Here is a 569,030-nt window from a genome sequence, read left to right as displayed (position 1 = left end):
GGAAAGTGGCTTTTATTGCCAGGCCAGGGTATAATTTGCCCTGCCAGGTGGGAGTAGCTGCTGAGGAATGCAGGGGGAGAGTAGCTGGGGCAGCCTGCATTCCTGGCAATTAGAGAGCTAGTGGGTGGGAGTGCGTGTGTGTGTGTGTGTGTGTGTGTGTGTGTGTGTGTGTGTGCGCGTGCACGCTGGGGGCTGTGGCGTGGGGGGTGAGGCTGGGAGAACTGAGGTCGCAGCAGAGAGGAGCTCTCTCTGAGGATGCTCCAGACAAGAGTGCAACAAACCAGGTTTCCAGGGTCTCTCAGACCTTCCTCTACCCTCTGGTTCCTCACAGTGTCCCCTGTCCTCCATTAACACTGATACTGTGCTCAGATCTGTCCTTCACTTGGCAGAAATCTTTGTGAATAAGGTACATGAACATTGGCAAGTCACAGAACTCATCTGTTTCTCTGGCCCCCAGTAGAAGACATTTGAATTGAATTGAATTGAATTGAATTGAATTGAATTGAATTGAAGAAGACCCTAAGGGAAGAGTACGCTTGCTACAGGCACACACACACACACACACACACACACACACACACACTCCAGGCTGTACTGCTCCCCCTCCCTTCCCAGGCTCCCCCTCCCTTCCCAGGGCCCAAGTTTTAACTTCAGAGAGGCCCTGGGTGTGAATCTCCACTCCAGCACCTCAGGCTGTGTGAGCTTAGGAAAAACGTACTGATTCTGATCCTCTGCAGCCTTTCCGTAAAGTAGAGAAGAGAGGCCCTTTCCGAGAGGGTGGTGGTGCCAGTGCAGTACGTAGATAAGCCCCAGGCCCCACTGAAGAGGCTTCCACAAAGGGGTTTCTCTTCCTTCCCATCCTCTTTCCTCAGCCTTGGCTTAGAAGGAAGGAAGACTTTCCTGTATACATCCTTAGTCCTCCCGAGGCAGGCTGGCACTTTCAAAAGAAGTCTTATTGGGGCGCCTGGACATCCAACTTCGGCTCAGGTCATGATCTCGTGGTCCGTGAGTTGGAGCCCCGTGTCAGGCTCTGTACTGACAGCTCAGAACCTGGAGCCTGCTTGGGATTCTGTCTCCTTCTCCTTCTGCCCCTCCCCTGCTCACGCTCTGTCTCTGTCTCTCTTTCTGTCTCTGTCTCTCTCTCTCTAAAAAGTAAATAAAGGTTAAAAAAATTTTTTTCAAAAGCAGTCTTATTAAAATTAAAAAGAGGAGGGTGTTAAAAGAAAACAATCCATAAAAATACAAATAATAACAACAGCTTGTAAGACCCACTGAGGGCCGTGTGCCAGGCAACATGCTTTGCTACCATTCAAGGCTCACGAAAAGCCAGCCATTTATTATCATCATCCCTGTCTTGCTGGCAAGGACGTGAGGCTCAGACAGGACGGAATGGACTGTGTTCATTACCTGGTTAGAAGGATATTTGAATCCAGCGCTGTCCAAGGCCACCACACATCCCCACCCTTCCAGAATCAGGCTCAGACAGTCTAGGTTTCTGATTCAGCTGAGAGACGGTGATACATGTTGTGCATCGTTACCTGAGGCCTGGGGTTCTGTTTCTATTCCACCACTAGGCTGGGGACCTTTCCGCTCAAACCTTTCTCTGCTTTCCTTGGTTTCCTCTCTTCCAAAGACCATAGTAGTTTCCAAAGTACACGCACGGGCATCAGCTCACCTGCTGCTCACAGCAGCTCTGAGGTTTACTTGGATGAGGAAGCAGGCCGGGAGAGTTGGGGACTTCACTGAGTCACCGGCTGAGAAGCAGCAGAGTGACAGAACAGGGGCCTGAGCCCCAGGCTCTGGGCCCATGGTTCTCATGCCCCAAGAGAAGGGCTGGGGCCAGGGTGGATGCCTGTGATCTCCCCTGCCCACCACCCACCGTCCCTTCTGGAAGGAACAGCCTCCCTGCTTTCCAGTGGAGAATCCCCTCTCTGCTCTTCTGAGCCACAGGACCCCTGGCCCTGGCTGGCCCATCCGAACCAGAGTCAGGACTTGAGCTGGAAATTCAAGGACCAGGTCGGCTCTTCTCCCCATGACTCCTGAGTTGGCAGAGCTTTGGCCTTGGGCTGTTGGTGGCCTATGGATTACAAGGCAGTGGGCCAACGGAGGGGAGTGGCCAGAGAGGACTTCTCTGAGGCAATGATATTTCCAGCGGAGCTCCAAGGGACAAGTAGGAGCCAGGCTCGCCCGAATCTAGAGAGAAGACACTGTGGGAAGAGGGAATGGTTGGTCAGAAGGTCCCCAGGTGGGTGTGAGCGTTGGTGCGTCCGAGGAACAGGAAGGAGGCTGGTGCGGCCAGAGGGGGTGAGGGAAGCAGGAGGTACGGTCTGACGCTGGAGGCCGGGAGTCGGGGCCCGGAAGGCCACTCGTGAGAGGCCAAGGCCTGGTCATTGTGGACGAGGCCAAGGCCAGGGCCACGGGCCTGAGCCTGACCCTCACTTCTTATCTAGCCTTTCCCGGAGGCCCCTCCCTGCCGGCTGACGAACACGTGCAGGGCTGGCTGCCAGGCAGCCGTGAATGAAGGAGGCTGGGCCGAGGCTTGAAGTAGTGTTATGATTATTCTCGACAACGAGGAGAGGGCACAGCTGTTCATTCAGGAAATGAGCAGCCCGTGGCACCACCCACCCACCCACCAGCAGCTGAGCAACAAAGAGATTGTCTGCTGGAAACCAGGGGCTCTGCCGGGGAGGCTATTTTTGTGAAAAGCTGAGAATTCAAAAGCTCATCTCCTCGAAAGCCTTCCTCACCTCAGAGAAGCTGAAACAAGTGGGTAGGAGCAGAGTAGCCCCGAGTCCTACTGACTCCATCCAACTCATAATTCCCACCCTGTTACCTGCAATCAGCTCACCAACGGGGGCCAGTCCTGGGCCTGCCTGGCCTTGAATCCACATACCGCTTTAAGATACGCTAAGATGTTGGTGCCACTAGATGGATGTGGAAACTCAGGCACAGAGAGGTTAAGGAACTTGCCTAGCATCACACAGCTGGTAATGGGGCTGGGATTAAAACTCAGGAGTTCTCAGGGCGCCTGGGTGGCTCAGTCGGTTGAGCGTCCGACTTCAGCTCAGGTCATGATCTTGTGAGTTCGAGCCCTGCGTCGGGCTCTGTGCTGACAGCTCAGAGCCTGGAGCCTATTTCAGATTCTGTGTCTCCCTCTCTCTCTGTCCCAACCCACTCGCATTCTGTCTCTGTCTTTCTCAAAAATAAATAAACATTAAAAAAAAATTTAAAAAAAACACCTCAGGAGTTCTGGCTTCATTATACTTTTTTTTTTTTTTTTAAGTATATTTATTTATTTTGAGAGAGAGGTAGGGACAGAAAGAATGGAAGAGAGAGAATCCCATGCAGGCTCCACACTGTCGGTGCAGAGCCCGACGTGGGGCTCGAACCCACGAAACCATGAGAACATGACCTGAGCCGAAATCAAGAGTTGGATGCTTAGCCCACTGAGCCACTCAGGCACCGCATCGCACTCTCATTCTTTCTGCGACACCGCACTGCCTTTGAAATATCTTTTCGGTTCCCTAGATGCCCATCTCCTCGGCCACGGGACTCCTCTCCAGTCTGTTCTGGCGATTTTGCCCCGGGGGGTTCAGAGTGGTTCTCCGTCCTCTCTTCCTGTCCCCCAGCCATCTTCTCCAATCTGACTATTGCTCTTTTGCCAGAGACCTTTCTCTGCAGCTCCGACCACGTCATTTTTCATTTATTCAAACATTTGACGAATATTTGTTGACTACTCACTCTGTGCCAGATGGTCTAGGCTGGAATACAGCAGTGAATGAAACAGATACACCTTGAGTTTGTAAGTCCCATGTCTTATCTAGGAAGAGACATAGTACTGGGTATGCAAACAAATAAATGTATAGTCACAGATTATAAAGACAACAAACGAGCAGGGTGGGGAGAAGGAGACTGGCAGGACTGAGTCCACCTGCTGAGATAGAGACTGAGAAAGGCCACTTTGAGAAGGGGCCCTTGTTAGCTGATCCCAAAGGGTGTGAAGGAGTCAGCCTTGTAAAACACAGGGGAAGAGTGTTTCCTAATGAGGGAACAGCATAGGTGAACTCCCAGAGGCAGGGAAGAACTCTACATGTTCAAGGACCTTAAGGTCACTGATGTGGCTGGATCAGGAAGTCAGAGGAGGGCAGGGGCCACATTGCATAGGGTTTGGGGGGCCTGGCAAGAGGCCTGCTCCTCATCTGAAATGAGATGGGAAGCCACGACATGCTCCTGCCTCCAAACAGTGTCCCTGGCAGCCTCATAGCCTCTTCCAGGGTCTGGAATGATCGATGCAGGCAAGAGACTGAGGAAAATGGAGGGGTCATCCGGCCCTGGGCTCCAGGGCTGGAGATTACCCTATGGGCTGCGGGTGAGGGTCTCCTTGTGATGTAGCTGCTTAGATCCCCTCAAGTCATTGGGAAGAGCTGTCTGTGATGGGGAGCAGGGGTCCCTGCCAAGAGCCGGCCTCCTCTGCACCTTGCTCTGAGCCCCTGGGGTTGGAGCAGCCAGGCTGACCCCCAGCTAACCCAGGGCTGAGATGAGCTGTGAGCCAGGCCTCCTTTGCCCATCTGTACACACACACACACACACACCCTTGAACACCCTGAGCCACGGGCCTCCAGCCTTCTTAACCTTTAGGCTCACCTCCATCCACACCTTCTGAGTGAGGCAGGCCCTGACTGCCCTGGGAGACCAGCATGCAAGTCACTGGCTGTCACATTATTCATGTGACACCTTTCTCCATAGCAATGCCTGGAATGATCCTCCACGTCTGTTTCCTGTTTCCCACTGGGGCCCCTCTCTGGAGCACAAGCTCCAGGGCCTCATGGACAGTGGCCCCAACAAATACCAATTGACTTTGTGCACTTCGCTTTTGGCTCAAGCCAGAACAGAGAGCAATATCCAGGGAGGCTTTGTTCTGTTCCCGCTGGTGCTTCGGTTGTGCTTTTGGCCTCCACGGAAGGACATTTTAGAAGTGCCCAATGGGGGGCGCCTGTGTGGTTGGTTAAGCGTCTGACTGTTGGTTTTGGCTCAGGTCATGATCTCATGGTTCACTTCATGGGATTGAGCTCCACGTCCTTGGGCTCTGTGTTGACTCTGCTTAGGATTCTCTCCCTCTGTCTCTGCCCCTCCCCTGTGTGTGTGCTCTCTCTCTCTCAAAAATAAATAACTATTAAAAAAACAAACAAACAGGGGTGCCTGGGTGGCTCAGTTGGTTGGACGTCTGACTTTGGCTCAGGTCATGATCTCAGCCTGTGAGTTCGAGCCCCATGCCGGACTCTGTGCTGACAGCTCGGAGCCTGGAGCCTGCTTGGGATTCTGTCTCTCCTCTCTCTGCCCCTTCCCTGCTCATGCTCTGTCTCTCTCTGTCTCTCAAAAATAAATAAACATTAAATTAAAAAAAAAAGTGCACAAATGATGGGGTGCCTGGCTGGCTTAGTTGGTAGAGCATCTGATCCTTTTTTTTTTTTCTACTTTTTTTTTTTTTTTGAAATATTTATTTTTGAGAGAGAGACAGAGTGTGAGTGGGGGAGGGGCAGTGAGCTAGGGAGACACAGAATCCAAAGCAGCTCCAGGCTCTGAGCTGTCTGCATAGAACCCGATGCGGGGCTAGAACACAAACCGTGAGATCATGACCTGAGCGCAAGCCAGTCACTTAACTGACTGAGCCACCCAGGCTTCCCGAGCATCTGATTCTTGATCTCTGGGTCATGAGTTTAAGCCCCACATTGGGTGCAGAGTTTACATAAAAAAAAAAAAAAAAAAAAAAAAAAAAAATTAAAAAAAAAAAAGTTCTCAAATGAGAATCGTTCCTGGGCCTGTTCAGACAGACTGTCACGGGCCTTGTCCTGTTCCTCAGAGCTTACATTCCTAAGAACCTGGAGAGAGCCCTGTGGGGCTCAGAATCAAGACAATCTGGGCCTCGTTGGCACCTGGTCAGTTTCCACATTGTAATTGAAAATGTTTTTCTCTTGGCTGTGGCTGCTAGAAAGCTGGGAGTCAAATCCCATCAGCAACCTTCCAGACCACAGTGGTCCCAGGGCTGATCTTTTCTTTCCTTCTTTCTCTCATTCAATTACCTGACAAATATTTGTCCTGAACTTCTTGTGTGCCTTTCTAGGTAGTGGGGAGTCAACAGTGAACAAAACAGACAAAATGCCTGCTTTCGTGGGCTTTACAGTCAAGAAGAGGGAGAGGGGTCACCAAACAACCTAACAAACCGGGTCCTGTGCTGGGGAAAACTAGCAAGTGGGAATGTGGGGCGGGGGTTGGGTGGTTTGCAATTTAAAATGAGGGGCTTGGTTGGGGGAGGGGAAGTCAGGAAAAGCCTCACTGAGGCTTTAAAACAAGGGTGTCATTAAAGCGAGGGTCTGGAGGAGATGAGGAATGAAGGCGGGAGGAGGAGAATGTTCTGGGGAGACAGAAGGGCACCAGCAGGGGCCCTGAGTGGGGAGTGTGCCTGGGGTTTCAGAAACAGCCACAGGGCACAGCAGTGGGGCAGGCGGTCACAGGGGTGAGGGGCAGAGGACCCTAAGGGCTGTGAAGGACGTCCTGAGGCCTGGCTTTTCTGCTGGATGAGAGCGAGCGCTTGCAGGGTCTGGAGGGGAGGGTTGAGATTTCTGACAGGCATTTTACCAGCGTCTCTCTGGCTTCTGTGTTGAGCAGGGACCGTGGGGGATGAGGCCAGGAGGAGGCAACCAGAATGGAGGCTGCAGCAAAGGCCCAGGTAAGGGGTGAGGAGTGAGGGTGGCTGGGACCCAAGAGTTGCAGGAGAGGTGAAGGGGAGGGCAGGGTTCTGGATACACTGGAGGGAGAAACAACAGGATTTGTTCAAAGACGTGGAGGGGAGGGCGTGAGAGACCACGAAGAGGCAGTTCCTGGGCTTTGGCCTGAGCAACTGAAGAACGGAGAAGTCATTTTCCAAGATGGGAAGACAGTGGCGGGAGCAGGTTGGCCGCAGAGGCACGACCAGGAGTTCTACTCTGGCCCACACTAAGCTTGAGTTGCTGAACAGAGATGTGGAGCGGGCAGGGGGATGCTTGGGGACAGGGCCACGAGGAAGCCTCAGTGGAGAGGTGCTGGTCACAGCCCTGAGGCCACGAGATCCCCTGGCGCTCTAGATGGTAAAAGTGAGCCCAGGGGCCACCAACATGTAGAGGTGGGGGAGGTCCCGGGTGAGTGTGGACCCCTAGAAGCCACGTGGAAGGCATGTGCAAAGATCAAAGCAGGGTCAGCTCGGGACAAACGCCGTCTCTGAGGACTGACAATCACCGCTGCCGTGGAGGCCATTGGTGACCCCGAGAACACAGTATGAGCTGTGTGGTGGGGCCCAAAACCTGACTGGAACAGGTTGAGGGGAGGACAAGAAGAGGGGATTTGGAGACCACGGCACCTTCGAGCAGTTTTGCCAGTAAAAGGAGCAGAAAACAGGGCACTAGCTGGAGGGCCAAGAGAGGGTTTCTTTTTAAGACATAAAAGACCTTAGGGTACCTGAGCTAAGCATCTGACTTCCGCTCAGGTCACGACCTCGCAGTTCATGAGTTCAAGCCCCGCATCGGGCTCTGTGCTGACAGCTCAGAGCCTGGAGCCTGCTTTGGATTCTGTGTCTCCCTCTCTCTCTGCCCTTCCCCCACTCACGTTCTCTCTCTCTCTCTCTCTCTCTCTCTCTCTCTCTCAAAATAATAAATAAACATTTAAATTTTTTTCTTTAATGTTAATTTTTTTGAGAGAGAGAGAGAGAGACAGAGTGTGAGCAGGGAAGGGGCAGAGAGAGAGACACACACAGAATCCGAAGCAGGCCCCAGGGTCTGAGCTGTCAGCGCAGAGCCTGATGCAGGACTCAAACTCACGAACTGTGAGATCATGACCCGAGCTGAAGTTGGACGCTTAACCGACTGAGCCACCCAGGCGCCCCTGTGAGATTTTAAGTAATCCCTATACCCAGCGTGGGGCTCAAATTTACAACCCTGAGACTAAGAGTCCCACGCTCCACCGACTGAGCCAGCCAGGAGCTACCCTCATCCTTCTTTTAATGGCTTCATATTCTTCCATTCTATGATACACCGTATATATTTTTTATCCAGTCCTCCACTGACAGACAACCACCCGAGATCGGGTCTATTATTATCCCCACTTTCCAGAGAGGCAGCTGAGCCCTGAGAGGTCCATGGGCTCCACCGTGGGTGCTCAGCTAGCGTGCTGTGGCGTGAGAACTCCATGCCCTTAACCACTCACTAGACTCTCCTCCTCCTCCTGGATTAGCTTCCAACCCTATTTCTCCCTCACTCCGACACCTTTAGCAATTATTTCGCTATCCTTTTGTTCATCCAAATAACACATACTTACAAGCCCTGACCACGTGCCAGACACAGGGCTGGGCCCAGAGGATGTGGAGGGACATGACAGAGAAGTCCTCTGCCGGCAAGGAGCTTACTAAGTCTTTGTGCGCTTTTGTAAGCCGCCTCAAATCTTCCACGGAACAACGCAGAGAATTAATAAAGGAGCCTGGTCCCTGTTTTTCCTAATGAGGAAACCAAACGTGCCAACAAATCACTGTTGCAGTCCTGTGAGCTGAATACCGTAACAGCCTGGGAACCCAAAACACTGAACTCTGCAATGCTGGCCCCATCCCCTCAGCCTGGCTCTCCTCCAGTTTCCCATCTCAGTGAAAGGCCCACCACCCAGCTAGTGCGAAAACCCTCCTGCTTTGGCCCTTCCCACTTCCGTCCCTAGGTCACCCACTCTATCGCCGCCGCGACCACCGCCTGAAGACATCTGGACTCTGCCCAACTGTTCTCTCCATGGCTACCAGCCTTACTCGGTTCTTCTCTTAGAGGAGCTACCCAGTAACTTCCTCCCCGGTCTTCTTGTTTCCACCGCAGCCCCTTCCCATCCACTGTCCTTCCAGCCAATGTATCACTGTGTCATTTCCCTGTTCTAACCATCTAAGTCTTCCCTTTGCTGTCCTTGGGCTAATAATGTCCTGTTGGCACAGGCCAGTAGTTTAGATCATGGGCTCTGGAGCCTGAATCCCAGCTCTGCCACTTAATACCTGTGTGACCTTGAACGACCTACTTAACCTCTCTCTGCCTTAGAGGAGGCAAAATAATACGATAAATGAGAATGATAAATGATAATGAGATAAATCAGATAATAATAACCCCTACTTTATATAGCTGTTGTAAGGATTAAAAGTTAATGAATATTATAATGATAAGGCACTTGTGATCTGGACCCTGCTGAGCTCTCCAATCTCACTGGTTCTTATCTCCCTATAAACCAGTTAAAATACTTCTGATTCCCAGAGAGCATCAAATTCTCTCTCTCTCTTCCCTGCAATCCCTCTGAGCTGAAGCTGGACTTGGGGCCCAATTCTTCCCCACTGGATCTCCAAAGCTGGGCACACAGTATGTTAAGTGAATGAATGAATGAAATAGGCATTGCGTTTGGGTTCTGATGGATGAGTAGGAGTTTTCCAGGTAAAGAAGTGTTTGAGGCAGGACTGTAAAAGAACTTGCTCCATCCCAGTGCTTGGAGAACAGAAGGGAGGTGAGACTGGAAAGAAAGGCTGGGTTCAGTCCAGACCTTTCTGCGTGGGCAGAGAAGGGAAGGCTTTCGTGACAGTGTGGAGGTCACTTGCAGGAAAGACTGAGGCCGGGAACTGGGGTATGTGGCTAAGCTCCAGGGGAGTAAAGGAAGGGCCTGAACCAGAGCAGTAGCAGTGGGAATGGAATGAAGAGGGAGGTTTGAGAGATTGAGAAAAAGACTTAATATCATCTCCTGAATGCTTTTCCTGAATGCCTCTTAGAAATGATATTAGGGGATTGTGGGAATAAAGAGCTGAAGTAGCATTTCCCCGCTGTCTTCAAGTAGCTCAAATCTTAGGAGAGGCAGACAGACCTAAAAATAAAAATATGGATGCAGAGAAGGCCAAATTAAGTATCACAGCCTCATATCTCTACACGTGTAAAATCAGCAAATTGAAGCACCATACATTTCTGAGTGCCTGTCATTTACCCCGAGGCTTTTTTTAAGTTCTCAAATTTTTATTTGGTTTAAACACACTACAGTACATTTCCACAGTCCACCAACTTTGAGAGGCAGTGTGGAGGTTTAGATGGGCCCTCTTCAACCACTTAACAGCCCATGATCTTGGCCAAGCTGCTGAACTGTCTCAGCCCAAGTTACCTATCACATGAAGGTGAGGGAGGATAGCACCCTTGGCAGCCAAGAGAACAAAAGGGGGCTGGAGGTGTGGGTGGTGGTTAAGATTCTGCAGAGTCTTGTGAGGTACTATAAAGCTTTTGGACTTTTTTTTTTTTTTTTTAATTTTATTAAGTAATCTCTATACCCAAGGTGGGGCTTGAACTCACGATCTAGAGTTCAAGAGCCCAATGCTCCACCCACTGAGCCAGCCAGACGCCTCAAGGTTTTGGACTTTATTAATTAGTTCAGTCGGAAGCTACTGAGGTTGTTTTTTGGCCCCAATCTATTATCACTTTTCAGTTGAGATGTAATCTGCCTACAATTACATGCAAAGATCTTAACTGTTGAGTTCAATGAGTTTTGACAATTGTATACACCTGTGTAACCCACCCCTTAGAAGATACGGAACATTTCTATCACCCCAGAAAGGTCCTGCCTGCCCCTTTCCAGTTAATTCTCCTGCCTCCAGGGTACTGAAGGGTCTAAGCATATCGTGCTGCCTCTTGAGAGGACCCCTCTGGCTGCAGCGGCGGCTCAGAGCTAGGCCTGAGACCAGCAAGGAGAGTACTACACAGGCCAGGTGAGAGAAGGCTGAAGCGCAACGAGGTTGCCTAGCAACCAGCAAACGCGGTCGGAGCCTTGACTGCTCCTCCCTGGCAGAAGGGGAGGCCCCGCCCCACCTCACGTCACGTCGGGGGGCGGGCGAAAGCTTCTTATTGGTCTGTTCTCCGGAAGCGACGGGATTCGGAATCTGGCCCAAAGTCGGCAGCGCGTGGAAGAGCGGTGCGTGGCGTTGGCGCGTGGCTCGCGCGGGGGGTAGGGCTTGGTAGGGTCGTGTGGCGGGCGCTCGCACCCCTCCTACTGGAGCGAGGGTCCCTCCCGCTGAGCCTCAGTTTCCTCTCTTTGCAGAGGCTGAGCGCGCCCCACACCGGTTATTTGGGGCCCTGCCGCGCCGCCCCACTGCCGGCCTAGGTTGACGGGAGCGGGGAGTCTCAGCAACTGGGACGGGACCGAGGGGGTTCGGGAGTGCCCACCGCCCCACACCCGGTGCTTGACTGACGCTCCCATTCCCAGGACCCCCGCGCGGGCCGGGATGTTCGTCCTGGTGGAGATGGTGGACACCGTGCGGATCCCCCCGTGGCAGTTTGAGAGGAAGCTCAACGACTCCATTGCCGAAGAGCTGAACAAAAAGTTGGCCAACAAGGTACAAGGCCACGACGGGGTCGTGGACGGGCCTTGGCACGGGAGGGCCCAGCACTGCCCACCTGCCCGCTGCAGGCCTCGACTTGGTCATGACAAACCTTGGCCTTAGACAGGTAGCTTAACGTGTCGGAACTCGGTTTCTACACCTGTACATGGGAAGGGGGGTAATCCACCTGCACATGGGATGTTAGAGGGGATCAAAAAGGGAACTGGGATTGAAAAGGGTCATTGTAACTGGGAGGTGCTGGACTCTACACTGCCAAATTACTTTGCAGTCTTGGGCAGGTCACTTACCTGCTCCGGGCCTCAGTTTCCGTTTGTAAAATGGAAATCATAGTGGCTGTGTAACCACGCGTTGTTTTTGTGAAGATGGACAGTGGTTTAGAGTTCACTGTCAGGAGGTTTATCCGTTCATTTCTGCGAAAAAGTATTTGTGCACCTTTTATGTGCCAGGCTTGCATGCCTTAGTGCTAGCGAGGACCTTCCCACTGCCTTCTCTGTAGTAACCCTCCCTCAGTTACTCTGTGTCATTATCACTCTTTCCTTCTTAGCACTTATCAGCACTATTTTCTTATTTGTTTACTTGGTTACCGTTTTTCTTTCCCTCTGCATGAGGGCAGGGACTTTTGTCTTTTTCCTCAGTGTCCCACATATTTTGCCGGAGCCTGGCACACAGTAGATGTTCTGTAATTGTCTGTTGATTGTATGAATGAAGCAGACAAGGTTCTGCTGTGTCGTGTGGTGGGAAAAGCAGATATGAATGAGAGGGTCCCACAGCTGAGTATGTGATGACAAGTTGAGGTAGACGCTGTGAAGGACAGGCACTCGCGAGCCTGTGGAATGAAGGAGAACTCTGCCTACGATGAGGGACAAAAGAGGCTTTGTTAGGGATGTGGTACTTGAGTTTGAGCTGAGATCTGATGCTGAGAAGAGGAACTAACTAGGTGATTTATTTTTGAGGGTGGGAGAGGGCTGGGCAGAGAGAAGAGCTGGGCAGGCAAAGGAAACAATATGTGCAAAGACCCTGTGGCAGGAGGGACTATTTCACCCATGATGACATGGAGGAGCCTGGTGTGGCCTAGGCAGAGGGGGAGAGAGAGGAGAGGGCAGACTGGGAAGGTGGCAGGAGCCAAGGCACACGGAGCCTGAGGGACATCATGGTAGTACTGGTCTTCATCCCTAGAACAGCAGGAGGTGATAGGCTGAGAAGGAGTCAGCAAGAGGAAGGTTGGCTGACTTTAGACAGGAGGCCAGTCCCTTCGATAGAGGCCGAGGTCATAGAAGGGAGGTGGACAGATCTGGGGAGCTGGTGGTGGAGAGAACTCATGATGTTCTTAGTGGATGGCTTGTGGTTACTTTGCGAGGTAGAAGGCAAGGGGGTCTGTGGAGGGACCAAGTATGAGCATCATGGAGAGAAGAGGGGCGAAAAGCCCAAGAAGGGAATGTAGTCCCTTTGGGATACAAGACCTTCAGTAACCTGTTGAGACAAGTCTTCTGTATTTGAGTCATTTGTTAAATTTTTTTTTTTTAAACGTTTTATTTATTTTTGAGACAGGGAGAGACAGAGCATGAACAGGGGAGGGTCAGAGAGAGGGAGACACAGAATCTGAAACAGGCTCCAGGCTCTGAGCTGTCAGCACAGAGCCCGACGCGGGGCTCGAACTCACAGACCGCGAGATCATGACCTGAGCCGAAGTCGGCCGCTTAACCGACTGCGCCACCCAGGCGCCCCTGTATTTGAGTCATTTGAGCGGAGGCTGCACAAAGAGGTCCATGGTCCAGCCAAGGGCACAGATCTTGTGCTGCCAAAGCCAGCCGGACTCTATGCCTCATTGTGGTGAGGTCTGGCCAGGACTCTGAGCCCTCTGAGCTTCTTGGTAATCCTTGAACAGTCTTTCAGGGTCTCTAACTGGGAGGTGATGACGCTGGTGGCAGATAAGCTGACACCAAAGGGGTTCAGTGGTTTGAAGGACCATGGGGTGGGGATGGGGGCGTGGGATGCTCTCTGCCCAGTCTCAGGGCCTTGGCCGTGCCTCAGTCCCTGTGGCCACTGGTGTATGTCTGATACTTTGTGAGCAGAATGGGGATTAACCAGGACTCTGACACTCACTCTGAGCTCTAGTATAGACCTGGAGACTTTGGGAAGTATAGGTTTGACCAGGGTCCCCTCCCAGTGTTCCTCACTGGCAATAATAGTGATCTGTGGGTTGACTGTTGTTATTTCCAGCATGTGAGCCAGGCACTGGCATAGGGGCTTCACATCCATATGTCTCTTTATTTAACGAGCCTGCAGCCTGGTAGGTTCATTTTTGCAGATGGGGGAAACTGAGGCTCGGAGAAGTGACCTTGGAGGTCACACAGTGGATGGTGGAACTGTCACTGTAACCTTGATCTGCCTTGTCACCAAAGGCCCTGCTCTTTCCAGAGCTCCACATTCTTCTGAGGCTCCTTACCCATGGTTACCTCACACCGTGCCTCGACTCCTTGCTAGCTATAAAATGGGGATAATCCTACCTGCCTTGGGTGGGGAGGGTCTCAGGAGAGAATGCTGGGGAGCTGGGCCTCTGGGTCACTGTGTGTGTGTGTGTGTGTGTGTGTGTGTGTGTATGCGGATGCACACAGGTCGTGTACAACGTGGGGCTCTGCATCTGCCTGTTTGACATCACTAAGCTGGAGGATGCCTACGTGTTCCCAGGAGACGGCGCGTCACACACCAAAGGTGGGTGCCCTTTCCTCCTCGGTGTTGGGTTTCTTGGGGTTTGGGGTTTGGCTGTGGGAGTCCTGGTCTAGGGATTGGAAGACCTGAGGCCTAGTCCTGACTCTGCCAGGAATTGACTGGGTGACAGTGGGCAGAATCCTCCCCTGTCTGGGCCTTGGTTTCCTCATCTATAAGAAACGGTGCACAGGGCAATTCTTGAGGCCTCTCTGGCTCTGAGATTGTGGCTGTGTGTCTGTGCCCCCTTTGGTCTTGTTTATTACTGAGCTCTGCTCTGCCTGGCCCTCTAGCTGCTCAGTCTGGTGGAGGGTGGCCAGACAGAGATGAGGACACTTGGAGTAGTCATCGCTGGGTTAAAAGTGTGGAGAGCAGAGGTGCCTGACTGGCTCAGTCAGTAGACTGTGCAACTCTTGATCTCGGGGTTGTGAGTTTGAGATCCATGTTGGGCTTAAAGATGACTTAAAAATAAACTCTTCAGAGGCACCTGGGTGGCTTAATCAGTTAAACATCCGACCTCGACTCAGGTCATGATCTCACAGTCTGTGAGTTCAAGTCCCACATCGGGTGAGCTAGAGCCCCGCTCAGGGCTCCACACTCTCTCTCCTTCTCTCTCTCTCCCTCTCTCTCCCTCTGTCTCTGCACTTGGTGGGATTCCCTCCCTTTCCCTCTCTCCCTGCCCCTTGCTCGCTCTCACTCTCTCTCAAAAGTAAATAAATAGGGCCGCCTGTGTGGCTCAGTTGGTTAAGCGTCTGACTTTGGTTGAGGTCATGGTCTCACAGTTTGTGAGTTTGAGCCCCTCGTCAGGCTCTGTGCTGACAGCTCGGAGCCTGGAGCCTGCTTCGGATTCTGTGTCTCCCTCTCTCTCTGCCCCTCCCCTGCTCATGCTCTGTCTCTCTGTCTCAAAAATAAATAAAAACATTTAAAAAAAAATTAAAAAACGTGTGGAGAGCAGAGGGGAGTGCATCTGTTTCCTGGGGAGGAGGCTGGTTGAGGGTGGGGACTTTTGACGGGTACTATGGACATAATGGTTAAGCGTGGCCTCTGCATTTGAATTCCGTCTCTGCCACTTATTTGCTATGTATCCTGTGCAAATATATCACCTCTGTGCCTCTGCTTCCTTGCCAATAGAATGCAGTTAACAGATTTTATATTACAGTACTGATGTGATGATTCTACTGACTTAATATGTGCAAAGATCGTAGGACAGGACCTTGGTTCTTCTGGACTGGCTTGGCCAGTAGGGTGTAGGGCGGCCTCATCTGACTGGCGGCTGGCAGGCTAGTTGGTGGGGAGGGATGGCTCATCTCTGCTGCCTGTGGTCTCATTTTTGCTTAGGGGACCCTGGGCACCATAGGGCAGCTGGAGCCCCCATGCACCAGCCACTTTTCAGTGTCTGCTTCTATCCCATTGGCCAGAGCAGGTCACATGGCCGAGGCTGGCGTCAGGGGATGGAAAAATAGCCGCCACCTCTTGCTGGGAGGAGCCAGAGTCACATGGCAAAGGGGCACGCACCCTGGGAAGGGAGGGTTGGTTACCACACCTGGAGGTGTACAGGGGGGGTCACCTTGGCTCCAGCTCTCGGAGAGGGAGTGGGGCATTCTTCACTCTCCTCCCTGGACCCCACCAAATCAGAAGCAGAGGGCAAGGGGGCCACTGAGGTGGTTCGGGGCTAATCAGTGTCTGCGTGCGGCTCAGACCTGCTGAATCACAGTCTCTGGGGGAGAGCCTGCAGGCTGTTTTAGCAAGTAGCCAGGTGATTCTCCCACCAGGCCCCGTGTGAGGAGCCCTGCCCTAGCCCATCCTGGTCAGCCTCTGGGCACAGAGGTGTCGAGCATTCTAGAACGTGCCATGAGGCTGCCTGATGCTGTCTGGGATCCAGAGACTTCATTAGTTCACAGAGATGTTAACTGCTCTGTGGGCAGCCCTAAGAAACGGGCTGCGTTTGTACCGACTAGAAGCATTTAGCAGAAAAATAAGACGGTGATATAAAACAAAACCCGGGGCCTCTGTTTACAAAGAAGGATGCCCTTAAGCTGAGCCCGGTTTCTGCCTTTAGCTGGTGGTCCAGGTGGTAAGAGCCACCAGAACTTGAAGGAAAACTGGGAGAAAAAAAGTTAAAATTGAGGAAATTCTGTTCTTTCATTTTGTTGTTTCTGCCACTTAGTGTAAGATTTCCACTTTGGGTTTTCATTATCCCCCACCCCCAGTTCACCTTGGACCCCCTGGTTCTTTGGGAATGAGGTGTGAGGATTAGGGCACTGGGCTAGGCGTGTCACATGGACCTGGATTTGAATTCTGGCTCTCTCTCCCCTGCATACCTCGGACACTATCTCTCCACCTCTCTTGGCCTGGGCTTCCTCATATGTAAATGGGTTAACACTCGCAGCTATAAAGCTGCTTGCGGTCCGCCAGGCATCATGCAGGGTGGCATTTTATGGTGAGGATTGGTTGCCATGCTTTAAGGCTGATTCTTGACTTGCCCCATTTCTGCTGCCCCCCCCGCCCTCCCCCCCCCCCCCCCCGGCCACTACCTCCCCCTGGGCTGTGGCCAGGTGTGCCGAAGGAGGCCTCAGCCTTCGCTTTGAGGACTCTTTTTTTTTTTTTTTTTTTTCTTAATCCTGAGAGAGAAAGAGGGAGAGGATCCCAGGTGGGCTCCTCGCTGTCCGTGCAGAGCCAGACTCAGGGATGGAACCCACAGACCATGAGATCATGACCTGAGCTGAAATCAAGAGCTGGACGCGTAACCGGCTGAGCCACCCTGGAGCCTCTGGAGGACTCTTCTTTTGCTCACTGCCTTCTGCTTCTTCCTCCCCCCTCCTCTTCCCCCTCCTCCTCCTCATCTCCCTCCTCATCTCCCTCCTCCTCCTCCCCAGGCCAGATTGCTTTCCCTCTCGACAGTAAGTGTGTACAAGATGTCAGCCTTTGGGATTTGTGACACTGGCCCCAGTTGTCTAGCCTCATCTCTTGTCACTTAGGGTACGTTTACCTGGCCCCAGTCCCATGTTCTCTATGTCCCGCAAGCCGACTGGACCCGGCCTCCCTGGGGAAGCCTCTCTCGACCTGCCCCACCACCCTGCCCCGCTGGGAGCTCCAGAGCAGCCTGACTTCATGCCACCATTTGCTTTGCTCTGTTTCTTTTTTTTTCTTTTTTTTTAAAGTCGTGATAAAATACATATAACATAAAGTTGACCATTTGAACTATTTTTAGTGCGCGGTTCAGTGGCACTGAATACATTCACGTTGCTGTGCGACCATCACCAAACTTCTTCATCTTCCCAGACTGAAACTCTGTCCCTATTAAGGATTCACTCCCCATTCCCCGCTCCTCCAGGCCCCGGAAACCACCGCTGTACTTTGTCTCTATGAATTTGAGTATTCCAGGTACCCATATAAGTGGAGTCACACAGTGTCTGCCCTTGGCAGAAACTCACGTGCACCCCAAGGGAGCCCCGCTTCTCCTGGGACAGACTGTGCCCAAATCTGCACCTGACAACAGGTCTTCCTCTCAGTGATCCCGCAGACCCACTCTTTCTGACTTTCCAGGCCTCCCGCCTGCCCACTGAACACCCCTGGAACTTTAGGTGGGGCTCTTGGGAGGCGGCTCGAAAGAGCACTGTCCCTCCGGCTGGTCTGTGGCCTCCTTTTTAATTGAGATCTAATTCACATATCGTAAAATTCACCCTTTGAAAGCTTAGGATATTCACAGACCGTGCAACCATCACCACTATTCCAATTCCAGAACATTTTCATCCCCTCAAAAAGAAACCTGTACCCATCAGCAGTCACTCCTCATTCTCCCCCTTCCCCCAGCCCCTGGCAGCCGGCTGATGTACTGTCTCTGGATTTGCCTATTCTGGACATTTCACATAAATGGAATTACACAGTATGTGGTCTTTTGTGACTGGCGCATTTCATGTAGCGTAATGTCCTCAGGGTTCGTCCATGTTATGGCAGGTATCAATACTCCATTGCTTTTTAATACTGAGAAGTATTCCATTATATGGATAGGCTACATTTTGTGTATCCATTCATCTGCTGATGGACACTTGGGTTGGCCACCATATGCTTTTGGGTGTAGTTGTTCCAGACTGGAGCGCCCTGGGCACAAGACCACATGCAATTCTGCCCCCATAAGCCCAGTGCCCAAACAGGCCCTGGCACAGACTTGGTAGAGGCTCTGTGGGGATTTGTTAAACTGAACTGAATGTTGGGTCAGATGGGGGACAGGGTTTTTCCATCCTGTGGCTAGGTGACCCTTGGCTGCCCTCAGCTGCTCTCCGCAAGGTCAGCAGGAGGCTCTCATCACAAGGAGGGGAGGGGACACCAGCTGCCCCCTCTTCTTTTCCCATGCTTCCTGCCTGGTGGGGCCACGGAGAAGCAGCCTGGCAGCGAGCTGGGGGCCCAGTAGGCCCTGCTGTCCTCGGTGCAGTGTTGGAGACCAGGCAGCTGAGGGTGCTAGTGGCAGAAGCGTGTCTGGGGATGAAATCTGTCCGAGGAAGGCCGATTCCACCCTGTGGCCCTGTCTGGTGGTCCAGGAGGACTTGGAGTCTTCTGTGGCACAACAGGGCAGAACGGCTGTGTGGCTATGAGTATGTTACCCTGCCCCTCTGAGCTGCTTCTCCATCCTGACAGTGGGGAAGCATGATGCTGATATGGATGCGTTGTGCCGGGCATGACCAGCAGGAAGTAGCCTCATGGTTATTCTCTAGCTCCGGCGGTGTGTTTAGGCCAGTGGTGGTCACCCCCTTTGGGGCTTTGAGGGGCAGGAGTGATGAGGTAATAGTGGGCACAGACCCTACCTGATGTTTTCCTGGGGGTCTGGTGAGTGGGGAGCACTAGGGCAGGGCCTGAGAACCCACAGAGGGCATTTCTGTTGGGTTATTGCCTCTGCCTCCCCCCACTCCCCCTCAGTTTCAGGGCATTTTTAACATCATGTTCCAGGTCAGAGCTATGCCTGGGGCAAACTTTCCAATCAGAGGGAGATGGGGAACTTGTTTCCAAACCTGGCTTCCTTTGCCAGTTACTTCCGCCCTTTTTGGAATTTAAGGGAGAGAGTCTAGAGGAAGGGTGGGATTGATTCTGGAGTTACCCGTGGCCCAGAATCCGGGTTTGTCTAATGGGTTTGGGGGCCAGCCCTCACTTCCAGGGCTGCCGCTGTTGGCCTGTTATGGGGGCCACACTGTGGCCTTGCAGGGGGCTGGGTCTGGGTCCAGGGGCACTGGGTGTGGACTGCCCAGCAGACTCCTGGGTGGCCAGAGGGCCTCCAGGTCAGCAGGCTGGCCAATGGGGTCAACACTGGAAAGCCTGGGCCGCCCCAGAGCGGCCATCCCTCACATGCTTGCTCGTCACCGACATCCTTATCCTTTTTTCATTTCCAGTCCATTTTCGCTATGTGGTGTTCCATCCATTCCTGGATGAGATTCTGATCGGCAAGATCAAAGGCTGCAGCCCCGAGGGAGTTCACGGTAATGGTGGCCCCGACTCGTCACACGAGGCCTGAGAGCGCATTGGGGCAAGTGGCCAGGCCAGCAGGCCTCCCTTCAGCTTCTGTCTGAGCCACACAGTCAGGGGAGGGGTGAGGAAAGCTCATGGGTGAGGGGAACACACAGCCCCGTCGTGCTCGTGTAACCATGAAGACCTTGGCCAGCTGTGGGCCTTCCCTGTGAGGCCCTAACTCAGCACCTCGGGTTGGGCACTGGAGCTGGTGGAGGGGACTTGGGGTCCCAGGCGCCTCCTGGTCCCCGTTGTGTGTGGTGTGCGCCATGGGTTTTGGTGGCCGCTCAGGTCGTGTAAGTGGCATCAGCAGAGGTGTGGGGCTTTGAGGTGGGGAGGCACTCAGATTTCCATGCCAACAACTGCCTCTGTCCCATGCTGTCACTTTCTTCATTTCTTCCAGTCTCTCTAGGGTTCTTCGATGACATTCTCATCCCCCCAGAGTCGCTGCAGCAGCCAGCCAAGTTGTATCCTCCCAAGGTTAAAGCGGGTCACAGGGGGCTCAGGTGTTTCCGGAGGACAGTCCCGCTCCTCGGGGTGGCCCTGGCTCCTGTGATCTGATACTGCTGACCTCCCTGCCCCCCCCCCCCCCCCACCAGCCTGCACATGTGCTCTGGAAGCGCTGGCCTGCCTGTGCTTCCCGTGCTCATGGTGTCCACACGCCTGTGCTTCCGTCTGGGCCGTCGGGCCTGGTTGGATAGGTTGTGCTCTGTAGGTGGCACGCTATTCACTTCCGGTTCACTTTGCTTCGGGTGTCGTCTCCGGGATCATATCAAAGCTTCCCTCCCTGGAAAGGTTTGCCCTGCTTGGCTCACCTCCCCTGGTATGCAGACAATACCACTGGCTGACATTTGAGGGCTCGACTGCCTGGGCCTGCGACGGGTTGTTTCCCTCTGCTGGGTTCCCCCAGCGCCCTGCCCCAGCCCTTCCCCTGCCGCGCTGAGTGGTGTTTCTGCGGGTTCTCGTCGAGACTGCTCACCGGAAGGGACCCCGTCTTGTCAGGACTCTGTCCACAGTGCCTAGCGGGGGGACCTGACACAGAGGGGTTAAGGCAGGACCCTTTGCAGCATCGCCACTAGAGGGCGCTGTGGCCCCTCGGTGTGCACTGACGGAGGGGTTGGGCTTTGTAGGGAGTTCAGGGGTGCTGCCCTCAGCGGATGGTTCATCAGATCCACTCTGCCTGGGCCTTTGCGGGCCAGGGGCAGGGTCCGTGTGTGACTCCAGAGCTTGTCAGAAAACCTGGCCCTGCCCGGCTGGGCCTCTTGCCGGCCACGGGCCCTCAGGCACGTGACCTTCCATCTGCCACGTCTGTCCTCCTGAAAACTGGGAAAGTCCTTGTGCTGTGTGTGGGTCATGGTCGTGGGGCATGGTTGGGAAGGGGTGTGGAGTCGCACTGCACAGAGGGCATAGGACAGCTTCAGCCAGCACTCCAGGACCAAGTGTGCAGGTCCTGGGGAAAGCACTTTATTACCTCCACCACGGCCCTGTGAGGGCAGGCCTTGCTACAATTCCTGTTTTACAGATGGGGACCTGAGGCACAGAGCTTGGGCCTGGCCCCGGTCACAGCTGGCGGAGCCGAGGTCTGAACCTGGCAGTTGGACCGAGAGGACACCCAGGCAGGGAGAGGACCCCAGGCAGCAAGAGGCCCTCGTCCTTCCTGCCTCAACAGACAGGGGACCCGCTCTGCCCTTGAGCCTCCTTCCTGCCCTGAGGATGTATATTCCCAGCCAGGGCCCTGGTACCCCAGCGTTCCTGCTCTTCACTGTGGGGCCCAGGGCGGGCCCAACCTTGCCTTCTGCACATGGTGTGGGCTTGCTTTTCCTGGACCTCCCAGCCACGGTGATCTCCTTCTGGGATTGGATCTTCCTGGGGGCGGGTATTGTGGGAGGAACCCCCACCCCCACCCTCAGGCTCCCCCATGCCTGGTTGTTGCCTTGACCCTGCACCCCGCCCAGCGACGAGGCAGAGCAGGTGTGGGTGTGGGAGTACGAGACGGAGGAAGGAGCGCACGACTTGTACATGGACACCGGCGAGGAGATCCGCTTCCGGGTGGTGGACGAGAGCTTTGTGGACACGTCCCCCACGGGGCCCAGCTCGGCAGAGGCCACCTCTTCCAGTGAGGAGCTGCCAAAGAAGGAGGCTCCGTACACGCTTGTGGTGAGATGTCCTGACGCCGCTGCCAGAACCGCGGGGATGGTGTGGGGACGACCCAGGCGGTGGGGTGGCGGGGGAGCCGCTTCTGAGGGCGTTCGCCCCGGGTTCACCGCCTCGAACCCCTCTCCCCGCAGATCAGGGTGCGGGTCCCTGTTTGGTTCTTAGGCGGTCGCTTCTCCCTGGGGAGCCTGTTTCGCAGGTCACAGACCAGGGCGTAACACCCGTGAGGTGACGAAGCTGCTGTGGCTGTCGGGGAAGGTGGGGGGGTGGTCAGGCTCCTGACCGCAGGAGGGACAGGGCCCAAGTTGGGTGACAAGGCTGCCCGGCAAGATGAGGCCAAGGGAGAGAGACCAGGGAAGGGGTTTGGCAGCGAACCAAAGGTGGGGCGTCAGGGACGGGTGACCCTCAGTCAGGGCTGTGCCTGTACCAGACCCTGTACGGACGTGAGGTGGCAGGGGAGCTGCGACCAGCCAGATCTGACTTGGGTTGTCGTCTTCCCTCATGGGGTGAGACTGTGATGCAGGACAAAGCGGGACACGTTTTGGGGGCCTGCTAGGGGGCTTTTCTGGTCTAACGTATGCTGCAGGTTGTTCGCTCGGGGGTAGCCGTTCTCTGTCAAGGCCATCCCCTCTGCGTGTATTTGGAGGCTGGACTTTCTGGCGGGACTCAGCGCATGTCCGGGACTGGCCTGCTGGTGCCCGTGTTTGGGCAGGCCTGGGGTGAGGAAGGGTACCTGACAGGGCCGAGGCCCTGGGGCAGGAAGGGTGCGCATGGGCTGTGTTCCTGTACGGCAGCTGGGGGCGCTGGTGTGGCTTCTGGGTTTCCCCATCCCCCGGCCGGTGTGTGCATGTGTCACCACCGTTCCCTCTGCCGGTGCCAGGCGCCCAGAAGGAAGGGCCCCTTTGCCTCCTGTGTTGGTTCAAGCCCTTGAGGTGGATATGTGCCTGTTCTCTGTCTACCCCTGGCAGGGATCCATTAGCGAGCCAGGCCTGGGCCTCCTCTCCTGGTGGACCAGCAGCTAGCCCTGGGGCTGGACGACAGACCCCCACCCCCACCCCGCCGTCCGGGGAAGGAGGTGCCGCTGGCCATGGAGACAACAGCAGCTTCTGCAGGTGCCAAGGAGCAGAGTGTGTGCCCCACCGGACTGTCCCCTCCCTCGCCATCCTGGCCCTGTTTCTGGAGCTACCCTGAAGTCACTGTTCCTGTGGACTTCTGCCTCTTGGTGACAGCAAAGACATTTAATAAATAAGGGCAGCATCAGTCAGGGATGAGCCGCCCTTGTCTCCGTGATCTAAGGTCACCGCGTTGCCACAGCTAGGACAGCATGTCCTTCCTCTCCCCGGATGGCTGCTGGAGAAGAACTCCCCCTGATGGCAGGACGTGGTGGTGAGAGATCATTGGCCTCATGGGCTCTGGGCCGGCCTAGCCCGGTGGCTCCTAAGGTCACCAAGAGAGGCTGGCCTGGGGCAGCTGCCAGCTGTTGGTCAGAGTCTTGACCTTTCAGGGACGACCATCTTCTTTCCCACCAGCATTTGGAAGGTGGGGGCCTGGGCTTAGCTGGCCCAAGGTCAGGGATGGTGACCATCCATGTCGTCCCTCCCACCAGAGGTACAGCTGTCACTTCCAGACCCTGGCCGCGCCAGGAACACCTTGTGTGTCAGCTGGTGATGCCAGATCCTGGACGAGGGCGGACACCACACCGTTTACTCAGCCAAATGGCTTTGGCAGGTCCCCCCTGCCCTGTCACTCCCTCGTGCACAAACCGCACGCTTGTTCTGTCGGGCAAGTCTTGTGCTGAGTAAGGGACCTCCGCGGGGCCTGCCTCCCGCTCTGGTCTTTCCGCTCACACAGGCACCGAGCGTGGAGGCGGAGGTACTGCCGGTGGACGTCACCCCAGGGACAGCAGCAGCCGCGGAACGGTGCCCGCCGCCACCTGGGGCTGAGGGGCAGGGAGGGGACAGAGCACGTAGTGGACCAGCTGTGTGACCTCGGACGAGGTGGCCTCTGAGAAGGGGGGCTGTGCCCCGCCTCGGGGTGTTTGCAGGGCTGGCTCTACGCCCAGGGGAAGCGGAGGCTCCTGGCACACAGGGAGGTGGGGGAGGCCGCGCTGTGGGCGGAAGTCGGTTAGGGCAGGGAGGCGGGGCTGAGATGCAGCGCGAGTTCCCGCCCCGTGTGTCCTCCACCGCAGTGGCAGGTGTGCCATGGCGTGGCTAGCGGGAGCCTCTGCCGACTGGCCACGAAGACCCAGCCCGAGCCCTGGAGTTGGGGACGATCCGGACACCACCACTCACACACCGGAACAGTCACTGAGTCCGTATTCTTATTTTCCTCATGAGAGTGAAAGTTTCTTTAAAATCTTTCAGCCACCAGTGAAATGATGAGGCGGGAGAAATAAATTTAGATGGGAGTCTTGTCATCAAAAATAAATACAGTTGCATGGAGTTGTTCAAGATCTGAATCAGACTAAAAATGGGAAGGCAGGGGGCTGGAACATTCTTTTAAGAGCCCTCCCCCCCGCTCACCCACCCACCTGTGTGTCCCTCGGCCGGCTGAGGGAAGGGAGGGCAGGAGGCCTGACCACACCATCTTGGAGCAGGAAGCCAAGGCCGGAAGGGGGCAGCAGATCCAGTTCTGATGACGCACTGACTGCACTGGGGACCCCGGAGCGGGGTCCAAAGAGTAGGCAGACAGGTGGCATGGCCGGACCTTACTGCTGCTGCAGCTCCTTCATCCTGTTCAGGGCGCTGCCGGCGCGGAACCACTCGATCTGGGTCTCGTTGAAGGTGTGGTTCAGGAGGATGGTCTCCTGAGTCCCGTTGGGGTGCTTGATGATGCATTTCAGGGGCTGTAAGAGGAGGGGGAGTGGCTCTTAGGAACATGACCCTCGATTCTGCCAGAGGGTCAGAAAGGTAGGGTGCCCCCAGAGTGGACCGGCAGGCAAACCGAGGTCTAGGCCAGGTCTGAGCTGGGGTGGCCGTGGTCAGACCCGATGGTAGAACTCGCGGGGCCTAGCGAGCCCCGCCAAGCACAGGCTGTTGGCCTCTGGCTGCCAAGCCTGAGCTAATGAGTGAGGCCTGAGCTGGCTCCACCCTCGTCTCCGAGGAGACACTTCCTTTCTGGGGGGGTAGGGGGTGCTTGGAGAATTTAAGGGCCCTACCAGCTGGAACAAAGGCTCATGGGAGGAAGAAGGGGGGTCAGAAGTGGGCATAGAAGGAGGGAAAGCAAAGTGGCTGTCCCCGGCCCACCCTCCTTCCCTGGCTCCCTGACCTTGCCAGGAGCGAAGTCTTTCAGGCCCTGGATGGTCAGCTTGTCCACAGGGTGAATCTTATTGTAGTCAGCCGGGTCAGCAAAGGTGAGGGGCAGCAGGCCCTGCTTCTTCAGGTTGGTTTCTAGAAGGCAGAGGGCACACTCAATCCACAGATGGCAGAGCCAGTCTCCGTTCCTCTGCACAGGGAACCTCACCAGCCAAGAGAGCTTCCTTTTCTAAGCCCAGTGACAGCTCTGGGAGAGGCCCCTAGTCTTGCCATCTGGGGTCCTTCGAGAACCTTCTGCGGGTGTGCTGGTTTGTGTCTTGGCCTTCCTGACATTCACAATCAGAAAAATCCTCTGACCATGTGCCCTGGATTTCAATTGCTTAGGTCTGCAAGTCTGGAAGCAAGACTGGGGCTTCCCGTGACGGGAAGCTGTGGGCATCACTCTCAACACAGCTCAGAAGGGGTAGAGACTATGGTGGAAAACAGGAGCCGGGGACACGGCTCAGTAACCTGGCATGTGGCTCCAGGCCTGACTCAGCCACCAGCAGGTTGGGTGACCTTGGGCTGCCAGTAGGGGAAGCGGGCGTGGCTAGACCCCAGGCTCCAGCTTACCATGGATCCTGGCGAAGCTCTTGGTGATGATGGCCCGGCCCCCGAGGTGGCGAGGCTCCAGTGCTGCGTGCTCCCGGCTCGAGCCCTCCCCGTAGTTCTCGTCTCCGATCACCACCCACCGGATACCATGTTTCTGTCAGTGAGGAGGGTATGAGAGAGAGGAAGACAGTGGTCCCTTGCTGCTGCCCCTGGGCTTCCTGAAGCTCAGAGGCCAAGAGGCTAGAGAGGCCCCTCCTTACCTGTTCCCCAAGGAAGGGCTGGTGAAATCAGAGGTGAATTAGGCCCAGACCAGGCCCTGAGGGGACAGAGGTGACCAGACACAGGCCCTGGCTATCTGCAAGGGGCCTGGGGAGGTGGCGCGACCTACCCATCAGTGCCCAGCATAGAGGCGGGCTTTTGGGGGAAGGCCACGGTATGGAATTGGGAGCCCAGAGCAGGCGTATATGGTGAGAATGACACAGGACCACCCCATGGCACCAGGGCGTCCTTCAACTGCAGAGCTATTGGTGTGGAGTCCTGGAGAGCACCCCCTTTCCCTGCACCCCCACCCCTGCCCCTACGGACTGGGACCCACCTTGTAGTAGCGGGCAGTGTCAGGGACAGGGCCAAACTCCTGGGTGACAGCATTGCGCACGGAGTTGGCCTTGCCATTTTCAACGTTGATGGCACCAATGAGCAGATTATTGGAGATGTTGTCCAGGTGCCCACGGAACTTGAGCCAGGGGCCGGCAGCGGAGATGTGGTCAGTGGTACACTTCCCTTTGACCTTGGGTGGGGGACAAGAGAGGACTAAGGTCAGGGCATGGTGCATGCGTGAGAGGTGGATGAAGGGAGAAGCCCTCCTAGAGGCCGGTGGCTGGACCCAGGAAGGGGGACAAGAACAGCGGGTCTGCAGCCCTGGTGCTGCCACACTTTGTCCATGGGGCTCAGGCAAGACTGTCACCCACCCCTCGAAGGCCCTGTGCTGCTCAGGGGCTTGTCCAGGACAGCGCACTCACAGGGACAGAGGCTGGACAGGCAGGACAGGAATGTCTCTGCTCACTCACCCTTCAGATGCCCAGGCTGGAAAAAACTACTGACCTCATGCTGGACACAGAGGAGCCCGAGGATGTGGCCTGCTCCTGGCTGGTGACCAGTTTTATCTATCATGTGGGCTTAATACTGGCTGTGTCACTGCCTGGCGACTCTTAGTAAACAGGATGAATTCATGTCTGACACGGGCCTAAGGCCTCTAGCCACACCATGAAGCCTTGTGTCTGCCCAGCTCCCAAACACAGGCCATACCAACTGATGCCCAAGTGTGGGAACTGAGGAGTCGATGGCTTTTGGAGCCTACCAGGTCAAGCTAGAGGCGTGGAGACCTGCTGTGCAAGGTCACATGTGCCCTTCTTGCTGCATCCACTGCCCGTGGCTGCCAGAGGTGGCCCTCACCAGCTGCAGCCGATGGCTGTGAGCCCTGGACACAGCTGGCCAGATCCAGCTCGGCCTGGCACGGGGCAGTGGAGAGGAGACACAGAACTGTGGATGCCCCGGCTCCTCTCTCCGCAGCCACACCTCTCTCTCTCTCTCCCTGCCCCCACCCTAGTCCTGACCTTCCTCCCTGGGGCCCAGGGAGAACACGTGGTTTCACAGCCCTTCCTGCTGCCAAGGGGAGGGCCCCTGCCAGGCTGGGGCTGTTCTTCCCCCGATCCCTGCCCCATGTCGCTGACCTTGATGAGGATTTGCAGGTCCTCCAGGTCTTTGCCATCCCACTTGTCAAAAGGCTCCAGGAGCTGCAGGCGCTGGCTGGTGGGGCTCACGTCCACTCGCTGCCCGCTGCTGTCCTTGGGAGGGTGCTGGTAGGTGTCCTGCCCAGGGTCAAACTCCTGCAGGAGGAGGCAGGGACGTGCTGGGTGCCTAACTCTCCATCCTCAAGCAGACAGGCTCTTGTAGGCCCCACACCTTCCCCTCCAGTGCACAGAGCTGCCTCATTCTTGCTAACTGTGCCATCCTGCCTGCCCAGGATGCTGGCATGCTGGGAAGGAGTGTCTTGGCCACAGAGCAACCGGCAGGGGCCCCAGGCGGGCCTACGGCGGCTAACAGCACCAGGTGGCAGTGCCTGCTCACCGCTCGGGGAAGCTCGTCTGCGTCTGGGGCCTCCAGCTTGAATTTCTTGCCATCCTTGCCTGTCAGGAAGTCGGTCTCTGGGTTGAACTTGAGGGTGCCCGCAATGGCCAGGGCTGTGACAATCTGTAATAGAGGTGGCCCACTGCTGCTTAGTACCAAACACCACTCCCATCCCCCACCCTAGCGGAAGCCCAGACATAAACTGAGAATGGAGCCCACGTATATCTAAGATCTCCACAGTCAAATCCTCCCGAAAGAGGCCAAAACTGCAACATCATCTCTGAGAATGTGGGCTACTGGGCCTGGACCTCAGCGTCCTCCTCAGGGATAGTCTCTCCCCTCGGGGGCATGAGCCCTGGCACAGGAACGATGCTGTGACAAAAATGTTCCTAAATGGGCAGCTGAAGGGGCACCTGGGTGGCTCAGTTAAGTGTCTGGTTTCAGCTCCGGTCATGATCTCACGGTTTGTGAGTTCGAGCCCCACGTCAGGTTCTGTGCTGACAGCTCAGAGCCTGGAGCCTGCTTCGGATTCTGTGTCTCCCTCTCTCTCTGCCTTTCCCCCTCTTACACTCGGTCTCTTTTTCTCAAAAATAATTTAACATTAAAAAAGGGTGGGGGGGAGCTGAAACAATGGAAGGCACCACCTTTGCACTCATTTTTAGCAAGCAAAAGTATTTCTGGAACACTCTATAAAGAGACAAGAAAGACTGGCTGTGCTCAGACAATGGCTGAGGCCGGGAGCACTCGGCTCAGTTGATGTTCGTCATAACAAGAGGCCACCTTCCCAGCTTGAAGACAGTGCAAGTGCTTTCTAGACTTGCTCATGGAATGGTGACAGGACCCCGGGGCACAGAGAAGGAAAGTGACTCGGACAAACCCATTTGGCCAGGAAGAGGCAGGGCAGGCGTTGGTCCTGGGCAGTCATTCCAAGCTCCTGCTTATGACCATAACTAGGCCAAGCAAGCACTTGGGGCTTCTGAGACCTGAGGGGGCCAAGCAGGGAGCACTGAGGGAGCAGGATGCTTGGGGCCTGTGGCTCTTGGTTTGCGCCCAGACAACCTCTTGCTCTGTGATGCCAACCCTCCCTCAGCAGCCCCACAGGGTCAGACGCCTTGTTGCAGGCTCCATTTTCCCCACTAACCAGCCAGGGATAGGTCCCCAGAGGCAGTCCCAGGCTATGGCTGGGCTGCACAGTCTCACCTCTGGGGACGTGACAAAGGCATGGGTCTCAGGGTTTGCATCATTGCGGCCTGTGAAGTTCCTGTTGTAGGAGGTGACGATTGTGTTCTTCTCCCCCTTCTTGATGTCCTTTCTGCCAGGTCAGAAGAGACAGGGTTAAGCGTGTCTGCCTGCCTTATGACACAGGAGGGGAAATGAAAAGACCCTGGAATAGTCACCTTCTCCCTGGGACTCACGCATACAGAGCAGGAGGGAACCTGGGAGATCGTGGCGGTTTGCCTGAGACCACACCTAAGACAGGGAGAGCCCAGACCAAGGCCTGAGTTTCCTGACCTGGGGCCATTGCCTTTCAAATGCTTCCATCCGGGCTCCTGGCTGCATCTGGCTTCAGCCAGGTGGCCAGTCAGTCTCGTGGCAGGGCTCTTCCTCTTGCTTCCAGACCAGCCTTCTAGTCCTGCCTAGAAAAGTCTCCTAGTGTCCAATAGCCCCTGAAGCTAGAGGCCTGAGTCTCTTCTCTCCACCCAGTAATGTTTCCCTTCAGCATCTGGGACTCGGACCCCAGGACACAAGCGGTTGTCTTAACAAAGGTGCGCCTCTCACCTGTCCCACTGGCCAATGCAGGGGCCACAAGCATTGGCCAGGACGATGCCGCCTACTTCCCTTAGGATTTGTGCCTGCAGAGGAGAGAGCAGGATGGGGAACTGTCAGGGGCAGGCTAATGGCTGACGGGAAAGGCTGGGTGGGCAGCCTGAGTGCTGAAGAGCTGTATCTGAACCCCGGCGGTAGCTGCGGCAGCTACCGCCCCAGCCCGAAGCCACGCTGCTCAGCAGTGGGGAGAGGGAGCCAGGGGCAGGGGGTGTGGGCACTCACATAGCCATCCCGCTCAATGGTGGCACGGATCTGCTCAGAGCCCGGTGTGATGGTGAATTGGGACTTGCACTTAAGTCCATGGGCCAGTGCCTGCTTGGCCACGGCTGCCGAGCGCCCCATGTCCTCATAGCTGGAGTTGGTGCAGCTGCCGATGAGACCTGGTGCATTGTGGATAGTGAGGCCAGGGGTCAAGATCAGAGGTCTCCACCTGACCTCAAGTATCCAGACTTGGTCAAGAGTTCACCAACTGTGCTGGGCTGGGGCTATCCTAAACGGAGACAACCTGGAAGCAATCCAACTGTCTAATAATAAAGGGCAGGCTGCACCGTGGCCCAGCCACTCAAGGGAAGGCGAGGTGCCAGGGAAGTGACATGAACACTGAGTCAGAGGGCTCACTCCAGAGTATTAACAGTGACCACGGCTGGATGAGGGCTTACAAGGATGCTAATTTTCTCCTACTTTCAAGTATTCTCTGTTTTTTAAATGCTTTATAATCAGGAAGAAAAAGAATTATTTTTTAAAAGTCTATGATGTTTATTCAAAAAGTCAGTAAAGACTGGATGACATCACATATTGTTTACAGATATCAAAACAATCTCTCTTACCAGTTCAGCAATTTATTTCCAATTAAATCACCAAAGTTTTAAAAAATGTACTTAATCTGCTAAGGGTGAACAAATTACACGGCACTTGTTTTGTGCCAGACACTGAAGAAAGTTCTTTGCACACATTAACTCCTCACCTCTCTCAACAACATTAATGGGGAAATACAGTATCACCCTCATTTTCCAGACAAGGGACCAAGGCACAGGTAGGTCAAGAAACTTGCTCAGAGTCACCCAACAATGTAGCACCGGAAGCTCATTCAAAGCAAGGCCACCTGGCTTCGGGGTCCATGCTCCGGTCACACTGTACTGTGACAAGAGCAGGTGCCCGTCATCCCAACATGCTAGTGTATCTTCCATGTAAAGCACGTAAAGTGAAATCAGGCAACAAGGTTGGGATGATGAAATGTTTGTAAAGCAAAAACAGACACACATCAGTATGTACACACACATGGAAACGGTATACCTCAAGGAGCTGGTTTCTGGTTGGGGGTTAAGATTAGGAGTCTTTAAAATTCGTTTTGTCTGTCAATATGCTCTACAATGAGCATGTGTTTCTTTTATACCAAGAAAAGGTAATTTTTTTTAAAACCCATAAAGAAGAAACCAACTATTTCAAAAAGTGCCTGGTACCTTCAGGAAGCGCTCTGTGGTAAGCACAATGGTAACCCACCGGCCCAGAGGCCTGTTAAACCCACAGGGTGGAAGGGACTCACCCACTCGGATGTCCAGAGGCCATCCTTCCTTCTCTGCCACAGTGCCGACCTCTGCCACAGGGTGAGCCAGGTCGGGGGTGAAGGGCCCATTGATATGCGGCTTCAGCTGAAGAAACAGAGAAAAGGGAGAGAACAAATCTTGCAGTGTGGGCAGTCTCTGTTCTTCAGAGGCTGCCTGACTCCCACTCAACCAAGTCGAGGACCCAGAAGGCCGACTTACGGCTCAAAAATTCAACCCAGGAAACACCCGAGCAGCGGGTTCTATACATGCACCAGCTCCAGGATCCCTCCAACCCCGTGAAGCTGGTATTATCTCCATTCTGCCAATGAAGGCGATGGCATGCCTTGCTCAAGGTCACAGAGCTAGGAGATGGCAAAGGCATGGAATAAATCAAGGAGGTCAACTTCGTAAGTCCATTATCCCCTACAGTGTGATGCTTGTGTAACCTTATGACAAAAATAGACTTCAAGCCAGGTGCTTTGTGATAATACTTACCAAAAAATGCAAACGCTTAGCAAAGTGCCTGGCACACACAGCTCTCAATAAACGTTCCCAATTATGACTATGTGAATTGGCGCATTCAATTTCATGGCCACCTGAGATTTTACACATGATAAAGTAGGGCCCACAGAGGTTGAGGAACTTGTTCAGGGTCACAGGATTAAGTGGCAGAGTCAGGAATTAGGACTTAAATTCATGGAGACGGGCTTCAGGGCTAAACCCTCAACCACTCTACTTGGCTGCTTCCGTTCCTCCAGTCTGCCTTTCCCCTGGCCTTCCAGATGCTCACTCTGGCCTGCAGGTCTCAGGGTGCCAAACCCTGCACGGGCCTGGGAATCTTGGGCCTTGACCTCTAGCACTCTGACAAAACTCCAGGGCAAAATCATGGCTTCAGCTAATGGTGAGGTGGAGGCAAACTGAGCCAGTTTCTGAATCACCAGCCACAGCCACATCTCCTGCCAACCACAGCCTGATTTGGGCGGCAGTGTGCAGGGGCACTGGGGAACCAAAGGCCCCCACACCCTCCTGGGTGTGCAGACAGGGCCCACTAGGGGTCCCAGATGAGGCTTGAACACCCCAGCCTCAGAAATTCCTTGGTCTCCCCTCCCTTCCTCACCTCATTGAGGTTAATTTCAATTAGTTGGTCATAATGGCAGCCAGGGTCAGGTACCAAGTGATCCTTATATTCATCAGCTAGTTTGGCAATGTCTGAAATCAATAAGGGAAGAAGATTAAACCATGTGGAACAGGAAATGGTCATGAGACAGACCAACTGACTGACTACCCACCCACCCATCCAAGCCAGTTACCTGGCACCTGTTAAACTGGGCCCTGGACACTGACTAAGCAAACAAAGGAACAATGAAAACAGCACAGGACACACAGTTCCTGCTCTCAAGGAGCATGCAATCTAATGAAGGAACTATCAATGAACTGGTATGATATGATACAACAGAGACACACAGGGACACAGAAGCACCAACCAAGGTTCAAAGTCAAGGAAGGCTTCCTAGAGATGAGAAGTGTTGAGTTTTGAAGAAGTTACTTGATAATGAAAGAGAGGGACGGGACTTCCAGGTAGGACTTCATGTGCTCAGCACTTGGACACAATTGGACAAGCTCTCCCCATGACCCCTGGCCTCTGCTTCCACCAATCACCCTTGCTCATCTCCCTTCAGAGGCTCCAACAATCCCTCCCACAGGCCCTATTTCTTCCTCTGAGCTTCAAAGAAGTCAAGCTAGAACCTCAGGCAAACGGGGGGGGGGGGGGGGGGAGGGGGGGAGGCTGGGAATGGTTCTGGTTCCAGATGTTTTTTTCCTTCTCCAGGACAGGAATCATGAACAGATCCCTGTCATTTCTGGAGCTTCCTGTAGGGGGCACCAGGGACCAGACCAAAAGACCCCAGACTTGGCCCTCCTTTCAGGTGAAACTAAACTCCAATCTCAAGGCAGGGGGATCTCAAACTTAGATGCCAGGCCCTTTGACAAGCTGTTGGAGTTGCAGACACGCTACTCAGAAACAGTAACACATATAACTTCATACTCCTCTGGGGGCTTCTCAGGGTCTCTAAAGCCAATCTAGAAATATGAGATTAAAGACCCCTGCCCTAAAGGGAAAGGTGTAGTTCAAGGGTCTCCATGCAATATGACTGGTCTGCGGACCGCCCTGCCCCCGCCAGCTCACCCTCCCGGCCTGTCTTGCTCAGGTACTTCTTCATCCTGTGGTTGTAAGGGAACACTGACGTGGTGGCCCCGATCTCTGCGCCCATGTTGCAGATTGTCGCCATGCCTGGAGAGAAACAGAGCTGGTGAAGCTGGCCTAGCAGCTGGACACGGGCCCCATACACCTATCGGGTGTGCGCACACATCTTCCCGCCAGGGAGCTGGGGTCACTTCTTCCCTCGCTCACGCAGCCATCTAGTGGCAGCAGGCAGACTCGTCCCCCATGACCCACAGTTAAAACCAGGGCCAAAGAAAACACAAAATTCAGCCCCTACCAGCTGGGTTCTAGTTCTGGGCCTGGCTATCCTGGCCAGACTGCCTCGCCATTACTGTGCCCATCTTGCAGGTGAGGGAACTGGCTCAAAGAGGTCCAAAGTCATGCCATAAAGCAAATGCAGGTGCTGGCATTCAGGTCTAGGCCCACCTGCCTAGCGCCCGGACCTGCTCTCTTTCAGTCACCACCACAGTGCTGTGTGGAAGTGTTTCTGGGTCTCAGGTTTTCCAGCAATAAGACTGGAATGAAGTGCACTGTCCCGACCACAGAGCCTCACGCAGAACGGGTGAGACTTACAGATATCCTGTTTCATGGGGTTGCTGGGACATGGGACCAGGCTTGTTATCAACTTCGGAACTGAGCTGTCCAATGGTAATAAGCACTACCTGTAAGAGTGAGCCCCGGTCTCTGGAGGGGTGCAAGGGCAGCTGAACAGGAGCCCCGTGGGGCTGCTGTGGAGCTGAGGCAGGCACCGGGGGAAGTCTGGGCTGGACCATCCATAACGCTTGTTCCAAGTCTCCCTGCATTCCTGAGGGCCTAGGCATTGAGGCCAGGTCACCCGGAGTGATGAGTAGAAGGGGCCCGCTCCTACTTGGTCTTAGAGACTCATAGGTGATAAATCTAATCCAAGTAAAGTGAGTGAGGCTCCAAGGAAGATGTGGGGACGGGGCTGCTCTGTGAATGAAGCCCTGGCTCTGGCTCCTCATTCCACCACCACCTCCATTCTCTCTGGGATTCACCCCTTTCTGGATCACCCAAGGCAGCGCAGTGCCAGGGCAGGCAGGGTTGGCTTGGTCCCTAACTCTGCGTGGCCACAGGGAGGTACCCGCCCACCCCCCCGGAAGAGGCCACCATCTCTTAGACTAGAGGAACCTAGACTAATCCCCCCCCACCCCTCTAGGTGTCCATCATGTCCCCAAACTGGATGGATACTCAGGGGAAGGCCATTCACTGCTTCCATGGATCAACTACTGGCCCCATCAGGCCCAACACAGGCCGCGGGGCGCGTCACATGGCCTCCCTCCTCACCGGTGCAGGAGATGGAGTCCACACCCGGCCCGTGGTACTCCACGATGGCTCCCGTGCCACCTTTCACTGTGAGGATACCCGCCACCTTTAGGATCACGTCTTTGGGGGAGGTCCAGCCAGAGAGGGAGCCCGTCAGCTTCACACCAATCACCTGAACAGGAGGGGCGAGACAGCAATTACAGGCACCGTGTACCATGCTCTAACCACGAAGCCAAAGCATCTGCCTGCTGGGATTCCCATTTCTGCTTATTTACCCCTGGCTCTCCCCCAAAGAGACTGGAGTCTGAAATATTCCCTCATCCCTTTTGGGTTTCACAGACTCCCATTTGTCCCCACCAAAAACACCCCCGAAAGAGCGTTTCCCCACTCCTCACCTTGGGGCACTTCAGCTCCCAGGGGATCCCAGCCATGACATCCACTGCATCAGCACCCCCGACTCCGATGCAGATGCCCCCCAGGCCACCGCCATTGGGGGTGTGGGAATCAGTGCCAATCAGGAGAACCCCAGGATATGCGTAGTTTTCCAGAATGATCTGAAAAAGAACCCAAGATCTTCAGCTTACCAGCCCTCATCAGAGAATGGAGGTGGGGACCAAGAGGGGTCTGCAAAACTGGCCCCCTGGGTCATTTCTAGGCACCCCTCCAGGAGAGGGCCTCTCAGGTGTGGCTGGAAGGGCCAGGGGCTTGGGAGACAGGTGGCTTGGGCTCCCGAACAGCTCCGACAGTCCTGGACTGTCTGACTTGGGCTCGCGAGTGCCTTCTTGCACCTCAGTGTCCGTGTTTGCGACACGGTAACAAGAACACATGCACCACACTGAGCCGAGAACCGTGGTGGGAAGCAGATGAACTGGGATACGGGAATGTGTCCTGGGACAAGTGTGACTGCCTACTGGGCTTCAGAGGGTGGACAATTCCTTCAGGACCCGGCTCCAGTCTCCGCAAGGAAGCACTGGGAAGCCAGCAGGAGCACAGGCCACGAGCTCTTCTGCTGCTGATCTGAAAGGAAGTACAGACGATGCCTCCCCAACCCCAGAGGCCTGGAGGGGCTCAGAGAACTGAAGTGACTTGCACGTGAAGATAGCACCCCGCCTCCTCACCTTTCCTGTTTTACTGTGGCTCCTTCATCGAGGGACTCCTAGCCGGGAAGGCACCGACCATGAGCATTTCTCCAAAACATGTGATTGCAGAGGCATGGCTATCGTAGCGCGGCCCTGACCCTACCCAGGCACCTGAGGCTGCAGCACCCCAAGGGAAAGCCCTGGCCAAGGGGCCCCAGTCTGAGCTCCGGCCCCACTGCCTACGAGTAGTTGTGGGACGTCGGGCAAGTTACTTCACCTCCCAGGCCTGTTTCCTCGTGGGTAAAAGTAGCCAGTTCTGCTCACCTCATCGAATCACAGTGATAACGCCATGAGAACATGTATATTAAGCTGTAAGAGTACCTGGGAGAGGCCTTCTTTTTACTTATTCTGTAGCACACACTGGGATGTTAGGAAGAGCAAAGGAGGTCAGAGACAAGAAAGGCTCCATGAACGGTCAGGCCTGACTAAATGGTGAGCAGGCTCCGTGCACTATTATGGAAACCCCATGGCCCCTGCCCTGGGACAGGGCACACTCCCAGCACACTCAGCAAGGTGTGAGTGATCTTGCCTGTCGGAATGCAGTTAGAAGACCTGGTCTCTTCCCAGGAGGGTGGCAGCTGGCTGGGAGAAAAGGCCAACACAGAGGAAATCCTGAACAAACAACTGTTGGACAGGACACTCGCTGCTCAACTGTTTAATTTTTCTGGCCTCCGTGCCCCAGCCACAAAGATTTAAAACTAGTTAATCTCGAGGCGCCTGGGTGTCTCAGTCGGTTGGGCATCCGACTCTGGCTCGGGTCATGACCTCATGGTTTGTGGGTTTGAGCCCCACATGGGGCTCTGTGCTAACAGCTCAGAGCCTGCAGCCTGCTTCGGATTCTGTGTCTCCCTATCTGCCCCTCCCCCGCTCACACTCTGTCTCTGTCTCTCTTCTCAATAAAATAAATAAACGTTTAAAAATAACAAAATAAAATAAAATAAAACTAGTTAATCTCTAAGGCTCTTCAAGGTTCTAAAAGTTTGATCCATGAAGACCAGACACAGAATTCAGTGTGGTCTACACAGTATAGACCATGAATATGGCCCGTGTTCAAAAGGGAGAGGGACCTTGGGTCTGAACTAAGGCAAGAGTCACAGTGAAGCTGGCTGTACAGTGACCTCCGCAGTCAGCTGGATATGGCTGCGTGGATGGGGGTGAGGGTGGGGGATCAGTGTACTTTAGTCTGGACTAACACCTAGAACATAAATCTGGAAATGCAGCCACCCCTGGGGTGCTCCTGGCTGGCTCAGTCGGTATAGCATGCGACTCTCGATCTCAGGGTTGTTAAGTTTGAGCCCCATGTTGGGTGCAGAGACTATTAAAAGAATAAAATCTTACAAAAAAAAAAAAAAAAAATCAGCCTCCATCTGCACAACACGTGTACACCGAGGCCTCATTCTGCACCTACCTGGCCCCAGGCCCAGCGCCAAAGAGGAATAAATAAACCACAGTCTCTGTCCCCAGAGCGTGTGGTGCGGTGGGGGAAGCACCTGGCACATCCTGGGGTCATTATGTGAAGGGTCCCACAGAGGATCACACAAGGGGGCTCCAATGCCCAGCACCAGGGAGGACTGGGGGCGGGGGCTTCACAGAGGTGACCAAAAGGCAGAGATATGGAGGAGGAAGGATGTGCCGGGCCGGGCACAGGACGTTCAGGGTGGAGGGAAAGGGGTTAGGTTTGGTTTGGTAGATTAAAGCTGCCGATGGCCTGACATCAAGGGGGAGAGAAAAGCAAAGCTGTACAGAGATCACATGCTTCCTGGGAATTTTCTTTTTAAAGGAACAAATCTACCAGGCTATACACTTAGCTGGTGGCCAGAGGCAGGTGTGAGCTGCCATCACTCATAGCCCTGAACTTTGGCCATGAGCCGCCAAAGACGCCCGGGGGTTGGAATGAGGTGGAAAGGGAGACACTTGGGACTGGGGAGCCGTTCTTGACGAAAGTCCAAAGCTGGATCTACCCGACTCCCTAGCCCTGCTGTGGGGAGAAGCTTCCTAGCCCCTGCAGACTGACGTGACCTGCCATTTGCAGGCAGTCCCTTCTTGGCAAGGGCAATATTTTTAAAGGGCAGAGCAGTGACCCATGGGCTCTGGTTTCAGAGTGGGGCAGTGCCGGGAGCCCACGCAGGGTCGGATTACAGCCTGACTCAGCTCACCCTGAAGGAGGGCTGGGATGGAGGTGGGGAGAAGGGTCACCTTGGGAAGGCACGAAGAGGCACATACAGGATGGATGGCAAATAGCCAGTACAAGCTAGCGCTCCCCACAAACCAGTCACCCTGGATGAAAGCTGAGCACCTATCTCCCAGAAACACGCGTGCACACAAAATCGCCCATCAAAAGAAAATCCATCCTTCGGGAGACCCCAGAAGAACTGGCTGACACCGCCACGTGACCCATGGTACCTCCATCCCACACAATACCACGAAGGGGCGAAGAAGACCCCAAGGAGCGCTATGTGCGCCGAGGAGGGGAGAAGGCTTGGTGTGACAGGAGGCACACCAGCAGCACACGGGGTGGAGCACTGGCTGTGGGGCCAGACTCTTGGATCAGCCAGCTGTCCCTGGGCAAGTGGATTAACTCCTTCGCGCCTCAGTTACTTCACCTACACAGCGTAGATCATGAAACCACCTACCTCACAGAGTTGTGATGAACAATGAGTAAGTTAGTATCTGTCGAGTGCGAAGTCTAGTGCCTGGCACACAGAATGTGCCCATCAAATGTTAGGTATCCACACAAAAAGGAATAACGTTTGTGGAAAAAAGCAAGACAAAAAAATAATACAATACCCCTCTGCCCTCCCGAGCCTCTGGCCTTCTGTCCCGCAGGCCAAGAGATGCTCTCTGGTTCCCTAAGGTCCCCTCCCCCAGAAAGGCAGGCCAAGCCCTGCTTTACCTGGTGAATGATTCCAGAGCCAGGCCTCCAGAAGCCCACGCCATACTTGGCACCTGCAGTTGCCAGGAAATTATACACTTCCTGGTTTATGTCCTATTGAGACAAATCAATAACCAGAGCATGAGTAACACGGTTTGTGTCTGGGACGACTCCTGTTCACCTCCCCCCCCACCCCGCCCCACGACTCTGAAATGCTGGCACTGTGAAGTCAGGCGCTCTCCTGGAGGTCTTCTACAAATAATTCCAAAAGGGCTTGGATGTTGGCCCAGTCTCAGCTGGCCAGTCTGGGGAGAAAAGCAAGGAAGCAGGGATGGAGCCTCAGTTCCGTGACACCTGGCCAGGGAGCGGTTCTGGAGCAAGTCCCTTCCCTACCCTGTTCTCAGTTTCCTTATTTGCAGAAGGAACTCAATTACATCATCTCCAAGGGTCCCTCTGGCACTCAGGTCTTCAGTCAAGGCCAGCAGTGGGGGGCACATCCAACAGGACCATCTAACTGGGATATGGTGTTGGGGGAAGGGAGCCGTCAAAGGGAAACAGTGGCATCGAGTGGACATTCCAGTGCCAATGTAGCTCAGGCAAGGTGTTGTTAACCTCAGAGGCCTCATTCGAGGCAAGGTCAGAATCCTAGCTGCCATTTACTGAATGCCCACTGCACTGAACACCCTCACAATCCATCCCAAGAAACAGGGAAGGCACTGTCACCAAGGCCATTTTACACATGCAAAAACCGAGGCTCAAAGGTGAAATAACTTGCTGGAGATCCCCAAAGTAAATCCCAGGGTTTGAAACCAGGCCGGTGCAACCACATAGCCTGAGAGCGACATTCTAATATAAAATAAAGCTACCTCCCCTTATAGCAAAGAGGGCATCTCAGAACACCAGCGTCCGGCATGCTGTAGGCGTTCCATACTTGCTGGTTTGATGGGCCCCAAATGAACGACTGTCAAATGGACCATGTTCTGAAATGCAGATTTCAACAAAACAAGGCTGGGCCAGGCCCACTCTGCCTAGAATTTGAAGGTGACCTCCTGAGGGGGCATGGAAGGCTTCCCAGGACAGCTAATGTGAGGCCAGGGTTTATCAGGAAGACATGGCACGCTCCTGGGCAGGGGAGACTCAGTGATGGAAGGGATGGGACCAGGCGGACTGCAAAGACTACCCCCTGCAAGGAGGAACGAGGCAGTGAGATCTGCTGGCCTCGGCACAGGAGACTCATGCCCCAAGGCAGAGGGACTCACTGTCAGCTCCCTGGACCCTCAATAAAACACCCTCAAGACCATGCAACCTCCTTCACCTAAACTCCAGACCAACCACACACACCCTTCTGAGGCCCATTTCGTACCCCCAGGCAAAAGAATAGCACACAAAAAACTTGGGCCCCCAGAGCCGTCTCTCTCTGGTTAATAATGAAATGAACATGCCAGCTTTTTCCTTCAAATCCGTCACTTATCACAAGGGTACCAAGGGCAGGAGGCAGTGGCTGTGTTCCGGGTGCGTGTCCTCGTGTCTGTGTAAGTGGTGGTAAAGAGACAGGGGTGGCAGGGGACAGAGCTGGGCAGCAGAGTCTCGGTCTGAACTCAGCCGAGAGTCTTCTCTGGCTATGCGACCCTGGATAGGTCACTCAGCCTCTCCGGTCCCTGGCCAGAGGGACTCTTTATTCACAAATATACGTCAATCTGGCCACACCCCTCCTTGCTTAAGCCCTTCAGGGACCCCTAGGAGGGTGCCCATGGCCCTCAAGGCCCTTTCTGAGCCTGCCCCCACCCACTCATACCACCCTCTCTTCCACATACAGCTCCAGCCCCATGGCCCTCTTTCAGCTCTACAAATGCATCCAGTTGCTTCCTGCCTTGGGATCTTTATATACACTGTTCTGTCTACAAAGTTCTTCCTCAAGTCAGTATCAGCTTATCTGCACAGGTTTCAGCTTACGTATCACGTCCTCAAGAGGCCGTCCCGTTCCCCCAGAGTCTAAACTGAATGGCTTTCTTACACTCTCACAGTCCTATGTCTTCCCTTCATAACATATATACAAACCGGCAATTACCTATTTGTGTGATGGTTTAACGTGGGTCTCCCTCCTTGTTCATGAAGGCAGGGCTCCTGTCTCGTTCACACAGAAACCCCAACATCTAGCACAGTGCCTGGCATACAATTAGTGTTCAATAAACACTGGTCAAATAAATGAGTGAGCCCTGAAATCCTTGATTCTGTGAATCTCATCTCCAGAAGGCAGATTCTGAATCTATAAAGCAAAGCAAGGGCCAGACCCCGAAGGCGGTGGTGGCCCTGCTGTGGGCAGTCATCCCAGGGCGGTTCCCGGCCAAACCCAGCTCCTGGCACCACAGGAGCCCCTGTACCGCTACCACCCCCACTGCTGCTAACATGGAAACCTCTGGCCAGCAGGCTGGGCTTTCAGCCGAGTAGAAAAACAACCACCGGCAACCAGGACAAAAACTGGCAGGGCAGTGTGGGAAGAAAGGGCTCCAGTGGGAAAGCTGAGTGCTTCCCATGGGCCTGAGAGGCGCTCGAAGCTCCACTGACCCTGAAGCTGGAGCACTTTCAGTGGCAGCCCTGCCAGCATTCAGCTCCTGCCAGAGGCCCCCCAGGAGGGCGCCCCTTCCACTGCGGGGGGCTGGGGGAGGGTGTGGAAAGGGTGGAGGGCCAGAGCTGGCAGAGGCACACGCAGAGGGGCCACAAGGAGAGCCTGGGGGGAGGAGCAGGAACGGGATTTCATGAGGAAGGGTGCGAGGAATTCAAGGAAAAAACTACTCCTTGTGGCACACGGCCCCTGCTATGTCCTTAAGCAAACTCCCAGAAGAAAGCCCCCAAAGGAGGCCAGTCAGTAAGAGGGCGCTCGGGACACGGCACTGGTCCTAACCACGTGCCCATGCACCCGAGGTACCTCACCGCACAGGGCCCTGGCCGCCTCGTATGGACAACGAGCAGCACCGCCTGCCCGCCTCCCTGGCGGGGTCCTCGGGGCTCAGCCGAGCGCCTGGGTGAGCGCACGTGTGACGCCGGCGGAGAGGAAGGAGCAAATTACCCTCTGCAGAGCGACCGGTGATCTGTGTCATAACCTGCTGTTTCTAATGTGCCAGAACAATGACCACACAAGAACAATGAGGTAAGATTAAGGATGATTTGAGGGGCGCCTGGGTGGCGCAGTCGGTTAAGCGTCCGACTTCAGCCAGGTCACGATCTCGCGGTCCGTGAGTTCGAGCCCCGTGTCGGGCTCTGGGCTGATGGCTCAGAGCCTGGAGCCTGTTTCCGATTCTGTGTCTCCCTCTCTCTGCCCCTCCCCCGTTCATGCTCTGTCTCTCTCTGTCCCAAAAATAAATAAAATAAAAAAAACGTTGAAAAAAAAAAAAAAAAAAGATTAAGGATGATTTGGGTTTTGTTTGTTTTCAGGCATTCCCTAACATCTTCACAATAAGCAAACGGTATCTTCAGAGTTAGTAAAGAGCAAAGATGTTTTAAAAAAGACTAAACCAAAGAACCTGTTAGAATTGCAAAGCGATGCCTTAGCTCAAGGGCTTTGCCTCTTGTCCCATGTCACACCCACCGTCCCCCGATGCCACCTTCAGCTCACCTTGGCCCGACGCAGGTCTTTCTCACCCCCGAGCTGGGCCTCAATCAGGTGATCGCAGTGGATGGTGGACGGCACAGCCACCTTGGGCAGCCCGCTGCTGATGAACTGCAACATGGCCATCTGGGCCGTGGCATCCTGCATGGCCACACGGTCGGGCCGCAGCCGCAGGTACGTCTTGCCCCGCTCGATCTCCTGCTTGGCTGGGTCATCCAGGTGTCCATATACAATCTTCTCTGAGAGGGTCAGAGGCCGGTTCAATCTGCGGGGAGAGGGAGGGGTGCCGGCTGCACAATGCCCTGCCTGCCCACAGCCGTGGCAACCATGAGGGGTGGGCACGAATCAGTCCCTTTGACACTCAGCACTCACTGGGTGCTCCAAAATTACTTGAGTAAGTGACTGACAGCATCATGAGAGGTGGGCAGGTTGCTTTTTCACAGAGGATATCTGCTCTTCCGGCATATTGATCACTATTATCTGATGAACCCCTTATTACATGTGTGTCTCACTATTCACTCCTCATTGTATCCCTGTCATCTGATAAGACGGGCAAGAGGGAAGGGAGGCTCGGCAGAGTGGCGGTGATCGCTCCAGCTCAGTCAGGGTCTTGCTTGCGAGCCTCTAATTCTCTCTGTCCCCGGCCACTTCTCCTGTGCTCTCAGCCCCACTAAGACACAGAGGATCCCACCAGCATCCCACACAACCCATAACCCCCTGCTGTTTACACTGCTGGGCTGAAGCCCTTCCCATTAGCCCCCCTTGCTCTCAACCCATTCACCCAGCACGGCTATCAGCTCTCAACAACGCACACCCAGTCGCTGTCCCCAGCCCCTCACTAGACCCTCTTCCTAGACCCCCTCTCCCTGGAGGTCCCACCCCGCCCTCCCCCGTTGGGGCCAAAGTGGCAGTCCGACCCTGGCTCCCGGGCAGCCCCTGCCAGGCCTCAGGCAGCCTCCTCCTCACCAGCCTCCCCCGAGGCCGACTGAGCTTGGTGCAGGTCAGCCCTCACCCGCCCACCCTGAGGCTCCCTGCTGACACCCACACAACCTGGCTGCCCGGTGCCGCAGAGCAGCCTCCCCTCTGCCCGCCACAGCTGCCCTGGCTAGACCTCACACTCTGCCTCCCAGACCAGAGGCCTCCAGGGAAGGCGGTTAGCGTTCCCTTTCAGGGAAGGGGTGCAGTTCCACTCACACCCCACGAGCCAGGGAAGAAAAAAAGTATCCGACTAAGGAGTCAGAGGCCCTGGGTTTAGTCCTGACCCCAGTACTAAACCCACTGTGTAACCAGAAAAGCCACCGCTCTTCTCAAAGGGCTCGCCACCCCACCTCCGAAGTCCAGGGCCCGGCCTGGACCGAGGTAACAGCGCTCATTCGGCACTTGTTTTTAAACAGCCTCACTGAGGTGTAACCAGCCTGACATAAGCCGCGCACATTTAAAGGACACAATTTGGTAAGTCTTGGCACAGTACATAGCTACACATCTGTGAAACTGTCACCATAGTCAAGACAATGAACACGTCTCCCAAGCAGCCAGTGACCTGCTTTCTGTCACCACAGACTCATTTTCTCACAGAACTTCCTCTTCCCTCAGCTCGGCTCTAAGCACCTCAATGGATGCAACACGTCGCAGCCTCGTAACACGGACGAGGGCACCGAAGCCCAGCGAGGTGAAGCAACCTGCCTCGGGTCGCGTGCTGGCGAGCGGCAGAGCCAGACCGCGAGGAGCCAAGCCGTGTGGCTCTGACGTCTGTGCTCTTTATTTACATAGATTTTTTTTTTTTAACCTAATCTCTACACCCAACATGGGGCTTGAACTCACAACCTCAAGTTCAAGGGTCACTCGCTCCACTGACTGAGCCAGCCAGGCGCCGCGTCCACACTCCTTACATTGCCCTATACCGTCCCTCTGTAACTAACGCCCGGAAACTCAGAACAGGGCCCAGCCTACAGGAAGTGTTCGAGTTCTATCATTACTGCCACTAGGACTCTGCTGGGAAAGCAGAGCAACTTCCTTCCGATGGCCTGGGTTCTAGCCCCCCATGTATCTAACCCTCAAGAGCAAGAGCTCCCTAAGGGGCTGGCTCTGTGGGCAACGGCAGAGCAAGTGGCAATTCTGAAAACCTCTACGGTTCTGCTGTCATGAGAACCTTGAATAAAAATAGCACTGGCCTGAGGTACAGCCTGCCCCGTTTTGTGGCAGCATCTCCGAGGCTGGTGTACGGGCAGTGACTCGCTGCGCAGAGCACAGCCCCTCTTTCTGGGCCCCAGGGGAGATGAAAAATAGCACATGGGCTTTAAAACCAAAGACCTTGACAGCAAATGCCCAAAGTTGTACAAAAAAGCCTGACAGCGACAAAAACCTAAGGACATGTTCCGCACCACATTTCCTTAAGGATTAACTGAGGATGGCAAAGTGGGTCCTCTACGTCCATCTGTCCCTCTGCCATACTGGATGACAAAGACCTAGTTTCTTGAGAACAGAACTGAGCTCCTTCTGTCACGAACACAGGGTGGAGAAAGAGTTCCTCTGCAAGCCCCCGGCCTTCTAAATTTTTTTTTATATGTTTATTTATTTTTGAGACATAGAGAGAGAGAGAAACAAAGACAGAGACAGACAGACACAGAATCCGAAGGAGGCTCTAGGCTCCAAGCTGTCAGCACAGAGTCTGATGTGGGACTCGAACTCACGAACCCCAAGATCATGACCTGATCTGAAGTTGGAAGCTTAACCGACTGAGCCACCCAAGCGCCCAAGTCCCCTGGCCTTCTAAAACATTCTTACATTTTCATCCACTGATCTCTGTTTTGAATAGCCTCATTTCTAATAAGCTCCCAGGTGATGCTGATGCTGCTGACTCACAGACCACATTTTGAGGAACAGGGCCCACACCATCGGAGGGAATCAGGGCCCAGGTGTTGGTAGTTTTAAAAGCTTCCGAAGCGGGGAGCCCGGCTGGCTCAGTCGGTGGAGTGTGACTCTTGATCTCGGGACTGTGGGCTCAAGCCCCACGTTTGGCGTAGAGGTTACTTAAAAATAAAATCTTTAGGGGCGCCTGGGTGGCGCAGTCGGTTAAGCGTCCGACTTCAGCCAGGTCACGATCTCGCGGTCCGTGAGTTCGAGCCCCGCGTCAGGCTCTGGGCTGATGGCTCAGAGCCTGGAGCCTGTTTCCGATTCTGTGTCTCCCTCTCTCTCTGCCCCTCCCCCATTCATGCTCTGTCTCTCTCTGTCCCAAAAATAAATAAACGTTGAAAAAAAAAAAAATTTAAAAAATAAAAAAAATATTTCTAAAAAATAAATAAATAAATAAATAAATAAATAAATAAATAAATAAAAATAAAATCTTTAAAAAATAAATAAAGAAAAGCTTCCAAGATGATTCTAATGCGCAGCCTAGACAAAACCCACAAGAATGCTAGAACACTGGGAGGCAACAGTGCCAGACAGACCTGGCTTGAGTTTGGGTCCAACCACTCAATAGATGTATGACCTCAGACCGGGTATTTCCCTGACACTCGATTTTCTTAGCTGCAAAATGGGGAGATGGATATAATAACAACCTGTAGGGGTTGTTGAGAAGAAAAGAAACGTATATGAAGTGCCTAGAACAAACTGCACACTCAGGCAGCCACTATTATTATAGTCATCCTTGATGACCATTAATCAGTTCTTACTATAATTAGGTGATACCATGCGGGAGGCTGCTGGAGATAAAGATTACGACAGTCCCTACCCTTAAAACCAAAGTGAGGACACCAGTAAAGAGGAAGCAAAGTGGCAGCAGAGAGGGAGTGTGGGAGTACAGTTAGAGCATGGGCTGAGGGCAGGGAGACTCACTGTGTGACCCTGGGCAAGCTGCTTCTCCACCTGAGCCTGTTCCTCAGCTATAAATGGGTATATTCATATCTGTTCTCTCTTACTCCCAGGGTCACGGTCACCAGGTGGGCGAGCGCCCAGCCCTATCTACAGCCGTTCAAGCTCCAGGGGCAGTGCTGGTTGCTATGTACTACCAGCCCCACTCCCCACCTCTCGTGGCATCATCCTTCCAGCACCAGCATCTGGCCCAGGACCTGGCACACAGGACAGCAGTGTGAAAATGGCTGCCATTTTACCAAACAAGGACAGAGAGGCCCAGAAAAAAAGATACGCTTAAGACCCTCCCTGAGCTTTCTTCTGGGTCTCAAGCCTGAGCTCTCCTCTAGGACTACACACTGAAGAGGAAATACAGATATTTATCCAGCCTCTGGGCCTGGTGGATCCCAGAGGGCCAGCTCAGGGTCAGCAGTCCATCTTGGAAAAGGTGGCTGGGAGGTTCAGGCCACAATACCACAGAGTGTCTGAGACCTTCCCTGTGGCCCAAATCACCAGGCTTCTGGTAAGAGATCTTTCCTTGGCAGAGAAGGCCAAGGCCCACCACCAATCTGCAATGCCTTTCCCCAGCAGGGAACTTTGTACCCTATAGGCCTTGATCCTACCACCATCACCGACCGTCCATTGCCAAGCATCTCCTGTGCTGCCTGAAAGGGGCAAGAAGCAGAAACAGCCCTGTGGCGGTCTCTACAGCTCCCCCATCCCTCCGCCCAACAGCCTTACCTTTTGCGAACAATGTCAATGTTCTTCTCTAGCAGGTCATAGCGGATGTACTCATTGGGCTCAAAGTGGCTCATGGCCACCTTGGCCCGTTGGCACAAGACTGAGGCCACATGGTACTGCCGCACACCCAGGGCTTTCTGCAAGAAGAAAGACAAGAGCAACTGTCAATGGAGTATTTAGGGTGGCCCGCCCCAGAGGACAGCTCAGTGTGGTGAAGAGAGCAAGGAAGTATCAAGAGCTCACCAGTGACTGTGGCCTCCATGTCCTCCTCTGAGACAGAGGATGATACAGCAGCCACGGGAACACAGCCCATGGCAGGAGAGAGTGCAAGGGATTTGCAGTCAGAATTGCTGGGATCAAAGTCAAGTTCTATCAACTTAAGAAAATCCCCCATCATCTGAGCCCCAGAGGAGACGGGCACTGGGGCTGTAACTGGCCACAGTGATCACACAGGGCTACCGGGATGGTTAGATATGAACGTATGTGAAAGTCCTAACGAGGCTGTAAAGCACTGTCCAAATCATAGCTATTACTCTACCTGAACAATACGTTCCTTGAGGGTTGGGGTCAAGCCTTATTTGTCTTATTTATTTCTGTGTCTGGACTATACTTGACACATAACAGAGATTCGATGAGTAATTATCGAATGGATGGAAAAATGAGGAAAACCCTGTGCATGAGCTTCGGATGTTTCCTTATCCCTTCAAAAGGTGGTCCCCTTGAATGTGCAGAGGACTGACTTCCTTCTAATGGCCAGAATGGGGCATAAGAGAGGCTATGTGGCCTCCAAGACTGGTCATAAAAGGACAGCTTCTGCCTAGCCCTCTCTCTGGTTGCTTTAGGAAAAGACAGTTACCATGTCGTTAAGACACTGAAACAGTGCTGGGAGAGGCCCACTTAGAGAGGATTTGAGGCTTCTTACCAATAACCAACACCATCTCCCACGAGAGTGCTGTAGCCCAAGGCCACGCCTTCAGGTAACTGCGGCCCTGACCAAAGTCTGGATTGCAATTTCTTGAGTGACCCCAAGCTAGAACCACCCTGACAAGCCACTCCCAAATTCCTGGTCCACAGAAATTGTGAGAGAGACTGTTTATTGTTGTTCTAAACCTTTAAGTGTAGGGGCAATCTGTTCTGCAGTAACAAGATAAATGACTGTTATGCTGGGGTCTGTTAATTTTAAACTGTGACAACCTTCACAGGGTACACTGTGATCAGAGGAGAATAAAGGAACCCAAAAAAATGACACAGGGAAAGGAATGGCTGCTTCCTTTCCAGGTGATGCTCCCTGTCTAGAGCAGAGGATCATACCAAGGCAAAGCTCAAGCCACTACCCGAGGCCCCCTTTCTTTGTGTCACCAAAATCTTGAAATGCAAACTCTACCAACGCCGGCACCTGAACCAGTACAAGGGCACAGCTCAAGCCACTCATTAGTGACAGCCAACAGCACCCCAACCACCACCCACCTGCCCACCCTTGCCCTCCAGCAGGGGATCCTCACTATCTGCCCCACGCGGTAACCGATGACACATCAAAGGACTTTCAACAGCCAGGGCCTGGGATGAATGGCATACCGCAGCCACTGCTCTGACCACAGCTACGACAGCGGGGGCCCCAGTGCAAGGCGGGAGGATGGGGAAACCAGAGCCTCAGTCAGGTGGCCACTTACTATCGAGTCACCTCGGTCAATTTACCCTAAGCACTTGCTTCCTCACAGAGCTATTGTGGGGATTAGGAGAGGTTACATAAAGTACTTGGCACAGTTTCTATTACCCCTCGTAAGAGAAACCGTACAAGCTGCTCTGCAACTTGCTTTTCCTATTTACCAATACACCTTATACGTCTTTCCAATGTCCGTATACAGATCTTTCTTTTTGTAAACTATCTTAAGTTTCCCTAGAAATAAAAATAAATGTAATAAGATGGGCGCCTGGATGGCTCAGTCAGTTAAAGAGTCTAACTCTTGATTTTGGCTCAGGTCATGATCCCACGGTTTGCGCAACTGAGCCCCAAGTCAGGCTCTGCATTGACAGCATAGTATGCTTGGGATTCCATCTCTCCCTTTGTGCCCCTCCCCTGCTTGTGCGTGTGCACATTCTCTCTCTCAAAATAAATAAACTTTAAAAAATAAATTAAAAAATAAATGTAACAACAGCCAGCGTCTGGCTCAGTAGGCAAAACAATTAGCTGTAATCATAGTGTAGAGAAAAGGTAAAGTCCTAAATTCTCTATAGCAAGGGAACACTTAAGCAATCCACGGACGTACATCAATATCTGAAAAAGAGGCTTGGGGCGCCTGCATGGCTCAGTTGGTTGAGCATCCAACTTCAGCTCAGGTCACCATCTCGCAGTTTGTGGGTTCACTTTGGATCCTCTGTCCTCTCCCCTCCCCCATTCAGTCTCTCAAAAATATAAAACAATTAAAAAATAAAAATAAATAAAAAACAGGTTTAAGAAAAATGCTGACCGGGGGGAGAAAGGACAACATAGTATGCCCTCATACAGAATACAACTTATGGGTAAGAGAAAAACATTTATTGACGCCCAATGATGCCAGCACTGTGCTGCACTTTGCGTGTGTTACATCACCTCAGCCTCACAGCCACCCGGTGAAGAGGCTCCTGTGATTAGTCCATTTTCCAAGTGAGGAAATTGAGGCTTGCAAGAAGCGACCAAGGCCACAGCATAGCAAGTAGGACTCGAATCCAGTCTGACTGACCCACTTACCTGCCGTGGCCCCAGGCAAGTTATATAACTCCCTAAGCCTTCCCTCCAAAATGCGGATAAACTCTGTTGTTCATAACAGATGAAATCATTGCGTGCTCAATCCTTGATCACGAAGTGCTGTGCTTTCCAAACATCTGTGCACAAGAGCCAGCACCGGCCAACAGGACTTCGTGCCACGACAGACATGTTTTAGGATCCACACGACCAAATACAGTGGCCACTAGCCATGTGGCTGCGGAGCACGTGAAGTGTGGTGAGGAGTGGAGTTTTTTTTTAATTTTTTTTTTTTTCAACGTTTATTTATTTTTGGGACAGAGAGAGACAGAGCATGAACGGGGGAGGGGCAGAGAGAGAGGGAGACACAGAACCAGAAACAGGCTCCAGGCTCTGAGCCATCAGCCCAGAGCCCGACGCGGGGCTCGAACTCAGGGACCGCGAGATCGTGACCTGGCTGAAGTCGGACGCTTAACCGACTGCGCCACCCAGGCGCCCCATGGGAGTGGAGTTTTTAATGTTATTCCATTTTAACTTAAAATGAAGTTGCTACATGGTATGGCTCAGGTTTATACACTAATAAGAAGGGAAAACATTTTTAGGAAGCCCCCAACAACTTACGTGTTCGTTAAGCTCCCCTGCTTTAAAGAATTTTACTTATTTATTTGAAATGTTTATTTATTATTTTGAGAAAAAAGTGGGGCAGAGAGAGAAGGAGACAGAATCCCAAGCCGGCTCCATGCTGTCAGCGCAGAGCCTGATGCATGGCTCAACCCCACAAACTGTGAGATCATGACCTGAGCCAAAATCAAGAGTCGGATGCTCAACTGACTGAGCCATCCAGGTGCCACTTTTTCTTTTTTCATTATTTATTTTTTAAATTAAATTTAATTTATTGGGGAGGGAAGGGGCAGAGGGGGAGAGAGAGAATCTCAAGCAGGCTCCATGATCAGCGCAGAGCCTGATGCAGGGCTTGATCCCACAACCCTGAATCATGACCTGAGAGCTGAAACCAAGAGTTGGACGCTCAACCAACTGAGCCACCAAGGCACCCCTTATTATTTATTTTATTTTAGAAAGAGAGAGGGAAAGCACAGTGGGGGAGAAAAGCAGAGGGAGAAGAGAGAGAGAATCTTAAGCTCAGCACGGAGCCCAATGCAGGGCTCAATCCCACGACCCTGGGATCATGACCTGAGCCGAAATCAAGAGTCGGACACTCGACCAACAGCCACTCAGGCGCTCCAAGACCCTTTTTCTATAAAGGCACTCTTACGCTTTTAAGTTCGGAGCATCACCCCCATACACCTCCCCACACCAGTGCATCATCCTGTACAACCACCCAACCCATTTCTGAATAATCTCAGAATATTCTCCTGCACACTCAGCCTCCCTGCACAGTCTGCTTTTCGGCTGGGGTCCACCCTTGGGGACCCAACCTCTCTTCCTCAGGACAGCTCCCAGGCCTCAGACGCATCAGAACCTCCTGAGTCTGTTAAAAATACACAATCCTAAACCCTTCCCACATCAATGACTCAGTCTCCAGGGGTGGGGTCCCTCACCTACTTGAAGTCGGCCATGCCCTGTCATCTTCTCTAAAATCTCACCTTGGCCAAGGGCAGCCCAGAGTTTTTTTCAACTGATCCTTTCCATGGCAAGTTTCCAAATTCTGCAACAGCCCAACCATATCCTGTGCTGAGAGCAAAGGGCTCATCACCTCCTTTGCTGAAGGCTGTTATCAGCCCAGGACAGCCCACCTCACTGCTGACACACATATCGCTTCCAGACACCCTAACACCTCAACAGCCGTCTTCCTCATTGACTGCTCTTCAGCCATGCTGCACTTGTAGACTTGGTTTTTTCTTTTTCATGTTTATTTATTTTTGAGAGAGAGTGTAGGTGAGGGAGGGGCAAAGAGAGAGGGGACAGAGGATCCTAAGTGGGCTCTGGGCTGACAGCAGACAGCTGAAATCAGATGTTTAACTGAGCCACCCAGGTGCCCCTACAGACTTGGTTTTCTGTGCAAAGCTCTACCCCAATCCTGATTTAATTTCATCATCAGTTTCTGTCCGCCTCTAGCCCCTGCAGTCTACAGGAGTCCTGGTCAGTCACCCCGTGTCCTGACAGGCTGGCCCTCCCAGAGTGTGTCAGCCACAAACACAGCACAATTCCCAGGTTGCTCATCCAAGCCTCAACACCAGTGTGACCCATTCCAGGCCAGGCTCCCCAGGACACATGTTTGGTCAGGTCAACAGTGGTCTATTTAACAACACTCCTGAGGTGCAGGTCCTTCCTCAACTGCAACAGTCACCCAACTATATATATATGTTTTTTTAAGTAGATTCCACGCCCCATGTGGGGCTTGAACTCATGACTGGAGATTAAGTCACATGTCCACCAACTGAGCCAGTCAGGCACCCCAATACCCAAGTAGGTGAACTGTCACTAAGGCCTTGCTTGTTTTGTAGTTAGAGACAGCCTGGCTGACCTGCTGAATTCCCTGCAGAAATCAGTACTCACTCTCACCAATCTATCTGCTAATCCCAACAAAAAGTGAAAGATGTTCGATTTGCTGTGAGACCTTACGCAATTCACTTCATCCCTCCAGGCCTTAGGTATTCACAACGAACCTGAAATCTCAGCCTTGCTCCCTGCTTCACAGCAGGGCTGGGAGAGGCTGACGTGCATGAAATGTCACGTGTAAACTCTGGAGAGCCCAGCCACCTTAATACGCTGATCCCAGAGGCTGACTTCAAAGGCAAGGACATCATGTATAACTCATTCATGAGCCCCACAAATCTCATATGTAAAATGAAGATTAGGCCAAGGGTGACCACCCCCCCTCCAATGAGAACAAAAACAGCTGTTACTTATTAAGCACCTGCTCTGTGCCAAGCACTTTTTGTGCCTAATTTTGAATTCCTGTAACAACAGTGCCAGGTAATTGTTATTCCGGTCTCACAGATGTGGGAACCAAAGACCACGGAAGTCACACACTGCTTGCTAAGTGGTAAGCAGTGAATCCGGGACGCAACTTCAGGTCTCTCTTTTCGAGATGGGTCAGTTCCCCTGGATTCTGCTACTCTCTCGCCTCTCATAGCCCACCCGTTCTCACTGAAGGTGGCGTGGTGTGATGGTTTGTTCGGATTGAAGTTCTGTACTCAGATTGCTCAACCCTGCACCACCACTACGTGGCTACAGCCCTGGACAAGTTCTTTAGCCTTCTCAAGCCTTAGTTTCTCCATAGAGAAAATAAAACTTCACAGTGTTATTATGAAATAAAATAATCTACATCAAGTTCTTGGCACAGAGCCTGTTCACATAATGCACATAATCACATAATACATGATTCATGTATTATTTTCCTTCGTAGAGGAGATAGAAGAAATTAGATGCCACGTTGTGTTCCTTCTCTGGACACTGGCAGAAGCAACGGGTCTCTTCTTTCGCTTACTACAAACACAGCTTGAAAGACTCTTTTCGTTGATGAACATTTTTCAGAAGACTTAGCTCATCTGGGCCTTTAGCATTCCAGACCCTCTTCTGATGTATCCCAGTGGTGGTAGAATTTCTCCTTGGTTATTTGCCCTCAAACTATGACCAACTTACTCTAAAAATCTAAGCTGATGTCTTTAGGTGCAGATCTTCCTTCTCTCCTTCAGGGGACTTGCAATTTGTTAGAATTTATCTAGGAAAGCATTTCATTCCTCTGAAATCCTTCCTGCTTATGGGGTCCTGGCAGTGGGATATCATCTATTTGGTCTCTCAATAATTCAAAATTTGCCTTCCTCAAAGGTACCAAACATGTTGAACTTCGCTGGGCAGTAAAACTTCTAAAGGTATCAGCCACAGGGCCTTTGCACATGCTGTTTATTCTGCTCAGAAGGTTCTCTGCCTACCCTCATTCCCAATCTGCTCTTTGTCTAGGTCACTCCCATTGATCCTTCAAAGTTCCAAATAAACAGGGAATTCTTCCTGAACTCCCAGCCCAGCCAAAGCCTCCTATTATTTATGCCCACTTACTACTTCTTGACATTCATTTGTGAGATGGTATCTGTCTCCACTAGTTTGGCAGGTCCACTAAGGAGGGATTGTGTCTATTCATAATAAATTTCCCATTCCTGAACACTAGGTCTGATACATAGGAGGTGCTACATAAATATCAATTAAACCAACGAATGTTGCCTCTGCTTGACTAACTAGCCCTTCTGTATTGAGGAGGGGTAAATACAGAGCAGGTTGGGTTAACTTTGTGAGAGCAAACAGTTAACAAGACAAATCAATAATTTACCAGTCTCAGATGCTTTTGGTTACAGTATAAACAGGTTCAACATTTTTGAAAGACAATTAGGCAATACCTATTAAAATGTAAAATGTCTGTACACTCTAACCAGCTTTCCTGCTTCCAGGAAGCTGGCTCACAAAAATGCTCACATAAACAAGCACTGACACAGGCAAGGACGTTCTCTGCAGCACTGTTTTTAAGAGAACAACCCTATTGTCCAAAAATAGGGCAGTGACTGAATAAATTCTGGCTCATCCACCAAGGAATGCCATCTTACAGCTGTTTAAAAAGGTTTGCTCAGGGGGCACCTGGGTGGCTTAGTTGAGCACCTGACTTTGGCTCAGGTCATGGTCTCGCGGTTCATGAGTTCAAGCCCTGTGTTGGGCTCTGTGCTGACAGCTTGGAGTCTGGAGCCTGCTTTGGATTCTGTGTTGCCTTCTCTCTCTGCCCCTCCCCCGCTCGCACTCTGTCTCTAAATTAAACATTTAAAAAGTAAATAAACATTAAAAAAAAAAAAAAAAAAAAAGACTGGCTCAGGGGTGCCTGGGTGGCTCAGTGGGTTCAGCATCTGACTTTGGCTCAGGTTATAATCTCACGGTTGGTGGGTTCAAGCCCCTGTGTTGGGCTCTGTGCTGACAGCTCAGAGCCTGGAGCCTGCTTCAGATTCTGTGTCTCCCTCTCTCTGCCCCTTCCATGCTTGTGCTCTGTCTCTCAAAAACAAACATTAAAAAATATATAAAAATTTTTTAAAAGGCAGGCTTAGATGAAAGAACATTTGACTCTTGATCTCAGATGATTGAATTCAAGCCCCATGGTAGGTGTAGAGATTACTTAAATAAATGAAAACTTAAAAAAAAAAAAAATTAGATAGAGGTGGTGGTCCCACAACACTGTTAATGCAATTAATGCCACTGAATTGAACACTGAAAAATGGTTAAAATGTCAACATGTTACATATATTTTACCATAATTAAAAAAAAAAAAGAGGGTAGATCTAACATTACTGGCAGAGAAAAACTTCCGTGGCACATTCAGTGAAAACAGTAAGTAGTAAGATAGCATTATGAGCTTATTTCTATATAATAATTAATAGTTCACACATGTAAATGTATAAATATATTTAAAAATGAAATGACAGGGATTAACTGTGCATAGCAGTTATCTCTAGGGATTAGAATTTTGGACACGTTTACTTTCTACGCCAAGTATTTCTGTAACATTTAAATGTTACAGGATATATAAGAGTTCCTTTTGTAACCAGGAAAAAAGAACGAACAAGATATGTGCAGAAAGCATGGTGGCTGTGGAGTGGTAGAGCACAATCATTTACTGGCAATTTGACGATCAACAGTGCTCTGGGTTTGTTTGGTTTTTCCTCCCCAATGGTGCAAACTCTTCATTTCAGCAAGTTAATTTACAGGAATTTATCATTAATAAGGAAAATGGAAAAAATTAATAAGGAAAATGGAAATGGAATTTATCATTAATAAGGGAAAATGGTCCCTCTTTCTACTAGAGGGACCTGGTTACCACCGTTATCTTTTTCTTTTTTTTAAATGTTTTTATTTATTTTGGTGAGAGAGACAGAGTACGAGCAGTGGAGGGGTCTAAAGAGAGAAGGAGACACAGAATCTGAAGCGGGCTCCAGGCTCTGAGCTGTCAGCACAGAGCCCAACCCGGGGCTTGAACTCACGAACCGTGAGATCATGACGTGAGCCGAAGTTTGATGGTTAATCAACTGAGCCACCCAGGTACCCCTGGTTACCACCATTATCTTAGGCCACAGATCAAACTTAGCATCACCAACAGCAAGACTCCCTGACACTCATGCCCCTGATGGGAAAGCATCACCTATGAAGAATTCTTGTCGGAGTGCCTGGCTGGCTCAGTCAATGGAGCATGTGATGCTTAATTACGGGGTCATGAGTTCGAGCCCCAGGTTAGGGGTAGGGCTTACTTAAAAAAAAAAGGTTGGGGGGCGCCTGGGTGGCGCAGTCGGTTAAGCATCCGACTTCAGCCAGGTCACGATATCGTAGTTGGTGGGTTCCAGCCCCCGCATCAGGCTCTGTACTGACATCTCAGAGCCTGGAGCCTGCTTTGGATTCTGTGTCTCCCTCTCTCTCTGGCCCTCCCCCACTCGCGCTCTATCTCTGTCTCTCAAAAAAAGAATAAACGTTAAAAAAAGTTAAATGCTCAAAACCAAAGATAAACATTCTTGCAGACTCCTTGCTGTGGAGTAAAAGGAAATTGATCTTTTGGTAAAGCAGCTTGTCAATACGAAACCCACAGGAACATCCATATCCTCTGACCCAGCAATTCCATATCTGAAATTTTATCCTTGAGAAAGAATTCTAAATATGAAAATGATACTATATGCATCAAATAGTTCAGTGCATTACTACTTATAGCTGCTAAAACTGAAAGCAACTTAACATGTATAATTTCCACTCAGTAGGAATGATGGTTTTAAGCACCAAATAGCAATAGGAAATTGTCTGTAGTAATATGTGAAAAAGCAGGTTATAAGTTACATACACACTGACTAGAATGCCATAAAACGAATGTTCACAGACCAAAAGGAAATACACTAACATCATAGAAAATGTTTGGGTTAAGGGGTGCCTGGGTGGCTCTGTCAGTTAAGCATCTGACTCTTGAGTTCAGCTCAGGTCACAATCTCGAGGTTCGTGGGATCAAGCCCCATGTAGGGCTCCACGCTGTCAGCACGGAGCCTGCTTAGGATCCTCTCTCTCCTTCTCTCTCTCTGGCCCTCCACCACAGGCAGATGCTCACTCTCTCTCAAAAAAATTAGATGAACTTTAAGAAAACGGGTTAAGATGGAAAATCATTTTCTCCTATAATTCCCCTAATTTGTATTAAGGTGATGTGTGGTTGAAAAGAGTTGACAGCAAGCTGTTTTCAGCTGGTGTAGAGAGAGCTGGAGTCCCCTAGTTTCACTGTATTTTTGTCCTTGAACATCAATTTTGCAATCCAACATTCTGGTGAAGACAGCACACTCAGACACCCAAAGAGCCAGGGTATGTGTACCCCATGGGCCACTTCCCCATGTGCAGATTCAACAGTGAAAGCCCCCATGTGACAAGAGGGAACATTTAGGGCATGGCAGTCCACAGATCTGGCCTCCCAGCTCAGTCACTAGGTACCCTTATAGTAAAGTAATCCAGCCTTTCTGTGCGCCCCTTCCCATTTCTACGACATGGGAGAAGTGGATCATTCCAGCTGCATCAAAACCACCTGAGAGGTTTCATAAACACTCAGCTTCTTGGCCCTACCACGCCCAGACCTCTCAATCAGAACCACCTGGAATGGAGCCTAAGCATCGGTAAAGACTGCCAGGTCACTCTTGATACTTCTATGTCTGGGAACCACTGGACTAGATGTCCTCCAGTTCTTTCCAGCTCAGAGAGTCTATAAATATTCCTCCCCAGCAAACAGGCTCTCAGATAAACTTGTGTATTCCCCAAAGGACCGGAGGAAAATGTAGCAATGTCAGAACAGATTTATCTGCACCAAGGAAGAAAACTCCCTGAGTTTAGGCTTTTCTGAATTAGCCATGGCCTTTGCCTTCGTTTACACACAGGCGAGGACACAGTGCTATGCATACATGCACACGTAAAATGCACCCCCGTGCGGTGCCACAGAGGGCGCACTAGATTCAGAACACTACCTGCTTCTTATTAGCCCCCTGACTGGCCAAACTGCTTACTCTTCCTATTTTAAAATACTCAGAAAATAGAATAATCCCTGTCTAGACTACTTCATTTAACAAACAACGGAGCGGGGGGGGGGGGGGGGTCAGGTCATGATGCCTGCACATCTGTGTCCCATTTGCCACAACGCACCTGACGAAAGCTTAGCTAAACTCTAGCCCACCACCATGCTGTCCCTACAGTAAGGATCACAATCTGGAGGGATAAGACAGACACGAAAACAAAAAGTGTACTAAAGTTGCTATTGTAGACATTAGGTCCAAGGTGCAGCTAAAGCATGGATATAGGAATGGTCAAGAGAAAAGGAGGCCAAGACCTTCTCCAAGATCATGTTTAAGTTCAAGTTAAAAAACAAAAAACAGGGGCGCCTGGGTGGCTCAGTCGGTTAAGCGTCCGACTTCGGCTCAGGTCATGATCTCGTGGTCTGTGGGTTCGAGCCCCGCGTCGGGCTCTGTGCTGACAGCTCAGAGCCTGGAGCCTGTTTCAGATTCTGTGTCTCCCTCTTTCTCTGACCCTCCCCTGTTCATGCTCTCTCTCTGTCTCAAAAATAAATAAATGTTAAAAAAAATTTTTTTTAAACAAAAAACAAAACAAAACAACTGGCTACAAATGTAAAAGCCAGAGAGAATGGCTCACTCAAAATCACATGGCATTTGTGGAGAGCCATCATGGAAGGAGGAAGTTATTCAAAGTCCATCATATCCTTGTATAGCCCTCTCAGGACAGTCTTAGCAACTTCCAAATATTGGCCATAGGATGTTCTGAGCTAAAAGGAGCCTTAGAGAGGGGGCTTTCACATTTTGAGAACACACACCCACACAATACATTTTATGTTGTGATCCAGCCCACAGATACTGCCAGGGTGGTGTAACTAAAACAAGTTTCACTAAACAATACTTGCCATGTGCGATACATGCATATGTTTATTTTTTTAATTTAAGTAGACTCCACGCCCAATGTGGGGCTCAAACTCACGACCTGTGATCAAGAGTCACATGCTCTACTAACTCAGCCAGGTGCCCCTAATGCTTTTTATTCTACTATTATTTATACTGTGGTAAAATACACATAAAATTTTCCACCCTATTAAAGTGGCCAATTCAGCACATGTGAACTGGCACAGCCAATTCGGACCAGCACTATCTAGTCCGAAACTTTCTCATCACCCCAAAGCAAACCCCATACCCACTCAGCAGTTGCTCCTTATTCCCTTTACTCGTCTTGCCCCAGGCTCTGGCAACCACTAATATGCTATTTCTATAGATTTGTCTATTCTAGATAGTTCATATCTAGAATATGTTCATATCATGTTCATATCTAGAATAGTTCATATCATGCCTATTCTAGATAGTTCATAGATTTGTCTATTCTAGATAGTTCATATAATCATTCAATAGGCAACTCTTTGTATCTGGCTTTTTTTCCTTTAGCACACTAGATGGTCTTTTTTTTTCTCTTAAGTTTATGTACTTATTTTGAGAGGGAGAGAGAGAGAGCGAGAAACCCAAGCAGGCTCTGCACCGTTAGTGAAGAGCCCAATGTGGGGCCAGAACTCACAGAACCATGAGATTGTGACCTGAACCAAAACCAAGAGACGCTTAACCAACTGAGCCACCCAGATGGCCCTAGATTGTCTTTTCTCTAAGGCAAGTTGCACCCCATTAATTTCATGATTGGGTAACATGTCAGAATAGGCAATTAAAAAAAATTTTTTTTTAACGTTTATTTATTTTTGAGACAGAGAGAGACAGAATGAATGGGGGAGGGTCAGAGAGAGGGAGACACAGAATTTGAAACAGGCTCCAGGCTCTGAGCTGTCAGCGCAGAGCCCGACGCGGGGCTTGAACTCACAGACCGTGAGATCATGACCTGAGCTGAAGTCGGCCGCTCAACCGACTGAGCCACCCAGGAGCCCCCAGAATAGGCAATTTAGACAATACCTTAGAGAACTTCCAATTTCTTTTTTAATTTTATTTTCTGAATTCACATCCAAATTAGTTAGCGTATAGTGCAACGATTTCAGTAGATTCCTTAATGCCCCTTACCCATTTAGCCCATCCCCCCTCCCACAACCCCTCTAGTAACCCTCTGTTTGTTCTCCATATTTAAGAGTCTCTTATGTTTTGTCCCCCTCCCTGTTTTTGTATTATTTTTGTTTCCCTTCCCTTATGTTCATCAGTTCTGTGTCTTGAAGTCCTCATGAGTGAAGTCATATGATACTTGTCTTTCTCTAATTTCACTTAGCACAATACGCTCTAGTTCCATCCACGTAGTTGCAAATGGCAAGACTGCATTCTTTTTGATTGCTGAGTAATACTCCATTGTATATATATACACCACATCTTCTTTATCCATTCATCCATCGACGGACATTTGGGCTCTTTCCATACTTTGGCAATTGTTGATAGTGCTACTATAAACATTGGGGTGCATGTGTCCCTTCAAAACAGCACACCTGTATCCCTTGGATAAATACCTAGTAGTGCAATTGCTGGGTCGTAGGGTAGGTCTATTTTTAGATTTTTGAGGAACCTCCATCCTGTTTTCCAGAGTGGCTGCACCAGCTTGCATTCCCACAAACAGTGCAAAAGAGATCCTCTTTCTCCGCATCCTCGCCAACAGCTGTTGTTGTCCGAGTTGTGAATGTTAGCCATTCTGACAGGTGTGAGGTGGTATCTCATGGTGGTTTTGATTTGTATTTCCCTGATGATGAATGATGTTGAGCATACTTTCATGCGCCGGCTGGCCATCTGGATGTCTTCTTTGGAGAAGTGTCTATTCATGTCTTTTGCCCATTTCTTCACTGGATTATTTGTTTCCTGGGTGTTGAATTTGATAAGTTCTCTATAGATTTTGGATACTAACCCTTTATCTGATATGTCATTTGCAAATCTTCTTCCATTCCGTCGGTTGCCTTTTAGTTTTGATGATTGTTTCCTTCGCTGTGCAGAAGCTTTTTATTTTGATGAGGTCCCAGTAGTTCATTTTTGCTTTCGTTTCCCTTGCCTCTGGAGACATGTTGAGTAAGAAGTTGCTGCGGCCAAGACCAAAGAGGTTTTTGCCTGCTTTTTCCTTGAGGATTTTGATGGCTTCCCGTCTTACATTTAGGTCTTTCATCCATTTTGAGTTTCTTTTTGTGTATGGTGTAAGAAAGTGGTCCAGGTTCATTCTTCTGCATGTCGCTGTCCAGTTTTCCCAGCACCACTTGCTGAAGAGACTGTCTTTATTCCATTGGATGTTCTGTCCTGCTGTGTCAAAGATTAGTTGGCCATATGTGTGTGGGTCCATTTCTGGGTTCTCCATTCTCTTCCATTGATCTGAGTGTCTGTTTTTGTGCCATAGAGAACTTCCAATTTTAAAAAATGAGTTACAAATGTCAGAGCCAAAGAGCCATAAGGAAGGAATTGCTCACAATTGCCCTAGGCCTTTGTAGAGCATTATCAGGCTCTCTGCAGCATTCACTCTGAGGTGCCAGAGGCACCCAAACCTCAGCCTGACCACTTGGTGCCTCTCTCCACACAGCTATCCTCCAGGAAAATGGGAAAAATGAAGACAACAAAGCAAGTTGGTGTTTTTTTTTTTTTTTTTTAAGTCAAACCTACTAATTTTTTTGATGTTTTTATTTATTTCTGAGACAGAAAGCATGAGCTGGGGAGGGGCAGAGAGAGGGAGACAGGAACCAAAGCAGACTCTGCACTGACAGCAGAGAGCCCGATGCAGGGCTCGAACTCACAAGCCATGAGATCATGACCTGAGCCAAAGTCAGACAGTTAGCTGACTGAGCCACCCAGGCACCCCCCAAATTTATTAAATTTAAAACACATCTTCTGTTCTGAACCATGCCTTCCTATACTTAACATTAGTGTTAAAAAGGCCCTTTCTTTTTAAGAAATGACACTGATGAAGGAAGGAAGGAAGGAAGGAAGGAAGGAAGGAAGGAAGGAAGGAAGGAAGGAAGGAAGGAAGGAAGAAGGAAGGAAGGAAGGAAGGAAGGAAGGAAGGAAGGAAGGAAGGAAGGAAGGAAGCTGACAGTGGACAATGATTTGTGTGGCATGCAGGCAAGGGAGGTGTTTTTTCAGTATCCTTACTTGGAGAAATTCAACACCTGCAACCCCATGTTGATCCCCTCAATTCTGTGTGCACATTCTGGTGCTAGCATACAACTTTTCCAGAACACAATTGTCAGTGGGGGGCAGGTACAGTCACTAAAGAAGATACAAAGAAGTAATAGCCGGGATTTTAATTTTACCCTTAGAATCTCAGTAGCAGCCAAATTTGAGAAGTGATGAGCACTGCTGACCGGGGAAAAACATCTGTCTTCACTGCCATTCTCTCTGTCCTCGCTCCCTCCTACCACCAAACCTTATTCATCTATTCATGCATCTGTCTATCCGTCAAATAGTTACTGAATGACTCTGGGTGCCAGGCACTATTCTAGGCATTGGGATACAGCAATGAACAAAATGATCCTCTTGGGACTTAGAGGAAGACAGAGTGAGAGAAAGAGAAAAAAAAAAAAAAAGTGAAACCTCAATCAGACGTTGATAAGTATCATCAAAGATAATGAAGCAGGAGCAAGGAGAAAAGAGCCAAGGTGGTGGGGGAAGGTGCAGTTTAAAATAGGATAGTTGGGGGGCGCCTGGGTGGCTCAGTCAGTTGAGCATCCAACTTCGACTCAGGTCATGATCTCGCGGTCCATGAGTTTGGGCCCCACATCGGCCTCTGTGTTAACAGCTCAGAGCCTGGAGCCTGCTTCAAATTCTTTGTCTCCTTCTCTCTTTCTCTCTCACCTCTCCTCTCTCTCTCAAAAGTAAACATTAGGGGCGCCTGGGTGGTGCAGTCGGTTAAGCGTCCGACTTCAGCCAGGTCACGATCTCGCGGTCCGTGAGTTCGAGCCCCGCGTCGGGCTCTGGGCTGATGGCTCAGAGCCTGGAGCCCGTTTCCGATTCTGTGTCTCCCTCTCTCTCTGTCCCTCCCCCGTTCATGCTCTGTCTCTCTCTGTCCCAAAAATAAATAAACGTTGAAAAAAAAAAATTTATAAAAAAAAAAAAAGTAAACATTAAAAAAAATTTTTTTTCACAAATAAATAAATAAAATAGGATAGTTGGTGGGTGCCTGGATGACTCAATCGGTTAAGCACCGGACTTTGGACTTCGGCTCAGGTCATGATCTCATGATTTGTGGGCTCAAGCCCTGCATCAGGCTCTCTGCTTCCAGCACAGAGCCAGCTTTGGATCCACTGTCTCCCTCTCACGGCCCCTACCCAGCCCTCCCTCTCTCAAAAATAATAAACATTAAAAAAAATTTTTTATAGGATAGCTGAGAAAGGCTTCCATTGAGAAAATGACACTGAACAATGACCTGACAAAAGGTACCAGCCAACCTACAGACTGAAAGAGCATTCCAGACAGAAAATCTGAGGATCCTCTAAAGTGAGGTGGCAACTGTCGTGTTCAAAGAACAGCAAGGAGAGGTATTTGTACACCTATACTGAGAACAGCATTGTTCACAACAGCCAAAATACAGAAGAAACGCAAGTGTCCACCAATGGATGAACAGATAAAGAAACTGTGATGCACACATACAATGGAATATCCCTTGAAAAGAACTCTGGGGCGCCTGGCTGGCTCAGTTGGTGGAGCATGTGACTCTTGGTCTCAGGTTTGGGAGTTTGAGCCCCACGTTAAGCATGCGCGCACTCCATCTCGCTCTCTCTCAAAATAAACAAACACTAAAAAAATAATAATAATAAAAAAGATGGTGGTGATTTGGACCAGAGTAAGAGTGGCAGAGGCAGTGAGAAGGGGCTGGAGTCTGGATATATTCTGTAGGTAGTAACAATAAGATATGCCGACAAACCGGCCAAGGGGTGTGAGAGAAGAGTCAAGAATATCACTGAGGTTCTGGGCCCGAGCCACTTAAAGAATGGCGCTGCTGCAGGTCACGATCTCGCGGTCCATGAGTTCGAGCCCCGCGTCGGGCTCTGGGCTGATGGCTCAGAGCCTGGAGCCTGTTTCCGATTCTGTGTCTCCCTCTCTCTCTGCCCCTCCCCCGTTCATGCTCTGTCTCTCTCTGTCCCAAAGGTGAATAAACGTTGAAAAAAAAAAAAATTTAAAAAAAAAAAAAAAAAAAAAAAAAAAAAAGAATGGCGCTGCTGTACACCGAACAGGGAAGGCGACAGGGAGAGCGGGCTTGAGGGTGAGGACACTTGGGTGGAGATGTCAAGTAGGCAGTTGGATTCTTATCCTAGCCCCTCTCCCCCCCAACCCCGGAACTCGGCTAATTAAACAGTTCATCTAGAATCACAGATTATCAGGTGAACCCCAGGTGAGCCCAGATCACCAAGTATTTTTTCTTCATTTGGCAGATGAAGAAATGAAAGCCCAAGGTCACATGCCTAGTTAACAGCAGTTAGGAGAATTCAAGCCACTTAAGCCTCAAGTCAAGCTTTTTCCATCATACTACTTCCCTAATTTAAACGAAGGTGTTACTGCTTCATGAAACAAATATTTATCAAGCCCCAGAATTTGTGCAGTGCTGTCTGAATTAATGAGATAGGCAAGATTGGCATAGTCCCTGCCCATGTTGAGTTTACAGTTTGGTGGAGAAGACAGATACCAAGTAATCACTCAAGGGACAATACAAGCAGCTATGTCAGAGAGGTGCTATGAAATTAAAGTTAATCAGCTGGAACAGTAGAAAGGTGGAGAACCTAAGCTAGACTGGGAGAATGGCTTCTCCCAAGAAAGTGATATTTTAATCTGAGAAATGAAACATTACAGGAGTTCGCCAGGCAAATCAAATGGGGTTTAGGAGAGGGAGTCCTAGCAAACTCGCAGGCCCAGAACAGCATGTGCAAAGGCCCCACGGCAGGAAAACACCTGTAACTGAAAGACAGAGAAAGACAGCTTGGCAGGAGCAAAGTGCAGCGGAAATGGCATAAAATAAGGGTAAGAAGTAAAAGGGAATCCGGAATCATGAGGGAACTTGTAGGGGTAGGAGAAAAGCACCCTAGCAACCTTGAACCACAGCTCATCTGAGTCTTGCTACAACACCTTGTGATCCCCCTGGAACACTAGATGGGAGGCCTCTAAAGGAGCTGCTGTGAAGACTGTTTAGGAAAGAGGTCCGTATGCATTTTTTTTTTTTTTTTTTTTTTTGAGATCTGGATGCATTTTAACACTTGAGCACTTATTCTGTGCCAAGCAACAGGACACAGACACCAAGAAGAGTAAGACAGTCCCTAAGCGAATATATATTAGTCTGACCAAGTTCAGCACATAAATGCAACCAACTGTCATCTATGCTAAAAAGGAAGCATAAACCAGAGGCAGGAGTGCTGCAGAGGGAGCAATTAACTCTGGGATGCCAGGGCAAAGTTTCACTGAGCGGGGCTGAGGAGGATAAAGAAGAGTTTGCAAGGCATTCAGAGGACAGACTGTATGGAAAAGACACGGAATCACAAGTGAAGTGTGTAAAAGCTACTAAGTACTCCAAACGGTAAGATGCAAAAGACAAAGCAGCAAATGGTGGAAGGTCAGGCTGGGTGAGGTTCCCTATGCTAAAATTTGAATCGCAACCTTTGGTTTACAAGAGGCAACGCCACACAATGGAAAACCTAGATCTAGCTCCAAAGCCCAGCTCTACCATTTACTGGCTGCGTGACCTCAGACAGGCTTCACCTTTGAGCCCAATTTCTTTGTGTGGAAAAAGGGGGTAATAGGTGCAGTATTATGTGAGGTTGGAGAGGACATGGATGGGCTCCCCCCAAATGCCAACTATTAGGTAAAATGCTACAAGCAGATTTTGGTTTTGGGTTTTTGGTTTTCAAACAGCATTTACTAGAGTTTTTCCAGCCAGTTCAAAGAGCAGGACATACTTCATGGAGAAAATTCAGAAAAAACGAAATACACAATTTTAGACTTCCAGGGATACCTACCACCACTCCTCCCACCAGACTCCCTGGTCTGACACCAGGTACTCAGTGGTATTTAATACTCAGTGAGTCTGAGAGAGGCAGCAAACACCTGTTCCATGCCAAATCTAACCACCACCCCCCAAGTCACTGGCACCATAGCACCCACTATACCCACACCAAACAGGTATCATGGCTGAGGTTTCTATGCAAAGACCATTTTTAAAATTTAAAAAAAAAAAAAAATGTTTATTTTGAGAGAGACAGAGACAGAGACAGAGGGAGGGAGGGAGGGAGACAATCCCAAGCAGGCTCCACACTCAGCACGGAGCCCGCCACAGGGTTCAATCCCACAGGATCATGACCTAAGCCAAAATCAAAAGTTGTATGCTCAACCAACTGAACCACCCAGGCACCCCTGATATTCTCCATACCTCTGTATTTTCCAACTTTCCTAAAATGAGTAATTACCTCCATAAACAAGAAAAAAAGTTAAGAAATTAATTTCACCTTAAAAGCAGATATTACCAAGTACTGCAACTTGCTGACTACTGAGGTTGGGGAAAAAGTAGTCTGGATCAGTATTATTTGAAGAACGATTATGATTTGTGGCATATAAAAAAAACATAATAGGGGCACCTGGCCGGCTCAATCAGTTAAGCATCTGACTTCAGCTCAGGTCATGATCCCATGGCTTGTGAGTTCGAGCCCGCATCGGGCTCTGTGCTGACAGCTCAGAGCCTGGAGCCTGTTTCAGATTCTGTGTCTCCCTCTCTCTCTGCCCCTCCCCTCCTCCCACTCTGTCTCTCGTTCTCTCAAAAATAAACACTAAAAAAATTTATTAAAAAAAAACATAATAACCTACTAGAATTTTGCTTTTATTTCCTAAGCCCAAAAGTAAAACATACTCAATGCTCAGTTCAACCTGGCCCTAGGACCCACAGACATTCCCGAGATCACCCATAAGGTCAGCCAACTCAAGTATCACAACAACCAGGAAATAGGAAAATTGTTTCCCACACCTGGAACCCAAGTCCCAGGCCTTGTGAAATTCTCATGGGTAAACACCAAGCCCTTATCTAGAAGAGATACTTTCACTAAGCCCTTACTAACCTCTGCTTCCTCTGGAACAAAGGAGCCTAGAACAGGACTGAGCAGAAACGTCTCTTCAGCAACTTCCCCAGGCCACTAATTCAACAGGATGGGGCCAAGAAGCTCATTTTCTTCCAGAAAGCCTATTCCACTACTGGATACTTCTAATACTTCCCAACCACAACAGACACCTTTTTTTTTTAATATTTTTTTTTAAATTTACTTATTTTGAGAGAGACAGAGAGAGCATGGGGAGGGGAGGGAGGGAGAGGGAGGGAGGATGGGAGGGAGGGAGGGAGGGAGGGAGGGAGGGAGAGATAGAGAGAGAGAGAGAGAGAGAGAGAGAGAGAGAATATATATCCCAAGCAGGCTCTGCACTGTCAGCACAGAGACTAACGTGGGGCTTATACCCACGAAACCGGGAGATCATGACATGAGCCGAAATCAAGAGCTGGATGCTTAAACTGTCTGAGCCACCCAGGCACCCCCCTCAACAAACGCTTCTTATACTGACCTGAAACATGCCTCCATCACATCAGAATACAGATTCCAGCACTGGAGACCTGGGCTCAAATCCCGACTCCACCCCCAACAAGCTATGTAACCTCGTGTGGCTGTATTTAGCATCTACACATCCCATCTCTAAGTGGGGATAACCTTCCCAGGGCGCAGTGAGGATTAAGGAGAGCACCTGTGGGAAAGTACCCAGTCCAGTGTCTGACACTCAGCAGGCCTCACTTCCTAGCCCTGCCCTTTGGAACCAGATCAAATGAGCCTGGTCACTCTTCCACACCTCAGCCTTTCCAATCTTTGAAAACCCTAGTCGTGTCTTCAACACTGTAGGAATCCACACCGCATTTTCTCTGCTATCAAACAACTCCCTAATTTTACAGTCGGGTGGAAGTTTCCCATAGTAGCCAGATGCCCACAGAACTGTTCTGCAGTATTAAATAGCTGTTAGCTGTCACTCTGCTCCATTCCAGCTACTCTGCTAAACCTTGCTGTACAAAGTTCAGCCTCTCTAACTGCCCCGAAGGCCCAGAGGCCCAGAGACAGAAGTGGCCTGCCCAAGGTCACATGGCTGGGAAGCTACAGAGCCCATGCTCTTCTCGCTGTGCTACAGAAGGTGTCTCAACCTCTGTTCTGGCCCAACAGCCCGCTGCGCTCAGCCCTCGATGGGGGCTCTTAGTCCCAACTGCTGAACCGGACGGAGTGCCTTCGGTGGAGTCTGGCTCCTTGGGTCTTGGCAGTGCCCATTCCCTTACTGGATGGGATACAAATCTCTTGGGCTCCAAGGGAGTAAGGGAGCTTCTGCTGATCTTACCTCTACTGACACAGAATTCTTTTTTTTTTTTTTTTTTTTGATGTTTTATTTTATATATGAGGGAGAGAGAGCGAGCGCACGAGCAGGGGAGGGGCAGAGAGATAGAGACAGAATCTGAAGCAGGTTCCAGGTTCTGAGCTGTCAACACAGAGCCTGATGCGGGGCTTCAACTCACGAGCAATGAGATCATGACCTGAGCCGAATTCGGACGCTTAACCGACTGAGCCACCCGGGCGCCCCCAGAACAAATTCTGAAGGGGAAACATACCCACAGTAGACCCCACTGGGGAGCCTGGCAAGAAATGAAATGAAAAAAACTGTGCCAGGCAAGGTCACAAAGGTTATCTTATGTCACCTTCCCAACAATTATGCCAAATGGGATTGTGACAAGTCAGGTTGTCCCTTGTACAGATAAAAAAATGGAGACTCTGACAAATGAAAAAGTAAACTCCACCAAAATGTAAGCTCCCTGCAGGCAGAAAACTTGTCTAGTCAGTGAGGCATTTTATTTGTATGACTGTATTACACCCCTGGAAAAAGAATCCCAGGATTTTCCCTCCTGTGTGTTTTCATCTTGCTTTCATGGTCCATGATGCCAGCTGAGGTTGTCAAGTACAATGAAACCAAACTGGCGGGACGGGAGCAGATTATTCTGCCGTTTTTCTAGATCTTTGAGTTGTACATCAAACCTGGGGCTGATCACTCCACACTTGTTTAACCTGCCTGTGAGATTCACAACAATTTTCCCAGCTCTGTGATCATCGATGATTTCAAATTTGCCAATGTAACCATGCTTCACCGTCACAGTCAGAAATCGGGCGATGACTTTGGAGCATAGCCTAATAAGAACCTGGCATTTGCCTCTTTTCAGCATTGTTAATGCTCTTGAGAGCATCTGCCAGGACATTCATGCGCACCATTATGGTGGCACGGAAAGATGGCGGAAAGAGGACAGGAGGGGCAGGCAAGCGCACGGAGTTATGGAAAAGTTGTCTAGTCAGGTTACCATGTATACTCAGAGCCTAGAACAATGTCTGACACACAGGAGTTCAAGAAATATTTGGCCATGAAAGAGACGAAGGCAGAGCCATAATTTGAACACAAGCCTCTTCATCGTGCTTTCAAGTTCACATTTTGAGTGCCTCTAGCAGAGGTGCTGAGCCAGCAGCACCCGTTCATGGGAGACAAGCAGAGGAGAAGGGACGCACCTTGTGGCACGTCATGCGCACACCCACACAGAACTCTCGCTTTCCCATCTGGCCAAAGTCAGACATGCTACTCTCTCTTCCCAAAAGACAGAAGTCTTCCCTTGAAACCACTTCTATTCAGAGAACAGTCCAAACCAAAAGGACTGACATTCTCGGACAGGAGGCCAGCCTGGTTGGGCCAGTCTGACCTTTTGTCCATCCTGTGAAGCATGGCACATACCAGCATTGTCTCAGGGAACCACGGATTGGTGAGCCCCAGAATGTGGGGCAAGCCAAGGAGAAGTGGCTGAGCTGTGCAAACAGGCTGGGCTCCTGGAGGAGGCCTGGTCTCTTGAGGCAGCTGCTTCAGGGAGAGAAAAAGAAGTCACCAGCCCCATTCTGACCTGCAGAGTGCCACTGTGGAAACACTCCAACCTATGCCAAGTAAAAGAAAGGGCATGCACTCTGGAACTGGATGGATCTGGCTTAGAATCGCAGCTCCCCTGGCTATGGGACCTCGGACAAGATTGTTTACCTCTTTGAGCATGTTTCCTGTTCTGTAAAATGGGGGTAAAAGAGCGGGATTTTGCGATAATTACAGAGAATGTACCGCTTTGCAAATGCAGAGAAAAAAGTCTGGAATGATAAACGCGAAATTCCAATCAGTGTTTGCCCTTGGGGACTGGAATGGGGAGGAGAGTTATGAATACACCGCATTCTTTGAGGAAAAGATATATGAAAAGCACAGAGCTCAGTTGCTGGGTTCCTGACAGGCATTCAATAAAGGTAAGTTGCTATTACTCAGTTCTCCTTGGAGGTATGCTGCTACTAACACACTGTGTATTACAAAAAGGACTATGGGGTGCCGTTTTCCACCATGTCTCTAGCTCGCAAACGAAGTCCAGGAGCCCGAGAGCAGGCCCCAAGCACAAGAGCAGCACATAGCAGAACTGAAATGGGATTCAAAAGGTCTCATCTATCCACTCATGCTGCCCTTGAACGTCTAACATGACCTATCCAACCTATGCAAGCCCTGTCCAGCAGGGAAACACACTACCTTGTGTGGCAGCACATCTCACCAGGAGGACTTCAAGGTCTCGGTAGGGTAAGACCCGTGGTTCCTCTGACCATGACCCTCAGCAGCCTTCCGGCTCATAGCTGTTAGCTTGTAGCTGCCCGGCTCTTCCTGGCAGGGAAGCCTCAGGCAGGCTCTGTCTAGTGGGCTACACAGGAATGCCTGTCAGTCAGCACCCTCCTAAGAAAGCAGCAGCTTCCCACACCTCTGCTGCTTCTAACAAATTTCTCCCACCCCTGGGAGGTGATGCCCGGCACCTCTTCCAAGAATCCAGAGCTAAACAGTTTTCTCCCGCCAGGAGGCAATCAGCTAGCTTGGTTGCTATGCAACTGGCAGGCACAAAAGGAGATGCAGTCCCGTTCAGAGGCTTGGGAAGGGGGCAGGGAGCTGTGTCTCTCCAAGTCACAGTCTCTAAACGGGCTCCAACGCGTTCCTTTAAGGAACTGATAGATGCACTCATCTGCTTACTTGTCCTTTGCTGCTGGTGTCAGTGGCAGGGACTCCAGGCACACTGTGAACTGCATACAAATCCTGAGCCCTACTCTGGCCCCCGGGGCAACAGCTCTGCACTAACACACTTAGGAAGGGCATCTTCTGCAAGCTCAATAGGCAGCCTGTGAGGCCGACCCACAGCTCAGTCAAGGAATAAAGCTGCCTCTGTGGGACTCTCACCTCTAGCCTCTCCCTCTCAAGTTTGGCTGGTATTTGGGGCAGGAGGCAATGAAGGCCCCCAAATAGGGCGGGACCCAAATGAACTGTGTCCCCTATATCCAGCCTACTCCACAGAGATCTACTTTCTACTCCCTATCCCCGGGAAGTGCTCTGGGCAAAGTTTGGTCGAGTGGTAAAAACCCTGGGTCCTGCAATCAAACAAATGTGCATTCAGAATCTGGCTCTGCTGCGTGCCAGACAAACTACTGAACCTCTGTGGTTCTCAGTTTCATCGTGAAAACAGGCTAACGATACCTGCTTCTTATGGGTGTTGTGAAGGCAAATGAGGCAGTCGTTGTAAAATGAGAGTTAGCTCAGTGACCGGGATCCATGACACCGGCGATAGTGTGGAGCACACTAAACACGCCCCCATGACGCCCAAGTTCCACAAGGGCCCACACCCCTTCCCTCCTTGCTTCAGCGTGTTGAGGTTAAGTGACTTCTTCCTCACCAGCATATAAGCTCGTCCAGAGGCAGGGCCTTTGTCTTAAACCAGCTCTATAGCTCTCTCAGTGAACAGTACGAACATGGGGCGCCTTGGTGGCTCAGTCGGTTGAGTGTCCACCTTCGGTTCAGGTCATGATCTGGCAGTTTGTAGGTTCAAGCCCTGCATCCAGCTCCATGCTAACAGCTCAGACAGAGCCTGGAGCATGGTTTGGATTCTGTGTCTCCCTCTCTCTCTGCACCCCCCCCCCCCACTCACTCTGTGCATCTCTCTCTCTCTCTCTCTCTCAAAAATAAACATTAAAAAAAATTTTTTTTTAAAGAACAACACCACAAATGTCCAGAAGGTGAAGGAACCCAACTACACAGCACTGAAGTGTAGGGGTTAAGGGGGCTCTTTGGTTCCTTGCACAACTGGCCCCAGAATTGAAGCTCCCAAAGCTGTCTCAGACCCTACAGGGCAGAAGCAGGAATACTCCCCACTAGGCCAAACTTCCCCCAGGACCTGGACTTCAATGATAAAAATACAACAAATGTAATTCTAAAGCTCATTTTCCCAATGTTGCCCTTCAACTTAGAGAACAAAATCAGGAAGCCAACAGATTCATTTCTGCCTCTTCTCCCAACTCTTTTTTTTTAAATTTTTTTTTTAACGTTTATTTATTATTGAGAGACAGAGTGACACAGAGTATGAGCAGGAGAGGCGTAGAGAGAGGGAGAGACACAGAATCTGAGGTAGGCTCCAGGCTCTGGGCTGTCAGCACAGAGCCCGACGGGGGGCTCGAACTGACAAACTATGAGATCATGACCTGAGCCGAAGCTGGACGCTTACCCGACTGAGCCACCCAGGTGCCCCCTCTTCTCTCAACTCTTACAGAAGCACCAAAAGGTTTTCCTGAACTACTACATACCCGAACTCCATGGAGATTAGGGGAGGAACAAGCAGTTTCCTTACAGCCAGTCTGTTTTTAAATGTAAGAGCTCAGGAAAAATGCCAAGGCAATGGAGGCTATAAGCCATCTCAAGAGCTGGAGACTGAGACCAACTTTCACCAAGCACCCGTACCCTGCACCAGATTTGCCCTACTTACTTTTTTTTTTTTCAAGTTTACTTATTTATTAAGAGGGAGAAACAACGAACCAGCAGGGGAGGGGCAGAGAGAGGGGGGACAGAGATAAGAAATGGGCTCTGTGCTGACAGCAGCGACCCCGATGTAGGGCTCAAATCCATGAACTGTGAGATCATGACCTGAGCCACCCAGACGCCCCCTGCACTAGGGGACTTCAAGCTGTATTACAAAGCTGTAATCAATCAAGACAGTATGGCACTGGCACAAAAAGACACTCAGATCAATGGAACAGAATGGAGAACCCAGAAATGGACCCACACACATATGGCCAACTAATCTTTGACACAGCAGGACAGAACATCCAATGGAATAAAGACAGTCTCTTCAGCAAGTGGTGCTGGGAAAACTGGACAGCGACATGCAGAAGAATGAACCTGGACCACTCTCTTACACCATACACAAAAACAAACTCAAAATGGATGAAAGACCTAAATGTAAGACGGGAAGCCATCAGAATCCTCAAGGAAAAAGCAGGCAAAAACCTCTTTGGTCTTGGCCGCAGCAACTTCTTACTCAACATGTCTCCAGAGGCAAGGGAAACAAAAGCAAAAATGAACTACTGGGACCTCATCAAAATAAAAAGCTTCTGCACAGCGAAGGAAACAATCATCAAAACTAAAAGGCAACCGACGGAATGGAAGAAGATTTGCAAATGACATATCAGATAAAGGGTTAGTATCCAAAATCTATAAAGAACTTATCAAATTCAACACCCAGGAAACAAATAATCCAGTGAAGAAATGGGCAAAAGACATGAATAGACACTTCTCCAAAGAAGACATCCAGATGGCCAGCCGGCACATGAAAGTATGCTCAACATCATTCGTCATCAGGGAAATACAAATCAAAATCACCATGAGATACCACCTTACACCTGTCAGAATGGCTAACATTCACAACTCGGACAACAACAGCTGTTGGCGAGGATGCGGAGAAAGAGGATCTCTTTTGCACTGTTTGTGGGAATGCAAGCTGGTGCAGCCACTCTGGAAAACAGGATGGAGGTTCCTCAAAAATCTAAAAATAGACCTACCCTACGACCCAGCAATTGCACTACTAGGTATTTATCCAAGGGATACAGGGGTGCTGTTTCGAAGGGACACACGCACCCCAATGTTTATAGCAGCACTATCAACAATAGCCAGAGTATGGAAAGAGCCCAAATGTCCATCAATGGATGAATGGATAAAGAAGATGTAAGGGGCGCCTGGGTGGCTCAGTCGGTTAAGCATCCGACTGCAGCTCAGGTCATGATCTCACGGTTTGTGAGTTCGAGCCCCGCATCGGGCTCTGTGCTGACAGCCTGGAGCCTGTTTCCGATTTTATGTCTCCCTCTCTCTCTGCCCCTCCCCGGCTCACGCTCTGTCTCTGTCTCTCAAAAATAAATAAATAAATAAATTTTGGGGCACCTGGGTGGATCAGTTGGTTAAACACCCGACTTTGGCTCAAGTCATGATCTCTTAGTTCATCAGTTCGAGCCCCACATCAGGCTCTGACCTGACAGCTTGGAGCCTGAAGCCTGCTTCAGATTCTGCGTCTCCTTCTGACACTGGCCTGCTCCTTCTCTGTCTCTCAAAAATAAACATTAAAAAAAAAAAAAAAAGATGATATGGTATGTGTGTGTGTGTGTGTGTGTGTGTGTGTACACACACACACACGATGGAGTATTACTCGGCAATCAAAAAGAACGAAATCTTGCCATTTGCAACTACGTGGATGGAACTGCAGGGTATTATGCTAAGTGAAATTAGAGAAAGACAAATATATGACTTCACTCATATGAGGACTTTAAGAGAAAAAGCAGATGAACATAAGGGAAGGGAAACAATAATAACAAAAACAGGGAGGAGGACAAAGCATAAGAGACTCATAAATATGGAGAATAGAGGGTTACTTGAGGGGTGTGGGAGGGGGATGGACTAAATGTGTAAAGGGCATTAAGGAATCTACTCCTGAAATCATTGTTGCACTACATGCTAACTAATTTGGATGTAAATTTAAAAAAATAAGTAAACATACACACAGTCCTACTTAATATTCACAATTATCCTGAGAGGCAGAAGGTACTATGCCCATTTTACAGATGAGGAAACTGAGGCTCTAGTATGTTAATTATCTTGTCCATGGTCTCACAGCAAAGGTGGAATTTCAGACCAGGCTCCAAAATTGGTGCCCTTTCTTTTGACCCAAATTTTGCAGAATGAACCCAAGAAAACCATTATCCATGCTTTTTAGGGCCCCAAAATAAAGAAAAGAGTCTACAGGTTCATTCAGAAACAACGTGAGGAAAAATTCTGCCCCTATCCTCAATGTTAGAAAGGGCCTATTCCTTAAAAAATAAAGACAAAAATTAGTAAAAAAAAAAAAATTTAAGGGCCTATTCCTACAACAACAACAGAAACTATTCACAAATTTTTACAGTGTATCAGAGTTGGCCTTCTGGACCCTTCTTAATGGGAGGGTAGCTATTAAGAGTCCCATTTTTTTAAATGTTTATTCATTTTTGAGAGAGAGTGTGAGCAGGGGAGGGGCGGAAAGAGAGGGGGGACAGAGGATCTGTAGTGGGCTCTACGCTGACAGTAGGAAGCCTGAGCACGATGCAGGGATCGAACTCACGAACCATGAGATAACGACTTGAGCCAAAGTTGGACGCTTAACTAACTCAGCCATCCAGGGGTCCCAATAGCCCCATTTTGCAGATGTGTAACCTGAGGGCCACAGAGGGCTGAAACCCTGCCTGAAGATATTATAGATAAGGATAGATAAGTCTGTCGCAGAGGAAGCCTCTCTCAGGTTCCTGATATTCCTTGCAAAGCTTTTTAAAAAGTGCAAGTAGCCTCCATGTGGTCCCTCCCCTCTTTCATACACAAAGGCCCAAAGCCTACCACTACCTTTCTGAACAGGTGCAGGGAAAAACAAGTCAAAGAAAGCTAGAGCCAACAAAGAGGCGGTTCAAGCATCAACACTCACTTGGAAGTATGAACCAGATAGCCCTCTGGGAGACACGAGGCACCAGAAAAAGGCCAGAAATAGAACAGGGCTCACTTCAGAAATGATGCTCATACTCAAGTGAGGGACCCTAGACAAGACACTTGACCCCATCCAGCTTCCTCACCTGTGAAATTCAGGTACTGTTGAGAGCTGATGGAAGGATCGAAAATTTGTAAACAAGCTTTAGCCATGTTACAAGGACTATGCAAACACGTGACCAACAAATTCAACTACCCTCAGGTGCTTAGACCACAAACCTAGGAGTCATCCTTACTTATTCCTATCCCTCACATGCCACATCCAATCCATCTGCCTCCAAAATATCTCCACTACCAGAACCCTAGTCCCAGACACCATCACCACTCCCTGGATGATTCCAACAGCCTGCAACTGGTCTCCCTGCCTCCTCTTTGTCCCTCTGTGGTCCACCATCCATTCAACAATCCAAATGACTTTCTTCAACCATAAATCAGATCCTGTCACTCCCTGGCTTCAAACCTTTGTGTGTGTGGGGTGGGGAGCATGGGGGAACAAAACCTTTCAGCGGATTTTCATTCCACTTGGGAGTAAAACCAAAGCCTACATGACCTTGCCCCCATCTCTTGCTCAGGCCTTCCTCTCCTCTCAACACCTCAGCCACACTGGCCTTATTTTTTCTTTAAGATTTTTAGGGGTGCATGGGTGGCTCAGTCAGTTAAGCGTCCGACTTCAGCTCAGGTCATGATCTCACCATATGTGAGTTTGAGCCCCGCATCGGGTTCTATGCTGACAGCTCAGAGCCTGGAGCCTGCTTCGGATTCTGTGTGTGTCTCTCTCTCCATCCCTCCCCCACGCACATGCACTCTCTCTCTCGCGCGCGCGCGCTCTCTCTCTCTCAAAAGTAAACAAACATTAAAAAATATATATATTTTATTTTTAAGTAATCTCTACACCCAACGAGAGGCTCAAGCCCACAAGCCCGAGATCAAAAGTCACACCCTCCACCAACAGGCCAGCAAGGGACCCCAACACTCGCCTTATTTCTTATCAACACACCAAGTTCATATATACATCAGGTGCTTTGCACATGCTGCTCAGACTTGAAATCTCTCCTCCCAAAATACTGAAGGGCTGCCTTCTTATCATCTAAGTATCAGCTCAAATGTCACCTCTTCTGAGGGCCTTCCCCAACTACCCCAGTTAAAGCCATGTCACATCCCCACCCTTACCCTCTCTACCACACAATCCTACTTGCCTTCCTGGGAGCACTTAGTAGCTACATTTTTTTGCCTACTTGGTTTTCTTCTGTCTCCCCAAAAGTACAATATATGCTCCACTCTTCTTGTTCACTATTACACTCCCAGTGTCTAGGCATACGTTCAATAAACATTTTGGACACAGCTGGCTCAAAAGTCCACAGTGTGCTTTCCCAGTTCTCAAGATGATTACTCTATTCCTTCTGCCCAAACTGGAGATTGGAAATTTGTTTACTCATCCATTCAATCATTCATCCATTTACTCAACTCAAATCAACAGGTGACTGCAGGACAGGGCACCCAAGACGATACTACAGTGACATATAACTTAGAATGACCTGTTTCATAATTCCCAAGGTTTTTTTTTCTTAACACGGCACTTTATTGAGAACTTAACTTCTGCTAAATATGGCAAACTCTTCTATAGTTAACTGCCATCTCAGATTTACATGCAAGAGGTTACAGGACTTCCTCAAGGTCACATGATGAGAACTCAGCACCCTAGTACCTCAAGGCAAAACCAAAGACCTAGAAAATGTATTTGCAAGTGCCCAACCCCTTTTATTTACCATCCATAGTCATGGGCACAAGAATAAAAAATAAACACCAGAGAGTTAATGTGGCTTTTCAAAATCTTCACCTCTGGGGGCGCCTGGGTGGCGCAGTCGGTTAAGCGTCCGACTTCAGCCAGGTCACGATCTCGCGGTCCGTGAGTTCGAGCCCCGCGTCGGGCTCTGGGCTGATAGCTCAGAGCCTGGAGCCTGTTTCCGATTCTGTGTCTCCCTCTCTCTCTGCCCCTCCCCCGTTCATGCTCTCTCTCTGTCCCAAAAATAAATAAACGTTCAAAAAAAAAAAAAAATTTTTTTTAAAAAATTCAAAATCTTCACCTCTGTTTTCCTCACTGCTTCTAACCCTACTACCTGGTGGCAGGCACTGTTAAATAGTAGAACACTCTCAACTTAAGGAGATCTGTTCTCGGGTTACAAAGCATTAATGTTACCCTGGTTGACAAGCTGAGTCTTGATGTCAAAGGGAAGCAGTATAGTGCAGGTGCTAGGACTTCAGCTCGGGAATCAGAAAAGTACAAATTCAAATCACACCTGCTGTGGACTGGCGATAAGGCAAGTTTATTTCATCTTACTTAATAATTAATTACACAGCACTTACTAGATATAGGCAAGGGTCTAAATACTTTGCAACTATGGTATGATAACTAGACAAGCCAGATGTACTATCATTATCTGTATCTTACAGGTGAGGAAACACGCACACAAAGTGAAGTAACCTGCCCAAAGCATTAAAGTCAGCATTCAAGACCAGATAGTGTGATGCCAGAAACTATGTTCTTAACCATTATACTGTGTTTCTTCTCTAGTCCTGTTTCAACAGGTCTGTCTTATCTCACAGGATCATGTGAGATGACTGGCACACAGTAGGGTAAACGTTTATCTACTCTTAGTAGTGGTAGTAATTGCCATTATTCTATTATTTACTTTCACCTTTGGTCCAGCCAAGGACAGAAGAAAAATATTTTGGCTGAGAAAGACCTCCAAGGCCATCTGCAGTAAAATACATTAGAATACAGAAGTTCCATGAAAAGGGGAACTGTCTGCTTCGCCTATCATTGTATCCGAAGCAAGTAGTAGGTATCAATAAATATGCAGTGAATGAGGTAGGAATAAACTGAATGCATGGACAGGGTCCTGCAGACACAACAACTAAGGTAGTACCACCACCTCTCAAATGTAGCTAAACATAAAAGAGGTAAATTTACAAGGCTCTCAGAGGACAGTGTTAACTAGCCATTACTTAAGACAGCCTGGCTATTGAGAGGCAGTGCGGTATATAATGTTGTTCACTCATCTTAGGTGAATGAACAAACAAGGACACCTGGATTTTAATCCTCACTCTGCTACTGTAAGTCACCTAGGCTCTCAAGGTCTTGGATTATCCATCTGTAAAAAAGGAAGTAGAACTATATGATGATCACAAACAAAAATATCACATTTTCTTATTTCTTATTCACAATCTGAATGGAAGCTTATTACCAAGTATTCAATAAACATTTGTCAATGAAGATCATCCCAAACTGACAGATGAGGAAACCAGAATTCAGAAGTAATTTGCTCAAGGTCACAGGGTTAGGACAGAATATGAACTATGGCCCAGATCTCCTTCTATACCAGCCTAACACTCATGCTTTCCAAGATCTTTTTTCAGTTCAGAAATCCCATGATATTGATCCTCTCTTCCAAGACCACTAAATCCGTAATGATTTAACCATCAAATAATATTGCCTGACATCATTACATTATGAGAGAGCAGGATCAGGAAAAAACAACCACCTGTATTTCTATAACGTTAACCTCGGGAATCAAAAAATCTTAAAAAAACAATTAGAGCAAACCCCTTGTCCTTGCCCAGAATTGAGAGATCAGAAGTATTTAAGATAAATGATGATTTCATTTTAAACCATATGGTCTAAATTTCAGCAACGTGACTTAAAAAAAAAAACAATAACAACCCTAGTAACACAACGCTTCCCGAGAGAGTACAGCACATAACTTCTTTAATTTTATCATCAAAGTTGTGCCACTTGATTCAAAGTAGATTCACAAAGTTAAAATGTAAAGGTTGTCAGAGAATGTCTACTTTACTGTTTGATTGTTATTAACAAAACACATGCTTGATATTGAAACCTTGCATATAACTCCTTCCTGGTGCTGTCAAGTTACGAGGGGGAAAAAAAATCTGGCATCACAGTCAATTTCCTAGATGGTTCATAACAGAAGAGTCAAGGTCAAACCGTTGAGTCTCTTTATCCTCCCACCTTGTAATTGAGAAGCAACTAACTGTGAGCTCAAAATACTCTATGCAGGTACTCTCACAAATACAAGTATTAGCTGAAGGATCATACTCTGGCCCAGAGAAGTTCTGTGAAGGCAGGCTGACAAGAACAAGAACCAAAGGGTAAGTTGGGCAGATGCTCAGGCCACAACACTTCGGTGACACTCAAAAGAGCTGAAACTTTCACCTACTTTCTAGCAGTTTCGCCACCTATCGAATGAGAATCATCTCACCAGATGATTGTATGAATCAAATAATATGAGGAATGAAAACAGTCTTGGCAATCTTGCAAAGAAGAAAGTCTCTTGTTATTACTATTTACTAAGTCTGGGCCCGGAAAGTCCCCTTGCCTTCTCGGCTATATGTTCCGCAAAACACTCTTAAAACGAACAGAATACTAATCTCTTCTCCAGACTCCAGGCCGGACAATCGTAGATGCAGCCGGCTAACAAGTCTCTGCTGCCGGAAGATGAGAAGTGAGGCCTTTCAGACCCCGGGCCTAGTGGACTCAACAACGACCGCGCCCCCCAGTCACCTTGTCCTCACCTTGAGGAAAGAAAAGAAACCCTACAAGAGAGAGGAGTGAAGTCCTCAGAAAGGGGTGCCTCCACTCTTCACCTGGCCGCCGTTTCTGAGACCTACGCTTCCCACCGGGCGCTTCCCAGGACTGGGAGTGCTGAGCCGGGGACGCCTTGACCTCGGGCGCGGGAGGAGCGGGCACCGGCGCTGGGCCCGCGGCCGGGACGGGTACAGGAAAAGTCGGCGGGAGGTCGGGCCCGCCTCGCCTTGCCTCGCCCACAGCCGCAGGCACAGTAGGAGGTACCCCGCCCTCGTGAACCCAGAGGTCCCTGAGTTGGCTCACCTGCAGCCGGGTCACCAGTAGACTGTAAGACGCCATTTTGTTCACTGACAAAGATGAGGTCGCATGAAAATGACGTACAATACTGCGTATTTAAAGCTTTCGGGAAGGGGCGTGGCTTGAAGAGAAACTCGCAACGGTGAAGGTGGGGCCTCTGTGGAGGTGCCAGAGCCCAGGGAGCGCAGTGGGCGGAGCTCCCGTTAGAGACGAAGGCCTGAAAGGAAAACAGCTGCAGAAAAACACTGGCGGCAGTAAATACTGGCCACAAAGATGTATTATGGAAGGACAAACTTCACTTGTCTCTTCCATCCATATCTGGGAAAGGCATTTTTTTTTCAAAACACTTTTACGTCCCTGCCAGGACCTGGCTCGCCAACTACGACGGAGACTCCTGTTTAACTGAAGGGTTTTGATCGCGCGAGAGCGGGCGGAACTTGGTGAAGCCTGGAGGACCAATCACAGCAACCGGGAGGCTGGAAAATGGAGGTTAAAGGGCGGACGGAAGTTCCTTAAACTTCCGGTGGCCGGCTGGTGTCGGAGTTATGGCCAAACATCATCCGGATTTGATCTTTTGCCGCAAGCAGGCTGGTGTTGGTGAGGCGGCTTCTGGCCCCCGGGTGTCTGGGTGGGGATAGTATTAAGAGCCCAGGGGTCGGAGGTTCCCATCTCATCCTTAGGGTTTTGCCTCGGAGGCGCCACGTTTCCCGCCTCACGGTCGGTAGCGTGAGAGCGCGCCGATTTGCCGCCTCTTCAAAAGAGGGCGGGCGCGCGCGTGCTGGGAGCCAGAGGCGGACGGCCGAGGTGAGGTCAGGAGAAACTCAGATTGCCTAGGTCCTGGGAGCGGCCTCAGGAGGATGTGGGTTTGCTTCGGATGGAAGCTTATGAGAGTAAGATGGTTAAGATCCCTCGGGGCTCACTGCAGCCCTTGCTCGAAGATGTCTTTCCCCTCTTCGTCCAAGCCAATTCTAACTGTACCATCTTTGCCTTTGCAGCTATCGGAAGACTGTGTGAGAAATGTGAGTGGAACACGCCCTCCTAAACACCCCACTCCTCCCCCCTCACAGTTTGTGTAGAGCCAGCCAGTGGGCATTTCCAGCAGTGCCACAAAGAGGACTTTGAGTAGATGTGCCTGGAAGTATGTGAACACTGAAAGCTAGGCTGCAACCGAGGGCCCTCTCCACCTCACCACTCTAATTCGCACGTTTTAAACAGGGTTAGGTCTTGAGAAAAATCTTTTGATTTTGGACAGGAGATAGCCCGACCCCGTCCCAACACACACATGGTTCTTTACCAGGAGTCATATAGACTTATCGTCTACTAAGTGATGTTCTAAGTTCGTTATATATTGGTTGGTGAATTTCTGTGTTGAGGGGATTGAGGTGGACACTGAGTTGTGAGTTGGCCAAAATAGAGGGTCCTAAAGTCACTCTCAGGTGGATACTAGTGTATATCCCCACAGCAGGAGGAGGGCAGTAGACCTGAGGAGGTGAGCATAATTCCATTCTCTCTTCTCACAGGTGATGGCAAGTGTGTGATCTGTGACTCCTACGTGCGTCCCTGCACTCTGGTGCGCATATGTGATGAGTGTAATTATGGCTCTTACCAAGGGCGCTGTGTGATCTGTGGAGGCCCTGGAGTTTCTGATGCCTATTACTGTAAGGAGTGCACCATCCAAGAGAAGGATGTGAGTGTATACCAAGATTTTCATCTGATCTTTGCTGCTTTTATTTAGTAACTCTTTGACAACGATGGCAAACACCTGTGGTCTGTTGAGATTACTATGTTGAGCTGGTCACGTAGGTTATAATTTCATTAAGTTCTGGGAGCTGAGCTAGGTGTAGTCCAATAAAAGGCAGTTATTTTGCATCAAGGGCTAAAATGCAAAAGAAGCAAGTCTTTGTCAACGTCAGCAATTTGGAGAGCCCTCTCTCTATTCCTTTGATGTCTCTCTCTGATTATTCTTATTCAGAAACAACATCCTGCGCTTTGTGAGTCCTGGCACAGTACATAGTGTGTAATATACTCAGTAATTCTCTTTACTGTCATTAAAAATTGTTAGAGTGGATGTGGTGACAGTTGAATTTGGGACAACTCGTGTTGATTTCCACTTTAACTGGCTAAAGAATGCCTTTGGTTTGATATTACAGAATTGTCATTCAGTCTTGTGACATGTTTGCCCCTTGACATTGTGTGGTGGCAGTGGACATTCAATTTCTTTAGCCAAATGCTAGGATAGAGGGCTTGTAGATCTATACTAAAGGCAAGTTTTACTCTTTTTGTTTAGGTTGGAGGCAGAAGGCTTCTTAGGGGGATGGGAGACTGTGCATTAGCTTGTTTTCTTCTTCTTACGGCACAGTGAAAAAGTGTGATAATAGTACCATTAAGCTAATAGAAGGTAGCTGGATACCTAATTTAGGGTAAAGCAAAAGATAACATGATTCTTAATGTTCACACGTGCAAAGAATAGGTAGTTATAGATGTCATTCATTTTTTTTTTTGAGAGACAGAGACAGAGCAGGGGAGGGGCAGAGGGAGGGAGAGAAAATCTTAAGCAGGCTTCACACCTAGCTCAGAGCCAAACAGAACTCCATCTCAAGACCATGAGATCATGACCTGAGCTGAAATCGAAAGTCGAACACTTAACTGATAGAGCCACCCAAGCTCCCCTGTCATTCTTTATTCTTCACAACAACTTTGTTAAGTAGGGATTGTTATTATCCCCATTTTACAGTCTCTAACTCGGACAATAAGTGACAAACACAGCCTATCTGACTAAACCCAGTGATGTCCCCATTATACCTTGTCGTCCTTTTGTAAGTCCTTCTGGTAGGATGTGCCTATTTTGAGTAGAAACCTCCAGCCTCCCCGGCAGTCTACATATTTGGATCCTGTCTACTCCCAGGAAGTGGAACATACCTGGCCAGATAAGACTGTTCCTTATATCATCATGTCTTCTGATTTTTTAGGGAGATGAGAAAGGTCATAGATAAAATACCAAAAATATAATTTCAGTTGGTGTCCTGTCCTAAACTGATTTGCATTTACCTTTGACTCTCAAAGCATATCCTTATCGATCTGATGCACCAGCTAGGTTGCACTGCTTTAAAGAAAGGACCTTGGTTTAGGTATTTATCGATCTTTTACCTGAGTTCTTGGTACAGTGCTTGATATATATTATAAGCATCGTCCATGTTTTTGGTGCTTCCCCTGTAAGTCATTCATAGGAGTGCTCCGTGTCTGTATATAGTAGGTGTTTGGTAATTATTTGTAATTTATAAACAGTAAAACCATGGAAAGGCAACAGCAGTGAAGAGACAGTATGAACAGCTCTTAAACTAGCTACAGAGTCCTTAAGGACAACATTTTCCTGAACTTTTGCATTGTTGTAGCTAGAGTTCTTGTCTGGAATAAGCTTGTGACCAGAGTGCCTAATAAATGTTAATTACTGTCTGACTTACCTGCAATGTGGTATGTTAACTGATCGATACCTTTGGATCTTCATGCTTCATTCTGTTCCTGAGAATTATTGTAGACATCACTTCGCCTACTTCATACTGTACAGGAATGTTCTGAGGATGCTTGAGATAGCGCTTAGCTTACGTATACTCGGCAGTAGTTTCCTAGGAACACAAAGCAGTCCAGTGACATGATCCAGCCTCTCAGCCTTTCAGATCATTGTGTAGATAAGTGCCTAAGACTTTTTCCTATGCAGAAATCCTTCTGTAACCAAAGCAACCCCAGTTATTGTACTCCTCTTCCTGCTGTTTTCATAATTTATAAGCGAATTAGACCAGTAAACTAGACAGGTTCTTCTCACTTAGTTTTTCAGCTTCAAGAATAGGCAGGAGTTAGGGAGAATATCTGTGGGTACTGCTGCCAGGGGACTAATTTGTAGCTTCTTATAATACAGCATCATGCTGATCTGATCCCTGCTTAACCCTCAATTTCTTTGCTCCTTTTGCTTAACCATTTTCTTCAGCTTTCCCAACCAGAAGATAAGAATAGCTGCTAACATTCGTAGAGCTCCTCCTTTGTGCCCCAAACTATGCTAAACATTCTTTTCCAAAAGTTCTTCGTGATAAAAACAAGAAAAAGTAAGGCTTCCAGATGTTAAGCAACTTGGCCCAAGGTCACATGGCTAATCAATGGCAGACGTAGGACTAGACCCAGGTTATCTGACTCCATGTTTCTCATGTTTTTTGTTTCATTATTGCTCCCCTAAAGAGAAAAGTTAAAATTCAAATTATAATTTTTTTCCTAAGAAGAGAAGTAAGATTTTGTTGGCTGAGGATGAACTTTAAATCACAAACCCTGGTAAATATCGAAGATGCTTTCATCCCCTTTGAGAATGGATAGTCAAACTCAAAGCATTCACTCAAACCACCTCACTGCATTACTCTTCTCAGTGTGGTTAAGGATGCCTCTCCCTCTCACTATTTCTACTATGCTCTGCTTACTGAACAGCAGAGCCCATTAGACTGATTAAAAATACTTGATGTTTTTCAAAGTTAATTCATAAATTTACTTCCTTACAACTTCTTAAACATGGGAAAGTTTTGGGTTTTTTGCCTCTGGGAAACCCTAGTAGTGAAAACACCATACTAAGAGACAGAAAGCCCATATTCAAGTCTTTGCTACAAATGTGGATGACTTTGTGGAATTCTCCAAAAAGGAAGTAATAATCCTTATTACCTCATGGATACATTTATTGAGAGATTGAAGGTCTTTCCGAAGGAAAACATGACGCTGTCGTTAAGGTCCCAAACCAATGTACAGTCTGCTTTTTACATGGTATTGACTAAACAATTGTCAAAAGAATGAACAGCATTTGGGGTGCCTGGCCAGCTCAGTTGGTAAAGCATGCAGACTCTTGATCTTGGAGTCCTGAGTTTGGGCTCCACGTTGGGCAGTAGAGTTTACTTAAACAAAAACAAAAAAACAGGCACCTGCCTGGCTCAGTCAATAGAACATGCGACTCTTGATCTTAGGGTTGTAAGTATGAGCCCCACATTGGGTGTAGAGATTACTTAAAAATAAAATCTAAAAATGGGGCACTTGGGTGGCTTGGTTGAGCATCCAGCTCTTGGTTTCAGTTCAGGTCATGATCCTGGGGTCTGTGCTGAGCATGGAGCCTGCTTGGGATTCTCTCTCTCTCCCTCTTTGACCCTCGCCCCATTAAGTTTTTATTTTTATTTTTTTTTTATGTTTTTATTTTTATTTTTTTAATTTATTTTTGAGACAGAGCATGAGCAGGGGAGGGGCATAGAGAGAGAGAGGGAGACACAGAATCTAAAGGCTCCAGGCTCTAAACTGTCAGCACAGAGCCTGACACGGGGCCTGAACTCACAGACGGTGAGATTATGACCTGAGCTGAAGTCGGACACCCAACCGACTGAGCCACCCAGGCGCCCCAAGATTTTTAATGAAATTTTAGAAATTAAATGGCCATAAGATGTATTTACAATTCAAGCTACAGCTGCCTAAAATTAAAAGTTCCCTATGCTAGGAATGGGGAAATCTGCCAATCCTCTGGAAGGGCTGAAAAAGGGTGAAATTTTTAGTATTTAGACATGCGGTTGCTAAAAGAGCTACTGGCAGACTTTTGCAGGTATTTTTAAAATACCTTCTAGCTCAGCTCACAAATACTTGTAGGAGCACCTGGGTGGCTCAGTCAGGTAAGCATCCAACTTTGGCTCAGGTCATGATCTCACTGTTCATGAGTTCAAGCCCCACATCAAACCTGCTACTGTCAGCCTGTCAGCACAGAGCCCACTTCAGATCCTCTGTCCCCCTCTCTCTGCTCCTCCCCTGCTTGCGCTCTTCCAAAAATAAATAAATATTTTATATACACACACACACACATACACAAAACAAATGCTGTTTCAACCTCTAAGGTTTCTTACCAGTCCTTCCATCTTCCTCTTCATGCTGTTCATTCACAGCATACTCAGCAAAAGCCAGCCAGTTACAGAGAACACATCCTCATCTCGCACAACATTTAGACCCTTGGGAGATGTATAGAAAATAAAAGGCAGGAGTGCTTAGGCAACAAAACAGGAAACCTGTGGATCTGTGAAGAGAAGTCCATAAAAATCAAAGATCTCTTAATCTAGTACATTGGTTTTCCAACTTTTATTATTAAAATTTTTTTTAAGGTTTTGTTTTGAGAGAGAGACAGCGTGAACAAGGGAGGGGCAGAGAGTGAGGAAGAGAGAGAGAATCCTAAGCAGGCTCGGCACTGTCAGCACAGAGCCCAATGCGGGGCTCGAACCTACATATCCTAAGATTATGACCTGAGCTGAAGTAGGACGCTCAACCAGCTGAGCCACCCACGCGCCCCTCCAACTGTTTTTTAATACATAGAGTCCTATCTTCTAAAAGTATCTTACACAGGGGTGCCTAGCTGGCTCAGTCGGTAGAGCATACAACTCTTGATAGCAGGGTTGTAAGTTTGAGCCCCACATTGGATATAAAGATTACTTAAAAATAAAAAAAAATCTTTTTAAGTATCCTACACAGAAACCTAGAGAGAGAGAGAGAGAGAGTGTGTGTGTGTGTGTGTGTGTGTGTGTGTGTGTGTGTGTGTGGTTGAACCATAGTGAAATTGTTGATAGTTGTTTTTGGCAGTTTCTTAGGATTTATCAAGGGCTGATTATATACTTAGTAACTTACCAAAACTCAGGTAGCCTGGCTCCAGAGCCTACTATCTTGACCTAAACTATGAGTGAGAATGGAGCTACCCAGTTTGGAGGATGGATTCTTATATCACCTCTCAGGACTCTCTGGGGCTCTCTGTAGTTTGTAAACATTGACCTGCTCTGGCCCACTTATTTTACAGTTGGGGAATACAACTCCAAAGAGAAGTGACTTGCCCACAGTCATGCAAATCATTTAGGCACAGTAAGCCTAACCAGGCTGTCGTCATAGCATCTCTAAAGATAGCTTAGAGCACTGTCCTATGTAATACCAGACCTTCAGCCGTGAGGGGCAGCTGTTCCTTCATTTGTACCAGGACTTTGAATACGGATTACATAGCTTAAGTTCACCTAGGGAACTGTTGGTGGGGCTGAGCCCCCTCCCAGGCTCCCTTAGCACACAAGCTACTCAGATGATAGTTTTGTTGTTGTTGTTTAATTTTTTGTTAATGTTTATTTTGAGAGAGAGACAGAGCATGAGCAGGGAAGGGGCAGAGAGAGAGAGAGAGGGAAACTTCAACCTGAGCCGAAGTCAGAGGCTTAACCGACTGAGCCACCCAGGCACCCCCCAGATGGTAGTTCCTATGTAGTTTTTAGAAAGTAATCAGATGTTAGTGTTGCCTTTGCATGTTTAGAGTTTGTTTTTTTTTTTAATGTTTATTTATTTTGAGAGGACAGAGGGGCAGAAAGAGAATCCCAAGCAGGCTCTTAGCCGTCAGCACGGAACCCAGTGCAGAGCTCAGTCCCATGAACCACAAGATCATGACCTGAGCTGAGATCAAGAGTCAGATGCTTTAACTGAGCTACCCAGGCGCCCGTAGAGGTTTTTGTACAATATTATATCGATCCCCCAAAAGAGAAGTCAACTAAATTAGAAATGAGATGTCTAAGGACTTGATTAATTCATTCATTCTAAAGCCCCTCGTCACAGGGAGCAACCTCCTTTAACGTAGGGGTTTAATAAAATCAGACCTGTGAAGGTTTTCTCTAATAACGCCTCCCCCAGTTTTCTTACCCATCATCCCAGATCAACTGATGGAGTCCTCATTTCTGCAGAACACAGCTTCCCAGAGGCTTCACTGAAACCACTCAAGCTCACAAAATGGCCAGGGGAACATGTCATTACAAATCAGATTATAGACCTTCAACAGCCATCTCTAGCACAGGAACACTCTTCCCCCAAGACCATGTGTCAAATTCAGTGAATTCATAAGGACACATCAAGCCCAGTTTTCTCCTACTGTATTTAACATGTAAAGTACTATTTCCTAAAGCCTTCAGGTTTTTTTTTTCCTTGGTGGTATTCTTCCCTTTCTTGAGCTAGGGGAGGAGAGCTAGAGAGCTTGATCTGTAGATGATTAATACTGTGTCTTCTCACTTGAAGAAAACCCTTTGGATATCTTAAGAGTTAAATTCTACCTCAGCTGTATCAGATTAGCAACAGAAGTGGGCTGAGAATCCAACATTCTTTTTTTTAATGTTTATTTTTGAGAGAGGGAGATACAGAATCCAAAGCAGGCTCCACGCTCCCTGAGAGTCCAATATTGTAAGTGCAGGCCACCCTAGGTAGAGAGTGGACAGGCCCTGGGCACATTCTAGATGCTTAATAAATTCTTGATGATAGATTGAATAGGATAACTGAACAGGTAGGTAAATGGCTAAACCTATGGATCAAAAGTTCAGTTCAGACTCAAAGACTTTTAACAACTTCTCTATTCTGTTTTCCAGAGAGATGGCTGCCCAAAGATTGTCAATTTGGGGAGCTCTAAGACAGATCTCTTCTATGAACGCAAAAAATACGGCTTCAAGAAGAGGTGATCGGTGGGTGGCCTTTTCCTCCCACCAAGCTGCTGCAGCTGCCAGAAAAGACACCTACTACCACCAGCAGAGAGTGAGCGGAGCACAGAGCACCACCCGAGTGCCTGTTAGTACACTGGTACCTCTCCACCTCTCCTCTTACCCAGACACGTGGGAACAGGAAAGAAATCTTCACAGAGCACTCTGGCAGACGATAGCAGAGAAAAATTGATAGATTGGTCCGTGATTTTTCTTGAACTCGAGAAACAAGCCTCTGGTTTCCAAATTGATATCTTGTCTCTACACCAAGAGCTTCTGAAACAGGAATCGCATCATTTCAGTCTTTTGTTTGAGGAATTGCCCACGAAGCTAGCGCAGTGAGGAGCCTGTTCTGGGCAGCAGCTCTCATGGCAGCTGCCGTTGATGAGGCATCTGCAGTGTGGTGGGGAGCTCTCACCACAATCAGTGTGGGCATTTAATCTTGTAACGCTTAGCAGGTGGTGCCTGTTCATGTTATTCTTCTAAGAACTTGGAAACCCTTTCTGTTGCTGTTGTATTAATAAAACAGGTGTTTCTTTTCTGGTATTCAGTCACAGTCCCAATTTGACTCTAGGAATTTATTTTAGTCACCTAGGAATTTGTAGTTCAGGGTAGATGCATGGGGATTCATCAAGCACCTTGTTCTCTTATTACTACCAGAAGGAATTCTAAACCATTGACTCCTTTCATTATAGGCAAATCAAAGTTGTTTTTAGAAACTTACTTTTCTTCCTGTTTAACTTGAACTGAAGAAATGGCTTCCAGCAAAATGTGTTCAAGTTGATAAGTTCAGAGAACTGAACAGGGTTGATTTATTTCATAAAGTGCACATATACTCACATCAAGGATATGTTTCCTTTTTTTTTTTTTTTTTTTTTTAAGTAAATAAACAGAATAAGGGGGAATTCAGACGCATCCTTCACCCTAACAAGACTAGAGGTGTTTCTGCCTGCTAGAGGTGATCAGCAGGTTATCCTAAAGAGGCGCAGTCACTGGGGCACCTGGATGGCTCAGTCAGTTAAGCATTTGACTTCAGCTCTCATCTTGATTTCATTGGTTTGTGAGTTCAAGCCCTGTGTCTGGCTCTCTGCTGTCAGCACAGAGCCTACTTCCAATCCTCTGCCTCTCCCGTCTCCTCACACTCAAAAACTTTAAAAAAAAATGAAGGTACAATCATAACTTGAGACTTCCAGTCAAGTGGTCTTTGATGCCATGGATTTGAATTTTTAATGTTTTCTTCATTTCTGAGAGAGCATGAGCAGGGGAGGGGCAGAGAAAGAGGGAAATACACAATCTGAGGCAGGCTCCAGGCTCAGCTGTCAGTACAGAGCCCAACATGGGCCTCAAACTCACTAGCCATGAGATAACGACCTGAACCAAAGTCAGATGCTTAACCAACTGAGCCACCCAGGCACCCCTGACACCATGGATTTGAAACTGGTTTTGAATCCTTTTAGGAATGCAGGGTCTTCGCCCAAGGTTACACTGAAATTTAGTGGCAAAGACAAGGAAAGATATGATCGTCTTCTGATTACTTGTCAGAGCTTTGATTTAGATCAACAAAACTTGATTAATTGTGATCTATCAAGGGTCAAAAATTGAATTAAAATATAATCTCTACCTTCAGAGAATTTAATAAGGGAAGCTGCCAGAAGCAGTTTAGAATAACCCAGAGAGGGTGCACAAAGGAAGGGTCCTTGGCCTAGGTTGGGGGCACCTCAGGGGTAATAATCTTGAAGGGTTTCCCCATCTCCTCCTGCCACTCTGTTCACACTCCAGCCCCTGGGCCTCCTTTCAGTTCCTCTGCTGGTTTCCTTCCTGCCTCTGCTTTTTACCTATTAAGCTTCCTAATGCTCAGTCCCCCTTTTGCTCAGCTGTTACACATCCTTCAGACCTTAGATAATATTTCTTCAAAAGATGCCTCCCGACCCCCAATCTAAATCAGTTCCTCTTGTCAATATGCCCACATAGCACCCTATTATTATGATTACAGTGTCTAGTAATTATTGACAGTCCTCCTTTAGGCTGGTTCCCTGATGGCAGTAACCAAGTCTGTCTGGCTCAGCAGGTAGCAGGTACTCAGTATTAAATGAATAATTAAAGTTAAACCAGATGATAAACTGGGCTTTGAAGGATATGTTGGAACTTAACAGGCAAAGGGGGTGGGGTCCGTGGATATGTACCTCTGTATTGGCGAAACAATCTGAATGGGCAGTGTGTTTGGGGAGCTCTCTGAGCAGTTCTAAAGCATAGTTGGGGGGGATTACGGTGTGTCAACATTGTAGAGACTAGATCATTTTCAGATTATAATTAGAATGGGTATTGATTCTATAGTCCCTTTAGTTTTAATGTGTAATAGAAGTTAAAAATATTTTGGATAAAAACAAACCAACCTTTTAAACTTGCTTATTAACCACTCTGGTCCACGTAACATCTTGCATCTACAAATGTATCAAAAGCTACTTAATTTGAGCAAAACACCACTTGAACTGTGCTCCTTCAGCCTCAGCAAGTGTGCCTCTGAGAGGCATGGCAAGCAAGTTTACAATTAACACCCAAAGGATTTCAAGGGCATACCCCCTCCATGCTCCACTGCTGAATGGAGCAAGTTCAACCTTAGCCCAGTGAATTCTGCTGAACTCTGTTCCTCTGTCACCTAGTTCCATAATCCCATGCTTGGTTTGTTTCCTTTCAGAGGCCAAGAGAACAATACAATTAATGAGTTAAGAACACCAGAGATGAAGTAAATGGCCCTGGAGCTGGAATCCTTAAATTACTGTCTATTTTGGACTTAATTAAGTCCTTTTCAATTAAAAAAAGTTCTTAGTTTATTTATTTATTTTGCAAAAGAGAGAGTCAGAGGCAGAGAATCCCAAACAGGCTCCGTGCTGTCGGCATGGAGCCCCATGCAGGGCTCGATCCTATGAACCGCAAAATCATGACCTGAGCCGAAATCCAGTTGTCAGACGCTTAACTGAACCACCGAGGCGCCCCTAAATCCTTTTCAGTTTTAAAAATTAGGATAATAGCTAGCACCAAATTCTCTGTTGGGAAAACATCACTTACAAACTGAATTTTAACCTCTAACGACATAGAGTTCTGGGGCGAGAACTAGAAAATGATGTCAGCCAACTGTGTATGTCCACAAAGAATCAAAATGGTCTTAAAAATTAAGTGTTTCTCTCCATCGTTAAATAAGTACTAACTAAAAAATAGATCAATAAATAAGCATTGCCTACATAGGTCTGGTTGAAATAATAGAACTCATCATGGTCAGCCTGAGAAAGTGGTGCCCTTTCCTGGATTTATGAGCATTACTATTATCTATTCAGTATTTGATATTCATTCCAGGCTCTAGAAAGGATGGGTGTCTTCCAGTTTCTCAAGTACACTGTACACACATGGTAATTTAATCACCTTTAAACATTGCACTTATTACATGTGCTCTTACTTAAAAAAAAAAAAAAGTGTAATTAGAAATAGGTGGGCTTTATAATTAGACCTGTATTTGAATTGTGCTCTGCTCTTGACTTCTGGTGAGTCATTTAACCTCTATTTGCTTCTTTTTTCTTATCTGTTAAATAAGGACAATAATGCCTGCCTCTTCAGGTTGTAAGGATGAAATTTGACCTTGTAAGTTCCTTACACTTACCGGGAAGTCTTTATATAAATGGTAGGTCTTTTACAGTGGGATCCTACTTTTTCATCGATAAACATTTAAGTCTTGGCATGGAAGGGCCTCAAAATGGTTCCCTCTTCCCTACCCCCAAGATTTTCCTCTATTTGCTTCTCTCTGTGCACTTCATCAGGCAGTTAAAGGAACATTCCTTGCACATATCCTGTCTTCTTGACTCTATTTCCTTGTTCAAAATACCTTTCCACGTTCACATTAGCCATCCAACTGGGTACCTCTTCCTTCTAAGTTCCTGGCATCTCATGAATGCTTCTAGATACACCATACCCCACAACAATCTCTCCCACTTGGACTATTCATGCCTACTATATACATAGAAAAGTTTCACGAAGCGTTTACTGTGTAAACACGCTCCAATATTTTCATTTTATTCTATTCTATTCTAAAACTTCTGCCTGAAACCCACTAAACCAAGTGATTGCATGACCGTACTAATGGATTGTGAATCCCAATCCAGAAGTTCACAACAATGAACTAGGTAAAATCCTTGAACTCCTTTTGCCTCTCCCTCCACTGCAGGGCAATCACTCAATTATTTATTACATTAAACTGAAAAATGGGTCACAAATTCAAGAGTCTGAGTAAGCAATATAATTGATTGAAAAAAGAGGGGTGTGAGAAGAATAGCCCAAACAGGGTGATAAATGATTTATGACCCTTGGCCTCAGTGTGGGGAATCTGGGGGGAGACCAGAGAACATAGGACATGTCTAAAGGAGATATCTGCTGTTCAACTCCGGACAATTTCCACCTGGAATGCCCAGATCCTTTTGAATTTAGGACAAATGGCAAATTAAAAAATCTTTGTGCCATCTCCCAATTTTTAAATGTCAACTCATTTTATAATTTTTTTAATGTTTATTTTTGAGAGAGAGAAAGAGGGAAAGAAAGAGCAAACGGGGGAGGGGCAGAGAGGGAGGGAGACACAGAATCTGAAACAGGATCCAAGCTCTGTACCTACGAACCTGGAGATCATGACCTGAGCTGAAGTTAGACCCTTAACTGACTGAGCCACCCAGGCACCCATTAAATGTCAACTCATTTTAAAAAATGTTAATGTGTCAGTATACACCAAGACAATATATCCACCAGATGTGGACCTTGGCCTGCCAATTAGCAGCTTCTAAATTAAGAAGATTAACTTCAGTATGTTAACTATACTGGAAATAAAAAAGAAAGAAAAAGTTTCCAGGGAATCAAACTGAACTGTCTACATTTCAGAAAAACTGTGTCACTCTATTCTGACCTGCAGGTTTTTAGTTGTAGTTTGAAGCTAGGTATAAAGGTGAAAGATTATTTGCCTTGATAGAAATTTTCTTGCCTTAAGAAAAGGATTCCAATTCCCATCTTTTCCCAGCTATTTGGTTGCTCATCAACTCCATCCGGAGTGGCCTGTTACCACCAAGACTAAAATGTTACTTTCTTTGAACTCTGAATTTTTAGTGTCTTAGCAAAGGCCAGGTTTGTTCACTCACGTATTGGTGGTGAATAAATAGCAAATCATTTTGTCCTGCATCCAATCACTTCTCCAAAGTCAGTTTTGTTGTGGTTGTCTTTGTTCCTGCCCAGCTGGAGCAGTGGATCTGAAAATTCAAATTGAGGAAATATTTTCTTAGGTAACATAAAAGTAACTACAAAATTTCTCACCCTAGCATGTGTGTACGAGAGAGTGACTCACCCCTGAGAGTTAATTGGGGTTAATTATTAACCAGCCTGACTTGCCAAGGCAACAAAACATCTGGTATAACTTGCTTACTCTCAGACAGGGGGGTTGCATCTGAAGCTCACCATTTTGAAACCGTGGTGTGTACCTTGCAACGTATGATTATTCAAAATGGGAGGGGACTGCGGAATGCTTGAGTAGGAATTAAGCTCACAATTAAGCCCTGGCAAGATGAAATCACACGTTGAGGAGAGAAAAAGTCCTACTCTCCTCCAACTCACACGACAAATGGAGCCATCAGCAGTAAAGAATGGTGATTACCTTTTGCTCCTCTATTTTATTTCTTCCTATTTATATGCCAACCCTTTTTACCCAGGGCTCTCAATTGCCAAGGAGGCTGGATTTCTCAGTTTTGTTCAGTTAAATTGCTCAGGCCTGGTGTGTTTCCAGCACTGCAGGGGAGATTAGAATAAAAGCTGGAACACGCAGAAATGTAACGCCTTCTGTCCAGGGATTCACTGTGCCCTTCCTCAGCCTGCACTGAAATGTTAGGAGACGTCTACCTTTAATCTGCTAATATGGACTCCATCTCTCCTTTCTGAGATTCCCTAGAACAGTTCATTTCAGCTCACCCTAACCTTTTTTTCTCTTCATTCTGTATAGTAGGGTTTCTTGTTGGGGAATGCACATCTGTGAACAGGATATGTCGGATGCAATTTGGCCTGAACAGTTACCTTTAATGTTTATTTATTTTTGAGAGAGAGAGAGAGAGAGAGACAGAGCGTGAGCAGGAGAGGGACAGAAAGAAGAGACACAGAATCCGAAGCAGGCTGCAGGCTCTGAACTGTCAGCACAGAGACCAACGCAGGGAGGGCTCCAACTCACAAATGTGAGATCATGACCTGAGCCAAAGTCAGAGGCTTAACTCACTGAGCCACCTAGGTCCCCCCTGAACAGTTACCTCTAAATTAAGTATACCAACTATTTGAGCCAAGCTTTATACACTGTATCATATTTAATCTCCACACGATCCCCATTTTAAGAACAAGAAAGCAGGTTTGATGATGTAAAGAGACTTGCTGCCATTAAATCAAGTTTAACATGGTTGCTGGACAGACAGAACTGGGATTCAAACCCACCTATTTCCAAGGTTGCCTCTAATGAATAACTTCAAATACCAGCATCCTTTGCAATGCCTCACTGCGCAAACGCACACTGTCCCCTTGGGCCGAGCGCCTCGGTTCTTGGCCCGCATTCTTAATCCTAGCTGTTGGAAAGGAAACCCAATCAGATACCGCCTCTCCCTGCCCCCCGACCAATCGGAAGGCTGTTGCTAACACACCCGTTATATTTTTAGCTCTTCAGTGCTCTGGCACCCTGTGGGTCCGCCGGGTCTCTCTGCTCGCGTGGAACACGCTAGGGGAGAGCGAGGGAGGAGTGGGAAGAGATGGGGAGGGAGGGAGGTGGAGAGGGAGGAAAAAGAAGGGGAGGAGTGGAGTAGGGCAAAACGGAGGGGGGGCGTATATGTGACGCTCTGCCAGTCGCTGACGCACGAGGCAAGTAGTCCCTGGAGGTGCCCCAGGGGCTGAAGCGCTTGGGGGGGGGGGGGGGATGGGCGATTTCGGGCTCAGGCTCCCTCCCGCCTCCCTGTCCCCTTGGAGTTTGCCCTCCAGTCCGGCGTTTTCCTGCTGCAGTCAAGGAAAGCGCTTTTAACCCCCCCACGCTACCTTGGTCTCTGCCCTTGCCAAAAAAAGTGATCAAGGAACAAACAAATGCAAACTGTTCGTAGCTGGAAACTTTTGGATTCCGCCACCCCACGTGGGTTCGGTGACTGCCGTTGGGCTGGAACCGTCTCGAATGAGAATAAAGGTTGGGGGAGGGGAGAAAATTGGGGAATGGGCGATTGGGGAGACGACAACGCGCAAGCTTCCAGAGGCCCCAGATCTCGCCACCTGGCAGTCCAGTCCGCCTGTGACCTCACCTGGGCACAGCCTCCCTACCCCCAACTCCACGCCCCGCAGTCACAAAGTAGCCGAGTGCGGGGGCCCGAGCGCGCGGGCCTGGCGCACCCGATCCAGGGCCAGGAAGCCCAGCTACGTCTTGCAGCCTAAGGGACCGTCGAGTTGGGGACCCCAGCGCCCCTAACATGGGCAGGCTCCAAGCCCCGCCGGCGGGAGCTCTTAATAGAAGAAATGTGGCTCTCTCTAGTGCCCCGTACAAGGGTCACCGGCCGGGAGAAAGCAAACGGGAGGATCCCCACAAGGACCGAGCCCCGCCCGGGGCGGGCCGGGGACGTGCTCGCGCGCCTGCGCGGAGCCGGTGTTGGCCTTCTCCGGTCGCGAGGTAATTGGGGGCCAGAGGCGGCAAGTGGAAGGTTAACGTGGCGCTAGGCTCCATCGCCTCCCCTGCCTCCTGCTCAGTGTGGCTTGGCCCCGGTTTCCCCTTCGCCCTCCCTTCGACATTAGCATCCCCCGACGAGGCCCGAGGCGCTGGGAAGACTCGAGCCAGCCCGAATGTAGGAGCGAAACGTTTCTAAAGCTCGCGCCGTCCCGTCAAAGGACAGTAACTGGGACAGTGCGAGAGCCGTGGGGGGTGGTCGGACGGTTAGACGCCCACAACCGGAGGGACTCGCCAAGGTGCCCTGGAGTAACGGGTCGGGCGACCGTCAGCGCCTGGGCAGGTGTAGGGCCCAAGCCACGGAAGTTGGGGGGAGAGAGTTACCCCTCCCCGCGACATCCATTCATCCAACACGTCTGAAGTGAACAACTTGGTTCCAGTTCAGGCCCCTGCCCTCCCGGAGCTCGCTGTCTACCTGGGGAGAAACACTGTACCCAATACGCACACTTTCAAAGTGATCTGGGGCATGAAGAAAATAACTGTGGCACGGCGCTGTGATGGGGAGGGGAAGCGGACAGCGTTACAGGCCGGCCAAAGGCAGCTTTGCTGGCGTCTGGGCTGGGATCTGAGTGAGAAGAGGCCAGCCATGGGACCGCGGGCGAAAGGAGGTCGCGGAGCACCCCCGGGTGGCACACGGCGCTTCGGGCCGCGCTGCGCGAGGGGTTAGGCCTCCCGGCGTGCTGAGAAGTAGTCCCGGCTCGGCGCCCGGCCCCGCCCCTGCAGGGCGGAGGGACGCATCACGCAGGGGTGGGGAAGCCGGATCCATGCGCAGGGTTGCTAAGGGTGAAACTTTTCATTGACTTTGCTCACTTCGGGCCGGGGCGCGGGAAGGTGCGGGTCGTTGCCGGAGAGAAGCGAGTGGCTCGGGCGACGTGGGGCCAGAAGGGCAGGACCGCCCGCTGGCCAGAGCCCGGACCGTCCTCCGCCCTGCGACACGAGCCGCCCTTCGGTCCGACATCCCCGCGCCGTCGCCGCCGGCCGGCCCGCCCGCCTTCCGTCCCCCCTTGGCCGAGCCTGACCTCCAAAAAGCTGAAAGAATTATTATTGAGAATCATAGCCCCAAACTCCCTTACTTGCTCCCAACCTTCAACGAAGAAAAAGACCCATCAGCTTCCGGCCCGGCGGCGCCCGGGAAGGAAGAAAGAACGACCACCGTACCGCACCCCGGACTACCCTGGAAGGGAGAAGCCACCCTGAACCGCCCCGCCGCCGCGGAGACCCGAGTGAGTGCGTGGGGGGCGTGCGGGCGGGGGAACCCTCGAGACGCCTTCCTTCACCTCGGTCCCACTCCGCTCTTCGCTTTGCTGGACGCTGCACGTTGCTGTCGCGCCCCCATCCTGACGACTGGCCAACATTTTCCTTTCTCCTTCCACCTCCCCTGTAGAACCACCCCCCCCCCCCGTTTCCCCCGGTGCTCCTCTCTTCTCTAGGTTCGGAGTGTGGCCCCCTCCTGGGTGGGGTGCATTTCCTCCCCTCTCCGCCTCCCTCAGTTCTTCATATCGTAGAGACGCGGTAGATTTTTCCTTGATCTCCCCCCCCCCAAAACATAACTTCCGCCACCATTAAATGAATCAGGAAAGAAGGGGACCCAGGCCTTGTTTTTCTGCTTCTTGTCCCGTGTGTGGGGAAGGGGGTGGTCATAATTAATAGGGTTTATTTCTGGGCCTGTGGAGCCGAGAGGTGGAAGGTGGACATCCCCTTTTGGACCGGTCAGTGGTGACTGTCTCCTGGCCGCTGAACCAGAATTCACCATTTTGGCCTGAGCTCTTTATCCTCTTTAGTGTTTTAAGGGAAAACTGTGCAGGGAGGGGGTAAGTACCTTTACAGCAATACCAAGTGAGTGGATTCTGATTGATCCTGGTGAGGTACCTGGGAGGAAGAGCCCTACTTTTAAGCTCCTTCCCCTCGTGTCCAGAGGATGGACTGTGCCCTTGAACAGAGAGGTGGGGGGAGGAGGGGCAGCTGGCAGGCTTTTCCCACCCCGCAGAAGAATCAGAACCCTACAAAGTAGGCTTCAGGTTGGACCAGCGAAGGGGTTCTTGGGTGCCTGCTCAGTATCTTAACCTTTCTTTTTCTCCTTCCTGTCCACCCTACCCTGGGAGTGAGTCCCTCATCTTTGATTTTGCAGCAGAAAAGCACTGCTATTGCTTTCTTGGGAGCCTGCCCCATCCCCCTCTTAAGCAGTGGGAGAAAGAAGCTTGTGTGGGAGGGAGGGAGGATTAGGGAGGTTTAACACTGTTGGGGAGCTTTGCCGAGGATCTGGTAAGTCTGGTCATAGAGCAGGCCTTGCAATGGGAGGGGACTCACAAACAATTTCAAGTATTAGAATATGTTGTTCAAGTGTCAGATGTACGGTTTTTCCTTTCCTGCCCAGGAACCTTTTCCCATTTCCCTAGCTGGGTCTAGTTACTCTGAGTGGGATTAAAAGAGGGGTGAGGCTTGGGCCCTGCTGGCTTGGGGCCTTTTGATTGTCGGCCTGGCTCCTCCCCGCAGCTTAACTGGGAATTTCTTTGGCTGAGAGGACGGGAGAACTGGGTTTAGTTCCTGCCTTCCCTGGCTCTGGGGGTCCTGGAGCTGAGCCCGCTGGGCATTAAGTGAAAAGGCTTTTTTTTTTTTTTTTTTTTTTTCTTTTTGAATTCACTGTCCCTACAGCAACTCCAGAAGGAGACCACCCAGCCCAAGGAATACAGATTAAGTGGCAGTGTTGGGTGAGGCGCCGGGGGGCAGGGGGGGGGGGGAGGGGTGATGGGAGGGGTGACCTTTATCTGTCCCACCCACCGCCTTCACCCAGAAAAAAACTGACTAGGAGATCTTTAATTCAACAGTCATGAGAGGCAGTGAAGAAAAAGAGGAAGGGGTGGGGAGAATTCAGCCTTACTTGAGGCCAAGACGCGAATACAGTGGGGTGGTACAGTACGAGGAGTAGGCCTTATGGGTAGAATTTATATAAAATGTATTAGGCGGTGGGCGGGGTGGGGGGGCGTCCGCCACAGCGCGCATGTGCATCGGAAACTTTTCCTCGGTTCTCGGGACCTCGGCCAGCTCCCCTTACCGGGCATGCGTGATTAGCTGGCTGAACCTTCGCAAAGCACGCAGGGGAGTGTAGTGTACACAGAAAGTAGGTCACTTGCTCCAACGTGAGTATGAGGTTTCTGAGGACTACAATTCCCAGGGTACAGAGCGCGCCCTCGCTGCCGGCCTACGTTGGAGTTACAGTGAAATCTTCCTGGCTTCGGAGTAATGGAGTGCCCCAGAAAGGGCCTTCTTAGTCTGAAGAGTTGGGCTTGCACAGTCCTTGTTTGAGGGACATGGTGGAGACTCTGGCTGGGGTGTTGCGGTCAGTCAGCCCAAGTCCTGGAAGCCCTTCAACCATACCCGCCGGTCCTGTCATTGCGGGGTGGGGCCGGGCAGTCCCACTGAGCCGGCTCTCCTGGGCATCCGGTTTGTGGCACCTGCTGGCCTTGTCAAAACTGAGGGCCCCTCCTCCCTGACTCCTCTCTCCAGACTCTTTTCAGACTCTTTTGAATCTGATAGCGCTTCAGTTGTAGGACTATTCCGATGTTAGGGCTTGAGGTGCCTGGAATTTTTTTTTTTTTTTAATTTTTTTTTTCGACGTTTATTTATTTTTGGGACAGAGAGAGACAGAGCATGAACGGGGGAGGGGCAGAGAGAGAGGGAGACACAGAATCAGAAACAGGCTCCAGGCTCTGAGCCATCAGCCCAGAGCCCGACCCGGGGCTCGAACTCACGGACCGCGAGATCGTGACCTGGCTGAAGTCGGACGCTTAACCGACTGCGCCACCCAGGCGCCCCTTTTTTTTTTTTTTTTTTTTTTTTTTTTAATGTTTATTGATTTTTGAGAGACCGAGAGAGACAGAGTGCAAGCCGGGGAGGGGCAGAGAGAGAGAGAGAGGGAGACTCAGAATCTGAAGCAGGCTCCGGGCTCTGAGCTGTCAGAGCAGAGCCCAACTCGAGGCTCTAACCCAAGAAGCCTGAGATCATGACCTGAGCCCAAGTTGGACACTTAACAGACTGAGCCACCCAGGTGCCCAAGGTGCCTGGATATTTTTATAGGTTCTCGTGGTTTAGGGACCTGAGGATTTCTGTCACCATTATCCCTCCTTTTCCTCTTTAAACGTAGCTGCTTTTCTCCATAAAAATCCTCCATAGCATATTTGTCGTAAGTTCTTTCTGGAATCACCATTACCACATCACTGACTGCAGCAGCCGCCTTTCTTACCTCATTTTTGTCCTTAAGCACTCTTTAAAACACAAGTCAGCACAAGGGATCTGAACCAGAGATTAATTTTGCTGTTGGAAATAAAAAGTGAAGGAGAATAAGATTCTAACTGAATTTGGACAGAATTTACTCTCACGTTTTCAACTTTCTAATATATTAACAAAAGATAGATTTTGCTATTGTTAAATACTTAGCATTGGATTTGGGGGGGGGTGTTTGCTTGGGTTTGTTTTTACTTTTACTTTTTGCCACTTTTCTGTCCTTTTGCACGTGAGTGCGGGTTGGAGGAGATCTTCGAGTCCTTCCTTGCCTCCTAAATCTACTCGTTTCTTGCGTCGAAGAGTAGTTATTGCCAAGCTTTCTAATCTTACCACATTTTTATGAATATTTTATATATAAGCTCTAGAATTTGCCCATAGCCTTAAAAAAAAAAAAAATGAACAAACTCATCTGATTGGTCATTCTTATCTTTAGTTAAAGACAAGACAGCATCAGTGCTTTAATCCTCTGTTCCATAAGCTTCTTGAAGTCAAAATTAGAGCCTGAGCTGATAGAGCAGAAAATCTCATTCTGGTTGTCCAGCATTTTTGAAAGGTTCCACCCCACAGCCATCTGGCCTGGCCTGTTCTCCAATTAAAGAGGCAAAGACGGCATTATGTACTTCCTTATTTGTGTAGCAGCATCACTGAGGTATAAATTGGTGTGCAGCTTTAGTTGCTTATGCTGCAGAAAATGGTTAGCTAGGCAGGGCTGATGACAGTGGTTCTATTGTATTTTGGGGTGGGAGGCTTATTTCCCAATGACTTTGGCCTGCATTTAAAATGCTCCCATTTTGGGGCACCTGGGTGGCTCAGTCGGTTAAGCGTCTGACTTCGGCTCAGGTCATGATTTCGCGGTTCCTGAGTTTGAGCCCCACGTCAGGAGCTGTCAGCACATGCTCATGCTGTCTCTCTCTCCCCCCAAAATAAATAAACAATAAAATTGGTTTTTTTAATGTTTACTTATTTTTGAGAGACAGAGCATGAGAGGCGGAGGGGCAGAGCTAGAAGGAGTCACAGAATCCAAAGCAGGCTGCAGGCTCTGAGCTGTCAGCACAGAGCCCAACGCGGGGCTCAAACTCACAGGCTGTGAGATCATGACCTGAGCTAAAGTTGGGACGCTTAACTGACTGAACCACCCAGGCGCACACCCACTTTTTTTTTTTTTTTTTTTTCAGTTTATTTTTGAGAGAGAGAGAGAGAGAGAGAGACAGAGCACTAGCAGGGGAAGGGCAGAGAGAAAGAAGGAGAGAGAGACACACAATCTGAAGCCGGCTCCAGGCTCCGAGCTGTCAGCACAGAATCCGACATGGGGCTTGAACCCACAAGTGGTGAGATCATGACCTTAGCCGAAATTGGACAGTTAACTGACTGAGCCACCCAAGCACCCCCCAAAAATTTTTTTAATGCTCTCATTTGGGGCGCCTGGGTGGCTCAGTCAGTTAAGTGTCGACTCTTGGTTTTGGCTTAGGTCATGATCTCATGGTTCATGAGTTGAAGCCCCACGTCAGGCTCTGCGCTGTCAGCAAAGGGATTCTCTCTCTGTCCCCTCTTTCTGCCCCTCTCCTGCTCGTGCTCTCTCTCTCTCTCTCTTTCTCTCTCAAAATAAATAAACTTAATACATAAATAAAAATGTTTTTAAAAGTAAAACAAAATGGTCCCCTTGTGAAGATGAACTTTTAAGGGGAAGTTAACTTGGAAGTTACGTATGCAGTAAAGTTTGAGGAGGCCTAGAGAGGTGTAGGAGGCCCCTTGGTCTGCTATTCCAAGAGGCCATGTGGTGCTTTGGGAGAAGAGTCACGTCATATTTAAGTCTGTTTTATTTTTTTTTTATTTTTTTTTTTTTTTCAACGTTTATTTATTTTTGGGACAGAGAGAGACAGAGCATGAACGGGGGAGGGGCAGAGAGAGAGGGAGACACAGAATCGGAAACAGGCTCCAGGCTCTGAGCCATCAGCCCAGAGCCTGACGCGGGGCTCGAACTCACGGACCGCGAGATCGTGACCTGGCTGAAGTCGGACGCTTAACCGACTGCGCCACCCAGGCGCCCCAAGTCTGTTTTATTTTTAAAAACACTTTGAAAGCATTGTCTTTAACTCCAGGCCTATTCTTGGGAACCAGTGCCAACTTTCTTCACACCTTTGTAATCTCCTCCATGTAGGACACCTCTGGTGGCTGCTATGGCCCTTATAAACTTCCATTCCTGGAGGCTAGCCTTGCATCTGGTGATGAACGCAATCCTTATCAACAGAAAACCCTCTACCGTTACCATTTTTTTTCCCTCTTTTAACCTAGAAGGACTCTGTTGACTTGGCATGTGACCCTCTGCTCAGACCTGAAATGAGGGTGGGATAGACTCGTAGCCAGTGTTATGTGATGCTCCAGATTGATCCAGTGCTGCTTCTCTGATACTCACCCCAGAGAGCTTTTGCCTGAGGATCCAGTCCTAACAATACCCCTAGGAGCCATGGCCCCAGTCCTGAGAATTACAAGGAAGTAAGCCGGGGCAGGTGTTCAGAAAACTTAGGATCCTCAAATGAAGAATTAGCAACTGATTATTCTCTGCTGGACCCAGAAGGGATTTATATTTATTTATTTACTTAAAAAAAAATTTTAAGAGCGACTCTTTTAATTTTTTTAAATGTTTATTATTGAGAGAGAGCATGAGTGGGGGAGGGGCAGAGAGAGAAGGGGACAGAGGATCTGAAGCAGGCTCGCACTGACAGCAGTGAACCTGACGCGGGGCTCAAACTCACGAACCGTGAGATCATGAACTGAGCCGAAGTTGGACACTCTACTGAGCCATGCAGGCGCCCCTATTTACTTACTATTTTAAGTAGGCTCCAAGCTGCCCATGGAGCCCAAAGTGGGGCTCAAACTCATGACCCTGATATCAAGACCTGAGCTGAGATCAAGAGTGAGACACTTAATCAGCTGAGCCACCAGTCACCACCAGAAGGGATTTTTAATCAAAATCTAGCCCCCCATCTATCACAGGGCAAAAATGCCCTTGATGGATCATGGATTAGTCTTGTCTCTGTGCTGAGCTCAGCAGCACATTCTCACCCAGAGGCTTGGCTAGAAACATGTTCTGGCCCTGCTGAACCTCGAAGGTGGTCCTTTTCAGCCTTCTCACGGCATGAGCGTGGAGCTGCCATTGTGGAGAAAGCGGGACTAGGATCACTGGCTCTCGGGACTTTACAGATCATCTTCCTGAGACACGAGGCTGGCCCAGACCTCAGAAATAAACCTTTTTGACCTCTGTGGGAGCTGGCTGTGAGAGAATCCCAAAATAACAATCTGAGTGTTTATCTTGGGCTGTCTCCTCTCCGGGGATCTCCAAACACTTGATAAATCCAATCCGATGCCAAGGACAGGTGGTCAGACAGTCCCCGGGAGACTGAGTGATGATGGGTCCCCAGCTGGAGACTGCAGGGTGATGGAAAATTTCTTCTCTTTGCTGCCCTCATCACCTGCACTCCAGCCAGAAGTGTAGAGATTCCCTCAGGCCACACCAGTGCTGTTCTTAAGGATTTTTTGGCCTACAGGGCTCTGCTTCCCTCTCATTTCCTCTGCTTCCCTGGGACGGCCCCCTCGTCAGCGTTCCCTTGTTGGTCCACACCTCTGGTTAATGCAGGTCTTGACTTCTTCCTCGGGATCATGTTCTCGTCTCCATTCTTGGAGACGGCCTACACGGAAATGCACCCTTTGGTTACACTGTGGCGTTCTTACATCAGTTCTGCAAACCCAGAGTGAGCCAGAAAGCGTACATACTCAGGGAGCCCAGGATGACAAATTGGATGTGACTGGAGTCCAAGCCCCCACTGAAAAGTTGGCAGTGCTGCTTCCTGTTCAGTGATCTGTATCCCTTTCCATTTAAGGAGAAAAACTAAGGATTTTACACTTATATCTTGGCCTGTGACAGTTTGGGAGCACGACTTCACCAAGATGTTACAGAGATACATTAGCAAGAGCCTTCTCTTCTCCAGCTGAATTAGGGGCTCCTTTTTTTTTTTTTTTTTTAATAGCAGTTGTATAGTGTGACCCGGCTTCTCAAAATAGTGGAAGCCACAGCACTCCTTTAAAATTACTTGAATTCCTTTAGAATTTCTTTAGAATTACTTGCAAAACAGTAGCTCATTTTATCAAGTCTTTACTAGATACCAGGTTCGGCATAAGGCAGTTGACATCTTTGAGCTAACTTCATCTCCATGATGACCTTATGTTACTGATGAAACTAAGGCTGAGAAAAAAAGTGGCTCGCTCTCAGTCACACAATTAAGCTGGTCACTGGTGGAGCAGAAAATGGGACCCTGAGTATATGTGGCCCGAAGCTGGTGCTTTTGTGCCTTTTGCCATTGAACCCCCTACCCTCTGGGCTTTCTGCATAATCTACTCATGATGCCCTTTGTTCTCATTTCTCAGAGCTCTCTGGAGCCCAAGGCTGCCTATCTTACGTCACCTGCCACTGCCCTTGGTTTGCACTCTTGCCGTGAGCTGACTCGCCACCTAGGAAAGCAAGGACCATGCAGCTGGAGATCAAAGTGGCCCTGAACTTTATCATCTCCTACTTGTATAATAAGCTGCCCCGGCGCCGGGCAGACCTGTTTGGGGAGGAGCTTGAGCGGCTCTTGAAAAAGAAATATGAAGGCCACTGGTACCCTGACAAGCCACTGAAGGGCTCTGGCTTCCGCTGTGTTCACATCGGGGAGATCGTGGACCCCGTGGTGGAGCTGGCCGCCAAGCGGAGCGGCCTGGCAGTGGAGGATGTGCGGGCCAATGTGCCTGAAGAGCTGAGCGTCTGGATCGACCCTTTTGAGGTGTCCTACCAGATCGGTGAGAAGGGAGCCGTGAAAGTGCTGTACCTGGATGACAGCGAGGGCTGTGTTGCACCAGAGCTGGACAAGGAGTTCAAGAGCAGTTTCAACCCTGATGCCCAGGTCTTTGTGCCCATCGGCAGCCAGGACAGCTCCCTTTCCAACTCCCCGTCACCATCCTTCGGCCAGTCACCCAGCCCCACTTTCATCCCCCGCTCCGCCCAGCCCATCACCTTCACCACTGCCTCCTTCGCTGCCACCAAGTTTGGCTCCACCAAGATGAAGAAGGGGGGTGCGGCAGCAAATGGCGGGGGCATGGCCGGCGGCGGGGCAAGTGGCCAGCAGCCTCCCCAGCAGCAGCCCCGCATGGCCCGCTCTCCCACCAACAACCTGCTGAAGCACAAGAGCCTCTCTTTGTCTCTGCACTCGCTGAACTTCATTGCGGCCAACCCGGCCCCTCAGTCCCAGCTCTCCCCCAATGCCAAGGAGTTCGTGTACAACGGGGGCTCTCCCAGCCTCTTCTTTGACGGGGCCGATGGCGGGGGCAGTGGGGCCGGCACGTGCAACAGCAGCGGCTTCGACGTGGCCCAGGTATTTGGAGGCGGCGCCAACAGCCTCTTCCTGGAGAAGACCCCCTTCGTGGAAGGCCTCAGCTACAACCTGAGCACCATGCAGTACCCCAGCCAGCCCTTCCAGCCGGTTGTGCTGGCCAACTGACCGCCCACCCGCCACGGGGCCAGGAGCGCCCAAGACCACAGAAAAGAGAAAGGAAAAGAAAGGCCAAAAAAAGAGGAAAAGAAAAATACACAAAAAGATTTCCAGTCTTCGCACTCTGGCTTCTAGAAAAAAGATCCGGTCCAGGCATGGAGTGGGAGGGGGCTCCTGAAGCATCGAATCTGTTGAACTCAACCCCCTGCTGCTTTCCTGCCTGCCTCTGATTTATTTGATTGGTTTGGGTTTTATATTTTTTCTTTTTTTTTTCTTTTTTCTTTTTTTTTTTTTTTTTACATGTAGTTTTCTATATAACATCTTTAATTAGTGGCTTCCTGTGCTAAGAATGGTCCAGATGTGAATTGCTGCTCCCTGTTCCCTCCCTCCCTCCCTCCCTCACACTGTTGAGGATCGAGTGTCCTCTCTCACAGGGAAGGAAGAGCCGGAAGAGGCGCAGCTGGGGCCTGACCCTGCCCAGAGCAGGGAGAGGCTGCCTTGTGTCACTGCCTCTATCACCCAGCTATCCTTTTACTCAAAGCCATCCAACCTCAGAGGGCCTTCTTGGGCCCTGCCACCCAAATAGGTCTGACCCCAGCACCCACCCCCCCTGCCTCTCAGGCCTGAGACACGGGGAGCTGCTGACTGGCGACTTGACACCCTCCCACTAGAGCTGACGTCTGTGACTCCAGGTAGCACTCTGTCTGGTGGAACTGCTTTCATCTCTGTCCTGTGTTCCCACGCCACCATCCCCATCTGGCTCGGACTATCATCGTGGCCCTGGAGACCCATCCGCTGACACATGTGGCTCTTCATGCAGCCCCTTGTTCCCGGGGCCTGAGGTTTTGGGTAATGGGGGGGGGGGCAGGTGCGGGTGTGTGTGCGCGCGCGTCCACGTGCGTGGTTTGCTGTCCTGTTTTAAAGGATTCCAAGCCATGTGAAACTCCCCCCGCGCCCCCCCCCCCCCCCCGACATGATTCCAGGTTGCAGCAAGTGCTTATTTATGTAGGAGGTTGGGGAATGGGCCGGGCGGGTGGTCAGTCCTTTTGTAGGGTGGGTCACGTGGTGGGGTGAGACTGCGGCTGAGCCTAAGACACTCCCAGGGGAAAATACTGCAGAAGGAACTGGTTTCCAGACTGCGGAGGGATCTGCACTTTTGTTTTTGACCAAAAAAAAAAAAAAAAGAAAAAAAAAAGAAAAGAAAGAAAAAAAAGGGTTAGCTGTGAGGGGCTGAGGGAATACCAGCCCCTGATGCCTAAGAGAAGTCCCTGGACTCAGATCCTCCTATTTGGTGACCTTAACCCAGGGTGGGAGCCGCTCACCTGAGCACCCTGGAGGGGGGGTGGGAGTTTGGGTCAGTGCCTACAGTGGGCAGTCCTGAGCCTTCAATTGAGACTAGTCTTTTGGTTGTAGATGTTATTTTAGTATGTTTCTGCCCCTGCCTGCATGAGAACTTCTTGGTACCTCTTGGCATCCCCTCTTACTGGCTGACCCGGTCCCACTTGGCCTTGATGCCGTGAGGAGTGGTTTCCCGGGCAGGCCAGGTTGGACAGGCATTTGACTATGGCAGGCGGTGTGTGTGGATTATAAGAGAGCACCAGCTCCTGCCTCTGCCGGAAGAGGAGATGTTTCTCCCACCCAACCCTAGTGAACCAGCTTTCACGCGGTGATGCTTTGGCTGGTGGGCCACATGGCGGCAGGGCCCCCGTCACCAAAAAGTACCAAAGCCCTTGGCACCCCACCCCACCCCCACCTCCTCAGTGACCCCCCAAGTGGGCAACCGCTGTGGCAGTGGGTCCGGCCCAGACAGACACTGCCAGCCTCCCCTCCCTGCAGTGGGCACCAGCTCTACCTCCCCCAGCGGGGCAATGCCCTGGCTCCTCAGCCCGGTATCCTCTGTCCCCTATGCTTCTCAGGGGCCAGCCCCATCCGGGCCACCCTCTCCCTAGCCCTCAGCTCCCACGCAAGTGACAGGCCCAGGCAGATTGCTGCTCTCTGGGAAAGGTTGGACGCTGCCTTATTTATGCCCTCTTCCAGCCCCCCTTTCCCTCACTCACGTGCACAGGTACCTACCACCCCCCAGTCAGCTTGTTTCTCACCACATCTAGGGAGAGGGGGAGACCGACCCCTTAGTGTCTTTTGAAATACGAAGAAAAATAAAAATGTTTGTTCAGGAGCATGGCTCCAGTGCTGGACTCTTGGGCCCGGTTCAGTCTGTCTCGTCTCAGATCTAGGCATTTTTGCTTCAATTTTATTTTTTTTAAGGAAACAAAAACAAAACTCTGCACTAATTTACCTGGTTTCGTAGGAAAACTTTTTTTTTATTTTTTACATTTTTTGGTGTCCGTTTGTATTGAATAATTTGCTACATTTGTAAAATGTAAGAGGTATATATAATATATGTATATTTCTAACGTAAAAAACGTAATTTTTTTCTTTTCAAGATTTTTTCTTAAGAGGAGAGAAACGATATTTTTTCAGGAAAAACAAACTTTAAAATAAAAAAAGAGGAGAATTAAACCTATTTCTCCCCTTTCCCCATCCTCTCTCTGTCTGTCCCTCTTTCCCAGGAATAAATCAAAAGGTGGATCGTCTTGTAAAGAATGTAAACTCTTAGTCCAGAATGATGTATTTTTCTCGATGCAGTGAGCTATAGATTCTCTAGTTTGACCCCTAGGGATGGGAAGGAGGGCATTGAGGCAACGTGGAGAGGAGCTTGGGGGAGCAGGGTAATGAACTTGTTTTCTTTAGTGAAGGAGGAATACAATCAAGCGTTTTGTATTCAGAATGTTGTGCAATATTTTGGAATGGGACATTGGTGTGTTTAGAGATTTAGTTTAAAAACAAAACAAAAAGATTGATCAAATCTGTACAGTTTATATTGTTCCAGATTTTTTTAAGTTTGTATTAAAAGCATGATATATAATAGCCTTCTGCTTGCTCCTGGCTTGTTTTATTTGGGGGCCCCTCTTAGGATGGAGAATGTGGGAGCAACCCAGCCTCCGTTGGCTTCAAGAGACCGTTGGTCCTCCTGACCTGACCCCTTAGGAGGGCCCACGTGCCACAGGCCCCTTTTGGGGCCATCAACCCATCAACCCAGGATGTGGAGTCCCCACTTCCAAGGGTTCTTTTCCACTGGAAGTAGGCTCCCCGAGGTTGGGAACTGCCCAGGCTCCCTCTGCTGATAGGTTGCGGAGCCAGTACTGGCAACAGAGCCCTGAGAACAGGATAACTTCGTGGCTTTTTTAGGAATGGCCTATTCCTCGGAGGCCGAAGGAGGGATCGGCCTCCAGCCTGCTCTAGATCTAGTATTTGCCGACCTCAGACCGCTAGACCCTTAGAGGTGAGTAAGGATGAGAAGAGCCACCTAAGTCTGGTTCTGTCCAAAAACCTGGTTCTTGGATTCTGGCCCTTCTCTTGGCTGGGCAGTTCCAGAGCCTGGGGCTGGGGAAGAACTCAGCCACCTCCCTCCTGCAGGGCCGGCCTGTATAATGCCGTGCATCACCGGGGAAACCACTTCCTTTGGGTACCTCCCTGGCCGGCCGTGGCCCCCAAGTTGAAGAGGGCATCCAGGTATTCAATGAATCTTTGACCCTCATAGTAACCTGGGGATAGAGGTGTTACCTCCACAGTACAACTGAAAACAGGGCTCCGAGGTGGATTACCTGCTCAAGTCACGAGACTAGTACAATGGGAAGCTGGAATAGTGTGTAACATTTTCACGTAGAGTCGTGAGAACTGCTATAGAAGTGTAACACTGGTAGAGGGGACAGGAGGGTGGACCTTGCCACTTCAAGGCTGGGACAGGGGGCAGGCAGTTCTGGGACATCAGTGGGATGGGGGTCTCCTCCGGTGCCCTGCTTCCCAAACTGGCCAGCGCTGATCCCTCCCTACCTGAGTGTGTGAACTAGGCCTAGAAGCTCTCGGGCCAGACCCCGAATCTCTACACGGGGTCCCAGGAGTTCTTGCTGTCTGGCCCCTCCATGGCCACTTTTCCACGGAGCCTGTCAGGCAGAGGGAGGCCCCTGCTCAGGATGCCCAGGCCTTTGCCAGCCGGAAGTCCGCTCCCAGGGGTCCCACTTTCCTGCTGGGAGAAGCCCAGCCTCTCCCTCTGACCCTGTGTACAGGCTACTCATCTACCTGGGGGCCCCGGGGCCCCTTGCACACTCATTTCTATTTATGCTGATATAAAGCATCTAGCACAGGTCTTGCCATAGCAGGTACCCGTGGTCCCCATTTCCATTCCCTGCGCATGTGCCAGAGCTGACCTGCCTGAGGGAGCCCCGGCTCAGTGCCGAGACCGCCTTCTGGGTCGAGAGAATGGTAATTTCAGATTCATACAACCCCCCAAATTCTCCACGGCACGGGCAAAGAAAGGATTTCTTCATACATTCATGCCTTCATTTATTCACTAAATGCTCACTGGCTCTTGAGGGGTGGAGTGCGGGGAAAGGGCTGCCTGGGGTCCCTGACCTACCACAGAGAAAGAAAAAGCATTCATTCTGGTACACTCAGCTCCTCGGAAAGAAGGCACATTTATTCACGTGACAAACCTTCCGTGAACACCCATTGTCCACCCCGGGAGCACAGGTGAGACAGTTACAGGACAGGTGAGCCCAGGATGGGTGAGAGCTGAGGGATCAGGAGGCGAAGAAAGCACAAGTTAGCCAGGAAGGAGAAAAGCAAGGCCAGGCCCCTCCCCAGGGGACCATCTGGGCAGAGTCACCTCTACTCCCTTTTAGAAGACGCAAGTTCTACGCCTGCCCGCGCTGCTCGCTCGCTGGTGGACCTCCAGCCAAACCATTTCACCCCCTCTGGCTCCTCAGTTCCCTCACTTCTAAAATGGGGATAATAATCGTACTACCCGTGAAAATTAAATGAAATAATGAATGGAAAATGCTAAGCACAGTGGCTGGCCCAGACTAAATGGCAAGTGTCACTTTCTCCATCGGGGCCATTACTGTCCATCCTCGAACACCGCCAGCCAGCCCAGTCCCGGAGGCTTCCTTGCATCAGCAAACAGGCCAAAACCCAACCCCGCCAGCAACAGGACCCGGCAGCTCGGGCACAAAAGGAAACGCCATCCTTGGAGCAGAGGCTAGGCCGGCCCCTGCTCTGCCCTCCGCCAAGGTGGGAAGCTGCTTGTCTCCTGGCGATGTCCCTCTCCCCCATACTACAAAGTATACTGACTGCCCCTCATCCTCTCCAGGGACCCAGCCTTCAGCCTTGGGCTGCGACGGGCCTTTGACCTGTGTCCCGAAACCTCCTGGGAGTTTCTCTCTGGAGAACAGATGGGCGGGTGGGTGTGAGTCATGGCAGCAGGAGAACTCTGCTCTGTTGGTCACTGCCTGCCTGAGTCAGTGCCCGTCCATAGGCCAAGGGGATGCCACTGTCTGGTCCTCGCGACTGCCACCTCCCCGAGTGAGTCAGGGGCAGAGGGGCACACTCCGCCCCCCCTGCTCCCACCCCCCGCCCCGGGCCTGGCCAGTTTGGCCAAGTCCTGCCTGGGCAGGGCCTAAGACAGGCTGGGACCAGCCAGGAAGTCTCCAAGCCTCTGGGCAACAGCAACCTAATGATCCACTGGTTTTTAATTTGGGGAATTTCACTGCCAGCAAGAGAAGTGGGCTCTCAGACCTCACAGCTGCTCACTTTCCTTTTAACCTTGAACACCTCTCTTTCCTCTTGACGGCTGTCCCACTTGTACAACAAGGGATAGCAAGGGGCGCCTGGGTGGCTCAGTCAGTTAAGCAACTGACTTCGGCTCAGGTCATGATCTCACGGTTCGTGGGTTCAAGCCCCACGTCAGGCTCTGTGCTGACAGCTCGGAGCCTGGAGCCTGCTTCGGATTCTGTGTCTCCCTCTCTCTCTGCCCCTCCCCCACTTGTGCTCTGTCTCTGTCTCTTTCTCTCAAAAAAAAATGCAAAAAAAAATTAAAACAACAACAACAAAGGATAGCAAAGTGAGGCCCCTGGCCACTTAGGCCACTCAGACTGGTCTCTGGGTCAACACCTCTTCTTCCTGCCTCGGTGGCTCCCAAGACCCGAGGGAGGGCCCATGCCATAGCACGTTTCCCAGGGAGGGAGGGAAGACGAATAGACTGAGTCCTGGGCAGGACCGCATGGCTCCTGGCTGAGACACACACCGCTCGCAGGCACAAGGACATAAGAACGCCGCTGGGTGGTGGCAGGGCTGAGTAAAGAGAAGGGCTGTGGAGCAGAGACCTGGCCCAGGCACCCAAACAGCTGCGTCCTCTGGCTAGCTCGACCCTGACTCGCTCTATTCAACATGTAATATTCACCGTACACCATGGAGCCTCCCTAAGTCCTGGACGCTGTTCCAGGCATGAGGAAAATAAGGGCAAACAGCAGAAAAAAATCCCTGCTCTTCCAAAGGTGATGTTCTAGGGGCACCTGAGTAGCTCAGTTGATTAGGTGTCCGACTTCGGCTCAGGTCATGATCTTGCAGTCTGTGAGTTCGGGCGAAGCATCGGGCTCTGTGCTGACTGCTCGGAGCCCAGACCCTGTTTCGGATCCCGTGTCTCCCTCTCCCTGTCTGCCCCTCCCCCACGCGTGTTCCGTCTCTCTCTCTCTCTCTCTCTCTCTCTCTCTCAAAAATAAATAAACATTAAAAAAAAATAAAGATGATGTTCTATTAACCACAAACAATTGAGAAAATGTCAGACATCGAGGATGAGCCGTTAAGACAATCGCAACCAGTGATGGTAGCTAGTGACCAAGTGGCTCCTTTAGCTTGGTCAGGGGAAGAAGGGGCTTTCCCAAGGAGGGGGACTCTCAACTTACGATCTGAACTACGAGAGAATTAGCAGAGGGAGCAGCAGAGGGGTCAACCACTTCCAAGGGCAAGGTGGGAACAAGTGTGGTATGCTCAGGCCAAAGAAGTCCTCAGGGCCACATCATGGGCCCTGTGGCCCAGAGGAGGAATTGGGATTTTATCTTAAATGTTAGATTGAAGTCTCTCACCCCCAGGTTGCCCCATCTGTAGCTAGCGACAGACAGAGTAAGACCCTGCTCTCTCACACAGTCGATGAACCTTCCCAGAGCCCCTCCCTTGTGCCAGGCCCTGACCTGGACACAAAGGCCTGGCATGTGGGCCTCCTAGAGGAAGTGTGGATAAGTCTGGTGGTGGAAGACAGACCCAGGTCATTATGACTTCAACACCTTGGTCAGGTCCACGACAGAAGGAAGCAGAGGGAGCCACAAGTGCCCAGAGAAGGCCACCACCCAGAGCAGGAAGGCTCTTCAGAGGGCTGACAGAAGCTAGTGAGTGAGGAGCTACGGCACAGAACACAGGCCAAGGGCTCCAGCAGGGGCTGGTAAGATGACACCCAGACTAAGTACCGGGGGCTCCAGGCAGTCGGTGGCAAGGCGAGGAGAGGACAGGTCTCAGGAGTAGATGGGTGATAGGTGAAGCCACGGGCACAGCAAATGAAGATGGCCCATTCGAGGAGCCACAGAGAAGGGCGCCTGGGTGGCCCAATCGGTTAAGCGTCTGACTTCAGCTCAGGTCGTGATCTCTCGGTTTGATGGTTCAAGTCCCGCGTCGGGCTCTGTGCTGACAGCTCGGAGCCTGGAGCCTGCTTTGGAGTCTGTGTTTCCCTCTCTCTGCCCCTCCCCTGCTCGCACTCTCTCTCTCTCAAAAAAAAAAGGCCACAGAGATATCCCAAAGGCAGAAATATAAAACTAAAACTAAAGACCTCTAAAAGAAAACAGAAAATTTTCATGATCTCGAGTTAGACCAAAGTTCTTAGATATGACCCCCCCCCAAAAAAAAAAAAAAAAAAAAAGATCCATAAAAGAAAAAAGTGATAAATTGACTTTATTTAAAAAAAAAAAAAAAAAAAAAAAAAACACTTTCCATAGACACTAGTAAGAGAATAAAAAGACAAGCCTCAGACTGGGAGAAAATATTTGCAAATTATATGTATATGCCAAAAATGTTTTATACAGAATCCATAAAAAACTTTCAAAACTCAATTATATCATTTTGCAATATATACCAATATCTAATCATGTCATACACCTGAAACTAATATAATGTTATAAGTCAATTATATCTCAAAAAAAAGAAAAAAAAAAACCCATTATAAGAAAACAAACAAGGGGTTCCTGGCTGGCTCAGTCAGAAGAGCATGTGACTCTTGATCTCAGGGTCATGAGTTTGAGACCATGTTTGGTGTAGAGATCACTTTATTATTTTTTTTCAAATGTTTATTTTTATTTTTATTTATTTATTTATTTTAAATGTTTATTTATTTTTGAGACAGAGACAGAGCATGAACGGGGGAGGAGCAGAGAGAGAGAGGGAGACACAGAATCCGAAGCAGGCTCCAGGCTCCGAGCTGTCAGCACAGAGCCCGATGTGGGGCTCGAACTCACAGACCATGAGATCGTGACCTGAGCCAAAGTCGGATGCTTAACTGACTGAGCCACCCAGATGCCCCTCAAATGTTTAAGAGAGAAAGAGAGTTGGGGAGGGGCAGAGAGCAAGGGAGACCAAAGTTTCAAAGCAGACTCCTTACTGACAGCAGAGAGCTCAATGTGGGGCTTGAACCCACAAAACATGAGATCATGACCTAGGCCAAAGTCTGACACTTAACAGACTGAGCCACCCAGGGACCCCAAGTGTAGAGATTACTTTTTAAAAAATTGTATTAAATTAAAAATTTTTAATTTAAAAATTAAAAAAAAAAACCTAGTAAAAATTGGGCAAAAGATCTGAATAGGCACTTTACAAAGAAGATACATGAATGATGAATAAACACATGAAAAGCTGTTCAGCATCATTGGTCATTACAAAAATGCAAACTACAGCCATAATAAACACACCTGCTAAAGCAGCTAACACTTAAAAGACGATAGCAAGTGTTAGTGAAGATGTGGAGGAATCAGTAACTTTCATACACTGCTGGTGGGCATGTAAAATGGTACAACCCCTTTGAAGAATAATTCGGAAGCTTCTTTAGAAGTTAAACACACTCCTACGATGGGATCCAGCCATTCCATTCCTAAGTATTTACCCATAAGAAAAGGGGATGAATGTCAGGACAAAGACTTGTACACAAATGTTCACAGCCACTTGATGTGTTAGCCCCAGATTGGACAAAACCCAGATGTCCTTCAAGGGGTAAATGGTGAACAAACTCCAGCACATCACACTACGTAATACTCCACAACAATAAAAAGAAACGAACTTTTTTTGGTGTTAAGTTTTTAGTTATTTTTGAGAGACACAGAGATAGCATGAGTGGGGAAGGGGCAGGCAGAGAGGTAGAGAGAATCCCAAGCAGGCTCCGCATGCCAGCAGAGACAAATGCGGGGTTCAAACTCACAAAACCACGAGATCATGACCTGAGCCAAAACCAAGGGTCGGACGCTTAACCGACTGAGCCGTCCAGGCGCCCCAAGAAATGAACTTCTGATGCATGCAACAACATGAATGAACCTCAAACTATTAAAATGGGTGAAAGATCCAAAAAAAGAAACCCACATATTGTTTGAATCCATTTGTAGAAAATTCTCCAAAATGCAAACCTAATCATGTAGTGACAGAAAGCAGATTAGTGGTTGCCTGAGACAGGAGAGGAAGAGGGAAAGAGACAGGAGAAAGGGATTAAAAACGGCAACAAGAAAACTCTTGGGGGTGATGGATATGTTCATTATCTTGCTTCTGGTGACTAAAAGGCACAGCCAATATTCAATTGCTTGCTCCACAAACATATATTGACCTACTGTGTGCAAAACCCTGTGTTCTTGGCACTGGAGATGCAGCAGGGACAACACAGTCCCTGCCCTCACCAAGGCTCACGTTCTGGTGGGCAAGACCCACAATAAACCTGATAAACAAACAGAAGCCATGTGGAGAAATATCCTCAGGGAAACAGAACGGGCAGCAAGGCAGGAACACTAGGTGGGGGGAAGTGAGAGAAGGGGGCTCTGAGTAGTCGGCAGTTAAACTAAGACTGGAGGGGTCCCTCTTGTCTCTTGTGCGCCCCTGCCCCTCGGAGACTGCCCCTCCCAGTCGCTGCCCTCCAGCCCCTTCCTGCTCCGCATGGCGCAGCCTCAGCTGGGTTGTGCGGCTTTGCCAGAATCCAGGCCTCTCTCTGCAGCTCAGCTCTCTTAGCCATAAAGTGTGGAAACAGGGTTGAGTCCCCTCACAGTCAGTGCCCTGCCCAAGGGGGCCTCTCACGTTGGCTCAGCCGGATTTGGAGACAGGCAGAGCAGAAATGCCAACGGTAGGAAAACAGGTTTCTCAGGAGCCCAGCTGGCTTCTCCTGATAGACACCCTGGAGGGCCCACCCCTCTGGATTTAGGGTTGCTTTTTGGAGAGAGGGCGTGGGTTGCAACAGGGGGCACCCCGCTCAAGGAGGGCTCGCGGGGTGGCGGGAGGAGGTGAGGCACTGTCCTGGCCTTTGGGAGGACAGCTCTGGCCTCTTGCTTCTGCCAGGGCGGAGGACAGGCCAGGTTGGCCTGAGGCCCAGAGGGGCAGGGCGGGAGGTCATCAGCCACCGGTAGGGGGGCCTGCTTGGCCCTCTCTCTGGACACAATGTCCTGGACTGCTCCACAACTTGGCTGGCCGACAGGGAACAGTAGCTGGCAGAGGGTACGGGCAGCCGGCCGACTGGGGGTGGGGAACAGCCTGGCCTGAGCAAAGGGCTTCTTCATACAACCTGACCTGCCACCTTGGGCAAGGAGAGGACCAGCTTGTCTGTGAGAGAGACACTGGGGCCCAGTGCCCTGTTGAGGACCTCAGCCATCCTTACCCACCGCGTGCCTTAGTTTCCCCACACCATTCCCAGCTGCCATCACTTGAGCTAAGTCCTACCTAAGTACAGAACCCTGCGGAATGCTGGCCCTGCCCCTTCCTGCCGTGACCTCAGGCAGTTACCACCTCTCTGAGACTCAGATTTTCACCCGAAAAAATGGCACTTACTTCTTTGGGCTGGAACGCAGGGAGAGCATTTAGGATGGTGACCCTCATGCCTCACAGAGAAGCACTTGACGGAATAGTTGGCTATAATTACATTAATAAGCTACAATAACAACCTTTATGTATTGAGGGCTTCCTGTGTGCCAGGAACTTTACCTACATTTCCCCCGAACCCTGCAGCAACCCTGAAGGCAGGTTTTATCACCCTCATTTTAGTTTTTTTTATTTTTTAATGCTTATCCATTTTTGAGAGAGAAAGAGCGCGAGCCCGGGAGGAGAAGAGAGAGAGAGACACACACACACAGAATCCGAAGCAGGCTCCAGGCTCTGAGCTGTCAACGCAGAGCCCAACACGGGGCTCGAACTCACGAACTTCTAGATCATGACCTAAGCTGAAGTTGGGAGCTTAACTGACTGAACACAAGCTGATATTAGGAGCAAGTAGCTCCCCACCCCTGTGGGAAAAAGGGTAAGAGTCCAATGAGTAAACCCATGGGAAATCCCTCAGGCCAAGCTGAAGCAGGGAGGGCCTGAGGGGGTTCTAGGAACTCAGCAGCTGAACCCAGAGACCATGCTCACTTTGGCAGAGTCCAAACTACATCCAGATATATGAGCCAAGGTGCCCAGCAAAGGACAGTTGTGGGGAGGGATGTATTCATTCATTTAGCAAATATTGATAGAGGGAAATACAGTCTGGACCGACTGCCAGACTTTGGACTCAGATAACATAACCTGTGAGGTGTGTGTCCTAGAGGTATGGTGACTCCCAGTTTTCCCAATGAAAGTGCTGTGTCCCAGGAAACCCCTCCGTTCAGGGCAAACCAGGACAGTTGGGTCACCCTACCTGGAAGAGTTTACTCCACCTCCTGGTTTCCTCAACTGTAAAAGGACACCAATTCTCACCTGCTGGAAGGTAAAATGAGCATAATGACGTGGACCCACAGTCCCGGCGGGAGGCGAAGGAGGGAAGTGTGATCATCTCCATTTTGCAGATGAAGGGACTGAGGCTCCCACTGAATCTGAGCAGCACACAGGAGGCCTGGGCAGATACTTCTCTTGTCCCAAAGTCTGACCTTAGAAGGTACCAGAAAAGGCCCCCTGAGCTGCACCGCCCTCCAGGACCAGTCCTGCCTGCAGCTGTGGGCCAGGCCAGAGGGCAGGCATGGACCATGTGTTCCCCGGACAAATGCCAAGGTCCACAGGGAGCTGACTGGCCCAGTGGGGCACTGCCTAGAAGCCCAAGGCTAGGTTCAGGTCCTGCACTGAACCAGGTCTTGGGGATTAGGGGAGGACTGGGACAGTTTACAGTTACCTTGCTAAGTACTCAGCAGGTGCTGACATGCCTCCATCCTCCCCTACAACACTAGAAGGAGGGCCCATGAGCAGCCCCAGTTTACAGGTGGGATTACTGAGGCTCTAAGATGTGAAGTCTACCCAAGGTCACCCAGAGGGTAGGGGGAGGAACCAGTCACCATTAGGTACCATTGCCTGACTTTAGAATTCAAGATACATTGTGGCCCAGGCACAGTGGAGTGGGGAGAGCAGCTGTGGAAGACTCCAAGGGCAGGGCACCTCCAGGGCCCCTAAAGCCCTGGCCAGGGAGAGAACCTTACAGAGGAGGAGGTCACCGCCTCCCACACAGTCTGGACTCCCCCGTAAGCCCAAGGATCCTAGCCAGCTCGGTCACCCCCATCCCCGCAGGCACCCACTCCGCTGGGCCCCGCCAGACAGCGGCCTCAGTTTACCCTTGGACCTTGAGCAGAAGGGAAGGTTGCGGGGCCACGCAGGACCGCACCCAGGGAGGGACCGGGGCCTCTGGTTTCTTGGCCCCCAACCCCAGCGGAGGCGGGAGGGGGAGGGGAGAGGGTTACGTAACGGGCGGCGCGGGGGGCGGGGCGGGGAAGGGCAGCCAATGGGGGCGGCCCCTCCTAGGAATAGCCTGGCTGTTCCGTCCTCAGTCACCAGAACAGCCCCCTCCGCGCCCGTCCAGCCCGCGCGTGCTGCGCGTGGGGGCGGGGGACGAGCGGACACCTGGGGAGAGCGTGGCTGGGAGCCGGCGGCGCGTGCGCAGGGGCCGAGGCTGCTCCCCGGCGGGCGAGCCTCCCAGCCCAGAGGCCCCCGCTGGCTCCCCGGGACCGGCGTTCGGCGCCCCGAGCCTTCTTCCCAGGTCCCGGCTCCCGCAGCCCCTCTGCGCTCCCGCCGGTCAGATGACGTCACACCTCGCGGCCCGGAGCCCCCGCCCTCCTCCTCCAAGGTCACCCGGGACCCACGGGAGCTCCGGGCCCGCGCCGCCCCTTCCCCGCCGAGCGCGTCTGCCTCCCCCGCTCCCCGGCGGCGGTTCCCGCCTCCCTCCGCTCGCACTTACTTCATCCGGCCTGGCCTCGCTGTTATTTATATCCGCGTCTGGCTCCCCAGCAGACGGCTGTGACGGGAGGCGACAGCGGGGCCGGCCTGGAGGCCCGCACGCCTGCCGCGTGCAGCAAATGCCGGCGGGCCGGGGGTCCGCCTTTAGCCAGCAGACGGAGGGAGCCCCTTGCCAAAGCCCCTAGCCTAGCCTGCTCGCCTCCGCCTGGGAAAAGGAGGAAAGGCTGCGGGCAGCTGTGGGCAGCTACGGCCCCTCCGGGATGGCACTGGCTGTCCCTCCCTGCCCCAGGTCAGGGCGTCATCTCGGACTTCCATGCTGCATCCAGGAGGCTCCTAAAACAGGATCGTGGTCACTGGGCGGCTGCTTAACAATGCTGCTTCTGGGATTCCACACCAGTCCCCTCTGAGTGGGCCTTCTGGTGACCAGGCCTGGGAATCAGCATTTAAAACGGGCTCGCTAGGAGAGTCTTGGGCTTCTTAAGGCTTGCTTTTCAGGGAGGGAGCGAGCAAACAGCAGGAGGGTGGCAAGTTGGGACTGCCCTGCTTTGATTTGATGAGCAGGATGCAAAGATAGGGCAGAGCAAGTGAGGGGCCTACTCTGGGGGGAGGTTAGACTAGGGTCTGTGGCCAGATACTGTCTGAATTGTGGCCCCCACACACCGGTAAAGCTCTTTAATGCCTACTAAGGGGTACAGTAGTTTCCACCATTCTCCAGCAACCTTGCAAAGTGGGCCTCGTCCCCACTTGACAAGGCTCAGAGAGGGGATGTGACTTGGACAAGGTCCATGGCGAGAAATGAGCAGGGTCAGGACCAGTTGAATTCCTTCATCCAAGCACTAGCTAGGCACTGGCACAGAAAGGGGAATACGATACAGCTCCTGCCCTATAAGAGCTGTCCCTCCAGAAGAGAGGTGGGCAGCAACACAGCAATCAATCAAGATCACAGTCGTGGTCTGATGAGCACTGACAGCTCAGAGCTGAACTGTGAAGGATGAATAGGAGTTTCCCAGGAAGACACACGAGGGGGCATTCCAGGCAGCAAGAACAGCTTGTTCAACGGCTAGAGGCCCGAAATAGCAATCGCTGTAGGAATCTATGAGCGGTTTGAGGCCGAGGCTTAGAGCACATCAGGTACGAGGCTGATGAGGCTGGATGTGCGGGAAAAGCCTTGACCAGGCAAGGAGGCCTGACTGTCCTGAGTGCAGGGGGCCAGGAAGTCCATAGAGGAGGGATGGGAGGGAGGCCCACCGAATGGTGGGAACAGAGGTGGCGAGGTCTCCTTTCCAGACCTTCCCTGTATCCTCGCGGCAGCCCTTCTGTCCCCCAGCCCTCACACTCTGGCTTCACCTTAGCTCTCTGTCAGCAGCTCAAGCTGGGGACTGCCAGGGGATACTGGACCCTATCCTACCTGGGCATGATAACGCTGGCTGTGAGGACTAGAGGAGGTGATTCTGTCTCCCTGGATCTCAGTTTCCTCATCTATAAAATGGGGCCAGCATGAATCCCTGCCAGTCTCTCCTCAGGGTCAGAGTGAGATGCAGAGGCACAGGATGGTCAGGAAGAGGGTGTTTATTTTGAGCAGTGTCAAGCACAATGCTAGGCATTTGCTCATTTGGCGCCTCCGCCTGCCCCCCATCCAGGTGAGACTTCTCCCCAAATGCTCCCTCATCTCTTGCCCACCGGACTTCAAGAACCACTACCTGAGAGCTAGCACTGCTGGCCTCAAGTTCTGGAGCTGCCAAATCTCTTAAAGTTGGAGCCTCAGTTTTCTTAGGTGCACAATGGAATGCTCCCAAATGTTGGGCGAGGAGGGACCCCTGGCAGCCCCTCTTGCCCAAGACAACCCAGGCTGGCTCTCCCCAAACACAAAGAGCAGAAAGGGCAATTTGGGACCCCCTCTGCCCTCCTCTCTGCCACCCCAGGCCCTGCCAAGGACATCCTGTGCCCTGGTGATGTCACCAGGCCCTGGGAGCCTGGGCTGGCTGGAGCTAACAGCACTCAGGATTTATTTTTAAACTCTCAGCAAGGTCAGCTCCCTGTCCCCTCCCCATCGCACCCCACCTCACCCCACCTAGCTGTCTCCCATATCCCAGCTGAGCCCCCAGGCCACTCCTTGAAGGGTTTCTCCACACACTCTGTTTCTGCACCCACTGGGCTTCTGAGGGGCTGTGGGGAGCCAGGTCATCGGCCAAGTGTCTCTGATCGCCAAATTCAGACCTGCTGAGGTAAACAGATGGGCCACTGAAGGTGGACCCCAGCCTCCTTCACCTCCTGAAGCCCAAAGGGGGCAAGGGACTTGCCCGGGGTGCCACGGCTGGAGCTGGGAGTCATCAGATGGGCTCCGTAGACACCTGGAACCCCTGGCTGGATCATACGGCTGCCACCAGAGCTTGATTTAAATTCATTGTTTAGGGGCGCCCGGGTGGCTCAGTTGAGTGGCCAACTTTGGCTCAGGTCATGATCTCACGGTTCACGAGTTCGAGCTCCGCGTCAGGTTCTGTGCTGGTGGCTCGGAGCTATCGTTTTTTAAAAACGATGCCATGTAGCTCAGACAAGCTGCAGGAATAGACTGAGTGCTGGGGTAGCTCCTGGCACCATGGCACTCACCAACACCCCAAGCAGGATGTGTGTCCATCACAATTGTCACGGATTTACCCTCTCAAGTGACTTTAATGTGTTTTTTTATGTTTATTTATTTGAGAGAGAGAGACAGAGCACAAGTGGGGGAGGGGCAGAGAGAGAGGGAGACACAAAATCCAAAGCAGGCTCCGGGCTCCGAGTGGTCAGCACAGAGTCTTATGCGGGGCTCAAACTCACAAATGGCGAGATCATGACCTGAGCTGAAGTCGGACACTTAACTGACTGAGCCACCAAGGCACCCCTCGAGTGACTTTAGACTAAGGATCTGTCAGGGCCCTGAGCTTAGAAATTTATGCTGATGAAACATCCTTTTTATCAGTTCCATATGTCGGCCTTCTGGGTAAGATTGTGGTTGAAAATGAGATTCTACTGGAAAAATCCATTTGACAATGGCAGCTTTGACGACTCTATCCTCAGAGCTACCCTGGGAGGCTGGGCAAGGCCAGAGGCCTCCTTTAGCAAAGGGGAAAACCAAGCTGGAAGGGGAAAAGTGACTTGTGCAGTGGCTGGAATCCAGGGAGCTTCTGTCCTCTAGCGCACGTGAGGTGAGGCGAACCTACTTTGCCCAACACAGCCCAGCCTAGAGTCAGTGGTCTAAGACACCCCTGCAGCCCACAGTGACTAGCCAGGACAGGCCCATAGAATATCCATTTCTTGGCTGTTCACTTCAGTGCCACACAGACTCTGGACCCAAGGAGTCTCAGTTTGAAACCTGCCTATGGTATTTCTTAGCTGTGTGATCTTGGGCAAGTCACTTCACCTCTCTGTGCCTTATTTCCTCCCCTGAAAAATGTGGATAATAATATGATGCAATTCTAGTTGTGCGAAATATTGCTTTGAGAGACTGCCTGAAAAGCACTGGGCACAAGGCTGGATGCTTAGTGAGTACTCAACTGACAGCAGATATTATTATTATTATTATTATTATTATCATCATTATTATTATTCCTAAGCAAACGGTCACTGAATCTTCACCTTGAAGCTGGGCCTGAAAGGTTGGCCTCTTCAGACAGCGTCTGGGCAGGGCCACCAGGAGCTGGGGGACAGCTAGCTCAGCTGGTCTGGGAGGAAGAATTGTAGAGAAAACCTTCTGGCTGGACCGGGGTGGGTGTGTGGAGGGAGGCCAGAATCAGCTCAGGAACCCCCAAAACCTCAGCAGCCCCTTTGTCTTCTGTCATCACTACCACCACCACCACCACCCTCATCTCCCCAGGGGGTCACTTGAGTGAAAAGAGTAAGAGCCAGGTGGCCAGGCAGATGGCTTGTCACCAGTCCTCAGCCAAGAAAGAGAGCCTGTGCCCCCCTTCCCATACGCACACCCCAGTGTGCCGGCAGAAAGTCTGCCAGGGCTGGGCTCCAATGCCTTTTACCGTGGGATCTTAGCCAAGTCACTTCATTTCTCTGAACCTCAATTTTCTCCTCTGTGAAATGGGCATAAAGATATCCTCCAGGGCTGCTGTGAAGATGTAATGGATAGATGAATAAAGTATCTGGTGGCCTACTTTGGCACAGTACGTGCTTAATCGTTGTATCTCTTGGGAAGGGAAAGAGCCAGGCTGACTCTCTGGGTCTGGGCAGGCTAGGGGCAGTCCTCTCCAACTTCACCCCGGGCTCCTCACCCACGGGAAGTCTACAGCCTCCTTGACTGCGCTGACAGGATTGAGAGTGGGGACCGGGGGTGGGGGGGTCTGAATGCAAATGCATGCAAATCAGGCAGCATAGGTGCTCTTGGGGAGCAATGAAGAGAGAAGGTTCAGCTACCAGGTGCTTGGGGGCTGGAACAGAAGCGGGTACCCTGGTACTGACTGAGCAGGTGCTCCAGGCCCTGAGGGCCCCTCTTGGCAGGGAGATGATAGCCCCTGGTTCCCTGGAATCCCTGATTCTCCTCTGCCAAGGTGAGAGGCAGCCCGTCATCACCCAGGGGGTCCTAGGTGGGGACACATACAGACATACACTCACTCACTTAAACACACGCATAGACAAACACATACATCTGGGGACTCTGACACTCGCACTCTCTCTCTCTCTCATACACATACATACACACCCACTCTTCAGGTCACAGGGCTCATGGCAGGGGAGGCCCTAGAGACTTTCCCTGTTTGATGCAGCAGGAGGGTGAGGCCCCAGGGGCGGCTGGTTTCCTGTCCACCTGCCTTTTCCCCAGATGCACACACCACCCACTCACGCATCATTGGGGAGGCCCCCTCAGAAAGCCCCTCAGCCTCATTGTGTTAGAGCAGCCCACCTCGGCTCCCTGCCACAGGGTTTCAGTCCTAGGTCCCATCTTGTCCCTGCTGACAGATGAGGAAGCTGGGGGCAGCCAGCCCTCCCTCTTTTCCTCCCAGCCTTCTGTGGACACCCCTGGACCACATCCGACAGTAGCCAGCCACTGGAGGACGGGCAGGGCGGGGGCCGAGTCAGCTGGTGCCCGACAGCACCGCCTGGCACGCCTGGCACGCCTGGCACAGGAGGCCCAGAGGCTTTGCTGAGAGAATAAATCTGGAGGCTGGACCCCAGGTCACAGCCCGGAGATGTGTCTGCAGCGCCACCTGGTGGTGACACCACACTCCAGCCGACACCCGGCCCTGCTGGGCCAGCCCTGTTCCTGTCCCCTATCCCCTGTAGGTTTGGCAGACGTTCAGTGAGCAGCTGCCGTGTGCCAAGGACTGGGCAGGCCGGGCACAAGAATGAGACCAGGCCCAGAAGATCTGGGGGACGGCACTCCAACACACAGGACAGCAAGTGCACTATCTCTGAGATGGGAAGGAGCTGGGCATGACCCAGGAGGAGCCCAAGGGCAAAGTGGCTGGAGCCTGGTGCCGGAGCTGGAGGGGGAGGAAAGAAAGAGTCACAGGCAGGTGTCACAGAGATCTTCAGGCTGTGGTGAGGAGTTGGGATTTGTTTCTGAGTGTGATGGGAGCCGTGGGATATGGTTGAAAGGTGCCATGAGAGGGACAAACTGGGCAGCGAAAAAAGAGGAAGTTGGGGGGAGGGAGTGCTGCCACCATCCAGGTAGGACACAGAAGCAGCTCAGACACCAGGGGTGGCAGTGGGGATAGTACGGAGCCACTGGATTCTAGAGCTGATAGGACTTGTGGATGGATTGGATGGGGCTGTGAGATAAAGCAGGGAATTAGGTTTTGGTCTAAGCACCTGGGGAACAGTGGGCCCTTTACTTTGAAGGGAAGACATAGGAGGAGCAGGTTTGGGGGAGACCAGGAGCCTCTGGGCAGGCTAAGGGGAAATGTCTGTGAGACGACCACATGGAGGTGCCAGATTAGTGTGTGGAGCTTAGGGGAGAGGATGTGGGTGGAGGTACACAGGGCAGGTTGCTGGGGTATAGGTGATCTGTATGGCTGCTTGCTCTGTGTTACTCTATTCTAAGGATTTCATGTCTAGTTTTTTAAGTTTATTTATTTTGAGAGAGGGAAGGAGTGAATGTGTGCACATTAGCAGGGAAGGGGCAGAGAGGGAGGGAGGGAGGGAGGGAGAGAGAGAGAGAGAGAGAGAGAGAGAGAGAATCCCAAGCAATCTCTGTGCTGTCAGAGCCCGACTTGGGGCTTGAACTCACAAATCTGTGAGATCATGACCTGAGCTGAAATCAAGAGTCAGACACTTAAGCTACGGAAGTAACCAGGCTCTTCAGATTTCATGTGTTTTAATTAATTGGAGCCTCACCTCAAGTCTGAGGGCAGGACTGGGTCTGACTGGAGGCCTGCCGAAGAAGGTGTGGAATCATGCAGGAGGGGCAACTTGTCCCCAGGGGTGTTGGTGAAGACTTCCTGGTGGAGGTGACTGCTGACTGGGACCTGGAGGGATGAGTAGGAATTTGTGAGGCAGAGAAAAGGCAGAAGGGAAGGCTGGGCTTGCCCAAGTATGGACAAAGGCCTGGTGATGCTATATTGCAGAATCTGAACATCAGTGCTGAGACCCACAGTTCCAGTATCCTTGGGCACATGGAGAAACTGACACCCAGAGCAAGGAGGGCCTCAGTGAGTAACTGGTAGGCTGGGCACTGGCTCCTGGCCCAGGACTCCAGTCCCAGCTTTGGGTGCTTCCACTTGCTCTGGTCACACTCCTGAGGCTTGCACTTGGGGCCTCAGCAAAGTTCTAGGATAGGATTTCAAGGTGATTTGAGTTCAGTCCAGCAGCTTCTCAGAGTAACAGGCTTGGGGGTATAGCCCAGCCTGCCGCAGATGTGGTTAAAGCAGTTGTGGACTCAGGCTCAGGAGGACAGCCATGCTCTTTAGCCCTGAGTGGCCTGGCCCTGCTGATTTCCAGCCTTATCTCCTGCCTCTACCTACCTGTCTCTGCCCTCCAGACAGCTTTTCTAATGGTGGACTAGCCCGCGTTGGCAAGTCTATGGGGAAGTGATTTGTGTGTGAGGTGGGGGTAAGGGTGGAATGAGGCATCTGTCATATTCTGGGTCCCAAATGTGTTGGGATGGGACACTGTCCTATGTCCCATCCCTTGCAATTTACAAGGGGCTTCTATCCAGCACCTCATAGGATCCTCGTGGCAACCCCGATAGGTGGGCAGGACAGGGGATTCTGATCCCATGGCACTGATGAAGAAGGGGCTCAGAGAGGGATGTGGCTTGCAGGAGGGCACACAGCAAGCTGGAGATGGACCTGGGATGAGGCTGGTTCCATGTGAGCCCAGGTTTTTGTGAGCACCTTGTGGTTGGGTACGAGCAGGGACAGCCAGTGCCCTCCTGAGGGAAGGGTCGCCCAGCTTCGATGTGATCTCAGGGAGATAGGAAACATGGAGATACAAGATCCCTTAGCCCAAATCTCATTTTGTTCTGTGGCCTTGGGTAGCTCCTCTCTCTCTCTGGGTCCCTCGCCCATCCATTCAAGGAGGGCCTGGACAGGATAACTTCTTAAGGTCCTTGTGGTCCAGAGCCTCTGGCCCTGGCACCGAGGAGGAGAGGACATGCTGTAAGGGAAGGAGAAGGAAATACATTGGTCTGGGGTGGGGGCGGGGGGTGAGGACCAAGGAAGAGGTTGGGAGGAGGGTGGGGAGGAGAAGCAGAATCGCCTCAGGGAAGTCACTTCCCCTCTCCAAACCTGTTTCCACATTTGTCCAATGGGGGACACTGTGAAGGTCCTGGCCCAGCGTGTGGGACAAACATTAGTCTTTCCTCCCCCTCGCCAGCAGCTGGGCCTGGCCTCCCTACTGCTGGCCAGGATGGCTTGGACAGTCCATGGGAAGATGTCAGACCAGGCCTTGGTCTGGCTGCTTTGGCTGGCTGACTTCCGCCGGCCCGAGGGAGGTGGCGGGTGGGGGTGTGCTTTGCACGCGGACAGGCCGAGGCAGCACAGCACCTTGGCCAGGAGATGGCTGGGACGGAGGAAGAGCTTGGGCTCAGGAACCACCTGGTCTGGGTTAGAATCTCGCTCTGATACTTAGTAGCTATGAGATCTTGCGCAAGTCACATAGGACTTGGCTGAGCCTCAGTGCGTCCTCCTCTGTAAAACGATGCACATCCTGGGTGGTGTGAGGCTGAGATGACAGGAGAGCATGAGGGATGGTGTCCCTGGCTTAGGCTCAGAGAACTGGCTGAGATTCCTCCTTCCTCTGCTTTCTCTGCAGCCCACATGGCACCAGCTAGAGTCAGCCTGGAACCCAGGCCGAAAAGGATGCCCCCTACCCAGCTTGGAGACACTTGCAGCCTCAGAGCCGGTGGCTCACGATAAGAGGCCCTTGCTCCACCATGTCCAGGCATCAGCCTGTGAGGCTGGGAGGGTTTGCTGAAGTAAGAAGCTGATGAGAGCACAGGAAGGGCTGGCTGGGGGCCAGGGGCTGGGGGCACCCACCTTCTAACCTGTTTCTGACTTCCTTTACTGTTCACCCCTACCTCTGGCTGGCAGCTTTCCCGGATTAGCAGCTGACGTCAGGAGCTGCCAGCGGGGCTGGCCTGGCATAGCCTTGGGAGATGTACCAGGGCTGTCTGGTAGTTGGGTACAGTTAAGGAAGGGGGTGTGTGTCCAGCTTTGGAAGTTTGTCCTCCGGTGAGGTGGGAGGGAGAAATGCATGGTGTTAGGCACTCACACATTCTCTGTGTAGCACATTCACCTTGTGCAGACAGAGAAATCACCTGGAGAGGTGGAATAACTCACCCCAGGCCACACAGCTGGTCTGAGCCTGGCTGCATCCTACACTGACCAGCTGCTAGGCCTGGTCCGTGTCGCACCTTCTATACCATTGCTACAGTGGCGTCAGCACTTCCCAGGTGCCTGTGAAGCTGGTGTCCCACTCTACAGATAAAAAAAAAAACCAGAAGCCCAGTGCTTGTCAGGCTGTCAGCATGCAGAGCCCACTTTGGATCCTCTGCCCCCCTCTCTCTGCCTCTCCCCCACTTGTGCTCTCTCAAAAAGAAAAAAGAAAAAAAGAAAAAGAAAGAAGGCAAACAAAACAAAACAACAGAAGCCCAGACAGGGGCAGTGACTTGCCCAAGATCACACCCTGAATTGGTGATGGAGGCAAGGTTTGAGCCCAGGACTAACTCCAAAGCCTGTGTTCTTACCTGCCACGTGCTCGGCAGAGATCTTGTAGCTTTGCCATATTTTGAGCCCGAATCCCCTATGCTCCCAAGGCTGCACAAACCTCTGCTTTGGGTGGGAGCATCCGTATGAGAGCACAGAGTAGTGGGTTAGGGCAGGTCACCTTCAGGGAGAAACAGATTTCAGGGAAGGACCCTATAGGCCCGGTTTAGTCACATGTTTACTCGTTGACCAATGAACTGTGTCCAGGGCTGGGTCAGTAACCATGTAGCAGCCCCCTGAAGACCCCAAGGTGGCTCAGGCGGTGGGGAAAGGCCAACACAATGCCTTTGCCTGAGGATTCTGCCGCTGGGCCCGAGCTTCGGTTTAAGTTACATCTGCTTTCCCAGGCTTCTTGGTGTCCCATTCCCAACCTCAGTGACAATTGGGTGGGAGCGTCAAGGTTCCACTCACCTTGGGTCTTCTCCTAACTGGTCTCTTTGTGCCTCACCCCTCTAGACAGCAGGACGGCCGTGTCTGCCCAGGAAACAGGTATACAGACAGAGGTCAGAAGCCACCCACAGGACTCAGCTGTGCCCAACTTGTGAGTCTTAAGGGCAAGTCACATCCATTCACCCTTCTGGTCTCAGCTTAAATGCTGCCTGCAGACAGGTCTTCCCTGACCCCTTCCAGTAGGACTGGTCTCTCTCATAGTTCCCCAGTCTTTACAGCCACATCACTTTACAGCCACAATCCATCATTCCCTATTTTCGTCTGTGGAATGTTTATCTTTCCTAGCAGACTGTGAGGGCAGGAGGCGGAGCTGACACAGCATAGACACTTAATAGATATTTGTTGGATGAAGTTTCTCTAAATTTTGGTTTCCCCTTCTGTACAATGGGGTGAACATTCCTCCCACCCCCAGTGAAGTTCAGACAAGATAGTATCTCAAAACACCAAGCCCTGGCTGAGGCTATAGAAGTGGGGCACCTGGGTGGCTCAGTTGGTTGAGTGTCCAACTTCAGCTCAGGTCATGATCTCACAGTTCATGAGTTCGAGCCCCACGTTGAGCTCTGTGCTGATAGCTCAGAGCCTGGAGCCTGCTTTGGATTCTGTGTCTCCCTCTCTCTCTGCCCCTCCCCTGGCTCACACTCTGTCTCTCTCAAAAATAAACATTTAAGGGGCGCCTGGGTGGCGCAGTCGGTTAAGTGTCCGACTTCAGCCAGGTCACGATCTTGCGGTCCGTGAGTTCGAGCCCCGCGTCGGGCTCTGGGCTGATGGCTCAGAGCCTGGAGCCTGTTTCTGATTCTGTGTCTCCCTCTCTCTCTGCCCCTCCCCCGTTCATGCTCTCTCTCTCTCTGTCCCAAAAATGAATAAACGTTGAAAAAAATAAAAATAAAAAAATAAAGAATGCTACAACTTAAAAAAAATAATAAAATAAAAAAATAAAATAAAAAAATAAACATTTTAAAAAATGTTTAAAAGAAGATACTAGAAGATACTCAAGATATTGGGAGCTGGCATGAGCAGGAGGCTGGGCTGTAAGGCCTTTGTAAGCTGTGCGGAGGCAGGAAGACCCATGGGTGCAGTTGGTTAAAAGACAGGATATATGGTACTGCCCTGACCCCAGGGCCAACAACAGTCTGCCTCCCTTTACTGTTCAGGGAATTTGAACTTGAAAATTTGAAACCCACTCTGGGTTTGAATTTCAGCTCCACTGCTATTATTTGGGGCATATCACTTTGCTTTTCTATTTGTAAAATGGCCATTTTTAAAAGTCCACCTTGCCGTCTCCAAACTCTAAATGCAGACTTTTCCCCCTCAGAAACAAATTAGGGCTGGTTCCTGGTCCCTCAAGACACAGCGACCCTCAGCACTTCTACCATGCAGCACGGGGAGGCAGAGGGCAGAACAGTCTTGGTTTTATTTTTATTTATTTATTTATTTATTTTCAATATTTATTTATTTTGGGGACAGAGAGAGACAGAGCATGAACGGGGGAGGGGCAGAGAGAGGGAGACACAGAATCGGAAACAGGCTCCAGGCTCTGAGCCATCAGCCCAGAGCCCGACGCGGGGCTCGAACTCACGGACCGCGAGACCGTGACCTGGCTGAAGTCGGACGCTTAACCGACTGCGCCACCCAGGCGCCCCAACGGTCTTGGTTTTAAACAGGCAGCTGCAGGCCTCCTGGGGGAAGCAGGCGCCACCAGCTCTGCGCACATAGGGGGCCGAGGGAGAAGGGCGAGGACAGGGCGGAGATGCAGGAGGAGGATGGGAAGTTGCAGCAGGCTCTGAGTCGGATGGTGCACCCTATTCTGCCCCCGCCCCCGATGAAGGCCCCCAGGGACCCCAGGCCAGCCCTGAGCAGGGGATGTGGACCTGGGGACACCAATGCTGAGCAAATCAGTAGTGACAAGGGTCCCAAGTGGCTGCACCCTTGTGTTCACTTTTTCTTTCTTTTCTAAGTATACTTCACACCCAGCATGGAGCACAGTGCTCAGTGACCCTGACCCTAAGATCATGACCTGAGTTGAGATCACAAGTTGGACACTTAACCAACTGAGCCACCCAGATGCCCCTATAAACTTACCTTTTAATTGTGATGATCTGATGGCCACAGACAGAATATTCAGCAAGAGGAGAAAAGGAAAGGGGCGCCTGGGTGGAGTTCGAGCCCCGCGTCAGGCTCTGGGCTGATGGCTCAGAGCCTGGAGCCTGTTTCTGATTCTGTGTCTCCCTCTCTCTCTGCCCCTCCCCCGTTCATGCTCTGTCTCTCTCTGTCCCAAAAATAAACGTTGAAAAAAAAAATAAAATAAAATAAAAAAAGGGGAGAAAAGGAAACCCCCCCCAGAGTCCCACCATCAGGACCCAACTCTCAGTCTTTATGCTTTTTTCCTTTTTACTGAGCTGCTGCCCACTGCTCCCTGAGCAGTCTTCCTGAGCAGTTCCCTGTCTTTCTAGTATGTGTACGGCACTTTTACTTGTTCAAACTGCTTCTTATCTGGTATTTGTTGTTCCTCAATGAACTGTGAGGCAAGCAGGCAGAATTAGTCCCATCTGACAGATGAGGAAACTGAGGCACAGCGTGGTTGGGTGACCTGGCCGAGAGTACCCAGCTGGTGACATACGGGTGCCTGGACGTCCCTCAGGTTCCTAGGCTGAAATGCACCCAGAGGAAACATGGGAAGGGAGGAGGACAGAAGAGACAGCCCCACAATTCTCATCTCAAAATATTTAATTTTGTTTGGAAAAGGATACATTCCCGGCTTCCCTCCCTGCCACATCACTCCGGCCCACCAGCACTGACACATTCGCACGCACACACGCACATAAGGCCAATGGGCTACAGTCTGCTTCTGCCCTCTCCAACTGGGAAGAAGGGGTTTTCTCCTTGCCTCCTTCCCCCACCAAAGGTAAAGGGGCGAGGGGCCCGCTGGAATGCCAGCTCCCAGGGGAGGGTGCAGAGCCCCACACACTCTGTCACATGCACTTAGAAAAATAAAACCAAGTGGTGTTCTGGCATCCCCAACACCATATGATAGCAATATCCACCTGGAAGTCATCTTTGCCATTTTCTAGAAAAATTTATTGCACTTAATTAACAGATGTCAAAGGAGCTCTGGGGTGGGGCTCTGCCATGAAAACCAGGGGTTCTTGGCCCTTTGTGTCACCTGGAGCAGAGCCCCCAGGGGCCTGGATGGAGAGCTGCCCAGTACGAAGGGGCTCTCCCCTGCTGGTTCCCAGGCCTGCTACCCCGCCTCAGGCTAGAGGACTGTATGAGCTGCCTGCCTGGGGCCACAGCAGCCCCCTTCACAGGGCAATGCTTACCCAGAGTCCAGGGTCACTGCCAAGTGCCCTCCCCAACCTCAGGACCCGGACAGGCAAACCTCTTCCTTTGGCCAAGGGTACGAGTTACCCAGGTCCTCCACAAGGTGCTAGCCATCATGAAAGCTCTCTCTCTAAATATATATATATATATCTATATATATATATATTTCTATATCTAGATATACATTTATTATATGTATATTCTTTCAACATTCTAGCTCATTCTTGGTTTGTCTGTTCTGAGGTTGCAATGAGGCTGCCATGAAGCTGAAGACAGGGAGCTTAGGAAGGCATGCACTCCCCAAGCTATCATAAACCCATGGAAAGCCGTTTAGCTGGCTTCCCTAGCCTCCGGTGCTTCTTAAAAGACGTCAAAGGTCTGAGCACAGGAGCCTCACTCTTTGGCTGTCAGCCCCAAGACGGAAAGGGTCCAGGAGAGAGTCAAGGAGACTCTCAATTCCTGACGGGATACTGAGCAGGCAGCAGGCCTCTCCTGCTCCAAGCACCCGATTTTTAGGCCTGGGAAGGATACATGCTTTACCTGAGCACTCCTCTTCCTCAAAATGTCAACCTCTGTGGACCCCTCCTTCTTGTCCCTGCCAGGCTCCCAACTCAAAGGAGCTCTTCTAAAAGAGGTCAGCAGCCACACTCTTTCCAAGTAAGCACTTTGGGAAGGAACCAGACACCCACTGCCTGGCGGGGAAGAAAGGGAGGGCAATGAACAGGCAGAAGGTGAGACAAAGAGGAGAGACACCAGGCCATCATTCCACCCGCTGGGGTCGGAACATGGACACCATCCGGAGATTAAATGTCCATCCTTAAAAATACAAAACAAAACAAAACAAACACGAGCCATATACTTTCTGGCCAAAGAAAATGAAGAGCTTTTAAGCTGGAGGCTCTTCTACCAATTACAAAGTGAGAACTGCCCTCTTGGTGGGTAGCCAGACCAGAGAGAGAGTGCCCGGGCGGGCGAGCTGCCCGGGGCAGGACATGGACATGCCGGATGCAACGGCCCTGTTGTGGTTACAATACAGTGAAAGTGAACACGGTTTTTATAGAACCACAAAGTAAAAATCAAGAGGGAGGGGGCGGCCTCCCTTGGCCTCGGGGACCCTTGTCAAGTACCCTGGAAGGGCAGGTGTGCAGGTCCCCAGAGGGCCGTGGCATTCTCCTGGGGTGTGGCCCATGGCCAGTGCATGGTTTCCCCCGGTCTTAACATCTGTTATGAAAAGTCTTTTAGGGTCAGGGCCTGGACTCGGAGCCACCACTTTAAATAAAGCCAGTGGTTAAGCACGACAAAGTGCGCCTCTCACCTCTGACCCCTCTTTACCACAGGCTGCCCGCCCTGAGCAAATAAATACACCCATCTCCAGGTACCCCTGCTGACCACAGTGAGCAGAGGGTTCCACGGCTTTCCTCAATCTTCCAGGTACAGAAAAAGGACGACTTGAGTCCGCCGACACAAGAGAAAGGAGCAGCTGTGAGGTAGCAGAGCCACAGCTGCGAAGACCCCTCCCCTCCACACCACAGCCAGGCCTGTGTGGGTGGCCCGTGTCTCCTGGGATGCAGACAGAAGGGACCCTAGCCCAATTGCACGGCCCAAGAGGCTGCTATTCCGTGTAAGAGCTGAGCTGTGCTCCTGGTGATCCCTCACCAGGTCCTGCCAGCTGACACTCCGGGCAGCTAGCACGGGGGAGGGGTCCTGAAGCAAGAACTGGGAAGCCCTCTTCTGTTTTTAGGGAAAGTGGACTCTGGCCTGCCCATACTGGAGAGCAGAGCAAGAAAAAACAGGAACTTCTTGAGAAACATGCCCCAGCTCTCCGCCCACAGTGTAAGGGGCTATGGAGGCCGGTTTTCTAAACACCATGCGGAAGGTGCATCCTGGCTCCAGGAAGTTAAGCTTCCTAGGCGAGGGGGGTTTTCCTTTTAAATCCAAGATCTGAGCGTGGTCACTGGGTGAAAAGAAACAGCAGGCCCAGAGGCCCAGTGTAGTGGGACAAAGAAGTTTCAGGTGGCCTCCATGAGTGACCGACCTGGAGAAGAGGAAATGAGAAGGCCTCCCTCTGCACTGTGGTCAAGACTCGAAGACCAGCCGCCCAGGGAGTCCCTCCTCCAAAGCAAATGGAAAGTGGAGAGAGACCATCACCAGGGCCTCCTCCCTGGCTTCCAGGCCTCAGAGCCACAGGAGAAAAGGGGTGTGGGAGCTAAGAATAGCTGGGTGCACTTGTGCTGCAGGCCCCAGACCCACACCCCATCCCAGGTTGTGCAGAGACCCTGCTCCTGTGGCCTGGCACCCATGTGGACACTATGGAGGAGCTGCTGTGTCTTTCTACCTCTGAGGGGGATGGGAACGGATGCTTCTCTCAACGACTTTCTGGGGAGGGTGAGGTGGATGACAGACACACCCCACCTGGAAATGCGCCCCGCTACCTGAGAAGACATCGGGTGACAAGGGTCACGACTCACTCTGTGGAGAAAGGCTCGATGGCCTAGGCCGGAGACTGAGGGAGAGTCAGGGAAGCCTGAGCGCCCTGTGAAAGATCTGTACCCCAGAGGTCCCCTTCCGATTCAACTGGGACATCCAAGAATAGAAACTAAGGCTGATTCACCCGTCTACGTAGATTCTCTCGCATCCCCACTGGTGAGGAGGCTGGCCCCCCAGAGAAGTCGCCACGTGCGCTGGCCGTGTGATAATGAAGCTTGAACGTGAACGCTCCTGGAGCAGGTGTGCCACCATTCGACCGTGACGAGTCATAAGTCTCCACGCGTGTGTGGGGTTTCAGGGAGCCCCCAGGCAGAGGTCTGAGGTGCAGGCAGTGCTGCCCAAGCAGGGGCACGGGTTACAAGGGCCCGTACTTGGTCTCATACTTGGACACGATGGTCTTGCACTTGCCCACTTCCTTGCGCAGCTCAGCCACCTCCGTCCGCAGCGCTGTGTTCTCCTTCTCCAGGAAGGCTGCCCGGATGGTGATCTGGTTCTCCTTCAGGCGCCGGGCATCCCGGGACCGTTTGGCTGCTACATTGTTCTTCTTGCGTCTCGTCCAGTACTTTTCATCCTGTGGGAAAGTGTTCTCTGTGGGTCTCTCCCCTTTCCCCAGGAGGGAACCCAACCTTTCCCCTCCTGCCGCACCCCACACTCCATGCTCCTCATAAAACACATCTGGTGCAGCCAGACGAAAGCTGGGACCCCAGGGAAGGAGTTGCACGTGTCAAGGACATGGAGGGGCCCTAACCTTTCCCCAGGAAGGTGGAATAACAAACAGAAGTCCTTGGGTAGGATATGTGGTGGAGGGAAGGGGGTTCACTTGGTAGCCTGCTCTGTGCTACTTCAACATAAGGCACTGGCTGTATGCGCACTTGCCTTGCACATTTTGGTTATGGCTAAGGGCCTGCATCCCTGCATCTGGTCCCCTGAATTTAAATCTTGGCTCTTCCTCTTATCAGTGGTGGAACTGTTTGAGTTCCTTAACCTCTCAATGTCTCCTGTCCTTCATCTTTACAATGGGGGATAAGAACAGTAACTACCTCACTGAGTTGTTTGAGGATTAAATGAGTTAACATGTACAAGGTGCTTACAACAGTCCCTGGCTTATAGTAAGGTTTACATAACATAGAAGGTAAATATATACAAATGTTTACCATTTTCATTGTCATTATTATTAAAGCCTCAGAAACCTGAGAGGCAGGTATGGTTATTCCCATTTTACAGATGGAACTCTGAGACTCAGTTAGGCTTAGGTGGCAAAGTAGAGTTTGAACCTAGATCTGCCTGATTCCAAACCTTGGATGAAATACGCTCCTTTGAGTTTTTCATAAAAAAGGATGGAAAGACTACAAAATCCTCCTCTCTCTCCCCCTCTCTGAGTTCCTACAAAAGCATCAGCTTGAAAGCTGCTTGCTCCTCCCTGGGGATGGCAACATACAACTATCTTTTGTCCTTCAAAGCAAGGGCTCGTTCAACCCCAGTTCCTGTGGCCTGGTGAGCTCTTGCCCGAAGGCTGGGCTAACGCCAGGGAAGTGGGAACATCAACACAGTGGTGGCCGGTAAGAAAAGACAGAAGGTACAGGGAGTCGCACTGGGCCAAATGCTACCCGACTCCCTTTCTTTCTACCAACTGCTGCAGGATATGACTCTATGCTCTGAACTCATGCCTTTCTAAATAGTATCTGCGAGGAGAGAGGGTCCTCCACATAAAATCAAATGGGAAGAAACACAGCCCCTAGGCTCCTGAACCAACACTGTACCTTCATTTATAACAGATATCAGGTTACCTTCTGCTCATCGGGGACAAAGACCTTCTTGGCCTTTTTGATCATGGGCTGGGGCTTCAGGTCCTCCTCTGCAAACTTGTGCTTCCGAGGGTTGAAGAGCTCCCCACCGGGGACACTGGAGAGGACCAGGTCAGCTGGGTCAGGATTGAAGTTCACATCCACCTCCACACAGTTGGGGTCAATGGGACTGGGTGTCTCCCTCTCCTTTTCCAGGGAGGATTCTGAAAGACACAGAGGCAGGGGTTCCCAAAGCAGCCCGCTGGACAGAAAGACTCACTCATGTCACACACCCAGACACCTGCTTGAATCTCAAGGTTGCACCAGCCACTGCCACTTGGAGTGAAGAAAAACCACAGCAGCATCAACTCCAAAGCCAGACTGGCATAAGTGATTCAATTCAACAACACAAATATGGAAAGAATTCTTTCCTTTAGGAACAAAATGCTCAAAAGGAAACAGAGGTTCTCAAAAAAGACAGGATTTTCCGATTGTGTTTTCCCCCCCAGAAATGTTAAGCAAAACATTAAATCATTATACCCCCTTTACTTCCTGTGGTTTCAAGTTCTCAAATAATGAGAAACAGCTGAATTTCTCTGTGAAATACATGAGCTAAGGACACAGACTGAACAATGAAATGGCTTCCATTTTTGAGTCCCTTGAGACATATCAGTCACTGTGCTCATTTAGTCTTTGGACAACTCTGAAAGGGAGACAGGTGTTAACCTTATCCTACAGATGAAGAAACTGAGGTTCAGAGAAACAACCTGGTTTTCCCAGGGTCACACAGAGGGTAGGTGACCCAACTACAATTTGGGTCCAGGTCTAGCTGACTCTGAATCCTGTTCTCTGCCCTTTCTGGCTACCATTTTAGAGTGGACATTGGATTAAAGGCACTTTCAGAATTCAAAAGTTGTGTATTATTAGAAATAAGTTATATACAAAAAAACCGTATCTTTGGCTTGCTCATTCAATGCTACTGATAGGAATACACAAAATATTCAGTCAGTAGATATTTGTTAAATATCTACCATATGCCAGGTACCGTCCTTGCAGAGACAAACCAGTGAACAAAACAAGTAAAAATCCTTGCCTTCGTGGAATGTTATTCTAGCGGGGGAAGGCTGACATTACACAAGATAAATTAAAAATATCTATAAAAGTGTTGGATGCCATGTGGCTATTTGGGAGGAGAACATTTCAGAAAGAATGAACATCAAGTGTACCAGGATGTGCGCAGGCAAGCACTGGTATGTTCAAGAAACAGAAGGGAAGCCAATGTGGCTGAAGCGAAAGGGTGAGAGGACAGACTGACACGACTGGTCCAAAACATAAAATATAGGGCTTTTAATCCCAATAAAGCAGTGGTTTTCAACAGGGATGATTCTGTCCACATAAAAGAAGGGGGGGGGGGGTGTTCTACTGGCATCCAGTGGGTAGAAGCCAAGGATGCTGCTAAACATCTATAATGCACAGGACAGTCCCTCCCCCTCCCCCTCCCCCAACAACAACAAAAAATTATCTGGTCCAAATGTCAATAGTGCCAGTGATTCTGACTTTTGTCCTGAGATGGGAGAAGCCACTGGAGGGTTCTGAGCGGAGGTGTGACATGATAGGTTTTCACCAGATCATGTACGTAAACTCACTGGATCCTATTAGAGGAAGTTAATTACAAAGAATTGTAATCAGGAGAGTGAAATGACCAGGGACCAATGTGGTAACTATGGGAATAGTGCAGCCCTCAAATTCTACACCTGTAAAACAAAGAGCCAAGGTGCCAAAGACTAACAACTAGAACTCCCACTCCCTGCTGGGAGGAGCAGACATGGCTACAACCACTTTGTACACTATTTGGAGGGATCTACAAAAGCTGAAAGTATACATGTCTGATGACCCAGCCATACCACTCCTAGGTAAATGCCCCACAGAGATGCACAGATGTATTTACCAAAAGACACACACATAAATGTTCACGGCAGTGCCACACATAACCTAAAACTAGGAACACCTCCAATGTCCATCAGCCTCAAAATGGATAAGCTGTGGTGTGATCATACAATGGAATATCATCCAAGCAATGAAAATGAACAAACTGCCATAGGCACGATTCTCACCAATCTGAGAAAAGAAGCGAGACAGAGCACACATACCACTGATGTCTTTTAACAGAAGGAACTGAAAAATTAGAAGAGGAAATGCTACTTTTCATTTCTACCACGTGTACAATTCTTCAATATCAACCTTACTTTACCTGTATTGTGGTTTTCTTCTGCCACAGAGCTATTCCATAAGCATGTTTTGTAAATATATTTTGTTAGTGTAAAGAGATTCTGGGGGCACCTGGGTGACTTAGTTGGTCAAGTGTCAGACTCTTGATTTTGGCTCAGGTCATGATCTCATGGTTTGTGAGTTTGATTCCCATGCTGGATGCCATGCTGACAGCATGGAGCGTATTTGGGATCCTCTCTCTCGAAAAATAATAGATAAAATTAAAAAAAAAACCTCTGAGGTGTCTGGGTGGCTCAGTCGGTAAAGCATCCGACTCCTGACTTCGAATCAGGTCACGATCTCACGGTTGGTGAGTTTGAGCCCTGCCTTGGGCTATGTGCTGACAGCGCGGAGCCTACTTGGAATTCTCTTTCTCCCTCTCTCTTCCCCTCCCCTGCTCATGCTTTCTCTCTCTCTCTCAAAATAAATAAAACTTAAAAAAAAAAAAAAAGATTTTGATGCCCACATAATTTGTATGTGTATTATCAAGCTAGCTATAAGCACCTATAAATGCCAAATATAAACATAATTGACTTATAATAGGTAAAAACAAACATAACATATAATATACACATATATTCAATTAATGTACAATTCCATGTATGATATACACAATTCCATGTATCTTTGGTGATGGAAATAAGGACAGTGATTATCTCTGGGTAGTAATGACTGAATGGGGCCACAAGACATTTCCTGGATACCAACAGTGCTCTATAACCTGATCTGTGTGGTAATTACGTGGGTGGGTTGACTTTGTGAAGACGCACCGAGCTGTGATATGGGCATTTCTGTATGCCGTATTTCGTAAAGAAGGATAACTTAAAAACAAAACAAAGGCAAATGCTTCGCTACCTAGATTGCCTACGGTATAAAATGTGGGCTCATTTACAGATCTGCCCCCTCCCCACCCACGGACCCAGCCTTCCAGGATAACCTGAGGAGCACAAAATGAGCTGCCTTCAAGCAAGAATTCAGCTGCAATCAGCTGAAGCCTCTAGATCTAATTTTACAGGAGAAAAACAAGGGGCAGAGGAACATGTTAAATGGCACTACGGGGATACAGTCAGAGAAATCTAGCACGTGTAAAACTCTACAGGACCAATGATTGACTTTCTTCAACAAATAAATTGCAAAGAAAAAAAGGAGAGGGGACCCTGTAGATTACAGAAGATTAGAGATATAACTAAATGAAACGTGTAGGTCTTGTTTGGATCCTGATTCAGACAAACTGCAAAACAGTAACATTTATGAGACAACTTTTTGGAAATTTGAATGCTGATGGATTTATGGTCAATTTTATATGGAAAACGGGTATTTTTGTTATGTTTTTTGAAAGAACCCTTACATTTTACATACATATTGAAATATTTACAGGTGAAATGATATAGTATCTAGGATCTGACTTTAAATCATCAGGTGAGAGAATAGAAGAGGCTATAGAAAACAAGACTGATTATGAGTTAAGAATTATGAAACCCAAATGATGGTTACATGAAGGTTCATTATAGTAGTCTCTTTTGTATTTGAAAATTTTTCCATAATAAAAAGTAAAAAAATAAAGTAAATAAATATAGAGCATGAGACTTCCTTGGGTGTGGGTCCCCTGGGTTCCATACTGGCTCCTGGGATCCTTCCCGGGATCCACTGGTCTGTATGCCTTTGTAGGGCTCCCTGGGGCAGGGACCATGTCTCTTGTGAAGGGTTCATGTCCAAGCATCATGAAAACAAACCAACCAAGCAACCCACCAACCCACCCATCCCCAGAGGTAAAACAGAAAAAGGACAAGAGGATAAAGGAGGAGTCCTGAAGGTGATGTCTGTCCTGGCAGCAGGAATGCCTTCCTTGTGCCAGTGCCTAAGCAGTACGTGGCTATGGAGTCAGGCATCCTGGCTTTAAGTATTTGCCTCCACTACCTACCAACTGTGTGACCTTGGGCAAGTTAGTTAACTTCTTGGTTTCCTCACCTAAAAACACAGGTTTTAGAGTATCAATCTCTTAAAGTTCTTGTGAGGATTATGTGTTAATGCCTGGTACAGAGTAAGTGGCAAATAAATGTTAGTTGATGTTGTTGTTGTTGTTGATCTTGTTGTTATTACCAGTGTTACAACTACTACTATTATTACTCCTGCCTGAGCTTCCCAATAAGCTGTGGCCAAGTGCACGCAGAGGTAAAGAGCAGTGCTGAGGAGATGCAGGATGGGGTCTCTGTCTTGTAAGGCTCAGACTTGAAGGGCTCACTCCACTGTCCTAACCATCTGCAGCACACCAACCAACAGAAAGGCAGCAACTGCGCTGAGGAACTTCTATTTTTATCCCCAGCCTTAGCGGACTGCGCTGAAGGGTGGGGAGCAGAGGATTTCTCCACACGGCAAGCCCCCTAGGACCTGCTCTGAGAGAAAGGCCTCCCTGGGTGTGTGGACTTGAGCAGCCCTCAGTGGGAACTGGGCTTCTTGGGCTGGGACAGGTGGCCAGGCACTAACCTGTGCTGGACGCGGTTTCAGAAGGCTGAAAGACGGCAGTGGAGGAGGATGGTGGGGATGCTGTGGAAGAGCTGGCTGACTCCTTCCCTTCTAGCTCGGCCACGGGCAGCAGCAGGTTCTGGGCCAGGTGGGTGGGGCTGGCGGGGATGCCGTTCTCCAGCAGGAACTCATCCAGGTCCATGTACTCCAGGTGGAAAGACTCGCCATCGTACGGAATGGTCTTGTCCCAGATGGGCGGCATGAGGGAGGCTGAGACGGCCATGGTGCTGGCTGCTGCAGCCTCATCTTCCTCCAGCTTTTCCTTCCCTTTTTCTTTATCTGCAGACACAGAATCTGTGATGAGACACCACACAAGAGGGTAACTCAAACCCAGGAGGCAAGCAGTGGGCCTCCCTGGGCTGACTCATCTCTCTCAGAGCCCTGATCCATCCCATCAATTTCAAGAGCCCCCTCTGCCTTCTAGTTGTAACCTGTTGTTTGACCCAGGCTCACTGGCCTCCTTCAGAGATGGCTGCATGACCTCATCCATGCTTGGGCTTGCCAGAATGTTCACAAGTTCCAGGGCCTGATGTGGTCCCAGGTTTAATTCAGAATAGGCTGTGGGACTGGCATCTGCAGGGGACAGGTTTCAGGGAAAAAAATGGAGTTTCTGGTATCTTAGTGATATTTTAGGAAAGGATATTTTAGGATTCTTCAGGCCAAGAACTTTTGTGTTCTCCTGTCCTGTCCCCTCCAGCTATTCTTCTCCACAGCAACCCAGAATAGGGCTTGAATCCCAGCTCTGCCACCCACTTGCTATGATGTGTGATTTTAGCCATGTTACTGAACCTCTCCTGGCCTCAGTGGACTCCACTGTAAGGATAAAGCAGACTCTTTGGTGAAGACTAGCGGTAACTTTTTTTTTTTTTTAAGGTTTTGGTTTTTAAGTAGTCTCTCCACCCAATGTAGGGCTTGAACTTACAACCCCAAGATCAAGAGTTGCGTGCTCCATCGACTAAGACAGCCAGGTGCCCCTAGAGATATGTGTCCTGTAGGGCTCCCGGCACACAGCAGGCATCTGCTATTACTGTGAGCTCATTGAGGGCAGGAACTATGTCTGACTCGTTTCTAGATCTCAAGGGCCACTACAGGAGCAAGCGGAGGGAAAATGAGCATACTGAATGAAAAATGCTGGGTTTGCGAACTGCCTGCCTCCCTTTAGGTTTATTGGATAGAGAGAGCCTGGAGCTGTCTTTTCAGGACCTTTTTCAGAGCAACCGTTTCAAGGGACCTCTATCCCTGAATAAGCAGAGAAGACTGAAGGCAGGTTTTCTGGGAAGAAGGAGAGGCTGGAGCTGAAGAAGAAAATCTTGTTTCCATTCGAAACAAAGCTAATCAATTAGTGGAGACCGGATCCCACCTAATTGTCTCAGCCCGAAAGTTATGCACGTAGATATCCAAGAAAGGGCAAATTAAGAAAAAAAGATGAAAGAAATGTGACAAGGTTAGAAGGAAATCAAAGTGACAGGGAGGCTAATCAGGGAAGTAGGAGATAAAATCATGACAAGTTCATAATGGGCTTTCAAATTGAGGGAGACAACTTTGAACTCTAGATTCTGAAGTGAAAAAGAGAAATCAAATATGATTATGTTGGAAATAAAGCAGTCATGCATGGACTCCTAGGCCACAGTCAGTCAAAAAGCAGCCTGTTGGTCCAATAAAAATGGACACACCCAGTGTGTTAAAAAGGTGGAGGTTTTAACAAACAGAATTTGGTCATGGCTTCTAACTTGAATTGTTGCAACTGCCTTCTGTATCAAGCTTTGGTTTAAAACCAAATGGGAAGTAAGAAAGCCAAGCTTTGGTGGGCTGGGTGGGCCAGATGGCCTCCCTGTTCTCCTCCTCTGAAATCCTGACTCTACATTCTGTTCAGAAATAACTGTGACCAGTGCTGGGTGGGATCATGGGGATCAAAGGAGGTAGGAAAAGGAAAGAGGTAGAAAAACAGCTATACTGAAGGACAAGTAACAATAAATTCGAGGTTTTACCTGGCCTAAGCAATTAAGAATAGATACCTTTTTCAGTTTTTACTTTTTAAGTTTATTTATTTTTAAATTTATTGTTAAGTAAGCTGTGCCCAACGTGAGGCTTGAACTCAGGACGCCACTATCAAGAGTTGCATGCTCCACTGACTGAGCCAGCCAGGAGCCCCAAGAATACTTTTAATCAGTGTTTTTATAAGATGGACTTTTAATTATAAGAGATGATAAAGAACTAGGCCCATCACTCAGGTCACAGGGATTGACATCACTGATTGCCAGTGATACAGTAAAAAGCACCAGGCCAGACTGCGAGTTGTAAGGCCTAGCTAGGTGACCTTGAGGAAGCATCCTCACTTCTGAGCCTCAGCTTTCCTCATCTGGGAAGTGGGGATAATACCTTATAGGACTAGTATGGAAGACTAAATAAGATTATGTCAAAGTGCTTTGTAAGCACTATACAAATGTAAGGCAGAATTATTGTTATGGATGATTGTTACTCGGTAATCTTGAATAAGAACCTGAGAGATGTGTACACCTGTTCCAGCAGCCTGTCTCATCCTCACATCCGGGATAATGCAGTGCCTTCAAAACAAAGAAAAGGGTCTGTGCATATGAGGTTCCAAAGCAGGAGGGGGGAGCCTGGCCTTACCTGATGTGCTGAATCTATTTATAACCCAACAATGACAGCCATAGAGATGGGAGCCTCAGAACACACCCAGAAAAACAAGAGAAATGGCATTTTTAAGAAGAAAATAAACTCAAGACACGTCATTCACAGAGGGCTTATTTTCCTTCCCAAATCCTTGAACTACACTGATGGTTCTTAGAAATGCAAAGATCTCCGATAGAAAGCAGACCTCAGTGCCCCTAAAACCTCACAATTGGTGGCACTCCTGTGCCTTGAACCTCTTGTTCTCAGGCCAAAAAACAGGGCCAAACCTGCTTTCCACACAGGCCCCAGGGACCTTTGTGGCCTAGGAAACCAGAAGAAGCCCAGCCCTGCTATAGTGGCCCCGAAGTCTAGACTCGGCCCCAAACAACCCGGTGAAGGGCCACAGTGGCCTCATTCTGACCCTCGTCCCTCTACCTGCCTCCTGCCTGGCCCCATTCTCCCCCTGGGAGAGCGCCTCGCATCCCCTCTCCTGACACCCCTCCCCCACCTCAGCAGCAGCAAAGCTCCCGTGTGTACCTAGTAGCCGGGGATAGGCACACGCAGGGACGAAGTAAGGTCCTGCTCCCAGGATCGGGGAAGTCCATACACAAAGACAATTGGCGCTTCTCAAACTTTAGTGGACTTTGGAATCACAGAGGTGGGGTGCTCCTTCAAATGCAGATTCCTGTCCCAACAGCCACAGATTGGGTGGGCGATGGGTGGGGCCCCGGAACCAGCATTTTAAACTAGCATCCCAACTGATTCTGGTGCAGGCATCCTCAGGGAAGGCGCCCTGGAGCGTCCTTTAAGTGGCTGCTACGACCCCCATCAGCCTTCTCAGTAACCCTTCCACGTCGCGCGCCGTGAGGCTGCCCGAATGAACCTCCTCACCGTGACCCCCACCCCACCCTCTCCCTCCTGCCCCTTCCCCGCCAACCCCCATCTGCCCTAGCCTCTCTCGACTCACCCCGACCTTCTCTTCCCAACCCCCTTGCCTCGCCCTCCAGGCCCCTCCGCAGGACAGCTAGGTCCTGACCTCCGACCTCCCGGTCCCGCCCTCACAGGGCCCCGCCCCTGCGGAAACCCCGCCCCCAGGCGCGCGCGGACCCCCTCCCCTCACCGAGGCGCGCCTCTCGCGGGGGGTTCTCCATCAGCTTCTTCAGGACCAGTGGGAAAGAGCCCGGCAGGCCCCTTTCTCCAGTGGTGCGCCCCGGTCCCGGGCCCGGCCCCGCCTGCGGCTCCACAGGCGGCTTCTTTCCACCGCCCGCGTCCGACATCGTGCCCCGCGCTCTGCTCGCGCGCCTCGCCTCCCCCGCCCGCCCCCCGAGATGGGCCGGAGCCGTGCGACCCGCCGCAGCTGCCGACACGGGCAGCTACTGCGCAGGCGCCCAGCGGCACCCCCACCTCCCTCCATCCCTACCCCGCCTGCAGACTGGCTCTAGCACATTAATTATTCATGAGGCCAGGCCAGCATCCCCGGATCGCAGCTTTGGATTGGTCCACCCTGTGAGGAGGGCAGGCGCAGCCTTCTGGGCCGTGATTGGTTAGGCCGCCGGGGTAAGCGAGGCACGTGTGGGGCCAGGTGAGGAGTAACGCCGGAGGCCCCGCCCCGTCCGCCCGTGTCACCTGATTGGCGCCTGCCGGAGTCGGTGTCACGGGCCCTCTTCCGCCGCAGCCCCTTACCCTCTACCAGTGGTTTCACCATCGCCTCCCTCTTCATAACCCCCGCTCTCCTCCCAGACCACCGTAACCGTTTCCCCTTCACTCTCATCGCAATCTCGCCACCTTCCCGACGCGCCACTGAAGACAGGCTGGGCTGGGAGTGGCCAGGCCGGCCGAGGGAGCCTATCAAATCGCCCGCTCGGGCCACACGGCCGTCCCCCCGCGGGTCACGTGGAGCGGCAGCCCTAGTCTAGTGGGGGGAGGGGAAAGAAGAGGAAGGCACCGAGCAGCCAATGGAGGGCGGGGGCGGGGTCCGGGGCGTTGCACGAGGCGCAGCACGTGCGGGGCTGCGGCCCGGAGGGGAGGGGCGGGCGTTTTTGTTCCGGGGACTCTGCCCAGGGTCGTGGGATAAGAACGCAAAACCAGCGCGGTGGCACCCCCTCCTTCCCCCGCGACCCAGAGGTTGGCTGAGGGCAGCGCCGCAGACGGCGACCTGCCCTGCCCGTACGGTTGGCCAGAGCTAGCTTGGCCGCTGCTGGGGGGGTTGGGGCGGGGGAGGTGTCAGGTTCCCCGCTGATCCGGGTTTCTGGTGCGGGTGTGGCGGCCAGATAAACACTAGCGTGGAGGGAGCATTCTTGAGGCCCGCGGGTGGAGAGAAAGGGCCGGCCCCGAGCCGGGGCCCGGGTACACGCTTCCGCCCTCCCACTTACTAGCTTATGACCTTGGGAAAGTCTCGTGGCTTCACTCAGAGCCTGTTTCCTCATCCATACAATTCAGGGGTTGGGCTAATCTGTAAAGTCCTATACAGCTCTGAAATTCTGTTCCTCTGCAGGACCTTTCCTTCCTTTTCCTGGGGAAAAGCGAAGCAAAACAATATTTTACACAGGGTACCGATTACACGCTTTGTGGGAGAACCTCCTTTTTTTCCCCCTTAAAACACAAAAACTCCCCGGGACTTCTTCCGGAAACACGTAAAAATGTAATATGTGAGAGGGTCCACAAAGTGTGGAGACGGTAGAGGAAGCTGCTCCTATACAGCGCCCAGGAACTTTGTATCTCATGAAAGCATAAATGATGCTCTGCTTTGCACCCAAACAGTACTACACTCTCCCTGTCTAAACTCCCAGAGCCGGGTAGGAGTGGGTGGGGAGGGGGTGCTTTGGCCCGTTTATCCCGTTTCTCACCAGTGAGCCTGGGCCTTCCAGTAGTCAGGCTGGGGAATGGCAGCTTGCAGTCCTTGGGGCTAGGTGTAGGTGCAACACTCAGCTAGCTGAAAGCTGTCAAGCTGATGCAATCAGAATTTTGCTGGGAGTTGAGGAGGAAAGAAGTTGGGCCCCTGAGCAGGCCTGGAAAGCAGGAGGTTTGAAGGGCCTCTGGGGGATGGTTGGGACAGGGTGATGGAATGTGACTCCAAATTCAAGTTCTGACTGCCATGCTCATTAGACTTCGGTCACTTTCTGGCTCATACCTCCAGCCAATTGCTTCACCTGGCCAGGCCTCCTTTCCTAATATATCAAATGGAGATAGGACAGGATCTACGTTGTGGGGTTTCCATAAGCCAATGCACTAGCACAACTGTAACCCTGCAACAAATGGTATTTTTCGTAATTTTACTAAAACTCTTGGGTACAACTCTACTGCTTGATGTATGCCCATGTGATTCTCTGTTTAGTAGAAATACCAAAATTGTGCACAGAAAATCTGTTGGGTTGCAGACTTGTTCGTGAGAGTTCTGAGTGTGGCCGAGCAAAGGAATCTTTAGGGGGCACCCAGCTGGCTCAGTTGGTGGCACACGGGACTCTTAATGTCAGGATTGTAAACTCCAGGTTGGGTGTATAGATTACTTACAAATAAAATCCTTAAAAATAAGGATATCTTTAGGAGAAACTGACCTAGAGGTTTTTAGAAACACATTTCAAAGGGTAGCCCAAGGAAATAGACATGATTTTTTTTTTTTTTAATGGCTACTTTGGGGCGCCTGGGTGGCTCAGTCGGTTAAGCAGCCAACTTCGGCCCAGGTCAGGATCTCACGATTTGGGAGTTTGAACCCCGCATTGTGCTCTCTGCTGTCAGCACAGAACCCGCTTCAGATCCTCTGTCTCCCTCTCTCTCTGCCCTTCCCCTGCTTGTGCGCTCTCTCTCTCTCTCTCTCTCAAAAATAAATAAACATTAAAAAAAAATGGCTAGATTGACCATGGAGAGACTTGCTGCATTAGAGTTAAATGTATATTTTCATGGCTAATATGACATCACTGAAGGGGAAAAAAATGTTTGGATTTGTGATCATTTAACAGTGGAAAGTTTTAACATTTGCTTATAACAAGGGTGGGGTGTAGTAAGAAGGAGCAAAGATTTAGGTATCTTTGTAAGCTACAGTTATCCAGAGGGCATAATGCCAACTCCGCTTACCACCCAGCCTGGAGCGACCAACCTAACAGGCCAACGACACTGGTGAGCGAGACAAGCAGGTTAGGGCTTTACAACTCAGTTTTGATTCCATTCTCTTTTCGTGTCCTGGCACTCCCTAGAAAGGGTTTTTTTTTCCTCCTGGATAACCGCAGGCTAAATGGTGTGTCACAAACACTGTGGGAACACTACAAACGTGTTCTCTCTCGTGCTTGCTTGTAAACTAGGAGGTTAGCTACATTGTGGACCGGCAGCTTCAACAGCACCTCCCTGGAGGTGGGGCGGGAGCCATTCCACTGGGGCTTCCCTTCTCCAGCTGGCCGGTAGCCCCCTGTCTACCCCCGTCTCCTATCAGTAAAGTGGGAACAACATCGTGGCCTCACCCCTTCTAGAGGAGGAATAGGTGTTGTGAGGAGTAATTAGCTGATTTCCACAGTGTCTGGGAGCCCTACGAAGAAGAAAATCTCCATAAAAAGAACATGTCATTACATGGCTAAGACTCTAAAGATATGAAGCGGTACCTCAGTGTTCTTTAGTGACAGGGTTTGAATTCAGTGACGTCTCGAGGGAAGCGTGGTCCAGGGGGCGGCAGTGAATTTGTGGGCTTGAAGGCAGGCCTGGTTGGGTCTCCCCTCAGCCCGCTGACTAGCCACCTGGCCTTGGGCAAGTGGCTTCTCCTGCCTAAGTCTCGGTGATTTTTCTCTTGGAAACAGATGGGTTTGCTTACGTCACAGAGCGGTTATGAGGATAATGTGTGACAAGCGCTCTCAGGTGCCCGCCTGAACAGTGTATGGCATGGAGTGGGTGGGCCTCCACCCTTCCCCTTCATTCAGGTGCTGTTGGGTCAGGAGCAGAATTATTTTGGGGAGGCTGGGTTCTAGAGTCAAACTACAGCAGAGACATGGATGTGAAATGACCGTTTTCCATAGCGAGGCTGGCTTTAAATTCTCCCTAGTGTTCCGGAAACCTGCTAACCAACCCCAGTTCAAAACTTAACTGAGCATATACAGAACAAGTACCTTTCGTTAAGCCATTGTGTAGACTTGGAGTATTATTATTTATACTTGAAGTTCAGAGGAGCTAAAACTCCAGCAAGGGAGCCTTTGGCCAGATACCCCATGATGATCTATTTGGCCACATGCTCAGCATCTGGTAGGACAGACCTCATCTTCTGGCCTACTGAGATGTGACGTGAGCATGGTGCGTGTGCGAGCAGGACAATGAGAAGGCTTCCCCAGAGCTCCAACAAAGCCCGGTTATCTGTGTGCTTTGCCAACACCCAACGCAGGGGGGCACAAAACTTGGTTCAAGGTAGTAGATAAATAGCTGTCGGCTGGCTTTGTTGGCAGTGCTGCTGGTAGGAAGGTTAAAATCTTTCAGAGCCAAGTCATATACATTTGGAAGGTTATTAACGTTAAGGAACAGTCGTCATGTTGATTCACAGTGGAACCTGGAATAACAAACAGGAGCCATCCTTGTGGCAAATCCCCCAGCGCAAGCCTGGCCAACGACCCACATACCTGTGGCTGCATAGTTCTGGGCTGTGGTGTGTACCTTGGTCTCAGTGTGTTCTAGGGGAGAAGTGGTGGGTGGAGGCTCTTCACTAACTCTTGCCCATCTCTTCAATGCGAGTTTCCTGTTTGGCTTGCATCTTGTCCACTCCCAGGGTTCGGATTACAGATGGAGAGCTGCCCTGAGAGGGCCATTTCCAGACAAGCCATCACCTCCATCCAGCCTGTGCCACGTCTCAACAGCCACCGCCTGACAGCCACGGTGTCTCCAGTGAAAGCTGTGTTGACGGCACAGTGGTAGGGTGTGGGCTCTAGAACCAGACCATCTGGGTCCGGTTCCTACTTTGACTACTTCTTGTGTGACCTTAGGCAAATTACTTAACCTCTCTGTGCCTGAATGTCAAAAGGAGACAATGCAGGCATGCTGCGGAGAACAGCACTTGGCACAGAGCAAGTGCTCCATTGAAGTTAACTCAGCATAATCACATTTTGGGTTGTTCTGGGAATACCTCATTCGTCCCCACTTGCCACTTCCCCAAGAAAAGTGGGGGTGGGCGGCAACCTTCAGGCAGGGCGATAGAAGCTTCACTCTTCTTTATGATTTTCAGGGCCCTGCAGGCTCTGCCCCCTGCGGGTCTCTCCAACCTAACCTCTTCCTTCTCTCCCCCTTGCTCACCTTCAGCCACCATGGTGGCCTTCTACTCCCCAGACACGTGTCTTTCCTCCCCTAGGAAAGGGCTTTTGCAGGTGCTGTTCTCTCAGCCTGAAAGTTCTTGGGGTTGCTCACTCTTCCTCACTCTCCAGGCCTCAGCTCCAGTGTCACCCCCTTCCCTCGGGGAGGCTGGCTGCGACCCTCCTCCTGGCTGATTGTCTGCCTCTCCCCACTGGAATGCAAACGCAGGCGAGGGGGCAGTGTCTGCCTCATTCGCCCCGGTGCCACAAGCTAGCAAACGCTCGATAAGCAGTCAGGACATCTGATTGGATGATTGAAGAGACCCTGGGGAATCCTGTGGGAGGGGAGGAGCCTGGGAGCAGGCAGAGCTGGGTTGGAACTCCTGACGAGCATGCGGCCTTCCCTTTCCTGAGCGTTCCTCCTTGTGGAATGGACAATCGTACCCCCCTTGCAAAGCCGCTTCACGCATGGGGATGTAAAAGCTCCCACTCGGGAAACAGCGCTTTTAAAATCAGGATTCATTCCCTTGGCAACCTAGCCTTGGGCCAAGCTCATAAAGATGCAGAGCCACCTGGAAGGGGCACTCCTGGACACTAACTGATAGTTTCTGGAACTGGATGAGAATGAGTTTATCACATTCCTCTGCCTGGGGATGGTGGGGAACATACAGAAAAGAAGGCTCTGGGTCCCTGTGGTGGGAGGGAAGAAGAGAGGCTGGCCCACACACCTGGCCAGAGGGTAGCCAATCCCTCTGAGTGCACTTCCTCATTTAAAAGCGGCAGTGAAGATGAAAGGAGGTAACAAGCCCAGTGCAGAGAAGACCAGCTCCCCTCCTTTTCCCTGAAAGCAAACTTCCGATTTCCCAGTTTTTCTCTGGTTCCACCAGGCTGGGAGTGGAGGCAACCACATGGACTTTTACTGAGGCCAAACTCAGGACAGCCCAGGCTGCATTGAGCCTACCTCTTGGGCCGCTTAACTCAGTTCTCCAAGGGGAGGACGCCCAGGCCCTTCCTGTGCACCCCTGCCTTTGCCCTAGCAAGTCCCCCTGGGATCCAGCCTATTGTTCAGCCCTTTCTCTGGCCAGCACAGCTGGCACCGTTAGGTGCAGACAATGGCACCATGCCCTGGGAGCCTCAGCTCGTGTTTCCAAGGAGACAGCCCTGTGTGTGTGCTCCCACAAACTTGCAACATCCAGTTCTTTCAAGGAGAATATCCATGGGAAGGAGGGTGGAAAGAAGGGAATGAGGGTCAGATTACAAATGTGATGGTGGTGGAAGGAGCAGACTACCAGGCTCAGCTGCTCTTTGTCTTTCGCAGAGAAAACTGTGGCACTTCACAGTTTGCAAAGGCTTCACGTAGGACAACTCCTCTAATCCTGGCAACATACCTGGGAAGCAGGTGTTCTCTTTGCCCTTTTACAGACTGGGGGGGAGGGGGGGGCATGTCCAGGCTCCCCTGCTGGGTGGCCCACAAGTAATTCTAGTCAAGGGGTGCCTGGGTGGCTCCGTCAGTTAAGCGTCTGACTTCCCCTCAGGTCATGATCTCACAGTTCATGAGTTCAAGCCCTGAGTCAGGCTCGGTGCTGACCACTCAGAGCCTGGAACCTGCTTCAGATTCTGCGTCTCTCTCTTTCTGCCCCTCCCCTGCTCATGCTCTCTCTCTCTCTCTCTCAAAAATAAATAAGCATTAAAAAACAATTCTAGGGGCGCCTGGGTGGCGCAGTCGGTTAAGCGTCCGACTTCAGCCAGGTCACGATCTCGCGGTCCGTGAGTTTGAGCCCCGCGTCGGGCTCTGGGCTGATGGCTCAGAGCCTGGAGCCTGTTTCCAATTCTGTGTCTCCCTCTCTCTCTGCCCCTCCCCCGTTCATGCTCTGTCTCTCTCTGTCCCAAAATAAATAAACGTTGAAAAAAAAAAAAATTAAAAAAAAAACAATTCTAGTCAAAAGCTCCCTGAGGCAGGTACCCTGTCTGCCCAGCTCAAAGCAAGGGACTTGTTCAACCTTGGGTGTGTTTTCATGCTACTTATCTCCCTGAAAAGGAGGCCCGAGGGACCAAAGGTGGTAGAAATATGGGGGGCCGGCCTCTGCGCGTAGCTGAGGCCCCGTGCGTTGAGGTAAGGACAGGGTGTAAAGATCTAAGTGTGGTTGAGGGAACCGGAGTCTTTCCAGAAGCTGGAGAAGAAAGTGAGAGATAGACTGTGCGGGAACAGAATTACCTCTTGGAAGAGGATCCTCAGGAGAAAGAGCAGGAGTGGAAACAAGAATAATCCTTAGGGATCAGGGACCAGAGACAGAGAAGAAACTGAGTCAGGGCTTAGGGTACAGACCCCCTCTTTGGCTGGATATGAATTTGTCTGCCCTCAGGAAGGTCAGTCACCCTGGCGGCCAGAGTGAGGGTCCACCAGGTGGCCACTACAACCTGAAGCCATGGGAGTCTCCAGCCTGGTTAGCTGTGCTGGAGAAAGTCTGCTCGACCAGGGACAGGAAAGAGGTGAAGGTCGGCGCAGGCTGGGGTGGGAGGCCCAGGGCAGCAAGAGGGAGAGGGGCCCCGAGGTTGGGTGCTAGGGAGCATCTTTATACTAGAACACGGCTGCAGGGAGAGCAGGGTCTCATGAGAGCACACCTGGGTTTTTTCACACCGTGCACCGCTTGCCTCTAAAATTCCCTCACGCTGGACCCAAGATATGCTCTGCATGTGACCTAAATGTGTGCCGAAGCAGTCACTGGGCTGGAGAAAGGGGGGGCGGTTTGTAAACAGGCTGCCGTCCCCCACGGATAAACCACCCCTTTCACACCAAAGCAAAGGGTGAGCAATCCCGAGGACCGGCCGCGCTCTGGGGCGACTAGCCGATCCTTTTGTTCTCCCACTGAGCGCAGATGCCAGTGTCAGGGGACACAGGGGAAGAAAACTTATAAAGTACTCGCCGCATGACTGCTGGAGATTCTCATTCTGTGTGGCATGTGTATTCTTTTCACCAAGGAATATTGGTTTTCAGGTAGGTACATTCATTTTTATCAAAGATGAGGAGAGGGACATGATAGGAGGTGGCATGAGAATCTGGTCCATGACCCTTGGACCAACGCAGCCGTACCAGCCAAACTGATTTTCAGCCAGAACTCGCCAGTTCTTGGAAAAGCTCGGCCTGAGAACTTGGGCAAGCCCGCTCAGTGCCAGACCCCGATTTTGCCCATCCACAGAAAGCAATGGGGACTTTCCAGCGTTAGCTCTAGGGACCAGCTGGAAGCCAGCGGCCAGCAGCTGCTGTCATATTTCTAAAGCCTTGTCATCCCGGTCCTGAGTTGCCCCGAGAACCCTTCCCTGCCCAGCTGACAGCTGTCCCTGCAGGGCTGCTGGTCGCCCAGGTGCTCCCTGTGCGTGCACTGGGCCATCCGGGGACACCCTACCTTCCTTGGGTGCCTGGACCTACATCTAGCTTTTGCAAGGACTTCTAGCTTCATCCACCCACACGGCCCTTCAGAGATGTCAAGAAAAAGTCAGCTGCAGCTTTATCACCCAGGCTGAGTTGAGGGTTTCCAGGGAAGATGGGCTTCTCCTGGTTAACAGCTGGGGGCCTGAACCAACTCCTTCTAATGATACCCACCTCTGGGGGTGGCCCCGACTGCCTCAGCGTTCAAAACCACCGGGGGGTGGTCTGAGGGGCCTGGGCCCAGAGCTCTGTGAGAGAGCCCACAGGGACCGTGCCCTGACCTCTGGGAGCCACCTTCCCCGCCTTGGGCAGTGTCTCCTCACTCCCCAGTGGGGTGAGAAAGAGGGCAGGGGCTGTGGTGTCTGTCCTCAGGCTCCAGAGTTTGGGAATAGCTAAGAGTCCTTTGTAAGGAAGTCCTGTGGGGACAACCAGGGCTCGGGTGGTGAGACAGATCTGGCGCCAGCACAGCAGGATGAGGGAGAGCCTAAGAAAGGTCCCTAGGACACCAGGGGCTCCTAAGTCAGACGCCGGCAGCGGAGGACTGCTGGGCTCCTTTAAAGGCACATGTGGATTTTGAGCACCGAGGACCTGGGTGTGAGCCCCGGACACCTTAGAAGAGATTTGGAGAGAGATGTATCAGGAGGGCGCACTCTGAGCACCCTGGCCCCCAAATCTAGCCGTGGGCTTCAGTGTCTCAGGCAGAACTCAGGAGACACCTGGCGCTGGCTGCTGGCGCTGCCCCTCGGTCCACGCCCTCTCTGCTGGCTCCCTGGCCCCGTGTTTGCCTGTGTATCCTAGGAACCGGGGCTGCGAGCCTGTGGTCCTGTTACATAACGGCTTCCATCCCATCCAGGGGTTCAGCCCTCCAGCGAGCAGGAGCTGAAGCAGGCGAAAGGAGGAAAGCCTCTTCTCCAGACACAGGAGGCTGCCCACATCTACAGTCTCTGCCAGCCCGCTGCCATCCCAACGTGCGGAGGGAAGGAACCAGATAAGCAGTCAGCATTCAGTGCATTCTCTGGGCAGGGCGCTCCGGTCCTGCCCTCGTCCCACGTGAGCACAGCACCTGTCAGCGGCCACACACTGGCCGTGGCTTCCCAAAGCTAGCAGGCCTCGGAGGCAGCCCCCGAGTTGCAGTGGCGCTCCCCCCCACTGTGTCCCTCTCTGCACCCAGCCCTCCGCCTGCCCGGGAAGGGGCCAAGGGCAGACCCCTACCGAGGACCCTCCCTTGCCTGGAGACGCCTGTCCTGCCACTGGTGCCTGTGACTGCCCCCACCCCTCGGGCACATGGGCAGCCAGCCAACGCAGGCCACCTCTGTTCCTACCTGTCCTCTTCTCTGGCCAAGGCAGAGAGTGCTCCAGCAGGGACTTGAGGACCTCAGGCATGTCCATGGCAGGGGCCACTCCAATCCGGTCACAGCTCGACATGGCCCGGCAGGAGGTGCTTGCTCCGGGAGTTCAGAAGCAGCTAGAGAGACAGGAGCTGGCCCGGGAGCCGCAGGCTCTGGAGGCGGGCGGGGCGGGAGCCTGAGGCAGCCAATGGGCAGTAGGGGCCCCGGCCCACCCGTCCGCCCCCAGCTCGGCCACCCGCCAGCTCCGGCTGCAGCCAGGCCTTCCCTTCCCGCTGCCTGGCAGGGCGGGCCTGGCTCTGCGCCAGCCGCAGCACGTGGAGCCGCCGCGCCAATCCTCTGACAGAGAGCCCGGGCTGTTATCTAACTTTGCAAAGGGAAGTTCTCCCCCAGGCTGGGAGCCATAACCGGGGCCTGCCAGGTGAGAACAGGGAGATGGCTCCACGCCCACAAGCAAGTGTGCCCTGCACACTCAGGCACGCTCGGGCCGAGGGGCCCCGGTGGCCAAGTGCAGCAGAGGGCAGGGCCGGCCATGGAGATGAGTTTGGGCTGGAACCTGAGACCCTGGCACCCCAGGCAGCTCAGGACAGAGGACACACTTACTCTGTGTTGGCACACACTAGCACGGGAAGGGGCATCACACGTTCACCTGCAAGCTCGTGAGCCCAGAGAGGTTTGTTGGCATGTTTTGAGGCAGGTATCTGTATGCTCCGCACATGTGTCCTGCAAGGCACACAGGTTTGCGTGTGGTGTGTGCGATTGCGGCTTTGCCATCTGCAGAGCCTGAAGTCTGCGCTCCTAAAAGAAGTGAGCATATCTGCAGCCTGGGATTCCTTTGGTCTTCCGGGGAGGGGAAAGAGGCAGGTGCCCAGCAGACAAGCCCTGGGAGGGCAGGCAGCGCAGGCACCATTGAAAGGGAGCAAGCTCTGCCAACCTGGTGGAGGCTGGTCTCGGGTGACGTCCTGCTGCCCAGCCCATCCTGGGGACTTGCGTGGCAACTGGCTGTTTGTTGTAGCCCCCGCTCTCTGGCCCTCTCACCAGGACATTGGCCTCTGTGGTCCCCAGGCCACTTGAATGTGTGGTCAAAGCCAAGATTTTGTATGTCTCCCTCCATTGAAGACCGACATCAAACTCGGCCGGCGGGGTGGGGGTGGGGGTGGGGGGGATGGTGTCAGGCCGCACACGGACATGGGATCTTGAACAAGTTGCATGGCCCTTCTGGGTCTCGGTTCCAAAACTACTCAGTGTTGTGACCTCTAAAGTTCCTCTCAGCTCTGGTTCTATGTCTCTGACGATCCAAGTAGATGCAATAAGCATTTGGTTCCCTGCGCATAAATGATTTCTATGCAGTTCTTCACTGTTTTCCAAAAATATTTTGTACAGAAGCAAAAATACTCCAGGAACCCCCATGGCCTCTCCAACAACCCTCAGCCTGTCCTCTACTTACCCTCCCTTCCTCCCTAACAGCCTTCCCCAAACTATGCTTTTTTCCCAAATTAATTAAAAGTTAATTTCAAGTTTTGAATACAAAGAACATTATATGGCTCAAAGCTCAACACTTTTGATAAAGGTATACTTTAGAAATATAATGTTGGGGGTGCCTGGGTGGCTCAGTCAGTTGGGCGCCTGGCTTCAGCTCAGGTCATGATCTCACAGTTCATGAGTTCGAGCCCTGCATCGGGCCCTCTACTGTCCGCTCAGAGCCTGCTTCTTTGGGTCCTCTGTCCCTGTCTCTCTCTGCCCCTCCCCCACTCCCAATCTCTCTCAAAAATACATAAACATTATATGCACATATGTAATTTCTATCCCTGTCCTTCCTCCCCATTCCTCTACCTCATAACAAATTTAGTTTCTTATGTATCCTTCTAGCGCCCTGTGCTTCTGAGACCCTGGGCAGTGAGGGTGAGGTGGGCCTCGCATTCAGGTTGCCTCAAGTTGACCTGGGATTTGCAGGCTGGAGCTGACTGAACCGCTCCCTGGCCTAAGAACTCTCTCGTGTGCTAGACTGGCTTACCACAAAGGTGCAGTGGGTAGGTGCCCACAGAGCATGATTCCAGAGGCAACAGGAAACGCCCTGTGTCACAAAAATACCCACCTGACAAGTGACATTCCATCCTCGGACATTTGTCCCTATGAACTCTCTGCAGAACCCTTCCAATGTACAGATGTGCTAAGCATCTAAGACCGTAAGTGAGTACTTGCTGCATACCTGGCACCAGCCAAGACTTTGTGAGAGATTCAAAGTTAAGTAAGAAACCCGGCCGGGCAGGTCCCCGCCCTTAGGGAATTTTCATGCCGCTGCAAGTCAGTCCAGGTGGCACCCCTACTCCGGGGGGCCCAGTTGGCAGTGTCACCTGTGCTCTCACAGAGGCCACATCAGCAGGTTGCTGGGTCAAGAGGCTGGAGAGGGTAGAGATGGGGAAAGGGGAGGCTGCAGAGAAACCCGGAGACATTTGGAAGGGGCCGCATGGCAGGCGTGTTGGAATCGTCTGCATTTCTTGGGTTTCCTGGCTCAGAGGTCTGATGCCTACTAGAGATGGCTCCCCTGGGAGGGGGTATATGTGGATGCAGTGTCTGGCAAAGCCCTCAAGGCTTTCTCTAGAGAGGTGCAGAGCCCCTTCATCATCTGCAGGTCCCTGACAGTCACCCCACCTGCCCAGGGGCTCCCTCAGAAGCAGCTTCCTCAGAGGCAGGGAGAAGCCTGCTGGGGCTCCATGGTGGTGGTGGTGGTGGTGCTCACTGTGACCCTTACTCACAGGAAGGAAGACCAGAAACAGACGTGTGTTCAATAACTGGGGGCTGCTCAAGTCAGCTCCGGTCCCTTGATGAATAAAGTGTCAGTCACTGATCATAATACCTAAGTTACATCAGGGCTTGGAGACACGCGTGAAATACAATTGAGAGAAAAAGAAAGATGCGGGACAGTGAGTGCGCATTGACAACAATGGGACAGCAATCTTTTGAAGCCTCTATCCCAGTTGCACCTCCTCCAGGAAGCCCTCCCTGGATCTGGCACCTGCAATGCCTCCCACCGCGGTGCCTGTCAAACCATCCTGCCCTCTCCCATGTAGGTCTGTATCCCCTGGCAGACTTGGGTTCAAGGGAAGCCACATTTCTTCAGTAACCTTGTCCCCAGGATCTGAGAGTGGGTGCTCAGTGAATGTTTACCAACTTGAGCTGAAGGGGGCCCAGAAGAGAATTTAGGGGAATGTAGAGAATTTAAGAGTTTAGTCCACCAGGCACGTTGAAGTCCTGCTTATCTTACGGTCTTTGATTTTCTGAATTCATGGGAGGTCTGGATGCAGGTTCATGATCTCTCCAGCTTGAGGCTGGGTCTGGAGGTTTCCTTTGGGGGCCTGTACTTTGCCACACCACTTTGGTTTTTCACGGTGCTACCAGGGGTGCTGAGAACCCCAGACCGTCAGCGCTGAAGGGACCTTTGCCAATTCACCCAGTTCCCAGTGTTTCTTGTTTTACTGTCTCCTGAGGGTCCTTGGAACCTTTGCTGAATGTGTCTAAGATGTGGACACCAAATGTGCAGCGGTGTTGTGGGGAACAGACATGCTGCATCCAGTGTCTGGTGCACAGGTGCTCAATCAAGCTGCTGGTTTCTCTTGCTCATCCCGTCATTTATCAAGCACCTGAGCCCCTATGCACCTTTGGCCCCCTGTTCCTGGTGTCACTCCACACTGCAGTTGACAGCTATCTGGTGAGAACTTGCTCTGGAACATATGCGGCCCCTCCCATCAGGGTCCCCCTCCATCCCTTGCAACACACACAACCCAAGAGATTTGAGAAAGTACCTCCCATCCCAGCAGATACGGACTTCCCCGAATTGAGAATTCCCAATCTAATATACTCTCTCCTTTTAAAGATGAGAAATCTGGGTCCCGAGGAGTCCAGGCTGCAGTCAGAATCATATTCCAAAGCAATGGCATGCCTCCTCGCTATTCTGGAAAAGCCACACCCAGAAAGGGCACAGAGCCAACCCTCCGGAATTCAGGACGGTGTCCTTGATAAAGGCAGGGAGGTGTGGGTACCTCAGGACCCCCATGCGGAAGGCTGTGAGCAGGCAGGCTGCAGGAGAGCCAGTGAAGGGTGGCTGCTGGGGCCTCTTGTACACAGCACAGCTTGTCCTTGCCAGCCGAGGCGCTGCCTGAGCTGGGGTCAGCTGGGTGGCCCTGTTTACACAGGGACACAGACCTTCTGCCCCTCACCCCTCGGAATTTCTGCCTTTAGGCATGCCCAGCACCAGTCAGCTCTGCCCCATGTGGACAGAGCAGCTCAGGCCCCTGGGCACAAGCTCCAGGCAGGGAGGAACAGGAGCGACAGAGGTCGGGGACAGAGGTCAAAGTGCACACGTTTATTTTCTAGAACAAAGGCTAAAAGAATCAAGTTTCTTTCATTTTATTTTAAGAAGGACAAAAATTGTTATTAAAACATCTACATTATTATCAAGATACTAGACCTTATGAATATTTAATATTAAAGTGTGGTATTCTTAAATTTTTAATACACAGACATTTTAAAAGGACCATTAAATTGATTACTGCCCGGCTGAGAAATGCAGCGTCCCTCCTTCGCCCTACTCCAAAGGGATACTCACACTGGGGGCGCCTGCCTCCCCCCACAATCACTATGTTTAAAGTATTGTCCCTGCCTGCTGGCAGTAGGCACGGGCCCCTGACTCAACTCTCCAAGCCTCCCAGTCAGTGTCATGACTGAAATAATCACCCTCATCCTTCAAAGTGTACTCCTGTCCCCAGGCCCCCCACCTCTGGCCCTCTTCCCAACCCTGTGGGGGATCCAGCTTTGGCCAGGCCAGGGAGCCCCAGATCCCAGGGGACCCTGGATGGGTGACGTGTTGAAGAAGAAAAATCTGGACACTAATCCTATTCTGGGCAGGAGACAAACACCAATCATTTTCTTTCCTGGAGCACCACTGCTCTCTCCCGGCAAGGCTGGAGTGGTCTGGAAACTGGGCCCAGGCGAGGCCACTCCTGCCCTTGCTGAGAAATCACCTCCAACCCATGGCTCCAAGTCCCCGAATCTGAAAAATCCCTCTTAATTACACACCAGGATGGCTGCATTTTCTGGCCAAATTCTTTATCTTTAGCCCTCATTAGAAGTGATTCCTTGGATACCACACACATATATAATATTATATAGAGCGATATATTTAATACCTGTGTATATATGCATCACGGGGGCGACATATATACACACTAAAAACGAGGCTGGTGACGACAGACTGCAACACCACGGATCAGGGAAAACAAGTGTCATCGACATTCACAGCCACGGCCCCCACCTCGGGTGTGGTCTCTCCTCCCCTCCAGCCACGCCACCAGCACGAATCTGCTGGCCTGCTGGGGGAAGGGGGCAGGGAGAAGAAAGGATGCATGCCACGATTACTGGGAAAGGCTGGGCAGTGACAGCAGGAGGAACAAGGTTCTCTGCGTCTGGGGTGCCCATAATCACATCATTGCTCACTATCGATCCTTGCTTGAGGAGAAATGAGGGGGATTCCATTCTCTTTGTCTCACCCCCCACCCCTGACTCCAGCTGTGGTCCCCGGTTCCTTCCGGGGGGGCCCCACTTCTTGTGCCAACAGTGTGGGGCGTTCTGGAATGTCTCAGGAACCAGGGGAGGCCGGGTCTGCCCACAGTGGGTGGGATGGAGAGGAGGGGGTGCACGCAGACAGGTCAGACGAGAGGCATGGGAAAGGGCTTGGTGGCTGGAGGTAGGGGCTGGGGGTCAGCTGAGGTCCCAGGCAGCTGGCAGGGCCGGGAATCAGGGAGGGCTGGGACAGACAGGCGTGACTGTATGTCTGGGTCTGGGGAGAAAGGGATGAGGGCCATGTTGGGTCCTCAAGAAAGAGGAGCTGTGTCTCATCCTAAAGTGACCCATGGTGCTCAGCGATCCTAGAGTGGCCCATGGCATTCATCTCCCTTCTCTCCACGTTCCCTGACCCCCACCCTTCCCCTTCTTCCCAGTGCATCATGCAGGAGCTGAGCCCATGGGTGCCCTGCCTGTTACCACCGCCCTGAGTTGGCGTGGGAAGCAACTTGCTGCTACACTTGCTACGACCATCTTCAGGAGGGGACCGTCCCTCTACAGGGTGCTGCCATGACCAATCCCCTGAGCCTCCCTTCTTCAGCCAACAAGTTCCACTGCCTGGAGCCCCCGTGGCACACTGATTCAGAGACTGTCATATCCCTGCCAAGAGCCTAGAGGCTCCAGCAGACAACTGGCCCTGAGCCTTTTGACTAGTTTGCCTCTGGCTTTACCTTGTGCCCTGGGCGGGAGACCCTGAGCAGATCACCCCTCCCTTCCAGGCCTTAGTCTTCCTATCTGCAATAGGAGGGGCTTGAGCTGAGTCATCTCTGAGGACTCTTAGGACCTAATCTACATTTGGTGGCTCACAAGGGAGGAGGGCTGGGCTGGTGGCCGGACTGGAGAGGCTCTAGAGATCATCTAGCCCAGCCCCTCCCACTCTTCCAACCAAAGGGGAAACTGAGGCCCCAGAGGGCAAGCGACCAGTATTGTGTTCCCAGCTCCACCCTGGGGCTGCATTTTAAAGCTAATTGGGGCCGCCAGCCCTCTGTTGTGTACTGATCTGCCCCCAGGGAGGTGGGAATGAGGTGAGGGTGGGGCAGGGAAAAGGACCCTCCTGCTGCAGATTCAAGTGGGGACCCCAGGCTCCCCAGCCCTGAGCTTTGGGCCCCCTTTAGGAGCAGACAGAAGTTAAAGCTGTAGGCTGAAGCTGGAGGGGTCAGCCAGGCCCCTCCCTCCCCAACCAGGAGAGCGGGGGCTGGGGGTGTCTGCCCAGAGTGTTCCAGCAGGACGAGGACCCCGGGACCGCTTAGGGCTATAGCACACGCACCTGGGTATGCACACAGGTGGTGGGGGCAGAGAGGACGGAGGACGGACGGGGCCCCAGGGGGCCGGGGGCTGCCTGACGAGGGCGGCCCCCCGCCCCCAGCCCTGGCCTGCCCTGGCCCTCCTATCAGGACCTCTGTCCCCACCCCCGCCCCCTGACCCTAGGACTTCACCCGAGGCCCACAAATGGCCCTATTCCCCAGTGACAGCGGCAGCAGCAGGGGCTTCTGGGGCGGCACCGGTGGTGTTCCCATCCTCTTGCAGCAGGAAGTTGTATTTGCCAAAGTCGTCGTCCCGCGGGCACAGAAGCATATCCTTGCGGGCCTTGGCCAGCTTCTGCTTCAGCACCTCACGCCGGTCCAGCCACTCGGTGAGCTCCTCCTGCCCGTGAGCGCAGCGGCACTTGTCCCCATCTGGGCAGGCCTTGCCCTTCTGGAGCCTGCGGGCAGGCAGCAGGAGGCTCACTGCCCAAGCCCGAGCCCTGTCCACCACGGGCTGTGGACCTCGGGCCAGCGGCTCAACCTCCCCTCGCAAGACAAGCCTTCCCCTGGGCAGCCTCGGTCCTGGTGAAAGCTGGCACGTCCTAGCCTCCTCGAGGATCTGCCTCAGGGCTGCAGGCAGGGGTATGGCAGTTCTGAGCCCACCCCGTCCCTCCCCACCCTGCTCCTGCTCCCCCTGCTCCTCACATCCAGGAGCAGCTGTTTCAGGACAACACCCTCTGCGCGCTGTCTCCAGACCCCAGGCTCATCTCAGGCCCACCCTGCAGCCTGCCAGGCTCCTCCAGGCCCGCCATGCCCGCCCCACGGGTCCCGCCCTCCCTGGAGCACCTGTCGCAGAGCCGGAACTCGCCCATGGGGAAGCGGTAGGCCCAGCCACTGGCGTCGCTGTCGGATGTGAAGACCTTCTCCTTGTGCTTCTCAGACTGGATGTGCTGCTGCCACTGCTTCTTGCTGTTGCTGTTTTTGCCGCAGAGCCAGCAGTGGTAGCCCATCTGGGGGCACAACGGCCGTGGGTGCCCGTTCCCCGCGCCTCCGCCTGGACCGCTCTCCCACCCCACGCCCTCCCAGGTCCGGCTCAGACCCGGGCCCGCGCACGCGTGAGGGGGTTACCATGATGTCGGCGTAGTCTGTGGGCATCTGGATCTGCTTCTCCCCTTCCCGAGAACTGATTGGGGTCCCTTCCCCTGGTTTCCCTGGGTTGTGTTTCTTTAGCCACATGTCATAGGTCTGTTGCATGTCCAGGACTGGTGGGCAATGGAGGCCAGAGTGCTTGGTGAGAGGGGATTCTTCATCCGTTCTGCCCCATGACACCCCCTGGACTTGGGAGCTGGGGGCATCCCAGGCCTTGCGGTTGGGCGGGCACGGTCGGGGGCGGGGGGCAGGAGGAGGGCCTGGGTGGTGGCAAAGGGAGAGATAGCAGGTGCTCTTGGGCCGACTGATGACTCGGGGTGTCTGGCAGTGAAGGGACACTGGGCCAGGCCCCCACCCTGCCCAGTCTTCCCACTCACTCTTGTTCTCCTTCATGAATGTCCACATGTCCCTCTCCTCCGGGCTGTGTGCGAAGGAGCAGTTCCCCACGTACTGGCACTTGCGGCCGTTCTGCGCGTGGATGCAGAGCTGCCGGGTGGGCGCGGGGAGAGCCTGCTGAGCTCCCCTGGATTGTGTTACAGCCCCAGCCGGCAGGCAAGCCCTCGGAAGGCCCCTCAGCCCCCACGTCTGAGTTCCCACCACCACCCTGCACCCCACTCCTGGCGCTCACATCGTATTGCTGTGGGAAGTTGCGAATGGATGGCAGCGGCCTCACCGACACCCATTTCCTCTTGGCCTTTGACATCACCAGAAGGACCCGCCGCTCCTTGGTCCAGCTGTAGGGCAGAGCAGGGTGGGGGGGGAGGGGGGGAGATGGTTGGGAGAGCTCAGGGCAGAGCCTCGGGCTGTGTGAACTCCACAGAGAGCCCCGGCCTCCTAACTCCCGACTCGCGGCGCTTGGGTGGGCTCCCCACCCCCCACCCCAGCCCCCGAGTGTCGCCTGGCTCACCAGTGCCGGGCCTTGGCACTGCAGTACTTGAGGTCTTTGTCAGGCTCCACCACTTGCCCATTCCTCCAGCACTGGCCACACACAAACTTCATCTGCAGGTCGAAGGTGCTGGGCCCATGTGTCCGAGGGGCACCCTGTTGGGGAAAGGGGCTGGTGAATCCACAGGCACCAGGGCTGAGGCCTGGGGTCTGTCATGCAGGTGGCCTCCAACCGTGTTCGAGCCACCTAGAGCCTTAGAACGAGCCAGTCCACTACCAGAGGGAAGTTACCTCCCCACCCCAGGGCTCATGGCCTCTCAGTGTGGGAGCCAGGCCTGGGACGGGGCTCCAGATTCCTGACTGAATATTCTGCCTTATCCAGCTAGTCCCCGTGGGTCTGCTCTTTGCAGCTGCTGGCATTTCCCTGAGCGTGGCATGCTTTTGCACATGCTGTTCCCTCTGCCTGGAATGCCCTTCCTTTTTGCTTCAGGCTTATTCTGGAAACTTTCAAACCTCAGCTCAACCACCACACCTTCCCCGGAGCTCTGCTAAGTGGCAGCTGCCCATCCTAGGGGCTCCCACAGAACCCGAACTACCTCATGTTGATCAACTTATCTAGTTACAAGGGCCGGGCCTGTGGACAGCAGGGTCCAGGTGGGAAGCCACTTGCACAGGAGCCTGCCGTGGAACAGACTTCTGGGCAGCCTTGGATTCCCTCCGGCCCCGCCCTGTTCACTCCCCATCCTCTGCTCCAGCCCTTCCTTTGCAGACAGGAGGGCCTGGTCTTCTGCACGTCTGGGGTGGGGGTAGGGGGAGAGGTGGGGGAAGTGGCCACCCAGCCTTGTCTTCCGCCACTTTGAACCCCCTCACCCAGCTATATTGGCTAACCTATGAGCTCTCCTGTCACCTTGAGCCTCCCTGTCCTCCCTGGAGCCTTAGATGTAGGGTTACCCCTCCGGGCAGCCTTCACTCCTCTAGGCTGGAGGGCACATGTCCCTTCCCATGGGAGTACTCTGTGTCCCTGGCACTACCTAGCTCAGGGCCTGTTTTTGAGCAGGAAGGGGCTCTGTCCGTGTGTGTGAACTGAACCCTGGCCTGGTGCTAGAACACTCGCAGCCTGGCTCGGCCCCAGGACAACCCACACGTCACCTTGGTAACAAGGTAGAGGCATGTTTGTAGCTGGGGCATGGCCGGTGCCAGAGCGGACAGTAGGTTCTCCATGTCACTACTGATTTCTAGGTGTTCCACTGGATTCTTCCAGAAGCCTGAGGGAACTCATTTCACAGGTGGGGTAAGTGGGGACTGCTCTAATGAACAGCCATGCCAGTTCACTGGCCTTCCCTTTCCACAACTGCACAGCCTCACCAGCTCCTTGCTGCAGCCCTGGGGAGTAGGTGGGTTCGTTCCCACTTGACTGGATAGAAGCAGAGGCTCAGAGAGGTTATTAATCCCCCCACGGGTAAGTGGCTTGAGGACAGGGACCTGGCAAGAGGCGGGTGCTCATGCTTCTTTGTGGGATGGCGCCGCTATGGCACCATGGGCACTGGGCCTCAGCAGTTCCCACCCTGGCATCTCATTCTCGGCCTCACGGTGCTACTGGCCCTGCCCTCTGATGGCAGCCAAGCCAAGACCCCTCATGCCCTGGTCACGGCCACGACTGGCACAGAAGCCCTGTTCCTGAGCCAGGCCCAAGGGTGGTATCCGGGGTGGGCCTTGGCAGCAAGAGTGGGTTGAAGTCAGTCATGGCACCTTTGGGCAGCCGGGCCTGCCCCCATCTCTGGGGACCGTTGCAGCAGCCCTGAGTAGGAAGAAGGGGTAGAGGTGGTAAGGACTCCGAGTTCTCTTAGAAGATAACACTGCAGATCCAACCTAAGCCCCTCACTGTTTTCCAGCCGGGATCCTGGCCAGGAGCAAAAAATAAACCACATGGCAGGGAGGGGGAGAGGGAGGGGAAAAGAAGATTGCACAGGAAGGGGCGGAGGAGGGAAACAGCCAAGAAGATGAGAGAGAAAGAAAGAAAAAGGAACAGAAAGAAGGACTAGGGAGAGAGAGGAGGGAAGTCCCAAGGGGGCCGGGCAGCCCCGTCGACCAGCCTGCCCTGCTCCCTGGCTCACTGCCACACCCATGCTGGCCTCAGGAGGGGCTAGGGGCCCGGCCTTCTCCCAAGCTGACCAGTAGGTATGCCTGGCCTGGGGAGGGGGGTCCTCTTGGATGGCACAGGGGCTTCAGCTCACGCTATCTCTTGGGCCTGAGATCACCCCTTCTGTCCCCACTGTCATCTATGGCTATAATGATCCCTACCTCTTAGGGAAGCATATGAGGATCAGGATGGCACAGGGCCTGGTGCAGAGCAGGGACCCAGCAAGCTATAGCTTGGTCAGCTTCTGTACCCTCATACCTACCCTGGGAGATGGGAGGCAGGATTATGACCCCATTTTATGGGTTAGGAATCCTCAGGGGTGGCAGGAATGGTGCACAATTGTGGGAGGGCAGAGTGAGCTCAGGACAAAATGTCAGAGAACCAGGCATTTACTCCACTAAGCGTGCCCCTGGGTGAGTCTCTAGCATGTTCTAAGACTCAGTTTCCCCATCTGCAAATGCCACAGCTCACTTCTTCAGGAGCAGGATGAGGATCAAAAGAGATGGAAATGATATAATCAGTAGGTGAAAAGTTTGAGGAATACCAGGATATTTACCTGGTCTCAAGTTATCTCCCCAGAATGTACTTATTAATTACAAAGGGGGAAAAAATGTAACTTCACAGGAGAGAAACCCATATAGTAGAGGCACCTTCAATCAAGTGATCACCAGTAATGGGACAAATTGAGATCATGTGCTTCCTGATGAGTGAACTGAGAAGAACATCACCTCTGGGGTTTGAGGAACCATCAGATAATCCCAAATGCTTATTTATTTTGAGAGAGAGAGAGAGAGAGAGAGAGAGAAAGAGTGGCAGAGAGAGAATCTCAAGTATACTCCGAGCTGTCTGCATAGAGCCCAACACGGGACTTGATCTCACGAACTGTGAGATCATGACCTGAGCCGAAATCACGAGTCGGACACTTAACCAACCGAACCACCCGGGTGCCTCCGGCTGGACCTTTTATAAGACAGCCGCTCCTCCAAACCATCAATGTCATGCAATACAAGAAAGACTGGGGGACTGCTCTAGATTAAGAGACCAGACAGCACAACAAATAAATGCAGTGTCACTTGGGACTTGGGGACAATTCACAAAATCTGAATAAATAGGACATCATAATCTGAATAATTACACCGATGTTAGTTCTGTGATGCTGATAATTGTACTGCGGTCATTATGTAAGACAGTGTCCTTATTTTTAGGAAATACACACTGAAGTTTTGGGGGATGATGAGGCATCATGGCTACAACTTATTCTCAAGTGATTCAGAAAAAGGTAGGTTATAACTGTAGATAAGTGTCTCTGTGTGGATGTACACACATACCAGGACAAAGTGAGAGTGGAATGTGGTAAAATGGTTCATGTCTGGGGAATTGAGAAATGGGTATACAGGAATTCTTTGTACTATCCTTACAAATTTCTGGTAAGTCTGAAATTATGTTCAATTGAAGGAATGGGGAGTGGCCCTCAGGGGCCTGATGCCACCCCCCGCCCAGCGCCGACCCAGGGCCTTACCAAGCTGCTGCTGGCCTTCCCTGCATGGGCCTCCGTCTGCTGCCAGTATTTCTTGGATTCCTGGACAATGTCTTCGTGGGTCATGCCTGTGGAGGGCGGGACCACGTGCAGGCGTCCGTGAAGGGGCTCAGTGAGGAGAAAGGCGGGGCATCTCCAGGTGCCACGCCCAGGCCCCCACCCCCCAAGTGGGCCCTGCCACAGAAAGACGTGGGGTGCGGGGAGAGCACTCATGCTCTCTGGGCCTGTTTGTTCACGTGCAATTGGGAATGGGGGACCTGCTCGAAGCCCTCCCAGGGAGCTGGGCCAAGAGTGCAGCCAAGAGTGGGAAAATGCAAGAGAGAGGCTGGCCCTGCGGCATGGTGTGGGGGCACTCCTGCCCTCATGCTGCTCCGTCTCTTGGGGCAGCTGCTCAGCACCCTTCCTCGACTTGAGGTAGCACCTCTACCTCGCTCAGTGGGGCCTCAGGCCTCACTCCTGCTTGGCAGCCGCTAGCCCAGTGGCTCTTAGGGCTCCGTGCCTGGCCCAGCCTGGCTCCCTAGCTCATGGAGGGACCCCTGCAGGTCAGCAAAGGGCAGACACCCCCTGGTGGCCCAGACCCTCCCACTCTGACTGTTGACGCCGAGCCCACCCTCTGAGGTACAGCGTGGAGCCTCTTGGTGAAGCATACCCTGCTCCCATCCCCTCCAGTCTCTTTCTCAGACTGATTTCCTTTCAACCTTGTCCTAGGCCTCCTGCTCCATGGTGGCTGCTTGTCACTGGGGCTTACTCTGGATCAGGCACTGTCCCTGACACACACTTGCTGGCTGATGAGTCCCAAATATTCCAGCCCAGACCTCGGTGGTGAACTTCCGGACCTCCACATCCAGCTGCCTGCTCAACATCTCCACTTCCCACACCGAGCCCTGCTGTGACCCCCCAAACCTGCTCCCCCTACAGCCTCCCCTTCTGAGAACGTGGCCACTCCGTTCTTCCAGTTAGTCTGGTCAAAAATCTTGCAGTTGCTTGATGCCATCCTTTGTCTCATGCTTCATATCCGGTCCATCAACAACTCCACTGGCTCCACCGTCAACGTATCCCCAGAATCTGATCACTCCTTCCACCCTGCTGCTGTCACCCTGGCCTGAGCCACACCTTCCCTGGGCCCCCTCTGTCCACCCTCACCCCTCTATTCTCTACCCAGTAGCCAGAGCGAGTTTTTAAAAATACTGATCAGACGCTATCTACCCACTTAAGCCCTCCAGACCCTGCACATCCTATCTAGAACAATCCTAACTCTATGTACGGCCTAGAGACTTGTACACACGTGGGTCCTTACCTACCTCTCAGGCCCTCCTCCCCCCATATGCTCAGCCACTCGGCTGTCACAGACAGCCTTTCTGTACCAAGCTTGCTCCGGCCTCAGGGCCTCCAGCTTTGCCATTCCCTCTGCCAGGCATGCTCCCCTTGCCCTTCCTTGCTCAAATGCCACTCTCTTCAGAGAGGCTTTCCCTGACCTTCTTATCCCAAATGCCCCAGCCTGAGTCCCTCCCCATCCCATTGCTCTGCCTTACTTTCTTCACAGCACTGAGCACATCTGAAATTACATAACCCTATTTCATCAACTCTAAGAAGACATCAATTGTTAGATGCACCATTATTTTATGTTACACCCCCCCAAATGCTAATTAGATTACCACATGCAGTGGGGGATGGGGGGGTATGTGCATCCTCAAACAGATGGAATACGGGATTTATTACCTACTTGTTGCACTGCCTGCCTTGCCCCCGCTTACAGATATCAGATGTTCTCTGAGAGCAAGGACCTCGAGTAGTCTTGCTCGGTCCCTGACACAGAGCAGGTGCACTCGTCATCCTATTAGATGAATGAGTGAGGGAGTGATATCTTTTCATCTCCTCAGCTCTGAGGTGGAGATTAGGATCACCAGTTCACGGATGAGCAAACGGAGGCTCAGTGAGGGGGAAGTGACCTTGCTGATGACCAATCAGGCAGCCCGGCTCTGCCCCCGCTCCCTTTTCCATATGTGTTTCCCCCGGCACGGCTTGGACAGGGATCAACCCAGGACCCTCCAAGCCTGGAAGCTCCCCGAGAGCAAGGCTTTGTGTCCTCTGTGATGTCTGGGGAGCACTGGCTCCTGCAGAGGCACCCCTTCCCCCGCTAACTGCCCCTCCTGAACTAGAGTCCCCCTCTGCCACCTGCCACGGGCCGGCCCATCCACCCTCAGCCAATTGTCGCCGCCCTCTGCCCGCCCCTGCCCAGCCCCCTCACCAGAGTACTGCTGCAGCAGCCAGACTTTGAGCTCGATGAAGCTGTGGGCGAAGTGGCAGCTGTCCTCCCGCAGGCAGCCGTAGCGCACCTCATGGCGGCACACGTCGAACTGGAAGTGCTCCTGGAACTGGCGGATCTTGGAGTACTTGAGGGAGGTGGAGCGGACGATGTGCACCAGGCACCTGGCGGGCACGGGGGCGGAAGGCACAATGCAGTCTGCAGCCCCAACACCCCCTACCCCAACTGCCACTATTCTGGACAGGGCCAGTCTCCCCAGCGCCGGGCAAGCCTGCGAGGAGAGGCTTCTCCCTGGCTGTTCCTGCCCTATTAACCACTTCTAGAGCACAACACCACAATAGGCAAGACACGGGGATCCTACACTCGGCTGTATGCTTCTCCCCTGGCCTCAAGGCAGGGCCAGCTCAAAGGTGGAGCTGCCAGCAGGAGGGCACAGATGCCACCTGCTATGAGGCTGGGAGAAGGGAGGGCCCGTGGATGGGGGAAGGGGCAAGTTCCCCAGCTCAGTGCTCCAGAGCCACTCCTGCGGCCAGGGGAACGATCATTGAGCATCTCCTCTGGGACAGGCATTTTAATTACGCTCACAGCAACCCTAGCAACTTTACAGACAGGGAAACCAAGGGTTGCACGCAGGGCATAAAACAGGCATTGATCAGGCTGGGATCTAACCCAGATTTATCTGACCCCAGGGCCTGGACTTTATCATCCATGCTGGGGCAGAGCCAAGGGAAGTCAGAGGGAGCGAAGGTTGGGTGTCAGACCTGACTCAGCCCCTCCCACTCACTGTCCAAGGCCAATGTCACGACAGTGGAGGGCACCAGATGGGAGTCGGAGATGTGGCCTCCCACGTGCCTGTTGCGTGAGCTACTCCCAAGCCTCATCAGTACAACAGAGACTGTGTCTCCTCCCTCATAAGACAGAGGAGACCATTCAAATACCCAAGAGAATGCCTGGAATATAGATCTCAATAAATTGGGTTTCGCCCTTTCCAGGTGGATGCTGGATTCTGCCCCTTGCCTTGACGCCGTAAGTCAACCCTCTGGCCTCAGCTGCTCCCCAGGCACCTGAACTACCCCAAGCCTCTGTGTGCCCCTGCTCCCAGGCCCGGGCTGTGAGTCCCACTCACTTGTTGTTGTGGAAGCTGTGCTTGGCAGCCAGGTTGGAGCAGACAGACGGGGAATCCTTAGTGCCTTTGCTGATGATCCGGGGCTTACTGTCAAAGCAGATCTGTCCGGGGAGAGGGTGGGCTGGGACCTGGCATGGCCACCCGGGGAGGGACAGACTGGGTCCCTGCAAGCCCTGCCCTGAGTCAGGGGAGAAAGGGAACCCCAGGATCTGTGGCCCCTATCTCTCTGGCTCTAGCTCACAGCCTGGACTGTAGCTTTCGCTGGTCCCCCACCCCAAATGCCTGGGGCGGGGGGTGTAACTCCAATTCTCTGAGCCCGAGTTTCCTCAACTGTAAACGGGTAACCATGCCCGCTGTCCCATGGGTTCACTGTGAAGCTCAGAAAGGACATAACAGAATGGCGAGTGCTTTGAGAGCACATGCAGCTGCCAGCTGGGAGCGGTGATTCCAGGCTGACTGCTCTGAAGGGAGCAGCTGGTCCACCTGCTCTAAGAGCTGGGGGGGAAGGGCCGGGCATGCAAAGGGTCGGGGTTGGGCTGAGCTGCACCAGCAGCCTGGATCCGGAGCTCTCACTCCACGGACGTGGGCCTGACACTGTCACTGCCCTCATCATGCTCTGATTGGGCGGGGGGAAGCAGGGGGCCAGCAGGGTCATCTGGGGCAACTCAGGGGAAGGAACTAACAACAACTTGGTGGCGCTGCTGGGATCAGAGTGGGGCCTCGGAGGGTCTGAGATGCAGAAACACAGGGAGGGTACTCCCAGGACAGGGGGCAGCCTGGACACAGGCAGGGGAGTGGGCAGGAAGCTGTAATGGGCATTGGAGTCAGCACAGTGAGACAAGGAGGTGTGGGGAAGATGAGTACTGAAAGCCCCCGGCGCCGAGCCTGGCCTTTGATGGTCAGAAGGAAAGAGGGGTACGATTACCTCTCTTTCTGGGCTCAGTTTCAGCCTCCCCCAAATGAGGGGGCTGGATAGGACCTGGGCTTTAGCATGCTAGGGTCCAATGGGCCTTTCTGACAGTCCAAGGACCTACTGATTCTAAAGTCAGGCCTCCCAAACCCACGGTCCCAAGACGGACATTTTATAATGGAGTGCACTGGGGAGCCCCTCCCCCAGCCTCCTGTGCGCCATTGACCGTGGAAGTGGCAGGCGAGTGGGCAGATACCTCACAGAGGAAAGTGAAGATGCCCTGGTGCTCCTTAAGGAGCTTGGCGATGGTGAGGCTGCCACGCTTGACGCCCCCCAGCGGGTCAAAGAGCAGGTCACGGTTGAGGGTGCCCTTCCGCTCCTCTGTCCACACGTCGATCTCCTCCTGATGGTAGGCGAAGGTGCAGTTATCCCCGTACTTACAGTCCTGCTTGTTAATCATGTCTGCAAAGAGGCAACAGGACACACGTTCTGCCAGGCGGGACGGCAGCCCGCAGAGCTCCTGGGACCGCCACTGCGGCAGGCCGGGCCCAGGTTCATCTCCGCCACGGCGGGGGTGGGGGAGGTGGCCTGCTCATCACAGGACTGGGGAGGGGTCTGGCAGCAGAGCTGGGGGAAGCCCTTCTCAGGCCAGGTCCCTTCTTTGCTCTGCACCTGTGTTGGGGGGAGGACCTGTTTTTCCATCTACAAAGCATGCAGTTACTCCACCCCACCACCTCACAAAGCCGCCTTATGTGGGTTGGGCAGGATGAAAGGAAGGATAAAGGGCTTTGGAGAGGAATACAAGCCTCTACATAAACAGGAGGGGTGTTTCTCTTACTATTCACCAGGAAAATACCATTGGTTAAGGGCCTAGGCAGATTGCGCTGGGATTCCCCGGGATTCCTCAGCTGTTGGTCCCATAAACAGAGAACTGGGCTGTTGTGAGGGTTAAGTGAAATAATAAATAAAACCCCTGAGGACCAGGAGGGCCTGGCGGGCTCAGGCAGTAGAGCGTGCGACTCTTGATCTTGGGGTTGTGAGCCCAAGCCCCACGTTGGGTGTGGAGCCTACTTTAAAACAAAAAATCAAAAAGCCGAAAAACTCCTGGGGACCAGGGAGCTGGGAGGGCAGCAGGCTCACAACCCAGAGCCCTGCCACTTCCTGGGGGCAGGAACTGCTTTTCTTCCTTCCTCTCCCCTGCTCACGCTCTTTCTAAGTCTGCGCTGCCCCATCCTGCTGCCAGGCTGCAGACACACGAGGACAAGTGAGCCAGTGCACAGACGATCACCATTGGCTGCTCTGTGCTGGAACCAGTCCTGCACCCCTTGGGGAGCCCTGCAGGGAGTGGCTTCCTAAGATCTGGGTGCCGCTTGACCAAGTTCAAAGGAGTGTGCAAAGGAGTCAGGATTCAGTGTATTTGGGGCGTGGTTAGGGCAGAGGGGGGGACTTGTAAGGCTCACAGAATTTGGACTTCACCCACACTGGCCAGGGGACAGCTGAGGCCTTTGAGCCCAGGAGTGACATGTCCTCAAGATCCTGCCGGGCGGACAGCGAACTGGTCCAGAAAGCCTGGGGCTACTGCCATGAGCTGGGTGGGGGGACAAAGGCAGAGCCTCCCAAAGTCTCAGTTTCCTCACGTGGAGTTGTGAGGAGCGTGATGGTGCGTACAGAAGGGTGGCACGATGAAGCGCTTTACAAGGTGGTGACTGTTCATGCAGTGCCACGTAGATTGCGCCAAGACGCTTGGTCGGGAAACAGAAGACCCCAAATAAGGTATGTGACAAACGTCCGTCAAATACTGGCCAGATCCACATGAGCCAGAAGTGAGGAAAATGACAACATAAGCAGCTTTAAAAGCTACTATTATCCACTCTATGTTAACTGACTAGCATGTAAATAAAAACCTAAAAGTGATACTGAAAAAAAAAATAAATCAACAGGGGCACCTGGGTGGCTCAGTCGGTTAAGAGTCTGACTTCAGCTCAGGTCATCATCTCGCGGTTCGTGGGTTCAAGCCCCGCATCGGGCTCTGTGCTAACAGCTCGGAGCCTGGAGCCTGCTTTGTATTCTGTATCTTCCTCTCTCTCTGCCCCTCCCCTGCTTGTGCGCTCTCTCTCTCTCACAAATAAATAAACTTAAAATAAATAACCAAATAAATAAAAGCTATTATTCATCAAGCCCTTTACTATGTGCCAGTCTTAGATGCTTTATGTGGATTCTCTCCACATCTCTCCAACAGCCTTTGCGACCCCACAGTGACAACCATCACTCTCTGTGAACTGCTTGACCCTCCCACTCAGTAGGGGCTCCAGCTGGAACGGAACATCCTGAATATTCCCACCAGTCTGTGGAGCTGTCGGGGTGGGGAGCTAGATGCTCACTCTGGTGTGGGATTCATCCTCGGTGAATGGCCACCCGTCTACCCGTGATGAGGGGCAGAGCCCAGGTGGGCGTGAGAGGAGCGAGGCCCCGGCTGTGCCGCCCACCCCTGCCGCAGCCCACCCACCTTTGCACAGGTAGTAGGAGCCCACAAAGCTGGTCTTGGTGGGCCGGGGCCGGATCCGCTTCCAGGTCTGGTCCTCGGAGCTGCGGAGCCGGCCAAGCAGGATATCACGCTTGCACTTGTGCTCGAGGCCCTCCCGGTAGGTATAGTCACCCGCCCTCGGGCCTGTGGGTACATGTGGACAGAGACGAACTTCAGATGTAGAAATGAAGGGTGACAGTGGACGGGCCCAAGCCGTGGGAATTGGACTCCTGCCTAAAAACACACCTCCTTCACCTGGGCTTCCTGCCAGTTCCTGCCACACTCTTCCTGGCCACACGTTCCCTGGAGGCAGGTTGAGGGGAGGCCCCCTCCAAAGCACCCTTTCTAAGGCACCCAGCCCCCTTCCTGACCCTCCAGTGAGCCAGACATTTTGTGTTTCCCTAGAAGGTATCGTGAAGACAGTACCTGGCAGAGAGTAGGTCGGCCCCTTTCTGGTCCTGCCCAGCGTGGCACTGCCCCGATTCACCCTCCCCCGCCCTGCTCCTGCCAAGTCTTCTGACGCAGAGCCTCCTCTGCCCTGACAGTGAGGAATCAGCCCTTGTGGGGACCCCGAATGACCTGGCTGTGCCAGCACCAGGTGCATAGCAGTTCATGGGGTGTTTGTCAGCTTCTCAGCGCAGGGGCAGCGGGCGTGTGGACTGGAGAGGCAGTCCGAGGTCCTTGTGAGGAAGAACTTCGGCGTGGGCAGAGCCATCCAACAAGATGGCGCTCTGTTTCCCACCCCCGCAAGCCTCTGGGAACTTTGGTGAGGTGACTCTCATGGGTGACATGTACGTGGCAGGGGGATGAAGGGGGACGTCTTGTAGGGGGTAGACAACAGCAACTAGCCAACCTCTAAGGTCCTGTTAACCCTAATACCCCTGAGACAGAGAATTCTAGACTGCTAAGATTTTTAACCCTGGCATCCCAAGAGAGTATCCCATGAAAACTTCAGGGCTTCTGGCAAATGAGTCTTAGTCTAGAATTCCGAGATTCCAGGTGTGCTGAAATGGTCTCTAGGCATTGGGCATCTATTCCAAACTTCTGTAGCCTCCCTTGGATTTGGGAGCTGGGGATTTAGGAACCACATTTCCCAGACTCCTTTGCCACCTGGGTTCCAGGCAAAGTTTGCATTCGCCAAGGAGATGCAGTCGTGAGAAGCGGACCAAGAGGTGGAGGTGGAGTGAGGTGTGGGCCAAGGTGTCCCTGCAGCAGCCGGCGGGCCTCCACTCCATGGCCAGGAACCAGCCTCCGGGCTGTGGGCGGCTGTGGTTCAGGCCAGAAGGTCCAGCGGCCCCCCGATCGCTGTGTGGAGCAGCACAACCCGACTCTGGTCCTCAGCCTGTGGAAGAGCAGCCTAGAGGCCAGTGGAGCCTCCCAGCTTCCGCTCCTCCAGCCCTTCTAGCAGTTTTGAAAGCCCAAACTCCCATGTTCTATGCCATCCAAACTCCCCCACCCACCTGCTTGAAATACCCGGCGGGGATTCTGTTTTCCCATGCTTCTGACGGGTACACGAGGGTTCTGTTATTTTGGGATGTGATACTCTCCAGGTTCCCAATATCTCTGGACAGAGGGGTGACATTACCTGTTTTAGGGTAACAGAGTTGGCAGGCCTGCTTGAACTCGTGGGTGGCAGCCAAGGGGTTCTTGATGAGCAAGGCGGTGTTGGGCATGGAGGGCTCTGGCTGGGATGGGAGGAGGGTGGCCATCTTGGGCACTGGACCATGGCCAGAGCCACCAGAGCCAGCCTGGGCACCAGAGGCTGGGGGACTCCGTGACCGCCCCCCGCAACCCACCCAAGATCAGAACTGTAGCCCAGTACTACTCTCCTATTTCTCCTAACCTCCCGGGCAAGGAATTCCTTGTAACATGATCCAAGAATCTATAACATAGGGATCAGAATACCCTAGTGGGGGTACACAGGTGACCGTGACCTTGGCCCAGAATCTTCCTTTGAGCAAAAGCCCAACATGAAAGCAGAGAAACAGGAATGGTCCGACTGGGACCTGTGCACATGCCCTCCCCACTCCCAGCCTCTATCTCCCAAGCCCCCAACACATCAGCAGATGGGGAAGGAGGCAAGACTCAGAGAGGTTAGGTTACTTCCCCAGGGCCACACAGCTCGTGTCTAGGCTGAGGCCAGAGTGCAGAGCGCAGGCTGCCTGACACCTGCTCAAGTGCTCTCCTAAACTCAGAACCTGGCTGAGTCCCGACAACAGGGGCGTTACGAACCCCGGAGAAGTTACTTAACCCCTCTGAGCCTCAACAGCCTCTTCTGTCGGACAAGGGTTGGGCTGTGCCCTCAGCTTACCCTGCCAGCAGGTGGCTCAGTCCAGAAGGGCTAGGAAGAGACCATCTCTGGCCCATCCATTCTGAGGATGCCTCTCCTTGGGAGATGCAGTACCCCATCTCATGCAGAAGGCTCACCCCTACTTTCAAGCCCACAACCACTTCCCTGCCGCCCCTGGGAGGGCCCAAAGTGCCTGGTTGCGGATCTGGGCCAAATACTCACCGAGGGGGCTGGTTTCTGAGTACCACTTGGGGGACGATGGTCCTGGGACTTGGTTTCCTCTGGGCAAGAAAACACAGGGGTCACCTGTTCTGCTCTGAAGGGCGTGAGAAGCCCTCTGAGGACTTCTTTGTATGCATTTCTAACTTGTAGGAACCCCCCAGGCCACACATCCACTCCTAATTTGTGCTGATCCTCTGACTCTACTCTCAAGACCACTGCCCAGGAACAGAGAAGTGTCCCAGCCTGCACATGTCTATCCTGTGCTTACCTGCTGTGGTCCCCACTGCCCCTGAGAGAAAGCCCAAGCTCTCAGCTTGGCTCAAAGGTCCTCTGGCACCAGCCTTAGGTCTTCAAGGCCCTTCCCCTCTGGTAGACTACTCTGCTTGTCAGCGAGTCTGTCCATGAGGCAGGCCTGTATCCTACTGCTCTTTTAAGACCTTCTCCTTCAAGACCTCGCTCAGCCATTACCTCCTCCAGGAAGTCTCCTCTGACCCCAGAGCTGAGTGAAGCGCATCTGTGCTCCTGCAGCCTCATGGATCCCCAAGGGATTCATCCCCTGGGCTAGGTCCAACTGTCAGAAAGCTGGTCCAGTAAGGGCCCAGACAGGTCTGCTTCCTCTCTGGGTCCCTGGCACCCAGCTCAGAGTGGTGATGAAGGAGCTTGCAGGCTCGCACTGCTTCCCCCAGCCTCAGGAACATGCCCATGGGATCCTACCAGCCTGCCCCAGAAGTCTGGGCAGAGAGCAACATACTGCAAGTCTGGAGTCCTGGATTATCCCAGCTCTGCTGTTTGATCTTGAACAAGACACCCAACCCCCCTCTGGCCTCAGCCCCACACTGTGCTGAGCACTGCAGGAGACACAGCAACTCAGAGGCCATTGTGGCTCTGGACCACAATGGGGTGAGAGGGCCTGGGCTTTGGCCGAATAGAGCCATAATCCTGATTCCAGTCTCTAGAGATTGGCGATGTGGTGGCACTTGAACAGTCAAGGGGGTGGGGGTGAATGTGCCCACCCAGGTCTCACCCACAAAGGAGTTGGGCTTGTCCAGGGAGCCACGGGTCGACCCAAAGCTGTCGAGGGCATCCAACCGGGTATCCGAGTATGGCAGCAGGTCGAGGGAGTCCAGTGCGGAGCCTGGGGGGTCGAGGGCATCCAGCACAGAGGCGGCCAGCTTCTTGGAGGGGTCCATGACGAGGCCAAAGGAGGCAGGGGGCAGTGGGCTGGAGACGGGAATGGAGCCACCCACTACAGGTGGCAGCAGTGGGGTCCCACCGGGAAACACGGGTATCAGCTGGGGCAACTCGCTGGGCACGCCGCTGCCAGGCAGGCCTCCCTGGACCAGGGACTGCGAGGTGGGGAACAGAGGGAGGGGTTGGAGGAGAACTCGACCACCCAGGCCTGGGCAGAGACAGGCACTGTGGACCCCGGGCAAGCCAATTCCTCTGTGCCTCAGCCCAGAGCCATCCCACGAGTGGAGCTAAGGATCTTTGTGGTCCCTCTGGTTGTGTATTCTAGAGCTTCAGGTTTGTACCCCAAGCAGGTGCCTTTCCCTCCCCAGGCCTCAGTTTCCCCAACTGTGACATGGGAATGGGACCCTCCCTCCACCCCTTGTGGGACAGGTGATGAAGGTGCTGGGGCCCTGGGGAGGGGGAGGGGATCAGGGGAGCAGAAGAATGGTGGCAGCATGGCTCACCAGTGAGTCCAGGAGGGTGTCCAGCTCCGGACCAAAGACATCCCCGTCGGAGAAGTCGTCCAGGCTCTCAGTGCCAGGGAGGGCCCTGCTGCTGCTGTCCAGGGGGGCCAGCAGGTCCAGAACGTGAGGGAACAGGGGCATTGTGGGGGTAGAGGGGAGGGGGGCCGGGGAGCCTCGCAGGTCCACGTAGCAGTCTGTGGATGGGAGGGAGGGTTCAGTAGCTGCAGGGGGTCCTGCTTGGTGGGGGGTGGGATGGGGAGGTGATCCAGGGCCCTAGGGTTCTCCTGCAATACCTTCCCTCCTTTCCCTAGCTCCTGTCAGGAATCCTGCCTGTCCCGCCCACCTGACCCCATGCCTGGAGGCTCAGTCATAGTGAAAGAAGGCCTCTACAAAACAGGAGAGGGTCCTTCAGTCCTACGGTATCTCTCCAATGGGCCTGGCCCAGTGCCTGAATATTGTCCCCCTGGGTTAAGCAATGCCCTCTCTAAGGGACACTTTTTAAATGTGACTCTTCCTGGAAGCCAGTGAGGAAGAGAAGGGGACTCTCAGTTGGGAGAGGGGCTGGCCTGGAGTGGAGGACATGAGACCAGTGTTACTTTACTGTGTGGCAGATTCCCCACCCTCCTCTCCCTGAGGGGGAAACCCCAGGGCAGGGAGCCCTCAGGCCCAGGCTGGGAGCATCTGAGCCTTCCCGGGGTCCCATCTCCACCCTGTCCCCTCAAATCAGGGACACTACCTGTTTCGATGTCATCTATGGACCCCAATCCATTGGAAGTTCCCTGTGGGAAGAAAGACACAGAGGGTCAGGCAGACATGGGCTGGGAAGGCCATGGTACCTCCTCCACGGTACCCCACCTCAGTGACCACTGTTGGTAGTTTTTAAGTTTACTTATTTTTGAGACAGAGACAGAGACAGAGACAGAGAGAGAGAGAGACAGAGCACGAGTGGGGGAGGGGCAGAGAGAGAGGGAGACACAGAATCCACAGCAGGCTCCAGGCTCTGAGCCGTCGGCACAGAGCCCGACACGGGACTCAAACTCAAGAATTGTGAGATCATGACCTGAGCCGAAGGTGGGCACTTAACCGACTGAGCCACCCAGGCGCCCTGGTATTTTTTTTTTTTAAGTAGGTTTCACACCCAGTGCAGAACCCAACGTGGGGCTTGAACTCACAGCCCTGAGATCGAGACTTGAGCTGAGATCAAGAGTTGGATGCTCAACCGACTGAGCCACCCAGTTGCCCTATTGCTGGAATTAAGCACGGGTCCGGACAGGCAAGAGTCAGGAGGCAAGAGTCACACAAGCCTCATATCTGCCCTTTGCTGGAGGAGAGCCCCGGGCGGGGAGAGATATAACCTCTGAGCCTCGGTTTCCTTACCCATCACAGCATAGGGTCCATACCCCGGGCCGGGTGGCTAGGATTTTACTGAGCCCTCCTACACCTGTGCCCTGCGTGGATAGTTTGCAGCTCTATGACAAAAGTGCCACCCCTTGAATCACCAGTGTCACTCCCCCAATTACAGCCCCAGGCCGAATGAGCCCTGGTGAGATTCCACTGCCACTGGTGGACCTACTGTTGGAGGGAAAGCTGGGCCTGAGCTTGCTCTGTGGCCTTGCCAAGTTCCTCATCCTCTCTAGGCCTGTTCCTTTTTCTGTGGAGTAAGGATAATACAGTCGCCCACCTTCTAGGACAGTTAGAAGTTTGAAATCACTTGGCATTTGCATAGAACTCAGAACAGTGCCTGACACACAGGAAGTGCTCTCTGTGTCTGTCAGGAGGCTGGCCTGGGGGGCCTGGGTGTTTTCGCTCACCAGCCTCCACATTCTGTCCCCACAGACTCGCCTGCCGCATCGTCCCTGCCTGGTGTCCCCCTCTGGCTGTGGCCCGAGTCATTTCTCGAGCCTGGCACATCCTCCCCTTCCCCAGCGGGGCCCCTGGGTGACCCCACGTTCTCTGTGCACCCACCGAGGGAAGCAGGGGGACCAGAGCCTCACTGCTAGCCACGTGGCCCCGTGGATCTACACTGGCTCCAACAGCAACAAGATTTACCCAGGGCCCTGCCTCACGCCAGGCCGGGCCCGCAATTTACAGCCAGACAAGCTCAGCCCTAGGTCCAGGTGCCCTGAGAGGTGTTCTCCTCCACACAGAGGAGACATTGGTCCAGGGACGCGGCCACTCCGGGGCCAGAGAGGGGCTGTCTGACCCCAACCCGGGCACCTGCACAGAATACCTCCTTCTTGTGCCCTGGAGCCTGGCCCTGCACGGAGAAGTTGTGCCGTTCAACGTCCGGGGCGGGGCGGGGGTTGGCTGCACAAACCAGAGCTGCCGTGCTGGGTCACAGCTGCTACTCCCATGGGAAGCATATGAAACACGTGAGGTGGGGACAGAGGTGCCAGAGGAACGTCTCTAGGGACGGCCGTGCGTCTCCCTGCTCGGTGCTGTCCACGGCTCGCCAGGGCCCCTGCCAGCCACCCAGCTCCAGCCCATCATCTCTCCCTGCCCCTTCCTGCTAGGGACACTCAGGTAGCAACGAGTATGGAACGCCTCCGCCCCGGCGAGCCTTGTGCCCGTGGCTGTCACAAAATGGCAGGCCCTAGCAGCTCTCCGGGAGGTGGAGTGGCCACCTCAGATAAGGGTGCGCTCAAGACCTGAACCAAAACACAGGCCCAGCTGTAGCGCCCGGCTTCTTCCGAACTAGAACTAGTCTTGTGGCCTGGGATACGCGTTTCTCTCTCCCGCCGCTAGGCCTGTGCTCGAGCTGTGTCTCTGTCTTTGAGTTTGGCTCCCTCCTCCCCAACCAAGGCTGCCTCGGGTTCTAATCTGCTCCTAGAACTCACAGCCTTCCTTGTGTTTCGCCCCTCACGCTGTCGACGGGAGCGCTGGCACGGACCCTGTGCCTGCCCGTGTCATCTCCAGGTCGTAAGAAGCTCCCGGTGGCTGCAGCTCATGAGTCCCCACTGCCGGTCACACACGTGGAATGACTTACTGGCTGAATGACTGGGACTCCTGGGCTGGGGACCCCTGCCAGGATCCCCGCAGCCAGGCTCATACATGGTGTGCGTGTCAAGCTTCCAGGTCAGGGGATCTGGCTGGAACGTTCCCCCCTCACTACTCTGTGGAGCCTTAGGCCACCGTGTGTGTACGTATGCATGTAAGTATGTGGCTGTGTGTGTGTGGTATGTGGACACAGAAGCGTGTGGATGTGACTGGGCGTATGCACGTGCGTGTGTGCATGTGGACACGCGCAGCACCACATGGCCCACAGAGGCAGGATCTGTGGAGTCCACTCTGCTTGGGCTCCTCACAGACCCCGACCCCCATGGCCAGCCCTGGCCCCTATGCACGTGGTGGGGGCCGCAGCACGGTTGCGGGGATGCGGGGATGGTTTGGCAGGGGCTGGGGTGCCCAATGCCATGCGTGGCACCATCTGTGGTCCCCTGCCTGCAGACTCAGTGGACACTGAGGGCAGGCCCTTGTGGAGCCGGGCATCCCTGACCTGACTCCAAAGTGGTGCCAGGCAGAGGCACTGAACAGAGGAAGCCATGGTCCTGCTCTCAGATGAGCTTGTCAAGGAGCCGACACACACACACACACACACACACACACACACACACACATACACACACACACACACACACACACACCATCTGGTGCATGAGGAGGAGGTGAGGAAGGAGAGGGATGGCAGATCTAGACTGCAGGGGGCCCTGAACGCCAAGCAAGAGTATCCGGAGTTATTACTTCTAAACAGATGCTTTAATTAATAACCACTGAGGGTCTCCATGCTGGGGAGAGACTCATGAGGCCTGGCTGTCAGAGTTCACCCTGGGGGACAAGAAGGGGAGGCTAGCCCAACCTGGAAGACTGGGATGTGGCCTTAACCAGGGCAATCACTGTGGGAAGAGAAGGAAGGAGCAGGGATACCCCATCACGTACCTAGCCAGGATCACCCCAGAGTAGTCCTTTAAGGTACAACATGTCACTATCAGCAGAAAACAGAAGGGAGCCCCCGTTGCTTGAGCTCTAGGAATGAGGCAGGAGCCGTTGATACCCAGAAACTCTGAATCGGATTTGCCTGGGGGCTCCCGGGTGGCTCAGTTGGCTAAGCGGCTGACTCCTGGTTTCAGCTCAGGTCATGATCTCTTCATAGTTTGTGAATCTGAATCCACATCGGGCTCCACACTGATCAGCGAAGAGCCTGTTTGGGATTCTCTCTCTGCCCCTCCCCTATTTGCATAGAAGAAAGGAAGGAAGGAAGGAAGGAAGCTAGCTTTAAAAAAAAAAAAAAAGAAAAGAAAAAAAAAGATCTGCCTGAGTAACTCCCTGCCTCCCTAAACCCTCTAGAAAGAGGAACAAGGAGGGGCGCCTGGGTGGCGCAGTCGGTTAAGCGTCCGACTTCAGCCAGGTCACGATCTCACGGTCCGTGAGTTCGAGCCCCGCGTCAGGCTCTGGGCTGATGGCTCAGAGCCTGGAGCCTGTTTCCGATTCCGTGTCTCCCTCTCTCTCTGCCCCTTCCCCGTTCATGCTCTGTCTCTCTCTCTGTCCCAAAAATAAATAAACGTTGGAAAAAAAAAAAAAAGAAAGAAAGAAAGAGGAACAAGGAGCCCTGCACAGTCCCCTCTAGTCAATATGGCCTCCTGGCTGTTCTCCCCACACACTGGGCACACTCCTGCCTCAAGGCCTTTGCACTACCCATTCCGTCTGCCTGGTCCCCCAGACCTCCTCAAGGCACATCCCTCACCTTCAGGTTTTTGCTCCAGTGTCTCCTCACTGAGGTCTTCCCTGCTCACTGTTTAAATCTGCAACCCCTCCCAATTGCCCCAGCATTCCCCAGCCCCCTTCTCCACAGCACTTATCACTTTTTATTTGTTGTCTCCTCTAGTTAGACTGTAAGTTCTACAAGGGTGGGGCTCCTTGACTATTTCTTTCTCGGCTGTATCTCCAGTGCCTCAGTCAATTCTATGCTGGGCACATAGGAGCCCTCAATAAATCCCTTCTGAATCAGGAGCACCCGAGTGGCTCCCTTAGTTAAACATCCAACTTTGATTTTGGCTCAGGTCATGATTTCCCTGTTTGTGGGATCTGTTTGTGTCAACAGAGCAGAGCCTGCTTGGGATTCTCTTTCTCTCTCCCTCTCTCTCTGCCCCTCCTTGCTCTCTCTCTCTCAAAATAAATATATAAACTTAAAAAAAAAAAGGAAAGGAAAGGAAAGGAAGCAAAGTATCACTTACAAAAACAAAAGAAAAACGCCCTTATGAATCAATGAACTGAATCAATACTCTTCCCCTCCAATACCTTCCCAACACTCCTGTGACAAAGACTCACCTCACCAGGGGGTAGGTGGTCTGGCTTCTATCTAATGTTCCAGCCCCACGAGTGCCCTGCCTCCCTTCCTCTGGGTTCCTCCCATACTCTGAGCTCCTCCAAGCCTCAGGGCCTTTGCATATACCGCCCCATCTGAAATGTTGTTTTACCAGCACCCCATGCGCTGCCTACTCCGCAAACTTCCGGTCTCATTTTAAAGGTCACTGATGCCCAGTCTAAATCAGGCCTCCCTATTCCAATGGCCCAAGGCTCCCCACACGTTGTCTTTACAGCTTTCATGATGGTTTGTGACCAGAAATAATCAGGCTAGTGTCCATTCGACCTGGACTGTGAGCTCTTTGAGAGCAGGAACCACGATTGTTTTCTTTTCCATGTACCTACTCCAGGCTCAGTGGACTGAGACAAGTCACCCAACTTCTTGGTTTCTCCTTGGTAATAGGGGTAGGCAGTACCTCCCTCAAGCAGTGTGAAATTATTTGCAATTGTTCAGTCAGTCAGTGCTATAGTCTGAATGTTTGTGATATGTTCAACGAACATCAAGTTCATATGCTGAAATCCTATGCCCCAAAGTGATAGTATTAGGAAGTGTGGCCTTTGGGAAGTGATTAGCTTGAGGGTGAAGCCCTCATGAATGGCATTAGTGCCCTTATAAAAGAGACACCAGAAATCTCCCTTGCCCCTTCTGCCATGTGAGGTTCCAGCTAGAAGGTGCCATCTGTGAACCAGGAAGTGGGTCCTCACCAGAAACTGAATTTGCCAGCACCTTGATCTTGGACTCCCCAGTCTCCCAAACTGTGAGAAATGAATTACTGTTGTTTATAAGCCACGTAGTTCACGGCAATTTGTTAGAGCAAAATGCTATAGCTTTTTTTTGAGCATCCCGCATGTGCCAAGCCCAATAATATCTGGTTATGATCCACAAGGAGGGCTGTACGGGCAGATCCACACTGGTCTCCCTCAGCACCCAGGAGTCCCAAGGGCAAGGATGTGCCTAACTCAGCTATGTTCCAGCTCCCAGCCCAGGGCCAAGAAGGGGTCGCCTGGGAGTTTGCTGAGTGAGTGAATGAAAACCCTTAACGCTAAGAAGGCAGGCGGGCCTGCTGCTGCTTTGCTGTGGGATGTTGGCCAAGTCCCTTCCTCACTCTGTGCCTCAGTCTCCCCTTACATACAAGAAGGCAGGACACCAGCCTCCACCAGCGCTCTTAGAGCCCGTCCCTGGTCTTCCAAAAGGCGTCGAAGTCTACCTGAGCATGTGTGGTGAGCAGTGGGAGAGTCCAGTGTGTGTGCTGGGCCCTGGCACCGCCCCGAGGGTGAGCCAGGTCTGTTGGTGGTGGCACAAGGGTCTTGGCCCCGAGGAGTGGGGACATCCCAAACCCCGGGTAATGCTGTAGTCTCAGCAATTATTGCTCCTCAGCCCCCTCGGTGCCACACTCCTCCAAGTATACTCCCCTGTTCTGGGCGAGGGACAACACCCCCGTTTCACAGCTTTAAAAACTGAGGCTCAGAAGTGAAGGTTCTGCTCAAGTGAAGGAGTCTCAGGTGTGAGCTCTGACCCCCACTTCTGTGCATCTCCCTGGCAGTTGCTTAGGCAGGGGTATCGGGAAGGGTCTCAGTGGGGGGTGTATACTTGAGCTGGGCCTTGAAAATGAAAAGGCAGAGAAAGCAGGGTATGGAGGAGGGGAGACATTTGAGACCCAGAGGCCTAGATGCAGAAAGGCCAGTGAGGAGGAAAACAGCAAAAGAAGGGTGGGGGTGAGACTTCCCTGCCCATAGTGGCCGTGGCCTGTCCCCACACTTTGCCCCTGTGGTCACAGGAGGCCCCTCTTAAGAGGTGGAGGTGCTGTGCGTCCCAGAGGTGTTATTAGTCTGGTCCAGGCCCAGGCTATCAGCCAGGTGCATGGCTCACATCAGTGGGGGCTGGGACAGATTGAACCCAGCCCTTCAGTCTAATGGCCCAGGATCCACTGCTGGGGGCATGATACCCCAGAGAGTGAATCCAAAGCTCTCATGAGGGATGAACCAAGATAGGTTGATACTGGGGGCAGGGAGGGAGGCCTGGGGTCCCAGCCCCCATCCTACCTGATCCGCCAGGCCAGCTGCAGTGCCATTACTGAGCAGAGAAAATGTTTCCAATTCCTGCAGGGATTAGAGAGGTGGGAAGAGATGAAGGTTCGGGAAAGATGCTCAGGGTCCCATCAATTAGGGCAGCTGAGGGGTCCCAACACAGGCAGCTGGCGTCCACAGTGCCCTAAGGCTTCCTGCCCCAAGGCCTGTCAGAAGTTACCTGTTCTCTCTCTGGAGCAGATTTGGACGTTTTCTTCCTGTAACTGTGACCTGGCAGAGGACGGACCTCCACATACATGCTCCTACTGTGTGCCAGGTGCCACATCAAACATTCTTTGATTTTGATGATCCGCCCAGGAACCCCCTGAGATGGGCATAATCATCCCCATGTTCCAGATGTAAAAACCACAGGGGGGAAAGAACTAACTTGCTCAAGGTCACAGCAGACTCTAGAGCCATACCCTCTCCTACATGCAGCTTCCTGGCATACAATAGGTGCCAAGTGAATAAGTGTGGATCTAAACGAGCCAAATAGATATCTGCACCATACAGAGGTTATGTGAGAACATGAGGCGGAAAAGACACCGGTGTCATCTCAGGCCATCTCGGGGGTGCTTAAGTCGGCCAGGCCAGGGGAAGGAGGAGGTGTTAGCAGCTGGTGTCTAAGGTGAATTGGAAGCTTTGACTGTTCTCTCCTTTTTCTGAAAGGTTCTGGAAGTAAGTCCAGGGCTTTCGGCCAACAGAGAGGGAAGATCACCTGTTATCATTCCTCTCCGTCCTGGCCTGGCCCTGGCCACCCTCCCCCACTTCTCCCCAAAGGTGCCTGGGCTCCCTTCAGACCTCCCCATCTCCACCCCCGTGGACTCCCAGCACCCAGAGCCCACCTACCTGGGGCCTCTTATACGCTTTCCGAACTCGAAGCCCAAGCTTCTGAGCCAGCTCCTGACCAAGCTGAGTTACGCTCTCATCCTGCAACAGCAAGACACAGGGTGGAGGGGGTTAGTCTGCCCTAGCTCATGCAGCTGTGCTCCAGAGACCTTGAACAGCACTGCAGGGAAGGGGTGGGGGGGTCTGCTGTTACCCCAAGTTCTACAGATGGAACCAGCCGAGCGCCCCACCCCATGTTACTGACAAGGAGGCGAGGCCCTAAGAGGGGTCACTGGCTGCCCAGGTCACACGACCAGCATGTGGTGGGGCTGAACCAGAACCCACGCTTCCCTTTTTCCCTTTCACTGTGGGGAGGGGAAAGGAATAATTTTTGCTTTGGGTTTTAAAATTATCTTTTTATTTCTAGGGGCACCTAGGTGGCTCAGCCGGTTAAGCACCCGACTTCAGCTCAGATCATGATCTCATGGGGTCATGAGTTTGAGCCCTGCGTCGGGCTCTGCACTGACAGTGCTGAGTTGGCTTGGGATTCTCTCTCTCTCTCTCTGTCCCTCCTCACTTGCACTCCCTCTCTCTCTCTCTCAAAAGAAATAAACTTTAAAAAATTTTTTGAAAAAGAGGTAAAATTAAATTATCTTTCTATTTCTAAAATTCAGCAAGGCATAGTGTCACTCTACTGTAGACGGTTGAAATGTTGCAGGGAGAGCGAGCGCTCCCCTGGATCACCCCCTTCCCCATCCTCACACTAGTCTCCTCCCCGGAGGGAGCATGCCTTGTGGTCTGATGTGCTTCCCTGCAGCTCTTTTCCAGGAATGTGCATAACGTGCCTACAGATCTATAAAGGATGCTCAGTTTTGTTTTGTGAGGATTTTTTTCTTTTTTTTTTTTTAACATAAGTGAGATCACATTACACCTATCGCTCTACGACTTACAACTTGCTGCTTTCACCACACGATGTCCCGGAACTCTTTGCAAGGAAGGACATGTGGGTCGTGCCCGGGCCCACAGGAGCGAGAATGCAGGAAGTTTGGAACATAGCCAGTCGGCCCACAGTTAGCGCTCAATAACAGCACCCAGCATCCCTTCCTCCCTCCAAGGCTGTGTTACTGTATATGCATTAAGTGCCAGGCAAGCGCTAGGACCAGAGACGCCACTAGCAGAGGACACATGGGGCCCAGGCCTCGAGGAGGCTCCAGTCTAGTGGGAGAGACTAACCAGTAAAAAAGAAACGGTGACTGTGATCCAGGCAGCAAAGAGGCAACCGGGATGCTGTAATACCCCGAGCATTTGTCCACCTCCCTACCTGACGAGCTCCTGGAACCCAGGGCCAGAGTCTGAGTCATCTCTGGTCCCCAGTACCCAGCACGGAGCAGGGCTCAGCCAGTATTTGCCAACAAAGACTGGAGCACGAGGGGATCCCCCAACTCAGAGTCAGAGGCCCTAACTGGGCCCCGGAGTCCTCAGCTGTACAGTGAGGTAAGCACCACCCTGCCTGCCAAGGAATGGCAGACATGAGACTTGGATGTGGACCTGCTGGGAACACTAGGAAACGCTGTAGGACCAGGGACTGTTGTCATAAGAAAGGTTCTCAATTGTGAACTAAGCTGAATCGGAGAAGCATGAATAATAAACAAAAGGACAGGGGCGCCTGGGTGGCGCAGTCGGTTAAGCGTCCGACTTCAGCCAGGTCACGATCTCGCGGTCCGTGGGTTCGAGCCCCGCATCGGGCTCTGGGCTGATGGCTCAGAGCCTGGAGCCTGTTTCCGATTCTGTGTCTCCCTCTCTCTCTGCCCCTCCCCCGTTCATGCTCTGTCTCTCTCTGTCCCAAAAATAAATAAATAAACGTTGAAAAAAAAAATAAAAAAAATAAATAAACAAAAGGACAGTAACAGTGAATGTTTTCTGAACCTACTGTGTGATCTTCAGATTCCATCCTCATAGCTCTATGATGCCTGGCATATTACCACCCCCGTTTGACAGGGGCGCAAACCGAGGCTCAGAGAGACTAAGCTGTGTGTCCAAAGTCACACAGCTAGTAGGTGGCTAACCCAAGATTAGAATTCAAACCCAGGCCAGCTCTCTGACACCAACATCCTTGACCACTATGCACATGGCCTCCCACTCTCTGTTCTGACCACCAGATCCTTCCTGCTTCTTCTGGTCCCACTCAAGCCCACCTTCCTCCAGGGAGCCCTCCAAGATCCTGATCACTCCTGGGCAGAATTGAGCCTTTTCTGAGCCCTTTTACACTCATTGTTTCAGGGATAAAATAGGAGGGGTGCTTCATAGACAAGGAGCTGATGTGCAGACGGGGGGAGTGTTTTGTCCAAGGTCATGCTGGGGGTCAGTGGTGGAGTCAGACCTAAACCCCAGGGATGTTTCCACGTCTCCCAGCAGACTGTGGGATCCCTGAAGGGCACAGATCTGGGTAGTTCGTGGGTGCTTAGTAAATACTTAAGTACTTAAGAAGTGGGTGAATAAAGGAGGAGGGGGCATGCGCCCAGCTGTGTGTGGGCCAGGGCAAGCAAGGCTCACTACTGGTCAATTCCCTGCCTCTCTCCCACCTAGTGACAGCTTGGACATCAGGACCCCCACACATGTGACACCCCTTTGAGTCCTTATTGCAACCCTAGAGGTTAAGAGTGCCAACTCTAGGGGCTCCTGGGTGGCTCAGTCAGTTAAGCGTCTGACTTCGGCTCAGGTCATGATCATGCGGTTCGTGGGTTTCAGCCCACGTTGGGCTCCGTGCTGACAGCTCAGAGCCTGGAACCTGCTTTGGATTCTGTGTCTCCCTCTCTCTCTGCCCCTCCCTTGCTTATGCTCTGTCTCTCTCTCAAAAATAAACATTAAAAAAAATTAAAAAAAAATTAAAAAAAAATTAAAAAAAAAGAAAAAGGAATGCCAACTCTAGAATCAGACTGCCTGGGTTCAAGTGTGAGCTCTGCAGCCCACAGCTGTGATTCCCGGGTAAGTTCCTCCGTCTAACTCAAAGGGCTGATGCAAGGATTAAGTGAGTTAATACACACTGTGTATTTTCAGCAGTGCCTGAAACACAACCAGAGCTCAGTGCAAATATCAGTATCTGCCGGTCCACGGCACAGGGGGGGACACAGGCTCAGCAGAGCCCAGCCTTGCACCAGGACTCAGGGCACTCACGTGGGGTCGCGCGAGGGAGCACCGGCTGCTGCATTCATATGCCTCCTTGTGACGCCCCAGCTCGCTGAGGGCACGTGCCTTGCGGAACAGCGCCCGGATGTTCTCGCCGTCCAGGCCCAGCGCTTTCTCACTGTCCTCCAGTGCCTTCTCATACAGGCCCTGCGGAGAGGAGTGGGAGGCCACACGGTCAGCTCTGGTTACCTCCCTCCCACCCCTTTCCCTGCAGAGACGGGGGAGGCTGGAGGATCGGGGAGGGGGCTCCAGAGCTCCAGGAAACACCTCTGACATTCATACTCTGGTCAAGGGCGACTGTATGTCCAGCTCAGGGGGCTGCAACGGGCACTGGCAGGCCACTGGAGGTGGGGGGATGGCCTTCGAATTCTGCAGCAATGAGCCTGGCCATTCAGACACACCTACTTCCATATCTGCCTTCAGCTGAGAACTTCATGGCCCAAGAGTAATCAAGGTACCTCTGAGAGGAAGTGAAATCAAGAAGGCAGCTCAGGGTACAGAACACGGTGTGAACAGGTACCTGGTAGACCTGCTTATCCAGAACAGTCCACTCTGGATTGCAGAGGTGTTAGGGGGTCCTCTGAAGAGCTCACGGCAGAGCATCCCTAAGGATCTGGTGAGTGACCGAGTCAGTGAGCAAGCAGGACAGGGAAGAGGAGGAGGCCAGAGCTTTCGGGAGGATGGGGGGAGATGGGAGGGAGCCCAGGAGGAAGGAGCAGGAGTGGCCAGGGGTTTGCAGAAAGAGGCAGTGCACGATGAGGGTAGCAGTTTTCAGCCCTGACTCCCTACAGACTCCTATCCATGCCCAGGCCAGCCTGATGAGCGTCTAACAGTCTAACATCTAACTTAATTCATCGGGGGTGGGGCTCAGGCATCCGTATCCTTACAAACCACTTTTTGTACCATGTATTAGCACTTTAAGGGCTCTCCAGGTGAGTCTGTGGTGCAGCTGGGGTTGAGAGCCACGGAAGCAGGCGGTGACACTCCCACAGGAGGGGGTGGAGGAGCCGGGCCTGCAGGGGCTCACTGGGGTGCGGGCCCAGCCTGGCTGGGCATCTGCGGGAAACGGCGGGCAGGGTGAAGAGGGGAGGGGGTGCGGGCTCACCATGGTGAAGTAGCAGGCGGCCCTGTTGACATGCAGCTTGCACAGCAGCTCCTGGGGTAGGGCCACCTGGTCGGAGGCAGCGTAGTCGGCCACGTTCAGCCCCTCCATGTACTGTACCAAGGCCTGCTTGTAGTCCTTCTCCCGGAACAGGTCATTGCCCTCAGCAAACAGGTTCTGCACCAGCTTGAGCAGAAAGGCCTGCCAGGGAGTGGGGTGCAGAGGGGGGCTCAGGGGTCTGCATGCGGCCCCAGCCCTGGCACCCGGCCTCTACACCCCCCTTCTCCTGGGCACCCCTGCCCTTTGCCTTCCCCCGGCCCCACCGCCGATGCTCACCTCATATTCTTCTTGCTTTAGGGGTAGTGTCGACCTAGCAGGAAAAGGAGAGAGACACAGAGTCTGGGTGAGCCCAGGGGTCTCAGCCTCATGGAGGCCCCAAGAGCCAGAGCCAAAGGCCACAGATCATGCCAGGAGTGGGCGCCTCTACCTCAGACCTCAGGTGTCACCTTGTGGATTGGGGTAAGGAAACAGCTGCTTTTTCTCCCCAGACCAACACATGCTGGTCTTCCATTTCTGCCAGAAGGGAGGGAGGAAGGCCTTGTGTTTGCCCCAGGCTTTCCGGGTGCAGATGCTGAGAAGGCCAGCCAGCTGGCCTCTTCCTGAGAAACCAGTTCTCTGGGAATGACTGTGCCCCCGACACGCTAAACTTGTAAATGCAGGCCCCAGGCAGCAGGAAAAGTCCACCTCAGGTCCCCCCAGTTGGACAGCTTCTGCCCTTCTCCCATCCCAGCCCCCCAAACACACATGACCTTGGCCAATGCCAGGTCAGAGCCTGACTCCTCACTCCAGCCCAGCAGATGGGGCTGTGGGCACCCTCTCCTCCCCTGTGGCCCACAAAATGCCAGCTCAGTATAGAAGAAAGCATCAGTCCAGGAGAACAGAGCCACATCTGTCAGGCTAAAGGGCTAAGCTAGAAGAGCAGCTGGGGTTTGTCTCCTGGTCCTTCATGTCACAGAGGTGAAAACAGACACTCAGAGTGGACAGTGACTCAGCCAAGGTCACACAGCAGGTCGGCATCAGAGCCGGGACTAAAGCACAGGGCTGGGGCTCTTTCCTTTGCCCAGAGCTGCTGCCGGCACCTGGGCAAGAGAGAGCAGCCTGAGCCAGTCAGCCAAAGGGGTGAGAGAAGACACCGAGGTCCCTCCCCTGTGTGTGTGAGGGAGGTGGTGTCCCTGATTGTGACAATGGGGCTCCCATCCTGCCCTGCTTGCTTCCCCACCGTCAGGGACCAGGGCCCATCTCTGTTCCCTGTACTGCCCAGCCAGGCCCCACGGCTACCCTCCTGCCTGGCTTCCCACCTCCAGCCTCTCCCTTCCAGCCCCAGCTCCCGGGTCAGTAGGGCACACTCTGACCTGAAGGTCACCTCATCCACACAAGCCAGTGCCACCCCACCCATGCAAGCTGCTTCACAGCTCCTACAGTGCTCCGTGCCCAGAGGTGCCTAATAAATGCTAAGCACACAAAATCTACATGTGATAAAAGTTAATTTTAAAACCAGCAGGTCCTACTGTGTTACCCTGTAAAGCAATCCCTTAGGAGACTAACATAGGGGTTCCCGGGAGGCTGTCCTATCGCTGAACCTTCTTGGAGCCCCCCTCTGGAAAGGGGAAGGAGGACACAGAGCGACCTACCATTTACCTCCAGCACAATGCCTCTGTGAGGGAAGGGGCCTCGTCTCATTTCGCAGGTATGGAGACCACCCAGGGAGGTGGGAGGGGAACTCAGAAGGCAGGGCTCAAAGGTCCAGCTCCACGGAAATCAGTGACTTAAGTTAAAGACAGAGTTCTTACGAAACACTGTATCTGCAAGACTGGCCTCTGAATAAAATTTGAACACTCCCCCCAAAATCAAAGCCCTCCCTAGGGGCGTCTGGGTGGCTCAGTTCGTTAAGCAACAGACTCTTAATCTCGGCTCAGATCATGATCTCCCGATTTGTGAGTTTGAGCCCCGCATCGGGCTCTGCACTGACAGTGAGGAGCCTGCTTGGGATTCTGTCTCCCTCTCTCTCTCTCTCTCTCTCTCTCTCTCCCCCTCCCCCGCTTGCACTTTCTTTCACTCTCACAATAAATAAATAAACTTAAAAAAAAAACCCTCCCCCAAATGGAAGAATGGCCTAGAGAAGAGGGAATGGTGGGCCACAGCCCTCGCAGTGGCCTGAACAAGACAAAGTGACCGTGTTGCAAGCTGAGGAAGGACAGCATGTGAATGTCAACACAAGCACCATCAGAGCGATGGGGACACCGTGTGTGTGACAAGAGACCCAGTCTGTGGTGAAGAGGCAGGTGGTGTTTTAGAGGTCTGTGTGAGAGAACAAAATTGGGGAGTTTATATGAGGGTATGTAGACATAAATCCTAGTTTTGTGGGGATTCCTATTTAAGAAAAGAAACACAAGGGGCATCAGGGCGGCTCAGTCGGTTGATCATCCAACTTTTTTTTTTTAACTTTATTTAGAGAGCGAGCGTGTGCACACACGCGAGTGAGTGGGCGGGGGAGGGGGAGGGGAGAGGGGCAGAAAGAGAGAAGAGAGAGAATCCCAAGCAGGCTCCGCCGTGGAGCCCCACATGCCCTCAAATTCACGAACTGCGAGGTCATGACCTGAGCGGAAATCTGGATCGGACACTTAACCGACTGAGCCACCCAAGCGCCCCGGATCATCCAACTTTTTAAAAAAATATTTTCTTCTTTTTTTAAAATGTTCGTTTATTTTTGAGAGAAAGTGCAAGCGGGGGGAAGGGGCAGAGAGAGAGGGAGACAGAGGATTGGAAGTGGGTTCTGCGCTGACAACAGTGATCCCGACACAGGGCTTGAACTCACAAACTGTGAGATCATGACCCAAGCCAAAGTCGGGGGTTCAATCAACTGAGCCAACCAGGTGCCCGTATCTGACTTTTGATATCAGTCCAACTTTTTTTTTTTCTGGTCCAATTTTTGATATCCGTTCAGGTTGTGATCTCTCAGTGCTGGGATCGAGCCCCAGGGTGGGCTCTTTGCTGAGCAAGGAGCCTGCTTGGGATTCTCTGTCTCCCTCTCTCTCTGCCCCTCCCCTGCTCTCTGTCTCTCTCAAAATAAATAATTAAACATTAAAAAAAAAGAGAGAAAAGAAAAAGAACACAAAATTAGAAACTAAGAATTGCTAAGGGAGCCTTCCAGGGCTTTGGGAAGGACCCACACAAATCAGGGGCCCTGCAGCTTACACTTCATTAGTGTCGTGATAAATACGCCTCTGGAGATCTATTTAAGAGGTAAAAAAAAAATTTACTGAAAATATTTTGTGTGTAAAGAAAAAAATTAAAAACAAACATGGCATGTGTTTGAGGGACAAATAATGGAAAGAAATGTGGGTTTGGGGTCAGCTAGACCTGGGTTAGAATCCTATCACTGGGGGCTCCTGGATGGCTCATTCGGTTAAGTGTCTAACTCTTGATTTCAGCTCAGGTCATGATCTCACGGTTCGTGAGTTTGAGTCTCACCTTAGGCTCTGCACTGACAGTGCTAAACCTGCTTGGGATTCTCCCTCTCTCTCTCTGCCTCTCCCCTGCTTGTGCTCTCTCTCAAAATAAGTAAACATAAAAAAAAAAAAAAAAAAAAAAAAGAATCCTATTACTTTATAGCTGTGTGACCATAAACGGGTTTCTTAACGTTTCTGAGCAAAATGGAGAAAAGACCACCTACTTCACTGGGCTGTTGTGAGGATTAAGAAGATGATGGACACGAAGGGCCCAGCACAGAGCCTGAGAGGTGTGCTTAATAAGTGGAAACTGATTTATTGATTGATTATAAGCTGTGCACAGGCAAGCGGGCGAATTAACAGGGAGCGTGCCAGCGTGTAAGGAGGGCGAGGGTACAGTGGTATGCTGAGCGGGACTGAAGGGTGACCAGGGTCAGGGAGTGTGTGTGCATGGGGGTGGTTTCACAGATCGCCCCCCCGGCCGCCCAGCCCCTGCCATGCCAGCCCCTTCCTAGCACAACCCACCTCCTCACTCCCCAGCACACAAGGGAGCCTGAGCAGCAAAGGATGAGTGAGAAGAAAAGGGAGAGCTGGAGAGAGCCCGGGCATTGCCATCCCTGGCCCCCCGCCCGCCCAGCCAGCCCCACACTCACTGAATGAACTGCAGCCCCTTCTCGATGTCCGCCTTCCGTCTCTGCCTCTCCATCAGTCTCTGGGGGAGAGAACAGTCCATCAGTTAGTCAGCAGGGGCCGGTGGCTGGTCGCAGTCCCCATCCCACTGTGCACTCCCTCTCATTCCTGCACTCATCCCATTTCACAGGTGACGCTGAGGGGCAGTGACCTATAGAGACCGTCTGAACCAGACCACGCAGCTCCTGCCCTGCACGCCCAGGCCCCACTGGACTCTGGTTCTGTGCTGTTCCTTTGATGGGCAGGGAGCTGCATGGAGGCCTCCTGCCCTTTCTCACACATGGCTTGGGCTGCAGTGCTGCACCAGACACCCTCAAGTCCCAGGAGAACACCTTGTTTGAACAGCAAACTCAGTCCAGGGAGAAGAGACAGGGAAAATGCAAAACGATGCCAGTGACTATAGCTACAATGCAGCACTACTTTGTATAAGGGTTTCTTTGAATCATTCAACAGTGCCACGAGGCAGGTGTCATTTTGTCTCCATTTTATCAAGGAGGAAACAAGTTCAGGGAGCCCCAGTCTTGAGCCCGCTCATAGCTGAGGCAGGATTTGAACCCAGGCCATCCTCTTTTACCACCAGCAGCCCCTCTGCACTTTGAACCAGCCTGGCCTGGAGCAGGCCAGGTGGCATGGTGTGTGCCCTGTCTTGGCAAGGGAGGGAATCGCCCATGTTCTGGATGAGGAAGACAGAGGCTCTGCAAGGCTGAGGACAGGCCTGAAGTTGCACAGCAATTGAATGGCACTGAGCACGTGCAGGGGGCCTGCTCCAGAGAGGCAGCGAGTGGAAACTGCTTAAGGAGAAGGGAGGCTCGGCAGTAGAGCTAGAGGTTTGGTCTTTAGGGCAAAGCCCCCAGGGGCTGGGAGCTCCCCGCCAGACCCAGACGGCCCAGCTGGCTTCCGTGGCACTATGTATGGGCCAGAAGATCAGTTGGGATCAGCTGGTCCCACCCAGTGGCAGCCCAGAGTGGGGTGGGCCTCCTCCTGAGTCAGAACCTGAGCCCGGGGCTCCATCACCCTGAGGGAAAGGGGCTGGAAGCTGCCTGGTCTCAAGCCAGCATTTTCCATCCAGGCCACTCACGGGCCTCTTCCACGCTCTGCCCCACAGTGTGGCCCTCACTCTCCCCCCATCAAGTGGTTACAGAGAGAGGATGGTGGGCAGCCAGGAAGGTGGGCCTGCATCAGCAGAAGGCTGGTACGAAGGCATGAACAGGGGCACCAAGGTGTAAAAAGGCATTAAACATGGCACAACAACAGACACTCAGATCAACGGAACAGAATAGAGAACCCAGAAATGGACCCACAAATGTATGGCCAGCTAATCTTTGACAAAGCAGGAAAGAATATCCAATGGAATAAAGACAGTCTCTTCAGCAAGTGGTGCTGGGAAAACTGAACAGCGACATGCAGAAGAATGAACCTGAAACACTTTCTTACACCATCCACAAAAAGAAACTCAAAATGGGTAAGACAGGAAGCCATCAAAATCCTTGAGGAGAAAGCAGGCAAAAACCTCTTTGACCTCAGCCACAGCAACTTCTTACTCAACATGTGTCCAGAGGCAAGGGAAACAAAAGCAGAAATGAACTATTGGGACCTCATCAAAAGAAAAAGCTTCCGCACAGGGAAGGAAACGATCATCAAAACTAAAAGGCAACCGACGGAATGGGAGAGGATTTGCAAATGACACGTCAGATAAAGGGTTAGTATCCAAAATCTACAAAGAACTTATCAAACTCAACACCCAAAAAAACAAATAATCCAGTGAAGAAATGGGCAAAAGACATGAATAGGCACTTCTCCAAAGAAGACATCCAGATGGCCAACCGGCACATGAAAAAATGCTCCACATCACTCATCATCAGGGAAATACAAATCAAAACCACAGTGAGATACCACCTCACACCTGTCAGAATGGCTGACATTCACAACTCGGGCAACAACAGATGTTGGCGAGGATACGGAGAAAGAGGATCCCTTTTGCATTGTTTGTGGGAATGCAAGCTGGTGCAGCCACTCTGGAAAACAGGATGGAGGTTCCTCAAAAATCTAAAAATAGACCTACCCTACGACCCAGCAAATGCACTACTAGGTATTTATCCAAGGGACACAGGTGCTGTTTCGAAGGGACACATGCACCTCCATGTTTATAGCAGCGCTATCGACAATTGCCAAAATATGGAAAGAGCCCAATGTCCCTCGGTGGATGAATGGATAAAGAAGATGTGGTATATCTCTACAATGGAGTATTACTCAGCAATCAAAAGGAATGAAATTTTGCCATTTGCAACTATGTGGATGGAACTGGAGGGTATTATGCTGGGTGAAATTAGTCAGAGGAAGACAAATATCATATGACTTCACTCATGAGGACTTTAAGATACAAAACAGATGAACATAAGGGAAGGGAAGCAAAAATAATATAAAAACAGGGAGGGGGACAAAATGTAAGAGACTTAAATATAGAGAACAAACAGGGGGTTAAGGGAGGGATTGTGGGAAGGGAGATGGGCTAAATGGGTAAGGGGCATTAAAGAATCCACTTCTGAAATCATTGTTTCAGGAGTGAAATCTACTCCTGAAACCATATGCTAACTAACTTGGATGTAAATTAAAAAATAAATAAATAATTTTTTTAAAAAGATAAAAAAAAAAAAAAAAAAAACAGGTATAAAAACACCCAGCTACTTTGGGGAGGGAGCAAGTGTGTTAATACCTTCTAAAACTTCCTTACCTTGTTCTTTATTTCCATCCAGTCAACCACATCCTCACAATCCTGTCCAGTAAGAGGGGCAGGTGTCACTAACCCATTTTACAGATGAGGACAGGGAGGCACAAAGAATGAAATATCTTTGCCAAGGCCACTCAACCAATGAGCAGGCAAACGGCTCTGTTAGCCTGAACGCCACATCCTTGGCCACGCCCACAGCTGTGAGACACCGTGTGGCCAGGGCAGGCCATCTCACTTCTCTGTGCCTCACTTTCCTCCTCTGTGTAACTTGTCAGCTGATAAGCCCTGCCTGGCAGGGTGGCTGTGAGGCTCTAAGAGTGTGAGATCGGGAATCTCGGTTCCCTGGATCTCGCTCCTCCCATGTGTCCTTCCCAGGGAGGGGTGAAGCCACACGAGTCTTCAGACTCCGCATCAGATCCTCACACTGGGCAGGGCCAGGGCCCATGTGCCCACTAGACCTCTGCTTGCCCTGCCAGGGCCATGAGTCAGGGCTCTGGACTCAGACAGATGGGAGTGTGAATGCCAGCATTTACACCTGCCGTGTGACTTTGGGCCACGGTCTCCTAATGTGGAGAATGGGGCTGAAGGCAGCTCCTGCACCATTGGCTGTCAGGAGGGCTCAGGAGACAGCACGTGCAGAGCGCTTGGAGCAGGACAAGTCCAACAACCACAGGGCACCTGGGTGGATCAGTCGGTTAAGCAACCAACTCTTGATTTCGGTTCAGGTCATGATCTCAGGGTTCGTGGGATTGAGCCCCTCATTGGGCTCTGCGCTGACAGCGCGGAGCCTGCCTGGGAGTCTCTCTCTCCCTCTCTCTCTGCCCCTCCCCTGCTCGTGCTCTCTCTCTCTCTCTCAAAAGTAAACATAAAAAAAAAATAATGGATGGGGCGCCTGGGTGGCGCAGTCGGTTAAGCGCCCGACTTCAGCCAGGTCACGATCTCGCGGTCCGTGAGTTCGAGCCCCGCGTCGGGCTCTGGGCTGATGGCTCAGAGCCTGGAGCCTGTTTCCGATTCTGTGTCTCCCTCTCTCTCTGTACCTCCCCCGTTCATGCTCTGTCTCTCTCTGTCCCAAAAATAAATAAACGTTGGAAAAAAAAAAAATTAAAAAAAAAAATAATAATGGATGAATGAATGAATAAATAAATAAATAAAGTCCGACAACCTTGGGGATATGTGTTATCCAACCCTGTTCCCCCCTCCTGCAAAAAAACTTCAAGTGTTGGGGCGCCTGGGTGGCGCAGTCGGTTAAGCGTCCGACTTCAGCCAGGTCACGATCTCGCGGTCCGTGAGTTCGAGCCCCGCGTCGGGCTCTGGGCTGATGGCTCGGAGCCTGGAGCCTGTTTCCGATTCTGTGTCTCCCTCTCTCTCTGCCCCTCCCCTGTTCATGCTCTGTCTCTCTCTGTCCCAAAAAAACAAATAAATGTTGAAAAAAAAAATTAAAAAAAAAAAAAAAAAAAAAAAACTTCAAGTGTTTCCTGGGATGACCCTGTTCTCCTGCAGGAGGCAGGCAGTGATGGGTCTGGACCGCCTTGCCTTGCCAAGCACACCTCTTGGTCGGTCTCTCTGTCCTCAGCTTCCCTGTCTAGGAAACCAGTGCTCATCGCGCCCACACTCAAGCTCCCCTCCAGGCCTCCAGCCAGAACGGTCTGTGGTGGTCGTCCTGTCCCCCAACTTTTGCCATTGCACTTCTTTCCACCTGGGCAGCCATCCTGTGAAGGAAATCCCGTTCCTCCTTCAAAGCCTAGCTCCTCCATGGAGTCTCTCTCCTTCCCTTTTTTTTTAATCTATTTTTTTCATGAGAGACAGAGAGAAGGAAGGAGGAAGGGGCAGAAAGAGAGGGAGACACAGACTCTGAAGCAGGCTCCAGGCGCTGAGCTGTCAGCACAGAGCCCAACGCGGGGTGTGAACCCACTAACTGCGAGATCATGACCTGAACCGAAGTCGGATGCTTAACCGACTGAGTCACCCAGGCGCCCCTCTCTCCCTCCCTTTGATGGGACCACCATATACCCATTTGTCCTGTTTCCTGGGAGCCTGGGGAACCACAGATGGGTGAGACCAGTCCTGGCCCTGGAAGAGAGGTTCAGCTGGTGGGAGAAGCAAGGGTGCACCCGTCACCACACAGTGTGGCCCAGCGTGGGCAGCAGACCTGTGGCAGGGGAGCAGACCCCCATGGGCCTAGACAACCAGCACTACAGGGCTTGGTCACGGCCATGACCACCAAGCCCTGTCACTTTGCCCTAGGTCAGAATCCAGCCCCCATCCCTCCCTACCACCTGGGCTGTTTCCTGCCCCCAGCCAAGGGGACCAGCTGCCTCACTGCCCACCCCCCACCTCCTTGAGGCCATCACGGCGGGGGGGGGGGGGGTGCTTTCAGGCCCACAAATCCGACCGTGCCCTCCCCTACCTAGAGTGTCTGATGACTCTCTTTAGCTCCGAGTCTCTTTCACTGACTCTCTCCCACTGGTCACATTTCCCCAAACCCCCACACCAGCTCACACCAGGTGGGAGCGGCTGCCCCCCTGCCCTCCCCCAGCCCTGTTCAGCCTGTAGTTCTCTCAGAAAACTGCAGCAGTCAGAGGGGAGTGTTGTCCAGTCTCCTCCCAGCCCTGGAGTCTGAGCAGACCTACCAGAAACAAGCACTGCCCAGATCCATCCCAAGTGAGAATTCCTAAGTCCGCATCCAATGCCAAGGAAAAAAATACTCCCTGCCCCAGGTGGTTATGAAGGTTCCTCACACAGCCTCGGGCGAATCCTCCTCTCTGACCACCAAAAACCCAGAGCAGCAGCACTGCTGTGTGCCCGCACCACGGAGAAGGGTTCAAATCCCAGAGCAGGCTACTCTACCTCCCTGATTAGCAGCTTCCCGCTTTGCACAATGAGGATTACAAACAGCACCTCCTGGTGGGCTGAATACAGAGGAGGGTCCTCATTTCAGAGCCTGGCACAGAGCAGACACTTTACAAGTGGTAGCTTGTAGATCAGGATGTCTATGGGGGGCATTCAACACTTGCTACAGGCCCATTTTATAAGGTGAGGCCAGCGTGGCCACCTGCACCCAGGTCTTATAACCTAATTAGAGACATGGCAAGAACATCCCACCAACTCCACCCCAAACCAGACTTCTGGGGTAAACGCAGGCTGGGATGAGGCACAAAAAAGTTGAAACATTTGGGAAACAAAGGGGGCGACATTTGAATTGGGCTTTGAAGGGTGAATAGGAGTTGGCTCATTGGTGTCAGGGAAGGGAAGGCCTTCTGTCAGGCTGCATCCAATAGTTCATGAAATCCCTGACATCTCTCACATTTTATCTGATCTTGACTGATGACCCTCGGGGCTGAGCCGATCTGGGACCCACATTTGAGAGATGGAGAAAGTGAGGCTCAGAGAGGTCACAAGGCCTGCAGCCAGCAAGTGGGGGCCAGGCCTGGAAATGCTGACTTTAGGTCAGGAAAGAGGCTGCTGCTCTCCCTCCTCGAGGGTACAGTAGAGGTAGAACCACTTAGGAACCTTCCTAGGCACCTCAGCCTGTGTTTGGTGTTGAATACTCATGGCCCAGGAAAGGCAGAGGTCTCTGGGGCAATTTGGGGGAAGACTTCTGTGTGAAAATATTATGCTTCTTCCAATGTCCTGTTCTAGGATCTATTATCGACCACTCCAGGGTCATTCAATTGAGAGTATAGACCCTAGGCCAGGGCTGGCAAACCGATTTTATCTCATAAGCAATGTTGCCAGGCTGGTAGAGGCTGGTAGGGCTGTCCCAAGGGGCTGGGCCCTTGCAGTGCTTAAAAAAAGTGCCACCATACGCAAGATCAGCCAGAAACCAGGGATGCTTGGGGGAGATGCATATGGCTTGGGCCTTCAGACACCCCCTCTCCAGTGAGAGTATAACCACTGCTAAAATTCAGAGTAATACAAAGTAACACCAAGCTGGAGGCCCAGGTCTTACTGGGGCCCAGGATGCGGAGGGAATCCCTCCCCTCCTTTGGGAAGATTTTCTGACTCCCCCGACACATTGGTGAGTTAGTATCCTCTGAGAGAGCCCCGGAGAGTGAGGGTATAGTTCAGTCTAACCAACATTTATGCCCTCCCTACTTGGTGCTAGGTGTGGGGGCAGGGGAGACACAAAATGAATTGGTGGCTGAGGCCCAGTCCCGCCTACCAGGACCTCCTGGTCCAGTGCGGGGGCGGGGGGAAAGACAGGTGGGCCGTCAGCTGTGATGCAGGCTGGCTGTGGGTGCAAAGGGCCTGGGACCTGAGAGGAAGGAGCGGTGGGTCCACTGGGGGAACCGGGGAAGGCTCTGCAGGAGGTGGTTCCTGCTGGATGTGAAGGAGAATGACAAGTTTCTTGAGAAGACTGGGAGAGAACGGACATTCCTTACAGGACACTCACACTGTCCAGAAACACTCACACTGAGACTGGCTTGAGCCTCCCCCCACCTCCAACAAGTCCCTGTGGCACCCCTCAATCTGCACAGCCACGAGGATGGGGAAGCCCAGGCCCCAACCCGCCTCGAGGCTGCCAACAGGGGTCAGCCAGCAGGCCTGGCCCACAACTAGGAGAAAGCCGGAAGGTCAGGTGGCAGGAAGGGAAGGAAACCCACGCCTCCCGGGTGCCTACCATGTACCAGATACTGCGTTCACCTCTCCCTGATTGAAGGACCTTCTGCTGGTCGCTCTCGTGGGCCCTGCTAACGAGGAGGGGGACAGACCACCCCAAGAGCTGCGTGGTCTGCTACTACGTCTGGCTTTGCCCAGTCGTGCGCCTCTCAGAAAGTAAGCTAGAGAGCACCTGCTAAGTGCCAGACACCCAGATGGAAGGGGCAAGTAAAGTATGAAGCACACCACCTGGAAAGGAAAACCACAGCGGCTGCCAGGCAGTGGCCCTGTGCGAGCAGGGGGAAGTGGGCAGAGCAACAATCAGGACCTCAGTCTGTCATAAAATGTGAGTGGCTCCTCCACTGTGCCAAGCTCTGCTCTGGAGGCAGGGGACTCAGCCATGACAGAAACGAAAGCCCTGCCCCTCGCAGTTTAGTGGGGAAACCAGGCTGCAGGGACACAGCCACAACATGAAGAAAAAGGAGCTTCACTGGAGGCAGCCAGCCAACCACCTGTGCGATGAGCCCTTAAGGGATTCCTAAAATGTTCTAGGCCCTGGGGATTTAGCAATTAACAAAAGTGACAAAGTCCTCTTTTAGAGTATATGTGCAGGTGGAGGAGAGATAGGAGAAATAAATGTATAACGTCACACAGGAAGGATACACATAGGAAAGGAAAAAAATAAGGTGATAGAGTGACAGGGTGCTATAATTATATAGCAGACTCAGGGAAGGCCTCTTTGACATTTGAACAGAGATCAAAATGACGGAAGGGAGCAAGCCACGTGGGGAAACGTGCTCAAGCAGAAAGAATGGTGAGTGCAAAGGTCCTGAGGTAGAGACTGATCAGTGTATTTGAGGAAGAGCAAGGAGGCCAGTGTGGATGGAGCAGAGTGGGCAGTGGGAAGAGTGGTGTATGGGAAGGTCTGTGACATTACCAGGGAAGACCATATGTGAGGTCTCCATCAGCAGAGCAAGGGCCGTGGCTTCACCCTAAAGTAAGATGAGAAGTCATAGGTTTTGAACAAAAAAGCAGCTCTGTGTCTGGCTTTACCGTACCTGAAAATGAGACATCGTTAAATAAATGGGATTTTTTTTTTTTTTTTAAGTTTCACTACAACCCCATCAGGGAGGGAAAAAGTGTTCCAAGAAGCCAGGAAAGTTGCTCAAGGCCACACAGTGACCCTACAGCCTGGGTTCAAAGGGCCTGGAGAGATGGGCATTGGACAGCCTTGTTATAGTGCCAAGTAAGCAAAAGCCCCCCAAGCCCCAGCAAACACCTAAGGCCCCACACCCCTCCCTCCTTCCCAATGTCTTTCCTCTGGGAGAACCTTTGTATGGGTGGTTGCTATGAACTGAATGTTTGTGTCCCCGCCAAATACATACGTTGAAACCCTACCCCCAGTAGGACTGTATTGGAGATGGGGCCTCTAAGAAATAATTCAAGTTAAGTGAGGTCATTAGGGTAGAGCTCTGAGCCAGTACTTTATTCCCACAGCCTGAGTAGGCGAGTACAAATTTTGGTACCAAGAGGTGGGGGTGCTGCTGTAACAAATACCTAAACATATGGAGGAGGTTCAGGGAGCTTTGAGGTGCAGCTAGAAAAACCTCCCATTGCCATGAAGGGATGGCCAGTAGAAATAAGGATGTTAAAGGCAATTCTGGTGAGGCCTCGGATGGAAATGAAGAATAAGTTCTTGGAAACTCAGGAAAAGGTGATCCTTGTCCCAAAGTGGCAAAGAACTTGGCTAAATTGTGTTCTAGTGGAGAGCCTGGCTGGCTCAGCAGGATGAGCACACGATCCTTGATCTCAGGGTTGTGAGTTTGAGCCCCATGTTGGGTGCAGAGATTATAAATAAATAAACTTAGATAGATAGATAGATAGATAGATAGATAGATAGATAGATAGATAAATTGTGTTCCAGTTTCTTCTGAGAGGTAGAATCTGCAAGCAATGAAAATGGATATTTAGCAGAAGAGATTTTTATGCAAAGTATGGACGGTGTGGCATGCGTCCTCCCTACTGCTTATAGTAAAATTTGAGAGATGAGAGATGAATTGAAGAACTGTTAAACAAAAGGAACCAGAATTCAAAGAGCTGGAAAATTCTCAGCCTATTCATATTGCAAAAAAAAAAAAAAAGGAACACGTGTTCTGAAGAGAACAGTAAGGATGTGGCTGAACAGCCATTTGATGAGGTGAGTATGGGTGTGTGAACCACAGACTTAATCAGCTAGCGGCAGAAGTCAGAAATAGAGATGGGGTTATATCAACAGAAACTCTGCCCGTTAGAACCAAAGGGGTCAGAGAAAAGCGGACAGCAGAATGCAGGAAGGCTGCTGGACTTCTTGAATTCTACAGGACCGGACCATAGAGCTATCTGGATGCAAACACGCTCTATCCTTCAAAAAAAAGGAAGTCTGACCCTGATCCACAGATCATCAGAGCTGCCTGGGTGGGGCCACCAATTCATTTTTTAGAGCTGCAGGGGGTGACCCACTGCAAGAGCCGTTGGGGGGCTGGTGCTGTGCCCCAGTGAGCCAGCAAGAAGGAACAGCAAGCCAAAGAGGATTCTCAAGCCTTCAAAGCAAATGGAATTTGCCCCCACCAGGTTTTAGACTTGCTTGGAGCACCTCACCTCTTTCTTCTTTGCGGCTGATTCCGTTTGGAATGGGAATGTCTATCCTACGCCTGTCCCACCATTGTTTTTTGGGAGCACATAACCTGTCTGGTTTCACAGGATCACAGCCAGAGAGGAATTTACTCTGGATGAATCTACCTCCAGTCTCACTCAGACCTGATTTAGATATTTAGATGAGACTTGGGACTTAGAGTGGATGCCGGAATGAGTTAAGACTTTGGGGGCGGTTGGGACAGAATGAATGCATTTTGCACATGATAAGAACATGAATTGGGAGGAGGGTAAGGGGCAGAATTTACATACTGAATGCTTGTATCCCCCCAAAATTACATGTTGAAGCCCTAATCCCCAATATGACTGTTTGGAAATAGGGCCTCCACAGAGGTCATAAGGTGGGGGCCCTGGTCTGACAGGGTTAGTGTTTTTATTAGAAGAGACACTAAAGAGCACTCCCTCTCTCTCCCTGTCCACACCCAGAGGAAAGGCCAGATAAGGCCACAATGAGAAGGCAGACATATGCAAGCCAGGAAGAGGGTTCTCATCAGAAACTGAATCTACCAGCACCTTGACCTGGGCCTTCTAGTTTCCTGAACTGTGAGAAAATAGATTTCTGTGGTTTAGGCCACTCAGTCTATGGTATTTGGTTATAGCATCCCCAGCAGACTGAGACAGTGGTTCAAAGATCATTTGTTCTCAGCTGAAGAGGGAGGTGAGTTCGTTGATGATGAGGGTAGGGGTAGGGCATGGTTAGTGAGGGTAGGGGTGAGACATGCTCAGGAAGAGCAAGGAGCACATGGGCCAAATGGATCTTGTCTTTTTTTTTTTTTTTTTTTTGAGAGAGAGAGAGACTGTGTTTGTCTAGGGGAGAGGGGCAGAGGGAGAGAGAGAGAGAGAGAGAGGGAGGGAGAGAGAATCTCAAGTAGGCTCCATTCTCGGTGCAGATTCCAACGTGGGGCTCGTGACCTGAGCCAAAATCAAGACTCAGACACTCAACCAACTGAACCTCCCAGGCTCCCCAAATCTTGTATCTTTTTAAAGAAAAAAAGTGCAAGGGATAAAAAATGTCAAAGGAGAACACAGGCCCAAGTCTCCCCAGGACCTGACTGCCAGGTGGGGAAGTCCCCTCCCCCCTACTCTAGGTCCATGTTCTTATAATTTGGGAATTTCAAGCGGGACCTACCTCAAACGGCTCTTCGCAGAAATAGCCATGAATTAAGGAACGAACAGGAAACAATTCCAACATGTCAGCACAGTCTGTGACCACATACCCAGGTTCACACCTGGGTTCAAATTCGAGACCTGTTCCTTATTAACTGTATACAAGCTGCTTGAGTTCTTTGTGTTTCACGCCCCCGCATCTCTAGAACAGGGATACTAATACCTTCTTCTTCTTCTTCTTCTTCTTCTTCTTTTTTTTTTTTTTTTTTTACTAATACCTTCTTTATAGGGTTGTTGTGAAGGTTCAATGAGATGCCAGGGGCAGGATAAGCATTTAATGTCAACCATTACTATTTTATAATCATTATGATTACTTAAAAAGAGGGGCAAGAGAACACAAACAGGAAACCCACAGGAAACATGAATCATGAAGAAGAGACACTCAAACTCACTCATAAAAGAACCACACAATAAGCAACAACTTTTCACCTCTGAGACCACGGTAAGAAGAGAGCCTAGTTGATGCAGGTGCAGGAATGGGCACTTTCCAACACTGCAAGTACACTGAGAGGTCGAAATGGCAGCATCGCTGCGAAGTGGCGTAGCAACAGCTACCAAAACCAGGAAGCCAGCCGGTTTGCCCCTCTTCCTCCCTGCACAGCCCCAAGGCTGTTCCTTTCCCAGTCACTCAGGTGAACCTGCACTGGATTAAGCCAATCACAACAGTCCCTTTGGTTGCCAGTGATTGGCTTAGGTAAGGGCATGTGACATGGTCCTGGCCAATGAGAAAGGAGGGGAAGTCAGCCAAGGAAGGGTTTTCTTCACACTTCGTACAGGGCAGAAGCAATGATCTGTTGCTTGCTGCTGTAGGACAGGGAGCATCGAGAAGATGCACACGCTGGGGATGGCAGAACGCAAAGACAGAGCAAAGTTGTTGAATGACGTGTCTGGCCCAATAAATTAGCTGATCCTGGAACTGCTCCGCCTCATTAATCACGTGAGATTATAATAAACCCCGGTTTTGAGGTAGGAATTGTTACTTGCAGCCAAACTCCTTCTAAATGATAAAGCGCCCTTTCGACCCAGAAACTTCACTTCCACGAACTTAATCTACCCAAATCCTTGTACAAGCACTCAATTATATTTGCACAGGATGTCTTTTTTTAAAGAGTGAAAAGCTAGAAGGAACTTTAATGTCCACCAGTAGAGAATTAGCTTAATCCGTTAAATTACACAATACCCCTTACAGTGCAGCTATTGAATCTACGTGCATCGTCATGGAGATGCCGCCATACAGCATTGAGAAAGAAAAAAAGCAGCAGATTCCAGAACACTGTGTGTCGTATGATCACATCTGTGTGCAATGTGTGTTTACATCAAGAAGTTTGCAAGATATTCTCCAATTTAACTGGTTCTCTCTGGGGACTGGAACCTGCCAAGGGGCAACAGGACACAGAACACTCTGCTTTGTACACCTTAGAATGATTTAGATTTTTTTTCCCCACAGAGTAAGTATTCACCTTGAATCTAAAACGCAAAATGAGATGACTGACTTGAGATCAACCCAGTAGGGCAGAGCCCAAGTGGGAACCAGCAGCCTGGTTTTAAACCCAGTGTTGCTGGTCTGCCCGAATGTCCATGGGCTGTTCTTCCCAAGAAAAAGACCAAACCATTGACCTGAGAACCATGAAGGGGTTTTTTGTTTGTTTGCTTTTTGTGTTCCTCCCCCCCCCCCCCCAACTTTGGAGAAGAGTTTGAAGATGAAAGACTCAGAAATTCAGATCTTCATCAGACCAGGCAGGGACTGTACCAGCCTCTTGAAATCTCGGTGCCTGGCCCTGTGCCTGGTGCAGAGCAAGTGCTCCATAAACGGCGGTAAAAGAAATGGATGAATGAATATTAACTCATCTAACCCAGGCATTATATAGATAAGAATGAATGAGTGTTGGAGCGCCTGGGTGGCCCAGTCGGTTAAGCATCTGACTTCGGCTCAGGTCACGGTCTCATGGTTCATGGGTTCCAGCCCTGTGTCAGGCTCTGTGCTGATAGCTCAGAGCCTGGACCCTGCTTCAGATTCTGTCTCTGTCTCTCTCTCTCTCTCTCTCTGCCCCTCCCCCGCTTGCACTCTCTCTCTCTCTCAAAAATAAATGGATATTTTAAAAATTTTTTAAAAAAGAACCAATGAGTGTTAAATAACAAAAACAGAAATACTTGAAATAATCAAGTAATAATAACATTTTCTGAGTGGTTACCTCATGCCAGGGGCTGTTGTGATCTCCCTCTCTCTTTTTTTTTTTTATGCACGTCATGATCTCTTTATACATAATATCTTCTAGCACCCCCTGTGAGATAGACTATTAGTCTCACTTTGCAGAGGAGAAAAGAGAGGCACAAAGAAGTGACGTGACTTGCCCAAGGTCACACAGCTGGTACACGATAGAGCTGGGATTCAAATTCTGGCAGCCTGGCCCCAGGGCCCACACATATCACCATCTCTGTTGCCCATGAGGCAACAGGACCCAGTCCCAGAACCCCGCAGCCTGTCAGCATGCTTGTGTCTCTCCCACCTCCAAGTAACTCCCTCCCCTTCTGGATCATGCACAACCTCTCCTCCTTTCCTTGGTTACATTTCTTTTTTCTTTTCTTTTCTTTTTTTTTTTAATTTTTTAAAATGTTTTTATTATTTATTTTTGAGAGAGAGAGAGAGAGCGAGAGAGCATGAGCAGGGGAGGGGCAGAGAGAGAGGGAGACCCAGAATCCAAAGCAGGCTCCAGGCTCTGAGCTGTCAGCACAGAGCCCGAAGTGGGGCTTGAACTCATGAACCGCGGGGTCATGACCTGAGCCAAAGTCGGCCGCTTAACTGACTGAACCACCCAGATGCCCCTCCTTGGCAACATTTCTTTTTTTTTTTTTTTTTTTCAACGTTTATTTATTTTTGGGACAGAGAGAGACAGAGCATGAACGGGGGAGGGGCAGAGAGAGAGGGAGACACAGAATCGGAAACAGGCTCCAGGCTCTGAGCCATCAGCCCAGAGCCCGACGCGGGGCTCGAACTCACGGACCGCGAGATTGTGACCTGGCTGAAGTCGGACGCTCAACCGACTGCGCCACCCAGGCGCCCCATCCTTGGCAACATTTCTTGTCCACACTGTCTCTAGAGCCTTACCTCCCCCTGCACCCCCCAAATCTCAGCAGCCCCAGTCCCACTCCACCGAAGGTGCTTGCCAAGGGTCCTCCCCATTCCAGGAACCTTCTAGTTGCTGAGTCCCATAGAGGGACAGTTCTTCACTTGCCTTTTTCAGTATATTCTCGGCTGCGTCTGCCACGTCCTCCTCACACCTCTCCGACCATTCCTGCTCTGTCAGGGGCTCCTCTTCCTCTGCCCAGGTCTCAAGACCAACGCACCTGAGCTTGCATTTAAGGGACAGCGCTTCTGTCCTCCTCCCTCTCCATGCTCTCCCCAGAGGAGCTCTTCCATGTCATGACCTCGTGAGTCATGTCGATGACTCACAAATCTACTCCTCCTGCCAGGCTCACCCCCTCTTCAATATATAGATTCATGTCTTTTAACCCCTGGGCAGTGCCACCTAGATGTCCAACACCCAGGCCGCTTATGACCTCCATGCCTTTCTTAATCCCAGGCGCTCTACCTGGAATGCCCTCTCCCTACACACACACCTAGCCAACTCCTGTTCATCCGTTAAGACCCAGCTCGGATGCCCATGTGTCCACAAAGTCCTCCCTGGTGCCCATCCCAGCTGGGTGCTCCTCCAACTTGCCACAATCCAAACTTCGCAGCATCTCCCCTGCTCCCGCTCCTCCTCCATTTTCCCCAAACTCCATTCATAGCTCCAACTGCCATCCTGTTCTCAGTCCCCAGTTCCTTCCACCGTTACCTCTGAAACATCCTCCACCGTGCAGCTCCTCCTGCCATCTCCATGACCACGGGTCTCAGGCCCTCAGCATCTCCCGCCCACAGCCTCCAACGAGCCCCCTCCAATCTACCATTTGGTGGTTGAGGATATTTGCCTAACACACGTCAATGTCACTCCCCTGCTCAAAACCCTTAACAGGTGCACAGAGGCGCACACACAGATGAATGCAGTTTTTTGTTTTTAAAGATGAAAGGTGGGGCACCCGGGTGGCTTTGTGGTTAAGCATCCGACTTCAGCTCAGGTCATGATCTCACAGTTTGTGAGTTCCAGCCCTGCATCAGGTTCTCCGCTGTCAGTGCGGATCCTCTGTCCCCCCTCTCTCTCTGCCCCTCCCCTGCTGGTTCTCTCTCTCTCTCTCTCAAAATAAATAAACGTAAAAAAAAAAACACTTTTTTTAAAGATGGAAGGTGAATAAGCTCAGTAGTCTCACAATGAAACAATGCCGATTTTCTGATTCTGATAATGTACAACCACCATATACCATCAGCAGGGGAGGCTGGGTGAAGGGAATTCTTTGTACTGTTTTTGCTACTTCCTGTGAATAAAAAATCGAAAAACAAACAAAACCTTCACGACACCCACTACCAGGAGGACCAAGGCCAAGCGGCTCCCCCCAGGCACACCACACCATAGGAAGTACCTCGCCTCCCCTCCGGCCCCATGACTGGCCTGGAATGTCACACTCCGACAATGTCAAACCCAAGCTGCCCGCTCTGTGTGGAACAGCCTTCGCACCCACTGCTTCCTTCCCACCCTGGCTAGTGCCCGGCGCCTCTTTAAAGCTCAGCTGAGGTGGCTCCTCTACCGGGAAGACCCTTTCCCCAACCCCCAGCTAACACAGCACCCCAGCTCGGCACAACCATTGCACTTACCCTAGCTAAAGGACGGCGTGCGCTTACGTCCCCCTCTCCCTAAACCCTGAGCTTCCTGAAGGCAGACACTGCATCTGATTCATCTCCGGGCAGCACAGAGAAGCCGCGCTCTCCAACCTATTCTCCAACTATGTGAGCGGAATCTCACAGACCCTCGAATAACAGCAAAGGTGCTGTTTCAGTCCTTTATTAAGCGCTCTCGCCTACCAGATATTGTTCAAAGAGCTTTAAATAGAACACATAATTCTCACAACACGCCATAAGAAAATACTATCATCATCCCCATTTGACAGATGAGGAAACCGAGGCACAAGGAGGTGAACTAACCTGCAAGAGTTACCCAGGCTATAAGGGACAGAGCGGCGACTTGAACCCTGGCAGTTGGGCTCTGGAGCCCACACACCCTGACCTCCCGACTCAAAGGTGCTCCTCTCCCATCCCCGCAGGCTGCCTCCAGCCTCATCTCACACTCCGCCAGCCTGGCCCTCACCTACCCCAGGTTTCATGAAAGGCGAGCGGTCGGTGCCAGATTGGCCGCGTATCACAGATTGGCCTCGTATACTGCATGAACGCTACCTGAGGTTACGTCATCTCCAAAGATGCCTGGCACTTCTCCTGACTCACCAGGCCCTCAACAGCTTACTCAGAGACCAGCAAAGGTTCAATTTCGCCATCCTCGACCTCACCAGTCAGAATTCCGGGTCTGCACGAATCCCTTCCCCACGGTCCCCCTGCACCCTGTCTGTCCACCTGAGGCCCCTCTGCTCCAAAGAGGCCGAGCAGGGGTCTTGGCTCATTTCTGGAGGTTACGTGCTGGGTGTCATCCACCTTTTATGCCAAGGGTTTTAGGCCTGCGGCCCCCAGAGAGAACTCAGGAGTCCATGAACTTGGATAGGAAAACATTTAGAAGTTTTTTTCACTACCCCCTACCTAGTATTTAGCATTCCCTTCAATTACAAAGGCAGGCAACACGCTGCAATAGTGTCGTGCTAGGAATCACAGCTCTTTCACATTTCAGCTACTGCAGGCACAACAAAATATTGTTCACACTCATCACAACTTCAGAATTATGGCGCTTATGTTTAAAGACTCACTGCCAGATCTGGTTCTCAGTGCACTGATAAAAAGCCCAGCTACGGTTCGAGAGAATTGGGTTTCCTTTGCAATCCTGCATATTTTACTTTATGCGCTTAAAAACGGTATTCTGAGAAGGTGTTCACAGGCTTTCCCAGGCTGCCCAATGGGTCTGCAGGACAGAGATGATTTAGAAGCCCTGTCCTAAGGAATCATGTTTATCCCTACAGTAATCTCAAAGGTAGGTGCCACCATGTCCACTCTCCACAGAAAAGCTAGGCTTGAAAAAAATAAAATAGAGTCTTGGGGCACCTGGGTGGCTCAGTAAGTTAAGCATCCAACTCTTGATCTCAGCCCAGGTCTTGATCTCAGGGTTGTGAGTTCAAGCTCCGGGTTGGGCTCCACACTGGACATGAAGTCTACTTAAGGGACGGGGGGGTGGGGATAGGGGTGGGGGTGGGGGGTGGAGAAAAAAAGGAAAGAAAAGAAAAGAAAAAAATAATCTTTTAAAAAGAAGTGAGGGTTGGAGAGTCCACGACTTGCCCAAGGCCACCCAGCAGCTGAGGAAGAAAGCCAGACGAAGCAGCAGCAGCGTAGGTACCACCTCAGGCTCCACCAGAAACCACCTGTCAAGGAATGACGGAGAGAAAAGGACCACCCACAGGCCTCAGCAACTTGCAATTTGTTTTCTTTTAACTACCTTGAACAGAAACCAAAGTTCAGGAAACCTCCCTCAGGCCTCCCCCACGGCGCCACCATAAGTCAAACTAAGAGTCAGCAGTTACAAAGGGCTTTTACTCTCTTGCCTTACCCTCCCAGCTACTTGGGGGCCAAACTGCACAGGAAGGGTTCAATCCCACATCTGTGTCTCGAGGGGTCCAGGCTCCAGCTTCTTCACAACTTCCCAGCTATCAAGGGAGATGAGATGTTTAAACTAACTTCTCTTTCAAAGAAAGGTAACAGAAGCTCGGGGCACCTGGGTGGCTCAGTCAGCTGAGCATCCGACTTTGGCTCAGGTCATGATCTCCCGGTTCGTGAGTTCGAGCCCTGCATCAGGCCGTGCACTGACAGCTCGGAGCCTGGAGCTTGCTTCGGATTCTGTGTCTCCCCCTCTCTCTGCCCCTCCCCACTGTGCTCTGTCTCTCTCTCTCTCAAAAATAAATAAATAAATAATAATAATAAATAAACCTTAAAAAATTTTAAAAAACGAGAGATGCATTTCTATATTTCTCACACTGCTGGCACCAGCATGATCAGGCTCTGGGGAGAGTGGAAGGAAGGAAGAAAATAAAGAAAAGGAAAGGAAAGGAAAGGAAAGGAAAGGAAAGAAACAGAAGCTTATTGCAAAAGGCTTGGGAATTATGGGCAAATATAATACATGGGGGGGTGGGGCGGGGAGAAATCATCCAGAGTCCCATAGCTCAGAGTGATCACTTACTATTGTGGAGTGCTTTTTCTTTTGAGCTACTGAGAAGTCACTGGCCCTGTGCACAGAAGCTCAGGAATCCTTGTGGTCATACCACTTGGGCACCAAGAGTGTTCCATGGATTGCTCAGCCCGCTTCACTGTCTGAAGACAGAGAGGCAGGCTGGGGCAGTGCAAAGGACTCTGAGCCCGGGAGTCCACCACAGCCCCAAGCTGGCTTTCAGGGCACCTCTCTGAACCTCTGTTTTGTCATTTGGAAGAGGGAGCTAATGATACCCAACTTGCAAGGCTGCTTTGCAGGTTTATATCGTGGGCCCCTAACCCCCACATCCAAGAGGAGATCAGAAATTTGTGTTTCTGCTGAACCTGTACTGTCAGAGAGCGCTGGCAACTTGCAAAATTACCCCGTAAGCACTTTTTGATCAGTCAACACCAATTCCTTTGCAGTTTATCTATCTAGGCCACTCTTTTTTGGCAAGGGCTGATCTGGACCACCCTGCTACTATTATTCATTTATCCAACAAATAACCAAAGAACACCTTTATATGCCAGATGCTGGGGGAACAGGGTTAATAATGTCCCTGACCTCGTGGAGCATGTGGTCCAGGCGTGGGAAGACAAATAAACAGGGCAATGTTAAATGCACAAGACAAGTAAAGCTACAGAGGGTGACAAACACGCTGAAATAGGAAATGTGGCAGGGAGTGATGGGGGGCAGGGGGTAGCGGTGCTGGGAGTTTAGGGATGGCCCTTCAGGGAGGTGGCATGTAAGAGAAATGAGATAGAGCCCACCATGGGAACACAGAAGGTAGGTAAGCGTGCACCGGCAGAAGGTACGGCAACGGCAATGGCCCTGAGGTGGGAACAAGTTCAAAATGTTCAAGGAAAAGACAGAAGGCCAGTGTGACTGCAGCGCTGGAGTGAGGGCAAGCCAAGCAGGAAGCAAGTTTCGAGGGGCAGAGTAAGGCTGGTTAGAAGGCTGCATGCAAGCCACACTGGGAAGCCAGCACTGTGTTCTGAGTCAGGAAGCTACTGGGAGGTTTTCAGCAAAGGAGTGACAAGGTCCCACTTAAATCTTGAGAAGATCCCTTACTTAGGCTGCGGCATTGAAGACAGATGACAAGAGGTGAGGCTGGAAGGTCAGTTAGCAGGCTACGGCAGTGGTCCAGGCCTGGATCGAGGTAGGCAGTGGAGAAGATTCAGGAACATTCTGGAGGTTATGGCCACCACAACCACGCTGTCACACCAGTGGCCTTTCTAGTTTTCAAATCCTCTTCATTTGAGCCTCACAGCAAACTCAAGGAAGGTAGGACTGAATCAGTGAGGCCATTTCACAGAACAAGAAACTGAGGCCAAGAATGATAATATGACTGTGCCCCTGAACATGTAGCTAGTATGTGCTGCAGCTGGGAGTGAAACTCAGGACTTTGGACTCCCTGCCCTAAGTTCTTCTGGCTGCAGGGGGACAGGGCATGACATGGAATGCGCCAGAGAACAAGAGCACAGATGGACCTCTGCTAACCCCAGAAGGGTCACAGCCTCCACCTCCCCCTGCAGCCTTCACAGGAAGTGCTCAGTGGATGCTCACTGGCCGGCCCCAGCACTTAGGAAGACGTGGCTCTCGGTCCAAGGGAATGTGACACCCTGTCCCCTTTCCAAAGTCATAGCAGGGACAGGGTAGCAAGAGCTGGAGGCTGGACCCCTCAATTTTCTTCTGCAAAAGAGGGACTTCTTACCGTAAAGGGGCATCAAGAGGATTAATGAGAATATGGCCAAAAGCACAATACAAACAACAGATGATTGGGATTTCCAGAAGGATAAGAAAAGACTTTCATGGAGACTAAAATAACTTGAGGGGTGCCTGCCTGGCTCAGTCAGCAGAGCATGCGACCCTTGATCTTGAGATCATGAGTTCAAGCCCCACGTTGGGTGTACAGACTACTAACTAACTAATAAAATAACTTGAAGGTACTTCTCCTGCATAGCAGCAAAGACCTTGGGCTCAGGGGTGTCATACGCCTGGCTCTGTCTGACCCCGCCCCGCCGACTCCCTGCTCTGCCACAGCCATGTGATCCTGGAACATCAATCTCCTCATCTGCAAGATGGGGCTGCTAATACGTGTTCCTGCCTCCAAGAGCTGTGAAGCGGAGTCAATAAGAGAAGGCCCAGAAAGCGCCAGGCCACACACAGCAGCCTTAAATATGCGGTGGCTGGTGTCACTACTGCCGATGCTGCCATCAAGCCTGCATTGTCAACCTCGGATTCGGGGCTTGGGATGTGCGGCCGAACTGAAGTCGGCTGCAGCTGGGTTCTGGAACGCAGCAGCGGTCCCCACAGCCTGATGCAGACACAGTGCTCGTACACCTGCAGAAGCCATCAGGGTACTCGCAGGGGAACAGACTTCCTAGGGAAATAAATAAGACGGGAAGGAGCCCCGGAGCTGGTGATGACAGAGAAGAGGAAACCGAGCCCGTTTTCTATGGGCCATTAAATGTGATGAAAGGAGCTGGCTTCTGTGGAGGCTCCTGGGAGCAGACACGTAGCAGTCACTTCATCAGCCTGGGCCAAGGCTCTGGCTTCGGGTTGCAGTGGGACCTCCTCAGAGGACACCTCCTCCTCTTCCACCTGAAGTTACCACTGCGGGGGGGGCCCCGCCTCTCCCAGCCACCCCTCGTCCCACGCTGGGCCAAGTCAAGAGCCAGGCTGCCTGGTTGTCCGGGTCTGCTCTCCAGTTCTGCCACTTAACCTCCCTTGACAGTTTCTTCATCTGTAAAATGGGGACAATCACAGTGCCTACCTTCAGAGCTGTTACAAAGATTAAGTAAGCTCATCTAGGAAAAAACACTCACAACAGGGCTTGACTATCAGTAATTGCTGGATTGGTTAATGGCTAAATGATGACAAACTTAAAAACCCCTCCGCTTCTAGTTCCTCTCATCATCGACTCTCCTGCCCCGATCCCCAGGCACTGGGCGTCTCCCACAGCTTACCATCACACAATCGAACCTCAAGGCTTGCTTTCAGAAAGGGAAATTTAGGCCCAGAGAGCCCAAGGGACCACAGCGGTAGAGCCTGACTTGAACTTGATCTCGTACCTGCCACCCACATGGTGGCCGCACCAGGTGACCTGCCCCGTCGTTTACGCTGCCTTTGCCCGACTCGGTGCCTCTCCTGAGAAAGCCTTCTCTGGCCTTTCTTGAACCCATCTCTCAAATGTTCAAATGGCCTACAAAGACCCTCCACCCTGGGGCAAAATAAACCTTCCTCCTCTACACTTGGGGTATAATTCAACATGACAACACACTGGCCGAAAGCGTCCTCCTGGCACCTCCACTTGAGCCTGGGGCACAGGGGGTGCATCAGACCCAGTTCTGCTCTTGGGAAGCTCGGGTTAATCAACCATATCTTTGTCCTTTCCAATCTACAAGCTACTTCAAGGTGTCAAGCCAGACACCCATAGGCATTAGGGAAATGGACTAAGATTCCACACTCAGGGCCCAGACCTCCTTCACCACCATTCATCCTGCCTTCTCGAGGCATGCTTCCAGAAATCTCCTAAGTACTTTCTTTCTTTTTTACGTTTATTTAGAGAGAGAGAGAGAGAGAGAGAGACAGTACAAGCAGGAAGAGGAAGAGAGGGAAAGAGAGAATCCAAGCAGGCTCTATGCTGACTGTGTGGAGCCCAATGCGGGGCTTGATCCCACAAACCACAAGACTATGACCTGAGCCAAAACCAAGAGTCGGATGCTTAACCGACTGAGCTACCCAAGCGCCCCAGAAATCTCCTAAATACTTTCACAGGACCAGGCCCTGGGACATACGGTAGTTCAGTACAACCCCCTGGCCTTTTGGAGAGCCTGCTGGTCTTTGGGCTTAAGCCCCCATCCCCACTGCATCTGCCCAGTCACACTATCCTGGTCTCTACATATTCGAAATGGAGGTGGTCCAATTGTGACATCGATTCCAACGTAGCACACTCAACAGTCACAAAGGCCTGGGTTCAAATCCAACTGGGTGACAGCGAGCCAGCCACATTAATCTACTGTGTTCTTCAGTTTCTTCATCTGTGAAATGGAGATAATAATGCCCACCCCTCTTCAGCTCGAGTCATGATCTCATGGTTTGTGAGTTTGAGCCCCCGTCAGGTTCTGTGCTGACAGTATGGAGCCTGCTTGGGATTCTGTCTCTCTCTCTCTCTCTCAAAATAAATAAATAAACTTAAAAAAAATAAGAATAATGCCCACTCCTCATGGTACCACTGTAAGAATCAGAGAGAATGTACGTCAACCTCCCAGCACAGAAGCAACCATGGCGAGCTCAGGAATTCCTTCCTCTTCTGTCCCCCAGCCAAGCCTCCCCATTCTTTCAAGCTCAAGATCCACTTCCTGGAGGAAGCCTCTCCTAACTTTTCCAGGTTACCCTGAGAGCTCTCTCTCCTGTTCACTCCCACTGCATTGACTCTGGTATTAGAGCATTTCCTGGTCCTATCGTGGATTCGGGTCAGGCTCTCAGTGACAAACTCAACCCCCAGCCTGCCCTTTAGCGCCTTACCATGCTCACAGGAGACATTTGAAAACTAACTTGTTATGGTGGCCCAGGACTCTGGAAAGACTGAAGATTTGGAGCCAGACAACTAAGTGGGAATCCTAGCTCTGCTATGTGACAGAGAGACCTTTGATTCTATAAGCCTCAGGTTTCCCACCTGGAAAATGAGGATTGAAAAATGCCCACCTGATGTGGTTGCTATGGAGGACAGATGAGCCAGCATATGTGAAAGCCCTTTTGTTATAAACCAAAAAGTGCTATTTAAGGGATTCTTATTTTCAGATTCTCCAAGCCAAACCTACTGACGCCTTAACTTTCTTATACCTAGAGACTAGCTCATCCCACAGAGCTTCTTAGCCCCAAATAATCCACCCACACCCACATTCTTAACTGTCCATCGCAAACAAAAAGCCAACAGCCTGTAATTCACGGCATCCACAGAACACAAACCTCATCCCAGCTCAAGGACCAACAAACATCTCTCTCCCATGCTCAGATCTCATCCCTCCTGAACATAGGTTTCTCCTTCCCAGCTGAAGGTACCCCATGCCTCAAACCTGTTCCAATAGCATTTTGGCCATGCATCACTTGTATGCAGTCTAATTTCTATGGGATGTCAAAATGGGGAAAGAAGACCTTGGCGGGTATGGTTGGTTGTACGTGGGGAGAGGGGTTGTAGTAGTCTTGGTAGTAGACGTAAAGATTCCGCCGGAATTTTGGGTTAAACAGTTGCTAAATGTACTATAATTATCGTGTTTGTATGAAAAGCCAAGGATCTGCATTCTGCTATTTTCATGGGGCTGGATGAATTGCAGACGCTGAGGAAAATGGTAAGAAGTTGGGGTTCAAAGTCTGGTACCTAGGCACCAAAGTCTGTGTGTGCAACCTAAGAGAAATGAAATCCCTAACAAAGCTGCTGTGGGCCCCCAGTCCCCCACTCCAGGCCCAATATGCTTTTCTACCCCAGACTCCCCAGCCCCCCTTTCCGGCCCCCAGCCCCTTCTCTTCCCCGTTGATGCCCTGTTGGCACCCCAGCCATCGGGGTCAGTGTAAATCGTTCCTACGATTTTTTTTTCTTCCTGGGAAAACTGCTTTGTCTGTGTGAAAGACCCCCAAACCAGACATCTTATAAACATCCGAGCCAGACAGATTTTAAGAGGAAAGGGGGGGGCGGGTAGGAGGGAGCAGGCCCGAAGGGGTCCCTGAGGCCCTCTGAGAGTGGGAGGAGGGTCCGAGACCGGGGTCCGCGGCTCCCGGGCGCCCATCCCCGCGGGGCGCCCCCCAGGTGCTGGAGCTGCGTCCCCCACCCCCACCCCGCAATCCCCGCGCACTCCCCGCCCGGCGGCCGGGCCGGATCACTCCTTCGAGCCCAGAGATGAATCCTGCGACCGGAAATTCCCCCCTACCCAGACCGCGCCCCCCTTTCCTGCCACCCCCTCCCCCCGGGCCGGGCCGCAGGCCCCGGATCCCCGGGCTCGCGTGGCCGCGGCAGCCGGCAGAGGCGGCCCGTCGGCGGCCGCGGTCCACGGCCCTTGCTGCGGTCCCTCCAACTCTTGGCGCTGCGCACACAAAAGGAAGGGGCGCGCTGCCAGAGACGCCCCTGCCAGCCTCCTCGGCCCCCTTCGCGGGGGCCGGCAAAGCATCCGCGCACCCCAAAGCTCCGGACGCCGGGGCGGGAGCCCCCCACGACACAAAATTCCAAAGCACCCCCCCCTCCGGGAGCTGCAGGGACAGCCAAATCACCCAGCGGCAGGTGCCCCCGGCCGCACAACTTTGAAACTTTGGGGCAAGGCACGGGGAAGGGGAGGGGGAGCCCCAAAAAGGAGGAAATGAGGATTTGGCGGCTCTTGCTTTATTTCTGCAAAATGCACTTTCCAGGTGGCCCCGCGCGGCTCCGGCCTGGCCCGGATCCCCCGCGCCTCCGCCCGGCCCGGCCCCCGGGCGCCCTCGAGCCCTCCCGCCGCCGGCCGCCGGGACGCGGTCGGGCCCCGGCCTCTGCCCCTCCGGGCTCGGGCCCCGCGCAGCACTCACCTCGGCCGGGCTGCGCTCCCCGCGGGCCTGCGCCGAGCCCGATAAATGGTATGCTATGACTAGAGGTATGATTACGTTATTATTATTAGTAATAATAAGAGTAAATGCTATTTAATTACGGGCGGCCGCATCCTGCTCCCGGCGCCGCCGCCCCGGCAGCTCCGTCCATGTGGCTCCGGAGCGCTTTACTTTCATTTCCAGCCCCTTCGGCCGGCCGCTCGCGGCAGCACCCGCTGGAGGCACCGTCTCCCCGCAGCTCTTCCTCCTCGGGTCCTAGAGCGCGGCTTCCCTCGCCTGGCGCCCGGGGTGGGCGGCGCGGGCGGCGCACCTGGGGGCGGGGAAGTCCCCCTGCCCCGTGGTAAGCTCATGCCTGGAATCCACCTTTATTTTCTTTAAACGTGGCCTGCCCTTTCAGGGCTTTTTCGTTGGGCAAGTCTGCATTTCTGGACTGATGCTGGTCAGACTCCGCGCCACGGCCCTTCCCCCTGGGTGTAAAAGGCCCCCCGGGTTGCCAGGTGCTTTCACTGCAGGCTCCCCCAAACCTTAGCTGCTTGTGCCCTTTTCACGGATGACGACCGGAGGCTCAGAGAGGAATCAGACCCTCAATCGGCTGGTGTTTTATGTCTGAGATCTTTCCAGAAAGGATTTGAGGCTGCTTAGAAGATCCAATAGGTGAAGGGAGATTAACCAGAGAGACTGGCTGTATTTCTTGCACCCTTGGTACAGCCTCAGAGCTGGTCAGGACCAGACTGGATTTGAACCCAGAGCCTCGGATCCCAATACAATGTCATCCACGCTATTACTACCTGTTCCATTGATTCCCGAGGACTCCCACATGTCTGTGAGAGATTTCCTTCTTTCCACCTCTTAATTTTGTGCACACATATATATGCACGTATATTTACACATATGTATATGTATGTGTATGTATATATATATATATATATATATTATGTGTGTGTATGTATATACACGTGTGTATGTGTGCATTTAATTTATTGAAGATCAGCTGTGAGCCTGGTGGACTTTTATAAATGTTATCTTTTCCCCAAACATTTGTGCCAGACACATCTTAGAAGCTGGGATACAGCGGTGGAACAAATTTTAAACATTTAAACACACTGTGGTAAGTGCTAGGCGGGACAAGAACCTGGGGCTGTGTCTATTTCATTCTCACAATGATCCTGGAAGGTTGGTTTTGGCATGCCCATTTTACAGATGGAAAACTAAGGCTGGGAGAGTGACCCGTCCAAGGTGGCAGTTCTGACTCCAGAGCCTGTGTGTTCTACACATACTCCTATGATTTCTACTACTTGCCTTAAGGAAGCCTTGAAAGGCAGGGGGGGGGGGGGGGAATGCACCTATCTGCACCATCCGAAATTTCTCAGACTCTTTTTTCTATGTGTGCTTTCTGTCTCCTAGATACTCTAAGATTAAAGAACATAAAAGGTAGTTTCTGGCATGAAGAGGATGGGGATTTTTTATTCAAAAATGAAAAGCTGAGATACTCCTGAAACCATTGTTGCACTATATGCTAACTTGGACGTAAATTAAACAAATAAATGTAATTTAAAAAAATGAAAAGCAGTGTCCAGAGACCTTCAGAGTGGGGTTCGTTTAAAATGAAACTTTTTTTTTTTTACACAAACCACATATTTGCTTTTGTTTTAATTTTTTAAGGTTTATTTATTTTTGAGAGAGAGAGAGAGACGGAGTGTGAGTGTGGGAGGGGAAGAGAGAGAGGCAGACACAGAATCTGAAGCAGGCTCCAGGCTCTGAGCTGTCAGCACAGAGCCCGACACAGGGCTTGAACCCACGAACCGTGAGATCATGACCTGAGCCACCTAGGTGTCCCCAAGATGATGGGTTGAAGGCAGCCACATGTATAGCCTGGCAATTTAGGGAGGTGGGGTGGTATGTTGGCATTAGGAAGGCCAAGGTGGGTCAGAGTCCCAGCTCCCACCACTTGCTAGCTGGGGGACCCTAGACAGTCTCACAGCTTCAGTTTTCTCATTTGTAAAATAAGGACAAGAACAGGGTTGCCCGGCTGGCTCAGTTAAGCATCCAACTTTGGCTCAGGTCATGATCTCACGGTTCGTGGGTTCAAGCCCCGCGTCGGGCACTGTACTGACAACTCAGAGCCTCCTTGGGATTCTTTCTCTCCCCCTCTCTTTACTCCTCCTGCTCAAGCTTCTGCTCTCTCTCTCTCAAAGCAAATAAATAAACTTTTTTAAAAATTTAAAAATAGGGGCGCCTGGGGTGGCTCAGTCGGTTAAGCATCGGACTTCGGCTCAGGTCATGATCTCACCGTTCGTGAGTTTGAGCCCCGCGTCGGGCTCTGTGCTGACAGCTCGGAGCCTGGAGCCTGCTTTGGATTCTGTGTCTCCTTCTCTCTCTGCCCCTCCCCCACTTGTGCTCTGTCTGTCTCTCAAAAATAAATAAATGTAAAATAAAAAAAAATTTTTTTAAATAAATAAAATTTTAAAAAAATTAAAAATAAGGATAAGAACACCTAATAAACATAACCCCTTTACAACTTACAGTGAAACACTCTTGACAGTTGATGAGATTAGACACCACTATTTTTTATCACTCCCATGTTACGGAGGAGAATGCTGAGGCCAGTTGGACCACCACATCTTGCCTCAAATGAACTAGCTGGTAAATGATATAATTCCACCATCCCAATCTGCCAGGACAATAACATTCTTAAAAGACTGTCCGTCATTTAAAGGGGATTTAGCTGGACATCAGCTCCCACTTTCAACTGGAGATCAACTAAACTAAGCCGCCTGAGATGGTAAATGGCCTTTACAACATGTCAACCCTATGTGGTGGTGTTTTTTTTTGTTTTTTTTTTTTTGTGGTGGTGTTTTTGAAAGAAAACACCTCGAGGCTGGCACCAGCAGGCTGTTTTCTGGGAAGCCCCAAAATTATGGGGCAGCAAATGCTCTGCGTCCTCACATTAAAGCCTAAGTAGCAGTAGACCACTGCTTACTTACTGTGGGCTAAGTACTTTGTACATGTTGATTCTCTTATCCCCTCCCCCCCCCAAAACCCTATCAGGTGGGGATTGTTTTTACCTATTTTGAGGTGAAAAAACATACAGAGCAGTTAAGTGATTTGATTGAGGTCACACAGCTAAGAAAGAAGCAGAAACAGAATTTAGTCCCTGGCCTGTCTCCCTAGAAAGCCTGACCACTGCGCCATGATGGAGACAACTTAAGTCTGGATGCATCCTTTATTACATCTGAGGACCAATCACCGGAGAGGGTTGCTAGAGAAGGAGAGTCAGACACTCATGCTCTCACCTTTCAGGAAATGACAGTTATGTCTTTCACTTATCCCTTCTCCAGTGATCACCTCCTGTACCAAGCTTAGGCCTGCCATGGTCTGGCCGCCAGAGAGGACTGGGGAGAGTCTGAGTGCATGGCAACCTTTGCCACAACCATGTGCAAAGTTTATTCCTTCACTCAACAAACACAAAGGTTCATTGCCAGGCCCCACACTGGGTCCTAGACTACAGAGAAACCCCATGTCCCCACAGCTCCAGGAAAGTCCCAGACCCCAGCCCTCCAGCAGGGGATCTTAACTTGGGGCAAGGGAAGTACAACTTGAGACTTAGGTTGGTGATAATAAGAGTACTTTCCCCATAGGGTCACTCTGAGGATTAAATGAGCGCTTGCATGCAAAACATTGATAAATGTGCGCCTAACTAAAACTGAGTAATATGTTCTTCTAGGAACTAATCATAGAATTCAGATTCTCAGAGATGAGAGTGACTTAAAAAGAGAGAAGTGGGGGATCCTGGGTGGCTCAGTCGGTAACGCATCCGACTTTGGCTCAGGTCATGATCTCGTGGTTCCTGAGTTCGACCCCCATGACCCCCATATCTGGTTCACTGCTATTAGTGCAGAGCCCACTCCGGATCCTCTGTCCCCCTCTCTCTGCCCATCTCCCACTTGCACACATGCTCGCTCGCTCTCTCTCAAAAATAAATAAACATTTTTAAAAAGAGGGAGAGAGAAGGGGAGGGACCCATGAACCTAGAGGCTACCCACCAGACTAGTATACAGGAGATGAAATGCAGGCAATAAAACAAGGCCACAGGCCTCCGGGGTGGCTCAGTCGGTTAAGTGGCTGACTCTTCATCTCCGTTCGGGTGTTGATCTCAGGGTTGTGAGTTCAAGCCCCACATTGGGCTTCACACTGGCCATGGAGCCTACTTTAAAAAAATAAAAATAAAAAACATGGTCACATTGCTGAAAGGACTGTAAGTGAATACTCACATGCCCTAGTTTATGCTAAATTGTTGATAGTTTGCTATGTTACTTTATCACCTATTCATCCATCCATCCATCCACCTAACAATCTACATAACATTTTTGTTAAAAACAAAACAAAACAGGGGCGGGCACCTTGGTGGCTGAGTCGGTTAAGCGTCCAACTCTTGGTTTTGACTCAGGCCATGATCTCACAGTTCATGAGATCCAGCCCCTGTGTTGACAGAATGGAGACTGCTTGGGATTATCTCTCCCCCTCCCTCTTTCTCTCCCTGCCCCTCCCCTGCTTGTGCTGTAGCATTCTCTCTCAAAATAAATAAATAAACATTAAAACAGAACGGGTAACAATTTTTTTAAGATAAAAAAAATGTTTATTTATTTTAGAGAGAGAGAGAGAGAAGGTGCACAAGCGGGGGAGGGACGGGCAGTTGGGGGGACAGAGGATCCAAAGTGGGCTCTGTGCTGACAGCAGAGAGCCTGATGTGAGACTCGAACTCATAAACTGTGAGATCATGACCTGTCGAAGGCAGATGCTTAACCAACTGAGCCACCTAGACACTCCTAAAACAGGTAATTTTTAATTTTTTCTTTTCTTTTTAATAAACTCTACCCCCAACGTGGGGTTCCACCCCAACCCCGAGGTTGAGGTTTAGAGTCTCAGGCTCTACCAATTAAGTCAGTCAGGTGCCCCTTAACTTTTTTTTTTTTTTTTTTTTTTTGAGGGAGAGAGGGCACAAGTGAGTGAGGGAGAGAGAATCCCACAAGGGGCAAAGAGGGAGACAGAGGGAGAGAGAGAAGAGGGGCTCACCTGAAGCAGGGCTCGATATCACGCCATGAGATCATGACTTGGGTCAAAGTCCCGTGCTTAACCGAGCCACCTAGACACCCCCACCCTTAACTTTATTCTGAAGACTCTCTTGCATTTATACTATTTTTAAATTTTTCTGTCAGTATTCATTTAAAACATTATTTTCATTTTGGAACAAAAGAATTCTTAAAAGAGAAAAGAATCCACAGAAAGCATTTGGTATCAGGAAAATCTCCGTAAACATTAGACCCAAATTTAAGCTCCCCTACAGATGCCATCCTTTTCTATCTCATTCACCATTGGATTCCCAGAGCTGGAATGGTGCCTGGTACATAGTAGATGCTTAATAAGGATTTGTGGGGGTGAATGAATTATTTTAATTATGGTTAGTCATCAAAGTTTAAAAAGATCATGTATTCTGATGGGGAGCCCTGGGCTTGAACCCAGGGGAGAATGTGGTTTGAGTGGTCTTTAACAGATGATCTAGCAAACCCCTCCCACCAGGGGAGGTGACCCTTGAGGGACCATCTTTCTCTAGCGGTCTTGGGAGCACCCGCAGCCGGTTGGATCTCGGGAATGTCTCTCCACATTCCTCACATGTCTGGCATAATTCAGCCATTTGTTTTTGATCTCACTAAATGGCAAGTCTGCAGCCTTGGTAGCTCTTCAGGAAACCAGTATAAATATTGTTATTTATTCCATTTACAATTGGCAATTAAGATTGTTTTCAGGCTCCACAGTGGAATTTAAAACACTCAGTTAAAGTAAACCAAACTAATCAGAGGCAGCCTGCTTTTCTCTTCAAAACATTCTTTAAAAAAAAGGGGGGGGGGAGCTGCACAACAGAGACAGAAAGATCTAAAACATTCCCCTTCCCCTTATACCCACTTCATACTCACAAAATGACTTGTTTTGCATGTGTGTTGAAATGGACCCCAGCAATCTGGCTTCTGCAGTCTCTTGTCTTGGGGTGCCTGGCTGTCTCAATTGGTAGAGCATGCTACTTTTTTTTTTTTTAATTTTTTAATGTTTTATTTTATATTTGAGAGAGAGAGAGAGAGAGAGAGAGAGCACACAGGAGAGGGGCAAAGAGACAGAGACAGAATCTGAAGCAGGCTCCAGCCTCTGAACCTGTCAATACAGAGTCTGATGCGGGGCTGGAACTCACGGAGCAGCGAGATCATGACCTGAGCTGAAGTCAGACACTTAACTGACTGAGCCCAAGAGCATGCTACTCTTGATCACAGGGGCGTGAGTTCAAGCCCCATGCTGGGCACAGTTTATTTAAAAAAAAAAATCGGGGCGCCTGGGTGGCGCAGTGGGTTAAGCATCCGACTTCAGCCAGGTCACGATCTCGCGGTCCGTGAGTTCGAGCCCCGCCTCAGGCTCTGGGCTGATGGCTCAGAGCCTGGAGCCTGTTTCCGATTCTGTGTCTCCCTCTCTCTTTGCCCCTCCCCCGTTCATGCTCTGTCTCTCTCTGTCCCAAAAATAAATAAACGTTGAAAAAAAAATTTAAAAAAAAAATCCACTGTCTCTTGTCTAAATTACTGTGTAATTAGAGCAGGTTATTTAACATCTCTGGTTCTCAATTTTTGTCTGTTGAAAAGAAGAAAGAGGTGGCCTAAGGTGGCTCTATCCATCTGTCAAAGGCTATGATGTCATTTGCTGGGCCTGGAAAACAAACTAGCTCTCAGGTGATAACTTGAAAGGGAAAGAGAGAGTTGGAGAGAGAGGAGAGATGAGAAATTTGCTGTTTGGAAACAATGATGGCTCTGGACTCCTCTGACTCACTGTGAACCCTCAGGTAACCTCCTCCTCCTTTTTAAACCCGTCTTCCCATTTTATTTTATTATCGTTTTTAGGTGTATATGTTTATTTTTGAGAGAGAGACAGCAAGAGCATGAGCATGGGAGGGCAGAGAATCCAAAACAGGCACCGACAGCAGAGAAACTAGATGCGGGGCTAGAACTCACGAAGGCTGAGATCATGACCTGAGCCAAATGAAGTCAGACATTTAACCCACTGAGCCACCCAGGCACCCCCAGTTTCCCCATTTTAAAGTGGTCTGAGATAGAATCTAGATTCAGGAGTAGCAAACAGAATCTGGATTGTTAAACAGAATCTGGATTGTTTTGTGATTTTAGCTTTAATGTGAAGATGTTCCGGCAGAACATCTACTCTCTGGCTCTCCACAAGCTCCACTAGGCCCCCACTACCTTCTAATACCTCTCTTTTCTTTCTTTCTCTCTTTGTCTCTTTCTTTGTCTCTTTCTTTCTTTGTCTCTTTCTTTCTTTCTCTCTTCCTTTCTTTCTTTCTTTCATTAGGCAGGCTCCATACCTGATGTGGGGCTTGAACTCATGACCCTGGGATCCAGTCACATGTTCTACCAACTGAGCCAGCCAGGCACCCTGAAGGCTATTGTTTCTGCTAAGAATTCCCTTCCAGTCCTTAGGAAAAAAAAAAAAAAAATCCCTTCCAGTCCTGAAAATCCTATGATCTATCAGCTAGGTGAGGGCAGGAAAGATCACCTAAGATATTCTACCTCCACCTTCCTCTTCCCTTTAGGAAGTCTTTGTCAGAAGGCCAAGGAAGGCCACAGGAAGTAAAACTGGAAAAAAGAGGCTGGGAAATCACCACAAGGGAAATCCAGACTGATTTGATCAGCCCTAGTTGTAATCAGCACAGGAATAGCACCAGGCCTAATTGGGAGCATCTCAGCCTTCTCAAATGGTGACTCATTTTTTTTTTTTAATTTTTTTTTTAACATTTATTTATTTTTGAGACAGAGAGAGACAGAGCATGAACGGGGGAGGGGCAGAGAGAGAGGGAGACACAGAATCGGAAGCAGGCTCCAGGCTCTGAGCTGTCAGCCCAGAGCCCGACGCGGGGCTCGAACTCACGGACCGTGAGATCGTGACCTGAGCTGAAGTCGGACGCTCAACCGACTGAGCCACCCAGGCGCCCCAAATGGTGACTCATTTTAAGCAAATATCCGGGAACTCTGATGGGAATCCAGTTCAAATGAGGAAAATGAAGCACCTGTGATAGCCTAATCCCGGAAAAGATGCTGTCAAGATGGGTAGAGTACCTGCCCCAAGGCTCTTGCAGGTTGAGGAAGCTGCCAATAATACTATTAACTGTGTGGGAAAAGCCCTTAGAGCTTTAGATCAACTGCTGTGGGGGGTTGCAGCTTGCTGTGGGGCCCAGAGGAAGGTGACTCTTTCTGGAAGGAGTGCTGTAGACAAGCCTCCCAGAGGAGGTGGCCTTTGATATGGGCCTTGTATGCAGAGGAGAGGGAGGATGGAAAGAGGACCCACATCTCAGCAGCGGTGCGAACCGAACCAGGGTATGGAGCTCGCTTTCTCATCTCTGTGCTGGAAGGGGTGGCGATGATGCCCGCTTCCTTTGTGGTTGTAAAGAGTAAATGAACTGTGTGAAAGGATCTGGCACACAATATATTTAACTTTCAATTGCAGGTAAAGCAAAAGCATGTGCGTGGGCCAAGTTGTGAGAGGTAACTTTGCAGAAGGCTGCATATGTTGATGGTGATTATCTCTGGGTGCTAGAGTTTCTCGGGTAATGTTTACTTTTCTCTTTATCCTGTTCTATGTTGGCTAAAGTATTTATAGCAAACACGTTATTTATATAATGGATAAAATGTTCTTTGCGAAAAGATAAAAAAGCTATTTGTGTTCTGATACCTAAAAAATTCAAACCTACAGAGAAGTGGCAAAAGTGTTCAAAGAACTCCCCGTATACCCCTCACCCAGATTCGCGTATTGTGAACGTCTGGCCACATTTGCACTCTCTATATGCATATACACATTTTTTGAACCACTGGCGAGTCAGTTGCTGATGTCACACCCCTAATTATTTCAGCATGTATTTCCAAGAACAAGGGCAGTCTCTTACATAACCCAGCACAATAATAAGAATCAATAAATGTAACACTGATACAATACTATTATCTATTGTATACTATTACAATCTATTGTAATAGTATTACAAGTGTTGCTAATTGTCTCCATATTGCCCTTAGCAGTAACTTCCTCCCCAGCCCGGGATCCAGTCCACGGCCATAGATTGCATTTTGTTGTCATGTTTCTTAGTCTCCTTTAATCTGCAACAGTTCCTCAGCTTTTCTGTCTTTCGTGACACAGACATTTTTGCAAGAGTACAGACCAGTTATTCTGTTGTAGAATAAACTGTAACTCAGTTTGGGTTTGTCTACTGCTTTCTCATGATCAGATTAATTTTATGCACTGATGACTGGATGGTGATGCCGTGTCCTTCTCGGTGCATCACATCAGCAGGTGTGCGACGGATGTCAGTTTGTCCAGTTACTGATGTTAACGTGAACCATTTGGTTAAGATGGTGTCGCAGCTTCTCTACCATAGGGTAATTATTTCCCCTTTTTAGTTATCAAACAATTTGCGGTAATTCATGTGAAAGGTTTCGAATGACTTCTCAATTTCATGAGACAAAAAAGGCGAGGCTTTCCTCTGAGGAAACGGATACCTCTTTCTTGCAGAACAGATCTACCAGCTTGCCTTCGGCAGTTCCAGCCTTTGTCAATAAAGTTACGTGCACATGATCCTTTCCGGAAGGGCTGAGGCTGCTGGACCGCAAGGCACGACGGGAATTGTAGTCTCCCTGGGCACTCGAGGCTACACGCCGCCCTGTGGCCTCCCGGAGAAAGAGCCAGAAGCCGAAAAGGGAGGGCGCAGAGGGTGCCGAGCGGAGGCGCGCTGGGACGCGGTGCATGACGGGACTCGTAGTTCGCGGGCGCCCTCCTGAGGCGGTCGCCGCGATCCGCGCAGAAGGACTGGACTACCATACCCGCCAGGCCACTCGAGCGGGGGAAGGGGAACCCGGCCTGGGCCTTGAACAAATCAAATCGAAGGAAAGAAACTGCCGGCTTTCAAAATCCTCCTCCTCCGCCATCATCCGCGGTGGTGCGGGGAGCAGGTGGTGTCGGAGACAGGAGTGGCGAGAACTGCCGGGAGAGCAGACGAAAGAGCGAGCCGGGCCTCGGGACCGCTGGGCTCGGGGGTGGCGACCCCGACCTGACCTGACCTGACCCGGACCCTAAATCAGTCCCCGCCCCTGCGGGGCGGACGCGCGCGCTCAGGTCGCCTCACGCGGCGGCGCCTCCTGTTCGCGGTAAGGGTCGGGGTCCCTTGCCTTTCCCCGTCACCTGCCTGGGATGGGGGCGGGGGGCGGCGCGGCCCTCCAGCTGGGCGTGGAAGGTGTGGCGCCCCTGAGCGCCTTCTGGGTCTCTTCTCGGCCTTCTCCCCTGCGCGTCGACGGCCAAGGCGGAGGGGCTGAGAGAGGCGGTGTTGGGGGGGGGTGGGGGGGGGCGCAGGCCCCTCTCCCAGGTGGAGAAACTGAAGCTTGGAGAGGGCGTCCGGCGAAGCTGCCAGCAGCGTCTCCTGTTGGCGTCGGTGACAACTGGGGGCGCGTCCTCCAGGGATCCCGGATGGGGCTCCCGCGCCGCCCGCCTGTCATTGGCGGCCCGCACTCGCGCGTCGCTCCCTTGCCGCCGCCTCCCAGTAGTCCCACTCCCGCGGAGGGCCTGGACTGGCGCCGCAGCCCCTGGGATCGACATGAGTCACTGCTGACGCTTCGCAAGAGCGAGAGACGTGCACCTGAGAAAATCTGAGACTTTCGCGCCCAGAAGAGAGAGAGGCTGTTGGTGTGTCTACTGTTTGTCTTTGCTCTGTCGCCTACCCTTCGCAGACCTTGGACACATCAAGCCACCCCTGTGTGCTTCGCTTTCGCAGTCCTTAGAGTGGACGGTGTATATGTGCACCGACTGGGCTGAGGAATAAGCCTTTTTCTAGCTGAGAAGTTCTGTGTTCCGATGGGAACCTATGCGGGAGCCCCACCACCATTTTTCTTGCCTCAAATCGCCCCATCCCACAACTGCCAGAGGTGGTGAGGTTTCAGGTGAATTTGTATTCGGTTTCACGTCTTCATTCTTGGAGCACCTTCTAGATGCCAGGCCGTAGGTTGCACATAAGTGATGCTGTCAAAACGTCTGTCAGAGCCTGTCCCTTCTCTGCTAGAAACCTATCAGTGGCTCTATTAAAACCCACATTCTTGGGGCGCCTGGGTGGCTCAGTTGGTTAAGCGCCGGACTTCAGCTCAGGTCATGATCTCACAGTTGGTAGGTTGGAGCACGAGTTGGAGCACGGGTTCGAGCCCCGTGTCAGGCTCTGTGCTGACAGCTCAGAGCTTGGAGCCTGCTTTGGATTCTGTGTCTCCCTTTTTCTCTGCCCCTCCTGCTTTCTCTGTCTCTCAAAAATAAATCAACATTTAAAAAATGTTTTTTTCTTTAAAAAAAAAAAAAAAAGCTACATTCTTTAAATGGGGTCTGTGATTTGGGCCTGTTGTTAATTCTCTTTTCTTATTTCTTGATTTTGTTTTCCTTCCCTGTCTGCACTCCAGCAGTTCCTCTGATCTCCCCTGCCCTGCCCTGCCCTGCTCTGCCCTCCCCTCCCCTCCCACCCCACCCCACCCCACCCCACCCCACCCCCAACAAGAGCCTTTGCATTTGCTACTCCCTTTGCAAGAAAGCTCTTCCCCCAGATATCTGCCTGGCCCAATCCTCAATGTCTTTGAAGTCTTTGTTTCTTTCCTCATAATACCTTCTCTAACCATCCTGTTTTAAATCGCAACCCCCAGAATATACCTTACCACCTTCTCTGTTTGTTTTTGTTCTTGTCATTGTCTTAAGATACTATCTTGTTTAGAACACATGTTTTAAGAGGGCAGGATTTTTGTTTCATTCACTGTCGTGCTCCTGATATCTGGAGCAACGTCCAGAACACGGTGGTACTAATACAAGTTTGTTGAATGAGTGATTAGATGCTTTCTTACCCAGAAGAATAATTCATACTTATTGATAAAGATAGACGAACCGGGGGGCGCCTGGGTGGCTCAGTAGGTTAAGCATCCAATTCTTTTTTTTTTTTTTTTTTAAGTTCATTTATTTGCGAGAGACAGCGCGCTTATGTGCACATTGGGGAGGGGCAGAGAGAGAGAGAGAGAATGAGAATCCCAAGCAGGCTCCACAGTGCAGACAGCCAGACTCAGGGCCTGAACTCAGGAACCATGAGATCATGACCTGAGCCAAAGTTGGATGCTTAACCGACTAAGCCACCCAGGTGCTCCAAGCATCCAATTCTTGGTATTGGCTTGGGTCGTGATCTTGTGGTGATGAGATTAAGCCCCACATTGGGCTCTGCGCTGAGTGTGGAACTTGCTTGGAATTCTGTCTCTCTCCCCCCTCTCCCCCTCTCCCCCTCTCCCCCTCTCCCCTTCTCCCCTTCTCCCCTTCTCCCCTTCTCTCCTTCTCTCCTTCTCTCCCTCTCTCCCTCTCTCCCTCATTCTGCCCTTCCCCTGCTCTTGCTCTCATGCTCTTTCTCGAAATAAGTGAACTTTAAAATAATAAAAAAGGCAAACCAGGGTGATAAAGGTTAAGGTAAGGAGAAGGAAGTGGGAAGCAGACCTTTTGAGTCCAGAGAAAGCCTGGGGGAAAGAGAGGATATGGGAGCCATCACAGTTGTATCTCGAGGATGAATAGTTTGGGGAAGGACATGTTCTGGATGAGGAGTCTCTGTAGGCACCTCCTAGTTCTATCCTCCACATCAGTTTTCCTTGGTCTCCCCCTGATTGCATGCCATTTCCTCTTTAGGGAAATGGAGTGGGTCTTTCTGCCAGTCTGCTGAGTTCTCCAGGCTGGAAGCTCCTTTCTTCACCTCTGCCTTTGGTCTATTGTGATGGTGGCTGCTGTGATGTAGAGACCTCTGGTCTCCTAGGAACCTGAGGTCTGGCTACCATGGGCTCCCCAGTCTCCTGGCCAGGGTTGAAATCAGACGTGCGGTGGGCTGACCCCTGTTCCCCAGCCCCAGAGACATGCCAGCCAGGGTGGTGGGGCATTTCCTGGGATGGATGAACTGGATCCCTTAGCCATCTTAGTCCTGTTTGAGAAATGGGACCCTCAAACAGAGAGCAACCAAGATGATCAGGCAGGTTTGTGTTGGGGGCAGGCTCTTTGCCACTGTCGGTCTGGGACTCGATTGCCATTCACTGGGACCCAGGAAATGGGCAGCTCACACGGCTATGTTTGATGTCCCAGCTGGGGCAGTTGGGCAGGGAAGCTAAAGTGAAATGGTAACTCTTCAGAGGGTAAAACAAGATTTTACTACTTTCTTGCCACTTTCTCCACCTTTCCTAGGATTGTTCCTTCCCTAATGCTGTTTCCATTTCTTCCAGTAGTTTAGCTTTTGGAGTCCCGAGAGCACAGGGGGAGGTAGGATCAAGCCCCTGAAATGAGTTGTCTCTTACCTGGCCCTCCCCAACCAGGGGCCCTAGGAGACCTCTCTCTTTTAATGTAACTTCGGCCTGCTCAGTTTGCAGATTTCCAGGGGAGCCCGACAACGTAGCCAGCATGGCCTCTGAAGACATTGCCAAGCTGGCAGAGACGCTTGCCAAAACCCAGGTGGCCGGGGGACAGCTGAGTTTCAAGGGCAAGAGCCTCAAACTCAACACTGCGGAAGATGGTGAGTTTCTGCTTGGGCTGGCCCAGGGGAAGAAAGAGAGTGTGCGAATGACCGCTTACTCTTACTCACGCTTGGGCTTGTTTAGCTCCATTATCATGTTGTTTTCCTGGTAGCTCTGTGAGATATCACTGGGCCCATTTCACAGTAAGGCTCAAAGGTGGTGGGCCTACAAGTGCATGCAGACTTCCCTGCCTGTTGTCACATTTTTGGAAGGTATCCTTGCTGGTGATGGCTTTAGGTTGGCAGGTGGGCTGTATCTTAGAGGGGATAGTAAGCAATGAGGGACCACGACAGTAGTCCCAGGATATAGCCCATGACTTCTTACTTCAGACCTTTACCACCACGGACCCAGCCCGGTCTGAGAATCCTGGGTGCCTTCCCCAGAGCTAAGACCCTTGTGGAGCTGCATTAAAACAATGATTCAGGCCCTTTTGGGAGGTCTAGTCCAGGTGGCCGAATGCCCTTGGGAGAGGGATGGATGGATGTTCTTGTCTGTGTACAGGAACCAGGGCTGGAGGGAACTAGGCATCAGAATTCAGGCCCTGTCTTTTCGTCCCTGGCCAAATCATGACTAACACCGGTCAGCCCTGCATCCCCTGGTGTCTGGAAGTGAAGGCACCTACATCAGTACTTGTAAGCCCTCTTGAAGTTCTGGCCCGACCAGGGAAACTGGTCTGGACTTGCCTGGTTGTCCTGGAGTGCAGGCAGGCTTGCTCCTGTGCGCTGGCTTAGAAACGACTTGAGTCCTTGGGTGGCTGGGAACGTGGTAGCACATCTTCCGAATATCTCTGAAAGGCCCTAAGATTTAGAGTTTCTGCCTGTGCTGTTATCACTTTCAGTCATGCATCATGCCTGAGGGAGGGAGGTAGAAATGTTACCAGTTTATAAATAAGGAAAAAAGATTTGGAAGAACTAACTTGCCCAAGATCACACAGCTGGTAAATAGCAGAGCCAGGATTTTAACTGATACCCAGCTGAATCCCTGTGCCTGTGTTTCTCAGTAGACAGCTCAGTTCAGGAAACATGAATTTGCTATTAAATGCCATTCACTGGGGTGCCTGGGTGGCTCAGTCAGTTGAGCATCCAACTCTTGATTTCAGCTCAGGTCACGATCCCAGGGTTGTGGGATCAGTCCCTGTGTTGGGCTCTGTGCTGTGTGTGGAGCCTGCTTAGGATTTTCCCCATGCCCTTCTCTCTCCCTCTCCGTCCCTCCCCCTCTGCTACTCTCTCCTGCTCGCTCATACGCACACTCTCTCGCTGTAAAGTAAATGCCATTTACCGAATGCCTAGTCAGGCAGTCTTAAGTGCCATGCAAGCAATATCTCAGTTTATCCTCACAGAAGTCTTTGAGGTAGCTTTACGTCCGCATTTTGGAGATGGAAAATTGAAGCCCAAGGAGGTGATATGACTTGCCTAAGGACGCAGCTATAAGCATTGGAGCCGGGATTAGAACTCAAATTTGTCTAGCCTTAAAATCCATGCAGATGGGGCACTTGGGTGGCTCAGTCAGTTAAGTGGCCACCTCTTGATCTCAGCTCAGATCTTGATCTCAGGGTCTTGAGTTCAAGCCCCCCATTGGTCTTGGCGCTGGGCGTGAAGCCTACTTAAAAAAAAAAAAGAAATCCGTGCAGATAGCCACTTCATGAGTGCAGGCTGGACATGCTGCTTCCATTTTGTAGGTCACCAGGGAGGCCCCGCTTACAGCCCCAGCTTCTGAGGAGCTCCTAAGCTGGAGTGGGAAGGAGGTACTCAAATAACTGCCAGGGGACAGAAGGCAAGACATGCTCTGAGAAACGTGAACAGCAAGTTCTAGAAAGAAAGGCAAGGCACAGGAGTCACTTCTAGTTGAGGAGGGCCCAGGAAGTCTCCGTGGATGAGGTCGTGTTTGTTGAACTGTCCTCGAAGGAGAAAGGGCACTGTAGGCAGGGAGAGCCACGTGAGGTAGGCCCAGGAGCTGAGACACACAGGGTGGGCTTAGGAGAAAGGAAATCAGGATGCCACAGGGCGGCCAGGGCAGAGGCTCTTGAATGCTGTGCGGAGGAGCCTGGCAGCCTAATCCTCGGCCCAGACAGGCACTCCAGGTTGTCTGGGAGTGAGGTGGCACAGTCCAGAGAGGGCAAAGGCCTGTGTGAGGAAGCCATGAAACTGATGACCGGAACAAGGTTCTTTACTCTCCCCAGTAGGTCATTTAAGTACCAAAGAAAGGACTTTCTGCTTTACATGGCCGAGTCGTACACACACGGAACTTGGTACTTTGTGAAGTGGTGGAGGCTGAAAGGCGGTCCCTGCGGCGCAGCCTGGTGACAGGTGGTTTTCAGGGGTGGTTGGGACCCATCCCTAACCCGTTGCTAAGTTACGTCTAACTCCGTTTGGATTGAAAACCAAGCGAGAGAGGCACCCCAGCGGTGATCACCCTCTCCTGTCCCAGCTTTTCCCGTGTTGGTGCTTTTTCTTCCAGGCTCACTTTGCGCTTGTGACTCTCCCCAGGGCTGAACTTCTGCACACTGCCCGTGAATCTCTGTACTTCCGTCCCTTATAGGGCGTCTGTCTTCCCTTGGGGCCCTGACAGCTCTGTCACCTTACTCTTAAGGGCTGCGTAAACATTCCCTTGAGCGGCGCTCCATTCTCCTCGTTAACCTGGATGTTAGAGGGGCTCCATTTTTTGAGCAGGTCTTTCAAGGGGCTGAGAGGTTATTTCAGCCCTGGCGCTGTGAGCCAGCTGCAGAAGAGGCCTGGGCAACTGGGACCCGGAGTTGCAGCTCCACAATGGCCCCCCAGGGGCGGGGGGTGTCTTAGGGGCTTCCTGCCGGGGGGCTGCATAAAGTCCCTGGTTGTATAGGGAGCAAGGATATGGGGGAGGAGCACACGGGTAGAAGTTTGGAGGACCAGTCTGAAGCTTTAACTCTGCTGTTTTCCTGAACTGGGCAGAGTTGCTTCATTCCTTGAAACCTCAGTGTCCCCTTCTAGATAATGTGGGAGGCTCTTCCCTGGCCTGCCCTCCTGGTCGTGACATGAGAAAAGGAAAATGAATGCCGGCCACCACTGTCTGGCCGAGTGACCTTAGTAGGCAGTTAGTACCTTCTCTGTGTCTCCACTTACTCAACTGTGAAGTAGATGTAACAGTAATTACTTGAGTAGGTGTGGGAGAGAATGCTAAGCACTGGTCTCTAGGGGGCAGAGTCCATGGGAGCAGGACCCAGTGAGGAAGGGGGTAAAGTCTCCACATAACAATCAAGTAATCATGTAGAAGAGTGTAAAATTGTAGCAGGCGGCATTTGCAAGGAGACCAGGGCTGTGAAACCTGCCAGGCAGGTTGGGAGTTTGGCTGCTGGGGTGGAGGCCGAGGGAGGGAGGCAGGTACAAAGGCCCCACTGGGGCAGCTTCTCAGGGAGCTCCTTCCCACCTTCCTGAAGCCCCGTCTGTGGTCTTTGTCACCTAAGAGGTCAGGTCCAGCTTTTCTCTCCCACACACACCTCCACCCCACCACCTCATCCCCTTTGCATCTCGTGCCAGCCGGACTAGATGGGCTTTGTCTCGTGCATCTAGTGTGTTTTTGTTCAGATTGTAAAATTTTAATACATGCTCGTTATAGAACACAGAAATATGGAAATAAGGCAAAAAACCATACCTTTCATTATCTCACAGCCCAGGATACAACTACTGTTAATTTTGGTGCATTTTCTTTCCAGTGTTTTTTCTAAACATAGGTGAGTTCCTTCCTTCATTTTTTCTTTCTTGTTTACTAATTGGGATCATAATGACAGGTACTTTAAAAGTTGCTTTATAACCTGGTATATCAAGAATATATTGAGCAGATTAAAAAAAAAAAAAAATTTATCAAGCACATGATGGAAAAAGCACAGAATCAGCCATAATCCCAGCACGTAGAGAAAACTGTTTGAACATTGGGTTTCTATCCTTTTAGACCTTGGGAAGAGGGTGTGGGGGGGGGGGGGGAGGGAGGGAGGGAGAGAAAGAGAGAGATAGAATACATTTTATCTTTTTGTTTTTATTTATTTTTTAAAAGTTTATTTTGGGGCGCCTGGGTGGCTCAGTCTGTTAAGTGGCCGACTTCGGCTCGGGTCATGATCTGGCGGTCCGTGAGTTCAAGCCCCGCGTCAGGCTCTGTGCTGACAGCTCAGAGCCTAGAGCCTGTTTCAGATTCTGTGTCTCCCTCTCTCTGACCCTCCCCCGTTCATGCTCTGTCTCTCTCTGTCTCAAAAATAAATAAACGTTAAAAAAAAAAAGTTTATTTTGAGAGAGATTGTGTACACACGTGCAAGTTGGAGGTGGGGGGCGAGGGGGCAGGGAGAGAATCCCAAGCAGGCTCCTTGCTGTCAGCACAGAGCCCCATGCGGAGCTTGAACTCACAAACTGTGAGATCATGACCTGAGCTGAAATCGAGAGTCGGATGCTTAACCGACTGAGCCACCCAGGCGCCCCGTATGTATTTTTTAATAGGTATAATATTTTACATGTGTGGTCAGACCAAACACCAGTGGAAAACCTCATTATTCACTTACCACTATGACATGAGTATTTTCCAAGTCAGGTAAACACCTGTGTCGCCATTCATGATGACAGCAGCGTAACCGTATAATGTATCCCAGTGAATTAACCTGTTCTCTGCTGATGGGCGTTTAGCTTGTTTGGGATTTTTCGTCATAACAAAAACAATACAGTAATGAGCACCCCACGCATGAATCCTGTGACACTGACAGCCTTCATGTGGTTGTACCCCTGGTCCTCTGACTTGGACGCTGTTTTCCTGCTTGGAAAACACCCCCCATGCAGAGAGCCTCCGCACACACCACCTATAAAGTGCTTCAAGCCCCTTTGCCCTATGCGGCCTGTTTCTTTCCTCCTTTGTCTCCCAAGCCTTCCATACACCTGCCTCCTTTAACACTCACTGCAGAGGAATTGTTTTTGTAGCCGTGTTCCCTGGTAGAATGTGAGCCTGTCCAGTCTCCTTTGCAAGCCAGGGCCCAGCACACAGCAGGCATACTATGGCTGTTGGAATTGTGAGTGACGAGGTAGTGGCCGGGCTCTCTTCTGCCTCGGTTATTGGTGATTCCAGAATCTAAGGTTCTGTTCTTTGGTCCTTCCAGCCAAAGATGTGATTAAAGAGATCGAAGACTTTGATGGCTTAGAGGCTCTGCGCCTGGAGGGCAATACGGTGGGCGTGGAGGCAGCCAGGGTCATCGCCAAGGCCTTGGAGAAGAAATCAGAGTTGAAGGTAAGATTTGCAGGGCGAGCAGGCCCAGACTGGTTGGGGCTAAGCTTCCACTCAGGCCACCACAACCCCTGCCTATGTCTAGACCCTTCTAGGGTCCTGCCTTGTTGGCGGTCACCATGAACAGCTCCTCTTGTTGCTCTGGCCTCCCGGTGCTGGCCAGAGCCCCTCTCCCTGCATGATATGTCCACTTGGGTCCCCCAGTAACAGATAAGAATGTCAGGTTTATCCAGTAACATCCGTGAAAGATAAAGGGGAAAGAAGTGGAACTGGACAGAGAGAGCCTTCAGCTAGCCCCACTTTAGGGGACTCCCATGAAATTCCAGTCCTTCAAAATGCTCTGTGAGAAGAGTTGGGGTATCATGTGTTTAAAACGTCAGGAAGGTGTCCCTGCACGCTCTCCATTCCCGGGAATCCTACTGTTTATTAGCACATTAAAGCCTCTGCAGAGCCACGAGGGAGAGCCCTACTTTCCCAACTGCAAATGGTGCTCAGTGCCTGTGGGACCAGGCTTGTGCTGGGCTCTTCTGCACATGTCATTTAATCCTCACTGCACCCTGGGGAATAAAGACTGGGTCCCTTTTGTAAGTCAAGGGAACCGAGGCTCAGAGGAGCTGAGTAAACAGCCCAGGATCCTAATGCTGACAAGTAGCCCAGCCACATGGCACACTCTCAAGTCCAGTGCTCTTTCCCAGCCCCACTGTGCTTTCTGAAGGGAAGGAATGCAGGGCCAGGGCCGGCAGAGCGGGTTTGCCCAGTGAGGACCTAGAGCTAGTTCGTGAGGTGGCCTTGCTGTTGTTTCCTCAGGAAGATGGCGGTCAGGTTAATAGCCAAGCCGTTGGCTGTTTCTTCCTTTCGGCCCAGTGCCTGTTGTTTTCCTGAGCATAAGCTGGGACGCTGTCCTGCAAAAGAACTCAACCCACCCCAGCGACCAGTGAAGAGGCAGGAATGGAGGAGCTGTGGCCTGGGCCCGGAGGCCACACGAGCTGTGCTTTGACATCTGAGGTCTGGGTTTAAGCCCTGGTACCACCACCTTATCTGCATTAGGTGGCCTTGCACCAAACTCCGCTCTGAGTCTGGGCTCCTCTGTAAAAGGGTTTTCTTCCCTGTGAGTTTGCCTCGGTGACCAGGCTTGTGCACGCTTGTGTCGTGAGAGAGCTTGGCCATCAGGAGTGCCTTGTGCATCTTGTCATCCTGTGCAGACCTAGCGCCTTGAGTCGCTCCGCCCAGCATCTCAGCTCTGCGCGTGCAGGAGGGAGCCGGGGTTGGGTCAGGGTCCTAGTTGCAGGGGTGTTCTGGGCAAGGGTGCTGATGCGAGTTAAGATGTTACCACCCTTCTTGCAACACAGGCATAAGCTAGGTCTTAACAGATGAGAAAAGTGTGGTCCAGGGTCAGACATCTCAGGAGTGAGGTGGGATCGGAGTCCAGATAACAGCCCATTATCATAACTGCTCTGCGGTTACTACTGCTCACTTAGAGATTGTTGAGGCCAAAAGCTTCATTCCAAAGAGGGGATCCCAGGGGTCAGAGACTGGGCGGGGTGAGTGGCAGGCCTGGAGTCAGCTAAGATGGAATTGGAACCTAGCCCTTGTGCTCCAAATCCCCATGCTGACCCTTGACCCATCAGACATGGGTTTGGGAAGCTTCGGGGTAAGGAGCCAGTTGTTAGGGTTCTGGCGCTCAGGCTGTGGCTGCCTGTCCTGGTCCTGAGCACATGTGACTCACTGAGCCCACCCATGTAGACTGCCCCCCGCCAGCCCCGCCCCCCAGGCCCTGGGGGTGTTGATTTGTTTACTGGAGGCCTTGAGAATTCTAAGGAAACCAGTTTGCCCAGTACTTAAGGTTCGATTTATTTAGTTGAGACATTTCAAGGACTGGATTTTCAAGGGAAAGTTGCTTTGGGTTCCATCATTCCCAGGATTGGCCCAGGAAAGGCTGGAGCTGCCTGAGTTGATATTTTGGGTGGACATAGCAACCAGAGTTGAAGGGTAAGGCTGTGTGCTTGGAGCTTTTAAACTCTGCTGGCCTATCATAGAGCCGCCGCCTTGGTGCCATTAGCCGATAATTTTGTTTAAATCAGCTCACTTTGATGTCATGTAAAAGCAAACATCCCTTCTGTAAACGTAAAGTGGTTTTCCTTACCATAAAGGAAACAAAATAGCGTTATTAAATTCTGGTTTGACGCATTGTCCCCTCTTGAGCTTGAGTCCTCATCCTTTTTTCAAAGGCAGATGAGCAAGGAGCGGAGAGGTGGGCAAGATCCACCAGCCCCAAAGCAAGGCTACCTTCTGGAGGTGATCAGAGGGTTGCAAAGAGCCTTGAAGGGTGCGTAGCTGGTGCTCTCCCAGTCAGTAGAGCATGAGACTCTTGGTCTCGGAGTCATGAGTTTGAGCCCTCCATTGGGCATAGAGATTACTTTAAAAAAAAAAAAAAAGCCTTGAAAAATTAGTAACTTCCTGGCTGCTAGATCCTATATTGCTTATTTTCTGCCCCTGCCACCCAAATCCTGACATGTGTTGCTTCACCCACAGTGTATGGGGAAACTGATGTTGGAAACGAGCGCTGGGCCAGGAGTCTGGCATATTGGCCCTGGTCCTGCCACTGCCCTGGGCTTGCGGCCGGTCTTTTCCTTCTCAGCCTGGTTTCTCTCCTGGAAAACGAGAGGATTGGGCCAATTAGGTTTTCCTGACAGTTCTGCTGAGCCCTGTATGGCCTTTGGAGGCCGCCAGGTTCCCCCAACTTCTGCCAGAGCTGGGCCAGCTTTTTGCTGAGGAAACTCAAATTAAAAATTAAGAAGCATTGTAACTGTCAGTGGTCCACAAGGGTGCGGTGCTGCCTGCAGGCCACCTCTGAGGGGCACCCCTAATGCTTGTCTTCCTCCTCCTTCCAAAGCGATGCCACTGGAGTGACATGTTCACAGGGAGATTGCGGTCTGAGATCCCACCAGCCCTGGTAAGTGCACAGTCCGCTGCTCCCCTCCCCTGGGCACAGGAGCCCCTTTAGCAGTTCCCAGGGCTTTTTTTCACACTTTTGTCCACACTTCCTTCACCCTGTGATGAAGATGCTGGAATAGAAGCCAGGGGAGCACAGCATCTGTCTTGTGTCCTGATGGGCAGGTGGGGGTACAGGTGAGAATGGAGACTCGAGGCCTAGTGATAGGAGGTACAGCAGCACCCAGGGATTCCAGGGTTCATTCCTGAGCTTCGTGGTTTCACCCTCACCGCAGATCTCACTCCCTCCGCTCTTACTCCTCTCTTAGCTTTGCACTTCCCTGTGCTCCCCATCATGCCCTTCTGTGGCCCCCCCCGTCTCCCCCTGGGCCCTCCCTTTCTCCATACCACTGTTTTTGCTTTGCTTCTCATCATGGGTGGCTTCCATCCACACTGTTTTCCATTTCCCCGTTCCTGGGGCTCAGCTTGGCTCGGGTCAGGTTCCCAGCCTGGGGTTCGGTGGGTGGGGTGAGAGGGGGCATCACTGAGCAGAACGTGGCTTGCCTGGGGCTCAAGGGAAAGAGGCAGGGCTGGTAATAGGCAGCCTTTCAGTAACATGGGGCCTAGTACATGAGATGACTTCACAGTGAGGTTCTTGGTCAGTTATTTGTTGTGACCATCTGTGTTATGGGGTCTCTCACCCTGATTGTGCAGGCTGCCTTCTCAGTCCTCCGTGCCTCTAGTCAATGCGGGGGTTCCTGAGGTGCCCATGTACCAACCTCATTTCTAAAGCACCTCACTCTGGGGGAACCTGGCTCAGTGGAGTGTGTGACTCTTGATCTCAGGATCGTGAGTTCAAGCCCCATGTTGGGTGTAGAGCTTACATTTAAATGAATGCATAGATCTATAAACAAATATATTAATAAATAAATTTACGTAATAATAATGGGACACCTGGGTGGCTCAGTCGATTAAGTGTCCAACTCTTGATTTTAGCTCAGGTCATTATCTCCTGGTTGGGAGATCAAGCCCTGAGTTGGGCTCTGTGCTGTCAACTTGGGATCCTCTCTCTGCCCCTCCCCTGATCTCGTGCACAGTGTGCTCTCTCTCTCTTTCTCTCTTGAAATAAGTCAATATTTAAAAAATAATAAAGCACCTTGGTCTGGTAAACAACTAAAGGTGATTCAGGAAGTGACAGGTGCCCTAATGGGGACTCCAGAGGGAGGGCTCCTCTGTTGGGGGATTGAGGAAGCCCTTGGGGAGCTGGTTAAGTTACCAGCCTCAAAGGGTGAACAAGAACCAGGTGAAGGTAGAATTTAGAGTATAAATTATGTGAATTCATTTGGAGGTTTGTATGTAAAAGGATTGAAAGTTAGAAGAGGTTGGGATGCATGGGTGGCTCAGTCAGTTGAGCGTCCAACCTGACTTCGGCTCAGGTCATGATCTCATGGTTTGTGAGTTCGAGCCCTGCATCAGGCTCTGTGCTGACAGCTCGGAGCCTAGAGCCTGCTTTGGATTGTGTGTCTCCCTCTCTCTCTGCTCCTCCCTTACGCACTTACTCGCGCTCTCTCTCTCCCAAAAATAAACATTAAAAAGAAAAGTTAAAAAAAGTTAGAAGAGGGAGGGAAGAAAACATACTTGTTGGATACGAACTATGGGCCCCTGTGTGCATTATTTTACCTGAATTTTAGCATTTAAGTTTCTCAATTTTTTTTAAAGTTTATTTTGAGAGACATGCGGGCTGAAACTTATGAACCGTGAGATCATGACCTGAGCTGAAACCAAGAGTCAGACGCTTAACCAGCTGAGTTACTCAGGCATCCCAAGTTTCTCCATCTTTAAAGGAGATATTCTTATCTCCGTATTACCAGCAACAAGAGTGAATCTTAGAAAGGCAGATAAGAGAATTTGGGGTCAGGGAAAGGCGTGAGATGCAGGGATGGTGGAGCAGACACAGAGGGTTCAGCAACTCTGACTGCTGGAGGGCTGGAGGTCCTCGGGGCCAGATGGCAGGGGCGTGGCCTTCTCCCAAGGTTGGGGCAGCCAGAGAATAGCGCTCTGTTGCTGAGTCAGTGGTGGGGAAGACAGTGGAAACTGCCTCAGCTATCCTGTCCGTGGCCTGGGCAGGGACGGTGTCTCTTGCTACCCCCTGCCCTCCACTGGGAACCGTGTGTATGATGAGTGCCCCGCCTGTTTCTGCCCCCAGTTTCTGGTAGAGCCTCCTCCTCACCCATCTCCTGGGGAACTGTAGGTATCCCCAGCCCAGGAGGTTCCCAGGAGAGCTCGGTGTCTCCATGCCACGTCGGTCCTGGGCTGTGGCTCGGAGACAGGCACCCATCTGCCCGGTGCCCGCCAGAAACCCTGGAGGCCTCAGCAGTGCCTGCCTCCCTCCTGCACATCCTCTGAACGCCCAGCTTCTGCAGGTCTTCCTCCCTCTGTGAGGCCTGTGACTGACCTGGGGCTCACGTCTCCCATCTCCCACCACGCTGGCCAGCCAGCTTCCTCCTCTGCTGCCTGGATCACTGTCTCATGCTCCTGGGCGGGCAGTCGGCATATCCGGCGTCCCTCTGCACATCAGTGTGCCCTCCTCAGACTTGGAGGATGTGTCCTCTCTGTCCCTCACCCACCTCAAAGCCTTTGCTCTCGGGCTTATAGGGTCACAGTCCTTGGCCTAATGTTTGGGCCGCTTGCCTGATTTGACTCCTCTCTTTCCTTCCAGCCTCAACCTCTTCTGGAGTCCTAGACACACAGTAGGCTGCTTCACGCCTGTGTCTTTGTTTATGTTCTTTCGTTTGCTTATGTTTGTGTTTTTACTGTTGGCTGGAATCGCCTCATCTGTGGTTAACTGATTCTCATCCAGCCTGAGCTCATATGCCACCTTCTATAGGAAGCCTTCCTTGACCACCCCCATGTATACCAAGCCCCACGCCCCACCTGAATTGGGAGCCCTCTTCAGGGTTTCCAGTCCTGGATATAAAATAGGGACAGCTCTGTACTGAAACGGTCTGTGTCTCTGCCTGGGTGCCCCCTGAGGGCAGGGGTCCTGGCATAGAAGCAACATCTGGTGGGTGTCTGATTCTGAGATGAACCCTTTCTGTGCCCAGACCTCACTAGGGGAGGGACTCATCACAGCCGGGGCGCAGCTGGTTGAGCTGGACCTGAGCGACAACGCGTTTGGGCCTGACGGCGTTCGAGGCTTCGAGGCCCTGCTCAAGAGTTCCGCCTGCTTCACCCTTCACGAGCTCAAACTCAACAACTGTGGCATGGGCATCGGAGGTGGCAAGGTGGGTGTGGCAGGCCCTCCCGCATGTGCCTGTTGTCCCTCACCCTTCTTCCCTCCCTGCCTGGTCTCCTGCTGCGTTTGCTTCCATTGGAAATATGTGCCCTTGGCCACCATCTGGGATGGCTGGGTTGTTGTTTTTCTCTTCAGAGGAGAAAGGCCTCAAAGGCAGCTGCCTGTGGCCAGTGGGGAGAGGAGGTGGAGGCCTGGAGGGCGGGGTTGCCAAGCAACCGTTCCCCGGTTCTCGGTGTTGTCTTGGCAACACAGAGGCAGTGTCGCATACATGCTCGACCTGCTGGCTCTGCAGAGTGCAGGGCTTGGGCATCCCAGACTCGCTGTGCCCTCAGAACAGTTGGCAGAGCCACGTGAGGCCCAGTGTGTGCACGTAGGGGAGGGAACCCAGGAAGAGAAACTGCTTGGGCCTGGGCACAGCTCACCCTCTTCCTGGACAGGGCCCCCCCGTCCTCCCAACCAGTTGGGCTGGTCAGCACAGAAAGGCGTGTCTTCTCTTCCCAGAACCTGTACTGGGGGAGCCCGGCCTTATTCTCTTTTCCGTCGTTCTGGCTCCTTTAGGCCCAGATACCAGAAAGACCAATTCCCATCCTCCCTACCTCCATTCACATTCTGAACAAAAGAAGAAAAGGGTTGGGACACAGGGACGTACGGCGACTGGGGACATCTTTTTGAAGGTGTGTTAAATGCACACCCTCGTTCTCCCACTCATGCTGAAATGGGGAGTGATGCTCTTCCCAGTCTTCCAGTTAACTGGACTTGGGTCAAGCCCCCAGATGGCGTTGCTAGGGTGGGACTAATGTGGGATTTGGACCTGCTTCCATGCACCCATCAGAGCAGCAAGGGGAGCTTGTGTTGTGCTCGCAGTGTCCCAGGCTGAGGTCCCGGAGCGGCCTCCCCTGCAGGGGGTGCCTGTTGCCTTTTGCCCCCTGGGAGGGAGATTTGGGGCGTGCTCCCAGCTGTCTCGACCTGCCCCCCCACAGTCTAATTGGGCAATAAGCCGTGCATGTGTTAAGACATTAAGGTGCTGACATCAGCACAGAAAACAGGGCCAGCCCAACCTAGAGTGGGGTGTGCTGGGGGAGCCGGACACCTGCCTGTAATCTGCCTCAGCCTTCCATTAGCTGCCTTCTGCTGTGCAGCGTCGGGGGGGACTGAGCTTCCAGAACTGGCTGTCAGGCATTGCCCTTACTTCAGCACGTGGGATGGCCCAGGGAACACAACAGTTTGAACCCAGGGGCCTCCTAGCAGCCCCGCTCCACTCTCGAATGTGGTTTGTACTTGGCTTTACCTTCCTCACCGCTCATTCGGTGAGAGCTTTTTGTCACATCTCGTGGGTGCCGGCCTTGCTGATCTGAACCTCCCGGGGGCCGCAAGCACCAGGGTCTCCGGGTCCTTCAGGATCTGTTCCCTCCAGCTGGAATGCATTCAGTGTGGCCAGTGTGCCACGCACATGGGAATTGGAGGGGCCTCGAGGATTCACGTGGGAATGAGACATAGCCCTCTACTTGGAGCTCTCCAGACCCAGAGTTCCCAAGCTGGACTCTTGTAGGAGCGATGACCTCACCACGGTGACTCCAGAGGGAATTGGGGAGAATGGGGGGTGCTGGTACAGTTGGCTGCCTCCTCTGCAAAGGTTCCTCAGGAGGCTGGTTGGTGGCGGAAGTCCACAGTCTCTACTGAGCATGTGCACGGCTCACCGCATCAGGAGTCGGGCTGGTGGTGGCTCCCAGGGACAGAGAGCTGTGCAGGCAGGCTGACCTGGCTGTCAGTTGCAGCTCCGATGCATATTTGCTGTGGGACCGTGGCCAGCTCAGTTACCTGTCTGAGCCTCGGCTTCCTTGTTTATAGTTGAAAGCCAATACCCCTTGCCTCCCAGGCTCGTCTTGAGGTTGAAATGAGGTGCAAGAGGACCCTCGTTGAGCGTGCTGATGGCCTGTCAGTGCTGTGGAGACATTGCTTCTCTCCTGATGCCCTTCTTGTGAATCTTTTATGTTTTATTTACTGTGGTGTCTCTGATTCCCAGCAGCCAGCCAGTATTTTTTAACTCTTGGCTCTGTTGGTATCACCCATGTAGAAGCCACCTCCTGGCACCGCCTCAACAGCAGGACAAACTAGGTTTCCGGTTTTTCCTCCCAGCAGCTGAGACCCTGCCGTGAGTGGCTGGCCTGGGCACAGGCATGTGTCCGATGAGTGTGGCAGGGCCATGGTCTCAGCCAGCTCCCCTTAGGTGTTGGGGAACATGCAAGAGATGCCAGAAGATTTAGGTTCTGGTCCAGACTCAGCCACTTGCTTACCGACTAGAGGAATGTTTCTGTCCCTCTTGGAGCCTGAGTTTCTTTAGCCAGAAAGTGGGAATCACGATGGTCCCCATCTGACAGGGCATCTGGCAGTAAAGTGAGCTGACTGAAGCACCTTCCCTAGGACCTGTCTTTCAATTGACCTGTCCATGTTGGTGTCTCCCTTCCTGCCAGGTCTCTATCTCCCCGTCTCTAACAGGCACAGGGTGGTGGGACACGCAAATGAAGTGGAATATGGGAAAGCCCTTCGTTGTAAGCTGTGGGTGCTGGCACACGTGCAGTATGGCCACGGTGCTTACGAGCAGTTCTTGTCCCTGTGTCCACCGCCAGTAGGTGGCATGGGAGGTTGAAGACCAGGCCTCCTGCCTCAGGGCTGGGCCCCTTGCCTTTTCCCCCACAGATCCTGGCAGCGGCTCTGACTGAGTGTCACCGGAAGTCCAGTGCCCAGGGCAAGCCACTGGGCCTGAAGGTCTTCGTGGCTGGCAGAAACCGTCTGGAGAACGATGGAGCCACTGCCTTGGCGGAAGCTTTCGGGGTGAGGCTTTTAATCCTGGTCTGCATCCCTACTCTGGGATTGAGCTGCGAGGCCTAGGGCGAGCCGCTTCCCCTCTCTGAGCCTGCTGGCTCATTCTGCAGTGGGGCAGAATGCCTGTGATGTGTCTGAAAAGCCACCCCATCCAGCACTGCAGGTGAATTGGTAGTGGCTCCTGGAATCCTGTTTGAGAAGATTGTGTGTGGCTCTGATCAGTGAGTGAGGTCTGCCTGGCTCAGATATGGGAGTCAGGGGTGCCAGAGCAGCGAGCAGGACAACAGCCTGGCATGACGTCGGCCTGGGCTCCCTGAAGGTCAGTGTCTCTGCCTCTAGTGGGTGGGGCACAGAGATGGAGTGAGTCCTCAGACTCACCCTTGAGACGGAGGTAGGGGGCAGTGGCACAGGTGCCCTTACCTCCTACTCCTCTCCTTCCACTCTCCTCTCTCATAGCTGCCCTGGTGCCCTGCCCCCTCCCCTGACACTGTTGAGATCTTGACTGTGAGCTCCGGGAGAGGGCCACCCCTACCCCATGGGGCTGGGAATGTTGGAGTCTGTCTTTTCACTTAATGTAAATGTTTTCTGTGGCAGACAGTATCCTAGCAGTATTAACTGTATTCAGGTCACAGCAACATTCCCCATAGTGTTGCTACTTAAGACGGTCTACCTGGTGGAGCGCCTGCCTCAGGCAGAGAGTGAGAATAGTGGGGGACAAGTGCCTTACTGGACCCCGGGCTGCAGGAGAGCTCTTGCTGCCTCTGGAGCCGGAGGAGCCTAGTTACCGTCCTTGTAAAGATCATGACATTAAAGGTTACGCCTTCTCTGCGCCCCTTCCCTCACCTTGCTGTCCCCAGTGTGGTGGGCGGGAATGGGGATGTGCTGTGGTTGTGCTAAGCATCCATCAGATGTCCTTCTGTGCTCTTGGATTTGGGGTCCGTAGGATACCTCTAGTCTGTGGATAGAACCCAGGGAGTCTTTGAACGTGGATGGGGGAAGATTGCAAGATTGCATGATTATTAACACTGACATAACTAAAATGTAGTGTTTTTTTTTAATTACTTTGAGAGACAGAGAGTGCAAGCGGGGAGGGGCAGAGAGAGAGAGAGAGAGAGAGAGATTGAATCCCAAGCAGCCACCGCACAGAGCCTGATATGGGGCTCCATCTTACGAACTGTGAGATCATGCCCTAAGCCATCCAGGTGCCCTTAAGATGTAGTGTTACCTTCAGTTGTGAAAGTAGACGATAAGCCTCAGCTGCTTTAGAAATGCCCACGATTGGGCACCTAGGTGGCTCAGTCGGTTAAGTGTCTGACTTCAGCTCAGGTCATGATCTCAGGGTTCGAGAATTTGAGCCCCGCATCGGGCTTGCCTGTTTCAGATCCTTTGTCCCTGCCCTCTCTGCCCCTCTCTCTCTTGCACTTTGTCTGTCTCTCTCAAAAAATAAACTTAAAAAAAATAAAGAAAAAAGAGAAAACACCCGCCCGTGATTGTGTTGATGGTAGAAATCACAAATGTTTTCACGTGAAATAGTTGTACAGATCTACAGAAACGTTTCTCATGCGGTAACGTCACAATAACTGCAGATTTGCCCCGAGGTGCTGTTGTTCAGTGCCTTTGTAATATGGTGAACACATATTACTCCAGCACACCTTTGGGGTTTTTTCTAACTATTTTGAGGATTGTCTTCCAGTTGAGTTGATTTCCTTTGTAGTCCTATATAATTTGTTTTAAAATTATTAAACATGCTAAGAAAGGTGCCGGGGGTTTTACCAGACCGCCGGAAGGGTCTGCGGCACAGAAAATATTGAGCAGCCTTGACTGGTAGCATTCCTCAGTTGGCCTGCCTGTATTTGCTTGTGAACCCTCTGTGCTGTTCTGGTACCCTGGAACAACGAAAGGCCCCTAGTTGGAGAGTTCTTGCAGGCCTGGCTTCAATCCTTGGTGGAAGCGGAGACTGGGGCATGGGCTCCTTCAGAGCTCAGAAACTGGTGGAATGTAGACAGGAAGGTGTTGTTGATAGTCCAGATGACGGACGCCATGATAGTGGAAGGACAGAGTGCTCTGGGGATACAGGCAGAGCACTGGCCTGTGCCTGGGGTGGGGGTGGGGGCATCCTGGAAGCCCTCCTGGGAGAGGAGGTATCCAAAATGAGAGGTATATAGGAAGACTGCATAGGAGTCAGTCTACCAAGAAAATGCTAACAAACAAGGACACAGAGTGTTCCAAGCAGAGAGAAGGGAAGTGTCAAAAGGTTGGGGTGAAGAAAGGCTAGGTGGTTGGGGAAGACCTTGCCCCCTAGAAAAGGAGGTAGATGTGGGGTACCAGTCGTACCGTGTGAACAGGGCAGGAGAGCCCCAAGAAAGACAGGCCCAGTGGAGCTGCAGTGTGCAAAGAAGGACCAGGGCAGACTCCTGGGCCAACACCCAGGGTCCTCCCTGTGTGGAGGACACCAGACCCAGAAACTTGTGTTCTGCGCTGTGTGACCCTGCACAAGTTACTTAGCCTTTCTGATCCCTAGTCTTTGGTGGAGTTCCTAATCCCAGGTCAGTCTCCCTCATGAGGCTATGGAGGGGATCAGATACAGCCATGCCCAGAGTTCTGCTTTGAGATCACCCAAAATATCCGTAGACAAGCCCGTGCCCAAGTGGATGGCAGCCCCTCCCCGTATCTAGTGTGTAGTGCCACCTTCCTACCTACTGGATGTCCCTGGAGCTCAGGAGCCCACCACTCTGCTCTGTCCCTCCTGTCCCTCACAGATCATCGGGACTCTGGAGGAGGTCCACATGCCACAGAATGGGATCAATCACCCCGGTGTCACTGCCCTGGCCCAGGCTTTCGCCATCAACCCCCTGCTACGGGTCGTCAACCTGAATGACAACACCTTCACTGAGAAGGGCGCTGTGGCTATGGCCAAGGTGAGGCGGGAGTGGCAGGGTCAGAGAGCAGTAAGCAGGGTCTGGCTGCTGCCTTTCTTTTGTTTTTTAAACTTATTTATCTATTTTGAGAGGGAGATAGCAAGGGAGGAGCAAAGAAAGAGAGGGAGAGAGAGAATCCCAAACAGGCTCCATACAGAGCCCACTGTGGGGCTCAAACCCATCAACCATAAGATCATGACCTGAGCTGAAACCAAGAGTTGGATGCTTAACCGAGCCACCCAGGTGCCCCTGGCTGCTGCCTTTTTAATACACATATCAGCAGGTGAGCTGCTCTGCCCACCCACCAGATGTGTACCTCATGGGTACATTACAGAACAGGCCATGTGTCAGAAGCTTACCTGCGCTCTCTTTGGGCAGCTCTGAGTGTCCATACTGCCTTCCTCCTGAGCTGCCTCTGTGTAAACCCAGCTGTTGGTGCTGGGTTAGTTCTCAGAATCTGCATGGAAGATGGTTCCAGCCCGACTGCTTTTCTCATTGATTCTTTGATCAGCTATTTATCGAGCCCTGTCCAGTGCCCAGCCCTGTGCCAAGTGTGGGCCATGCAGAGTTGAGTCAGACTCTGCCTTCAAGGAGTCCCTAGTTCATGGAGGGAGGGGAGAGGCCTGTGACAGCGCAGGGCAGTGAACGTAGGGCTGTTTGGGTGTCAAGACCTCGCTGGACCCTAAGACTCCACAAAAGCCTAGTCCTGCTGCTTTGGGGGATTGGCAGAAGCATCTGCAAGTGTAGGGGATGTACAGGAAGTTCAGATCAGACTTAGGGCAGGCTTTCTGGAAGAGGTCACATTTTGGCCAAGTTGTATAAGACAAATGGACCTTGGACAAAGGGGTGTTTCAGGCAAAGGGATCAGCAGCATGGGAGGGGGTCCTGGTTTGAAACAGGCAAGGTTCAGGAGGTGTCTGAGGGTCAGACGATAGGAGAGGGAGGCAAAAACTCGTGGCCTTGTTGATTCTGAGGCTCTCCCATGAGTAATAGGCAGCCATGCAGTGTTTTAAGCTAGCGTGCAACTTGGTCAGATTTATGCTTCAGGAAGCTTCTGGATATAACAGAAGTAGAGTGGAGGGAGGTTAGCCAGAGGCCAGGAGGTGACAAAAGCTGGTGAGGTGCTGAGAAGGCCAGACTGGATGGAGGAGGACAGTGTGGAGGCTGACACGGGGTGTGCCATTGGCCCTCAGAGGGCTGCTGGGGGGCCTACACCCTCACCCTGGCCTTTGCTTCCTCCTCGCAGACGCTGAAGACCTTGCGGCAGGTGGAGGTGATCAACTTCGGGGACTGCCTGGTGCGCTCCAAGGGTGCTGTCGCCATTGCAGATGCCGTGCGCGGGGGCCTGCCCAAGCTGAAGGTGCCGGTGCCACCCGTGTCTTCCCCTCGGGTCTGGGCTTCCCCCACACTCGGGGCTGCCGCCATGGGTGGCAGGGGTGTGGTCTTTAAGGCCAGGTGGGCCTGGGTTTGTGGCTCAGCCCTGCCACATCTCTCTCATTTTGTGCCATTCTCTTCACCTGTGTGACGTGAGCCACAGTTTCTTCATTTTGGAAATGGGAGGAGGGAGCAATGGAGGTCATCATAGCATAGTGTAAGAGAGCGCCTTGAGTACCTGGTGCATCGCTAGCTAACTGGCATTATTATTATTGTCGCTGTCACTGTGCCCAGCTGGAGCTCAGAGCCTGCCTTACCCTCCCTTGGGGAAAACAGGCTTCAGAGGAGAACGTGGTCTCCTGGCCTGTGATTCTGCTGGCCTCTACTCCTTTCTCTTATTTTCAGGAGCTGAACTTGTCGTTCTGTGAAATCAAGAGAGATGCTGCTCTGGCCGTTGCTGAGGCCGTGGCCGACAAGGCTGAGCTGGAGAAGCTGGACCTCAATGGTAATAGGAGTGGTGGCCTTGGCCCACGCCTGCCGGGCGGGCCCTGCTGCCCATCCTGACGCTCCGTTCCTCCTCTCCGCGAGCAGGCAACATGCTGGGAGAAGAAGGCTGCGAGCAGCTCCAGGAGGTGCTAGACGGCTTCAACATGGCCAAGGTGCTGGCCTCCCTCAGGTAGGGAGCTGTGGGCTGTGGTTCTCCTTTTATTCATTTAGGAACCATTGTTTGAGCCCCTGTATGTGTCAGATGCTGTGCGAGGCATCGGGGGCGCAAGGATAAGACAGTGAAGGTTTCTGACTTGTGGGACTTCATTCTGGCTGGACGGGTGGCCAAGAATGATTAAGTTCCTGTATGTTCAGAGACAGTGAAGGTCTGAGAGCGGTCACCCTTTGGAGTGGGTGAGGTGGGGAGGCTTCTGAAGGGATGACCTTTGGTCTGAGCTGACAGATGGGGTAGAGTAGCAGTGAGGTCAGGGCGGCGATGGGGGTGTGGAACCAGACTTGGAGACAGAGTTCAGAAAGGAGGAGGTTGATGCAAGAGAGCAGGGAGTTCAGGGTTTGCGGAGCCACAAGGGCTGTGGCCATGGCCGTGGTGACAGGGCTGCCTCCGTGTGGGTGGGAGTCAGTTTGCGTCATCAGCACCTGCTCCCTCTGCCCTTCTGGCCCCCAGGTTGGCTTCATTCACCTGTCAGACCCTCACTTGTGTCCCCTCAGTTCTATGCCTGTGTTGCTGCTAGGAACTGGGGGCTCAGATGGCCTTGAGGGGCTCACAGTCCCAGAAATCCCCATCTCCTCCCCCCCCCCCCCCCCCCCAGCCACAGCTTCCTGTGAGCAGTGAGATACGGCGTCTCAGCCTGGGCAGTATTCATGCCAAGCCCTGGGCCTCAGCTGTGACGGACTGTTCTCTTCCTTTTCTGTCTCCCCAGTGGGGGACTACGGGCGAGGGTGGATATGTGGTTTCTCCGTGTTCACAACATGGGCTTCCCTGGGTGATGAGAGTTAGATGATGGGCTCCCTGGTGACCCACATGCCCTCACCCTGGGAGCAGCGGCGCCCCCATCCTCTGTAGGCTCCCTCCCACCTGATTGGGGTCTGTGGGTTGTGGAGCCAGGCCTCGGAGCCAACATGGGCCTCTGGGCAGGGAGGGTCTGCTTTAGCCAACTCCCCTCTGCAGTGATGATGAGGGTGAGGATGACGAGGAGGAGGAGGAGGAAGAGGAGGAAGAAGACGGAGAAGAGGAGGAGGAGGAAGAAGAGGAGGAAGAGGAGGAGGAAGAGGAGGAGGAGGAAGAAGAGCCACAGCAAGGGCAAGGAGAGGAGTCATCCACACCATCAAGGAAGATTCTGGACCCAAACAGTGGAGTGAGTTCCTTGTCGTTTGGCAGGATCAGAGCCCTGGTTCTCGAATGTGAAGTCCTGGGACATCTTCACGGGGGCGGTGGGTGTGGAATCCACTTAAGTACATTGGGTGCAAACTATTTTTGAATGCGCACCCCTGTAAGTGAAAAAGGAAAAGTCATCCCAATATAGCTGTATTCATCCATGTTTATATTTATCCCAGTACAGATGCGTTTATTCACTTACGCGTCATGATGTGATTATAGCATATATGACGCGGCTGTACCGTTTAGTATGAAACATACATAAATATCTCTAAAAGAAGAGAGTAAAAAATAGGCATAAATAGAAATTCTTTTCCTACCCATCTTGGCGACCTGCAGGGACAGCCCCCCCCTTCTGGAGACTGGTCCAGCTTGAACACTCGGTGTCCCTTCGCCTCGCCAGGAGGGCTGGTGGAGTCAGGGCTACCGTGTCCTTTTCCTCATAAGCTCCTGACTAAAAACTCTGGCGAACCACAGGTTGGACGAGGACCCCCACACTCATGTTGAATTTCACTTTTTTCCTGGTTTATGGAAGCATTTCGACAAGTGGCTAGACACTTTCCAGTTTTTAGTTTTTCTCTGGGCACCTCGCTAGCAGTGCTTATCTGGGCTAGACTCCAGTTCCTGGTGGGGTCCACTTTGGCCCCCACGCACTTCTTACATCACTTCTGGGACGTCGTATGTCATGGCAAGGAGGCGCCTGGCCTAAGGAAGTGGCTTGCCCCCATCCCAGAGGCTCCCATGCTAGGAGCCAGCAAGGGCCGGCGTCTGCGGGCCCCTCACCCTCTGGGGGCTGCACGTGAGTGGGAGGAAGAATCCAAGACTCAGCCTTGACTACCTAGAGCGAAGGTTGCATGTTCTGGGTGAGGAGTCTGGGTTCGGACCTCCACAGAGCCACCTGTGCCGCCTGTCCCTCAGGAGCCAGCTCCCGTGCTATCCTCCCCGCCTCCTGCAGACGTCTCCACTTTCCTGGCTTTCCCCTCTCCAGAGAAGCTGCTGCGCCTTGGGCCCAAGAGTTCCGTGCTGATAGCCCAGCAGGTAGGCGGCCACGCTTCCAACCTCTGAGCCCAGCGTGCCGTGGAGATGGGGACGAGCAGAGCATGGGATTGGGAGGGGACACTGTCAGCGGGAGTGGGGACTGCCAGGTGCGTTGGTTTAAGTGTTATTTATTTATTTATTTTTCGACATCAGTAGGCAAATTTATTGGTGGCAAGAAATTCCAATCAATACTAATCAGGCTCAGGTGGCCCACTTTTCCTTGCTGTTTTTTTTTAACTTGTTTTATTTTTTATTTTTCTAAATTTACATCCAAATTAGTTAACATATAGTGCAACAATGATATCAGGAGTAGATTCCTTAGTGCCTCTTACCCATTTAGCCCCTCCCCCCTCCCACAACCCCTCCCGTAACCCTCAGTTTGTTCTCCATATTTACGAGTCTCTTCTGTTTTGTCCCCCTCCCTGTTTTTATATTATTTTTGTTTCCCTTCCCTTATGTGCATCTGTTTTGTCTCTTAAAGTCCTCATATGAGTGAAGTCATAGGATTTTTGTCTTTCTCTGACTAATTTCACTTAGCATAATACCCTCCACTTCCATCCACATAGTTGCAAATGGCAAGATTTCATTCTTTTTGATTGCCCAGTAATACTCCATTGTATATATATATACCACATCTTCTTTATCCATTCATCCGTCGATGGGCATTTGGGCTCTTTCCATACTTTGGCAATTGTTGATAGTGCTGCTATAAACACTGGGGTGTGTGTGTCCCTTCGAAACAGCACACCTGCATCCCTTGGATAAATGCCTAGTAGTGCAATTGCTGGGGTGTAGGGTGGTTCTATTTTTAGTTTTTTGAGGAACCTCCATACTGTTTTCCAGAGTAGCTGCTCCAGCTTGCATTCCCAAGTGTTATTTATTAAGTGGTCTCTGTGACCCACATGGGGCTCGAACCCACGACCCCAAGATCGAGTTGCATACCCTTCCTTCAGACTGAGCCAGCTAGGGCCCCTCCCCCACATTTTAAAAATACACATAAATGAGTGTGACCAGTGTATCTGTCAACCTCCAGAAGTGGACCCCGCCACTGGGAACACACTTGGGCTGCAGGAAGGGCAGGCCTGCTGCACCTAGTGACACCTGGGGCATTTTCCCAGCACACTCGTGTGCACACACTTAGGCTTCCTTCCTGTGTTCTAGAACAGCTGTCCTGCCCAGGGCTCCTGTGGAGGTCACGTGCTTTAGTGTGCCCTCGCTCCCGCCTCACTCGTTTGTTGGTTCGCTGGCTTGTTCATCCATTTGTTCGCTTCCTCATTCCCTGATTCATATTGAGGTGACTGTTCAGTGCCTCCTGTCGGCTAGGCACTGCTCTGAGTACTTAGACATGGTTTCATTATGTAACCCTCTGGGCAGCCCAGAGCGTAGACCCTGTTACACTGGGTTACACCTGAGAGAGCAGGGTTTCAGAGAAGTTAAATGATAAATACAGAGAAATAAAATGTGTCCGCTCTCAGAGCTGGCTTGGCCTTTTGGCTGACTTCCTTTTCTTGTTTTCTCTGTTTCTTTCCCTGACAAATGAGATTAAAGGCCCACTTTTTCATGTAATACCATTCGCCATCTCCTGTGTCAGGAACCATGCCCGCTACCCCAGTGAGTGGATATAGCACTCAGACACTGTTTCTGGACATTCACGTTGCTGCCACCTGTCTCCACCCCAGTGAAGTTAGGTGAAGTTAAACTTCCTTGTGTTGAATGACTTCTAGCCTATATCCTGGATTATTTTGTTCAGGTTAGATTATAAGAAGAGGAGCACTGGGTCACGGGAATAACCCATTTTAATACTGATGCACTCCCCCTGTATGCTTTGCATACCTGCCATGGACCAGACCATGCTTGGCTCGAAGGGGACAGTGTGGGCGCAAGGCAGGACCCATCTTTGCCCACCAGAGGCCCGTGTCTCACCAAGGCCTCTTCCAGCCAAGCCAGCAGCAGAGTGCAGACACATCTTCCCTGGGGCTCTGGCCCCTGGTGACTAGCCATTGTCTCTTGTGTTCTCAGACTGACACATCTGACCCAGAAAAGGTGGTCTCTGCCTTCCTGAAGGTGTCGTCTGTGTTTAAGGATGAAGCCACAGTGAGGACAGCAGTGCAAGATGCAATAGGTAACGTGGGGTGGGCGGGGCACGGATGGCCCTGCCTTCTTGCTGCATCAGGGCTCAGATGACATTTACGGTGGCTGGAAGCCCTTGTTCCAACACTAAAGTATGTACTGCTCTCCACCCCCTCCTACCTATTTTGTTGGGTTCCTGCCACGGAGTAGGCTGGCTGCTCTCCTGTTTTTTGCAGATGGGGCAACTGAGGCCTTTCCAAAGCCATACAGTTACATACAGTTAGAACTCAGCCAGGCGTCTGCTGTAGGAAGACCAGATAGTCACAGCCCCAAGGCCCTGATGGGAGCAGTCCTCTCAGAGGAGAGGCCATGAGAGAGCTGCGCTTTTGTCCTCACCTGAGCCTCTGCACACAGTCCCCTCCACCTGCAACCCTGGAGGATACCTCCTTTCCCCATTTCTTTCACAAGGCTTCCCAAGATCTCTGGTCCTATCATGACCGTCCCTTGCTACCCCTTTCCCTGTTACCTCCATCATAGCACCTGTCACCTTCCACTTGACCACTCATGTCTGAGCTCTGCAGTGTGGTCAGACTTGGGAAGGCAGACAGGGAAGGAAGGGCCCAGCACGTGGAGAAGAGTAGAGAGGAGTGGAGAAACGTGATGCTTTCTCCTGGATTGGTGCCCTGTGGGTGGCATTGAGGCAGGAGGGTCAGTGGGGAGCAAGGCTGGGTAGGCTGGCGAGGCCCAGATGGAGTCACTAAGTCTGCTCCCTGAGGTCCCATCCCCATGAGCATTGATGGGAACAAGTAACCTGAATTGTTTCCCAGAACAGTCCAGCACGGAAGTGTGTGCCCACACAGTGCCTATAGACCCTCGGCCACTCCTTCCCCTCCCTTCTCTGCTCATTCCCCCTCACGTCTACAGAACTGCTGAAATCTCCCCCAGGGTGATCTGCCTCACTTAAACTTGCCCCCTGCCTGCCCCACCTTGGTTGTGCAAGGTCCCCAAGCCCTTTTGCAGTGTGTGAAGTCAGCATGAGAAGGACAAGGTGTCACAGCTGGTAGGTTGAGCCCTTCTCCTGGCTGTCCCCTCAGCCTGGGACCACGGTTTGCTGCCCTGTGCTCACCTGATTAGTGCAGAAGAAAGGACCCAACCTGTGTGTGCCAGAGCTACGTGACCTTGGCTGGTGACCAGCCATTTGCTGCCACAAACTCATTTGTGGCCCCATTGCTGCTTCTGTCTTGCAGATGCCTTGATGAAGAAGGCCTTCAGTTCATCCTCCTTCAACTCCAATGCTTTCCTCACCAGGCTTCTCATCCACATGGGTCTGCTCAAGGTGCAGCTTCAGGGGAGGAAGGGGGTACACCTGCCCACCCACCCACCCTGTCCCACACCTTGAGTCCTGTCGGGGGACCTGTCACCCACCCTGTCTCTGGGTCTGCTTAAGCAGCCTCGCCTTGGTGATGGGATTCAGCTTGACCTTGGCCATGGGGCTCTCTGGGCAGGGGGCTGGTGGTGGAGACCTACAGCACCCCAAACCCCGGTGGCCCTGTAGCTCACTCACCCTGTTTGTGCTCTGTGTTCCCCTTACAGAGTGAAGACAAGGTCAAGGCCATTGCCAACTTGTATGGCCCTCTGATGGCATTGAACCACATGGTGCAGCAGGACTACTTCCCCAAGGCCCTCGCACCCCTGCTGCTGGCATTCATGACCAAGTGAGTGTGCCCTCATTGGCTCACACGGCAGCCGGTTCCGGCGTCTGCAGGCCCCTCGTCAGTGCAGGCTTCCCTGGCCTGCACGTTCAGGCCTATGAGAGACCCTCATGCCTCCTGGGCTCTCAACATCCATGTTTCAGTCTCTCCTCCCCTGTGCCAGGCTGAGGACAGGGGGCTCAGGAATAGTGTCTTTTCCTGAGAGAGAGAACGTGGAAAGGCCCCTATTTTCTAGACGAGGAAACAGCACGGGAGGGGAGGAGTTTGCCCATGGTCGCCCTGGTGCTCAAGGTCCTGTACTCCGGGATGTCTCTGCGAGCATTTCTGTGTCCATTCTCTCAGCTATAGGGCTGAGGCTGAAGGGGCCTGCCACACCCGTCTTCCGCAGCCACAGGCCCCTCCCCTGCGAATGCCAAATGCCCAGAGACCTGGAAATCTTGGCCGTGTCCTGGAGGAGGGTCCTGGCGCCTGGTGGGGCAGTAGCCATAGCTGGATAACAAGGAGCTTTCATACTCCAGTGCCCACCCGGGATGAGTCAGAAGGCTTGTTCCCTGCTGTCACTGGGGCCCTGTGTAGCCCCAGCCGACCTCTGGCCCTCCTCAGGCCTCAGTCTTCCCATCTGCCCCGCCAAGTTGCTGAATGAGGTGGTCTCTGGGGGCTCTGACCACCCGTACCTACCGTGAATCCGGTGCTTTGGGAGGGAAGTGGGAGTGAGGCAGGAGAGAGACAGAAACTCCCCCTCGCCTTGGCGGGGGGGTGGGGGTGACATACGTGTGGCTCGTGCCATCGGGTCGTGCCTGGGTGTGTGAAGTGTCGGGGGTGGTCTGGCTCAGGGCACAGTGAGGAACGCTGGCTGGCTTCTGGGACTGTTCGCACCGTGGCCTCTCCGCCACCGCGGCATCTTGTGGTTCCCTGCGCACAGCACTGCCTCCTCAGGCCTCACGCTCTCGCATGTCTGCCCACCTGCCTGCCTCCACACCTGCCCCTCGCCACTGCAGCTGCCCAGGCCACCCATTCTGTTGCAGGTGGACTGGCCCGAGTGAAAAGCCGGGCTGAGGGGTGCCAGGCGGGCTCAGTCGGCGGCGCGTGCGATTCTTGATCTCGGGGTCATGAGTTTGAACCTCACGGGTGTAGAGCTGAGTGCGTGGCCCCTCTGCCAGAGTCCAGCGCGAGCCCTCACCGTGGCCACACGTCTCATGGCCCCGACTTCCCAGCAAGCTGCGTCCACCCATGCCTGTTCCCACAGCAGGGGACATCGCCTTGACCCCAGCTCTTAGCTCGCTGGAGCATCTCCAGTCAATGGCCCTAGTCCCTGCCTCCCCCCCCCCCCCCAAAAGTCCGGCTCCTTTTGTCCCCTTCAGCTTCTAGTCGGCATTTTTCCCTTGGGCCTTCTTTTATTCTGAGAAGAAGCCCTTGCCCTTGTTGGTCTGTCACAGGTGCCTTCTTCAGCCGCCTGCCCACCCTCAGTGCAGGCCTCAGTCTATACCACTTTAAAACGGGGATTTATAAAAGCTGTCCCTTAGATCTTTTTTGAGGTGACCGAGTGGCCTTGAAGTGACAGGCACATCTTTCCTCCCTCAACTCCTGGCCACATGGTGTGGGGTCTCACAGCTGCGCTAGACTAAGGTGTCTGTGGGCTGCGGGTCCTGGCTGCGCCCCACACTCGCCTGGCCCCCTGGATGTCTCGCCCACGTTCTTCCTGTGTAGCGACGTTAATGATCTCAATGGTGACAGTGGCCAGCCCATTACTCGTGAGGGCCCAGGTGGCACTGTAGGGTCTGTGAGGACGCCCTGGGAAGGGCTGCCTGGTGGAGAGCAGAGGCCTGCGTTCTGGCCAAGTCTGGGCTGAGCGGCCTTGGGTGTGCTGCCACCTCTGAGCTTCACCCCCCACTCCCGCCCGCCCCCGCCTCCTGGAAAAGTCGTCCTGAAAGTTAGAAAACTGGATGCTGGCATGTTTTTAGCCTCAGAAATGGCCCCCACTCCCTCTCCATAGGTGGGAAACTGGCCCCTGCTGCAGCCTGAACTCCCTGGGCCCCAGTGGTGTGTGTCGTGCCCTCCCACCCCCTGCACTGACCCTTCTTTCCCCACAGGCCCAACGGTGCCCTGGAGGCCTGCTCCTTTGCCCGCCACAACCTGCTGCAGACGCTGTACAAGGTGTAGATGCGAAACCGACCTCTCCCCACCCCTTGGCCTGAACCAGTGACTTGGGAAGGGACTCAGATGAAGGACTCTGGCCAGAGGCAGGGAGGGTCTTTGTCTCGTGCGTCATGTCAGTCCCTGAGTATGTGTGTCGGTGTGGTGTGTGTGCAGGTGTGTGCTTCCTGTTGGGGTTTGGGTTTTTAATGTCTCCCTGCTGGACTGTTCCTGGTCCCGCTGGAGAGGAGCTGGCCCGCCCCCTGCCCCCCCCTCCATGAAAGGGCTGAGAGCTGCTCTGCCATTAAACTTGTTACCACCTGAGGGCGCTCTGCTGATGCGTGCCTCCAGCTCCAGGCCCTGTGGCGGTCCCCTCCCACCTTGCCTTCCTTACCCTTCTGGGCTGCGCCAGCACCTAGGGAATTGCGGTCTGTGCACTGTCCCCTCCCTCTGTGCTGTGGCCGGGCTGCGCCTCATGCCCTGCCTGGGGCTGCTCACTTAGTGCTGCCTTTGCTTCCTGTCACTAAGCCCTGGTCCTAAAGCCATTGTCATCCCCGTCGTCCATCCCTGCTGTATTGATCTCTGCAGCCTGAGGGGCAGCGACTGCCACCGGCGTGGGGCTGTGGGGCAATCAGTAGAAGGCAAGGCCCTGGATCCCGTGCCACGTGGACAGGAAGAAAAGCCAGTGGCAACACTGGGTGTCTAGGAGCAGGAGTCGCGGGTAGATGATGCTGGCTCCAGACCCATGGGGCCTGCTCCTGGCTGCTGAGATGTCTGTGACTGGCCCGAGGGCCACGCTGGAGGGGGCTCTTTGGCTGGCCCAAGTCTGTTCTCCGGCCCAGGGGCAGGGGCGGGGCCCACTGAGTGTGAGCTGCAGCTTGGGTGCTCTTAAAGAACCCAGACAGGGTGGGGATTGGGCTGGAGCTGCCCCCTGACGCTCTGTGCTTTTCCCTTTGTGCTCTTTGTGTGTCTGGGCTGTGCCCGGGGCTTCACAAATAAAGTCATGTGTGGCAACTGTGGAGACTGAAAAGTCTTTCAACCCTTAAGTGGGCGGTTCTCAGGGCCTTAATGCCCAGAGTCCCACCTCCGTCTGTACGGGGTTGTCCATCACCAGAGGAGCTCCTGTGCCAGCCTTGTCCCGTGGGGCAGCCTCTCCTGCCCAGGCCCAGATGTATCCAGTTGTGCCAGCTCCCCTTTTAACAGCTGGCTGGTTGGTGCTCAGCAGGGGACAGCCATTCCTGGGGGCCAGGGAGGGTGGGAGGCCCTTCCTCTCTGGGCACTGAGGGCCCCGAATTGGGCCTGTTTCCATCTGCTCAGCACCATCTTACCCTTGACCTAGCCTTTGGGCTGCTGGCCCCTGCATCACTCCATTTATGGACCTAAACCATACACTGTCCAGATTTTGCCACAAAACCCACTGGCTGCACAGTCAGGAGCCTCCTGGGTCTGTCTAGCAAGGTCACCTTGCAGGGTTGAGCTTGGCTGGGAAGCCGCCACAGGGTATCAGGTTCCAGGGCCTGGAATGGAGGGCACCTCCCTTGGGGGCCTTCCCTCCTCCCTTTGCTACACGTGGTACGAGGACAGCTAAGCAGACCCTCCTTAGGGCCCTCCTTAGACAGCAGGCACACTTGGGGAACCCGTGTCTCCCACAGGATTGAAGAGGCCCCTCCAAAGTTTCTTAGGGGACAGCGCTTCCTTCTTGGCTGTGGACCACTCAGGCAACATCTTTTTTTTTTTTTTTTTTTTAATTGTTTTTTTTTTAATGTTTTATTTCTTTTGAGAGAAAGAGAGTGCGAATTGGGGAAGGGCAGAGAGAGAGGAAGACACAGAATCTGAAGCAGGCTCCAGGCTCCGAGCTGACAGCACAGAGTCTGATGTGGGGCTCGAACTCACAAACCGTGAGATCATGACCTGAGCCGAAGTCGTCACTTAACCGACTGAGCCACCCAGGTGCCCCTTTAATGTTTATTTTTGAGAGAGAGAGCATGTGTGGGGGTGGGCGCAGAGCGAGAGAGAGGGAGACACAGAATCCAAAGCAGGTTCCAGGCTCTGAGCGGTCAGCACAGGTCCCGATGCGGGGCTCGAACCTGCAAACTGGGAGATCATGACCTGAGCTAAAGTCAGACACCTAACCAACTGAGCCACCCAGGTGCCCAGGTAACGTCTTTCTTGACCAGGTGGTGGAGGAGATGCCCGTGCCTTGCCCTCCTACCCTCCATGTGAGGCGATGTGGCAGAAGGCGGGTGGATGTCCAATTGACCCCCACCCCTTTGTTAGGCCCTGTTTTGAGCTCTGGGGCCACAGCCGCAGCTTTGGGCGGGGGTTCCCACTGTGGTGTAGGAGACCAACAACGGTGGTCCAGTGTCAGAATGGTGGGCAGTGAGGCCAGGGAAGTCTTAAAGAGTTAGGGATGCAAGACTTGAGTCTTCAGATTCGAGTACAACTTCTCAAGAGTGATAATTGAACAGAAGGAGAGACTGAGGTTCAGGGCTGAGTTGGGGCCTGACTCTTCCCTCCAGGCTGCCTGGAGCTGGCCCTTGGTGCCTCCTAGGTTACGTGAGTGTGAGCTTCGGTCTGAGAAGAGCCCCACAGATCTCACTTAACCTTGCAGCGGCTCAGCACTCCTGGCTTCTCGGGGCCACACACTGAGGAGAATCCTGTGGTCCCAGGAGTGTAGGCCCAGCCCTACTCGGTCCTTCAGACCAGCTCCAAGGTCAGGTCTCCACTGTGTACCGAGAGAGCTGTGTAGCCTTTGGAATTTTTCTGACTCAGACGCTCCCAAGAGCTACAGCTAGTCCCGAGACTGCACAGGCTCCGGGTCCCTGAGCACCATGACTTGGAATCTGCAAGGGCAGAGGTGCCTCAGCCTAGACAGTGCGTAACCGCCACGTACGAAAGGCCCGCTCAGCACCAGGCTGTTCTCACAAAGGGAGTTCAACCATGGGCTTGGGGCTAAACCAGCAATAGTTCCATTCTGAAGCTCAAACTAGTAAACCCCCAGGAAGCATGGCCAGAGGGTCTCCCAAGCAGCGCTTCCTGATAACAAGAACCCAGAAAGGCCTCTGGCCAACATCAGGAACACGGGTCAGATGCAAAGCTATGCAGCGTAGGGTTGGACGACCAAGAGCCAACGCATCAGCTCTAGCTACATGCATACCACGGATGAATCCGGATGTCGGGTGAAGATCTTCAGCATGTGCTTGTATGTGATAAACCCTGCATTCAGGGTGGGCGGTGGTCTGGGGATGGCAGGGGCCAGGATGGGGTGGAAGCACAGTTGTCTGCAACGTTCAGAGTGATCCTCATCCATCCATTTACCAGCCATAGTTTTTTTTTAAGGAAGTAGAACACAAGAGCATTTAAAAAAATTTTTTTAGGGGCGCCTGGGTGGCTCAGTCGGTTGAGCGTCCGACTTCGACTCAGGTCATGATCTCGCAGTTTGTGGGTTCGAGCCCCACATCAGGCTCTGTGCTGACACCTCAGAGCCTGCAGCCTGCTTGGGACTCTGTGTCTCCCTCTCTCTCTGCCCCTCCCCTGCTCACATTCTATCTCTCTCTCAAAAAATAAATATTAAAAAAAATAATTTTTTAAATGTTTATTTTAATTTTGAAAGAGAGAGAGAGCACGTGTACAAGCTGGGGAGGGGCAGAGAGAGGATCCCAAGCAGGCTCCACGATGTCAGTGCAGAGCTCGATGCAGGGCTTGATCTCATGAATTGTGAGATGAGATCATGACCTGAGCTGAAATCAAGAGTCGGACACTTAACTGACTGAGCCACCGGATGCTGCAACACAAGAGCATTTTCTGACACACCAAAAGCACAAGCCACAAGGAAATTTGCCTCTGTCAAAATAGAAACTGAATAACAACCAAAAATACCATGAGAACTGGCAAGGTGGTAAAGTACAAAAAGACTGTGACTTACATATGAGGGTTAGGGTTGAGAATAATACATCCAACTGAAAACCGGGCACAGGGTATGAACGGAGTTCACAGGTGATGAAGTGTGAAAAGCAAACAATGTTACTGGTAATTAAGGAAATGAAAACAAAACCACAGAGGCATCATTTTGGACCAGACTGGCAAATGTCACGTAGAGGTGACATCAGGAAAGCAATGAATCTCCTACATTTTGTATGTTGCTGGAGGGATGTCAAACTAATAAAACCACTTTAGATAACAATTTGGCAGATAGTAAAAAAGGTGAGGGTATGTGTAGCCTGTGACCTCAAATTCCATTTCTAAGGATCTACCTTAGAGAAACCGTTTTGTGTGTATACGAGGCGACAAGTTATAAGGGCACCTTAATAAAGGATTCCAGGAAATTAATAACCTACATGTCCATCGGGAAAAGGTTAATTACAGGGTGTGCATGCAATGAGATAATCAGCAGTTAAGGGGCGCCTGGCTGGCTCAGTCAGAAGAGCACGCAACTCTTGGTCTCGGGGTTGTGAGTTCAAGCCCCATATTGGGTGTAGAGATTACTTAAAAGCTTAAAAAATTTTTTCTTAATGTGTGGCAGTGAATACAGCAGATGCAGGAGCTGTCTGCATTCATGTTAATAAACGAATTTCACTGAGCACAGAGTGTGATGTGAGGCTCAAACTTGCATGAACCATGAGATCATGACCTGAGCCCAAGTCAGACGCTTAACCAACTGAGCCGCCCAGATGCCCCGATTGTATTAAGTAATCTCTACGCCCAACATGGGGCTGGAACTTATGACCCCAAGATCAAGAGGCGCATGCTCCACCGACTGAGCCAGCCGGGCACCTCTGCAATATATATTCTAAAATAATTCAGAGGGGCTCCTGGGTGGCTCAGTCAGTTAAGGACCCAACTCTTGGTTTCAGCTCAGGTCATGATCTCATGGTTTGTGGGTTCGAGCCCCACAACGGGCTCTTCACTGACAGTGTGGAGCCTGCTTGGGGTCCTCCCCCACTCTGCCCCCACCTGTTCATGCTCTTTCTAAATAAATAAACTAAAGGGGCGCCTGGGTGGCGCAGTCAGTTAACCGTCTGACTTCAGCCAGGTCACGATCTCGCGGTCTGTGAGTTCGAGCCCCGCGTCGGGCTCTGGGCTGATGGCTCGGAGCCTGGAGCCTGTTTCCGATTCTGTGTCTCCCTCTCTCTCTGCCCCTCCCCCGTTCATGCTCTGTCTCTCTCTGTCCCAAAAATAAATAAACGTTGAAAAAAAAAAATAAATAAATAAATAAATAAATAAACTAAAAAAATAATTCAGAATATATAGAGTTCCTACAAGTTAATAAGACAATAGCAAAACGAACAAAAGGTTTGGGGGCTTCACAATAAAGCATACGAATAGGTGCTTACTTTCATTAGTCTTCAGAGAAACGCGCATTCGAATCATCCCGTGATGCTGTCCTACCCTCACTAGGATGGCTAAGGTACAAGACAGACCATAGCAAGCACTGGTGACAGTTTGGAGCAACGGAAGTCCCACACTGCTGGGGGAAAGTGTAAATCGGTACAAACACTTTGAGAAACTTTGGCAGTATCCACTGAAGCTGAAAATAAGCATATTCTAACACCAGAAGTTCCACCTGTAAGTATATCCCGACAGAGACAGGTCTCTCCATGTTCTCCAAAAGACACGCAAACATGGGAAACGGCGCTCTCCATAATAGCCTCACCCTGGAAGCAACCCAAATGTCCAAGAGTGGAATGGATTGTTGCCTGGGTGGCTCAGTCAGTTAAGCGTCCAACTTCAGCTCAGGTCACGACCTTGTGTTTGTGAGTTCGAGTCCTGCATCTGGCTCTGTGCTGACGGCTCAGAGCTGGAGCCCGCTTCGGACTCTGTGTCTCCCTCTCTCTCTGCCCCTCCCCTGCTCGTGCTCTCTTTCTCAAAAAATAAACATTAAAAAAAAAAAAAAAAAGGTGGAGGTGAGAATCCTCCGCCTAAGCAGGGAAGAATATTTTAGCATTGGCGTTGTTTAGAATTGTCAGCCAGCACATGATGACAATAAAAAGCAAACCAGTGGGTCTCATTGCACTGAAGTTCCCTACGGACAGCACACCCCCTTATTGCCTGCATCTGGGGCAGATGGCTCTCCTACCTCTGCCCCCATGCCACTGCTGTGGACTATTTATGGAATGGAGTGCTGAAATGGTATATAAAGATGAAAATAAACACATTCTTAAAATATGCATCACAGATGAAGCCCACAGACATAATGTCGAATGGAAAAAAAAGCACCTAGAGGAGTTCACACTCAGTGATGCCACTGGCATGAGATGTGCTGAGTGAGATAAAGCACATGCAGAAGTCTGTGTGGTGTGGCGCCATTTCTGGTTCAAAACAAAACCAAACCCAAGCAAACTGAATAATGACAGAAGCAAATGCACCAGAAACATGGATCTGAACAATCCCAGGATATGTTGAAGTTTGCTATGGTTGAGATGAACTTTGCAAGTGTGTCCAGGAAGGTAAGTATTCGGACATTGTTTTTGCAGTCTCGTTTGTAACAAAGTTGGAGGCGACCAAAATCTCCAAGATTAGCGGATAAGCGGAGTTGCCACCTGTATACAATGGAATATTAGACAACAGTTAAAACACGACTAAGAAGAATCAACCAGGATCACTCCTGATAATTTGATGTTAGGTGAAAAAAAAATTGCAGAATATTGTCTGTACGGTGTTCACCAATGTATGTAAATGTGTGAAACAGAAAGGACTGAGGTAACCATTCTTGAGCACCTACTATGTTCCAGGTACCTTCCTGGACCCCCACGGCAACCCTGTGAGCTACTTACTAATATTGTTTTTCACAGAGCAGGGAACTGAGGCTAGTGAGGGGCAGCCCGACGGGACAGCCCACAGCTGGGAGGGAGCCCAGGGCCGGGACCCACAGGCTGGCCGCTAGAAGCTCCCTGCCAGCCAGCCCGGGACCAGCTGCCCAGGCTGGGCTCTCAGGCCCGGGCCACCATCCGGAGCCCTGAGCCGGCGCCGGGCAGGAGGCCCTGTAACTCCAGCCGCCGCTCCCGCCCCTGCCCGCCCCTCCTTCACCTCAGCCTCCGGCTGGACTGCCCACAATGCCTCCCATTCAGCCCTGTCCCTGCTGCCAGGCCTGCGGGCCAGAGAGGGGGGCTCCCGCGGCATCCAGGCCGACTGGCAGTGTGAGCCGGACGGCATGGAGGGGTGAGTGTTTGGGCCCTGGGGGCAGAAGGGGGTGTTTAGAGAAGCTGAGGGGCTGCGGGCCAGCTCCTGGCCCTCTCTGGGCCTCTGAGGGCTTGGGGGACAGGGGCTATGGGATCTGCTGGGGGGAGAGATCCCCCGAGGGTGTCCCTGAAGCGGTTTCTGAGGAAGATGGTGAATGGAGTGCAGCTGCTCCAGCGAGCTCCCGTGGGCTAGTCCTCCAGGGCTTGTCTGAGAGCTCAGCAGGCCTCTGAGCCCTGGACACTTGTCCCTGAGGGATCTGCCCCCACGGGCCCCGTCCCCTGTCCACCCGGAGCCTCGGCCTCACCCCAGGCTCTGGAGGATGTCACCGGCCCCGGCCTTCTAGAAGACTGAACAACAGATGGTGACCATCGGTGAGCAGAGCTGGGGAGGCTGAGGGTGGAGGCCCGGCCCAGAGGCTGTGATGTGAGCTGAGAACAGAAGGAAGAGCTGGGCGAGTTAGGTGTCGGGTGGCGAGGAGGAAGGTCTGTCATGTGTGTTTATGGTCAGGGAGCCGAGGGTGACACTGGACAATTTGAGCACATGCCAGGTGGGATCAGGAGTCAGGGCTTTCCACCAAAGGCTGTGCAGAGATGCTGGAAGGTTCTCAGCTGGTGGCGTCGGGGCCCATCTGCATCTTGGAAAGTTCCCTCTGGTTGGTGGTGGGCAAAGCATGGGGTGGGGGAGCCAGGAGAGCCCTGGGGCACAGTCATCCCTAAGAAGTGACAAGCAGTGGGTGTAGTTGGGTCCAAGGGGTCCACTTGGGTAATGGGTGGAGAAGTTGGGGGACGATGGACAGGTAAGGGGACAGAGCTGCCCAAAGCACAGCCCAAGCCCGTCTGTCTGCTCAGCTCCCCCACCCCAGTCTGAACTGGAGCGGTGGCAAAGACGAAGGGACAACAGGGGCATAAACAGAGGCCCAAGCCTCCTGCTCACCTGCCAATTAAGGCTCCCTGAGGCTCTCAGACCCAATACCTGGTCCCCCAAACCTTGCCTTACAAACTGGGGCCTGGCCTGGTTCCCCCCTGGCTGCCGGGCTGTCTTCTCACTGTGGGTGCCTGTATGCTCCCTGCCACCGTGGAGCTGGCACCACATCTGTCTGAGGCCTGACTGCCTCTCTCTCTGCCACCCTGACACTGGGAGGCCCCAGCCTTCCCCTGGACCCCGGAGCCTCACCACAGCCCGGCACACCCTCTGAGCCCTTGGCTCATCCTCACATTCAGCAAGTACTCATCGAGCCATGGGGCAGATAGATGGTCGAAGGGACTTGCCAGGTCTCCTTTCTGAGCCTCAGTTTCCTCCAGCGTTAAACCAGGCTAAGAATGGAGCCTCTGCCACACGGGGCGTCGTGAGGCTCAGGGCAATGACACTTTCCCTGGGGCCAAAGGAGAAAGACGTCCGAGGGGCTCTGGAAACAGGAGCTGGGCTTGGTGAAAGGACAGTGTGGGACATCTGCCCCCGTGAACTGACCCTCCCTCCCCCTCCCAGGACCCAGAGCGTCTCCTTGGTGCTGCTGCTTCCCCTGCTGCTGCCACCGGGCCCAGCTTGGCATGCGGCTGCCCAACGCTGCCCACAGACGTGCGTTTGCGACAATTCCAGGCGGCATGTCGCCTGTCGGCACCAGAACCTCACTGAGGTGCCAAACGCCATCCCCGAGGTCAGCGGGGGGGGTGGGGTGGTGGTGCAGGGAGGACAGCAGGGGGAACCTGGGTTGGCACCAGTGGATCTGTCACTGCCTAACTGGGAGACCTTGACAAGTCATTTTTCCTCTCCGAGCCTCAGTCTTCACGTCTGTAACATGGGAATAACAACCAACACTGGGGAGACGACCTAGTTAAAGTTCTATGTGTTTGGAACAAGTAGGTGACCTGTAAGATAAAGTCCTGGATGAACTACAAAGCCTGTGGGAGAGAACTGGAGAGAACAGGGGATATGCTGGAATAAGATACGGTCTCTGCTCTGAGTCAGGAGCTAGTGGAGACGAGAGAAAGTACATGGGCGGTGACAGCTCAATGTGAAAAGTGCCCAGGTGGCTAAGGAGGAAGGCTTCCTGGAGGAGGTGTCAGGGAGCAGGATGAAGAGAATGAGGGAAAGGTGTGGGGGAGAGGAACGTCCAGGGGAGGGAACAGTGCGTGCCGAGGCCAAGGCTGGCAAGGCGCGCGGGCCGCTCAGCCTCCCCCCTGCTTCTCCCCGCTCAGCTGACTCAGCGGCTGGACCTCCAAGGCAACGTGCTGAAGGTGATCCCCCCAGCTGCCTTCCAGGAGCTGCCTTACCTGACACATCTGGACCTGCGGCACTGCCAGGTGGAGCTGGTGGCCGAGGGCGCCTTCCGCGGCCTGGGCCGCCTGCTCCTCCTCAACCTGGCCTCCAACCGCCTGAGCTCGCTGCCCCAGGAAGCCCTGGACGGGCTGGGCTCACTGCAGCGGCTGGAGCTGCAGGGGAATATGCTGGAGGAGCTGCGGCCGGGCACGTTCGGGGCACTGGGTGCGCTGGCCACCCTGAACCTGGCCCACAACGCCCTCGTCTACCTGCCCGCCATGGCCTTCCAGGGGCTGACGCGTGCCCGCTGGCTGCAGCTGTCCCACAACGCCCTCAGCGTGCTGGCGCCCGAGGCCCTGGCCGGCCTGCCCGCCCTGCGCCGGCTCAGCCTGCACCACAACGAGCTGCAGGCCCTGCCGGGGGCAGCCTTGGCCCAGGCCCGCACCCTGGCCCGGCTCGAGCTGGGCCACAACCCCTTCACCTACGTGGGCGAGGAGGACGGGCTGGCGCTGCCGGGCCTCCGGGAGCTGACGCTGGACCACGGCGCCCTGCAGGCCCTGGAGCCCAGGGCCTTCGCCCGCTGCCCGCGCCTGCATACCCTGGACCTCCGTGGGAACCAGCTGGACGCCCTGCCGCCCCTGCAGGGCCCCGGGCAGCTGCGCCGGCTGAGGCTGCAGGGGAACCCTCTGTGGTGCGGCTGCCAGGCCCGGCCGCTGCTCGAGTGGCTGGCGCGGGCGCGTGTGCGCGCGGACGGCGCGTGCAGGGGCCCCCGGCGCCTTCGAGGCGAGGCCCTGGACGCCCTGAGGCCCTCAGACCTGCGCTGCACCGGGGGCAGGGCGGAGGAGGAGGAGGAGGAAGAGCTGCTGCTGGCGGCCGCGAGGCCCCGCGCCCCCCAGGGCGCCTCCAAGGGGGACGACGGGGCGGCCGAGCCCTGCCCGCGGGCCTGCGTGTGCGTCTCCGAGTCCCGGCACAGCGGCTGCGAGGGCCGAGGCCTGCAGGCCGTGCCCCGCGGCTTCCCCGGCGACACCCAGCTCCTGGACCTGAGGCGGAACCGCTTCCCCGTGCTGCCCCGGGCGGCCTTCCCGGGCCTGGGCCGCCTGGTGTCGCTGCACCTGCAGCACTGCGGCATCACGGAGCTGGAGGCGGGCGCCCTGGCGGGGCTGGGCAGCCTGATCTACCTCTACCTCTCTGACAACCGGCTCTCGGGCCTCAGCGCTGCGGCCTTCGAGGGGGCTCCCCGCCTCGGCTACCTGTACCTGGAGCGCAACCGCTTCGGGCGAGTGCCGGGGGCCGCCCTGCGCGCCGTGCCCGGCCTCGTTTCCCTGCACCTGCAGAGCAACGCCGTGGACCGCCTGGAACCGGGGGACCTGGCAGGCACACAGGCCTTGCGCTGGCTCTACCTGAGCAGCAACCGCATCGCCCAAGTGGCCCCCGGGGCAGTGGGCCCGGCTGGAGAGCTGGAGAAGCTGCACCTTGACAGGAACCAACTGCGAGAGGTGCCCACTGGGGCCTTGGAGGGGCTGCCTGCCCTCCTGGAGCTGCAGCTCTCGGGGAACCCTCTCGAAGCTCTGCCGGATGGGGCCTTCCGGTCTGTGGGCCAGTCACTGCAGCACCTCTTCCTGAACAGCAGTGGCCTGGAGCAGGTGGGCACAGGGCTACAGGGGGGGAAGGGAGGGGGGGCGGGCCCCAAGAGGCCTCATGCAGCCTGCGTTCACTCAACAAACCCTGCTGCCCCCACAGCCTGAGGCTGGGGCGTGGTGACCCTGAGATAAGCCAGACACTACACCTGCCCCCCGCCCCCCCCCCCACCCCGGCCCAGGGAGCTTAGGGGTGGTGACAGACCAGGCAGATTTCGGTGCCACACAGGCCTGCCAGGGAGGGTACCGCCTAAGCATGGAGGAAGGAGGAATGTGGGTCCATGCGGTTGTTGCACACTTTGAGGGAGGGCTGGAGCCACCAAGAGGATTTGCCTTTAGCGGGGCGTGTTCAGGCAGAGCAGAAAGAACCATGAACTGGGCCTCCGAGTGGCGTGCAAAGGGCAAGTGCTTTCGGATCAGACCAGCCTGGGTCTCCATCCCAGCACGGCCCTTACTGCCCCCGCCACCTTGGGCTCTTGGGCTCTCCGCCTCCCCTCTGCTGGGAGAGCACGGGGCTACCTCCCGGGCCTAGGGGTGAGACGGGCCCGGTAGGAGCTCACGCCAAGGCCTGGCGTCTCCTTGCAGATTTCTCCCAGGGCCTTCTCGGGCCTGGGACCCCGGCTCCAGAGCCTGTACCTACAGAAGAACCAGCTGCGGGCCGTGCCCGCCCTGCCCCATCTCAGCCAGCTGGAGCTCATTGACCTCAGCGGCAACCCCTTCCACTGCGACTGCCAGCTGCTCCCGCTGCACAGGTGAGCTCCCCAGCTGGACACCCACCAGCTGCTCTCAGTCAAGCCCCCGCCCTCTTCGCAGGGCACCGTGTCTGTGCCAGCCTGCGGCTTCCGGGGGGCGGGTGCCGCCAGAGCCCCCTGCCCTTCCCGAGGGAGCCAGAAGTGCGTGAGGCTTGGGGGTAGACTTGTCTGGGCCCGGATTCCCTCATCAACAAAGCGGGAATGAGATCCACCCAGCCTAGGGGGGGGTGGAACCTAACAAATACTTGTGGGCATGTCACTGATTTCATAGGAGAGCAAAAAGAACTCAAGTCCCTTCTCTGCGATTGACTTTGGGCCTGGTGACTTCTCTGTGCCATTCCCTCATCTGTGAAGGGGATGACAGGAACTGTGTCCACCTCATAGGCGTTCTTTGTAAGACTTACCTTGTCGGGGTCCCTGGGTGGCTCAGTTGGTTAAGCGTCCAACTTCAGCTCAGGTCATGATCTCACCGTTCCTGAGTTCGAGCCCCACATCGGGCTCTGTGCTGACAGCTCGGAGCTTGGAGTCTGTTTCCGATTCTGTGTCTCCCTCTCTCTCTGCCCTTTCCCTGCTGTGCTCACACTCTTTCCCTCTCTCTCTTTCAAAAATAAACGTTAAACAGTTAAAAAAAAAAAAAAAAGGATTACCTTGTCAGCTAGCATATATAGGTTGATTTGAACATTGTCTGGAGCACCCTAAGCCCTGTGTATTTATTACTATTCCTATCCCCTTTTTACAGAGAAGGGATGTGAGGTTTGAAGTGACTCGCTCTGGGTCCCCTAATCGGTGACGGGCTGGGCCAGGGTTCCCTCCAGAGTGTGCCCTCACTGCCGGTTCTTGAGGATCTCCTCTCCTCTCTCCTCAGGTGGCTCACTGGGCTGAACCTGCGTGTGGGGGCCACGTGTGCCAGCCCTCCCAGTGCCCATGGCCAGAGGGTGAAGGCTGCGACGACTGTTTTTGAAACCTGCCCAGGCTGGGCTGCCAGGAAGGCCAAGCGGACGCCAGACACCAGGCCCAGTGCCAGGAGCAGCCCCGGGAAGGGGAGACGGTGGAGAGCAGACAAGGTTGGCAGGTTGGTGGGAGGCCTCGGTGGGTGGGTCAGGTTCCAAAGGCCCCAGGGTAGCAGAGGTCTGACTTCTCTTGGTCCCAATTCATGTGGTTCCAGACCTGGGCAATGACTCTGCTGTTTCCATTCGGTCGTATCTGTCCCCGCTCCTCAGCTCCCCCACCTCTGGCTGGGCTCAGATGGGTTTGTGAGGAAACAACTGCACAATTTCATCCTGTGGGACACTGGCCTTTCCGATAAGCCACAGAATACCTGGACCCAACGTGTCCCTAAAAGTAATGCCACCGTCACCGTATTTGCCGGATCATCGTTGATCCCACAGTTTCCTGACCTCCAGGGCCCAGCTCACACCTGGGACAGAGAGAGCAGGAGCGCAGGGGCCGTCGTGGCCTCCCACTGCTCGCCGGCCACGGGCTGCACCCTGCTCCGTGTCGTTCCATCACCCGCCCGACATTTATGCTCACATCCTCGAGCCCCCGGTTGTAGCCAAGTTACGCAGCACGTCAGAGAAGGGGGAGCAGGATCTGGGTGCCCTTGTCCGTGGGAACCGCTGCTGTGTGGTGGGGGGGGCAGTGGGGGCTCTAGGGGAGAGGCCGGTCCTAAGAGGGAAAACGAGAACAGAAAAGTGGGCCCTGGGGAGACGAAGGCTCAGCCTGCCTCTGGACCTGTGTGGTGAAGACTTGGGGGGCCTGGGGTCCGTTAGAAGGTGTATCAGTTCCCAGGGGCTGCTGTAAAAAAGTACCACACACTGGGCGGCTCAGGACAAGACATTTTTGCCTCACTGTTCTGGAGGTTCGAAGTCTGAGATGAGGGTGTCGCTGGTGGGGCTGTGCTCCCTCTGAAGGCTGCAGGGGAGAGCCTTCTGTGCCCCTTCCAGCCTCTGGTAGCCCCAGATGTCTCTCGGCTTGTGGTGGCACCATGCGGTCTCTGTCCGAGTTCATATGGAACCTCCCCCTGTCCCTTCATGTCTTCCTGCCATATCCGAGTCCAAATTCCCCTTTTCTTTTTTTTTTTTTTTTTAATTTTTTTTGTTTTCAACGTTTATTTTTGGGACAGAGAGAGACAGAGCATGAACGGGGGAGGGGCAGAGAGAGAGGGAGACACAGAATCGGAAACAGGCTCCAGGCTCTGAGCCATCAGCCCAGAGCCCGACGTGGGGCTCGAACTCACGGACCGCGAGATCGTGACCTGGCTGAAGTCGGACGCTTAACCGACTGTGCCACCCAGGCGCCCCCAAATTCCCCCTTTTCTTAAGGGCAGGAGTCATACTGGATTAGGACTCAACCTAATGACCTTGTTTTAACTTGATTACCTCCGTGAAGACCCTATTTCTGAGGTCTCACTCTGAGGTACATCTTCTTTTGGGGGGGGGGGTTACACCATTCAGTGTTCCTTGTGAGGTAGGCTGGGAGAAAGGAACTGCTACAACCCCAAGCTGAAGGTGAGCAATTGTGCCTTTGAGATCAGATCTGGAATTGGTGTCAATGACAGTGGCATTAATCTCGGCTGACACCCGTGTGGCAGGGACTTCCGGCTAAGGCTAACCAACAGCATCAGCGTTCCCTCCCGATAGCGGCCCCGGGGGAGGGCGTGTGGAGGCCGAGCTTGGCTCAGGAGCTGAAGCTGACGGGCCCAGCTGCAGGCCAGGGCTTGTTAAAAGGAAAGACCCCGCAATCCTGACTCCCTGTCCCCGCATCCGGGCTGCAGCAGGAATCGGTATGTCTGAGGCTGTCCCCTTCCTCCAACCCCTCGGACATGGAGATAATCCCCTGAATGCTAGCCCTGGCATTACATAGGTCTTTCATTTTTATTTTGGCGGTTTCCTCCCAGGAATACAAAGGAATTGAAAGATAAGGGGCCCAGGGGTGCTTGGACAGCTGAGGTGGTAGAGTGTGGGATTCGTTATCTTGTTTCTATGTTGGGTGTGGAGACTACTTAAAAAAAGGCAGGGGGGGGGGTGGAGTGGGAAGAGAAGGGCCCTGACCTCAAGGGTCACACAAGGCCCTGGGCCCTCTTCTGGGCTGGGCGTGTTCACCTTGCTGATGGCCATGGCTGGACCATGCACGCCTTGGTCTCTTTTGAGGCCCCAAACTCTAGCGTGATGTCTGGCATGTGGAAGATGCTTCAGAAAGGAGAATGAATGAATGAGTGAATGAATGAATACCAGTTGTAACACAGCAGACCACCCCGGATTTAATCCCACTGCGATCATTTTACTGTTGTGAATTTAAGAAACGAAGTTAGTATGATAAGCCTTCTCATCCATAAAATGGAGTTGACCCGCACCTCAGGGCTCCTGCGAAGACGAACTAAACTGTGTAAACGTGTCTGACTTAGCACCTGAGGCTGTTACGAATGGCAGTTCCCTTGCTGCCCCCATCCCTCGAGTAGAGCCAAGTGTCCAGACTGGGTGACGGGGGTGTGTGCGTTTGCACCCGGTCTAGTCCGCACCAGGGAGCCACTGCAGATCAGGCAGCAGTGGCATGAGGCGGGGAAGGGGTGCTTCAGGAGGATCTCCCAGCCAGCAGCCCCCCTGCCCCCAGGACTCCAGACCAGTTCCAAGGGCAACTGAGGTGCAAAGCTGGTCCCGTGCCTGGAGTGTAAGCATCTCCGAAGCCAACAGACACCTCCACCCAGGATGGGAGAGACAGATCTTTAGGCCCCAGCAACACAAGTTACGTATTTTCGTGTCACGTGCTCACACTCACTGGGGTAACTTAGGACCAGGCCACTGGGGCAGACAAGGCACAGGCCCAGCCTCTGGGGAACTCAGGGTTTTGCAGGAGAGGAATGGCAGAAATGTAAAGAAGGATCATTCAGCATGTGGTTGCTATGGAGACGGGGCACCCAAAAGATGATAGGCAGCATTTATTCATCGTCCTCCTGTGTGAAGCCAGCCTTCGTAATCGATACTGGGAGGTGCCCGATCACAACACACTCTGCTCTAAGAAACGGAAATCTGACAAACGACTTCAGGAAGTCCGGGGAGGCCAGTTGAGCGCTGGAATGGCAGCCAGACTTGTCCTCCGCCCCTGCCATCCTTATTGGGGCACGCGCAGGCATCACTTCTTCATCCAGGAAGGAGCTAAAGGTTATGATCCTATATGGTCCAGTTTCCCCAGAAGCCCCGGAGCTGGCCCTCCAAACTGCAGGGGCTTTGGGGGCGATGAGCTAGCTTCAGCTGGGAACACGACCCTGCAAGCCCTCCGTGGGTGCACAGCAGAGCCAAAGTGCATACCCAGGCTGTCTTCCTCCTGGCAGTGGGGTGGGGGTGGGGGGTCTAAGGCCACTGACCCATCACCGCCCAGGTCTGGGGTGTAATAGCAGGGGAGGGCATGGCCCCTCTGTCCTTGATCTTCACAGGTTCCAAATCTAGTCATGTTCTGGGGAATGCAGGTTGCAGGGACGGGCCGCTTTCTGGGCCTGGTTTCTACAGCGGGCGGGCTTTCCTAGTGCCTTTAGCAAAGGAGTCAGGATCAAATTCTCTCTGGAAGAAATGACTGGAAATCAGCCTCGCTTAGGCGGGTCACCCCATCTCTGGGGAAGCCCAAACAGCCCAGGTCCTGAACAAATGCACAGCCAGCACCCTATCCAGCAAGCACGGGCGGTGGCAGCCTGACCAGCTCAGAGGCGGCAGCTGGACGCCCACAGGAACCCACCTGGCAGCGCCTCTCCACCCAAAGACAGGAAATAAAGGTCAGCTGCCCCACCTTACGTTTGGGAAGAGTTATTGGAGAGACAGAGGGAGGGGACAGTTTCCAAGGAGGTTAACTGGGAAAAATGAAAGCAACTGAAATTTGGGCAGACACTAGGTGAACTTCTAAAATGTACTATCAGAGAGGAGCATGGACAGGAAAGGACAGGGAGCCAGGCAGCGTGTCCCGTTACCCTCATCTCCCTTCCTCCAGGGGCTCCCTTTGGGTCCCCTCAGCCAGCAGAGCTGACCACTGCCCCTCACTGAGGCCCCGCGACTCTCTCCCTGTCAACCAGGAGAAGAGAAGTGGGGTGGAAAGGGCAGGTCCCAGCCGAGCTGGGCTCCGAGCAGGTGAAGCACGGCTCTGGCGGCCGTCTCCCTTCCGGCCCTGCTGCCTCTGCAGCCCCCTCCTCCAGCTCCCCAAGTGGCACAGGGGCCTGTGTGGTCCTCGCCTCCCCAGGTCCCCGCTAGCCCCCTGCCCTGGGGAGCAGACTCCACCTCTACACTGTTCTAAGAAATGGGGGTCAGTACTCATGTCAACAGCAAAAACAGGGTCAAAGTCATCCCACAAGTCACCAAAACCTGTATCCCGGTCACTGCTTCTCAGCTGCCAGGGCTGGGTGCCTGCACGGCTCCCTGATCTCCCTAGGGTGCGAGAAGCAGGGTGCCAACCCCAGAGGCAAGAGGCTGCTCCACGTGGCTGCTTTCAGGCACCCACGCCACCCACCACCAGCCCGCAACGGCCTCCCCCTCAGAGCTGCTCCAGGCCTTTATTACAGGACTTGCTCAGACACACACACCCTCCACAGACTTGTCTTGCAGTGTGATGGGGGGCAGCCCCCGACCCCGGCGGCCGAGGGGTGTGGTGGGTGTGGAGGGAGGTTGCTGTAGAAAGAGCTTTGGGAACTCTAGCTGGAGGAGACACTCAGAGACCAACGCGGAGGCCTCAGGCAGTGCCAGTCACTCAGGCCTCGCCAGGGAGGAGGACAGAGGTCCTTGGGGGCCTGGCCTTCACAGCATCTGGCAGAACTTATGCAAAAAAGGCTCGTTCTCCCAACTAAAGTGGGGGGAGGGGCGGTAGCAACAGAGAAGCCCCGGGCTGGCTGTGGGGAAGGCTCAGTCGTCTGTCTCCTGTTTGATGTTCTCGATGGGAACAGGCAGCTCTGGACTCGGGGCTTTGTCAGGTGTGGCCATGTCTAGATGCTCTTCCTTCACACGCACAGCAATGACTAAAGAGGAAGGGAGGCGGGGAGGGCGGGGAGAACAGAGTGAGTGTGCGTGAAACTCCGGAAGGGCAGGGGGCTCAGGCTCTGGCTCCCTATGAAGGGGGGCCCTCAGGAAGTGGCGGGGAGGCGGGAATGGCGCCTTGCCCCTGCGGGGCGGGCCGCAGAGATGGAGAGGGCCCGGCTGGAGGTGTGCGGCTCCGTTCAGAGTCGGGGGTGGGTGTTTGGGAAGCTCTCCAGGCCCAGTGGTCCAACAAGGACTGCTGGGTGCCCAGAGAAGTCCCTTCACACTTGACTCTCCTCTTCTGTGCCCAGGTGGGGAAGGAGAAGGGCCGCCTCTGAGCACTGGCGCAGGCCGGCCCTGCCTTGATCCCGCCCGGGAGGCTCTTACTCTCTTCAGGAACAGGCTCCGATGAGATCTTCTCGGCGGCCTGCAGGTCGTCCTCCAGCAGGGGCTTCTTGGACCCCTGTCTGAGGGGCCGGGTCTTGCTCGGTGGTATTCTTTTCCCTTCGAATAAAAACAGAATTAAACCCAGCACAAGGCGGTATCCACATGCGGCTTGAAGGCTGGGTCTCAGCCAGCGGCTAGCAGGGGCGGGGACACCAGAAGAGCCAATCTGGGGGAACCAAGGGCCTGAACGCTGACACTGCCCCTCAGAGCTGTGTGCCCAAGGCTCAGAGAGGCTCTCTCCAGTAGGGGGTTAACACCACCCCGTCCTGCTTGCGGAGCTTCCTTCCCTCTTCCGGTCTTTCCTTCCTTCACCTGTGAAGTGACTTTCGCAGCCCCACTACTGTGAACGGTACAGGGTCTTCCCATGTGATCAAACCCAAACCCTCATACGACTTTAATCCCACCCAGGGACCCCGTCTGTTTCCTCCTTATTTCTGGACAACCTCTTCTGTGTATGGTGCCACATCATGGAGACGACCTCATGGCCACGCGCCAGCGGCTCTGAAGGGTGGCTTTACCTTCTCTCCTCCCTACCCCGCCCCACCTGCTGTCCCCTCAAGCTGAGCCCACACAGGGCTCAGGATCTGTTAAGAGTGGGGCCTCGCCTAAGGAGATGACACCAAAGTTCAGTGGCTGCCCTCTCATCCCTGAGTGTCACAAGGGAAGAATGACAGGCTTGGGGAGAAACCGCCACCCCCTCCATACCTCATACTTTCAAACAGCCGACGGGGTTGCAGCGACTCTGACCACAGGGCAGCAGAGATGGGGATCCCTCCCCCCTTTCTCGCTTATAATTACAATCTCTTGCCTTTTTTCCTCGCCATCCTGACCAGTGCCAGAGACTGAAGACTCCCTGTGTGTCCTCGGGTCCCTTAAGACATAGGCTGACAGGTATGTTGGGGCCAAAGGGCAAGGAAGAGGAGATGGAGGGATGGAGAAGAGTGCTACCTAAGTGGTGACTCCTGCTCTACGTCCAGGGACACAGGCCCAGCTGGTCCCAGGCCCCACACCAGCCCCGCCTGCTTTAGTGCATCACTTACTTTTCTTCCCAAACTGTTTCTTTTTCTTCTTCGTGGCCTCTTTGGCCTTCAGAGGTGTGGTCGGCTCTGTTAAAAGATGAGAGTAAGAGGTAAGAAGAGAGTTCTAAGAGAACAAGGTATAGGCACGTCCCAAGACCCCCTGCCCACCCCTCACTTGCCTCCCCTATACATGGGACACCCCAAGAAGGAAAGCCAAAGTTGGGCAATGAGAATGGGGGAGGGACTGGAGAGCAGCTGTCCCTTCTTCCCACCCTTGTCACCAGGGCTGCTCCGAGGGACCTGGGAGGTTTACCTGTGTGCACAAGGGCACGAGCATATGACAGAGTGGGCAAGATCAAGGAAGGCGCTCTGCAGGCCAGAGGGAGAGGGAGACAGAGAAGTCAGGAGCGGGAGGTGGGGACACAAGGGCCACTCTAGTTAGAAGTGGTCCAGGAGACTTCTCGATCTCATGCCAAAGAATGAGGTAGGCACGGGGCAGCGGGAGTGGTTGGCAGGAAGGAAAAAGGAAAGCAACGTCAAGAGCCTCTTGGGGCCGCGAGAGCCCAGACCTGCGGCCACGGGTGGCTGGAGCTGGTAGCCGGTGAGCTCACACCAGCCGACGGGGTAGATGTCCGGAGACTCACAGTCCACCCACTGGTCGTATTCGCTGTCCCAGCCGTCAAAGTGGATGCTGAGGAGCCTATGCACCACCCGCTTCACCGTGGCCACGCAGATGAGCCGGGGTTCCATCAGGTCCACGGCCTCCAGCTTCATGCCCACCTTGAAGCCGTGGTTGGGGCAGTCCTAGGGACGGGAGGAAGCAGCAGTGACCATGGCCAGCTCCCTGCCCCGGTGGGGCACAACTGGGGAGAGGCAATGGGCTGGGAGCGCCTGTGGGGAAGGGTCCCTTGACAGTGATCCCGCTGCCCTCTGCTCCCAAGCACCAGTCCCTCCGGGAAAGGGACCGGCTCGACTGTTAGGTAGAATGCCTATGGCAGAGTTTGGGACTTCTCCCCAGAAGTGGCTGGTCTCCGCAGTACTGACTCGAGGGAAGAGAAGGGGGTTGGAATTAACACCCCGAGAGCAGCCAGGGCCACCCAGGCCCCGTGCTTCCTCAATTTCCTTACCATGTTAAAGAGTCTCGATGGAGCTGCTTTTGACTTGGTCTTCTCCAAGTAGCTGTCCCAGCTGAAAGTGTGTGATTCGTAGCCTGGAGAAGTAGAAAGTATAAACGTGGAGGGAAAGGAGGGGAGGCAGGAGGGAATCCAAGAAAGGAGCACATGCCAAAGGGGCACCTGCAACTGGATCAGGACCCAGTCTGGAGTCTCCCCAGCAGCCTTCTCTCCTCCCTGGGCTGGTACCTGCTCGAGGACCATGGTCCTGTTGTACAGGTTGTTCACTGCCCAAAGGAACAGTTGGAGCTCTGCTCACCAAACCACACGCTAGTCATAGAGCCCGGTCAGCCCAGTGTAAGGGCTGGTAGTGTTGGCCTTGGGTGGCTCAGACACCTTTCCAATCCACTCTGAGACTCCAAGCCCCAGGGTCTGGCTTGGCCAGGAATCTGGGCCTGTGGCCACACTCTACCCTTTCTGACTGTAAGGCTGGTCTTACCTTTAGGTGGTGTGAGCTCAATGTCATTCTTTTGGCAGAAGGTAGCTGGGAAGATAGCGTGGGAGGAGGCATGGTAACAGAACCAGTCTGAGCCATCTGTGGAAGGTCCCCCGTCCACACAGATCATGAGGTAGCCGTCCAGGAGAACCTAGCAGGTGGGGAGAAGGCAGACACCATGGTATCATGAGCTATACCCCCATCCCAGGGGCAGGTGGCTAGAGAGCCGGCAGTTCAGCGGTGTGCAGCCTTCCTCGAAGATCTCGGCCTTCCTCGAGCTTCTGCTTTGGAGCACTCAGTGCCCCTGTAACCCGTACGTGTGACATTATTTACCTTCCTCACTGGACAGCAAATGCAGTTCCTGCAGGGACTACATCTTTTTGCCAGTGTTTTCAGTGATGAGCACACAGGCCCAGCCTGGAGAAGTCTGGCTGGATGGACAAATCAGCATGTCCCCCAGGGGCCATCTGCTCCTCAGGTTGCAGCAATAATGTACAGTGTGCAGCAAAGTCAGCATGGCTGTGGCTCCAGCCCTCAGAGGAGAGGACATGAAGCAGCGGAAAGGCCTCCAGGGAGGCTGACGGCGCGGGGCCTACACCTGACACAGGACCAGGCTCGGGCCAGGTGTTCAATAAGCACCTGTCCGTTGTGCCTCGGACCCGACATGAAAGCAGATGTTGAGCAAGGAGCAGATGAGCCCTCTCCTCACGAAAGTCCGGTACTCCAGGAGCAGCCGGAGTGGGGAAGGTGTGCAGAGCTCGGAGCCACCTCAAAGGCTTCAGAAAACCGCACTAGAGGCTGTAGGGTCGGGCCCAGGCTCACCTTGCAGATGGTTGCCACGCAGATGTTGCCCAGATTCAGGGGGTCAATGGCTTCCAGTTTCATCCCTTCCTCAAACCAACCACCTTCCGTGTAGACAGCTCGAACCTTAAAGGAACGGGGCAGCTGGGGAATCTCGGGGTGGCCCAGGTGGAGGGTGGGGGAGCAGGCCTCACCTGCCATAGGCTTGGGAAGGAGACGGGGGAAGGAAAGGAACATCCCAGGGTCCCAAGGTCTGGAATGGACCTACGGGCAAGATGAAAAGTCTCCAAGGGCTGTGCCTCACCTTCTTGAACAGGTAAGGAACAGCATCACAGTAGATTTTCCGGAAGGTGGGATGGTGGGCCATGTCACTGCGCCTCTCTTTTGGGAGCAAGGGAGAGAAGGGAGTTGAAGGCTGCCAACAGGGCCACCTCCATACTATCCCCAGAAATGTGGAGATTGCCCTGCATATGCTCTAACCTGTATCTCAGCACCCCCTACCTGCCTATCCCCCCAGACCGGAAGACAGAAAACATCAGGAGCCCTCTGTAGGGACTACTGAACCCTTCAGATCCAGATGCTTCCCATATCACGTGGGAGAGGATGGGGTCTGCAGCCTCTGGGTTCAGATTGATCATACCACTTACAAGCTGAGTGACCTTGGTCAAATCACCCAACCTCTCTGGACCTTGTTATCACCAACTACATGATAGAAATGCTCACCTCTAGCACAGAGGACTGTTGTGGGGTATAGAGATGCTCCTACCTAGGACCTGGGGCAGCAGAACCCGTGTCACGCTGGCCTGGGGCTCTGCTAACCTGAAAGCTTGATGCCATGGCCAACGCGCCGTGACCAACCCACTGGGTGGATCAGGGGGCTCCACATGTGGCACCAGAAGTCGTCATCACTGTCGCCATCCTCATAGAGGAGCCGAAGGCGACCCCCAATTACTGTGTCCACAACGGCCATGCGGGTCCGTGACACCTGGGCCTTGTCCACCACCTCCAGCCGCATGCCTTGCCGAAAAGGGTACTTCATGCTCTCCACCATCTGCAACATCAGAACACAGGCCTGCTATGGTCTTGGGGACCCTCCCCCCCACCCTCACCTGTCTCTTAAAAGTAACCAGAGATCAGGGAAGGTGTGTGAAAACCACACTCAACACTAAGTCAAGGAAGTGACCAGATGAGCCTTCCCTTCCCACCAAGTTCAACCCTCGTGGGACGGGAATGCCAGTTGGAACCCTAATTCCCCAGAATGATACCGAGGAGCAGCACACAGCTTACAACATATGCACCAAGAGGCCAGTCAGTCAATATGATGGCAATTACGAGATCCATTTCAGACTAAGGCAACGGGTACCCCAGAGAGCTCAGGTGACTTAGCCGCACTTACCCAGAGCCATTGGTGCCATAGCTGAGCCTTACAACGGTCCTAGGGTCCAGACTTGTGCTCTTTCCCACTTCCTGCCACCTCTGGGCAGATGGCACATACTACACTCGTGTCCAGAGCCCTGTGTCTCCAAATGTCAAATTATAGCTCTGAACTCCCTGGGCTGCTGTTCTGAACGGCTTTCCTACTCTGACCCAGCAAGGGATGGGGACCAAAATACCCACAAGCTGTCCTTAGTGCCCTGATGGCAGGCCACGGATAAGGGGTAGGAGATTCTCTTGGTTCACTGTGACTTTGATGCTGGCCTGCCTGGGGCAGGGAAATGGGACCAGTGAACTCCATAGGGCTTTTCCAGCCCCACCCAGCCTAGCCCTGGTGCGGGCTGAGAAGTGCAATTTCAAAGCCCACCAGGAGGGGGAGCACCTCAGTGATCACAAAGCAGCCACCAGGAAAAGCGGACGGAGTCCTACACCACAGACCCTTCAGCCCTCCCCTCAAGGCCTGGAACACCCCCAGACGGACTGCCTGACTGGCTCATTTAGGAGACTCAGGTGAGGCCTGGGTTGGGGTCCCCTGGGTTACCTCCCCCTCCTAGCCCTTCCCGTCATTCCTTTCTTTTGCACCCACCCAGCGCAGCCCACAGCCCAATACCACCTCGGTGCCCCTTTTGGTTAGTGACACCCAGAACTTGAGCCCAGTAGGGGCAGAAGTCGGGTTTGGTAGGATTCATTTCTACCTCCTCGGCTCCACGCACACAACTAGGCACAGAGTTAGTGCTCAGTTAATGTTTTTTTCTCGCCTGACAAACACATGTACACACCCTTGGCCTTGGCTGGTGGGTCTTTCATTCAAGACACTGTACTCAGCATTTCATTCAAAACATTGTACTCCAGCCCTTATCATATTGCGGGCATCCACGGAACTGGACTGGATGTGGATCAGGGATTCGTTTACAAACCCACCCCCTTTATCCTCCTTGCTGCCAAACCTCAGAGGCAGCTGCTTCCGTATCCACTGCAGGATTGGGTATGTGACACCCAGTCACTATGTGCTTGCTGACCAGTTCACATGGAACCACGCTCTGCCACTGAGAAATCAAGCTCATTTTAGTTTGAGCAGAGAACAGGCCACCTTGATGACACTAGTGGCCCGCACCACCCACGATCATCTGCCTTGCCTTCAGACAAAGGCCAGCTGAGTGAATTTCAAATGCCGAACCCATCACCCATGCAAGGCATTCTGAGAAGCAGAGGAGACAAAGCTTATGGTTTTGGAAAGGGGATATGAAAATATAAATTAGCAAAATACAGAGAAATAAAGAGTAAATGGATGGTACCCAACAAGATCAAATAAAGGAAAATTCATTTCTACTTTAGGAAAAAAGCCAGCGAATGCTTCCTTGAGCTGCTGGAACCGTTCCTTACCAAAGGCCCACTCTCCACCAGCCAGGCGGTGGCAACCTCTTCACCAGGCGTCTGGTACCTTGGATGAGATGGGCCCAACTTCTATTCCTTCCCTATTTTCAGCTGTTGGCTTCCATACCACCTACACCCTACCCATCAGGGTAGAATTCAAATGCCTTTTCTCCATGAAGACTTCCTTGATACAAGGCCAGTTCAGCCATGTGTCACGGCAGCACCTGTTCTGCGTCCCCCTGCTCACTGCTGTGAAGCTTACCACAGCAAGGTGGGAAATGCACCTGTGAGCACCGACCAGGAGCCTCAGAGGCAGCCCAAGCCCCTATGCGAGCGAGCCCCACAACAGGAGGTCTGGCATACAGAGGTGGGAGACACTAAGTCTCCACCATGAATCCTGTACTCCCTTTGAATTTTTACCATGTGTGTGATTTTTTAAGTTAAAGAACTAAATTTTTAAAAATTAAAATCAAAAGCCACAGCGATGATTTGGAGGCACACCTCCGGTTCATACTCAAGGCTATTTATAATTATTTCTGTGCTTAGAGGTGCCTGGCTGGGTCAGTCGACAGAGCATGTGACTTCTGATCTCAGGGTTGTGAGTTCGAGCCTCACGTTGGGTGTAGAGATGACTTAAACTTAAAAAATGTATATATATAAATATAAATGGAAATAATATATATATGTATATATATGTATACACACACACACACACACACACACACACACACACACACATATATAATTATTTCTGTGCTTGACTTTTTTCCTCTGCCAGACTGGAGAGTCCTAAATACAGGGTCTGTATTCCCACAGTTCCTTGTATCCATGTACTTAAAATCTATGCAACGAATGCTCTTTGAAAATGAGCAAAGGTAAGGATCTGGAGGAGTAAACAGGAGATAAAGCAACATGACTGACGTGGCTGGATCACAATTGGGATTGGTGAGGAGGCTGACACTAAACTGGGAAGGGAGAGAGCAACCAACATCCTTCCTTGAGAAACGGGAAGCTGGTGGGGCGCTTGGGTGGCTCAAAGTGTCCGACTTTGGCTCACGTCACGATCTCATGGTTCATGGGTTCAAGCCCCGCGTCGGATTCTATGCTGACAGCTCAGAGCCTGGAGCCTGCTTCAGATTCTGTGTGTCTCTCTTTGCCCCTCCCCAGCTCACACTCCGTCTCTGTCTTTCTCTCTCCCAAAAGTAAATAAACATTGAAAAAATTAAAACAACAACAACAGAAGAAACATGAAGCTGCTAAAAACTGTCAAGCAAGGGAGTCTTTGGGAAAATACTCCAGTGAGTAGCATGGAGAGAGAAAATGGGAGAGGGGCAGGAAGGAGATCAGTTAGGAGACCCCAAGGGCTCACTGCCAGACCTTGATATGGAAATCCACAGGAAGCGTCCTGGAGCCCACCAACCGTTTCATGAGGTACCCCTTCCAGTCGGTGAACTTGGCATGGATGGCTGTGGGGAGACAGCAGAATCCTCGTTACAAAGCCTGGCAACACTCCCGCCAACAGGGGGTGCCAGAGCAACTGATTTCTGCCTCTTCAGGCCAGCAATCACATGTTTAAAACCCGCTGTACCACCTGTCTGCCCCGGGGCCTCTGGAACTGGGGAGGACAGGAAACAGGCTGGCAAGTGAGTTCTGCTCTGGTCTAACCTAAGACAAAAGTGCCCCCTTCTACCATGGGCTCTGCAGGAACCAGGACAGGGAACGTTCTCATCAACTCACTCCGCGGGGGCACCAGGATCTTGCTGTTGATGGCACACCAGCCAATGGGGTGGACATCCACTGTTCCCAGGTTGCACCAGAAGTCATGGCTGGCGTCATTCTCAAAGCCCTCATACCGGAGCAGCACCCGGTACCCTGAAAGAAGGAAAGGGCACCAATGAGGAAGGGTGGGATGGGGAAAGGTATATTCTCAGGCCTTCCCTCTTTTCCAGCCTAAACTGACTCCTATTCCAAGAACTCCTTCCAGGCAAGTGGGGTCCCTGTTGTCCACAACGGTCACAGCCAAAACAAACCCATGTCATGTCCTGGGAAAGCAGTATGGCACCGCATGAGAGTTAATTTTTTATAGCCTGATTGTTCCTGGGAAAAAACTTAAAAGGGGGAGTTTCTAAACTTGCCATGCTTTGTGGCCTCCTGGAAGCCAAGAAGGGAGGCAGAAACTCCAGTGGGTGGGCTTTGTGTTTGATGCAGCCAACCTCTGCTTGCAACACTGCCCCCCCCACCGTATGGGGATGTCAGTCTTCAAACTCAGACCCTGCCTTGGCCAGAGGAATACCCACCTGCGGCCTGAATGACAGAGGCAATCCAGTACACCCGGCTGGGGAGCACAGCGTCACTATTGAGCACCTCCACCTTCATTCCCTTCATCACGTCCTCCCACTGGTCATACAGTGGGACCTGTGTGGGCACAAGAGCATTCGGGGGGGGGGGGGGGGGGACAGTGAGCTGCCTGAGCAGACAGGGAAGAGTGGCTGGCCTCATGAGTCATTGTGGTCTTCTCTGCCCCTCAACTTCTCACATCACTCACTGTCACTCCAAGCCAGGCATGGGACTAGGGATGAAGAGATGAGCAAAACGAGTCCACTGTCCTCAAAAAGCTGATTCAGGGCATGGGGTGGGGGCGATGGGAGGGGAGGGCCGGTGCAGTGGTCACACATCCAGAGTCATCCCCAAGTACTGATCTTTACAGGACCGCCTCCTCACTGTATCATCCTGGGCATAGCACACCTGTGACAGTTTGTGTGCCAGTGATGACACCTCCTAGCGCTCGCCACATTGCAGTGCCAGCGAGGCACTGTCCTTGGCACAAATACCACCTCTTTCAATCCTCACTCAAGCCTGGCCAGTAGTGTCTCAGCTATCACCACGCCGGCTCTCACAGTGGTCTACTCACACACTATTTCTGGCACATTCTTTTTCTACCTCTCCAACCCGTCTTCTCCTCTTCAGATGCTCTCCATCAGCAGCGGGCCATTTTTGCTGGCTTTTCCCTGATATCTAAACCTCACTTTGAACCAAGAGCACCTTGATTCTCCTTTGGAAAAATTCACCGTTTTTTCATTCTCAGCCCTGGCTTACGCCATTCGGGGTATCCCAGTCTACCTCTATGGCCAGAGAATGGGTCTGTCACAGAATCTAGAAACCGTTATGCTACCCAGGCACAAACGGGCCGGCCTGGCAGAGCTTATCGAATCCAGTGTGTTGAGTGCAATTGTGACAGAATTCCCCTGCAGTGAAAACTCAGGGCAAAAGAGCTTCCTACTAAGGAAGGTGTGAGCCTTGGACTAGAGTGAGACTAGCATGGGACTAGAGTGAGACTAGAGTGAGACTTTCCCACTGTCCCATGTCCACGGCACTCCACCGGGAGTCCAGGAGCTGCTAGGATGTGACTCTGGTCAGACGACTCCACGAGTCAAGAGGCCTCCTCCTTGACTTCCTGGGTGTTAGCAAACTGGCTTGAAAGGCCAAAGGAGAGCGTGGCTCTAGGCGGCTCCCTGGCCCGCAGGCTACCACAGGCTGCACGTGCTGCCTGCGCTTCCACTCCAGGCCTAGCACCCCACCCCTCCTCCTGGCCTCACTCTTCTGGGGCTTCTCTGTGCTGAAATGGGCTCCAGGAGGCATCCACATCTGCCTCCCAGGAACCTGGGGGCTCAGGGCAGTCTAGAAGCACCAAGCTTTCAATGGGAAAACACGAACACAGGGGAAAAAAGAAGGCAAGGATTTCTAGCACGAAGCTCCAGTACGTAAACAAGCAGAGTGAGGACCTCAGAGAGGCAGCGCAGTGCTAGAAGGCCTCAGTGAGGGTTTGTGGGAGGACTCTGAAAAAAAGGTGGACAGAAAGGGAAACCGGAGCAAGTGGCAAAGTTGGACTGCGCCCACCCAGACCTCATCACTGTTCGCTCTCTGGTGCCAGTGCCCGGCTTGGAACGCTTATGAGGCTGGCGGGTGAGACAGGTGGCGAGCACCCGAGTTCCCGGCTTGCTCCCCTGCCCCCCATCTCCAGGACACTCACATGCTTAAAACAGCTGACAGGAGCAGCTTTGTAACTGTGATCCTTCAGGAACTTCCCCCAGTCGAAACCCAAGACCAGCGCTGCAGAGCAGAAAGAGAAGAGTTGGAACCTGATGCCCAGGAGCCATAGAAGCAGGTCCTTCCCCACCCAGGCAGCCCCATACCTGCCCCACTGGTGGCCATCAGAACAGGCCTGGACCTTATCCAAAGGGTGACAGACTCTCAGGAGTAGAGGAAGCATTCAGGGGGAAATGTCTGATCTTTCTTCCCCGGAAAAGACAAGGAAATTCAAAGGCCTTTGGGCTTAAATTCTTTAGACCTCCCTCAACATCTCATTGGTCACAGTCGATTGGAATGGATGGGAGGGGCACACACTTAGGCCCCTCCAACCCTTGTGCGTCTAGAGCTCAGCTACAGCCAAAAACAGACCACCTAGAGCAGAGTTGCTTATTGCCTGCACGCTTAGAAACTGCTGCGCACACTCAGAAGGTTACTTTCCTTATCCCGCCACCCCTCTCCAAACCAGACAGGGGTCTCCACTGCCCATGGGACACAGAAGCCACAGGGCTAAGAGCGATACAAAAGAAAAGCAGCAAATTCTGGGTTTCTGACCTATCAAGAGTAGGGGTCCTAGTACTTCAGAAGTGACTAAAGGGATCTTCTGGGGTAATTTGCACAATCCCTACCAAATAGGGAATATGGCAGTCCACAGTGAGCCTGGGGCAGGACACTCTGTAGCTGTCCTTTTTTCCCATTCCCAGCTCCTAGGCAGGGCCAGCCCAGGCCTGGCACCCCATTCCTAACCCCTTGGCAGCTTCTGAGCACCAGTGTTCTGCTGTCTTACCATCTTGCCCAGTTGGCGTCCCATCTGCCAGCTGTCCTGTCCCTTGGGAGTGGAGGAAGGCTCCAATTTTGGCAGACCAGGCCGCCTTGTGGAGGACTTTGGCTTTCTTGGTAGGTGGTTTTCCCTGGAGGGAGGAGAGCACGTGGGTAGCCTAATGGCTGAGAAAGGAGCGCTGGATCTGGAAGGTCTGGGTTTAAATCCTGGGATTCAGTCCCTCAACCTCTTCAGTTCCTTCATTTGTAAATCAAGTGCATAACAATAACAATGCTTGGCTCAAAGGGGGGCTGCAAGGATGTGAGTTACTGTCTGATGCCTGGCATTCAGTAAGTGCTTAGCTATTGTTCAAATGCGGAGGGATAGGTCACTTGGAGCTACAGGGCAGGGAGGGACACTTGTATCTTTTCTGTCTTTTAAGCCTTTGTTTCCTCCAGGGACTTTTCCCAGTGGCTTCAACTCTCAGCCATCTCCTTCATCAGGTGCTCCCACAGATTTATGGCAGACAGTGGGCTTCACAGAGGTCTAGGAGGCAACATTTTGTACACATATGGGAATGTTCTAGAGCAGGTCTGTGGCTTTCATCAGATGCTCCACGGGGCCTCCCCAAGAGTGAAAGGCCACTAATCTAGTCTACAGCTGGTAACTTAAGCACTGATCAGAAAGGCCCAGAGAATTTATTTTAAAAAATCAGTGAAATAAAAACGTGAGTTTACACAGACCTGGGGAAAAGTCCTGGCTCTTCAATCTGTAACTTCTTTGAGTAAGTTACTAAAAATTTTTGAGCCTTTAAAAAAATTTTTTTTAACGTTTATTCATTTTTGAGAGACAGAGAGAGACAGAGCGCAAGCAGGGGTGGGGCAGAGACAGAGGGAGACACAGAATCCAAATCAGGCTCCAGGCTCTGAGCTGTCAGCACAGGGCCCGACGCAGGGCTTGAACTCACGAACCGCGAGATCATGACCTGAACTTAAGTCGGACACTTAACCGACTGAGCCACCTGGGCGCCCCTTTTGAGCCTTTAAAATAGGAATTTAAGGGGCACCTTTGTGGCTCAGTCGGTTAAGTATCTGACACTTGATTTCAGCTCAGGTCATGATCTCACGGTTTGTGAGACTGAGCCCCATGCTAGGAGCCTGCTTGGGATTCTCTCTCCCTCTCCCTCTGCCCCTCCCCCTGCTTGCTCAAAATAAATAAACATTAAAAAAAAGATTAATAGGGGCACCTGGGTGGCTCAGTCCGTTAAACGTCTGACTTCTACTCTGTGCTGGCAGTGTGGAGCCTGCCTCAGATTCTGTCTCCTTTTCTCTGCCCCTACCCCGCTCGCACTCTGTCTCTCAAAAATAAATAAACGTTAAAAAATAATAATAAAATAGGAATTTTTAAAAAAATAATAAAAAATAAAATAAAATAGGAATTTAAGGGGCATCTGGCTGGCTCAGCAAGTACAGCATGCAACTCTTGATCTTGGAGTTGTGAGTTCAAGCCCCATGTTTGGTGTAGGGATTTCTCTGGGGAAAAAAAATCTTAAAAAAATAAAATAGGAAACTTTAAAAATTCATTTTTAAGAGAGCATTGGTTGGTTGGATTCAGTTGGCAAGTATCCCTGAATTGTAGCTATTAACAATACTATTTATTAGGTCACTGAGGAGAGAGATTTTTCTATGCCCTAACTAAAATCTACACAGTGAGGGAAACAACAACGGTTATGCACAAAAGTGAGAGATAAAGTATACAGAAGCACAAAGCAGGAGACATGGTCTACTGTGACTGTCAATAAATGTCAGAGCAGTGGGTCTCAAACTTTGCTGCACATGACAATTACCTGGGTGGGGCTCTTTAAAGCCCCTATGTCCAGGGGGCACCTGGCTGGCTAGGGTGGTAGAGGCAGTGCATGAGACTCTTATCTCAGGGTTAGGAATTAGAGCCCCATGTTGGGTGCAGATTACTTAAAACAACAACAACAACAACAACAACAACAATAATAATAATAATAAAGCCCATGTGTCCAGGCCACACTCCATCCCAATTAAATGAGGATCTTTGGGAGTAAGACCAAGCATCAATATTTTGTTACTACTTCTTTTAAAGCTTATTTATTTTTTTTTTTAGTAATCTCTACACCCAATGTGGGGCTTGAACTCATGACCCCGAGATCAAAAGTTGCACCAAACATTAATATTTTAAACACTCTCCAGGTGATCCCAACGTGCAGGCAAGGTATGAGAACCGGTGTCATGGACGGTGGCCATAGTTACCAGGACACAACACAACGTTAGGCGCCTGAGAGCACATTCCAGTCCCAGTTCTGCTGCTCCCCCAACAGAACCACCTTAGGTAAGTCCCTCTTCCTCTCTGAACCTCAGCACACTTCTCAACTAATGTGTGGGTGAGACAACACATCTCTTTAAGAATCCTTCCATTTAGGGGCGCCTGGGTGGCGCAGTCGGTTAAGCGTCCGACTTCAGCCAGGTCACGGTCTCGCGGTCCGTGAGTTCGAGCCCCGCGTCGGGCTCTGGGCTGATGGCTCAGAGCCTGGAGCCTGTTTCTGATTCTGTGTCTCCCTCTCTCTCTGCCCCTCCCCCGTTCATGCTCTGTCTCTCTCTGTCCCAAAAATAAAAATAAACGTTGAAAAAAAAAAAGAATCCTTCCATTTATAAAACTTCTATGAATGTCAATAATTACCTAAAGATTAGTAAGACTTTCTAGGTGGCTGCCTATGACATGGAATCAGAGACCAGGCATCAACTTCCTAAACCCACCGTGGCTGGTAAATGTATGCCTGTCTCCTAATTTCCTTTCAGAGCATTTATAAAGGTATGGGGCAGGGGCACCTGCGTAGCTCAGCTGGTTAAGCATCTGACTCTTGATTTTGGCTCACCTCAGGATCTCACCATTCATGAGGTCTCTCCCCCTCCCCTGCTCATGTCCTAGCTTTCTCAAAATAAACAAACTTCAAAAAAAAAAAAAAAAAAAGTATGAGGCAAAGACCAAAGGGCACCAGACTCCCCCAAGGCTCTTCTTTTCTTTAAAACTTACTAAAGGCATTAGACTCCTGGGGGCAGGGGAAGGTGGGGATTGAAGGGCACCTCTATTAGTGTGTAATTTACAAATTGATTCCCCTGCAGGCTAAATTTTGAGAGCATAATAAATAGCAGGAAATTGACAACCTCAGACAGCCACAAGCAAACTCCTTCCAAAGCTCTCTTGGCCCCTTTGCCATCAGCCAGGTGGGTGTTCCTGTCTCAGCTCCCAGGGCCCCAGGAAACGTCTTCCAAGTAACTGCCTCTTACCTGTAATCTGGCCAAGATACTGGCTTTCTTGGAGTTGGAGGAGTAGCTCCTAGAACAGGAGACGCTGCAGAATCTCTTAGTCTTGGAGAAGAAGGCTTCCCTTGTACCCACGATACCACACATCTCACAGACAGCTGGGAAGAGAACTTAGCACGTGACCCACCTGATACGGTCACCCCAGATCAAACAAAATGATGGGCCCTTCAAAACCCGAACAGCACATTAACCAGGTGAATCCAAGCCCCCACTCAGACTGACAGGCCTGGAACAGGAGGACAAGGTTTGTATACAACCGAATCTGGTTTGCCTGAGGTAAGCTGCCTGGCATCCCTCGGTTATATGTCAACAGTGGAGCTAAGGCAAATCCACAGGGCAACAGGTGAGTATTGGAAAGTTTGTAAAGAAGAAAATGAGAAGCTAAAATGCCATTAACTTCTGTGGGTATCTTTTCTTCTCATCTATACAGACACTGAGCTAGATCAATGTTTCACGCCTGACATCATATTAGAATCACCTGAGTAGCTTTAAAAATACCCAGCCTGAGATTCTAATTAACTGGTCTGCGGTGGGACAAAGGCATCTGTAGTCTGTTAAAACCTCCCCAGGTGATCCTAATGTACAGCCAGGCTAGAGAACACCTGAACTCCACAGTCTCTAATGGTTCTTTCTAGTTCCAAAGTTCTAAGATTCTAAGAGAATGGCTGGAAGAAGACAGAAGGGGGGGAAAAAAAAAATAAATAAATAAATAAATAAATAAATAAATAAATAAATAAATAAATAAATAAAGGCAGGGGTGGGGGTGGGAGAAGACTGGTAGAAAAGAAGAGTCAAGTGGCAGAGTATTAGAGTTCAGGCACCAAGGGACAGGACTATCCTCACAGACATCTAGCCTGTCTTCACAGGCAGTCCACACACTGGAGGCCCTGACACAGGGGTCCAAGCATCTGTCCGAGCATCACAGCTCAGAAGGTAACTAGCTTCCAGATGATCCATGGGAACTGTCATCAGTAATCCTCTCCCTCGGGGGTCACTGGATTCTGTATTCCCCCCACACCTCACATCCAACCCACAAGCTATTCCTTGACCTTCCCCAGATAGTAATCAGAACATTTTAGGTGTTCTTCTCAACATCCAGGTTTAAAAATCAACCAGCTACTCACCCAAATGTAAAAGCACCTTAATGACTGGCATCTAATATGTTCCAAATAAATATAGTTGTAGGAAAGAACAAAGGAAATTGCAATTTGAAATCAGACTGCAGCAGAGGAAATACCCTTTGGGGCTACTTGGGGTACTTGTGTCTCTGTCACAGGCCCTCAGACATCAGAGCAAACGGCTCCTTACACCTGGATGGCTCTGCCCACATGGCCTATGTCCCCCCCACCCTCCCTTCCTCCATAGCCTCCTGAAACCTCCCCATCTCCAGGGGACACTCTCAAAGCACCTGGCTCAGAACCACTGCCATCCAAGGAGCGGGGAGTCCCAGGGCTGAGCAAATGCAGGGGAGAGGTGGGCAGCTCCCCTGCTTCCCGATCCTCATTTTCTGCTTCACTTGACTCCTCCAGATAGGAGCTGCTCTCGCTGCCCGCACTGCTGTTATAGCTCCGGAAACTGTCATAGCCACCAAAGAGCTCCAAATCGTCCTCCTCTTCCTCTTCCTCCTCCATAGGTTCTGAAGATGGAGCTTCCTAATGAAAGATACAAACCAGGCAGGAGAAATCAGGTCTGACTTAGTGTATGCAGAGGGAGGCTGCAGGTGGGCTCTCAGCTCCCTTTTCCAGTTCTTGGTCAACACCTCTGAGCCAAGTGGCAGGCAGAATCAAATACCCCTTTAGCAAACACCAGGCTCCTTACTCTTGTTTGTACAATTCTTAACCGCAACTCATCAGAATAGCTTAAGGAGACAGAAAGTACGAATTAGGAATTTACCAAGCTCCTCCTGTGGATTCGTAAATGATGACCTTTTAACATGATTCAAATAGAATACAATGATGTGAAAATACTCCAAATTATCTCGTAAAGACTTCCTGGGGAAGACGTATATTGGAAAATCACTCTTCCCCCTTCAGCATATGTACACCAAAATAATCTCAATTCAGAAACCATTTCAGCCATAGAAAAGTTAATCTGGGATGCAGACTGCCTTATGGAGGAATTGGGAAGCAGATGACACGCTAGTCTTAGCACCGTGGTATGTACCATAGCTCTGGACTCCGATCCTCTCTAGCTGTGGGTCCTTGGGCAAGTCATTTAACCTCTGTGGGCCTCAATTTTCTCATCTATGAAATAAGAAACGTAGTTGGCGGACAGGATGCGAAATGTAAATAAGATCCTGCATATCAACCTGACTGGCATGTAGTAGAAGAGGTCGTAGGGCTCAAATGCTGTCTCTACTGCTGACTACTACCTGTATGATCTGCAGCAAGTGAATCCCTCAGTGCATCAGTTCCCACACCTGTAAATGAGGATAACACCACCTCTTTCAGAAGCTTTGCGGGAGAAATAGGGGGAAGACAAGTACAGCACTCCAAACAGCTTACAAGTAGCAAGTGGTCAATACGCGTTGGCCATCATTACTGGCTAAAAGCACGGGCCTTCAAAAACCAGATCTGCCTGGGTTTGGATCCCGTCTCTACCCGTCTCTGTGACTGCGTGCAAGATATTGAACCTCGCTGCTCTCGGTTTCTTCATCAGGGCAACGGCGACAATACGCCTTCTTTAGAGGGCTGGTGTGAAGACTGACATATGCAAAGCCTAGTTCTGTTTCCAGCTGGTAGTGACAGCTCTACAAGCGCGAGCTATTATTCTTATTCTCCTTCACCCTTATAGAAGTTTTGGGCTATTCCGTTCTGGGTTTACAACTACACACGCCAACGTACTAGAAAAGAGGCCGCATTTAAATAGGAGGTGACCAGAAGCCAAAGGATTCAAGGGAGCGTGGGTTACAGGTTGGAGGAGAGCCGGGGAAGTTTCGGAGCCGGACAGACGGACTGAGTGCCCATGTCCTTCACTTGCCAGCTGTGTGGTCTTCCTGGGGAGTCACCACCTGTCTATAAGCCTCGGCTACTTTAACCCTAACAACGAAACAGTAACACAGGATTGTTGTTGAGTACACTAGGAGATCATGCACGTGAACGCTGCAGGCGCGGAGTTTTTATTAAACTTTCAAGCCCTTCACGTCCCCACAGGAGGTGACGGGCCTCCTAATCCCTAAAGAGACGACCCCGAGAGAGGGAGGACGAAGAACATTCAGGAACTTGGAGGTCCTGGACTCAGTTCCCTTTTCCCCCAGGCCGGGGAGGCAGTTCCGCCCTCAACCACTCGCCGGACGTGGGCCCCAGCAGTGTGGGGGCCAAAGGCCACGCCAATCGCCTGCTCAGCCTAACTACCTCAGTTTATCCATCCTTCCACTCTCCACCCTCCAGGCGTCGCTAAAAGGCCTAAAGAACGGTCGCCCGTGCGAGGCTCTCGGGGTTCCCTTTCCCAGTCGCGAGAAATCCTCTCCCTCTCACCTCGACGCCCCGGGTCTTCTCCATGAGACCTAACACCGTTTCTTCAACCGTCACCAGGTACAGGAAGCCATATTGGCCTCGCGGCTCTACCCGAGCGCAGTCATTGGCCGCCTCCCAGAGCCGCGGGCCAATCACGCCCCAGGAAAAAGGATAAGCCGGTTCCGCGCTCACTCACGCCCCTGCCCCTGGGGGCGGGGAAGCCGCGGGCGCTTGTGGGACTTGTAGTTTTCCCGTGGGTGCACGGAGAAGGGGGCGTTGCTATAGTGATATGAAAATCCCGGCCCGCTGGCTGTGCCGAAGCTGGGGCAGGCTTCCTTTCTCTACGCCAACCCCCTCCTCTCACCCCTATCTGGTTCTTTATCAAACAGTTATTAAGCACGTAATATAGGTACTGTTCTAGGCACCAGGAATGACATCGCATTCTCCCTGATTAGAACTTTAAGGTGCCCTTGCGCCAGGATGACTAGTGGAGAGACTCATTTCCAAATCGGGCAGAAACTGTGCTATTCTTATGCCCAGTGCTATAAATGCTCAAACTCCTGCAACACTGTCCCTCTATCACCATTTCCTGAATAAACCTCGAATATGAGGCACTCTGCCTCACTCATTTTGGATGTCCCACAACCTCCTTAAACACTCAGAATTCTAGGGGCTGTTAGTATAGCTTTACAAACAGCTCAAATCTGAAGACAGGCCATCACCCTAAGAAAGGTGAAGCGGTGGCTCTTTCGGTATAGATCCTTTCCAGGATTACATAGGATTGGAATTTAAGGTTAGTCCAAATTATTTCCCTGTGCCATGCTGTGCTCTAATTAAGAATCTAAGGGGCATCTGGGTGGCTCTGTCAGTTAAGCGTCCAACTTTGGCTCAGGTCATGATCTTAACCATTCCCGAGTTTGAGCCCCGCATCGGGCTCTGTGCTGACAGTTCAGAGCCTGGAGCCTGCTTCAGATTCTGTGTCTCCATCTCTCAGCCCTTCCCCTGCTCATGCTCTGTCTCTCTGTCTCTCAGTAATAAATAAACATTAAAAAAAAAAAAGAAGAATCTAAACGTTGAGGCACCCTGGTTGGTTCAGTCAGAGCTGCATGGGACAGTTGATCTCTGGGTCATGGGCTTGAACCCCACGGTGGCTGCAGAGATTTACTAGTAGAGATTATGAAAAATATGGGGCACATGGATGGCTCAGCCAGTTGAGCATGCACTCTTGATTTCACCTCAGGTCATGATCTCATGGTTCCTGAGATCAGGCTCTGTGCTGACAGTGAGGAGCCTGCTTGGAATTCTCTCTCTCTCTCTCTCTCTCTGCTGTTCCCCTGCTTGTGTGCATGAGCGCTCTCCCTCTCTCTCTCAAAAATAAGTAAATAAACTTAAAAAAAAAAAAAAGACGAAGGAAAAAAGAATCTAAATGTAGTAATTGGAGGCTAAATATATGTTAAAAATATTTCTAAACTGGAGGTCCACCACATTCATGTGAAAGCATTTCTTGATTTTTCCTTCCTTCAACCCCTTCTACCACCACCCCCATATCCCTGCTGTCATCCAGCATTGTTGGTTCTCCATTCAGAATATATCCTGCATCCCTCCACCACTATCCGCTGCAACAGACCTCCAACAGGCCCCTGCTTGAGTTTACGCCTTCTTTAACCCACAGGTGATCTTTTAAAATCCTAAACCAGATCAAATTCATCCTCTTGCTTAAGGGGAAATGCAAGCTTCCCCTTGCACTTTGAATCAAATCCAAACATTCCACAAGACCCTGAATGACCTGGCCACAGCTTTCTCTTTTACTGCTGCCTGTGCGACCCTTTTACTGCACCCGTCCACTCACTTCTTGCTCTTGACAGCCAAGCTCAAGTTCCCCTTGGGACCTTTTGCACTTCTCTTCTTTGTGTGGGACGTTCTTTCGTGGCTCTTCTCATGGATGGCTCTTTATTTTTCAAATTCCAGCTCCAAGTCACCTCCTCAGGGACCTTATTTACTTATTTTAAATGCTTATTTTTGAGAGAGAGAGAGAGAGAGAGAGAGAGCACTAGCTGGGTAGGGGCAGAGACAGAGGGGGACAGAGGATCTGAAGTGGGCTCTATGCTGACAGCAGAGAGCCCAGTGTGGGGCTCGAACTCACAAACTGTGAGATCATGACCTGAGTCACCCAGGAGCCCCTTCAGGGACTTTATTGTTATTATTATTTTTTAAATTTTTTAATGTTTATTTATTTTTGAGAGAGAGGAGAGAGAGCATGAGTGGAGGAGGGCAGAGAGAGAGAGGGAGACACAGAATCCAAAGCAGGCTCCAGGCTCTGAGCTGTCAGCACAGAGCCCAACAGTGGGGCTCGAATTCACGAACTGTGAGATCATGACCTGAGCTGAAGTCGGGCGCTTAACCGACTGAGCCACCCAGGCACCCCACAATAGGCTGCTTCTTAAAGGTAGAGCACTGGATTAGGTAGCTTGCTGTTCTGACCCTTGTGAACTGTTTGGTTTTTAACATGAACAGGGGTCTGGGTCCAGTTCCTTCATGAGGAGACTTAGGCTTTCCTTCCCTGAGCCTCACCTTCTTTATCAGGTAAACTGGATTAAGTTGCTCTCATTCAGGGGTGGCTGGGTGGCTTAGTTGGTTAAGCGTCCAACTCTTGATTTGGGCTCAGGTCAGGAACTCATGGTTCATGAGTTCGGGCCACGGTACAGCGCCTGCTTGGGATTCACTCTCTGCCCCTCCCCCTGCTGGTGTGCGTGCATGTGCCCTTGCGTGCTCTCTCTCTCTCTCTCTCTCAAAATAAATGAATAAACTTTTAAAAAAAAAGTTACTATCATTCAACTTGAAGACTTCTATGACTTCAAAGTGCAATAAACAAGATCCAACGTTGAGCATGATAAACAGATAGAGTCTAAGTTTTAATTTGTGGAAATTAAATTAAAAATTAAAATTAAAATTAAAAAATTAAATTAAATTAAAATTTAAAATTTAAATTAAAACTGTCACATACTAGACACAGAAAATCATAGTTATCATCATTCTGTTAGACACCAGAATGGCAGCACCAAGAAGAATAAAACAGCCAAGAAGTATACCCTTTATGAGTTGCTTAATCTTTTATTAATTTTTGTAAAAGTATAACTATAGGGGCACCTGCCTGGCTCAGTTGGTAGAGCAGGCAACTTTTGATCTTGGGGTCATCAGTTCAAGCCCCACGTTGGGCATAGAGCTTCTTAAAAAAAAAGGAAAAAAAGTACAACCATAAATCTCACAGGCAGGGAATCTGCTCATAGTAAATCATCCTATTCATCAAATATCTAGTGTCTATTGCATGCCAGGCACAGTGCTGGACTCTGGGAAACATGGGTGAACATCTCTGTCCATCCACATGGAATTCACTGCCTCCTTCCTGCAGAGAGACAGTGAAAACAGCATATGGTTCCACTGAGAAGGAACTTGGTAGGGTGCTGTGATGTAGAGTAGGGAAGGGAGCGCCTAGAAAGGGATATGACTCTCAGGATGAGAAGTAGCCAGGTAGGATGAGAAGGTTGTCAGGGGAAGGGCATTCCAGGCCGAAACACAGAAGTTAGGGAGGGTGGTGAACAGCTCTAGTTGTCAGGAGAATGTAATGGGAAACCTTTGTAGGTTTTATTTTAAAATTTTTTTTTTTTTCAACGTTTATTTATTTTTGGGACAGAGAGAGACAGAGCATGAACGGGGGAGGGGCAGAGAGAGAGGGAGACACAGAATCAGAAACAGGCTCCAGGCTCTGAGCCATCAGCCCAGAGCCTGATGCGGGGCTCGAACTCACGGACCGCGAGATCGTGACCTGGCTGAAGTCGGACGCTTAACCGACTGCGCCACCCAGGCGCCCCCCTTTGTAGGTTTTAAATGAGGGAGTGAATTGATGTGATTATGCTTTTTAAAAAAAATTTTAAATTCATTTTGAGAGAGAGAGAGAGAGCTCATGTATTCAGGCGGGGGAAGAGCAAAGAGAGAGCAAACCCTAAGCAGGCTCCCTGATGCCAGCTCAGAGCCCTACGTGGGGCTCCATCCAAAAAACCATGAGATCATGACCTGAGCCAAAATCAAGAGTCAGATGCTTAACCGACTGAGCCACCCAGGCACCCCAATTTGGTTTTGCCTTGAAAGACCACTCTTTGGCTGCAGTGTGGAGAATGGATTAGAGGTGGGTTGAGAGAAGCAGCAGGAAAACCAGTTAGAAGGCTTTTGTAATGATCCTGATGAAGGATGTTTACTTGGAATGGGGCAGACTCAGAGGGCATGCAGAAAAGTAGATTTTTTTTTAAGTTTATTTATTTATTTAGAGAGAGGGAGAGAGAACGTGCATGCGAGTGCGTGCGCACACATGCGCACAAGTGGGGGAGGGGCAGAGAGCAAGTGAGAGAGAGAACCCCAAGCAGGCTCCACACCAGCAGGGCAGAGCCTGACACAGGGCTCCAACCCCCAAACCGCAAGATCGTGACTTGAGCCAAAACCAAGAGTTGGATGCTTAACCAACTGAGCCACCGAGGCATGCTGAAAAGTAGACTTTTTGAGAAATGTGATGGAGGCAGTAATTCATTGTATGGAGGGGGTAGAGTGAGGAATCCAGAAGGACTCTGGGAGGACATGTCAAATGGGTAGATGCTGGGAGTATGTTTTCTAATAGTTAAAAATTGGAAGATGAATGAGTGAGGTTGGGTGGCTGAATAGTGGGCATTAAGGATTCTGCTTAGTCTGAGATGCCTATGGGGAAGAGGGCAAGAGGGCAATTGGAGTTCATTGGAGGGCTCTGATCTTTAACCTGCAGTCTTTGGCATCCTCCATTTAAAATTGAGAGTCCCGGGGTGCCTGGGTGGCTCAGTCAGTTGAGCATCTGACTTCAGCTCAGGTCATGATCTCACGGGTTTGTGAGTTCAGGCCCCGCGTCAGGCTCTGTGCTGACAGCTCAGAGCCTGGAGCCTGTTTCAGATTCTGTGTCTCCCTCTCTCTACCCCTTCCCCGTTCATGCTCTGTCTCTCAAAAATGAATAAACGTTAAAAAATAATAATAAAAAAAAATAAATAGAATTGAGAGTCCCTAGGGGCACCTGGGTGGCTCAGTCGGTTAAGCCTCAGACTTCAGCTCATGTCATGATCTCACGGTTTGTGAGTTCAAGCCCCGCCTCAGGCTCTGTGCTGACAGCTCGGAGCCCGGAGACTGCTTCTGATTCCCTGTCTCCTTCTCTCTCTGCCCCTCCCCCACTTGTGCTCTCTCTCTATCAAAAATAAATAAATGTTGGGGCGCCTGGGTGGCGCAGTCAGTTAAGCGTCTGACTTCAGCCAGGTCACGATCTCACGGTCCGTGAGTTGCAGCCCCGCGTCAGGCTCTGGGCTGATGGCTCAGAGCCTGGAGCCTGTTTCCGATTCTGTGTCTCCCTCTCTCTCTGCCCCTCCCCCGTTCATGCTCCGTCTCTCTCTGTCCCAAAAATAAATAAAAGTTGAAAAAAAAAAATTTAAAAAAAAAATAAATTAAATAAATAAATAAATGTAAAATAAATAAATAAATAGAGAGTCCCTAAATCCATCTGCTCTGTGATGTATTAATTTTTGTATCTTGATGCATACATATATCAACAGTACAAGAAAGTAGACGTTTGAGCTTTCCAGTTTCAGAACATTTCAACAAAAGTACCAGACTTTCGGAAAGGGAGAGAAGCAGAGCGGGGACCCCAGTGGCAGGAACCGTTAGCATAAGTTGAAATGACTGTTAATTAGGAATTCAGTTGAAACATCTTGTTCAACACAGGTTGCTAAGCAACAGTGGCCACCGAAACATGTGGCCATTCCTTTGCCACAGAGCTCCTGGGCCTGGGTCTCATGCTGTATGTACGGCAGGTACCCTTTCTGGTTGGTCTGAATCATGCCTTCGGAGACGCCGGGGTGGCTCAGTTGGTGAGGTGTCCAGCTTCAGCCCAGGTCATGATCTCACAGTTCGTGGGGTTGAGCCCCTCGTTGGGCTCTGAGCTGACAGCACAGAGCCTGGAGCCTGCTTCGGATTCTGTGTCTCCCTCTCTCTGACCCTCCCTTGCTCACGCGCTGTCTCTCTGTCTCTCTCTTTCTCTCTCGCTCTCAAAAAAATCAATAAACATTATGAAAAATCTGAATCATGCCTTTACACATGGACCTCCTACACCCCTCTCTTTTCAGGGTCTCCCTTTTGTGAGTCACTGCTCCTCTCTCTGGGGGTCATTGATCTCTTGTTTGCTACTGGATCATTCTCAGTAGCAACACGAATGTGCTCTTGTGTCACCCAAACTATACAAATAAATCCCTGGAACCCACCTTCTCCATCCCTTGTATTGTGCTAGTCCACCCCCAATCTTTTGGAAGACTTGTCTGCACACACTACCTCTACTTCTGCTTCTCCTTCTTCACCTGTCCCCACACTCCACCAAAAATGATTTTGTTAAGTTCACACACAGCTTCTCTGATGTATAGCCACACCTTTCTTCCCTCAGCAGCATTTGACATAAGTGATCATTCCATCCTTCCTGAAATGCTGTCCTTTCTTGGGTCCCCTTTGGTCTTCCTCCTGCCTCTCTGGCCAGCCTTCTCTCCTTTCTAGGGCTTTTCTCCTCTACCCGAACCCTAAATATTGGCGTTCTCCAGGGCCCTGTCCTGGGCCTGCATTTTTCTCTTTACTTCTCACCATGAGTGACGTCTTTTATTTTTAGTGCTCTAAATATCATTTATATGCCCCAAATTCACATCTCCAGCCCATGTGTTTGTCATCTGAGCTCCAGACTCCTATACGCATCTTTATAGATGACAAGTGGAAATTGCATCATAAACCACAAAACAGAACACTTTATTCCCTTACCGCATATCTATTTCTCTTCTAGTTTTCCCCATCTCAGTACACAGCTCTACTAAGCACTCAAGAACTTTGAACCCATCAGCAAATCCATCCCTCCTTTCAATCCATCAACAAATCCCATTAATTCTCCAAAACCTGCCTCAAATATTTCCATTTCTTTCTATCCCTACTGGCACTGCTTAAATCCAGACCACCATCATCCCTCCGCTGGATGCCACTGGAGCCTCCTAGCTGGTCTCCTGTTTTACCCTAACTCATAAATTGGATCGATTAATTCCCCCGAATCACTGATTTGCAGGTTGGGTGCTCGTTTCTTTTTTTTTTTTTTTTTAATTTTTTTTTCAACGTTTATTTATTTTTGGGACAGAGAGAGACAGAGTATGAGTGGGGGAGGGGCAGAGAGAGAGGGAGACACAGAATCGGAAACAGGCTCCAGGCTCTGAGCCATCAGCCCAGAGCCCGATGTGGGGCTCGAACTCACCGACCGCGAGATCGTGACCTGGCTGAAGTCGGACGCTTAACCGACTGCGCCACCCAGGCGCCCCTGGGTGCTCTTTTCTATACCAAATCCCCCACGTCTGCTGGGCTTCCCCCAATTATTTTACAAGACCTCTGGGAGAAGGGGCAAGGAGGGTGGCACAGTTCCTGTCCTCATGGAGCTTCCATTCCAATGTGATCTAAAGGAAAGGAGCCTAACTTTTTCTGGTCGTGACCTCGGGCCCACAAGGTGCTAACAGCTTTGACGCTGCCGGGCCACCTGTGACTCTGGGCAGGCCTCAGTTTTGCCTCCTCTGCAAAATGGTACGACAACGGGCAGCTCCACCCCTGGCGCTCCACTGGTACGTTGTGGAGGTAAAGGCGGAGGGGTGAGGTGGTGGTCTCCCAGGCCCCGCCAATTCCAAGCCCCGACAGGCGGGGCGAGGGCGGGTCCCGCGGCCACGTGGCTTGGGGCGCGCGCAGGTTCCGAGCGCCAACCGCCGGCAGCCCCGCCAGCCCCGCCCCCGCCCCCGGCGCGCGGCCGGCCCCTCCCCGGGGCTGGAAGGCTGAAGCCCTTTGGGGAGCGAGTCCGGCCGTAGCGCGAAGGAGCGCGGCGCGGGCTCGCCTGGGCACAGGGGCCCAGGCTGGGGGGGGGGGGGGGGGGTCAGTGCCGGCCGTGTAGGTGGGAGGCGCTGAGGGTGTAGCGGGCCACCAGGCCGTGGAGAACCACTGAGCTGGGGGCCGGCAGAGCTGGGACACCGCCCCCGGGTTTCGCCGTGGGGGCGGGGGCGGGGGCGGCGAGACCCCGCCCCCTTTTGTCTTAGGTACTCGGAGGTGGGGGGCTGCGCCCGGCCAGAGCAATTAGCCCAGCGCCGGGCCTGGAGCGACTGGGACTTGCAATGTCCCGGCCTTGATTGCAATCACTGTGCGGGGGTGGGGGGAGGGGAAACAAAGGGAGTGATAACTGGGCTGACGGAGGATAACTGCCATTATTAAGCACCCCGGGCTGGCCAGGAGCAGTCACCGCCTCTTCCTTCCCGAGGGGGCAGCCGAGGCACACGGGATACAAGCATGTGTCCTGGAATTGTGGAAGAGGCAGAGCTGGGATACGAACCTGGGACATGTGGCTCCTGGCCCGCTCTGCGCCAGGATGAGGAAAACGTGTATGTGAAACAGGATTTGAAAACCTGGAAGGGTTTGATGAGTGGCAATAACCGGGCGAGCTCAGCCCTAATCGCCCGTGGGAAGACTTTTATCTTTTTTTTTTTCTTAATAGGCTCCACTTTCCTCCACCGTAAAAATGGCTGGACTTAGGAAAACTAATGACTAATATGTAAGTAGTGCTTTGCAACGCATAAAAAAGCACTTTCAATTACGTTGTCGTAGGTAATGCCTCACAATTAACTCCCGTAGTAAGCTTTTTTATTAGCCTCCTTGGAAGATGAAGACATTGTGTCCTAGAGAGTTTTGTTAGATCAGGGAGCAGTGATAGAGCATTATATTGAATAAGTCAAAGGTTTTTCAGGATAACTGCCTCGGATGAGCATAAAACTCGAGAAATCGAACATCCTGGGACCTCATCATCTGCTAGTTTAAAATACTTTTGCTGAATCTGCTTACCCTTCCCGACTGTCAACAAACTGTACCTACGCAACCCAAACTGCTACGACACAGCTATTATTTTTAATATTTCTTTCGGGTCTTGGCTGTGCTGCGATGAGTCCTTCAGGCAAAGTCACAACTGAGAAGGAGTCAGATGGGGAGTTGGTTGCGTTCTGAATATTCCAACTGTTTTGGGTCTTCTAAGTAACAATTATTTTGAGGGCATTGGTGATAAATAATAATAATAATTTTGTCCTTCCTATTGACAGGTCCACCTCCTAGCAAATGTTTGGAATGAACATGAGAAATGTAAGTAGGGATTTTGAAGTATCAGTTAAAGGAACCTAAACTGTTTATTTAGGAAATACTGGCAGTTAATGTGGTGATAACCATTTCAGGATGTATAAAGTTAATTGGTAGACGCTTATCAAATGCCCATTTTTGAGGAGTATATTTCATAATACATGGGGCGAGGTCTACACAGGTGGCAGGCAGTGTGTCATCACAAACACGACAGACACCCCGAGAGATGCAATTTTTTTCAGTCCCTATGGGTCTGTTAAAGGGAAGATGGGCACTCTGTTTCCTAATGTCTGTGATGGGTACCAGGTGTTTTCTGGGCTAAATGTTTTCATTTATCCTGTAACCACTTTTATCCTCACAACACACTTAAAAGGCAGGAGGAGTTCTTATCTTTTTTAGAAATGAGACTTAAGCTTAGGAAGGCTAAGTAAACCAGCCTTCTTGGAGCCAGAACAACTTTTCGCTAAACCACACTTTTCACATTGTTGATCCGGGTTCAGAGACAACAAATATTTAACGAACATCTACTTACACCAGGTGCTTTTGAGTATTTTATTGAATCCTCATGACAGGCAGTCGTGCCTTTTGCTCATTTCAGCCGATCACCTTAGCAATCTATTAGCAATCTATTGATTGCTTGCAATCTATTAGCAAGCATTCAAAGGAAATAGTCCACTCCCTCATGTAGGACAGGAGATAAGCATGTGGAAGTCCACGGGAATGTTGTGCCCCCCCTTTCTAAATATGATGGGTGTTGTGGGGATACCAACAGCAGCAATTCCTTTAATATAGTCCTGACCTCTTCAAAAGGTTGGTGCAGAGCACAAAATGTGGGACTTGTATGACAAATCGAGTTGCAAGAGCATTTTATCCCACTGGTGACAATTAAGTCTGAAAATGCCATTGGTTTCCTGTGATAGATGCACACATAGTGATTAATGGCACTAACCATTGATCCGACACTTGGACCAATTAGCTGTTACTTATAAAAAAACATCAGGTGGAAATTCTGACATGGCTATAAGCCAGGCTGCGGGAAGGGGGCTGAATAGGTGGGCAAGGCACGGTTCCGAGTCTGAAGGGCCTTGGATGTTATTCTAAGACATTTGAGTTTTAATCTGTGGGCAGTGGGAGCCACTACAGTGTTTGAAAGGGAAGTGACAGGATGGGTATATACTTTAGGTGAAGTCCTACGGCAGAGTTGAGGATGGATTGGAGCAGGTGGAACTGGAAGCAGGGAGGTCAGGAAAAGAACTATTGCAGTTAGTTGATTGGAATGAACGTGGAGGTGTCCAGTAACTGATAAAAATGCTAACAGCTCTCATCCGTTGAGCTCTTCCTGTGTGGGGGGCTGTGTGTGCATTATCTTTGAGCTAAATCTCATTATCCCCATTTTACGGGGTAGGAGGCTATGCAGGTGACTTGTGTAAGGTCACACAGTGACTAAGTGATAGAGCCAGAGTTCAAATCCACGTCTGTCTGAATCTAAAGCCTTAAGGCTGCAAATCTAAATCTATGTTGCAAACATAAACACCTGTGACTAGTATTAGGCAGACTATCCAGATCTTTGTACAGCGGAAATTGCCGTATAAAGTACCAGTCTGGTTGACTTGTATCTCAGACACATCCCAAATCTGCCCTCTTACCTCCTTACCCTACTACCCCGGATGAGTCACCGTCATTTCCTGCCTGTGGTCCTACAATAGATGCCTATTTTCCCAGTGTCTTCACTTGCCAACTGAAAACCTATTCTTCACCTAACAGCTTGAATGATCTCTTTAAAATATCAATCAGGGGCACCTGGCTGGCTCAATGGGTAGAGCATGAGACTATTGACCTTGGGGTCCTGAGTTTGAGCCCCACGTCGGGTGTAGAGATTACTTACGAAAAATGAAAATGCATAGAAGCTGCAAAAATAAAATATAAATCAAACTATGCCCTCCTCCTTCTTAAAACACGTGCCTGGTTCCTTCATCACTCTTAAAATCTGATTCCTTACCTTGAGTTATAGGGGCCTATATGATCTGTCAGCCACCTGCCCAGCCCATTTCATTTTGTTCCTTTCTCATTGAATTTCAGCCCTACTGCCCTTCTTTCTGTCGCTGGAACATGCCAAGCTTGTTCTTGCCTTGGGGAATTTGCACTTGTAGTTTCTTTCTAGAATGTTCTTTTCCTAGATACTCTCACGTCTGGCTGCTTCTTGCCATTTAGGTTTCAGTTCAAATGTTGTCTCCCCAGAAAGGCCTTTCCTGAGCACCCAGTATAGTTTGTGAAGCTCTCTACCGTATCACCTCTTAAAGTTTTCTTCATTGAATCTATGGCCACACCACCCTGAACACGCCCGATCTTGTCTGATCTCAGAAGCTAAGCAGGGTCGGGTCTGGTTTGTACTGGGGCGCCTGGGTGGCTCAGTCAGTTAAGCGGCCGACTTCAGCTCAGGTCATGATCTTACAGTCCGTGAGTTCGAGCTCCACGTCGGGCTCTGTGCTGACAGCTTAGAGACTGGAGCCTGCTTCAGATTCTGTGTCTCCCTCTCTCTCTGACCCTCCCTCATTCATGCTCTGTCTCTCTCTGTCTCAAAAATAAATAAACATTAAAAAAAAAAAAATTTTAAAGCATCCGACTTCAGCTCAGGTCATGATTTTGTAGCTTGTGGGTTCCAGCCCCGCAAGGGGCTCTGTGCTGACAGCTCAGAGCCTGGAACCTGCTTTGGATTCTGTGTCTCCCTCTCTCTCTGCTCCTCCCCCACTCGTGCTCTGTCTTTCTCTCTCCCTCTCAAAAATAAATAATAAAAAACATTAAAATTAAAAAAAAAACTTAAAGTTTCTTCATTGAACTTATCACAATATACTATTTAGTGTTTATTTATTTTCTGCTTCCCTGAATTGTAATAGCTAAGACTTATCGAATGCTTACTCTTGTTAGCCACTATTCCAAGTGCTTTAATACGTATGTATGTATATATACATATGTATTTTATATACATACATATCTATTTTAGTATGTATGTATATATGTATATATATACACACACATACATACTAAAGTTTATTTATTTATTTTGAGAGAGTGCAAGTGGGGAAGGGGCAGAGAGAATCCTGAGCCGGCTCTGCACAACTAATGTAGGGCCCCATCTCGCAAACCAAGAGATCATGCATGACCTGTGCTGAAGTCAGACGCTTAACCAACTGAGCCTCCCAGGTGCCCCTATTTTTTGTCTTAAAAAAAAAAAAATGTTTATTTATTTATTTTGAGAAAGAGAGGCAGAGAGAGTGCATGCACATGAGCAGGGGAGGGGCAAAGAGAGAAGGAGAGAGACTTTCAGCAGGCTCCATGCTATCTGCACAGAGCCTGATGTGGGTTCAATCTCACAAACTGTGAGATCATGATCTGAGCCAAAATCAAGAGCTGGATGCTTAACTAACTGAGCCACCCAGGTGCCCCTTCTTGTCTTTTTTATGCTAGCTGTTTATGCTAGCTTTTTTATGCTAGCTAGCTAGCTGTTATTCTGACAGGTGTAAGGTGATATCTCATTGTGGTTTTGTTTTGCATTTCCCTATGATGAGTGATATTGAGCATCTTTCCATTTGTCTGTTGGCCATCTGTATGTTTTCTTTGGAAAAATGTCTATTCCGGTCCTCTGCCCATTTTTTTAAATTTTAATTTTCTTAATCTGTAAATCCAACATGGGGTTCTAACTCACAACCCCAAGGTCAAGAGTTGAGCATGCTCTACCAACGGAGCTAGCCAGGCACCCCTGCCCAGTTTTTAAATGTTTGTTTGTTTGTTTGTTTGAAAGAGAGAGAGGGAGGGAGGGAGAGAGCAAGCCAGGGAGGGGCAGAGAGAGAAGGAAAGAGAAATCCCAAGCAGGCTTTGCACTGTCAGCTCAGTGCCTGATAAGGGGCTTGAACTCACGAACTCTGAGATCATGACCTGAGTTAAAACCAAGTTAAAACCAAGAGCTGGACTGATCCATGTAGGCGTCCCTCCCCTGATCATTTTTAATTGGATTTTTGGGATTTTTGTTTTGTTTTAGCTTTGAGTTATATTCTTTATATATTTTGGGTATTAATCCCTTATGGGATATATCATTTGCAAGTATCTTCTCCCATTCAGTAGGTTGCCTTTTCCTTTTGTTGATGGTTTCCCTCTCTGTGCAACAATAGCTTTTTATTTTGGTGTAATCCCAATAGTTTATTTTTGCTTTTGTTTCCCTTGCCTGAGGAGTCTTATCCAGAAAAATGTTGCTAGTGTCATTATCAAAGAAATTAACTTCTGCTTTCTTCTAAGAGTTTTATGGTTTCAGGTCTCACATTTGGATCTCTAATTCATTTTGAGTTTATTTTTGTGTATTGTGTAAGAAAGTGGTCCAGTTTCATTCTTTTGCATGTAGATATCCAGTTTTCCCAGTACATTTAATGAAGAGATCATCTTTTGCCCATTGAATACCCTTGCCTCTTTTGTTGTAGATTAATTAAGCATATGTGTGGATTTTGTTCCAGGTTCTCTATTCCTTTTTTTTTTCTTAATTTAATTTACTTAATTTATTTTTAAATGTTTATTTATTTTTTATTTTTTTTTAACATTTATTTATTTTTGGGACAGAGAGAGACAGAGCATGAACGGGGGAGGGGCAGAGAGAGAGGGAGACACAGAATCGGAAACAGGCTCCAGGCTCTGAGCCATCAGCCCAGAGCCTGACGCGGGGCTCGAACTCCCGGACCGCGAGATCGTGACCTGGCTGAAGTCAGACGCTTAACCGACTGCGCCACCCAGGCGCCCCAAATGTTTGTTTATTTTTGAGAGAGAGAGAATGAGCAGGGGAGGGGCAGAGAGAGAGGGGACAGAGAGAGTCTGGAGTGGACTCTGTGCTGACAGCAGACAGCCCCATGCAGGGCTTGAACTCACGAGCCATGACGTCATGACCTGAGCCAAAGTTGGATGGTTAACTGACTGAGCCACCCAGGTGCCCCCCCCCCCAAGATTTTATTTTTAAGTGATCTCTATACCCAGTGTGGAGCTCAGACTCACAACCACAAGATCAAGAGTCGCATGCTCCTACCTACCAAGCCATCCAGGCGCCCCATGTGCTGATAACTCTTTACTGTTGATCTGTGTGTCCATTTTTTGTGTCCACACCGTACTGTTTTAATTACCACAGCTTTGTAGTATATCTTGAAATCTGGGATTGTGATAGTGCCAGCCTGCTCTTCTTTTTCAAGATTTGCTTGGCTATTCAGGATCTTTTGTGGTTCCAAACAAAATTTTAACTATGTGTTCTAGTTCTGGGGAAACCTGTACCCACACTCTTAATTAAGTGAGAGCAGACACCTTATCTTTCCCACCTCTGCGTCCCAGCACCTTGGACATTGCACGGTGTTTGGCAGGCTCTTAATTACAATCGTGGAATGAAAGACTGTAGTCACGATAGAAATAGAACTACATTATTAACCAAAAGTTAGGAATTAGCCTTGATTCTGCTCTCTGCCACTCACAATTCCTTCTGCAAATTCTGCAAAGAAGCAGAACTTCTCACCTATAATATATATCTCCATATGTCCACTTGCTGCGTTCCCATTGCTACCACCCTTCTCCAGTTCTTGGTTGACTTTGTCCTAGATGTCACTACTACCTCCCAGTGGTTGCCTAAATCACTGGCCTCAGGCACCTCTTCTGACTGCTTATTGGTATCTGCTGAAGCAAAGAATCAGGTGCACTATTAGGGCAGAAATCTATTTTTTTAAGCTTGTTTATTTTGAGAGAGAGACAGAGAGAGAACTGGCAGGGGAGGGGCAGAGAGAGAGAGAGGGAGAGAGAGAATCCCAAGCAGGATCCCATGTTGTCAGTGCAGAGCCCAGCGTGGGGCTTCATCTTGCAAACCATGAGTTCGTGACCTAAAGGGCAGAAATACGTATTTCTGTTGAATGAAAATTTCCTGGCTGACCCTAGCGTGTTAGTTTCTGTAACAAAGTGCCACAGACTGTGTGGCGTAAACAGCAGAAGTTTACTTTTTCTGGAGGCTGGAAGTCCAAGAACAAAGTGTCGGCAGGTTTTCTTTCTTCGGAGGCCTCTCTCCTGGGCGTGCAGATGCCAGCTTCTCGCTGTGTCCTCCCATGGTCATTCATCTGTGCGCACGTGTTTGTGTCCTAATCTCTTCTTATAAGGATACCAGTCATAGGGCCCACCTCCATGACCTCATTTTACCTTGATTATATCTTTTTTTTTTTTAATGTTTATTATTTTTTGAGAGAGAGAGAGAGAGCAGGAGAGGGGCAGAGAGAGAGGGAGAGAGAGAATCCTCAGCAGGTTCTGTGTTGTCAACTCAGAGTCCGACACGGGGCTTGAACTCACAAACTGTGAGATCATGACCTGAGCCAAAATCATATGCTCAACACTGAGTCACCCAGGTGCCCCTACCTTGATTGTATCTTGGCCCTGTCTCCAAATACAGTCACAGTCACAGATTTAAAGAGGTTGGGATGCAGTTGAGCCCATAACACAAGTGACCTCTGTCCGGTGCTGCACAAAGCTGCCAGCTTGAGGTAGTTTCAGCAGGAGCTCACACTACATTCCTTTAGGTGCCATCCTGTGTCTGCAAAGCTGAGTTTGTTAGATGTTGTTGTGATAAAAAGTATTGTGCATGATGTGGAACCAGAAATGATTCCTGATTCCGAGGTTTGAGGAGGTGTGCGGTGCTAAACAGGCTTTCAGTTCTTGGGACAGAAATACTGAGTTTGTTTGGGCTTATCTGCTTAATGAACAGAACTATTAGGTATTTTTGGAGACCTAGGGAGTCATGAAACAATTACTGAAGCACTGGCTGCCCCATGAATTGTGAAAAGTTGGGAGCCTTTATTCCAAACAAGTCAGCAACACCAGGGGAAGATTTTAATTCTACAGATTTCCCCACGTCCCACCCGAGACCCTATTGAAAAAAGTATCTGGGAGTTGAGCCCTGGGTCAGTTTCGGGATCCACTGGTCTAGCCTAACCCCTTCATTAAGTCCTAGAAAGGGAAATCTTTGGAAATCTTTTGCCAGAGGTCATACAGCAAGTTAGTGGCTGAGCTGGGACTAGAATCCAGATTCTAAAGGAATCCATCAGATTCTCTTCCTCTTCATCAGCATTTCCCGTACCCAGATCTGCAGATGTTGTCATGACCATCTGCTGCTTAAAAACAGACATGGCTCGGGGGCGCCTGGGTGGCTTAGTTGGTTCAGTGTCCAACTTCCGCTCGGGTTGTGATCTCGCGGTTTGTGAGTTTGAGCCCCGCGTTGGGCTCTGTGCTGACAGCTTGGAGCCTGGAGCCTGCTTCAGATTCTGTGTCTCCCCCTCTCTCTGCCCCTCCCCTGTTCACGCTCTGCCTCTCTCTCTCTCAATAATAAATAAACTTTAAAAAACAAAACAAAACAAAACAGACATCGCCCTGACCTCAAAGACAGCAATTACACGGACAAACTCCATATTGAGTACATCAGTTGCGTTTTAAAAATTTATATCGTATAAGATCTGTATGAGGAAAACTGCGAAACTCATGAAAGATTTTAAAGATTAAGTAAAGGGAGAGATATTTCATGTTTATGGATGGAAAGACGCCATATTGTCAAGATGTCCGTTCTTTTCAACTTGATCTATAGATTCAGTTCAGTCTCAAGATCCCACAAGTTCTTTTGTGGATTCTAAAGTTTGTATGTAGAGGCAAAAAGAATAACTAACTAAGCATTGAGAAAGAACAAAGTCAGGGGCGCCCGGGTGGCTCAGTCGGCTAAGCGTCCGAGTTCAGTTCATGAATTCGAGCCCTGCATCGGGCTCTGTGCTGACAGCACAGAGCCTGGAGCCAGCTTCCGATTCTGTGTCTCCCTCTCTCTGCCCACCCACCCTCTCAAAAATAAATAAACATGAAAAAGAAAAAAAAAAAAAAAAAAGAGAGCAAAGTCTGAGCGATGTGGGCAGACCAGGTCCAAGGATCCAGAGGGGTTCCTACGGGACCAGCCGAGAGGATCCCTAGCTGCACGCAGGGTAGAGATCCAACGCAGGCCAGCAGGAGGTGAGACGAGAGTTTACTGAAGGTGCAAAGAGAGTGCAGGTACAGAGTGTCTGGGAGACTGAGAGAGGAAAGGAGAGGGTCTCATCTTTGCTCAGGACCTGGGGTTTTGACTGAGGCTTATAGTCTGCTGTATATGCCCTCTCAGGCATCAAGGAACCTGTTAGAACAAAGACAAAGGCTCAAGTGTTATTCCTTGGCACCAGAGGGTTTTGGCATTGAGATGTCTAGCACCTGTGGTCTGGAATACGCATATGATGGTTCTGTTGGTCGTTCTCAGCTGGTCCTCCTTTAGATGTTGTCTATTCTAAAGAATTCATCAACTCCTTGTCCCTTACAAGGAGGATGTACACTATGTGCATTATGAGGCTTGTGTGAAGTGAGGTGTGCAGGTCCTAGCAAGATTGGAAGTGGGAAAAGGAGCAAAAAGCAGATTAAAAAAAAATTTTTTTTAATGTTTGTTTATTTTTGAGAGAGAATGAGTGGGGAAGGGGCAGAGAGAGAGGGAGACACAGAACCTGAAGCAGGTTCCAGGCTCCGAGCTGTCAGCACAGAGCCCGACGCGGGGCTCGAACCCACAAACCACGAGATCATGACCTGAGCCGAAGTCGTCACTTAACCGACTGAGCCACCCAGGCACCTGGCAAAGAGCAGAGTTTTATGGAGTCTTTTGGTTTCTCCATCTCCAGAGGACTGATACCACCCAACTTCAAGACTTCCTAGAAAGCTACAGTAATCAAGCCAATGTGGTATTGGTGAGGAATAGACAAATAGGTCAATGGAACAGAATGGAAAGCCCAGAAATAGACCCACATAAAAACAGTTGACTCCTTGACCAAGGAGAAAGGCAATGCAATAGAGCAAAGGGGGCCTTTTCAACAAATGGTGTAGAACAATTGGGCATCCATATGCAAAAAAAAAAAAAAAAAAAAAAAGAATCCAGACATAGACCATACAACAACTCATTTTTTTTTTTTTAATTTTTCTTGAGTTTATTTATTTATTTTGTGAGAGAGCGAGAGCACAAGCAGGGGAGGGGCAGAGAGAAGGAGAGACAGAATCCTAAGCAGGCTCTGGACCATTAGCCCAGAGCCCTATGGGGGGCTCGAACCCATGAACCTTGAGATCATGACCTGAGCTGAGATCAAGAGTTGGATGCTTAACTGGCTGAGCCACCCAGGCACCTCAATCCTTGACAAAATTTAACTTGAAATGAATCGTAGACCTAAATGTAAAATGCAAAGCTATAAAACCCCTAGGAGATAACATAGGGTAAAAATATGGATGATCATGGAGATGGTGATGACTTTTTAAACTTTTTTCTTCTTGAGAGAGAAGGTAAGAGCACATGAGCAGGGGAGGGGCAGAAAGAGAAGAAGAGAGAATCCTAAGCAGGCTCTGCACTGATAGCAGAGGGGATCAGTCTCACAACTGTGACATGTTCACTTGAGCTGAAACCAAGAGTCAGATACTTAACCAACTAAGCCACCTAGGCACCCCAAGATTTTTATTTATTTATTAAAAGTAATCTCCACCCATTGTGGGGCTTGAACTTACAACCCTGAGATCGAGTCCCATGCTCTACCCACTGAGCCAGGCAGGCGCCCCATGGTGATGACTTTCTAGATACAACAAAGGAGTGATCCATGAAAGAAAGAATTGAGAAACTGGACTTCATTAAAATTAAACATTTTTGCTCTACAAAGGACATTGTCAAGAGAATGAAGAGCCGGACTGGGAGAAAATATTTGCAAAGGACATCTCTGATAAAGGACCAAGATCCACAATATAAAAAGAACTCTTAAAATGCAATGATAAGAAACTAACCTGATTTTTAAAATGGGCCAGAGATCTTAATAGACACAACAGATGGCAAGTAAGCATATGAAAAGATGCCCTACGTCATGTAACAGCAATGAACTGCAAAAAAACGAGGTGCCAGTATACACCCATTGGAATCGCCAAAATGTAGAATACTGACGGCAAATGCTGGCAGGGATACGGAACAGCAGGAACTTTCATTCACTGGTAGTGGGAATGCAAAATGGTACATTCAATTTGGAAGACAGTTGGATGGTTTCTAACAAAACTAAGCATAACCTAACCCTACCGTCCGACAATTGTACTTCTTGGTGTCCACTCAAAGGAGTTGAAAGCTTGTGTCCACACAAAAACTTGCACATGGACGTTCATAAGTGTCTTTCTTCGTAGTTGCCAAAAGGCAAATGGAGAGATAAACTGTGGTCCATCCAGACAATGGGATATTATTCAGTGCTAAAAAGAAACGATCTAGCAAGCCATGAAAAGACAATGGAGGAACCTTGAATGTGTATAACTGAGTGAAAGAAGCCAATCAAAAGACTACATGCTGTATGAGTCCACTTATATGACATTCTAGAATAGGTAAAACCATGGAGACAATAAAAGATCAGTGGTTGTTAGGGGGAGGGAGAGATGAAGAGACAAGGGCACAGAGGATTTTTAGGGCAGTGAAAGTATTCCATGTGATGCTGTAATGGTGGATGCATGCCATACGTTTGCCTAAACTCACAGAATGTACAACACCAAGGATAAGCCCTAAGTAAACTGTGGAGTTAGGATGATAATGATGTGTCCATGTAGGTTCATCAGTTATAACAAATGTACTGCTCTGGTGGGACATGTTCACCATGGGGGAGGCCATGAATGTATGCGGGCCAGGGGCGTATAGGAAATCTCTGTACTTTCCACTCTATTTATTTATTTTTTATTAAAAATTTTTTCACATTTATTTTTGAGAGACCGAGTGAGATAGAGTATGAGCGGGATAGGGGCAGAGAGAGAGGGGGGACACAGAGTCTGAAGCAGGCTCCAGGCTCTGAGCTGTCAATACAGAGCCTGACATGGGGCTCGAACTCATGGACCATGAGATCATGATCTGAGCCGAAGTCGGATTCTTAACTGACTGAACCACCCAGGCGCCCCTCCTTCCACTCAATTTAGCTTTGAACCTAAAACTCTAAAAATTAGAAGTCTAATAAAAAAATTTTTGTAGAAACTTTTGTGGGTCATAGATGGGATGATTGAGAGTTCATGCTGTTATTGTGTGAGATGTGCTTCCCTCAAACCTTATGGCACTGGCACATTACCTGTCTGACGTGGAAACAAATGTATCTGGAAGCTCATAAACAAGTTTAAGTATCCCCATTAGAGCTACCCATTTAGTGAAGTAAAAAGAGGGCTGTGGGAATTATACAACTCTAAGCAATCAAAAAATATTTTAATGAGTATTTACCATGTGCCTTTTGAAAGACAGGGAAATATAAAAGAAATATAAAAGGTTGTTTCTGGGATATCTGGCTGTCTCAGTTGGTAGAGCATGCAACTCTTGATCTCAGGGTCGTGAGTTCAAGCCCCACATTGAACGTAGAGCCTATTAAAAAAGATAATAGAGGCACCTGGGTGATTGAGTTAGTTAAGTTTCTGACTCTTGATTTCTGCTCAGGTCATGATCTCGAGGTCATGGGGTCAAGCCCCACATGGGGCTCTGCACTAACGATAGGAAGCCTGTTTGGGATTCTCTCTCTCTCTCTCTCTCTCTCTCTCTCTCTGTCCCTCCCCCGTCTCAAAATAAATAAACTTAGAAGAAATAAAAAAAAAAATAAAAGAAGAAATAAAATCTTGGAGCACCTGGATGGCCCAGTTAAGTGCCAAATCTTGATTTCGGCTCAGGTCATGATCTTATGTTCGTGGGATTGAGCCTCACTCTGGGCTCTGCTATGAGCATGGAATCTGCCTGATCTCTCTCCCTATCTTTCTATCCCTTCCCCCTCACTCTCTCTCTCTCTCTCTCTCTGTAAATAAATAAATAAACATTAAAATAATAAAATCTTGTTCCCGCAAAGTTAAAAGCCCAGTTCTTTGTCCTGAATTGTGATAAATCAATAATACAAATGAACTTTAGAACTACCGCCCCCACCCCCTGCCCCCACCCTCTGTTCCATCCAACTCTGTATCTGTAATTCAGAGGTCGAGAAAAAGTGTTCATTGTTAATGGTGTGTTCTCTAGCAGATGTGTGACATCTTGTTTGCCTCAAGTGACAGAAGGAATATAAAAAAAAATACTCTGTAAACTATAAAGTGCTTTACAGAAACAGATTATTAGCGTTGCTTTGTGAGATGAACAGCTTAGTTCCAGTACCTGTTGAAATAATACAGTGAGGGACGCCTGGGTGATTCAGTCGGTTAAGCGTCTGACTTCAGCTCAGGTCATGACCTCACAGTTCGAGGGTTCAAGCCCCATGTCGGGCTCTGTGCTGACAGCTGAGCCTGGAGCCTGCTGCAGATTCCGTGTCTCCCTTGCTCTTTGCCTCTCCCCTGCTTGTGCTCTCTCTCTCTCCTTCTCTCTCTCTCTCTCTCTCAAAAATACGTAAGCATCAAAAAAAAAAAAAAAAGCATACAGTGATATAAAAGATGGCATAGGGGCGCCTGGGTGGCGCAGTCGGTTGAGCGTCCGACTTCAGCCAGGTCACGATCTCGCGGTCCGTGAGTTCGAGCCCCGCGTCGGGCTCTGGGCTGATGGCTCAGGGTCTGGAGCCTGTTTCCGATTCTGTGTCTCCCTCTCTCTCTGCCCCTCCCCCGTTCATGCTCTGTCTCTCTCTGTCCCAAAAATAAATAAACGTTGAAAAAAATTAAAAAAAAAAAAAAATAAAAGATGGCATAGAATTTGAACAAGGATTAGAAAAGAACCATGAGGATTTTCACTTCTGGTCACTTGAGAATTCCACTACTAACCAGATCTGAGGAGGCGGATGGGAGCCTTTAAGCCCTGTGGAGAACAGAGATTAAAATGTTTTTGGAACATGGAACCCGAGAAGAAAGATGAAGGGATTAGGTCTGTGAAGCCCAAAGAAGATAAGGTGTCTTTATTTATTGGGAAGATAAAACTAAGGGGTGTCTTGTGTTGAAATAGGTCTGGGGGATCTGGTAGATTTCTCTGCCGCCACCACTGGGAACACTGGGAATTGTATTTGGGTTCTGGGGATAAGCCCAAGGCCCTCTGAGTTCTCCTGGGCACTTCTCTGATGTGTCTTCTGCTTGAGAATATGCTCAGACGGCCATTCTGAATACAGAACTGCTCTAAGAGCCAGGCTTTTAAGGTGGGTTGTGTGGGGAGGAAGGTAGCCAGCTATGCCCCTGAGGCTTTTCACTAATAGTGGTCTCAGAAAGTGTTAAGAGTTGCTCCCTTGGCTAAGAATTCTTCAGGAAAGTTTACTCAAGAGGCACGTGATTCCCTGACTCCCCGTCACCAGGCACTCCTGGCCCCTTAGGAAGCTGTGACATTGGTAGTTACACCTTCTTTTCGGTGACAGATGAAAACACATAGCTTTGTTTGGAGCAGTTCCTAGTGGTTAGCGTTCCACAGAGATGCCACCGGGACTTGGGCAGGTGGCTGGTGACTATTTCACAAACACGCAGGGTTTCAGTGCAGGAGCCGCGCAGGGGTTGGGGTGGAGAAGGGCAGAAATAAAATGGTTTTGGCACATGGGAACCCAGGAGGAAAGCTGAAGGGCTCAGAACCGTCCCCGCCACCTAGTAAGTCCTGTGTGTTTGTGGGAGCTCTTAAGAGGGGGCGGATTCCATGTTTAAATTGGGTGGCGAGATTGGAATCGACTTGAAGAAGGTGAGGGAATCTGCTCAACTGGTCTCTGAGGAAAGAGTATTCCAGGCAGGATGAACGGCCATAGGAAAAAGTCTGGCGAGTTCCACAGCATCACAGACACCCTGGGGCTGGGTTGGGTGAGAGACTAGAAAGGAAGTGTTCCTGCTTACATGAGGCCCGTGAGGCCCTGGTGAGGATTTGGGCTTTCACTCTCAGTGAGATGGAACCACACGGGTGGGTGGTTCACAGAGGAACGGCAAGAGTCGGTCTTTCTCTCTGGCGTACTAGGAATAACCGGGGAGTAGTGAGGGGCAAGGGTTGGAGTAGGAAGACCTGGCAAGAGGCTCTGGCAAAATTGGACAGGATATAGTGAGGCCAGAGTAGTCAGAGGAGGTGTGAGGAGAGTCTGATTCTGGAAACGTTGAGAAGCCGGCAGTCACTCCTGAGGGACTGGTACAGGGCAGTGAGAGTGTGCCCAGCAAAGTTTGCTGTCTTTGTGGTGACACAAAGTTTGTGTCTATGTGTGGTGACCCCGTGTTGTTTAGTCTGAGTTGGAGGGATGTGGTTGCCATCGAGTGGTTGTGGGAAATAATAGATTGTTCTCTCATTCAGAGTATTTGTTGAGCACCCACTCACTACATGTTAGGCATACGATGATGAAAAAGACAAGCTACGGTCATTATCCACATGGAGCAGCCATTCCAGTCAGTAGAGTTAGACAGTAAATGTGTAAACAGTGCCAACCAGGGGTAAGGGCTATGCGGAAAATAAAATGGGGTAATGTGACGACATCTTGGGTTGCTCAATGTCAGGGGCTGGAAGAGCCCTCTGTGGAGGTGACATCTGCCCTGATGTCATTCATCCCTGAATATCAAATGCTTGCCTTTAGAATGATCTAGACCATTAGAGATGTGTCACGACCTCTCATGGAACTGCTTGAACTGAATTTCATTTTGTTGTTACCTCACAAGACCTTTTAAACTATAGTCTAATGGAACTCCGTGTGTAAACTCAGGGTATTGTCGAGAATCTTGTCCGCCATGAGGGTCAGTGAGTGAATTTTTCTCATGTCCCTGTTCCAAAAATTGTGGAAATACTTTTTTTCTGATCTTTTGGCTGCAGTCATGTAACCAATTGTTTTCTATTCTTTGCTTCTGTGGCTAACAAGCTAAAAATCAAATCTGTAACCCCTCCTCTTGCAAGCATATAGGACTAATGGCATACATTCGTATACTAGCTTAATCCCTGTTTCAACTTACTTTATTTTACTCATTCATCCAAAATATTTTTATTATTTTTTTAAACATACCATCTTTTTTTTTTGTTTTGTTAATGTTTTATTTTATTTTATTTTATTTATTTATTTTTTTTTAAATTTTTTTTTCAACGTTTATTTATTTTTGGGACAGACAGAGACAGAGCATGAACGGGGGAGGGGCAGAGAGAGAGGGAGACGCAGAATCGGAAACAGGCTCCAGGCTCTGAGCCATCAGCCCAGAGCCCGACGCGGGGCTCGAACTCACGGACCGCGAGATCGTGACCTGGCTGAAGTCGGACGCTCAACCGACTGCGCCACCCAGGCGCCCCTTGTATTTTATTTTTGAGAGAGAGGGAGACAGAATCCCAAGCAGGCTCCAGGCTCTGAGCTGTCAGCACAGAGCCTGACGCAGGGCTCCAACCCACGAACTGTGAGATCATGACCTGAGCTGAAGTCAGACGCTTAACCAACTGAGCCACCCAGGTGCCCCCATCTTCTTTTTTTTAATGTTTATTTTTTGAGGGAGAGAGAGACAGAGAGTGAAAGAGAATCCTAAGCAGGCTCCATGCTTTCAGCACAGAGCCCGACTTGGAGCTTGAACTCACGACCCATGAGATCATGATCTGAGCTGAGATCAAGAGTCGGCCACTTAACCAACTGAGCCACACGCGTGCCCTGACAGTATATTCATGTTTATTGTGTAGTATTCCATTGTATCAGTTTATTTATCCATTTGCCTGTTGATGGACAATTGAATGGTTTCCAGGTTTGGCTACTATGAATAAAGCTCTGTGAACATTCTTTCTGTGGACAAATATTTTCATTTTCTTAAATAAATACCAGAGATAGAGTTGCTGGGTCAGAAGAAAAGAGTATGATTGACTTTATAAGAAATGGCCAGGGGCACCTGGCTTTCTCAGTTGGTGGAGCATGTGACTCTTGATCTTGGAATTGTGAGTTCATGCCCCACGTTGGGTGTAGAGATTACTTAAAAATAAAATCTTTAGGGGCACTGGGTGTCTCAGTCAGTTAATTGTCTGACTCTGATTTCAGCTCAGGTCATGGTCTCACAGTTTGTGAGTTCAAGTTCTACATCAGGCCAGTATATTGGAATTCTCTCTCTCTTCCTCTTTCTCTGTCTGTGCTCTCCCTGTGCTAGCTCTCTCTCAAAATAAATAAACAAACAAACAAAAAAAAAGATAAAAAATAAAATCTTAAAAAAGCAAAGCAAGAAATGGCCAAGTTTTTTTCAGGACGGTTTTACTCTGTTCCAGCATGGTATGAGAGTTTCCATTGCTTTATTTTCTTTATGTTCTTTTCTAGAATTTCATCCAGTATTTAGTCTTTTGCATCTGGCTTTTTCCACTTAGCATAACGATTTTGAGATTTGGTCATGTCATGTTTATCAGTAGTTTGTTTTTAACCCGCCCTACCTCTACCCCTCAGTAGTGTGTTTCTTTTTCTTTCTTTTTTTTTTTTTTTAAGTTTATTTATTTTGATAGAAAGAGTGCACACCGAGCAGGGGAGGGGCGGGGAGAGAGAGAGAGAGAGAAAGAGAGAGAGAGAATGAATATCCCAAGCAGGCTCTGCGCTGTCAGTGCATAGCCCAACTCTGGGCTCAAACTCACGAACTATGAGATCATGACCTGAGCTGAAATCAAGAGTCAGATGCTTAACTGACTGAGCCACACAGTTGCTCCAATAATGTACCATGTGCTTATGTCACAGATTGGTTATACACTCACCATTTGTTGGGCTATTTCCATGGTTTGGCTGTTATCAATAAAGCACATGAAGGTCTTTGTGCCAACATAGAGTTGTTTTTTTTTTTCCTCTTGGGTAAATACAAGTGGGACTGCTGAGTGGTGTGTTAAGTACATTTTAGCTTTAGAAGAAACTGCCAAAGTGTTTATGCCATTTTGCACTCCCACCAGCAGCAGGTGGGGGTTCCCGTTCTCCGTGTCCTTGACAAAAACGTGGTCTTGTCAGTCTTTTTTATGTCAGCCATTCTAATAGGTATGTAGTGAGACCTCACAGTGGTTTTGATCCGTATTTTCATAATGTTAACCTTAAAAATAAAGCAGTTACTTTCCCAGTGAAAACGGGTTTATTCAGGAATGGAGGGACTTGCAATCTGGAACATGCAAGCTAGAGCAAAACCGTAGGCACGTCCACCAAACAAAGGTGAGGAATGTTATTTTCTGGAGAAGGAGGTGGTTTGAAGGGGCTGTTTTGAATGAAAGTCCATTGGAGACAACAGTTTATCATTGGCTGAGTCAAAAGGGTAGTTGATTTCTTGTAGGAGAGGCAATGTGCATCTTTCCCTGTTGGGGCCTGCAATTGACAATTCTTTCCTGTTGACATTCTTCTGTTGGGTCTGTAATTGACAATTTTTCCTGTAATTGATTTTGAGTGGTAGGTTCTTCTAGCCTCCCCTCCTAGCCTCCAAGACTACTGTAGTGAGATTTCTATATTAATTTTCGCAATAATTACTAATGATGCTTAGTATTTTTTTTTTTCTGTTTTTACTTTTATTTGCATGTATTTCATGCAGAATTTACTCCCGAGCCATAAGTTTTTGTTTCTTCAGTTTCTTCTGGGATATCTTTTTCTTCTGTGCAACCTCCTCTTCTGGTTTAGGAACAATCTGCTCTTTTTCAGTAAGGATCATCTCAATGTGGCAGGGAGAGCTCATGTATGGGTTAATCCGACCATGAGCCCTGTAAGTTCTACACCGCATTTTGGGGGCTCTGTTCACCTCGACGTGCTCAATGACCAGAGAATCTACATATAAACCCTTTAAGTTCAGCATTACTCTCTGCATTTTTAAGCATGTGCAGTAAAAAGTCAGCACTCTTTTTGGGCCACCGACCCTGTGTCCAGCCCCACTGTTTGGCCTGGGCCCACCTACCAGCTCCACCATTGTAGCGTCGGAATGGCACACATTGCTTCTGCAAAGTGACATCTTTCAGATACTTGGTGGCTTTTCGGATATGCATATCCTTGATGGCCTGGGCAGTTTCCCATGTGTTCTTAAAGTGAACACGAAGATTTGAACCTCTTGATTTGCATGATTTTGTCAGGTTTTCCGGGTCAAGTGAATAGCGAACCATTTTCAGAGATCACCTCAGGCCGCTTACGGGAAGAGGCTAATGATGTTTAGTATCTTTTTTTTTTTTTTTTCAACGTTTATTTATTTTTGGGACAGAGAGAGACAGAGCATAAACGGGGGAGGGGCAGAGAGAGAGGGAGACACAGAATCGGAAACAGGCTCCAGGCTCTGAGCCATCAGCCCAGAGCCCGACGCGGGGCTCGAACTCACGGACCGCGAGACCGTGACCTGGCTGAAGTCGGACGCTTAACCGACTGCGCCACCCAGGCGCCCCGATGTTTAGTATCTTTTAATGTGGTCATTAGCCAGTTTTATACCTTCATTTGTGAAATGTCCACAACTTTTGTCCATTTTTACAAATTGGATTGAAAAAAAAATTGGGGTGGTCTTTTTTTTTTTCTTAATTGAGTTTTAGGAGTTTTTAAAAAGTATAACCTGATTGTAAGTCCTTTGTCATCATGAATATCTTCTCACAATCTAAGACTTACCTTTTCAGTTTTTGATGAGCAGAAAATTTTAATTACAAATTTTTTTTTTAGTTTATTTTTGAGACAGGGAGAAAGCACGAGCTGGGGAGGGGCAGAGAGAGAGGGAGACAGGAACTGAAGCGGGCTCCATGCTGATAGAGATCCCGATGTGGGGCTTAACCCACAAGCAATGAGGTCATGACCTGAACCAAAGTCAGACGCTCAGCCAACTGAGCCACCCAGATGCTTCGGAAAAATTTAATTTTGATGAAGTCCAATTTATCAGCCTTTTTTTTTTTTTTTCCAGCTTTTTCTTCTATGATTAGTGTTTTTGTGTTCTAAGACATTGTTGGCCATTCTAAGGTTGCAAAGATTTTCTCCTGTGTTGTCTTCTAGAAATTGTATGGTTTTAGATATTACATTTAGATATATGATCCATCCCAAAATAATTTTTATATTTGGTGTAAGGTAGGGATCAAGATTAATTCCTCATAATGTATGTATCCAGTTGTTCCAACAGTACATATTGAAAAGAATGTTCTTTATTCATAGAATTAATTTAATGCTTTTATTGAAAATCAATTGATTGTATATGTGAGAATTTTTGACCTCTTTTTGTTCCATTGATTTAACTTTACATCAATACTATACTGTCTTGAGTATTTACTTTGTATCCTGCCACTTTGTTAAACTCATCTATCCCAGTAGCTTTTTTGTATATTCTTTAGGATTTCTTATTTACACAATCATGTAGTCTACAAATAAAGCTTTACTTATTTATATCCAATCTTTATGCCTTTTATTTCTTTTCTTACATTATATACACTGAGACCATCGCTACAATGTTGACTAGACTGTGTTTAGAGTGGACATTTTTGCATTGTTTTTAATCTTAGGGGGAGAGCACTGACTGTTTCACCAATTAGTATGATGTTGTTACTAGAGATTCTTCATAGATGCTCTTTATTAGTTTGAAGTAATCACCTACCATTCTTACTTTGTGAGGAGTTTGATCTTGAATAAGTTTTATCTTAAATTTTGTCAAATACTTTTCTGTATTTATTGAAATGGTATCGATTTTTCTCATTTATTACATTAATATGGTGGAGTACATTGATTTTTCTTTCCTTTCTTTTTTTTTTTTTTTTTTTTTTTTTAGATTTTATTTTTACATAATATCTACACCCAATGTGGGACTCAAACTCACAACCGTGAGATCAAGAGTTGCACACTCAGGGCGCCTGGGTGGCGCAGTCGGTTAAGCGTCCGACTTCAGCCAGGTTACGATCTCGAGGTCCGTGAGTTCAAGCCCCGCGTCAGGCTCTGGGCTGATGGCTCAGAGCCTGGAGCCTGTTTCTGATTCTGTGTCTCCCTCTTTCTCTGCCCCTCCCCCGTTCATGCTCTGTCTCTCTCTGTCCCAAAAATAAATAAACGTTGAAAAAAAAATTAAAAAAATAAAAATAAAAAAAAAAAAGAGTTGCACGCTCTACCAACTGAACCAGCCAGGTGCCTGTGATTTTTCAAATGTTGAACCAACCTTGTGTTACTAGTATAAACTCCACTTGGATATGACTATCGTTTTTATATATTGCTGGATTTAATTTGCTAATATTTTGTTTCACAACTTGGTAGTGATATTTTTCAATTTGTGAATTTTTTGGTCTAAGTTCATGAATGATATTATCTGCAATTTTCTTTTACACAGTAGCAGACTTTGGTATCAGAGTTATGCTGCCTCATGAGACAAGCTGGGAAGTATTCCCTTCTCTTCCTCTTTCTGAAGGAGTTTGTATGAGTACATTCCCATTGTGCTACCATCACCACCATCCATCTCCAGAATTTTTTCGTCTTCCCAAACTGAAACTTTGTACTCATTAAACACTAACACTCAATAGAATAGGGAGCTCGGGGCGCCTGGGTGGCTCAGTCAGTTAAGTGTCCGACTTTGGCTCGTCATGATCTTGAGGTTTATGAATTCCAGCCCTGCGTCGGGCTCTGTGCTGACAGCTTGTAGCTTGGAGCCTGGAGCCTACTTTAGATTTTGTGTCTCCCTCTCTGCCCCTCCCCTATTCTCCTTCTGCCTCTTTCTCTCTCAAAAATTGATAAATGTTAAAAAATATTAAAAAAAAATAGCTCAAATGATTTTCAACAAGGGTGCTAAGACCATTTAATGGGGGAAAGGAGTCATTTCAACAAGTAGTCCTGGGGAGCATCTGACTTTGGCTCAGATCATGATCTCACAGTTTGTGGGTTTGAGCCCCGCATCTGGTTTTGTGCTGACAGTGCGGAGCCTGCTTTGGATTCTCTGTCTCCCTCTTTCTCTGTCCCTACCCCACTCACTCTCTCAAAAATAAATAAACATTAAAATTTTTTTTGAAGAAGGGACACCTGGGTAGCTCAGTCGGTTAAGCATCTGACTTCGGCTCAGGTCATTATTTCACGGTTTGTGAGCTTGAGTCCCACTTCGGGTGAGCCCTACTTCTCCCTCTCCCTCTCTCTCTCTCTGCCCCTCGTGGGATTCAATCTCCCTCTCCCTCTGCCCCTTGCTCACTTGTGCTCTTTCTCTCTCAAAAAATTAAAAAAAATAAAATGTAAAAACACTACAACAAGTAGTCCTGGGAAAACTAGATTATTCACATGTAAAAGAATTACCTTATATGATGTACAAAATTTAACACAAAATGGATCAAAGACTTAAGAGACCCACGAGACTGAACTTTAGAGACCTGTGAGCTAGGGGCACCTGGGTGGTGCAGTTGGTTGTGTCCAACTCTTGATTGTGGCTCAGGTCATGATCTCATGGTTTGTGGGTTCAAGCCCCGCGTTGGTTGTGTGCCCTTGGGATTCTCTCTCTCACTCTCTCTCTGTCCCTCCCCTGCTCTCTTTCTCTTTCAAAATAAATAAACGTTAAAAAAAAAAAAAAGACCTAAGAACTAAAACTATAAAACTCGTAGAAGGAAGCATAGGGAAAAGCCTCAGAACAGTATATTTGTCAGTGATTTTTTTGACTCTGACACTAAAAGCACAGGAAACAATAGTAAAAATTGATCAATTGGACTATATAAAAATCAAGAATTTCTGTTTATCAAAGGACACAATCAACAGTGAAAAGGCAGGCAGCCCACATGGGCACTTGGCTGGCTTAGTCGGTAGGGCATGTGGCTCTTAATCTCGAGGCTGTGAGTTTGAGCCCCATGTTGGGTGTAGAGTTTACTTAAGAAAAAAAAAAAAAGCCTACAGAATGGGAGAAAATATTTTCAAATCCTGTATCTGATAAAGGGTTAACAACCAGTATATATAAAGAACTTGTACACTCAAATGAAACAAAACCCAAGTAACCCAATTGAAAAATGGGCAAAGTACTTGAATAGCTATTTCTCCAAAGAAGATATACAGATGGCCAACAAGCACGTGAAAAGATGCTCAACATCACTCATCATCACTCAGGGAAATGCAAGTCAGAACCACAACAGAAAATAACAAGTGTTGACAAGGATATGGAGAAATTGGAGTCCTTTTGTATTGCTGCTGGGAATGCAAAAAATTATGCAGCTGCTGCAGAAAACGGTATGGTGGTTCCTCAAAAAACTAAAAATGGAAAAAATCCAATTCTACTTCTAAGTATATATCCAGGAGAATTGAAAGCAGGGTCGTGAAGATATGTATACGTATGTATACATATCCGTGTGTGTGTGTGTATATATATATATGTTATATATAATATATATATTAAAAATGTTTTTATTTATTTTTGAAACAGAGACAGAGCATGAGCAGGGGAGGGGCAGAGAGAGAGGGAGACACAGAATCTGAAGCAGGCTCCAGGCTCTGAGCTGTCGGCACAGAGCCCGACACGGGGCTCAAACTCATGGAGTGTGAGATCATGACCTGAGCTGAAGTCGGATGCTTAACCGACTGAGCCACCCAGGCGCCCCTATATTTATATATATTTTTAAGAACTTATTTTTGTGGGGCACCTGGGTGACTCAGTCCATTAAGTGTCTGACTTTTGATTTTGGCTCAGGTCATGATCTCACGGTTTGTTAGATCGAGCCCTGTGTTAGGCTCTGTGCTGACAGTGTGGAACCTGCTTGGGATTCTCTCTCTCTCTCCCTCTCTTTTTGCCCCTCCCCTGCTTGCTCTCAAAATAAATAAACTGTAAAACAAAATTATTTTTGAATAATCTCTACACCCTGTGTGGTGCTTGGACTCACAATCCTGAGATCAAGAATTGCACACTCTTTTGTGTGTGTGTGTGTGTGTGTGTGTGTGTGTGTGTGTGTGTATGTGTGTAGAGAGAGAGCAACAGAGCACAAGCGGGGAGAGGCAGAAAGGGAGACATAGAATCTGAAGCAGGCTCCAGGTTCTGAGCTGCCAGCACAGAGCCCAACCTGGGGCTCAAGCTTACAAACTGTGAGGTCATGACCCGAGCCAAAGTCAGGTGTTTAACCCACTGAGCCACCCAGGTGCCCCCCACACTCTTCCAACTGAGCCATCCAGGTGCCCCTTGATGAGAGATTTATACACCCATATTTATAGCAGCATTATTCTCAGTAGCCCAAAGTAGAAACACCCAAATGTCCATTGACAGATGAATAAATTTAAAAATATATGTATATAATGTGTGCGTATATGTAACATTCCCACATGTATATATATACACGTTTATATATGTCTATCATACGTATCTTACATATATATGTAAATGTGTGTGTATATATATATATATATATGCAGAAGAATATTATTCAGCCTTAAAAAGGAAGGAAATTTTAACACATGCTACACTATGCATTTATCTTGAGGACATTTTACTAAATAAGCCAGTCAGGAAAAGACAAACTGTATTATTCCATTTATATGTGGTACCTGGAGTAGTCAACACATAGAGACAGAAATTAGGCTGTTGCCAGGGGCTGGTGGGAGTGGGGACGGGTTCGGGTTTAGTGGGTACAGAGTTGCAGATCTGCAGGATGAAATAAGTCCTGGGCATGGTTGCAAGATGATATGAATCTAACACGACTGAACTACCCACGTGAAAATGGTTAAATGTTTAATTTTACCATATCCTGCCATGATTAAAAAAATCTTTGGGAGAGAAAAAACACTAATTTCAGTTTCCTGTTTTTGATGATTATCAACAGTGCTGCTACAAACATTCTCGTACAGGTTTTATGTGAATGGAAGTTGTCCTCTCTCTAGGATAAATATCTAGGAGTACGATTGCTGAGTTATAAGGTGAGTAAGGGTATGTTTAACTCTATTTTTTTTGCCCCCCAACTCTATTTTTTAATTTAAATTTTTTTATTTTATTTTATTTATTTATTTTTTTTTTTTAATTTTTTTTTTTTCAACGTTTATTTATTTTTGGGACAGAGAGAGACAGAGCATGAACGGGGGAGGGTCAGAGAGAGAGGGAGACACAGAATCAGAAACAGGCTCCAGGCTCTGAGCCATCAGCCCAGAGCCCGACACGGGGCTCGAACTCACGGACCGCGAGATCGTGACCTGGCTGAAGTCGGACGCTTAACCGACTGCGCCACCCAGGCGCCCCAAATTTTATTTTTTTTTTTAAGAGAGAGAGAGCAGGGGAGAGGGACAGAGAGAGAGAGAGAGAGTGAGAGAGAGAGAGAGAGAGAGAGAGAGAGAATCCCAAGCAGCCTCCCTGCTCAGTGTGGAGCCCAAAGGAGGGCTGCATCCCACGACCCTGGTATCGTGACCTGAGCCGAAATCAGGATTCCGATGCTCAACTGATTGAGTCACCCAGGAGCCCTATTTTTATTTATTTTAATTTATTATTTAAAAAAAATTTTTTTTAACGTTTATTTATTTTTGAGACAGAGAGAGACAGAGCATGAATGGGGGAGGGTCAGAGGGAGGGAGACACAGAATCTGAAACAGGCTCCAGGCTCTGAGCTGTCAGCACAGAGCCTGACGCGGGACTCGAACTCACGGACCGTGAGATCATGACCTGAGCCGAAGTCGGCCGCTTAACCGGCTGAGCCACCCAGGCGCCCCTTAATTTTATTATTATTATTTTAAAAATATGTGCTGTATTTTCTTTCTTTCTTTTTTTTTTTTTAAAGTCTATTTCTTTATTTTGAGAGAGTGAATATGTGTAGGAGGGGCAGAGAGAGAGGGAGAGAGAGAGAGAGAGAGAGAGAGAATCCCAAGCAGGCTCTGCACTGTCAATGCCAGGTGCCTGATGCAGAGCTCAAACTCCCGAACTGTGAGATCATGACCTGAGCCATGATCGAGGGTTAGACGCTTAACCAACTGAGCTGCCCAGGTGCCCCTATTTTTTATTTTTTTTAAGTAGACTTCATGCTCAGTGTGGAGCTCAGCCATCAACTCTGAGATCAAAAACTGAGCTGAGATCAAGAGTTGGACGCTTAACTGACTGAGCCACCGGGGCTCCTTGGGTATGTTTAACTTTATAAGAAACTGCCAAACTGTTTCACAGTGGTTGTACATTTGCATCCCCTGAGCATGAAAGTCCCTCATTCACATTCTCACCAGGACCCTATGGCCAGGTTCCCCTGCCCCCTCCATTCTAATAGGTGTGTTGTGATATCTCACTGTGGTTTTAATTTTCATTTCCCTAATGTCTAATAATGAGTCTCTTTTCTCCATGTTTATTTGCCATTTGTATGTCTTTTTTTGGCAAAGTGTCCAGATCTTTTGCTCATTTTGAAAAATTGGGTTTGGTTTTTCTTGTTGAGTTTTGAGATAGAAGTCCTTTATATGTTTTGGATACTAGGTTTGTTTTTTTTTTTAATTGAGATATAATTGACATATAACATTATACGTTCAACATAATGTGTACAACATAATGATTTGATATAATTTATATATGGTGAAATAGAAATCATCACAATAAGTTGAGTTAATGTTCATTACCACACACAGTTACAATTGTTTTTCTTGCGATAAGAATTTTTAAGGTCTACAGTCTTAGCAATTTTTAAATAGGCAATATATTATTATTTTTAAATTTTTATTATTTAAAGTTTTTATTTAAGTAATCTCTGTGCCCACCGTGGGGCTTGAACTCATGACCCCAAGATCCAGATCAAGAGTCGCACGCTCTTCCAACTGAGCCAGCCAGGCGCCCCTTCAATACAGTATTATTAACTATAGTCACCATGCTATGTATTACATCCCCAGGACTTTATTTTTTTATTTTTTTTTTAAGTGTTTTTTTTTTTTTTTTAACGTTTATTTATTTTTGGGACAGAGAGAGACAGAGCATGAACGGGGGAGGGGCAGAGAGAGAGGGAGACACAGAATCGGAAACAGGCTCCAGGCTCTGAGCCATCAGCCCAGAGCCTGACGCGGGGCTCGAACTCACGGACCGCGAGATCGTGACCTGGCTGAAGTCGGACGCTTAACCGACTGCGCCACCCAGGCGCCCCTTCATCCCCAGGACTTTAAAACTTTATAACTGGAAGTTTGTACCTTCTGACCCCCGTTACTCATTTTGCCTACACCCCCACCGACTCTATTAACCACCACTTTATTCTCTGTATCTGTGAGTTCAAGGTTTTTGTTTGTTTTTTTTAGGTTCCACACATAAGTGAGCTCATATGGTATTTATCTTTTCCTATCTGACTTATTGCACATAGTATAAGGCCCTCAGGTTCTATCCAGGTTGTTGCAAATGGCAGGATTTCCTACTTTTTTATGGCTGAGTAAAATTCGATTGTGTGTGTGTGTGTGTGTGTGTGTGTGTATGTGTATGGGTTGAGTGACTCTTAATTTCAGCTCAGGTCATGAGCTCACAGTTGGTGAAATTGAGCCCTGAGACGGGCTCTGCACTGATAGCATGGAGCCTGCATGGGATCCTGTCTCTCCCTCTCTCTCTGCCCCTCCCCCGCTTGCTTGTGTGCTCTCTCACTCAAAATAAAGTGGAATTGCTGGGTCACATGATAGTTCTATTTTTAGTTATTTCATAAAGTTTCCCAGAGTGGTGGTACCAGTTTACATTCCCGCCCACAGGACACAAAAGTGGTCTTTTTCCTCTACATCCTCACGAATACTTGTTATTTCTTGTCTTTTTTTAAATTTTTTTTAACGTTTATTTATTTTTGAGACAGAGAGAGAGCATGAACGGGGGAGGGGCAGAGAGAGAGGGAGACAGAATCGAAAGCAGGCTCCAGGCTCTGAGCCATCAGCCCAGAGCCCGACGCGGGGCTCGAACTCACGGACTGCGAGATCGTGACCTGAGTTGAAGTCGGACGCTTAACCGACTGAGCCACCCAGGTGCCCCTTTCTTGTCTTTTTGATGGTAGCTATTCTAACAGGTGTGAGGGGTTACCTCATTGTGGTTTTGACTTGCCATCTGTATGTATTTTTTGGGAAAATGTCTGTTTAGATGCTTTGCCCGTTTTTATTCAGATTTTTAGAAATGTAGTTGTATGAGTTGTTTATCTATTTTGGATAATAAACCCTTATCGGACATAGGATTTGCAAATAATTTCTTCCATTTAGTAGGTTGCTTTTAAAAAAAGTTTTTTGGGGGCACCTGGGTGGTTCAGTTGGTTAAACATCTGACTTTGGTTCAGGTCATGGTCTCACGGTTCACAGGTTCGAGCCCCACGTTGGGCTCTGTGCTGACAGTTCAGAGCCTGGAGCCTTCTTTGGATTCTGTCTCCCTCTCTCTCTGTCCTTCCCCCACTCACTCTGTCTCTCTCTTTCTCAAAAATAAACATTAAAACATTAAAAAAAATTTTTTTAAATACCTATCTATTTATTTCCAGAGAGAGCCAGGGAGGGGCAGAGAGAGAGGGAGAGAGAGAATCCCAAGTTGGCTCCACACTTAGTGTGGAGCCTGATGCAGGGCTTGATCTCACGAACCACAAGATCGCGACCTGAGCCAAAGTCAAGAGTCAGCCACTTAACTGAGCTACCCACGCGCCCCTGCTTTTTTAAAGTAAATCCTATGCCCAACGTGGGGCCCAGACTTATGACCCCAAGATCCAGCCTCACATGCTCAACCAAGTAGGCCAGCCAGTTGCCCCATAAGTTGCTTTTTCATTTTGTTGATGATTTCCTTTGCTGTGCAGAAACTTTTCGCTTGGATGTAGTACATTTATTTACTTTTTAAAAAATACTTATTTATTTTTGAGAGCATGCAAGTGAGCAGGGGAGGAGCAGAGAGAGAGGGAGACAGAGGAACCAAAGTAGGCTTTGCACTGACAGCACAGAGCCCAATGTGGGGCTCGAACCCATGAACTGCAAGATCACGACCTGAACTAAAGTCGGACGCTTAACTGACTGAGCCGCCCAGGTGCTCCAAGTTTACTTTTGTTTTTGTTGCCTTTAATTTCTTGGATACCAGCTTTTGTTATAAATGTCATTTCCAGATATTTTCTCCCAGTCTGTGGTTTGTCTTTTTATTCTTTTTGCAAAGTGAAATCTTGATTAAGTCCACTTTATCATTGTTTTGAGTCCCGGTATAGAGTCCTATGTAAGAGTTCTTTGACCCATGTTTAGTTTTGTTTCTGTCCTATGTTTAGTTTTATTTATTTCTTAATTTTTTAAAACGTTTACTCATTTTTTGAGAGACAGAGCATGAGTAAGGGAGGGGCAGAGAGAGAGGGAGATACAGAATCTGAAGCAGCCTCCAGGCTCTGAGCTGTCAGCAGCGAGCCCGATGAGGAGCTCGAACTCACGAGCTGTGAGATCATGACCTGAGCTGAAATTGGACACTTAACTGACTGAACCACCCAGGTGCCCCTATAGTTTTATTTTTTGCATCTACGTCTATGATCCACTTTGAGTTAATTCCTGTGGTTGATGTGAGGTGTAGGTTGAGGTTGTTTGCATGTGGGTATCCAGATATTTCGGTACAACTTGTTGAGAAAAGTATACTTTGTCCTCTGAATTACCCTTTGTGAAAAATCAATTGACCATATTTTTGTGGATCTATTTCTGGACTCTCTATTCTGTTCCTTCGACCTGTGTTCTTTCTCCAGAAGCATGCCGTCTTGATTACTGTAGCTTTATAGTAAGTCTTAACATCAGGTGGCATTAGTTCTGACATTTTGTTTTTCTCTTTCAAAATTGTTGGCTCCTCTAGTTCCACATATAATTTAAATCTTTAAAAAATTTTTTTAATGTTTATTTTTTGAGAGGGAGGCAGAGTGTGAGCAGGGGAGGGACAGAGATAGAGGGAGGGAGACACAGAATCCAAAGCAGGCTCCAGGCTCTGAGCTGTCAGCACAGAGCCTGATGTGGGGCTCGAACTCACAGACCACAAGATCATGACCTTAGCTGAAGTCGGATGCTCAACCGACTGAGCCACCCACGCTGCTTTTTTTTTCTTTTTCTTTTTTTAATGTGTACTTTCCACATATACTTTAGAATCAGCTTGTCTGTATCTACGGAAAGCAGTGCTGGAATAATCATTGGGAATGTGTTCAATCCACAGATCAGTTTGGAGTGAATTGACACTATTACTGCGCTGCGTCTTCCAATCCGTAAACATGACATCTCTCTCCATTTGTTTAGGTTTTCTTTGATTTCTCTCACTGATGTTTTGTACTGGCAGCGCAAAGATCTGCACGCAGTTTATTAGATTTATATCTAGATCTTTCTCCTCCTCCCCCCCCCTTTCTTTTGGAGATATTATAAATGGTACTAGAAAAGATATTGTAGCTGTAAGATTGACTGCCACTTGAACTAATGTAACGATGTATATTCATTATACTTTAATAAGGAAATAGTTTGATTGCCAGTTCCAGTATGGGTCTGTGTGCCTGTTTCTGTTGCCTGGCAGTCCTTTGCGGAGTGGATCACATTTTCCGATTTTTTGTATGTCCCTTTAATTATTTAATTACATTTATTTAATTTTAAATTTACATTTACATTTAATTACATTTATTTATGTATTTAATTATCTACTGGTCATTATGGATGACAGGTCATAGTGACTCCGGATGGGTGGTTGAATTCCTGGTGGGCCACTTTGATCTTGTGGCTTGTTTTTAGGGTTGACTGGGGCAGCCTATCATAGTTTTACCTTTAACGGCAGGATCAATCCCTTAGTCCTTGAGATGGTTTTTTTTTTTTTTTTTTTTTTTTCCAACGTTTATTTATTTTTGGGACAGAGAGAGACAGAGCATGAACGGGGGAGGGGCAGAGAGAGAGGGAGACACAGAATCGGAAACAGGCTCCAGGCTCTGAGCCATCAGCCCAGAGCCTGACGCGGGGCTCGAACTCACGGACCGCGAGATCGTGACCTGGCTGAAGTCGGACGCTTAACCGACTGCGCCACCCAGGCGCCCCTGTCCTTGAGATGTTTTTACCCCTCCAGTGCAGCTCTTTTGGGGTGTCAGTAGAAAGCCAAGGTGTTTACTGAGCTGGCAGGGCTCACACTCCAAACCGGTGTTCCCCTGCAGGGGGTGGCTGCTAAAACCTCTGTTTGGCCTTCCAGCCTCCCCCTGGGCATCTGGGGGCCTCACCAGCGAGTGTGTCGGGGCTCAGGAGTCACCCCGTGGCTGGAAGGGAGCCATTCCCAGACTCTGGGGCTCCTTCTGTGGCTCCCTCCTCCCAGGAGGGCATCCCCAGAGCTTGGTTGCCTTCCCCATCCCTTCTACCATTTTCTTATCATCCCCTGAAAACCTCTTTCCTGGGACTCAAGAGACGCTTAAGCAGTAATACCGTAGCAGTGGAGACGCAGATACACGATTTCTTCGTGACCTCGTCCTGCAGCGAGCAGGCCACAGCGGTCGGATGTGTGCGGCTAGCTCCGTTCCCGTTCTTCCCCGACGGACGCCGCCCGCAGCAAGTCCGACTGATCTGTGGGCTTCCTCCTGCTTCCTGAGCTCTGTTTCTCCCTCATGGTCTTCTATTCCAGGCCAGCTTACTATCCCAGCACTCAGCAGGAGGAGTTGAGTTCCCATCCCCCAAACTGATTTTCTCCCCAGGGGAGCATTAGTGTACCTCCTTGTTCATGTAATAACTTTGCCTACAGAGGCACAGATTAAAATCCCGTCTGCTCTAAACCCGAGAGGGCCGTGTGCCTCCGTCGTCCCTAAGCATGTGCTTTATGTGGTCTTCGCGTGTGCACAATCCCCGTCGCCAGCAGAGCGGTGCCTCCGCCAGCTGGGGCCCTCCCTGGACAGGTGGACATATCGGCAGGCCCGCCACCAGCTCCCTGGCTTCCAGACAGCCCTGACATCCTGTACCTAGCGGGAAAGGAGAAGCTAATGGGAATTTTATGAGATACTGTCTTCTCTACTGTTATTCGTCTGAGAGGCGAGCTTCCCGTTCTGGGTGAGGGCGCTGTGGTACAGAGGAATTTGTGTCATTCTATCACCGATTCTCTGCATGGCTTTGGGCAAGTTCTTCAATCTTCCCGAGTCTCACTTTTCTCACGTGTAAAACTGGAGTAACAGTAGCACTTACGTCACTAGGGTTTGGGGAGTATTTTTTAAAAAAAATTTAAGTTTCTTTATTTTGAGGGAGAGAGCATGGGAGTGAGCAGGGGAGGGGCGGAGGGGTAGAGAGAGAGTGGGGGAGAAGAGGAGAGAATCCCAAGCAGGCTCCGCACCATCAGCACAGAGCCCTACATGGGGCTCGAACCCACGAACCGCGAGATCATGACCTGAGCTGAAACCAAGAGTTGGGTGCTTAACTGACTGAGCCACCCAGGCATCCCATGGTTTTGGGAGTATTAATGGAGGTTAGCAGGGCCTGGCAGGTCACGACTTCTCAGGAACTTTGAGCTATAATTTTTATTATTGGCGAAAATCACAGAGCCCAGTGGGTAGTACGTAGAACCGGGACTTAATCCAGTCGACAGGATTGAAACAAACAATTAACAGGAAACATTTCAGTGACAGGGTTCTGGGGAGCTTGAACACGGGGCAATGTGCTGGGGGGCAAGAGTGTGCCTTCTGCAGCCTGAGTCAGAGAGCCTCTCTGAGCAGGTGATACTTCAGCTGAGAGCTGATGACCAGGCGGAGCTTGTCAGCGACGGTCCTGGGCGAGGCAGGGCCGGTTTGTACACGCCTTGACGTGAGTGAGCATGGTGAGCCCGGAAGACAGGCCAGCCTGGCGCAGGGTGACCAGGAATGTGGCAGCGTGTGTAGGGGGAACAGTGTGTGACCAGAGCTCAAGTGTGCTGTGAGAGTAAGGGTCTCTGTGGGTTGAAAGGAAAGGAGTCTGTGTGGGCCCGTGCTCAGGGCAGCTTTCTGGGAGAGGAGAGCCTCAAACCAGCACTGGGTGCTTCCTGCGCACCCTGGCTCTGTGCTAAGTGCCATGTACGGTTAACTTGGAAACGAGACTGGCGGAAAAGCTGGGGAGTTACCTGGGAAAGATCAGCTGGTCCTAGACAAATGGGCATCTCGCTAGGCAGCCAGCTGTAGTTGTCAGCCGGGATCTCCTGCAGGCTCAGAAACCCAGCTCAGCTCTGGGAGAGCACCTCCTGTCCTCAGAGCCCCCTCCCCCCTCCCCCCACCCCCCACGTGATCAGCAAGGGTGCAGAGGCCAACAGAACAAGCACTAGCTCGTAGACTTACATGGAGAAATTGGGAGCTGATCGAGCACGCTCTTCTGGGAGACAGGCCAAGTGGGACACCTGATTATCATTAGGCCGTTGCTGGGAGATGTGGGATTTGTGCAGGGGGAATTGGTTAGCAATGCGTGTCCTTGAACTCTGGGAGCCTGAAGACTTGTGGGCATGTCTGGGCTGACCCTTTGCCAGGGCTGGGATGTGTATATGAGGTGACTGCCCTTTGGTGATGGAGCAGGGTGTGTGTGTCTGACCATCCTTTTTCCTTATCGCCATTGTTGTCTGGCCCTTCTTCTGGTGTGTTAACATCAGTCATGGACGTCAGTGTAGACTTGGGACCTGCTTTTTTTCTTGTGGTGACTTTGTAGTGTTGAGCTCATCCATTAGGGGACCTTCCATTTCACGTTTCCATTGTCTCCCCTGAGTGGTTGGGAGAACCCTAACATTTCCCTTGCGTACGGATGCAAAGACCTCACAAGAACCCCGGTTTATTCACTGGTTCAATGAGGATTATCATCCCCACTTCAGGGGCAGTTAGGGCTGTGCTGTGTGACACAGCAGCCACTAGCCACATATGACTATCCAAGTGTAAATTAATTACAATTAAATAAAAAATCAGTTCCCTAGTTGCATCAGCCACCTTTCAACTGCTCAGTAGCCACCTGTGGCTGGTGGCTCTGTACTGGACAATGAAGAGCTAGAACATTTCCACCATCACATGTGTCCTCTCTGGAGAGTTCAGTGAAACGATGAATATAAAGCATAGTGCATGGTGCCAAGTTCAAGTGGTTGTTGGGATTGGTGGCCTGGTGCTGGGGCAGGGGGGAGGCTAGAGAAGGTGTGGCCCCTGGCCAGGAGGTTTGTCTAGATGAGATAAGATGGGACATGTCTATGAGTCAACTCATGATAAACTCTTAGCAGACTGGAGGGGCCTGTGTGAGCTGAAAAATTCCTTCTAGGCTCACTGAACCTTGAAGAGAGCCAAGAAGGACTAAGAATGTGTGCTGAGGGTTGGGGTAGGGGTAGGCTCCATGGGGACACTGAACCTTGAGCTGGGCCTTGCTTCACTCCCTTGAGAAGGAAACAATCCAGACTTGTCTTTGCACCACCTCCTCTTCCTTTGTTGCTCCTTATGACTTCAGGATTTTTTCCTAGAATTCATCAGTTGCAAGGAAAAATTAGGGTTCAAAGTTCTGAACTCCCCCTCCCCCGCCACTGCGGGCTGCCCTCATTGATGTTCTCTGCACTCCTGCCAGCTGGGGGGAGGAGGAAGAAACAGCGATGATCTAAAGAGCATCAGGGGTCTCTAGAACTGCTTGTGCAGTAAGTCTCCTGTTTCCATGACAACTGCTTGACCAGGCCAACACTTCGTGATGGCTTGTACGAGAATTTTCAGTTTTTCATAAAATATAACAGGAAGGAGAAGAAAATCACAGGAATATTTAGAAGGAATGGATCGAAGATGGATGTGAACGTGTGCATATGGATGCATCATATTACAAAGTAGAAACCATTGGGCCAAAGAGCTTCCTTTTTTATTCATTTAGTCGTCCGTCCATCCATCCATCCATCCATCCATCCGTCCAACATTTATTGAGCAGCTGCTCTGTGCTGAGCACTGTTCTGTGTGCTCTAGGCCCGGAGACAAAGATGAATGACAGTATCTAGGAGGTCAGTCTGGTGGGAGACACACTCAAATGGAGAAAGTTATGATACAGTGTCATATGTGCTCATATGCTGGAGTCTAGGCAGAAATGGGGTTCTTTAGGGACATGGAGGGAGAGCCAGAGAATATTCATGGAGCAGGAATATGGAGCTGGGTCCTGAAGGATGAGTGGGAATTCCAGAGGAAACATCATGAGCCCAGGGAAGAGAGGACACGTCCAGGGCACGTTTTTTTTGTTTTGTTTTTTTTTTTTTTTCAACGTTTATTTTTATTTTTGGGACAGAGAGAGACACAGCATGAACGGGGGAGGGGCAGAGAGAGAGGGAGACACAGAATCGGAAACAGGCTCCAGGCTCTGAGCCATCAGCCCAGAGCCCGACGTGGGGCTCGAACTCACGGACCGCGAGATCGTGGCCTGGCTGAAGTCGGACGCTTAACCGACTGTGCCACCCAGGCGCCCCCAGAGCACGTTTTAATGAGAAATAATGTGACACCCTGCACGTTGGAGTTGTCACAACATGGTGTTGGAAGGTGGCGACATTGGAGAAGGGAGCGAGACTGGATTGTGAGTGTCATGCGAATTTGGAATTTGGAACCTGACCTATGGATAATTTATGTCCTAGAAAGTTTTTAGTCAACAGGATGACACAGGTAATCTGGCTGTGGTTAGGGGGATGCATTTAGGGAGAAAAGCCAGAGATTGGGAGACCAGTTTGGAAGCTACTGTGATAGATTAGGAAAGAGTCTCTGAGGGCCTGACATATGCCAGTGGGCGTGGCCAAAAGGAAACAAGTTCTTGAATAACTTAGAGGATAGAGTAGCCAAGACCTGCACTGGATGGAAAATGAATAGGATGGAGGAGCCAGGAAGACTCCATAGTTTCTTACTTGAGGAGCTGGGGTTAAGTGGTCATTAAAGAGACACCGAAGTGTTTGGTGATGAGCCCAGTATAGGGCATGTGAAGTTGGAGGTGTCTGGTATATTCCAGGTGGAACTGTTTCCCTTGCCTTTGGGGAAAATGTGGGCCAGCGGCTTAGGGGGCAGATCTGGGCCCCAAATAGAGGTTATTAATTAATGTAAAACTTTGGGAGTAGGGGAGGTCGGCCAGGAAAGTGTGTAGAGAGAGCAGCAGAAATCTGAAAGAAAAAAAAAAAAACAAAAAAAAACAAAAAAACAATACTCGAGAAATTGGCCAAAATTGTGAAACCTGTTTGGGAAAGGTTTAAGGTGTGTGGTTGGAGAAGGAGGAAGAAAATCAAGACAGATGATATTAAGGAAGTCGAAGACAGTGTTTTAGAAGCAAGGAGTGGGAAGAGCATCACATCTTGCAGAAAGATGTGAAGAAATTAGGAAAAAAGTTAAATGTCTTTTAAATCAACTTTATTTCTTTTTTTTTTTTTTTTTTTTAAATTTTTTTTTTCAACGTTTATTTATTTTGGGGACAGAGAGAGACAGAGCATGAACGGGGGAGGGGCAGAGAGAGAGGGAGACACAGAATCGGAAACAGGCTCCAGGCTCTGAGCCATCAGCCCAGAGCCCAACGCGGGGCTCGAACTCACTGACCGCGAGATCGTGACCTGGCTGAAGTCGGACGCTTAACCGACTGCGCCACCCAGGCGCCCCTATTTCTTTTTTTTTTAACATTTATTTATTTTTGAGACAGAGAGAGACAGAGCATGAACGGGGGAGGGTCAGAGAAAGAGGGAGACACAAAATCTGAAACAGGCTCCAGGCTCTGAGCTGTCAGCACAGAGCCCGACGCAGGGCTCGAACCCACGGACCGTGAGATCATGGCCTGAGCCGAAGTCGGCCGCTTAACCGACTGAGCCACCCAGGCGCCCCATAAATCAACTTTATTTCGATAGGACATGTATATTATTAAATGCATCCATTTTTTTTTTTTAAGTAGGCTCCACATGCGACATGGAGCTTGAACTCGTGACCCTGCGATCAAGAGTCACACACTCTACCAACTGAGCCAGCCAGGTCCCCCTAAAATGCATCCATTTTAAGGATACAGTTTGATATGTAGCCACCAACCACCACAAAGAAGAGTTCTCACTTCTCACCTTGGCAGTCATTCCCACTCTACCCCCAGTATCCTGGCCCTAGGCAACCACCATTTTGGTTTTTGCTACTGATAGATTAGCTTTGCCTTTTCTAGAATTCCACACACATGGAGTCATATAGTATATACTTTTATATCTGGCTTTTTCCACCCAGCATAAAGTTTTTGAGATTCATCCATGGTTTTTTTTTGCATGTGTTAGGTTATTTCTTTTCATTGCTGAGTAGTATTCCAGGGTATGGCATGTGTTAGGTTATTTCTTTTCATTGCTGAGTAGTATTCCAGGGTATGGCTATCTTTTTGCCTGGTGATGGACATTTAGGTTGTTTCCACTTTAGGGCTGTTGGAAACAAAGCTGCAGTGAACAGGCATACGCCATGGACAGACGTGTGGGGTAAGTACCTCTGAGTAGAATTTCTGGGTTTCGTGGTAAGGGTATCATCTACTTTATAAAAAACCATCATACTATTTTCCAAAGTTTGGCGTTTTACATGCCAAACAGAAATTTAGTTGTGCTTACATTTGGTATTGACCGCCTTTTTAATTGGAGCCATTTTAGTGGGCGTATAATATATCTCATTGTCATTTTAATTTGCATTCCCCTGAAGATGAATGCTGGTAAGCACTTTTCTTTCTTTCTTTTTAAGTTCATTTATTTTGAAAGAGAGCGCGTGTGCGTGCGTGTGCACGCAGGAGTGGGGAGGAGCAGAAGAAGACAGTGCAGAGCCTACTTGGGATTCTCTGTCTGTCTGTCTGCCCCTCCTCCTGCTCATTGTCCTTCTCTCTCTCTCTCTCTCTCTCTCTCAAAATAAATAAAGTCTGAGTTAATATTTTGTAGTTTGGTGTATAGATCAAAGGGGTTTTTGTTGTTTTGTTGATCTCTGTCTGTTGTTCCACTTTTACTTATTCTAAAGATTATTCTGTCACTGTTGAATTACCTTGACACCTTTGTTGCACATGAGTTGTCCATGAATGTGTGGTTCTCTTTTTGGACTGTATTCTGTTCCATTGATCTGCCTGTTCATGCTTATGATAACGTCTTACTCTTTTGATTATTGTAACTTACGGTATGTCTTTATCAGGTAGAAGTCCTTGAACTTAGTCTTTCCTTCTCAAGATTGTTTGCTATTAAAATTTCAAAATTGGCTATTGTATCCTTTGCATCTCCATATACATTTTATAATCAGCTTGTCAATTAAAAAACCACCCTGGGATTTTTACTGTGATTGCACTAAATCTATAATTCACGTGGGGGAAAGTATCATCTTAATAATATTGGATGGATATATTGGCTAATATGGAGCATGGTATGTCACTCCATTTACTTAGGCTTTTAAAATTTCTTTTACTAGTGCTTAGTACTTTTCATTGTACAGCCATTTTACATGTTTTGTTAGATTTATGCTGAAGTATTTCATATTTTAATGCCATTATGAATATGAGTATTAAAAAAAATAATTTCCTGGGTGTCTCTTTCCAGGAAGATGGAGTAGACGTAGTTTTCCTTATTTTCCCTGCTAAGTACAGCTAAAAGCCCTGGGCATTCTATATACGGAGACTATACACTGAACAAACAAGAAAATTCTGAAAGGTGGAGAGAAGGTGGACCAGATAGGGATGTTTGGACACAAAGAATGACATGGCGGTGAGTTCCTGAATTTCCTTTTGCCTGACGCTTCCCAGACTGGATCTGGAGAAGCCTGGAACCTGGAATCGTCAACAGACACAGACAAAAACAAATCCTCAAGCCAAAGGCCCAGGAAATGGGAAGCCTAGCAAGACAGGAATGAAGAGGAAATCTAGGCATTCTCAGATGAAGACTAAGAGAGTTTGTCTCCAGCAGCCCTAACCTAAAAGAATGGCTAAAACAAGTTGTCTAAACAGAAAGGAAATAAAAGAAATTGAATTTTACAACATCAGAAAGGAAAAAAGAACACTGTAAGAGCAAAAATATGGGTAAATACATAGACTTCTCTTTCTGAGTTTTCTAAATTGTATTTGACAGTTGAAGCAAAACCTTTAGTATGACCTAATGTGGTCCTCAGCGTTTGTAGAAGATACTAGAATGAGGCAGGATAAAGGGGTGTGAAGATTTTAGTACTTAACTCAAACTGGTAGAATGTTAACACCAAGAGACTTCATAGGTTATGTGTAAATGATGAAATAGCTAAACACTAAAAAACTTTACAAAGAAATGCACTAAATAACATTACACATAAATTCAAAGGGAACTCTACAAATATTCAGGTAATGCACAGTAAGACAGGAAAAAGAAAACAGAAGTGAAAAGCTGAGAGAACAAACAGAAAACAAATGGCAAACTGAGGCCTTAATATACTAATAATTACATTAGTGGAAATCTTCTAAACACACCAGTTAGAAGAGACTGGCAGAATGGATTTAAAAGCGTGGCCCAATTAGGGGTGCCTAGCTGGCTCAGTCCATAGAGTGTGTGACTCTTGATCTTGTGGATGTGAGTTTGAGCCCAACATTGGGTGTAGAGATTACTGAGAAATATTTTTTTTTTTAATTTTTTTTTCAACGTTTTTATTTATTTTTGGGACAGAGAGAGACAGAGCATGAACGGGGGAGGGGCAGAGAGAGAGGGAGACACAGAATCGGAAACAGGCTCCAGGCTCTGAGCCATCAGCTCAGAGCCTGACGCGGGGCTCGAACTCACGGACCGCGAGATCGTGACCTGGCTGAAGTCGGACGCTTAACCGACTGCGCCACCCAGGCGTCCCCTGAGAAATATTTTTAAAAAAATTTTTTAAAATAGGGGCACCAGGGTGGCTCAGTTGGTTAAGCATCCAACCTCAGCTCAGGTCATGATCCCATGGTTCGTGGGTTTGAGCCCTGCATCAGGCTCTGTGCTGACAGCTTGGAGCCTGCTTCAGATTCTGTGTCTCCCTCTCTCTCTATACCCCACCTCCCCTTGTGTGCTTGCTCACTCTCTTTCTCTCAAAAATAAGTAAACATTAAAAAAAAATAACATAAAAACATGGCATAATTTTTAAAAATATGTCTTATTTGTGTGTGTCTACATCTAGGCACTACTGGGGTAGCACAGAGTATTCTTTTTTTTTAATTTTTAAAAAATGTTTATTTATTTTTGAGAGACAGAGCACAAGCAGGGGAGGGGCAGAAAGAGAGGGAGGCACAGAATCTGAAGGAGGCTCCAGGCTTTGAGCTGTCAGCACAGAGCCTGAGGTGGGGCTTGAACTCACAAGCTGTGAGATCATGACCTGAGCTGAAGTCAGATGCCCAACTGACTGAGTCACCCAGGCACCCCAAAACATGACCTAATTATATGCTGTTTATAGGAAATACATTTTAAATATCACATAATGTTAAATATAATAATTATAGATTAAAAGTAAAATGATAGAAAAAAATATATGCAAACATTAATAAAAAGAAAGCAGGAGTGGTTATGTTAATATTAGACAAAGTTGACTTTATAACAAAGGAAATTACTAGGGACAGAGAGGGGTATTATATAATGGTGAAAGAATCAATATACCAAGAAGACAGAATCCTAAATGTTTGTGCACCAAATAACAAGATGCAAAATAGGTGAAGCATAAACTGATAGACATCTCCACAGTCACAGTTGGGAGACTTCAACACCCTTTTCTCCCATCCAAGTACTAACCAGGCCCGACCCTGCTTAGCTTCCAGGATCAGACAAGATCGGGCGCATTCAGGGTGGTATGGCTGTAGACAACACCCTTTTCTCAACAACTATAAACAATTAGACATAAAATCAGCAGGGATATACAATTCAATAACACCATCAACCAACAAGATCTGATGGACATTACAGATGTTCTAGAACAATCTACCCAACAACAGCGGAATACACATTCTTTTTTCAAGTGCCCATGGAACTAAGATAGATAATATTTGGGGCCATAAAGCAAATCTCAACAAGTTTGAAAGGATTGAAATCATATAAAGTAAAATCTCTGCCCACTGGAATAAATGGAGCCAAACTAGAAATCAGTAACAGAAAGGGTGATAGGAAAATCTCCCAACACCTGGAAATTAAACAAGACACTTCTAAATATTTCATGGCTCCAGAAATTAAAAAAAAAAAAAAAATGAACCGAATTTAGGTGAAATACAACATATCAAAATTTGTAGGATGCAGCTAAAGCAGAATGGAGAGGGAAATTTGTAGCACTTACTGTTTATATTGGGAAAGAGGAAATGTCTCAAATCAATCAATGATCTTTACTCCCACTTCAGAAAATCAGAAGGAGATTTAAAAAGCCCTAAAGCAGGGGAGCCTGGGTGGATTAGTTGGTTAAACATCTGACTTCGACTTAGGTGATGATCTTGTAGTTTGTGAGCCTGAGCCACAAACAGCTCAGAGCCTGGAACCTTTTTCATTTTCTGTGCCTCTCTCTCTCTCTGCCCCCCATCCCACTTGTGCTCTGTCTCTCTCTGTCTCTCAAAAACAAACATAGAAAAAAAAAATTCTAAAGCCAATAGAATGAAGGAAATAATGAAGCTAAAAAATTGAGATTGAAAACAGAAAAATAGAAAAAAGTCAATGAAACCAAACCTGGTTCTTTGAAAAGATCAACAAAATTGACAAACCACATTATTGAGATCAGTAATGAAATAGGGAATATCACTACAGAATCTGCAGACATTAAAAGGATAATAGAATGCCACAAAATACTCTATACACACAGATTTGATAATTTAGGTGAAACGTATCAATTCTTTAAAAAGTATAAACTACCTCACTTCATCAAATATTAAAGTGATCATCTGAATAGTCCTGATAGCCCTATAACTGTTAATGAAATTGAATTCATAAAATTTCCTGAAAAAGAAGTCTCCAGGTCCAGATGGTTTCATTGGAAAGTTCTAAAAAAATGTTTAAAGAATTAACACCAATTCTATACAATCTCTTTCAGAAAATAGAAGATGAGAGCCATTTCAGTCATTTCTCAATTCATTCTATGAAACCAGTATTGCCCTGATATTAAAACCAAAGACAGTAAAAAAAATAAACAAATAAAAAATAAATAAAAGAAAAAAAGAAAATTACAGACCAATATCTCTCATGAATATAGATTCAAAAATACTTAACGGGGCGCCTGGGTGGCGCAGTCGGTTAAGCGTCCGACTTCAGCCAGGTCACGATCTCGCGGTCCGTGAGTTCGAGCCCCGCGTCGGGCTCTGGGCTGATGGCTCAGAGCCTGGAGCCTGTTTCCGATTCTGTGTCTCCCTCTCTCTCTGCCCCTCCCCCGTTCATGCTCTGTCTCTCTCTGTCCCAAAAATAAATAAACGTTGAAAAAAAAAATTAAAAAAAAAAAAAAACTTAACAAAATAATAGCAAATAGATTTCAGAAATGTATAAGAAGAATTGTACATCAAAACCAAGTGAAGTTAATTCCAGAGATCCAAGGCTAGTTCGGTATTTGAAAATAAATCAGTGTAATTTACCAAGAAATATTGTATGATCGTATGAATTGATAGAAAGAATACTTGGCAAAATTCAATACCCATTCATGATAAAAACTCAAGAGACTAGAAATGGAGGGGACTTCTTCAACTTGCTAAAAAACATCTACAGAAAACCTACAACTGACATCATACTTAATGGAAATATTGAATACTTTTCCTCTAAGATCAGAAACAAGGCAAAAATGTCCCCTCTCACCACTGCTAGTCAACATGTACTGGCAGTTCATGCCAGTGTAATGAGGCAAGAGAAGGAAATAAAAGGGATATGGATCAGAAAGGAAGGAATAAAACATTTCTTTTTGCAGATGACATGATGGTCTATGTAGAAAATCCCGTGGCATCAACAGCAATAAAACTCAGTGGAACTAATAAATGAGTTCAGGAAGGTTATAGGATACAAGATGAATATAGAAGTCAACTGTATTTCTTTCTGTATACTATCAATGAGACTGAAATAAAAAAAAAACAAAACCTATATGCCAACTAATTTGGATGTAAATTAAAAACGAAAGACTTAAAAAATGAAAATCAAAATTAAAAGTAAAAATAGCATGTATAATTACAGGGGTGCCTGGGTGGCTCAGTCAGTTGAGTGTCCAACTCTTGGTTTTGGCTCAGGTCATGATCCCAGAGTCGTAGGATCGAGCCCCATGTCAGGCTCCACAGTGTGGAGCCTCCTTGGGATTCTCTTTCTCCCTCTGCTCCTCTCTTCTGCTCATGCACTCTCAATATTTTTCTCTCTCTAAAAATAAAAATGAAGAGGCACCTGGGTGGCTCAATCAGCTGAGTGGCTGACTTCAGCTCAGGTCATGATCTCTCGGTTTGTGAGTTTGAGCCCTGCGTTGGGCTCTGTGCTGACAGCTCAGAGCCTGGAGCCTGCTTTGGATTCTGTGTCTCCCTCTCCTGCTTGCACTCTGTCTCTCTCTCTCTCTCTCTCTCAAAAATAATTAAACATTAAAAAAAATTCTTAAAAAATGAGATAAAAAAAGTCATCACTCACACACACACACACACACACACACACACACCCAAAAAAAAGAAAAAAGAAGAAAAAAAATACTTAGGTGTAAATGTAACAAAACATGTACAGGACTTGCATGCTGAAAACTAAAACACATTGATGAAATTAATCAAAGAGATACAAAGAAACATTCTGTGTTCCTGGACAAGAAGATACAATATAGTAAAGATGTCAGTTATCTCCCAGTTGATATATAGATTTAGCACAATTCCTATCAAAACTCCAGCAAGATTATTTTGTATATTTTGACAAGATTATTCCACACTTTCTATGGGGAAAACAAAGGAACCAAAATAGCTAAACATTTCTGAAGAAGAAAAATGGAAGAATCGCTCTGCTTGATTTTTAGACTTTGGGCTGCATTGATCAGCACTATGGTGATATTGGCAGAGGAACGCACATACGGTTCCATGGATCCAGAAATAGCCCCACACAAGTATGACCAATTTTTGTTCATTTGTTTGTTTTATTTTTGACAAAGGGATACAAGTCATTTGGGGGAGAAAGGATAGTTTTTGGAACCGAGGGTGCTGGAGTAACTGGATGGATATCTGTAGGCAAAAAAAAAACAAAAAAACAAAAAAAAACAAAACAAAGCAAGCCTCAAGCCAAACCTCTCTGTACAAAAATAAACTCAAAATGGTTCTTAGATTTACTGTGAAACATAAAACTGTAAAATTTGAGATGATAACATAAGAGACAATCTCTAAGACCTAGGGTCTGGTTGAAGAGTTCTTAGACATGATGCCAAAAGCATGATCCATAAAAGAAAAAATTTTATTACTGGACTTCATAAAAACCCTGTTAAGAGGATGGGGAAATAAGCTATAAGCTGGTAAAAACATTTACAAACCACATTTCTGACAAAAGACTCATATTTAGAATATATATTTTATTTATTTATGTATTTGCATGAATGGGAGACGGGCAGAAGGAGAGAGAGAACGAATCTTAAGCAGGCTCCATGCTCAACGAGGAGCCTGATGCAGGGCTTGATCCCTGGACCCTCGGATCATGACCTGAGCTGAAATCAATAGTCAGATGCTTAACTGAGTGAGCCACCCCACTTAGGCTCCCATAGAATATATGTTTCTTTTTTTTAAGTTTATTTATTTTTAAGAGAGAGAGAGAGAGAACATGGGGGAGAGGGAGAGAGAGAATCCCAAGGAAGCTGAGCACTGTGAGCGCAGAGCCCAATGCAGGGTTTGATCCCACGAACTGTGGGATCATGACCTGTGCCGAGATCAAGAGTCTGAAGCTTACTCGATTGACCACCTAGATGCCCCTATAGATTTCATTTTCTAAGTGTTAATTGCTGATACATAGAAATGCTAATGATCTTTGTTTACTTTTCTTGTGTCTTCTTTCCTTGATTAATTAACTTACTAGTTTGAATAGCTATTTTGTAGATTCCTAATGGGTTTTTTTATTCACACAATCATGACACCGAGAATAAAAACAGTTCACTTCTTTCTTGCTAACAATTTTGTCTTTGATTTATTTATTTTTTTGTTTTATATTGCTGCCAAAAGCATCCAGTATAATGTTGAAAAGAATTGGTGAGAATGGAGATTACTGCCTGATTCCTGAGCTTAGGGAGAAATCCTTTGATCTCATTATATTACACTTATAATGTAATAGGTATTCTTTTGGGTAGATGCTTAGGATTTTTACATCTGTGTTCATGAGGGCTACTGGTCTTTTGTTTTCTTATAACTGAAAAAATTTTTGGTACCAGGGTAACATTGATTTCATAAAAATGGGTTGAGAAGTGTTCCTGCTATTTTCTAAAAGAATCATATATGACTTCTGTTATTTATTCCTTATATGTTTGATAGAATTCATCAGTGAAATAATCTTGGCCTGGAAGTTTGTTTGTGGGAAGGTTTGAATTATGAATTGAATTAAAAAAATTTTTTTTTCATGTATATTTATTTTTGAGAGAGACAGAAACAGAATGCGAGTGGGTTGGGGCAGAGAGAGAGGGAGGCACAGAATCCGAAGCAGCTCCAGGCTCTGAGCTGTCAACACAGAGCCTGAGGTGAGGCTTGAACTCACGAGCTGTGAGATCATGACCTGAGCCGAAGTCAGATGCTCAACCGACTGAGCCACCCGGGCACCCCTGAATTATCAGTTGAATTTCTTAAATAAATGTAGAGCTATTTAGACTTTTTATTTTTCTTGTTAGTTTTGGTAATTAAAAAAAATTTTTTGGGGTGCCTGGGTGGCGCAGTCGGTTAAGCGTCCGACTTCAGCCAGGTCACGATCTCGCGGTCCGTGAGTTCGAGCCCCGCGTCGGGCTCTGGGCTGATGGCTCAGAGCCTGGAGCCTGTTTCCGATTCTGTGTTTCCCTCTCTCTCTGCCCCTCCCCCGTTCATGCTGTGTCTCTCTCTGTCCCAAAAATAAATAAACGTTGAAAAAAAAAATTTTTTTTAAACGTTTATTTGTTGTTGAGAGACAGAGAGAGACAGAACGTGAGCAGGGGAGGGGCAGAGAGAGAGGGAGACACAGAATCCGAAGCAGCTCCAGGCTCCAGGCTGTCAGCACAGAGCGCGACGCGGGGCTCGACTCACAAACCGCGAGATCATGACCTGAGCTGAAGTTGGACACTTAACTGACTGAGCCACCCAAGAGCCCCTATTTATTTATCTTTGAGAGAGACAGAGAGCAAGAGAGAGAATCCCAAGCAGGCTCCGGGCTGTCAGCACAGAGCCCGACCAGGGCTCAAACTCACGAAACCATGAGATCATGGTCTGAGCAGAAATCGAGAGTCAGACGCTTAATGCTTAACTGACCGAAACACCCAGGCACCCTCTTCTGACTGTTTCTAGCATTTTTTTTTCTTTATTACTCATGGCTTTTTAGCAGTTTTGCTATTATGTGCCTTGGTTTTATTTTCTATGTGTTTATCCTGTTTAGGGTTCATTGAGCTTCTTGGATCTGTGAACTTATGCTTTTCATCAAATTTGCAAATTTTTCTGTCATTTTTTTCAAAAACTATTTTTCCTGGGGCGCCTGGGTGACTCAGTTGGTTAAGCATCTGACTTTGGCTCAGGTCATGATCTTGCGGTTCCTGGTTTTGAGCCCTGCGTCGGGCTCTGTGCTGATAGCTCAGAGCCTGAAGCCTGCTTCGGATTCTGTGTCTCCCTCTATCTGTCCCTCCCCTGCTCACACTCTGTGTTTCTTTCTCTCTCTCCCTCTCTCTCAAAAAAAAAAAAAAAATTTTTTTCCCTACCCCCTTTTCTGGAACTTTAATTATACATCTGCTTGATAGTGTTCTACAGAGGCTAGAAATACTGAAATACTGTTTAGTATTTTCGGTCTTTTTTCTCTCCTTTACATTTTAGATGGTTTGTATCGTATCTTCTAATTCACCAATCATAATTTCCTGTGATATTAAATCTTTTGTTAAACCCATTCATTAACTTTCCACTCCAGACACGGTGTTTTTCATCTCTGGAAGGGCCATCTGTTGGCATGAGTGCCCCCCCCCCCCACCGGCTCCCCGCTCAGGACAGCACCCAAGTACTTGTTCTGTGTGTGTGTCCGATCGTACACGCCTTCTGTGGTGTGTCTTTTTTCTTCTTTTCCTCGACCACCTGGTAGCCCTGAGAATCGAGGGTACTGTTCTGTGCCTCGTATTCTAGGATGTCACCACCTACTGCTTCATTTCCTGTGGTTCTCATCACCAGGCCGTATATGGAAAATCGTGCCTACCCTGTTGTTTTTGCCCCAAGGACGCAGCCGTCTTTCCCCTTCCTTTTGGCGGTGCTGTTCTGTCGGCCTCTGTTGCATGTGTGAACTAGGAGGAAGGACTAGAATTCACGGCCAGAAATCTCGCCATCACAGGTAATAATATATAGTTGGCTCCTTTTTGGCTAATTGGCTGACAGCATCCATGAAGGAAAGAGAAAAATAGTACATGAGTCAGGGCTTTACAGTTTGCAGCATAGTTTCATTAACATGATTTTATGTAATCTTTTTATTGTGATGAACTATACAGAACACAGAGTTTACCATTTTAGCCATTTTTAAGTGTGCAGTTCAGTGGCATTAAGCACACTCACGTTGTCGCACAACCCAAACTGAACTCCGTACCCATTAAACAATAATCTCCCAGTCCCGTGTCCGCAGCGCCTGGCCATCACCATCCTATTTGGCACCTCTATGAATTTGACTAGTTGGGTACCTCACACAGTGGAAACATAGAATATTGGCCCTTTTGTGTCTAGTTTATTTCACTTGGCATCATGTCTTCATGGTTCGTCTATGTCGTAGCATTTGTCGATTTTCCTTTCTTTTTAAGGAATAATATTCCACTGTATGGATATACCCCATTTTCTTTATCCATTACATCCATTGATGGACGCATGGGCTGTTTCCACCTCTTGGCTATTGTGAATAATGCATAATGCTGCCATGGACACGGGTGTCCAGATATTTGTTCAAGTCCCTGCCTTTAATTCTTTAGTGTATCTACTCAGAATTGGAATTCTTGGCCAATAGGATAATGTTATGTCTAATTTTTGAGGAACTGCTATTCCGTCTCCACAGTCGCCGTGCCATTTTACGTTCCCACCACCAACATGCAAGAGTTCTGGTCTCTGCACATCCTCACCAGTACTCATTTATCTTTACAGCTGCTTGGTGAGGAGTGTGGACCACATTCTCTCCATTTCACAGCTGAGACCATTGAGGCCGAGTTACTTGCCTAAGGTTACAGACTGGTGAGTTGTCTCCATAGTCATTAGTCCAAACCTTTTGATTTTTTTAAATGTTTATTTTTGAGGGAGACAGAGAGAGAGAGAGAGAGAGGGAGACCTTGAGTGGGGGAGGGGCAGCGAGAGGGGGACAGAGGTTCTGCAGTGGGCTCTGTGCTGTCCGAGCAGAGCCCAGTGCGAGTCTCGAACTCATGAACCGTGAGATCGTGATCTGAGCCGAAGTCAGACGCTTAACCAGCTGAGCCAGCCAGTTGCCCCCAAACCTTTTGATACTTCTTTATTGAAATATAACTGGCATGTAGCACTGTGTCAGTTTGAGGTGGGCAATGCGTTGATTTGCTACACTTATTTATTGTGATATGATTACCACCATTTTAGCTAACACCTCTTATGTCACATAATTATTTGTTTCTTTGAGGTGGGAGCAATTCAGAGCCAGCCTATCGGTGCCTTTGAAGTTGATAATACAGAATTGTTGACTATAATCACCGTGCTGTGCCTTAGGTCTCCAGGATGCGTGCGTCTGCTAGTTCCAAGTTTATAGCCTTAAACAGCAGATGCCCCAAGTCTGTCCACCCCTGGGCTTCTGGTAACCATCATTTATTTGACTCTGTTTTTACACATTTGACTTTTTTTAGATTCCCCATATAACTGAGAGCCTGCAGTATTTGTCTCCCTCTGTGTGACTTACCTCACTCAGCATAACGCCCTTCAGGGCCACCGATGTTGTAACAAATGGCAGGATTACCTTCTTTCTCAAGGCGGGATACCACCCCGTTGGTACCTATCCCAGGCCTCCTCGACGCGTTCCTCTGTTGGCACTTGTCCTTTTGATTTTATGGTTTACTTTGGCTATCGCTTCATTTTGTTTTTTTTTGTTTTGGTTCTTCCTTCTTCTGTCTCCAGGGGTTGTCACACACAGTAGGCCTTCAGTGCTTCATAAATGGGCAATGACTGAGCTGAGGTTTAGGGTTTTAGCTGGGAGATGTTATCTGCTGCTTTTTCTCCCTTTTGGGTTAATTTCTGCATAGCCAGAAAGAAGGATGACAAATCTCCCTCTCAAAAATGTCAGGCTTAGGTAAAATCATTTTATCACTATCGAGCATTTATGAAGTACATTATTCACTTTTTTCTACCCCTCTCTCTCTCTATTTTTAAGGATTGTATTATTAAGTTATCTCTGCACCCAGCGTGGGGCTCGAACTCACAACACTGAGATCAGGAGTCTTACACTCCACCGACTGAGCCAGCCAGGAGCCCTTCTATCTGTATTTTTAATAAAAGACTCCGGAGATCTTAGAGGTCTGTTTCTTCCACTGAGTAGAAACTCACGTGCACCCCAAGGGAGCCCCGCTTCTCCTGGGACAGACTTTGCCCAAATCTGCACCTGACAACAGGTCTTCCTCTCAATGATCCCGCAGACCCACTCTTTCTGACTTTCCAGGCCTCTCGCCTGCCCACTGAACACCCCTGGAACTTCAGGTGGGGCTCTTGGGAGGCGGCTCGAAAGAGCACTGTCCCTCCGGCTGGTCTGTGGCCTCCTTTTTTTTTTTTTTTTTTAACTTTTATTTATTTTTGGGACAGAGAGAGACAGAGCATGAACGGGGGAGGGGCAGAGAGAGAGGGAGACACAGAATCGGAAACAGGCTCCAGGCTCCGAGCCATCAGCCCAGAGCCCGACGCGGGGCTCGAACTCACGGACCGCGAGATCGTGACCTGAGCTGAAGTCGGACGCTTAACCGACTGCGCCACCCAGGCGCCCCTGTGGCCTCCTTTTTAATTGAGATCTAATTCACATATCGTAAAATTCACCCTTTGAAAGCTTACAATTCGGTGGTTTTTAGTACTTTCAGGGCTGTGCAGCCATCATCACAGTCTAATTCCAGAACATTTTCATCACCCCAAAAAGAAACCCTGTACCCATCAAGAGTCTCTCCTCATTCTCCCCTTTCCTGAGCCCCTGGCAAGCACTGCTCTACTCTCTTTCTGTGTGGATTTGCCTGTTTGAAACATCTCATATAAATAGAACCATATAGTATGTCGTCTTCTGTGTCTGGCTCCTTTCACTGAGCACGATGTGTTCAACATTCAGCCAGGTTGTTGTGTAAATCCCTCCTTCCTTGCTTCCAGTGGCTGGATCCTGTTCCATTGGATGGACGTTTGAATTGCTTATTTTTTCAGCCTTTATGAATAATGCTGCCATGGACATTTGGGCACAAATTTTTGTGTGAACGTATGTTTTCAGTTTTCTTGGGTATATAACAAGGAGAGGAATTGCTAGGTCATATCGTAACTCTGTATGTAACTACTTCTTATGTTATGGACAGGCATTTACTGAGATAAATTTTCTGCAGTGTATAAATCATTCCTACGCATACAGATACTTAACTTTTTAGAGGAATTGCTACAGTTTTCCAAAGCGGCTGCACCATTCTCCACCCCACCAGCGGTGGGTGAGATTCCACTTTCTCCACATCCTCGCCAGCACTGGTTATTGTCTATTTTCGATTATGGCCATTCTAGTGGGTGTGAAGTGGCATCTCATTGTAGTTTCGATTTATTTGTGTTTCCCTAATTACTAATGACGTTGAGTATCTTTTTGTTGTCGAGAACTGACCTCTGTGCTCCTGCTCCGGAGCCGAAATAGAACACGAAGACGGTTTGGTGATAAAGAGCGACGATAATTGTATTACTTTGCCAGGCAGGAGAGGTTGCCACAGGCTGATGTCTTCAAAACTGTAGACCAGGGGCACCCGGCTGGCTCAGTCAGTGGTGGAACGGGCGACTCTTGATCTTGGGGTTGTGAGTTCAAGCCCCACAATGGGTATGGAAACTGCTTTAAAAAAAAAGAAGAAAAAAGAAAAACTGTAGAGCCGCCTGGGGTGAAAGGCTGAAGGGTTTTATAGGAAAACACAGGATCTAGGCTGTTTTGATAAGAATCTGGTATGTGCTACCAGCCACGATCCTTCGTCATGTCTTCAAGGTGGTCTCATGACCAGCCCTGGCAACAGCTGTCTGAATCTTGTTACTAAGTATACATTGAGGTCACCGAGATGTCTATATTGATAAGAAGTTCCTGGAACAAAGGATTCTACAGAACAACAAGTGAAGGTGGAGGAGGAGGCTTCAAAAATGAAGAAGAGAAAAATTCCTCAGTTTAAAGTCAGCCTTTTGCTGAAGCATTAGTGTGTCCATCTTTATGTCTATGCATCTGTACTTTTTAAAAAGTTTATTTTTAAGTAATCTCTACACCCAACATGGGGCTTGAACTCACAACCCTGAGATCAAGAGTTGCATGGTCTACTGACTGAGCCAGCCAGGTGCCCCAACACTTGTACTTTTATAGCCGTTTCATTTTCATGTGCTGATTACCCATTTGTATCTCATCTTTGGGGAAACATCTATTCAAATCTGGTGCCCATTTTTTCATTGGGTTATGTATCTTTTTTTTATTGTGGAGTATGAGAGGTTGTTTTTTTTTTTTTAAGATGATACATCATGATGATTCCATTTTTTATTTTATTATTTTATTTTTTTAACTTTTATTTATTTTTGAGACAGAGACAGAGCATGAACTGGGGAGGAGCAGAGAGAGAGGGAGACACAGAATCTGAAACAGGCTCCAGGCTCTGAGCTGTCAGCACAGAGCCCGACGCGGGGCTTGAACTCACGGACCGTGAGATCATGACCCGAGCCGAAGTCGGACGCCCAACCGACCGAGCCACCCAGGCGCCCCATGATGATTCCATTTTTTTTTTTTTTTAATTTTTTTTTTTCAACGTTTATTTATTTTTGGGACAGAGAGAGACAGAGCATGAACGGGGGAGGAGCAGAGAGAGGGAGACACAGAATTGGAAACAGGCTCCAGGCTCTGAGCCAGCAGCCCAGAGCCCGACGCGGGGCTCGAACTCACGGACCGCGAGATCGTGACCTGGCTGAAGTCGGACGCTTAACCGACTGTGCCACCCAGGCGCCCCATGATGATTCCATTTTTTAAAGTTTATTTATTTTGAGAGAGAGAGAGAGAGAGAGTGAGCAGGGGAGGGGCAGAGAGAGAGAGAGAGAGGGGGAGAGAGAATCCCAAGTAGGCTCCACGCTGTCAGTGCAGAGCCCAAAGTGGGGCTTGAACTAATCAATTGTGAGATCATGACCTGAGCTGAAACCAAGAGAGTTGGACGCTTAACCAGCTGAGCCACCCAGGTGCCCCTTGGTATCAGAGTTTTTATATAGTCCAGATACACAGACCCTTATCAGATAGAATTTGCAAATACATTATCCCATTCCATGGGAGTGTCTTTTCACTTTCCTGATACTATCCTTTGATGTACAAGAGTTTCAAATTATGTTCAAGTCCAATTTTTTTCCTGGTTGCTTGTGCTTTAATTTAGGTAATTATTGACTAATCCAAGATTATGAAGACTTATACCTGTTTTCTTCTATGACTTTTGTAGGTTTGGCTGTTACATTTAGGTCTATGATGTATTTTGAGTTAATTTTTGTATTTGGCATGAGGTAGAGGTCCAACTTCTTTCTTTTACATTGTGGGTATCCCATTGTCCCAGCACCATTTGTTGAAAAGACTATTCCTTCTGCATTGAGTTCTCCTGGCACTCTTGCCAAAACTCAACTGAAATATTTGGGTTTATTTCTGGACTCTGTTCCATTGATCTAAATGTCTGTCCTTATGCTACTACTGTTATCTTAACAACTTTGGATTTGTAGTTTATTTTGTATTAACATTTTTTACAGTGAAAAAATTTAAATTTGGCCAGTTGGACTCAGTTTAGATGATCCCAATTTTGTTGGCAATATCCAAAGCATCCTCCTAGTCAGGAGCCAATCGAACATATGCCGTCTTCTCTCTGCTGGGCCTGATCAGGGTGTTGGCCTTGGCCACATCAGTGTCATAGAGCTTCTTCACAGCCTGTTTGATCTGGTGCTTGTTGGCCTTAACATCCACAATGAACACAAGTGTATTGTTGTCTTCTATTTTCTTCATATCTGACTTGGTAGTCAGGGGGAACTTGATGATGGCATAGTGCTCAAGCTGGTTTCTCCTAGGGGGCCTCTTTCAAGGATATTTGGGCTGCCCTAGGAGACGCAGTGTCTTGGGCCATAGGAATGTGGGTGACGTGTGGATCTTCTTTTTTTGTTTTAAAGTATATATTTTTTTAATGATCTCTACCCCCAATGTGGGGCTTGAACTTATAACCCCAAGATCAGGAGTTGTGTGCTCTTCCGATTGAGCCAGACAGGAGCCCCGGATCATCTTCTTCTTCTTCTTCTTTTTTTTTTTGGTGACTGTGGACGCCTCTCAGCACCACTTTCTTGGCATTCAAAGCCTGGGCTTTCAGTTCAGCTTTGGGAGGGGCAGGGGCTTCCTTCTTTGCTTTTAGCACCATCTTCGTGAAATGTAGATTTGTAGTTTAAATTTGAAAATTTGGAAGTATGAGTCCTCCAAATTTATACTTCTTTTTCAAGATTGTTTTGGCTATTTGGCTCCTTTGCATTTCCGTATACAATTTAGGATCAGCATCTCAGTGTCTTCCAAGGAAAAAGAAAAAAGCCAGCAGATAATTTGGTACGGGTTGCACTGAATCTCTAGATGGGGTTAGAGCGTAACCTTTGCCCAGCATTAGTGAGGTCTTCCCAGTCTTCTGATCCATGAACGATGTTTTTTTGTTTGTTTTTTCAGTTTTCAGTGTACAAATCTTACACCTCTTTTGTTAACTTTATTCTTAAACGTTTTATTACTTTTGATACTCGTCTATGCTCTTTAACCAGGGTGACCTCATCACGAACGTAGCATTCCAGGACACCATCCATCTGGTTGTACAAGAAGTCTGGGGAACTTATCTTTATGATTCCTTGTTCCCTGCACCCCCTCTGCTGCCCTCCCCCCTCTCAGGTTTTAGTCTGTATGTTGCATTTGCTTGGAACGGGGCCCCTGTGTCGTATGTAGTTAATTTGATGCCATCATTAGGGCTTCTCCCTATTAAGGGGGATGAATGATACGGAGAAGAGAGGCTTTGGAGCTCCACAGACCTTTGACTCTGGGAAGCCATTTACTGGCTGTGTGACCTTGAGCGACTTGTCACTTTTCCTTTGTCGGTTGGGGCTGTGTGTAAGCAAGGTAAATGGAAGCACTTGGAACACTACTCGCCCCCATTGGGTCCATTTCCTAGACTGATGTGTTATTAACAGCCCAGAGACTTGGGCCTTTCAGCTCTTCCCAACTTTTCATGGTGAGAATATTCAAACACAGAAACATTGAAATCAGCTTCTTGTATTCCTGATTCTGGATTCATCCTTATCTACCCCCCCAACACTGACCCTGGCTTGGGGAAGGACAGCTTTCCCCCCTTCCTGCTTATTTCCGCCCCTACTCCCTCTTTACAACATTGTAGTGAAAATGATTGAACACTTCAACCCAGCTGTCCTTAGCTAGAGGCTAGTATTTACTGCTTGGAAATAGCTTAGAATTCTGAGTTATTTCCCTGTTGGGGGCTCCGATTAATCCTGGGCCCCTAGAACTAGGGAGAAAACAGGTGGGTGGGGGTCTTTCTGTAGCAGGTGTCCACCTTCTTCTGTAATCTGGTGTCAAGTGGACCTTGAAGCTGTTTTTCCAACAGGGTCGGATTCTTCTCTCTCCTTACTCATCCTCCACCTTTTCCATCTTCCCTCCAAAATTGGTTCTTAAATTTTCTTTTAGTATCGCATGTATTGTAAACTGTACACCACCACACAGGCTCGGCCTTGGGACCCTGTGATTAAGTCGCATCTCTACCGACTGAACCAGCCAGGCAGGCGCCCTTCCAAGATCCATTTTAAGTACTATCCTTTCCAGACTTTCCCATCAGCAGGTTTTGCCGACTCGCACCTGTTCCCTGCTTGTACCATCAACGCTTTCTTTTATCCCCCTTAAGCATCTTTTTTTCTTGCAGGGCTGCGTCCTGTCCTTGTGTGCCATCCTGCCTGGCACAGAACGGAGGTGCTCCAGGTGTATCTGCTGGACCACCGAGCCAAGGCAGGTAGGTGCGTGACATTTTCTGGAGTGGTCTCTGGTTAATGCTCAGTGCGCGAGTTCATCTCACATCGAGATACTGGTTATTTTTGTTGAGACAATATAAAATAGAATAGGTGTTTGAATTAAGCTCCTCGAAGATCTTTCTTCAGTCTTTAGTGGACTGTGGTAAAGCTCTACGACAAAAACAAGGACTGCCTGATGACGCCAAAGCAGCCAACAGTATTCTGCTTTTTAAGTTTCTAATGATTTAGTTGGAGACCTCTTCATTCTGTAAACACCTAGCGCAATACTGGACTCGTTGTAATCTCTTAGGTTTCCAGATCTTATTTCCACACACTTTCCTCTCTTACATCCTCACCCCGCGTCCCCTCTCATTGACTTACTGGTTAGCAGGTAGCAAAGCCAAAGTGTAACAGAGGATAAGCACTTATGTCGCCCAAGGCATCAAGTGCTGTTTTCTCAAGGAGCTACTTCTGACTTAGGTATGATCCAGCTGAGGTGCTGACTCTTATCCCTGTAAGGTCCTGTGTCAAGCTGTGAAAAGCTAATGAATATCAATTAAAATTGGTGTAATTGACATTTAGCTGGTATTTGGTTTTTCCCCTGAACTTTGGATAAATTTACCAAAATCTATTTGTGAATGCACTTTATGTAATAGTGTAGGAAGGCTGCAAACTAGTGCTTTTGTTTTTTCCTCTGAACCCCGCGTACCAGACATTGAATCAGATCAATGTGTGCTAAGACAAAGATGTGATGGCAAGAAGTGAAACAAGGTCAGGTATCTGTCTCACACAGTTTATTTAACAATAGGTAATAAGAAATCAAATTTAACAGTCTATACAGTGATCCAAAGTTCATATTTATAAGTAATCAACTTTAATTGCATGATTTACAACAGTTGAGGGTTTTTGCTTTCTATTTTCAAGTTTTACAGAAAGTGTGTGTGTGTGTGTGTGTGTGTGTGTGTGTGTGTATGGGGGGGTGGGGGCAGGGTAAGGAGGAAGAAAGCAAGCAAAGAAGAAACCCCAGGGATATTTTGCATGTTAAAATCATCCCGCTGGAATCGTTTCTTACCCTCTTTTTAATTTTTTCCTTTGTTAGATGTAAAAATAACGAAAAAAATTCTTTCAAGAAACAGAACCACAATATATAATACATCAATTTGGCAGCTGCCCCTGTATATTTTGAAAAAGTCATTTTTCTCTCTACATGTACAAATTATTTTAATACTTGAAGTTTTTACGCTCAGACTTACGGAATAGAAAATTTTCTGGAGCACAAAAGTTGACTTGAGGGGAGGAAAGGAGTTTTTTTTTTTTTGTTTTTTTTGTTTTTTTTTTTTACATTTTTAAAAGAATGAACATCTTTGCACCCAGAGAAAAAAAATTGGTATTTTAATATATATTTATATATATTTATATATATATAGAATGTAATTTTAAAGTAACATTAACCCCTTTTGTCCTCTGGTTTTAGAAATGTTCTAACTCTTCCATAAAGTGAGGAAAATAGGGAAAAATGTCAACCATCTGCACCAGTAAATAATAACTATTAATATTACATATTTTCATTAATTTAAAAAAAATAATAAAACCTATTGGAGGTGCAAGGCAGGAGCATATGGTTGGCTTCACGGACCTCAGCCTCCTCCCAGTGCACACTTGAACCACACACACAAGGGGGGAAAAAAAGGCTGGTGGGAAACCAGCCATAACAAAAATATATTCTTTGTATTCTATCATCCCTCAGGTTCATCTCGCATGTTTGCTTTAAACCACAAACAGCTACTGCACAGTTCTTATGTGTTCCACGGAAAATTGTCTTTTAGGCTAAGAAAGATTCAAAAAAATTGTTTTCAGTACAAAAAGTCTTGTTAAGAGAAAATAATTTTTTTGCTCCCAAAATACTACAAGGTGTCTCTAGTGTATGTCTAGTGTACTCTGTGAGAGGTTTGAATTCAAGTCTGAGTTATCGGTGCTGAGTCCCAGGTCCGTGGCGCTTGCACCATGGAGGTTTGCCATGCCTGGATTGCTAGCGAGCTGAGAAAGCATTGAACTCTGGTCCGGGCTGGCAAAATGCCCTTGTTCCATGGGGTTGGCCTGGGCAGCTACCAGTCCAGGATGTGGAGAACTGGTCTGTGGGGACACGTGGTGTGGAGAAGGCTGAGGCTGCATCCTCGGGGAAGGGCTGGAGTGGGGGGGCTGGGACTGTGGCCGCGGAGAAGGGACAGGCTGGGGTGAACGCACTTGATTGGAGAGAGAAGAAGGGATCTGCTGGCCTTGGAGGTGTGGGGACTGAGCCTGGTTTGGGAGCATATGCTGTTGGGGGCTCATGGGGTTGGGCTGAGCGGGGGACCCCATCTGTTGCTGGAGGAGTCGCTGCTGATACGCCTGCAGACTGGCTCCTGCCTCCGCTCCCAAGGCCTGGGGGAGCTGGCCCATCGGTCCCATGTTCCCTTGTTGCATCTGTTGCATGTGATGCTGCATCCGCTGCTGCTGCTGCTGCTGCTGCTGCGGTGGGGGGTAGCCAACTCCCTGGGGTTGCTGGAACTGGTTGTGGTTGGCCATTCCAGGGCCGATTCCGGGCCCGGCTCCCTGCTGCTGCTGCTGCTGCATCATCTGCTGCCGTCTCAAGAGGTCTCGGAACTGTGAAGGCATGGCGTTGTGATTCATGTTCATCTGCTGAGCCTGGGGGCTCATCCCTCCCATGGGTGGCTGGAGTTGCTGCTGCGGTGGCTGCTGCTGCGGCAGGCCGGCCCTCTGGACGCCTGCCTGCATGGGGTTCATGTTCGGCATGGCCGGATTAGAGTGGACGCCCTGCTGGCCCGGCATGGTAGGTGGCTGCAGCCCCGGCTGGCCCTGGGGCATGCCAGGCTGCCCGGGGAGGGGCTGTTGGTTAGAGTTGGCATACTTGGCAGCCCGCTGCTTGATGAACGCGGCCAACAGCTGGGGGTTGGCGTGAAGGATACTAAGCACCTGTTGCTGCTGTAGGGGAGAGCTGGGAGACCTGAGAGTCCGCAAAAGGTTTTGTAAGGCTTGTTGAGACACAGTGCCTGGTTTGAGAGGGCTCACGCCTACCTGGCCCAGTCCCGGTTGGGGAGCCATATTCAAGGGCTGACCGTGCTGGGCCACGGACATCATGGCCGGCCTTGGCATCCCGGGCTGTAGTTGCTGGGGTTGAGGCAAGCCTCCTTGGGCCCACGGTGGCTGTTGCTGCATGCCTGTGGGCCCCATCCCTGGCTCCAAATGCCCACTGGGACCTCTGGCCATGGGGGGTGGGTTCATACCCATGGGGGCCATCGGAGTCATCTGGGGCATCTGGTGCTGGATTGGCCTCTGAAAAATTTGCACGTGGGCCATCTGGCGCTGCGTCTCAGCCGCCCTCTGAATCTGCATTGCCATTTCCACTGCCGCAGGTGGGGGCCCCGGAAGGGGTGGCTGAGCAGTCTGAGGGGGGGTCGGAGGGGTCACCTGGCCCGCCGCCTTACCCTGGGAGACAGGGCCAGGAGCCTGAGTCCTAGGCAAGTAGGGTGGCATGCTGTTGGGAGGGGTAGGCTGGGGCTGAGAGGGGGGCTGGGGTTGGGGCGTCTGCGGGGTGGTGGGCTGCTGGCCGGTGGGCGTGGTGGGTGTGGCGGGAGTCGGGGAGGGCAGGCCTTGTTGCTGCCCCACCACGCCGGTCCGCTGCATGCTGGCCATCCTCCTGCGGAGCATCTGGGCCTGCTGCAGCCGGTGCTGCAGCTGCTGCTGCCGGAGCTTTTGCTTGATGTTGAGGCAGAAGGGCACCGGGCACTTGTTCTCCTGGCAGTGCTTGGCATGGTAGCAGCACAGGGCGATGAGCTGCTTGCAGATAGGGCAGCCTCCATTGGTTTTCCGCTTGCAGCCCTTGGTGTGCTGCACGACCCGCTTCATCTTCTGGCAGGACGGCAGCGAGCAGTTGGCGTTGCGGCACTGGCAGGCGTGCACCAGGGACTGGATGCAGCGCTGGATGCTCAGGCGGCGAGAGTCTCCTGGGCTCTGGGTGGCCGCGGCCTGCTGGCTGTTGCTCTCATCATCTAGGCCGAGACCTAGTTTCTCCATTTTGTGGTCGTGGTTTTTAGTGTTATAGCAGGTGATACACAAATCGTAATCCTGGGGGAGAAACAGGCACAGTCAACTCTCCAAGATTTAAGTCATTCAGAAACATTGCATGTATTCTGCTGGGGTCCCAAAGGCCCCTTTGAGAAAGACTCTTCAGCTCTACCATGAAAATCTGAGAAGCAGGCCCGTCCCACTCTGCGCTACTTTTCACCCCTGGCACTGAGCGCAGACCTGTGTGACATCTGTAGGCACTGCCTCTCAGGAACCCAGAACACCCCAGCACCCTCTGCTCCCCACCCCTGGGGCCTACCTCGCACACGGTGCAGTGCCAGCGCGTCTCCACGTGGTGCTTGCACTCGTTGCAAGTGTAGACAAAGCGGTCCTGGCTCTGGGTGTGCAGCTCCACCAGCATACACATGGTGGACCACTGGGCTCTGCGCAGTGAAGAGAACTCCAGGTGCTTGTCCCTTGCGAGGGTAAGGAAGGCGTCCCGCCCATCCATCAGATCGCAGGGGATGAGGGGGTCAGGGTCAACAATGGGAGGCAGGGAGTTGGCGGCAGGGCCGGCGATGAGACGGATCACAAAGAAGACCTGTGAAGCAGACACCCTCAGTCTGACTCTGGAACAAGAGTGCTGCGTGGCACCAGGCCAATGGCAGCAAACAGGTGAGCCGAGCTGAATGCCCGTGAGGCCGGGGCCACTGGAAGAGCTTACAATCACACAAGGTCCCACGATATAGCCCTTGCTTTCTCCTGCTCACAAGCCTCTCGTCTCTTCTCTGAGAACGACTACAATGGGCCTGAAATCGACAGCTTGTTACCTTCTCGTTAATAATCCCTTCAAAACAAGAAGGGTCTGGGGCAAGCACAGTGCACGGACAGTGCACATTTTGCCCCAAAGTGGTCTACTCTAAGACCGAATCCATGGTTGGATCGGAATCAAGAGGGAACAAGTCAGACAAATCCAAATTGAGGGACATCCTACGAAACACTTTTTGGCCTTGACTTACAACAAACGGCCACGTTATGAAACAAAAGAAAGCCCGGAACCGAGACGTGGCAGCTCAACCTGACACACAATCCTTAACTGGAGCGGAAGGGCCAGACATTAGATGGTGGCACTGGGGGAAGTCTCCTGAGTGTGAAGCCACAGTGTGGTTAAGCAAAGGAGGTCTTCTTCCTTAGCTTGAATGGGATAAAGAAAAGATGTAGCAAAACACGAACAATTGGTGAATCTCAGCGAGGGCTATGGCAGGGGGTCCACTGTGCAACTCTCCGCAAGTTTGAAATGTTAAAAAGTTGGTGGGGATGGGAAAGAAAAAAACAAAACAAAACAAAACCTTCTTAGCTCTTGCTGCAGAAACAGCAAAAGTTTTGTTCATTAAATTCTGAAAGGACACAATCACCATGAACTACTATAACCATTAGTGTAAAGGCTGCAACAGGAAGCTGATATTGTAGGTCTATTTTACATTAACTAGTCTCTAAATGTGAAACCTCATTACACTGAAAAATGTACCTTTAAGAGATCAGGACCTTGTGAGCAACTGTGGTACTGGACACTATATTCTACCAGTTTCCCAGAGACCAGCGAACTGGCAGTAACACTTGTAATATACTTGGGCAGCAGTGTTTGCATAAAACAAGAGCCTTAAGACACATTTCCAGAAAAAGAACATACAGCAAGAGAGCACACTTAGTAGAGACACATCTCAAACAGATGCCAAAACTTAAAAGCATCAAAGAACCTTGACGTGCGCTAGACCTTGTAATATTGTGGCTCAAAGAAAGCATTCAAAGCAAGGAAGAGCATTTTGAAAATGTGACGCACAGGAAAGCATTGAATCTAACAAGTGGGGAATGCCTGTAATAAATCACTCAAAACAGAGGCAAATAAAACCATCTGGTGACTCCCTTGGAAATCTTTACTATGGCCAACCTTCCAGTAACGATCATGATTACTTCCATTGTATGTTACCCTCCAGCTAAGACAACAAACCCAAGTTGACGACCTCAGACTCTAATTCCCACTATTTACATCTTCAGAGTCAATAAAATCATAGACTACATCCACAACTTAAGTCAAACGTATTACAATGTACTCTAAGGGTACTTCCCAAATATCCTGTTATGCTAGAATCTTGTGACACAAAATATTGCTTGAAATAGTAACTGTTAATGGTTGAGAATATCAAATGAGGCACCCACGAGAACTCAGAAGTCCTGATGGTTACAAACAGAGTTGGACAGGGCGGTGCCTGGGTGGCTCAGTTGGTTAAGTGTCCGACTTCAGCTCAGGTCATGATCTCATAGTTTCTGAGTTTGAGTCCTATGTCGGGCTCTCTGCTGTCATCACAGAGCCCACTTCAGATCCTCTGTCTCCACCCTCTCTTTTGCCCCTCTCCCACTCATGTTCTCTCTCAAAAACAAACAAACGAACAAAAAAACTCCAGACAGGCTATGCTTATGCTTTTAATGTATGAGGCACGATCCAAAGCCATCAAGATTTCTAACACAGCTGCAAATCAAAGCATCCGTATCACTTCCTGTTCTTACCTCCTATTCTAAAAAAAAAATTTTTTTTTAAATGTTTATTTATTTTTGAGACAGAGAGAGACAGAGCATGAACGGGGGAGGGTCAGAGAGAAAGAGAGACACAGAATCGGAAACAGGCTTCAGGCTCTGGGCCATCATCACCCCAGAGCTCGACGCGGGGCTCGAACTCACGGACTGCGAGATCGTGACCTGAGCTGAAGTCGGACGCTTAACCGACTGAGCCACCCAGGCGCCCCTCTTACCTCCTATTCTAGCTAGCCTCTTTTCTTCCTTCTTACTCCTCGGATGATTTCTTTCTTCTGAATTTCAAATGGTCTGTTGTGCTCAATGCCAACCATGGTAGGCAGTGTTTCAGAACCCCTGCCCTGCTTTTCCTCCCAAAATGGCCACACCTTACCTCTTTGTGTTTTTCCATTGTGGCATACAGCTTCTGCGAGAGGTCGTTGGACACATTGGGCATGCCTGGCTTCTTCTTGTTGCCCCTACTGAGGCTGCTTTTGTTTTTGCTGGTTTTCTTATTATTTTTCTTTTTAGCATTTTTGCTGTCTCCCTTTGTCACCTGCAGGTTAACAGAGGGGACAAGAAAATGTTGACATTTTTGTTAAGAAGTGATTTGAATAATACTAATGGTAGAAGGATCCTCCTTTTCTTTGACACTAGAGATTCTAATCTTATGCCTTCTGCCAACTTTTACACGTACCCTATTTTTTAAGCTGCTACTTACAGTGAACTAAAGTTTACTAACGTTTTTGTACTAATTTTCTCCCAGTGAAGAATCCCTACACTAAGATCCCTCAATAAGGCAATGGCAGTCTTAGCTTTTTGACAAGAGCCTCACAGTTTGTGGAGACCCCTGAGATCTATCCATCCTATTCCAGAATTGAGGACAGGGAACAAGGAGTAGCAGTGTGGGATACTGAAGAATACACTGGAAGCAGGGAGCCAAACACCTTGGTTTCATTTCCTTCCACTCACATTCTAGAATTTTATGAGTCTACTGTAAAAAATAAAACAACAGCTTGAAAAGACAACTCAAACTACAAGGCTACGAAGAGTTCAACAGGCTACTTAAAGGGTGACTTTAGTAGTTTGGACTCAACGAAGACCATTCTAGCTACGCTATGGAGAAATAACTGACCAGGAAAATCTCAGATGGTCCTCTGACAAAAGCCAGGTCGTGTATGGACGACTGACAAACTCTGGCCCAGGCCTGTTTTCATATGGCTAAGAACGGTATGTACATGTATAAAGTAGTGTTAAAAAAAAAAAAAAGCCCCAAATATTCACGATCAGGATCTTTACAGGAAGTACTTTGCCACCCCCTGTTCTATATAGGTGATTCTTCTATCAGTTTTTCAGGGTTTCCTTCCTTCTGTTTTCCAATACCAGAAATCCAAGGTTCCATTTTAAAAGGGTGGGGGGGGGAGGGCAACACCTGATGTTAAAAAGGTTTAAAACCATGGAAAGAGAACATTAGTAACTTATCTAAGCCAATTATTTCTTGACCAATTTAAGGAGCTCTTTCACACCTGAGAGCTTTAGACCTGGTCAAAACTTGAAGCCCGCTCCTGATTACCCATGAGAATCAAGGCAGAAGCTGGAAAGAAAATGCAAAGCCCTTACATCTGTGCTTTCGTTGCTGGTGTTTTCTTCTCTCTTTCTCTCTTCCTCCTCCTGTTCCAGTTCTTTAATGCTCTCTTCCAGAACATTGGGCCAGAAATCACCCTCAAAGTAAGGCAACTCCTTTGCACTTGTTAATCGATCTTCAGTAGCTTGTTTAAAAATATCCTGTGAAAATACCCAGGTACAAATAGTTTTTTTTAAAAAAAGCATTTACCATACAAAAACAGTCATAGCTAATGGACACAAGAAACATGAAAGATTAAAATGTCATCTGAAAGAAAGGTGGCAGAGATTTTATACCTAAGCCCCATGGCCCGAGGAGACATTCAGTCATAAACAATGAAAAATCATGGTCTGCAGTCAGTATTTCTGGTTTTGTCTTTCCTCTTTGCCTGTGAGGACAGGGAGATTACCTGCCTTTATACAAAGTAGGAAATTATCCTGCTAGGACCAATGGCAGAGGCAGAGGCATCATCAATCACACTGTGGCCTTTACTACTCCTGATAACACAAGACACTGTAATGTGAGGAATGCCTGCCTTATACCCATCCCCCACCTCCTGAGAAATGTGCTCAAAACAACCTAAACTACAAATACTGGAAACTGCATGGCTACAGACCCGCTCTCTATGCTGCTCGGGAAACAACCAGTTGGTGCTTTTCTCCCCAGGAGTTAACAACAGATAAGAAACTTATCTGTTCAAGTTCTTATCGTGAGATGCTCTCTAATCATGAATGGCTAAAATACATTTCTCGTCACATCTTTAAAAGAGATTTGTTGATCTAAGTCTCTTTTAAAACAGTTTTTCTTGCTTTGAAAAAGGGAGAACAAACAGAAGATTTTTGTTAAGATAGTCAAATGACAGAATACAGAGCAGCAGGATTAGTAAATTTCCAGTTCTGTCATCGCCCCTCACTCCTCCTGACCTTGTAGTCATGGACGATTCGCTCAGACACGGCCTTGTCAAGCATCTTTTTATACCACTCCTGCAGTCGCTTGGGCTTCGGTATCTTCTGGTCAGGAGGATGGCAATGGAAGATATAGTCATCTCCCTCGCTCGGGGGACATGCCCAAATATGCCCTGTTGTATATCTATCAACACAAATAGACGGAATATTCAAGAGAAAAATTTATCATCCATTCCAGAAAGAATGCTACAAGATGGAGTCAGTACAGAAACCAATGACTTTTTTTTTTTTTTTACAAGATAATACAAAAGTGTACAATTTAGCATCAGACCAAAATTCTGAGGCCAGAACCAGGCATAATCCTGGATCTAAAACTCCCAAAAAAAGACCCCAAAAAAGCTGCATTTGAAGACCCAAAAACTACAATGCAAAGGAATATGGGTCCATTCCAACAAGAGAGCTAAACGAGATGCAAAATGTTAAGAGGAACAGCTTGCAAGGTGAAGTGGTGAATATTCTTAAGCACACATACATATACTTGAAGGTAAGTATACATATACTTGATATATGTATCTCCCGACCTTAGTCTGTTTTTGGTTCTGAAAACCCAGGTTTCAGAGATCAACTGCCGTTTTAAGATTCTGGCCTTAAGTAACAATCAACCTTGAAATCAAACTGTACCCAACAGCTTAACTGAACTGAATAAAACCAATCTGGGACAAGTACAACTAGGGTCAAAATATCCCTTACTGTCAGACTGGCAGCACTGAGAAAAGGGGCCAAAAAGTCACATATCTGTACGTTTTAACTTAGGTCTTACCACAACAACACAGTGATTAGTTTAAAACCTAGTTAGTTTAAGCTAATTGCTTTTAAAAAATAGCATTTATCAGGGTGCCTGGGTGGCTGAGTTGGTTAAGTGTCTGACTTTGGCTGAGATCAGGATCTTGCGGATTTTGAGTTCTACCCCGCATCAGGCTTTGTGCTGTAAGTGCGAAGCCTGCATCGGATCCTCTGTCTCCCTCTCTTTTTGCCCCTTCGCTGTTCACGCACTCTCAAAAATAAATGATCAAAAAAAACCAAAAACCAAAAAACAAAAAAGTAAAAATAGTATTGATCAATATTCTTACCCTAATTTCTTGACGTATTCTAAATATCCAATTAGAATTTCATGATACACTGCGGTCCTCAAGCATTTAGGACGGAAGAAATGAACACTGTCGAGGTATGATATGTAAACTCTCCTATACAAAGTGGGGAGAAAGAAACCAAGTCAAGAAACCAACTCCTTATGTGACTTGTGACATCATATTTTCTCTCTTCTGGTTTTTTTTTTTTTTTTTTTTTTACCTCATTTGTAATGCACATCACGTAGTCACAGATAAATGACTAGACTGTGAACACTTCAGGGGAGTTTCATGAGCCTATGGCTCTATTCTAATCTCAGTGCCCAGTAGAGCCTGAAGCAGAGTATATGAATCAGTATTTATGGATCCAAATGTATTCTGGCAGTGTTCTTATTCTGGGCTTTATACTATTTCGGAAACAAGAAATTCAAAACCATATCCTAACTTTTTTGTGTGACATTCTTTCATATACCTCTCAGGCAAGGTACTTGTTAACACAATCTAGATTTAAGCCCACTGCTTCCCACTTGTGATTTGAGGCTGTTGTTCATATCCCTTTCCTGATATACTAAGGCCACAGAAGAGTGTTACTGAGCAGTGAGAATCCACATTTCCATTTCCAAACCAAGTACATCAGTTTCTTGCCCATGATGCTTTTTGCCTATTAAACTTCAAACTCCCATTTAAATTGGAAGGCAGATGTTTAATTCCTACCTCTGGTTGGGCGGAGGGCAGTCAGAGCCATACTCTTGAACGTGCATGCCAAAGAAACATAAGTCAACACCGTCTATCTCTTCAAAGGCAAAGAGGGCTTTGGTTCGGTATGGAAAGGATTCTGCCATCTCTCCACTATCTACAAACCTACACAATTCAGATTAGAGGGAAAAACCACAACACCTCATTCAGATCAGAATCATCAGCAGTGACTGTATAAGTATTTGCAGAACCAAAGGAGAAGAAAAGGGAAAATTACTAGATACCTTGCTTTCATGCCTGGTTTGACTTCCACAGTTTTGTCAGAAGCATGAACTACCCGAACAGTGACCTCTCCTGACTCAGGGTGATTTTGTCGCCTAAGAAAGTCATTCACACGATTCTCCAGAAAGGTGCCAAGCCTGGTAGATGGCAACCCTAGGAATGTAGAAGTGAAAAGTTCAGTTGTAACCACAGTGCAAATTTATTTCTATCAAGTCTTAGACTTCAATATCAAATATCATTTCTGTTTTGGTATAAATAGGATAAACTTTTATTAAAAGCTAGCAATGTGGGGGTTCCTGGGTGGCCTGGTCGGTTAAGTGTCCGACTTTGGCTCAGGTTATGATCTCATGGTTCATGACTTCGAGCCCTGTGTCAGGCTCAGTGCTGACAGCTCAGAGCCTGGAACCTGCTTCAGATTCTGTGTCTCCCCTGCTCTCTCAAAAATAAACATTAAAAAAATTGAAACAAAAAACAAAAAACAATGTGGTCAATACATGAAAACAATTTTTTTAAAAATATGGACTATTCCACAAATTTGTGTACCAACCTTGCACAGGAGCAATGCAAATCTTTATATCATTCCAATTTTATTTTTTAAAAAAAAAATTTTTTTTTTTTCAACGTTTATTTATTTTTGGGACAGAGAGAGACAGAGCATGAACGGGGGAGGGGCAGAGAGAGAGGGAGACACAGAATCAGAAACAGGCTCCAGGCTCTGAGCCATCAGCCCAGAGCCCGATGCGGGGCTCGAACTCACGGACCGCGAGATCGTGACCTGGCTGAAGTCAGACGCTTAACCGACTGCGCCACCCAGGCGCCCCTATATCATTCCAATTTTAGTATAATTTTAGTATAGGTGAGGCAGGCATGGTAGCCAATACTTAAAAAAAAAAAATTTTTTTTTAAATATTTTTGAGAGAGCGAGCGAGTGAGTGAGAGCGCACGCATGAGTGGGGGAGGAGTAGAGAGAGAGGGAGACACAGAATCCGAAACAGGCTCCAGGTTCTGAGCTGTCAGCACAGAGCCCGACACGGGGCTGGAACTCACAAACTGCGAGATCATGACCTGAGCCGAAGCCGGACGCTCAACGGACTGAGCCACCCAGGCGCCCTGGTAGCCAATACTTCTTTTTTTTTTTTCAACGTTTATTTTTTGGGACAGAGAGAGACAGAGCATGAACGGGGGAGGGGCAGAGAGAGAGGGAAACACAGAATCGGAAACAGGCTCCAGGCTCTGAGCCATCAGCCCAGAGCCCGACGCGGGGCTCGAACTCACGGACCGCGAGATCGTGACCTGGCTGAAGTCGGATGCTTAACCGACTGAGCGACCCAGGCGCCCCTAGCCAATACTTTTTAAATGTTCTCCCCTAACCTTTTAGTTGGGAAAATTTCCAATCTCAGATGTTAAAACAAAGAACATCCATATGCACTTTCCCTTGACTGTAGTAATATTTAAAAATAACAATGGCTGGGTATTAGGAAAAACCTTGCAGGAGTAAAAGCAACCTGTAGGTCAGCAAAAATTTGCAAAGGCATCTACAAAATTAAATCAAATACTATCGCGAGATAATACCAACTGTATGATACAATCTTTGACTACCACTCCCCCAAATCCCCAATCAAGATTATAAAAGAAGCCCCAACTAATGGTATGGATAAAACTGAGGTAATGACTCATGGGATGGCAACTCTGGACAAATATTTCCACATGTGGCCCCTGTTAAGAAATGCCCCAAAATGAAGAAATGTAGGAAAAAGAAAAACATGTATCCAGCGCACCTGGGTAGCTCAGTCAGTTGAACATCCAAATCTTGATTTTGGCTCAGGTCACGATCTCACGTTTTGTGGGATAGAGCCCTGTGTCAGATTCTCTCTCTCCCTTTCTGTTTACCCCCCTACCCCCAGAGGTCTCCCTCCCTCCAAGAAACATTAACAAACAAACAAACAAACAAGAAAACCACATATCCTCCACATGTACAATTTTTTCCCTTAAGTCTAATAAATTTCTCTAATGTTTATTTAAACATTTAAATAACGTTTATTGGGGGGCCTGGGTGGCTCAGTCGGTTAAGCAGCCGACTTCAGCTCAGGTATAATCTCTTGGTCCGTGAGTTTGAGCCCCACATCGGGCTCTGTGCGGACAGCTCAGAGCCTGGAGCCTGTTTCAGATTCTGTGTCTCCCTCTCTCTGACCCTCCCCTATTCATGCTCTGTCTCTCCCTGTCTCAAAAATAAATAAAACGTTAAAAAAATTTTTTTTAAGTAATGTTTATTATTATCATGTGCACTATCAGCACAGAGTCTGATGCAGGGCTTGAATTCACAAACCATGAGATCATGACCTGATCCGAAGTCAGAAGCTTAACTGACTGAGCCATCCAGGAGCCCCAGGTCTAATGAATTTTACACCACAAAGTACATTTACTATTTACCTTTAGGTAGATTATAGAAAAAATTTTGGGTTTTGGTTCTGACTTTGCTTAATTAAATATTTTAAATAAGGTTGAAGGAAGAAAATTCATTGTGGATGGTTTATTCTTTCTTTCCTTCCTTCCTATGTATCTATGTTCTATCTATAAGTTCTATCTATCTATCTATCTATCTATCTATCTATCTATCTATCTACCTACCTACCTACCTACCTACCTACCTACCTACCTACCTATCTTTAAGTTATCTCTATACCCAACAAGGGGCTTGAACTCATGACCAGAGATCAAGAGTCACATGCTCTTCCAACTGAACCAGCCAGGTGCCCCTTGAATGGTTATTTTTAACTATGCTTCAGTGAAGTATTGCCAAGATTTACTTGTAAGAATGAAACTTACTTTTAGCAGAAAACTTATTCTCTTTCCTGGTTCGTGCAGATTTCTTTAAACAGCCATCGCAGACAAATCTAAAACGTAAACCAGAACTTTGCTTACACAGCTTAGAGAAACACTTAAAGTAACATATGCCACAAAATTTACCATATATATGTACCAAATTAATCCAAAAGACAACCTGAGAAAAATATTTCTAAATATTTAACGAGTTAATCTAATTAATATACAAAGAGCATTATGAAGAAATCACTAAAAGAAAAAAAAAAAAGTATAAAAAACCATAATTGAAAAACATGCAAAAAACCATGAGGAAATGTTAAGCATATAAACATATAAGCATATAAACTGGTTGACATGTGACAAGATGATGGATTACAGATGAAAACAAGAATTTGGCCAATCACATTGGCAAAAATCCAAATGCCTACTGGCAGGAATGCAAATAAGTACACTTTGAGAGGAGTACCAGTAGATTTATTTATATGTATCTATATATCTCTATCTACATATCTATGCAGGGCTTGAACTCATAACCCTGAGATCAAGAGTCAGACATTTAACAGACTGAGCCACCCAGGAGCCCCAGTACCAACAGATTTAGAAGGTACACTCTTTGTCCGAATTATTTAAGGATGTGTGCGTAAGTAGAATTTCTTACTAAAACTTGAGAACATACAAGCGTTCATTAACCAGGTGACTGACCTTAAATCGCAAGAAGCACTGCAAGTCTCTCAACTATTCCTACCTACTCTGTAATTAAGGAGAACAGGAAAAAGGCATATCTAAAGACAAGCCATATACACATCAAATGACTGTGATTTTCCCTGTGTGTTCCTTTTTAGAAATGTGTAGATTAGCTGCCTCTTTTCTGTGACCTCCAAACCAGCATCAACAAAGCGTAGGGCAGTGCAGACATCCCATCCTTAAGTTTTTATTATTCATTTAAGTAATCTCTATCCCCAATATAGGGCTCAAACTTGTGACCCTGAGATCAAGAGTCACATGCTCTTCTGACTGAGCCAGCCAGGCACCCCTAGATCCCATCTGAATGAGTCACTTCATGCATAGACACTCCCACCCTTGGAACAGAGCTGGGATCAACTCTCATTCCTGGAGAGTAAAAGGAGACCCAGAGTACCAGACAAGTGTCAGAATGGACAAAAATCCACTCATTGCTGACAAAGTCTTTGATAATATGAAGCTTGAGTAAATACATGGAGAATATTCAGAAACAGAACATGGGGCTAAAGAATAGCTTGTTTATTAAAGTCTGTACCTAGTCATTTTTATGAAACTCTGTCTTCACTGGACGATAGCCATGAAACTTACTGTCCAACCCCCAAAACATCAAATCCTAACCAGCATCACCATTTAGCGTATCATTTACAGCATGACATTTTCTCAGAGGTAACAACAGAGCTGCCCCATCGACACCCTCCAGATCTTCTAATTTTCCTACTGTTGCCAGTATAAGTAGCGTTCAAAACCTGGCAACTTTAATTGCTTCTAACACACCCCTTTGCTAGTTTTCAGGTGCTAGAGATTTCTTATCTCTACTGATTTTTCAAAAACATTTATTTTTGATATAAATTCTTTACAAGAGAACTTTAAAAACCAACAGAGTAAAATATCTGTATTTGGATTAAAGCAATGCATGCAAATTAGAAGACCTATATTTTTGGATTCTAGCTTACTAAATGTTTTAAAAGTGAGTTTTAATTATCTCTTCCCATTCCCACTGCAAAACCAAAAACTTGCTAAAATGCACAATGAAAAGTAACTCTAGAAAAAATACTGCCATCTCACCCAGATGGCCAAATGATTTCATGATGAAGGACACAGATCTGATGCATCTTTCTTCCACACTCTGTACATTCAACAAACCTGAAAATGAAAAGCCAAAAAAAGTCAAGATGAAATCCAAAACTTTAACCAAATCAAAATTTCCCAACATTTCCCTTGATTTCTGAACAATTCAAAAGATAGCCAAACATCACATTCAAAGAAATGAATTAATAGCTATTTTTTTAAAAAGGTTTTTAGTTTTTAAAAGCTCTTTAATATTAACAGGCAGAACAAATTCAAAAGCAATTAAGTTAAGCTACCGAATGGGAAAATTTTTTTAATTGTTTAGATTTTATTTTTAAGTAATCTCTACACCTAACATGGGGCTCAAACTCACAACCCTGGGATCAAGAGTTGCACGCTCTACCGACTGAGCCAGCCCAGTGCCCCTGAATGTGACCATTTTAAATGGACCGTGGGTAGACAGTAATAAGTGAAAGCTCACTGCTGCTTTTTTAAACTTCCAAAGAAGTCCGACACCATCCTACCCATTTTAGGCGTGCCCAGAGTACTGGCACAGTTCAGTGCTCTGAATGGCCTGGCTACAAAGTAGGGGAGCATGAAGACGTTTGAAAATGCACCAGGAAACAGGGACAGAACACAGGACACCGAGCAGAGGTGTGTTGTGGCTTCACATGGGCCCATAAAGCACCAAACTATCAGTTGGATTTAGTGAAATCTAAACGAATATGGACTATAAAGCAAACTTCTACTTTCTACCATCTATGCTGCACGTACGTTATGTACAGGTATCCTCAGGATATAGAACCATCTCACTGCCGCTGCAAACCAAGAGAACGAAGGAAGAAGGAACACCAAAGTGTACTGATTATTCAAGGGAAATTACTTACAGTTCAGGATCCAGTGTGTCATTTTTTCTCTTGGAAAATTGTTCTTTATTTATTGTACTAAGGAGAAAAGAGGGACACAATGAGCAAAAGTGATATGGAGAGAGGAGCAGTCTGACCACTATTCTAACCAAAGGAACAAATCTTGTAAACGAATTATACTTCTAAGAAAATACTGAGAATATCATTAAACAGGTACATTCTTGGCTCCCACAAAACGTACAATAACAAAGGAATGCCTTTGTTTTTAGAAAGGAATTTATAGTAAATCTATTTCCCCTTATAGGAAATGGAGAACCCAGGAACTCAACAACTGGAAACATGAGTCTGTTCTTTTCTTTCTGGAGAATTTTAATATATATTAAATATTATAACTTATTTATATATATGTAATTTTATACTTATGTGTATGCATATATGTACTCATTTATTTTGAGAATAAGCGAGGAGGGGAGGGGCAGAAAGAGAGGGGGAGGGGGAGGGGGAGAGGGAGAGAGAGAGAGAGATGGAGGGAGGGAGAGGGAGAGGGGGACAGAGAGAGAGTGAAAATCCTAAGCAGGCTCCGCACCATCAGTGCAGAGCCTGACACGGGGCCTGAACTCATGAACTGGGATATCATGACCTGAGCCGAAATCAAGAGTTGGATGCTTAACTGACTGAGCCACCCACGCACCCCTCTTCTTTTCCTTTTTAAATCTTGTCTACTACTCTTAACATCAGGTTTTTATACCTTTTTTTTTTCTTTTTTAAAGATTTTATTTTTAAGTAATCTCTACAGCCAATGTGGGCTTGAATTCACAACACTGAGATCAAGAGTCACATAACTCCACTGACTGAGCCAGCCAGGTGCCCCTAGTATTTGTATCATTTAATAGTTGAATGTTCCTAGACTGAGCTATGAAAGATGGTGTATATGGAAGAAGCTAAACCACTAAAATTAATACTCTAGTCAAACAACTTTTTATATTATAAATAAAAAAAGCCTCAATATTAAGAATACCTATTTCAGGTTATTTACAGTTACCCAGAAAGGGTAATTTTAAAGGGTAAAAATTCTTCATTTTATAGTATTTAAGACTTTCACATGGCCTCCTATCCTGAAATCTAGCATACCACACAACTCCTAGCCTCACAAATACAGACGCTAACAGTCTCATTCCTTCTCCACCTAGAATAAACTTCAGGAGGCCCAACTGTGACTACTGCGACTCCCCTTCACAAAAATGAGGACATCTCCACCTTCAAACCATTTCCTACTGGTTATGGTTCTAGACATTATTCTCTAAATGACCGAAGGCACTGCAACTCAAAGTGTGTTCTAAAGACCAGCAGCGCAGAAAGACCCAGAAGCTTGTCAACAATGCAGCCTCTCAGGCCCACTACAGACCTGCAGAATCGGATGGGGGTTTCTGTAGTCCTCAGTGTAAGAGATGCACTGTCCTAAGGTTTAGGACATGTGGGAAGTCCCTCAACTGTACCAACGGTAAGGCTGCCTTCCTTTCCACATCAGGGAAACCTAGTTAAGAGCTGTCAGCCTAATTCAATTCACCCAAGGGTCAGAAAATTTCCTTAAGGCTAGACTCTACCACATCATATTTCAATAGTAACTGAAGGAAAAGTGCAACGTTAAGACTTAATTTGGAAAAGCGAACCAGTTTTTCCTCAGAAGCCCTATATTAACTAGTAATATAACAATTCCTCACTTTTTGGAATGTTCTGAACCGCTTCTGCTTATTATAGGTTAAACCAGGAAAGAAGGAACCCAAGAATATTAAAAGCACAGTAACTACATCTTAGCGATCAGAAGAACTATTAACTAATTTGGCCTACGTCTGAAATTTGTCCTGGAATTTAGCAAGAGCTTGTGAGACTGCAAACACCCAACCAGTCTCTCTCTTCTAGGTCACTCTAATAAATGGCTACGTGATGAAGGCTGTAAGGTAGTTATTTGTTCAATTCCCGCAAACTTAAAACCATTAATAATAAAGTTCTCTTGCACTACAGTCTTCCAGTTTTTAGGCAAAAAGCTCATTGTTTCCTTATAAAGAGAGATCGAAATGACCATCCAGTGTTGATATATTTCCTAGATTAGGGTTGACAGAACTTTCTGCTGTGACGGAAATGTTCTCTATCTGTGCTGACCAACATGGCAGCCACTAACCACAAATGTCTGTTTAGCACTTGCAGCGTGAGTATAATGTTTTATTTCCTTTTCATTAATTTGTATTTAAATAGCAAACTGGCTAACGGCTACTACACGGGCCGTGTAACTCAAGACCACTTAAAAAAGCTTTAGCATCAGCACTTGACAACACACCAAGACAGCACTTCCCAAAATAATGCAGTTACTTACGTTTGAGGCTGGGAAGGGTCATCCCCCAAAGAAACGCTCTCCCCTTGGATTTCATTGAAACACTTCTCACAGAAATGATACCTGTCGGCAAGAAGGCCATACTGGGGTGAACTGTTCCGTTCACACAACACAGCCCAAGCCAAGCAACGAAGCCACCAATCACAGCAGGCCAAGGAGGGGGACGGGAGCAGAGAGCAGGTCATCAACGGCGACAAGGACATTCAATGATGCAGATTTATGGGCCCCACAGTTTGGGTTTTTTTGTTTTTGTTTTTTTGTTTTGTTTTTTTTTTTTTTTTGCAATCAAAGCCAAGTGCAGACAACGACAAGCATGAGGGAGAAAAAAAAAACACAAAACAAACGAAGAAATGAGGGATTGCAGGACAACAAAAAACATAAAAGCAAGACAAGACAACACAAAGCAGAAAGCCAAGGCAAAGCACAGATTAGCATTAAATATCTCAAATGGGATCACAAGCAGCAAATGATTACAGCAAATAAAACAAAAAAGTATCACTTACACAGACCTACATTCTTTCATTTTAGTAATTAATGCTATTTGATGCAAATAATCAAAAAGGGGAAGGATAAACATACTGGAGAGAGAAGAATTGCTAATCTATTACTGAAACACAGCAATCACACACTTCTCCCCATTTCCAATAACAGCAAAATAAATAACAAAAAATTCACTCTACGAATACAAGACCAGGAAGCAATTACCTAAAAACAACCCTGGGTTGAAAAAAACCCACAAAATTTCTTTTTGCTTCCCAAGGAAGGCATATAAATTTAAAAAATTCTCTATCTTTCAATGAAAAATCTGCACAAGTGCTTAAATATGGATTGTAGCCATCAACTGACATAGTTTAAAAGGCAAGAAAGAAAGGCAGTGGTGTGTGCAGGCACATGATGACATGTTCTGGATACAAAGATTACAAACACTGTAGATTCATGTTAAAAAATCCAAACTGGTATAAATGTCGAGACTGCAGCATGAGAAGAACTTCAAGCCGGTTGATAACTTGTTTTTTTAAAATGCAAGTGCTTTTAACAACTTGAGGGTTTTCCCCAGGTATTAAGAGTGAAAAACTGTGGATTCTAATGATTACAACAAACCATTAGGAGAGCGCACCTTTTTGTCATCAAAACAAAAAGTTCAAGCGACTTTTTCAAAGCTGGAAATGCATCTGTAGCACACAAGTTCAGCAAAAACCACCACCATGAGCTTGGTTTTATTAAAAGGTATTAACTGCCCAGCCTTGTTATTACCGTTTCAGAGCCCCTAAACATTCTGTGCATGTTATATTGTAGGCTAATTAATGAATCTAGGAGACAGATCTTAGTTAAAATAGATTACTGAATGCCATCTCTGGGATTACAGCCATTGTTTGGGCAGGAGAAGATAAAGCAGGGGCACCTAATTTATTACAACTCTAACATCCACTGTCATATGCAAGTCTTTTTTTAAGTAAGTCTGGTGCAGACCTATTTTTGGAGGTACTCCTTTTTATATGGTTAACCCGGGCAAAGCAGAAACTCTGAAATCCTGTTTTCAAATGCTCTGAGAAGAACAATTTATGGAGAGGCTGCACACAAAAATGAAACATATCCCAAATGATACAGCTGGCTAACAAACTTTTGGTTAAAAGTTTGTGGATAGTTTTTGGGAAAGGCGATAGCAGCAGTTTCATGGACAAGAAAACACTAATTCGTTCACAAATTTTCTCAGTTTGCCTCAGGCTGTGGTAAGCTGTGAACGGAAATGGGAAAGAGAAGCGGGGGCCACGATGTAATCCCATCTATGCCACCAACTCTTTGAGCTGCTTAACCTCCCAAGGCTTTGAGTTCCTGCCTTATAAAAAATAAGGGGCCAGATAACTGACAGAAGGCTACTTCCTGCTAGAAAACTACACTAATTCTGCAAAAAAGGCAGAATGCTAGGACCAGAACTTGTGCTGTACAGCTGTTTTCAAGCAAGGTACACATGACCATGAATGTATGTGTGCTGGTCCATCCGCATGCAGTCCCTGGACACACGGATACACGGACCATGGTCCACACATAGTTGAGCTTACCTGTTCTGGTAACTGTAGTAAGTGGCATCACGAGGGATTGTGCATAACTGTTTGCCATAGCAACAGAGTGTCTGTGGAGAGAACTCCAACTGCAACAGAAACCATTTGTTAAATAGTACACACACCTGCAAGACAAGCTAGAATATTTACACTGGCAAATCAGAAACAAAAGTCAGTGAATTCTTAGTTCTCATTTATGCAGTTAACGAGCTATTTCAGTTTCCAAGGCAATACACAGAACCACAACCATTCTAGTTGACTATACTATAGCAGTCCCACTGATCCACAGGCAGAGACCATTAGTAGATGCCTAAGATTGTGGACCGCACCAAACCCTATACATACTGTGGTTTTCCCTATACGTACGTAACTATGACAGCGTTAACTTACTAATTAGGCACAGTAAGAGATTAATAACTAGTAATAAAATAGAACAATTACAATAGCATACTGTAATAAAAGTTACGTGATTGTGGGCTCTCTCAATATCTTACTGCACTGTACCCACCCTTCTTGTGATGACAGAAGATATAATGCCTAGGTGATGAGATGAAGGGACATGAACGATGGAGGCACTGTGATGTAGCATAAACGATATTGACCTTTTGACAATACGTCAGAAGATGAATCTCTGCTTCTGGACCATGGTTGACTGAGATGGCGGGAAGTGAAACCACAGGTAAGGAGAGACTATGGTACAGTATTATGTCACCACTCTGAGGTAGGCTTAGCAGTCATATCCTTCAGCCACTTAGCAAAAAAACTCAATGGGACAAGAGGAGCTACATGTGAACTGGTGTGCAAGAAAACAACAGTACGTGCCAGGCACTGTGCACCCACAGATAAGTAAGATCCAAAGCCCTATTATGAGTTTACAATCTGATGATTCAGGATTCTATTAGTCAAGTTTTCAATAATTCTTACCATGCAAAAATTTCTTACCTTTCTGCCACAACAATATCCAAGGCTTTGCATTACTGGGTCAATTTCTTGTTCAAAGACCTCAGACAGCTTGGAGCAGTATTTGTACACCCGTGATGTTTTCCGATTATACAGCCAGGCATTGTTGAACATAAGCCAAATGTCATCCACATACTGCCAGGGCTCCTGATACTGTCCAGTGTCTAACTTCCTCTTGATGGTGGAAAGATCCATGGGGCTTTTCACAATATCAAAGTAATCCTAGAAGGGTAAGTGACACCAAGCAACATTACCCCAAAGTCTCAGTATATTTAAGGTAGCTGGTGTTTCTTCCTATAATCATTAATTTTCCAGAAAAGTTAAGTCGCTGTCCTGACTATATGTCCAAGGAATTAAGTTGATACCTATCACTTCTTTAAATTATTAGGCTACAGAGATATGAAGCAACTCAGAGGGCAGAAATAACAAGAGTCACTACATAAACTTTTCAGACAGCAGGCTGATGATCTACTAAAACAACTCCAGATACTTTACCACAGTGTATGTGTGATCCATTGAAACACCAAGAAGTAAAACAGCCTTAACATTTTAGTATTAAAAGGGGCCTACTCCTGAGAAAACTAAGCCCAGTGAACTTCAGTGATCTAAGGCCTCAAAAACATAGGGAAAAAGAAGTTCCTAATGAATTTTGCCCCTGTGAGCACTCCACTGCCTTATCCAATACCACTGACAAGCCTCAAATGAAGTGTGCCAGCGGTCTGGTGTGCAAAGGCAATTTTAAAAACAGAGGAAGTTAATTTGGGTCCATCTTTTCTACCAGAGCTACTGCTACTCAGGTGATAAAAATAAATAAGCCTACGACCCAGTAATCATGATCCTAGGTATATACCCCAAAGAAACAAAAACATATACCACACAAAAATTTTATACATGAATGTTCATTCACAGCAGCACGATCCTCAATAGCCCAAAAGTGTAAACAACTAAAATGTCCATCAACTAATGAATGGGTAACAAAAATGTGGCATAGCCGTCCAATGGAGTATTGCTGAGCCATAAAAAGGAAACAAGTACTGGTTCGTGCTACGTTATGAATGAACCCTGAAAGAAGTCAGTCACAAAGAAACACATACTATATAATCCCATTTAATGAAACATCCAGAATAAACAAATCCATAGAGACAGAAGTAGACTAGTGGTTGGATGGGGGAGGAAATGGGCATGAGGGCTCATGGACACAGGGATTCTTTTTTGGGGTGATGAAAATGATCCCAAATTGACCGTGGTGATGGCTGCACAATTCTGTCAATACACAAAAATCAATGAATTGTACAGTTTGGGAGTGTCTTGAATAATATGTGAATTATAGCTGAATAAAGCTGTTAACAAATTAAAAAAAAAATCAAAACTACCACCACAGGGGCACCTGGGTAGCTCAGCTGGTTAAGCGTCTGAGTCTTGATTTCGGTTCAGGTCACAATCTCAGTCAGGGGATCGAGCATGGCACAGCACTGGGGTCCATGCTGGGCACGGAGCCTGCTTAAGATTCTCTCCCCCACTTTCCCTCTGCTCCTCCTCAACTCACCTGCATGAACACTAAAAAAAAAGAAAAAAAAATACCACCACATACTTACAGGGATTCCTAGAAGTTGAGGGTCCACAGGTTGACGAAAGGGAAGGGATTCTGGATCCTGTCGGTAAAGTGCCTCCAATGTTGGCATCAGTGCCTGTCGTAACTCTTCTGGTTTAAAAACTTAAGAGCACAATTGAAATTAGTTATTAATTAAGTAAAAGCAAAAGAAAACGCTCAAGCTGAAGCTATTAAAACAAATCTCAAGAGCCACAAAACATAAAACTGCCTACACCATCTCCATGGAAATGCCACTTACAGCACACTTGCTATTTCTAATTTTTGGGCCACATCAGGTAGCGCCTTTAAATGGTGTCAGGTAGACACCATGTCTAGTCAGCTTTAAATACCCTGAACAGCTCAGCTACTTTTTCGATCAGAAATTCAGTTAAAATAGTCCTGACCAAGTAGAAACAGCATCCTAAGCATTCCGGAAATTTATGAAGACACTCGTCAAAAAAAATTCCAAAATATACTAGGGATGGCGGGGGAGAGGGGGGTGTGCTGTCAAAGAAGAACAGAAAGAGGCCCTCACTCATGAGAAGAGTATATAACAAGTCAGAAGACCTGATACTGTCTCACCACTAAAGGAATCAGAACCCCTGGCGGGAAGAGTCCCTCATTAAACTGCTTGATGTTTTAGAGCTTAGGAGGAATACATATATTTATTATCTTAATGACAAATGGTAGGTTCAAGTCTAAACAAAGAGAGAACTAAATTATTATTGCCCAAACAACAGACTCAACTGATCAAATTTCATTCCAGTGTACTTGGGTATGTTTCTAAAGTCAGGAAAGATTTGCTGGTGTGTCCCAAATGGAATTAATTTAAGCTATTATTTAAGAAGCTACTCATTAAGGGTCCAGGTTTGAGCTTTAAAACACTCTGAGCAGAGGCTTTGTTATTTCTTCTGTTTACAAAATAATTTTATCTTCAAGATAGCCTATTTGTTAGTACTTTAGATATTTTTCACGTCATAGTGGGGCAGCCATGAAAAAAATTAAACAGATGGGAGAGGATTCTTTGTTTCTCATATCTGGTTGTGCTCAAAAGAACAAAGTTGAACAAACTTGTGAAATTAGCTGTTTTAAAGACAGATTCCTAACAGTGAGATTGGGTTTCTTGCAGCCTACCTTAAAATACACCTTGATCATATAAACCTTATTTAAATCCAAGTAAATTTTTAACCTTAACATTTTAAGCTGCATTGTATTAATGGAACACCTTTATATACAGCATCTTTAGGAGCCGGCAGATTCCTCCCTTGAAAGAAGCCCTACCTGTGCCATAGAGGGTGTCACTAGAGCCCTAAGAAGTCCTAGTCCCAAAGTTGGTAAATCAATTTCTGTGGGAATTAAACAGAGTTTAACACTCTGTACTAAGCTGAGCTGCTTGCTCGGTTTGGCTCATTAATATTTAGGAGCTGGCTGGGAGCAGACTGAAATTGGTCTGCCTGGGTTCACTTAACCAGCTGAGTGAGCTGGGGCAAGCTACTTAACCTTGCCCAGCCTCAGGTTTTCAGTAACTGCCCAGAGTTGTTGTAAAGTTAGTAGATGGGAGAGTACGGGTGTGTGGCATGGTACCCGGTGCATACAGTAGGCTGACAATACGTAGTACTATTTATTATCGCTGCTACTGTTTCTTGCATTTTAGTCAAGGGTACGTAACAATTTCTTCCTCTGAAGAAAAGACAATTTTGAGAGGTTGTTAAGCACCCAACCCTGGAGAAATGAAGGGTGTGACTGACCCAGTGACTGCAGGAAGCAAATATACCTCCCACAGGAAAGACAAAGTCTTCTCCAACACCAGTAACAACACAGAGACCAGGCCAAAAGGGCTCCAAGCTTAATGAAATCACATCAAAGCCAATTTCTGAGACCAAGAACCCGACCCCATCTATTCAAAGTTTGTGTTTTTTTCCCTGCCTCCAGGAACAGAGAGCCTAAGAGACCTACTCTTCTTCTTTGACTGTCCCGGGGCTGGAGATGACTGGGTAGCCGAAGTACTCGGCTGGTCTTCCTCTTCTTTTGTTTCAGTTTTTAACTCCGTGCCTCTCTCCTCTGTTTCTGTAGGTTCCATTTTACAGTCTTCTGCTTTAGTCTGAAAGACAAGGTGAAATTTTTATTATTCCAAAGACTTGTCACCAGAAAGCAGTAAGATCACCGTCTTATTTATTCTCTCCTGTGGACAAATGCCTTTCTCATGTGGAAATCATGAAATGAGACCTAATTACCAGAATACTTTCCTGTAACAGGTTTAGTGGGGTTCCTAGACAGAGGTCCTACCCAAGTAACAGCAGCCGTTGCCCTACCCTCACCTCTGGGATGTCCTCCGGCTGAGTATCTGCTGGTTCTGGTTGATCCACTTCCATCTTAGCCTCCATTTTCACTTCCTGTGAAGGCTGCTTCTCAGGAATGGTCTGAGAATTCACTTCTGTGCTGCTAGTAGATGGAGGGTTTGATACCTGCCCTTCAATGCTTACAGCCGGCTGGGAAAGCTGGACAGAAAAGAGGGGGAAAAAACACAAAAGTTTGCCACGTATACAACCAGAATTCAAGCTCCGCATCAGGATGGTATGATTAACCACCTATTTTGAGGCTAGTATCATTCTATTCGTTTATGGTGCTTTCGTGTACTCGGCCTATTTCACTCCCTTGAAGTAAACTGTGCTTAAGAACAAGAGACTGAGGACTTGCAAAGGCCCACTGGCTGCTGTACATAAGAGAGCCCGCACTGGCTGTCATTCTGTGGCAGTGTGGGAGGAATGGGGTCGTAGAGCTGACTGCCTCCGAAGAGCTCACGTTTACAGAGAAGTAGAAAGAAAAGAAGGATGACTGGCTATTTTGTTTTGTTTTGAACTTATCAGCAGGAAAAGCTGCAAATGTACAGAAGTAGAATAAAATGAACTCCCACACTCACCACGTTTTAACGGGATAACTGGTAATTTCTTTATCCTAAGTCTTCCAATAAGAAACCTCATACCGAGTAGTCAGTATTTTCAGGAACTACCTGAATCAAAAGCTCCCTTTGTGCACTCTGCTGTTCCTCACCTATCAGAGGCTGGGATGAACCAGTTGCTTACTTATGGTGTTTTATGAAGTAGCTGTGACTCATGGGACTTCTTGGCTTACTAACAGGACAGAAACTAAAATATTAAGTATCAGTTAACAAGTAGAAAGTTCTATGCCCTGACACAGAGAATTGGTAACGATGTAGCTATTACATGTGAACTTGCATTTCTGCTACATACATAATGAGCCTCTCACAAGAAAGTTACAGACTGTTTCAGACCCATACTTTTCTCATTTTAGGTCATGATTTTCTAACCTTGGCTCGGACCACAGACATTCATAGATCCATGGTTTTGTTCGTTTGCTCTCAAATATTACAGGTCAGACTGTCTGAAAAAAGATTCTTTAAAATATATAAAACATACTATGGATTCTTTCTGCTTGCCACCCCACTTACATGCCTGTAAGCCTTGGAGTATAAGACAAAACACACCATGGTCAACATCGGACCTAAACAAAACCTTTGAGCTCCCTCCATGCTAGGTACTACAATGGCAAGAACAGGAAGGAAAAGAAAGTCCCTAACTACAGAGAGATTCTGGTCTAACTGGGGAGACAGCACAATACAGAATACAAACCGCACATAAATAATCTAACACTAGGGTACAGCTAGAAGGATTCTGCCAAAACACATGTCTCTGCTTACTGGAGTCGCAGGCTGCGGAGGCAGCAGCGGTGCCGTTGGGGTGGGAACAGATGCTGCTGTACTCTGCTGTGAGAGAGGCTGCTGCTGCGGCTGGTCGGCGGAAGGGGCAGCAGGAAGTGAAGGCTGAACTTGGGGAGGGAGTTGCGTTGGTGGCGGTGTAGGTGTCTGCCTTGGAGGTGGATGGAGAGCTTGGGTCTGTGGCCCAGGCGGCATGGCTGGAGGTGTAGGAACAGGGGCTGGAATTGCTGTTGCTGGTGGCTGCTGAGCCCCTATGCTTGGGGGAGTGTGGTGAGGCGTGGGGGTGCGACTAGGTACTGGAGAGGGTGAATTCTGATGCAGAGCTGATTGAGGGAGAGGGGGACAGTGAATGTGGCTCCCTTGAGACCCTGGAGGCATTATAGGAGAATTCACAGGGCAGGAAGAACTGGACATCTGTGCCTGTTAAATGAGAAACAGAACAAGATGACGACTCAGAACACAATGCAAGAAGTAATTACATAGGCAGCCTATATGCAATATGCTTCCACTTCAAAATATGTCAAAAATCTTGTTACTAGGGGCATGTCTTCAGATAATCCAACCAATGTAGTATTTAATTAAGTAGGCTTCAAAAAAACCCACCAGAATGGCCACAGCCACTGTAGAGGCACGGGACAGTTGAGTCCACAGTATTTTCTGCCTGGCTCTGCTCTCTTCAGTCACAGCTCTTTTGCATTAAAGTTCTAAGATTTCATTTTAAAAAGTGTGTGCTACTTTAACAAATGGTTACAACTATCAACTTAATCTACTTTGTTTGTAACAATTAGTAGCATTGCTATGTCATAGTAATCTCATGTTCAGAATTCATTTTAAAAAGTGTTCGCTACTTTCACAAATGGTTACAACTATCAATTTAATCTATTTTGTTTGTAACAAGTAGTAGCATTGCTATGTCATGGTAAACTCATGTTCAGAATACCATATGTCCATAATTGTTCTTATTAAAAACTTAAAAAAAAACCATCTATTTTGACCCATTATTTGTTGCCAGATCAAGAGAAGTTTCAAGGATCACAAAAACAAGTAAAAAAAAACCCATCCGTGGGACATACTTGAGACACCGGTGCCTGACCGCCAGACGGAGCCAAAGGCATATTCGTTACATTCATTCCCTGTGTTGAGAACTGAGTCTGGGGAAGGAACTGGCTCTGGCTGGAAGGCTGCTGCATGCGAGGCCCATAGCCCATTGGCTGCAGAGGGGGAAAAGAATAAACACAGAGCACCAAATTGCTTCATTGTGGTTATTCTACTATAGCCAGAATCCCCAACTACTCTGGTTCTGCTGAGGGGAAGGTGGGGTAGGAAAGGAAGAAAGTGTGCAACAGTGGACTCTCATGCAAAGATAGTGGAGAACACCCTCAAAGCTGACCAAGGCCTACTCTAAAGCAATTACAGGAGGTTACACACAAACCGATTCTCCCAATACACAAATGCACCTGACAAGGTACAGAAGTAACTGCTTTTGCATATTGTTTGTTAAGTGATCATGAACTACAACTTCATAAGGTCTTTGCTCATGTCATGATATTGTAACATCACAAATTATAAGACTCCATGATCGGTACAATTAAAATCTTACAAAAGCTGTGGCTGAACTCGGTAGCATTCATGGTCCACAAATACTAGAGGACTGTTATATCTCTTTCTTTTTATTTTTGGTGAAAACATGTTTATAGTAGCTTTATTCATAATAGTCAACAACTGGAAATATCTGAAATGTCCATCAATAGCAAAGAATAAACAAATTGTGGCACACTCACAAAATGGAATACTACTCAGCAATAAAAAATGGGATTACTGGGTGGCCTGGATGGCTCAGTTGGTTAAGCGTCCAACATCGGCTCAGGTCATGATCTCATGGTTTATGAGTGTGAGCCCCACGTCGGGCTCTGTGTTGACCGCTCAGAACCTGGGGCCTGCTTTGGATTTTGTGTCTCCCTCTCTCTCTCTGCCCCTCTCCCACTCACACATTTTCTCTCAAAAATAAATGTTAAAAAAATTTTTTTTAATGAATTATTGATATAAACAACAGTGTAGGTGAACATCAAAACCATCATGTTGTGCCAAAAAGGTCAGACACAATACAGTACATCTGAATGATCCCATTTATATGAAGTTAAGAAACAAGTAAAGCTAATCCAGGTTACAGAAATCATGGTATCCATTGTCTAAAGGGGGTAAGAATTAAGTAGAAGGAGGCATGAGGGTACTCTCCAGTGGAAATGTGCTTTATCTTGAGGACTGTTACATTTCATGTCTAAAATCCGCCCCCCCCCCCCCCCCCCGCCAATACAGGCCTTTAATAGAGAGAGAAATTATGAAATACCAAAGGCCAAAAACTTCACCAAACATTAAAAAAAAAAAAAAAAAAAAAAAAAGTAACAATCCTCAAGTATTTGTGGACCATGAATGCTACCAAGTTCAGCCACAGCTTTTGTATACAGCATTGGCACAACAATAAGATATTTATCTTATAACGATGGCAGTATGGCACCAAGACATGCTAGACAACTCCAAAATGGCTCAAGGATTAGAGGTGCTAGCTAATTCTCAAAGGGCTAGGATTGGGGTTAACATGGAAAGGTGGACTGCATAAGGAGCAGTGAGATGCTCAGAGTCCCTCTTCTCCAGTGTCTAGAACCAAGCAATTGTTCCTCCATCGTTCTTGCAAAAGACAGTTTCCTACCTGGGTAGGCTGTATGTTTGATGAGCATTATAAAAGAGAGAGGACTATCAAAGTGTGCAGACTACTAAACAATGAGACTCCAGGGAAAGGTGACTGGATGCTCTTATGAGTTTTCTAGTACTAGGACTATGAATAGTACTTGGAAACAAAAATTTTTTAAGTGTTTATTTTACACAGATTATAATCAAGAGAGTTAACTATATTGGATCCTATAATACATACACTTTAGAAACTTGGTTTTTCATTTAAGGCTGTAAACAGCTTTTATGCCAACATGTAAGTTCTGAAATTATTGCTTGTAGAGCATTACAATTTATGAATGTACCTGAATCCCCTACTGCACATTCAGGATGCCACTTCCCCCCCCCCCCCCCAAAAACAGAGTATACAAGATGCTTAACATGAATTTTCTCCAAATGATATCCTTTTGGTATCTTAGTGATGATTTCTTTAGGATACATTTCTAAAAACAATTTATAGGTAAAAGAGATAGATAAAAATTAGGGATTTTAGTATTTACTGCCTGCCTAATTATGGTATATGGTTTAGTTTTTTCCTACTCCACTTTAAAAAAATAACTACCCTCAACTCCAAAACACATATATAATCATTTATTAAGTGTATAATAAAGGCCAAATACAATAGAATTAAAGATAAAAATCTGGATTAAAGTTACTCACTTATAATTAGCTATTTAAGCAACTATAAGCATTGTTTACAAAGTACAAACAGATAAAAAGGATTTTTAAATGTTAAAGGCCAAGATAATTACCCAAAGATGTCAAACTTACTGGGTTGAGAGTTCCAGGCTGAGCTAACTGTCCATGGTGCTGAAGAGGAGAGGTTTGCCGGGGTCCAATTGGGGGCTGGGGCATACTCATCTGGCCAAATTGATTCATACCTGTGAGTAAGTACAAAATATTAGATCTGAATGCCTTCATGGAATTGGAGAACTAAAGACAGAATTCTGATTCTGTGACATTTTATCAGGACAAATAAAGGAACCAGTTTTCAACTGTGAATGAATTGGTTCCATTTATAGCCACACTGTTACTTAACATAAGGTCTCTGAATAAAATTTTACAATTTAGAATAAAATCCATCTTGACCAGTTGTTTTTATTTATTTTTAATAATTTTTTTTTAAGTTTATGCATTTACTATTGACACAGAGAGCACAAAAGATAGGCAGAGGCAGAGAGAGGGAGACATAGAATCCGAAGCAGGCTCCAGGCTCCAAGCTGTCAGCACACAATCCGACACAGAGCTCGAACCCACAGACCATTAGGTCATGACCTGAGCCAAAGTCAGACACCTAACCGACTGAGCCACCTAGGTGCCTGGACCAGTTTAAAAAAAAAAAAAAAAAAAAAAAAAAATTTAGCATTTATTTATTATTGAGAGTTAGAGAGAGACAGTGCATGAGCATGGGAGGGGCAGAGAGAGAGGGAGACACAGAATCTGAAGCAGGCTCCAGGCTTTGAGCTGTCAGCACAAGCTTGATGCGGGGCTCAAACTCACAAACCGTGAGATCATGACCTGAGCTGAAGTTGGACGCTTAACCCACTAAGCCACCCAGGAGCCCTTGGACTGGTTGTTTTTAAATGGATGCTCGACCATTTCATGTCTTTGCCACCTGCCAGCCAAACTGTGTTCCACACCCTTCCTTTCTCCTTGGTCTCCAAATCCAAAATATGTTCTGATTTCTCGAGTAGGATACACGCTGCTGGGCTGAGGCAGAAATTAAGGTGACAAGAATAGTATTTAAAAAAAAATTTTTTTTAATCTTTATTTTTGAGAGAGATACAGAGTGCAAATCGGGGAGGAGAAGAGAGAGAGGGAGACAGAATCCGAAGCAGATTCCAGGCTCTGAGCTGTCAGCACAGAGCCTGACACAGGGCTTGAACTCACACACTGAGAGATCATGACCTGAGCCGAAGTCAGATGATTAACCGACTGAACCACCCAGGCGCCCCAAGAATAATTTTATAGTACACCAGAGACTGTTTTAAAAAGCCATGGTTGGGCACCTTGGTGGCTCAGTCGGTTGAGCATCTGACTGTTGATTTTGGCTCAGGTCACGATCTCACAGTCTGTGGGGTCGAGCTCCACATTGGGTTCCACGATGACAGTGTGGAGCCTGCTTGTGATTCTCTCCCTCAAAACAAATAAACTTTGAAAATAAAAAAGCTATGGTGAGGGGCACTTGGCTGGCTCAGTTGGTAGAGCATGGGACTCTCGATCTCAGAGTCATGAATTCAAGCCCCATGTTGGATGTTAGACGTGGAGCTTACTCTGGGAGAAAAAAAAAAAAAAAAGCCATGGTTAAATAAACATATGGATTTCTTTCATAACTTACCAGGCTGTGGAGTTATCCGAGGCATCATCTGGTTTGGCACACTGCCACGGATCATAGATGGGTCAGGCAGAGGGCCATCTAGGGTAGAATAGAGAAATGGTTAGAAAAATCATCTTTGGCAAGCGGCACTTTTGTTTAAAAAAAAAACAAAACACAAAATATCTTTAGTAGTATCTTGAAAAATTCAGCCTGAATCTCCAAAGAATAAAGCTATGAATTTAGACAAGAACCTGAAGAAAACTGTTAGTTCTGGAATATAAGAAAAGCCTCCAAATAATTACAGTATACCCTATGCTTTCTTTCAGTGTTGACAAGAAAATAATGTAAATTCTTAACTTTAAAGAAAAGAGAAAGGCTATTATAGCATTTAATGTGCTACTATTTGACTAAACTGTTTGAATTAAGTTGTTATGCAGGAGAATGTCTTCAACAGATAGCTACAGATTTTGTTCAGTGACCAGATTTGATTGTGTACCCCAATAATAGGTGTTTTTATGCGCACAAACCCATTGTGAACACTGACTTTAAATAATTCAGGTACTCTATTGCTCTACATATTGTGCACACCTCTTAAATACAAAAGTAGAAAGAATTAAAAAAGACATCAAAATGTAAACACGGTTGACCCTTGACCAACATTTGAACTCTCCAAGTCCACTTACATGTGGACTTTTTTAGTAAATGTGTATTTCTTATGATTCTTTCCTGTAGCTTATTTTTCTCTAGGAACACAGTACTTAACATACTTAACAGGCAAAATATGTGTTATCTGTTTGTTATCCCTAAGGCTTCTGGTCAACAGATTTTTTTGGGAGTCAAAAGTTTTATGTGGATTTTAAACTGTGCAGGGGTTGGCGCCCCTAACCCCTTGGTTGTTTAAGGGTCAACTGTATGTAATTTCTAGTATTTTCAAGGATTATCTGCACATCTTCTAGCATAGACCTTCCAACTTTTCTCCACATCATCGTGTAGATCAAATAATATTTCTATAGCACCGTGGGAAAAGATAGGATGCTTGTAGTGACCCAACTCTGCCTTGGACACCTCCTGACCCAAAGTGCTACTGCACTCAAATCTCAGACACACTTGTGATGACTACGCTCTAAAGAGAAGCCTACAGTGTGCTATACTAACTAGTAACAGAAATGATCACACAACTAAGTGGGTTAGTGCAATTCAAGTTAACTAAATCCATCAAGATTTGCCACGAATATTGCTCCTAATAAAACTATAATACAGTCAAATTGAATACTGGAGAGAATTCTGAACATTTATTCATATACTCTTTTATCCACAATTGTGCAAGATTTCTAAAAATTACATATATACCCTATGTTCACTATATAAAAATTAGAGAATAGAGATAAACCTGTATAGTTTTAATTTTCCACATGTATATTCATCTACACTTTATATAAAAGCAAAATTTTCACTTAATATACAAGGAACTTTTTCCCTGTCAATAACATAGATAAGTGTTGCAAGCTAAATGCCAGCAGAGACCAGGCAGTCAGTACCAGTCAGTGGGAAAGACCAGGCATCTGAAACAGGGAAAAGGGAGCAACTGAGATGAAGTGGGAAAAGCACAACTATGATGACAAGCAGCCATTACTCTAGTGAGAGACTGTGGTGCTGCTGTGGGGAAGACAGGGCCAAATATGCTAGATCCTTCCATCTCTAAAGGAAACCAGGAATCTATATATTTTTAAGTGGTTTTTTTTTTTTTTTTTTTTTTTTTAAGTTTATTTATTGCAAGGCGGGGCGGGGGTGGTGGTGGTGGAGAGTAGAGACAGAGGGAGACAGAATCCCAACCAGGTTCCGCATGGTCAGCGTGGAGCCCAATGTGGGGCTTGAACCCATGAACGGTGAGATCATGACCCGAGCTGAAATCCAGAGTAGGACACTTAACTGAACCACCCAGGCACCCCTATGCAAAATCTTTTCAAATACATGAAAATATTCAGATGAAAAAACAAAAACCTAATTCTACTGCCTACAGCTGGCTCACTTTCATTTACAACTATAATGCACATGATGGTTTTTACTGACTGCATGGTATAAATGTGCAATGAAACCTACTGTGGGCCCAGGAGGCAGCTCTTAAATTTTATCATAAGGGGGGGCACCTGGGTGGCTCGGTCAGTTGGGCGACTGACTTCAGCTCAAGTCATGATCTCACAGTTCATGAGTTTGAGCCCTGTGTCAGGCTCTGTGCTGACAGCTCAGAGCCTGGAGCCTGCTTCGGATTCTGTGTCTCCCCCTCTCTCTGCCCCTCCCCTGCTCATGCTCTATGTCTGTCTCTCAATAATAAATAGATGTTAAAAATAAAAAAACTCTGAAAAAATTTTATCATAAGGAACATATGATGAACATCTGAAGAACATTTTGATGACAATTTTTATTTAGATAAAAAATATGTATATATACATATACATATGAAACCATTAATTAAAATGTTTATCATTCACATCTAGATAAATACCCCAAGGCAAAATACACACCTAGATTGAATTCCTTATAACACCCAACACTAAATATATCCAAGTAAGCCTATCACCACCCCCTACCCCCCCAAGCAACCAATATTAACAAATTAGCATTGGGGCACCTGGTTGTCTCAGTTAAGCATCCAACTCTTGATTTTGGCTCAGGTCATGATCTCATGGTTCATGAGATCAAGTCACACACTGGGCTCTGGGATGAGTGTGGGGCCTGCCTGGGATTTTCTCTCTCTCTCCACACACACACATACACACACACACTGCTGGTGCATGTGCTCTCTCAAAAAACAACACCTCCTCCCGTCCAACCACACAGATAATATACATACTTATCAACTCTCAAAGTTTTTATGTTTGCAAAAAAAAAAAAAAAATTGAGAAGTCAGCCACTTATTCAACCTCATTAATAATTAGGTTCATCATTTTCACATTACATATAATGTATATTGCTTATATTCACTTATTATAAACATCTTTCCAGGCCAATACAAATACCTACCATAGCCACCCTTTGATTATATAATGCATGCCCTTTGCAAACAAAACACACTTTACAGAAATATAAAAATTGGAAAGTTCAAGTCTTCTATATTCCTTCCTCTTACCCGTAATCATTTTCTCATGCAAATATACAAATGAGATAGAAATAAATCATACTCAGTATATCACATTAAATGAGTATGAAAACTGTGATATAATTGGTATTACATTCCATTAGTTTCAAGCGTACATGATTTGATATTTATATGTTACAAAAGATGACCACAGTATGTCTTTGTCAAGTTTTTTTTTCTTGTGATGAGAACTTTTAAGATACACTTTTATCAAGTTTCAAATGTCCAATACAGTATTATTTTTTTATTAAAAACATTAAAAAATTTTTTTTAATGTTTACTTTTGAGAGACCGAGCACAAGTGCGGGAGGAGCAAGAGAGAGAGACACACAAAATCCAAAGCAGGCACCAGGCTCTGAGCTGTCAGCAGAGCCCGATGTGGGGTTTGAGCCCATGAGCCACAACATCATGACCTGACGCTTAACCGACTGAGCCACCCAGGTGCCCCTACGGTATTATTAACTACAGTCACCATGTTGTATATTACACATCCTCAGGAGTTATTTATAACTGCAAGTTTGAACCTTTTGATCTCTTTTACATATTTCAGCCACCCCATACCGCTGCCATCCCTCCCCGCCCCTGCCTCTGGCAACCACCAAACTGTTATCTAGAAACTCATTTTTTTTAAGATTCCAAATTCTAGGGAAATCATATGCTATGTCTTTTTGACTGATTTCACTTAGCATAATGCTCTCAAATTCCATCCATGTTGGGGCGCCTGGGTGGCTCAGTCGGTTAAGCGGCCGACTTCGTCTCAGGTCATGATCTCACGGTCCGTGAGTTCAAGCCCTGCCGTCGGGCTCTGTGCTGACAGCTCAGAGCCTGGAGCCTGTTTCAGATTCTGTGTCTCCCTCTCTCTCTGCCCCTCCCCCGTTCATGCTCTGTCTCTCTCTGTCTCAAAAATAAATAAACGTTAAAAAAAAAAAAAAAAATTCCATCCATGTCACAAATGGCAAGACTTCCTTCTTTTTTATGACCGAATAGTACTCTGGGTGTGTGTGTGTGTGTGCCTGAGCACACATTTTCTTGATCGATGGATATATCTTGGCTATTGTAAATAATGCTGCAATGAACATGGGGGTGCATATATGTTTACCTTATTAAACTAGTTTCTTCCTTATGGTGCATTTTGGGCTTTTTAACCTAATCAAATTAATCATTCCTTTTCTTTATAGTTTGATTTTATTTTCTGGATGTTTCATCATCTACTTTAAGACAGTGATGAGCTAGGTTTGGTTGGGCAATTGTCTTTTCTTTCAAGAAAACTTTCTTCTATTACTTTTTAATTACAATTTTCTTTATTTAACATATCTTAACGATTTACAGCAGACTGGGAAGACAAAATGCTGGGGGGGGGGGGGGGGGGGGAGGGTTGACTCCTGATTCTGCCATTCACTAACTGTGTGACCATAGCAAGTTAGGCAACCTTTCTATGCCTTAGTTTCTTACTGGTAAAATGGGGATAATAGTACCTAACATTGGGTTTCTGAATCTCTCAAATTTTTTTCTATATATCTATCATCTCTCTACTGACTTTTTTAAAAAAAATGTTTATTTGAGAGGCAGACAGAGTACGAAGGGGTGAGGGTAGAAAGAGAGAGGGAGACACAGAATCTGAAGCAGGCTTCAGGCTCTGAACTGTCTGCATGGAGCCCGACGTGGGGCTCGATCTCACAAACTGTGAGATCATCACTTGAGCTGAAGTCAGACACTTAACTGACTGAGCCACCCAGGTGCCCGATTTTTTTCTTCTTAATTTAAGATCTAAGACCCAATGTGGGGACTTAAACTCATGACCCTGAGATCAACAGTCACATGCTGCACCGAATGAGCTAGCCAGGCACCTCATATTTAGTATCTTTTTAAGCCGTTTTTTAATTCTTATCTTCTGTGTTTTGTTATTGCTAATCTGGTTTTAAACTGAGTCAACTCTCCCATTTCGTTTTCCATCCCCTGCTGTCTTTTTATGTCTGTGTATAGTAATTTTTTCTTTTGAAAATTTCCTTTTTCTGTAATAACTCTCCCTTGCAGTTGTAATTATCTACATGGACCACAGGAGGAATTCCTTTATCTCTGTGTAGGGAGCGATCCCCTCAGGGTGTGTGTGTGCTATGTGCTCAAGAGGGTAGGTGGTATTACCTTAGAGGGGTTTCTCTGGCAGCCACACCTTGCCCTTCACCTTTAAGTGGAGGGTTCCAGATGGTTGGTTAAATCTGTTCAATCTTTCAACTGCCTGGGTAAAAAGGGGATGCTCTGGAGAAGCCTCAAAATATTCTAGTGTATAGTGTATGGTTACTTTAGCAGTGCAATACTGGAGGCACTTTTAGGATGTTTCTAAACATCTTGTCGGATGTTTCAATAGTATAAATTACGTTACTGTGAATATTTCTTTTTTTTTTTTTTTTTTTCAACGTTTATTTATTTTTGGGACAGAGAGAGACAGAGCATGAACGGGGGAGGGGCAGAGAGAGAGGGAGACACAGAGTCGGAAACAGGCTCCAGGCTCCGAGCCATCAGCCCAGAGCCTGACGCGGGGCTCGAACTCCCGGACCGCGAGATCGTGACCTGGCTGAAGTCGGACGCTTAACCGACTGCGCCACCCAGGCGCCCCTTTACTGTGAATATTTCTACGCAACTGTACATTACTTTGTATTTCTAGAAATGTAACAACTGGATTTAAGGTAATGAAAAAAACATTTAAATTCTTACCAACAGCATATTCCAGAACCATGTTACCATACAGTCATTAACACCCACTCTAACCTTTAGAGACGCCAAAAGGTCATATTGATTTTACTTGTTCTTTCCTTTTCCCATTTTTCATCTTTCCCACCAAGTCATATACTAAGGAAATTATACCTTTAACACTGAAAATACTTTCCTTGGTTTGTCTGTTAATTACACTTATGGTATCTTCTGTTGTCATTTTTTTTTTTTCCTCAAAACTTCTAGGCAGTATCTAAAGACGTTTCTTGTTTTATATTTTCTTCTATACATTCTGTGTACTACTTTCAATTTTTAGCTTAAAATTTAAAACTTCTCATTCTTCTACAATTTGCATATGGGATAGGGTGGGGATCTCATTCTACACAAGGCCAGATTTAGTAGAAGCTAAAGGTCAACATATCCTTAGGGCTATTCAGTTCCATTAACGTTGGTTCCTGCCTGCACCCCTACCACACTGCTTCCACCCCCACGACACTACAATTTAGTATCTGTAGACGTTAAACTTGGCTCCAATTTCTCCAGACAAAAACTACCAGAAAACGAACTCCAGAAAGCTCTACTGCACCCAAGTGTCTCAGGTTTGCCCACCTGTCTCTATACCTTAGGTGCTGTCCTGGTTTAGACCATCAGCACTGAATCCACTCTTGACTTTCTTGTTTTTGAACATCTGCTCTCCTACCTACTCAAAACACAGCTGCTTTTCCTTTGTCAGTGGGCCTCCTTGTACACTCTTTCTCTGCCAGAAATGCTGTTCCTCTTCTCAATTCTTCTCCCACCATGGCCCAATGAGAACACTGCAGTTAACAAACGGAGCTGCTAAAGGCAAGTGGCAACCAGCAGTTCTCCATTTTACTACTTTGAGGCCTGAGGGAGATGAATTTTGAGCCCACCAAAAATCCTGGCATGAGTTGGTACCTATTCACTCAGCTGGCACTATCTACAGGTAATCGGCTTTCCCTGACTCAAGATATACAGAATTTCTGCTATCATAGCCTTTCTCACATCATTTAATATAGCCTGTGTTCTTCCTCATCACTGTGTACCTAACTCCTTATGTCACTGCTTGAAACCTTGTCATCAGTCAGTGAATAAGGCAATGCATAATCATCTTGGCTATCTGGTTAATTCACTAAGTTGAGAAGGCTGCTATACCAGAATACTAAAACTGTCAAGATGAATTTTTATTTTTATTATTTATTTATTTATTTTTATTTATTAATTTTTTTTTTTTTAACGTTTATTCATTTTTGAGAGACACAGCATGAGCAGTGGAGGGGCAGTGAGAGAGAGAGAGAGAGAGAGGGAGACACAGAATCTAAAGCAGGCTCCAGGCTCTGAGCTGTCAGCACAGAGCCTGACACGGGGCTGGAACTCACAAACTGTGAGATCATGACCCGAGCTGAAGTCGGACACTCAACCGACTGAGCCACCCAGGCGCCCCTCAAGATGAATTTTTTTTTTTTAATTTTTTTTTTTTTTCAACGTTTATTTATTTTTGGGACAGAGAGAGACAGAGCATGAATGGGGGAGGGGCAGAGAGAGAGGGAGACACAGAATCGGAAACAGGCTCCAGGCTCTGAGCCATCAGCCCAGAGCCCGACGCGGGGCTCGAACTCACGGACCGCGAGATCGTGACCTGGCTGAAGTCGGACGCTTAACCGACTGCGCCACCAAGGCGCCCCTCAAGATGAATTTTTAAATGCTTCTAGGGGCGGCACCCGGATGGCTCAGTTGGTTAAGCATCTGACTTCAGCTCAGGTCATGATCTTGCGGTTCATGAGTTTGAGCCCTGCATCAGTCTCTGTGCTTACAGCTCAGAGCTTGTAGCCTGCTGTGGACTCTGTGTCTCCCTTTCCCTCTGCCCCTGCCCTGTTGACACTCTGTCTCTCAAATATTAACAAAAATTAAATGCTTCTGAAAAACAGTTCTTAGCCTTCAAACATATTGTATCAAGAAGAAAGCGTGACAATGTTAAGGAACACAGTGTTGATCATTTGTTTAGGATGTATGAAAGCTGGTGGGGCCTCTGAACCTGTTCAGCACTGGCTGCCTACCAAATATAAGTCCATATAAGCCTGTAGGCTACCATTTTCTAGGTGTTCACTCAGAGAGAAGAGTATCTTGGGCTTCTAAAAATGATGCCAGATGATCAAAACACGTTAAGCACTATGACCAGAAATCTTAAACATACTGCTTAATTACTGCTCTTATGAAGGGTTGAATTATTTTCTTTGCAAAGGCAAAAAAGGGTCACTCAAACACTCTAGAAAAGTTATGCAAGCTAATGCAAATTAGTGACTTTGGCTAGAAAACATTTTATTACCGTTTTCTTCCCCAAAACAGCTATAATGAAAAGCACTTACTGGAAGTCATTCCTGGTTGTGGCTGCCCCATATTAGGCCCTGGATTCATAGAAACTGGTACCATGCCTGCAGCACTTGGTAGCATGTTTTGTTTCTGTAGTCTAGTCCTTCGTTTTTCTTCTAGTTCTTTCTGGATCTTATAGATTTTCTCAGCTAGCAGGTGGTAGTATTCGGCCTTTTTGAATTTTGAAAATAAAACACAGATAAGGAAAAAAGAGGAATTACTATTAGGTAACAGAAAAAATGAACAAAGAACAGATATTAGCTTCATTTACAGATATAAGGAGAAACCCAAAGAGGGGAAAAATCTATTCCCCTTTTAAAAGTTTTTATTTTAATTCCAGTTAGTTAATATACAGTGTTATATTAATTTCAAGTGTACTATGTAGTGATCCAATACTTCATATGTCACCTGGTGCTCATCACAAGTGCATACCTTAGTCCGCAACATCTATTTCACCCATCCTCCCCACCCCCGCCTCTCCTCTGATATAACCACCATAAAAATCTACTTTCTTAGATCATCCCAGATGTGAGTTCGTTTGGAATCATCATGTGAAAAGCAGTTTTGTGATGAAGCTACATAGTAAAGCATGACCTCTCAAAGTAGGTTAATGAAATATATGCTGGCAATTTATGGCACATGCAAAGAATAGGCTACATTTTGGAAAAGTGCCAACTTAGAGAAGAATGTTCAACTGATATAGAGAAAATGGAATACTACTTGAGATGAACATACTAAGCAGCTGATTCACCATTATTCTAGTGAAAATAGCACAGAGCTGGTAACAGCTCAACCACTTTTGAAGTTGACAGAAGGACAACCCAGATAAAGTGCCACACGAGTACACTGGATTATTAAGAGGAAAAACGTAAGATTCTTGATGACATACGCCTGAAGAAAATTGCTTTGTTATCTTGACTGTGCAGTGAAACTAAGGACAGCTGAAGGGTATCCTCTAAAGTATGGTATTGTTTGTACATGTTACGAAAAGAAACAAACAACTAGGATAGGTCTATTTCCGACTTTATGTAGAAAAATAGACACTCACCCGATTATTTGCAGATTCGTACATGTCTCCTTCCACTTTCCGGGCATATGCAACTAAGTTTTCCATCCGTCTGTCTTTTAAAGCAGCAGGATCCGGAGTAGGAAATATGGCTTGAACTCTGGAAACAGAAAATTCTACCACTATTATATCATGTCGACTTTTCATTCTCGTCATGGAAACGTCCAGTACTTTAAACTTTTTCCTGGTTAGTACTTTCTCATTTCTGTGCAATGTACACATTATGTAAAACAAAAAATGGTGGATGTGCTCAAATATTAAATGATACAGACCAAACGAAATGGTCTCTGTGGTAAACAAAGGGTCTCCCCAATCAGAACATAAAAAAATGACACCATAATAACCCCCTCTGGTTCCTGTCACGCTAACATAGGAGCAAAAAAAATTATACTCTGCTATTTGCATAAAGGAAGTGAGGAAACCTGACCTTTCTCATGGTTTTAAGTAGAGCGGCCTTCAGATCCTTCTACTCTCAATTTATTCAGCTTAATAAAACCTAATAATCACCACAAAATCTTTCAAGACCAAAAACTTCAAGTGGAAGGGGCAGAAATGCATAACGATTCTGCCAAATTCAGTGTCTTTTACTTTCTAACAGTTCCCTACAAAATGTTTGGCACTAGGGTTCCTGAAGATTTGACCAATACTTTTCCAGCCTCTAATTTTATTATTTGGAGATTTCGTGTTCACTTGTGTAGGACTTGAAGAAAACCAGGTGGGGAAGAAATAAATGGGAAGTTTAGAAGAATATTTTGAGTTGGTAAAAATTTCGCAAGCATATAACGTCAAGTCAGATGATCAATCCCAAATAATCCATTGTCTGCTATGAGAGAACAGGTGCTAAACAACTGGAGTATCACAAAATAAGTTTGCTTTGCTTATTCCTTTTTAATTCATTTTATTAAAATCTTAGGGTTTTCTTGTCAAATTCCACTTCTGGTACCATTGATTTTGAATTCCTAAACGAAAGTCAAATGTAACTGGTATGCTAATGTAATATAAAAATTAGTTTAGATAAAAAATAGACCACACAGCTCTAAGCCAATAAAAAATATGGATGGACTGAAAGAGACCCTTCTATTAAGTGGAGAAAAAATGAAAAAAGACTGCTTTCCCCGAGGAGAAAAATGCTGGATGTCACTCAAAGTGCAAGTTCCATAGCAATGAGCAAGGTTCAAGCTCTGTTTTTTTTTATAATATTGGGCACATTACATTTTACTGCTATCGCTTTCCCCTCCTTCACCTGTCAAGACCTCTTTAAAGAAGAGGGTGGCTGAATGGCTGGCATCCATCAACTCCATAACAAACAATGCAGAGGTATCTCACCAACTACTGACATGCACATCCGGAGGGCCAGAAGACCATAGAGGAGCCACTCTAGCAGGTTAAACTTGTCAACATCATAAAAGCTTTAATAGGGATAAAGGAAAAGAGTGTTGCCACCACCATATTCTAAAGAGCTGAGAGAGACCTGGTTTTCCTTTTAAAATTTGACTTTTGCAAAGGCAGTGACACTAAAATGAGTAATTTTTATATAATATATTGAAAACTGCCACTAGGTAAAATAGTTCACACACTGTTAAAGCCATAATACTCCTACAAACGATGGTGGAAAGGCTCAGAAGCAGAACAAGCAGCAAGACAGTCACAGGAGCAGAAGCATTAGCAGCAATAGCCAGACTACAGAAAAATCAATAATACTCCTCTTGTTTAGGTTAAGTGCCTGGCAGATCGGTACCATGTTGACATGGTAACTCTCTATGAATAAGACATGCCTATAATCTTACAGTTTGTGAACAAGATGATTTCGAAGATCCTGAGTAATATCTTCATGCCACTGTTTCCGAATTCCAGTATTAGATGGTTGAGCTGCTGTTGGCATAGGACCTAGGGAGGCCACACTGGCATTTTCACTCATCATTGGGCTTTAAAAAGATATTGTGAAATAGTTTTAGTGAAGAAGGCAGGAGAAAAAAGATCTCATTTAAAGCAGAGCTGACAGTGATTATTACAATGGGTCCAACATACTATGACAAATTTCTTTACATCAAGAAATCTAGGGGAAATTGTGTGTGTGTGTGTGTGTGTGTGTTTGTATTTGTATGAGGCAGAGTTAACCCACAACACTTCATCATGTGGAGGGGAGGAGGAAGTCTTGGGTTTAGAAGACTTACGTGTTATGTTGTAAGACTAAACTTATTTTGACACAGCTTATCCCAGGGAATCACTGGTAATGGATTAATTCTTACCAATGGGATAGAGCAAACTCATTTTTTAAGCAATTGCACACTTGCAACTTCCTACTATATTCGGGGAAGGTACTGATCACCCATTGATACAATTTCACATAAGATTGTAGAAAGCCAAAAGTATGGCCTCCAATATACTACTTGTCTTTATCCATCAAGGATGGCTTCAAATCAGGGGGAAAAAACAAAAACAAAAAACAGAAAAGGAATTTGAACAGGAGTATGAAACATGACACAGGGCAAATATCAAGAAAAAAAACTTACTTTTGAGAATTTATGGCTGAATGCAACATTGAGTCAGAAAGAAGATTCGATGTTTGAACCCCTACACCTCCATTTACTCCCATAGGACTAGCACCTAGGACAAAACAAAAAACGAGATTGAATATTTTAAATACCAATACCAAAAAGAAAGAAAAGCTATAAAAGTACTACAAGAACTTATCACAAGAAATTTGTATCCTTTCAAAGACCCAAAACCCAGAAGCCATAAGGACAAGATTTAGAAACTGGATGAGCAAAACCTAAAACCGCAACCGTTTAAGTAACTATATATGCACATATCCTTTCTTAAGCACAACTTACGCGAGGACATAGGGAACCTAAGTGCGATGATCCCTGGAGACTGGAATCAAAGACTGTGTTTTGGTAAAACATTTTGAATACTCCTTCAAACTGCCCTGAATAGTTCTATGTGCATACATTACCTCTTCAATTAGCAATTTTATCGAATAGTCTAATTCTTTAAAAACAAAAAACAGCAATATTGACACTAACCTAGATTTTCATGCGGTTAAAAAACTCTTCTAAAATACACAATTCTATTAATATACCTCTCAAGGTATGTTAGTTAAAAACAAGGAAACAAAACTTCCCACTAAAATGCCAACAGTTGGCTAGATCTATAAACATTTAATGGAGAAAAATGCTGTTGCTTTCCTTCACGTTTCCTAAATAGTAAGGCACAAATTTGCTTCTGACAGCATCAGCCTAGCTCTGAAATGTAGTTACTGGAAATGGTCTTCTAAAACAGAATTGTATAGTTCCTAATTCTGTATTTGTCAATGTAAATACTCCATGTGTAAACACTCCTTTTTAGCGAAACTATATACCTATAACATTGATTCGCTTTACTGATGGCAACCATATGAAGAGGTGAAAGAAAAACTGATTATAATGTACACCAATTTGCTTATCTCGTTGCCTTCTGATGGCACATGAAAACAGCAAAACATTCTCTCTGAAGTCTCCAGGTTCATCTAATATTTGGCATTGACTCTAAGAAATGGCTCAACCATAACCTGAAAAGGAATACCCTTACACCGGCCTGTATTTAAGATCCTAAGAGGGAGCATTCCCTTGAGAATACAAAAATGACGGAAGTCAGAAATTATTGGCACTGCCAGAGAAGAAGTCAGAAAGAAAAAAAAAGGAATCATTAACACCTAAAACTCATCAAGAATACATTTTTGGGGGTGCCTGGATGGCTCAAGTCAGTTAAGTGTCCGACTCTTGATTTTGACTCAGGTCATGATCTCATGGTTCGTGAGTTCAAATCCCACGAGCCCGGGAGTCTGTGCTAAAGGCCCAGAGACTGCTTGGGATTTTCTCCCTGCCCTCCCCTGCCACTCTTAAAATAAACAAACAAACTTAGGGGAAAAAACACGTGTTTTTTGTTTTCTAAGCCCTGGGAGGAATCTCATACTAATGAGACCTTTATAGAGTAGGTGAATTCAGTAGGTACTAGAAGATTAAGAACATGGTCAAATACAGTCAAGGAAGTCTTATAGTAAAAAATTCTAATTTAGGGCTCCAGAAAGGATTCTCTCTTCTTGCTACAGAATCTCTATAACCTGATATATGTTAACAGATCCTGTAGTTCTGTCTACTTAATGCCCATCCAAACTAGAGAGGTCTCAAAGTAGAGGCCATGCCCCTTTCCTATGCCCACCCCCGGCCTCCAGCACATGGCATATCTGAATGAATGCTATTTCTCATTTATTCAAATATCCGCATCAATTAAAGTACCTCCAATTTATAACTGAGGACGTTCCAGCATTACAGCTAGGTCTGCCACAATGGGTGTTGTATTCATACTACCAAGTTGTTACTATGAATGGGTCTTGGTATGCTTATAAGCATTAGTATAAATGTTTGCTTAGGGTACTTCAACCTATTCAGTACTCCACACCTCAGGTAAAGATGGTATGATACAGACCCATAAACATAAATACTACTTTTTCTAAACATCCAACAACCTGGGAAAACAAACTAACACTCATATCTACCAAACAGGTGAGATATGAGACCTTCAGAAGAGAGTACATAACAAAACCCAGGAGATCTTGACAGTAATAGGGCCAGAATTTCCATAACATAGTTGAAAGATAGCTAACCAATAATGTGAAGGTCAGTAATAAAACAAGAGAATAGGCCAGCTAAAGGCAAATAAAAAATCCTAAGACATTTTTATGCTGAAATTATTAAAGCCTGATCACATACACACAACCATACATGGCATATTCATTCCAAGAGTGTTTAATCTGGATTTAATTATAAGGATCGCTTCTCAGCCTTTTGGCTAAGATCAAGTGTGGATTTAATTATAAGGAAACAATCAGACTAATTCAAATTATAGGACAATCTACAGTGTTCATCGAAAGTCAATGTGTGGTGAACAAAGAGAAGGAAGATGACTTCTAGATTAAGAGACAAAAAGCACGTAACAAATTGAATGGAAAAGCCATGAATGACTGTGGGGGACAACTGGAGAAATTAAAATATAGACTGTACATTAGATGACATTATTAACAAATATTAAATTGTGTAGGCACAGTAACAGCACTGTGGTTATGGAGATGAATATCCTTATTCTTAGGAAATACATGCTAAACTAGCAGTCAAGTGTCAGGGTACCTCGAGTACATGAAGAAATAAAGCAAATGTGGCAAAAATGTTGAAAATAAATAAATCTAGGTAAAAGGTATGCATAATGAACCAGAATCAAGACTTGGATTTCAACCAACTGAGCCACCCAGGCACGCCACAAAAAGTGTTATTATGTTCCAAATTTCCTGACGAAGTTTTCCCCTCAATTTCTAATTATATATCCAATCTGCCCTCTTGGTAGGATCCCCAACAATACTTTAGCATTAAAATAATATGGGTGAGGGCGCCTGGGTGGCTCAGTCAGTTAAGCGTCCAACTCTTGGTTTCGGCTCAGGTCATGATCTCGCTCACAGTTTTGTGGGTTCAAGCCCTGCAATGGGCTCTACACTGGCAGCATGGAGCCCGTTTGGGATTCTCTCTGCCCCTCCCCCACTCATGCTCTGTCTCTCTCAAAAATAAATAAATAGGGGTGCCTGGGTGGCTCTGTGAAGCGTCTGACTTCAGCTTAGGTCATAATCTCACAGTTCATGGGATGGAGCCTGATGCGGGGCTCCATGCTAATGGCATGGAGCATAGAACTTGCTTCAGATTCTGTGTCTCCCTCTCTCTCTGCCCCTCTCTTGCTTGTGCTCTCTTTTGAAAATAAATAAATGAACTTGAAAAAAAAAAGTATGTGTGTATATATATATGTGTGTGTGTGTGTGTGTGTGTGTACGTGTATATATATATATATGTATATATATGTTTGTGTATATATATAGCACTAACCATTTGGGAGTCCAATCTTCACAAAACATAAAAGATAAACATTTTACATTGCTGAGTACATGGAAATATACTCAAGTAAATTGCTTTTGTTTACAAATGTGATAAAAATCTTACACTGTTAGGGGACACAACATAGTCCCATTTGTGGATACAGTCTACCACATGAGGTTGGAACCTAAAATATCCTAAAATAAACACCATTAGTGGAAGAAAACAGAAGTGAAAAAAGCTTGTTTTAGTATTTTAAAATCATGACACATCAAAAATTAAGAAAATACAGTTAACGCTAATTTGAGTATTGAACCATGTATTTCTTTGATAATATGGCACTAGGCTAAGGCCAAGATGCAACTTATGTTTCTGATCATCATCAAAATTTTTACATTCCTAAGTAAAATCCATTATAAAACTCTAATAATAACAGAAGCCTTAAAGGACCACTTTAAATACCCAATAAAACAATTTATAGTAATAACCTTTAGTGCAAACATCACAAGTATAAAGTTTGGTTAAAACTAATTTCATACGATTTTGGTGTGAAGTGAAAAAGCAGTCCCACATTCATAATATGCAATAAAATACTTTTTTAAAACTCTCTTAAAGACTGTGGAGAAAATTACATGTCCTAATCATGGTGATTCCATTTTGATATTCAGTTCTTTTACTCTCTAAGTTTTAGGGAACTCAAAAATATGAAAACAGAGGGCACACCCTTCAACATAAACACACAAGATTATTAAAAAAAAAAAAAAAAACCTTTAGTGTTTATTTTTGAGAAAGAGAGAGAGAGAGCGAGCAAGGGAGGGGCAGAGAGAGAGGGGGAGACACAGAATCCGAAGCAGGCTCCAGGCTCTGAGCTGTCAGCACAGAGCCTGATGCGGGGTTGAACCCACAAACTGTGAGATTATGACCTGAGCTGAAGTCGGATGCTTAACCGACTGAGCCACTCAGGCACCCCACAAGATTATTTTTAAAAGGGCTTTCATATATGGGGCCCCTGGGTGGCTTGGTAGGTTAAGCATCCAACTTGATTGACTGATTTCAGCTCAAGTCATGATCTCACGGTCTGTGAGTTTGTGCCCCATACTGGGCTCTGTGCTGACAGTGCAGAGGTGGCTTGGGATTCTCTAGTTTCCTATATCCCTCTGTCTCTCTGCCTCTACCCTACTGATGGGCGCTCGCTCGCTTGCTCTCTCAAAAACAAATAAAAATAACAAATAAAAGGGCTTTCATATGAAAGAAAAAACACTTCATATTTAAGTCTTTGCCTATCTGGGTTGGGCCTGATGAATAGAAAGCATGAGGCTATATATAACATGCCAGAAAGAGAGTGTATTCATATTAGTTTTTAATATGGGATTGAATACAACAAAAGAAATAAATGAGGTATCTAGAAGTTTGGGTTCACAATGATTATCACTAAAAAGGCACCACTGATTGAATTAACAAGAAATAAATGGAAACTTTAGATTAATTTTTAAATTTTTTTTTTTCAACGTTTATTTATTTTTGGGACAGAGAGAGACACAGCATGAACGGGGGAGGTGCAGAGAGAGAGGGAGACATAGAATCGGAAACAGGCTCCAGGCTCCGAGCCATCAGCCCAGAGCCCGACGCGGGGCTCGAACTCACGGACCGCGAGATCGTGACCTGGCTGAAGTCGGACGCTTAACCGACTGCGCCACCCAGGCGCCCCTTAGATTAATTTTTAATCCTAAAATAAAGACACTAAAAAAAGGGAAAAAGATATCTCAAGAAACCAACTTTTAAACAATTTTGTGGCTATATACAAACGTACATACACAGATGATACAAAGGAGACAAAAAGAACAAAATTAGGAATTAAAACAGAAGTTTGAAAAATTAACAGGAAATAACCAGTTACAAAAATGAAAATCCAGGGGCGCCTGGGTGGCGCAGTCGGTTGAGCGTCCGACTTCAGCCAGGTCACGATCTCGCGGTCCGTGAGTTCGAGCCCCGCGTCGGGCTCTGGGCTGATGGCTCAGAGCCTGGAGCCTGTTGCCGATTCTGTGTCTCCCTCTCTCTCTGCCCCTCCCCCGTTCATGCTCTGTCTCTCTCTCTGTCCCAAAAATAAATAAAAAACGTTGAAAAAAAAAAAATTAAAAAAAAAAAAAAATGAAAATCCAACCAGGCAGTAGAAAATCTAGGGGTAGAAAACTGCACTGGGTCAAGATCCTAAAACTCAAGGAAGAGTCTGGGTAACTTTTTGGGTAACATGGAAAGAGAGAATAAGCAATCTTAAGTAAAAAAAAGGTGAAGGGGCAGGGGAAGGAAGTCCTCAGATCTCTATTTTTGACCCCTTTTCATGTACTTGAATATGTAAGAATTTGAAAACTAGCCTGAAAGGGTAGGATTAGCTCTTCATCCCAGTTTCTGGTCTAGTTTTTTAATAATCTCCTCACTCAATGATTATTTAACAAGTTAGCACTGCTTGTCAAGAAACTGTAATACATTCAAGTTAAAACCAACAAAAATCAACAAGATTACATTTCTGTAGGAGTAGCATGCTCAATTTTGCTTTCTCATTTAGAATCAAACAATAATGGGCAGAAACTAAAGGCTATTGCAAATATTATCCAGAGGATGACAATGGACTTCATAGGAAAAAGTATGATGCATTACTCAGTACCAGACTGTTTTCTAGAAAGTTATGGGAGAAATCATCAACAAGGACAAGCAGCTGCCTCTGGTATATAGATTATGATGAGACCTTCACACTACAATCTTTAAAAAATTACTCCAAGAAATTAATCATGTAACAAAAAAATTAAGAGATGGGGAGACACACACATACACACACAGACCAAAATAAACCAAGAAGATAATTCTGCATATTACATGGCATGTATACACATAACCAACATCACATCTGTCACAAGGGAAGACACAAACTTACTCATGTTGCTCATGGGCCGCATGCCTTGGGGAGACTGGCCAGACTGCTGAGTCTGCTGGTTCTTTGCTTGCACCTGGGGTTGCGTCGGCATCTGATTTACTTGATAGGGCAGCCCAAGAGCTGCATAGGCCCTTTCTATAGAGCTGGGATCAATCTGACTGACAGTGCTTAGGCTGGGGGTAGACTGCTGACCCACCCCTAGAGAGCTAGTATTTCCAAGTCCAACTGGTGCTCCAGTCAGAATTGCTAGAGAAGACAAAAGAGATGGGATTACAACGTTAAAGATGTGAGAAAAATAGACTAACCTATCTGAATGAATTTAGAAGACACAAAATTGTTACGTGATTATGAAACCTCTCATTATGAAACAACATGCATCTTGTTTCCTATTATTTCCCTGAAATAAATGTCTAGATGCAGAACTGAATGGTCAAAGGGGATCACTATCACTGGCATGAAAGGCTTTTGATCCAGAGTACCCAAAAGCCTACCTACAGGCTGTATCAGTGTTCCCACCAACTATGTATGAATGACTCAGAACCATACAAATGCCAATACCAGGTAGCATTTCTGCTCAAGTGGTGAGAATGTCCTCCCTCTACTGAACTATTTCCTTATCCCAATTTTCTACTGGGCTATTTATGATTTCTTAATTAATTTATGGCATTTAATTCCTTCTTCACATGTTGCACGTTTCCAAATCTGTCATTCACCACAAATGCTTAATATTTTGTTTCTAGAGAGGTATGGTAGCTACACTTAGATCTTTCTACTTTTGTCTTTATCTCAGAAAAGCTCATCATCCTAGACTTCCAAAAATAATTTCAAACTTTTTCCCTTTCTCTTTAAATAACTTCAAAGTATCTAAATATTTAGACCACAGGTATAAAAGAGTAACTTGCCCAATGTCAAAGCAATGATCTTTTAAGTTTTCATGAATGTAAAAATGGAGCATTAATTCACCCTTTTTATACGGAATAATTATTTAAAAAGTTTCTGGATCTTACTTTAGGTAATAAGCAGTTCAATCCTAACCTCATTAATATGAAGTTAATGGGAGTGGAAACAACCTAGTGTGACAGCACAGGACAGTCACAGAACTTCAAATAATCAAGAAGCACTTAGTCTAAATCCCACCAAACTGCACCGAGAATAAATAAAATAATAAATAAGTAATAAATAAATAAATAAAAGCTTTAAAAGACTTAATCACTTACACTGTTGATTTCTCTTATCTCCAGCATTTTTAAGGGGGAGACACACAGGACAATCATGCCTCGTACAATTCTTCCAGTGTGAAATGATTTGTCGAGAAGATGCACAGTGTGCCACTAAAAAGAAAAAAAATAATTGTTCTGCAAATGTAGCTTATACTTTTTTATATCAGTATCCACTAACCTGTTGATCACTTAACAAGTGCTACAAATGTTCACTCATTTCATCTTCCTAACATCCCTATAGGGTAGCTATTGGCACTCACATTTTATAGTTAAGAAAACAGGCAAGACCTGGTTAACTATTTTGCATTAAGTCAGAGTACTCAAAATGGGATTCAAACTTAAGCAATCTGCCTCCAAAGCCCGTATTTTTCACCAAGACATGCAATGTACTTTACTCTATAAAAACAGATTTCTAATGACACCATACACTCATAAATTGTATTAAGTTGGGTAACATTGTTTTAGTGTTTGCCTATATGATAGCAAATCCTCAATAATATTTAAACTATGCTATGCGGGGGCAAATCAAAGTCAGTAAGGGTCATCACAAGAGGAAAATCCTTAAAATTTTCTACCATAGCCCTACATAACAACAAAATGATACTGAATTTTATCACCTCCTAACATGGACATTATCGGTAAAGAAGTCTCAAAACAGAGTAGAACACACTTTTTTTCTTCTCTCGGACTATAAATATTCATTGCTAAGCACAGAAACCCTCTGAGCCCACTCACCTTGGCAGGACTTGCCTGACTGGCAGTGTGTCATGTGGTTCAGGACGTTCTTCATCGTGCGACAGTGGGGAAGGTTGCACTGCCTTACTTCCCCATTAGCCTGCTCGCGGCGCTGGCACTTGTGGGCGTGCAACAGGAGCACGAGCTGCTGCTGGATGAGCTTGCGCTTCTCTGGATCAGCCGTGTGCGCTCCAGAACCCATCCCTTGGGCTACCGGAGTCACGAGGCCTGGCTGCTGGACCTGTGGGGCCTGCTGTTGACCCTAAGAGAGAAAACAACAAAGGTACATGTAACATTAGGTGTCATAGGGTGCTTTTCAGTAAATACAGACCTGGACATTTTCAATTAAAACCTTTAAGGACATCCACCACGTGCCACAGGGGATTCCAAGGTAGATAAACATCAGTCCCACCATCAAGAAGTTCAATAACAAAGTTACATCACCAAGTAATATAATCAAAGTATATGTAATATACAGAGAGCAAAACAAAGAGGACACCATAAGCTCAGGTGGGAGAGGGAAAGGCAAGGAATCCGTAGTGAAGAGCAAGTCCAAGTCAGGTTCTGAAGCACAGTAACAAAAACCTCCTGGGAGACTGAGCAGGGGCCTTTTTAGGTGGGTGAAAAGTTAGTTTCTGGAATTATGGAAGAAAGCGCTTTCTCTTCCCTGATAAAGTAAACATTTCTGGGGTCACAGATGCCATGTTTTATTCTTTTCTAAAAGATCTGCAGTACTTAAAGTATCTGAAATACAGGCAAAAAAATAAAAAACAAAAAATCTGAAAGAGAAATGGAATTTCTATAGGACAATTTTTCCCAAAGGTAAACAGGGACTACTTAACAAATTTACACGTAGAAATAGTTTTACTTTTAGAAAAATAGCAATGTTAGAAGCTTTGGAGATTTATTCAAAACAAAAATCACTGTTTTTTGTTTTTTTTTTAAACATTTTTATTTCTTATTTTTGAGAGACAGAGACAGACAGAGCATGAGTGGGGGAGGGGCAGTGAGAGAGGGAGACACAGAATCTGAAGCCAGGCTCCAGGCTCTGAGCTATTAGCACAGAGCCCAATGCGGGGCTCTAACTCAGGAAGCTCGAGATCATGACCTGAGCTGAAGTCAGACGCTTAACCCACTGAGCCACCCAGGCGCCCCTGGGGGCTCGAACTCAGGAACCTCGAGATCATGGCCTGAGCTGAAGTCAGATGAACCGACTGACCAACCCAGGCGCCCCCCACAAAATCACTGTTTAAAACAGTGTTTAACTTTGAGAGGGAAATTACTTTTGTGTGCTGATATCAGACACAAATGTGTAGATATGGTCACTGAGAGTTGGAATCCTTTGCTTGAGAGTACTTTCCAAGAGAAGTTCTACTTTCATATTCTATAGAAATACTCACAAGAAGAAGATGTGTAATACGGCAGGCTACAGAATTTTCACTGTAGCAGCCCCACTTGCTCCCATTTGGCCCAACACCCTTACCGAACAATACTACAAGAAATAAAAACCCATGGGAAATGGAAGGTATCAAGCCTCCTTGATCACAGGGTCCATCTTCACGTGCTAGTGTGTACAGCAGAAAGCATTACAGTTTAACAGTTCTTTGTCAAAACGCCAGTTTAGAGACAAATTTGTAGACAGATTACTACCCACCATGTTGGGCATTCCTCCACCAGGAACTGCCTTTTTGTCCATTGCAAATGGAGGTAAGCTATTTGGTAGTACAGACTTTGTCTGAATCTGGAGACCAAGGCCACTGGCTCCAATCTGCTGTCCAGAATTCTGAGTGTATGGTGAACCGTAAGGATTAGGGTTGTTCATCATTCCCATCTAAGAATTAAAAAAAAAAAAGATGAGAAATTAAACCTCCTTCCTTACATTAATGGAACATTACTATTCTCTTTCCTTTTTTTTTTTTTTTTTTAAACGTTTATTTATTTTTGAGAGAGAGAGAGGGAGACACAGAATCAGAAGCAGGTTCTAGGCTCTGAGCTGTCAGCCCAGAGCGCAACGCAGGGCTCGAACCCACGAACTAGGAGATCATGACCTGAGCCTCAGTCAGATGCTTAACTGACTGAGCCACCGAGGTGCCCCTCTTTCCTTTTCCACTTCCTAATTTATAAAAACAATTTTAAAGGAAATCCTCTACCATTATAAATAAGACTAGAGAAGTATGTTCATGAAAATACTCACTTTCAAAATTGAGGAGCCTCAGCTCAGGTAGAGTAAATTTACAGCTTGTTTTAGAAATTTTTATAAGCATTTTCATTAATCTGTATCTGCTAAGGTTTGCCATTCATCTTCACTTTTAATGCATTAAAAATATTTTTATTTAATGTACAATATATGACTTAATAAATTCAACTCAATAAATGACCTAATCCCTAAATTTGTTAGAGGGTTTGATATGTGAAAAGCATCTGAATGCTTGTTCCAGCATTTTGTTTACATAAAAGGTAGCAAACTGATAGTTTAGGGGATATTTTTCATTTAGGAACAAAGCGGCAGAGTGATTTTGAAACTTCCTGAATCTGAATCCTTTAGACAGAACATGTAAACTTCAGAGTCCATATCATTCCTTGCTGTCTTAAACCTAGCAGCTTTGAGGCGCCTGGGTGGCTCAGTGGGTTATGTGTCTGACTCTTAATTTTGGCGTAGGTCACAATCCCAGGATAGTGGGATCAAGCCCTGCACTGGACTCCATGCTGAGCGTGGAGCCTGCTTAAGATTCTCTCTCACCCTCACCCTCTGCTGCTCTCCCCAGCTCGCATGCTCTCCCTCAAAAAGAATAAAAAAATAAATTTAAAAAACCTAGCTGCTTTATTCATTAAATTACCTGCTTGGATCTTGAAGTAATTTAAATTTCTTTGTAACCCCTATATACTTAAGAAAGGAGGTTTTTGTCTGTATTTATGAAAGTCAACCTGGAGTGCTGGACAGTTATTAAAGAACAGAGTATTAATTATTCAGAAGCCAAATGTTTTACAGATAGCAATGATAAAACTTACAATCCTTCCATATAAGAAACCACTGTAAGTCAAACACCACCTACTAAAACATGTAGCAAAGCTCTCAGAAAACTAGGGAAACTACCGCTACTGCCCAATTAAAAGGAGTCATACTAGATTTTCATCCCTCTCAGCTAGATCCAATTCTATCAGAGGAGCCTTCAAATTCTATCTCTAAACACACACACACACACACACACACACACACACACACCCTACAATTGCTCCCAGTCCACTGTCACTGTCTTAATTCAAGCCCCTCAATCACAGCTTGTGTAGACTGTGTCCAACAGGTTTCCTCGCCTTCTATCTATTCTATTTTCTACCCAGAGCCTTCATGATCTCCATGAGGCCTATCTATCCATGGTGTCTTACTATATCCTGTACCAACTAACTTGCAAATCTGAGGAGCAGCTTGCCTCTTGAATCTCTAGCATTTGCCTTAAAGATTTTCCTTTTCCCTATAACTAGACAGTGGCACACCCTCCCTTCCTGTTTGACTCCTGAATGATAACCTGTAAAAGAAATAAAATACTAAGTTCACAAAGAGGCAGTCCAATTTTTCTTTTCGTTGCCTTACTTAAAGATACATTTCAAAAGCTACCATCTCTATGAAACATCTGTCTATAGTCCTAGAGAGCTAAAGAACTCTTTTTCTACCCTGACATAAATGTTTGTGCCTTTATTTATAATACAACACAGATGATAAAATAAAATGCCTGCCTCTTCTATCCCCCAAGACTCTGCACAGTAGGGGAAAGAACTCAGTTCATTTCTCTTTGTAACCCCATTGTCCTAAATCTGATCAACAAAAGGAGCCCCTTGACTCAGGAAAACAGAAATATAAAAGTCATAAAATAAACACATAAGCCCCTGTAAATAAAACTGTTCTTTCAACCATATGCAGTACCTATTCTCTGGCAAATTTATACGAATATGACATCTTTATCAGTTCCAAGGTTGCCTATAGTGAAGAGGCAAAATAAAGAAAAATTCGAGAACATTTACAGTTTCCAGATGAGATCAGAGACTAGGATGGAGTTCAGTAACTCAGGAATTGAGCCTGAAAGAAGTGGCAAGGTTTGGAGCGGCATGAATGGGAAGCATCCAGAGTAAAAAACTTACTGCTTGAGTCTTCAATAACTGGAATTTCTTAAGTGAATCTGGCCAATAAGACCGTAGGGACAATCAAATACAGAAACAGGTTTAAACCCAAGTTCAGGTTTCTTTTGGTAGTTTCATGTGTGGCTGCAGGTGTGGGGGCTACAGATGCTTTTCCAGTACTAACATTCATACTACTATAGTTCCAATAATACACGAGCCTGTATCTGGGAGAGTTACAGTTCACTTAACTGTGTTTCCTATTAGCGTGGAAATTCATGATAGACATAAAACGAAAGCTATTCTAACACAGAATCTGCAAGACAGACCATAAAAGACCAACAGACAATAAATTAAGCTTTTAGGAGTCCATTATTTACATAAATAAATAAAATACTGGGATCTGCAGGCTGTTTTGAGGTCTCTTAATAAGTATGTCTCTACTCAAATAGATCAGAGGAGAATCTGGTCCTTCATGTTTGTTCACACAGACACTGCCTTACCTGCTCACACCAACTGAGTTTCAACCAGTTCCTGACATTGCTTACTTTCTCAATCACGATGCCTTAGCTAGGAACTCCAAAGTGGACTATGGCCTCAAATAGAGAGACTGCACTGACTACTGGTCAGCTGGCAGCAATTCATTCCTGACACTTCTCGACACCCTGACCAACAAAGGCTCTCAGTCTTTTTTTGGTTTTGCCATCTTCATCAGAGTTCTGCCAGTGTTAGATAAAATACAACCAATCTCCCTATCCTTACCCTTTCACTCTCCCCAACCTCCAGTACTCCCCCACCAAATATAACAGGAAGGGAATATACTGTACTTAATTTCTGCTACACTGTAGTTCATTATTTGATCTTGTTCCCCTTCTCTATACCTAATGTGATCCAGGTGTCCAACTACTCACCACCTACCTGCATCACAAGGATACAGATAACTAAACTCAAAACGCAGAGGACCAGGAGACCAGGAAGCTAGCTATAACAGCTCTGGGCAACTAGAACAAAAAGCACCTCAGGGGATTAGCTTTTCTCTCTTTAAAAAAAAAAAAATCTCACTCTACAGGTTGTTTCTAAATTTTCAGTATATTAAAAGCAGAAACGTACAGAGCACAGGAGTACAAAGATACCTGAGAGCGGCAATCATTGGCAAATAAATAGGAAAAATAAAAAGTGGTACCTCATATAAAGAATATAGCTATTTGGAAATATTTAATATAGGGGGAAAAACTCCTTTAATAAGACTTGCAGGCACCACAGTAACACAAACCAATAAATACCATGCAGGTGACTCCAAAATTCATCAAATAATAAAAACAAAATTGAACTACATTCAGACATTTCCTACTATCTACTGGAGTTGATAAATGCCCATGTTATGTACCTGTATACAAGTTATATGCCAGACATCAAGTTAATCACTGAGGGTACAATGATAAACAAGGAGGACTAGGGATCTCTCAGAACCTATACCAAATCCTGAACATTATTTTTCTTTATTTCTTCCCATTATTCTTATACCAATACCTTAGTTTAACGGATACTGCATACCTAAAACCGTATCCATCTAGATTGTAAATCTGGGTTTCTAAAACCCATCAGACTACAGTATTTAAGACAATCTTTCTCTCAACGTGGACTCTTTCTCCTTGACTTACGCTTAATACGCGCTGCCCAACTGGTGCTTCCTACCTGCTTCATTCCTTGCCAATCCAAGTTCAATCACTGCTCTTACTTTAAAACTTCATAGGTTAAATACTCTTTAATATCATATGCCAAAAACCATCACAACCTGATCTTAATTTTATTTATTTTTATTTTTTTCAACGTTTATTTATTTTTGGGACAGAGAGAGACACAGCATGAACGGGGGAGGGGCAGAGAGAGAGGGAGACACAGAATCGGAAACAGGCTCCAGGCTCCGAGCCATCAGCCCAGAGCCCGACGCGGGGCTCGAACCCACGGACCGCGAGATCGTGACCTGGCTGAAGTCGGACGCCCAACCGACTGCGCCACCCAGGCGCCGCAACCTGATCTTAATTTTAAAAGAAGAGCTCCAAAAATGACATTACTGCTCCCACCTCCTCAAAATTTTTTTTTAAATTTAAGTTTTTTATTTATTTAAGTCATCTCTATACCCAATGTGGGGCTTGAACTCATGACCCCAAGATCAAGTTGCGCGCTCTTCTGAGCCAGCCAGGCACACCACCCCCCACCCCAAATTTTTTTTGAAGAGAAAAGAAAGAAAAGGGGAATTATTCCCAAGGCTAATACTCATTAAAAAAAAAAATTTTTTTTTAATGTTTTTATTTATTTTTGAGACACAGAGAGACAGAGCGTGAGCAGGGGAAGGGCAGAGAGGTAGGGAGACAGAATCTGAAGCAGGCTCCAGGCTCTGAGCTGTCAGCACAGAGCCTGATGCGGGGCTTAAACTCATGGACTTCAAGATCATGGCCTGAGCTGAAGTCGGACGCTCAAAAGACTGAGCCACCTAGGCGCCCCAAGGCTAATATTCATTTAAATGAAGTTCAGAGTTGTTGTTGTTGTTGTTGTTGTTTTAATTTTTTTTTCAACGTTTTTATTTATTTTTGGGACAGAGAGAGACAGAGCATGAATGGGGGAGGGTCAGAGAGAGAGAGGGAGATACAGAACCCGAAACAGGCTCCAGGCTCCAAGCCGTCAGCCCAAAGCCCGACGCGGGGCTTGAACTCACGAACCGCGAGATCATGACCTAAGCCGAAGTCAGACGCTTAACCGACTGCGCCATCCAGGCGCCCCCGAGTTGTTGTTGTTTTAAAATACGAATTTCGGGGCGCCTGGGTGGCACAGTCGGTTAAGCGTCCGACTTCAGCTGGGTCACGATCTCGCGGTCCGTGAGTTCGAGCCCCGCGTCGGGCTCTGGGCTGATGGCTCAGAGCCTGGAGCCTGTTTCCGATTCTGTGTCTCCCTCTCTCTCTGCCCCTCCCCCGTTCATGCTCTGTCTCCCTCTGTCCCAAAAATAAATAAACGTTGAAAAAAAAAAATTTTTTTAAATACGAATTTCGGGGCGCCTGGGTGGCGCAGTCGGTTAAGCGTCCGACTTCAGCCAGGTCACGATCTCGCGGTCCGTGAGTTCGAGCCCCGCGTCGGGCTCTGGGCTGATGGCTCGGAGCCTGGAGCCTGTTTCCGATTCTGTGTCTCCCTCTCTCTCTGCCCCTCCCCCATTCATGCTCTGTCTCTCTCTGTCCCAAAAATAAATAAAAACGTTGAAAAAAATAATAAAAAAAATAAAATAAAATACCAATTTCATTAGTCACAAAGCATATAAATTTTGGCTATGAATCTATCCAGATAGCAAGTAACACATAAGTCTTCATAGCATGTGAGGTAACCAGAGTCACAGTAAAGGAGGGTAGGATTTGTCATCTCCCAGATCTAGGACTACAGAATAAGAACTAAAAGTAGTACATATAAAGATGCTCCAAGGCTGTGTCTGTATCACTAAGGCAGAATTAGAGAAAACAGGTATGGTTCCCGCTCTCACATGTCTTAGTCTAGCAATGATCACCCCTATGTAAGGTTACAAGCAAGTGAGGAGGTGACTGCTGTTGTAAGAAACATAAAAGCATCGTATCTGTTTTTAGCTGTGGATGTTTTATCAATACAGGAATCGTTAATAATAGAATGACATTATACTACAGTGATAAATAACATGCACTTTTATTTCAGAAAGACAAGAGTTCTCTGTAATACCCACTCCCTGATTTGTCTCCTAACCTGTATAATGGGAATAAAATCATAGGGTTGATGTTAGGAATTAATGACCCTAACACATATTAAATACCTATTAACATTCAGTAGCAGCTCCTTAGCTTTTGGAGCCTAACACTAATTTAGGTACAATTATACTGTCTGATGTTGCTATTTGATAATATCCTGGATCTTGTCTCTTTAACTGTAACAAGTGCTTTCACAGAACAGGTTTTATTATTTTTTTTTTTCTAAGGGAAAAAAAACAAAAACAAAAACAAAAAAACCCCTCCAGAATGTTAATGAACACTTACTGAATAAAAAGTCCTCATTTCCAAAGAAGTTAATTTTCTGTCAAATTTATAGAATATTAATCCCCTGAAGTCTCTACTGGTGGGCATTCCCATATCCTCCAGCCAACAGCCATTTCATAGGGTTGTTTCATCTCCCCTTATAGCCGTCTATAATCTTAATCTATAGCTCTATAATCTTATAGAGCTACGTCTCTAGAAGATTACAGCTTCTCCATTACATGATTACAAGATTCTACGTCTCTAGAAGATTACAGCTTCTCCATTACAAGATTACATGATCTTGATTTGATTTCTCCCCCTCCCCCACAAAAATGTTTTTAAGAACATCACTAGGGGCGCCTGGGTGGCTCAGTCGGTTAAGCGTCCGACTTCGGCTCAGGCCACGATCTCGGGGTCCGTGAGTTCGAGCCCCGCGTCGGGCTCTGTGCTGACTGCTCAGAGCCTGGAGCCTGTTTCCGATTCTGTGTCTCCCTCTCTCTCTGACCCTCCCCCGTTCATGCTCTGTCTCTCTCTGTCTCAAAAATAAATAAACGTTAGGGGCGCCTGGGTGGCGCAGTTGGCTAAGCGTCCGACTTCACCCAGGTCATGATCTCGCGGTCCGTGAGTTTGAGCCCCGCGTCAGGCTCTGGGCTGATGGCTCGGAGCCTGGAGCCTGTTTCCGATTCTGTGTCTCCCTCTCTCTCTGCCCCTCCCCCGTTCATGCTCTGTCTCTCTCTGTCCCAAAAATAAATAAACGTTGAAAAAAAAAAAAAATTAAAATAAATAAATAAATAAACGTTAAAAAAAAAAAAAAAAAAAAAAAAAAAAAAAAAAAGAACATCACAAAATGGAAACTACAATAATACTAAGCACTTGCTACCACTATTACCACTCTACAAGTACGTCCTTACTACATACCCTTCACAAAGGGCTTACTTCTACTAATCGTTTATAGTTCCCCGACAATCCCATGAGGTAGGTTACATTCACTCTTACTATTTCCGTTCTATAGGTGGGAAAACTGAAGTACAATAAGCAACTTGCCCATGGTAATATAGCTTACTCTGTGAGTGACTGAGTTCATTTTTAACACAGGCAGTAAAGCTCCATAGTCCACACCATTAACTATGATGCTTTTATTAACTTCATCTTTCTTCATACACAGAAGGTAGCTATTAGGGAAAAGATTGTCAAAGTTTACTTCTTTTGTCACCAGCATTTTTGAGGAGGCAGATATAGTTTTGTGAAATTATTAGAGAGTGAAATGACTTAACCAAGCTTTGCCAATATGCAGCAGAAGAGGAGGATGCTTATGTTAACAGCCCAGATTCTAATCCAGGTAGTATGGTTCAAAAAAAAGTGTGCACTATTCTGCCCCTCACTGAACCCTCCTGACAACATTTGTCTTTATTTTATGCTAACTGCAAAATCAAAGGCTACGTTAAAAGGGTGTATGATCCAAGTTTCCTTCCATAAACCAGTTTGCCAGATTTTTGGAAGAATGTTGTAAGTAGTAATGTCACAACCTGCCTGCACACTCTGAACCACAGATTCATCCATAAAAAGAACTGTATAAAAAAACCACTGCCATTTGCCAACAGGGTTCAAATCTTCAAGTCTCACTGAAAGCCTCCTTAATTCCTGATTCTTAAATATCACTGGAACTCTTAGGAATTTTGGAAGAAATGGAATGAATATAATTGACCCTTTGAGGTAATTTTAGGACCTGGTCCCATGGAAGGGGAATTGCTAGCCAACAATTTTAATGCCTTGACTTGCATTTATTTTAATCTTCAATAGGAAAATATAGAAAGGGCTTTTTTCCTGCCATAAAGAGAAAACTCATTTTATGAAAGTACATTTTATACTATACTTGTATACTAATCTATACATCAACTGGGTATCTCATCCTAAACCTCCACAATTCCCCAAAACTCATTTGCTAAATAAACATTTAGGGTTCTTATGCACTGCGCTAAGTGCTTGACAAATATCAACTTACAAAATATAAGTACGATTCATTTATTTAATTATTATTGGTTTTTAAATACTTTCTAGGGGCGCCTGGGTGGCGTAGTCGGTTAAGCGTCCGACTTCAGCCAGGTCACGATCTCGCGGTCCGTGAGTTCGAGCCCGCGTCAGGCTCTGGGCTGATGGCTCAGAGCCTGGAGCCTGTTTCCGATTCTGTGTCTCCCTCTCTCTCTGCCCCTCCCCCGTTCATGCTCTGTCTCTCTCTGTCCCAAAAATAAATAAACGTTGAAAAAAAAAAATTTAAATACTTTCTAAGAGGGAGAGAGTGCGCGAGAGAGCGAGCGGAGGAGAGCAGCAGAGGGAGAAAGAGAGAGAATCTTAAGCAGGCTCCACATACAGCAGAGCCCCACGTGGGCTTGATCCCGCAATCCTGGGATCAAGACCTGAGCTGAAATCAAGAGTTGGATGCTCAAGTGACTGAGCCACCCAGGTGCCCCTATTATTATCACTGTTTTAAGTAGGCTTTATGCTCAGCACAGAGTCCAGCATGGGGCTTGAACTCACAACCCTAAGATCAAGACCTGAGCTGAGATCAAAAGTTGGATGGATGCCTAAGCCACTGAGCCACCCAGGTAACTAGATGGGGCTCATTTAAATAACAAAATATTTTAATAATAGAATTTTTATATTTCAATTCCTCCACCCAAGGAAAACAGAAGCTCCACAAGGACAGGAATTTTTGTCTCTTTTGTACACTGCTATATATCCAGTCCCTGAAACAATGCTGATGTAAGAAATTGTGATTTAGATTATAAATAGAATAGTGCCCCAATCCCAATGAGTCTTTCCATTTTTTTCTTTGCTTCTAAAGATTTTATTTTTAACTCATCTATACACCCAAAGTGGGGCTCGAACTTACAACCCCGAGATCAAGATGCACGTTCTGGGAGCCTAGGTGGCTCAGTTAAGTGTCCAACTTCGGCTCAGGTCATGATCTCACAGTTCTTGAGTTCAAGCCCCGCTTCAGGCTCTGTGCTGACAGCTGAGAGCCTGGAGCCTACTTCACATTCTGTGTCTCCCTCTCTCTCCACCCCTCCCCAACTCGGGCTCGGTCTCTCTCTCTCTCTCTCAAAAATAAATAAAATTAAAAAAAAAAAAAAAAAAAGAGTTGCACGTTCTACGGACTGAGGCAGCCAGGAGCCCCTGAGACCTTCCTTTTTAAATTTTTCTTCATAGCAATACTTAGAATACTATAAACTTACAACTTATGTACACACTAATAAAAAAGTAAGATCTATGAAGTAAGTTTAATCACTGCTCTATCTGGAGCACGAAAGCTGGGATGCAGTAAATATTTGATCAATCAGTGAAGGTTTAGTCTGTCACATCACCTCTCCCCACTGGAGTATAACAATAATGGAGGGTAAGGACTCCTCACAACTATGTTCTAGAACCTAGAAGAGGTATCTAATAAACATTTTACCTTCTTGCTTCTGGTTTTCACTCCAAATACTCTAACTAAACCATATCGACACAGCAACATGAAAGCATCAAAAAGGGATAATCTACAGAGGAGGTAGGAATTTCCCTAAGAGGTCAGTATTCTGTACTGTATAGCAAAAAAAAAGGGGGGGGGGCTTTCACATATCTAACATGACCTCAGTCTCCCCATTCCCAATTCACCCCTGAACTCTCTCTCATCTCATCACAATTTTCAGGAACACAGAAGTCCCAATGCCTGCTCACTTATTCCTTTTACAGTGAAAGCTTGCTCCCAACTCCTGGTGAAAATCTTGCCTATCCCCAATATCCCCTTCCAAGCAAAACCATCTCTTTCATTCAACAAATATTTACCAGCCACATACCAGGTGCTGGCAACTGTAGTGCGATACCACTTCAAGAAAAAATAAATAAAAATGCAGGAAAAATATGAAGGAATAAGCAACAAATATATGCTTATATAAATTCTATATATAAAGAACACATTTAAAAAGTTTTACAAAATGTATTTAGCCTGCTCTACTTAATAAAGCTAAAAAAAAAAAAGTAGGCTTTTTAAAGAAAACCCTTTCAAACAATGACCAAAATCAGGTTAACTGGACACCTGGAATGTCAGTTGAGGCTTCACAGTAAACTAATGCACCTTAACATCCATCAACTAACAAGGAAAAATAACATTTAATAAATCTTTTAGGGTATCTCTTGAAAACCAAGGACATTCGAAGCAGTGGAAATAAGTGATGTCTATCTGAAGACAATATAAAGCCAGCTGGCTCAAAACTGTATTTTTATTTATTTGCTTGGTTAGTTGGTTTTTTGAGAGGATGTGCACGCGAGGAAGGGACAAAGAATCTTAAGCAGGCTCCACACTCAGAGCAGAACCCTACAAGGGGCTTGATCTCACGACCCAGAGATTATGACCTGAGCCAAAATCAAGAGTCAACTGCTTAATCAACTGAGCCACCAAAGCGGCCCCAAACTATATAAGGACGCTATGCAGGCTAAAGCAGGCTTAGAAATGAGATGAAAACACAGGGTGCCAGGGTGGCTCAGTCGGTTAAGGGTCTGACTCTCAGTTTCATCTCAGGTCATGATCTGTTTGTGGGTTCAAGCCCCAGCTCTGGCTCTGCACAGACAGCATGGGGCCTGCTTGGGATTCTTTCCCTCTCTCTTTGTGCCCCTACTCTGCTCATGCTCTCTCTCTCTCTCAAAATAAAATAAAACTTAAAAAAAATTAAAAAGAAAGGATATGAAAATATTCTGGTATTTGTGAAAATATTCTAATATTTATTCTAATATTGAGAAAACAGGAATTAGCTAACAATTATTTAGAACTGAAGTATTATTATACAATACCCTTGAGCTGTAAATAATTGTTCTACTTAAAATTAATGTAAGAGCTTCATAAAATTCATGACAACATGGGGCACCTGGGTGGCTCAGTCAGTTAAACGTCTGACTTCAGCTCAGGTCATGATCTCACAGTTCGTGGGTTCGAGCCCCGCGTCAGGCTCTGTGCTGACAGCTCAGAGCCTGGAGCCTGTTTCAGATTCTGTGTCTCCCTCTCTCTGCCCCTCCCCTGTTCATGCTGTCTCAAAAATAAATAAACATTAAAAAATTAAAAAAAAATTCATCACAACATAGTAGATCCTTGGCATCCATGGGAAATGGTACACCACGTAAGACGACTAAACATGAATAGTAAAGATAAGTGAATAACTGACCTCAAGCCCTCCCTCCATCATTGGGATAATCAAAAACATACTGATAGTGCATACAAACCAAAAATGTACTTACCTTAAGAGGCTGGGGGCCCCTCAATCCTGTTTGTCCTCCCATCTGAGGAGAGCCTTGCTGTAGTGGCTCAGTCATTAAATTGCCAGCATTTCCCATGCCTGGGTTTGGGTACTGCATATTAGGTCGCCCTCGGCCTGCTCCAATTGAACCGTTCATGACTTGATTGGGCATCATCCCCTGTCCATTGCCTGCATTCAGCATTCCAGGATTCATGCCAGCATTCATCCCTGTGTTCATTCCCATGGTAGGCTGATTTACTGGACTGTTCATCATACCTGCTGCAGATGGCGTAGGACCCTGATTTGGTCCACTAGTGCCCATTCCCATGTTGGGAGAAGTCAAGCCTGCCTGTGCCATTGGGCTTTTGACCATGCTATTTATCAAACCTAATCCAGGACTGTTCTGTTGGGCCTGGCTGGCCATGCCTTGGCCTGGGCCACCAACCCCCATATTGAGGTTAGGGGAACTGCCAGACCGTAGCAATTCTGACAGTTGTTTATGTTTAGAGGCTGCATCTTGAACTATGCCAAGACTTGTCTGAAGCTGACTAATATCACCACCATTGGTTAGTCCCAATTCTGTAGAGTTGATTAATTCATCTGGTAAGTCATGCTCCAAGTCAAAGAGAGAGCCAAAATCTAAAAGTGAAGAAAAAAGATAAAGGTTAAAGTTTGACCAAAATTACAAATTGCTCTATGTTTTTGCTCTTGGTAAGCATTAAGTATTTCCAAACCTCACTCCATGGGATACTATCCATTTGTATTGAGGTTTTTCACATTACCCTAAAAAAAATTGTTACGTATGTATTTAAAAATTAGAGAATATTTGGTTTAAACACTTACGAACTGTACCTAAAGGCCAAGGAAAAAGGATTAAATCTTAGAACAACACCCATTATGTGAGTTGCTGGGTTTGTACTGATAGTCATGAAAACAAAGTATGTAATTGTTTAATATTCTAGAATTCCTTAGAAAAGGTTAAAATAACCAAACTAAGTACAGAATGAAAAAGAAGTTTAATGTTACAATAACAAAGACAACGAATACAAAAGATTCACCATTTGCATAACGTTCAAAGTGAGCTCCATGAAGACATGGGCTGTCTGCCACTCTTTACCCGTGCCTATCACAGTGCCTGCCACAAACCAATTCCTTGATCTGAATGAATTCACTTTCACCTGACGTCAGCCTACAGATTAGTTTTCCTTAATCAAAATCTAGTCCGACTTCAGCCAGGTCACGATCTCGCGGTCCGTGAGTTCGAGCCCCGCATCGGGCTCTGGGCTGATGGCTCAGAGCCTGGAGCCTGTTTCCGATTCTGTGTCTCCCTCTCTCTCTGCCCCTCCCCCGTTCATGCTCTGTCTCTCTCTGTCCCAAAAATAAATAAACGTTGAAAAAAAAAAAAAAAAAGTTATAAAAAAAAAACAAAATCTAGCTAGAGTAAGATACAAAAACCATGCCTCTAGCTCTTTCAACATACAAACCACCCCCACTAAAAAGAGGATGCAAATTATGGATTAACCCAGGGTTTCTCAATCTTGGAACTATTAAACATTTTGGGCTGGATACTCTTTGTTGTGGAGGAAAAGGGGAATTGTCCTGTGCATTGTAAGATACTCAGCAGATCTGTGGTCTCTCTCAATGCCAGGAGTACCCCTTACATTTTGTGACAAGCAAAAATGTCTCCAGAGATTACCAAATGTCCCCTGAAAAGTAAAAATTGTCCCTGGTTGATTTGTGGACTAACAGTATTAACTCAATATACATTATACATAGGAGGTGTTTTCAATTTTCTTTCCTCTTGATTCTCTAAGTAGTTTTCACATTAACAAGGCACTATTGGGCATCTAATAATTAGATATACTTGAATCTACAACTGATTATACTATCAAAAAGTAGTCCATCCCTTGAAGAGAAGATACCACTTGATAATGACCTACTTGGTTAATTAATCGTGGTTTCTAAGCACAACTCTTCCTCTATGTGCCCTTCTTGTTCTTACAGCATCCTATCATGGCACTGAAATTATCTGTGTGTGTGTGTCTCTCTCTCCTCCCCCACTGCTATCTCTTCCTATCAGGACCCCTTACCCCACTGCTGCATCCAGACTGTAACTCTCTGGGAAGGACAGTCTCACCACCTATACACCAACTCTCTGCCTAATGTCCCAACACACTTAAGCATGTGGTCTTATTTTAATTGCCCTGAATCACACCCCAGGATCTCAGGGCATGATTCAGAGTCCAGACTTCTATAGTATTATTCTTTCCTTTTGAAAAATCATTTTGTGCTCCACCATCATAAAAACAAAATGTGTCTTAGGTGTTTTGGAATACAAATAAGGTTTCAAATAAAACTTCCCTAATGTATCACTACTGAAAGACAACTGCTTAATATATGGGTATATTTCCTTCATTGTTTTCATTTACATAATTCACAAAACTAAGATCATACATATTTTACGAACAATTTTGCATTCTACTTTTCCCCTGGAGTATACAAGGAAATATCCCATCATCAGTTTAGTTATAGTGTTTAGGAAAAAATAAAAATGATCTGTGCTCATTTAGAAATTTTTAAAGTATATACATACATGTAGTGGGAAGGTAAAGAGGAAATCACAAAAGAAACATTAATAATAAAATACATTTCAAAACTTAAAATAAAGCTAAAAAGTAGTAAGTAGCCAAGTTATGTTAGAAAAAAATTAATAGCAAGACGATCAAAGATAAAAGCAATTATCAATGGAAGAGAAAAACAGACAGCTGAGAGGGTACCAACAAAACCAGAGGTTCTTTGTTTGTTTGTTTTAATGTTTGTTTTTGAGAGAAAGAGCTCGAGCAGGGGACAGGGGTGGGCAGACAGAGAGGGAGATGCAGAATCAGAAGCAGGATCCAGGCTCCAAGCTATCGGCACAGAGCCAGCTGTGAGATCATGACTCGAACTGAAGTCGGACGGTTGATCAACCAACTGAGCCACCCAGGCACTTTTTTTTTTCTTTTTGAAGTGTTAAATTTTGAGAGGGAGAGCGGCAGAGAGAGAGGGGAGACAGAGGATACAAAGTCGGGTCTGTGTTGACAGCAGAGAGCCCGATGTGGTACTTGAACTCACAATCCCTGAGCTGAGGTCGGACACTTAACTGACTGAGCCACCCAGGTGCCCCAGAAGTTGGTCTTTGAAGAAAAGTAATAAAAAACTGCAAGGGCCAAAAATAGATACGTTCCTGAGAAAATATTCACCAAACCTTAATTGAAAAGAAATTATATAGGATAAATGTCCCAGTTTCTGCAACCAATCAATGACACAAAAGGAAAAATACCAGATCCAGCAACTAGATATAACTTATTTGGATCCTGCGAACCAAATGTAAAAACAAACAAGCAAAAAACCAAACAAAAAACCCACACATTTTAAGAAGAAAATCAGGAAAATAAAATATGGCTGAGTTGTCGGTAATAATAAATCATCAATTTTGTTGGGTGTGATAAACAGCATAGTTACTGTGTTAAAACAAATCCTTTTAACTAAGAGATACATATTGAAGTATTTCTGGTGAAATGACTGGTCTAGGATTTGGTATAAAACACTTCAGCAAAAAAAGAAAAGAGGGAGTATGTATGTGTGTGCAAAAATATCAGTAACTTAAAGGAAAAGGCATAGGGGAGTTCCTTTACACTATTCTATTAAGTTGAAATTTTCCATTTAAAAAATTTTTTTTTTCAACGTTTATTTATTTTTGGGACAGAGAGAGACAGAGCATGAACGGGGGAGGGGCAGAGAGAGAGGGAGACACAGAATCGGAAACAGGCTCCAGGCTCTGAGCCATCAGCCCAGAGCCCGACGCGGGGCTCGAACTCACAGACCGCGAGATCGTGACCTGGCTGAAGTCGGACGCTTAACCGACTGCGCCACCCAGGCGCCCCAAAATTTTCCATTTATATTAGTTTAAAAGAAAGAGACATAGCCTGAATAATCCTATTACTATTAAAGAAACAGTCTGTCTTAATCATTGGTTAATCTTCCCATAAAGAAAACACGAGTTCTAAATGTTTTTACCCCCACGTCCTACTGAACTTTCAAGTAAAAGACAATTCAACCGTTTACAAATACTTCTATAAAATAGAATACTCTATAAATCATTCATGGCCAGTATAAGAAAAGAAAATCATGAACATAGAAGAGTCCAACAACAAAAAAACAAAAACCACACAGACAAATCAAATTCATTAACGTCTTTAAAATGTAATTTAACGAGGGGTGCCTGGGTGGCTAGTCAATTGAGCATCAGACTCCTGACTTTGGCTCAGGTCATGATCCCAGGGTCATGGATTAGGACACTATGCTGGGCTCTGCGCTGAGGGTAGAACCTGAAGATTCTCTCTCTCCCCCCCCTCCCCCCCGTTTCCCCACTCGTGGTCTCTCTCCCTCTAAAAAAATAAAAATTTTAATGTAATATGATAAAGTTGGGATAATGTCAGGAATCTAGGGGGGACAGGTTTGCATTAGAAGCTTAGAGTATCTATAAATGCCATTCATCATATTATTAACAAATGAGAATGAAAATGTAAGATTCATCTCAATGGCTGTAAGAAGAGCACTGTATAAAATTCAATGCCCAAACACACCAAAAACCTCCCCCAAAAATGACAGCAATTAAGAAAGTAATGGGAACTTCCTTAAATTGATGAAAAGTCTTCTTCCAAAACCTAAAAACTGAGAGCAAATATGCATTTAAAGGACCAACATCAAAAGTCTCTTTAGCATCAGAACAAAACAAAGATACCATGACAAATGCTTCTAATTCAACACTATACTAGAGAATCTAGCCAAAGCAATAATACAAGAAAAATTACACATTCAATGCAACGTCAATCAAAATCCTAAAAGCTTTTCAGAGAACCAGACAAGAGAATTCTCAAGTATACACAGAAGAGCCTTGTTTCCACTTCTGTAAAACAGGAAAGTACCTACCTTCATAGGTTATTTGTGAGGATTAAATGAGTTAATATATGTAAAGTATTTAGAATAATACCTGACACATATTAAATTCCATGAAAATGTTTCATCTATTATTATTACTCAATGGAATCATTACCCAATTAGAAGACAAAGCAGTGTTCTAATAATGAGAGCAAACTTTTATCAGGTACTTTCAACGTGTCAAGCATTTTTCTTGGCACTTCAGTAATTGCATATTTTCACTAATCCTTTCAACAATCTCAGAAGTAGGTAATAGCGACATATACAGAATGCACGGAAGTAAAATCAACTTCAGTAATGCAGAAGTCTTGGGGCGACTGGGTGGCTCAGTCAGTTGAGTGTCCAACTCTTGATTTTGGCTCAGGTCATGAACCCAGGGTAGTGGGATCAATCCCCGCTGAGCATGGAGCCTGCTTAAGATTTTTTCTTTCTCTGGCTCCCCCCCCCCATCCCCCACCTACACGAGTGTTCTCTCTCTAAAAAATAAACAGAAAGTAATATGGAAGTCTTACTTTAGGCCCTAGAATCCTAAGGATTTTAATTTAATCCAGTACTACAGCCAAATTTTCTGCATGTGGTTGTTATGTGTTTGTGCAAAACATTTAACATCACATTAAGAAGTTACACTCCATTGTGAAGCCAGACAGGAGGGTTTACATTGGTAGAACCTGAAAATAAAAGTTTAGGATTGTTCTTTTTTTTAATGGCAATCCTGTACTTTCAACAGACCTAAATTGTCGTTACTACTACATGAGATTACTCAGGTTTCAACTCAAAGACTGATCCCGATACTCCTGTTTCCCAAGATAGCTCTCAACCTCAACTATGCACTTCCTATCTTCTATCTTTTGTTATGGCTAAATACTTGTGCGCATCTTACTACCAAACTATGAATATCTGAAAGACCAGAGTTGCACTTAATAAATATTTACACTTCTCACAGGATCTAGCAAATACTCACAGACCAGCAACTCTAAAATTGCATCCTATAATTATTTATATCTGACTGGGTATTTAGAACTTAAAATTTTTTTTATTTTTTATTTTTAAGCAATCTCTACCACTAACGGGCTCGAACTCACAACCATGAGATCAAAAGTCGCACTATGAGCCAGCCAGGTGCCCCCGGGTTATTTATAAAAAGTTCTCTGACCTCTACTTGTAAAACATTTTCAACAGCTATACTGATTAAATGTGGAAGACTATGTAAAAGTCATATATACTTTGACCTCTAATCAAACGGACCCTATTATTTCATCTAATATCACTATCATCATTATTCCTAAGCTATTTTGATTGTGCCTCAAAAGCTCTCATTTATGATTCCTAAACGCCATTAGTTCTATCACTAGTATCTGTAACTTTGCACTACTCAAGGAGTCCAAATATTTGGATTTAAACCCAGTTCTATAAGCTGACTTCATTTACCAAGCTCAAGTTACCTCTTCCATCAAAAGATAATAAAACTTCTACCTCCCTCATGGAGTTTTATTGTTGTTGTTGTGTTTTTAGGGCTAGCAAGTATTTACTGAGAAAGGTAAACTCACACAGAAGACTCTGGTGTCCCTGGCTAAGTGATAGAGAATCTGAATGCCTGGTGAGAGATTTCAGAACCTTCTGTCCAGAGGAAGGGCCAAGATCACTTCCAGAGCGCGTCCTTAGCCACAACTTTGTCACAAACAGCAAATGAAAACCATGGTCTAAAACTAGTAGAAAAGCAAGTCCCAAACTAAAAGTGGTATGTGTGAAGATGCAAGAGGGAAAAAAATTATCAAAAATTTACTGTCACAATTTAAAGAAATCCTACTGAACACTGGGATTTAGTATTGATCAGCCTCAATTTCATGCCGCTTACTGAGCTCTACAAGTTCTTTCTTTCCCTTCAAGGAAAGGGAAAAAATAAAGATTCAAATAAGTCATCTTCTCAGGCCCCCGTCTCAAGTTGCCCTTCATAGGGATTAGTTCAGATCAGGAGAATAAAATTTAGATGTTCAACAAACATAAGAAATTTAGAGGGTCCTTTAACAAGAGTTTGGGATTTTTACTCTAAAGAGAAAATTGATGTGAAGAATTTTAAGCAAAAATATGATATGAACAGATTTGTATTTATTAAACCCACTCAGGCAAACAGGATGCAGAATGAACTAGACAGACAAGCTAGAGTCAGACTGGTTAGAAGGCTGCTGCTGGAGAATAACAAAAACTAGCAGTTAATTCTGCAGCAGTACTGAAAGGGCAGAAGCAGCAAAGGAGCCAAACAAAAGAACTCTTTTGGACTACAGGTAGTGGGTTGAGAAAAAAGACAAGGATGACTCCTAAATTTCTGGGGTTAGACAACCTAAGAAGATATATATAGAGGTACAGCTATCTGGATGGACAATCCAGAGAAGTACTCAGTGATATGAGAAATGCCACTGGACATCAATGAAGAGGATCATCAGATAAACAAGTATTTAAGGGACAATGATCTTAACCACCAGGAGATGTTGAAACCGAACATTCCCAGCCCACCTACCAGGAATACTGTCCTGGAAACCAGGTTCCAAGAAGGAAATATTAGTGGTGCCCGTGCTTCAGAGAGAATTTACTGAATGTAGATATTAGAAGATTATTTAGCAAGCTAGGTAAGAGCAGTTCAGTGCAGTTGTAAAGTAGGAGGTAAGAAAGTAAAAGACAATGACCTTTTCTAGATACTAAACTAAGCTAGTAAATATTTGCTTAATTCCCCCCTTTCTCTAGGATTAGAAATTTATAAATCTGAAATTTATTCTATTACCTTTTAAACTATCCTAAGGCAAATATTACAAAACAGTATCAGAAACAACTGGTCAATCAACTCACACTATCTCCAGTAAGACATTTCCTGATTACTAAAATTATCAACCCATCAACACCATTAGCGGGCTATTTCTACCAAATAGCTTGTTGACAAGTTCCCATATACCTTTAATGATGCTCAAATACAAAGTAACTTGGAATAAAATGCTTCTTTTAATTTTTTTTTGAGAGATGGAAAGAGACAAGAGCATGAGTGGGGGAGGGTCAGAGAGAGAGGGAGACACAGAATCCCAAGCACGCTCCAGGCTCTGAGCAGTCAGCACAGAGCCCGATGTGGGGCTCGAACCTACAGCCTGCAAGATCATGACGTGAGTGAGCCAAAGTCGGGCACTTAACTGACTGAGCCACCCAGGCGCCCCGAGTAAAATGTTCCTTCACTTCAGTGTGTATTCAATCTAAACACAGTGATACAAATGTGACTGACAGGACATATTTAAATCTGACTTGCAAAGTTTAGAATACATGAGTTTAGAATACAATGGATCAAGTATTAGAAATGCAACAATCTAAACAAAAATGAATTTGGACTGAATATGTGGGAAACTGGTGTTGAGTCAAAACATCCTTTCCTTATTACATACTGATTTTGTAGGTTACCCTTGGTGTTTTCTATATTGGTATATGGATTTAGCCATATAATCTCTTATAAAATGAATACTTACCCTTTCCAAAAATCAAGATGATCCCATAATATATGAGGAATTAGACAACTATTACCCACCATGAAATATATAAATGAAGCATAACCTTCAAAATTAGAATTATTAATATAATCCCACACACTGCACTGCGAGCATAAAAGGCTTTTTTAAAAAAAGTTACTAACTAGGATGTGAAACTCAAAATTGAAATAATTGTGGCTCAAAATCTATTCTACTAAATAGCACCTCTTCCTAGTTATACATCTTCCCCCGCCCCATTTAGAAAGCTCACACATTTGTTGGATAAACAGTCATATTTTTGTGCTTCAGATAAAATGAAGTCAAATAAAAACTCAGTTCTGCTCTTAAACTGTACACATTAAGCAAAACACCCATAGTGTTCTGAAACTAGTCAACTTAAAGTATCCACGCAGAAGACAGAATTCATCCGTTGCTTCTCATTTCGTTTTCTCTATGGCATTCAAATGCTTTTTAAAAAACGCACAATCCTGGGGTGCCTGGGTGGCTCAGTCGGTTAAGCGTCCAACTTCAGCTCAGGTCATAATCTAATGGTTCATGGGTTCAAGCCCCGCATCAGGCTCTGTGCTGACAGCTCGGAGCCTGGAACCTGCTTCTGATTCTGTGTCTCCCTCTCTCCTACCCCTCCCCCGCTCACACTGTCTCTCTCTCTCTCTCAAAAATAAACATTAATAAATTAAGTAAAAAATGCACATTCCAGATCTCAAAACCTTTCTTTCCTCTAACTCATTGGTGAGGCCAGAGGATAAGAAGGAGCTGGACAGGTGAATTGTGGAATTAAAGAGAGAGAATAGGTTGTGAACATGGAAAGCTCAGCCAGTTCAGTAACTGAAAGAATTCAAAGTAGGGGGAGCAAAGTGAGTGACAAGGTGGGCAGACATCGGAATGCTCAGAGCCCCTATTACAGGGGAGGCACCCAGGATTTTAAAAAGTAAGGAGGGAAATGAAAGCCAAATCTTCAGAACTTTAAAAATCTGGTAACAGTCTGGCTAGACATTGACAAGCTCATAAAGATCTCTCATTCTTATTGGTTTAGGATACTCCTACATTATTAATTCAGCTGTTTGGGGTGCTGAAGAAGCATGATATTTAAAAACACTGCAGTCTTTAAAATGAGAAAAATTTTGGGAATGCAAGCTGGTGCAGCCACTCTGGAAAACAGTATGGAGGTTCCTCAAAAAACTAAAAACAGAACTACCCTACAACCCAGCAATTGCACAACTAGGCATTTATCCACAGGATACAGGTGAGCTGTTTCGAAGGGACACATGCACCCCCATGTCTACAGCAGCACTGTCAAAAATAGCCAAAGTATGGAAAGAGCCCAAATGTCCATCGATGGATGAATGGATAAAGAAGATGTGGTATATATACACAATGGAGTATTACTCGGCAATCAAAAAGAATGAAATCTTGCCATTTGCAACTACATGGATGGAAGTGGAGGGTATTATGCTAAGTGAAATTAGTCAGAGAAAGACAAAAATCATAGGACTTCACTCCTATGAGGACTTTAAGAAACAAAACAGATGAACATAAGGGAAGGGAAACAAAAATAATATAAAAACAGGGAGGGAGACAAAACAGAAGAAACTCGTAAATATGGAGAACAAACTGAGGGTTACGGGAGGGGTTGTGGGAGGGGGATGAGCTAAATGGGTAAGGGGCACTAAGGAATCTACTCCTGAAATCATTGTTGCACTATACGCTAATTTGGATGTAAATTTTTAAAAATATAATAAAAAATAAAATTTAAACAAAGTTTTATTATAAAATAAAACAAAAAAAGCAAAAAAAAAAAAAACAAAAACAAAAAAATAAGAAAAATTTGCAAACTTCAGGAATTAATTAGGTTGAAACAACTTTCCTAACTTTTATTTGGTACTTTATTAAAAACAGTATTTGATACTCTGTAAAGGAAGCAGAATTAATCTAATCACAAAGAGTCCACCTACTGAGAAAAATGGACAAACACTTAAAACTACTTTTGAAAGACTAAGAAAATTAAATAAAATATCCATGCTGGAAAGACAGATATGACTTCTAATACATTTCAAAACAATTGGCAACAATTTGTGAGTTATACACAAATTTGGATAGAAGATGGTAATATTAGGTTATACAGGATCACAAAGCCATGCAAGTTAGCAACTGTTAAATTTTGAAATCCAACAGGGTCAAAGGGCAGAAGTGCAAGCAAATTTCAAAATATGCATTCTTAACATTGTCCTGCAACCATGACATCAAAAGGTGCAACTATACTTTGGCAAGTGACTTACTTGAAGTTGATTCTTAATCCCACCATATTTATTTAAGTCACAACATTTAAACAAAGATGAAGTGCTATGATTGATCAGATGTGTGGCCTGCCTTGCTCTTTATCAATTTATTAATATAGTGACACTTCCTGGTGTGAAATTAATTCAAAGGTGAGGACACTTTTATTAAAATCCTACCTTAAGAATCAAGTAAACAACACGTTCATATTAAACCTAAACTACATGCTCACTTATCTAGCTCTGATCATTTTATTTTATTTTTAACATTTATTTATTTTTGAGAGAGAGAGAGCAGGGGAGCGCACACGAGCAGAGCAGAGGACAGGTACAGACAGAGTGAGAAAGGGAATCCAAAGCAGGCTCCACACTGTCAGTGCAGAGACCCACATGGGGCTTGATCTAACCAGTCGTGAGATGACCTGAGCTGAAATCAAGAGTCAGGAGCTTAACTGACTGAGCCACCTGGGCTGGGCGCCCTTGACAATTTCTTGATTTTGAGTAGTGGTAACATCTTGGGAGAAGCTTTGCGGTGAGGCTAGGATTTGTTTGCTTGGCTGGGGTTTGCTCTAAAGGAATGAAATGCCTATAGGGGATCCTAGATGATAGAGCTATCATACCATCTCTCCAAAGAACAAAAACAAAAAAATTCTGAAAGACTGCATATCTGTAAAGAAAAAGGGAAGAGTGATTGGTTTTTGAGTTACCTGCTGTATTTTCTACATTTAGGACAACTGGTAAACAAAATCTGGGACCTTAAATAAACAATTCACATCAATAATTACAATCTACCAAAAAACTTCCAAGGCAAATGAAGTGCGCTCAAAAGACAAGTGACATACCCCTAGTATTCCTGCCATCCCTGCCTGCTACTGGATCCTGTACAGTGTCACCAGAATTCATCTTTCCCCCTTCCCTGACCATGTCACTCTCTTGTTCATAAATTTTTTTTTCCTGATGGTAAAAAATGTCAAACTCTTTATCACATTTTTGTCTTTTCATAATACGACACCAAAATCCTTTTCCATCTGTCTCACATGAAAACATACCACCACAGTCTACGTTCTAGTCACACCAGAGCTACCCGTATTTGTTCCACCTGACACAGAAATACTCTTCCAACTTTCTCTACTTCTAAGGGAAGTTATCTTCAAGTTCTCCTGCCTCTGTTCAAACACACATTCTCTCTGAAGTTTTCCCCCAGTCCTCCAAACACGGCCTGTCAGAAACAATCCCTATCCACTACCTTCATCCACAACCTTTTTTTTTTTTTTTAAACACGTATCAGAGTATTACTCAGGAAAACTGTGTGGACAAGTATGCCAACCCCACCAGATCCTAAATGCTTTGAGAGCAGAAAGTGTACTTTGATTCATTTTTACATTTCCAAGGGTCTAAAACCTGGTGGGCAGTCAATGTTTGTTGGCTGAAAGGAGAGAAAGGCACACTAAATGAATACTGACTACTCCACTCAGGAGAATCACACAACTTCAAAATGCTCAAAACTTAACTCATCACAACCCCTAACCCCCACCACATTCACACACAAATACTTCACTTCCTATGTTTGCTATCTCAGTAAATGGCAACCTCACCAACCCACCTATCCAAACTTGAAACTTGGGAATTATCCTTGATCCCTCTCTATCACAATATCCTAACCTGAAATTAATCAACCAACTTCTGTTGGTCACCTACCTTTCTCTAATCTTTTCACTGCTTTCCATCTACCAATTTAGGCCACACTCATCACAGCTAGAATCCTAAAACAGCCATCTCTCTGGTGTTCCTGCATCATATGTTCCCTGTTCCTTTCCAAAGCATTCCTCACTTTAGTCGATCATGAAGTACAATTCTGCCCCATCCATTTAAAAGTGCTAAAATGTAAAGTCTAAACTCCAATAAGCATTATAAGGCAAGCATAAGTGGCCCCATCCTCACCTCTATGCTCGTATTTCTTGCTATCCCCCCAGCCAGATAGAATAGGTTCCCTGAACAGGCCATACTCTTGTTCCCAGCCTGGGCTCACTCTTACTAACCCTATTACACCTATCCTTCAGATCTCAAGATCAGACACCAATTCCTCTAAGACAGTCACCAGAGGAACAACAGTTACAGGTTATAGGCCCTCCAGTTTCTCCCACTGTACACAGTACTTCTCAATATAATGCTGGTAACATCAGTCTTGAATGTAGCTCTTCCACCCTTATCTATGAGCTACGGAAGGAAGGGTCTATGTCTGTCTGGATTACCAGAGTATTCCCTTCTGATGATAAATGCCTAGTATACAGAAAGTGTTGGCCCAATAGAGACCAATGACAGCTTGTCAACCTTTCTAAACCAGTATTTTTCAAATTGTGGGTCACATGCCAATAGTGGGTCATGAAATCAATACAATGGGCCACAACCAGCACTAGAAAGAAAGAAAGAAAGAAAGAAAGAAAGAAAGAAAGAAAGAAAGAAAGAAAAAGAAAAAATAGGAAACATCATACATAGTATACTACAGGTAGTATGGGTAAGTTTGTCCACTTGCTGAGACAGGGTCTCTGGTACTCATGTAAAATACAGCTCTTATTGGGTGTGGTCAAAAAAATTTGAAAAGTACTGCACTCCGCCCCTCCCCCCTTCTTCTCTTCTCCCTCTTCTTTTTTAAGAAAGTCCTTTAAAACGCAGAGAAGCAAATACAAAACAGAAAAAATGGTGCTCAATCACACAGTTCTTTAGCAAAAAGCCATTCTTAACTTGAGCATTTACAGTAAGAACAATCTGCTTTCTGATTTCTCATTATGCTTTAAATACTTGTTGATTTCCACTTACATATACAAGACACCCTATGTGACAGTACATACAGTACTTCTAGTCTTATTTTAATCTGTTACCATGTTCTTATACTCTTTAAAAATTTAATCTTTGCACCATAAGCTTTACTTCTAAGGCTTTTCCTCTCTGAACTTCATGACTTGGCTTTCTCTTTATCCAGTCTATCTACAAATCCATTAAAAAAATCTACCACTGCTTTGTTGTTGTATATTTAGTAGTAAGGTTAAAAACCATCAACAGAATTAGCACATACTATGCTGCAACAGGCACTACCCTAAGCATTGGATAAAGAGAATTTTCATTTACTCCTCCCCACAATCCTCTAAGGTGGGTACTACAGGTGAGAAAGCTGAGAAAAAGTTCAGTAATTCGCCCAAGGTTCACAGTTAATAAAGGCAGGTCTGGGATCTGAACTCTAAAATAGACTCCAAAACTCCTTTTCTGTAACTGCTCACTTTTTTTCAGTAGTTTTAGTTTTCCTTTCTCTCTCAACTAAATTATTGCTAATTGCCTTTTGAAGCATTTATAAAATAAGATCTATATCTAAACTGTTCAGAAAAGGCTTAACACCTCAGTATTCATTCTCTTAAACCTTTGAGAACTGTGCAATAAAACATTTCCTACTAAAATTTCAGAAGAAAACTACCACCCATCACCTAAAAAAATCATCTGCAAAATTCAGTGTTTTAAAATTTTTACACTTGGTATAATTTCAGTTTCAACTTGCCCATTAATTTCCCTAATGTTTGCCACACTAAAAATTTCAATTTCAGCAATTCTCAAAGGATGAAACACTAAAAGTGCAGAAAACACAAAGAAGCATGTCGTATTTTTCTATTAATTGCTGGGTGGATGAATTGGCAGAACAGCTCCTGAACTGTTTTTGTAAATATACCAGGAAGAGGTATTTTACACTCCCACTTGTATCTGCAACATTCTTCCTACTCTTTTCTTTTTCCTTTCCTATTTACCACTTAATGTCCCTACAAACACCATGAGGCACTAATTTTTAACTTCTTGTTTCAATTTATCTCTCTTTTTATAGAATAGACTAAGGAGAAGGTGGAAAAACAAAGTAAAACAGAAAATGCCAAAAGGCAATCAAGGCAGAAGCTGTTTCCTCTCTCTCCTTTATACATTCACTGGACAAACCGATACATTTCTCAGCTCTGTGAGAGAACGTGAATTTCTGCTGGAAAAGGGCACCCATATTGTATGTAACACATACAAGATTTACAACTTAACAAAAGTCATTTCATCTCACTATCAACCACAGACAGCCTTCTTAAAGCCCTATAAATGAACTTACAAAGCCTTGAAAATAAGCAATTGACAGAGTTCAAGGCACATAATAAAATGTTTTGCAACTTAACACTGAGGTCAGCAATACCTCAGTGAACCAAGGAGCCATAACTGAAAAACTCCAGAAGCTGAACTCTAATCTAAACACACATCCCTAAAAAATAAAATTAAAACATAGCATCACAGGTTTAAGAGCTGAAAAAGAAATGGCTTCCACCAAAAATATCGTGGTCAGGATAATAAACCACTAATCCACAGGAGTGTTTTGAGAAATAATAACGGACATTAAAAACAATCCTTGCCACTTCTCTATTATGTACAGTAATCTAGCGATCAAGATGATATAGTTTATATACTATCTGCTCTGTGCCTCAAATGAAAAATAGGCATAAAATCCAAGCCAATTCTGACACTTGAGTTCACAGTAGGGCCACAAAACTGTACCAAGACCAGAAGGATCTTCACTTAAATGCCAGATCTTCGCACTGTCAACCATCTTTCCAGAGTCTGATCTTTCAGTGCATATAGCAGTAAGTGTTACAAAGCAGCCACACAATATATCCAGTGAACAACAAAGGCAACAGTATCATCCTCATCATGCCCATCCCTCAGGTTATTAGAAATAGGTTCAAGAAATATTTTCAGGACTTACCTGTCAACCTTTCTGTTCAATAATTTTAGCAAAATATTTTTACATACGGCTTTTATCATTTTCGGGGGGAGGGGGGGACATAAAGTCATTTGATTTATCAAATAGTTCTGATCTAACCATACCAACTTAAATTAAATTTTCAATGGATCAAACGGATCAACTACAAATACTGAAACAGGAACAAAAAGATGCAAAAGCTAAAAAATAAGTCTCTTCCTCCTCATTCCAACACATAAAACTTGAACTTAATTCAAGATATTTGAATCAATCTGGAAATGTTTTAGAAGAATCTTTGACTGTCTAACGAGAAGTCATTTTTATTCTGCATCAGTGGCCAACCTTAAAAATTCAGAAAGTGGGATTTAAACACTAATTTGTTTTGTGAATACTGTAGTATGTCAACCCAGTTGGGTTCCAGTTTTTTTTCCTATGAAACTGGCACACACAAACACTCTTGTTAGGTACACTTATGCTACTAGAACTGCAAGCCCTGATCATGAAAAAAGTTTCTAATGTCTAGAATGATGGGATCATTTTGACCCAGTTCTAGATAAAATTCATAATTGAGGACCAAAGAACTTACTTTCACGTTTATGAAATATCCAGGTAATGACTCAAAAGTCAAAACGTAGAGAGTTACATGTTTGAAAATTTAAAGTTTTAAAGTGAAGTGTCTCTGTTAAAAGTTCCCTGCAAACTACACTACACAGTGCTGGCTGCAGGGGGGGGAAAGAAAAACAAAGGGAAAAAAAAAGGTCACCAACCTGAATTAAGTTCACAAGGCGACAGTGACAGTATTTTCTTAATAACCACCTCCCTCCATCCCCCAACAAAAAAACCCAGACTGATTAGGATTAAAAACTGGACACCAAAGAATTCCTGGAGTACAATCTTAAGGGGGGGGGGGGGGGGCGCTGAAACCCTCCCCACAAAATTTAGAGAAAGGTAACTTTCTGTAAATACTAATATCAAGTATAATACTAAAATAAACTCTTGGTACTAAAATTGACTGAGTTCATCTCAATGTTGAGGAATTTTTTTTTTTTTTTTTTTTTTTTTACTCTACTAAATCCACATGATACATTTAGGACTCATAATTATCCAAAGATATTTCAAGTAGCAAAAAACAGTTTCTGTGTACCGGACAGGTGAGATACTACGGAGATGAGTTAGCTCAGATCAAAAATGGAGAATGCAGCACTGCACCTGAACAGAGGTGTCTGAACAACAGAGCACAGCCTGCCTTCCAGGCCTTGCGTTACTCCATTTACTCCAAGACTAAGCTGCTCAAATCAGGAGTCATCAAAATGACACACATTAAAGAAGTTTTCTCTATAACATCCAAAGTCTCTGGTGAACTCCAACGTAAAACCCACTACCACACAACACAAAAACTAAAGAAAACAACACAAAAGCTACAGGTGGAAATATGTCTAGAGGTGATCTGAAGACCCTCTGGAACATTTTAGTAAGTGCAAAGGAATACAACGCTTGATATGTGTAACAATGTTGAGGGGGAAAAAAAGGCAAGTAAGAGAAAAAAATCCGTGAAGACTACAGAAAGTCCAGGGAATAAGAATAGATCAAAGTTCTCACACTGCCAATTTTACGAGTCTAAAGTAAAGAACTTAGCAAAAATCCTCAATCTTTGCAGGTTATCTGAAACTCAGGACACATTTTTCCCATAAAAGCAAAGAATTCAAAGCATTTGCCACATCCTTACATTTTCACCCTCTGAAACGAAGTCTACTTAGAAACATGCTTTAGAAGTTCTCTACAAACTCCTAGGGTACATTTAACTCCATTATGCACTCTCACTGGCAGATGGAGGGATGACGTTGAGTTAAAGAGATGCTCCGGAGTAAGGGGGAACATCTTGTGGACTGTCAGATGGCCAGCCATTCTTCCTCTTCATTATCCTGGCACCTCAAACAACTACGACGGCAAAAGAGAAGATCGCTAGCCATCAAGACAGCACCAAAGTAATTATAAGAAGGGGATGACGGAGGGAAGTCTCCCCGAATTTCCCTTGACAAAAGGGTTTTAGTCCACAACTGAGTGAAGTTAAGAATTGTAGAGCTTTTTTCACACTCAAGTATGGATCTCCAAATAGGTTTAAAGCATAAAAAGACAAACACACACAACTACCGAACCTAACACACATTTTAAACTTTTGTATGATCAGTTTATCTTTGCAGTTCATGACCGGGGTGCTTACAACTTCTAATTTTGATTTCCAACTACAGAACTCCACACAATCGGGTATCTCCACCCCCCTCCCCCCCCAAAGAGAAAGTGACTACAAACTGCAAAGAAAATGCCTCTGCTCTCTCCCAACCTAAAACCCCAGTTTCAGACATTTTGGTCTCACACGAAAGAAACGGGAGATGTAAAATGAACTGCGCTCCATATTGATTCTTAACGCAAATAAAAAGGGGGGGGGGGGAGGGAACCCCCTAGGAATGGTAGGTAAAATAATCGGAACCAAATTTCAGCTTTGACATTAAACCTTATCACACCAAACCTGAAATCCTGGATCTCACACACACACACAAATAAAACCAAGATTTTTTAAACCCTCGTCCTCAACAGAAAATCTTGTGCCAAAAAGAGAAAATTTTGAAAAGGAAGAGTGAAAAGTAGAGAAAACAGAATAAGTGCAATCAAGGAGAAAGGATTCGCAATTCCTCATTTCTCAACAACAACAAAAAAATTCAAAGTAAAATTGCAAAAAAAAGCCTTACACACAAATGCACTGGCATTTCAAAAATTAAACTGCACGGAAGCAACAATAAAGGCTATTTCCATAGCACCACTCAAGAGCTCTAATTCCAGAACACACACCGATATGACATAGTGTTGCAACGAATGTATTAGGAAGCAAAGAAAATGGTTGGGCTACTGGACGTCTTCGACCAGCTCATTCAAACACCTTTAAAATTAACCAAGAGGCAGAGAACTAAGAAGAGAAAAAGGGAGAAAATATGGAAGAAGAAAGGTGCACCGAGCAAAAAAGATGAAGGGGGGGATGTGGAAGGCCAGGGCTCCTGGGACTAACCTGTGCCATCGCTGGCCGACGCCGAGAGGGCCGGAGATGAGAGTTTAGGCCGCTTGGCTGAAGGCGGCCCCGGTTCCACCACATTCTCGGCCATTTTTAATTCTTTCGGAGATACAGGCGAGGAAAACGAGAATCCTCGGGAAATCTCTTCTTCGGCCGGGGCTCCCCGCCCCGCTCCCTGGGGTGGGCTTGGGGGGCTCCGCCGGCCCCCGAAGGGGGTGGGGGGGAAGTTCCTTTTTCTCTTCGCCGGGTCGCGGTGGCCGAAGAGGGATGCGGACTCGATAGAAAAGGTAGGGGCAAGTGCGAGGGGCCGGGCCTGGGCCCAGGCCCGGAGGAGGGCACAGGAGCACAAATCCGCCGAGCGCGTCCGCTGCGGCGAATTCCCGAGAACTCGCGGCTCTAGAGGCGCAGTCCCCGGCCCGCCACGGCCGGCCCCTGCCCAGCCGAGGTCTCTCGGAGCTCCGCCGCCGCCATCAGCCTCTTCCTCCTCGGCGCTGTCCTCCTCCTTCTCATCGCCACAAGGAGGCGGGGGCGAAAAGGGGGGAGAGGAGGAGGCGACGAGAGACACTCACCTCCTCCCGGTGCCCCCTCCCGGACCTGCGCCCCCACCCTCCGAGCCCTCCTCCTGCCGCCGCGCTCCGCGCCGCCGCCGCACCGGCCCCTAATGGCCGCAGAGAGCTCGCCCGAGCCGAGAGCCAGGCTGGCGCCGCCGCCTCACATCGCGCGGCGGAGGCGCGGCGAGGACGCCGGGCGCGGAGCTCGCCGGTCCAGAGGGCCGAGGGGGCCGGGCCGAACAGCGCCGCCCGCCCGCGCCGACGCCGAGCCCACCGAGGAGGCCCCGCTCCGCCGGGCGGCGCAGGCGGCCTCTCCTCGCGCCGCGCTCTCCTCCTTCGCCCTCCTCTCCCGCGGCACAGAAATAAATACGGCCGCCGCTACGGCCCCCACCCCCGGCGGCCAGGTGCCGGGAGCGCCCGCCCCCCGGGGCTCCGCTCGGGGCCGCCCTCGGCGGCGGGCGAAGGCGCCGCGGGGCGCGGGGTTATGTAATGGTCCCCCCTAGGCGTCGACGCCGGCCCGGCTGCCGGGCCGCGGTGGGGGTGTGTGCGGACGGGAGGGGGCTAGGGGTCGCCTCAGCCCGTGCGCCCCGGGCCCCCTGCCACTGTCTCGGCCCCTGCCGCCTGTCTCCGGCCCGGCTCGCCTCCGCACTCTGGCTCCCGCAGTCCGCACTCCGCCCGGCGTCCCGCTTGCCCACTCTCGCCCGCTCCCTCTCGCCCTCTCTCCCCCCCAGCCTAGCACACAAACAAGATGGCGGCTGTTGTTTCTTCCCTCTGCCGAATCCTCCTTACAGGCTAGCGGTAGCAGCGGCGGCCGGAAATGAGCCAAGGGGGGGTGAAAAAAAGGGGAGGGGTTGGGCCTCCGGAGGGAGGTGGCGAGGGGGCGGGGCCTTGGCCCGAGCCGCTCACACAATGGGGGAAGAGGACCCGGGGGCGGAGCCAGTTCCAATCACGGGATCCGCCCAAGGCCCCAACGCGGTTGGCGCTTCCGCAAACTCCCCCGGCGTCACCCGGTGGCTCCCTTTAAAGGGGAGGACTTGAAGGGAGGGGGGGCGGTTTGGGGGCCGACTCGGGATCTATTTTCAGTCGGTGGACACTTGCGGGGGAAGGTGCCTGGGTTGGGTCTCTGCGTAGGGGAGCGGTGGGAATTGGGGGTGACGGAGTCCGGGAGCTACGCCGGGGAAGGCGCCAAGTCACCGCGCAGGTGGCCGAATGGGAGTGCCGTGGGCATAGCCCTGCGTCCAGGGCCCTTGGGCGGTCTTCCGAACCCCGGTTGAATCAACCAGGGAGGGGGTACTCCGTCGTCGGCCAGTGTCGTGGGCCAGAGACCCAGTGCATCCTCTCTCCATCGCTTTTCCGGAGGGAACGTCTCACATCCAAAAAATCACACTGATGATGAGTTGTTTCCCTTTTCTCCAAATTTTACAATTTGTTTTACAATAAGCCTATATTATTTTGGTAATCAGAAAACAAAAATCGCAGCAGTGGAAAGACGCTTTAGGACCAGACCTAAATTTGTTTCTTGCCCACCACGTGTCCACTCGCTCCTACAGGGTTGCACTCTCACCAAAAGAGACTTGAATTCTTTTTCTGAGTGCATCTGAGACCTGAAGACATTTTATGGTACTACTTTTCACCCACCTCCAGTAGGCTAGCTTAATAAAAGCCCACCGTCTAGGTAGTACCTTAAAGATAATGTAGATATGGACAAGGGCAAAAACGTAAGGTGCTAAAGATAATCTAAGCACGGACAAAAGCAAAAATGTAACTAGGAGGAAAATTCTTGAATATAAATAAAGTGTGTGTGACAACACAGTTTTGCAGAGGAGGGCCTCGCTAGCATGCTTTCACATTCCTACACATCACAGGATTCCGCTGTGTTTGGCCTTGGGTAAATTGGTACTTGAGGAGGTGGCAAGGTTGTTAGTGTTTCCCCAAGGAAACCCCCAAACCAGTATCTATGGAGATAGTTTAAAGCGTTTCACTCATTTTAAATCTCAGGCTCCTTAGTTGGTGTTTGCTTATTGTTGAGTTTACTTTGTTGTTGTTGTTGTTGTTGTTTATTCTTTAAAGTGAACGATGAAGAGAATCAATGAGCCAGGAGTCAGGTATTACTGGAGCAACCCAGGTTGCCAACAGGGATGACTTCTGTCCTGTGATGTTGAGGCCTAATTCACCCCTACTGCAGTGGAGAAGCATTTATTGCGAAGATTAAACATGATCATTTGTGGATAACACTTACCACAGTATTTGGCACACAGTAGCACTCAATACCTCAATACAGCTTAGCTGTTCCTAGCCATTCGTTCTAAAATTAAATAGAAAAGGGCTCTACTAGGTGTGGCCGCAATAAAGTTTTTCCCAAGCACTTGTTATCAAGGGAAGAAGTCTTCACACACTTGGGTTGCTCCTGCAAATGTGAATGTGACTGGGTTTTGAAAGTGCCGCATATCCGCGCAAGGAATTATTGATTTATATACACTTCCAAAATGTTGTCGGTGTTTGTAAGAAAATACTTTTATTTCTATTCTACATTTAATAAAATCTGTTCCTGAAAAAAATTTTAGTAGCCCATATCGGCAAGAACATGGAGAATTGGTATTTTCATACACTGTTAGTGGGGATAGAGTAGAGAACAAATATTTAGATTCATGCCAAACGCTTATAGGTTTTGAAAATCCCAGTATCTCTTGAATGTTTTCTTTTTTTTTAACATTTGTTCTTGAGGGTGGGGTGCAGAGAGAGGGAGACACAGAATAAAGTGGGCTCCAAGCTCTGAGCTGTCAGCACAGAGCCTGACGCGGGGCTCGAGCTCACAAACCACGAGATCATGATCTGAGCCAAAGTCAGACTGAGCCACCCAGGTGCCCCAATTTTTTAAAATGTTTAACATATTTTTTACCACAAAACAAAACAAGCAATGAAACAGCCTTGCCATGATGGGATATCATGCCGTCATTTAAAAATGAGCAGGTATGAGGTGCCTGGGTGGCTCAGTTGGTTAAGCGTCTGACTTCAAGTCAGGTCACGATCTCACGATTTGTGAGTTCGAGCCCTGTGTTGGGGTCTGTGCTGACAGCTCAGAGCCTGGAGCCTGCTTCCAATTCTGTGTCTCCCTCTCTCTCTGCCCCTCCCTTGCTCATGCTCTGTCTCTCTTTCAAGAATAAATAAACATTAATAATAAAAATAAAATTGAGCAGGTAGGTGTTGGGTTGGGGGGATGGGCAAAGGGCATTAAGGAGGGCACTTGGTGGGATGAGTACTGGGTGTTATCTTTAAGTGATGCATCACTGAATTCTATTCCTGAAATCATTACTACACTATATGTTAACTAACTTGGATGTAAATTTAAAAAAAAAATATGTACTATCATAGAAAGATATCCGTATATTGCTAAGGACAAAAAAAAAAAAATAACACAGCAGGTCTAGAATGGCTCTACTTTTATAAATGTAATTAATACTAATAATGGATTGATTGGAAGCTGAGAGGATATGCACCAAACTTTCAACAGTGTTGGAGTAAGAGAAGTGTTACGGGGAGCTTTCACTCTACGTTATATATGTTTGTGGGGTGTGAAATCAGAACTAAAAACATTTTTTTAAAAAGCCTTCAACGGTTCCTCTTTGCCCATAGGATAAAGGTTCATGTACAAGCAATGGCCCTTGTCTACCTGTCTCATTTCTCTCAACTTCCCTCCTTGCAGCAAAATGGAATTATTTCTATGCTTCTTGTGCCCATGCTCTCTCTGTCTTTGGGACATTCACACATAGTCCTTCTGCCTGAAACACCCACCACCCCCACCTCTTTTGTCCACCTAATTCCCAATCACTCTTCAGGTCTCAGCTTACACATCCCTTTTCCTGTAAAGCCCTTCCTGATCTCCTTGAATCCTGGTTGCAGACCTCTCCCCTGCCCTCCCATGGCAAGCATCCTATACTTCTGAATCGCCTCCATTTCACACTGTGTTATAGTTCTTGTTGGCCTTTTCTGGTGACATCAGGAAGGGTGACCGTGTTGTCCATCTCTCCCTCTCCCAGCTCCTAACTCAGGACCTGATGCATGAGCAGGAGAGGAGCAGAGAGAGGGGGAGAGAGAATCACGCACAAGCAGAGGAGGAGCAGAGAGAGAGAATCCCCAGCAGGCTCTGTAGCCCAACGTGGGGCTGGAACTCACAAACCATGAGATCATGACCTGAGCTGAAGTCAAGAGTCGGACACTTAACTGACTGAACCACCCAGGCACCCCTCAACTCAAACTTCTTGAACAAACGACTAGAGACCATCAATTTGTCAATCTGGTCTGAGTGTGTGGGTCTCTTTGTCCATCCTTTTATTCAACTGCAGTGACAAGGACACGGTCTATCTTACCTGCCCATCAGGTATAGCTAATCTTCCTCTTTCCTGGAATCTTGAACATCTTGACCCAGGTTTTTTATAATTATCACAGAAGGAGAATAAGTGTTTGTATTCATTAATGATTTGGGAAACTGAGACTCTGAAGCAAATAAAATGTCCTTTGTGAGATCCCAAACTGAGGCAAAAAGAAGACTTGAACTCAGGTTTTCCAACATCACATACAGGCCTCTTTCCACTGAACCCTCAGGGCAGGAAGCCGGTCTTATGCTTTCTCATGCCTCTGGTACCTAGTATAGAACTGCTGCAAGATTCATAGTCTGTTGAATGAAGGAAGCAAGAAGGAATGAAGGAAGGAAGGAAGGAAAGAAGGAAGAAGGAAGGAAGGAAGGAAGGAAGGAAGGAAGGAAGGAAGGAAGGAAGGAAGGAAGAAGAAAGTTATACACATAAACATATACTCAAACACACACATTCACAAAACCTTTTTTATAAAATTGGAACATACAGGGCCAAACCACCAAAGCAGCCACAGAACTTGTAACTTTCTGTGTTGAGCATGGTGTCCCAACATAAGGACTGAAGTAAACTGCCAGCAAGCAAGAATTTGTAATCTTTACACCCCAAAACCAACCTTTCCTGAGCAACTTCTCTGTGCCCAACATTTTGCTGGGTATTATGGATTCCAAGATGGAGAAGACATTATTCCTGTCCTCTGGGCACCCCATCCAGTTGGAGAGAAACCCATAGTGCTAGTTATCAAACAGAGTGATGACGGCTCTCTCAAGGCAATCAAGGATGGATAATTCATGAGCAACACACTCGTTACATTGGTTACTAAGACTGGAGCGTATGCTAATGAGAGGGCCCCGGGTAGGAGAGGATGCTGCAAAAGTGGCCAGGCCAGGCCACAAAAGACCATGTGGCCATACTGGGAAATCTGGACTGAGACCTGTTTTTTATTTGGAATATGTGGTCATTTGATCTACAAATTAGAACATCTGTACAGTAATTCAGTGGGATATTAAAATATGTTAGCAGTATTATAAATAAAGACCTGGTTGACTTCAAAATAAGAAAACCATGACCTAAAATTTGGTCCTTTGTATTCTAAAAGGGTTCTCCAAAGGATGGCAAAAACGACAGACATGCAAATAAGATGTTTTCAATGCCTTGTACCCCTAAGCTGATGGTAACTATCGCCACAATGTGTGGGCCTATCAGACTGTGACTTTACCTAAAGAATCTCAAAATAGCTCTGCTCTGCTCTCTGCGGCAGGCAAGCGTCTGCTCTATTCGGCAGTAGCTCATTCTTTACTATTGTTGCTATGTGACAAACTATTGGCTCTCACTGTTAATCTAAGCCTGCCAGAGAAGGAGGGCGGGCAGAGGGCTTTGGGAGAAGCATCTTTCCTAGAATCTAATGTAACAAACGTGTCCTGAGAATTTCCTAGGTACTCTCATGGTACCTGGTCCTGAAGATACAGATATGCAGTTCGGATGACTGAATATTTACTGAATAGTTCCTGTACGGAGGCACTTGACTGGGCTCCAACAATGTAAAGATAAATAAAATTCACATGGTTTCTGCCCTCAGTTTCTCACTGTCTAGTGGTAGAGATAGTCTTATAAACAGGAAACTATGATCTAGTATACCAGATTAGATAGATAGAGGGTCACGTGGGTGGCTCAGTCAGTTAAGTGTCCAACACTTGATTTTGGCTTGGGTCATGATCTCGTGGTTTGTGAGATCAAGCCCTGCATTGGACTCTGTGCTGACAGCACAGAGCCTACTTGGGATTCTCTCTCTCCCTCTCTCTCTGCCCCTTCCCTGCTTATGCTCTCTCTCTCTCAAAATAAATAAATAAACTTAAAAAAAAAAGATGCAATAATAGAATGTTGAGTGCTATATGAATACTCAGATGGGTGCTTTGGATGGGTTCAGCTTTGGACATGGTGTTGTTCTTGTGGGACACCCAGATGGACATTTCCCATGGACAGATGGACATACAGGTCTATAGGTAAATGAGACTCAGCCCTTGCCCTGGAGGGTCTTGTTATTGAGTGAAAGAGACAGAAATGTAAATACAAAGATCAATTATAATGCTCACAATTCACTCAAAGATGATGGTACAACTACCTTGGCCTGGAAGTGTTGATGTCTCTCTAGGAGACAGCCTAGGAGCTGAGTCTTGAAAGAATCAGAGTGGCTATCCTGGTAAAACAAAACAAAACAAAACAAAACAAACAAAAACCCCTATGGGAAATAATGGAACAACTCCTTAGCTCTGCAGTCCAGGCGCAGGTAAGGGGAGAGTGCCCAGAGGTGGCACAGCAAATACCATAAAGCCCGAACCCCGGACTGTGGGCACTGTGGCTTCCTGGGGAGCTACATGTATGGCATCACCTGATGACAAGAGATATCTTAGGGTGCTGAGGTCATTAGAGGCATACAAAGCAGCAAACCCAGCGTTCTACACTCTGCCACCCTGAAAAACATCTCCTTCTCCAGGACTTCAGGTGCATCTCCCCGAGACGCTGGAGGAATATCTGCCTTGTCTTCCTACCTGCAGGTTTCTTCTTTGGATTACTGCTTTCACTCATCTTGGCATAAGTCAAAGAGCAATTACATGCCAGTCTAAATCAACATTCTTACCCATCCTTGAACCTCAATTAAATTCTGTGTTTTGACCCAGCTCAGCTTTCCAGGTAAGGGAAACAGACTCTACAAAGGCTTGATGAAGTCACTGTTGCTGTAGCTAATTAATGTGTGGAAAAGCTGGTAGGAGATTCATGAAGTCATTTTTTAATTTTTCGAAAATGAGAAAGGGGCACCTGGCTGGCTCAGTTGGTGGAGCATGCAACTCTTGATCTCAGTGGTCATGAGTTCGAGACCCATGTTGGCTGTAGGGGTTACTTAAAGTAAATACATAAAATGTTAAAAAAAAAAAGGTGTATTTTTTTTCTCCTACTCTTGTCCCTTAGTCAATTAGGGCCCCACCCCAATCATTGTTACCACTTTCTCCCATATGCTTCCAGACCTAAGCAGTACATGTTTGAGCAAATAAGTTTATATTTCTTTATATTTTCTTTTAAATGTTTATTTGTGAGAGGGAGAGAGAGAGTGAGGGAGGAGCAAAGAGAGGGAGGGAGAGAGAGAAAATCCCATGCAGGCTCTCTGTGCAGAGCCCGATGCAGGGCTCCATCCCACGAACTGTGAGATCCTGACCTGAGCCAAAATCAAGAGTCACTTAACCGACTGAGCCACCCGGGCCCCCAACTTTTTTCTTTTTATTTAAATGGTATATATGTGCTCTTCTGAACTTTCAAATTATTTTTTTTTAATTGTGATAGACATCATACATACAGAGGAGTGTGTGAAACATACATGTAGAGTTTAAAGGCAAAGCTAACCCTTGTGTAATCATCATCTAGACCATGTAATAAAATATACCCAATGTTTAGCAGTCCTGCCCAGGGCTGTATGGCCTCTCGTCACATACCCCTTGCTTCTCAGAAGCATAGCCACTACACTGATTTCAGCCATTACCATTCCCTTGCCTTTTTAATATAGCTTTCCCTCCTATGTATGCATCATCAGGCACTGTAGCATAGTTTCACCCAGTTTTGACCTTTATATAAAGGAAATCATACTCTTCAGGGGGACAAAACATAAGAGACTCTTAAATGTGGAGAACAAACAGAGGGTTACTGGAGGGGCTGGGGGGGGATGGGCTAAATGGGTAAGGGGCATTAAGGAATCTACTCCTGAAATCATTGCTGCACTATATGATAACTAACTTGAATGCAAATTAAAAAAAATAAATAAATTAAATATTAAAAAAGCTGTAAAAAAAAAAAAAAAGGAAATCATAGCCTTCTTTTGTGATGTACTTACTTAGCTGAACATTCTTATGCAACCCAGTCATGTTGATGCATGAAGTTGTGATTTGTCTATTCTATTGCTTAAATGGTTTTCCACTCTATTAATAAACCACAATTTATTTTTCCATTTTACTGTGGATGGACATTCAAAGCTTTTCATTTTTGTTCTATTAGAAACAGTTTTGCCCTGGGCGCCTGGGTGGTTCAGTCAGTTAAGCCTCCGACTTCGGCTCAAGTCATGATCTCATGGTTCCTGGGTTTGAGCCCTGAGTCAGGCTCTGTGCTGACGGCTCGGAGCCTGGAGCCTGCTTCGGATTCTGTCTGTCTGTCTGTCTCTCTCTCTCTCTCTGCCCCTCCCCTGCTCGTGCTCTGTCTCTCTATGTCTCTCAAAAATTAATAAACATTAAAAAAATTTTGGAAAAAAAAGAGGAAACAGTTCTGCTCTGAACTGGTGCACACGGGCAAGGAGTATAGGTCCTAGGACTGGAATTGCTGGCCTATGTAGTATTCATAAATTCAGTTTCTCTGAGCAGTTACCCAGTTTATATTCCTGCCAACAGCAGATGAGAGCTCCTATCATTCTGCTTTGTTGACACCATTTGGTATTGTCAGATTTCTTACTTTTTTTTAAGTTTATTTATTCTGAGAGAGAGAGAGAGGGGGAGAGCTCACATGTGAGCAGGGGAGGGACAGAGAAAGACAGGGAGAGAGAATCCCAAGCAGGCTCCACACTGTCAGCGCAGAGCCCAATGCAGGGCTTGATCCCATGAACCACAGGATCATGACCTGAGCCGAAACCAAGAGTCAGACACTTAATGGACTGAGCCGCCCAGGCACCACTAGATTTTTTTTTTAATTAAAAATAGTTTTAATTTATTTAAATTCAAGTTAGTTAACATATAGTGTAATATTGGCTTCAGGAGTAGAATTTAGTGACTCCTCACTTACATATAACACCCAGTGCTCATCTCAGCACCCAGATTTCTTCATTTTAACCACCCCAGTGGGTATGCAGTGCTGTCTTAGTGTGATTTTAATTTGTATTTACCTTAATGTCCATTTGGAGTTCTTATGAAGGGTCAGTTCGAGTTTTGGTTCAATTTTCCCATGGTTTGTTTCTCTTTGTCTGATTGATACAGTCTATAATTTCCTACTTTGTCACCTGTCCTTTATATGATAAGGTGCTCACCCCCAATTTCAAAAAGAGGTGACAAAACTCTGATGGCATTTTTTTTTTAATTTTTTTTTTCAACGTTTATTTATTTTTGGGACAGAGAGAGACAGAGCATGAATGGGGGAGGGGCAGAGAGAGAGGGAGACACAGAATCGGAAACAGGCTCCAGGCTCTGAGCCATCAGCCCAGAGCCTGACGCGGGGCTCGAACTCACGGACCGCGAGATCGTGACCTGGCTGAAGTCGGACACTTAACCGACTGCGCCACCCAGGCGCCCCTCTGATGGCATTTTTAAATCACTGTCAGGTTGGCCAAAAATCCAAGAGCTTGATGATACTTTGTCGGTGAACATGTGAAGAATGTATAATAATATACATTCGTATATGTACTATACTAGTACATTATACATGGGTGTGTAAATGGGTGAGCTTCTATGGAGATCAGTTTGGCATGTCTAACTCACTATGAAATGCACGTACGGTTTGATTCAGCCATTTCATTTCTGTGTATTTATTGTAGAGATATATTCCCTTATATGTAAAATGATGTGTTCAAGGATAATCAGGGCAACATTGTTTATAATAGCAAAAGATTGAAAACAACTACATACCCAGTGGCTGAGGACTGCTTAAGTAATTTATGATACAAATTTACAAGGGAACACTAATGCAGACTTTTTTTTTTTCAGTTCTATACAGGTTGAAAAGGAATATATTCCAAGATATATTGTTAAGTGAGAGAATTGGCAGGTGTCGCCTACTGTGTATAATTGCTACCACACCTACAGTGAATATGCATATATACTTGTATTTGCATAGAATGTCTTGGAAGGATCCTCAAGAAAATAGTTACAGTGGATGTTTGGGGAATCAAGGTGGAAGGAGACATTTTTTTACTGTACATTCCTTTGCAACTTTTGGATTTTCTACTAGTTGCATGTATTATCTATTAAAAGTAAATTAAATAGTTTTAAAATGTTTTGAGTTCCTGTAATGGGGCAGACCTATGCTAATTCCTAGAGACATGGTGGTGAACAAAATAGACTCTGCCTTCTGGAGCTCCCAGTCCAGTGATGAGAGACAGTCATTAGAACCATCATTGTGGTGACATGTGATAGGTGCTAGAACAGGGGACATTGAGGCACTTTGGAGGAAGGTGACACATAGCAGGGACATCCATCTGAATCTTGGAGGTAGGCAGCCAGTGTGACGTTTGCATGGGGAGTAGAAAGAAGAAGGAGCCAGCCCATGGAGGTGGCTAACAGAGAGCAGAGGCCCCAGCAGAGGAAACAGCATTTGTGGAGGGAGAGTAGAGTTCTGTCCATTTGAGGAACTGAAAGCCGGAAGTTGACATGAGCTGAGTTGGTTTTTAGAAAAAGCCACATTAGAAATCTGGAGAAAGGATTGAAAGAGGGCAAGAGTGGAGTCAAGAAGACTGGTCAGGGAGCTTCTGTACTCATTGGATAATAGAGGACCAGAGGCTGGATTAAGAGGGTAGCAGTGGGGACAGAAAGAGTGGGACAGATTCAAGAGACATTGAGAATATAGAATATACAGACTTACTGGTTGGATGATGGGGTGAAGGAGGGACAGGATTGTTATAATAATAAAGACTTTGGTAAGTATTTTCTAGGTGGTAGTACCTGCCCAACACTTGGTGTGATTTTATCTATCATTCAACGGGGAGGTAGGTACTGCCGTGATGAGAGTACAGATTTAAAGTCTAAGAAGGTTCAGGAACTCGCTGGTCACATAGGTATGTGGCAGAGCTAGTATTTGAAGCCATTTATTTGGCTACCACACTCATTCTCTTAACCTGTCTCTCTCACTTTTTAAATGTTTATTTATTTATTTATTTTGAGAGAGAGAGAGAGAGAGAGGCAGGGAATGGTAGAGAGAGAGAGAGAGAGAGAGGGAGAGAGAGAATCCCAAGCAGGCTTCACGCTGTCAGCACAGAGCCCAATATGGGGCTTGATCCCATGAACTGTGAGATCATTACCTGAGCTGAAATCAAGAGTTGGAGGCTTAATTGACTAAGTCACCCAGGCACCCTTAACCGGTCTCTTAAAGGTGACTCCCAGTTTCCAGGTTTGGACAACGGAGTGGTGGATGATGCTATTTATTGAGAGAAAACACAAGAGAGGAAGATGGTTCAAGGAGGAAAGCACACATCTGACTCTTCTAGTTTCAGGTCCCTGCAAGGCACGGGAGTAAGTAAGCAAAATAGGAACTTTTGTATCGAAAACTAGAGAAAATTCTGGGCTGGCATTTGGGTATCATCAGCATACAAATAATGCCTGATGTCAAAAGAGTGGATGAAACTAGACTGTGACAAACTAAGAGGAGTCTGTAGAGGTTTTTGTAGCAGGGAAGTCACATGATCAAATCTTGTTCCCAGCAGGAGAAGCCCGGCACCAGTGTGGAAGATTGGCTGATTTGGAGCATCACCAAACACTTGTGTGTTTGTGTGAGGTACCACTAAGCCCAGGGAACTCAGAGACAAACCAGACCTTGTCCTTGACCTTGTGGAAATTTGGGGCCAGGGAGGAGTAATATTAGTCAGACTTATCAGAAGGATAGGTGGGCACAGGGAACTGTGGGAACACAGAGAGGGAGAGGAGACTTAAATCCACCTTGGGCAGGAAGTTCCTCAGTAGAAAATGTGACTGGAGGTAAGTCTTTTTTTTTTTTTTTTTAAGTTTATTCATTTATTCATTTTAAGTTTATTCATTTTTTAAGTTATTCATTCAAACTTATTCATTTAAGTTTATTCATAAGAGAGAGAGAGAGAGAGGGAGGGAGGGAGGGAGGAGCAGAGAAAGAGAATCCCAAGCAGGCTCCATGTTCCTCACTGAGTCCAATGCAGGGCTCGATCTCATGACTGTGAGATCATGACCTGAGCTGAAATCAAGAGTTGGATGCTCAGTCGACTGAGCCACCCAGACGTCGCCCCTAGAGGTTAAGTCTTGATGAACAACTAAATGCCCCCTAAATGAGTAACAGGCAAAGCATTGCAGTCAGAGTCAGCAGTGTGGAGGTGCTGCTAACTTAAAATCACATCTTCAGTAACTGCAAAGGGGTTCAGTGAGACTGGGGCAATGGGTGGATGTGTGGGAAAGGGAAATAGATACAGCTGGGGATCTGGATAAGCTCCTGAAAAGCTGGCTTCTTAACCAAGGAGTTTGAATTTTATCCTGAAAAGAGTGGTGACACTTTGGAGGTAACCAGGGAAATCATGTGATCAGACTTGCCCTTTAGACAGATCCCTGTGACTGCAGTGTGGAGAATGGGCAGCAGGAGGCCAGAAGACAAGCTAGGAGGATGTTGCAGTGAGAGTAAGGAAAGAATGGTTGCAGTGACCCAGGTGGAAATATTAAGGATCTGAACTGAGGTATATGTACTACTCAGCTTTCTCTAAGTTAGGCTGTATAACAAACAGCTTTAAAATCTCATGGCATATGGCAATGCATACTTATTTTTTTTTGTTGTTCATATAATAAGAAGGTTGCAGGTTGGCTATCTCTCTGCTAGACTCAGCTACACATATCTTTTCATTCTGGAATCCAGGTTGAAGGAATAACCAACCACTTTCTGGGACATTTTTCATGGCAAAGAGCTGGAGCAAAAGTCCCCTGGCCAAGCCCCACAATTGCATTTAAAGCTCTGATTGAGCGTGACAAAGGTCACATATACTCAACATCCCATTGGCCAGAGCATATCATGTGGCAAAATCCAAAATCAATAAGCCAGGGAAATATGTTAAGGGTTAGAGGAAATGAATGCTTGTGAACATATAGGATAGTTTATAGCAACTGGTTGTTGAGGACAGAAAGGAAAAATGGATTGAGTCTTGGGATTTGATTGGATGTGCCAAGGATTACCTCAGGTGGTTAAACTGAAGGTGGGTCTACTCAATAAGAAAAGGACAGAGGAAGAGGAACCTTGCAGTAGATGATGGCCAGCATCAACTCTGCCTTCTTCTGATAATGGTACCCTGGTAACAATTCTTTCCCCACTCTCAACCGTTATGCTTTGGGAGAAACTTCTACCTCTTTACCAAGGGCGCCTGTGATCTCATCAAAAGCCAACAAGAACCTACTGTACTCTTGAACACACTGATAGGTGCAAGTAGGGGTTCATGACACAAACATGGCCAGTCACAGCCAGTGAGGCTCAATTTTAGGTCTCTAATTTGTGCACTTGAGTGAGAAGGGCCCAAGTTGTGGCAGCATGAGGAGAACAGAACCTAGGAATCTAGCAATGGAGTCAGCACAGAGGAAGTGGAGCAGGGAGGAGATATGAGACTGGTTTCAGGTGACATCACCTGAACTTTGACCAACCCATCTGTGGAACAATCCCAGGGAAATATTAATTCTAAGCATCAGAAACCCAGAGGAAAATGCTAGAGAAAGAGTAGTTCATGGAGGTCAGAATAGTCCAAGCAAGAAATAATGAGGGATTGAATAAATCAGAGGCTTCAGAGAAGCATATCTGAAGACCATGGAACTTGTTGGCTCACAGTATTTGAGGGTTACTGGAGAGAAAAGTGAAGATGACGATGTGCTAGTATATAGTAAGGGATATTTGGGGAGATGGTGAAAGCATTGAGATCCAGAGTACAGAAAGCGGGGGCGGGGGGGGCATACTTGAGGATCAAAGAACAGATTTCATTTTGGACATGTTAAACTTCAGATGCCTATTGCAGACAGAAATACTGATAAGGAGCATGATAAGTAGGTCAAGAATGGAGATGTAAGCATGGAAAATGTTAACATATAGTGAAGAGTTGCAGTTAAGGGGTAAATGAGCCCTGCTTTCTTGCCCAGAAAGCACTGATGGAAGAGGGCCATGGACCTTGGAGAAGCACACCACTTAAGGAGCTGGCAGTGAATGTACAGTGATGAAAAGACTGGTCACAGAGAGGGGAAGAGTGAAAGCCTGTGGAAACAAAGGAATTAGGGAGTCTCTAGCAGTAGGGGTTTTTGGTAACACTTCCCTCTCCCATGCACTCTACATCCAAACCATTGGCAAATGTGATCAGTCCTATTTTAAAAACGTGTCTCGGGCCCATCCACTCATCTCCATCCCTATTACCAGCATGTTGTCTAAGCTACTATTCCCTCTGCATCACAAGACTTCTCCACTGGTTTCCCTGCTTCCACCCTTGCCCCGTTTCAAATCTGTTCTCCACACAAAGACTAGAGTGATCTTTTAGAAATGTGTATTGACTCATATCACTCTATAGCTCAGAGCCCTCCAATGGCCTCCTACTGCTCGTAGAATGAAGCCCATAGGTGACAAGGAACGATTAAAGGACTTTAAGTAGGGGAGTGACACAATCAAATTTGAGGATTTGGAAAGCATTTTGAAAGCTCACTCTAATCACCTGGGTCTAGCATAGAGAGAAGAGTGGCACAGAGTGCAGTGAGGAAGCTATTGCAAGGTGACAGACAATGAGAGGGGGTGGGCTTGAGGAATAGTTAGGTAATTGAATCTATAAGGTTGATGATTGACTGCCAGTTACATGTGCGGTTGAGGGTTTTTCCAATTAGGGGCACTAGTGTCATTAACCAGTAAAAGGAGACAGAGAGAGGGGGCCGTGATGCATCGAACTGCTGTACATGGTGGAGGCAAACTGGTATGACTTAAAATTCAAGGCGACCCATCTCCCTGGACTTTCAACAATACCGAGAACATAACTGACCATCTCTGGTCAGCTCTCTTTCCTGCTCTGCACAGAACGATTGTTAACCTTCTCTGCTGAACGGTGTGCCCCCCTTGCCTTCCTCTTTCACTCTCAGTAGATGGCCTCACTTCCTACCTCACAAAGCAAAGATAAAGCTTCAGAAGACAACTTTCACGTCCCTGCTACCAAATCTCCACGCCCCTATGCCTCTGGTGCCTATCCCTTCTTCCAGTTTCAATAGTATGGCAGAATGAACCAAACCCTCCCCAGATTAGAGGAGAAATCTTGAGGATCAGAGAAGACCTAGTTCAGAATGGGGCCTTCCTTCCCTGGTGGCTTAGTTGGGGGTATTTTCACACAATCATTTTTACTAACAAGTCCCCAGGGGGAAAGCAAATGCATTTCTGGGACCAAAAAGACCAGGAAATCTTTATCATTTCTCAAGGAACAGGGCAAAATCCTATCAATAGGAGGAAATTGTGTTTTTTCATATAACTAGACAGTATGGAGTTGGAAGAAAATAAAGTCTGTGGTGAGTTTGTCCTTTGGTAACTGAGAAACAAAACAGCTACAGCAACTACTGATACGGAGCAATCAAACTGAAGAGGAAATGCCTAAAATTGTACACCCCTGTAAGAGTCTAGTGCTCCCTCTTGCCCCAATCTTCTTGGGAAGCAGTAGGTGCTGAAGCAGAGGAAGGTTCCAATGACATCCAGTGGGACTGTGCCACCAGAAGGCAGATGGTGTGGCACTGCTCTCCTGCCAGGGGGGACAGGGAGTCTCAAGGAGCAGAGGGGGGCTCAAAGTGAGGAAGGGCTTATGGAGGAGGCTCACAGAAGGACCAGAGAAGTGAAAGAGGAGAATGAGGGAGGATCCACATTCCCCAGGAAGGGGAGGATTTTTGCTCCTCCTCAATCTCATTTTCTGGGTCTTCTTCCTCTGCTTTTAAAATGCTGAGCTCCCCACATCTCAGTCCCTGGCCCTCTAATACCACACTCTACCCCCTGGCAGGCTGTAAGTGCCGTCTCTACATTTCTTCAGCAAATGTTTGTTGAGGGAGTCTGCGAATAAATGAATGATGAAGATTTCTGGAGCAAGATGATATTATGGGCTTAATTGTGTCCCTCCTAATTCATAAAGTCCTCACCCCAGTATCTCAGAATGTAACTACATTTGGAGATAAGATCTTCAAAGAGGTGATTAAGTTGAAATGAGACTGTTAGGATGGGGCCCTAACCCAATGTAACTGGAGTCCTAATAAGAAGAGAAACAGATACCAGGGATTTGAGCACACAGAAAAAAGGCCGTGTGAGGACACAGGGAGAAGGCAGCTGTGATATTATGATATAAGAAACACATGTTTGGTCTTTGTCCCCAGCTCCTGGCACAGAGCTCCTAAAACCGTTGGAATTTCCTGAGTGACTGGGGTTAGAGGAGCATCTTTTGTTATTCATAATTAGCCCCTTTCAACCACACCTGAATTTCTATGAATAAGGTGACTCTTGGTGCCCCCTAGCCCCTAAATAGCTTCAGGATCACCAACCATGTGATTGGAGGGTTGGAACTTTCAGATCCACCCCATCCCCCACTTTTGGGGAGGAAGGAGGGGTTGGAGATTGAGTTGATCGCCAACAGTCAGTGATTTAATCGAATGTGTCTCTGTAATAGAACTTCCACAAAAATGCTACACTGGGGTTTGTAAAGCTTCTGGGTTGGTGAACACATTAAGGTGTTGGGTGGGTGGCACACCCACAAAGGGCATGAAAGTTTCAAGCCCCTCCTTCCTTATCCTGCCCTATGCACCTCTTTCATTTGCCTGTCCCTGAGTCATATTCTTTATAATGAACAGATAACAGGAAATAAACTGGCCTCCTAAGTGAGCCATTCTAGCAATTTATTGAACCTGAGGTGGGGGGGGGTCGTGGAAACCCCCCAATTTATAGCCTCGGCCAGAAGTAAAGGAGGTTTGGGGCACCTGGGTGGCTCAGTCAGTTGAGTGTCCAACTTTGGCTCAAGTTCATGAGTTCAAGCCCCACATCAGGCTCCCTGCTGTCAGCACAGAGGGGATCCTCTGCCCCCCCCTCTTTGCCTCTCCCTTGGTTGCACTTTTTCTGTCAAAAATAAATAAAACATTTAAAAAAAATTTTGAACTGAACTGGACACCCATTTGGTGTCCAGAGAGTTGGTTGTTGGTATAGAAGAAAAAGCCCAAACATGTGATGTTATGAAAATTGTTCAGAACAGCCCTCTAAAAACAGAGAGAGATCTCAACAGATACCAACCCTGCCAACACCTTGCTCTTGGACCTCCAGACTCCAGAACTGTATGAAAACAAACTTCTGTTGTTTAACCCACTCGGCCTATGATAAGCAAATTAACACAGCTGATGAGGAAGCCCTTGGGACAGGGCCACCTGTAGAAGGACCATGCGCTGATGACAGCAAGCAAGTTGGGTATGTGGCATCTCAACCTTAGAGTGGGGTCTGGGCTGGAGAAAAATGTCAAGTAAAGTATGATATCAGTCTGTTGTCTCTATCTCCTATGGAGAGCATGGACAGTGAGAAGAAGGAAAATCAGTTATCACCCTTTATATTCAGTCTGGGAGGATGCTGTTGGTTGACTTCCTAGTGTTCACAGCCCCCTTCCTCCTTCCAACCGGAACCTTGGTTTTGTTCGGGTGTTCATACCTCCCCAGGCCACCCATGAGAATCTTAGGAATCTGACCCCATTCCCAGCTCCAGCATTTGATCCTGTTTAGTTTGAGATAGCATGGAAAACTCATTTTTCTTGTGAGTGATTAGTTCCAGAATTTAGGCTAAGCTAATCATCTCAAACCATTCCTCTGGTCACTGTCATGTTCTAGGTTGGCAGAGACTGCAGATAGCCTCCAATATCCCTTCTTTCGGTAGAACTCTCAGTTTTTAGCTAGGCATTGGCCACCCTCCCCAGAAAGACTATATTTCCAGCACCACTTGCAACTAGGTGTGGTCATAGAGTAAGTTTTGACCAATCAGATGTAGATGTGATCGGTGAAGGCAAATTTTGAGAAGTACTTTTAAAGAGGGATGTTGTGGGGCAGCTGGGTGGCTCAGTCGGTTGAGCGTCGACTTCGGCTCAGGTCACGATCTGACGGTTAGTGGGTTCCAGCCCCGCGTCGGGCTCTGTGCTGACGGCTTGGAGCCTGGAGCCTGCTTTGGATTCTGTGTCTCCCTCTCTCTCTGTCCCTCCCCCATTTGTGCTCTGTCTCTCTCTCAAAAATAAAGATAAAAATATTAAAAAAATAAATAAAGAGGGATGTTGTAATATCTATTGCTGCATAAAAAATTGCCCCAAAGCTAAGTGGCTGGAAACAACAAACATTTGTTTCTTGAAGTTTCTGTAGGTTAGGAATCCAGGAGCAACTTAGCTGGGTGGTTGTTTCTAGTGAGGCTGCAATCAAGATGCCAGCTGGGGCTTCAGTCCCCTAAAGACTCCTAAAGACTCCGTGACTCCACGAGAGGAGGATTTGCTTCTGAGCCCACTTCCATGGGTATGGGCAGGCCTCAAAGGATCCATTTCCAAATTCACTAACATGGCGCTCTGTGCAGGACTGCCTCATGACATAGCCGGATTTCCCCAAAGCGGGCCACCCAAGCGAAAGTGAAAGAAAGCACCCAAGACAGAACCACCATCTTTTTATGAACTAATCTTGGAAGTAACATCCTACCACTTCTCCTGTATTCTGTTCCTGAAAGTCCAGCCCACGCTCGGGAAGAGAGGGTTACATAAAGATGTGAGTCCTGGGAGGCAGGGATAACTGGGCACCATTATAGAGACTGCCTGCCCCCCGCCCGGGTGGGAGTGTGCTCACCTCTTTCCCTTCTTCTTCTGCCTGCTGACTAGAAGAGTGGCTTGAATTCCGGCCACCTCTTGTACCACGAGGTGATCTTAGGAATGGAGGGTGTGAGTGGCACAGCCAAAGAACGAAAGGAGCCAGGGTCCCTGACGCTATGGAGAGTCATTCCCTCCAGACTGTGTGTCTCTCAGCTTTTTTTTTTTTTTTTTTTTTAAATCTTGTGTAAGCTGTTGTTATTTTTATTTTCCATTTCTGCCAGCCAAACCTAATTCTAAGTGATCCAGGTCTTTGGTGTGGCCCTGGAAATTACTCCGGTTGGTAAAAGGGCCGGTTTCTTATCATTTTTATGGCTTAGAGATGATAATTACAAGAATTTGTTCCTTTTCTCTTTTTAAAATATTTAAAAAAAATGTTTATTTATTCTTGAGAGCGAGAGAGAGCACACGCAGGGGAGGGGCAGAGAAAGAGAGGGAGACACAGAATCTGAAACAGGCTCTGGGTTCTGAGCTGTTAGCACAGAGCCCGATGCGGGGCTCGAACTTGGAAACCACAAGATCATGACCTGAGCCAAAGTCGGACACTTAGCTGACTGAGCCACCCAGGCTCCCCTCTTCCTCTTTTTTTTTTTTTTTTTAAATAGCTAACGTACGTGTTACATTCGTTTCAGGTGTACAATAAAGCGATTCCACGAGCCTGATATGCTTTGCTCACAAGTGTGGCTACCATCTGTCACCATGCAACACTATTACAATACCATTGACTATATTCCTCATGCTGCACTTTCATCCCTGTGACTTATTCATTCAATAGCTGGAAGCCTGTACCTCCCACTCCCTCTCCCCCATTTTGCCCACCCCCTTATCCCCCTTTGCCCACCCCCTTGGTCCCCCCCGGCCAACCACCAGTTGGTTCTCTGTATTTATGGGTCTACTTCTGCTTTTCGTTTGTTGGTTCATTTGTTTTGTGTTTTAGATTCCAGAAACCAGGACTTGCTCCTGATATATGTCCACTGAAAGCACTTTCAGTCTCCTCTTGCCTTCTTTTGAAAGTCAGCCACAAACTGTTCCGAGTTCCCTTGCCCTTGACCCCTCCTTTCTCCCCTTTCAGCTAATTCCCCATGAAGACACAGAGACTTGAACATATTTGCAGAATGTGAAGAAGAAACTGGCATAGAGGAAGAAATTAAAAATCCAGGCAGGGTCAGGAATAACGGGTGGAACAATGGCCTAGCGCAGGGGGGCAGCGAACCACAGAGGCCAGCTGCCGGTTTTTGTAAATCAAATTTTATTGGAACATAGCCCCACCCATTCATTTACTGATTGTCTGTGGCTGCTTTCTAGCTACCAGGAAGAAAGGACAGCAGAGCCTGAGGTATTTGCTATCTTGCCCTTTATAGAAAAGTTTGCCGACTCCGGCCCTAGAGGAGACAGGAGGTGGGGGGATTGGGTGCAGGCCAGGGGGACCCACCGCCTGTAGGAAAAGGGGCATGATTAAAAGGTGAAGCTGAGAGGAAGGAGGAAGAGACCAGAGAAGGAATGGGGAGGCTCCAGGCTTTTGAAAGGCAGGTACGGGGGTGCAGAGCGGCGGCCAGAGGGCAGGTCAGAGACTGAGATTTCCTAGGTGCTGAGACTCTCATGATGGTGGGCAGAGTTTCGACCCCAGGTCAATCAGTAGCACCATCAGCCCTCTGGTTCTGTTGCTGGATCTGCTTGGGTCCCAGATGCCCAAGTTCTCCGGGAGTGTGGCAGAGTGCCAGGAGAGGTCTCAAGAAGGCTCGCAGTAAAGAGCTAGCAGGAAGAGGCTGCAATGCTAGTGCCCGAGGCACAGGAGGAAGCATGAGCCTCTGCTCCGAGGCTGTAGGGACAAGGCCAGGCTCACCAGGTGCCAGTGAAAACAAGCTGCTGCAGAGAGTGGGCTCTGAGCTTCGATGATGCTGAGAGGCTTTGTTTGCCATGAAAGGGGGAGCGAAAGGCCAAGGAGAAAAGGCAAGGAGGGGGTGTGAAGGGTAGGGGAACTCAAAATAGGCGGAGTTGAACAAAGCAAAGAAAGCCAGAGACTGGGTTGGATTTCCATAAACTTACTCTAAGATCAGTAATGTTTAGAGCATGAAAACAATCAGTGACTAGCTACTAGGAGTATTTGTAAAAATTAGGAGTAAAAAACCTCAAAACACACAAAGCAAGAATGTATTTCTTTCTCTAGTAAAAGTCCAGAGGTATGTGGTCCAGAACTGGTGTTAGGGACTCCAGCTGGTATCAGTTCCTTCCACCCCCTTGCTCTGCCCTGTGCATTTTTCTTTCCCAAGTTATCTCTCCTCCAAGATCCAGCAGCCATCACATTTCCATTCCAGCCTGGAAAGGGAGGAAATGGGAGAAAGAAGCAGGCCCCTCCCTATAAGGGCTCTCCCCAAGACCTGCACCTCCCAGTACATATCCCATCGGCCAGAATGTGGCCACATGGCTACACGTGGCAAGGCAGCCTTGGAAATATGGACTTCATTCTCAGTGGCCATGTGCACACCTAAATTTGACAGACCAAGTGGGAAACGTAAACTGGGAAACACTTTTCTCTGCCACGTTCCACCCTATGTATATGAAAGATGGCCATACGTTCCAATTTGCACGGGGTAGTCTTGGTTTACACTGCTATCCCACATCATTACTAACAGCATTCTTTTTCATGCAAAAGTGGAAAAAAAAAAAAAAGGAGGGGTGTGTGGGTGGCTCAGTCAGTTAAGCGTCCGACCTTGGCTCATGTCGTGATCTCACGGTTCGTGATGGTCCATTGCAATCAATCCATAACATCTGAGTAGGAACGGGGAAGATTCCTTTCTCTGGCAGAATTGACTTCCTGTGTGCACCTGTCCGACAGCCCCTAGCTCTGCCATCTGGGAGATGTCCATTATCCTCCATGGACACTGGACAGGTGGGCACTGGGGAGATGGCCTCCTGGGGCTGCGCAGTTCTCAGTGTGTGCTGCCTGCTGGTGCAGGGTTTGGAGCCTGAGAATGGCTTCAAGGGTTGAGTAGTCACAGATTTTTGCAGGCCTGCAGGCCAACCTAGTGGTTTCTTTGGGGATATAATTCTTTCGAATCCTGAGCTGGCTTTCAAACTGCTTCAAGTGCAAATGACCACCACCAAGGATCTCACCTAGACAAAACTTTTAAGCCTGGATACTTTGGTCTTTTACAAATGGACATCTGTAATAGGGTGGGAAAGCAATGCCCTTAAATCCCGTTTTTGCCTTCAGGCTCATAGCCCCTGGGGGGAAGTTAATCTCTTGCCACTGCTCCCATGCCCTTCCTCACAATTGCTCGGGGTTGAAATACTGAAACAGATGGCTTCTTTCAGCTGTGAAAACCTCCACGCTGTGGAACTCTTGGACAACTTGGATTGTGGAACCACCAGTGGCATATCTTCCTTTCTATCTCTACCAAAGACTGAAACGCCTCCGCCTGCACCCTGCTGTATCTAATAGGACTCTCAAAGCCAGGGGCGCCTGGGTGGCTCAGTCGGTTAAGCATTGGACTCAGGTCTTGATCTCGGCTCAGGTCTTGATCTCAGCCCCGTGTTGGGCTCTACGCTGGGTATGAAGCCTACTTTAAAAAAAAAAAAAAGAAAAGAAAAGGCAGCAAACAGCACCCAACACACAGGAGGACTGAATTTTCCCTACCACTTCTCCAGTATTCCTGCCTTGTTTGGGACTTGTCTTCCAAGGGCTGCTGGCACGCTCATGACCCATTAGTGTGTTGTGATGTCAAGTGGGTGGCAGCCAACTTTTTGTTTTGTTTTAAGGAGGTCCTGCTCCTGAGGAACAGAAGCTCTGCTGTACTAACGTCTCTGCTCAGGCTGCTCCTAGCTCTCTGGCCGGCCCTCTGTTGCTAATGGGTGGCCTCTGTCCTCAAGCACCAGGAGAGTGTCTGCAGTATCGCAGTCCAGGCAGAAGTTTGGGGAGAGATGAAGAAGGAGGCAAAGGGGACACCACGGTCTCTCACTGTCCCTAGAAGCGCCAGGCAGCACATCTACTTATACCCCACTTGCAAGATACACGGCCACAGCAAATGCAAGGAGGGTGAGAGATGGGATTTTTATCCTGGTAACAGGTGCCTTCTGAAAGTTACATTGAGTGGGAAAAGTGAAAGAGGATGTTAATTAGAAAGCAGCTGACAGGATGCGTGTATATGTGTAGGTTTTTAAAAAATGTTTATTTACTTATTTTTGAGAGAGAAAGAGACAGAGAGAGAGAGCAAGCGGGGGAGGGATAGAGAGAGAGGGAGACACAGAATCTGAAGCAGGCTCCAGGCTCTGTCAGCGCAGAGCCTAGCACAAGGCTCGAACCCATGAACTGTGAGATCATGACCTGAGCCGAAGTTGGACGTTTAACTGATTGAGCTACCCAGGCGCCCCTGAGTGTAGATTTTTTGTTGTAATATTAATTTCAAGGCATCATGGGTGCTAATCAATGATTTTTTTTCAAAACTCTCAGAGCTACTCTCACCTAGGAGGAAGTAGACCCTGCATTCTTGACCCAGTCCCACCAATAGCGTCTCCAGATTCCCACCCCTTCAACCACCAGATATATTGCTTAAACTGAAAAGTGGAGTCAAGATCCCCAGGTTCAAATCCAGACCACACCCCCTATGAGCCATGTGACTTCTGTCGGCAAATTATTTTAACTCAGTTTCTGTTTCCTTGGCTGTGAAATGATGGATACCAATAATACGATAGTACCAATGGTCCGATAGCAGGCAGCAGGCACATGGTTAGCTTTTTTTTTTTTTTTTAAGTAGGCTTCATACCCAGCGCAGAGCTCAATATGGGCTTAAACTTGTGACCGTGAAATCAAGACTTGAGCTGAGATCAAGAGCCAGACACTTAACCTACTGAGCCACCCAGGCTCCCCACACGGTTAGCTCTAGTTTATTATTCAGTATCCTCTTGCTACCCCAAAGCTAAAATTCCCTGCACATTAGAGTCTTCTAGAATGTGTCTGTGGTGCCAATAGTAGTCAGCCCCATTTCCCATCCCATGTCCCTCATTTATTTTGTAATAACATTGTTTCCAATTAAAAAGTAATACAACCCAATAATTCCACCTCTAGGAATCTATTTTAGAGACTCCCATGAGTGCACAAAGACGCACCTGGTGTGTTGGCATTGTTTGTAATAGTAACAAATTGGAAAACAACTATCAAGAAGAGAATATTTTAAGATTATGGAACAGTTAGACTCTGGAACCTCACGAAGCCACTTGAAAGACCTAAACTGACTTCTTCTTCTACCATTGTCTCTTTGTCCCCATCTCCAGCCTTCCCGAGGGGTCCTGAGCATGTCACTCTTTTTCCTATCGTGGGACCCCTGTGTGAGTCCAATCCTCAGTTTGGCATGTCCTATCCTGACCGATTTCACTTAGCTATGGCTTTCCCTAACCCCCCTCCCAATATGAAGGAGCCTCTCTAGCACATCACTCTGTTTTACTTCTCAATATAACACATTCTCATGTTTTTTTTACTTATTTATTTATTTTCTGTCTGTCTGCCTGTCTCTCCCATTTATGAAACACAAATGCCAGGAGAGTAGTGCCCTACTTTTATTTATATCATTGTCCCCACTGATGAAAACTGAGCCTGCTCCATAGTGGGGTTCAATAAGTATTCACTGAATAAATAATATCAGCTACACATATTGAGTACTTTCTATTTTCTAAGCATTGTTCTATACCCTATATTTATATGTATATATGTAGAACGCTCACAACAATTCTGTGAAGTATTTACCATTATTATTGTATCATTGTACAGATGGGCCATTTGCTTAAGGCCAGGCAGCTACTAAACAGCAGAGCTGAATTTCAGCCCAGGGAGTATGAGTACCAGAGCCTGTGACCTTAACCCCTACACAACATTGTCTCTTAAATTTCAAGGACCAAAACATATAGAATGTAGGTAAAACAGTGCTCAGGGTGAAATTTAAGTATAAATGCTTATTTTTTTAAAAAAAGATCTCAATCAATAACCTGAACTTCCACCTTAAGAAACTAGAAAAAAAGAAAAAAAAAGAGTACACTAAACCCAAAGCAAGAAGAAGGAAGGAAACAATAAAGACCAGAGCAGAAATAAAGGAACCAAAGGATAGAAAAACAAAGAGAAAATCAACGAAACTCAAAGCCAGTTCTTTGAAAAGATCAACAGAAGTGATAACCTTTTAGTTAGACTGACCAAGAAAAGAGGAGAGATGAAAATTACAAAAATCAAAATCAAAATAAAATAACAAAAATCAGAAATAAACGAGGGGACATAGCTACAAAACTTACAGAAATAAAAAAGATTATAAGAGGATACCATAGGGAAATGCTGGTCAAAGGGCACAAGCCTTCAGTGATAAGACGAATAAACTCTGTGGATCTAATGGTGACAGCATGATGACTACAATTAATGATACCATGTTGTGTACTTGAAATTTGCTAACAGATAAACCTCAAATGTCCTCACCACACATACAAAAAGGGCAACTATCTGAGGTGATGGATGTGTTAATTAACCTGATTGTGGCAATCATTTCACAAAGTATACATATGTCAAATCGTCATGTTATACACCTTAAATGTATACAACTTTATATATTTGTTAATTATACCTAAATAAAGCTGATTAAGAAGGGGGGGAGGAGGACATTATTAACAACTGTACTCCAACAAATTAGATAATTAGAAAAATTTTTTTAATGTTTATTATTCTGAGAGAGACACAGAGCATGAGCAGGGGAGGGGCAGAAAGAGAGGGAGACACAGAATCTGAAGCAGGCTCCAGGCTCTGTGCTGACAGCTCAGAGCCTGATGTGGGGCTCAAACCGACAAACCACGAGATCATGACCTGAGCCGAAGCTTAATCAACTGAGCCATCCAGGTGCCCCAGAAATTAGATAATTTAAGTGAGATGGACCAATTCTAAAGTAATCTCTGCACCCAGTGTTGAGCTTGAACTCACAACCCTGAGATCAAGAGTCTAATACTCCACCAACTGAGCCAGCCAGGAGCCCCTGAAATGAACAAGTTGTTAAAAAACACAAATACTCAAACTGGCTCAAGAGGAAACTGAAAATATAGATAGGCCTATAACAAATAAAGGCATCTGATTAATAATTTAAAACTTCCCACAAAGAAAAGTTCAGTCCCAGATAGCTTCACTGGTAAATTCTACCAAATATTCAAAGAATTATTACCAGTTGTGGTAGATTGAAGAATGGCTCCCCAAAGAGATCTATGTCTTAATCTGAAGATCCTATGAATGTTAATTTACATGGCAAAAGGGATTTTGCAGATGTGATTAAGTTAAGAATCTTGAGATGGGGAGATCATTTTGGATTATTGGAATGAGCCTGATGTAATCACAAAGGTCCTCATAGGAGGGATGATGGAAGAGTCAGAGTTAGATTGCAGTGTGAGGAAGGAAGCAGAGGGGAGCAGAGTCCAAAAGAGAAGCTACGACTTAGCTGGCATTGGGGATGGAGGAAGGAGCCATAAGCAGCTTCTAGCAACTGGAAGAGGCAAGGAATAGATTCTCTCCCGGACCATCCAGAAGGAACCAGTCCTGCCATACCTTGATTTTAGTCCTTTAGACTCATTTTGGATTTTTGATCTCCAGAATTATAAAAGAATAAATTTGTTATTTTAAGCCACTAAGTTTGTGGTAACTTTTTATAGTAGCAATAGGAAACTAATACACCAGACTTCCACAAACCCTTCCAAGAAACAGAAGAGGAAAGAACACTTCCCAATCATCATATGAGGCCAGTATTACTCAGATATCAAAACCAAACAAGGACGTCACAAGAAAACTACAGACCAGTATCCCTTTTAGACCCCAAAATCCTGAACAAAATACTATTAGACACAATTTAGGTACAAAAATCCTGAATAAAATACTGGGAAACTGAATCCAACAATATATAAAAAGGATTATACACCACGATCAAGTGGGATCTTTCCTGGGAGTATAAGGTTGGTTTAACGTCCGCAGAAGAGGGTTCGTGTATGGAGCCTCAGACTGCTCTCCTTAGAAGTGCTTATGAGGTTGGCCCTTAACTGGCCAACATGGGTTTTAGGACTGGTAAGAGCGGCTCACCGTGCCTCCACTGTTTGTACAAAGAGTCTGGTCTATGCTAAACATCTGCTTTCCTTCTGGAGTCAGAATTTTGGTACATGCTAAACAGAGAGTGCCTACAGGACCAGACCCTATTAAAAATCTTGGGCACTGAAGTTATCAAATGAACTTCCCTGGTAGACAACATTTCACTCCTACTGCCATGACTTGTTGGAGGAACTAGGTGTCTCCTGTGTTGACTCTACAGGGAGAGCATTCTGGAAGCTTGTACCTGATTTCCTCTGGACTTCGCCCCATGGGCTGTTTCCCTTTGCTGATTTTGCGCTGTATCCTTCCACTATAATAAAACTTAGCCATGAGTATGACTATATGCTGAGTCCTATGAAAACTCCTTGTGAATCATCGATCCTGAAGGTGGTCTTGGGGACTCCTAACACATTCAACATCAGTCAATGTAACATATCACATTAACAGAATAAAAGACAAAAACCCACATAATTATCTCAATAGATGCAGAAAAAAGCATTTGATAAAACCCAACACCCTTTCACAACAAAGATACTCAACAAACTAAGAATAGAAGGGAACTTCCACAATCTGATAAAGGGAATCTACGAAAAACCCCTAGCTAACATCAAACTTAGTGGTGAAAGACTGAATGACGTCCCCCTAAGATCAAAAAGACAAAGATGTCCAATGTCACCATTTCTCTTTAACATTGTTTTGAAGGCTCTAGCTAGGGTAAACAGGCAAGAAACAGAAATACAAGGTATCCAGCTTAGAATGAAATAAGTAAAATTATCTCTATTTACAGATGAGATGATCTTATACATAGAAAATCCTAAGGGATACATCAAAAAACTATTAGAATAAATGAGTTTAACTAATAAAGGTTGCAGGATACAAGATCAATATATGAGAATGAATTCTGTTTCCATATGCCAGTAAGGAACATCCAAAAGTGATATTAAGAAAACAATCTAGGGGCGCCTGGGTGGCGCAGTCGGTTAAGCGTCCGACTTCAGCCAGGTCACGATCTCGCGGTCCGTGAGTTCGAGCCCCGCGTCGGGCTCTGGGCTGATGGCTCAGAGCCTGGAGCCTGTTTCTGATTCTGTGTCTCCCTCTCTCTCTGACCCTCCCCCGTTCATGCTCTGTCTCTCTCTGTCCCAAAAATAAATAAACATTGAAAAAAAATTTTAAAAAAGAAAACAATCTAAGTTACAATACCAACAAAAAGTATGAAACACTTAGCAATAATTTTAACAAAAGATATGTTATGGAAACTACAAAACATTGTTTAAAGGAATTAAAGAAGATGCTAATAAATGGAATATATTTATGGATTAGAAGACTTAACATTTTAAGATTATAATACCCCTGCAATTGATCTACAGAGTTAATACAATCTCTACCAAAATCCCAGCTGACTTTTTTAAATTTTGCTTTTTAATGTTTACTTATTTTTGAGAGAGACAAAGACAGAGCACAAGCAGGGGATGGGCAGAGAGAGGGAGACACAGAATCCGAAGCAGGCTCCAGACTCTGAGATGTTAGCACAGAGCCCGATGCGGGGCTCGAAAACATGAACCGCAAGATCGTGCCCTGAGCTGAAGTGGGAAGCTTAACCAACTGAGCCACCCAGGCTCCCCTGCATCTGACTTTTAAAAAGAAATTGGTAAGCTGATCTTAATATTTAAACGAAAGTGCAAGGGATCCAGAATAACGAAAACAATTTTGAAAAAGAAGAGAACAGTTGGGGGACTCAAACTTCCTGACTTTAAAACGTGTGAGGCGCTGGCATAAGGATAGGCATACAGATCATTGGAAAAGAACTGACAATTCAGAAAGAAATGGAACTGTTTATGGTTAACTGATTTCCCACAGGGGTGCCAAAACAATTCAATGAAAGAAAGAAATGTGTTTTTTTTTTTTTTTTTTTTTAAGAAATGGTTCTGGGACAACGGGATATACATGTGCAATATATTGAAGTTGGGCCCTAACCTCATCTTGTACAGAAAAATTAACTCAAAACGGGTCATAAACCTAAATGTAAGAACTAAAATTATAAAAACTCCCAGAAGGAAACACAAGAGTAAGTCTTCATGACCTCAGGTTAGAAAACAGTTTCTTAGATATGATACTAAAAGCACAAGCAAAGTCTATCTTCTCCAAAGAAGATACACAGGGGTACCTGGCTAGCTGAGTCTGCAGAGCGTGCGACTCTTGATCTTGGGGTCATGAGTTCAAGCACCATGTTGGATGTAGAGATTACTTAGAAATAAAAAAAATTTAGGGGCACCTGGATGGCTCAGTCCGTTAAGTGTCCAACTTCGGCTCAAGTCATACTCTCACAGTTGGTGAGTTCGAGCCCCATGTCGGACTCTGTGCTGACAGCTCAGAGCCTGGAGCCTGCTTTGGTTTCTGTGTCTCCCTCTCTCCCTTCCCCTCCCCCACTTATGCTCTGTCTCTATCTCTCTCAAAAATAAAATAAGCATAAAAAAATAATAAAAAACCTTAAAATTTTTTTAATGTTTATTTTTGACAGAGAGAGAGAAAGAGAGAGAGAGAGACAGAGCATGAGCGGGGGAGGGGCAGAGAAAGGGAGACACAGAATCTGAAGGAGGCTCCAGGCTCCGAGCTGTCAGCAACAGAGCCTGACACGGGGCTTGAACCCATGAGTGTGAGACCACGACCTGAGTCGAAGTTGGACGCTCAACCGACTGAGCCACCCAGGTGGCCCCAAAAAATAACAAATAAAAAATCTTAAAAAAAAAAAATATACAAGTCAACAGTAAGCACATGAAAACATTCTCAACATTATTAACCATTAGGGAAATGCAAATGAAAACTACAATGAGATACCACTTCATACCCACTAGGATGGCCACGATCAACATAGATAAAACATGTATTGGTGAGGATGTGGAGACACTGGAACCTTCACACACTGATGGTAGAAATGTAAAATGGTGCAGCACTGGGGAAAATACCTGGGTGGACCCTTGAGAAGTTAAAATGGAGTTGCCGGGGCCCCTGGCTGGCTCAGTCGGTAGAGCGTGTGACTCTTGATCTCTAGGGTGTGAGTCTGAGCACCACGATGGGTGTAGAGATTACTTAAGAAAATAAACAAAAATAAAATATAACCCTCAAATTAAAAAAAAAAAATCCATAGAGTTGCCATATGACCTAGTCATTCCACTCTTAGGTATATATTTAAAAGAAATGAAAATATCAGTCCACACACTTATACATGAATATTCATAGCAGCATTATTCATAATATCTAAAGAGTGGAAACAACATGAATGTCCATCAATAGATGAATGGATAAACAAAATGTGGTATACACACTCAGTGGAATATTATTTGGCTACGAAGCAGAATGAATGACTGATACATGCTACTACATGGATGAACCTTGAAAACATAATGCTAAGTGAAGAAGCCAGAGACAAATTGTATGGTCCCATTTATATGAAATGTCCCAAATAGGCAAATCCACAGACACAAGAATCAGATTAGCGGTTGTCAGGGCCCAGAAGCTGGGGAGGAGTGGAAAGTGACTGCTGATGGGTATGGGGTTTGGGGGTGATGAAAATGTTCTAAAACATTTTCTAAAACATGTTCTAAAATGTTCTGAAACATTGATTGTGGTGATGGTGCACAACTCTATCGGTCTACTAAACGCCACTAAATTGTATGCGTACTCTAAGTGGGTGAATCGTATGGCCTGTGAAATTACATCTCAATAATGTCCAAAAAAATAGTCAAGGGGACAGTTGGGTGCACTCTCTCAGAGGAGAGGCTGGAGCAGGAGAGATAAATTGTAAGATATGGGGCAGCAGAAGCGGGTGGATGAGCTTTCACTGGAAAGATACATAGAGGGGTAAGAAAATTCGGGATGGAGTCCTGAGCCCCTTCCTCATTGGAGGGAGGGAGGGAGAGGAGGGGGATTCAGAAAGGAGGCTACATAGGTAAATAGGCACAGCCAACGGGGAGGAAGAAACCCATGTGGTGTGGACGAGCTGAGGCCGAGAGAGGAGAGTGTTGTGGGAAAGGGGGATCAAGTTTGTCAAAGGCAGTGGAACGGGCAGAAAGGTGCAGGCAGACTGTCGTGCACTTTTGGCAAAAAAAAAAAAAAAAAAAAAAAGTCAACAGTGGGCTCCAGTGAAACCTCCCTGAAGCAGACGGGGGTCCAGTGAGGTTGAAGGAGTAGGAAAAAAAGCACAGAGTCTGGTGTCCAGCACACGGGGAACAATCTCAGCTCTGCCACTCATTGCCTAAGTGACCTTAGGAAAGACACCTGCTTCTTCAACTCCTATATGAGGAAAACACTGCCGGCCGGCTCTTCTGGGTCGGTGAGGAGATTGAATATCGGCCTGTACAAACTGCCTGACAGTGGTGGGTGCTTGCGTTGTCAGAAGCTCTCGCTCCTGGGGCGCCTGGCTGGCTCAGTTTGTAGAGCGTGCGACCCTTGATCTCAGGGTCACGAGTTCAAACCCCACACTGGATGAAGAGCTGACTTTAAAAAAATAGATAAATAAAATGCGAACAATAATGATACATTATCATCCAGTGGAAAAAGAAAAAAAGAAGCTCTACCTCAAGACAGGCAGCCAGCTGTGTGATCTTCGGCAGTTTCCTGAACCTCTCTGAGCCTCAGTTTTTCGGAGGTTCAGGGGGGAACATGAGTAAAATCGACCTCACTGGCCCGTAGCAAGGGTTAGATCAGAACACGCAAGTGAAACACTCGGCACGGTGCCTGGCACAGTCAGAGCTCCGTGAAGAGCTGGATGTTCCCTTCTGCTCTCAGCTCTGGCCCCGATGTCTGCTCTTGGTGGGTGACAATCAGATGGTAGTGTGGGCAGTGGAGAGCAGCTCCCTCAAACCATGTTCCCGCAGGGCCGGGCCGGGCCGCCTCAGCAGCCGCTCAGGTCAGCCAGCCCAGAATCAACGGGCCACCAGGAGGGTTCAGACTGAGAGCAGGGCTCTGGGCCTCAGCTGTAGCAGGGTGAGTGCGTGGGGGGTGGGGAGCCTGCAGCCTTTCCTTGGCTTGTATTGGCTCCCAGCCTGGCAACATGATCGCCCCCTTGACCCCGAGAGGGAACAACTGCACCGGGGCCATCCCATGACTGGTATCCCGCACACAAGTCCCGCTTAACCTTGAGCAGCTGCCCCAGCCACCCCAACAGCTGGGCCCCGCGGGCCATAAATCACCCATGACACAAGCCGGCCAGCTCCTGGCAGGGGGGGTGGGGTGGGGTGGGGGAGCAGGCCGGGGCTCAGAAACACGCGCCCCTGGTCCCCAAATCCCATCCATTCCATTCAAGCCAAGGGTGGCAGCTTTGAATCCTTGCGGGCAAACTTTTCTTAAATATCCAGAGGCCTTTCGACACCAGGCAGCGGAAGCAATGTGGACGTACGGGGAAAGGCTGCACAGAGAAGCCAAGTTGGAAACTGGGAAGTCTGACATAAAAGTCGCTCGTTCACACACACCGTGGGGGCCGTGGGGCAGGGGCGCTCTCTGGCCTCTCGCCTCGGCCGCAAACACTGCAGTGCACAGGAAGCCAGCTAATCCACGGGTTCCCCTGAACGCAGCGCCAGGGAGCCACAGCCCAGGGACCAGGACACTCGCCCAGGGCTATGTGAGTGCAGACACCAGAAGACAGCCTGGATTTTTCCCTTATCTGATGAGAGTGAATTCCAGGCAGTTCATCCACGTGTTTACTTTGCTCCCGTGTGATTTGTCTAGAAATGTCTGAAATGGCATTTTTCCTTTAACATCGTAATGGGCAGCAGAAAGGAAAACAGTATTAATGGGTTACTTGCCGTTAGATTTGAAACGGCAAAGAAGTGGCAGGGGGTGGAAGCAAACGTGGGTGTCAACCACATTCTGGCGAACTTCATGGGTCTTTCCATCTTCAAAAGGCTGGAAAGAAGAGTGCAAACATGAAAACGGTTGTTTCAGGGTGCTGGGGTGATTTGCTTCCAAATGTCCTCGGCAAAAACGAACGTATCAGGTCGGGATAATGGTTCCCCTGGGGTGTGGTAGCGACTGGGCGCCAGTGACGTTCTACCGTCCACCAGCGCGCTCGTTGTTACAGGCGTGTGTTGCTTTACTCACCAAGCTGTGCACTTACGGCGGGCGCACTTTTCTGCGTATTATACTTCAATAAAACATTGACTTGAACAAATGTTCATGAATGAGATCTTCTTTTCTGTAAACTGTAAAACATTTTCGAACACGCTCACAGGGTGAAAGCCATTCTGATCCAGTTCCACTGATGAGGAAGGAAGGTTTGGAAAGAAACCAATCACCGTGGCCCACTGAGTCAGAGGCAGAACCAGAACTGAGAGCTGAAAACCTTCTGGCTTCTGTGCCCCTGAACCAAGTGACCTCTCTGCAAGCCTGAATTAAGAAACCTTGTAGAGGGCTATGGTTTCCTTAAGTTCTAAAAGAATAGTGGCAACATGCTTGCATGCTATTTTATTTCATTTTCGGTTATATGTACAAAGTTACAAAATTCAGAAGGTACAAAAAAGTTTTGCAACACAAAGCCTTCTTCTCATTGTTTCTTAGGGACCCTATCCCACCCCCCAACTCCAGGAGCCACTGCAGAAACTTCTCTGCATCTTTCTACAGATAGTGTGTGCATAAGAGACACGTTCCTTTCTTATTTAAACAAAGGGGAAAATACTGGACACACACCATTCTACATCTGGCTCCTCCTGGTTATTAACACCTATTGAATCCTGTTCACTGTAACACGCTTCGCCTCTTTTCAAAGGCTACAGAGTGGGGCGCTTGGGTGGCTCAGGTCATGATCTCACAGTTCATGGGGTTCGAGCCCCGTGTTGGGTTCTGTGCTGACAGCTCAGGGCCTGGGGCCTGCTTCGGATTCTGTCTCCCTCTCTCTCTGCCCTTCCCCCAGTCACTGTTTCTCCGTCTGTCAAAAATAAACGCTAAAAAAAAAAAAAAAAAAAAAAGGCTACAGAGGACTCCTTCATATGAACTATTTATTTATTTATAAGTCATCTCTACACCACATGTGGGGCTCAAACTCACAACCCCGAGATTAAGACTCGCATGCTCCACCAACTCAGCCAGCCAGGCACCCCTCACGTGAACTATTTAAACAAATCCCCTATTAGTAGACATCTGGACTGTTTAGAATAAGTTGATATTATATCAATGCCGCGATACACAGACTTTTCATGTTATTTGTATAAATGTATGTAGGTCATAGGATCAATTCCTAGAAGCAGAATTAGTGGAACAAGGGCATGTCCATTTTAAGCTTTCATAAATATTGCCAAATTTGCTAGCTGCGAATTGTACCATTTTACAGTCTCCCAAGCAAGGCATGGGAGCACCTGTTTCCCTACATTCTTGCAACACAGCGTTATCAAACTTTTTGGACTTTGCCAACCTGACAGATTGAAAAGGACGTGTCAGGCTAATTACGACGTATGCTTCTCCTATTATGAGGGAGACTGAGCATTTTTGCATTTGTTTGACTCATTTCTTTTTTTACTGAGAAGTGTCTGTCTGTCCTCTCTCCATTTGTCGATCCCATTTTGTATGGGGTTCTTGGTTTTGCATTATCAAATTCATATTTAGAAAATATAATTTGTAAAACAAATTGAGAGAACGTAATTTATAGTGTGAAAAAATCCCCACCCCTTCAGCACAAAAATCAGTTATTTTGGGTGTGGTCCCTTGATACTCTTTTCCATAGACATACTTTTTTTTTTTTTTTACATTGAGACAAATAATTAATAATATCTACCATTTATCCAGGGGCACCTGGGTGGAACAGTCAGTTAAGCCTCTGACTTTGGCTCAGGTCATGATCTCACAGTTTGTGGGTTTGAGCCCTGCATCAGGCTCTGTACTAACAGCTCAGAGCTTAGAGCCTGCTAAGGAGTCTGTGTCTCCTTCTCTCTCTGCCCTCCCCCGCTCATGCTCTGTCTCAAAAATAAATAAACATTAAAACAAAACAAAACAAAACAAAACAAAAGCCACAAAACAGTGTTTATTGAATAGATCCTGGATGCCGGGCTTTGTAGCAAACAATTGTAGGGGTACATGAAATTTCTAGTTCTGCTTTTTCACGTAATGTAGCAGGGGTGGTTTCTTGTTGCAACACCGTCTTTATGATTCTCTCTTGTAATGGCTGTTTAGCATGCTGTGGCAATAGTGTATGTACGATCGTGTAATTAGCCGTTCTTAATTGTTAACTTTCGGTTGCTTCCATTGCCTTATAATTTCTGATTAGGACACCTTTCAAAATCTCTTTTAAAAATTAAATTCTTACATTGATGTCGTCAATTGCATCTAACTTTAAAATTTTTTTTTTTAACGTTTATTCATTTTCGAGAGACAGAGACAGAGCATGAGCGGGGAAGGGGCAGAGAGAGAGGGAGACACAGAATCCGAAGCAGCTCCAGGCTCTGAGCTGTCAGCACAGAGCCCGATGCGGGGCTCGAACCCACAGACCGTGAGATCATGACCTGAGCTGAAGTTGGCCGCTTAACCGACTGAGCCACCCAGGCGCCCCAATTGCTTCTTACTTTAATGTCAAATAAACCTTCTTAAAGTATTTATAAATATTCAGTCATTGTAAGTGAAATGTGTGCCTTGTAAAATAGAAGGAAATGAAATGGCAAAAGTAACTAGAAGCTATAAAGGGCACACAGAAACACACAGGCACATATATGTACATATATACTTGCCTTGCACACAAACTACTTAGTGCAGCTGCTTCTCCATTTGATGGAAACTTTCCCCAAGATTTAAAATTATGGATGGAAAATTATATCACTCAACTTGCTGCAGAAAGGTTTCATTTAATACAAACTGTTTGTAAGCACTTTAAAAGCTAAATCAAGACACGTACATTTTAGTATGACTTGCTCCTCAATATCAATATAAAAAGCAAGTGAGGGGTGCCTGGGTGGCTCAGTCGGTTAAGCGCCCAGCTTTGGCTCAGGTCATGATCTCATGGTTTATGAGTTTGAGCCCCGTGAAAGGCTCTGTGCTGACAGCTCAGAGCCTGGAGCCTATTTTGGATTCTGTGTCTCCCTCTCTCTCTGCCCCTCCCCTGCTCAGGCTCTCTCTCTCAAAAATAAATAAACCTTAAAAAAATTAAAAATAAAATGAAAAGCACATGTGAGTTCCCTTCACATATCATAAAAGTGTAATAGAAAGAATTACTTTGGCCCTATACTACCTTTAAAAGTGTGGTAGTGACAGTGGCCACCATTACGTGTGTTTATATATGTAAAAGCTTGTTTCACAGAAAGGCTTCTTTTCTTTTCGTCTTAATTTTTTAAAGTTTATTTATTTGGGGGAGCCTGGGTGGCTCAGTCGGTTAAGCATCCGACTTCGGCTCAGGTCATGATCTCATAGTTCATGAGTTCAAGCCCCACATGGGGCTCTGTGCTGACAGCTCAGAGCCTGGAGCCTGCTTCAGAGTTTGTGTCTCCCTCTCTCTCTCTGCCTGTCCCTGCTCACACACACACACTCTCTCTCTCTCTCTCAAAAATAATAAACACTAAAGTTTATTAATGCATGCGGTCATGACCTGAGCCAAAATCAAGAGCTGGATGCTTACCTGACTGAGCCACTCAGGCGCGCCCGGCTTATTTTCTCTTAGTTTTCTAAGTAAAATGCTTTTATGTGATGTCAAGTGCAAAAAAAAAAAAAAAAAAAAAAAAAAAAAAAAAAAAAAAAAAGCAAAATTACACATACAATATAGTTGCAATCATTTTAAACAAATAAAATATACCTAATAAAGGGGAGAAAAGGTTCTAAGGAAATACACAAAAAAGTTTAGAGTGATGTTACCAAATTTTGTAATATAATATTAGTTTGACAATGAAAACCAAGATATAAAAATAATATTTTTTAGGGAGAGAAATCATAACAGTTACTATAATAATCTGACTTAGGGGCCAGAACATTTGGGGAAGAATTTCTGGGGTCCACACGTACAGTGAACTTATCCCAAACTATGTAGCAGCACCTTTGTTGATTGCCTTGACCTCTGCACAGCCAATGGCAGAATTCAGCTTGGGCAGGATCTTTTTCCCTTGTAATCAAACAGAGCAGAATTGATGTCAGATGTGGGCAGGCCCAGATCTGAAAGGGGCTTCTCATATTGAAGGTTAATGTTCATCTTCTTGATGGACAGATATCAAAATTATGGGAACAAGGTTACCCAGCACCACACACACACACACACACACACACACACACACACACACACACACACACTCATTGTATTAAGCAGTTGTGATTGTGCATCTCCACTCTCATGTTATGGAGCACTTTTTACTTAAAAAGTGGTCCGTTCCCACAGTGTGAAACAGAAGGCAGCAGAATCCTGAAGAAGAAAATAGGGAACAAACACCAAAAGTTTAGAGATCGTTCTGGTCATTTTGACACAGCAAGCCCACGGGGGTGGGCATATCACCTACCTCTAGTGCAGGAAGGGCCCCATCTCTTGCCCACACACCTGGAGGAGGTCAGCCAAGAACAGACAAAACGCCGTAGTCCCCAGTCCTGCGGATGCAGGCACCGTGCCCCTCTGAGCAGGGGCGCATGCAGTCGTGTGGGTTATTTCCTTGCCGCACTGGTGAATGGATGCCCAGCACCCCCAGGTCCTCTTATCGAGGGGAATTGCGGAGCTCCTTCCCAGAGAGCCCCTTCGCACTCAGGATTCTGCTTGACTAGATAAATCAGTGAACATGTTGTAGATTGTAGCTTTCCCTCTGTTGTGGCTCTGAGGTTTTATCACTAACAAATTTGGTTGCCAAGGCAACCGTGCAGCAGTTTAGTCTCCTGACACCCATCCACCTAGGCTGGCTTTTGATCCACGCAGGCTGGCTTAAGTGGCAGGAGTTTGAGGTTGTGTTTGGTGTTTTGTGAACTCTTACCATTAAATCCCCTCGCCCTCAAAAAACCACAGAGAAATGGCCACTCAGTGGCTGTCAAGGGTCACGCTTTCCCCTTCTATGTCCAGTTCTTTCTCGTTTGTCTTCCTCCCTGCCTACTAGGCAAATGCAGAGACCATCGGAGGGAAGAGTCGGGATTGCAAGGAGGGGCATGGTGAGGCTCAGCCATGGACCGAGGGGTGACCTTTCACCCCTGCGTTGCTCTTCGTAGCTTGTCTGCTGATGCCATTGGCCCGAGGTCACCCAGTTTGGATGGCAGAGCTAGATACCGAGTTCTGGCATTCTGATGTCCAACCTGTTGCCTTTTCCACTGTGCTGAGCTGGGGAAGCTGCGGAATTACAGAGGAGGTGGGCCTCCAGGGAGCACGGAGAGCAGCTTTGGATTGCTGCTCAGCTGCATTACTCAAGGTGCCAGGCCATGTCAGCCAGCCAGCCTTCTTTCAACGACAGGTCCCTGGAGTCCAAACCCACGGAACCCAGTACCTGCCACATCGTGTTGAAATATTCCGGGCCTGCTTTTGTTTTCCTGACATCTCTCTTTCCCCTGGGGAACTGACTCCATTTCATTCCGTGGTGGGATGCTCCCTCATAGGGCCACCTAATTGTGGGACTGGGTCCTATCGTCAAGGTTTGGACAAGTATGGTGCCTCATCTCCCATGGACATGCAGCCCAATGGTTACTCCCAGCCCATCTTGCTGTAGGGACACCAGGAGGGACAGGGTTCTTCTTTCAGGTTGTGACCTTTAATGGTGGAGGCTGCCTTTCTCACCAGGGAAAGAGAGTCTGATTGTGGCCAAAGGGAATGAGACAAACATGCAAAGGGAAATAACAACCAGCAGAGTCAAGAAATGGAGAGCCATATCCGCTCTGTGCCATCTGACCATGCCCACAGCCAATACCTCCCCTGGGCTTTGCTGTCGCCTGGATCAACCCATTATCACCCAACTTCTGCACTGGTTCCTGACTACAGTTCAATGTGAAGGTCAGGTATAGCTCTTCTGGCTAGGCTCCAGAGTTACCACTTACTGGAATGATCAGTTACCAATTATTATCTAGATAAGTAAAATGACCCAACATCAGTGAATCAGTAGAACATAATACTGAAAGGGGTGCCCGGGTGGCTCAGTCGGTTAAGTGTCCGACTTCGGCTCAGGTCACGATCTCACGGTTCATGAGTTTGAGCCCCACGTTGGGCTCTGTGCTCACAGATCAGAGCCTGGAGCCTGCTCCGGATTCTGTGTCTCCCTCTCTCCCTGTCCCTCTTCTGCTCTCTCTCAAAAATAAATAAACATTAAAAAAAATCAAAATGAGAAAAAGATTCTCTTAAAAAAAAAAAAAAGAACATAATACTGAAAAATATGGTTCTAAAGCCAGATTACATGGGCTTGCAAATTCACTACCAGTATAAATTTGGCTATATTATTTAAGTTTCCCTAAGCTTCATTTTTCTTATCTGTAAAATGAAGATGATAAAGATAATACATACACAGTAAGAACTCACAAAAAGCACATTATTAGTATCACATGAAGACTATAAAAGCACTTGACACCTGTTAGTGAAGTTTGACTTCAGTAACCCTTATTATCATGCTCTTTTTATATGGTTAATATTTTTACTTTTATTATATGTATTTATTATTTTTGTTGTTGTTGGCTACTATTATTTGCTACCATTAAGATTTTTTAAAGATTTGTATTGTTTTTCAGCTATGTCTACACCCAATGTGGGGCCCAAGCTCACAACCCCAAGACCAAGAGTCACACATTCCACTGACTGAGCCAGCCAGGCGCCCCCACAGTTAACATTTCTGGAAGGCTTACCCCGTGCCAGGCACTGTGCTAAGTCCTCTACGTGGATGCTCTCATTGCAAGCGCGTGGTAGCAAGAAGAAATGTTTACAAGTGCCTACTCGCACCACTGCCTCCATCACAGAGAGTGCTTCCATCCAAATGCCCACAGAGAACGCGTCCAGCCTTTCTCTCTCTCCCTCCCTTGCTCTCCCTGATGGGAAGAGGACTTAACCTAAGGTTTAGAGCTCGACAATCACTTTATTTATAGGTGGCTTCACTTTAAAATGATCGGCAGGGGCGCCTGGGTGGCTCAGTCGGTTAAGCGTCTGACTTCGGCTCAGGTCATGATCTTACAGTCTCTGAGTTTGAGCCCCGTGTCAGGCTCTGTGCTAACAGCTCAGATCCTGGAACTGCTTCAGATTCTGTGTCTCCCTCTCTCTGCCCCTCCCCTGTTCATGCTCTGTCTCTCCCTGTCTCAAAAATAAATAAACATTAAAAAAAAAAAAAAATGTAATGATCGGCAGGCACCCATTCCCTTTCTGTCCTACCTGTGGGAGGTGGCTGGTCTCACTCTCTTACAACTTTCCTACCTACCCCCTGTGGGCCCAGCTGTCTTCATTCCTAATGGGGAGAGTAGGAAGGCCGGACTGGGCCACAGGCCTAAGCCAAGTTCCCAGCACAATTAACCAAAAGCCCTGGGTTATAGCTCTGGTTTGCCCAGGTTGATAGAATACTTTTCTCATATGCTAAAGTAACCTATAAAGACTCGGGTACACAGGCCTGGCAAATACAGGAAAGGGAGATGGAGAGAAAAACAGTGATTTAAATGATGGAAGTGATTGCACCCACCACCCAGCGCAGTGAATCTCTGGCCCAGAGTGTGGAGACAGAAGACCCAAATCTGCAGCTCCTCTGACCTACTCAGATCCCATATGCCCCTTAGAGCACGGGCATCTCACTACTAAAAGTGATTCTAATGCCCAAGGACGGGGATTTCTCACAAAACATTAGCCTTCAGATGCAAGCTAGCTACTTCCTCTCACGCTCAACAGTGGTCTTCTTTTCTAAAACAGGAGAGGAAACTGGCTGCATCGGACTCACTGTGGGACAGGATGATCCCCACCGTGGCACCTGCCAAGGGAGTTTGAAGAGCAGTTTTGAACCATGAGCAACTTTCCCCTTAACCAAGAGCATCAGTGCCTGCTCTCCATTTCCAAGTTAGCCTTTTGTGTCTGCTCTGAGGGTCAGTGCCCTGGAGGGGAGAAGAGGTGAGGAAGCATTCCAGGCCCCTAGACGCTAAGTTACTCGTGCTCAGAGGGCGAAGCATCCTGCCCACTTTCGCACAGCTGAGTGGCAGAATCCAGGTTCAAACCCAAGTCTCCTTGGAGGCACAGGCCCTGGTCCTAACCACTCGACCGCCTCTGCGGCCTAGTTTAGCAGCTTGCTCTGTCTTGCTCTACAGAGGCACAAATCACGGAAGCCGGAGGCAACAGGTAACCATCCAGCACAGCCCGTCACCCAGTAAAGCTCCTCTCTCTTTCCAGCATCTTCAGTGGCCCGTCAGCTCACTTCTGTTCAGATACCTTGAGGGTTGGTGAGCTCATTTACCTCTCTCCAGGCCACCTGTCTCATTGCTAGAGATGCTGTCTCCTACTAAATGGAGCTCTGACTGTAAGGTCCTAGCTCCACCCTCTAGGCCCTACCTAACTGTCTGCCAAATCCACAAGATGGCCTTTCCCTTACCTGAGGCCCGCGTTCCCCCAGAGGCTTGTTATGCCTTTATTGTCCTTTTATGTGCCACATGCAGGGACACACACAGCACCATGACTGCCTTCAGAGTGCTCACAGACTAGACGGGCGCTGGTTGTGGGCACGGAAACCAACCAGCAGGTCAGTGAGGAGAAACCAGAGCCAGGGAGGCACTGCGAGCAGCAGATGCACAGTGGGAGCCGGCAGGAGTAGAGACACCTTCACCGATGCTTCCCCAGCACCGAACACAGCTCCTGGCACACAGCTGGGGTTACGTAATGATAATGAAACCAGTGATGCCAGGGAAGGCTTCCCCGGAAAGGTGTTCTCCAGGCTGGGCCTTGGAGGAAGGATCTGTATCAGGTTAGAAGAAGACGGAGTCTGAAAAACCCCAGCATTGTAAAATCTTGATTTGCTTTCAACACTGAAAAATTCCGGGCACCTGGGTGGCTCAGTCGTTAAGCATCTGACTTCGTCTCAGGTCATGATCTCACAGTTGGTCAGTTCGAGTCCCACAGTGGGTGAGCACGAGCCCTGCTTCTCTCTCTCTCTCTCTCCCCCTCTCCCCCTTGCTCACTTGCACCCCCCCACCTCTAAAAAAAAAAAAAAAAAAAGAAAGAAAAGAAAAGAAAAATTGGGCAATTTCCAAAAAGACAGAAAATTGGGAGCTTTCACAATAAAAGCTGGACTTGTAGCCTCTCCTAAAAACATAAAAGATCTTGCAACACGGAGCTGACAAATCCTCTGGGTGACTATCTCTTTGTGCTGAGTAGCTGTGGCTCCAGACATGAGCCACATCCTCCTTCAACCCGCTTCTAACACTCACACTTTCCTGCCTGGTCCTCATGGGCATCTGTGCAGACTTTTGTGGAGAACCCGACTCTTCAGCTACCTCATTACTCTTATTTAGAAAACTTTTAATTCAGGGATTCTCAACTTGAAGGAGGAAGGAAAGATAGCCTCACAGGGATTTTTCAAACCGCTCCTGTGTCCTAGAAAGACTCCCACTGTCCCCTCTCTCTCCACCCACTGTCAGAAGCCCAACCTCACCCCTGCCTCACTGGCAGTGCTGAAGTGTGGAACTTCCACCCACGAAGTTTCCCTGATCCTGCAGGAAGATATGTCGACGCTTACTCTCATCTCACATGATGGCAGTCACGCCCCCTTCTTGCTAATCATCACTAGAGTCTGTCACCTAGCAACACAGCATCCATCGAGATAGCAACCGCACACCAGTTCATTCATCCCTTCAACAGACATTGACTGAGCTGCTCCCACGCCTGGGACAGTCAGGGGCTCAAAAAAGATTCATTGCATGAATGAATGAAGATGCAGGGATGAATGAGGCCCCAAAGAGGCCATACTCTGGGCAGGAGAAAAACCAGATTAAAAAAAAAGAGAGAGAGTTTTAATACAGGCTATAATAGATGGGTGTATGCATATGTAAATTCCAAAGAGGAAGCCACAGTCCTGTATAGAGAAGTCAGGGAAAGGAGAGGGGAGAGTTCAATTAGGTCTTGAGGAGGAGCGGGAGTTTGTTAGGACAGGAAGAAGGAACAGAAGAAACCATGTACCAAGGCAAAGGAACATCACAGGCAAAGGCCCTGAGCTATGGTACTGCATGGCACATCTGAGGCCACAGGAAGTTCAATATCAATAGAGCAGAGGGTATACCAAGATTCCCCAAATCTGTATCCACAAGGTTCAAGCCTGCCCTAAAATTCAGGCACGCATGAGTTCTTTTGAGACCGAAGTCAGGCACCCATCCCTGCATGGCCTACTCTGGGCACAGGGACTGGTCAGTAGAATGTTTGCAGAATTAAAGTCAAAGATGGAACAGAGACAGGAAGGGAAAACAGGAACCATTCCCACGCCATGCATAGAACAAGATGCTGCCGGGGTGAGTCCAAGTACTTGCTCACTTGTTTCCCTCAAGGTTGTTGCGTGGCCCACAGGCCCTGCATGACCTGGCCCTGCCTACTTCAATCCTTCCCCTTGCCCCCCAGTCCTGGGTGGGGGTTGGGGGGAGGACAGGTGCTTCCTGAGGTTACTATCTCTGTGTTCCCTCAGAGTTCCTCTCCTGCCTTTCCAGTCTTCCAATACCTGTTTAACCAATTTCCTACATTAATCTCTCCTGGTTAAAATAACAAGTTTGGTCTCTGTTTTCCTGCCTGGAAATGAATAAAGGAATTCATGAATGGAGACACAGACCAGCACGAGTGAAAAGGAGAACACACAAAATGAAGATGGGGAGGTAGGCCAGGGCAGATCACACAGGGCCCGGTGTGGGGGGGGGGACGGTGAGTGACAACCCCGAGGAGGGGCTCGTGGGGCTGGGACCTAGACTTCAGCACTGTCATCACCCTCTCAGGCTCCTCGAAGCACCTGTCGTTCCTATGTGCCCCAAGGCTTCCTAGGGCAAGTGCCCAAGACTCTCGGCCCAAAGCACTTTCTCTGATCGCAGGAACATGCCCAATCTGAATGTGGGCACTGTGCAAGTGCCAGGAAGTTAGCACCCCAGGAGCAGTCCTCAAATGGTGGGAAGTGGAGGGGTGCCTGGGTGGCTCGGTTGGTTGAGTGTCTGATCAGGTCATGACCTCGCAGTTCATGTGGTCAGGCAGAGCCTGCATGGGATCCTCTGCCTGCCTCTCTCTCTGCCCCTCCCCCACTCACATGTGCGTTCTCTCTCTCTCTCTCTCTCAAAAATAAACATTAACAAAAATGGTGGGAGGTGGAAGTTAGTGGATAAATGCCAAGCTTCCTCACTCCTAGAGTGCAACAATCTAGAGGAGAGCTATGCACACCTAAACGGAGTCTGAGACAGGGTCCTAGCTGCCCACAGTGGTAACTGTGCACGGATGACACCCGTGTATCCACCGCACTCTTGTCCGTCAGCTTCCTCACCTGTCCTGGCTCACTTTCCTAGGACTCTCCGAGGGCTTCCTGGGAGCATTTTCAAAATAAGCTACCTGCTCTCAAACCCTTGCCTAAGGATTTGCATTTGATGAAACCTAAAACAAGATGTTACCAGAGATGGTTCCTTCCAGGAAGTAAGCTCTCCCAATGGGATTTCGGAATCGGATCACATGCCAGCTGGGTGGCAAACAAGGGCTCTGTCGTTGATGTTAAGTGGGATGGAGAGAACCCCAAGCATGCTGTACCAGCACGGCTGCCAGGACTCTACCTTCCGGTAGGCTGGAATGGGGTACAGGTAGAAGGGGCACTGGAGTCTGCGACAACTCTACCACTCGAAAAATATAAGGGTAGGGGCACCTGGGTGGCCCAGCTGGTCAGTGTCTGACTTCGATTCAGGTTGTGATCTCATGGTCGGTAGGCTTAAGCCTCACATCAGGCTCTGTGCTGACAGTGCGGAGCCTGCTTGGGATTCTCTCTCTCTGTGTCTCTCTGCCCCTTGCCTGATCTCTCTCAGAAAGAAAGAAAGAAAGAAAGAAAAGAAAGAAAGAAAGAAAGAAAGAAAGAAAGAAAGAAAGAAAGAAAGAAAGAGAGAAAGAAAGAGAAAGAAAGAAAGAAAGAAAAACACAAGGGTAATGGTTATTATAAGGATTATGAAGCTGTCTCACTGCCATGAAAGCCCAGAAGGAAGAAACTTAATAAGCTCAGGTCAGTCCACTATCAACTCAAAGCACAGTATGAAAAGGTGGTATCTAAAGAGACCCTCGTTTCCTGTACCCAGAGTACAGACAGTGTTGAAAACCAGGCCCAAGATTTTATTTGCAAGTACAAGTGAGGCTGAAATCACTGCTCTCTCCTCTGCTAGGGGTTAAAAAGGAAAGGAGTGGGGCTCTGAGACCTGGCTGTGACATTTGAGTAGATTCAGCTGAGAACCTTAAATACCTAGATCACCTTACCCATCTGGGACAGCAGAACTGGCCCCCTCGCTTTCATGAGGGGAACACCGCCTCTGTTACCTGGAGACCTTGTAAAGCCCTCACCAGGGGCAGATGTCCTGCACAATGATACCTGCCCTCCTTGAGATCTGCCCTTTCCTGCCTTCAAGATCTCTAGACCCCAAACTGGGGTCAAGTCTTACAAAAGAGCTTCAGAATAGGGCTAATCTGTTCCAGCAGGAGCAAGGCCATGCCTGGGAATGGGTCCGGAGATGAATGGATCAGGGAGGGTGGGTTATAAGGCCGGAAAGGGGAGAGTTTATTGATTTGGGAAACCCTCTCATGATTCAGGGTTTAACATTCTGGCAAGGCCTCCTGGAGCTCCAGTTCGAATACTCTCCAGAATGGCCCCTTAAAGCTTGGAAACAAAGACATCCTACAGTAAATTAGGTAGAAATGCTAGACTTGCCTGGGCAGAGTGGAGAAAAGACTCAAAAAACTGAGGGACGTGAGCACGTTAGACTGGATTTAAAACCAGAGAACCTGCCCACTGACCACAATCTCTGGAAGTCACAGTCTTCCCTAAACGGTTTGGAATGCACCAACAAGAGGTCACCATGGTTGAGGAACAGCGCTAGCCATCCTGTGGGCCGGGCTTACATAAAAGATGCAGCTATGGAGCTGGGCTCCTCACTGCCAGTGTGGATGATAGGAGTCTGAATAGCAGAGGCCAGGTGGTAGTACTTAATCATAAGAGACAAGATAGATACCATGATCATAATGGGGCAGAAAACTAGAATGGCAACCAGATGACCTTTAACACAGAGATCTGTGGTGATTGATGGCCATTACGTTGGAAAATCTACGTTTCTCACCTATGTGGCAGACATGAACTGGTTCTTACACCTGGACCCATCCAATGAAGAGGAGGCCAGTTTCCCTCGAGGGAGGAAGGGACCCTGCAGTGTTGCAACAAGTACACACAATAGAAGCTCCCCAATTTCCCCCAAAGGACTGTTAGTCATTTACCTGAATAAATGCTCACTATGGAACAGAGGAATACCCAGATCTTTTGAGGACTGTTAGCTACGGGTCTGAGTTGACACCGATACCAGGAGACCCAAGTGCCAGCACGGCCCTCTTGTTAGAACGGGGACATTCGGAAGCTGGCGATAAATGGAGTTACGGTCCTCTAGCCATTTCCCAAGTCTTTGAGTGATCAGAATGGACTTATCAGTCGGCAGGACCACACATTTATTCCTTGACTTAGAGAGTAAGGACCGCTATGTTTGGTAAAGACCAAGTAGAAGTTCCGGAAACTGTCAGAGTCCTTCCTTTGGCCAACACAGCAAACCCAAAGCACTCCCACAGCCTAGATGAAATGGAAGAGATTAGTATCATGCTTAATTCACTGGAATAGCCAGATGGATCATGGTAAATGACAGGGGACTACCATAACTTAACCAAACGGTGGCCCTCCTCACAGCTGCTGTGCCAGACGCAGTGTGTCTACCGGAATACAGCAACACGGCCTCCGGCACCCGGTGTGCAATTGACCTGGCAAGTGCCCTCTTTTCAGTGGCTACCAAGAAACAGATTGCATTCATCTGTGAAGGACAGGCCGCAGTCACTGTCTTACCCCAGAGCTAAGTTAACTCTCCTGCTTTCTATCACAATACAGTCCTGAAGAATCTCGATCACTTCAACACGGATCCACATACCGTATCTTGAAGCTGCTGGTCTATGCTGTGTCTAAAAGACACTGCTGTGGTGTGTTATCTGCCACAACTCTCTGTATCAGGTCTGTAACTGCTCACAAAGCTGTGGTTAAGATTTACTCATTCCTTCTTCCCCTACCCACTCTATGTTTCTTTTGCCCTCAGCCTGAGCTTCAACAGGTTAGCATTCTCTACCTGGCAGTGCCTCAAAACTTCATTTTTAAAGGATCTGAATTCTCAGGGGACCTGCTTTATTGGAGTTGTTTTGATTTCCCATTAACTTTTAATACCGGACACGCAAGTGGTTAAGAGGTGCCGCGTAGAATCCTCTGGGTTCCAGACATAGTTTTGCTGCATGCATTGTAACCAACACTTTGATTTGGCAACTGAGGTGAATCATTCTGGCCAGCAGAGTAAGCTCTTTCTTCACCAACTGAGAAATGCAAAATGTCCAGACTCCACTTCAGTGGAACCATAGCTGTGTCCCCTAATATTAGATATCCTCCCTTAGGAACTAAGACCTCCCATCAAACTGAAAGTTGTGGGAAGAGGAATTAAAAGCAGATGTAATAATGAGAAGAGAAGTTTCAGACCTCTAAACAGTACCATATATTTACTGATCACTGGTTCAAAGCATTGTGTAAGATAGACACCATCCTTTCACGGCTTTTTTTTTTTTCAACTGGTGCCAGAACAGAATCTCCAGTGGGTCATTCTGTCATTCTTTCAGGCCAGCTGCTTCTGGATGATGGGGTACACGGTAACATTAGTGCGTTCTGTGCACACACGCTCACAGCTGCAATTCTTTTGCTAGGAAATTATTCCCTTGATCAAAAGCATTGCTGTGTGCTTGTACACACCACGAGAGAGTAGAGGGTATTCAAAAAGTCCATGGATGATGGCACTGGCAGAAACACCGCAGGCAGGGGTGACCGGGTGGCTCAGTCGGTTGAGTGTCTGACTCTTGATTTCGGCTCAGGGCATGATCTCAGGGTGGCGGGAGTGAGTCCCGCATCAGGTTCCACACTGAGTGTGGAGCCTGCTTAAAATTCTCTCTCTTGGGCACCAGGGTGTCTCAGTTGGTTAAGCATCTGACTCTTGATTTCTCCTCAGGTCATGATCTCACGGTTTACGGGTTTGAGCCCCGCGTCCGGCTCTGGGCTGATGGCTCGGAGCCTGGAGCCTGTTTCCGATTCTGTGTCTCCCTCTCTCTCTGCCCCTCCCCCGTTCATGCTCTGTCTCTCTCTGTCCCAAAAATAAATAAACGTTGAAAAAAAAATTTTAAAAATAAATAAATAAATACTTCCCTTTGTAATATGGCCACTTGGATATCTAAGAGGCAGCTCAGATGTAACTTGGTAGAACCTTATTCTGATTTCCCTCATTCTCCCATATCTGGTCCCCACGGCAGTTAATAAAAGCTCTGCCAGCCACCCAGCTTCTCATTCTTGAAGTCTCTCTCTTTCCTTCAAGCTTCCAGTCCAATGAACTGGCAAATCTGGTCACTTCAACCTTCAATTCGTGCCCTGTATCACGACACTTCCCACCAGCTTGCTGTCTCCTTTGCTCAAGCTTTTGGGGGGGGGGGGGCACCTGGTGTCCCCAGAAAGCACCACCAGGGCTTTCTCCATCATTCCTCTTTCCACACCTCCCACCCACCACTATGTTTATCTCCATTTCAACTCCAAGCAAGTCTTTATCTCCACTCCTTAATATTTTAATCAACCCAGTTTTTAAAAAGTTTTTTAAACAAACAGGCTTTTCCTCAAAACCAGGGTGTTGTCAGGGAGCCAGGGGGCACAACTGAAACACGACCTGAGGCCGCAGATTTGCTTCCAATGATGGGCAGGGGCAGGGGGTACTAAGTGAGGGATGGACAGACCAGACAGACAGTAGTTAATAATCATACCTGGGTGATGTGCACCTGGGGGCTCATTTCACCATCATGACTTTCATTTGTGTTAAAAATGCCCCATAATAAAATCAAGTAGAGGGTCACCTGGGTGGCTCAGTCGGTTAAGCATGGGACTCTTGGTTTTAGCTCAGGTCAAGATCTCACATGGGACTGAGCCCTGCATCTGGCTCCATGCTGACGGCAAGGAGCCTGCTTGGGATTCTCTCTTTCCCTCTCTCTCTGCCCCTCTCCCGCTCACGCTCTGTCTCTCAAAATAAATAAACTTAAAAAAATAAGCCAAGTAGAAAACACAAGGTTACCAACTCCTTTGTACCGACTTTATGGCTAGGAACCCTTTTCCTGGGCTCCTAAAGTCAGACCTAGTTCCGGAGATCCGCAACAGGGGAAGTTTCGGGAGGGCTGGCTGTTCTGACAAGCAGGAGCGGGACACAGCCTCTCCCTGCCGAGCGCCACCAGGGAAGGGACCGCGGGTGAGTCTACTCGGCTCACCCCCACCCCGCGCAGCTCCGCACCCTGGCCGGGCCCACACCTTCGTGGCGGCCGGGAGGACACAGCTCCGGGCCGAAGCTCCGCCCCTGGTGAGGCCCTGCACGTGCCGCGGGGGGACCCCGGGCGCCTCCCTCCCCCGCCCCCACCGCGGGCACGTGACCGCCCTCCCAGGTCGGCGCAGGGCCGGGACCGTCCCCTCCCCCCCCCCCCCACCCCGCCGACCGCGAGGGTAAGCGCGAAGGCTCGGGGTCCCGGGCCAGGCACAGCCCCGGGGCTTGGGCGGGTGGCTCGAGTTTCGGCCCTCACAAAGGTTAGAGAAACACCCCGGGGCGAGATGACCCACGCCGCCCCGGGGCCGCCCCCGCGACCTGGACCCTCGGCCCCCGGGTCGCGAGCGCGGCGGGGCCAGGTGGCCGGGTGTGGCCGCGCGCTGCGCCTCCTCGGCGGAAGTCCCTGCGCGCCGGCCGCCGGGCCCCGCCGTGCGACCTGCGCCCCCGCCGCCCCGCGCGGACCCTTTGTGTCTCCGGGGCTCGGGAAAGGAAAGCGCTGGGGGGTTGTTTTCCCGTTCGAGTTCCCTTTCCCAGTCCGCCCTCCCAGCGCCTCCGGCCGGAACCCTGGGCGGGCAGACGCCCTCGGAGTGCGGCGACGAGCCCGGATCGCTGAAAAACAAACGCGTCCCGACCGGGCTGCGGGAGCGTCCCCTCTGCGCGCCGCCTCCAGAAATGGCGCCGGTGCCCCGACTCGGGCCAGGTCGCGCTCGGGAGGCAGGTGTGGCCGTGGGGGCCTCACCGCACAGCGCAGGGGGCAGGAGTGTGTGCCGGCGGGTGGGGGCCGCGGCCCGAGCCGCCGGCATTTCAGAGCCGGGAGCTGTGCACGCCCGAGGGAAGGCCGGGGGACACCGGTAGGGGCCAGGGTTGCGGCCGGCTGCGGCGAGGAAACCCCGCAAAGTGGAAGGTCGGTTCCGCGACCCAGGCGGGACGGTCGAGGCATTCGTTCCTTTGAACCACGGAATGGAGGAGTCTGCCGCTCTCCTCTTCCCCGTAGTTATTCCGGGCGGGCGGGGGGCGGGGAGCGGGGGTTGGGGCCGGTAAAAGGTACAGACAGGGACCGAGCAGACAGAACACTACGGTAGAGGCGCGCAGCGCTTGCCTCTACAGGATCTGTACGACCTCAGCCAGTCGCCTCTCCGCCTTGGATTCCTGGTCTGTGTAATGGGAATGGCAACTTAAAATAAAGCATTTCTGCTTTGCACCCGCCATGCTCATCAAAACGCCCTCGGCCTCTTTGCTGCCGAGGAAAATGCTGGGTACAAACCTGCCTTAAGACACTTCAATTTGGGCAGACCCAGTCACACGGGTTTTCATTCCTTCCTCCCATTAAATATTCTGAGGTTTCTGGCACCCGGCCTGTGCTGGGCGGAGGCTGCATGATAAAGGCAGCGGGCTGGGCCTGGAGAAGCCAATAAAACAGCCACCTCTTTCCCTGGGGCCAGGAAGTGGGCCCTGGAAGATGCCGGAAGCCAGCCTGCCGGCCGGGGCCCTATCCTGACCTGGGCCCTTTTGTGTGTCTGGGCCCAGGATCTCCAGGAGGTGCCCTGCGCTTGGAGTGTTTGTTCCCTGGCCTGTTTTTAGAAAGGCCACGTGGCCTGAACACTGTTGGCGTTCCTGCCGAATGACGGTGAGCCTCAGCGTAGACTCTGAGAAGCCAGACCCTCGCCCCTCAATAGGCTGAAAGATCTTTTTTTCTTTTTTTTTTTTTTTTTTAAATTTTTTTTTTTCAACGTTTATTTATTTTTGGGACAGAGAGAGACAGAGCATGAACGGGGGAGGGGCAGAGAGAGAGGGAGACACAGAATCGGAAACAGGCTCCAGGCTCTGAGCCATCAGCCCAGAGCCCGACGCGGGGCTCGAACTCACAGACCGCGAGATCGTGACCTGGCTGAAGTCGGACGCTTAACCGACTGCGCCACCCAGGCGCCCCTGAAAGATCTTTTTTTTCTTGACACCTCTGCATGGTGCTCAGAAGGAAACATCTTTTCTCCCCAAGTCCTGTGGTATTTAGTGCCTGATGCCTTTGCTCGTCCCTCATTAAGTAGCAGCACTAGGCTCAGTTGGTCCTGTCCAAGGCCTGTCCCCAAGGTGTTTAGTGGGTGAATACTGAGTGAACAGAAGATGTCTTGTCTCCCCTGAGTAGTCCCCAAAGTCCTACAAATGAATAATCCCGGCTACCATTTACTGTCTATGCTGTGACAGCTGCATGCCCTCATATAAGAGGGGACACAGGTCACTCAGGTAGTTCGGCCAAACCCAGGCTGCTCTGTGTCGTGGGGTGGGCTCTGGAGGCGCTGAGCTTCCCGTCCTGCCTTGCGGGTCTTGCACAACTCCAGTGGCCTGGAGTGGAGCTGAGCGGCCTGGTATTCTCAGCTCAGGGGCCTGGACTGTCACTCTGGGAGTTTGTGGGGCCATCACTTCAGCCAGGGTCCATCGAGATCCTACTGATTCGAGCCCCAAATGTCCCTTCAATCCAGGTCTCCCCGTTTGTCCCAGGTCACCACACGGGGCACCATTTCCCTCTTCTCTGCCACCTCCAACTGCCAGTTCTCCCTTTTCAACCCATCCCTGTCCTGCATTTTCTGAAAAAGCAGACGCCGTCCTTAAAACCCCTGGGGAGTAGTCCCTTGCCCTCTGAATGAAGTCTACACTTTTCTCATGTGGCTTACGAAGCTCTGGGCCACATTTTAGCCTGCTCCTGAGGCACGCCACTTCAGGCTTTAAGATGGCAGCTAAAGCGAAGTTCTCACTTCCTTGCCCCGCCACGCAGCTGGGCCTTCCACCTGGTAGGACGACAGCCACACCTGCTTCCCCAGGTGCTTTCAGATTAGAGTCCCTATGTGCCCTTCTGGTTCCTCTGCAAGGACTGTGAGGTCCTTGATGGGACCGTCTCGTGGCACAGACTCCCTAAAGTCCAGCACGGCATGTGTTGAGTTGAATGAATGAAAGAATGAATGAAGGGGTCCAGTGAGTTTCCAAGATGGGCCTTAAGCAAATAATCACAATGTGGTTACATGCCCCCCCAACATCAGACAAGACCAATGGCAGGTCTCGCGGGGGCAGCTGTGCCAGCCACATGGGGATCCAGGAAGCTCTTGGCCTTGCCAAGAGCCACTAAAGCCTACCTTTTCCCCTTCCTTATCTCGGGCCTGCTCTTTTGACTGTTCTAGAAGACTGTCTTGCACCTCACTGTGGCTTCACTAGTATGAAGACACCTGTGGGTTCCTGTCAGACTTCTGCAGGGGACTCGAGGGTGGGGGTAGGGGGAGGCACTGAGGGGATTTAGTATCAGCTAATGTTTACCACATACCAGGTTTGTGCCAAAGGCTTTTCGCGTATAATCTCATTTAACCCTCACATTCCCATTTTACTGTTGAGGGAAATGCAGCACAGAGAAGTTCAGTAACGTGAGGACGGAAGGTGTCAGAGCCAGGATTTGAACACAGATTGTCTTACTCCACTATGATTTGAATTCAGGATAAACAGGTGGGCCTCTTCTTCACTCATTGGCTTGCAGGGGCCATGAGCCACCTGGTGGTAAGCTGGCCTTCTTCCCTCCCAGTGCGGTTTAGAAACCAAGTCCAGGGGCGCCTGGGTGGCGCAGTCGGTTAAGCGTCCGACTTCAGCCAGGTCACGATCTCGCGGTCCGTGAGTTCGAGCCCCGCGTCGGGCTCTGGGCTGATGGCTCAGAGCCTGGAGCCTGTTTCCGATTCTGTGTCTCCCTCTCTCTCTGCCCCTCCCCTGTTCATGCTCTGTCTCTCTCTGTCCCAAAAATAAATAAACGTTGAAAAAAAAAAAAATTAAAAAAAAAGAAACCAAGTCTGAGGGAACTTGCCAAAGCGACCTTGTTACCATGGCAACAGCCAGGTCCCTGCATCTGTGATTTTGCGGGTGGAATTACCAGTCATTATCTGCATGCATGTGAACCTGAGAGACTCGGGCATCTCCAAAGTGGCCATACCTGTTGGGATTCTGGGGTGGTGTTTGGGGTCGACCAAAGTGGGCAGAGGGGTGAGGGGCCCTGTGGGCTTCCTCTCTAGACCAGGCCCCGGCCCCTGTTACCCTCAGTCTGAGGCAACTTCCAAAACACAAAACGCGCAGGACAATGTCCATCACGAAGCAACCGCTCTTCTACTCAGAAACCTTCAGTGGCTCTAAATCCTCTGTCCCGTTGGTGACTTACCCCTTTGGGACAAGTAGAATGTGGACTGACCATTGTGTATTTTTTCCTCCTTAAAAACAAACCTCTAAACTCTCCCTCTGCAAATCCTCTCTCCCAGCTGGGCCCATTTCTCCCCGTGACCCACGCTCACCTCCACTGCCTATCACTGACCCAGCACAGACATACCTTTATTTTCACCTTGACCTCTGTGACAACTTTCCACCAGTCTCTCACTGCAAGCGTCCATGTACTCAGCAAGGATTTCTTCAGTCTCCTAGCTGGAGGCCGTGCTAGGAGCCAGGGACTCAAGGAGCGAAGCAGAGCCTGCCCCTGCCTGCCTCCTGGAGCTGGAGAGCTGACAGGCACACGAACTGAGCCATTATCAAATCCAGTAATGCTGAGTGGAAAGATGTGGGAGCTCCAGGGCCCAGGAGGGGGAAGATGAGCTGTGGGAGGGGTCAGGCGGGGGAGGGAGAGACGAGGCTTGAGGGCTGGGCCGGGCTGGAGCCTGGAGGACGCCTTACACCTGAGCCCGCAGGCAATGCATGCAGGGCCCACAAGGGCAGCAAAGAAAGGCAAAAAAGTTCTAACTTGGTCACATCACTCCGGGTCGACCGGGAGAGCCCTGTGACCGGATAGCACTCTCCAGCCCTGGTCTCCTTTGGAAAAAGGGAGGACTGGGTCAGGTAGTCTTTTAAGCCTTTAAACAATGTTAAACCCTAGAGAAAGGCCAGATTTGCAACACAGAAAGTTTTCTCAGGCTGGAGAAAGGCCACCCCAGGCCTCCCTCCTTTGCTTCTCCCTAATCCACCCCAGGGTACCTAGGTTCCCCCATTTCCTCCCCATTAACTTGGGAAGTTGGACTTTATTATTTCTTTCAAAGTACATTGGAAGATTGATATACAGTGGGATAGAGATTTAACATGTAAAGAAAGTCACTAAAACACTAGGGCTAATTTATTTTTTAATTTTCTTAATGTTTATTTTTGAAAGAGTATGGGGGGGGGGGCGGGGCAGAGAGCAAGGGAGACAGAGGATCCCAAGTGGGCTTTGCTCTGCCAGCAGAAAGCTTGATGAGGGACTTGAACCCACGGACTGTGAGATCATGACCTGAGCTGAAGTAGGACGCTTAACTGACTGAGCCACCCAGGCGCCCCGACTAGGGTTAATTTAATAGGAGGTAGAGAGCATAATAAGAATTTGGTCCTGCATGGGAACATTACAACCAAGGGGAAATGGGTGAACTATATTAATATATACGAACCAGAAGCGATCTCTAAAATACAGTTAAATAAAAGAAGCCCGGGGATAGCCTGTGGAGTATGGTCCCGCACATTAAGGGTCCCAGGGTTTTGGGGGAGCCTTGTTGGCTCAGCTGGTTAAGCGTCGGACTTCCGGCTCAGGTTGTGATCTCCCGGTTCCGGTTCACGGGTTTGAGCCCCACGTCGGGCTCTGCGCCGACACCTGGGAGCCTGGAGCCTGCTTCAGATTGTGTCTCCCTCTCTCTGCCCCTTGCCTGCTCGCGCTCTTTCTCAAAAGTAAACAAAACATTAAAAAAAAAAAAAAAAAAAAACTTTTAAAAGGGTCTCAGGTTTTTTTATCTGTAAAATGAAGATAAAAAATAGTGCAACCTGGGGCGCCTGGGTGGCTGAGTCGGTTAAGCGTCCGACTTCAGCTCAGGTCACGATCTCGCGGTCCGTGAGTTCAAGCCCCACGTGGGGCTCTGGGCTGATGGCTTAGAGCCTGGAGCCTGCTTCCGATTCTGTGTCTCCCTCTCTCTCTGTCCCTCCCCCGTTCATGCTCTGTCTCAACAATAAATAAACGTTAAAAAAAAAAAAAATAGTGCAACCTCACAAGGTAGTGATAAAGTTTACATAAGTTAATGCTCCTTAGTGTGTTCAGAATTATTTATTTTGAGAGAGAGCGAGCACACGCGCATGAGCAGGGGAGGGGCAAAGAGAACTGCTAGCAGCACCCCAACCCCCCCCCCCCCCCCGCCCCAGGCAATCAGCACTGAGCCCGTGGTGAGGCGTGAACTCACGAACTGTGAGATCATGACCTGAGCCGAAATGAAGAGTCAAGACGCTTAACTGACTGAGCCACCCAGGCGCCCCTAAAACCATTTTGGAAATGAATGAAAGTATGTAATCCACAACAGTGGTTGGTGACCCAGACATCATAAACAAGTAAACGTTCACACAAATATATAATTATAAATTAAAGAATACAAAGAAGAAAATGCAGAAAGAAGAAAATGCAAAGAACAGGCTCAACGGACAAATATGGGAGTCAGCAAGAAAAGGAGAGGCTGCACACTTTGGGGGCCCCCTACCTGTGCTACGGTTATTCAGTGCTCAGGAATTTGGGGAATTGAGGCTTCATGTGGAAGGGGAAACGGTTATTAAAAAGAAGCGGGGGTGGGGGGGTGGGGGGGGCGCCTGTGTGGCTCAGTTGGTTAAGCGTCCGACATCCGGCTCGGGTCATGATCTCACAGTTCATGGGTTTGAGCCCCACACTGGGCTCTGCGCTGACAGTGTGGAGCCTGTTTGAGAATCTTTCTCCTTCTCTCTCTGCCCCTCCCCCACTTGCATTTTCTCTCTCTCTCTCTCTCTCTCTCTCTCAAAATAAATAAATAAACTTTAAACAAACAAAAAAAAAAAGCCAGATGGGGCGCCCAGGTGGCTGAATCAATGGAGTGTCTGGCTCTTGATTTTTAGCTCAGGTCATGATCTCGAGGTTTGTGAGTTCTGGCCCTGCATCGAGCTCTTTGCTGACAGGGCAGAGCCTTACTGGGGAGTCTCTCTCTCTCTCTCTCTCCCTCTTTCTGACCCTCCCCCCACCCCCCCTCAAAATAAATAAATAAATAAACTTAAAAAAAAGAGTAATAAAAATTAATAGAGGCCAGAGAACTAGGCATGATTGAATGGAGTCTCTTCTTCAGAAAATCACAGATGGAACCTCCCCCAAAATGCAAATCACACAATGTCATTCTTAGGCTTCAAACCACTCAGTGGCTCTCTGCCCTGGGGGTAAAGACCAAATTTCATGTTCTCCAGAAAAATCTGGCCCCGCATCACCTCCTCTACCTCTCCGAGGTCTGGCCTTGGACGCCTAGCTTTTCCTATCTGCCCCGGGGCTGGTACTGGAGCATTTCCAGGGCCCCCACCAACCCCAGGCCACGCCCCCTCTTGCTCCAGCCCCTCACCTTAAAGGTGACCTCTCTGGTGCCATTCTTCTCCGCTCCTTCCCAGCACTTTCTCCGAGTGGAATTAAACACTTGCTCATTTACCCTGTTCATGATCTCCCTGGTGACTCCAGGAGCCTGTGGTTTTGTCTGCCACTCTCCCCTCTGAGCAGCTTGTGCCTGAGTGGCCTGGCACACAAGACACTGGACAGACCCTGGCTGGAATGCTGAGGTGACTCCATGTCATCCACAGTCCCCTCTGAGTGACCTGCTCTCTCTCACATGTTTCCTGAAAGACTTTCTGTCTCCCTGACATGGCTCCGTTCATCCATCTACTGACACCTAAGTAACCCTTAGCTCTGGATCTAGAGGGAACCTCTTCTGGGGAACACCCCCTGACCACCCCCCGGGTTTTCACACTGTGCTGTCATTGTCCGCCTCCCATTGTCACACTGCGGTACCTCTGCATTTCCCGGAGCTTAGATTCCAGTGGAAGGAGACAGAAGATGAAAAAACGAATAGGAAAAATTATATAGCACTATGAGGGGTAAGGAAGTGAGCAGTGTGGCAGGAGAGGTGGCGGTTCTGGGTAGGGCGGTCAGGAATGTTCTGCAAAGGATGGCCTTCCAGACCTGAAGCAGAGGGACTGGGGAGCACCATCCGTCTAGGGGGAGAACAGTCCAGGCCAGTGCAAGGACTCTGCCCCGGCAGAATGGAGCCCATGTGATTGGAGCCGAGCGAACCTGGGGCAGAGAGGAGGAGAAGAGGGCAGGAAGGGTGGAGGGCTGGTTCTGGTTCGGAGTATGCAGACCCCGAAACCATTGTAAGACCTCTGGCTTTTACTCTGAGTGAGAGGGGGAAGCTGCAGGGCTGTAGGCTCAGGAGGGGCAGGATCTGACTTAAAGAAACGAGCATCCAGTGCGCCTGCCCTGGCCAGGCTGAGTCCTAAGAGAGATGCCAATCAGACACTGAACCAACCCCCCAGGGCCTCAGGCAGTGGGGTACTCCCCCCGCCGCCCCAACAGAATCAGATTTCTATTGTAGAAATGTCCTTGCCACTGGCGTACCACACGGATGGCCTGGAACACCTTGCCTGACCTGTACAGTATGCTCTGATAAAGATGGTTAAATAAAACAAACCCCAATTTCTTCTCCTCTTTCTCCTTCCCCTGCTTTCTCCCAGAAACATTTATTCAAAGCCTATTACACAAGCAGTAATACTGGATTATAAGCCACAGAATAAAATATCCACAAATGCATGCTGATGTAAAGGAATAACTGAGTAAATAAATAAATGGGGCCAGGGGAGAGGAAGGAATAGCTCTTTCTTTCAGTAGGATTCCAATTAATAAATGTAGAAATGAATGAGGGAAATAGACACTCGCCATTGGAACACCTCAATGATAAACTTTGCAGGCAAGTTCCACTGATGGACGGGAAAATTAGAGGGCACATTTTGAGGAAAACAGAACATTTGCATGGTCTAAAAATATTTCCCCTAAGATATTTGTTACCTACAAAGGGAAAATACTCCCAGGACAATGGAGAAAGCTGGTGGACACCATCTTAACCAAGTGATTAGCTTAATATCCCAGGAATAAGACATAGCAATATCATATACCCCCTGATGAGAAGAGGGTTACTTCTGTGTTATTCTTCCCTCCAAGGCATAACCTCCATCTCATGGCGAGAAAACACAAGACAACCCCAAAGTGCAGGACATTCTACAACACACCTGACCAGTATTCTTCAAGTGTCAAGGTCACGAAAGATGAGGAAAGATGAAGGAGCTGTCACAGATTAGAGGAGAGTAAGGAGACATGACAGGCTTGATGTGGCTTGGATTTTAGAACTGGAAAAAAAAAAGGACAGTTAATGGAAAAATTGGTGAAATCTGAATACAGTCTGTAGTTAGTAGCATTGTGCCAACGTTATTTTGTTTTATTTTATTTTATTTTATTTTATTTTATTTTATTTTATTTTAATATGGTTTTGATAATTGTACTATGGTTATGTAAGATGTTAACCTGAGAGGAAGCTGAGTAAGGATATACGGGAACTCTCTGGGCTATTTTTGCAACATTTCTGTAAGTCTAGAATTATTTCAAAATAAAAGGTAAGAAAAAGAAAAAAAAAAATGTAGAAGGCTATCATCCCCCTGGCCCCCAGCTTGTGATCTCTAAATACTACTTCCCTCAAAGGAACCAGGGCTCCTTAGAGAATGGCCGATTCCAGGTCAGAACACGAGGGGCAGAACTGAAGAGGAGTTTGGAACACCTTGAAACATTAACTGTCAAAGAAGCTATCAAGACTCACAGGAAGGGGCGTCTGGGTGGCTCAGTCAGTTAAGTGTCCAACTTCAGCTCAGGTCATGGTCTCACAGTTGGTGAACTCGAGCCCCACGTCGGGCTCTGTGCTGACAGTGAGGAGCCTGGAGCCTGCTTCGGATTCTGTGTCTGCCTCTCTCTCTGCCCGCCGCCCCCCCCCCCACCCCGCCCCTGCTTGTGCTCTGTCTCTCTCTCTTTCTCTCAAAAATGAATAAACATTGAAAAAAATTGAGGGGTTGGGGCGCCTGGGTGGCTCAGTCGGTTAAGTGCTGCCTTTGGCTCAGGTCATGACTTCGTGGTTGATGGATTCAAGCCCTACATCGGGCTCTCTGCTGTCCATGTGGAGCCTGCTTCAGATCCTCTGTCCCCTTTGTCTCTGCTCCTCCCTCACTTGCTCGCTCTCTCTCTCTCTCAAAAATAAATAAATTATATATATATATATATATATATATATATATATATATATATATATGACTCACAGGGTGTCCCAAGGACTCCAGAGCCAAGCTGAAGAGATTTGCACAGACCAGAGATGGGATAATTTGAACATCCACAAGAATGATAACTGTAATGGACTAAAGTACATCAAATATTTAAATCCGTGGGTTCCTAATTATGCTCAACGTAATCATTTAAAAAATTAATCTGTCACCCTTAGTGGGTGCTGGAGATCCAACGTATTCTTTTGAAGATCGGTGAATAAAGGTCAAGAGGGAAGCATTTATCCTGCCCTTCCTTCATGACCTGCACCTCAGAGGAACCAAGTAGGTGATGAGGGAAGTTTGTCCTCATGGAAGTATTCCAGCCAATAGCAGAAGACAGAACGCTCAAACTGGATGACTTCCTCTTGCAGCTCCTCACGAATTAGGAGATCTAGGGGCGCCTGGGTGGCTCAGTCGGTTGAGCGTCCGACTTCGGCTCAGGTCATGATCTCGCGGTCCGTGAGTTCGAGCCCCGCGTCGGGCTCTGTGCTGACAGCTCGGAGCCTGGAGCCTGCTTCGGATTCTGTGTCTCCCTCTCTCTGACCCTCCCCCGTTCATGCTCTGTCTCTCTCTGTCTCAAAAATAAACAAACATTAAAAAAAAAATTAAAAAAAAAAAAAGAGATCTAAGCATTGAACAGCAGTGGCCACTTACGTTACACAAAGAAAGCCAGACACAATTTGCCTCCTAATGAAATCACAAAACACCTCTTATAAGTTAGTCTTGCCAGAAAACACTAATCTGAATCTAATCAGGCTCTAGATTGGACTATCAATTCACCAGAAATACAAAGGACAGAGAAGCTTGTTGAATTATACCACAGGGATACAAGCAGCAAAACCCACACAATGGGATAGGATAGGATGAGGTGTGTGTTTGCAAAGAAAAGAAAAAGATGTGGAGCGGGGAACCATGGATAAAAGAGGCTGAGCTAGCATGTCAAGTAATTGTACAGTGCGGTTTTAATTTTTCCCCTAATTAAACAAACAAACAAACAAAAACACTGTAATCGGGCGCAGGGTGGCTCAGTCAGTTAAGTGTCCAACTTCGGCTCAGGTCATGATCTCTCGGTTCATGAGTTTGAGCCCCATGTCGGGCTCTGTGCTGACAGCTCAGAGCCTGGAGCCTGTTTCAGAGTCTGTGTCTCCCTCTCTCTCTTTCTGCCCCTACCCTGCTCACACTCTCTCTCTTTCTCTCTCAAAAATAAATAAACATAAAAACATTAAAAAAAAACTGTAAGAGGGAAACATCTCAGTCATTTAGGAGACTATTGGAAATTTGAACACTGCCTGGCCCTTTGACAATATTAAGAAATAATTGCATGTCTATTTTGTCGTAATGGTATTGTGGTTTTCTATATATCTATTATATATATATATATATATATATATATAAAGTATATTTATATATATAAAGTATATATATATATATATATAAAGTAATATATATAAAGTATATTTATTTATTTTGAGAAAAAGAGTAGGGGAGGGACAGAGAGCGAAGGAGAGAGAGAATCCCAACCAGGCTCCATGCTGTCAATGCTCAGCTTGAACCCACCAATCATGAGATCATGACCTGAGCTGAAATCAAGAGTTGGACGTTTGACTGACTGAGCCACCCAGGTGCCCCTGTATATAGTAATATAGCAAAAGCGTCTTATTTTGAGAGATACACACTGGAATGTTTAGTTTAGTTTATTTAAAGGTCTCTTTTTTTTAAGTAATCTCTACACCCAATGGGGGGCTTGAAATCACAACCCCTAGATCGAGAGTTGCATGTTCCACTGACTGACCAGTCAGGCTTAGTAGGCAGCCCCCCGTGCACTGAAATGTGTAGAGAAAAAACGGTATGAGGTGTGGATTTACTTCCATGGAATATGTCATGGAGGTATGGATGGGTGTGGTCAGGTATGATTTGATGGTTATTGGGCTGATGAAGTTTCATTATCGTATTCTATTTTTTTAGTGTATGTCCAATATTCTACATCATAAAATCTTTTACAAACATCTGCACTCTCCAACTTAGAGATAATAAGTATTACCACTTTGTAGGTTACCAGCGTCAGTCTTTTAAAAAAATTGATGTAGGGGCACCTGGGTGGCTCAGTTGGTTAAAGGTTTGACTCTTGATTTCTGCTCAGGTCATACTCTCACGGTTCATGGGTTCAAGTCCCACATCGGGGTCCACATTGACAGTGCTGAGCCTACTTGGGATTCTCTCTCTCTCGCTCTCTCTCGCTCTCTCTCTGTCTCTGCCCCTCCCCTGCTTGTATTCTCTGTCTCTCTCAAAATAAACTTTAAAATAAAGAAAGAAATAAAAACTAAAAATTGATGTAGATGTGCCTGTGTATTTTATAAAATTGGGTCATACAATATATATCTTTTTAGCAACCTGTTTCTATAATATATTACCATCACACTAAATATCCTACTACTACTGGATAATTTTTAAAAGTCTTTCATGCCTCAGTGTGACAGATGCAACATTAAGCCCGATTTCCTACCTCCAGGGCAGCCCGTGATCTAGGGGAGTGAGCAAATTTCACCTCTGTGACTCAGTTTCTTCCTTTCTATAATGGGAGTGCCCTTTCTGATTCGCAGCTGTACAGTTTTAAGGACAGAATATTCATTCTGCTGCTCATGCCTCCCTTCCAAAGGAGGCCTGGACTTAATTCTAGGCAGTAGCCCCCACACCTCTGAAAGAAGGTGGGCGTCCTGCACACAGTAGGCACTTAATTATTACATCAATGAGCTCCACTTCAGAACCTGGAGCTTCATTCATTATCATAACAATACTGTCATTCACATCTTCCTCTGGGCAGCACCCCCCTGCCCTTCCCAGGACTCCTCTGGGGTCCCAGAGCCCCCGGTTCTTCCTATGGCTGCACTGTGGTTTATGGTTGCCTTTTTAGCTTCTCCAGCAGACCCGGAGCTCCTCAGGCCCCCAACACCTGGCCAAGGGTCTGGCGCAGAGGAAGCTCTCATAAACGTGTTTCTTTTCGCTAAATGAAACATGAAAAAGAAAGGCCACCCAGAGTGCATGGCCAAGAGTGTGTGTGTTTACTCACACCCCAATCCAATTTAAACTCCTTAGTGACTTTTTATAAAATCAAGTGCCAAGGCGGTTGACACTTAGTTGGCCAAATTGTTCCTTGGGAGGTAGAGGAGGAAGGTTAAAGGGGATGAGACAGTGGGACAGCCAGGAGGGAGGCACTGAGTGCTGAGTCCTGGACATGGGGAGGAAAGGAAGGAGGGGGAAGGGCACCTTGGCCCCCACCACTCAGCTGTGCTAGGTGAGTCCCTGAGGTTGAGAAAGGGAAGACAAAGCCCGAGGAAGGCATCTGGGGCTGGCATCTTTCCCATTTGGCAATCATGATTGCTCCAGACCCACCACTGCCCCTGCCCACTTCCTCCTAATATTCCCGCCTCTCAACCTGTGGTCTGATCTGGTTGGCCCTGGGCCTCACCCATACCCCCCGCCCCCCTCCTTTGGGCATGTTTACCTGGTGAGGTACAGATGCTGTGGGATGTGCACTTTCGGCCTCCCTCAGGCTGGGGGCCAGGGGACATGGCATGGGAAGCTGTTTTGTTTCTGCTGTCAAGGAGGGACATCAGTTCAGACAGACTCCTATTTAGTGGAGCTAGTGAGGAGTTGTTGGGGAGAGGAACACCCTTGTTCAGTTTGCAAAGCCACAGGGACACTCGTTGCTCAGGCTGTGGAACCAGAGCTCCCCCGGCAGGATCCATGACCATCTAGGTGAGGGTGCCTGCTGAGTGATACAGGGCCTGGCTCTTTGCTGGAGGAGGCTTGGGAAATATTTACTGAATGAATGAATGAATGAATAAACCATGGTAAACAGAGCTGCACTAACCATGGGGCAAAGTAGAAAGGAGCAACAGTTCCAAAGTCAGGAAGACAGACCTGAGTTCAATCCCTTTCTCTGCCAGGTACTCACTGCAAGACTTGGGGACAAGCCACCTAAAATGTCCTGGAGCCCCTGGTTCCTAAACCGTAAAAGGAAAGCAGAAAATTCTACCTTGTTTATGAGATTTACATGGGATGTCTGTAGAGCAGGTGTCACATGATAGGCTTAGTAAATGGTCACTACTGTTGTTAGTAGTGTTTACTGATTCCACAAATGTGCATCAAGCACCTACTGTGTGCCAGGTGCTGTCTAGGCACAAGGACCAGATCAGTGAACAAGACACACCACGACCCATTGCCTCATGGGGTTTACATTCGGGTAGAGGAGAGAGGCAATAATCAAGAGATGAGTGAAGTAACATGTTGGAAAGAGATAAATGCCATGGGGGAGAAAACAAATAGACAAGGTTGTGGAACGAGGCGTGCAGGGGGATGGGCTGGGTTGTCACCTTATTTTACTTTTCTTAAATGTGGAGGCACCTGGGTGGCTCAGTCGGTTGAGCGTCCGACTCTTGATTCGGCTCAGGACGTGATCTGACGTGATCTCAGGACGAGTCTACATCGGGCTCGGTGCTGATGGTGCGGAGCCTGCTTGGTATTCTCTCTTTCCCTTTCTCTCTGCCCCTCTCCTGCTCTCTCTCAAAAAATAAACTAAAAAATAATAATAAAATAAAATGTTTATTTACTTGTTTTGAGAAAGAGAGAGAGAGCACAAACAGGAAGGGGCAGTGAGAGACGGAGAAAGAGAATCCCAAGCCCCTATTTGGGGCTCGATCTCACAAACCTCGAGATCATGATCTGAACAGAAATCAGGAATCAGGAGCTTAATCGACTGAGCCACCCACTCGCCCCTAGATTGCCATTTTAAATCGAGTGTCAGTGTAGGCTTCATTAAGAAGGTGGCGTAGGAGCCTTGGCTGGAGGTGAGGGAGGCAGGTGGGCCAGTATCTCAAGCAAGAGTAACCCAGAGCCGTGGAGAGCTGGGGTGGGGGTGGGGTGTTGCCTGCAGTGGTGGCAGAGGAGTGAGCAGGGAGAGGAAGTCAGGGGTAGGGGTGGTCAGATCCCATGAGACATTGCTGGCCACCGCTGCGAACTTAAAGTTTACTCTGAGCAAAGAAGAGCTGCTGAGTTTTCAGCAGAATGACAGGATCCGACTTACTCATGAGAAGGACAAGGCACTGCCAGGTTGAGCCGAGACTGCAGGGGGAGAGGGGGGGTGAGAAGAACAGAATCCCGGTGGCCGGTGTGCTGAGCGTGCTGGCAGGGGCGGTGGTGAGGGGTAGTCAGATTCGGGGTGTATTTTGAAAAGTCAGCTTGGTTTCCGGAGGGTTTGGATGTGGAATGTGAGAGGGAGAGAGGGTCCAGGATGATTGTGGGGTTTGAGATCTGAACAAGTGGAAGGGATCAGTGGCCACCTGAAGGTGGAGGCTGCAGGTGAAGCAGGTTTGGGGAGGAGATCAAGGGGTCAGGTTTGGATGTAATTTTCTAAAAAAAAATTTTTTTGGGAGGTGCCTGGGTGGCTCAGTCGGTTGAGCGTCCGACTTCAGCTCAGGTCATGATCTCGCGGTCCGTGAGTTCGAGCCCCGCATCATGCTCTGTGCTGACAGCTCAGAGCCCGGAGCCTGTTTCAGATTCTGTGTCTCCCTCTCTCTGACCCTCCCCCATTCATGTTCTGTCTCTCTCTGTCTCAAAAATAAATAAACCTTAAAAAAATTAAAAAATAAAAAAATAAAAAAAAAATTTTTTAAGTTTAGTTATTTCGAGAGAGAGAGAACACACATGCGCGAGCAAGGGAAAGAGAGAATCCCAAGCAGGCTCTGTACCATCAGGGCAGAGCCCAATGCAGGGCTCGATCCCATGAACCTTGAGATCATGACCTAAGCCAAACTCGAGAGTCGGAGGCTCCACCGACTGAGCCACCCAGGCACCCCCAGTTTGGGATGTATTAAGATACAGATGTTAGCCACACAGAGATATTTAACAGGCTACTGACATAAATTTGGGAGTTGTTAGTAAGTACTACTACTATTTTTCCCTCACCCTTGATCCTCATACCAGATGGTGAGAAAGGCTGATTATTCTCCCAGCTTGACAGAATGGAAGTCCTACCAAGAGTATATGCCCTTTCGAAGAATTGAAAACAGGTATTCAAACCAATACTTGTCTATGAATGTTCACAGCAGCACTATTCACCATAGACAAAAGGTGGAGACGACTCAGATGTCCATCAGCAGATGAAAGGATGTATAAAATGTGGGATGCCTATACAATGGAGTATTATTCAACTGTAACAAGGAAACCTCAAGAACACATTAGGTAAAAGAAGCCAGCTGCAAATGGCCACATAGTGTATGATTCCATTTATATGAAATATCCAGAGTAGGTAAATTTACAATTTTTTTTTTTCAACATTTATTTATTTTTGGGACAGAGAGAGACAGAGCATGAACGGGGGAGGGGCAGAGAGAGAGGGAGACACAGAATTGGAAACAGGCTCCAGGCTCTGAGCCATCAGCCCAGAGCCTGACACGGGGCTCGAACTCGCGGACCGCGAGATCGTGACCTGGCTGAAGTCGGGCGCTTAACCGACTGCGCCACCCAGGCGCCCCCTACAATTTTTTTTTAAAGTAGGCCCCAAACCCCACACGGAGCTTGAACTCAACACCCTGCGATCAAGAGTCGCACGCTCCACCGACTGAGCCAAGCAGGCACTCCCAGAATAGGGAAATTTAAATCTATAGAGACAGAAAGCAGATTAGTGGTTGCGGGGGTTGGGGAAAGAGGGAAAAAAGGAGTGATTACTTAATGAGTCCAAGATCTGCTGTGACAGTGATGAAAATGTTTTGGAACTAGATGGAGGTGATGATTGCACAACATTGAAAATGCACAAAATGCCACTGAATGATACACTTTAAAATGGTTAACTTTAGGGGTGCCTGGGTGGCTCAGTTGGTGAAGAGTCAGACTTTGGCTCAGGTGATGATCTCATGGTTCATGAGATTGAGCCCCGCATGGGGCTGTCAGCACAGAGCCTGCTTGGGATTCTCTCTCCTTTTCTCTCTGCCTTCCCCTGCTCTCTCTCTCTCTCTTTCTGTCTCAAAAATAAATAAGCATTTTAAAAAATAAATAAAATAGTTAACTTTGTGTTATGTGAATTTTACCTCAATGAAACAAACAAAACCTCTGAAGCACCTAATGCAGGGCTTTGTAGCTCCCTGCCCTGTGCGCTGACCCCGGCTGCTATTCTCCACTGGGCCCGGCAGTCTCCATTCCCCTTGGACTGGAGTAGCCAAGAGAAGCAAAGGGATGTGTCCCCTGTGAGATCAGGTTAGAGCAACTGGATTGCCCAAATCCCAAACCAGGAAATCTGGTCTGACAAGCATGGGATTCACATCTGAAATCAGCCCTGCCCTGGAACCTGTACTTCCGGGTCTGGTTGGTTCTGCTTGGGAAGGAAAGGGGGGGTGGGGGGAGCAGACAGTCAAACCTCCATATTTAACCCTTCAGGGTCCAAGGCTCCCAGAGTCAGGAGGGACTTTAGACAATATCCGGGAGGAAATGGAAGCTCCGAGCAGATAAAATATCTTCTCCCGAGTCACACAGCCTGTAAATGGCTGGACTCGTCTAAGAGGAAGCGAACCAATGTTTATATAGCACTGGCTCTTGTCCAAGTGCCTCAGAGCCGTTCTATGAACCACCTGCAGGGTATATGTTAATAGCTCCATTTTGCAGAGGAGATTCTGGGAGGCTTAGTGACCAGCCCAACATGGCACAGTTATTAAGCGGCAGGGCTGGGGGCGCCCCGGGTGGCTCAGTCCATTAAGCTTTGGATTCTTGGTTTTCGCTTAGGTCATGATCTCACGATTTGTGAGATCAAGCCTCATGTGGGGCTCTGTGCTGACAGCATGGGGATTCTCTCTGCTTGGGATTCTCTCTCTCCCTCTCTCTCTGCCCCTCCCCCCACTCACACTCTCTCGCTCTCTCTCATGCTCTCAAAAATAAATAAACTAAAAACAAAAACAAAAACAAAACCTCAGCGCTGGCCGTGGAGTATGGGTCTACATGACTCTTTACAGTCTGTAAGTCTTGCTAGGCTTTTGTCTGTCTTGTTCACATGGGTATCCCCAATGCCAACAGAATGAATGAATGGGTCACACCAAGGTCTTTCCATTCTTCTGTATCTCCTTCCAGACTCACCCTGCTCAAAGTTAACAAACACTCTGGGGCTTGCTAGCACAGTTGCCATGGTAACTGAACTCTTAGAACTTAGAAACAACAGCTACAGGCGATTCAGGACAAAAGCAGTGAACCCTTCTCTTGCTAAACTAGGTAAGGCTTTTCTGTCCATGCAGACAAGGGTTAACACAAACCGGCCAAGAGTAAGAAGATATTTGCTAACACACCTTTAATGTTATGGACCGTGGTTGTTGACCAAGGACCCTTTGTTACCCACCACTGTCACCTTTACCACAGATGCGTGGCTTAAAAAACGGTATCTATTGAGGACATCTGCTTTAAGTGGTAACTAAATTATAACCCCACTCTACCACCGGTGCCTGGAATCAGCAGGAGATAACCGCCGTTACCTGAACAGGTTGATAGCATTTTAGCTCAAAGCAGGAGAATTGCCAGTGTTGCTAAGTAGCAGAAACCTATAGCTTTTGGACTTTTTGAAGTACTGAAAATAACTTAAGACCCTTCCAAACAAAATAAGAATTGACAATGAAGAAATAGCCACAGCCATTTAAAAACAAACAAACAAAAGCAAAAACTTCAAAGAATTGACTATTATGCAAATAAGTGAGAAAGCCTGAACTAAACGGATGGTTTTTTTGGGAAACCATAAATTACCAAAATCAATCCATGAAGACAATTCAATTCTTTTTTTTTTTTTAATGTTTATTTTTGAGAGAGAGAGACAGAGCATGAGCGGGGGGAGGGGCAGAGACAGAGGGAGGCACAGAATCCGAAGCCGGATCCAGGCTCTGAGCTGTCAGCACAGAACCCAAGGTGGGGCTTGAACTCATACCGGCGATGAGATCATGACCTGAGCCGAAGTCAGACGATTAACGGAAGAAGCCACCCAGACCCCCCGAAAATCAATTCAATTCTAAACAGACCAAATATCATACACATAAAATGAAAATGTTATCAAGGAGCAGTTTTCCCACCCACAAAGGAAAAAAAAACAACAACAACAACACTAGGTCATATAAGTCCTCTGATGACTTCACCAACACTTTAAGGAGCGATAAATAAAAACATCATTCAAATGCTTCAAGGTCTTAGAGACAATAATCGTAATAAACCTTATATTTATTGAGTCCCTACATGGTAGCTGCACTCTGTTGTATGCTTCAATTCTCATGATAATCCTATGAAAAAGATAAGTTATTATCCTCATCTTAGAGATGAAAAAAACTCAGGCAAAAGGAGTTGAATCACTTGTTTCAGGACTACACAACTGTTAATGGGAGATCCCAATTTGAGCCTGGTGAGTTTAGTTCCAGAAACTTACTCTCTTAACCACTCTATCAGGTCAACTCTTCCAAATGCCTTTTATGAATATTACATATCAATACCCCAATCTGTCAAAGATAGCAGGAGGGAGGAACACTATAGACTAGTTTCATAACAGCAAAATTTGTAAGCCAAATTTTGGCAAACAAAATCCAGCAAACAATAAAAATTGTATATATACCACAACCGAGTATGGGTATACCAAGAACATAAGACGGTTCAATATTAGGAATGTTATTGATATTATTCACCATACTTATAAATCATTGGAGAAAATTGCATGATTATTACGTAATGCTGCAAAGGTACTTGGTGAAAGTCAAAGTCCATGCCTAATTTAAAAAGAAAATTTCTAAACAACAGGAAGGGAAAGATATGTTCTTAAAATACAATTGCACACACACACACACACACACACACACACACACCTCAAGCCAAAAAGCCAATTTGTAAGGATAAAATACTAGAATACTAAAAGCATTCTCATTAATGTCAGGATAAAACAAGGATATTCACTACCATCACATACATAATTTTATTTAAAATTGTTCCAGAGGCGCTTACCAATGTAATTAAACAAGTGGACAAAGAAACAAAAAAGAGGTATAGAGATTTAAAAAAGAAGAGATATAGCTATTATTTATAGGTGATATGACACAATTATATCTCAGAAAACGTAAGAAATTCAACTAAAAACTGTAGCACAAAGAGAATTCAGTAGGTGTCTAAGTACAAATTTAGTATGCAAAAATAATAGGCTTGGGGCGTATGGCTAGTCGATGGAGCATGCGACTCTTGATCTCGGGGTTGTGAATTTGAGCCCCACATTGGGTGTAGAGATTACCTAAAAATTAAAAAAAATCTTAAAAAAGTCAATAACCTTATTATATATAAAAAAGATTATTTTGAAAATATAATGGAAGATTTACATTTTGACCCAGAAATTCCAGTTCTGGGAATTTATCTTACCAGTGTGCTTGTATATTCATTCATTCATTCACTCATTCATTCAGCAATTACTACTGAGTGCTTATTCATTCCACATCAGATCGTCTTCTGGATGCCAAGAATGCAGATGAGTAAACAAATTGGACAAAACGAAACCAAAACCCAAACCAAAAACCTTCCAATCTGGTGTAGGAAGCAGATAATAAACACAATAGTAAAAGTAAATGATATAGTGTGTTAGAAGGTGTAATTGCTAACAGAAAAGAGTAGAGCGGAATAGGGAGCTTGGGATTGCCGGGTGGCCCGGATAGGCTTCCTGGAGAAGAAAGGAGGTAAGGAGATGAGCCATGTGCATATGGGGTTGGGGTGGGGGGTGGGGAAGGGAGCAAAGACCCCGGGGTGGAGTAGTGGGTGCACGCAAAATGAGTCACATCTGTAACAGAAAAAGAGTCAAAGAATAAGTATTCATCTACAGGGGACCCGTCAACAGACTAAGGTACATCTACCAGTGGAATGCCACACAGCTGTGCACAAGAGTAAGGAAACTATGATGTGAGATGGAAAGATCTGCAGGATACGTTGAGTGAAAAAAAGGGAGGAGTAGAATAGATTATGTGGTGTGCTACTTTTGTGTAAGAAAAGGAGAGAAATCATATTAGAAAGATATTAATTCTTTCTGAATTAATGTATCAATTTAATGTGGGCTTCCCCTCCCCCCAAAAAATAAGCCCCAGAAAAGCTAGTTTTTAAGACCTAAACAAATTATCGGGGCTCCTGGGTGGCTCAGCCGGTTAAGCGTCAGACTTCGGCTCAGGTCATGATCTCCCAGGTCATGGGTTGGGGCCCTGTCAGCTGTCAGCACAGAGCCTGGAGCCTGATTCCGATTCTGTGTCCCCCTCTCTCTCTGCTTCCCTATCCCCTCCACTCGCCCTCTGTCTCTCTCTCTCAAAAATAAATAAACATTAAAAAAAAAGAGCTAAACAAATTCTTTTTTTCTTTTCTTTTTTTTTTTTTAGAGTAATCTCTATACCCAACGTGGGGCTTGAACCCACAATCTGGAGACCAAGAACTGCGCTCTCCACTGACTGAGCCAGCCAGGTACCTCTAAGAAAATTCTTTTTATTTTTTATTGATTTATTTTTAATTTTTTCTGTTTTTACTTTGATTTACACTTATTTTATGCAGAATTTACTCCCGGGCCTTAAGTTTTGTTTCTTCAGTTTCTTCTGGGATATGTTTTTCTTCTGTGCAACTTTTTCTTCTGGTTTAGGAACAATCTGCTCTTTTCCAGTAAGGATCATCTGGGTGTGGCTGGGAGAGCTCATGTATGGGTTAATCTGACTTTGAACCCTCTGAGTTCTACCTTGCATCTTGGGGGCTCTGTTCACCTGGATGTGCTCGATGACCAGAGACTCTCCATCTGAACTCTTAAGTTCAGCATTACTCTCTGCATTTTTAAGCATGTGCAGTAAAAAGTCAGCCATCTTTTTGGGCCACCGACCCTGTGTCCAGCCCCACTGTTTGGCCTGGGCCCGCCTACCGGCTCCACCATCGTAGTGATGGAATGGAACACATTGCTTGTGCAAAGTGTCGTCGTCCGGATACTTGGTGGCTTTTCAGATATGCATACCCCTGATGGCCTGGGCAGTTTCACGTGTGTTCCTAAAGTGAACACGAAGATTTGAACCTCTTGGTTTGTTTGATTTTGTCGGGTTTTCTGGATCAGGTGAATAGCGAACCATTTTCAGAGATCACCTCAGGCTGCTTATGGGAAGAGACTCTTTTTTTTTTTAAGTTTATTTTATTTCTTTTGAGAGAGTGTGAGAGAATGAAGGAGGACGAGTGTGAGTGGGGGAGGGGCAGAGAGAGGGAGAGAGAGAGAATCTCAAGTAGGCTCTGCACCGTTACCCCAGAGCCCAACGCAGGGCCCGATCCCATCAACCATGAGATCACAATCTGAGCTGAAATCAAGAGTCAGATGCTTAACCTACTGAGTCACCCAGGTGCCCCCCTAAGAAAATTCTTAAGAAGAGTGAGAAGAATAAGGCTACCTCAACCAGATGTCAATACATACTGTAAAATTACGGTAATTAAAAATACTTTTTAGAGGCGCCTGGATGGCTCAGTCGGTTGAGCATCCGACTTCGGCTCAGGTCATGATCTCACAGCTCGTGAGTTTGAGCCCCACATCAGGCTCTGTGCTGACAGCTCAGAGTCTGGAGCCTGCCTGAGTTTCTGTGTCTCCCTCTCTCTCTCTGACCCTTCCCTGCTCATGCTCTGTCTCTGTCTCTCTCTCTTTCTCAAGTATAAATAAACATTAAAATTAAAAAAAAAAATACTTTTTGTTTGGGAACATGAATAGACAGATCAATAGAATAGGATAGAAAGTTCAGAAACAGACCCCAATACACATGGGAAATAAATGCAATAAATCCTTCTGGGAATACTGAGTAGTCATCTGGAAACAAACGCATTTGTACCCTTCCTGCGTTACTTACACGAAAATAAACTTCAAACAGCTCAAAGATATAAATCTAAAATGTGAAACCATTAAAGTATCAGATTTAAAAAAAATTTATAATCCTGCAGTGGGATGGGTTTGTTTAAGCATGACTCAGAACTCAGAAGTCATCAACTTTGACCACCATAAAATTTTTAAAAATTTCCACAGAAAAAAATAACCAAATCAAAAGACAGTAAACAGAACAATAATATATGCAACACACATGCAGACAAATCTCCATAGCATAAAAAGAACTCCTATAAATCAAAGTGCTGGACTAAAATCCTATAGAAAAGCAGCCCTGGAATGTGAACAAAGAGTTCTCAGGAAAGGAAATTGACACAGCTCTTAAATTTATTAAAAGATGCTAGGGGTGCCGGGGTGGCTCAGCTGGTTGAGTGTCCTACTTCAGCTCGGGTCACGATCTCACGGTTCATGGGTTCGAGCCCCGCGTCGGGCCCTGTGCTGACAGCTCGGAGCCTGGAGTCTGCTTCGGATTCTGTGTCTCCCTCTCTCTCTGCCCCTCCCCCACTCACACTCTGTCTCTTAAAAATGAATAAATGTTAAAAAAAATTTTTTTTTGAGCCACAGTGAGATATCCTCAATGATTAGCAAAGATAAAAGTCATTTGATAACATACCTGGCTCATAGCTATCGTTATTAGTGCTGATCTAGGTGGAGACAAATTCTCCCTTGAGTTGCTAGTTAAGTCACTGAGCTTCAGGGCCTGGAAGCCTGGTTCTTCCCTATGCGTCAGGACCACTGCGGCAGGGGCCCAACCTCAGCCCTCCTCGGCAAGGATGCTCAGCCCACCGCACCTCTTCTTCTTGGTCACTGCCCAAATATCAGCTCCTCTGGTCATCTCTTATTTCCACACTGCTCTGTCATTCCTCTTTTGTCTCAACGACCCCCTGTCTCCACCGTCCCGAAACTTTTTACTTGGTCCTTTGGAAAGCCGGTTCTTGGTCAACAAAATTGCCTGCTGATTGCACAGCCTAGGGTTTAACTCTGGGGCCTGGCCGGTAAGGAGAATGCATGAAGTATGAGGGGCTGATGGCCAGGGGTGAACACGCGTGTACCCACTGTGAGTGGTGACGACACTGACAAGCTGGAGAGCCCACATGTCCCGAGCCAGCTTCATGTGGGGAACGCGGACTCAGTCTGGTCAGGTCTTCAGTTGTTTCAAGAGAGGCACGAAACCCTCCCACAACCGCTGGGGGGATGTAAAACGGTTCAGTGTTGTCGAAACAATTAACCAGTCCTCAGAGAGCTAAACACAGAGTTCCCACACGACCCAGCAATTCACTCCCGAGAATCGAAGAGAATCCAAGAGAATCGAAAACAGTTCCCACAGAGACGTGGACGTGAATGTTCACAGCAGCAATATTCAGAACGTCCAACAATGGAAGCGACCCAAAAGTCTGTCAAGGAAGGAACGAATGGACAATGTGTGGTAGTCCGTCCAATGGAATATGATTTAGCCATAATCAGGAATGAAGTCCTGACATAGACTGTAACACGGATGAGACTTGGGAACATTAAACTCGATGAAGGAACCCAGCCACAAAAGGCCACTTCTTGTGTGATTCTGCGCGTATGAAGTCTTCACAACAGGTAAATCCATAGAGACATGATGGGTTGGTTATCGGGGCTGAGGCTAGAGGGTGGGTGAGGGCACCTCTTCCTGGCACCCCTCCCCTTTACCCTCATTCCTTGCCACTCTGGCACCTGCCCGAGGCTTCCTCCAGTCCATTCTCCTTTACTGTCTGGTAAAGACCCTGTCTCCCCTGGCGTTCTTGCCTCACCCCTTCATGGCCGCTTTGGGCCCAGACTTGCTTTCTCTTTTTCTTCCTCCCCAGGCCCTCCTTTGTGCTGCTGTCTCTGTGCCCACGTGCGGGGCCATACAACAGACCGCCTCCTGCGCTCAGCTCCTTGCCCTCCGCCTCGCCCGGTCATTCCACCTCCCCCCTCTCCACGGGCCCAAAATGTGGACCTCGTTACCTCACCCTGCGTTGTTACACGCGGGAGCCCTTTCTCCCCCTGTGGCCCCAGCTTTCCAGCTGCGTGTTCATTGCTGTGCTCACACTTCCTGTTCTCTTACCCTCAAGGTGGTCTTTGACTCCACTCTTCCTGTCTTCACTTCCTGCCCTCTCCTGTGTGGCTCCCCAACCCTGACCGCTCCTCTAGCAACCTCACGACTCCTCTCCAGCTGACTGTCCGCCGCACCTGCCTGGAAACCCCAACTCAGGTCAGTCGGATTATTCTTCCTCTCCATGGGCACACCAGGGCCATCGGCTCTGCTGGAGAAAACCATGTCACCACAGAGTCTGGTGCCATTAATTTGTGGACATCAACTGTGGCCAGGCCCCCGGTACTACACACAGCGTGCTCTGCTTTCCTCATGGGCTCACCCTGCCATCTTCCACAGTGGCTATTTAAGACCATCTCCAGTCTCCCCAAACCGCTGGCCCCTCCTACTATCACACACAGAATCTGGAAGCCTTCGGACAGGGACTCTCCCATCGTCCTGCCATCAAGGTTCCCCCCTGACCGTACCCACTTATTGCCTCCAAGGAGAAAACAGGCCTGAATGTTTGTATCCCACAAATTTCATACGTTAAACCCCAATGTCCAGTGGGATGGTATTAGGAAGTGAGGTCTTTAAGAGGTGATTAGGTCACGAGGGCCAAGCCCTTTTGAATGGGATTAGTGTCCTCACGAAAGAGGCCCCAGAAGGATCTCTCATCCTTCCATTATACGACAGTGTGCAACCTGGACTCCCAGCTCCCAGAACGGTGAGAAATACATGTTTTGTGTTTGCAAATCACCCAGTCTATGGTATGCTGTCATAGCGGCATGCACTGCCTAAGGCCAGTCCTCCCCACTGTGCTGGATCCCAAACCAGATTCTACCTTCGGCCCCTTGATGTTCTCTCGGGCTTCTCTGATGTCTCCCCACTGATTCCTTGACAAGAACAAATAAGAATCCTTACGTGTCTACTTCCCTCCCTCCACCTCGTGTCCTTTTCCAGCAACTAGCCTCTTTCCCTCCTAAGCCAAAGCACTTGTTGAAAGAGTCGTCTACACTGGCTGCCTCAGTTTCCTCACATACACTTCCTCCCCAAAGCAACCTGGCTCCTGCTCCCGATTCTACTGAAATTTTTCTTGCCAGTCATCACCAATCCCCTAATTGCCCAATCTAACCAACACTTCTTTTTTCTTTTATTAAATTTTTTTTAAAAAGTACTTATTTAGGGGCGCCTGGGTGGCTCAATGGGTTAAGTGTCCAACTTTAGCTCAGGTCATGATCTCACGGTTAGTAAGTTCAAGCCCCACATCAGGCTCTGTGCTGACAGCTCAGAGTCCGGAGGCTGCTTCAGGTTCTGTGTCTTCCTCTCTCTGACCCTCCCCCGCTTGCACGCATGTTCTCTCTCTCTCTCTCTCTCTCTCAAGAAGAAATAATCATTAAAAATTTTTTTAATTAAAAACAATAATAAAATAAAAAACATTTATTTTTGAAAGAGAGAGAGACAGATAAAGCACATATACAGGCAGAGAGGGGCAGAGAGAGAGGGGGCTTGAACTCACAAATTGTGAGATCATGACCTGAGCCGAAGTCAGAAGCTTAACAGAGTAAGCCACCCAGGCGCCCCTCTAACCGACACTTTTTTTTTTTTTTTTTAATTTATTTTTTTTCTAATCGACACTTCTAAGTCATGAGCTTTTTTGGCTCCTCTGCCACACTAACCAACCTCCCGGATACCTGCCTTGCAGCAGGAATTGTGATAGAGGGGTCTGTGGGAACTCACCAGGGAGAGATTGCATCTGCCCTGGGGAGGGTCAGAGAGGGTTCCCTGGAGGCAGTGACCCCAGGGCAGAGCGTGAATGTACGCGTATAAGTTGGCCAAGCAGAGAAGGGGAGCGAGGGCATTTTACAAAATGGGAAGAATCCCAGAATTTGTGAACTGCTAGAAGTTTAACATTCCTGAAGTTGAACTGGGAGACAGAGTATGAAGGACTTTGAAGGTCATGGTAAAGAGTCTGCCGTTTCGATTTTATTCTGGAGGCAGTGGGAATACATACATGACCTGAAGGAGAGGTCGGCAAGCTTTTTATGTCATGGGCTACATAGCAGGTGTTTTAGACTGTTGCAACTTTTTGCTTCTGCCGGTGTAGGACCAGAGAAGCCATAGAACACAACGAAAACAAGAGTGTGACTGTGTCCCAATAAGGTTTTATTTATGCCCACAGAAATTCGAATTTCATATAATTTTCATGTCACAGAATGCCATTCTTCTTTTGAATTTTTTTCAGCCACTTAAAAATGTAAAATCCAGGGGAACCTGGGTGGGTTAGTCCATTGAGCACCCAACTCTTGGTTTCGGCTCAGGTCATGATCTCACAACTCGTGAGTTCAAGCCCTGCATTGGGCTCTGTGCTGACAGTTTGGAGCCTGCTTGGGATTCCCTGTCTCCCTCTTTTTCTGCCCCCCCCCCCACTTACACTCTCTCTGTGTCTAAAAAATAAAGAAAAATTAAAGAAAAAAAAAAGTAAAGCCAGTCTTAACTCCCAGGGCCTGCAGGCTAAAGTTTGCCAACCCTGATGGAAAACAAGGGAGTGATGCAATCAGAGCTGGGTTTTAGGTGATGGATCGGAGTGGGGGTGGTGCTGCCAGCCAGGAGGCTGGTGAGCAGGCCATGGCAGCAATCTGGGAGAGAGAATACACACTAGGCAAGCGGTGGTGAGGATGGAACTAGACGGCTGGATTCAGGAGAGTGCACAGAGACGGCTTAGAAGCCTCCCTGACCACACTCCACTTGGGGAAAGAAATAGGATTGGCGTCTTTTCCGAAAACAGCAAGGCCCTGAAACGCTAGGGTAATGGAACTAGGTGTCACCACGGTCTCCACGAAGGGGAATCATCCCAGGCTAGTTCTAGATAGACGCCCTCAGAACATCTATGGTAGGGGGCTTCCCAATAACAAGAGCCCCCCAGAAAGTCCAGAGTTCCTCCCTGTTTGGAGGGGGGGTGGTGCTTACATCTGTCATGGGCTATCCACAAGGTCATTGGTCACATGGAATACTTTGGAAGCCCTGAGTGAGGCCTCGAGACAGAAAGACATCATTTGCTGGGCAGCCAGTGGGTGATGTGCAGGCAGTTGGTCATGAGAGACCCTCCTCTGAGGTTAAGATGCAGAGCTCACCGTCTTCCTTGACACCGTGAAGGGTGGTGGGTGTCTCATGGTCCTAGGAGTTGCTTTGTCGCTCCCGTGGAGGCCGGGCACCCAGAGAGGATTCCTTTTCTTCTCCAGCGTCAGGAAGGATCCGCTAAACTCATCCCCATTCTCTTTTTCCACCTGTACTCCCAGACGTCATCTCCTCGTCCCACCCCAGCTGAAGCCTGACAGGTTGTCTCTTCTCTTTCCAAGCTACCGTTGATGGATAAATACCATGTCCTTCCCCGTTCAGGGGTCCCTCCAGTCTCATTACCTGGCTCGTACAAATCAAAAACTCTAGCTCTCTGCCTCAGCACTTCCCACCGCGGGATGGGTGCACAGCTCTCAGATCTCCTTGCCCCCGACACCCCTCCCCCACTTCATCCAGACAAGATGTCTACGAAGTCAGCGGCAAGAAGGAGACCGTGTTTATGACTGATGACTTCTCTCTGGGAGAAGTGGGAGAAAAAAATGGATCAGCATTCTGTGTGGGTGTTGGATTTCTGAGCAGCACAGTTCTCACTGTGACTTCGTCACATGTAGGACCTGCTTGAGATTTTGTGATGAAGTCAAAAGGAGAACATTCGGGAGCCTGGGTGGCTCAGTCGGTTAAGCGACCGACTTTGGCTCAAGTCATGATCTCACGGTTCATGAGTTCGAGGCCCACGTTGTCTGTGCTGACAGCTCAGAGCCTGGAGCCTGCTTCAGGTTGTGTCCCCACTCTCTCTCTGCCCCTCCCCACCTCGTGCTCTGTCTCTCTCTCTCTCTCTGAAAAATAAACATTAAAAAAAAAAGAGAGAGTGAGAACATTCAACGTGGCTGAGCCACATTCAGCTGTTGAGCAAGGAATGGATTAAAGCGATGGGCCACAAATCCAATCTGGGAGAAGAGAGGCGTGAAGATAGGAAAGGAGATGATGACCAGTTAAAAGATGAGGGCCGGTGGCTTAGGGGTCCCAAACACGAGGAAGAATTGTCATATCAGGAGAGTAAAAGGAAGGAGCTAGAAATACAGTTGGAGGAGGAGGTCTAAGACTGGGATGTTAGACATGGAAGTCCTGGAAGATGTGTCGTACTTGCTAACGACAAGGTCCAGGGTATGACAGTGTAGCAGGTGTGAGTCTGGGGCAAATTAGGGGATGTTCAGAACCATATGGGGCTGGGGTTCTTCATGATGAGGGGTGACCTGGGTGGGCTTTGGGCAGCATGGAGCATGATGGGCTCCTGTCCTTTACATGTGCTTTGGATTCCTTCTCTTCTCTATTAAAACTCAACCCATAGATGATCTAACCCAATCCTACGTCTTGGAATACTCTCTGCCAATGATTCCCCATTTTTATCACTAAATCTGTCCCCAACTTGGGCCTTTGCCTGGAGTGGTCATTCCTTACCACCTTCAGGGCTCTGCTCCAATGTCACCTTCTTAGAGTAGCCCTCCCACTGCCCTTAGAGCCCCCCTCCCTAAGAAAGCCCTCTTAGAGTAGCTTTCCCTTAGAAAGCCCTCGCTTTCTGCCCCAAATAGCTCCTCCCTCCTCTCTGTCCCTTATTCTGCTTTGTTTTCCTTCATGCACATCAATATACTTCCTATAAATCAGTACCATACTTGTTTATTTGATGATTTTCTCTCTCCCCTGGAATGAGTTTTGTGGAGGGCGTGTGCAAACTCCTACCTTTTTCACTGCTGTATTGCCACACTTCAAACTCCTCCCGGCTCATAGTAAGGGCTTATTAACTATTTGTTGAAAAGATAGATACACAAGAGAAGACTATTTTATGTGATATGGGCTTCAAGAGCTCATTCTGAAAGCCAAAACCTGAATATTGGCCACTGTGTTGTATGTGTTCCTAAGGCAATTCTAAGTCCCCCCAAGGTCATCGCTGCTCTGTGTCAGGTGGAAGGTCCAAGAGGAACACTGAAGTGCACATCTATGGCTAATCTTCTTTTTGGTTGATACCAGTCCTGGGCAGGCAGAAAGAGATCGTGTGTTTCTCAGCGTAATAACGGACATGTTTTTCCCTAAAGGAAGAGGGCAACTCTCTGCCTTCCATGGCATTAGCCTCTGTAATCTCTGAAAAGAGGAAGGAGGCAGGCTCAGCGCACCCACCTGTGTCCCCACTTGTGGATTGCGTTTCGGAGTCTGAGGGCTGGCTGCGCAACAGTGTTCATGTGGCCCAAAGTGGCGGTGGGGGTGGGGGACTCCACCTGCACTTGAGCCGTGGGAGTGACGTGGTGGTTGGGCGCTTTCAAGGGTAAAGTCCTCCAGGAAATGAGGAGCTTTGGAGGGAAGATTTGCTCTGAAGGCTGGTGTGGCTGGAGAGCTGTGGAGGGCATCCCGAAGGAGAAAGTGGCTCCAGCCAGAAGGGCCAGGGCCTTGGGGGCCACAAGAATTTTGGTCTTGATTCTCAGTGCCAGAAGCGGCCCCTGTGGGAAGATGTGACAAGATCAGTTGGGTTAAAAGAGATCCTGAGGGCATGGGTTGGAGAGGGCTGAGTGGATGCCGGGAGACTAGGCCGGAAGCTGTTGGCAAGTGTCTGAGTGATAGATGACGTGCCTTAGACCAGTAGACAAATGCATGGATCTGGCAGGTTTTTAGGAGGCTAAATGGGTGGAGCTTGGTGATAAGTCAGATAAAGAGAATGAGGGAGAAGGATGATCAAAGGAGGCACCGTGCTTCTGGCAGGAGCATAGACGGACGTGGTGCCATTTATGAGGTCGGGGGACACTCAAGGGAAGAGAGGGAGGAGGAAGGACAGATGCTGAGCCAGAGAAGCAGGAGGAAAACCTGGGGAGTGTTGTGTCACAGACGTCAAGGCAGACGCCAAAACCAAAGTTAAAGCACATGTGGCGAGCTGAGAGCAAACCTTCTCCACCTGTATAACGGGTCCATCGTGAAAAAGATGAAAGGTACTGAAATAAGAAAATGACGCACAGCCCTGTAGACAACTGGGCAGCTGATACGGGAAGGTGATTTGCAGAAGAAAGGATCCAAATTTCCAGTAAACGTATGAAGAGAAGTTCAAGGTCCCTAGGAACTACAGGAATGTAAGTGTTAGGGGCCGAATTGTGTTCCCCCTTCCCCAAAATATGTGGAAATCCTAACCCCGTCGACCTCAGAATGTGACTTATTTGGAAATGGGATCGTCCCAGAGGTGATTAGTTAACATGAGGTCATGCTGGAGTAGGGTGGGCCCGTAATCCAGTGTGACTAGCGTCTTCCTTACAACAACAGAGACACGAGGAGAACGCCACGTGAGGAGAATTGGAGCCATTCACCAAAGGTTAACCCCCACCACCAGAAGCTAGGAAGAGGCAAGGAAGGACAGTCCCTTACAGGTTTCAGAGGGAGCACGGCCCTGCCAGCATCTTGATTTCTAGTCTCCAGAACTTTGAGACCAGAAGCTTCCTTTTGTTCTTTTTAAGCCAGCCAGTTTGTGGTACTTGGTTACAACAGTCCTAGAAATTAATACACTAAATTAAAATAACATTGAAATGCCTTTTTTATTTTTCCCATCAGCTTGGCAAACAAAACAAAACCAAAAAAGATGACAATATCCAGTGCTGGCGAGGATGTGGGTGTGAGAGAATGCCCACCGCAATGGCTGGTTGGAGTGGGATTCAGTGACATCTCACTGGAGGGCGATTTGGGTCTCCTCCCAATAAAACCTTCAAATAAAAATGAAAAGGTCCGGCAATTCCTGTCTATTGTGGAGAAGCGTATGTGTTCACAAAAGAGATGCATGTAAGAATGTTCTCTGTTATACTTTTGGAATAGCCAAACACTGACAACCGCATCATGTCCCTTGGTAGGGAACGAATGGTTCCATAAACTGGCTCGTCTCTTCTCAGGGAGGATTCATGAAGTTAATGAAGCTTAAGCTTCCCTGCCCCTCCCTGGCATCAGCTCCTTTGAATGCCCGGAAGGGGTTCTAGCAATTGCTCTCCGTAACTCTGCATTGTTTTTCTTAAAGGAGTTGCCTCCAAACTCAAAAGCTTCAGGCCCCATAAAACTCGAACCTGCCCCTGTCATACCATATGACGTATGACCACAGTTAAAAAAAAAGAAATGAAGCAGGTAACTGGAGAGGGGAGGGTTTCACTACGTGCAGAGAAGGGCGGAAAGTGACAAGTGGGTTTGCCATCCGGAAGTTCCTGGTAACCTTGGCGGGCAGTCTCAGTGGGGACGGTGGGTGGGAAGAAATGACAGACCACTGGGAGAGACGGACAAAGTGGGGGCCGTGAGTATGTACAGTCCTTTCAAGAAGCCTGGCTGCAGAGGGAGATGAGTTGCAGGAACAAGTCTCATGATGGAGAATGTTTTAAGAAGGAAGAGGCTTGCGGGGCGCCTGGGCGGCTTTGTCAGTTGAGTGTCCAGCTCTTGGTTACGGCTCAGGTCATGATCTCACAGTCTGAGGGTTCGAGCCCCGCATCAGGCTTCGCGCTGAAGGCGCAGAGCCTGCTTGGGATTCTCTCTCCCTCTCTCTCTGCCCTTCCCCTGCTTACTCACTCTGTCTCTCTCTCCAAATAAATAAACTTAAAAAAAATTAAAAAGAAAAACAAAGAAGGAAGAGGCTTGAGCCTCAAGGAAGAAGAACCGGGGAGTGCCCAGCGTTGAGGTAGAATAACAGCAGTTCTGAAAATATTTCTCACTTTGGCTGCCCAGCCTCCAAACACTCTTCCAGTCTGGGGTGTTATCTCAAGCCCCCAACTCCCATCCCGGAAGCCGAAATGGATCAGACCTCACCCCCTTCCATGCACCCAGCACGGCCGCGTGACCCGGGCTCCTGAACTGAAGTTGGAGCCAGAGCCCAGCAGCGGGCAGTAGCCGCCAGCCCAGCAGGCCCTCCTGGGTGCCCAGGAGGGATGGTGCCAGCTGACCGTTCCTGTGGTTTGGTCTTGAATGACGAAGCTCCCATCCGGTTCCAGTCTAAGCTGCTTCTCTAGCCTTCCCGCCATCCTGAGAACAATTCCACGTCCTCCCAATAAACCCTTTCCTGCGCAAGCTAGCCAGCTGGCTTTCTGCTGTCTGCCACCAGGACCACGGCTGGGTAAGCAACTCTCCTCAGCTCTCAGGAATATGGAAGGCCATGGACAGAATCCTCCCCCATCGCATGCTTTTTCCTGGATTCCCCCAATTTTTTCCTGGAATCGTTGGTGTCTCCTTCCACTTGCACCGACTCGTGTTTCATAAAAAGCAGTGTTTGATCTGGCACCAAAGGTACAGTTCTATTTATCGTGGGTTTTGTCCGACTTCGGTCTTGTGCTCTGCCCTCCAGGACCATGAAAGTCACCGGATCCCTGGGCAGATCCCTTTCAATCGTGAAGTGACCTGCCAAGCAGATCCTCCTAACAAGATTCCCCTAACACTTAACACTTGGAGGTGTCGTTCCCTGCGTAAGAGGTAAAATGATCGAGTGGAAAGAGTATGAGATTTGGAATCAGGAGACTGTGTTTGAGTCCAAGCTTGCATGTCACTAACTGTAGGCCCTTAAGCAAGTTTCTTGAGCTCAAGTTTCTCTGAGCCCCAGTATCCTCACTTGTATATTCCTGCTGCCGAGACCCTGGGAGCTAGCTGTCACATCAGAGCGCCTACTGAAGAAACAGATCTCATGAACCAGTTTTTATGCTTTATTCCTGGGACCTCAGAAATGTGGACTGAGGGAGGATCGGGGCCTGGAGTGAAGGGGCAGCCAGCTCTTGAGGCCAGTGCTGGAGAGCTGGGCCGGTGGGAGTCAAGGCAGTGACTCAACCAGCCACTCAGGCTTCTCTCGAGGACAGGTTAAATGCAAGACTTACAGGGGCGCCTGGGTGGCTCAGTCGGTTAAGCGCCCGACTTCGGCTCAGGTCATGATCTCTCAGTTCATGAGTTTGAGCCCCACGTCAGGCTCTGCGCTGACAGCTCTGCGTCTGGAGCCTACTTTGGCTTCTGTGTCTCCCAATTTCTCTCTCTCTCTCTCTCTGCCCCTTCCCCACTTGTGCATTCCTTCTCTCTCAAAATATATAAATAAACATTTTAAAAAATAAACGCAAGACTTACATAGAGATGTGGGCAGCAGAGCGACACGAAACCCAGAGATCCACAGAAATTAAAGCCCAAAGTAGAAGCTGATGCAGTAGAAGCTTTGAGCGTGCAGGAGTCACCAAGCAATAAAGGCAGAGAGGCGGCTGTTGGTGGTGGTTGCAGAGGCCGATGATGCCTCGCCCCATATCCCCTCCTTGATCTTTGTCCCCTTCTAGGTGCAAGAGATAGTTCCCTGCACGCAGACAGTTTTCACCTCCAGTCCCCTTATCACTCTGCCTCTCAGCCTCAGGGTTTCTTCTGGAGGTATGGGAACTTGCTTGGCCTTTTGTGTAGGGTAGCCCGGAAGGATCAGTTAAAAAAATTCTTTTTTAAAGTACATTTATTTTTTGAATGAGAGAGTAAGCCGGGGAGGGGTAGAGAGAGAGGGAGGCACAGAATCCGAAGCAGGCTCCAGGCTCTGAGCTGTCAGCACAGAACCCGACCTGGGGCTTGAACTCACAGACTGTGAAATCATGACCTGAACGGAACTCAGACACTTAACCAACTGAGCCACGGGCGCCCCCAGAAGGGCCGGTTTAAAACCACCAGGACTGTGGGAGCCCTTGGATAAATCCCACAGCAGTGTGTGCTCCCTGCGGTCGCTGGGCTGGCCCCGGTGGGACTGAGCCCTGGGTGCCCACAGAGGCAGCCTGCTGTTGGCTTTATTCACTTCCTTCTCTCACTTTCCATCTCCCTCCTTGTGCTTCCGGGAACATCCTCCAAAATTAACTACCAAGTTCTTGTCCCAGGGTCTGCTTTGGGGAATCCAAATTTAGACAGCAGCACTGGAAGAGAGAAGCAGAAATGGAGAATCTGCTGCCAGTGCCGAGAAGCAGTAGACACACTCAGAGATGACCAGATGAGGGCCTGCTGCCTCCTGGGCAACGTTCCAGTCTCCCCAGGCTGACTGGTGGGATGGATGGTTTCCAGTCAGCCAGGTTCCCGGTGTGTCTGGGGGAACCTGAATGACTCTCTGGGCCTTTCAACCTGAAGGCACCTGAGCAGACTTCTCCCCAGGATAGCTGTCATTGTTAAGTGCCTACTGGGTGCCAAGACCTTCACTTGCATTATTTCATATTCTCATGACAGCTTTAAGGGAGGTACTATCCTCTTCTAACAAACAGCACGGGGAACCACAAGATTTGAATAGAGAACCCGGAAAGAAACCTTCACATATATGGTCAACTGATGTTTTTTTAATGTTTATTTTATTTTTAAGAGAGAGAGACAGAGAGACAGAGCACGAGCAGGGGAGGGGCAGAGAGAGGGAGACACAGAATCCAAGCAGGCTCCAGGCTCTGAGCTGTCAGCACAGAGCCCGACGCGGGGCTTGAACTCACGGACCACGAGATCATGACCTGAGTCGAAGTCACTTAACCATTTGAGCCACCCAGGCGTCCCCAGGTCAACTGATTTTTGACAAAAGTACTAAGACCACTCAAAGGGGAAAGGTCCATCTCCTTAGCAAATGGTACTGAGGAAACTGGGTATCCACATGCAAAAGGATGCAGTCCTTCCTCTACCTCATACCATCAACAAAAATGAACTCAAAATTGATCAAAGAGCTAAATCCAAGAGCTAAAACTCCTAGAAGAAGACATACGGGCAAATATTTATGACCTTGGATTTGGCAAAATAGTTTTTTAAATATGACACCAAAAGCACCGGCAACAAAGACAAAATCAGATTTCATCAAAATGAAAAACCTTGGTGCATCCAGGGACATTATCAAGAGTGTGACAAGACAACCCATAGGATGGGAGCAGATTTTTGCAAATCATATGTAAACAGGATAAACATTTAATATCCAGAGTATATAAAGAAATCCTAGGATGCATCGTAGAACAAACAACCCAATTAAAAAATGGGCAAAGAACTTGAATGGACACTTCACCAAAGATATACCAGTAGCCAACGAGCACATGAAAATAGGCTCAGCATCATTAGCCATTAGGGAAAAAATGTAAATCAAAGCTAGGATGCGATGCTGCTTCACTCCCTAGGATTTTGTTTAAAGGAAAATGGTAAGTGTCGGTAAGGATGTTGTTATGAATTGAATTGTGTCCCACTTCCTCAATTCATATGCTGAAGTCTTAACCCTCAGTGTGACCCTATTTGGGTATAGGCTCTTTAGGAGATAATCAAGGTTAAATGAGTTCACAAAGATGGGGACGTAATCTGATAGGATTGGAGTCCTTATATGAGAAGAAGAGAAACTAGATCTCTCTCTCTCTCTCTCTCTCTCTCTCCCAAACCCACATACTGAGGAAATGCCATGAAAAGACAGCCAGAAGATGGCCATCTGCAAGCCAGGGAGAGGGCTGTCACTAGAAATTGAATTTGCTACGGCGCCTGGCTGGCCCAGTTGGAGGAGCATGCAACTCTTAACCTCAGGGTCATGAGTTTGAGCCCCACGATGGGTGTAGACATTACTTAAAACAAACATACAAACAAACAAACTTAAAAAACAAAAAAAAAAAAAAAAAAGAATTTTCTAGCACTTTGATCTTGGACTTCCCAGCCTCCAGAATTGTGAGAAATACATTTCTGTTAAGTTACCCAGTCTGTGGTATTTTGTTATAGCAACATGAGCAGAGTAATACAGATGTAGAGAAATTAGAGCCTTGCTAGTGGGAATGTAATATAACATACCCCTTGTGGAAGACGATTTGGCGATTCGTCAAAAAGCTCAACATAGAACTTACCATATGATCCGGCAATTCTATTTCTAGGTAGATACCCAAAGAAACTAAAGCAAGTTCTCAAAGAGATATTTGTACGTATTTGTACATCATGTTCTTTGTAGCAGTATTCGTGATAACCAAAATGTGGGAAAAAACCTAAGCATCCATCAACAGATGAATGCAGAGATGAAATGTGGAATATACACACAACGAAATACTATTCAGCCTCAAAAGGAAGGCAGTTCTGATACATGCTACAATATGATAAACCTTTAAGACATTGTGTTAAGTAAACTAGGTCAAACACAAAAGGACAAACATTATATAATTCCACTTATATGAGGTTCCTAGAATAGGCAAACTCAGAGAGACAGAAAGTGGAACAGAGGTTACCAGGGGCTGGGGGGAGAGAGCAATGGGGAGTTCTTGTTTAATGGGCATAGAGTTTCTAGTTGGGATGATGAGAAAGTTCTGGAAAAGTTGGTGATGGTTAGACAACATAGTGAATGTACTAAATGCCACTAAATTGTACAAGGAAGATGGTAAATCTTATGCTATGTGTATTTCACCACAGTTTTTTAAAATTTGTAAAAAATAAATACAAAAACAACAACAAAAAAACGAGAGACTTAAAACTCAGGAAACGACCCGAGTGTCCTTCTCCAGGTGAAAGAGTAAGCAAACTGTGGCACATCCACACAATGGAATGGACACGAGGGAGTCCACTATTCATACACAGGAGATCTTGGGTTAATCACAAACACGTTATGCTGAGCAAAAGAAGACAGCCTCAGAATATGACACCCTGTATAGACTCCACTGTATAATGTTCTTGAAAAGACTACACTAGAGGGATGGAGAGCAAATCAGTGGTCACCAGAGGTTAGAGGTGAGGAGAGTGTGTTTATAGAGATAGCATGAGGGAGGTGTTTTGGGAGACGGAATTATTTTGCACTCCGTGGTGGTATATATCCTCTCATCTGTATACACGTTGAAATTCAGAGAACTACTCACCAAGATGTTTAAAAAGTCAAGTTCATTTTTGAGAATTTTTTTAATGTTTATTTATTTTTGAAGAAGAGAGAGACAGAGCGTGAGCGGGGGAGGGGCAGAGAAAGAGGGAGACACAGAATCTGAAGTGGGCTCCAGGCTCTGAGCTGTTAGCACAGAGCCCAACACAGGGCTTGAATTCATGGACCGTGAGATCATGACCTGACCCCAGGCGCTCCAAAAAGTCAAGTTCATTGTATGATAATTCAAAATAAAAAATAAATGAGGCACTCAGATAGATGGAGTGACCTGCGCAAGGTCACACAGCTCCTCAGTGATGGGCTGGCGTGTAGACCCAGGTTTACTCGTTCCAAGACTGCCTCACCTTCACCGGCCCAGGTTGCCTCTCCGAAGGCCAGTGTGAGGGGAGAATGAGATAATGGAGTGAAAGCCCTTTGTAAATAGTTATGGGCTATACAAATGTCAGGCTTCCCAGTTAATCAGGGAACCTAGCTGTTCCTCCAAGCCCCAATTTAATGAACAGCATTTATTATTATTGATCGGCATACTCAATTTTGACCTTCGATATATGAAGAACTGAGGTTCTAAACAACAAAGCAAAGCAAACAAACAAAAAACAACAGCTGGTGTCTTCACTCCTTCCCTAAAGGGATGAGAAGAGAGCTATAAAAAGGAATATCTGGCCACAGTTTAAAATAAAAAGGTTGTCAGGGTACCTAAGTGGCTCAGTTGACTGTGTGTCCAACTCTTGGTTTTGGCTCAGGTCATGATCCCAGGGTCATGGGATCAAGCCCTGAGTCCAGCTCAGTGCTGAGCATGGAGCCTATTTAAGATTCTTTCTCTCTCTCCCTCTGCCCCTCTCCCTGGCTCATGCTCCCTGCACGGTGGCCAGGCCTCTGCAAGGGATGCGACAAGGTAGAATCATCATCACCAAAGACCAAGGCAGGGTGAGCTGAATCCTCGGAGTGGGGAAGGGGAGGAGCTGGGTGTCCCCTGTCGGGCTAGGGAGGAACACACCAGCTTTGGAGTCAGATGAACCCTGATTCAAATTTTGCCTCTGCCATTCCTTATGATGAGAACTTACACAGTCACTTAAGCTCTCTGAGCCTCAGTTTCCTGATCTGTCACAGGGAGCAGTAATAGCACTAACCTCATAGATTCTATTTCTGTGAAGATTAAATAGATGGTAAAGTTCCCATCTATGCCTAGCATATCAGTAAATACTGATACTAATAAACATTAACAATAGTTTCCAAGCTCTTAGACTCATATATAAAAAGATTATACAAAAATAATTCCAAAGTGAATCACAACTATTACAGGGATGAGAAAAAATACTGACCTCTGTACCATCAGTTTAATGTTCTTTCCCAGTGGGCCACCAAATCCTGATCAGACAGTTAGCTTGGTAGGCATGAACAAAATAAAAGCAAGGGCAGTTCATTGGTTCATTCTTTTGTTTATTTATTCCACCAATGAAGGCCCCATGGTAGGTGCTGGAGATGCACGGGCAAACAGGACAGACTAAGGAGCTTTCTTGGAACTTCAGAACCAGGAGGGCAGACAGACTGTAAACAAGTAATCACAGAAGTGGCCAAGACAATTTAGATAAGCCTAAGTGCTGTGTAGGCAAAAAAATCGGTTGATGTATTAGAGTGAACTGGGTGGCCGTTTCCATGGGGTGGCCGGGAAACCCTCCTTGGGAAGCTGATATAGTTCAGGTGAGTTCTAAGACTTGAAGAGGGCGGCCATGCAGAGATGTCAGGGGGAGACCCAGGCCAAGACCACAGGGTAGGTGCTGACTCCCTCCAGAGTGGCTGGAACTCTGTGAGCACCAGAAGGAACGACATTCTTTTTTTAAAATTTTTTTTCCAAAGTTATTTATGTATTTTGAGGAGAGAGACAGAGCACATGAGTGGGGGATGGACAGAGAGAGAGGAAGAGAGAATCCCAAGTAGGCTCCACAGTGCCAGTGCAGAGCCCAACATGGGGCTTGAACCCATGAACTGTGAGATCATGACCTGAGCTGAAGTCAAGAGCTGGAGTTTAACCTACTGGGCCACCCAGTTCCTCTGGGAATGGCATTTTTAAACGAGGTCGGGCAGGAGGGCAGGGGCCAAGTCACCTAGAGATGAGTCAGCCTGGGTGAAAAGTTTCAATTTTTCTTAAGTACAATGGGACGCCATGGGCAGGTTCTTTAAAGTTAGTTAGATGTTGAAAATATTTAAAATGATCAGGCTAAAATCTCCAAACTGAGGTTAGCTTTGCCAATGGGCTGTGAATAATCAAAATCTATTTGGCCAAGGCTGCCCCCTCTGCAGAGAGCAGGGGTGGGCACTGCCTACTTGTGCTTCAGTGAGGTTCCAGTTTGGGGTTTCCATGATTAATCCCTTTTAGAAATCAACATATTATTTGTTCAGATATATTAATGCCCTCAATCCCTTTACAGTCCATTCTTGCCTGCCTGGGACCCACTTTTCCTCTCTCTGCCCATCTGAAATCCCAGCTCTGATCTGTTCAGTGTTAATTTCAGTGGGCAATCTAATTTTCTTTACCACCTTTCATGGTATCCCTAGTTATACCATTTTTTTCTTTATCCCTATTTTAGAAGTAAGGAACTCAAGCTCAGAACCTTGTTCAGAGTCACCTCATGTGATGGTAGCAGAGTCGGGATTTTAACCTAAGCTCGTTTGATCTCTCACCATAGGAAGACACCGGGCATCAAAAAGGCCTCAGGTCGAAATCTGAATCGCTGTGTAAAAATACACAGATAATGCCGGATACTCAGGAGGACAGGGGCTATAAGGAAGCAAGAGGAGGTGCTTGCAAACTCAGATAAAGCAAGGAGAGAGACAAAGGCTCCAGAGCCTTATAGCTCCTGCCATCTTCGTTGCAACACACAGCGGGTGGGTAATGAACGGAGCAAGATTGACAATGTAGCACGAGCAGCTAAATATAGTCTCAGGTACCTCAGAGATGAGCTGGGGTGGGAGTGGAGACAAGGGGCCCCGCAACTGACTTTATTCAAAAGCAAAGATCTGATGGGCGGAGCAAATAGGCTCCCCGCATCTATGAGAGCATTATGGACGTGCTAAATCCTGGGGATAAACCTTCAACACGTTGAGTCACTGGTCTTCATAAATGGAACCTTCCGAGAACTGTAAACAGTTTAGTTGCTTAGGGGGCTCATTTCTTCCTTATTTCAAATGCAAGAGCAAACAACAAGAATACATGAAAACAGCTATAAATGACCCAGCATTTAATCTGCCTAACTGAAATCCCATTTTTACATGTGGTATATATTTTTTTTATTTAAAAATTTTTAAAAAATTTTATTTATTTTTGAGAGAGAGAGCGCAAGCCGGGGAGGGGCAGAGAGATAGAGGGAGACACAAGATTTTGAAGCTGGCTCCAGGCTCTGAGCTGCCAGCACAGAGCCCGAAACAGGGCTGGCATCCACAAACTGCGAGATCATGTCCTGAGCCAAAGTCGGATGCTTAACCGACTGAGCCACCCAGGCGCCCCTGCATGTTGTACGTATTTTTCTTTTTAATGTTGATTTATTCTTGAGAGAGAGAGACAGAACGTGAGTGGTAGAGGGGCATCGAAAGAGAGAGACACACAGAATCCAAAGCAGGCTCCAGGCTCTGAGATGTCATTACAGAACCCGATACTGGGCTCAAACCCACAAACCGTCAGATCATGACCTGAGGTGAAGTCTGATGTTTGACCACCTGAGCCACCCAGGCGCCCCACATATTGTATATATTTTTTAAAGATTTTTGCAAGGCCCATGATGATTCAATTTCCTGTTGGCATCATGTAAGAAATGCTTTTCTGTGTTTCTTGGTTTTCAGTTTTGAAAAATACCATTATTATTATATACTGTATATATGTATATACACATACATATACACACACACACACACACGGTAATTATTATACCATTCTTATTAGTGTTAGGTTGTTTCTGTGTCTTTATACCTTTTAAGCAATTGTATTTTCAAGATGTTCTGATGTTCAGTGAGATTTAAACATTAGTGGAATACAAAGAGAAATGGTTGGCTGATGTAACTTCTTCTTCCACTGTCTTTGCCATGTTCTCCAACAGCTGTGGACAAATGGAGATGCCTTCTGAAGACTCTTGACAATCTAGAAGACCTATGGGACATGAGCTTCATGAAAGAGCAGAATCTTCAGATACTCTAGAACTGGGCCCCCCTGAGTTATTCTTTTTTTTTTTTTTTTTTCAATATATGAAGTTTATTGTCAAATTGGTTTCCATACAACACCCAGTGCTCATCCCAAAAGGTGCCCTCCTCAATACCCATCACCCACCCCCCCCACCCCCATCAACCCCCTGAGTTATTCTTTTATGATACTTTCTACTACTGCAGCTCCCGAATCTCGTAGGTGAGGGGATTAATGAACCCATTTCAACAATCCAGGCCTAGGCTGGCTTAAGGCCAATCTAGGCTCAAGGCCTAGAGAGTGGGGGAAGAGGGAAGAGAGTGGATTTATGTGGAGCAAAACTGAAGTCGAAGAGATAAGACATGGCAGCCACACAGATATTGGGGATGAGGGCAAAAGTGGCATTAAAGACGACTTTAAAGTTTCTCACCTGTTTGACTAGATGGTAGTGTCTTTAAGCGAGATAGAGGCAATCCGTCGCAGGAAGAGGAGTTTGGCAAAAAATAGAATGTTTAATTATCAAGGCATCTCAAAAAAGTTTAGTTCTCCTGTAAGTATAGGCTGATAGGTTCTACTTTTGTGTAATGGATAGTTTCATGTCTCAGAATCCAAAACGTAGACACAATTAGTTTGAAAAATTGCTACTCTGAGGTTACTCTGACTAAAGGGGACACTTTGGTGAAAGCAATCGTGCTGTTTCAGACTTCACCATAGAGATCTCAAAATGTTCAGAGAAAAGAGGAAGCCTCCGTGATGGGGGCCCGAAAGGGTGGCAGGGGCCTAGTCTGTATTTAGAGGAGCCTGGAGGGGGACCTGCCTCTCAGGGACAGTTCTGAGGTGAGGGACTAGGAGCTTGACTGGATTGGGTGGGAGATATTCTTGGAAGGAGCACAGAAAGTCAAGCAAGGCCAACTGAAGCTACAACACAGCCCTGGGATCAGTCCAAAGGACTTGTGTGAGGCTGTAAGGAGATGTGCAGAACCAGGATATGCTGCCATGCAGTTATAGGCTGCATGAGGCTCTGTGTACCATGCGGTGAAGGCCCAGTTTAGGGGACGGGACAGCAGGCCTACAAGAAGCCCAGGAAGGTGTTCTAACAGTAGGTCAAAAACTGATCCAAATAGAAAAGAGGGAGCATCTAAATAAAATAATGTCATTACCCAGGGAATCGACTCTCCAGTGGGTTCTGATCTGAAAAGAACCTGATCAAAACATGGGACATGAACAAGGAATGGAAAAGATAGACAAAGGACTCTCAGAAGACTATTCTTTTGGCTGAGGAAAGGGGTAGAAAATGTCAGATGACATTACAATGAAATGATGAGCTTTTTAGGAATGTTTTAAGAGTGAATAAGGAGGGACACCTGGGTAGCTCAGTCAGTTAAGCGTCCAACTCTTGACTTCGGCTCAGGCCATGATCTCACATCTTCATGGGTTTGAGCCCCACATTGGGCTCTGTGATGGCAGCACAGAGCCTTCTTGGGACTCTCTCCCTCTCTCTGCCTTCCCCCATTCATGCTGTCTCTGTCTCTGTCAAAATAAATAAATGAAGTTATTTAAGAAAAAAGAGTGGACTGGAACAAAAAATTAAAAATAGCACTACCCTAAGACCCAGCAATTGCACTACTAGGTATTTATCCAAGGGATGCAGGGGTGCTGTTTCGAAGGGGCACATGCACCCCCATGTTTATGGCAGCACTATCAACAATAGCCAAAGTATGGAAAGAGCTCAAATGTCCATCGATGGATGAATGGATAAAGAAGATGTGGTATATATACAATGGAGTATTACTCGACAATCAAAAAGAATGAAATCTTGCCATTTGCAACTATGTGGATGGAACTAGAGGGTATTATGCTAAGTGAAATTAGTCAGAGAAACACAAATACCATATGACTTCACTCATATGAGGACTTTAACACACACAACAGATGAACATAAGGGAAGGGAAGCAAAAAAAATAATATAAAAACAGGGAGGGGGACAAAACATAAGAGACTCTTAAATATGGAGAACAAACAGAGGGTTACTGGAGGGTTTGTGGGAGGGGGGATGGGCTCAATGGGGAAGGGGCATTAAGGAATCTACTCCTGAAATCACTGTTGCACTGTATGTTAATTTGGATGTAAAATTTAAAAAAATTAAAATAAAATTAAAAAAAAGAGTGGATAAGGAAAAGTTGTGGGGATGAGAGGGGATAATATTGAGAGTTGAGAACCAAATTGCTGACTGATTTTTCTAGCACAGCAGACACTGAAAGGATGTTGGAGAGTTCACAGCAACACCAGGCATGATGGGGAGTTGGGCTCAGAAAACAGGCAGCAGCTGGGATCCCAGCCAACATTATGCCACAGAACCAGTTTGGGAAGGTGCTGGCTGTTGAGGCCGTTCAACACTGGGTGTCATAACCCATTCTGCCACCTGCACTGGGCCCTGGGTGCTGCCGGTGCTGCTGCCCACGGCCGTAATGGACGGCAGGGTGCATGTCTCTAGTGAAGGTTAGGTAACCTCCCTGGTTCCAGCTGCAAGGAAATTGGAGGAGCCAGGAACTGGGAGGTTCAAAGTCTATGATGGGAAATGAATTCTGCTTTCTTCAAGGTGGGGAATTTCTCAACCAGTGGAAGGGGCATCAGACCAAATTAAAGATTCACTTTGGTTTGTAGCCAAGAGACAAATGACAGACAGTATGACCAGTTGGAGGGAACTGCAATCATCTTATTTTTTAATTTTATTTTAGAGAGAGAGCACGTGTGAGTGGGAGAGAGGGGCAGAAGGAGAGAGAGAGTCTTAAGCAGGCTCTGCGCTCAGCACGCAGCTCAACACAGGGCTTGATCCCACGACCCCAGGATCATGACCTGAGCCCAAATCAAGAGTCAGATGCTCAACTGACTGAGCCATCCGGGTGCCCCTGCAATCATTTTAGAGAAAAATGAAGAGGACCTAGACTCCATCCGTGGGAGTGGGAATGGAGAAGAGGGTACAGGTTTTAGTGAGAGCACATCTGTGGAATGAATAGTGTTTAATGGTTAGACACGGGGGCAAAGAAGAGGAGAGCATCCAAAATGCTTTTTGAATGACTGTGGCTTCAGGAATTGGATGAGTGGCAATGCCATTAACCGGGAGAGGTCATCCAGGAGGAGGGTTATGTTTTGGGAAAATGGAAGGAAAGCCATCGTTGACCTGTTGAGTTTGAAGTGCCTGTGAGACACACAGCCAGGGATAGACAATGGACACATTTGGATACCACTATCCTAAAGACAGTTAACTATGCAGTGGTGTGCTGGTAACGACAGGCTCTCCACGGAAAGGAAGCTCTGATTTGTAGCATTTCCCAATTCCTGTGGTGTAAACACACCCACTATGGCCAATTTCGAACTACCAACATGAGGTTACCAAAAGTGGATCTGGGAAGAGATGCGCACAGGCCGGTCTCAGGAGCCCACTGGAGGGTCTGGCCCACTATTGTGACTCCAGGTGAGGATGCCGTCTCTCAGACAAAGCAAAACTTCAAGAATGGAATCTTCAGGGCAGACTGAGATAGAGGAGCCCTTCCAAGGCATAGGAGTTGAGAGAAGGAAAACCAAGAGAGAATGGGCACTGTGAGATCAAGCCCACGTCTGAGCCCTGTGGAGCTCTCCAGAATGAAGTTCCATATTCATTCATTTTCCCAGGATCCTCTGGCTAGACTATGAGCTCTTTGAGGGGAGAGATTTAGTCTAACGCGGCTGTGTCCTCTAGGCTGGCACACAACAGGCACTCAGCAGTAATGTCACTAATATCTCAGGGAAGGTTCACGTCCACCAGTTTCATGAGGCAACACAAGAATAACGAGATGTCCGTTGCAAGATGTTTTGGCTCAAGGTAGGGAAAAAAACTCCTTAGCAAGTCTTGAAGTAGACACCTCTTGTGTTGTCTGTCTCCCATTCTTCTGGGAACGGCTACCCTCCATTCCGATGGGGGTTCTCAAGGCAGTCACTGTTGTCCACATGAACGTGCCCATTGGTCCAGGTATGGGTCCCTGACCCAGTTGGGATTTGGGGAATCTGAGCTTGGAGTGAGTCCCTCTCGCATACGTAGCAGCTGTGGGAGAAGAGGTGGCAGAGTGTTTTCCTGCCATAGGAGGGGAGTCCTCGGAGAGGCAGAGAATCCCAGCAGTGCCTCCCTGGTTCCATTCATTCTTGGGTCCAACCGCATCCTTAGCCCTTTCTTCTGTTGTATTACATAGCCTCATACCCGCCAGTAAGTTTCCCTTACCTAAGCAGAAGCTGGATCTCTGTACTCTGCAGCCTAGGGTACTAATTAATACTCAAGCCGATCTCCCCAGATATGTAATGTCATCTGTGTGAAAAGCAATGTGTTCGCTATTGAAGTATTCACAGTTTGACCACTTGAAAGGGGTTTAGAAGAGGATGCTTCTGCTGAGGGAGATGGCCCTAAATTAACAGCCAACAGTAGCAGCTACCTCCTTGTGAGTGCTTGCTGTATGCCTGGTGCTGTTAGCTGAGCAAGGTGGGTTTGATCCAGGTTCATTAAGACCTCAAAGTTCTTAATAACTAAGCTAGATATCCTTAAAAAAAAATTTTTTTTGGGGGGCGTCTGGGTGGCTCAGTCAGTTAAGCATCCGACTTCAACTCAGGTTGTGATCTCATGGTCCGTGGGTTTGAGCCCCACGTTGGGCTCTGTGCTGACAGCTCAGAGCCTGAAGCCTGCTTCAGATTGTGTGTCTCCCTCTCTCTCTCTCTACCCCTCCCCTGATCATGCTGTGTCAGTCTCTCTCAAAAATAAACAATAAACATTTAAAAAGTTTAAAAAAATTTTTAATGTCTTTCATCTTTGAAAGAGAGAGTGAGCGGGGGAGGGGCAGAGAGAGAGCATCTGAAGCAGGCTCCAGGCCCCGATGCGGGGCTTGAACTCATGGAGTGTGAGATCATGACCTGAGCTGAAGTCGGACGCTCAACCGACTGAACCACCCAGGCGCCCCTAGATATTCTTAAACTTTTTACTCTAAAGATCCCTAGATGATCTTAAAAATTGAAGACCTCAAAGAATTTTTGTTTTTGTGAGTAAATATCTACATTTACCATAATGGAATGTAAACCAAGAAATTAAAAAGATTAAAAGAACAAAAACCATCACATGTTAACATAAATATTTTTATTAAAAGCCACTATTTTTCAAAACCAAAAAAATTAAAGAGTGGCATGATTTTACACTCTGCATATCTCTTTTATATCTAATAGAAGACAGCTGGATTCTCATGCCTGCTGCTTCATTCAGTGTGTTACTTTGGTTGGAGTTTGTAAGGAAAAGCTGGCCTCATACAGACATGTAGTGGAAGAGGAACTTCATGAATCTCCTGAAAGAGTCCAGGAACCCCCAGGAGTCCTCAGATCCTTGTTTGAGAACCGCTACAGTAAACTCGACTTTCTCAGCTAAAGACTACATGATCACCACTGAATTAGTTTTAGAACTGGCAATTCCTTCATCGCCAAGCCTTTTTTGTTTAATCTCTGCCCAACACGGGGCGTAAACTCATGACCCCAACCAAGATGGAGTTGCATGCTCTACTGACTGAGCCAGTCAGGCGTCCCCACGGCTAAGACATTTTGAACAAATTACAAAAGATGGTGGTGATAGAGGCAACTTGAATTCTCTTTTTCGATTCCATTCTAAGTGACACCAATTTTCAACTTGAGCCTACAAATTATTCTTTCGCCAGCCAAAATTACATATTAGATTTTTTCAGGTTTATTTTTCTAAACTAAGAAGAGAAAGCAACATGTCACACATGGTCAAAGTTAACATTTGTATAGTGGTTTTACATTTTACAAAGCCTCTTTCTGTGTGCATATGATGCCTTTTAGCCGTTCTAAAGGGAAAGGAAGAGCAGAGAGATGACCTACCCAAGGCTGCCATCAGCGAGCGGGCTGTGGATCGGGATCCCTGGTGACCAAGCGGCAGACTCACAGGACAACTCTGCTCTAATGAACAAACATGTCACTTTCAAAAGCTGGCTTTCCAGCCTTTATGTTCACTTTTTTCACATACACAAGAGACAGCATCTATTCTAGAATCCAACTGGATTTTATTTGACACAGAATACAATATGGCTGCAGGAATAGCAAACTGAAAAGACAAAGCAGAAAAGACACAGTTCTATCTAATTTATACTTAAGTAACGGGAGGGCAAGTCATTAAATGAATAACAGAACAGTTGAGTTCGATGGAAGAATTTTCTTTCTAGTGCCCATACCTGAAAGACAAAGTATATCATTTTATTAATTCCTTAGTAATTTCCTGTTTGAGGCTATAAAATCTGCTAAAAACACATGAGGAAATGTGATGAAAACTTTCTCTGCCCGTTTCATTTTGTCCTTTGTAACATTTTACCTACTACCGCCTTCTTTAAAAAAATTTTTTTTTAATGTTTATTATTTATTTTTGAAAGCGAGAGAGACAGAGCACAAGTAGAGGAGGGGTACAGAGAGAGGGAGACATAGAATTCAAAGCAGGATCCAGGCTCTGAGCTGTCAGCACAGAGCCCGACATAGGGCCTGAACCCATGAACCGTGAGATCATGACCTGAGTTGGATGCTTAACCGACTGAGCCACCCAGGTACTCCTACCTACTATCCCCTTCTTAGTGATGGTCCCTCCATGGGACTCACCTATACCCACCTGACTCTCCCAGTCACCAGATATGCTGGGCAGTATTAGGGAAGCAAGAGGGAAAAGTAGGAGCCAGTGGCTATGAAAGGGAACTGTCCTGTTGGCTCCAGTCAGCGGCTCAGACACCCCTGAGCACTCGGCCTCCCTTCCGCTTGCAGGCTATTTTCACTTCAACTCTGCTAACTCAGGCAAATACAGGGAATAGTCATTGAACAGCCTTCAATTTCAAAATCTATCACCAGGTCCAATTTCCAGCCTGATCACATTGAGAAAGAGAACTGTAGAGAGGTATGGATTTCAGGTAGTTTCTGATTTCCCCAAAAGCCAAAATTTGGCTCTAACAAGATTATAAAAATAAACAGGGCCGGGAAATTTCTTCTACATATAAATGGATTTCTTGAACAAAAATCCTTCCTTGTTGTCTTACTCAATCTTTGTCCTGTTTTTTTTTTTTTTTAATGTTTTTTATTCGTTTTTAAGAGAGACAGAGAGAGAGTGTGAGCAGGGGAGGGGCAGAGAGAGAGGGAGACACAGAATCCAAAGCAGCTCCAGGCTCTGAGCTGTCAGCGTAGAGCCCGATGTGGGGCTTGACCCCACGTACCTTGAAATCATGACCTGAGCAGAAGCTAGATGCTTAACCAACTAAGCCACCCAGGGGCCTCTGTCCTGGTTCTTTCTGAATAGTTAGCCTCTGATTAAAATACTTTGATACATGGGTGGACCCCAGGGCAATGAAATTCTGGGTCATGGCTTCGATCAGCCCAAAGGACTACTAGATCTTTTTTGCATTTCCACAAGAAATCCACTTGAATACGGTCTAGAAAAAAGTTGTGCCAAATTCCATACAGGGTAGAGCTCCAGTGTTTGTTAGTGGACTGGAGAGCAACCCAGAAGTCGTCCATCAGATTAAAGAATGCCGCAACTTATTCCCTAGGAATTTGTTTTCCCAATGTACCGTTAACTGCGGGATAAAGTGGTGCTGTCAGAGCCCAACATGAGGAATTCTTCACACACAGCACCCCCCCCCCCCTTCTAGGCTCAGTCCTGGGAATATTCCATGGGAAACATGGGACAGTTGTGGTCCAAAACGGAATTCGGAGCCTGCTCCAGGGCAGAGCCAGTTATGAAGCCTCTTCAGAACGTAGAAAAGTTCCTTGATAGATATGACTTCATGGTTTTACACAGAATGCAAGCTCCCTAAGGAGGGGGAAGGACTGTCTCATATGTTTTTACATCTTACACATTATGTAGCATACATGCTGAATCAAGAACAATGGTAGGAGTTAAACACTGAGTATTTGACAGGTTTCTTAAAAAATGAACATGCATTGGGTAAGAGTTCCAAAATTCTTTACCAAATAAATAAGTCTAAAAGCAAAATATCTGTACCAATAACGGGTTTCTAAACATTTAACAAACTAAAGAATCCCAATTTTTGTTTTATAAATCTCATTATATCCTGTTAATCAAAACTCATGTTTAAATAAAAACCCTCTTTCTCATAAAAAATTTGATAAAGAAAAGGATCAAAAACTCAACAGCAACAAAAAAGGGCAATTCACAGAAAAAAAGGCATAAAAACATGGTAAGTAGCCCAATCTCACTCAAAATTCAGAAAAGGCAACTGAATACTAGTTTTCAACTATCAGACTAGTGAAGGTGGAAAAGTGCCATAATAGAGCGTTGACAGGAAATGGAGAAGGGGGCATTCTGTTGCATTGTTTAGAGGGAGCGTCAATTAGAATGCATTCTTGGGAAAGGAAAATCTGACAATATCAAAAATAAAAAATGGGGGGGGGTGCTTGGGTGGCTTCCTTGGGTAAGCATCAACTTTGGCTCAGGTCATGATCTTATGGTTCGTGAGCTCGAGCCTCACGTTGAACTCTGACTTTGTGCTGTTAGTGCAGAGCCCGCTTCAGACCTTCTGTTCCCCTCTCTCTGCATCCCCCCCGACCCCAGCTTGCTGTCTCTCTCTGAAAACTAAATGAACATTAAAAAAAATGTTTTTTAAATAAAAAAATAAAAAATAAAGAAGGTACACATTCTTTACCCAGAAAGTCTTCCTTTAGGAACTACTGCTACAAATATACACGCACATATTCACAAAGATTCATGTGTAAGGACGTTCATCCCTACATACTAACAGTGAAAAATTTGAAACCCAAATGTCTATCAACGGGGACTGATTAAATAAATTATGGTACATCAACATAAAAAAATGCAACCATCAGAAAGGATATATGTGGATATAGAAAAACTAACTCTAAGATGTATGAAATGAAAAAGCAAGGTGAATTACTATGTAGAATGCTCATATTTATATTAAAATTATACACGTATATCTACCCGTGTACATTGCAAGCATGCGTGTGGATAGTCAGAAGTACTAAGAAGCTGACGGTCACCTGTGAGACTGGGATTCGGAGTCTAAGGTGGGAAACTAATTTTTTCTGGTATGCCCTCTTGAGTAGCTGAATTTTAAAAAATCTACCATGTCATGTTTTATTTATATAATAATTTAGTCGATATAACCGTAAATACTGTATCAGAATTAATCAGCAAGAGATAAACCAACGAAACAGGATCGGTGGATGTAATTCTAGCCCAAAGGAAAGATACCTGACCCTGGTGAGCCCCTGGATCCTTACTACGGATGTGATTCTGGAAATATTTAATGGTTAGCAGATTCTCCTATATTCTACTTTCACAGACCCTGGGAGCCGGCACACTCTAGGATGCCACGCCTTTGTGCACTTTCCTCACAGATGAGTCCTTGCTTAACCAAAAGTTAGTCTGTAAAACAAGGCACGTTTCATGTGTCCATCTTCTGAGACGATGCGCCCTCCAGCCTGGGGTGAGTCAAAGAAGGGCGCGGACCATAAAACCCAGTCTTACAACGTCAAAACAGCCAGAGACACCTACTTTTGGAATTCCCACTCTCTGTTGTCCAACGGACACACCTGCCGTGTTTTGAGCCAGCGAGAGATGCAGTGGAAGTGAAAAGCATGCTGGAAGAAAAGACACATTTTATTAAAAATCATCCTGTGCGGGCTTGGCCATCCACTGATAATACGTCTCAGGGGCACCAGAGTGGTGACACATGGGGCTGGAGAGCAATGGGAGACAACAACGGGAGGCAAAAGGTCAACAACTGCTTACGCCGTGGTCAGGTACAGGCCACGTTCACTGAAACATCTGTTAAAAATGTAACCACTAAAAGAAGAAACTACTTAGGAAGCACGGTACATGGTCTACCGGTATGCTCTCTCCCCTTCCCTTAAGGGAAGGTGGAATGTGGCCTCCTGGTCTTATTTGGCTATAAGGGAAGGCTTCTACTTTCCTGTACTTTCCTCAGACACAAGCCGGGAGCCCTTGAGCACACGCAGATTTGAAACTTCCCCCTGCGTGGTCCCCAACTGCCCCTCCCCCATCTTGGAGAATGGGAACCCCGGGAGCAGCGTCTTCTCCTCAGCCTGGGGTAGCACGCTGCCACTGCCACCCACCCAGAGCTGAGACAGGCACTTCCCCAATCTTCCCACACCCAGCTCAACCCTGTTCCAAGGACCTCATTTCCAGATTTGTTCAAAGATGTACTGATATTACAATAGCTCAGTACTCAGGAAGCCTTTAAGGGGTGAGGCATGTCCTTTTAAAAAGGAATGAGATAGAAAATTAGGGTAAAAGGAAGCATGATGACGGAAAAACTGCATACAAGCAGCTAAAGGAGCATCAAATGGTTTATTTCGTGATCGAGGCAAGAAGTAAAACGGCAAGAATACTAAGAAAGCTGGTAACTGACAGAGAGCTATGAGGCGGCTTTCAGGTTTGGGGGAAAGGAAAAGCTGCACGCAGTGGGTTAATGACATGTAGACACTAACCACACCACCACCGCCTGGACCTTTGCTCTCCTCCCTCTCCGGGAGCAGAGTGGTAAGACAGCAGCAGCAGGTGTGGTTTCCTCTCGTCTGTGAGGGGCTGGCTCAGGTGGGGGACAGGGGAGTAATGTGGGCACCCCAACAAAATAATGAAAACTTTCACAAACTTGATTAAATAGCAGCCTTGAAATCTGGTCAGCAAGGCTACCAAAACATGCATGGAACTTCAAGAAGAGTCACTGAGTGGTTTATTATCACGTGCGCTGTCTTCTGATAAAGACAAGAACAGAATTCAGTAACTAAAAGTGGAACCCACAGCTAGTACGCTATGGATGCTCAACAGGACAAATACTTTCCCAGAGTGAGAGCTTTCACGCGATCCCTTTCGCACAACTCCCTAACTCTCACGCAGCTCTTTGTAAAAGAGAACAAAATTTCTAAAAAGCAGAAGGCTGAGGCATTTTTCTCAATGACCAGGTGGCAGGGACACCTAAGAGTATTCAAGACCCCTCTCTCCATGTCCCCCCTCCCCCATCAGGCATCGGGTCCCTGTACGCTGCAGCTACCGCAGAAGATGGAGGGAAAGAGGCTGTGAGGCAGGTGACAGCAATCGCTGGACCACCTGGTCCCAACTTTCTTCCTGTTCATGACCTAAGGTCTGCTCATGGGTATGTTTAGCAGTCTTAAAGTACGCTGACCAGTGCTTTACACTTTACAGAAGATGCTAACACGTATCACCTAACTGGAGCCTCAGAGCAATCGGGACAGGTATTATTACCTTCATCGTGCAGACAGGGAAGCGAAACCCAGACAAATCGCGGGACTTGCCAATTCACGGAGCTGGCGAGACGACCCAGAACTAGAAGCCAGCATTAGTCCGAAGGTTTCTGCCGCACCATGCCAGCTCTCCCTTATGGCAGGCTCCCTGAGCTAGGCTCTCTGTAGCCAAATTTAAGGGCAACTTCCCTTCCTTTTCCTTCCACCAAAAAAATAACATGGCTTTTAGTACATGCCTGAATGTCAGGCAGAGCAAGGAACCAGATTATGTTTTCTTTATCCCCATAAACAACAAAGGCGTCCCCTGGCCACTACAGGCTACTGTGAAACTCCTCAAAGGGCCCTGGCAGAATTCAGAAGGTGCACCTCAAGGCACGGGGCTTGGGGGAGCGGGGAGGGGAGAGCCTCAGCCTGATGGGGAAAAGTACTGACAGCTGCCATCTGCTCAGTAACCACCAACACCCCAAATTTGTATTTATATGTATTTATTCAACAAATACTTATGTCTACTATGTGGCAGAAGAAAATCATTTCATCCTGTTTGTAACTCTGTGCCTACATGAGGGAGCCCAGGCTTAGGGATGTCAAATACCTTGCTTGGAAGTCACTTAGCAAGTGAGTCCAGGACAGGGAATGGGGGTCTGACTCCAGAGACTCTTAGGCCTGTGCCATGCTGGGAGCTGAAGTTCCTCTGTCCCCTTGGCACAGGAGGCTCGGACAGGACAATTTTAGCTCCCGTGACTAGGACTATATGGCTCTACAGATGAATTTTTAACACATGCTAGAAATAACATATTTGATGCTGTTATCGTTCACAGCTGTCACACCATGGAAGGCTGTACATTCTGTCCAATGATGCTGGACAAAACATTTCTGGCATGAGCCATGTTAAAACAAAATCCTAACTTAGTACATTTGCCATACTTTAAAACACACGCAGGCCCCTGAATATCAATTTATTCACCAAACTTAGTTCCACAAGGTATCTAGCACTTTAAAGAAAAAAAAAAAATCTGTTCGGAAGGTAAGGATTTCTACCAACAGGAGAATATTCCAAACACTGCCACAGGCTTTGAAGGCAATTCCCAAAGATGAATCCCCAAAGTGCTAACAAAAGTGGGTCCACTTTATAATTAAGACAATATGGTGCCCCTGCAATAAGTAGTAATTTTTCATCTGTAACAGGTGAATAGTACAAAGGTTTAAAATCTTTTTTATTATTTGTATACCTTTTGGGAGAAAGGTGGGCTAGTCATTTTTTTCCTAGTTATTTTCAAGACTGGCAAAGCAGGAGAAGTAGTAATATGTTTACATGCCATGCTGATAGGGAAAGATGTTTCCTTACATTACAGACTCCCCACGCAACAGTGCATTCTTCCGAAGTAGCAGACGCCTGGTTAGCTTGACATTCTATGCCTGCGGGAAGAAGAACGACAGGATCACTGGACCTCAGGAGCAACGACCCTTCAGTCCATAGCAGCCCTCCCTGCACAATTACAAAAGGACATGATTTGGGTGGGGGCGAGGGTGGTACAAACCTGAACAAAATCTCAAGTGGTTAACTAGTTATAATCGTTTTTGAATGAGTACAAAAAAGGGGTGAAGCACAGAAGGCAGAGATGTGACCTAACAGTTTGCTCTGCAATGATTTCCTATCCTTGTTCACAGACTGAGTTATGAAGGAAAAGGCGCATTTTAGTTCTCATCATAATCTGACCTGTCCAAATGAAAGTGATTACTCCTAATTTGGGAAATTTAGTAAATTCTTAAAGCTACCTCGTAATTCTGCCTGTTCTGAGAACTGGCATCTTCTCCCTACTCTCGGCAGATGCTGTCTCGCAGGCCCTCACAACAAGAAGGCATAGCTGGGCAACAAGCTTCAGTCCCTAGAGCGGTCAGGCAGACGTGTGAACTGGGACAGAAGCAAAATAAAGGAGAGAGAAGAGGCTGTGGCAAACCGTAGCATATGCAATGTGAAAGCAGCAAAACTCAAAAGTCTTTAAAACACTGTGAAGCAAAGCAAATCTGTAAGGCCAATGGGTTAGAGATTTGGGGCACACGACTTGGTGATGCTTACTACCTCGGAGGTGATTTTGTCTGGTGACTACATAGAGCAAACTACAGCAAATATACCCAAGTACCAATTTCATAGAAGGGGAAGAGAGGGGAAGTGAAATAGAATACAAATCTGAGATCAAGAACTGATGAGTAAAACTCTACTGGCGATAAATATTCAAGGAACAAGAATTACTAATGTATCATTTGCGGTCTCTGAAGGTGGTAACTAAATGGAGTCTCCCATTTGAAGAGTAAAAAGGATCAGGAAAGACTGTTTAATAGGAGACAATTACTTCAAACTTCCATCGGTGGAAAACAGTAAAACTGTAGGCAAATAATGCTGAGATTTGAATGGGTATATTTGGTCTTAGGGGAAGAGATATACCATATGGGTTTTTCTCCACCCTTCGAAAATATGAAAGGCAAAGGATCTAAAATCACAGAACTTCCTCCTGCTATCCACATTCACCTTAAAGACAGTAACTGGATTTTCCCTCTGATAGGACGGGACAATCTAGGATCTGTGCAGTATATTCAAGGACTTACTGGCGCTGTGACTGCACTACCATATTCAAAAGGAGAGAAAATAAAATCTGATGTTCTTCAAGTTGAATCCTCTCACTTAGATGAGAACAATGTATTATGAAATCAGCTGAATAAGAGGCAAAATTATTTAAATAAATAACAACTGTTTCCAAGTACATTATCATGTTTAAATTTCTCCAGGTCAAGGTATTTTTTTTTTTTAATGTTTTATTTATTTTTGAGACAGAGAGAGACAGAGCATGAACAGGGGAGGGGCAGAGAGAGAGGGAGACACAGAATCCGAAGCAGGCTCCAGGCTCTGAGCCGTCAGCACAGAGCCCGGTATGGGGCTCGAACCCACGAACCGTGAGATCATGACCTGAGCTGAAGTCGGACGCTTAACCGACTGAGCCACCCAGGCGCCCCCAGGTCAAGGTATTTTTAAGGGACTCTGTCTTTCTATGCCAAGTCCAAAGTACTCTTGGCACTTGAATAAGCAAACAAAACCCATTTCTACAGAGAAAATGGGGAGCAAATACATATGTATTCTTTACCTGACAATTCCTAACAAAGAACAAAAATATATAGGAGGAAGAGGATTGCAATTTAGAATGCCAAATAAGAATGGATATGGCATGGGAAATTACTAAATATGAGTGTAAAATGTTCTCGAATAGGAAATGTTCTGGAGCTGTTGGTGCAGAGTGAGTATAGGAGTTGAGTAGTTCATTTAAACAGGGAAACTAACTGTTTACTGTCAGCCTAGAGCAGACAATCAAGCAGCACATAATAGGTTCCTGTCATACCCCTGCAAAGGCAGAAGCTTACTGCATGTGATACATAAAGCTTAGGGACTTTTAAACTTCAATACAAGAGCATTACCACCAAAGGACTGCTAGGGAAGCAAAGGCTTCATCTTGGACAGATTTCACACTTTCAAAACAGGCATGGACATGTGGTTTAGGAAGAGGCTAACTTCTCACAGCAAAGGCTGGGTCTAAGCCCTTCTGGACGCCCTTTTTATCTGGAACAAAATTACCTGAGGTAATGGAGAAAATAACACCTAGCAGACTGTGTATTTTTAGAACAACCAAGAAACGGAGCAATGTAAAATAAATACAAAGCTGTAAGAGGGCATGCAGTATCAATTTTGACTCAAAAGAGGAAGTCTTCAGACCAAGAATGCTTTATGGAAGAATCCAACCGGGGCACAGGCATAATCACTCTTATTTATTTACAGCTGTATATATAATCATTCATTTAATGCCACACTTTATTAGAAAATGGCCATTGTAGGGGCGCCTGGGTGGCGCAGTCGGTTAAGCGTCCGACTTCAGCCAGGTCACGATCTCGCGGTCCGGGAGTTCGAGCCCCGCGTCAGGCTCTGGGCTGATGGCTCGGAGCCTGGAGCCTGTTTCCGATTCTGTGTCTCCCTCTCTCTCTGCCCCTCCCCCGTTCAGGCTCTGTCTCTCTCTGTCCCAAAAATAAATAAACGTTGAAAAAAAAAAATTATAATCATTCATTTAATGCCACACTTTATTAGAAAATGGCCATTGTAGGGGCGCCTGGGTGGCACAGTCGGTTAAGCGTCCGACTTCAGCCAGGTCACGATCTCGCGGTCCGTGAGTTCGAGCCCCGCGTCAGGCTCTGGGCTGATGGCTCGGAGCCTGGAGCCTGTTTCCGATTCTGTGTCTCCCTCTCTCTCTGCCCCTCCCCCATTCATGCTCTGTCTCTCTCTGTCCCAAAAATAAATAAACATTGAAAAAAAAAAATTAAGAAAAAAAAAAAAAAAAAAAGAAAATGGCCATTGCTAAATCAAGATTCTTATTTTCAGCTTTAACAAAAAGTCCTTTTACAAGGATCATAATCCATTTATTTTCTAATGGAAGACAAGCCCAGTTGTAGCTACCAGATTACTCTTTAGTGTTTGTAATAAACAAAAGGGTATGTTTCTTAAGGGTAAAGGCTTGATCTCAGTCACTGTTTTTATCTTATCAAAATGCCCAGGATATGAGTATTCACTGAATGAATAAAAGACATGACTTGAAAACAGGTTCTTCAGTCTAGAGAATAATCTGATGGTTACTAGAGGGGAGGAGAGTGGGAAGATGAGTTAAATAGGTGATGAGGATTGAGGAGTTTACTTGTCATGATGAGCACAGGGTGATGTATAGAACTGTTGAATCACTATATTGTCACCTGAAACCAACAGAACATTGCGTATTAACTAACTGGAATTAAAATAAAAACTTAAAAATATTTAAAAAAATAATAAACTTCTCAATTAAAAAAAAAAGACATGACTTAAACACACTTTCATAATTTTTTGTTATAAGAGTTCAATATTCTCAGGCACCTGGCTGACTCAGTTGGTAGAGCATATGACCCTTAATCTCAGGGTCATGAGTTCAAGACCCACATTAGGTATGGAGCTTACTTAAGAAAAAACAAAAAAAAGAGTTTCATATTCTACTGCTTCATCTAACATTTAAAATAAATGATAAAGCCAGTAGGTATCTAACTGAAGACCTACACTGATCCCTCAAATGTTCCACTCTAAGTCAGAATATCAGTGGCCTTTGTCTGTTGTGGTCCTCCCAAGAAGTACATTCTCTTGCATCCAGAAAGACACAAAATGACTTAAATATAGAAAAAAAAAACAAAAAACAAAAACAGTGTTATTTGAAATCATTAACTATTTATAGAAGAGAGCCCAAAGAAAATAAAATTTGCTTTGGGCACAACCACTTGTGAAAATGCACAGCAACAAAATTGGCAAACATATAATCAAAGACCCCACCCAAACACATTTAAAACTGTGCATGTGTTTCTCCGTGATGGGTTCCTTCTATCTATATTAAACATCATGGTAGCTGCTATCTACTGTTGTGTGAGAAGGTGGTAAACAGGGTCAAAACTCAAAGAAACCAAGGGCAATAAACTACCACACATGTTACTTGACTGGTGCTTTCCAAGTTGCAACAATCACACACTATTCCCCTACTTTGTATTTTTATTATTCATAGAGCAAGTATTTAGTGAGAACCTATTATGTACTGGACACTATGCTAGATGCTGCGATTTAGCAGTAAATGATCAAGAACTAACTAAATTAAATAGCTACTACAAAGGAAACTATAGGAGGTGGTTGGAATATTATCAGAACTGTCGTAGCCTGTGTATATGTAAGTATGGTTAGGAAAACATTTCTAAGCAAGTTTAAGGTGAGATCTAAAGACCAACTATGGATTAGTTCTGCATTTCCCAATAAAGTAACCGCTAGCTTCATGTGGCTACTGAACACTTGATATGTGGCTAGTCTGAAATGAGATGTGCTCGAAGTGTAAAATACATTTCAAAGACTTAGTACCAAAAAAAAAAAAAAAAAAGTAAAATAGTTCACTTTAAAATATTACTTACATATTGAAATGAAAATATTCTGCATATAGCAGGATAAATAAGTACAAATCATCTGTTTCTTTTTATTTTAATGTGGGTACCAGAAAATTTTAAATTATGTATGTACTTGGCATTTGCGGCTCATATTTAGACTGGACACTAACGGGTTAGACAAAGGTAGTGGGGAGAAGAGGGAGAATATTCCAGGCAGAGGGAACAGGATATGTAAGGGCTCTAAAAGAGAGCATGGACACTTCAAGAATGAAAAGTAAGCCAGAGAAACTACCATAGTGAGCAGGAGAGTGGTACAAGATGAAGCTGGAGACGAGGTGAGTGATTTTCAAACTCTAAGTGCCTATAATTTCAACTCGAGAAAGTTGAAGTTTCTTTGCTTGTATCAGATCTAACAGACCATTTTAGTACCTGGATGAAAAAGTAACCTCGGCTGTTCCCGACATGATCAATATTCTCGCTCCTATTACTATAAGGATACTTAGTCCATCAACAGCTATAATCAAATCCACCATGTATTGGCTACTATGTGTGATGGAATCTGTAGGAGATTTAAACAGAATTTCTTTAGTACAATTAGTTGCCTATTTAGATGTTGGCAGCAATGTTCTCTAAACTTTGGGGCTAACATTGAATTCCTTACTTCTTTGGCTTCTTTTCTTTATAAATCTTGCCAAGCAAAAACTAGCTTTGATAGAATATTTTAGCTCAAAGTTTATTTTCTCCCTTTCACTATTTTTGCCTTTGAGTCTGGGTATGAGATCGGAAATATAGAGGAATAATCTACAGTGCCTCTGTGTCCACAATTCATTCTAAATGTGTGCTTGCCATCTTTAGATTGAGTAGATTTATTCTGAGAGATGAGTATGCCTCCAGGATATCGTTAAATCTACTCTATTTCAAACATACCAATGGACTAGATGCAGAAGACACCAAGTGTTCTGACTGTGCTTTATATCTCCTTGTGAAGAAAAAAACTGGTCACATCAGATAGGCACAATCTCTGTAACCTTCTCAATCTCCTCCCATCCTCCTCCAATTACTTACAAAGATCCATGATGTGGTTCCTGCAGATGGCACAGTTATCAACCACAATATCCCAGGCCCAGAGAGCTACTGCATTCCACTGCAAAGAGAAAAAGGGGGGAACAATACACTCTCCTTGTAACACAGGCACGCACACTCTTAGGACTGCACACTGCAGCTGCAGTTAACACGGAGCCACAAAGACCACCAAACACAAGAGTTTGGGGACATTACATTACTCTTATTTTATCAGAGGGCAACAGCAGGCTACACGTATGCTCACCCGTTCTCCAAAAGGTTGAGTATATGAACACAGAAATTAAGGAGTCATCTTTATTTTTTCCTACAGCTTAAAATAATTTAATCGACAATATCAATGTAAGAGATGAGGAATAATTTTTAAGTGCCTGTTTTAGGTTTAGTAACCCCAAACTCGAATTTCTGTACAGGTTTCTCCTGAAGAGCTCAATTTCTGCATAGATCGGTATCTGCTTTTCAAGGCAACTTTGCAAGCATGAGGAGGGAGGTGAAAGCTAGGAACAGAATGAACTAAGATGATGATTGGATCATAAAATGGGTAATCGGGGGATAAGCTGGATAACTAATTACCCAGTGTCAGTACACAGAACAAGGTCATCACTTAAATCTCACAAGATTATTTCACAACGAACTCTAGAATTCACTAGAATTTTGTCTAGGTCCAACCATCAAATAAACTGATGTTCTCACCGCTTACATGCTCAGACTCATATTTAGTTAAGATAATTCCAATCAAGAGTTTATCTAAAAGCGCTATTTAAGTAATTCAACCTTTTGGCTTCTGCAATTATAAAGATTCCCAAACTCCCTTTTCATCCACTAATTTGGTGCCACTTCCAAAACCTTCAGCTCTTTCAAACCCAATTCTGTGTCCAGTTAAACTTCTCCAGCACTTTTCAGCCGACACCTTCAACTTGAAGGGGAAAAAAAAAACCCTATTTCTATTCTTCAATATGGCTGCTGGCTGTAACTGAGCATGGAGTGCCCACAATGAAACACCAAAAAGCACTGGGAGGGGGAATATTGTCAGTGTTCAGCCAGATGTTCCAGGAATAACATTTTCCCTATTTCAGAGTCTTCGTTTGAACAGATTTATTTTACATTATGTGGGAATCGGTACTTTTCTCCCCAACTGTTGGCAAACCCACTGTAAGGCATTTCATGCAAAAAGACACGTTCCACGTTTTTGCTTCCCCACCTTCACCCGGTCGTTCGCCACTAGTACTCAACCCTTCCTAAATGACACAACGTTTGGGCTCGCATTTTCTAACAAATTCCACCATGCTTTTTTTTTTTTTTTTTTTTGGACAGAGGGATTCTGGATTATCACCACTGGACTGGGGCGGCTGTATGACTAACCAACAGACCTCTTAGAAGAACCAAGAGTTGTTAGACTGGCGACACTTTAACTCGGAGGGGGCGAAGGCTAGAGAGAGGGCTAAGGGAGGCCTCGATTAGTCGAGGAACGGTTTGGGGTCCCTCGGAGTCAGAGAGACCCCGAGCTTCGGGAAGGGGCGGGGCAAGGAGATCACCAGCCGGGCTCCTCAGAGGCCTCCAATGCGGTAGGAACTCAGGTCCCGGCTTTCGCCGCACTGCCCCCATCCTCCACCCACCGCATCGCTCCGACTCCCCCTTCTATCCACCCCACCCACTCCTCCCCACCCCTCCACCCCTCCAGTGACAGCTCAGGCGCTTGGCTCCCTTAGCCAAGTCGCAACCCCGAGCATCTCAATAAGCACATCCGTGATTGGTCCCTCAGACTCCAGGCGAAACCAATACTGCCATTGGCAGTGGGCCGCAGTCACGCCGATCAACTCTAAGACCCGCCCCCCAGCTTCCTTTTCTGGTACCCGGTCCCAGGAACGCCCTGCAATGAAGCCCTTTCCTCCGCGCCTTGGTCATCCTCGGGCCTGCCAGCCAGATCCGCGCCTCTCTAGCTTCCCTGAGGAAGGCGCTGGCGAGACCCAACCTTTTTCACTTCAAAGCGCTTCTTGCCCGCGCCGCTGTTGGTGCCGCTCGGGGTATCCACATCCATCGCTGCCGCCATTTTGGAAACACACGGTCTGTCGTCCAGCCACTGCGCCTGCGCATCAGGGCACGCCTGGCTCTCCCCCCCCCACCCCCTCCCTGCCGCCCTGGCGCCTCCTCCCGCACCCCTCCCTTTACTGGCGCGCGAGGGGCGTGTGGGGGCGGAGTATGTGGCCACGCCCCTTAAAGGCGCTGGCGCAGGTCCCTCCCTCCCCTCCCACCCCCCGGCCCCTGCGTCGGCTGTGGAAGAGGCGGTGGAAGAGGCGGTGGCTGGGGCGGGGCCGGGCGGGGTCGAGCCGACGTGCTCGAGAGGGCTAGAAGCGCTCGAGAGACTACCTCTCGTCGTCTTCCCGCGGGAAGCCCCCGGCCACACTCCCTCAGCTGGGGCGGCGGCCGCTTCCTCCGCTTCGGCCGCGACCTGCCGCCCCGGCCCCGCCCCGGCTTCCCCGCCGCCGCAGCGCTCCAGTGCCGGCTGGTGTTCCGCAGCGTTCCGCCGGGGAAGGGTCGAGGGTGGGCGCCCCGCCTTCTGCTGCCGAAACCGGGACCCCGTGGTGTCGCAGGTCCCGACCCACTTCCGAGCCAGGCCCGACGTGCAGCCTCCCTGGGAGAGCCGGGCCCAGGCACCGTTTGGTTCCTGATTCCAGTTCGGGAAATGCTCAGGCTTCGACGGGGAGACGGGATCTCCCCGAATGACCTGTCCAGGGCCCCACTGTGCAGGCATTCTCCAGTCCTGCCTTAACCTGCCCACCCGAAAAAAGCGGAGGAGGCTTAGGAGCCTGGGAGATGCCATCTCCAGCCTGCCCGAAACGCCAGTCCGTGCTAGAATGGCCTTTGGTTAAAGTACACGGTTTCAACTTCACACACTTGAGCACATCTCTCCCATTCCTCAGTTGGTCATCTAACAATGGGGACTTTTCTCCCTGTTTTCGGTCCTCTTTCGGCTTCTTGCTCTGTAGTCACAACTGCAGTCGCTGTACGTCTTGAATTGTGTGTGTGTGTGTGTGTGTGTGTGTGTGTGAGGCATTTGACCATTTATTCTTACGGGACCTTCCTTTATAGCCAAAGCACCTGTACTTTACGTCACCTTCCCATTTCTAGACCCAGCCCCTCCTTTTAGAATCTCAAACCATGCAGAGGTACGACTCCGCTAGATCCCTCTTAAATCTTGTATTGGCTTATTTGAAATCTCACATTTTCTCTTGAAAATTGGAAGGTAATAAAATGTGTTGACTGCATTGCCAAACCGGAAGGACTGTGATTTGTTTCCTTGACTTAGTCATAAACAGGAACAACAAATCCGTGAAAACCATAACTTTAGCCAGACTCGGAAAGAGAAAAATTGTGTGAGACCTTAAAACATTATAGGAACCCTACAAAGTTTTTCTTAGCCCAAGTTTTGTTAGAGTGATAATTCCATGTTGAGATTTCTATCATCTAATTTATTGTGTTCTCAAAGGCCCCTGCGGAATATGATAAACCCATAGTAAATTAAGGTATTGAGGGCATATTTATCCTTCATTAAACGAATTCATTGAGTATGTACAAGGTTCTTTTGTAAATAGGAGAGACATGGTGATGAAGGAGTCAAACAAATTTCTAGTAGGAAAATAATACACAGGTAAATACATTAAAAAAAAAACAACCCAGGAAGTGCTATTAAGGAGACAAAACAAGGTCATGAAATTGAGGGGAAACAGAGACAACATTAAATTGGGTGATTAGGAAAGGCCTCTATGAGGAGTGACATTTCAGCTGAAGTCCTTACAAGGGCCTAAAAGATCCTGCATGATCTGTTATCCATTCATTTAATATGTTTTCTTCATAAAAAAAAAAAAAAAGGTGGGGCGCCTGGGTGGCGCAGTCGGTTAAGCGGCCGACTTCAGCCAGGTCACAATCTCGCGGTCCGTGAGTTCGAGCCCCGCGTCAGGCTCTGGGCTGATGGCTCAGAGCCTGGAGCCTGTTTCCGATTCTGTGTCTCCCTCTCTCTCTGCCCCTCCCCCGTTCATGCTCTGTCTCTCTCTGTCCCAAAAATAAATAAACGTTGAAAAAAAAAAAAAAAAAGGTACATTTACTAACTCATTGGATTTATTGTTGTGTGTCCTCACCAAGAGAGGGGATTTGTTGTTGTTGTTGTTTTGTTTATTGGTACCAATACAGTGTAGGTAGGGTCAGCATGTGTTGAGAGAACAAATTTGAAGCTTATCAAGCAAGGAGAGTGTGGTGAGAGATGTCAGACAGGCGGGCAGAGAGAGAGGCCAGATCACAGGTAGGGATCTTATTTGCAGATGTTATGGGAAGTTGTTGGATGGTTTAAATTAGGGGAAGGGACTAACAGTGACATAGAGACGGTGACATGGTGACAAAGAGAGTGATAAAAATGGGTCTGTAATGATGTGCAAGAGTCCATTGTTCACATCTTCCCAATTCTGTATTTAGCAATTTCATGTTAGTAGCTTGAAATTGGCCATAATAGTAGTATTTACACCATGGAAATGGGCAAATGCTGCATATCAGGGTTTCCTACTTCCCAATTTGGTTATTAAACATTTACCACTGATAGGGGCCAGGTCATGCAGGATTGTTCAGTAGACCTGTGCAAAGGGTTTTGGTCCTTATCCTTAGTGATGGGAAGCCATTGAAAGAATTTAACCAGTGACTCACATGGTCGGATGTGAGCGCTTTTAAAAAGCGCTAGGCAGGGCTTCCACTTCTGGGAAGATGGAGTAGACATGCTTTTCCCTATTTTTCTCACTTAGGTACAGTTGAAATCCCTGAACAGGATATATTTTTTATTTATTTTGTTTTATGAAAAAAAAATTTGTATAAATTAACCCATTTATCATAGGCTAGCAATGTTTTAAATGGTGGCGCTTCTACTGGTCTTTCAACTCCTCCAGTCCTCTGATGGCTAACTGTACTGTGACAGAAGTGGTGTTGTAGGAAGAGACACCACCCGCTATGGTTTTCATGCAGGAACCGCAATGCCAGATCCCCACAGCTTGTCTTTTCATCTTGGTTTTGCCACAGAAGACGCAAGTGTACATGGCGTGCTGGCTTATTTCAGTCTTCTTCACCATTTTCCTGAGGGAGGCACCGTAATGCGTCCAGTATTTACCGACAGTTCCGACCTTCTTGGTGCGTTTAGCCATGTCGCCCTATGGAAAAGAAATGTTAATGTTTATTTATTTATTTTGTGTGAGAGAGAGAGCGTGAGAGAGCATGCATGAGCAAGTGGAGGAGGGGCAGAGAGATAGGGAGAAAGAGAATCCCAAGCAGTCTCTGCACTGTCAGCACAGAGCCCCATGCTGGGGTTGATCCCAAGAACCATAAGATCATGACCTGAGCCGATATCAAGAGTCAGATGATTAACTGCTTGAGCCACCCAGGAGCCCCCAGGATATTTTATACACACACACACACACACACACACACACACACTGTTTGTTTGTTTGTTTGTTTGTTTGTTTGTTTAAATAATAAGACTCCAAGAGATGGAAAGAAGAAGGCAGACCAGTTAGGGACCTCAGGACTTGAGGAATGACATGGTAGTGAGGTTCCCTGGGTTTTCTTCTTACCTCCTCTATCCCATACTTGGAGCTGAAGAATCTGGCAACCAGAAATAACAGTGAGTACAGACAAATAAGAAAGAAAGAGGGGCGCCTGGGTGGCTCAGTCGGTTAAGTGTCCAACTTCCACTCAGGTCATGGTCTCGTGGTTCATGGGTTTGAGTCCTGCATCAGGCTCTGTGCTGACAGCTCGGAACCTGGAGCCTGCTTCAGATTCTGTGTCTCCCCCTGTCTCTGCCCCTCCCCTGCTTATGCTCTGCCTCTCTCTCTCTCTCTCTCTCTCAAAAATGAATAAATATTTAAAAAAATTCAAAAAGAGAAGAAACAAGGCTGTTTTCACTAGCAAAGAGAAAACTTTTAGACAATAACTGCTTTACTCCAAACAACACAGAAAAAATGTGGCCCCATTCCCACCTATGCCAGCAAAGTTGAATGGGCAGCTGGTCTGTACAGCTCGCAGGTTTTTAAATTTTTTTTTTTCAACGTTTATTTATTTTTGGGACAGAGAGAGACAGAGCATGAACGGGGGAGGGGCAGAGAGAGAGGGAGACACAGAATCGGAAACAGGCTCCAGGCTCTGAGCCATCAGCCCAGAGCCTGACGCGGGGCTCAAACTCACGGACCGCGAGATCGTGACCTGGCTGAAGTCGGCCGCTTAACCGACTGCGCCACCCAGGCGCCCTGCTCGCAGGTTTTTAACCAGGTGCCCCAACACCCATGCTAGTGTGGGGTAGGTCAATTAAGGAGTTGGAACATTCCTCCCTTCTGGCTGATAATGAGTTCCCTTAACCCTGTTGTGTAAGACAGGACCATGACAAGGTCTGGACATCCACTCCAACCCAAGTATTGAGGCAACCCTCCTCTCTCTCCCTGCTGGGCTGGTGTTGGAGGAGGCTAGTGGAGAGTCAGGACTTTCACCATCACTCCATAATGATGAAGGTGCCCTCACTGCAGTGTCAGTGGAGACCATGTAGGGAGCTCCCACCCCCACCCCTGGGTGTTAATGGGAACTAAGTGGGGAAACTGGACTTCTACCTCCATCCTCCCCTGCTGCACTGATGTCAAAAAAAAGCCAATTAGAGTAGAAAGTTTAAATAAAATCCAGAGTCTCGTAATAGAAAGATGTCCAGTTTCAGTTGAAAAATCACCCAACTTACCAAGAACTGCGAGATCTCAAAGTGAATGAAAAGGCTATCAATAGACACCAACACCAAGATGATAGAGGTGTTAGAATTCTCTGACAAAGATTTAAAATCAGCAATGATAAAAAGTTTTCAGCAAGCAATTACAAGCTTTAAACAAGTGGGAAGATAGACTTAACAGAAAACAAAACAAAACAAAAAAAAAAAGAAGACCCAAATGGAAAGTTTTCAACAGAAAAATGTAATAACTGAAATAAATATCTCAGTGGATGGGTTCAACAACAGAATGAAAATGATGGGGAAAATAATCACTGAGCTGGAAGATAGCACAATGGAAACTACCTAATCTAAACAAGAGAAAAGAAAATGGTCTGAAAATCAAAACAAAAACAAAAAGCCCACAAAAACCAAAACCAAATAAACCAAACCCTCCAGAGCCTCAGAGACCTGTGGGACTATCTCAAAAGACTTAATGTTTGTGTCATCAGAAGAAAGGACAAAGAGGGCCAGGCTTAAAAAGTAATTGGTGAAATAATGGCTGAATACTTCTCCTATTTGGCAAGAAACATAAAAGCCTATAGATTGAAGAAAGTGAGTAAACCCTAAACAGGATAAACCCAAAGAAATCCATGCTAAGAAATATCACAATTTAACTTCTGAAAACTAAAAACAAAAAATCTTGAAATCAGCCAGAGAAAATGACAACTTACCTATTGAGGAAAAATAATTTGAATGACAGCATGTTCTTCATCAGAAACCATGGAGTTCGGAAAGAAATAGCAATATAGCTTGAATTACAGGGGGAAAAATAACAACTGTCAACACAGAATCCTATACCCAATGAAAATATCCTTCAGCAATGAAGGACAATCAAGCCATTCTAAGATGAAGGAAAACTTAGAGAGTTTGTCACTGTAGACCTACTTAAAAAAAAAAAATGGATAGAGGAAGTTCTCTAAACAGAAAGGAAACAATAAAACAAGGAACCTGGGACCATTAGGAAGAAGGAAGAACAGTAAGCAAAACAGGAGTAAATACAATAGGCTTTTCTTAAGTTTTCTAAATCATGCTTGACAGTTTGAGTAAAAGCTATAGTCTTGTGGGGTGTGTGGCTGGCTCAGTTGGTAGAATGTGCCACTCTTGATCTCAGGGTCGTGAGTTTAAGCCCCAAAATGGGCATGCAGCTCACCTAAAAAGTCAACTGGATTTAATAAAACTTAAAAAATATTTTTAAAATATAGTCTTTTGTGGTTCTAAATATATGTGGATAAAATATTTAAGAAAATTATATGGGGTGCCTGGGTAGCTCAGTCAGTTAGGTGTCTGACTCTTTATTTTTTATATTTATTTTAGTGTTTATTTATTTTTGAGAGAGACAGAGACAGAGTGAAAGAGGGGGAGGGGCGGAGAGAGAGGGAGACACAGATTCCGAAGCAGGCTCCAGGCTCTGAGCTGTCAGCACAGAGCCCAAAGCAGGGCTCAAACTCATAGACTGCAAGATCATGACCTGAGCCAAAGTTGGATACTTAACCAACTGAGCCACCCAGGTGCCCCATTAAGTGTCTGACTCTTGATCTCAGCTCAGGTCCTGATCTCAGGGTCATGAGTTTAAGCCCCGCTCTGGGCTCTGCACTGGGCATGAAGCCTAAAAAAAAAAAAAAAAAAGAAAGAAAGAAAGAAAAGAAAAAAAAAAGAAAAAGAAAATTATATTATAAAATGGGAAGAGTAAATGGACATAGAGGGAGGTAAGGTATCTGTACTTCACTCGAATTGGTAAAATGATGACATCAGTGGGCTGTCATAAGTTATGTATATATGATGTAAGACTTAGAATAACCACTTAAAAATATACAAAGAGATACACTCAAAAACAGTATAGATACATAAAAATGGAATTCTAAAAAATGTTTAAGTAATCCATAGGAAGGCAGGAAAACAAAAACAGTAATGAAAAACAGAACAAACAGAAAACAAAAAATAAAACAATAGAATTAATTCTTACCATCAATAATTACATTAAGTGTAAATGATCTGAGAATATCAATTAAGAGAGTTTGCAGAGTGGATTTTAAAACATAGCTTAGTATATGCTGTCTACAATATACTCACTTCAAATGATATAAGCAGGGTCCAAGTAAAGGATGGAAAAAGTTTTGCAAACATTAATCAAAGGAAAGCAGGATATATTGATATTAGATAAAGTAGACTTTGATTTTTTTTAATGTTTTATTTTATATTTAAGAGAGAGAGAGCGTGAGCAGGGGAGAGGCAGAGAGACAGAGACAGAATCCAAAGCAGGCTCCAAGCTCCGAGCTGTCGGCGCAGAGCCTGATGTGGGGTTTGAACCCACGAGAAGTGAGATCATGACCTGGGCCAAAGTCAGACACTCAACCCACTGAGTAAAGAAAATTACCAGAGAGGGGAATGTTACATAATGCTAAAAAAGTGAATCCTCCAAGAAGACATAGCAATCCCAAATGTTTATGCACCAAAAAATGTGCTGCAAAGCATGTGAAGCAAAAGCTGATAGACCTGGAAATAGAAATCAACAAATGTACCATCACAGTTGGAGATTTCAACACCTCTCTCACAACAATGGGTAGAACAACTAGGCAGAAAATCAGCAAGAATATAGAAGAACTCAACAATATTGTCAACCAACAGGATCTAATCAACATTTTATTTATTTTTATTCATATATATAATTTGTCAAGTTAGCTAACTAATCAACATTTTAAAAACATTCCATCCAGGGGTACTTTGCTGGCTAAGTCAGTGGAGCATGTGATTCTTGATCTCAAGGTCATGAGTTCAAGTGCCATGTTGGGAGCTTACTTAAAAATGGAGCTTACTTAAAAAATAAATAAATAAAAATAACACAAACATTCCATGCAATAACAGCAGCATACATATTCTTTTAAAAGGGCCATGGGTGAGGCACCTGGGTGGGTCAGCTGGTTAAGTGTCTGACTCTTGACTTTGGCTCAGGTCATGATCTCACAGTTTGTGAGTTCAAGCCCCGCATCAGGCTCTCTTTGGTCAGTGCAGAGCCCACTTTGGATCCTCTCTTCCCCTCTCTCTCTGCCCCTCTTCCACTTGTTTTCTCTCTCTCTGTCTCCTTCTCTATCTGTCTCTCTCAAAAATAAATGAACATTTAAAAAAATTTTTAAAGAATTGAAATCTCAGTGTTTTCTCCAACCAAAATGAAATCAAACTAGAAGTCAATAACAGAAAGATAACAGGAAATTCTCCAAACACCTTGACACTAAACAGCACATTTCTATTATTTTTTTTGTGGGACCCTAAATCAGGGCTGAAAGGGAAAATTTTAGCACTAAATGTACAGTTTATTATCTTTTAAAAATTTTTACTGCTTATTTTTGAGAAAGACGGAGTGTGAGTGGGGGAGGGGCAGAGAGAGGGTGACACAGAATCTGAAGCAAGCTCCAGGCTCTGAGCTGTCAGCACAGAACCTAATGCAGGGCTCAAACTCGTGAACCAGGTGATCACGACCTGAGCGGAAGTCGGATAGTTAATTGACTGGGCCACCCAGGCGCCCCCTATATGTATGCTTTAGAAAAGAGGAAAAGAATGACCTAAATTCCCACTTTGAGAACCTAGGGGGAAAAAAACAAACAAACAACAAAGCAAGCAGAATGAAAGAAATAATAAAGATACGAGCAGAAATCAATGAAATTGAAAACAGAAAATCAATTAAACAAAAAACTGATCCTTTGAAAAGATTAAAATTGACATGCTTCTGGCAAGACTGACAAAGATAAAAGGGAGAAGATACAAATTACCAATGGCAGGAATGAAACAGGAGATATCACTACATATACTACATGAAAGGATCATAGGGCAATACCACAGACTCTACACAAACTTAACAACTTAGACAAAATAGATCACTTCCTCCAAAAACACAAATTACTACAACTCATCCAATGTAAAATAGATAGTTTGAATATCCGTATAACCAATAAGGCAATTTAATGTATAATTTTAAAGCTTCCAAAAGAGAAATATCCAGGTTCAGATAGTTTCACTGGAGAATTCTCCACGTGAGTAAAGAAGAATTAAAGCCAGTTCTACACAGTCTCTTCCAGAAAATAGAACACTTTCCAATTCATTTTCCAAAGTCAGTTTTATCCTAATAACAAAAGCAGACAAAGGCAATATAAAAAAAGAAAACTGCAGACCTATAACTCTCATGAATACAGACACAAAAACTCTTAATAAAATATTAGCAAATAGAATCTAGCAATATATAAAAAAATATTACTCACCATGCCCAAGTGGCGTTTATTCCGGGGATGCAAGTCTGGTTCAATATTTAAAAATCAATCAATGGATGGGGCTCCTGGGTGACTCAGTCAGTTAAGTGTCCAACTCTTGATTTGGTTTGGGTCATGATGTCTGGTTCATGAGATAAAGCCCTGAACCCGGCTCTGTGCTGACCGTGTGGAGCCTGCTTGGGATTCTCTCTTTCCCTCTCTCTCTCTGCCTCTCCCACCCCCCCCTCAAAAATAAATATTAAAAAAAAAATCAATCAGGGGCACCTAGGGTAGCTCAGTCGGTTAAGTGTCCGACTTTGGCTCAGATTATGATCTCATGGTTCATGAGTTGGAGCCCCCCATCAGGCTCTCTGCTGTCAGTACAGAGCCTGCTTCAACTCTTCTGTCCCTCTCTCTCTGCACCCCCCACTGGTTCTCTGTCTCTATCTCTCTCAATATAATAAACTTAAAAAAAAAATCAATCAGTGGATTCTGCCATATTATTGGGCTCAAGAAGAAAAATCACACAGTCATATCAATAGATACAGGAAAACATTTGACAAAATTCAACACCCATTTATGATAAAAACTCTCAGAAAAGTAGGAATAGAGAACTTTCTGAACTTGATAAAAAGCTTCTACCAAAAACCTACAGCTAACATTATACTTAATGTTAGCAAAATTCTGAATGCTTTCCTCTTAAAATTGGAAACAAGGCAAGGATGACCTCTTTTATCATTCTTATTGAGTATAACCCTGGAACTTGCAGCCAGTGTAATAAGGCAGTAAAAAAGGCAGTAAAAGGCATACAGCCATACAGAATGAAACCAAAGAAATAAAACCATCCCATTTTTAGATAACATATTTATAAAATCTAAAAGAATCTTAAAAAAAAACAAAACACTTAGAACTACTTTTGTAAGAATAGCAAGGTCACAGGATACAAGATAAACATACAAAAAGTAATTGTTTTGTGTCTACTAGCTATGAACATGTGGCCATAGAAATTTAAAATACTATGCTATTTATAATCATCAAGAAAATCAAATAATTAGATATAAATCTAACAAAACATGTATAGGACTTGTAAGACTAAAATGATACAACACTGGGCACCTGGTTGGCTCAGTCACTTAAGTGTCTGGCTCTTGATTTCAGCTCAGGTTATGATCCTAGGGTCATGGGATTGAGCCCCGCATTGGGCTCCATGCTCAGCATGGAGCCTGCCTAGGATTCTCTCTCTCTCTTTCTCCCTCTGTCCCTCTCCCCCACTCTCTCTCTCTTTCTCTCAAAGAAAAAAGAAAGAAAGAAAAAATGACACAACACTGATGAGAGAAAATCTTTTTTTTTTTTTTTTTAAATAAATGGAGAGATAAAACATATTCATGGATTGGGAGGTTCAACATAGA

The 569,030-nt window shown here is 48.1% G+C and overlaps 12 protein-coding genes, 6 long non-coding RNA genes, 1 other non-coding gene and 4 pseudogenes across 31 annotated transcripts; 8 read left to right on the top strand and 15 right to left on the bottom strand.

Annotated features, from left to right (window-relative positions):
* Positions 1 to 10,881: 10,881 nt before the first annotated feature.
* Positions 10,882 to 24,213, top strand: POLR3H (RNA polymerase III subunit H). The gene is made up of 7 exons (XM_045464677.1): positions 10,882 to 10,989; positions 11,281 to 11,410; positions 14,032 to 14,128; positions 19,504 to 19,590; positions 20,022 to 20,085; positions 21,574 to 21,775; positions 22,741 to 24,213. Exons 2-7 carry the CDS (start codon positions 11,300 to 11,302, stop codon positions 22,792 to 22,794), a joined length of 615 nt encoding a protein of 204 aa, XP_045320633.1. The 5' UTR covers positions 10,882 to 10,989; positions 11,281 to 11,299; the 3' UTR covers positions 22,795 to 24,213.
* ACO2 (aconitase 2) lies at positions 24,071 to 80,486 on the bottom strand. Of its 2 annotated transcripts, XM_045464673.1 has the most exons (18): positions 80,379 to 80,486; positions 46,832 to 46,968; positions 42,245 to 42,503; positions 38,653 to 38,745; positions 35,016 to 35,174; positions 34,642 to 34,792; positions 33,301 to 33,405; positions 32,233 to 32,324; positions 31,115 to 31,220; positions 29,794 to 29,951; positions 29,524 to 29,597; positions 28,945 to 29,056; positions 27,745 to 27,867; positions 27,348 to 27,503; positions 26,213 to 26,404; positions 25,639 to 25,771; positions 25,040 to 25,161; positions 24,071 to 24,617 (listed from the first exon to the last, which is right to left on the bottom strand). In XM_045464673.1, exons 1-18 carry the CDS (start codon positions 80,412 to 80,414, stop codon positions 24,480 to 24,482), a joined length of 2,346 nt encoding a protein of 781 aa, XP_045320629.1. In that variant the 5' UTR covers positions 80,415 to 80,486; the 3' UTR covers positions 24,071 to 24,479. The 2 variants fall into 2 exon arrangements, with proteins under 2 accessions (XP_045320629.1, XP_045320630.1); XM_045464674.1 differs by lacking the exon at positions 38,653 to 38,745.
* On the bottom strand, positions 68,371 to 68,832 carry LOC123590976 (annotated as a pseudogene).
* Positions 80,487 to 80,838: 352 nt separating the features above from the next.
* PHF5A (PHD finger protein 5A) lies at positions 80,839 to 89,452 on the top strand. Its single transcript, XM_045464678.1, has 4 exons — positions 80,839 to 80,969; positions 81,368 to 81,391; positions 81,893 to 82,059; positions 88,799 to 89,452. The coding sequence occupies exons 1-4, from the start codon at positions 80,918 to 80,920 to the stop codon at positions 88,886 to 88,888; spliced, it is 333 nt and encodes a 110-aa protein (XP_045320634.1). The 5' UTR covers positions 80,839 to 80,917; the 3' UTR covers positions 88,889 to 89,452.
* Positions 82,145 to 95,872, bottom strand: LOC123590978. Its single transcript, XR_006709062.1, has 5 exons — positions 95,402 to 95,872; positions 94,075 to 94,182; positions 86,279 to 86,380; positions 83,834 to 83,995; positions 82,145 to 82,248 (listed from the first exon to the last, which is right to left on the bottom strand). It is a non-coding gene; the product is annotated as an uncharacterized LOC123590978 (long non-coding RNA).
* Positions 95,873 to 96,605: 733 nt separating this feature from the next.
* TOB2 (transducer of ERBB2, 2) lies at positions 96,606 to 109,392 on the top strand. 2 transcript variants are annotated; one of them, XM_045464675.1, is made up of 2 exons: positions 96,606 to 97,882; positions 105,363 to 109,392. In XM_045464675.1, the coding sequence occupies exon 2, from the start codon at positions 105,464 to 105,466 to the stop codon at positions 106,469 to 106,471; it is 1,008 nt and encodes a 335-aa protein (XP_045320631.1). In that variant the 5' UTR covers positions 96,606 to 97,882; positions 105,363 to 105,463; the 3' UTR covers positions 106,472 to 109,392. The 2 variants fall into 2 exon arrangements, with proteins under 2 accessions (XP_045320631.1, XP_045320632.1); XM_045464676.1 differs by lacking the exon at positions 96,606 to 97,882 and adding an exon at positions 99,317 to 99,367.
* A 16,665-nt stretch (positions 109,393 to 126,057) lies between these two features.
* Positions 126,058 to 129,940, bottom strand: LOC123590849. Its single transcript, XR_006709004.1, has 2 exons — positions 128,946 to 129,940; positions 126,058 to 126,225 (listed from the first exon to the last, which is right to left on the bottom strand). It is a non-coding gene; the product is annotated as an uncharacterized LOC123590849 (long non-coding RNA).
* A 2,180-nt stretch (positions 129,941 to 132,120) lies between these two features.
* On the bottom strand, positions 132,121 to 155,654 carry TEF (TEF transcription factor, PAR bZIP family member). 5 transcript variants are annotated; one of them, XM_045462602.1, is made up of 4 exons: positions 155,429 to 155,654; positions 141,756 to 142,088; positions 137,007 to 137,227; positions 132,121 to 135,790 (listed from the first exon to the last, which is right to left on the bottom strand). In XM_045462602.1, exons 1-4 carry the CDS (start codon positions 155,529 to 155,531, stop codon positions 135,575 to 135,577), a joined length of 873 nt encoding a protein of 290 aa, XP_045318558.1. In that variant the 5' UTR covers positions 155,532 to 155,654; the 3' UTR covers positions 132,121 to 135,574. The 5 variants fall into 5 exon arrangements, with proteins under 5 accessions (XP_045318558.1, XP_045318559.1, XP_045318557.1 ...); XM_045462603.1 differs by having other exon boundaries at positions 141,756 to 142,073; positions 155,429 to 155,651; XM_045462601.1 differs by lacking the exon at positions 155,429 to 155,654 and adding an exon at positions 146,055 to 146,241 and having other exon boundaries at positions 141,756 to 142,073.
* Positions 155,655 to 159,843: 4,189 nt separating this feature from the next.
* On the bottom strand, positions 159,844 to 221,047 carry ZC3H7B (zinc finger CCCH-type containing 7B). The gene is made up of 23 exons (XM_045466396.1): positions 220,810 to 221,047; positions 195,765 to 195,823; positions 191,939 to 191,972; positions 191,606 to 191,803; positions 190,489 to 190,647; positions 187,336 to 187,416; positions 186,463 to 186,519; positions 179,795 to 179,837; positions 179,059 to 179,252; positions 178,389 to 178,710; positions 177,365 to 177,423; positions 176,438 to 176,537; positions 174,835 to 174,996; positions 172,585 to 172,790; positions 171,419 to 171,519; positions 170,275 to 170,456; positions 168,009 to 168,094; positions 164,372 to 164,505; positions 164,093 to 164,198; positions 163,842 to 163,950; positions 163,444 to 163,577; positions 163,162 to 163,325; positions 159,844 to 162,773 (listed from the first exon to the last, which is right to left on the bottom strand). The coding sequence occupies exons 2-23, from the start codon at positions 195,815 to 195,817 to the stop codon at positions 162,527 to 162,529; spliced, it is 2,931 nt and encodes a 976-aa protein (XP_045322352.1). The 5' UTR covers positions 195,818 to 195,823; positions 220,810 to 221,047; the 3' UTR covers positions 159,844 to 162,526.
* Positions 221,048 to 221,056: 9 nt separating this feature from the next.
* On the top strand, positions 221,057 to 222,366 carry LOC123591735. Its single transcript, XR_006709473.1, has 3 exons — positions 221,057 to 221,167; positions 221,875 to 221,935; positions 222,232 to 222,366. It is a non-coding gene; the product is annotated as an uncharacterized LOC123591735 (long non-coding RNA).
* An 8,429-nt stretch (positions 222,367 to 230,795) lies between these two features.
* Positions 230,796 to 262,892, top strand: RANGAP1 (Ran GTPase activating protein 1). Of its 2 annotated transcripts, none has more exons than XM_045462833.1 (16): positions 230,796 to 231,065; positions 234,320 to 234,469; positions 239,578 to 239,705; positions 242,596 to 242,655; positions 245,738 to 245,917; positions 248,626 to 248,760; positions 251,511 to 251,669; positions 252,916 to 253,029; positions 253,449 to 253,548; positions 253,635 to 253,719; positions 254,719 to 254,905; positions 255,844 to 255,963; positions 257,983 to 258,085; positions 259,281 to 259,369; positions 259,627 to 259,748; positions 261,836 to 262,892. In XM_045462833.1, exons 2-16 carry the CDS (start codon positions 234,358 to 234,360, stop codon positions 261,903 to 261,905), a joined length of 1,764 nt encoding a protein of 587 aa, XP_045318789.1. In that variant the 5' UTR covers positions 230,796 to 231,065; positions 234,320 to 234,357; the 3' UTR covers positions 261,906 to 262,892. The 2 variants fall into 2 exon arrangements, with proteins under 2 accessions (XP_045318789.1, XP_045318788.1); XM_045462832.1 differs by lacking the exon at positions 230,796 to 231,065 and adding an exon at positions 233,786 to 233,939.
* Positions 262,893 to 267,742: 4,850 nt separating this feature from the next.
* Positions 267,743 to 280,220, top strand: CHADL (chondroadherin like). 3 transcript variants are annotated; one of them, XM_045462783.1, is made up of 6 exons: positions 267,743 to 269,036; positions 270,543 to 270,711; positions 271,253 to 272,956; positions 273,536 to 273,702; positions 274,568 to 274,766; positions 274,923 to 275,767. In XM_045462783.1, exons 1-6 carry the CDS (start codon positions 269,029 to 269,031, stop codon positions 275,442 to 275,444), a joined length of 2,769 nt encoding a protein of 922 aa, XP_045318739.1. In that variant the 5' UTR covers positions 267,743 to 269,028; the 3' UTR covers positions 275,445 to 275,767. The 3 variants fall into 3 exon arrangements, with proteins under 3 accessions (XP_045318739.1, XP_045318740.1, XP_045318741.1); XM_045462784.1 differs by lacking the exon at positions 274,923 to 275,767 and adding an exon at positions 280,001 to 280,220 and having other exon boundaries at positions 267,747 to 269,036; positions 274,568 to 274,774; XM_045462785.1 differs by lacking the exon at positions 274,923 to 275,767 and adding an exon at positions 280,001 to 280,220 and having other exon boundaries at positions 267,748 to 269,036.
* Positions 277,617 to 298,179, bottom strand: L3MBTL2 (L3MBTL histone methyl-lysine binding protein 2). 2 transcript variants are annotated; one of them, XM_045462786.1, is made up of 17 exons: positions 298,045 to 298,179; positions 295,977 to 296,220; positions 294,533 to 294,666; positions 291,246 to 291,369; positions 290,403 to 290,482; positions 288,670 to 288,787; positions 288,110 to 288,244; positions 287,750 to 287,838; positions 284,384 to 284,615; positions 283,869 to 283,945; positions 283,586 to 283,690; positions 282,767 to 282,914; positions 282,283 to 282,365; positions 281,725 to 281,959; positions 281,177 to 281,242; positions 280,077 to 280,193; positions 277,617 to 279,691 (listed from the first exon to the last, which is right to left on the bottom strand). In XM_045462786.1, exons 1-17 carry the CDS (start codon positions 298,066 to 298,068, stop codon positions 279,579 to 279,581), a joined length of 2,124 nt encoding a protein of 707 aa, XP_045318742.1. In that variant the 5' UTR covers positions 298,069 to 298,179; the 3' UTR covers positions 277,617 to 279,578. The 2 variants fall into 2 exon arrangements, with proteins under 2 accessions (XP_045318742.1, XP_045318743.1); XM_045462787.1 differs by having other exon boundaries at positions 277,617 to 278,255.
* A 7,709-nt stretch (positions 298,180 to 305,888) lies between these two features.
* LOC123591531 lies at positions 305,889 to 379,287 on the top strand. 3 transcript variants are annotated; one of them, XR_006709392.1, is made up of 7 exons: positions 305,889 to 306,518; positions 306,632 to 306,688; positions 307,227 to 307,266; positions 330,926 to 331,019; positions 343,373 to 343,428; positions 361,205 to 361,291; positions 379,245 to 379,287. It is a non-coding gene; the product is annotated as an uncharacterized LOC123591531 (long non-coding RNA). The 3 variants fall into 3 exon arrangements; XR_006709393.1 differs by lacking the exon at positions 343,373 to 343,428 and having other exon boundaries at positions 305,893 to 306,179; XR_006709391.1 differs by lacking the exon at positions 343,373 to 343,428 and having other exon boundaries at positions 305,894 to 306,518.
* Positions 318,338 to 318,441, top strand: LOC123592343. Its single transcript, XR_006709731.1, has one exon. It is a non-coding gene; the product is annotated as a small nucleolar RNA U13 (small nucleolar RNA).
* On the bottom strand, positions 324,760 to 325,330 carry LOC123591529 (annotated as a pseudogene).
* LOC123591530 lies at positions 358,760 to 361,209 on the bottom strand (annotated as a pseudogene).
* EP300 (E1A binding protein p300) lies at positions 362,069 to 446,898 on the bottom strand. The gene is made up of 31 exons (XM_045465958.1): positions 445,920 to 446,898; positions 427,315 to 427,952; positions 415,566 to 415,742; positions 413,912 to 414,173; positions 413,174 to 413,287; positions 411,957 to 412,202; positions 405,647 to 405,740; positions 404,921 to 405,058; positions 403,116 to 403,233; positions 402,064 to 402,238; positions 393,856 to 393,933; positions 392,289 to 392,398; positions 389,864 to 390,001; positions 388,773 to 389,210; positions 387,373 to 387,552; positions 387,011 to 387,155; positions 385,059 to 385,177; positions 383,446 to 383,685; positions 382,504 to 382,592; positions 380,426 to 380,506; positions 378,076 to 378,132; positions 377,186 to 377,263; positions 375,383 to 375,450; positions 372,559 to 372,709; positions 372,293 to 372,439; positions 371,582 to 371,695; positions 370,470 to 370,635; positions 369,543 to 369,707; positions 368,317 to 368,478; positions 365,674 to 365,955; positions 362,069 to 365,414 (listed from the first exon to the last, which is right to left on the bottom strand). Exons 1-31 carry the CDS (start codon positions 446,011 to 446,013, stop codon positions 363,207 to 363,209), a joined length of 7,272 nt encoding a protein of 2,423 aa, XP_045321914.1. The 5' UTR covers positions 446,014 to 446,898; the 3' UTR covers positions 362,069 to 363,206.
* Positions 373,068 to 373,167, bottom strand: LOC123592300 (annotated as a pseudogene).
* Positions 418,877 to 420,174, bottom strand: LOC123591532. Its single transcript, XR_006709394.1, has 2 exons — positions 420,055 to 420,174; positions 418,877 to 419,816 (listed from the first exon to the last, which is right to left on the bottom strand). It is a non-coding gene; the product is annotated as an uncharacterized LOC123591532 (long non-coding RNA).
* Positions 446,899 to 537,972: 91,074 nt separating the features above from the next.
* LOC123591527 lies at positions 537,973 to 539,666 on the bottom strand. Its single transcript, XR_006709390.1, has 2 exons — positions 538,658 to 539,666; positions 537,973 to 538,197 (listed from the first exon to the last, which is right to left on the bottom strand). It is a non-coding gene; the product is annotated as an uncharacterized LOC123591527 (long non-coding RNA).
* A 4,287-nt stretch (positions 539,667 to 543,953) lies between these two features.
* Positions 543,954 to 558,709, bottom strand: RBX1 (ring-box 1). Its single transcript, XM_045465956.1, has 5 exons — positions 558,578 to 558,709; positions 556,591 to 556,669; positions 550,895 to 550,965; positions 547,820 to 547,905; positions 543,954 to 544,481 (listed from the first exon to the last, which is right to left on the bottom strand). The coding sequence occupies exons 1-5, from the start codon at positions 558,653 to 558,655 to the stop codon at positions 544,469 to 544,471; spliced, it is 327 nt and encodes a 108-aa protein (XP_045321912.1). The 5' UTR covers positions 558,656 to 558,709; the 3' UTR covers positions 543,954 to 544,468.
* Positions 558,710 to 561,494: 2,785 nt separating this feature from the next.
* Positions 561,495 to 561,811, bottom strand: LOC123591526 (60S ribosomal protein L37a-like). Its single transcript, XM_045465957.1, has one exon. It carries the CDS (start codon positions 561,783 to 561,785, stop codon positions 561,510 to 561,512), a length of 276 nt encoding a protein of 91 aa, XP_045321913.1. The 5' UTR covers positions 561,786 to 561,811; the 3' UTR covers positions 561,495 to 561,509.
* Positions 561,812 to 569,030: the final 7,219 nt, after the last annotated feature.

Source organism: Leopardus geoffroyi, chromosome B4 (genome assembly GCF_018350155.1).
Source record: "Leopardus geoffroyi isolate Oge1 chromosome B4, O.geoffroyi_Oge1_pat1.0, whole genome shotgun sequence".
Lineage (NCBI taxonomy): Eukaryota > Metazoa > Chordata > Mammalia > Carnivora > Felidae > Leopardus > Leopardus geoffroyi.
Note: the sequence above shows the minus strand (reverse complement) of the source record. Positions and strands in the feature narration are given on the sequence as shown.

Bases quoted from the DNA above. Each gene is read 5' to 3' on its own strand.
- POLR3H (XM_045464677.1), top strand. From the start codon at position 11,300: ATGTTCGTCCTGGTGGAGATGGTGGACACCGTGCGGATCCCCCCGTGG. The intron at 19,591-20,021 runs GTAATGGTGGCC...CATTTCTTCCAG, and splicing joins CAGCCCCGAGGGAGTTCACG to TCTCTCTAGGGTTCTTCGAT. The intron at 21,776-22,740 runs GTGAGATGTCCT...TACCCCTGGCAG, and splicing joins AGGCTCCGTACACGCTTGTG to GGATCCATTAGCGAGCCAGG.
- ACO2 (XM_045464673.1), bottom strand. From the start codon at position 80,414: ATGGCGTCTTACAGTCTACTGGTGACCCGGCTGCAG. The intron at 42,504-46,831 runs GTAAGGCTGTTG...CTCTCCCCGCAG, and splicing joins ATTGACATTGTTCGCAAAAG to ATTGAACCGGCCTCTGACCC. The intron at 25,772-26,212 runs GTGGGTCCCAGT...CCTCACTGACAG, and splicing joins ACACTGCCCGCTACTACAAG to AAACATGGTATCCGGTGGGT.
- PHF5A (XM_045464678.1), top strand. From the start codon at position 80,918: ATGGCCAAACATCATCCGGATTTGATCTTTTGCCGCAAGCAGGCTGGT. The intron at 80,970-81,367 runs GTGAGGCGGCTT...TTGCCTTTGCAG, and splicing joins CCGCAAGCAGGCTGGTGTTG to CTATCGGAAGACTGTGTGAG. The intron at 82,060-88,798 runs GTGAGTGTATAC...TCTGTTTTCCAG, and splicing joins GCACCATCCAAGAGAAGGAT to AGAGATGGCTGCCCAAAGAT.
- TOB2 (XM_045464675.1), top strand. From the start codon at position 105,464: ATGCAGCTGGAGATCAAAGTGGCCCTGAACTTTATCATCTCCTACTTG.
- TEF (XM_045462599.1), bottom strand. From the start codon at position 145,705: ATGTCGGACGCGGGCGGTGGAAAGAAGCCGCCTGTGGAGCCGCAGGCG. The intron at 142,089-145,548 runs GTGAGGGGAGGG...GTCTCATCACAG, and splicing joins CCCGCGAGAGGCGCGCCTCG to ATTCTGTGTCTGCAGATAAA. The intron at 135,791-137,006 runs GTAACCTGATAT...ACTTTCCCACAG, and splicing joins TTGTCCCCGATGAGCAGAAG to GATGAAAAGTACTGGACGAG.
- ZC3H7B (XM_045466396.1), bottom strand. From the start codon at position 195,817: ATGGAGAGGCAGAGACGGAAGGCGGACATCGAGAAGGGGCTGCAGTTC. The intron at 174,997-176,437 runs GTAATGTCACCC...ATGTACCCACAG, and splicing joins ACTCTGTTACCCTAAAACAG to GCCCGAGGGCGGGTGACTAT. The intron at 163,951-164,092 runs GTGAGCGCCAGG...CCCACCCGGCAG, and splicing joins ACTTCCCACAGCAATACGAT to CTCTGCATCCACGCGCAGAA.
- RANGAP1 (XM_045462832.1), top strand. From the start codon at position 233,855: ATGGATGAACTGGATCCCTTAGCCATCTTAGTCCTGTTTGAGAAATGG. The intron at 248,761-251,510 runs GTGAGGCTTTTA...TGTCCCTCACAG, and splicing joins CCTTGGCGGAAGCTTTCGGG to ATCATCGGGACTCTGGAGGA. The intron at 255,964-257,982 runs GTAGGCGGCCAC...TTGTGTTCTCAG, and splicing joins CCGTGCTGATAGCCCAGCAG to ACTGACACATCTGACCCAGA.
- CHADL (XM_045462783.1), top strand. The intron at 270,712-271,252 runs GTCAGCGGGGGG...CTCCCCGCTCAG, and splicing joins TGCCAAACGCCATCCCCGAG to CTGACTCAGCGGCTGGACCT. The intron at 274,767-274,922 runs GTTGGCAGGTTG...CCCGCTCCTCAG, and splicing joins GACGGTGGAGAGCAGACAAG to CTCCCCCACCTCTGGCTGGG.
- L3MBTL2 (XM_045462786.1), bottom strand. From the start codon at position 298,068: ATGGAGAAGACCCGGGGCGTCGAG. The intron at 290,483-291,245 runs GTAAGACAGCAG...TCTGCTCTGCAG, and splicing joins GACGCCAACTGGGCAAGATG to CGCTGGTCTTGGGTTTCGAC. The intron at 283,946-284,383 runs GTTAGCAGAGCC...TGCTCCCAAAAG, and splicing joins CCATGGCATCAAGCTTTCAG to AGAGGCGCAGTGACATGGCC.
- EP300 (XM_045465958.1), bottom strand. From the start codon at position 446,013: ATGGCCGAGAATGTGGTGGAACCGGGGCCGCCTTCAGCCAAGCGGCCT. The intron at 413,288-413,911 runs GTGAGTGGGCTC...TTTTCTTTTTAG, and splicing joins GTCAGGCAAGTCCTGCCAAG to TGGCACACTGTGCATCTTCT. The intron at 402,239-403,115 runs GTGAGTGTCTAT...AAATTCAAAAAG, and splicing joins ACGAATCTGCAAATAATCGG to GCCGAATACTACCACCTGCT.
- RBX1 (XM_045465956.1), bottom strand. From the start codon at position 558,655: ATGGCGGCAGCGATGGATGTGGATACCCCGAGCGGCACCAACAGCGGC. The intron at 556,670-558,577 runs GTTGGGTCTCGC...TTCTCTTTGCAG, and splicing joins AGCGCTTTGAAGTGAAAAAG to TGGAATGCAGTAGCTCTCTG. The intron at 547,906-550,894 runs GTAAGGAAACAT...CTTTTCTTCCAG, and splicing joins TTGCGTGGGGAGTCTGTAAT to CATGCTTTTCACTTCCACTG.
- LOC123591526 (XM_045465957.1), bottom strand. From the start codon at position 561,785: ATGGCTAAACGCACCAAGAAGGTCGGAACTGTCGGTAAATACTGGACG.